At 43.8% G+C, this 534,726-nt stretch overlaps 10 protein-coding genes, 3 non-coding genes and 4 pseudogenes across 34 annotated transcripts; 7 read left to right on the top strand and 10 right to left on the bottom strand.

Annotated features, from left to right (window-relative positions):
- Positions 1-28,053: 28,053 nt before the first annotated feature.
- On the top strand, positions 28,054-55,296 carry IFNGR2 (interferon gamma receptor 2). The gene is made up of 7 exons (XM_066370307.1): positions 28,054-28,259; positions 36,479-36,611; positions 39,453-39,661; positions 43,675-43,823; positions 46,916-47,075; positions 47,432-47,589; positions 51,474-55,296. The coding sequence occupies exons 1-7, from the start codon at positions 28,190-28,192 to the stop codon at positions 51,582-51,584; spliced, it is 990 nt and encodes a 329-aa protein (XP_066226404.1). The 5' UTR covers positions 28,054-28,189; the 3' UTR covers positions 51,585-55,296.
- A 1,839-nt stretch (positions 55,297-57,135) lies between these two features.
- On the bottom strand, positions 57,136-103,893 carry TMEM50B (transmembrane protein 50B). Of its 3 annotated transcripts, none has more exons than XM_066370305.1 (7): positions 103,778-103,893; positions 72,352-72,492; positions 68,995-69,107; positions 67,890-67,957; positions 64,821-64,913; positions 62,084-62,141; positions 57,136-59,244 (listed from the first exon to the last, which is right to left on the bottom strand). In XM_066370305.1, the coding sequence occupies exons 2-7, from the start codon at positions 72,448-72,450 to the stop codon at positions 59,199-59,201; spliced, it is 477 nt and encodes a 158-aa protein (XP_066226402.1). In that variant the 5' UTR covers positions 72,451-72,492; positions 103,778-103,893; the 3' UTR covers positions 57,136-59,198. The 3 variants fall into 3 exon arrangements, with proteins under 3 accessions (XP_066226402.1, XP_066226401.1, XP_066226403.1); XM_066370304.1 differs by lacking the exon at positions 103,778-103,893 and adding an exon at positions 90,939-91,081; XM_066370306.1 differs by lacking the exon at positions 103,778-103,893 and adding an exon at positions 90,365-90,520.
- TRNAM-CAU (transfer RNA methionine (anticodon CAU)) lies at positions 88,515-88,590 on the top strand. Its single transcript has one exon. It is a non-coding gene; the product is annotated as a tRNA-Met (tRNA).
- On the bottom strand, positions 100,162-103,897 carry DNAJC28 (DnaJ heat shock protein family (Hsp40) member C28). Its single transcript, XM_066370303.1, has 2 exons — positions 103,778-103,897; positions 100,162-102,649 (listed from the first exon to the last, which is right to left on the bottom strand). Exon 2 carries the CDS (start codon positions 102,616-102,618, stop codon positions 101,464-101,466), a length of 1,155 nt encoding a protein of 384 aa, XP_066226400.1. The 5' UTR covers positions 102,619-102,649; positions 103,778-103,897; the 3' UTR covers positions 100,162-101,463.
- A 9,292-nt stretch (positions 103,898-113,189) lies between these two features.
- On the bottom strand, positions 113,190-151,499 carry GART (phosphoribosylglycinamide formyltransferase, phosphoribosylglycinamide synthetase, phosphoribosylaminoimidazole synthetase). The gene is made up of 22 exons (XM_066370293.1): positions 151,432-151,499; positions 146,329-146,510; positions 143,962-144,057; positions 143,341-143,515; positions 141,820-141,931; positions 140,570-140,638; positions 139,991-140,116; positions 139,642-139,729; positions 139,348-139,433; positions 138,615-138,783; positions 135,586-135,817; positions 133,146-133,240; positions 131,074-131,183; positions 130,502-130,700; positions 129,094-129,345; positions 128,697-128,849; positions 124,555-124,761; positions 122,996-123,133; positions 118,312-118,442; positions 117,919-118,060; positions 116,289-116,404; positions 113,190-116,193 (listed from the first exon to the last, which is right to left on the bottom strand). The coding sequence occupies exons 2-22, from the start codon at positions 146,471-146,473 to the stop codon at positions 116,002-116,004; spliced, it is 3,033 nt and encodes a 1,010-aa protein (XP_066226390.1). The 5' UTR covers positions 146,474-146,510; positions 151,432-151,499; the 3' UTR covers positions 113,190-116,001.
- On the top strand, positions 119,263-120,729 carry LOC136393958 (alpha-parvin pseudogene; annotated as a pseudogene).
- Positions 151,500-152,369: 870 nt separating the features above from the next.
- Positions 152,370-185,052, top strand: SON (SON DNA and RNA binding protein). 8 transcript variants are annotated; one of them, XM_066370279.1, is made up of 12 exons: positions 152,370-152,511; positions 155,664-155,830; positions 158,084-163,999; positions 166,002-166,162; positions 168,081-168,227; positions 168,393-168,581; positions 175,379-175,489; positions 176,668-176,784; positions 181,038-181,185; positions 183,307-183,378; positions 183,480-183,595; positions 184,126-185,052. In XM_066370279.1, the coding sequence occupies exons 1-12, from the start codon at positions 152,435-152,437 to the stop codon at positions 184,282-184,284; spliced, it is 7,380 nt and encodes a 2,459-aa protein (XP_066226376.1). In that variant the 5' UTR covers positions 152,370-152,434; the 3' UTR covers positions 184,285-185,052. The 8 variants fall into 8 exon arrangements, 6 of the variants coding, with proteins under 6 accessions (XP_066226376.1, XP_066226377.1, XP_066226378.1 ...); XM_066370280.1 differs by having other exon boundaries at positions 184,073-184,265; XR_010749338.1 differs by lacking the exons at positions 183,307-183,378; positions 183,480-183,595; positions 184,126-185,052 and adding exons at positions 176,926-177,010; positions 180,295-180,374 and having other exon boundaries at positions 181,038-181,083.
- On the top strand, positions 179,130-179,302 carry LOC136396303 (U2 spliceosomal RNA; annotated as a pseudogene).
- On the bottom strand, positions 182,673-202,882 carry DONSON (DNA replication fork stabilization factor DONSON). 3 transcript variants are annotated; one of them, XM_066370295.1, is made up of 11 exons: positions 202,503-202,882; positions 202,004-202,084; positions 200,238-200,441; positions 198,880-199,058; positions 197,769-197,947; positions 195,786-195,867; positions 195,577-195,681; positions 194,544-194,742; positions 186,581-186,793; positions 185,938-186,083; positions 182,673-182,691 (listed from the first exon to the last, which is right to left on the bottom strand). In XM_066370295.1, the coding sequence occupies exons 1-10, from the start codon at positions 202,809-202,811 to the stop codon at positions 185,946-185,948; spliced, it is 1,689 nt and encodes a 562-aa protein (XP_066226392.1). In that variant the 5' UTR covers positions 202,812-202,882; the 3' UTR covers positions 182,673-182,691; positions 185,938-185,945. The 3 variants fall into 3 exon arrangements, with proteins under 3 accessions (XP_066226392.1, XP_066226391.1, XP_066226393.1); XM_066370294.1 differs by lacking the exon at positions 182,673-182,691 and having other exon boundaries at positions 185,715-186,083; XM_066370296.1 differs by lacking the exon at positions 182,673-182,691 and having other exon boundaries at positions 185,715-186,083; positions 186,581-186,667.
- A 683-nt stretch (positions 202,883-203,565) lies between these two features.
- CRYZL1 (crystallin zeta like 1) lies at positions 203,566-248,043 on the bottom strand. Of its 5 annotated transcripts, none has more exons than XM_066370300.1 (14): positions 247,917-248,043; positions 247,378-247,599; positions 234,213-234,284; positions 233,356-233,433; positions 230,288-230,360; positions 224,316-224,360; positions 222,299-222,367; positions 214,299-214,432; positions 212,985-213,096; positions 210,406-210,504; positions 208,462-208,583; positions 207,517-207,622; positions 204,827-204,872; positions 203,566-203,816 (listed from the first exon to the last, which is right to left on the bottom strand). In XM_066370300.1, the coding sequence occupies exons 3-14, from the start codon at positions 234,276-234,278 to the stop codon at positions 203,717-203,719; spliced, it is 1,050 nt and encodes a 349-aa protein (XP_066226397.1). In that variant the 5' UTR covers positions 234,279-234,284; positions 247,378-247,599; positions 247,917-248,043; the 3' UTR covers positions 203,566-203,716. The 5 variants fall into 5 exon arrangements, with proteins under 5 accessions (XP_066226397.1, XP_066226396.1, XP_066226399.1 ...); XM_066370299.1 differs by lacking the exon at positions 247,917-248,043 and adding an exon at positions 247,793-247,894; XM_066370302.1 differs by lacking the exon at positions 247,917-248,043 and adding an exon at positions 247,700-247,871 and having other exon boundaries at positions 204,827-204,876.
- LOC136393320 (dnaJ homolog subfamily B member 6-like) lies at positions 216,049-216,875 on the bottom strand. The gene is given in 2 exon segments (XM_066365932.1): positions 216,049-216,619; positions 216,621-216,875. Coding segments are annotated over 2 exon segments (594 nt in total). The 5' UTR covers positions 216,749-216,875; the 3' UTR covers positions 216,049-216,153.
- Positions 248,044-248,137: 94 nt separating the features above from the next.
- Positions 248,138-480,696, top strand: ITSN1 (intersectin 1). 7 transcript variants are annotated; one of them, XM_066370286.1, is made up of 40 exons: positions 248,138-248,354; positions 319,193-319,252; positions 321,451-321,543; positions 322,549-322,612; positions 333,832-333,992; positions 341,807-341,986; positions 343,531-343,627; positions 348,455-348,555; positions 355,598-355,661; positions 359,216-359,353; positions 362,535-362,647; positions 367,566-367,828; positions 370,959-371,108; positions 371,197-371,337; positions 376,726-376,813; positions 379,287-379,426; positions 394,727-394,854; positions 397,871-398,100; positions 400,236-400,357; positions 401,990-402,004; positions 410,294-410,541; positions 412,314-412,473; positions 415,824-416,029; positions 416,804-416,886; positions 420,449-420,615; positions 423,525-423,570; positions 425,818-425,939; positions 427,227-427,344; positions 429,437-429,628; positions 447,392-447,513; positions 449,144-449,250; positions 454,113-454,296; positions 456,139-456,237; positions 461,166-461,333; positions 465,051-465,263; positions 466,356-466,477; positions 468,045-468,127; positions 468,452-468,535; positions 468,992-469,165; positions 471,018-480,696. In XM_066370286.1, the coding sequence occupies exons 2-40, from the start codon at positions 319,225-319,227 to the stop codon at positions 471,164-471,166; spliced, it is 5,163 nt and encodes a 1,720-aa protein (XP_066226383.1). In that variant the 5' UTR covers positions 248,138-248,354; positions 319,193-319,224; the 3' UTR covers positions 471,167-480,696. The 7 variants fall into 7 exon arrangements, with proteins under 7 accessions (XP_066226383.1, XP_066226387.1, XP_066226386.1 ...); XM_066370288.1 differs by lacking the exon at positions 248,138-248,354 and adding an exon at positions 249,200-249,238; XM_066370287.1 differs by lacking the exon at positions 248,138-248,354 and adding an exon at positions 313,603-313,758.
- Positions 260,093-262,282, bottom strand: LOC136393319 (solute carrier family 2, facilitated glucose transporter member 3-like; annotated as a pseudogene).
- TRNAP-GGG (transfer RNA proline (anticodon GGG)) lies at positions 265,681-265,756 on the bottom strand. The gene has a single exon. It is a non-coding gene; the product is annotated as a tRNA-Pro (tRNA).
- LOC136396095 (small nucleolar RNA SNORA44) lies at positions 314,723-314,852 on the bottom strand. The gene has a single exon (XR_010749516.1). It is a non-coding gene; the product is annotated as a small nucleolar RNA SNORA44 (small nucleolar RNA).
- Positions 480,697-489,490: 8,794 nt separating the features above from the next.
- On the bottom strand, positions 489,491-497,597 carry ATP5PO (ATP synthase peripheral stalk subunit OSCP). The gene is made up of 7 exons (XM_066370278.1): positions 497,484-497,597; positions 496,318-496,368; positions 495,270-495,380; positions 492,820-492,949; positions 491,980-492,092; positions 489,966-490,052; positions 489,491-489,673 (listed from the first exon to the last, which is right to left on the bottom strand). The coding sequence occupies exons 1-7, from the start codon at positions 497,517-497,519 to the stop codon at positions 489,560-489,562; spliced, it is 642 nt and encodes a 213-aa protein (XP_066226375.1). The 5' UTR covers positions 497,520-497,597; the 3' UTR covers positions 489,491-489,559.
- A 10,914-nt stretch (positions 497,598-508,511) lies between these two features.
- LOC136391844 (quinone oxidoreductase PIG3 pseudogene) lies at positions 508,512-509,579 on the top strand (annotated as a pseudogene).
- Positions 509,580-534,726: the final 25,147 nt, after the last annotated feature.

The following is a 534,726-nucleotide window of genomic DNA, read 5'->3' as shown; positions in this document are numbered from 1 at the left end:
TTGGAATTCTGCTGCCTGAGCCATAAGTCAAAAGCTACTCAGTGGACTTTCATCAGAATTGTTTTCTGTTTAGATGTGAAGTGTCCACAGCTACTAGCATCACAAAAAGAGACACGCTGTGCACCTTCTTATGAAGGAACACATCACCTTCCATGGGGTGGTCTTGCCAAAAAAATAAATCAGTCCTGACCTGGTCAAGCTTTAGATCTAATCACCAACTTGCAGAAATGCAGGGAAGAAGGAAGCCTGCCATGCGACACCCTACAGATGCGACCAGCAAACTCCTGGACGGCGCCAGCGGGTCCATCCGTTTTCAATTTTGATTTCAACAAGCAGATTCCAGAGAAACAGAGAGGGAAGTTGGTGACATTCATGAGACAATTAAAAAGGTTAGCACTAGCTGCATTTTTATCATATGAATTAATAATTTATTTGAGGTAGTGATATCATGGTTCCCTGCATTTCGAAGACACACATGGAAACGTTGATAGCTGATGTAATACGGAATCATTTATAGATGATGTAGTATGACAGCTGGGGTTCAACTCAGAGCCACACTGGAGAAGTGGAAGGGAGAGGTGTCGTACAGTTGCTACTCCCAGCAGGGGTGACCGGTTTATTCCCTCCACTGCAGAAGTGTTTGTTGGAAGAGTCACCCTGCCACTGACAGTAGTACAGGGAGGAGCTGACACACCTGGAGGGAGCCCCAGCCTGGGACTGCCCACATCCAGGGTCTTGTCCATGCAGGGGCTAAACCTTGGGACACGTTGGAAGACCCAGCATCAGAGCTCCCTTCCACAGACCTGCCTGCTCTCCCACTATGCCTCCCGCAAGCCAGCCTTCATCTCCGAGCCTGCCTACCCCGGGACGCATTCCACAGGAGATGAAACAAGACTGGCCAGGGGTTAACCATTCTTGAAGCTGGGTGTGATAGGCAGAATTCAAAGATGGTGCCCAAGATTGCCACACGTGGTGTAAACACATGTATGATCTCCAGGTCTGTGAATATGATGGGTTTGACCCCCATGATAAGGTCAAATTCTATAGCCCAGTTGATCTAGAAAGGGGAGATGTTTCTGATGGGCCTGACCTTTATAAGCAGAGAACTTTCTCTGGCTCATCACAGAAGAGGAAGTCAGAAAGGATTCAGCATACCACAGGCAACACGAAGATGGAGGGAGCCCCATGGGAGGAATGTGGGTGGCCTGTAGCCACTGCTGACAGTCAGCATGAGCATAAGGGGCAGGGCTACAACTTTGAGGAACTGAATTCTGCTAATAAGCAGAATAAGCTTTCAAGGAGGATGTTTTTTCTCCCAGAACCTCCAGATAAGAGCTCAGTCCAACCTACACTTTGATTTCAACTTTATGACGTGCTGAGCCGAGAACCTAGCCATGCCTACATGGTGTGATCAACAAATCTATAGGCTTGGGAATTGGAAGAATTCACCTTAAATGACCAATTACTTACAGGGGTCAAGTACATATTTACTCTGAGCAGGAAGTGTTCACTTGATGTCATTACAATCGTAACTATATGGAAAATAATAGCTAGGTTTTTTTTCTTTGAGAGAAGAATTGGTAAAATGTACCATTTCTTCCATATTTGTTCTTCTCTAACACTAAACTGGGGTGTGCCCTGAAACTTCCTTCTGGCCCTGGACCAGTTGTGACTAGTATACACTTCCTGTAACTTACATCTTTGTAATGATAATCACCAAGAAGGAATATGTGAACTGAAGCCTGGGTCTTCTTACTTCTGTTGCGGTGAAAAAACAAAGGCCACGAACGTTCATTCACCCTACAAACTGCGTGTGTGCTGCGTGCCCCACGCTGTGCAGGTCTCTTCAGTACCAAGTTCAAGGATCATCGCCTTTGATGGATCCCAAACTTAGGACCCATACTGCTTTTGTGCCTTTCCTTCAGTGTTCAACAATTGCTGTGGAGAACTGTCCATTCCTCTGATTCTTTGCGGGGTTGTTGGCCCACTGAGCTGTTAACCTACTTCCTCAAATGTGTACTGTCTTTTATTGAGAAAATTTCCCCTTGACTAAGCATGCCGTATTGAGTTATACTTCCTCTAACACAGAGAAGCTTATTTTGTCATGTATGGGACTTCAAAAGCAAAATCTCAACTGCCACCAGAGTAAATGCACCCTCCTGGAGCCTGGAGTGGAATGCAGTACATCAAGCCCTTCTTTCTGAAGTAGCAGCACAATCAGATTTGCAATTAGGCACCAAACAATGTGTCAGAGAGACAAAAGGCGTCAAAGTCCAGGAACCGGTTCAAATCCTAGCTCTACACCTATTAGCCATGTGAATTTGGGCAGAAAACTCCCCTCTCTGCCTGAAGCTCAAGTGCTCCGTAAGCACTAGCTGTCCTAATGACAGCATCGTAGAATATAGCACACCAGAGTAATAAATGTGAAATTGGCATGAGCACACCACGTTACAGGGATGCTTCTAGGATAAGCAGTCTCTACAACAGTTCATGGTTTCCAGGTTATCTAGAAGATTCTAGAATTGTGAGCTTCAGACACATTATCTTTTAAAAAAAAAGAAAAGAAAAGAAAGGTCTTTTGTTACAAAATGAGAGAAGCTGACGCTGATTTGAAGTCAAATCAGCCATTCTCACCCTCAGACTTCCCCACCACGATAAACAGCAACTCCTTTCTTCGAGTTGCAGAGACCAAAAACCTGGTGCCACGCTTGATGCATTCTCCCCACATCCATGTCTCACTCTCCATCTGTCAGGAAATCCTGTCAGCACTACCACCAAAATATCTCAAATCTGATCCCCTTTACCACCTCTACAGGTTCCACCCTCCTCCAGGCCACTACCATCTCTTAGTAGATGGTTGCAATTGCTAACAAGCTAGCTGACATTCCCACCTTCTTCATCCCCTTTCCCTCCTCAATTATTTTAGGTGACCCTTAAGTAATGTGAGCCAGATCACAATACTCTTAGACCCCAGCCCTCCTATGGCTCCCTTCTCAAAGTCAAACCACAGATCCTTCCTATGAGGCACCTCATCACCTCTCTGACTTCATCTCCTCCTTGCTTCTTCCTCTCCAGCCATTCTGGTCTCCTTGCTATTCCTCAAGAGCAGCAACCTCTCCCTGCCTCAGGACCTTTGCACCTTCTCATTGCTCTGCTTGGAGTGCACTTTCACATCCTATCCCCATGGCTCGCATAGTCACTCCCTTCAGGTCTTTACTTGAATGTGGTTTAATCAGAGAGGACTATTGTGCTCACTCTGTCTTAAATTGCACCCCACTCATACACATACAAATACAAATTTTTTAACCCTTTTTCCCTGATTTATTTTTCTCTAGAAAAGACTTTTAAACTTATACATCTTGTATATTTTCTTCTCCCCCACTAGAATGTAAATTACACAGGGGCAGGATTTTTTTTCTTTTAATTTCTTTGAGTCACTGAGGTAATCCCAATGCTTACAATGTGCCTGGCACACAGTAGGTGCTCAATAACAATGAATGGTTAAATGAATAAATGAATAAACAGATGAATGATTTATTCACCAAATTACAAAGTGGTCAGAAAAGCAGAAAGTATTAAGTTCTATTCATTGACTTGGCATGCTTTACAATTGACATAACATGAGGAGCTTTACAATTGACGTAACATGGAGGAGTGGATGTAGCAAGTTGGGAGAGCTAAACCTTTGCAGAGATTTCAGTTTACTCTACACCTTTGAAAACTGGAGCAATTATAGGCAGCCATAGCCACCATCAATCTCCAGACCTCATCACTTTGACAAAAATGCTAAGTCCTTAATGAACTCACATTACTAAAAAATTAAATTTTGACTCTTCGATTTGGGTGTTGTGAACTGAATGTCTGTGTTCCCCCCAAATTCCCATATTGAAAGCTTATCCCTGCCTAACCAGGTGGTGGCGCAGTGGATAGAGCATCAGACTGGTATGCAGAGGACCCAGGTTCAAAACCCCAAGGTCACCAGCTTGAGCACTGGCTCATCTGGTTTGAGCAAAGCTCACCAGCTTGGACTCAAGGTCGCTGGCTCGAGCAATGGGTCACTTGGTCTGCTGTAGCCCCCCAGTCAAGGTACATATGAAAAAGCAGTCAATGAACAACTAAGGTGCTGTGACGAAGAATTGATCATTCTCATCTCTCTCCCTTCCTGTCTATCTGTCCCTGTCTGTCCCTCTCTCTGTCTTTCTCTGTCTCTGTCACTAAAAAAAAAAAAGAAAAAAATCCAGCTTACCCTTGCCATGTGATGGTATTAGGAGGCAGGGTTTATAGGAGATAATTAGGGCTAGATGAGTTGTGAGGGTAGAGCTCTCACAAATGGGATTAGTGCCCTTATAAGAGTCACCAGAGAGGTCCCTCCATCCCCCATCCTTTGGTTTCAGATTTGCTACGAAGGTGACTTGGTCCCAGACATGCTGGTATAGGGGAAAGTCATTTGTTTTAATTTATTATTTATTCAGCCACCTTACCAAGCTGACTGATACTAGTAAGACTTTTTAGCTGAGTCTCCTGAATGTTCCAAAATGGCAGTTCTCAAAGTGTGGTCCCAGAAACCCTTTCAGGGTATCTGTAAGGTCAAAACTACTGTCATTATAATACCACAAGGTCATTTGCCTTTCTCACTCCCATCCTCTCACAAGTGTGCTGTGGAATTTCCCAGCAAGTGCATCATGTGTGATCGCGCAACTGCTGGTGCACTGCAGATGAGGAACGCAGCTGCCTCCCAGCAGGCCAGAGGTGCAAGGGAGTTATAAAACTGCACAAGAGTGCTTTTCTTTCTTATTTATTTTTTTAAGTGAGAGGAGGGGAAGTAGACAGACAGACTCCTGCTCGGGCCCCACCAGGATCTACCAGGCAACTCCCCACCTGGGGCCAATGCTCGAATCAACCGAGCTATCTGGACACTCGAAACAATTGAGCCACTGGCTGCAAGAGGGGAAGAGAGAGAAAAGGGGGAGAGGGAACGAGAAGCAGATGGTTGCTTCTCCTGTGTGCCCTGACCGGGGATCAAACCTGGGATGTCTGCACACCAGGCTGATGCTCTATCCACTGAGCCAAAAGGCCAGAGTCCCAAGAAGTGCGCTTTTCTCATCAAATGCTTTTTGTTTGGAAAAATGTCATTTCTTTTTAAAACTATGTTGCATTAACATGTAAATCAGTTTATTCGTGTTTCATGAATTAGCAAGTAAATACTTAAAATTTGTTTTTCAGTCTTAATTTCTAAAAGTCATCTGAGGTCCTCAGTAAATTTTAAGAGGGTTAAGGGGTCCTGAGGCCAAAGGTTTTGAGAAATGCTGCTCCAGAAAACAGTATTATACTGTATGCAAACAGTGGTAATTCTGTATTCCTGTTTCTAAGATGATACCTCTTTTTTCACTTATCTATGTTCTTCTCCAGGACTGTCAAACAATTGTGAGAGAATGGGAACTAAGCTAGTTCCTGGGCTGGAATGGTGGCCTTCTAGGGTTTCCCAAAGCTAGGTCCTGTTTCCCAAGCTGTGACCTGGGCTGGAAAACGCTGACAGGTGTTTGTCAGGCACTGGTCTGGGCTTTCAAAGTTGTTTCAAGATAAAGGTTTTTCTTCCAGTATTAAAAAAATTAATTTTTTTATTCCTAGTGACTGATTTTGAGCAAACAAAAGGTTTGCTCAAAAAGTATCTCTCTGACCCCCTGTATTTCTTCTCATCTGTAAATGAGGCTATTGGACTGAAGCAGTGCTTCTAAAATGTGGTTGTTTGACATTAAAACCACTTTAAAATCAATCAAGGGAAACTTCCTTTACAGAGAATTTTAACCTGACCAGGTGGTTGCGCAGTGGATAGAGCATCTACCTGATGCTGAGGACCCAGGTTCAAAATCCCGAGGTCGCTGGCTGAGCACAGGCTCACCAGCTCACGCAGCTGCCAGCTTAAGTGTGGGATCCTAGACGTGTCCCCAAGGTCACTGGCTTGAGCAAGGGGTCACTGGCTCAGCTGGAGCCACCCCCCAATCCCATCAAAGCACATATGAGAAAGCAATCAATGAACAACTAAGGTGCTGCAAATACTAGTTGATATTTCTCATCTCCCTTCCTGTATCTCTCTTGCTAAAAAAAAAAAAGAAAGAAAGAAGAATTCCAGAAAGGCAAAATTAATACAAGAATCATAAAATTAGCATTTTGCAACTCCCAATGGAATAATTAATTCAAGAATGGCTCACCAATGGATATTAAAACCATTCAGTGAAAAGTTAGGTAACAGAATATGGTATTTGCATTGTGACAACCTCCTTCACCACGATGGCGTACTCATTGCAATGGGGAAAATGGAGCTTTACAGTTGACAGATCTGTCTTAACAGAGCGGTCACTAAATGTGACACTCCAACATTACAGGAACAGTGTTGTGATGTAAAACTATGAGGGATTCTTGCCAAAATGTTTAACTTGAAACTGAATGAGCCTTTAGCCAAGAGGTAGATCCAAATCTTGTGGGGCATAAAGCTTACACAGTGTTGGAAGCCCCTCTCTAAGCAAAAGAATACAAAATATTCACAAAAGTGAATATTTACATGGAATAAGAAAATAAAAATACAAGTTACAAATCTCAAAAAGGGGTCAAATGTGAGGGACATCACCAAGCCCAGGGAGGTGTTATAGCTGTAGTGTTTGTATTCACTAACTGCTTGACACATCTCTGTGATACTTCCCCCTCCATTTCCGCTGCAGGCTGTTTGACTCATTGTATAATATTGTGTCTGCAGAAGAGAAGGTCTCAACAATCAAGGCTGGGTCTCACCACCCATCCCAACTGACTCAGAGGCTCTTGGGGCAAATCTGGGTGTTGCTAGTCTTTAAACAGGCCGTTTCTAAAGTGCAGCCAGAATAGAGAACTAGGCTGGGCCATCTCAGGGCCTCCCGTGTCCCCAGCTGTGACTTCTGCTGTAACACACAACAGGATGGCAAACAGAGCCTGGCAACAGACAGGAAACCCAAACTCCGGGGTGACAACCAGCTCTGTGACCCAGAAAAGCCATAAGTAGGCCAAAGGGACAGAAGACGCTGAGAGCACCAAGACCGTGCAGCCCTCCCCGGGGCTGTCTGCTTGGATTCTCTCTCCACTTCCTCTCCTTGACGCGGAGACTCCTTCAGGAAGAGAGCTGGTCTTCAGGCATGCACAAAGCCTGTGGATGGTGGGTCCACAGGTTGAACCACAGGGCCCTATGTGGCACACTGGTGGAATGGGAAACCCCAAAAATGATAGTCTGTGCCCACTAGCAGTTTTTCCAATCATCCCTCCACCCAGTCGCAGACACAACTTTCTGCTTCCATGGAATTGCCAATTCTGAACATTTTGCATAAAGAGAATCATATGCTATGTGATGTTATATGTCTGGCTTCTTTCATTGAACACATTGTCATCTATGTGGTAGCAGGTGTCAGGGCTTGTTTTTTGTTTTTTTTATTGCTGAATAATTTCCCTCAGATGTCTACACCCTGGTCTGTTTATCCAATAACCATGTGATGGACAGTCGGGTTGCTTTCACTTCCAGCTGCTATGACTGGAGTGTTCACTACCCACTTCTGATTTCCATGCAGCTGCCTCCTGAAGGCAGCCCACAATGTGCAGGTGGCATGTCCCTCACACTCTGGCCCAGACTAAGTTCCCTCTTAAATGACTTACAGTCCAGACACTGTTGGTCCTCACCCCTTCAGACACCAGGCTCCAATTCTTTCTTCCATCAGTCTCAGTCAAGCCCTCCTGACCCCACCCAGCCAGACGGACTCTAATAACACTGAACTTCGAAGCAAAAGAGTAAAGAGTCCCAGTCACTCTTTCTTGAAGTCTCCTTGGAGTCACCGTAAATTAGTCAGCCTATTTGCATCTCCCAGATTGAGGCATCTCCTAATTTCACAGACTAAATGCATCTAAGCCCCAGGCCCCTGCCCAGCCAAAAGTGTCCGGCCAAGCTCCCACCACCGCCACCAGCATGATATTTGGAAGGTTGCCTTACATCGATGTAACCGAAGGGGCTACTAGTGATGTTAGCCTTTGACCTTAATGTGGACCTCAAAGCAAATCTCAGTTTCTACTACAAAAGGAAGAAATGCTACAGCCTGTGATCTAGGGCTGCCCCAGCTTCCCGAGGTTGACATCTGGCCTCTGTCCCTGGCTCCCGCAGCCTTGTTCCATATCCCTGGAATGTGGCCGAATGACTTCGAGGGAAGACTGCTTCATGGTGGAGAGCCTGAGCCTGTCCCCCGGGACTGGAGGGACAGCAGCCTTGCCTTCTGCACACCTGTTGAACCAAGCATGAGCTAGGCAATAAACTCATCCAGTTTACCTGGGATGTTCCCAGTTTCAGCACTGAAAGTCCCACATCTGAGATCCCCTCAGTCCCTGACCAACCAAGACAGTGGGTCACCTGGCAGAAATGGTACATTTAGCCACAGTGTCGGCTAAAGACCCAGGTGGGAAGCTGGAGGAGCTGTTGTACAACCTCTGCTGTGAAGAGAGCAGGGAGTCAACCACGGCCATGTTGCATCAGGTGGTTAACACGCCTGACAAGTGTTAGATCCTCATTTCAGAGATCACCAAACTGTGGGCATGGGGACCTATCCATGGCTGCAAGGCTGGTGAGTAACAGATCCTCAAAGAGAAGGATACAGAATCTAGCAATGGGCAGGGTATCATTCTGGGCTGGGATGATGATAATGATGATGATGATGCTGATGATTGAGATGAAATTCCCACATCATAAAATTAACCCTTTTATTTTATTTTTTTAAAGACTTTATTCAATTTTCAGAGAGGAGAGAGAGAGAGAAGGGGTAGGAGCAAGAAGCATTAACTCGCATATGTGCCTAGACCAGGCAAGCCCAGGGTTTTGAATCGGTGACCTCAGTGTTTCAGGTCGATGCTTTAAAATTAACCCTTTTAAAGTGTACAGTTCAGTGGCATTTGCTACATTCACAATATTGTGCAACCACGACCACCTGTATCTAGTTCTAAAATATTTTTATCACCCCTAAAGGAAACCTGTACCCCCGAAGCAGTCACCACCACACCCCTTTCCCAGGTCTCCAGCAATTATCAACCTCCTTTCCATCTCTGCGGATTTACCTATTCTGGACATTTTATATAAATGGAGTCCTGCAGTATGTGACCTCTTGTGCCTGGCTTCTCCTCTCCACATACTTTTTCCAAGGGTCATCCATTTGTAGTGGGTGTCAGTACTCGTTCCTTTTCATGGCTGAGTACTATTCCTTTGCGTGGGGAGATCATGTGTGCTTATGCATAGCATACATACTGTTACATTTATCAAAGATTTGAATGAGATAAAACTTGCCCAAGCCCCTCCAGGAAACAAGGTGCACCTCAGCAAATGCTTGCTCTGGTTGTTTTTTCCAACCCCACAAATAAAATGCTAATATATTCTCACTGTGAAACAAATAAAAGTTCAACAATACTCATCAAGCAATGAAACGCAGGTGTTCCGAATGCGCTCCAGCAGTTAGGGAGCATGTGCCAGGTCTGCATCTGGGACACAACAAGCTTGGCGATCACTGTTACGTCGTTGTCTGCATCATTTACCCCTCCTCCACGGACACTTCCCCCCACCCACCCTTCACCCCCGGCCTGTAAGCACTCGCAGATCTCCCTCAACTTAACAAAATAAACACAAATTTCCCTTGGCCCCACCACTTCCTTAGCTCACCAGCACACTTCATCACCACACTCGGCTTCCTCACACCCACTCATTGGTGAATCCCTCTCCGTTGGGAGCCAGCTGCACCACCAACCCCACTCTCTGAAAGTCATCGCTGTTTCCAGCTGCTGCACCCTGGGCTGTGGTCCAAACTCTCCCGCCCTTTTCCTCTGCAGTGGTTGACCCTGTTGACCAGCCCCCTTTTTCTGAAAACTCACCTTGCCTTCTTCCTCCTCTGCTTCATCTCTTCTCCTGTTTGATTACAAAATCCTGGAGGCAGAGTCTGTACTATCACGTCATGTTGTTTAGAATGGTCACATGCCTTATCCTTCTCCATAAACTCAAGGTGGGACAAAAGTCGGTTTACAGTTGCTCATGTGGAAGATAATACAATAATGAATAAGTAATCATACAGGAATACTCCCTGTGTTTTGCGCACTCACCACTGTACACCTACTTTTGACATACCCTTTGTTTGCTGATGCAAAGTCACTTGGGCTGTTTGTGCACATTTGCTTCCAGAATGAGGCGAGCTCCCACTCTGAACGATGCTGCATCTCAAGGACATGTTCAAGACCTCACAACTCCTCTTTTGTGGAATTTTAGAATGTGCTGAGGATACATGTTCACCGGGGTCTGATTTCTCGGCACCCTGAGAGGGTTTTGGCACATGAAAGAGCGAATGGCCTTGAGCAACTGCTTGATTGTTTTGCGGGGACTGGACCTGCTCAAAGGCTTCGAGGAATAGTTTCCTGAGTTTCTTGAAGTTTTCTGTGCCTGCTGTTACTTTCGCACTTAGCTACGTAACCTTTGATACTGTGTGGTTATAGCATAATAACCACATGTCACTTTGTCTTCTTTGTTAACGGTGAAAAATTTGAAGGGCTGTAACCACTGGTAAAAGTGTCTTCTCACCTCAACCACATAGACAGCGGCAGGCGTCATGTGACCAGGATGGCTATTTTCACTAAGTGGGCTGAGTATAAATCACAGGCAAGTTACAGAACCAACTGCCAGGGCTGTGTGTAGGTTCACCAGACATCGCTCTGGGCAGCTGAGTCTCCTCCCCGACCCCTTGCCCAACCCCAGGTCTGTCTAATGACACGTCAGGAAGTCCAAGCCCAGCGTACCTAAGTGTGCTTGGGGGACCACCAGGCTGCGGCCATGCCTTCCTTCGTGCTCTGGCCTTTCCCCAGCTTTAGTGGAAGTGCTTCCAGAAGGGCAGCCCTACCCAGTGAGTGCCTGGGGCAGGGACTGGTCCCGGCATCCAGCGTCCGGGAGCTCTTTAAGGCTGTGGCTCCCCTCTTGTACCCAAGGAGGAGCACAGATCTTCTACCACAAAGACCTAACTTTCCCAAGTGGCCCATCTGTCCAGGTCACCTCACTGCCCCACAGAGCCAACGCTAGGTCTGAGGGTGGTATTAGCAGCCGAGAGGTGCTCTCCTCTTGTTCTGGCCCCGCTGGGGGATTCCTCTGAGTGAACCACCATGTCCTCAGCCGCCAGCGGAGAAACACAGAGCTCCTCCGTCAAGAGTCACCGTTCTCTTTTTGACTCCTTCTCTCCCTTCGTGGAAGAGTTGTTGAAATCCTCAAAAGGATTCCCAGGCCATTCTCTGCACTGTTGATGGTGCAACTGACCTCAGATCTATGTTGTGATATATGTCCCATGGGGTCCTTCCTTGCCACCCCCCATGTCTTGGCACCTTCTCAGGGGCCCCTCCCTTTCCAGGGAACACTGGGACTCTTTGGGCTCCTATTGTTCACGTACCACACATGTCCGGGGCTGTCACCTGAGACCTAAGGAACGAGGAACTGGCAGCAAAGCCACCCACTCTAGGATTCTGTCCAGAGCCTGGCAGATAGAGCAGAGTCTGCTCACACTTCCAACCCGGACTCCTTTCTCAGGGGGTGAAAATGCCAACTATTCTAAAGCCTTGTCCCTGATACACGCCCACTGAGGCAGTCCTGCCAAGCTGATAAATAGCAAAGCTCATCTGTTTCTGTGTATTTTTATGACTCTGAAAAAGACACGTGAGAACACGAGCTTCGCCTGTAGTACGTGTAATAGCAGGCAAGAGAGGAGGCAAGATACCCTTTGCACAGGGCCTGAAGCAACCTTGTGTCCCAAACAACTATGCACAGGATAACAAGACATCGGTTCTTACGACTACCAGACTAATGGCTACCGGACTGAAAATTCAAAATATTGTTTAGAATCAGCATCACTAGGTTAGGTTACCTGCACTGATAGCAATGCCTTCCTTCTATGGAGGTAACCGCTCCCCTTTCCCTGTCTCATAAGTACCCCTGGCCTTGGTGTCCTCATCAGAACACTGTTGGGGCTTTTGCCTGAGTTGGTGTTTCCCAAACAGCTGTTTCTTTATTTTTTTATTTTTATTTTTTAAAGAAACAGAGAGAGAGTCAGAGTGAGGGATAGACAGGGACAGACAGACAGGAACGGAGAGATGAGAAGCATCAATCATTAGTTTTTTGTTGCGCATTGCGACACCTTAGTTGTTCATTGATTGCTTTCTCATATGTGCCTTGACTGTGGGCCTTCAGCAGACCGAGCAACCCCTTGCTCAAGCCAGCAACCTTGGGTCCAAGCTGGCAAGCTTTTTGCTCAAACCAGATGAGCCTGCGCTCAAACTGGCAACCTCGGAGTCTCGAACCTGGGTCTTCCGCATCCCAGTCCAATGCTCTATCCACTGCGCCACCGCCTGGTCAGGCTGTTTTTTTTTATTTTTAAATAAAATGCTTGTTGCCTCTCACTTTGAAAGTCTTTTATTCTTACTTTTTATTTATTTTTTTTCTTTTCCAGGTGAGAGGGGAGGAAATAGAGAGACAAACTCCCTCATGAGCCCTGACCCGGATCCACCCAGGAACCCCAGTCTGGGGCCCATGTTCTGCCCATCTGGGGCCATGCTAGCAATTGAGCTACTTACTTTTAGCGCCTGAGTGGGAGGCTCCACGGAGCCATCCTCAGCACCCAGGGCTGATGCACTGGAATCAATCAAGGCATGGCTGTGGGAAAGGAAGAGAGAGAAGAGGTGAAGGGGAAGAGGTGGAGAAGCAGATGGTCACTTCTCCTGTGTCCCTGACCGGGAATGAACCCAGGACATTCATACACCAGGCCAATGCTCTACCTCTGAGCCAACTGGCCAGGGCCAAAAATTTTTTTACTTTTAAGTGACTATGCTTGAAAGTGAAGGGGATAAATAGAAATTTAACTTGTGGCCTAGAAACAGTCTCTTCTGTTTTGCCCTTTCCCTGATGACACAGCTGCAGTTGCGGGTGAGAGATGAGGGGTGGGGAATGCCTGTGAAAGGACAGCCAGGAGGGAAAAAGTCAGGGGCCTCCCTTTCCCTGCTTGGGAGGGTGCAGTGGGTAGAGCTAGGTCCTTGAGTGGCAGGAGGCTAAGGGAGGACCCGGATACTCATGCTTGGTCCTCTAAGAGTGCAGGGATTGGGCTCAGGAAGGCAAGTACACCCCCTGGAATGGATTCATGAGCATCTCTGTTGTTCACAGTGGGTTCAGCACCAGTCGGCCCTCCCTAGAGACTGGGAAGTGAGACAGGGAGCCAGATCTGATTTTATTCACCCAGCAAAAGCAATTCAATGGCTCTTGTTTCTGCGTGCTGTGATGCCAACGTGGTGTGGCGCTCCCCTTCCTAGCAGGTGCACTCTGCCTGCTGCCGAGCAGGGTTATTTAGGTCCGGAAGTTTGGAATATCTTCAGGAACCCTCTTTGCTCACTAGTCCTCTGTCTGACTTCCTGTTTAAAAGACACTTTGTTCCCCCTTGTAGATAGTTATTAAGTTATTGAAGTCCAAGGGTGTGTTGCAGTTTAAATTTGGCTACCATGCTCTGGTCGGGGCTGTGTCTCAAGAACTAATTGAGAACTATGCCTAGACACAGTATGTGCTCAACAAATACACTGCTCACAAAAATGAGGGGATATGTCAAAATGAATAAGAAGCCATAAAATATCCCCTATTTTTTGTGAGCAGTATATTTGTTGAAGAATGAAAAAGAAAATGGAGTCATCTCTTTCCCTACTTAGATAAGTCCAAACTTCGGTGTTAGAAAAACATGTTATTACCTAGTATTCATTTCATGTGAATCAAAGTGTTTTAGGGCTGTTCATTTCCTAACGCAACGCAAGTGATGTGTAGTTGGGGAATAGAGTTCCTGGGTCTTGATGGAGGTGATTAAGGCAGGTCCTGGGGTTTCCTCTGCACAAGTGTCCCTGCACAGCTGGCTGTGTGAGTGAAGATGGTCTGCAGCTGCACCCGGGGCCCTGAGGACTTAGGACACTGCATGTTCCGGGAGGACCAAGGCGGAGTGGAGGCTCCCCAAGTCAGAGAAGGTAGACGACTGTGGAGCTGAGCTAGAGTTTCCCTCAAGCTATCATTGGAAACTTTGCAAAGCTACGTGGTTTGGCCCCTCTCTGGCACAGCCAAAGGGCCTACTCAGTTTCTGCCAGGGGTTCCCCATTCCTCACACGGGGGGTCCAGATACCTCAGGACCTGCAGCGGCAAAGACCAAGGAAAATACCTAGAACAGAATTGAGCAGACTCATCCTCCCAAGAGCGTGTCCACCGTCATCCCAGACACCAGGTGCTGTGTTTGCTGATTAGCCTGGATCTCCTCGGTCACCTCTAATAAAATGTAAGCAGCACAAGCTCAGAGTGTTTGTTTTTTGTGTTTAGAGCAAGGCCTAGTATGGAACAGATATTCAGTAAATGTTTGTTAAATGAATGAGAGAAGGAAGAAGGGGAAGGAGGGAGGGAAGGGAGGGAGGGAGGGAGGGAAGGGAGGGAGGGAGGGAGCGAGGAAAGAGGGAGGGAGGGAGGGAGGAAAACAATATTGAAAACAACCTGTGCTTTTGAGCAGGCTTTACTATCCCTGGACTCTTGGTTCTTGGTTGCACCAATACATGCATATAAATGAATGTTTTTTTGTTTTGTATGGACACACAGTAAATCTGTGTAAAATCAAACAGTAAACTGTGTTTGAGGCTTCAAAGAAAAATAGAAAGTTCATGTTGACAATGTTCAAGACCTGGCAAGAGAAGGGAAGTTCACAGGGCATTTAACACCCATGAAACATAGGCTGAGCTCTCGTATCAGCCTGCTGCCCAGTGCCCAGGATGCTACAGGAAAGGATTTAACCAACCTAAGACTGAAGCTTCAGGGTTGCTAAGGAGTGAACGTGGAGTGTCTGGCATCTTCTTCCCTGGCTCAAGTTCATCTTCCAGGCTTTGCAAAGTCAGGACTGTATTTGCAGAGTGCCCGGAAACTATACTCAGCCTGATTTCACACAGTCATGAGATACAAGCACATGAGAAACAGAAGACTCCTTTCTATCTTGTCCTGAATGTGGTTTCGATGACATTTTCAAAAAAAAAAAAAGGTGGGGTGATGTGGCCTCCTTTGTCACTTAATAGGTGATTGAAAATTTGGGAATTTCAAGATAGAAACTGTGGTCATTTCTGAGTTGTATGATTATGGGGGAATATTCTTCTCTTTATTATTTTTCTGTATTTTTTTTTTCTGAAGCTGGAAACAGGGAGGCAGCCAGACAGACTCCCGCATGTGCCCGACTGGGATCCACCCGGCATGCCCACCAGGGGGCGATGCTCTGCCCATCTGGGACGTCGCTCTGTCGCGACCAGAGCCACTCTAGCGCCTGGGGCAGAGGCCAAGGAGCCATCCCCAGCGCCCGGGCCATCTTTTGCTCCAATGGAGCCTCGGCTGCAGGAGGGGAAGAGAGAGACAGAGAGGAAGGAAAGGGGGAGGGGTGGAGAAGCAGATGAGCGCCTCTCCTGTGTGCCCTGGCCGGGAATTGAACCCGGGACTTCCACACGCCAGGCCGACGCTCTACCGCTGAGCCAACCGGCCAGGGCGTATTATTTTTCTGTATTTTGTAGATTCATCCACAATGAGCAAATGCTATTATTATAGCGAGGAGAACAGCAGTTATGAAAGCTTGCATGTATTAAGTTTAGAAGTCCCAAATCAATGGAAATTTAGTTTTAAGGAAGGGCCAGCAAAGGCCAAAGCGGCCATGTTCTGCAGCAGAAGAAAAACACGTGTCTTGTTGACTGTCTTTTCTTACTCCAGATACAAGGGTATCATTGCAAGTAAATAGCCAGGTTTTTAGTTTAGTGGCTAGGAAGCTAACTCTAGTAAATGCATAGGATTTTTTGACCACATGTGGACGTAGTGCCTCCCCTCTACAACACACTCTCTGTCTTAATTTCCTAGGCTCACATATTTGCCCTTGGGCTATCATTTTTAGCTAATATTCTGTACCATGTATTCTTTTTTAGTTACAGACTCTTGAATTTAAAAGAATACATACATATGGTAGAAATAGTCACATAGTGTATTTATTATTCTAGGCTGCTTTAGAATTCTAGAGAATGAAGTAAAACATTCCTTTTTTTTTTTTTTTAATAGTGAGGAGTAGACTTCAGCTGACTTTTTGTAGGCACTGCCCAAGCTAAGCAGCACTTGTTGGTCTGGGTGATCGGCATTATTACATCACACACCACCTTTCCCTGGAAGACTCAGTTCTAGCAGGAACCTTTTCAAGGGGAATGTGTACCCAGAAAAAAAATTGTTTATGGAGAGGAAGGAATTCAATTTTAGAAACTTGCTTTCCCCAATAACCTTTTCTCTTCCCTGCTATGAGATCATAGAAACTGTACATTGGTCTCTGTCCCCATCCTTGGTACAAGGATCTGGAAAGTCTTGTAATTTCTTGAGTGATAAAAGCACTAGGAGAATGGGGAGGAGGCGAGGAAGGAGAGAGAGGGGTGGGGGGAGGAGAGGGGCACAAAGAAAACCAGATAGAGCCTGACCTGTGGTGGAACAGTGGATAACGCGTCGACCTGGAACATTGAGGTCGCAGGTTCGAAACCCTGGGTTTGCCTGGTCAAGGTACATATGGGAGCTGATGCTTCCTGCTCCTCCCCCTTCTCTCTCTATCTCTATCTCCTCTCTAAAATGAATAAGTAAATAAACAAAAAATTTAAAAAAAAAGAAAGAAAACCAGATAGAAGGTTTGATGGAAGACAATTTGACTTTGGGTGAGGGGTATGCAACTTAATCAAATGTCAAAATAATCTGGAGATGTTTTCTCTGAACATATGTACCCTGATTTATCAATGTCACTGCATTAAAATTAATGCAAATAAGATTTTTAAAAAGATTATATCTTCTGAAGAAAAAAAAAGAGCACTAGGAGCATCTTTTTTCCCCTAATATTTGGCCTTTGACCCTGATTCCAGGCACAGAGCTCCGGAAACCCTTGTAATTTTCCTAGGTGATAGAAATGTCTTCTGTTCTAATGAGGTGACTCTGGGTGGGCTTCTGGGTAGCTCCAGGATGAGATTGGCCACCACAAAGTTCAAGCCACGATTAGAAGCTTGGAACTGTCAGTCCACCACCACTCTTGAGAAAGTAGAAGGGCTGGAAGTTAATGATTAAGCATGCCCGCGTGAGGAAGCTTCCATGAACTCTCAACAATATGGGGTTTGGAGAGCTTCCAAGCTGGCAAACGCCTCCACATATCAGGAAGGTGGCATGCCCAGCTCCACAGGGACAGACGCTCCTTTGCTCGGACCTCCCAGACCTCGCCCTGTGTGTCTCTCTAGCCGGCTGTACACCTGTACCCTTTTTCATGTCCTTCAGTGAACTGGAAAACATAAGCCAGTGTCTCTTGAGTTCTGTGAGCCATTCCAGCAAATTAACTGAACCTGAGGAGGGGGCCTGGGAACCTCTGATCTGCAGCCAAGTCAGACAGAAGTTGTGGGTCACCTGGGGACCTACTACTTGCAATGGACATCTGAAGTGGGGGGGCAATCTAGCAGGGCTGAGCCCTTATCCCATAGGATCTGACACTATTTCAGGTAGATGGGGTCAGAATTGAGTTAAATCTTAGGATATCCAGCTGATGTCATGGAGAATCTCTTGGTGTGGAGGGAAGACCCCACACGCTGCTAACTAGAGTGTCAGAGTGTGTGGATGTGTTGTGTGTGACAGAAAAACATAGTAGAGAAGAATGATGTTTTTCCTAACACACCTACCGTTAGACCTAATAGCTTGCTAGCGCTACCCAGGTCATGGCCCCATGGGGACTTTTTTGCAACCAGAAAGTCAGAGCCTTGGTCACAAATGAATTGATCCAGATTACTGAAGGAACACAGAAAATCCTTCCCACCCTCAGCTGCCCTAACTCGAAGCTCCAGAAAACAATGTTAATCCTTCTTTCTCCTCATTTTTTTCATTTGTTTATTTTTTAAAATTTATTCTTTTAAAGAATGAGAGACAGAGATAGAGATAGATATAAAGGCGGGGAAGAGCAGGAAGCATCAACTCCCATATGTGCCTTGACCAAGCAAGCCCAGGGTTTTGAACCAGCGACCTCAGCGTTCCAGGTCAATGCTTGATCCACTGTGCCACCACAGGTCAGGCTTTTCCCTCGTTTTTGAGTTAGGCTTTTACACCAGCCAAGTTGCCAGTGAACTGGATTTAACAAGGACAGAAGGAATGTCAGCCCCAGCAAGCATAGCTCTGCAGGGGCCACAGCCTGCGGGTTGTGAGAGACAGGAGGTCTGGGTTTGGTGGCCAACCTAGGGACACAGGGCTTCGGAGGTGTCTGCCAGGTGAGAGGACAGTGCAAGGCTGAAGTGATGTGAGAGGAGGTGCCGAGTGGACCACCCACCCATCTGGTGTCAGTCAGTGCAGCCCCTGTAGAGAGCTGAATAATGGCTCCCAAAGATGCCCATGTCCTGATCCCCAGAACCTGTGAATGTGTCGTCTTGCTAGGCAAAAGGGGAGAGGATCCTGATCATCTAGGGAGGCCCAATGTAAGTATAAGGGTCCCTGTAAGGGAAAGGGGGAACAGAAAAAGAGATCTGTCTGTCAATGGACACATGGATAAAGAAGGTGCTGTGTTAACATAGCATGGGATATTATTCAGCCATAAAAAGGAGACCCTGCCATTCGTGACAACATGGATGGCCCTCCAAGGTTTTATGCTAAGTGCATTGAGTCACACAATGAAAATCACATGCTGTATAGTCTCACTTACATGTGAAATCTTAAACAAAAGCAAAGACAAACAACAACAAACTTATAAATACAGAGAACAGATTGGTGGTTGCCAGCGGCAGGGGATGCAAAGTGGATAAAAGAACTCAAAAGGTACAAACGTCCAGTTGTAAGAGAAGTAAGTCCTGGAGCTATGATGTGCAGTGTGGTGACTATAGCTAATCATACAGAATTGTGTATTCGAAAGTTTGCTGAGAAAGTGAATCTCTAAAGTTCTCACAAGAGCCTGAGTGGTTGGTGGCACAGCAGATTGAGCATTGTTGACCTGGGACACTGAGGCCCCAGACTCAAAACCCCGTGGTCACCAGCTTGAGCACAGGCTCATTCAGCTTGAGCGCAGGGTCCCCGGCTTGAGATCCAAGGTCGTTGGCTTGAGCAAGGAGTCACTGGCTTAGCTTGTGCCCCCTCCCCAGCCAAGGCACATGTAAAAAGCAATCAACAAACAACTAAAGTGACACAACTATGAGTTGATGCTTTTCATCTCTCAAAAATAAAAGTTCTCATCACAAGAAAAAAAAAATGTAACTATGTGTTGAGATGGATGTTAACTAGACCCATTGTGGAGGTCATTTCATAATATATACCTATATTGAATCATTATGTTCTACACCTGAGGTTATTATATATGTCAATTATATCTCAATTTAAAAAATATAATGAAGAGCCCTTGCCAGTTGGCTCAGTGGTAGAGCATTGGTCTGGCGTGTGGAAGTCCTGGGTTTGATTCCCAGCCAGAGCACACAGGAGAAGAGCCCATCTGCTTCTCCACCCCTCCCCCTCCCCCTCTCCCTCTCCCTCTCTCTCTCTCTCTCTCTCTCTCTCTCTTCCCCTTCTGCAGCTAAGGCTCTGTTGGAGCAAAGTTGGCCCAGGTGCTGAGGATGGCTCCATGGCCTCCTGCCTCAGGCACTAGAATGGCTCCAGTTGTAAGGGAGCAACGTCCTAGATTGGCAAAGCATCGCCCCCTGGTGGGCATGCTGGGTGGATCCCGGTCAGGCGCATGCCTGTCTCTCTGCATCCCTACTTCTCACTTCAGAAAAAAAAAGGCAAATAATAATAAATTTAAAATATATATATATATATTAAATATTAAAGAAGATGTGATGATAGAAGCAGATGGAAGAGAGACTGAGAGCTGAAGATGCCAGGCTGCATGAAGATGGAGGAAGTCCCCTGTGCCAGGTAAGGAATGCAGGCGGCCTCTAGAAGCTGGGAAAAGCCAGGAAACAGATCCTTCCTAGATCTATGGAAGGAACACAGGCCTGACAACCCACTTTGGACTTCTGAAATAGAACAGTGAGATAATAAAATTTTGCTTTAAGCCACTTTAACTTTGTGGTAATGCATTAGAGCAGCTAGGGAAAACATGGGCCCCCACATGGCTGGGGATCCTTCATAGAGGGAATGAAGGCCCTAGAATGCTCTCAACAGTTCACAGAGCCTGGAGGAGGCTTCCTGGTGAATTGAAGCATCTAGTTTCCTTACTGGTGGCTGGAACTGTGCCTCTTGGTGTGGTAATGATGTTCTGCCACCAGAAACGCTGACTGGCGACTTCTAGGTGGTTATCAGACAGGAACTGAACTCCCCTTAGTTCATGCAGGGTGTTTGTGTGGTAATGTAAGCATAGGCTTTCTGAATGTCACTATTGCTTTTTCCCAAACAATCTCCGTGAAATGAGAGGAGCATCCATCAGATGGAAGCCAGGGGACATTCTCGCTTGCCAAACAGCTGTTTTATGAACTCTTTCACACGCTAGTGTAACCACATATCAAGATCCCTCGTCGTTCCGAAGCGCAGAGGTTGGTGGTTTCATCCCTGGTCAGGGCACATACAGGAGCAGCTTGAGGTGCCTGCCTCTCTCATAAAACACAAAACAAAACAAAACAAAAAAATCCTTGTCTTAGTCTGCTTGAGCTGTCTAACAAAATACCATACAAGAGGTGACTTCAACAACAGATGTTTATTTCTCACAGTTCTGGGGCTGGAAATCCAAGATCAGGTGCCAGCATGGCTGAGTTCTGGTGAGAACCCTCTTCCTGGCTTGCAGGAAGGAAGACCACTGATCCCACCATCAGGTCCCACACTCAGGACCTCTTCTAACCCTGAGCACCTCCCAAAAGCCCCACCTCCAAATACCATCACAGTGGTACTAGGGCTTTAATATACGAATTTGGGGAGACACGTTCAGTACACAACAGCCCTGCAAAGCACACGCACGCACACACGCACACACACACGCACACACACACGCACACACGCACACGAAAGGAAACCTCTGTTCTCCCGGGTTAACAAATCTACAGTATATATTTCACAAGAGGTTCCAGTACACATTTTCCAAACACAAACAGTAATGGTAATTGTTAGTCAAATAAGTTTGTAAATATGATATATATGTCTGCTTGCTTATAGTTTGCATTGGGTGTGGGAGACAAGCTATAAGCAGGCAGGGTCCTTATAGCCTAAAGCTTGTTTTGGGGTGTTTTTTTTTTCATTTTTCTGAAGCTGGAAACAGGGAGAGACAGTCAGACAGACTCCCGCATGCGCCCGACCGGGATCCACCCGGCACACCCACCATGGGGTGATGCTCTGCCCACCAGGGGGCGATGCTCTGCCCATCCTGGGCGTCGCCATGTTGCGACCAGAGCCACTCTAGCGCCTGGGGCAGAGGCCACAGAGCCATCCCCAGCGCCCGGGCCATCTTTGCTCCAATGGAGCCTTGGCTGCGGGAGGGGAAGAGAGAGACAGAGAGGAAAGCGCGGCAGAGGGGTGGAGAAGCAAATGGGCGCTTCTCCTGTGTGCCCTGGCCGGGAATCAAACCCGGGTCCTCCGCACACTAGGCCAACGCTCTACCGCTGAGCCAACCGGCCAGGGCCTAAAGCTTGGTTTTAAGATGAAGCCTTGCCTGACCAGGTGATGGCACAGCGGATAGAGTGTTGGACTGGGATGCCGAGGACCCAGGTTCGAGATCCCGAGGTCACCAGCTTGAGTGCGGGCTCATCTGGCTTGAGCAAAAAGCTCACTAGCTTGGACCCAAGGTTGCTGGCTTGAGCAAGGGGTTACTCGGTCTGCTGAAGGCCCACGGTCAAGGCACATATGAGAAAGCAATCAATGAACAACTAAGGTGTCGAAATGCGCAACAAAAAACTAATGATTGATGCTTCTCATCTCTCCATTCCTGTCTGTCTGTCCCTGTCTATCCCTCTCTCTCACTCTCTCTCTTTCTCTGTAAAGAAGAAAAAAAAAAAGATTAATTTGCCCTCGGGGCCCGAAAAACCTTGGCGAGTTGGACAGGAGTAGCAGCAGTTCATTAACAGACATGCACAAGTGAGGTGGAGGCGTGATTGAGGACACTGACCTGTGGTGGCGCAGTGGATAAAGCATTGACTTGGAATGCTGAGGTCACCAGTTCAAAACCCTGGGCTTGCCCAGTCAAGGTACATACAACAAGCAATCAATGAACAACTAAAGTGAAGCAACTATGACTTGATATTTCTTGTTCTCTCCCCTTCTCTCTCTGTAAAATCAATAAATTTTTTTTTATTTAAAAAAAAGGACTAAGCCTTTCCCACCCTTTTAATACTAAGCTCTTCTCAAAACTGAGCTTTTCCCCACACCCTTGACTGTTGCATGATGTGGGGTGGTGCACTCTTATGAGGAATCCCATTTTTGCCTCAGATAAGGGGCTTTGTATCAGAGATTTTCTTATTTGTATATTGGTTTAAAGGCTTTAATTTCTACACTATAAAATGAGGCAGACCAGGGGCACTCTTGCTTAGATCCTGCCATCAGCATTGCAGAGGAGAGGCAGCTAAGATGGTGGAGTGCTGAGGGAGAAACCAGTTTGTGCAGAGTTTGTGCAGAGAGAAGGAGATGGGGATCAGAGGTGAATAAGGCTGGTGGGACCTTTGATTCTAGGAATATTCAGATGAGTCAGTGGCTTTGGGAGCCCTGAATGAAAAGGGAATTGTTTTCCCACTGTGTGTACTTCTCACCCACAGGGTGCGAGCTAGGATTAAAGATAATGGCCCACCAGTTCATGGCTCCGTTGTTTCATTACTGTCTGTCCGAATCAAATGTGAATCTGCAAGGGCCAGGCAGCTGTGATGGTGGCCGCAGCTACTGGCATTACAGTAATCAAATTAGAACACATGCTTGGAAAAAGAGATTCAACTGTGTGTCTTGGCAACAGGGGGGTTCACAATAAACAAGGCAAAGGATGCATCTGAAAAGATATTTATAGATGTGCTTGAAAAGAGACTTAAAATAACATATTTTTAACCTTGTCTTTGTATGATGTGTAACATACAGTTATTTTAATTATATGTGGCTGATTTCCCTCATGAAAAATTCTTGAAGAACAACTGCTGGATGCTGGAGGTGAGATTTTCTGTGATTTTTGGCACAGAGGAGGTATGTAGCAGAAGGAGGCTGGGCACTGGAATTTCCTGGAAGTAGGAGTATTCATAAGGCTGAAAATTCCCTAAATATAGTGAAGACATCCAAAAGGTTTGCTCCTAGGGTAGAGGGAGCAATATAGACAACAGAGGGTAGAGTACCTATTCTTTACCGGAGGGAGAGGGCTCATCAGGTGTCCTCAATCAACCTCCGCCTCACTTGTGCATGTCTGTTAATGAACTGCTGCTACTCCTGTCCAACCCGCCAGGGTTTTTCGGGCCCTACTGATATCATCTTACTCTTTCCAGAAAACAGATGAACTGAGTTTCTCTGAATTTCAAAACCCAAATCCTGCCCTGAGGACCAGTAAGGAAATCTGCAGCCCACCCCTTCCAGCTCCTACTGAGAGCTTCCTTAAGCCCTGCACTTTGCTCCTGACATTGTTGTGGGTTTTCTGGGAACTCAGGAATAGGAAAGCTTTAGCATTTACCTAACAGGTAGGCACATCTTCTCTTTTTAAAGGAGTTAAAGGGACCAGTAAAAATGTCCTCCTCCCTGCCTAATCTCTCTTCTCCTTGTCAAATTTCAGTATTTTATCCATCCCTGTTTTATGGAGGAATGAAATGCAGAATGTTGTATTTCCTAATCCTCTTGCAGGGGTCCCTTATAGGAGAGAGAAGTAGAGAAAAGACTATGTGATTCTGGAATGAGGTTTTACAGTGGCCCTACTGGAGAAGCAGAAATGCAACACTTGCAGGAAAGTAAAAGAAAGAGCGGTAAGGGACAGAATAAGAAGATGGAACCCAGGCTACACAGACCTGAGATGAATTTGTCCTTTACTTAAGTGTATATCCCTCTGACCTTGCAGCTGGCATGTCTTGAAACACAGGATACCAAGTAACAAATCAAGCTCCACTAAGCAATTCTCAAGGACTGCTTTGGTTTCAGAGCAAGGCTACTCTGTGTGAATATGGGGGGGTCTCTCACCTGCCTACATGTGGAGGCGTCAGTCTCAGCAGAGATCAACGCTGATCAAGACAGTGTTGAACAGTAAACGATGATAATTGGGGAAGGCCACAGAGTTCTCAGGAAGTGGAAGTTCAGGCTAGAGATGGACTTTTAGAATTTAGTTTGTGGGTATGGAAGGGGGAAGACGGTGACAGGTTGAGGAAAGAAGAGGGGGTGCAGGTGGGGTGGGCAGCGTGGGATGAGATGTAGTGCATGCGACCTTCCCGAAGCACATCTTCAAAGACTGACTTAGGCAACAGCAGGGTCTTGCTGGGGAGCCACGGAAAGGATAGGCAGGGTAAGAAGTTTGGTCTGAGATGCATGGGCTTTGAAGCAAGATAGGCTGGCTAAGAGCCCACTCCACCACCGATTGGCTGCGTGATTTAGGGGTAGGATCAGTCAGCTTTTGATCAGAGAAGCAGAACCACCACATGACATCATGTGTGTGTGTGTGTGTGGGTGATACAGAAATCTGACCTTGGGCAATTGTAGGAGTTGGCTAAAGTCCATGTAAGACGGTTTCTCCTGCACCTGGGACTGGAGCCTGAAGTTCTCAGGGCCGGAGGTCAGGAAGAAAAGGTGGACAAGATGTGGAGGATGCACACACAAGCTGGAACCTAAAGCTGAACTGAAATTCCCATCAGTCTCTCCTGGCCTCCAAGCCTTCAATTTGGACGACTGTACGGATGTCTGCAGGAAAGCCAGTGTGTAGGAAAATGGTTGGAGATTAGACTGCTGCCCCGAAACAAGTCTTTGGTGTGGACTTTGGAATGCCAAGTCCTGCGGGGGCAGAACACTGCTCAGTCAAGCACTAATAAGATAGTTTAAAGGAAGCAGCTGATCCCTAGAGCCATTTCCTGCATACCTGAAAGGTATTAGTTAATCATCCTTCTCGGCACCTGAATCCATGCTCTGCTAATTTAACCCAGGCTCTGCTAATTTGCTTGAGAATTATAGAAATGAATAAATATGATGAGGCTGCAGAGACCTGGGCTATTAGTCCTAGAGGCTGGGAGTTCCGTGTGTGTGTGTGTGTGTGTGTGTGTGTGTGTGTGTGTGTGTGTGTGTGTGTGTTTTGTATTTTTCTGAAGTGAGAAGCAGGGAGGCAGAGAGACACTCCTGCATGTGCCTGACTGGGATCCACCTGGCCAACCCACTAGGGGGTGATGCTCTGCCCATCTGGGCCGTTGCTCCCTTGCAGCTGGAGCCATTCTAGCACCTGAAGTGGAAGCCATGGAGCCATCCTCAGCTTCTGGGCCAACTTTGCTCCAATGAAGCCTTGGCTGCAGGAGGGGAAGAGAGAGACAGAGAGAAAGGACAGGGAGAAGGGTGAAGAAGCAGATGGGCGCTTCTCCTGATAGCGGAATCAAATCCAGGACCTCCTCATGCTGGGCCGACGCTCTACTGCTGCTCAGCCAGAGCCTCCCCTGTACCCATCTTTTCTCGGTGTGTTTTGTTTGTGTTTTTTCTTAAGTCCTGCAGCACCTTCCTCTTGTGCACACCCATTGCTGAGCTGGTCTCAGCACCAGTGCCCATCTCCAGGAGCTAACCATACACTTGACCCAGGAGACAGGGAAGCTGCAGCAGAGACTCAGGCAGTAACTGGAGGAACCTGTCTTTCCTCTAGAATGACTCATCAAAATGTTTATTACTGAGAGTGTAGATATTTCTTTTAACTTCACAACTTGTTGCTAGATGTTAAAATGTTTCAAAAAAAAATAAAAATGCCACAGCCACACCAACCCTGATTACCCAAGTATGTGAAAGAAGTAGAGAGGAAAGAGACAGAGGTCCTAACAATGTGGTTAAAATCTCTTTGCAGATTTCACCAAAGCATATGACCCATGTGAGCACAGTGGTGGCAGCCCTCTGCTTTGCAGAGGAAGAGCTTGAGTAAGTGGGGGCCCCTAATGTTGAAGCTTCCAATAGTTTTACAGTGATTCTGCCTCCAAAAGGGAGAAGCTGCGGAAGGTTATACGCAATAATGCAGGTATTACATGGTGCTGGGAGGGGGATGGAACCCCAGCATCCACAACACACCTGCCTGGGGTCCTGCGGACCTAGGCAGCTGGATACCAGACATCTTTCACAAGAAACACCAACAGGATTGATTTCTTGTTCCTAGCAAGTGGAGGATCTCTGCAGAAGTCGGGGTCATCTATGGATGATTTCAAATGCCTTGCAGCCAGGAGGAGCAGGAAAACGGAAATGCTAACCAGCAAAAATTGGCCTTTTTCCATGGCGAGCTGCTTTGGAGTCTGGGACAGTTACTTGCTTTGGGGATATTGTGTCTTCAAGGTGATAGCGGATGCCTATCCAAGTAGCAAAGTGAGGATGCTCCTTTTAGCACTCTGCCAAAAACTGCTTTTTATTTTATTTATTGATTTTAGCGAGAGAAGAAGGAAGACACACACACACACACACACACACACAGGAACAGATCTCCTGTATGTGACCTGACTGGAGACTGAAATGGCAACCTCTGTGCTTCAGACCCAAGCTCTAACCAACCAGGCTATCCAGCCAAGGCTCTGCCAAGGACTTCTGTAAGGACAGCTGAAGCCCTCTAAGTTCTAGTAGGGAAGAGCTAGAACTTGGAAGGAGGGTCTCCAGTTGAAAAGAAGTAGACATGATGCCACCCTCCTCAAAGACCACAGGCTTCATTGTCCCGCCCCTGAAAATGTGACATCGAGTGAAATAACAAGCCTTACAGACAGATGCACATTTGTCCTTTTCTTCAACAAGATATGTTTGTCCTCTGATTATAAAAGTAAAATATGTCCACTGGGGGAAAAGCGAACTATTCCCATTCACCAGCCCGCTACCTACTTCATGTAGCATTTCCTCCAGTCATTTTCTACACTTCTGACTACAGCCTGCTTTTTTTTTTCTCTTTTTCTTTACTTAACATATAAACATGTCTCTGCGTCTTGAAAAGCTCACTCAAAGCATTCTTTAGATAATGTCTAGATATTTGGTCGCCCATTTTTATAACGGTGGCCGATTTCAAGAGTTCTACAAAAGGGAAATAAATAAAAGGCAAGAATCCCCAAGTAGAGCTCTGTGTTGCGAAATAGGCCGTGCCCAGCTAGTCTGGCCAGGTCCTGGGGACCCGGCTCTTTAATTCGCGGTCTCCCCCGGCCCCCATCCCCTCCTCGGACAGCCTCCCTCTGCACTGAGTCAGTTTACCGTCCAGCTCCGGGAACAGGCCGACTCAGAGCCTTCTCGGTGGCATGCATCCGAGCAGCGAGAGCGCAGGCTCGGTGCGAAGGGTGGGTCTCCCGCCTCCTGCGGCCCGCTCCGCGGTTACTTCCTCGTGTAGCCGCGGCTTGTTCCCGCGCGTGACCCACAGGCCATTGTGAAATGTGGGACATTCCTCTCTGCCTCCGTAGCCGTGCCCCACGAGGCCCCACACCTTCCTTCACCCAGGCCTCTTCAACTACACCCTTAAAACTTGTTTTCAAAAAAAGGGGTAAAAACCTCACTGGTACTTTAGAGGCTGTTATGAAAGCAAACGCTTAAGCTAACGGCAGGGGTCCCCGCATGGTGCCACCCTGGGTGTCGGGGAGCAGCGGGAGGACTGCCGGGGATGGAGGTCCACTTCGGGTTTTCCTGGGTCTCTCCCGAAGGGTCGCACGTCCCTCCTTCGCGCCGGGCCCAGGCCGGCGGGCTCCCCGCTCGGGGGGGGGGGGGGGGGGGGCTCGGTGCGCCCAGCTCGGCGGCGCCGCAGGGACCCAGCCCGGGCCGCTCCGGGAGCTCGGGGCCCTGGTCTGGGCAGGTGGCTAGGGGCGCGGGGAAAGTCCCTGGCGGCCGGGCGGGTGGGGCGGGGCGCCGGGAGGGAAGAGGCGGACCCGTGCCCTGCGCAACCAGGGCCGCCGCCGCGGCGACGTGAGCCGCACAGCGGACCCGGCTCTTGGGCCGGGCCGAACCGTGAGGCGCCGCGGGGCCTCCGGCGCCCGAGCCCTGGTCATGCGGCGGCCGCCGCCGCTCTTGTGGCTGCCGCTGCTACTGCAACTCGGCGCCGCGGCGCCCCCAGCAGGTAAGCGGGGCCTTGGTCCCCCAGGCCGCACGGAGGCGTCGCCGCAGCGGGTAGGGGGTGCGCAGGGATCCCCGAGTGGGTGGAGGTTCGCGGGGATCAAAGAGCGGGTGGGGTGGGCGCGGGGATCCCGGAGCGGGTAGGGGGTGTGGGGGAAGCTCTGATGGGGGTTCAGTGGACTGCGGGGAATTCCGGGCAGTCTCCGGGCAAGCAGCTGGTGGACCCGGAGGAGCCGCGAGGCGGCGTCGCCTCTCCCTGTGTCCCGGCCCTGGGGACACCTTTCCGAGGAAGGCGGACACACACTGTTCCTCCCTCCACTCCCACCCCTGCGTTGCCGCACCCTTGGAACGCACTGCGTCGCCGCCTCCCAATTCGTCCAAGTGGACAAAAGAAGGACCGAAGCCAGGGCTCAGTACTGGGCCGCCTCGACCGGCCATAGGTTCTTCATCCTGGGTGGCTTGAAAGATGCCCTGCCCCCTGCCTGGCATGTACTACCCAGGGGCCCGAGTAGAAGTGGGACCCGAACCGGCCAGTCTTGTAGCTTCGGGCTGGCGCCACCAGCCAGGAGCAGTGACCTTGGATCTTAAGGTGTAACCATGACTCAGTCTTAGTGTGGCCGGGGTGTGTTTGACAGTAGTAGGTCTAAAATCCAGAAGGTCAGTTTTCTAGGATCAGATAGATGGGCAAGACCTATAAATATCCAGACCCCCAGTTGTGTTGAGGGAAGGGGCAAGCAGCTGAACCAGATTTAATCCCAGCTCTGCTCCCAACTGGCCAGCCCCTTACCTGGGGTCTTCTCTTACCTCTGATACTAACTGCCCATACTTGTGAGCCAAATACAGGGAGTCTTCCAGTTACCACACAGTTCGTTCCTGCAACAGTGATGTAACCTGAATTTTGGTGTAAGTCAAAACACACCCTAACCTATTGCTTAGCTATTGTAACACCTATAAAGTCATAATATAGAACATAAAAACACAACTAAGCCACAGAGAAAGGAAAAGGACATAAATATACTGTAGTATACACTGTACTGTATAGTAGTAACAAAAAAAATGACAAAAAGTGAATGTATTCTTCTGCTGTGTGCAACCAAACTAGTTCGGCCATGTAGTCCATAAGCACTACCTAGTGGGGTAAACCAAAACACGTCTCAATTTTTAAAAGTTTTTATGGGAGTGAGCCTGGTAAAACTCAAAAGGTTGTGTGTGGTAAACTCAAAAGGTCCTGTGTTAAGACTGTTGTAACCCGAGGACACCTTGTATAAACAGTTTTAAGAAAAGAAAGGAACAATGGCAGGTGTAGGTGGGAGAACGATCCCTGTGTGTATTTGTGTTTTGCTGGGTTCTGTCCCATGAAGAGACTGATATCATAGGTTGTGTAGCAGCACTTAAGAGTATCAGGAATTTAGAGGTTTCCTCCCATTTGAAGTTATTCAGATTTGTTTCTTCTACTGGCACTCTTTGCAAACGCCCTTAAAATTCCAAGCTTCATAAGAGGAACCTTGCCTCTGAGAGTGTGTGCTCCTGGTTTAAATGGGTTTCCCCTGGGAGTGGGCTAGATGGGTTGACTCCTGATTCCAGCCCTCCCCAGCATCCAGTCCTGAGCAGCCTTGGTCCAAACCCTCCCTGGGCCCCTTCAAGTGAGATTTGGGGATTGGTGAAACATTGGTACCGGAGCTGGGTGATGGGCGGGTGGTGGCACTTTACCCTAGCACTGCTATTGACTAGTGGTGGTCTGTGAACTGTTTTGACTCACTGGGGAGCCCAGAGATTGAGAGAAATGTTTAGAAACTGCATTACACCGATTACATAGTAAATGGGTAGGAGAATTTCTACACTTTTCCACAATTCACAAGTGTCCTTTAGGAATCATGAATTCTTATTTTTTATTTTATTTTTATTTTTTGTGGCCAGAGGAATAATAAAAAAAGAGCATTGGAAACCAATTTTTTTAAAAGGAAGACTTATATCTACCCCTTGGAGTTGTTTTAGGGATAACATATGTGAAATATTGGCTCTGACCCAATTTGTAGTGATGCTTTACATCAGGGGTCCCCAAACTTTTTACACAAGGGGCCAGTTCACTGTCCCTCAGACCATTGGAGGGCCAGACTATAAAAAAACTATGAACAAATCACTATGCACACTGCACATATCTTATTTTAAAGTAAGAAAACAAATGGGAACAAATACAATATTTAAAATAAAGAACAGGTAAATTTAAATCAACAAGCTGACCAGTATTTCAATGGGAACTATGCTCCTCTCACTGACCACCAATGAAAGAGGTGCCCCTTCCGGAAGTGCAGCGAGGGCCGGATAAATGGCCTCAGGGGGCCGCATGTGGCCCACGGGCCGTAGTTTGGGGACCCCTGCTTTACATGGTGGCATTTATTTTGGTGAGAAAACTAATCATCATCATGAAAGTACAGCAAGTCAGCCTGACTAGGCAGTGGTGCAGTGTACAGAGTGTCAGACCGGGACGCAGAGGACCCAGGTTCAAAACCCCAAGGTCACAGGCTTGCACGTGGGCTCACCAGCTTGAGCGCGGGGTTGCTGGCTTGAGCATGGGATCATAGACATGACCTCTTAGTCGCTAGCTTGAGCCCAAAGGTCACTCATTGGCTTGAAGCACAAAGGTTGCTGGCTTGAAGCCCAAGGACACTGGCTTGAGCAGGGGGTCACTGGTTCTGCTATAGCCCCCTGACCAAGGCACATATGGGAAAGCAATCAATGAACAACTAAGGAGCTGCAAGGAAGAATTGATGCTTCTTATCTCTCTCCCTTCATGTCTGTCTGTCCCTACCTGTCCCTCTCTCTGTCTCTGTCAAAAAATAAAAAAATAAGAAAGTGCAGCAAGTCAACTGACTCTTTAGTAACATAATTACCTGAGCTTTGAAGTAGTGAGGTTTCTTTTTGTAATTGTCATACCTCCTGCTTAATTTTCCAGTGGATTGCACTGGTACTCCTGCCACAGAATTCTATTATGGTGGTTTACTGACTTGAATATACGAAGTGTCTAATGGGCTTAGAAACCCTGGGAAAGATGTAAATCCCCAGCAACATAAAAACCATTGCAGATGAGTTTACATCAGGTGACTCCCACTTGTCCATAATGCAGTTGAAACTACTAAACTGGGATGTTTTGTGCAAACTCGATAAATGATAGTAAGAACTACCATTTATTGGGCCATTCTTCTAGGTCAGCCAAGGTAGATGCTCAGTGCTTTATATACATTATCTTTCTTAATTTTTTTCAACCATTCTTTTGAAGTAGGTAAGAGCCCCATTTTCCTCCCAAAGAAACAAAGCCATCCTTTTTTTTTGGAAGAGTCAAATTGCCTGTGTAAAAGAAGTGATGTCCAGGATTTACTAATGAGAACAACTTCCTGGCTGTGGTTGAGTGAGTGTTCAGGGAATTTTTGTTTTATGTTTTTTGTTTTCATTTGACTTCTCACCTTCAGGGTTCTAGAGGAGGTGTGCTCACTGATATTCGTCATAAATGATATTCGTCATTCCTATTCTTGACCCATTGATGTCAAAGTCCAAAAGAGTCGTTGATTGTCAAGATTAAAATTATTAATTTTAATGAGAATTGTATTTTGTTGTATTATCTGTGTGGGATGTGTGTTAAATGAGGCTGGTAAGACCCAGGATGCCCTCTTCTTACATCTGTATAACTCTGAAATGCCTGGAGCCAGGGTGGATCAGAGGTGATGGATTGGGATAGGAAGGTGGAACAGAAGAAGCTGTGGTTGTAGGGTGCAGAGAATACACTGGACACCTAGATTATCCCTTCTTACCATTAACAGTGTAGGAATCATTGCCCCAAAGGTTGTGGCAAAGGAAGGTAGAGTCGGGATTTGTACACCTACTTAGGGCTGTGAGCTTTTAGCTTGTAGGAGCTGGGGTTTCTTTAGAGCCCTGGTGTTCACCCATGGGAACTGTATCCATTTCCTGTTGTTTCTGTAACAAAAGACCACCAACTGCATGCCTCACAACACAGATGTGTAGTCTTACTGTTCCAGAGGTCAGAATCTGGTACAGGTTTCCCTAGGCTAAAGTGAAGGCAGGGACCATTTCTTTCTGGAGGCCCTGTGGGGGACAATCATTTCCTTCCTCTTTCCAGCTTCTAGAGAGAAACACTCTTCTGGTGACATTGGGTCCACCCACATAGTCCAGGATAATCTCCCTATTTTTAGGTCTCCTGATTAGGAACCTAAAATCATTGCAACCTTGAGTCCTCTTTGCCATGAACTTCATATAAGGGGTGGGCAAACATAGGTTTACAGTTGTTCGTATGGGGAAAGACATGCAGGTTATGATTATTACAGTGGCTTTTTAACTCAGTGTTACAACTGTAAACCAACTTTTGTGCACCCTGTTTATTCACAGGACATAGACATCTGTGTGTGGAAGACTACTGTTCTGCCTTCAACAAGGTCAGACTATGGAATACAGTGTTCAACACAGGGCTGGGTGCCCTGTTGGTGGTCACAAAAGGCAGGGACTGTATGGCTGTTTGCTGCTCACCAGGACCCCTGGAATAGCCCCATCTGAAAATGTACACTTAGGCAGCAGTGTCTGATTTCCTTTCAGTCGTGGTCTTGCAATATGCGCACACTACAGATATGAGAGAGATGGTATTGATTCACTGTTTCTATAGAAACTGAGGCTCAGGGGTGGATTTGACAGGATCCCATGGGTATGACAGGATGAGGATTCTGGCTGAAACCCATAAATCCCACCCTCTTCCCACTGTTGATAGCAGGTGGTCTGGCCCTAAATATATGACTTTGGAGCCATGCAGATAAGTCCATGGCCCAGAGTTGTATACCCACTGCTGGCCCTAGCCTCTGAGACCAGAGAAAAGGGGGGACAGGCATCAAAGAAGGGAAAGGACAGCTGGGCTCGGTGTGGGCAAGTGGATGGTTATGAGCTGAGGACACAGAAGCTGGCTACAGATTCTCTGCAGGAGGTCGGTGTCTGAGCCCCAGGCACGGGCTAGAACAACCCCTGATCTGCAACACCACCCTTCCTGAGCTCACCTTTGTTGTGTTGGGGACCCTGTGGGTGAGCCACCAGCCACAAGAAGAGGCCAGGGCCATGCTGTGATCATACTGGGCTCCACACTGCACGGATATTAACTCATTCAGTCCCCAACACAACCCTTCAAAGTGTGTACTGCCATCGTCCCCACTATACAGATGAAAGAAGCGAGGCACAAAGAGGTTAAACAACTTGCCCGATCTCCCATCAGGGCTGTGTAGCTTTGAACTCAGGCAGTCTAGCCCAGAATCTGTGCTTTTAGTCCAAAGTTGGTTTTTCCAGATGATAGTTCTTAAAATTATTTTGTAATCCACTTTGGTTCTGAGAGGTGGATGTTGGTACGTCCGCCTACTCCAGCGCCATCTTGTCTCTCCTCCACTTACCTGGAATCCGTGCTTCTAACCACATGGCCATGGTGTAAACAAGGCAAGGACAGGGAGCCCTGGGCCCTGGGCACATACGCGGGAAGCAGCTCTGATAGGGTGGCACCTTAAGGGAGTGAAGTGGAGAGCCGTGGCATGACTGGAAAGAAGGTTCCAGACAAAGAGATGTGAAGTAGGAGGATGTCCAGCATCTCCCAGAAACAAGGAGGCCATGCAGGCCCAGGTGAAAGGAGTGAGGCTGTCAGAGGACAGGCCTGAGAGGTGCTGGGCGGTGCTTCGAGGAGGTTGTTAATGAGACCCTCTCCGGTACTTCACTGGAAACACACAGTTCTAAGACTTGTTCCTTCTCTGAATGTAGTGAGAGGGGATTCCAAGAAACTCACCCATCAGAGCAAAACCCCGGTCCCCTCCTTGCTGCCCAGTCAGAATGAAAGGTGAAAGTGGGAGGTTCTCTGGACCCTGCAGTTGTCACAGGGAAGCCTTCTGGTCCCCATGTCGGTGGGGTGGAAGCCCTTTCTGCACCATTGGGCCTCTCGGGGCTTCTTGTCTTAGCTGAATGTCTAGATAGGGGGACAGGGTACCAGGAGAAGGATGAGGGAGAGAGGATCCCTGCTGACACCTCCCTGGATGGAAATGGACAGGCAGAATAGTGGTCTCCAGAGACGTCCTTCTCCTAAGGCCTGGAGTTTGTGACTGTGTTACTTTATGTGGCAAATGGGACTTTGCGTAGGTGATTGAAGTAAGGATTTTGGGGTGAGGAGGTGACCCTGGATTGTTGGGTTCCATAGGCCCAATATACTCTCCAGAGTCCTTGAAAGATATGGGAGGGAGGCAGGACAGCCAGAACCCGGGAGATGGCAGCACATAGCCAGGGGCTCAGGGAAACGGGCCAGAGGCCGTGAGCAGCTTCTGGGAGCTGAAAAAGCAAGGGACCCTTTCTCCCCCAGAGCCTCCAGAGGGAACCAGCCCCGCCACACTTTCACCCAGAGAGACCTGTTTCAAACTTCTGACCTCCAGAACTGTGAGAATCATAGATCTGGACTGTTGGTGGTGATTTATTTCAGCATCAGCAGGAAACTGATGGGAGGCAGTAAAAAGAGGTTTCTGAGATTCTCGATAGATGCCCAGCCCTAACCAAGCACTCAGCTACTGAACACTGTCTAGCCCTGCCTGGAGGGAGGACTCTAGTGCCCAGCTCAGTTGGGGGTCGTCTGGGACACAGCAGCCCCTGTGAGCCAGATAGGCCTGCCTGGAGAGCAGGCCATCTGTCTGCCTTGGCCCTGGCTTTCATGAGGCCTGGTAGGAACTGGGACAAGTGTTGCTGGTTCAATAAAGACCTGCAGTGAAGTTCAGCCCAAGCTCATAGCCGTGGAGATGGTGGCATGTAAACAAATGGGCCACAGACTTGGTGACGTATCTTTCAGAAGAAGGGTTGGCCGGCCTCCCCTTAAATCTTTCCATCTCAGATGAAAACTTATCTGTATGGAGCTTTCTTGAGAGAGTGAGCTCTCCAACACGCTGTCTCTGGCCTAATCCTGTCATGTAGTGCTCCAGCCCACTGGGAACTACCGGTGTTGCATGGGAAAAACCTATACTCAAGGCACAAAATTATGTCAAGAGGAAGAGAGAGGGAGGCCTGCCAAGGGAGGCAAAGAGGGACCTCCTGAATCTCCTTCTCCCTTAGCTCTCCCAGAAGCAGAACAGAGGTAACAGGATTATAAGAAAGGGAGAGCAGGTGACAAGGGGAAGAATGATTAATGGCCATTTTGCTGACATGGAGAAAGGACTAAAATGATCAATATATTCCTTTTCTTTTGCTAAGTAACAAGCACAAAGAAAGGGCAATCCAGAACTTGTAGGCTAATTTTCTAAAACCCGTTCACATGTATTTCTTTGTGTCTGCACAAAGGTGAACCACTCACACTTTCTTGGTGTTTGCATCCAAGAGACATTCGCTCAGGGCTTTTAACTAAAATTCCCCAATTCAAGGCATAGAGGGTTCAAGGTTAAATAGGTGATTACCTACACTGTCAGGTGTCTGCCTGGGGGTTGAGATTGTGTCTTCCAGGTCACCCCAAGGAAGGGATTCTGCTCTTGGTGGTGGTCCCCTGGGGAATGGTCATCCTGGTGTTTGTAGTTCTCCAAAGTTCATGCACGTAGTGCTCATCAGGGAGGCTGGTTGAGAGTGTCCCCGGGGTCCCTGTGAGACAGCAGATCTGATGAAGCCCGGAAGATGGGCCTCGCCCTCCCAGTGCCTTTGGGGTTTGCATCCTGCTTTGGTGTGTGCGTGTTACAGGCTCACTGCACACAGCCTCGGTACTGCATCCTGGGCTAATGCATGTCCCATGACCACTAGTGTAGTTTGCACCACAACCTGTGGAGTGTGACATTATCAGTCCCTCATCCCTGAAGAGGAAACTGAGGTCTGCCTGCTAAGTAACCTGCCCAGTTACACCCTTGCACTAATGGTGGAGCAGGTGCTGCAGGCCAGCCAGACTCCAGAGCCCAGGGCTATTCCTAAGAACTGAGACCTACAGGTGGAAAGGCAGCCCCATGCCCTCTTCTTTGCCACAGACTGTTGACGTGCCCTGTTTAGTCCCCTGAGTGGGGTTGAGGGGACATGCCAGGGAGATAAGCTGATGTGGTTCCTGCACCTGGAGGAAACCTGAGCTGTGTGAATGGTTTGGCAGCTGTGTGTTTCTATATGTTTTTCATTAACTCGTCACTTCTGCTCCCCCTTTTCCCTCCCCCACCTCCTCCCATACTTTTATTCCTGGTCCCTCTCAAGACTCTCCTTCCCAGCTGCCCGCTCCGCAAAACCCGAGAATTCGTCTGTACAACGCCGAGCAGGTTCTGAGCTGGGAGCCGGTGTCCCTGAGCAATGAAACGAGACCGGTGGTGTACCGGGTACAGTTCAAATTGTAAGCCGGATCTTTCTGTGGGAATCCTTACTGGGAGCTGTGGGGGACCTGTGGAACCCTAGGCCAGCTGCTTGTGACTGCCTGTCGGCAGGATTGTGAGCAAATCCATGGGAAGCACACAGTGGTGGCATTCAAGTAATTTAACAACCAGTTCTCTGCCCTAATGACTGTTTTAAGTACTTAAAAAAAAGATATACTGAAAGGTAGTTTATTATTTCATACATTTAATACTTAAATAAGAACAATAAAAGAGGACACAACACAAAACGGTATTATGTTATAAGAAAGAGTTTTAAAATATTAATGATGCCCTGGCCGGTTGGCTCAGTAGTAGAGTGTCGGCTCGGTGTGTGGAAGTCCCAGGTTTGATTCCCAGCCAGGGCACACAGGAGAAACGGCCATCTGCTTCTGCACCCTTCCCTCTCTCCTTTTTCTCTGTCTCTCTCTTCCCCTCCCACAGCCAAAACTCCATTGGAGCAAAGTTGGCCTGGGTGCTGAGGATGGCTCCATGGCCTTGGCCTCAGGCGCTGGAATGGCTCTGGTTGCAATGGAGCAATGGCCCAGATAGGTGGAGCATTGCCCCCTAGTGGGCTTGCTGGGTGGATTCCAGTTGGGCACATGCGGGAGTCTGTCTTCTGCCTCCCCGTTTCTCACTTAAGAAAAAGAAATTAATGAAAAAGTATTAAGTAATACCTGACAAAAAATAATAAAACTGTTATTTAAGATATTTCCATATTGCTTTTTGATTGGCATCCTTACTTGCAATTTTTTTTTACCTGTGGACAGAATGAACATTACTACGGGCATTTAAAATATACTGTTGCTCAGATAATATTAAAAAAAAGTAAGGGATGTAAATTTGTGATTTCCACCTTGGGCGGCTGCCCAAGTACCCAACTTAGCAAGAACCCTGATTACAAGTGCCATTTTAACAACTGGTTTGCCAAACTCAACAGAAAATTAGGTATCAGTTCTCTGCCAAACAGGTGCAGACTGGCTGAATCCCACCACTGGAAGCAAATGTTTCTCTCACACTTTTTTTTTTAATTCAGTGAGAGGAGGGGAGGCAGATCTACCTGGCAAGCCACTAGGGGGTGATGCTCTGCCCATTTGGGGCATTACATTGTTGCTCAGTAACCAAGCTCTTCTTAATGCCTGAGGGGGAGGCCATGAAGCCATCCTCAGCCACCCTCAGTGCTCGGGGCCAACTCACTCCAATCGAGCCATGGCTGCAGGAGGGGAAGAGAGAGAGACAGAAGTGAGATGGGAAGGGGTGGAGAAGCAGATAGGCACTTCTCCTGTGTGCCCTGACTGGGAATTGAATCCAGGGCATCTACACACAATGGGCTGATGTTCTACCACTGAGGCAACCAGCCAGGGCCTCTCTCATACTTTTAAAATCGTCCGAAGACAGAGATTACCCAGCCTCCACCTCAACCAAAGGCCTCAAGAGAGCTCTGCTGTTGGAACCACCTTAGCCTCTCAGTTTGGTGGAAGTTCATTTTCCCATTGGTTTCAGGAACTAGAAAGGCAAAACCCACATCCTCCATTGTTATTTGCTTGCCTTGTTAAATAAGTTAATACTATTGGCTAAGTCATTTTACATTACTAAATATAACAAAGAGTAAAATAAATGGTGATGCTCAGTGTCTGGGAGACTGTGGTTGGCAGATGCAGGGCTGGGTCAGGATCAGTTAGCCCAGCCCTCTTAGAAAGGAGTTCTATTGTACATTTAGAGCCATGGAAATGTCCATGTCACTATCCTAAGTAGATAAGACAACCCCTACCACCACCACCACCACCACCATTGGGGAAAAAAATAAAAAATTATGTTCATGAAGATGCAAATCCAAGTGTATATTCATATCCGTTAGCAGAGAAATGGCATGTCATGTTAACTTGTAATAACTGAGCATTAGGCAGACACTAAAAACGATAATTGTATCATTTGGTAGCAGTTGAAACGATGTAAAACTTGGAATGTATCTGTGGTCAAAAACAGATCTGAGGCCCTGGCCGGTTGGCTCAGCGGTAGAGCGTCGGCCTGGTGTGCGGGGGACCCGGGTTCGATTCCCAGCCAGGGCACATAGGAGAAGCGCCCATTTGCTTCTCCACCCCCACCCCTTCCTTCCTCTCTGTCTCTCTCTTCCCCTCCCGCAGCCAAGGCTCCATTGGAGCAAAGATGGCCCGGGCGCTGGGGATGGCTCCTTGGCCTCTGCCCCAGGCGCTAGAGTGGCTCTGGTCGCAGCAGAGCGACGCCCCAGAGGGGCAGAGCATCGCCCCCTGGTGGGCAGAGCCTCGCCCCTGGTGGGCGTGCCGGGTGGATCCCGGTCGGGCGCATGCGAGAGTCTGTCTGACTGTCTCTCCCCGTTTCCAGCTTCGGAAAAATACAAAACAAACAAACAAAAAAAACCAAACAGATCTGAGAACTTAGAAAAAAAGTTGTTAGTGGAGTGGGTTTCCAGATGATTTCTTTTTCATCTTTAAATGTCCATTTTAACAGTATTTGCTTAATAAAAATAGGTTCTAAACTGGGGTTTATCTCTGAACTTATCTATTCTACAGGTAATTATATAGATTACAAACTTGATCATCTTTAATAAATGGACCAATCTACCAGGACCAATAGCATCACTTGCAGGGTCCAGTGGAAAATGAAATTGGGGGACCCCCATTGAAACATCAGTGAAAGCCACTGAAGCATGCACTTAAAATAGGTCAATTGCATGGTATGGGAGTTATATCTGAATAGGGCCACTTTAAAAACCTCAGTGCTGAGGAAACTGTCATGCACAGTGGAGAAGAGGATTCTGGAAAGTGAAATCCTTCTTGTCATTGCAGTTCCAGTAACAGTGAGTGGTCCGACCTCAACAACCAGACTGTTGGGGTGAACTGTTCGAAGATCACCGTGACAAAATGTAACTTCACCCGGACCAGTCACACCAACGGCTTTGATCCGTGTCACAACATCACTTTACGTGTCCGAGCCGAACTGCAAGACCGCGTTTCTGCCTGGATGATAGCGCCTTGGTTCATACACTATCAGAATGGTAAGAGAACTCAAGTACACACAGCTGCCTTTATGGCTGCCTGGCTTCCTTCCCATTCTTTTTTGCCAAGCTGCATTGGCTGCATGCACCTCAGTCCTGCCTCTCAGCAAATAGGTGGGGTGATGGTCAACCCCAAGTACTGACCGTGGATGCTGGTGCTCAGGGAGTGGGATTTGTTTTGACTGGGGGTTGGCAGACTACAGCCTGCAGGCCAAATTAGGCCCACCAACCTGTTTTTGTAAATAAAACTTTATTGGTGCGCAGTCACACCATCTTTTAATTTATTGTCTGTGGCCACTTTCAGGCTGGCCCAGTAAAATAGCTACAGTAGGGACTGCCTGGCCTGCAAAGCCTAAATTCTCCCTGGCGCTTTAGTGAAACAGTTTGCTGACTTCTATGCTAGATGGAATTCTAGCCTATTGGCCACACTGATCCCCCTTCCCTGTCCTGGTACAGCTTCTTTTATGTTCAAGAAAGACTCGAATTCAGCCTTGAATGGTGCCTGGCACATAGTCAAGATCAGTAAATACGTGTTGAATGATTGGGTGAAAAACATGCCCCCAGACACTGGAAGGATGCATAAGAATCGTCAGGTCCTAGCTTTTCCATGTGCTTCCATCAGGGATTCATTTTTCACATGGCTCGCTGTGCCCAAGGTTCCTGTGGTATCTGTGGTTCGTGTAAACACAAAGTATGAGACTCACTGGGATCCTGATTTAAACAAAAGTGTAAAGCAATGAAGGAGATAGGATCGCTGTCCAGGTATTGGATGACACCTGAAGCCATTACTGTTCGTTTATTGATATTTTAGGTGTTATAGTAGTATTTAGTATTTTATTGATGTTTTTAAAGGGGGGGTCCTATTGTTTAGAGATACATGCTGAAGTGTTTACAGATGAAACGATGTAATGTCTGAGATTCATTGAAAATGATCCAGAGACTGGGATGGTCAAGGTCAAGGTGGATGGGCACAGGAGAAACAAAACCAGCCACGACATGGTTGATTTAAAGTTGTGTGGTGAGGACGTGAGCCTTTGTTACGGTCTTCTCTCTACTCTCTCCGTGTCTGAAATTTTCTGTAACAGGAAGCTGAGAAAAAAGTCAGTGGCGTGTGGTAGGTGACACCGAGGTGGACAACGCAGACATGAGGTCCCTGCTGGCTAATCCACTGCTGTGGACGAGCCGTTTGTCCTGGTGTAGAGGGCTATCACGTATGAGCTATACAGTATCACCTAAATGAGAACTAGTTTAAAAAAAAAAGTGGGCCCTGGCCAGTTGGCTCAGCGGTAGAGCATCGGCCTGGCGTGCAGGAGTCCCGGGTTCGATTCCCAGCCAGGGCACACAGGAGAAGCGCCCATCTGCTTCTCCACCCCTCCCCCTCTCCTTCCTCTCTGTCTCTCTCTTCCCCTCCCGCAGCCAAGGCTCCATTGGAGCAAAGTTGACCCGGGCACTGAGGATGGCTCTGTGGCCCCTGCCTCAGGTGCTAGAATGGCTCTGGATGCAACAGAGCGATGCCCCAGAGGGGCAGAACATCGCCCCCTGGTGGGCATGCCAGGTGGATCCCGGTCGGGCACATGCGGGAGTCAGTCTGACTGCCTCCCCGTTTCCAGCTTCGGAAAAATAAAAATAAAATAAAATAAAATAAAAGTGATGGTGGTTACAGGCCACTGCCCAGAAGAAAGTGGTGGTAACAAAAGCAGGACCTGTCATGAAAGCTGTTGGTCCCGTGTTAGCCGCTCTGTTCCCCCAGCCTGAGTTGGGCAACAGTGTCCTTGGTTAGTGGCTGGCGAGATTATCACTCTCTGTCCCCTCATGGGGTGTTGTCCAATCCCATTGCTGCTGTCACCACTTGTGGAACCGGCTTGATGATGGTTCCCCCAGCACTTGAGGGTAGAAGGACGAGAGGGCTGGAGGGGGAAGGATCTGGCATCATGCAGACCTGGGCTTAAATCCCAGCTCTGCCACTTGCTGGCTGTTATCGTGGCAGAAGTGCAGCCACCTCTGGGCTTCAGTTTCCCCCTCTTGGAAATGGGGGTCCCCTTCTATGGCTGCCACACAACCTGTGTGGACACATGTGGGATGTCCACGCTGTCCGCTTTGTAGTGATCGCTCAGGACATGGAAGTCTCTGTCAACAGTGAGTCCCACTAAGTCTTGGGTGCAGTGAGAGAAGGCAGTGTCTTCCTCAAGAGACAAGCTCACTGGCCTGACGAGGCAGTGGTGCAGTGGATAGAGCGTCGGGCTGGGATGCAGAGGACCCAGGTTCGAGACCCCGAGGTTGCCAGCTTGAGTGCGGGCTCATCTGGTTTGAGCAAAGCTCACCAGCTTGGACCCAAGGTTGCTGGCTCGAGCAAGGAGTTACTCTGTCTGCTAAAGGCCCACGGTCAAGGCACATATGAGAAAGCAATCAGTGAACAACTAAGGTGTCGCATTGCGCAACAAAATACTAATGATTGATGCTTCTCATCTCTCCGTTCCTGTCTGTCTGTCCCTGTCTATCCTTCTCTCTGATTCTCTCTCTGTCTCTGAAAAAAAAAAGAGAGAGAGAGACAAGCTGACTGGATAGGTAGCAGATTCCAGATCCTGGACTCCCTTCACACAGGGTAGGCCTTTCAGTGCTGCATTGCCAGCAGTCATGGCTGCCTTTCATGCTCCACTCCATGCCCATGGCTAAGTCACGGGGATGGCTAGAGACCGCCCCATGGATATGAGAGCACCACAGCAGCTGGGCCCCGGGGGTCACAGGCTCTCCCATGCTACAGCCCTGGGAAGCTTGAGAACATGTGTGCGAGGAGGATTCATGGAAGAGCCCTGGGTCCCCCACAGCCAAGCTGCACCTCCGGCAGCCGGTGGTAGGCCAGCCCCACCCTGTTTCTGTCTGGGTTAGTTCCCCCACAGAACATATGATGTCAGAGGGCATAGGTGTGAACCCTGTAGGAACCAGTGGCGAGACCATTGCTTCACCCATACCCAGGGGAGAGTGTGGAAGCCTAAGAGCAACCAGGCCACTGTCATGAACACTGTTCACAGACACATGATTGTCTGCGTGCATAACCTACACATAAGCAGGTCTCTTTGAGCTGGGAGGACCCAACCTCTGCTTTGAATGGAGTTCCTCTGGTTGATTATACTCTTTAAAATGCTTGGTGAATCTGTGACTTACATGAGAAGCCTTAACAAACAGACTTATGATGGTAAGATCTGTTACTGAATTTCAGCATCATATTACACTAAGATGGGAGACAAATGTATCTAAAGGTGTGTGAACACCACTTTGGTTCATTTACATAGAAATTATATAACAAAATATGTATAGCAGGTAAGGGCTAATGGAATCTTTTCCCTCGGCATGAAAATGGGACCTTTGGTTTACCTCCCTGTTCTGTGTCTCTGGAACTTGATAAAGGTGGCATGTCCCCCTGGAATTAGGCAGCATGGCTTATGGTCAACATCACCCCTGACTGGGAAACTGCATTTCAACCAGGATAATTTGAAATTCTGGTTGGAAGCCACATCTCTGGGCTTTGCTAAGCACAGTGATTCTTGTAACTGGGCATGTCCCTGGTGGGCTCAGGACACTGTTCTTGTGGAGTTATGATAAGTGGTATTGGCTCTTGTGGTTTTTAAGCCCAGGAAGTTCCTGTACCTTCCCCATGTGGGTCTCGCTCCTTGCACCTGAGCTGTCTCCTGGGGGGACCAGAGAGACTCGTTCTGGGCTGCCATGGGGATGGCTGCGAGAACCCCACCTTCCACTGAAGCCAGAGTCCCTGGTGCTGCACTGTGGCTCCCTGAGCCTCCTGCCTTGTAGCCTTCCTGGTCAGACTTATACCTGGAGCAGCTGCTGGTAATCTTGTGTGCCTACATGCAACCTCACTACATATATAAATATATGTATTTGATGTCCATGCCACATATATAATAAGTATTGTGTATATACAATGTGTGTGTATATATGATATATGTGTGTATAAATATTTACATATTTTCTTGTTATTGTTTATAATTCTATTTCAGTGACCATCGGGCCTCCAAATAAAATCTGGGTGACCCCTGGAGAAGGCTCCCTTATCATCAAGTTGTCCCCTCCCTTTGACATCGGTGTGTCCTCCATGGTCACTTTTTCGTATTACGTCCACTACTGGGAAGAGGCAGGCATCCAACAGGCAAGAGCTTTTTTTTTTTAATTTTGATTTTCTTTTCTTGGAGTTTCTAACATAGCAAACGGAAGTAGACTCTGATGTGGGCAAGGAGAGCAGGCCACTTCCATGTGGCTGTGGGGTCCGAGACCTGTGCGGGTTTTAACCCACCTCTTCAAGACCTGTTTCTCTCCTCACTCTGATGGAGCCCTTCTACCAATCCGCCTGTGGGGCCCCTCTGTCTGATGTCACCCCGTTTCCATTACCTGGGTCCAGAGATTGCTGGCACATTGCTCATGGTTCTCCTGCCACACTCTGGGGTTGGGAGAAGATTCTAGTGAGTCAATCGCTAAAACAAGGAATCCACCACAGTGGTCTGCAAGGTTTCATGGTCTGACTTCCTCTGGTTTGGCGGTTTGCAAAGAGGGTTCACGTGAATGGGTGTGAAGCCCACTGGAGCAAGAGAGAGTGTGCCAGGGAAGTGGGACCGTGGGCAAGAGAAGGCTGGGCCCATGCCGAGAACCACGTGCATGCAACCGTCAGAAATGCAGGCCACGTGAGGAGGGCCTGAGGCAGGCGATGAGGTGGACAGGCGGATCCGTCTCAAGGGCCTGGTCAGCCCTGGGTAGTGCAGGAACAAAATGAGGACTTTTAATCCTCTCCAGTGCCTGGTATCCAAGTGGCATTTAATGAGGTTACATTATATAAACTTCATGACTTCCTAATTTTGACATTATTATAATTTTTATAATTCATAATAATAAGAGCTTATTACATTTATAAAGAGCTTTCTTTGTGCCTGGCACTGAGCAGGCTTTTTAGATATATCATCTCATTTAATCTTTGTACCAGCCTGTTACATGCGGAGAGAAACGAGTGAGGAGGCAGCTGGCCAAGGTCAGCCGCTGACCGCCAGCAGAACAGAGTGAGACATCTGACCTCAGGTCCTGCTCTTATTTGCGGTTTCCTTCCTACATAATTTCTATTTGCACCTTCTTGCCATTGCTTTATGGTGAGTCTGGGGAAGGCAAAACTCACTGAAGAACAGGCTGTTTGCACATAGGGAAGACAGAAGTCATCTTTCCCCCAAACCTGAGGCTGGGATCCGGTCAACTGGAATACAGAAGGTCTGGAAAAATCCAGAAAAGAGAGGCAGCTGCCTCTTCCTGTACATCCTGGGCCATGTGCACCCCGACTTCAGATGTGGTGCTGGGCACTGTGACCACGGTTTCTCTCTGCCACTTAGTTGGTTTGAGTTATAATGACTCTGAAAGTCACCACTGTGATCTCCATTCCAGCTCTGGGTCTGTGTGTCAGGTGTCCCCAAAAGCAAACCCCAAGATGTGCTCAAGGACTCTTGGGACTCGGTATATGGCTATACTCCTGGCTGTGACTCATTACAGAGAAAGGACACAAAGAAAAATCAGCAGAAGGCAGAGGCAGATGGGCTAAGGCCACAGGGAACCAGACACAAGCTTCAAGAACCCTGTCCCCATAGACTCACACAGGACACACTTAATTCCATCACAGCAAGAGGTGCCAACATGTGAAGTGTTATCTGCCAGGGAGGCTCCTCAGAGCCTCTGTGTCCAGGGTTTTTACTGGGGGCTGATCCTGTAAGCATCCTCTCCCAAGTATTTACTGAAATTCTGGACTGCCAACAGGAAAGCAGGGGCCGGGCATAAAACCACCCTTAGCAGTTAGGACATGGTAGGACCCTCCAGAAATCCAAGTTCCCAGGTCCTGAGGTTCTCGTCCTGAGGGCGGCAGTCCTGGGCCTGCGTAGACATGCCTGCTGGTGGCTGTCCTTAAAATGGCTTCCTGTGACATCATAGTCTGTCAGCATCAAACTAAAGAAAATAAAATTAAAAATCACCTGTAACCCTGGTAGTCATAAATGATACAACTATCATGTATCTTCTTAAAATATATTCTGTATACTCTTGGATAACCGGCTGTTTTTCAGTCTACTCAGTAGCAGCTCCACCCCCCCCACCCCCTACCCCGTGTCACTGAGCAGAGGTTATGCCACCACCACCTCACACGACTACAGTATACTCTGCTGTGTCTGTCTCCAAGCAAGAAAGCAGTCCCTTACAAGAAGTCCTAGATTGCCACAATGCAGTATATCTTTTCCTTGTTTCTCTGCAGAACAGTGACAACTTTGTAGGAGCCAGGGGCTGGAGTGACCCAGGTGTGGAGCTAAGGCCTGAGGGTGGGAAGCCGCAGGGGGTGGGGAGAAGGCCAAATCCTCTAAGAATGTGGGCTCTAGCTGTTTACCGATGACTTTAATAGCTAAGGTCATTTTGACCAAAACTATAAAAGGAATCAGCACAGTTTAGTTAAAACTGGAAGCAGGTTAGCAACTAAAAGGCACATTTTTTTCCCAACAATTTTTTTTCTGTTGACTACCGCATTTCCCCATGAATAAGACGCTTCCATGTATAAGACATACCTTAATTTTGGGGCCCAAAATTTGAAAAAAATGTATTACATAAAGTTATTGAACTCAAGTTTTATTCATCATAAAATTCATTCATCACTGTCAAAACTCCCATCCATTAGCTTGTCCTCATCTGTGTCTGATGACGAATCACTGTCTTCATATATTGCCTCGTCCTCAGTTCCATCTATGGCATTTGACATGTCACACTTCTACAACCACTGTAAGACGCACCCAGTTTTTGGACCCCAAATTTTTCAAAAAATGGAGTGTCTTATACATAAGGAAATACGGTAACTTGAAGTATCTAGATTAGATTAACAACAAACTACAAAATACTCGTTTTAAAGGAGCAAATTTCATCCTAGAAATGGTGCTGAACTCCAGTTTTGGACCACACGTTGCTACGGTTGGTGGGTCTTCGATGGGCCCTCCCTCCGAGGCCTTGTGGCCAGAAACAGCCCGAACACCATTGGCATCTTTCCTCACACCTCTTGTCTGTTTTCCAACATAAAATGTGTCCAGTGCAGGTGAGGGGCTCTTCAAAGCCAGCACCTCCTATCCTTTGGTTATTTTGTCCTCTGTGAAGTTGAGCAAACATTGGAAAGAGAGAAGTGGCTGGCCATATCTGTTGGGGTCATTTACATGTGTGGTTGTTGATTTTTTTTTTATGTAGGATAAAGGCCCCTTCAGGAGAAACTTCATTGTGCTGAATGATTTAAAACCCCTAAGAGTGTACTGTTTACAAGTCAGGGCACAGCTGTCTTGGAGCTCGCAAGCCATCTACATACCTGGGCATTTGAGCGATGTATCTTGTCACAGAGCAATGGCCAATGGTAAGATATGCCTCCTTATGTCCTTTCTGTGCTGGGAAAAGGGTACTCCTCAAATAGTGAAGTTGGGGAACACTTATGAGGTGAAGGGTGATGGGAGCAGGGAGACTCAGAGGGAAGGTGTGAGAAGAGAGCACATAGAGTTTACCGGCTCGTGCCGACATCTCTGGTGGCCACAGCCACCATGCATCCCGCACCTTGCTAGCTGTTCATTGAGCATATGGGGTGGGGAGGGGCTGGTATCTGTCCATTTCCCTGGGACAGGAATATAGTGTCAGCAGTTGACAGAAGAAAAATCACCTGATGTTTGCACCATGTGTGGGCCAGTTCTCTTGTTCATGCGTATGTCATCTCTTTAGCCTCCACCAGGCTCCAACATGTCTCCCTGGTCACCGTGGGGACTTTTTTGACACTGTTTGGGCTGGCAGGGGCCTGTCTCGTCGTGATCCAGAGGTACAAAGGCCTGATTAAGCACTGGTTTCACTCTCCACCGGGCATCCCAGTACAAGTAGAAGAGGTATGTGTGCCCACTTCTCCATGGGTGGTGTGTTGGCACTCCATAGTCCCCTGGTCACACTACAGAGCACAGCAGTGGGCAAAGCCATGGACACAGACGTTTGTGTTACAAGTGGGGTGGGGTTATCTGTATACCAGGTGCATAGCAGCCTGATTCACAGCAGCCCAAGGATGGAAACAGCCCAAGTGTCCGTCAGTAAATGAATGGGTATACCACGTGACATACATATACAATGAATATTATTAAGCCTAAAAAGGGAAGGAGATTCTGACCCATGCTAGAGTATGGATGAGCCTTGAGGATATGGTGCTAGGTGAAGTAAACCATCTTCAAAAAGACAAAAATCTATGTGGTTCTGGCCCTGGCTGGTTAGCTCAGCGGTAGAGCATTGGCCTGGTGTGCGGGGGACCCGGGTTCGATTCCCGGCCAGGGCACATAGGAGAAGCGCCCATTTGCTTCTCCACCCCCCCCCCCCGCCCTCCTTCCTCTCTGTCTCTCTCTTCCCCTCCCGTAGCCAAGGCTCCATTGGAGCAAAGATGGCCTGGGCGCTGGGGATGGCTCCTTGGCCTCTGCCCCAGGCGCTAGAGTGGCTCTGGTCGCGGCAGAGCGACGCCCTGGAGGGGCAGAGCATCGCCCCCTGGTGGGCAGAGCGTCGCCCCTGGTGGGCGTGCCCGGTGGATCCCGGTCGGGCACATGCAGGAGTCTGTCTGACTGTCTCTCCCCGTTTCCAGCTTCAGAAAAATACAAAAAAAAATCACAAAAAAAAATCTATGTGGTTCCCACTTATATGAGGCACTTAGAGTAGTCACATTCATAAAGACAGTGGAAAGCAGTGGTTTTCAGGGGCTGGGGCAAGGAAAATGGGGAGTTAGCGTGTAATGGGGACAGAGTTTCAGTTTCGCAAAACGAAAGATGTTCTGGAGACGGAGGGCAGTAATGGTTGCACAATGTCACTTTACACTACTAAGCTACGCATGAAAATGGTTAAGATGATTTTTTTTTTTTTTCCGAAGCCAGAAATGAGGAAGCAGTCAGACAGACAGACTCCCGCATGTGCCCGACCGGGATCCACCCAGCATGCCCACCAGGGGGCGATGCTCTGCCCATCCGGGGCGTCGCTCTGTTGCGACCAGAGCCATTCTAGCGCCTGAGGCAGAGGCCACAGAGCCATCCTCAGCGCCTTGGCCAACTTTGCTCCAATGGAGCCTTGGCTGCGGGAGGGGAAGAGAGAGACAGAGAGGAAGGAGAGGGGGAGTGGTGGAGAAGCAGATGGGCGCTTCTCTTGTGTGCCCTGGCCGGGAATCGAACCCGGGACTCCTCCACGCCAGGCTGACGCTCTACCACTGAGCCAACTGGCCAGAGCGTTAAGATGATTTTTGATGCTGTGTGTATATTACCACAATTAAAAAACTTTTTTTTTTTGCCTGACCGGGCGGTGGCACAGTGGATAGAGCATCAGACTGGGATGCGGAAGACCCAGGTTCGAGACCCCAAGGTCACCAGCTTGAGTGAGGGCTCATCTGATTTGAGCAAAAGCTCACCAGCTTGAGCCCAAGGTTGCTAACTCGAGCAAGGGGTTACTCGGTCTGCTGAAGGCCTGCGGTCAAGGCACGTATGAGAGGGCAATCAGTGAACAATTAAGGTGTTGCAATGCGCAACGAAAAACTAATGATTGATGCTGCTCATCTCTCCATTCTTGTCTGTCTGTCCCTGTCTATCCCTCTCTCTGACTCTCTGTCTCTGTAAAAAAACCACATTTTTTTAATGGCACAAGGTTGGGCAAAAAGTGACCTGACTGAGAAATTGGAGGCAGCTGTCCCTTTCTCCGGGTGCTTTTCAGAGAACACCTGCAGTGAAGCCTGGCAGGAGTTGTGAGAGCAGTATAGGCAGAAGTCAAGAGCATGAGCCTCGGGCCAGACAGGGCACTTAGGATATTCCTAGAGGACAAGCAAGCAGCACTGTGAGCGCAAGGCTTTGCACACCGGGGCTCCGTGGATGTTACTAGTGTCGTAAAGGCCTGAGAAAGAAAAGTGGTGGTGGTGGGAGGAGACTTGCAGAAAGTCTTCTTTTCCCGCACAGCCCCAGCCCCCAGAGGGTCTGTGAGGCAGCTCGGCCCACTGAGGACAGTCGGGACATTGTTAGGGTGAGACACTAGGTGATCGGAGAATAATTAAAAGTATTTGCTTCAGGAGATTTATTGTTCTTTGGTAAAATTGGGATAAAACTGACATTCTGGCCCTGGCCGGTTGGCTCAGCGGTAGAGCGTCGGCCTAGCGTGCGGAGGACCCGGGTTCGATTTCCGGCCAGGGCACACAGGAGAAGCGCCCATTTGCTTCTCCACCCCTCCGCTGCGCTTTCCTCTCTGTCTCTCTCTTCCCCTCCCGCAGCCGAGGCTCCACTGGAGCAAAGATGGCCCGGGCGCTGGGCATGGCTCTGTGGCCTCTGCCTCAGGCGCTGGAGTGGCTCTGGTCGCAACATGGCGACGCCCAGGATGGGCAGAGCATCGCCCCCTGGTGGGCAGAGCATCGCCCCTGGTGGGCGTGCCGGGTGGATCCCGGTCGGGCGCATGCGGGAGTCTGTCTGACTGTCTCTCCCTGTTTCCAGCTTCAGAAAAATGAAAAAAAAACAAAAAAAACTGACATTCTGTTTTGTTGGAAATAGAATCTTACTCTGTGATATTTAGAATGAACAGATATAAGGTCCGAGTCTGTCTAGACAGTGGTACTTCTAGAAAGAGCTGTAATCACTGTTTCCGTCATCCATATTGAGGTATTTAAAGTAGCCAGACATCATACAGACTATATGTGACATTCCCTCTTCGAGCCTCCCTACAAATACCACATGACTCCCCAAAAGAGGATCTAAAACAGTCAAACTCATAGAAACAAAGAGTAAAATCGTGGTTGTCAGGGGCTGGGGAAATGAGCAGACAGTTGCTGTTCAAACAGTCTGAAGTTTCAGTTTTGCAACTAGAACAAATTTCAGAAATCTGCTGTCTCACATTGTGTCTATATTAGGACTGAGTCATGCATTTCAATTTTGTTAGGAGGGTGGAACTCATGTAAGTGTTCTTACATAAAGAAACAAAAAAAAACCCAAAACTTCCCTGGTTACTATTGTCACAAAATAACAGCTTTCCAGGGATCCCAGAGTTTGACTGCATTAATCTCTCACACGGCCAAACTCCCCCCATCAATGAATTTACTGCAAGTTGTTCCTTTGGGATTTGAATTTAACCTAAAGTCTTTTGGTTCCCTCTCCTGGGAAAATATGGAAAATACCGATCAGTGCCCATGGAAGTTAGGTGAAAATCCTGTTTCACTTAGGTTTTTGCGATTCCCCAGGGCTCCAAGCCAACAGTATCTCCTAGGACCAGGCTCTGGGCTCTCTGGAACTGGGTGAGCTCGTGGCTTAGTATAAAGCCCAGGAGGCAGGGAAAGGAATACTACAACAAGGACCTCTGCTCTCTCCTCACCACCACACCACCGACCCTGGGTGGCACTGGCCATCACTGCTGCCCTCCTTTCCCCCATTGTGGGTGAATAACAGATCCGACTCTCCCTTCACTGAGAAGTTAGAGTTGGAGACATGCTGGGATTGATAATCCACAGGCCCACACCCCGGGAAGCTGGTCAGAGCTTGCTTATACTGAGTGTGATGTCTCTCCTTCAGACTGTGACCGTGGTTGGGCCTTGACCCGTAGTAGCACTGTCAGTGAGATGACAGGTCGAGGGGTAGCCAGATTTTAGAAGTTGGTGCGTTGGTGGACAGAATAGGAAGGTATATCTGAGTAAAACATGATGGTGCCAACGAAAACATGAGTCAAAGGTCTGGTGTTTTAAGCTGATCAACTAACTTCAATGTTGGTTTTCAACCCTTTCAAGTATTTAAAGAATCCAGCTCAGCCCATCTTAGAGGCCCTGGACAACCATAGCTCGCTGACGGATGATGCCTGGGACCCTGTGTGTGTCGTTTCACTTCTAGAGAAGGAGTAGAAGATGACCTCCAAAGCACTTTGAAGCAAAGCACTGGTTCCATTCCCAAGCTTGCAGGAGCAGGACTTTGAACCAGTGACAGACACTGCTGATGTCCCCGCCAAGACTCCAAATTCCCACTGCAGAAAGGGCCGGCCGGCCGTGCCTGCGGAGACACGTGGTCCTCGTGGAGAAGACGGGTTCATTCTTTTCTTTAAGAAGTTTTGGCCCTAGCTCGTTGGCTCAGTGGTAGAGCGTCAGCCTGGCGTATAGATATCCCAGATTCAATGCCCAGTCAGGGCACAAAGAAGAAGCACCCATTTGCTTCTCCACTCCTCCCCCTCTCACTTCTCTCCTCCCTCTCTCTCTCACTCTCTCTCCCCACCCCTCCTGCAACCATGGTTTGATTGGAGCAAGTTGGCCCCTGGCAGTGACGATGGCTACATGGCCTCCACCTCAGGCCACCTCAGGTGCTAAGAAGAGCTAGGTTGCTGAACAATGGAACAACTCCCCAGATGGGCAGAGCATCACCTCCTAGTGGGCATGCCAGGTGGATTCCGGTTGGGGCACATGCAGGAGTCTATCTCTGCCTCCCCTCCTCTCACTGAATTAAAAAAATTTTTTTCTAATCATACCATTTTGTAAAAGAATTCTACAGAGGTAGCCCAGAAAAATTAAGATTTCTCTCAAACACTAAAAAGGCCTGTAATTGTTTGTTAGCAAAAGGGCTCTGGCACCCCTCTGATATCTTTCCTGATCCTTGTGGTTTGGGCCCGGCAGACAGGAGACTGGGTCCTCTCCATGAGTCTGGCCAGTGAGCTGAGGCACCTTGAGCAGGTCACATAACCTGTCCCGGCCTGTCCCTATAAGGGCCATGGAACAGCTCTTTACTGCCAGTCTCCTGGCTTAAAATGTGCTTGATCCTGTAAATATTTCCCTGGTAATGTAAGGGTTTTTTGTTTTGGTTTTTTTTTTAACTAAAAATAAAAGACTATATAATTAACCTTTTAAATGTCTATGTCAGGTATTTCCTCTCCACTTCACCTTCTTATTTTGGCCTATTTTCTGCCAAGTTTCACATTTGCTAAATTACTATACCTGAACTTTTGATTTCACACATAACACCCAGTAGAACTACTGAGGCCTCACGGTCTCTTGGAAAGAACATCCTACATGTGTCACTTGAGTCCTTGAAAGGTATAAGGGATTTTCTGAAGCTGCCTTAGTACCTCATCCAACGTGTGAGTCACATGGGTTGACAAAGGCAAGGCTTGTACACAATCATGTTTGAGTTGGAAGTGATAAAGATGGACTGGGACTTACATGGAGTCTGGAGGGTCTGTTTATGGGAGCTGCTGGGAGTTCTCCCACTGTGTTTACAATAGAATTCTAGGGTTGTACCTGCCCCTCCCTTAATGTCCTTCTTCCTCCTCTATTAGTAACTCTGCCTTGGCATGCAGTGTGTGTATGTGGCATGTCTGCATGGCTGGATTGCAGTCTTTTATCCTGCCCCACCATAAATCCTTTTTTGGTAAGGAAACACCTAGTGGATGCTGTTTTCTAGTCAACAAAAGCAATCTTAGAAATCATCTGTAACAGAGCCAACTACCCAGCACCCGATCCAGCCTGCTCCCTGTTTTCATGTGACCTGTAAACTACGAATAATAGTTGTTCTTCTTAATATTTATTTTAGCATGACAAGGTGGCTCAGATAAGAGTATTGACCTGGGATGCTGAGGACCCAGGTTTGAAACTCCAAGGTCGCTGGCTTCAGTGTAGGCTTACCAGCTTGAGAGCAGGTTTGCCAGCTTGAGCGTGGAATCATAGATGACCCTCTGGTTGCTGGCTTGAGCCCAAGGTCACGAGCTTGAGCAAGGGGTCACTGGCTCAATTGGAGCCCCCTGGCCAAGGCACGTAGGAGAAGCAATTGGTGAACAACTAAAGTGCTGCAACAAGTTGATATTTCTCATTTTTCTCCCTTTCTGTCTGTCTCTTGCTTAAAAAAAAAAAAAAAAGTTTATTGATTTGAAAGAGAGAGGAAGGGAGAGAGAGACAGGAGTATTGATCTGTGCTTGCATGTGCCCTGAGGATCAAACCAGGAACCTCTGCGCCTCAGGACAATGCTCTAGACAACTGAGCTATCTGGCCAGAGTGATACAGTTTTTATATTCTTTAAATAGTTGGAGAAAAGTATATGAAAATAAACTTTGGTGTCAATAAGTAAACGTGTATTGGAACCTAGTGTTGTTCATTTGCTTATGTATCGTCTGTGGCTGCTTTTGCACTGCAAGACGGAATCAACTAGTTGCAACAAATTGTTTGCCTACAAAGGGTAAAATATTTGCTACAAGAAAAAAACCCACCTGTGGTGGCGCAGTGGATAAAGCATTGACCTAGAATGCTGAGTTTGCCAGCTTGAAACCCTGGGCTTGCTGGTCAAGGCACAAACAAGAAGCAGCTACTATGAGTTGATGCTTCCCGCCCCACCCCCTTCCTCTCTCTCCTCACTCTAAAATCAATAAATAAAATTTAAAAAACAGAAGAAAAACAGATCCACTCCTGTTACTGAAGGTCAAAACCCCATATGACACAGATTATCTAATTCAATGATCATCTATTACACAGGAGGAGGGGTATTCTTTCATATATCCTATGAAGCATATGATGAACTATGGATGCAGAGTTAAGAAGTATGCATAGCAATGGAGAAAAGTGGACTTTATACCAAGAATAGATTACCCAGAGATGATGGATTAGTTGCACCGAGGCCACTGCCAGCCTGTCAGGTTACTTTGCATGAGAAAGGCACCCATCTTTTTTTTTTTTTTAATGGGAGGTGTGGGGAAAACGGCTGTGTCAGGCTTGCTTGCTGGTTTCCCAGCTGCACGGACTTTGCACAATTAAAGCCACATGTGTGTCTCTGTGAAAAGCTATGGGTGGTTTCCCTCCATGGCAATTCTCCCACATCACTCTCCTGCCATTGTGAGGTGTGGTTCCCTGATTCCCTCAGCCTTTACTGTGAAGGGCGGTTTTCCTGATTCTTTGTCCTCCACTGCGATTGCTAGCCTGTGTCTACCAGCCTCCAATAAACAACGGGAATGGTCCAATGCTTTCCTCTAATGTCTGCTAGAATTCATTGTGAACCTGCCTGGCCTATAAGAGGGGAGATAGAGAGACAGACTCCTGCATGTGCCCCAACCAGGATCCACTGAGCAACCCCCTTCCAAGGCTGATGCTTGAATCAACCAAGCTATCCTCAGTGCCTGGGGCCAATTCTCAATCCATTCAGAGTCAGAGGGGATGAGAGAGAAGGGGGAGAGGGTGATAGCAAAGCAGATGGTTGCTTCTCATGCATGCCCTGACCTGAATCAAACCGGGAGATCTGCATGCCAGGCCAATGCTCTATCCACTGAGCCAACAGACCAGGGTGGCAACAGGCCAGGGTGGCCCCCGTCTTTCGAGACTGATTTCATGTGCCATGAATTTTCTTAAGAAAATCGTACAGACCTCTGCATGTGAAGAGCACATGCAGACAGCAGAGCGCTGGGCAAGGAAGCTGCAGGTGGAGCCTGTTATCCTGGCATAGAGGTTAGGAGCCCCTGGCACAGGGGTCGGGAACCTTTTTGGCTGAGAGCCATGAACGCCACATATTTTAAAATGTAATTCCATAAGAGCCATACAATGATCTGTGAACGTTATGCATTATCCAATAAAAATTTGGTGTTGTCCCGGAGGACAGCTGTGATTGGGCTCCAGCTACCCGCAACCATGAACATGAGTGGTAGGAAATGAATGGATTGTAATACATGAGAATGTTTTATATTTTTAACATTATTATTTTTTTATTAAAGATTTGTCTGCGAGCCAGATGCAGCCATCAAAAGAGCCACATCTGGCTCGCGAGCCATAGGTTCCCGACCCCTGCCCTGGCAGGACTGGAGGTGGGGTAGGGGTAGGGAAAGACTTCCTCTGTATCTGTAAGACGGATAATGAGGAATTGCTGCTGCCGGCCCACCCAGGAATTCCCCAAGTGGGGATGCATCCGCTCCTAGTAGTTCTTGGGGCTGCCCCCCTTGTGACTTTCATTTCATTTACAACTTCCCTCTGCTCATAGTGTTCAAATAGTCCGCGTGGTCCCAAACAACTACATCTCTCTCAGGTGCCCCAGGGCCCTCCCAGATAAATTTGCTGTGTGCCAAACAACCTGTTTTTATATGGGAACATCCTGAATCCTCCCAGCTAGGGAGGAGAATCCACCCCGGATTTTCACGGGAAGAGTCGGACCTGCCTGCCCTTCCGGGATGCTTCCAGGGCCGTGAAGAAACAGAGGCTCAGACGGGCATGTAGAGAAGATGATTTCCTCCTGCTTCCAGCCGTGGTGACCAGAGGGTGCGGAAGCTGGGCAGAGTGGGTCTAGCTGCCTAAAATTTCATCCCAATCTTGACACGTAGGCAGTCCTGCACCTCCGTCCCCACCTCATTTATTTCCTGCACGTGGCTGGCCACTGGCTTTCCCCGAGCCTGCAGCATCCACACCTACGTTTCTCTCTCCTCTGTTAATTCTCTGCGTTCTGTCTATTCTCCTAAAGCCACTATAGCAGCAGTTTCCCCCAATTTTTTTTCTCAGTGTTCCTTCCAGGAGGTAAATTTCCCAAGTCACAAGTATGGAAAATACCATATAATTGACATATGCAACCCCCCCTAAAAACATATAATGCATTTTATAGGAAGCTGCTACAAGACTTTACAGAAGAAAACCCTGTTTTAACCTCGTTTAGCCTAAAGTTTCCAGCTTCTCTGGCCACAGGATACATTTCCCCAGAGGAACACGGGTCTGGAGCAGCCAGGAAATGCCAGAGGCAAGAGCAGGGCTGCCCATCAGGGAGAAGGGCCTGAGTCTTCAGCCAGGCCGGGCAGGACTCTCATCCTCTCCAGATCAAAGTTCCCACCTCCAACGTATGAGGAGGGAATGGGACTACAGGCAGGTGAGTGCTAGCTGTCAGGAGTGGACAGGGAAAGGCCATTCTGAAACGGGGCCGAAAGACTGGAATCCTGCGGTAGCTGGCGGTAAGGTCTCGAGTGAGGAGATGATGGGCCGTGATAGGAAGGATGATGGAAAACTAGCACTGTGTTTAATGAGAAGGCCCAGAGGGCGCTGTGGCTGCAGTCGGTCTCCATTTGCAAGTTCACCTGCTCGCTGAGACATTGATCTGCGCCTCCCAATCCAATGCTCGCACTTCCGGTTATCGCGAGAGTGCAGCGGTGAGCTGGTCCAAGTGCCTATTCCGCAGGACCCTGGCTCCAGGCGGGACGAAGTGGCACTCTGCCTTCCCGTTTCAGCTCATCCTATAAATTGGTGTCCTTTCCATGGCCCAGTCGGGCCCCGTTTTCCAAATTTTTGCACTTAATCATTAGTGATTTTGTTGTGTAAAGTGGTCCCTAAGCGCGGGGAGGTGCTGTTAAAAACGGTGTAACTAACTCTAGAAAGAGGGCTCTGCTATTAGTCTACACAAACACCAAGGCACTCAATTCAACAGCCACTGAACCTGTGTAACAGAGAGCTCTTTATATATTAAGGGGATCGTGTATTTTTAAACAATTTCCAACTCACATGACCTGTAAGAGTACATTCTAAGATGATCTTTTTTTTTTTTTTTTAAATGAGGAAACAAACAGGGAAATTAAATGATTGGCTCACAATTTAAAAACAAATTCATGGCAGAGTCAAGAGCAGAGGAACAGCGGCTCTTTTTGGCTGGTCTTCCAGGAGGCCCGGTCTGAGCCTCCACACCAACAGGTGTGTATTTCTCCTGTTAGAACACGCAGACCCAAGGGAAAAGCCCCAAGACTGAAAGTCCACTTCAGTAAGCAGAGGGCAGGGAAGACCTAGTTAAAAGGATGCCACTCTAGTCTGGTAACTAATGGAGGGAAACTTACATGTGAGGAACATCTTGGGCAGCTGCAGAAGGAAATGGATCCCTATGGGGCTTGGCAGTGCTAACAAGAGTCTGGGAGTAGGGACAGTCACCCTACTAGTCCATGCATTCTACCAGGTACGGGAGCTTACTTTCCATGACCAGGAACAAGCACAAGGCAAGAGGCAGAATCAACGTGGACGATTAGACAGTCTCTGAGGAGGGTTAGCTGTAGGCAGTCCCCATCCTGGTCCGGTCTAGCTCAAGGGGCAGAAAACAGTCAGTTCAAGGGATAGTCTCTCCTCCATACCCTTCTTTCATAAAAGTAAACTACTTCTTTGACTGGGTCTACTTGAATAATTGAAAAATGAACAGGAAACCAATTTTTATGGTTTGTTTTCTCCAACAGATTTAATAATATTAGAATGTATGAAGAATAATTACTTTTTGTAACAGGTTACAAGAAAATGGAAACAAGTCATTAGTCTTACAATTTGTTGGAAGACAAATTCACTGACATTTTCTGAGGAAAAAACAACAAAGAAGTAAATAAACAAGATAGAATCTAGACAAAGGCACAGCACCTACCACAGCTTCACACTCTGAGCACAGTAGGCCCTCTGGGAGCAGAGGAGTCAGCTGGGTAAGGCTCACATTAGAAGCTGCATATACCTCTGACGGCATTCTGTCACAACAAAAGGCTCCATAAAATCCCTCCCAGAAAAAAGTGCAGCACAGAGCCTGGACAATCAGGAAAGCAACAGTAGCAGACACCCAGTACAAACAGTGTTTCTGGGTTAAAGATAGTATTTTGCAGGAAGCTGGAGCAGAAATAGACTTGCAGTTGGTAACTAAGTGGTCACTAGGTCATAATAATTTCACTAGGTCATAATAATTCCCTTTGGGAAGAAGTGCTTTATCTTGAAACTAATTATTCCACTTTTTGTTATATGGTTCATGCTTTTAAACTGCAGTTGTCTCAAACTTCTTGATGCTAAATTTCTAACTTCAGATAACTGCAGGCTGTCAAGAGAACCCTGGAGACAGACCACTGAAGCTGCTTTTGCAAGAAGCATGTTGCTGAGCTGCCTTGCGGTCTTTCCATGGTAACCGTGTAAAACTGAACTTACTTGATCAAGAATTATCCCTTCTCAAATAAAGTCATATTGAAGGAATTGTTTCTAAAAGAAGCTTTCAAACTAGTTCTTCAGGCATTTAAAAAATCTTCATATAAAAGTCTACTTCTTTAAAATATAAGAACAAACATGTTTCCATTTTAAAATCTCATTTTTAAGCGAAAATAAATTACAATGTGCTGAGATACTCTTCTCAGTGGCTCAGTGCTTACTTCAGATACACAGACCTGTATTTTTTGTACATCTTCATAAATTAGAGATACTGAAACAAAACTGTTAACTAAAATGGCACAATGACACAGCACTGGCTCAGGAAACGAATCGAGCCTTGAGTCTCAGGAATGAAAGACACTTGTCATTCTATCTGGATAGTCTTATGTACATATTAACAATCTATTCATTGTTTTAAAAACCCAGAAATTTCATAAAGCTATTTCAAAACTCAGAGCATAGAAGTGTAAAGAAACACAACAATGTATAATCTATTCCATTTGGTGATGTGTAAACTATATTAAAAGATAAAAAAACTTATCTATTGAATACAAATAGAATATAACAATGGAAAATGGGATTTAAGAAGTGATCTCAGGTCCACAGCTCTTCAGTTCTTCCAAATTTGTAGATCAGAGTGCTACAAAAATATTAAAATAAGTCATGAGGAAAAAACACAGGGAACAGGCAACAGAACATTCATTTTCAAAATGTGCTTTGACAGATGCCTCATGGTCCCTTTGCTTCAATTTCTAAACAAATACAATCACAAGAGAGCAGAAACAGTTAAACACCTTTCAAAGCCACAAGTGTGCAGGCCACAGTGCAGCAACAGAGCGCCCCGCCTGAGCACAGGTGAGGGAACAGAGTTGAGAGAGCAGGGAGGCCGGAGTGGCTAACATGTGAGCGGCAGAGTACAGGCAGCTCCAGAGAGGGGGTTCCCCTCAAGTTCCCATCAGTAGTTTCAGTGAAGAAAACAGTCAAGAAAAGGGAAAGACCCATTGGAAAGGAGAGCTCCCAGAGCCCCCACGGGCTGGCAGGACATTATAATCTCACACACAGAGTGGAAACCTCGGGGCATAGGGAGCATCAGGAAGAACACTCAGATGTCTCCGTTCTTAGTGAGGGGACACAGCAGCCTAAGCCACTCTGGTCCCGCCTAACAAAGCTGAAAAGCAAAACTCAAAAAGATCCAACTGTCCAGATGTCCTAACTGCACCCAGAACAAAGCTCAAAAATTTTAAAGAAATATGAAGAAGTGCAGCCCTCAATCACGCAAACAAGGAAGAAGAAGCAAACAGGGAAGAGAACCAAAATGAAGAGAAAATAGAAAGTCAACAGGAACAGACTCAGAACTGACACAATTAGAGGAGGACACCGAAGCAGTCACAAACTCCACAGGTTCAAGGTGGAGGACAGCCTGGGCATGTTCAGGGAGATGTGGGAATGTAAGAAAGACACAGATCAAGCTAACAGAGATTAAAAAAAATACACTGGATGGGAAGAACAGCAGATTAGACACTGTGGAAGTAGCCATCAGTGAACCTAAAAGAGTTGACAATAGAAACTATCCCAATCAAAACAGAGAAAGAGAAAAAGAAAAGCCACCAAGCACTGGTGAGCTGGGGGAGGCCTGCAAGCATTCTATAATGTACATGCCATAGGGCTCCCAGGAGGGAGGAGTGAACAGAAAAAAAATCTGAAAAAATAATGGCTGAAAAGATTTCAAATTTGATGAAAACTATAAACCCACAGATCCAAGAAACTCATGAACCCCAAGCAGAAGTAATATGAAGAAAGCTATCATAGCCTGACCAGGCTGTGGCACAGTGGATAGAGCATCAGACTGGGATGCTGCGGAAGACCCAGGTTCAAAACCCCAAGGTCGCAGGCTTGATCATGGGCTCATCTGGTTTAAGCAAAGATTATTTGAGCCCAAGGTCACTGGCTTGAGCAAGGGGTCACTAGGTCTGCTGCCCCCCCCCCCCCATCAAGGCACATATGAGAAAGCAATCAATGAACAACTAAGGTGCCGCAACAAAGAATTGATGCTTCTCATGTCTCCCTTCCTGTCTGTCTGCTCCTCTCTCTGTCTCTGTCATTAAAAAGAAAAAAGAAAACTATCATAATCAAATTGCTTAAAATCAGGACAAAAACAAAGTTCTTCAAGACTTAAATCTTAATAATTTTGTGGAGGGGGGATATAGTTTTATAAATGGATACTTTAAAAAAAATTTTATTGATTTTAGAGGGGAAAGGAGAGGGAGAGAGAGAGAGGAAGGGAGAGAGAAAAACACTGATTTGTTGTTTCACTTATTTATACATTCATTGGTTGGTTCTTTATTGTGCCCTGACCAGGAATCAAACCCACAACCTTGGTGTTTTGGGATGATCTCTAATTTACTGAGCTACCCAAACAGGACTGGCTGGATGCTGTTTGTAAAAAGCACTTTCCTTCAAATGAGCTACATATTAGAACTGTGTGTCTAACTAAACACATTTTAGATATATTTAGTGAGCAGTATTAAACATTTGTCTTTACAGTAAAAGACATTCATTCTGAAAACTACAGGCTATGGTCTTCATTTTGGGGGCTTTTTAGAAGACAGCCCCCAAATTAATAATTAATATTGTTTTATTTTAATATTTACTTTAAGTTATCTTAAAAACTTAATAAGAGCCTGACCAGGCAGTGAATAGAGCGTTGGATTGGGACACAGAGGACCCAAGTTTGAAAGCCCGAGGTCACCAGCTTGAACGTGGGCTCATCTGGTTTGAGCAAGGCTCACTAGCTTGAGCCCAAGGTCCACTGGCTTGAGCAAAGCTTGGTCTGCAGTAGTCCCCTGGTCAAGGCACATATGAGAGAGCAATCAATGAGAAACCAAGGTGCTGCAACTGATGCTTCTCATCTCTCTCCCTTCCTGCCTGTCTGTCCCTATCTGTCCCTCTCTCTGACTCTGACACACACACACACAAACTTAGTAAGAAAACACAATTCCCCAGCCAGGTTTTATATGCAACATGCATAGTATGTATTAATTCTGACTTCTTTCTTTTTTTAAATAAAGGTACCTGATTTTTTTTTAACGAAATAGAGTCTCTGGAGGCAGCAACCTGGGTTCAAACGCCAGCTCTCCATTTAAAAGGTGGCTGTCCTTAATTAGACTCTGTGCCTTATTTCTTCATCTATTAGAGGAGAACACCACCTGCTTTACACATTTAAGATCATTAAAAGAGAATAAAATAGTAACCTCTATGAAGCACCCAGCTGGGGTCTTGGCACAGAGCAGGTCCCTAACTGCATGGCTCATGTGGGCTCCTATGCTACAGCAGAGTCTTCACCTTTCAAAAGAAGTTCTACACATGTATACATGCATCTAGGGGACTTACACATCTTCTGCTGGACATGCTGCTCTCTTACAAGGAAGATGACATTGCTGCAAGTGTTCTAAGTGTGGGTAAAAAATTAGGCAACTTACCTTAAAAATATAAGTGCATTTTGAAAAAACACAGCTAGTCCTGGATAAACATCAGTATCTGCACACACAAAGTGAAACAGAAGATTACAACAGGCAACCGGCAGCAACAAAGTGTATGTGCTATTCACAGACATGCTCCGTATGTCACACAGCAGGACTGTTATTTCTTAACTCTAGGAAGTTGATAATGAAACTGAAATAAGAAGATAGTAATCTCATTAGCTCACAAAAAAGGGCTGCTCTCACTCTGGGTAAGAGATAGTGAACTTACTAGGTCTTTCTCTTGCCTACTTGCTCTGGGCTAGCTCCACCGCCCCTTTCTTTCCTATGGTCAACACAGAAACATAAAACCAGGAAAGAGACAGATAGATGGTAACACTCTGCCCATTTATTTTCTTTCATGAATCCTAGAGATTTATTGTGCAAATCTAACAGGTAGAAAAACGAACAGCATGATTCATCATCACGTCCCTTCTCTGAATCGTTCCTGGAGGAACACTGAATAGCTTCATAGGAAGAGAAAAGGGAAAATTGGAAACTACTTACATTTTCATGGGTATTTAACTTTTAAGAAACTACAAATGTTGATTAAAAATACTGGACAGTTTTGACCTTGTGCTATCATGGCAAATAATACAGTCGCATGGCGAAGAGCTCCAAGTCTGAGCCAGACCCATGCGTTTGAATCCTAACACTACCACTGACTAAATGTACGACCATGAACAAATTATTTAACCTCATTATGCCTTAATGTCTTCACCTGTAAAATGGGCATTATAACGGCACATAGCCCAGAGTATGAGAAACGTGGGACAAAGGAGACTGCTTAGAACAGTGTACCACAAAGTACTACATAAATGTTAGCTGCCATTGTGATTAGTAACCAGTCAAGAAAATCCGTACAGAAAAAAAGATCTGAAATATGTGTTAGAAATGCTCTCTGCAGTAAAAGCATATTCCATTTACAAAGAAAAGAGCATTTTTAGTGAGCAATGCTGGAGAAATAGGAAGTTGAGGTCCATAATCGAGAAGTCACTCAATGCATGCCAGCTCTTTTAAAAATTAAGATGGTGTACAACCTTTACAAACGGAGTACCTTCCTACACACCTTTCAAGAATGATAACTGATTCCTACTTTCATAACTGAAACTGGAAAGCTGCACGCGTTGCTTCAAGTCACTATGTTCTTTCCAAGGAAATCAGTAACAGCTGCCCAGCCTTCTGAGATACAATGAGCTTAAACACCCTTCCTGTGTGACCCCGTTCCTAGGAAGCAGGCAAATCTACACAGACCAAACGTAGATTTGTGGTTGGGTGGTGGGGAGTGATTGCTAGGAGGCCAGGGGTTTCTTTTTGGGGTGATGGTGATCAAGTTCTAAAATTGAACTGTGGTGATGGTAGCACAACTCTGTGGTTTCAAAACAAACTGTACACTTTAAATGGGTGAATTACATGATAGGCAAATTACATCTCAATAAAACTGTTTTTAAAAATGTATTTTCCTAAAAATAAAAAGCCCTTTCTTCTAATGATTTGCATACTAGAACTGTGTGTTCCATCGGCATTTGAATGAACTGAAATGACACACATATCTGGTGAGCAGTATTATTTAAACATTGCTCAACAACTACTGTCCTCTAGTACTGACTGACTCTGTACCGAGTATTCCAAAGACCTAATACTGATCAAACTATGAGACTTCAGGGATCCTATCAAGAGTATTAAAGGTCGGCTGAAGGTCAGGACAGAAGATGTGACAGTTAAGCAGAGTGACAACGAGATTCCAGAGCTGAAGGGGTCAGAGATGAATAAGCTGTGTTATCTGACACAGACTGCTGCCTTGGAGTGAAGGAAGTGAGTCAATGAAAACAGGTTCTTGAGATGCCTCTAGAACCCATGCTGAGACTCCCACTGGGTGACCAGCTCTGGTGCCTGGAGCAGTGGGGACCGCAGGATGATGTGCCTGGAGCTCACTCCTCTGCACCAACAGTTTCAGCATGAGGAACATACACATCTTCAGTCTTGCCCTTAAAAACTCCCCTTGTACCCATGACTGAAAAATTACAGTCTGGGTTAGAGAGAGGGGATACTGGTGAAAAGAAAGATATCGTGGTCCACAGCCCCTTATTTGAAATTATTAGGGCGAGGTATGCTTTGGAATTAAAAAGTCTTCAGATTTAAGGACGGTAACATGGGGTATAAATACCACACAGCAACCCCAGTGAGATATGGTCCAGCATTGCACCATCAAACACAACCACATTCCTGCACAGCAACATTTGAGGGCTTATTGAGCAGAATAATGACGATAACGAGCCCTGTGTCACTTCAGGTCAGGTATTGCTGCCAAACTGGTAATGAAAAAGTGACTTTCAGCTCATTGTGGATGCAGAATTGTGGCTAAGGGACTGAGACCCGCACAGGATTCTTGCTTTCACGACTATACCCTCAGTAAATGGGCCTCGAGCATAGAGCCTGGCTGTCTAGGCGAAGGAAGGAAATCGGGAACTCCAGAAATGGTTTCAAGTTCCCGGTCTGGTTTGTGACTTGCATGTCCTAACCAGGCGATCCCACTGCACTCAACCACCTCTGCAACTTACATACCTTCACGGACAGTCACATCTTCCAACAAACTGAGAAATTAAACTAAATTTTACTCTAGGTGGAGTTAACAGACAAAGCCAAACATAAAAGACATATCTGAATCTCTCCTATGAAATAAAGGAGGAATACTTACTTTGGGTAACATATGCACCAAAAAGAATCCACATGGAAGCAATAAGTGACCCAAACATCAACATGAAACCAATGAAGAGCCAAACTCGAGCACCTGTGTGGAGAACAGGCTTCATGATCATGCTCCTTTCTGCAGCCCCAGGTCTAAACACGTAACATTACGCATATCAGAGACAGTCACACATTTATATACACCTGCTCTAACAGTTAACTGAATGAAGATTTTTTAAAAACTAAAAGGGAAAGTTATCTTTTTTTTTCTGGCTAGAGAAAGGACTAGCTGAATAAACTAAACTAAGCTAACTTGATTAATTAAACCCTAACTGAAAATTTGCCCTGTTGTAAAAATTATCCAAGTAACTGCTCTGTTGGAAGTGGCCTGTGTATTTCAGCTAGCTGTCACCACAAAGGAACGAGACAGTGTGTGAATAAGGAGCCATGTTAAAGTCAGGCCATTACTCAGTGGGTGCAACACCTGAGCAAGCCCAGCAAATGGCTCGCCCTCGATTTCCAAAGCCCTCACAGAACCTGCACGATATGCACTGCCTAGAAGTAAGTGCAAACTGCATGGTAAGTTTCAGCTGCGAGGGAATGATCATGGAGTAAACGTAATGACTTAGTTTGGGTGAAGCATGGACTCTGGATCCAGAGAGACCCAAGGCAAATACAAAGTCTGCCCCTAAGCTAAGAAATGTAGGTAAGTTACAATAAAATTTTCTACAGAAAACAGTTAATAATAATGTAATCCACAGCAATGTCTGTTGATCAGTCTTTAAAAAAAATAATCACATAAATCATCCCATACTCTATGCACAACATTCTCACTTGCTAATGCATGCTTTCTTACTCTTTGCCCCCCCATTCCCTACATTAGCTGCTGAAGCTGGGGCACAAGACATGCACACACGCACATGCACATGCACACATACGCATGCACACGCACACACACTTTTAGCTTGGGCTTGTCTGCCATCTGTGACTGTCCCTTCAAACAACAGCATTGTACTGTGCACTTAAACGTCTGTTGAGAATAGGTCTCATGTGAAGTGTTCTTATGACCAAAAGCAATTTTTAATTAAAATTCTTTAAAAAAATGCTAAGCTCTTCACAGCTTCTTTATTTGGCTTAAAAATTATGCTACTAGGGGAAAAAATGCTATGATACTAATTTCACGACTCTATTTATATGAAATTCTAGAAAGGGCCAACTGCAGGGATAGAAAGCAGATCAGTGGTGGTTGGGAGGTGGGGGAGGGGACTAACTACAAAGGGGTGTGAGGGAACTTTCTGGAGTGATGGCAATGTTTGCTATCATGATTGTAGTGGCAGTTACACAACTGTACACATTTGTCAAAACTCACCAAACTGTACACTTTGTTGGTGAATTTTATTTTATATAAATTATACTCAACCAATCTGACAAATATATAAATTCATATATGTTACTACACCAGACAAAGAGACCAAATAGTTGTCAACTAGAATCAGCATAGCATGGTGGCTAAAGGCATGGGCTTAGAGCCAGACTGTTAGAGTTCATATCCTGACTCCACCACTTACTTACTTGTGAATTTGGACAGGCTATTTAAGCTCTCTGTGCCCTAGCTCCTTCATCTAAAAGTGAGGACATAGCGCTGGCTGGTTGGCTCAGTGGTAGAGCCTTGACCTGGTGTGTGGATATCCTAGGTTCGATTCCTGGTCAGGGCACGCAGGAGAAGGGCCCATCTGCTTCTCCACCCCTCCCCCTCTTGTTTCTCTCTCTCTCTCTCTCTCTCTCTCTCTCTTCTCCTCTCCTCCTGTAGCCAAGGCTCAATTAGAGTGAGTTGGCCCCAGGCGCTGAGGATGGTTCCATGGTCTCTGCCTCAGGTGATAAAAAATGGCCCCCCTAGCAATGGAGGAAGGGCCCCAGATGGGCAGAACATTGCCCCACAGTGGGTTTGGCAGGTAGATCCCAGTTGAGGTGCATGACAGAGTCTATCTCTGCATCCCCTTCTCTCACTAAATAAAAATAAAATTAAGGACAGTAAGAGCACTCACCTCATAGGAATATTGTGACGATTATATGAGTTAATGTGTGTAAAGCATTCAGGACAGTCTCTGAAATGCACTAAGTATTCTGTAAGTATTTCCTATTATTCTTAATCATCTTCCAAAATTTCCACCTACCCTAAATTTCTGGCCATAACCACAGATCACCCTCCCTAGTCCTTAAAGTTTGGAAACAGAACTCTTACCCCTATCTTCTCCCCACAAAGCATGCAAATTCCACTGAAAACAAACTCCTAGATTCTAAGAGAATGTCTTATAATCAAGTGAAAGAAAAATACTACTGGGTGACAATTCAAAAGAATTCAAACTCCAGAAATCTAACTTATATGTAGACAAACAGCATATTCTTTTAAACAATTTTGTTGCCATGTGTGGGTGGTTACTCAGGTAATCAGAACTAAATGTGAAAACTCTGTCGTCCTAGGTTCAATGTCCTAATGCGCACATACTTTGCTTGGTCAGCCATCTCAGAGGTCGTATTATTGGTCAATATTTGGGATAAGAATAATCCATCATTAGCACTGTAGAGTAACCTGGAGTACAGCATCCATTGGTTTTGAAAAGTAACATTTTATCTATACCCTATGGGCCATATAACATGACAAAAATAGTAATTTCTGGCAGTAATTTTCACTTTCTTAAGACTCTAAGTAACAGTGAAACTTTTTCTTAAAGTTAATTTTTGCCTGGCCTGTGGTGGCACAGTAGATAGAGTGTTGACCTGGAATGCTGAGGCCGTTGGTTTGAAGCCCTGGGCTTGCCTGGTCAAGGCACATATGACAAGCAATCAATGAACAATTAAAGTGAACCATTAGTTGATACTTCTCATTCCTGCCCCCCTTCTCTCTCTGTAAAATCAATAAATAAAATCTTTTTTAAAAAAACAAAGGTTATTACATACAAACTAGTCTGTAAAAAAAAAAAGTTAACTTTTTGAAATCCCATGCAATCATTCCAGACCTACATAAAAACTCACTAGAGGCTTTTTCTTTTCTGCTGCTAAGTCCCTCTTCCGCCTTTACCTGTTCTTCCTAAACAGCCGCTTTCGTAGCTGTCACCTCTCACCTGAGCATTGGACACAGCATTTATCCTGGAACAATACAAATCATCCACTGAGCTTTCAGAATGCTTAAATACTCACAGATATTTATTTACTATTTAGAAGGAAAACATTTCCTAACTAAAGTCAATATATGAATAACTGAACATACAGTCTTAATACTCGAGTGGATATAAATGTTACATTAGTCTTATTTTCCAAAAGTACACGCAGAAAATGCCCTTAATCTTAAGAGATGACTACTGCTTGTCTCGAGAGCTCATGACACAGAGGCCATTCTTCTGACTTCTTTACCTACTTTACGTTTATACATGAATGACTCGGTATGCCTTAACCCACTTCAAGGTTCTCATTACAATCAAGAGTAGTCTAAAGATTTCTCTATGTGTTAAGTCATTTTCTCAGATCCATTTCTAAAAGTCAGAGAACACTCGGTCTGTGTATAACAAACAGGCCCACTCTACTCATTTTGTTAGAGCAAGTTGCTTTTGTAGCAGGAACTGCCTTTTCTTAGCATCCTGAATCAATATAAGTAGTTCTATCTTCCACAATTTAAACTTTTAAAAAATTTCTGACAGTAGAATAAAATTCTATAATCTTAATGTTTAACATACTTTTTAATTATTAAAAGACATCCATGAAAAGCTTTCAAACTCTTCTATGAAGTGAGATAACAGACTGCCGAAAGTAATTTAATAATAAGGGAAAGCCCCTTCTTTCTCATTATAAAATACCACTGACTATAAAGAGCACCCTAATATTCAGAGATATTAAACTATAAAAAAAAATCTCAGGACTGGTAAAATACAATAAATAACCAGTTTAACAATTATAAGAAGAAAAATCCCATGATAATCTTTACAAATGCTAAAATAATATCTAAGTTAAGCACTCATTCCTGATTTTTAAAAATCTGAATAAAATGGGGATTTATCTATTTATTTATCTTTAAAGAAAACCCGTCAACTAAATTAAAAAGTTATTCCTGATGGCAGATAGCATTAAACCTAAAGGAAAAAATATTTTTAGAAAAAGAATATTGACTTGAGAATTCCCTTCATACTTACATGAAGAAAGCCAATGTGGAGAACACACCACAGGTGTGAAAGGCATGGTTCAGCTGCTCTGGCTTAGGATACACCACGGCTGCATCAATCATTATCCACCAACCTGTAAAAAACTTGAGAAAGAGCCCACATCACTGAAATTACACTAACACTTTGGCTTAGTATCGTACCTGCTCTTTGACATTTCTCTTTTCCTACAGACCGTGTAAATGAAATATAAACTACTTCTACTTTGAGTTTTGGATGTTGATATATAAAAAATAAGAATCCGCCTGCCAGGTGGTGGCGCAGTGGATAGAGCGTCGAACTGGGATGCAGAGGACCCAGGTTTGAGACCCCGAGGTCTCCAGCTTGAGTGCGGGCTCATCTGGTTTGAGCAAAAAAAGCTCACCAGCTTGAACCCAAGGTCGCTGGCTTGAGCAAGGGGTTATTTGGTCTGCTGAAGGCCCATTGTCAAGGCACATATGAGAAAGCAATCAATGAACAACTAAGGTGTTGCAACGAAAAACTGATGATTGATGCTTCTCATCTCTCTTCATTCCTATCTGCCTGTCCCTATCTATCCTTCTCTCTGACTCTCTCTCTGTCTCTGTAAAAAAAACAAAAAAACAAACAACAACAAAAATAAGAATCCTTGTTTATGTATCCTTTTTTTTTTTTTTTTGTATTTTTCTGAAGTTGGAAATGGGAGTCAGTCAGACAGACTTCCGCATGCGCCCGACCAGGATCCACCTGGCATGCCCACCAGAGGGCGATGCTCTGCCCATCTGGGGCGTTGCTCTGTCGCAACCAGAGCCATTCTAGTGCCTGAGGCAGAGGCCATGGAGCCATCCCCAGCGCCCAGGCCAACTTTGCTCCAATGGACCCTTGGCTGCGGGAGGGGAAGAGAGAGACAGAGAGGAAAGGGGGAGGGGTGGAGAAGCAGATGGGCGCTTCTCCTGTGTGCCCTGGCCGAGAATCGAACCTGGGACTCCTGCATGCCAGGCCGACACTCTACCACTGAGCCAACCGGCCAGAGCCAATGTATCCTTTTTTAAAAAATTCATTTTAGAGAGAGAGAGAGAAAGAGAAAGGGGGGAGGAGCAGAAAGCATCAATTCTCATATGTGCCTTGACCAGGCAAGCCCAGGGTTTTGAACTGGTGACCTCAGTATTCCAGGTCGACGTTTTCTCCACTGCGTCACCACAGGCCAGGCTTTGTATTCTTTATAGCACACAAAATGAACCGAGTGAATCAAATCTGTGTAAGATTCTGAAATTCTGCTCTGAATGCAAGATGAAAAATTTATCATGTGGGAATGAATTACTGTACCTGCTTCTTTTATCCACTGTAATCACATGCACCCAAAGCTCTCCGAACCAACCTCTAACTAGCCAGCTTCCTGTTTATGCGGCGTATTTCATGCTCTCTAAAGGACATTTAGTTGCAATATACCCACATACATTTACTTCCACAAATGAGCTGACAGCTGTCATATCTCCAAAACTATTCAAGCCTACCATGTTATTAATTATGTAATATGATTAAATACTGTTTGAACCTAAGTGTATAAAATGTAATGTTTCTAATGTGAACTAAGCTGAAGAGACTTAAATTAGACAAGTTGTTAGTGAATTTCAGAGACAAATTAAGTGCAGATGAGATGAACATAAAGAGCAAAAAAAACCTGAGCAACATCTAAAAGAATTCTGCACGCAGACTGCTTCATAATTATCTTTAGTTCCTGCTGCGCTTTATTTTTTTGTTTTCTATTGGACTTCAAGTGCAAACTATCTACTGAAAGAGATGAATTTTTAAAATGTAATAGAGCCTGACCAAGCAGTGGAGCAGTGGATAGAGCGTCAGACTGGGATGCAAAGGACCCAGGTTCAAAACCCCGAGATTGCTGGCTTGAGCACAGGCTCATCTGGCTTGAGCACAGGGTCACTGGCTTGAGCATGAGATCATAGATAAGACCCCATGGTCATTGGCTTGAGTCCAAAGGTCACTGGCTTGAAGCCCAAGGTTGCTGGCTTGAGCCCAAGGTCTCTGGCTTGAGCAAGGAGTCATTCCCTCTGCTGTAGCCCCCCAGTCAAGGCACATATGAGAAACCAATCAATAAACAACTAAGGTATTGTAAAAAAAAGAATTGATGCTTCTTATCTCTCTCCCTTCCTGTCTATCTGTCCCTACCTGTCCCTCTCTCTGTCTCTGTCACTCACACACACACACACACACACACACACACACACACACACACACACACACAAAATGTAATAGATACAAAAACTTGCTTCCAAAACTGCAGCCGGGGCAAAAAGTGGTTGATGGAATGGGAAAGCAAAATTGGTCAAGATTTGATTTATTTTTTCAACTTGGATGATAAGTAAATAAAGTAAGAGGAGAGAAGGGCTCTTTTCTTTAAATTTTAGAGAGAGAGAAAGTGTAGGGGTAGGGAGAGAGGGAGAGAGAAAGAGAGAGAGAAAGAGAAAAACATCAATTTGTTATTCCACCCATTCATGGATTCATTGGTTGATTTCTGTATGTGCCCTACTGGGGGATCAAACCCACAACCTTGGCACACTGGGGATGACGCTCTAACTAACTGAGCTACCCAACCAGGGGACGAGGGGCTCTTTATACCATTCTTGCTATTTTTGTTTATATGCTTGACATTTTGATGTTTTTTTAATTTAATTTTTTATTGATTTCAGAGAGAGAGGAATGGAGAGAGTGAAACAAAACATTGATCTGTTCCTGTATGTGCCCTGACTGGGGATTGAACCCACAACCTCTGCATTTAGGGACAACGCTCTAACCAACCAACCGAGCCATCTGGCCAGGGCGTATGCTTGACATTTTCAATAATAAAAAGTTAAAAAAAAAAAAAAACACTGGACACTGGGAAGAAAATTAAGCCACTTTCTTTCACTCAACCTCCCCCACCCCTACCCCAGCCCCGAGCTGCAGCAGGGAAGCTGGGATGGCACCCCTTTCTGAGGGCACTGGAGGGCTTCAGTTCCTGTGCAGCCCGTGGTCTTCACTGCTGTCTACACAGCCTGAATTTCAATGAGGCACAACAGTCATTTCTGGCTACATCCAATTCTGAGCCTCTAAGGATCTTAAAAAACTTACACATTAACTTAAAAATGTTATTGCCTACAATAACTGTATTACCACTGAAACGAGATTTTATCAAATTTACATCAAATGAACCTAGGACCTACCACATTTTGTTCAGTGACAGTATCTAGAACTGTGACAATTATCTATATAAAACAACAGTGAAATAAATAGTTCTGAATGGGTGTTCACAGGAATCAGCATTAACTTTCAGGGTGAGAGAGAGGCGTCATGTCACTGGGCTTTTCCACTTACCAATATACCTGCTACCACAGAAGCCACGGCATTTCTCCTCTCGCTCCAGTCCATACATTCACATTCCGGCCAACGGAAGTTATCTAGGAAGCCTGCCATTTTCAACCCTTGAAGCACGGATTTTTCATTAAATATGGTATTCTACAAAAAGACAAAAAATATCATAGAAATAGTGTTAAGAAGTGAAATGTCTTACTCTTCTTTTAAAGCTTTAACACAAATTTACTTTGGGTCCAATCTACTATATTGGTTAGTTAAGAAGAAAACTTCAATACTTCAGTAAAAACCTTCTGAGATGTACACAGGACTCTGCTAGGACACAAGGGGCTTGCTATTTCCTAAATGAGGAAGGTGATTTTACAACATGTTCTTCCACTGAGAAGAGCTTCTATGTCCCTCCCCCTGAATTTGACCCAGCCATACAGAGAGGGGTTGAGCTGTAGAGAAGTGACACTACATAACTACCACCACACAACTATGAGTCTAGATCATAAAAGGCAATGTAGTTTGTAGCTGCTTCTCTGGAACACTAACCCTAGAGTCCCAAATTGCTACATAAAAACTCCAAGGTCACAATGCACAGGTGTGCCAGCCCTCAGTCCCAGGTAAGGTCCCAGCCAATGCTAGCACCACCTGCCAGATGTGAGAATAGACACTGCTGGCTGACTGCTGTTCCAGCTACAGCATGAGCCCCAGACTTTCAGCCTCCCCGGTGAGGCCCTAGACATATGCAGCAGTCACATCACCCTGGCTGTGCCCCTATAAATTCCCGAGAAACCAGAAGCATAATAAATGGCCATTTTAAACTACTGAGTTTTGGCCTGACCTGTGGTGGCGCAGTGGATAAAGTGTCAACCTGGAAATGCTGAGGTTGCCGGTTCAAAACCCTGGGCTTGCCTGGTCAAGGCACATATGGGAGTTGATGCTTTCTGCTCCTCCCCCCTTCTCTCTCTTTCTCTCCCCTCTCTATAATGAATAAATAAAATCTTTATAAACTACTGAGTTTTGGAGTTACCTGTAATATAGCAATAGAAAACTGGAAGGAGAAAAATCATCTGCATAAAGAACTGTAGAAGAGCAGAAAGCTGTGCGAATTTACAAAACAGGGTACATTCAGATATGGAGATTCAGGGACACCTTAAATTTCAGAAAGAAAGAAAAAAACTATTTGAAAGCACTGAAGAGTGCTGAAAAGCAGGCAGAAACTGAAGTGGATTTGCCCCTTGAAAGAAAACACAATGAGTAAGATCCATTTTTACACAGCCTTTGCCCCTGAGGAACCCCTGAACCTCCTAGTCCTGCCCAGCGAGTCCCTGTGAGACAGAATGCCAAGAGCCACAGTCTCTTTGGCTTGAGGTATCCAAGTATGGAGTTCAGGATTACCAGAGCAGCTGGAAATTGAAGAGAGAAACCTTGGAAATGGGTGAGTCACAGGAGGGAGCCCCAAACACAATAGAAACTCTTTCAAAACTAACAGGCTAACTTCCAAACAGCACACGTGTGAAGGAGACTCCAAGGAACTCAGCAGAAAGAAATAGCTGGAAGACTAAAAGAACTAAACAGAGATTTCAGCTACTGTCCACTGCAAGACATTTTAGAGTTTGAGTTCCACCAAACCAAAGGAGATTAGTAAACACCTTGGCATTTCCAGACATGGTCTAACAAAGTGAAAACCTAGTCTCTACAATTTCAAGGTGGTCAGTCAGTACTTTAACTGCCTATCAGAACAAAAAGTAACACTCTTCAGATGAAAATAACTGAATCTAGAATGTCTGTGATGTATCACCCACAAGGTCCAATATGTAGTAAAAAGTTAGTAGACATTCACAGAAGCCAGAAAAAAAATGTGAGCTGTTTTCAAGATGGGGTAAAGATAAAAGACTATCTTTCTTTTTTAAAGACTATCTTTTATTTTCTTCTCTTTATTTAAAAGACAAATATTTAAAGCAAAATTTATAACATGTGTAGGATGTTCATCCACAAAGATAATCTTATTTCTAAATTGTATGTCAGTTACATTTTCAAACAATATACTTAAATATAGAATTAGGTGAAATGCTTTTAAATTTAAAGTAATGGGTCCAATTGTTAAGCTGGAAAATAAAATGCAAACAATAAATATACTACAGAAGGTCCAAACACTGGAAGCACAGACTGGGAGATAATATTTGTAAAACAAGTATCTGACAAAAGAGTTGTACCCACAATACAGGAAGAAATTCTAAACATTAACAATAAAAGATAAAATATAGGCAATATAAAGTCTGCAAACTTCAAAGACTTGAGCTTGACCTGTGGTGGCACAGTGGATAAAGAATCACCTGGCCTGACCATGCGGTGGCGCAGTGGATAGAGCAGGGGTCAGGAACCTATGGCTCACGAGCCAGATGTGGCTCTTTTGATGGCTGCATCTGGCTCGCAGAAAAATCTTTAATAAAAAAAAAACAATAACGTTAAAAGTATAAAACATTCTCATGTATTACAATCCATTCATTTCCTACCGCTCATGTTCATGGTTGAGGGGTGGCTGGGGCCAATCACAGCTGTCATCCGGGACAACACCAAATTTTTATTGGATAATGCGTAATGTACACGGGTCGTTGCGAGGTCAGGAAGTAAACTTCCCTCCTTTTAATCAAGTAGTCAGCTAGCTAATTGCAGAAACCCTTTTGATGAAGAAGATGGCTAAAAGAAAAAAAGATGAGGAATATCGTATTTTTCAGCAGGAATGAACAGAGGAATTTGCCTTTGTGGAGAGAGTAGGTTCTGCAGTGTGTCTAATATGCAATGATAAAATTGCATCAATGAGCCTGACCAGGCGGTGGCGCAGTAGATAGAGCGTCGGACTGGGATGCAGAAGACCCAGGTTCAAGACCCCGAGGTCACCGGCTTGAGCGCGGGCTCATCTGGCTTGAGCAAAAAGCACACCAGCTTGAGCCCAAGGTCGCTGGCTCAAGCAAGGGGTTACAGTGATACCTCGGTTCTCGAACATAATTCGTTCCGGGAGAACGGTCGAGAACCAAATTGTTCGAGAACCGAAACAATGAAACCCATAGGAAATAATGGAAACTGGATTAATTTGTTCCAAGCCCCAAAAATATGCCTATTTACTGGTGCTTTCTCACAAATAACGACTTCATTGATGCTGTCACCTGCTAACTCTTTTTCTTTAATGAAAATAAGAAGCAGCTTCTCCATTTCCTCCATTATCTGAGGCCTTTGCTTTGTTAACAATGTAACACCTTTGGCAACATTGGCAGCCTTTATAACAGCTTTATTCTTAAGGAAAGTTGAGATAGTAGATCTTGGCATGCCATACTCAGCAGACAGATCTGAAACACGTGTGCCCTGTTCATATTTGGCAATGATTTCTTTTTTCAGCTCAATCGTTGTTCTCACAGCTTTCCGCTTACCTTTGTCTGCATTACCACTTCTGGCTTTCTTTGGACCCATGTCTAAGGGTTAAATTCAGTGTACAAAGCGTGCACAAAGCGTGAGTCTCACCACAAAGCGTGACTCTCACCACAAAGCGTGACTCTCACCACAAAGCGTGACTCTCACCACAAAGCTGACTCTCTCCACAAAAACGTGATTCTCTCTCTCCACAAAGCGTGACAAAGCGTGACTCACACTGATGACGCAGGCAAGGCGCGCTCGGCCGAATGAACGCCATTCGGCTCAACTCGGCTAATCTCGGACGTTCGAGTTCCAAATATTTGTTCAGATTCCAAGACAAAATTTTCTCGAATTTCCTGGTCGAATACCGATTTGGTCGAAAGTCAAGGCGTTCGAGAACCGAGGTATCACTGTATTTGGTCTGCTGTAGCCCCACAGTCAAGGCACATATGAGAAAGCAATCAATGAACAACTAAGGTGTCACAACGAACAACTAATGATTGATGCTTCTCATCTTTCTCCGTTCCTGTCTGTCCCTATCTATCCCTCTCTCTGACTCTCTGACCCTGTAAAAAAAAAAAAAAAAAAATTGCATCCATGAAACGGTCAAATATAAAGCGGCACTTCGACACTCACCATACTACACTTGCATCAAAATATCCAGCGGGGGACAGCAAGAAGAAAGCATGTCAAGAGCTACTGTGCAGAGTGCAAGCTAGTCAGCAACAACTCTGTGTTTGAACCCAACAAAGTGACTGGAATTCGGCTAGCTTTGCTGGTGCTTTAGCAATTGTGAGAAACGGAAAGCCATTCACAGATGGGGAGTATGCCAAAACATTCATGCTTGATGTTGCCAATGAACTTTTTGACAACTTTTCGGATAAAGACAAGATAATCAGGCCCTGGCCGGTTGGCTCAGTGGTAGAGCGTTGGCCTGGTGTGCGGAAGTCCTGGGTTCGATTCCCGGCCAGGGCACACAGGAGAGGCGACCATCTGCTTCTCCACCCCTCCCCCTCTCCTTCCTCTCTGTCTCTCTCTTCCCCTCCCACAGCCGAGGCTCCATTGGAGCAAAAGATGGCCCGGGTGCTGGGGATGGCTCGTTGGCCTCTGCCCCAGGCGCTAGAGTGGCTCTGGTCGCGACAGATGGGCAGAGCATCGCCCCCTGGTGGGTGTGCCGGGTGGATCCCGGTCGGGCGCATGCGGGAGTCTGTCTGACTGCCTCCCCGTTTCCAGCTTCAGAAAAAAAAAAAGACAAGATAATCAAACGAATAAAAGACATGCCTCTGTCGGCAAGAACTGTTCATGATCGTACCATCATGATGGCAAATCAAATTGAGACAACACAAGTGAAGGACATAAATGCAGCCCAGTCTTTCCTCTCACTTTGGATGAGTCAACAGACATAAGCCATTTATCCCAGTTCAGTGTGATTGCAAGGTATGTTGTTGGTGACACACTACATGAGGAAAGTCTTGCTGTTTTGCCTATGAAAGAGACAACAAGAGGGGAGGATTTATTCAAGTCTTTCACTGAGTTCACTAAAGAAAAAATCTACCAATGGATAAACTTATTTCGGTGTGTACTGATGGTGCTCCATGCATGGTGGGGAAGAACAGAGGATTCGTAGCACTTCTTCGTGAACATGAAAAGAGACCCATCCTAAGTTTTCACTGCATCCTACATCAGGAGGTGCTTTGTGGTCAGATGTGTGGCGAGCAGCTTAGTGAGGTGATGTCGCTGGTCATTCGGTTGATCAACTTTATTGTTGCCCGAGCTTTAAATGATCGCCAGTTTAAAACACTGCTGGATGAAGTTGGGAATAATTATCCTGGTCTGCTTCTGCACAGCAATGTGCATTGGTTGTCAAGAGGGAAGGTACTCAGCCGTTTTGCGGCTTGTCTGAGAGAAATCCGGACTTTTCTTGAAATGAAAAACATCGAGCATCCTGAGTTAGCTAACACTGGCGGCTCCTGAAGTTGTACTATCTCGTGGACATGACTGAACATCTGAACCAGCTCAATGTGGAAATGCAAGGCATTGGAAATACAGTCTTATCCCTTCAACAAGCAGTGTTTGCATTTGAAAACAAGCTGGAACTCTTCATCTCCAACACTGAAACAGGTCGTTTACTACACTTTGAAAAACTGGGAGAGTTTAAAGATGCATGCACAGCAAGTGGCCCTGCTCAACATCTTGATCTCCAGCAGCTAGCGGGCTTCACATCTAATCTCCTGCAGTCAATCAAAGTGCGCTTTGGAGAATTTTGTGAGTGCACTCGTCTTTTTAAGTTCATCACCCATCCACATGTGTGCAGTGGACAGCGCCAACCTGAGTTACATCCCCAGTGTCTCTGTAAGAGATTTTGAGCTACAAGCTGCTGACCTGAAGGCCTCAGACATGTGGGTGAATAAGTTCAAGTCACTGAATGAAGATTTGAAAAACTTGCACGACAGCAAGCAGAGTTGGCAAGCAAACACAAGTGGAGAGAAATAAAAAAAAACTTCAACCTGTGGACCAGCTGATTGTCAAAACTTGGAACGCACTTCCCGTCACATACCACACACAGCAGCATGTGAGTATTGCTGTACCTACAATGTTTGCTCTACATATGCATGTGAGCAATCTTTCTCACATCTAAAGAACGTTAAGACCAACCTACGATCACGTTTAATGGATGGAAGTCTCAATGCCTGCATGAAGCTTAACCTCACCATGTATCAACCAGACTACAAAGCCATCAGCAAAACCATGCAGCACCAGAAGTCGCATTAATGGTAAGAAGTACTTTATTCATCATTGGTTAGTAACAGCATAACATTATTAAAAAGAATTCAGAGACTTATTGTACTTTAAAAGTGTTGGTCTTACATAAAATGCACACATTTATTTATATTTAGTGTTAAACATATTGTATGGCTCTCACGGAATTACATTTTAAAATATGTGGCGTTCATGGCTCTCCCAGCCAAAAAGGTTCCCGACCTCTGGGATAGAGTGTCGGACTGGGATGCGGAGGACCCAGGTTCGAAATCCTGAGGTTGCCGGCTTGAATGTGGGCTCATCTGGTCTGAGCAAAGCTCACCAGCTTGAGCCCAAGGTCGCTGGCTAGAGCAAGGGGTCACTCAGTCTGCTGTAGCCCCCCGGTCAAGGCACATATGAGAAAGCAATCAATGAACAACTTAAGTGCCACAATGAAGAGCTGATGCTTCTCATCTCTCTCTTTTCCGGTCTGTCTGTCCCTCTCTGTCCCTCTCTCTGTGTCTCTCTGTCTCTGACACACACACACACACACACACACAATCAACCTGGAATGCTGAGGTCGCTGGTTCGAAACCCAGGCTTGCCTGGTCAGAGCACATATGAGAAGCAACTACTACAAGTTGATGCTTCCTGTTCCTCTCTCCTTCTCTCTCTCTCCCCCCCCCCCTCTCTCTTTCTCTCCCCTCTCTCTCTCACCAATAAATAAAATTTTAAAAATGTAAAAGACTTGAAATGGGTAGGTAATATGGTACTTGCCTCCTCCCACAACCACATCAAAATTACAACTAATTAGCCCTGGCCGGACAGCTCAGTTGGTTAGAGTGTCATCTCAATGCACCAAGATTGAGGGTTCATTCCCGGTCAGGGCACACACAATAATCAACCAGTGAATGCATAAATAAGTGGAACAACAAATTAATGTTTCTTTCTCTCTCAGTCTTACTCTCTGCCTTTCTCTCTCTCTAAAATCAATGAATAAATAAAAATAACTCAACCTTCATTATCAAGGAATTAACTAACTAGCAGAGAAATCAATTAACACTTTGTAAAATTTAATTACAATTTGTGTCATGAAAAAAATTTGTTATAAAAAAAAATCAGGAGATTAACAAAATGTAATTATCACTTCAGAAATTAGGTCTATATAGCTAGACCCAATGAAACAAAATAAATTCTGCATCTTCCTCACTGATACTACTCTCACTAGCTATAAGTTACAGGGTGCTTACAGGTATAGACCACTCCGTTCTAGCCTCAAAAAAACTCCCTTCATAGACTACTCCCCTGAACCCTCTCAAATACTCTCAGGCAGTTACTATTATTACCTCATCTTAGAGAATGGTTAACTTGCCCAAGGTCACACAGCTAGCAAGGAGAGCCAAGGTTTCCTATGAAGTTCTGATCCAATTCCAAAATCTGTGCTCATGACCATTATTACACTTGACTGCTGCCCGACATCAGCATGTCTCTCACTTCAGATTTCGTGAAGAGAGAGTTACTGTTCCACTACCTGCAGGGAAGAGAGCAAGATGGACTAGATGGAAGAAAAACAGCTCAACTGGGAGGAGAACTGTATCATCTGGAAACAGAAAAAAGCAGTCCAATGGGTCCCCAGTGACCATCTGTAGTGATTAGTGTGGATTCCAATCTGGCCAAAGGAGTCTGGAGGATAGTTTTTCTTCCTGGGCTGCTTTAACCTGGTTTCTAGGCACTTACAGTGTGAATATTTTATAGGCCTAAAACCCAACAGCATAAATTATTGAGACATCTAAATACTTTTGGAAGACCTCTTACATCCTTAATCTCAGGGAATGCTTCTTTGCCTTCTGACTTATAAGTCACATATAACAAGAATAAAATTTAGTGAAGCACCACCAGTTTTCTGAAATGCAATACATGTCTCATTATCCTGTCACAAAAAAATAGTCAACTTTATATGCAGGTTTATTTAAACTGATAATTTGTAGAAGCTGATCATAAGAAACATTATTTAGTGAGGGAAATAAATTCTATTACAACATATTCAAACACATTATTTCTTAAAATCATCCTCCCTGCTTCCCCAAGTCCATATTCAGCCAGAATTTTCTAAAACTCAAACTGGATCCTGCCATTCATTCAAAAACTTCCAGCAGCCTGTGAGGTAAAGTCCAAAATAGACAGGTATTCTCAATCTCCCCTAACACACAGCTGTCTCACTTCCTGCTATCCTAACATACTCTACTGCAACAGGAGGGACACAGGCAGGCAATACTTGTTGAATACATACTTGTTAGGCAATGGCTACAGCCATTTACACACACACACACACACACACACACACACACACACACACACACACACACACATCCTTGGAATGTCCCTTTCATCTCTTGTCTACAAACTCCCATTTCAACCTTTAGGACACACGTCAAACGTTTCATTTTTCTAGGCAGAATTAGTGTAAATGTTACCATGAGCAGTTTTCATTTTGGGTTTTTTTGTTTTGTTTTGTTTTGTTTTTGCATTTTTCTGAAGCTGGAAACAGGGAGAGGCAGTCAGACAGACTCCCGCATGCGCCCGACCGGGATCCACCCGGCACGCCCACCATGGGGTGATGCTCTGCCCACCAGGGGACGATGCTCTGCCCATCCTGGGCGTCGCCATGTTGCGACCAGAGCCACTCTAGCGCCTGAGGCAGAGGCCACAGAGCCATCCCCAGCGCCCGGGCCATCTTTGCTCCAATGGAGCCTTGGCTGTGGGAGGGGAAGAGAGAGACAGAGAGGAAGGCGCGGCAGAGGGGTGGAGAAGCAAATGGGCGCTTCTCCTATGTGCCCTGGCTGGGAATCGAACCCGGGTCCTCCGCATGCTAGGCCGACGCTCTACCGCTGAGCCAACCGGCCAGGGCCTTCATTTTGTTTTAATAGTAGCAAGTCATATTGCAGAGTGTTTACTTTCTGTGTATGCTAGACAACTGGTATTCAAATGTTGTCTGGAAAAATAATGAACTTGGGGAACCTGCTCCTAGTACTAGCTCTGACGTTCTCTGGCTGTGTGGCATCGGCCTAGCAGAGGGATAGACTAAGTCAGTGGATGCCAAGCACAGGTCCCTGGACCAGTACCAAGCTAACTGCATAATAATTTGGACAGTTTAGGAGAAAAAAGATCACTGAGTCCACTTTACCCCCAATAATCAGAAAGTCAACAGTAATGCCAAGTTATTTTTTTAAAACTCCTCAGGTGACCCTAATGATCAGCAAAGTTGGGGAATGACTGCAGCAAATTACCTCAAGGGTCCCTTCCCTTGCTGAGATTCTGGGCATCACCATCTCTTCAGTAATGCAGCAGTCTCAAGAGCAATATGAGCCAGAAACTTCAAAGGATTTTAGCATGAATTTCATTTACTGTATGTCAAAACACACAGTTAAGCCTGGCTAGGCAGTGGCACAGTGGATAGAGTGTCGACCTGGGACACTGAGGTCCCAGGTTTGAAGCCCTGAGGTCTCTGGCTTGAGCCCAGGGGTCAATGGCTTGAAGCCCAAGGTTGCTGGCTTGAGCTCAAGGTCACTGACATAAGCAAGGGATCACTGGCTTGGCTGGAGCCCCCCCCCCCCAGTCAAGGCAAGTATAAGAAAGCAATCAATGAACAACTAAGGTGCCGCAACTATGAGCTCAAGCTTCTCATCTCTCTCCCTTTCTGTCTGTCCCTCTTGCTCTCTCTCTCATTAAAAATAAATAAAAATACACAATTAACAAACCAAGTGAGATGAAACTTTTGTTGATCCTAATTTTTTTTAATGTTTTTCAAAGGCAGTCTGGGCCAATTGAGGAAATCTGAAAATAGGTCAGACATTAGAGGATAACACAGAATTTCTTGGATGTGATCATGACAGAACTGTGGTTATGTAAAGTGTGAGAAGATGTATGTTTCCATGTTTAACATACTACCAAGTGGTTAAGCAAAGGAGAAAATAAAAGATAAAGCAAATATGGCAAGTTGTCAAAATGCTGAATCTACTGTTAACTTTCTGGTATGTTTAAATTTTTCTGTAATAAAAAGTTAACAAAAATAGAAAGGCATACTATCATGAAATGCCACCTAAGTGCAGATGACTGTGACACAAGCCAAGAGCTGATCAAACCATGGCAACACCCCACTCCCTGAGGTGTGTTTACATAGTAGGAACCCTGCACAGGTATCTTTGCAGCCTCTGGGACTGCTCCATAAAGCCCCTACTCAATTCGGAAAATCTGGCGCCAGGGTCACAGCTATCAACCCACACAGATTAAGGGGAATCCTCCCGATAAGAAGTACTGGGAAAGCTAAAGCCTATTAGTAAGAATATTTTTAAAGGGCTTGAGAGCCAATGATCATGTCCCAGCATCTGCAACCACAGAGACAGCTAAAGGTACAGGCTTTGGAGTCAGGACTGGCCTGAGCTTACGCCTACATTCAGCCTCTTCCCAGCCGCACCTTAGTGGGACACGTTCATTCATCCGTTCTACTCCTCATGGAATAGCTGCTGTGTGCAGGCACAGTTCGAGCTTTAAATGCCCCTAGGCTATGGTCCTCTGGTCTGTAAAGAGGGGTGATGAGAGCACATCCCTCAGAGTGTGAGAATTAATCAGAATAGCAGTGATACTGTCAACTACCTGTTGTAGTAATATGTTATAATTAAATATATAGAAATATAAAAAACAAAAATATGGATGATATATAAAAGTAATTAAGATATAATAATAAAATTAGTTAAGGAAATTAAATAAAGTTATGCCATCTGGATAGGAACTAATATAGTGTGTACAGATGTAATAAACAGACTCTTTCAAGCAGGGCCCAGTTAGTATGTGTGTGAAGTTATACATAGATAAGAAGTGGCTTGGTGTCATAACTTTGTAAGTTAACTTAAAAAAAGCTTCCCTAGGGCCTGACCAGGCAGTGGCGTAGTGGATAGAGCATTGGACTGGGATGCGGAGGTCCCAGGTTCGAGACCCCGAGGTCACCAGCTTGAGTGCGGGCTCATCTGGCTTGAGCAAAAGCTCACCAGCTTGGACCCAAGGTCGCTGGCTTGAGCAGGGGGTTACTCAGTCTGCTGAAGGCCTGCAGTCAAGGCACATATGAGAAAGCAATCAATGAACAACTAAGGTGTCAAAACGAAAAACTGATGATTGATGCTTCTCATCTCTCTCCGTTCCTGTCTGTCCCTATCTATCCCTCTCTCTGACCCTATCTCTATCCCTGTATTAAATAAAAAGCTTCCCTAGGAACATCTTAAAAAGTGGTTTGATGTAACATTTCAGTAGATTAACATAAAAGCAGTTCCCTTCGAGGAACTCCCAAAAAGGTGGTTTGAGGTGATAATCCTGTAGATTGACACCTGTTAGAAGGCGCTGGCCAGAAAAGGTACTAAAGCTGAGGGGCCCCCTGCTGCGGTAGTTGCCCAGACTCCAATGTGATCATGAACTGTTTCCACACAGCTCTGAGCTCTGACCAGCAAAGAGGAGCATGCTGACGGGGTCCCCTTAAGCTGTACCCAGGCACGCCAAAAGGATTTGTGAGTAATAAATTGCCTGTGTGATTCTTGCAACTAATTTGTGTGTCAGTCTTATGCTTTTCCTCTGGTGACAGTTAGTGTCAGCACTGATCAGTAGCATCCTCATAGACGCCTTCTATAGTCTCGAAGAGGCTGCCAGCCTGCTGATAAGCAGGAGTATCCCACTGCACGGGGAAGTCGAATCAGCAACGCCTGATCGAAGTACAGCTTGGGCTCTACTGGGACACTACCCACCAAAAAGATGGCTCACATACACATGGATGTTCTGTAAAGGGCTCCCAGTCCCGGTGGGCCTGCTATTACTCTTTGGCCAAGAAAACTTACTACTACTTCTGGGTGAAGATGGCCAACGGTACGTCAGCATCTCATTTTGCTCCCTCCTGAAAACTTAGTAAAAGTACAATAAAAGTAGTTGTTTTTTTTAATTGTACTTATTGATTGCCTTTTAGAGAGAGAAAAACATTAATTTATTGTTCCACTTACTTATGCATTCATTATTTGATTCTTGTATGTGCCCTGACCAGGGATAGAACTTGCAATCTTGGCGTATCAGGACAATGCTCAACTGAGCTATATGGCCAGGGCCCTAAAACTAGTTTTTCAAAAGTCATAAATTCCTAATGATAGGGAAAACAGAAGAGGAGACAACAGCAGTAAAATCCTGAAAGCTGGGCCCTGGTCGGTTGGCTCAATGGATGGAGCATTGGCCTGGCATGTGGACATCTGGGTTCAACCCCCAGTAAGGGCACACACAAGAAGCAACCATCTGCTCCTCTTCCTCTCCCGCTCCCTCTTCTCTCTCTCTTCCCCTCTAGTAGCCAGTGGCTCAGCTGGTCCAAGCATCAGCCTCAGGCACTGAGGATAGCTTGGTTGATTTGAACATCAGCCCTAGACAGTGCTTGCCGGATAGATCCTGGTTGGGGCGCATGCAGAAGTCTGTCTCTCTATCTCCTCTCCTCTCACTTAAAAAAAAAAATCTGAAAGCTGGAAAGCAGATGGACAATGGTAACTGACTCAGCACACCCAAGAAAGATTAATTCCCGAGCCTCAGTGGGAAAACTGAAAACCAACCCAGGAAAGACTTGAGGGGACCAGTTATAAAAGTAGGATCCCCAGATCTTGTCTCTTTTCTCTTCATGGTGCTGGCAACCACTTCTTTCACACCCTATCAGAAGTCTGAGGTTTTTTCCCATTTCTTGTGTTTTAAACTGGGGGATACAGGCATGATGGAGGATGTAGGGAGCCTCCTGAGAACTGGACACAAGAGGCTATTGGTCCTCTATCCTAGCTCAAGAAACTGGCAGCCAGATCCTTTTCTTCCAGATAGGAGGGTAGGAAACTATGCAGAGAAAAAAAACTTAAAACAAATCACTGAAATCTCAGAGACAAGAGAACATGTTACACCTATTACACAAGCATAGCGATACACTATATCGCTTCTTGGCCTTTTGGTTAAGATCAAATGAAGAATAACATGATATCATAAGAAACATTCAGACTACAAAACAGTCTTTGGAAATGAAAAGTGTTATCATGGAGATGTTTTAAAAATCCAAATACATAGGTTGGGAAATAAAAATTAAGAAAATCTAGCAGTTCCCTGGCTGGTTAGCTCAGTCAGTAAGATTGTCATCTGGAAACGCCAAGATTGCGGGTTCTATCCCTGGCTGGGATGCATACCAAAGCAACAACGAATGCACAAGTGGAACAACAAATGAATGCTTCCCTCTCTGTGTCTGTCTCTCTCCTTCTCTCTGTCTCTCTAAAATCAACCATAAAAAAATAAATAAAAATTGTTTTTAAAAAATCTAGCAGTAAGTAGCTAGGTGGAAAACAAAAGAAAACAAGAAAATTAGAAGACATTTAAAAGGTTTATATCTAAATATCAGGTGTTTCAGAAGAAAGACTACAGAGAAAATAGAAGGGAGAAAAGTAAAATATTTCCAGAAAACTTCCCCAGAAGTTTTAAAGGGCCCATCAAATAATCAGCCTAATGAATAAAAACAGACTCACACTCAGACACATCATTTTAAATTTTAAAACACTAGAATCAAAGTGTAGATCCCATAAGTTTGCAGAGAGAGAGAGAGAGAGAAACAGATCACACACAAAGGACTGACACTTCTTGCACAGAAGGGTTCTGCCTTGACAGGGAACCATAATAGTTTAGAATTCTCAATTGCACTAGAGGCAAGATGACAATGGACCAATAACTACACAATTCTGAAAGAAAATTATTTCCAAGTAAAATTCTATTACTGACAAAAATATCACATATGATGACAGAATCAAAATATGTTCAGACAGGCAAAGTCTTCAAAAAATGTTACTCCTTTTGTCAAAGCTGCTAGAGATTGAGTACCACCAGATCAATAAAGAGAATATCGGAAAGATTCAACACAAGAGAGCTAAGGAGAGCTGCTGAGCCCCAGGCGAGGAGGGTAAGTAGGCCAGACTGAGCTGTTCCAGCTGCCACAGCAGCTTTCTAACTTGAGGACTGAATGGCCCTGAACCTGGCCCAGATTCCTAATCTGTACTCAGCTAGGCTTGGCTTGACCTTGGTCATGTGCTGATGCAATTCCCTTCCAGCCCTGCAGCCTGCCTTAGTGGAGGACCGTCTTTCCTGCACAGAAGGGTTCTGCCTTGACCCACCCTGATAACTGCAGGCAGACACAGTGAGCAAGCAGCAGCAGTACAGAGCAGCCCACTCCCTGCTCTGTAGGATCAGCTACTCCCCAGGACAGTGTTTCTGCAGTCCTTGCCATACCTGGTTCACACTGGAGCCCTTCCTATGCCTTAATGGTGGTGAACCCCGTGTCCTGGGACTCACTCTTGTCACTGCCCACTGACTGCCTCCAAAAGGGCCCCTGTAAAAAGGCAGGAAAGCTGAAGCCATTCTGTGCTGTTCACCTTTTTCTGGAAGCTTCCATCTAATAGTGACAATACTCTCCTTTCTTTATACAGTCAAGTTTGTGCTTATAATTAGGAAACAAAATTTTAATCTCACACTTCGAAAGTCCTAGCATTTTCTTTAAGCCTGTTTGGATCTCATCTACACTCTGGGGGGAAAAGAACTTTGTTAACACAGTTTATTTAATGAAAAATCCACTGTTAATAAAGGCACAGTATATAGTCCTGAAAGGTTTAAATTAACTGTAGAAATTAATACTGTGTTATGATTTTATAGCCCGGCAGAAAAAAATTAATCCTACAGGTATGACTCTGTTTCTCTTTGGAACATTAACCACTACATGTAACTCAGCAATTGTATTGAGATACTTCTTTCCCCATCCACTACACAAATACCTAGTCCTTAAATCCTCTTGGAACCAGTTCTTTGTGACACTCTCAGTAACAATAAAAAAACTGTGAAAAATGCTATCTACTTGTATGAGAATTCTTTTTAACCCCATTCAAAATGAAATAAATTATTTAGCATGTGTTTGTGTGCATACACATTTATGTACATGTGTGTAAATGTGTGTATTTATATATTGATGAGTAAAGCTTATTTTTAAAAGCAAAAAAAGATTAACAAAAGTAAATTGGATAAAAGCCACTTCTGGTAGAAAGATGTTAACATTTTCTGTTTTGAGGTTGTTGTTTTTTTTGTATTTTTCTGAAGTGAGAAGCGAGGAGGCAGAGAGAGACTCCTGCATCTGGGATCCACCCAGCATGCCTACCAGGGGGTGATGTTGTCCATATGGCATTGCTCCGTTACAACCGGAGCCATTCTAGCACCTGAGGCGGAGGCCATGGAGCCATCCTCAGCACCAGGGCCAACTTTGCTCCAATGGAGCCTTGGCTGCGGGAGGAGAAGAGAGGGATAGAGAGAAAGGAAAAGGGGAAGGGTGGAGAAGCAGACTGGGAACTTCTCCTATGTGTCTTGGCTGGGAATCGAACCTGGGACTTCCACATGCCAGGCTGATGCTCTACCACTGAGCCAACTGGCCAGGGCAATGTTTTGTTTCTTAATATCATGGTATATACAGTAATAATCATTGCAATAATAATCTTTAAATTAAATATACATATCTGTTTTACACATTTTTTTGTCCTGAGATACATTTTGCAATAAAATAAACTTATTTAAAAAGAGAACAAGGCCCTGGCCGGATAGCTCGGTTGGTTAGGGCATCGTCCTGAAGCACAGAGGTTGCCAGTTCAATCACTGGTTGGGGCACATACAGGAACAGATTGATGTTCCTGTATCTCTCTCTCTCTCTCTCTCTCTCTCTCTCTCCCTCTTCCTGTCCCACTAAAATCAATCAATAAATAAAAATTTTAAGACTTTATTTTTAATTTTACAGAGGAGGGGGAGAGGAGCAGGAAGCGTCAACTTCCATATGGGCCTTGACCAGGGAAGCCAGGGTTTCGAACTGGCAACCTCAGCATTCCAGGTTGATGCTTTACCCACTGTGCCACCACAGGTCAGGCAATAAATAATTTTTTTTTTAAAGAGAGACAACAAGGGCCCTGGCCAGTTGGCTCAGTGGTAGAGCGTCAGCCCCATGTGTAGAAGTCCCAGGTTCGATTCCTGGCCTGGGCACACAGGAGAAGTACACATCTGCTTCTCCACCTTTCTCCGTCTCCTTTCTCTCTCTCTCTCTTTTCCCCTCCCACAGCCAATCTCCATTGGAGCAAAGTTGGCTCAGGCGCAAAGGACGGCTCTGGTTGCAATGGAGCAATGCTCCAGATGGGCAGAGCATCGCCCCCTAGTGGGTATGCTGGGTAGATCCTGGTTGGGAGCATACGGGAGTCTGTCTCTCTGCCTCCCTGCTTCTCACTTCAGAAAAAAATTTTAAATAAATTAATAAAAGAAAGAAAGAGAGAGAACAAGAAGTTCTGTTCCTCCTGGATACCGAAGGGGATTCCCACCAGAGGGTACTACATACAATATGTCAGTTCCAATTTTCTCTTTCTAAAGGCTCTCTCAACTCAGTGTTGCCAAGCCAATCAAATGAGTCAATATAACCTTAAAGTCAACACCACTAACTGATAACAAGGTTAATAAAGTCACCATTATTTAACCTGGTCCTCAAAATTTTCTTGATCTAATCTCAATATAAAAGGACATACAGCTTCTAAGAAATGCATTCAAATCAAACAGAATTAGCTCCTGCCTTTAAATGAAAAAATCCTTTATGTTATAGATATTCCTGGTGAAAAGAGCATTACATTTATACTGATATGCTAAACTTATCCACTTGAAACTTATCCTACAGTGCCAAAAGGAATTTCATGCAACAAAGTTTTTAATGGCTAACACCCAGAAACAACCAAAATGTTCACCAATAAGGGACTGATAAATATATTGAATATTAGAGTACATTCAAACAATGGTATACTATACAGCAATTTAAAAATGAGGTAGGTCCACAGTATTGATACAAAAATGGGTCTTTATATTAACCCAGGTGCCCAACAGTATTACAGTATGATCTCCCCCCCTCTAGGGAGTAGACTTCAGTATGTAAAAGTAGCAAAGTAAAGAAATAAGAAATTCTAACTTTTTATTTGATATACTTAAAGAAATTTACAGCCTGACCTATGGTGGCGCAGTGGGATAAAGCTTCGACTTGGAACACTGAGGTTGCCGTCGGAAACCTTGGGCTTGCCTGGTCAAGGCACATATGGGAGTTGATGCTTCCTGCTCCTCCCCCTTCTCTCTCTCTCTTTCTCACTCCTCTCTCTCTAAAAATCAATAAATAAAATTTTAAAAAAAGAAAAAGAAATTTACAACCTGAGTATATTATGTAATCAATGAAAGGGAGTTAACAAGACCAGCCAGTCATGGCTGCCCTAAGCCTAGCCTAGTAGGCAGAGAATGGGGGCGGGTAGGGCGTGTTCCCGGAAGAGGAAAACTCCATTCTCCCCCGGCTGTCATTGAACCTGCTTTGCTAGCGGCTTCCAGAACTCAAGATCAGTTTTAATTTTCATTTTAAGAAGGAAGAGCCATTATGCTGTACACCTGAAACTAACACAAATATTATTGAATGGTAACAAAAATGTTTAACGTCCGTTCCACATCTAAAACCTACGCACGTCTGAAAGAAGAGAGGACAACTAAGAAGTGACCGCAGATGATGAGATGGAAGTGTGCCAAGCCTGGGAGTAAGAGCCCTCGGGAACTGTTAGAAAAAGGACCGAGGACAGGTAGGGGACTCTGAGAGAAGAGGCGGGCACTCCGAAAAGAGACACAAACGCCGATGACACAGTCATCCCCATCGGAGGCTTAAATCCTCCCTATGAGCGAACACACGCACACGCGCCCGCACACACACACACAACCGAGGCTTATGAAAGGTCACATATATATTTACCTTTCAGATTACGCACCGCCCTGTAAATCACTCGGAAGACAACTTATTATTTGAAACCGAAGCGTCCCTCCCCAGCATAGCTACCATGCCACAGTGGCCATGTTCTCTGCTCCTTAGCTGAAAGGACATCCAACACGGTAGACTGATTCTGTCCCCTTCCCTGGCTCCCTTAAGGAGCGAGTAGGAATAGTCCCCATAACGCTGACAACACCCCCAGCAAAGGTTCAGAGCCCAAGCCGAACGACGACATAGCCCGGAGCCGCCAGGACGCCCGGCGCGGGCCGTACACCGCGCCCCCTGGCCGTCGTCCCGCGAATCTGGCAGCTTGGGTAGGCAAACTTGCCCGGACCTCCCAGTGCAGTCTTCCGACAGTGAGCGAGCGCGTAGGTGCGACCCGCTCGGTCGCCGCATGGCCATGGCCGGGCCGAGGCGACGTGGCTGGGCCGGAGGGGGCGGCGGAGGCCCCAGTCCCGCAGGTCCGCTCTGCCGGGCACCCGCGCACTCTGCAGGCCCGGCCCAGCCGGCCGGGGACGCCTCCCCGTGCGCGCCTCAGAGACCCGCCGACCGCACTCACCCGCTTCCCCCACTCCCAGGCCGACCCCAGGGCGCACAGAGGGGAAGAGGTTGCCAGCAGTGGGGCGGGCGTGCTCCGCTCTACTTCAGTCCCGGGAGCCGCCAGTCGAGGACGGGCGCTGGGTGACAGCACCGCAGGGTTGGGCGCAGCGCCGTGCGCACCACAGTGACCAATCGGAGCACAGCGACCAATCGCCGGGGGGCGGGGCGAGACTGGTAGGCGGGGCGAGAGCGCCGCAGCTCTGCAGGTCACCAGCCAGATTGCATGCGGGTGCGAGTGGCAGTCGCCTAGACCTGGCTTCTGGTACAGACATCTGAGCGGGCACGGGTGGGCTGCCACCGCTGCATATCGGCTCGTGGACTTAAAAGTGCACCAGCGGTGAGATCACATGCCAAGGGAGGCCAAGACCAAAAGGCAGGGGCTCTCTTTGCCTTTGCCCACAGGCCCAACGGTGTTGGCCGCGACCTGCCCAGAGTAGGGAACATGCTCCAGGAGGGTTCTCAGGAACTCAACGTATGAAGATATGGCCTTTTCAATCCCTGCCACTCAGAAATGGGGGCCTGGAAAAGTGAAGTTACTCATCCAAGACTACTAACTATGTATATAGTAGTGTCTGAGGTGTCCAATACAATACAACTGGTCTCCTGATACTTGTCCTGATGCTTTTATCCGCCATCCACCCAGATTTTTAGCTTTCTTGTAATCAGGTCTCTTCCTACAGTCTCCTTTAAAGACATCTTGAATTTTCAGCATAAATATACAGAATATAAAACACCATTTAGCTGTTTGCAGAACAAATTGTGTAAGTCTGGGTATTATCAATGGGGATCTGAAAGAGTTTATACCTGAGGTATAATGAAATAAATATTTTGTGTCACAAAATGCTATCCTCTTATACTCCTGTTACCCCCCCCCCCTCAGATTTTAGTATATATGGAAGAGAAACAATACCTACTTTTTGTTATTTTTCCACTCTCAGTTCTCATTTTCACAGATACTATTATTTTGTCAGTTGTAAAATAATACACTTATAGTTACAATAGCTATCATCTTTTTTTTTTTTTTTTTTTTTTTTACAGAGACAGAGAGAGAGAGTCAAAGAGAGGGATAGATAGGGACAGACAGACAGGAATGTAGAGATGAGAAGCATCAATCATCAGTTTTTCGTTGTGCATTACGACATCTTAGTTGTTCATTGATGCCTTCTCATATGTGCCCTGAACGTGGGCCTTCAGCAAACCGAGTAACCCCTTGCTCGAGCCAGCGACCTTGGGTCCAAGCTGGTGAGTTTTACTCAAACCAGATGAGCCCGCACTCAAGCTGGCAACCTTGGGTCTCGAACCTGGGTCCTCCGCATCCCAGTCCAATGCTCTATCCACTGCACCACCACCTGATCAGGCAGCAATCATCTTAATACATGTGCTAGGATCTAGGTGCTCAATAAATATTTGTTTAATAAATTACTTTTGAAATAGGTACAACCCTAAAAAAGGTTAAATTGCTAACCTGTAAAAGTTGGCTTTTTAAAAACAAGTTTTAAAATTTTGCTTCTGTCCTGATTATTGTATTGGTATTGGGTCTGGCTCAGAGTAGAGGGGAAAACAACCACAAAATAGCAGTGGCTTAACAGAATATTGGTATTTCTCTTTTATGTTTAAGAAGTCCAAAGTTAGCTAGTGAGAAAAAGTCCAAAGTTGTTAGTCTGGAACAGAGCTGGCACTTCATGGAGACATATCCAGCCTCCTTGCTCCAGCCAAGAAAGTCACACATATAATTATTTATGCTTTAAAATATATGGACACTTGGAAGATAGCAAGTTCCTTTCCCACTATCACCTCATGGTCTAAAAGAGTTGCAGTAGCTCCAGCCATTGAGCCTGCATTCCAGCCATTAGAAGAGGGGACAAAGAAGGGAACACTCTTCTCTTTAAGAACTTTTCCAGCCTGACTAGGTGGTAGCACAGAGGATAAAGCATCAACCTGGGATGCTGAGGACCCAGGTTCACAACCCTGAGGTCGCCGGGTTGAGTGCAGGCTCACCAGCTTGAGCACAGTTACCAGCTTGAATGTGGGATCATAGATATGACCCCATGATTGCTGGCTTGAGCCCAAAGTCGCTGGCTTGAGCAAGGGGTCACTGGCATAGCTGGAGCCCCCCACACCCGTCCTATCAAGACACGTATGAAAAGCAATCAATGAACAACCAAAGTGCTGCAACTACTAGTTGATGCTTCTCATCTCTCTTCCTTCCTGTCTCTCTCTCTCTCTCTCTCTTGCTTAAAAAAAGAAAAAAAAGAACCTTTCCAAATGTTTGCATATACCTTTTCTGCTTTTGTTGTGCTAGCAAAAACTTAGTCACTTAACTACACTAAACTGCAAGGAAGGCTAAAAATAGGGTTGTTACAAAAGAAGGAAGGAAGAATAGATATATAGTAAGTTTCTATCATAGTCTAAATCTCATCACTTTTTAAAATATTGAGTATTTTAAGATTCTCCAAGCCTGACCAGGCAGTGGCGCAGTGGATAGAGCATTGGACTGGGATGCAGAGGACCCAGGTTCGAGACCCCAAGGTCGCCAGCTTGAGTGCGGGCTCATCTGGTTTGAGCAAAGCTCACCAGCTTAGACCCAAAGTCACTGGCTCGAGCAAGGGGGTACTCAGTCTGCTGTAGCCCCACAGTCAGGCACATATGAGAAAGCAATCAATGAACAACTAAGGTGTCGCAACAAAAAACTGATGATTGATGCTTCTCATCTCTCTCCGTTCCTGTCTGTCCCTATCTAATCTATCCCTCTCTCTGATTCTCTCTCTGTAAAAAATAAATAAATAAATAAATAAATAAATAAAGATGCCCCAATCTTGGCCTGTGGTGGCACAGTGGGTAAAGAGTTGACCTGGAATGCTGAGGTTGCTGGTTCGAAATCCTAGGCTTGCCGGGTCAAGGCACATATGACAAGCAATCAATGAACAACTAAAGTGAAGCAGCTATGAGTTGGTGCAATATACTGGTCCAAACCGGCAAAATAGCTCTACCCCTTTAATCATTGCGTCAACGGAAGATTCCCCCACAGATTTTCCAAATGTCCTCTAGAGGGCAGTACTCCCCTTTGAGAAACACTAAGACCCCACCCTGCATTCAGCCTGTCATGTTCAGCACACCTCTAAGGATTACAATCCTGTATGCAGGTTGAATCTGATTGTACTCATTTGACAGATGAGGAAAGGGCAGTTCAGGAAGGTCACATAGCTAATGTAGGGCAAAACCTGGACCTAAATGCAAATCTGCCTAGCTCCAAAGCCCTTTTTCTTCCCACTGCATTACATTACTTCGAACTCATTAGTATCAGGGGCAGTCAGGGAGGCAAAAACCTCGAAGCAAATAAAGGACAAAAATGATACTCCAACTATAAAACAGACTGAATCTGAGGCAGCCCCAAGAATTGCAATGTATGAAGTTTTTGAATTTTCACTCTAGAGGTGTCACTAATGTGATCTGCTCCAGTCTCTGCCAACACCATAGCACAATGTGTGGGTAAGAACAGGTTTGGGAATCAGACCAACCACAGCAGCCTGGGTTCAAATCCCAACACTTTCTAGCTGTATGACCCACGGCAAGTTACTTAACCTCTCTGTGCCTTAGTTTGCTAATCTCTTAAAAAGAGTTAACAATTATACCTATATCATAGGGTTGTTGTAAAGATTAAATTAGTTAATGCAAGGCAAGTGTTCAACAAGTGTAAGCTGAAGGAAAGGGAATAGAGAGGTAGAAGAGGGTAAAAGGGAGATAAGTGGTGATGGAGACTTAACTTGGGGTGATGTGCATACAGAGGGTGTATTATGGAATGGCACAACTGAAACCTATGTAATTTTTTATTTTATTTATTTATTTATTTATTTATTTATTTTGTATTTTTCTGAAGCTAGAAACGGGAGAGACAGTCAGACAGACTCCCGCATGCGCCCGACCGGGATCCACCCAGCACGCCCACCAGGGGGCGACGCTCTGCCCACCAGGGGGCGATGCTCTGCCCCTCCGGGGCGTTGCTCTGCCACGACCAGAGCCACTCTAGTGCCTGGGGCAGAGGCCAAGGAGCCATCCCCAGCGCCCGGGCCATCTTTGCTCCAATGGAGCCTCGGCTGCAGGAGGGGAAGAGAGAGACAGAGAGGAAGGAGAGGGGGAGGGGTGGAGAAGCAGATGGGCGCTTCTCCTGTGTGCCCTGGCCGGGAATCGAACCCGGGACTTATGCACGCCAGGCTGACGCTCTACCACTGAGCCAACCGGCCAGGGCCGAAACCTATGTAATTTTATTGTCCAATGTCACTCCAATAAATTAAATTAAAATAAAAAGCAAGCTTGACCTGTGGTGGCACAGTGGATATAGCATTGACCTGGCATGCTGAGATCACCAGTTTGAAATCCCAGGCTTGCCCGATCAAGGCACATACGAGAAGCAACTGCTATGAGCTGGTGCCTCCTGCTCCACCCCACACACACCTTTCTCTCTCTCTCAAAAGTAAATTTAAAATAAACGTGTGAGATATTGTTGCCTTCTCTGTACCTCATACCTTGTGCCTCATTATCATGCCATATTGCTTTCCTGACTCAGGATAATTTCAGCAAGCATTTGTCCTATCTATGCCTCATGATCTCTGTCTGTGTAAACTTGCACTGCTATTTACTTCACTTGCTCAGCATTGAGTAGTTCTAATTTCCATGGGAGCATACAACAATTTCATGCAGGCTTAACAAATAAGGTATTGATTCGGAAGGATCTTGAAGAAAAAGTTACAGATGAGTAGGTATAGTGTGTTCACATTTGTGTATGTATTTGAGACAGTGGGTATGTGTAAATTATATACATTTTTGGATGGATATTAGCAGGATAATGTCCTCCAAAACAGATCCTAATCCCCAGAATCTGTGAATAATTTGTTACATAATAAAGGGAAATGAAATTAACTGACCTTAAAATAGGGAGATTATGCTCAATTATCTGGTGGGACCAACATAACTTAACCATGAGGGTCTTTAAAAGTAAGAGAGGGCCGGGCTTGTGGTGGCATGTGGATAGAGCATTGACCTGGAATGCTGAGGTGGCCATTTCAAAACCCCAGGCTTGCTGGTTCAAGGAACATATGAGAAGCAACTACTATGAGTTGACTCTTCCCGTACCCCCCCTTTCTCTCTCTTCTCTCTCTAAAAAAATCAATAAATAAAATATTTTAAAAAATAAAAACACTGCCTGACCAGGCAGTGGCGCAGTGGATAGAGCATCGGACTGGGATGCCGAGGAGGTTCACGGCCCCAAGGTTGCCAGCTTGAGCGCAGGCTCATCTGGTTTGAGCAAGCTCACCAGCTTGGACCCAAGGTCGCTGGTTCGAGCAAGGGGTTACTCGGTCTGCTGAAGGCCCGCGGTCAAGGCACATATTAGAAAGCAATCAATGAAAAACTAAGGCAGCAGCTCTCAACCTGTGGGTCGCGACCCCGGCGGGGGTCGAATGACCAAAACACAGGGGTCGCCATTTCCGATGGCTTTAGGCGACCCCTGTGTTTTGGTCATTCGACCCCCGCCGGGGTCGCGACCCACAGGTTGAGAACCGCTGAACTAAGGTGTCGCAACAAAAAACTGATGATTGATGCTTCTCACCTCTCTCCATTCCTATTTGTCTGTCCCTATCGATCCCTCTCTCTGACTCTCTCTCTCTGTCTCTCTAAAAGAAATAAAAGTTAAAAAATAACACTAAAGCAAGTTTTAAAAAAGTGGAAGGGGGAGGCAGGAGAGTCATGTGACATGAGGAGGATTGGACCTGCTGTCACTGGTTTTGAAGGCAAATGAAGGGGGCCACAAGCCAAAGAGTGCTGGCAGCCTCTAGAAGCTAGAAGAGGTAAGACTGGGTTCTTCCTTAGAGCGTCCAGTACCTTGATTTTAGCCCATTGAGTTCTACTTTGAACTTCAGGCCTCAAGAACTGTAAGATAAATTTGTGCTGTTTAAGGAACTAAGTGTGTAGTCATTTGTACAGCAGCACTTAATGGAGCTGAAGGACAAATGGCATACATCAGTCGTCCAGGGAAGATGTGTGTCTTCAAAAAGAAAGCCAGACTTGTGAAATTGGTTTTGGCAGGAATGAAAGTCCCTTAGACCCTACTTTCTTAGGTCTAAATTTGGGTGGATAAGGGCATTTTTAGGTCACTCGAGGGCTGTCCCAAAGTAGAAGAATGTTGGGCTAATTCAATCCACAGCAGGCTAGGGGTGCACAACCTGGAGAAGCCACAGGCCTAATTATCCCACCCTAGGGACAGTCTTCCCTTCTTCTGGGTCATCCTTGAGCCATGAGGAAAATTATATTTTGATGTTCTAGACTAGACTCAGTCAGGCAAGAGGTATAATAAGCACATTTGTAGGTCTGCCCAGTGTCCCCCACTTGGAGCCCAGTGGGGGTGGCAGCAGTAATACCAAGGAAAGTGAGTATCTGAGAGTTGCATTTGGGGTTGAGGGGCTCATTTGTTCCCCTCAATTGCTGATTTCTGAGAATCCAGGTGGTGGAAATGTGGATTCCATTTAAGGTCTTCAGTAAATTTACGTTGCATGAATGGAACATGCTCAAAATCAAAAGGCACTACTTCTAGGAACAGGCAAACCATCAGCAGATCAGCAACCACATCTGAGGGGTACTGGGAATGTTCCAAAAGGTGGCTGAGGCCCAGTGATGGGGACTCAGGCAGCTGGGAGCAGGGAAGTATGTTAGGGAGTAATAGGCCCCAGCCATAGAGACAATGTAACAGGGGCTTTCATCTTTGGAAGGGGCACCCCCAAAGCAGGCCTATGTCCTTGCACAAGGGTGAAGAACATGCGTAGTAATGCCATCGTTGTACCAAAGAACTTAAAACTATCGCCCTGAGGTACCAAACTTCTGAAGGTGAGCCATAGGCACAAAGAACAAAGGCAAAACTGAGTCAGCTGGGGGACAAAAGCCACCATGATGGAGGCTCTCTCTGTCCTCAAGGTGTTGGGGCCAGGGACCTGGTCCTACAGTTTGAAGAAAGGAAAAATGAAAAGGCTGGAACCAGGCAGAGTTTGATATGGACTAATTAATAAGTTCAGAAATCTCAATAAATTACTACTACACCTGAAAAGTTGATAGTTAGGAGGTGAAAAGTAACAGGAAAAGGTCAATGCTGTCATAAGAAATGTGTGAGATTCCAATTTAACTAACTCCAAAAAACTGGCCAAAGCCTTCTTTCTGACCTGGTGTTCAGTTACTTAAATAAGTAAATCTGCTTTTACTTAACTAAATTACCTTCTTAACAAGAATAATTTATGTTATGGTCAGTTTTTATATCATCAATCTAAAAGATAAAAAAGCATTTAGGTTGTCAGCCAAAAAACATGGTTATTTTTTTTATTTATTAACATGGTTATTCTTATTAGTTGTTTATACAATGATGGACCATTGAATAATCATTAAAATCAACTTTATTAATATGGACATTTACAAACATAAAGTGTGCTGTGCTGAAATTAAGGATTTACTAGAAGTCTTGGATAATTTTTCCTTCCCATCATCCAATAATGAAAATGGTTTCTTTTATATGTTCCAGCAATTCAGTTAGGTGTCTCATACAGCAAATTCCCTTTTTAGCAAGTTCACAGAATCATAGGCTTCTAAAATGTTTTGGAACTTAGCTCTCATTATAAAGCTCTATGTTGTACTGTTTACAATTTTGTTTAGAATAATGCTGTCATTCTGGAAGCCAAGTAACTCATTCAACAAAATAAACACATTATAGCAATTAATGCCCCATCATTTAAGCAAATAGGCCTGAAATTTCCTTTTAATTTGTGTGTGTGTGTGTGTGTGTGTGTGTGTGTGTGTGACAGAGACAGAGAGAGACAGTGAGAGGGACAGATAAGGACAGACAGGAGAGAGATGAGAAGCATCAATTCTTCTTTGGGGCACCTTAGTTGTTCACTGATTGCTTTCTCATATGTGCCTTGACTGGGGGGCTACAGTAGAGTTAGTGACCTGTTGCTCAAGCCAGCAACCTTTGGGCTCAAGCCAGCAACTATGGGGTCATGTCTATGGTTCCACACACAAGCCAGTGACCCGTGCTCAAGCTGGTGAACCCGCACTCAGCTGGAGACCTTGAGGGTTTGAACCTGGGTCCTCTGCATCCCAGTCCAAAGCTCTACCCACTGTACCACCACCTGGTCAGGCCTGAAATGTCCTGTTTTGAAGATGTAGTTTTAACTATCATATACTTGACAAAATACCTATTCTTTCAAAATGACAATGGCATGTGCCATGCTTCTGAACTGGATCCATAATACAGCACTCTGAATTCAGTGAAGAAACAGACCTGCTCCTTCTGATCACTCTCCATACCCTCTAGTTGCCCGTTTCTGTGGCTAGAGCAATTATACAAACCTTAAAAAGTCAGATTTGAGGCCTGACCTGTGGTGGCGCAGTGGGATAAAGCGTCGACCTGGAAATGCTGAGGTTGCCGGTTCAAAACCCTGGGCTTGCCTGGTCAAGGCACATATGAGAGTTGATGCTTCCAGCTCCTCCCCCCCTTCTCTCTCTCTGTCTCTCCTCTCTCTCTCTCTGTCTCTCCCTCTCCTCTCAAAAAAAAAAAAAAGTCAGATTTGACTTTACTTTGGGTAGTGGGCACACAATGCAATCTACAGTTCATGTATCATAGAAATGTACACTTGAAACCTGTGTGATCCCATTAACCAATGCTGTCACTTCAATAAATTTAATTGGAGGTCCTGGCCGGTTGGCTCAGTGGTAGAGCATCGGCCTGGCATGCGGAAGTCCCGGGTTCGATTCCCGGCCAGGGCACACAGGAGAAGCGCCCATCTGCTTCTCCGCCCCTCCTCCTCTCCTTCCTCTCTGTCTCTCTCTTCCCCTCCCGCAGCCAAGGCTCCATTGGAGCAAAGATGGCCCAGGCGCTGGGAATGGCTCCATGGCCTCTGCCTCAGGCGCTAGACTGGCTCTGGTCACAACAGAGCGACGCCCTGGATGGGCAGAGCATCGCTCCCTGGTGGGCGTGCCGGGTGGATCCCGGTCCGGCGCATGCGGGAGTCTGTCTGCCTTCCCATTTCCAGCTTCAGAAAAATACCAAAAAAGAAAAAGTCAGATTTGCTGAAAGTGGATGGGATGTGACCATCTCATGAATGCCAAACTCTTGTTGGTTGGCAAAGGTACAAATTGGCAGAAAATTCAGAGATCTTGTCTTTTTTTATTAAAGGATTCCTAAGACACAAAATTAGATTCTTCAGACAGTAAATTGATATTTTCATGTGGCTGAAAAAACCTCTGGTGAGTCCCATACATGACACAGAGAGACAAGTAGATTCACGTAAACCTAACATTTCAATCTCTCCGTAGAATGAAGCCAGAGGTGAAATCTTAAGTTTCCATTGAGCCCAAGGTCTTTATTCTTTTTTCTTCCCTGAAAGGTCAGAAAATGCACTCAAAAGACACAGGTGTCTATTTCTAGAATAGCTAAATCAACGAGCTTGGCTGATTGATTTCTGTAGCCAATGGCTAAGGAAGTTAGGCAAGAAAAAGTACAAGCCAGATATTTAGTGTTTTTATTGTTGTTGTTTTTTAATTCACTAGCCACAGGGAAGACCTTTATAAAAAGAGTACAGTAACTCCACAGGTTAATTTCCTGATCTTAACATTTCCACCCACATCGTGTCCCAAAAGTCTCAGAACAGATTTGTGCTTTAACCTTTTGAGTATAGTACTAACATTCATATACGTCCTCATGCCTCCTGACCATCCAGAATATGATAGATATATTTTTAAAATGTGTAAGGAAACATTAAACAAAAGGCAAATGTATGTTCTTATTGTCTCCTTAAATTGGTTATCAAACATGATTTTAAGTTAATAAAACTGGAACTGGAACTAATTTCATTTTTTGAAAAAACAAAACAAAACTCACTCCTGGGGGTCAGCAAGCATGAAAAAAACTCACTACTCAAAGGGTTAATAACTTCTGGTGTATGAGTGGGCAAACTTGCAAAAACCGTGTATCACCTGGAGGTTTACTTGCTTAATTTCACACTTATTTAGTTTTATAACTTTTGCTAAATATGTATTTTTATTGTTGTTGAAATACTGTGTTTGAAGATGGTATGCAACTGTTTTAAAGTTATTGTAGTTTAAAACTGCACTAAGACACTTGGAATAGCCTTTATGATTCCCAGTCTGAGTCTCTGTCCTAAGTCATTGTATAATATAACTGACAAACTCTGAAATGGATTAAATTGTTTTATTTGAAGTCCTCTTCTTTTCTTGCTGTATTCCCAGAGCAACGCCAGTTGGACATTTCTGTGATGCAGTTTCATACAGCCTTCTCCCTCACACATGACTGTCGGTGTAAGTAGTTTTATGAACAGTACTGAGGCACACAGTTCTCAAACCTCTGTGTGATAGCCATAAATCTCAGCCTCAATGTGTGTCAGTACAACTAAAAATGATTTGGGGCAGTACTGTGGATGCTAAAATGGTCAGATTTTAGTAAATTTCCACATGTTCATCCAATTGAAAAAACCTGTCTTGACTCTAGGTCTTTTCCCCTCTTCTCCCTGATCAATGATATTTGGGTTTTTATCTGTGACTTCTTTTGTTTTTATAAAGGTCTCATACATTTCTTGGGCTCTGGCAATTTCTTTTTGTGCATCAAAATGGACTTTCTGCCTGGTTAGGAGGGGAACAATTAAATTAAAATCGTTAACTCGCTTGTTTAGTTTCTGGATGTTTTCTTGAAACTGCTCACAAGCTTGGTTCCACTGTTTCTGTTGAGTTGGTGTCATGGGGTTCCCAAGTTTTTTCCTGGACACTAAAATTGCCTCTCTGAGTTGATCAATAGTGTCCGTTATTTCCTTTTGCATTAGGATCCATTCTGGTTGGTATCCATTGTCTATCAATATTCTGTTCAGGTTGTGAGTCATGGGATCAATGTATGAACAGCCAGAAAACTTTTTTAGAGGTTTTCCTTTACCGCTGAGATTATCAAAGTCTCCTTTTGCCATTGATTCCTGGATGAGATCCTCCACTAAACGCTCTATTGCTTGAGTTATCTTTTGCTCTTTACTCTGCCTCACATCCTTGACAGTTAAACCATCAGGAAAATACTGGCCATGTAATTTCTGCTTTTGATATTCCATCACTTGCTCAGTTGCACGGTCTGCTCTAAATTGCCTATATTGCTTCTCTCGTTGACTTGGAGTTCCAAAACCAATACCTTCAAAACTTAAATAATGCCGGTGTTGGGGTGTTCTATATTTGAATTTTTCTTCTTCTTCTTCTTCAACTTTACTCTGTCTGGCATTTGTTTGTTCCATCACATGGGAAAGTACCTTCCTATAAGCTTCTTCAATCTTTATAAATGTTGCAGAATCAGCAGTAGGAGAGCCCCCGTCTGGGTGGTATTGTTTGGCAAGCTTACGAAAAGATTCCCTGACATTATCTGCAGAGCATCCTTCATCCAGATTCAGCAGCCTATAATATTCCCTCATCTTCTTTTTTGATTTATGAGTTGACATCATCCTATTTCTAATGACTCCAAGATAAGGAAACATTTCCATTCGATTAGGAATCATTACAGCATTTATCAGACGAAATCTTAAGATTTGAGCCATCATCACATACAGTGTGTTCATTATTGTACCCAGAGTTCTTCCTAGCAATGATCTATAAAATGACAACAAATATAGGGTGAAGAAAGTTGTATTATCTGCTAATTTCATATTTTCAGCAATAAGGAAAAAATTACAAGTACAATATGGGGCAGGTCTTTCTAAGGAGGCTGGCAAAACCCTTATAGCTATATTTTACCTATATTAGCGGAGAAATGGAAGTTTATGATATCAGCATTAACATACGGATATAATCTGGATTCTACTCACTAACCACAAAATTTTAGAGCAGGCAAGTTCTTAGAGATAATTGATCCAATCTTCTTATTTTAAGAAAAAATGTAAGCCCAGCCTGACCTGTGGTGATGCAGTGGATTAAGAATCAACCTGGAATGCTGAGGTCACTGGTTCGAAACCACAGGCTTGCACAGTTAAGGCACATACAAGAAGCAACTACTATGAATTGATGCTTCCCATTTCCCTCACCCCCTTCTCTCTCTCTCTCTCTCTAAAATCAATCAATAAAACCTTAAAATATATATAAATAAAATAAAATAAATAAACAAAGGGGGAAAATGTAAGCCCAGAAGGTTAAGCAGCAAAACCTGGTCACATAGCAAGGTATTAGCAAAATGGTTAGGGTTAGGACACAATAAGATGTTCCTCTGTATCTCCAGTAGATTATTAACTTTATTAGCACCACCATTTCTTTACTCTATCAGTGTGTTCGTCTCAAAGATTCTGTTCATGAGAAAACTTACATACATGAAACAGAGGCTATGAGAAAGTATTGTACGTAGTCTGACACTAAATTGAATAGAATCAAGTATCCAAAAGACTTTAGCTCTAATAGCTTTGTTTGGAAGGAGCTGTTTGCTACCTGCGGGAAAACCAAGATAAAAGGTGAGCCCTCCCAACATGTTAGCTGTTATTTTAAAAACACATGGTATAGTAGAGGAGAAAGGGTTCTCCACAGATAATGGCAATGAAATGATGGAAGTGGTTTAACTGTGTCATTTTGATGTACGTACGCTAAAACAGGTCTCTGGGGACCCCAATTTTCTGCACAACTGGGATCAATGGCGTTTAGAGTCTGTTGGAAGACAGTGGTAGGGCCAACGGCGGTCCTTGCAGGGGAGTGGTCAGTCCTAACGCGAGACACGGACGCCGGGCCCCTACTCACCTTCTCAGACGCCGGAATGAGGCTCAGCGGCTCCCCCCATGCTGTGCCTTTGCGCAAGCGTGTGCGGTCCGCCCTTCACTCCTAGGAACCTCCACCGGGGCCGGCGGCGGCGGCGGCGGCGGCGGGGTCTCCGCTGCACTGTACCCTTTTACACTGAGGTACTTGAGAGGCGGTAGAGGGGCAGAATCGTACCCCGTCAGGACAGGTGTCCTACCTTACCAGGGAACCCAAGAATCTCTCTCAAAGCATAGTCTACCCGAAAGGGCACAGGCAGGACATTTCGGGGAGGCCGTCCCGCTCTGGGGCGTCCCGCTCCGCCTCCGTCCCCGCCTCGAGCGTGAAGTGGTGAGGCCCATTGGGATTGTGGGAGATGTAGTTCTCCGAGAAGTGCGACGCGGCCGGACGCCGCCGTGCACCTGCGCCTGCTCCTTCGCCTACCGCATGGGAGGTGGGGCTGGGGGGACGGACGAGCAGGGTGTCGCGGAGACCTGCGTGGAGGCATGGAGGGCTTATTATAGAGGGTGGTGAGTGTAGGTTGGGACCCTTGAAGTTTTTAGTGGTTCGGAGCGCAGCGGCCCTCAGTGGCTTGTTTTGGGGAGGGAGGACGAGTCCATTTCCCTGAACAGCCTGTTCTGGGTGTGCAGACGGGGACACCTGCGCAGAGACGACAAAGACCTACCTGTCCCAGAAAGATGTAGTGGACCCAGGCTAGAAACTTAGTCCTTCATCAGCTCAGCAAGTACTTAGCAGCTCGAGTAGCCAGGGGTCGGTACGGGCTGAGGACAGAAGACAAAATCAAAATAGGGTCTCCTGGCTTTAAATACACCCACCGTCATAGGGACTTAGTACCAGCAGATCATTAAAAACAAACAAACAAAAAAAGAGGTCCTGGCGGGGTTTCCCAGTGGATAAAACGTGGTTCAGGTGTGGATCGTGGGTTGGATCCCTGGTCAGGGCACGAGAAGCAACCAATGAGTGCACCACTAAATGGAACAACTAAGTGGAAGGAGTTGATGCCTTTCTCTTTCTCTTTCTCCCTCCCTCTCTCCCTCCCCTCTCTCCCTCTCTCTCCCCCTTCTTCCCCCCCATCCCCTCCCACCCCTTCAAATCAATGGAAATAGTAAAAAACTTGAGAGTCAGACCTGGGAAAACCTGTTACATGCTTTTCTCTGCCTCTGTTTAATTGTAAGATAAGAATACCAGTAACTGGTAAACGTGTATTTAGCATTTACTTTTTGCCAGACGCTGTGCCAAGTGCTTTATGTATAGTCTTGTAATCCTTAAAACAGCCCTTTGAGATAAAAGCTTTTGTTTTCCAAGTTTTATCTATGATGAAATAGTAATTGCATCAGACTCAACTGAGCCTCTGTGAGAGTTGCACAATGGATGTAGACCACTTGGCCCAGTGCCTGGCACATTAAGCATTTTTTTATTTTATTGTGACAGAGGCAGAGAGAGAGAGAGACAGACAGAATGAGGGACAGATAGGGACAGACAGGAAGGGAGAGAAATGAGAAGCATCAGTTCTTCATTGCAACTCCTTAGTTATTCATAGATAGCTTGTTCATATGTGCCTTGACCTGGGGGCTAAAGCAGAGCAAGTGACCCCTTGCTCAAATCAAGCCAGCGACCTTGGACTCAAGCCAGCGACCATGGGGTCATGTCTATGATCCCACACTCAAGTCAGCAACCCCACGCTCAAGTTGGTGACCCCGTGCTCAAGCCGAATGAGCCCACACTCAAGCTGGCAACATCTAGTTTACAAACCTGGGTCCTCTGCGTCCCAGTCTCTATCCACTGCACCACTGCCTGGTCAGGCTAAGCATTATTTTTTATTTGACTGTGTCTCCAGAGCTAGAAACAGGTACCAGCTGTTCTAAGGTTCTGAGGTACAGACAATAATGTGTTACCTTCTCTGCAGGTGCACAGAAAAAGCTTTAAATTCTGATTCAGAGGGATTTCCTTTCAAGCAAACAATGAACACAGAAGAACCATGTGAAAGAAAATGTTTCTACAAGTCTCAACTCTTTTAGTTGATGTCTTAACCACAGTATAAAAGAGGGGAGGAAGCGTCAATATATAGTAGTTTTAAAACTACTCATACTTAAGGCCCTGGCAGTTGGCTCAGTGGTAGAGCGTTGGCCTGGCGTGCAGGAGTCCCGGGTTCGATTCCCAGCCAGGGCACACAGGAGAAGCGCCCATTTGCTTCTCCACCCCTCCCCCTCTCCTTCCTCTCTGTCTCTCTCTTCCCCTCCCGCGGCCAAGGCTCCATTGGAGCAAAGTTTGCCCAGGCGCTGAGGATGGCTCTGTGGCCTCTGCCTGAGGCGCTAGAATGGCTCTGGTTGCGGCAGAGCAACGCCCCAGATGGGCAGAGCATCCCCCCTGGTGGGCATGCTGGGTGGATCCCGGTCCGGCGCATGTGGGAGTCTGTCTGACTGCCTCCCTGTTTCCAACTTCAGAAAAATACAAAAAAAAAACAACACCCAAAAACCCAAAATTACTCATACTTTAAAAAAACGAATAAAAAACTACTCATACTTGAATAACACTTTGCATTTTACAAGGCTGTCACCACACATAATTATGCTTTAGTTTGAGTAGTTAAGTGACTCAGTTAAGTTGGTAAATGGCAAAGCTGGGACTAGAATTGTAAGTCCATTTCTCTTTTCAGAGAATCAGTTTTATGGTCATTCTGTACAAGTCGATGGTTAATTGAATTCACCAGAATTATCCATAAAGTACACTTTCAGCTGCAGGTTATACACTAGCTAACTGACTTGAGGGATTATTTTCCTCACATATAAGAAACGTGGATCTAGTCCTGACCCATGGTGGTGCAGCGGATAAGGTGTCCACCTGGAACGCTGAGGTCGCAGGTTCAAAACCCGCAGCTTGCCAGGTCAAGGTACATATGAGAAACAACTACAAGTTGATGCTTTCTGTTCCCCCCACCCAGCCCCACCTTTCTCTCTCTCTCTTTCCTCTCTCTAAAAATCAATAAATAAATCTTTAAAAAAGAAACGTAGATCTAGGCAGTTTCTGGCATTGATTCAGCCACTGAGACATGCTACATTTGCTTTACCATTCTCTTTCTCCATGAAGGTACTTTCTACCCAGAATAATTTAAAAGTACTTCAGTATTTTCTCAAAACAAGGACATTCTCTTAGATCACCATAACACTTCCCACATTCAGCAGATTTAACAGATATAATATTGTTTAATGTCCTGGTTTTTTGTTCCAGTTTTTTCAATTATCCTAAGGTTGTCTTCTACAGCAACACATACACTTTTAAATCAGGTTAAATGAATGATAAATAAAGTATTCTTGCCCTGCCTGGGTACCTCAGTTGGTTAAAGTGTCGTCCTGAAGTGCAGAGGTTGCAAGTTCAATCTCCAAACAGAGCATGTACAGGAACCAATGTTCCTGTCTCTCTCCTGCTCTCTCCCTTCCTCTCTCTAAAATCAATAAAATACAGGTAAACACTTAAAAAAATAAAATAAAGCATCTGGCCCTGGCCGGTTGGCTCAGCAGTAAAGCGTTGGTCCAGTATGTGGAAGTTCCACTCTAGCGCCTGGGGCAGAGACCAAGGAGCCATCCCCAGCGCCCGGGCCATCTTTGCTCCAATGGAGCCTCGGCTGCGGGAGGGGAAGAGAGAAACAGAGAGGAAGGAGAGGGGGAGGGGTGGAGAAGCAGATGGGCGCTTCTCCTGTGTGCCCTGGCCGGGAATTGAACCCGGGACTTATGCACACCAGGCCGACGCTCTACTACTGAGCCAACCGGCCAGGGCCTGTGGGATCTTAATAACATTATACGGAGTGAAATAAGTAAAACAGAAAAAAACAAGAACTGCAGGATTCCATACATTGGTGGGACATAAAAACGAGACTAAGAGACATGGACAAGAGTGTGGTGGTTCCGGGGGCAGGGAGAGGGAAGGAGGGAGAGGGGAATGGGGAGGGGAAGGGGGAGGGGCACAAAGAAAACTAGATAGAAGGTGACGGAGGACAAGCTCTCTTTGGGTGATGGGTATGCAACAGAATTGAATGACGAGATAACCTGGACATGTTTTCTTTGAATATATGTACCCTGATTTATTTTTATTTATTTATTTATTTATTTATTTATTTATTTATTTATTTTTCTGAAGCTAGAAACAGGGAGAGACAATCAGACAGACTCCCGCATGGGCCCCACCGGGATCCATCCGGCACGCCCACCAGGGGGCGATGCTCTGCCCCTCCGGGGCGTCGCTCTGCGGCTACCAGAGCCACTCTAGCGCCTGGGGCAGAGGCCAAGGAGCCATCCCCAGCGCCCGGGCCATCTTTGCTCCAATGGAGCCTCGGCTGCGGGAGGGGAAGAGAGAAACAGAGAGGAAGGAGAGGGGGAGGGGTGGAGAAGCAGATGGGCGCTTCTCCTGTGTGCCCTGGCCGGGAATCGAACCCGGGACTCTACACGCCAGGCCGACGCTCTACCACTGAGCCAACCAGCCAGGGCCTGTACCCTGATTTATTGATGTCGCCCCATTAAAATAAAAATTTATTTGTAAATAAAAAAAAAAAGCAAGAAGAAGCTTTAGCCTCTCATTTGCCCCTTGTTGGACATGACCTTGGTAACTTAAAAATGAAAAGCCTTTCAAAGTGAGAGGCAACAAGCATTTATTTGAGAAAAAAATAATAGCTATTGCCTTACCTGTGGTGGCGTAATGGATAAAGCGTCGACTGGAATGTTGAGGCTGCTGGTTCAAACCCCGGGCTTGCCCAGTTCAAGGCACATATGAGAAGCAACAACTCTGAGTTGATGCTTTTCGCTCCACCCAGACCACCTTTCTCTCTTTCTATCCTCTCTAAATTCAATAAATAAGATCTTAAAAAAAAAAAAAGAATAGCTATTTTGAAAGTTCTGATGTGCTGATTCAGGCAAAAATCCCGCTCATACTCAGATTAGGAGACAAGGGCTGGGTATTTATGAGAAAGGGAAGGGAAACAATTACATCCACAAAAGGAAGGTATTTCTGTTGATTCACATAAGCTAATTGTAAACAATGTATTTTTCAGTTCATTAGTCATCAGTCTTATAGTAGTCACATCTGCTTTCTTGTTATCATTGCAAACAGTTCTTTGGGACAAAATGTTGCTTACCGCCCAGTCCAAAGGTTAGTTTGCCCTGTTTTAACAGCCGAAGGTTTGATGCATAAGACAGGCCAGCAGTTCCTCTGGGATGGCAGCTGCAACTCCATTTTAAAGTGGCTCCTTTTATTATTTCTTTACACTCTGTCCTGCAGATCTAGCTTTGGGTTGCTCCTCCATCAGGGCCATTATACCACATTAGATGTTTGCATTTTGGGTTGTTTTTTTTTCATTTTTCCGAAGCTGGAAACGGGGAGGCAGTCAGACAGACTCCTGCATGCCCCCGACCAGGATCCACCTGGCACACCCACCAGGGGGCGATGGGCGTTGCTCTGCCGTATCCAGAGCCATTCTAGCGACTGAGGCAGAGGCCACAGAGCCATCCTCAGCACCTGGGCTAACCTTGCTCCAATGGAGCCTCGGCCAGGGGAGGGGAAGAGAGAGACAGAGAGGAAGGAGAGGGGGAGGGGTGGAGAAGCAGATGGGCGCTTCTCCTGTGTGCCCTGGCCAGGAATCGAACCCAGGACTCCTGCATGCCAGGCCAACCCTCCACCACTGAGCCAACCGGCAGGGCCAGATGTTTGCATTTTGGTGAGGCAGGAGCCTCCACGTGCAAAGAGGAAGCTGTTTCTCTCCTTGCTGTACATCAGGGGTCCCCAAACTACGGCCCGCGGGCCACATGTGGCCCCCTGAGGCCATTTATCCGGCCCCCACCGCACTTCTGGAAGGGGCACCTGTTTCATTGGTGGTCAGTGAGAGGAGCATAGTTCCCATTGAAATACTGGTCAGTTTGTTGATTTAAATTTACTTGTTCTTTATTTTAAACATTGTATTTGTTCCCGTTTTGTTTTTTTACTTAAAAATAAGATATGTGCAGTGTGCATAGGGATTTGTTCATAGTTGTTTTTTTTTTTCTTTTTTGAAGCTGGAAACGGGGAGAGACAGTCAGACAGACTCCCACATGCGCCCGACCGGGGTCCACCCGGCACGCCCACCAGGGGCGATGCTCTGCCCCTCTGGGGCGTCACTCTGCCGCGACCAGAGCCACTCTAGCGCCTGGGGCAGAGGCGAAGGAGCCATCCCCAGCGCCCGGGCCATCTTTGCTCCAATGGAGCCTTGGCTGCGGGAGGGGAAGAGAGAGACAGAGAGGAAGGAGGGGGGGGGGTGGAGAAGCAAATGGGTGCTTCTCCTATGTGCCCTGGCTGGGAATCGAACCCGGGTCCCCCGCACGCCAGGCCGACGCTCTACCGCTGAGCCAACCAGCCAGGGCCTGTTCATAGTTTTTTTTATACTCCGGCCCTCCAACGGTCTGAGGGACAGAGAACTGGCCCCCTATGTAAAAAGTTTGGGGACCCCTGCTGTACATGGTCTCTAAGAGTTAGGGAGGAGAAGCTCACTCCCACTTTCTGAAAAACCCTTCTCCCAGATTCCATGGCATCCTCTCTCCTGGGCCTGCTGCTGCACTGCCTCTTCTAAGGCTGCTTGGCTGGCTTGTCCTCTCTGACTTGATGACTCAGTATTCCAGCGCTGTGGCGCTCTGCATTTGTTCATTGTGATTACTTTCATCATCTACACTTGCCAACCAGCTCAGTTCCAGTGCCTACACTCCACCTCTAAGCTAACTCCAGCCCTGGAGTGGTGTCAAGGAATTCAGCACACGAATTCCTAAATGTGTGCAAGGAAGTCCCACATCCTCTTTGAACATCATTCTTCCCTCATTTTGCAAAAGAAAGGCACACATAACCTGTCCGGTGGCGGTGCAGTGGATAAAGCATAGACTTGGGACACTGAGGTCCCAGATTCGAAACCTCGAGGTTGCTGGCTTGAGTGCGGATTCATCCGTCCTGAGCACCGGTTCACCAGCTTGAGTAAGAGATCATCGACATCATCCCCATAGTCTGTGGCTTGAGCCCAAAGGTTGCTGGCTTGAAGCCCAAGGTCACTGGCTTAAGCAAAGGGTCACTGGCTTGGCTTGAGCTCCCTGGTCAAGGCACATATGAGAAGCAATCAATGAACAACTGGAGTGATGCAACTACGAGTTGATGCTTATCTCCCTGCCTGTCTCTCACTCTCAAAAAAATAAAAAAGGCAAACCTTTCACTTACCCTGACTTTTACTAGGGTTCTGTGAAGCCTTCAGGACACCAAAGGCACAACTGAAAAGGTTGATTTGCTATGGATGCTGAGAAAGGCAAAATGCTTTCTAAATTTGGAGTGTTCACAATGCTTAGCTTTCAACAAAACTAAAGGAAGACTTAACAGACTTGTCAGCTGAATATTTAACTTAAAATTACTTCAATGATAGAGCTTGTTTCGCTTTTGCATATAATGGAAACAAAGGAATTGTTAGTGCTTTAACAAAACTACTTTTTCTACAAATTTTAGTTTCGTGGTGCAGAAAAATTTTAAATGCAGTTTAGTTTGACTTTCAGTGTCCACCAATATTTCAATTCACAAACTTTTTTTTTGTAAAGCGAAATTGATTCAGAATATTAAAATCTCTATGCTTTGCCCTGGCCTGGTAGCTTAGTTGGTTAGAGCAGTGGTCCCCAACCCCTGGGCCGTGGACCGGTACCGGCCCGTGGGCCATTTGGTACCGGTCCACAGAGAAAGAAAAAATTACATTATTTCTGTTTTATTTATATTTAAGTCTGAACGATGTTTTATTTTTAAAAAATGACCAGATTCGCCTGACCAGGTGGTGGCGCAGTGGATAGAACGTCGGACTGGGATGCGGAAGGACCCAGGTTCGAGACCCCGAGGTCGCCAGCTTGAGTGCGGGCTCATCTGGCTTGAGCAAAGGAGCTCACCAGCTTAGACTCTAGTTGCTGGCTCCAGCAGGGGTTACTCGGTCTGCTGAAGGCCCACGGTCAAGGCACATGTGAGAAAGCAATCAATAAACAACTAAGAAGTCACAACGCGCAACGAGAAACTGATGATTGATGCTTCTCATCTCTCTCTGTTCCTGTCTGTCCCTGTCTATCTCTGCCTCTGTTAAAAAAAAAAAAAAAAAAAAGACCAGATTCCCTCTGTTACATCCGTCTAAGACTCACTCTTTTTTTTTTTCTTTCTGTTTTTTGTATTTTTCCAAAGCCAGAAAGGGGGAGGCAGTCAGACAGACTCCCACATGCGCCCGACCGGGATCCACCCGGCATGCCCACCAGGGGGCGATGCTCTGCCCATCCGGGGCGTCGCTCTGTTGCGACCAGAGCCACTCTAGCGCCTGAGGCAGAGGCCACAGAACCATCCCCAGCGCCTGGGCCATCTTTTGCTCCAATGGAGCCTCGGCTACGGGAGGGGAAGAGAGAGACGGAGAGGAAGGAGGGGGGGAGGGGGGGAGAAGCAGATGGGCGCTTCTCCTGTGTGCCCTGGCCGGGAATCGAACCCGGGACTCCTGCACGCCAGGCCGACGCTCTACCACTGAGCCAACCGGCCAGGGCTAAGACTCACTCTTGACACTTGTCTCGTAAATTCGAGTTATATTTTAAAATACCACAGTTTTTATGCTGGTCGCATAATTTTATTTTCTGCATTTATCCGTCCCACCCTAAAAGCTGGTCTGTGAAAATATTTTCTGACGTTAAACTGGTCCGTGGCCCAAAAAAGGTTGGGGACCACTGGGTTAGAGTATCATCCTGAAGCACAGAGGTTGCCAGTTTAATCCCCGGCCAAGGCACGCACAGGAACAGATTGATGTTCCTGTCTCCCCCTCTCTCTCCCTTCCCCTCACTAAAATCAATAATAATAATAATAAAATTAAAATCTCCATGCTTTAGTTGCAGTATTCAGCATACAGGTGTGCCTCAGGAGTTAGCATTTTAAATAAATTAACCCACGAGAATTACCAGGTTAACAGATGGAGAACTTGAGGATTAGGACTGCTATTCAGATAAATAGCTTTTACTCTTTCTGTCACAAAGCATGAATATCTTATCTATATTCATTTAAAGTGACTTCATATGCCGAATGTGAATTATAATGTAAGTTTGAGGTGTGTGTATATGTATATATATTAGATTTTATTTATTTTAGAGAGGAGAGTGAGAAAGAGAGAAGGGGGGGGGGGGGACAGGAAGCATCAACTCCCATAAGTGCCCTGACCAGGCAAGCCCAGGGTTTTGAACCAGTGACCTCAGCGTTCCAGGTTGATGCTTTATCCACTGCGCCACCACAGGCCAAGCAATTTGAGGTATTTTTTTAAACATCAGACTCAATGTAATCTTGATGTATTTCAGAAACTATGAATTAAGGTCTTTTTAAAAAATTTTTTACAGTTACAGTAGACTTCTCTCTCTTTTGGGAAAACAGTTTTATTGTGATACAATTCATATGCCACACAGTTCATCCATTTAGAGGGTACAGTTCATTGGCTTTAGGTATGTTCCTGGGCTGATGGAACACTGTTTTAGAACACGCTCATTACTCAGAAAGAAACCCTGCACCCTTCAGTCATCCGCCCCCTATATCTCTATCTCCACAGCCCTGGGCAAAAATTCATCTACTCCCGTCTCTCTGGATTTGCTTTTTCTGGGAATTCCATGAAAATGGCATCAGCTGTGTGGTCACATGGGACTGGAGTCTTCCACTTGACATAACGTTTCAAGGTCTACGTGGTAGGTACTTCATTCCTTTTTGTGACCAAATGACACTCTACTGTATGGCGAGACCACATTTTGTCAATTCAGTAGCTGATGAACATTTGGATTGCTTCTACTTGTGAATTTTTAAGTGTTAATTTATGACTGGCTCCGGATAAAGAAAAACAGCCTTCTGTTGTGATAAATACATGGCTTGAGAAGGAACAGAGATTGTCTCTTTTAAACAATAGTTGAGGTGGCAAAATTTATGTTAGATAACTGGTCAAAAGCAGCCTGGGAAGATAAGAAGCCAAGAGGAACTGTTAGCATAACATGAACTTTAAAAAGAAACCTGGGGACCCTGGCTGGATAGCTCAGTTGGTTAGAGCTTTGTCTGGAAGCACAGTGGTTACCGGTTCAATCCCTGGTTAGGACACATACAGGAACATGGGAACAGATCTATGTTCCTGTCTCTCTCCAAAAATCAATTAAATAAAAAGAAACCTGGGGTTTTATGAATTATCCTTATGCACTTGTTGCACCATCACTTTGGCTGTGGACCTGGACCTTTGTCCCAGGGGGTGGCTGAGCATGGCACCCAATGTCATGGGAGAGGCAGTTCAACTTTCTGACCTGGCTGACAGCAGGTAGGTGACTAAACTTGGTCAGTCAGATAAACTCTGTCTGGGACTTTAAGCCTGGACGATCAACCCAGAGACACAGGTGGCCAGGGTGTCTTTGGTTGTGGGGCAGCCACAGGCTGAGTGCCAGCTAGAAGGGCCAGTTGGGTTGGTGGCCAGCCTCTTCTAGGGCACAATTTGACCTGCTTCTGGCCACTTAGCACAGAAGAGCCAAGAAAGAAGTGATGAGGGACTAGCAGTAAATTATTAAACTCAGGATAATTAAATATTACTGTATTGTACTCGAGTTATTTAGGTTTGTATAACAGTTCAGTTAAAAGCAGTAAAAACATTGAGAGGAAACATTTAGAGACAGAAGTCTCTTAGAAACAAACAGCATTCCTTTTTAGAACATTTGGCTTACTTATTTCAGAATTCACACTAGAATCCCTTCCCTTTGATTGCTGTGTGTAACCAGCAGAGATTATTAACAATGGGACTCCCTCACTCCCAATCTGTCTATCTGAACACAGTGTGTGGTCAAGGGGGCTGATCCGTTTTATTCTTGCTTTCACAAAAGAAATAAAGACATTTATAATGAAAATGTCCATGTTTATTTATTTTTTATTTATTTATTTTTTTGTATTTTTCTGAAGCTGGAAACGGGGAGGCAGTCAGATAGACTCCCGCATGCACCCGACCGGGATCCACCCGGCACACCCACCAGGGGGCGATGCTCTGCCCATCCGGGGTGTCGCTCTGTCGCGACCAGAGCCACTCTAGCACCTGGGGCAGAGGCCAAGGAGCCATCCCCAGCGCCCGGGCCATCTTTTTGCTCCAATGGAGCCTCGGCTACGGGAGGGGAAGAGAGAGACAGAGAAGAAGGAGGGGGGGTGGAGAAGCAGATGGGCGCCTCTCCTGTGTGCCCTGGCCGGGAATCAAACCCGGGACTTCCGCATGCCAGGCCGACGCTCTACCACTGAGCCAACCGGCCAGGGCCAGAATGTCCATGTTTATTAAATCAATAAAATATTGACCCTTTCTGGCATTATGACTTCTTCATAGCTTAAATGACCTTCTGTCTTTAAGTTTTACTGTAAACACATTCGACATGTCCAAACAATACTCAGCTCTTCACAAACTAGACAGTAGGCACCTTTTAAGCCTGTCAGTACTGTCCCTGCAATTTCAAAGTGTGTTCCTGGTTTCTGGCAACCAAACATTCAGACATATTTTGGTTCCTCCTAATCCAAGATATGGAGTCAACTGTCTTACATGTAGTCCAGGGTCCTTTTAGTGAAGGTCAGTATCAAAGTAAGGGGTAGGAAACTTTATTTCTGAAGTCATAAGCTTACATAGGTTTGTCTAACTTACACCATTCTCCTTTAGATTTTTTAACATCCTGTGAACGTCACAGGACTGTGTTTGGCATACGTGTAATAGGTGCTTAATAATTTCAGTGAACTCCCTGGAACTGAAGAGCCGACTGCTTTTATAGCAAAGGGACCTGTATGAAATGATGTCCCGGACTCTCCTGCTGATGTGAGGGCAGCTGCTACCCACAGTCTATGTTGGGAAACACAGAGTTGTCAGCCAGAGGCCCTGGCCTGGGGGAACCTACGAGCCCCAGAGGTAATGCTGGCCAGAAAAAGAAGGTGAGAAAGACTAAGAACAAGAAGATTGTAAACAGGTGAAACCTATAGTACCACTGGAGATGACATATACACGTATTGGATGTGCCGTACCAGTCTTGCTTGCAATGAATCTCTGGTCATTCAAAAATGGCCACAGAGGTAAAAGGGTGAGGTCCTCTTTCTTTTAGCAGTTTTTCTTCTGGGATGAGGACATGATAAACAGCCACCAGGCACACAGCCAGACTTGTTTCCTGAATCAGGCAGCTTCATTCCTTCTGGATAGAACAGAGCTTGCCATCTTCTCCAAGCCGGACAGCCCCACTGGCCACCAGCTGCAGGGCTGCGGGAAAGATTTTATGTTCTGCCATTTTCACTCTTTCAGACAGGGTGGCAACAGTGTCACCCCTCTTCACTGGAACAGCTTCTTGTAAAATAATTGGTCCGGCATCCACATCTTCCTGGAAAAAGAAGGAAAGTTTTGAACATGACTTTCTAGCTGGTGCAACTCACGTTTAACCACCAGAAATATTTTGGTAGAAAGAGACCTACTCACAGCTACAAAGTGCACGGTGCAGCCAGTTATGGTGACGCCTGCGCCCAGGGCTTGCTCATGGGCATTTGAACCCTTAAAAGAAGGGAGCAAGGATGGGTGGATGTTGAGCATTTTCCCTGGAAAGTAAAAGCACAGTGGTCAGAATGAAAGTAACCTGTGTGAGCCTAACTGGTGGTAGTGCATTGGATAGAGCATTGACCTAGGATTCTGAGGTCCCAGGTTTGAAATCCCAAGATCACTGGCTTGAATGTGGACATGCCAGCTTGAGCACAGGATCATCAACATGACCCCAGTGTTGCTGGCTTGAGCAAGGGGTCACTGGCTCTGCTTGAGCAGCCCGGTCAAGGCACGTATGAGAGGCAATCATTGAACAACTAACTAAAGTGCCGCAACTACAAGTTGACGCTTCTCATCTCTCTCCCTTCCATTCTCTCTCTCTTTCACCAAAAAAATAAAAATGAAAATGTGTTCTGTTCAAGGAATGTATGCTTTCTCACCCAGAAACAAGAGTCAGGAGGAGCAGGGTGTCTCTGGGATGGGTGTTTAACAGAGGTGGAAATGAGGCCAAGGGAAATACAGGTTCTCGTTCAAGGAGGCCCTGGGGTGGCAAGTTCCTCTCTTGAACACCTGGAGACACATGAAGGACTTGGACAGATGCCTGCAGTGACTGAAGCTGGACAAGGACGGTGTGGGGCGGCAGTGGATCCAGTGCGGATCCCAGGGCCCATGAAGAAAACTCAGCTTGTCACTGGTGCATGCTATTAGAAAGACCCACAAAATCCTTGCCCAGTGTCTATGTGCTTGACTCATAACCAGGTGCACGTCCATCAGCCAGACTGGCTGAGTGAGCTCCATGCCTAATGCCACTGAAAGCACTGCCTGTTTCATATTCTACCACAAGCGCTCTATTCTCTCAGGGAAGTGCAAACTCTTTGCTGAGAAAATGCAGTTAGTACTCAAATTGTGCACAAAAAACACAATAGGACGCAGTTAAAACTTTTGTGGAAAAAGGCAGTAACACCAGCTATTTTGTTTTCTTCTTGCCATTTTCTGGTACTGGCCTACACTTCCCCCCACCTTTTTAAAGATTTTATTTATTCATTTTAGAGAGGGGAAAGAGAGGAGGAAGAGAGAAAGAGAAAGGGGTAGAGGAGCAAGGAGCATCAACTGCCATATGCGCCTAGACCAGCCAAGCCTGGGATTTCGAACTGACAACCTCAGTGTTCCAGGTTGATGCTTTATCCACTGCGCCACCACAGGCCAGGCTGGTCTACACTTCCTCAGGAGAGGACCGGACACAGGGAATCGCTTTCTCCTCTGAACAAGTAAAAGAGTCTCTTCTAGTTATTTCCTCAGAAGGTGAAATACTATCTTTCTAAGAGTGTGAAACAAACCTAAGCCATAGTAGAAAAAGTGACTAATTACCACAGGCCAAAGAAACTCGACAAAAGCAGGATAATTAATCATCACTGGGTATTCTCTGGGCTCAGGCAAAGACAAGCACATTATGACCCATGTCATAAAATGAATGTCACAGTAAACGTTTCACTGGGCTTAATGGGCAAGTTAACAACCCTGCAGTCCATCTTCACTTGGTTTCTCAATGTGCTGTCAAACAATTTTTGCTTACCATTCCATTTTCTGACAAAGGGGCCTGATAAGATTCTCATGAATCCTGCAAGACAGACTATGTCCGTGGAGAACTCTTCAAGGACTTGGTCAATTGCAGTGTCAAAGTCTACACGGCTTTTATATGACTTATGATTAATTACCTAGAATAAAAAAAGGGAAGCACAGTCTTTTTCAATGAATTACCAAAAATAATTTAAAACCTGACTTTTACATAGACCGTACTTCACTTCTGAAGACACACCCGCTATAAAGAGTTAAGGAACAGGCAAGGCCAGCACCCACCCCAAACCCAAAAAACCAAAAGACAAGTGCCCAGCAGACCCAGGTCCTATAGTGGCAGAAGAGAAACTTCAATACAGCCGGCAGCAAAGGCCCTTCGTAGGTGACTTACGCTGGTGGGAATGCCTGCTCTGGCTGCTTTGTCCAGCCCGGCCACAGCAGCTTTGTTGGAGATAACGACAACTATGTGTGCGGCACTACCTCGCTTTTGAGTGCTGTCTATGAGAGCTTGGAGGTTTGAACCTGAGAAAGAGAAAAACACAAGTAAGCTCACATCTTTTAAAAAGAGGTACAAGCCACTTAAAACATTTTTAATTTTTCAATTACAGTTGACATTCAATATTATCTTCGTTTCAGGTGTACAGCATAGAGGTTAGACATTTACAGACCTTATGAAGTTGTAAGTCTAGCTCCCACCTGGCACCATCCCTAGTTATTAAAATATTATTGACTATATTCCTTGTGCTGTACTTTATATCCCTGTGACTATTTAGTAACGACCACTCTGAACTTCGTCCCTTCACCTTTTTCACCCAACCACCAGCCTTCTGAAACGTGCCAATTGGAACAGGGAATGATCAAGATTTGATCCCCGGTCAGGGCACATGTGAGAAGCAATCAGTGAGTGCACAACTAAATGGAACTAAGTGGAACAATGAGTTGATGTCTTTCTCTCTCTCTCTCTCTTTCTCTCTTCAATCAACAGAAAGATTAAAAAATAAAAAGCTTATGAGAACATAGGCATTCCTGGTTTTAGGATTTGTAATTACTATTTCAATATAATATCTTATGATTTAGCATACTAGGGGAAACAGTATATGATTTAAGTGATTGATGAGAAATAAGCCACTTAATTAAGCAAGAAAAACCCATCCTCTCAGAAGTAAACCACAAGGGGAAAGCTGCAGCCTCAGTCTCGCCATGCCTATGCCTACCGCCTCTGCCCAGTGCCTGCCTGTCTGGCCTGCAGCTGCCCACTCTGCTGCCATGGCCACCTCCCCCAAAAAGTCGCCTACTATCCCCAAGTCCGCCACTGCCACGTCACCCCTGTCCTGGGAGAAAGATGACTCCTTTTTGGGGAAACTCAGAGGGTTCTGGCCCAGATAAAGAAGGCCAAGGAGGTACCAGAGCTTGAGGAGGGCACGAATGCCACCACCTGCCCCTTAGCCTGGTCCCCTATAAGCTGGATCCTGAGGACACGATGCTGGGGGAGAATGAAGTGCAAAAGATGGAGGATCTAACCCTGAACTTCAAACACTGATGAAGGTGTGAACTGACTGGATTCATGGTGTGCTGGCTGGAGAGCCACATGACAGACGAGCTCTGTGGAAGCTGTCTGAGATATCTGAGGGCGAGAAGCTGATGGCGCTGCGGTAACCTAGTTGGAGACTGCACAGAAGCAAAAGCTGCAGACTGTTCAGGGGACCAACGAACCCTGAAACTTCCTCCCAGAGCAACAGGTGGGTGTGGGCTCTGTTCATGCTGAGCCTGGCAGCCGCCCTGCACCTGAGGCTGCTCTGTTCCAGTATTTCAGGGGACCTCAGCCCACATTTCCACCCATGTGGTTGTGCTCCAGAAACGAGAAGGCATCCTCCAATCTCGGCGAATCCAAGAGGAAATAGCTGGTCACAGAACTGTTTCGGGAAGGCATGAGTGTGGTGGCTCTGACGCCTTGTTCAACCACGCACCAGATAAGCTCAGTGTGGTGAGAAAGGCTCTAATCACTTTCGTGAACAAGCATCTGAGTAAACTGAACCCAGAGGTCCCTGAACTGGAAACCCAGCTTGCATATGGGGTGTACCTGGTGCTGTTCAAGAGACTCTTAAAGGGCACTCTGTGCCCCTGCGTGGCTTCTTTCTGACCCCGGACAGCTTTGGCCTCTCAGGACGATGCTCTAACCAACTAACCTACCCAACCAGGTCAACCCCAGAAAGTTCTAACAGAAGGTCTTAAAATTGTTCTTTGCCTTTGAGCTCATGCAAAACAGAGGACTGGAAAAGCCAAAACCATAGCCAGCTGACATATCAACTGTGACCTGAAATCCATACTATGAGTGCTGTACACCCTCTTCACCAAGTACTGGAATGAGGAGTGGAGGGGAGACTGACCATCCCCTGAACCACCTTACCCTGCTCTCCCACAAGTCCAGCTACAGCCCAGAGATAGTGGGACCTGAACTAGGAATGAAATGATGAATAACTCAGTGGGCTGACCCAGTAATGGTCTAGGAAGACTGTCTCCATCCTGGTGCCAGGTCTAGACTTCACTGTGTGATTTGGGAACCAGCTTAGTCCAAGACACCCCCCCACAGAAGATGAAAATAAAAATAAAATCTACCATTTAATGGGTGTAAAGTAAACACCAGATGTCACACTAAGTTTCCTGACATACTTAAACTCAGTCTTCATAACTTTCACTGAGGCAGGTGTTACCTTCCCCTTTTACAGATGGGGAAACTGAGGCTCAGAGAAGTAAAGTGATTTGCCAGAAGTTGGCATTTGTTTTTCCTCTTTGAATGTATTTGTTAATAACTAGCATATTACATCACATCTCTTGCTTGTCCTAGAGTTGTGTTTGCAATGTGCACCCACAAATAAGACAGGAGCCCACTGATCTCCCCACAAAGCAGGCCAGGTCCCGGCGTAGTGATTTACACTAAAACTGGCAAATCAAATTTCACACCATTAATGGTGTATAAGTGGCAGGAGTCATATCCCTCAACTCGTTTGTACAAATGAAAATGACTCTTAATTCCTTCAGATTTGTAATAACCTCATCTTCTGGTTTCAGGGTGACACTTGGGAAAGAATCTGTTTTCAAGTTAATGGAGTGGCACATTTTATAGCCTTTTTGCTTGATGCATGTAACAGACACGCCCTACATTTTCCTGCAGAGTAAGAACGCAATTCATTGTCATCAGGCGAATGCACGCTACCCTCCGGCACCAGTGGGCTGGCTTGGGAAGTAGGGCTCTTTGCCAGTGACCCTTGAGCTTTAAAGAAAGGAGCTCCTTTTTGCCTTTATTGCTTGTTTGGACTGTTTCTGGCTCTGCCCACATGTAGTTCCTGCTAATTTAGGTGAGGAAAAATGTAAGTCATTCGGACCCAAGCTGAACAGTTTCCTTGTGTGGGCTACTTGTAAGCTGTGGGGACCTGTGTCCCCTTCTCCATGAATCCAGCTTTAAAATTCAAGGTTCTAGTTGCCCCGGGCTGCTGGGTCCTTGTGAATAAAACAGGGGCTGGAGTAGGGGTGACCAGCAGGACAAGAAGCATGGGGAAATACTTGCACACTTAACACATAGGGAAATACCCTCAGAGAGAGGCACATGGCTTGTGGGACTCACGATGGCCTTGGGATGTTTAATACCTCTTACTGATGTACCTCCATTATAGAACCCTCCCGGACACACCAGGTGGACATAGCCTGAGTGCTGGCCTCCGAAGCCTGTGCCTCACTCATCATTGCTCTAGGCCCATCGCATGGAGCCCTCTCCTACGCCAAGGAGTTCATTTTGATCTCTGACTACACCACCCAGAGTCAGGCCTCCTCTCATATTGTCCAAAACATTTCTTTTTCCACGGTCCATCTGCACTAACTCCAGACCCATAACATAAATAACACACACACACACACACACACACACACAAAATTTAGAGAGACTACCTATTTCTCTGGATATTCTGCTCTACGAAGGAATTATCACTGAGCTTAATAAGCATCTTTTTAAATTTATTTTTTTTTAATTTTTATTTATTAATTTAGAGAAGAGAGAGAGAGAGAGAGAAGGGGGGGAGGAGCAGGAAGCATCAACTCCCATATGTGCCTTGACTCGGCAGGCCCAGGGCAACATCAGCATTCCAGGTCGACGCTTTATCCACTGCGCTACCACAGATCAGGCAATAAGCATTTAAGATACATAGGCAATGTACTCCTATGTCAATTTGTGGAAAAGGATATGATTATCTTTTACGTAATTAATGAAATGTCCTCTTTTTCATTAGGAAATAGTAAACAGCATAATATTTGTTTGTTCTCTTTTACTTCCCTGACAGCAAATCAAGATAAGCCATTGCTTTGTCCCCTGAGCAACACTAAAGTGAGATGGCACAAGGGGAATGCACTCATTTAAACACACTTTGCTGTGTGAAGAAAAAAAGCAAACAAACCATTACTGCCCTCACTAGAGGCTCTTTGCTTTACCATCAACTTATGCCTAAAGAATATTGAAATTATCAATGGACTTGTAAAGCGATTCCATTTCTGGGGGTGTTTCTTACAGAAATGATCAGATATGCACTTAATGCAAATGACGAGCATGTTCACAGCCATGTTACTTATAATAGAGGGGAAAAGTCATGTTATATCCACCTAAGAGAATATGCTACTCTTATTATTTCGCTCCTTTCTCCACAAGCATCAAACACAAATTTCATATTATTATTAACAATGAAAAAACTCCTCTCTACCACTGTAAGACTTTCAACTACAAAGCCATGATGCAAAAGAAGCTGGATTTCCCCTCCTTTGTTGTTTGCTAGTTTATCTTTCCTCAGCCATCTCCCTGACACCTCTGCTTTCCCTTTCGGAGTGATCTCAAATGCCAAGAAGAGTGTCAAGTCTGAGGATGGAGAAAGATCACAGTCCTCAGTGATCCTGGCTCCTCTGCCAAGAGTCCTCACAGTGTGAAGGGTTTTTGTTGGGAGGAAAGGAATGAGGTGGCGGGGGCTGGCAGGAGGTGGGGAAGGAAGGGAAGAGCATGTCCATAGCGCTGCAGCAAAGAGGAGGCCATCACTCACCTGTTCCAGATATTAAGACAGCCACTCTTGCCTTCTTTGGCTGGACAGAGAAGTGACCTCTTGTGGTGCCATTCCCCAGCACTGACCCGTTTACCTGCATGGCTTCAGTCAGGTGCCTGACTCTCACACGGGGAGAACCTTCATTTCAAACGCACCCAATAAAGAAGTAAAGAAGAACTGTGAATTAACAATAACAGTAAAAAGTATTTTATAAACTTTAGAAGACTTTTATTCAGAGAATAAGATATGCAAGGACTAAAATAATAGGTTTGTGTTACTTAATATTACTCATTCATAAAAACTTTCTTAAGGTGAACACACTGCTTACTTCAACTAAAAGCTATAGCACAAGACTATACCTAAGTCAATTGTGGATATATTGCTGCCTGCCAGGGTTCTGTCCCCACCCCTCTAAATCTCCCAGCCACAATGGTGCTAGAAGCTAGGAGCGCCTGGCCTCAAGGGCAGGCGTGTGTCCCAGGCAAGGCCAAAGATGTGGTACAGGATGTTGAGAAAGGGAGGGCCTCTCTTATTGCAACGTGAGCTGAAGGATGTGGGCTCAAGACATTTTTACGGTATTTGGAGAACCTTCCTGCAAATTAAACCTACACAATAAAGGAATGAAAGGCCAGTAACACAGAATTGACAAGCCCTGGCATCTCTGTTAGCCAATTCTAATTCTGAGGGGCTTTTCTGCCACTCTGCCCATTTCTAGACCTTCTTCTTCTTTTTTTTTTGTGACAGAGACAGAGAAAGTCAGAGAGAGCGACAGATAGGGACAGACAGTAAGGGAGAGAGATGAGAAGCATCAATTCTCCGTTGCAGCACCCTAGCTGTTCAATGACCACTCTCTCAGATGTGCCCTGTCTGGGGGGGCCACAGCAGACCAAGTGACCCCTTGCTCAAGCCAGTGACCCTGGGCTTAAGCTGGTGAGCCTTGTTCAAACCAGATGAGCCTGTGCTCAAGCTGGCAACCTCGGGGTCTCGAACCTGGGTCCTCTGCATCCCAGTCCAATGCTCTATCCACTGCGCCACTGCCCGGTCAGGCATTTTTCTAGACCTTCTAATAGGACCCCTCAGTACCTCACAGTATGGGGGCTTGCTCACTATGCCTTGGTCTGAGCTGAGCCACAAAACAGAGCCCAAAGCAAGGTCTTCAGGAAGTGACTCCAGGAAGTGGAGTAAGGATCTGGGAGCCAATATGTGAGTGCCCCTGTAAACTGGGTACCACTGTGGGCAGCAGGGACTCGACTTCCCGGGACCCCTGAAGGAGTCGCGCAGACTGTGCCTCAGAACAGCTCCCTCCTTCTGTCCCTGAAGTGGTATTTATCCCCTAGCTCTCACGTCCCCCCCCTTCAAGGCTCGTCCTATGGGGTGTGGATGTGCCCATGTGACTGCTATCAAGAGGTCTCAGCAACCTGAGGTGGAAATTGAGAGATGTGGTGTCACTGGCGTGCTGTTGTCATTCCAGCTGTGATACAGTGATGGCTGCACAGTGGACAGAGAGTGTGTGAGGTAGGACACAGTTACATTTAAAGAACTAATTTAGGAGCAATTACCTTCAGGGCAGGCTACCACCCTGCCAATCACCCAGGCTTCCTCCTGCTGTTGCTGAACATCCCTCAGGACCTGCTCTGTCATGTCCTGAGCCACCACGAGGACCGCCCCGACCCCACAGTTAAATGTTCTGGCCATCTCTTCTTCAGAGAGATGTCCTTCCTGCTGCAACCATGAGAAGATCGCGGGGATCCTCCAGGTCTGGGCATCTGAAAACAGGGAAGACTTTTCGGATTAACCTGCTGATTCACACAAAGCAAACAGATATGCATGCACACAGCTATGGAAATCACAACCAGAACTGCTCTCTTACACAGGACAAACCCATGAACTGTCCTACAGACATCTACACCTTAGACATCAAGAACTGTTTTGCTGACACACTTGCCAGAATTCACAACTCAGTGAGGTTTTGTGCTACACGAACCATTTAGATTCTTCGAAATCCCCTGATGCATTCGATGTGCTCACAGTGAATTCCAGTAAAAGTTGGCATGCTTCCTTTTTGTGAATGTTTAGCTGGGTCTCAGGACCAAAATGCACCCTAAGTACAATGTAAAACTAGGTGGTCTGTAAGCAGATTTAAAGAAAAGGCATATAATATACTATTAAAGAAAAGTCATGTTCAATAAAAGGTTTAAGATCAGATACGCCATTTACAGCGTTGACAACCTCCTCCTTGCTAAGGCTCCCCTTCACCCGTCTCCAGGAGAGGAGGGGGAGACACAAGCAGTGCCTGATGCAGAGCTCCACTTGTGCTGCACGAATGGGAAAGGCCCAGGAGGCTGTAAAGTCATCACCACCTTTAGCCAGCTGCTCCACTGTCCTTTGTCAGCCTGTAAGGGGGAGGGGGGGGAAGCAAGGCTAACAGAGAACTCTCCTTCAGAGGGGAGTGGCCTTAGATCACTCCGAATCCAGATGGGTGGGAGCCATCCCAATAAACATTTTGGATTATAAAAAGAAAAGATCAAATACCATATCCCTCTGTATTTATTTTAAAATAAATTTAATTTAGACTTAGGCCTTTTTTTCTTTTAGAATATATCCTTTATTATCACAAATAATATAGGGCCCTGGCTGACTAGCTCAGTGGTATAGCATCGGCCTGGCGTGTGGAAGTCCCGGGTTCGATTCCTGGCCAGGGCACACAGGAGAAGCGCCCATCTGCTTCTCTACCCTCCCCCCTCTCCTTTCTCTCTGTCATTCTTTTCCCCTCCCGCAGCCAAGGCTCAATTGGAGCAAAGTTGGCCCAGGTGTTGAGGATGGCTCCATGGCTTCTGCCTCAGGCGCTAGAATGGCTCCGTTGCAATGAAGCAACGCCCCAGATGGGCAGAGCATCGCCCCCTGGTAGGCATGTCGGGTGGATCCCAGTCAGGTGCATGTGGGAGTCTGTTTCTCTGCCTCCCTGCTTCTCACTTCAGAAAAATACACACACACACAAACTCCCAACAAAACAAAACAAAACAAAACAAAAACAAATAATACAATAAAAATCTTTAATAAAATGTTTAGGTTAAGGGATACACACACACACACACATACGCACACATACACACACAATTCTTGAATAAAAAAATTTGGATTGTTCTTTAGAATCTATAGTTATGGGATTTGACTTACAGGAACTATATTGCTAAATATTTCATTATGATGCTCCTAAGAAGACCACTGTGAACTTAGCTTTTTATTACATAATGAGGTTGACTATCCATTCCCCTTATTTATTTGGTATATCTGCAAGATAACTAGTTTTTTATTTTTTTTTAAGATTTTATTTATTGGTTTTAGACAGAGGAGAGAGAGAAAAAGAGGGGGGGGGGAGGAGGAGTGGGAAGCCTCCACTCATAGTTGCTTCTCATATGTGCCTTGACCAGGCAAGCCTGAGGTTTCGAACTGGCAACCTCGGCATTCCAGGTAGACGCCACCAGAGGTCAGGCAGGATAAGTTTGTTAATGCTCTAAAGTTGATACAATATTTAAGAAGCTTCATATTTCTAAGATTTTTCCCTGTCAGATTTAATTCCATTTCTACTAGCTGGGAAATGTACATTCCTAAAAGTTGAGCTCAAAAGATTTAGCTATTATGATGTTCACTATTCTATCAACAGTCAAGAGTCAACAGCAACATAAAACCAAATAGTAGTATGTCTATAAAAAATGGAATACTCTTAATAAAAAACGACGTTATTATAACAGTAGATACAGTACTGACAATATAGTAAATGGCAGGATAAACAGCAGATTATCAAATTATATTTTATCAAATATTTAAAAAATATTTATTTACAGAAAAAAATACTGACAAAGAACCTAGTTCTACCAATGATTAAATATGTCATGAATAACACGATAAATTATCATTTTAATGCTGAAGATTCCTTATTTAAATCTGTTGTCAAAATATGATTCATGGAAGAAACCAAGGTGGACAGAAGCTGATGCAAGAGACTTGAGTTTACATTTCATTGGGATATAGACATTTGTATAACTCAAAATATAATAGCTTTTAGGAATGTGGCTATGACAACTCTCAATTTCCTGATGTGGTGACGACTGTATACTTTTTAACCAGTGGTGTGCTAGAGTCAGCTTGTAGAGGCAGTTAATACAGCCACTTAAGAACTGGCCAGGGATGGGAGTATTTATACCACAGCAATTGGCAAAAGCACAGGTTAGCCCTGCTCCTGTGCCCCATTCATCAGTATGCCACTGTTTTTAACGATTTCAAGAGGAAGAATACTTTTTTCAAGTTTTGTTATGCTCACTTGAAAACACTTCTATCCCAGGAATGTCTTAAACTACGAATTTAATCCTCCCACGGACACTTCTGTAAAATGCTACTGAAGGGATTCCCATGCAGCCCGCCCTGCCCAGATTGTTCCTCAGTGTTCTGTCCACCTTGGAAGCCAGCAACCCTGTGCTGATGAGCCCGCGCTCAGAGCCGGGTTTTGAACTGGTGATCTCAGCATTCCAGGTTGATGCTTTATTCCCTGCACTACCATTGGTCAGGCTAACCAATTCCTTTTTTTTTTTTTTTTTTTTAAGTTAATTTTAGAGAGAGAGGAAGGGGGAGAGAGAATGAGAAACAGAAACCTTGATTTGTTATCTTGCTCATTAATGCATTCATGGGTTGATTCTTGTATGTGTCCTGACAGGGGATCAAACCCTGGTGTATCAGGATGACTCTCTTAACCAACTGAGCTAACCAGCCAGGACCAATCACTTTTTTAAGCACAGTACTCTCCATTCATTGTCTCTGTGTCTCTGCACCCATCAGCCCCACCCCCGACAATAACTGGGATGGCGGGGAGGGGGTAGTATATACCTTTCTTTTAGAACTAACTCTGAAATGCTGGTCTATTTCTAGTCCTCACCCTAGATTTATGCTGCACCCACACTGCTGACCAGTATCATGTTCAAATCCATGTTGCAGCCGATACTTTTACATGGTTTACTCCACTTCTGCCTGTTCTTTTTCAGTAATTCTACCTCCGCCAAGGTGGACAGAACACTGAAGAACTGTTGGTCCCCTGCTCTTATGGCATAGCTATCTGCCTATGAGCACCTGATTTATCTTTAATCCAATTTTGACTTCTGTTCACAGATTCCTTGTATCAAACACACTGAAGACTTAAAACACTGTATTCCTGCTTCCTGCTCCAGATCTCCTCTTCCTCCTTTGTGATGGATGTTGCCATCTACTCACCTGCTTACCTAGAAACTCTGGACTTCTTTTTCCTTCTAAGCACAAAATGGCCCTCAAACCTGCCTCCTTCTGTATGCCTTGCTTTGGGTCTTCTCGACCTCCTCCTGAAATGGACTATTTATGAGCTACCTCTGCCCCTCCTGGTGTGTTTCTGGTTCCAACTGGATAGAGCCTGAGATCACCAAGCCCCTTGGAGGATCTTATAACACTTCATCTTATGTAAGTCAATTTTATGAGAGGATTTTATGCCTTAAAACATGGCTAATATGGCAAAAAAAAAAAGGTAGAAAGGGGTCAGTCCTATTCTTTCCCCAAGAAAACCCATGGATAAGGATTTTCCATGTATAATCATATGTGTGCTAACTACACATAAAGTTTTCCCCCCCAGTGTATTTTTTCCTCCTGTGTTCTGAGTGAAAGGTCCTTTCAGTGAGCTTACCTAAATCCACCCCAAGTTTCTGAGGGAGAACTCTGGGGATGTTTTCTAGCAATCCTCCACCAGTGATATGGGCAAAGGCCTTGACACGCCCTGAGTGTAAGACAGGTAACAGTGAACGGCTGTAGATGCGGGTTGGAGTTAGCAGTAAGTCCCCTGTGTAGTGGAGAGATAAAACAAAAACTTAGCTTACGAATATAAAACCAAAGCATATAAAAACAACAAAGTGAAATACAGTATGACTGTGACCCTGTACACATATGGCAGTTCTATGATAGTGTCCAAACAAGACCATAGGACAATGCAATTCATTCCACTTTAAGAGATGAGAGATGAACCCCATGAAATGGTTGTTCAGACATTTCCAAGCAGGAGATTTTAAAAACGAAAGTGCACTTACCCAAGGTCTGGTCACCACAGCCATCAGGTGCTGGAGAGGAGTACTGAAGAGAAGATTTCGCTACAATCTTCCTCACAAGGCTAAACCCATTGCTGTGAAGACCAGATGAAGCTATTCCAATAACAGCATCCCCTTCAGTGATTCTCTCCAGGCGAGGGAGTTTCTGATCCCGCTCCATGGCGCCAACGGCAAAGCCAGCCAGGTCATATTCTCCAGGGGGATACATGTCCGGCATTTCTGCCGTTTCGCCTCCTGGCAGGAGGATAAAACAAGAAAAAAGAAATCATAACATGTAGACATCTATCTAGGAAGTAGTGACACCAGCTACGATTAAACGTGTGGCTACAGTCCAAACAGTCACTAAAATGTACTGTATTGGTTCCTACAAAATTTTTTTAAAATTTATTGATAGGCTTAAGGGGGAAGGGGAGGAAAGGGAAAGAGAGAGAGAAAGAGAGAGATTTGTTGTTCCACATTTATGTATTTGTTGGTCACTTCCCATATGCGTCCTGACTGGGGATAGAACCCACAACCTTCGTGTTTTGGCATGACGCTCTAATCAACTGAGCTAACCGGCCAGGGATTATAACAGAACTTTTAACTAAACATGATTTTATGGGAGATAGCACTCATTTCCAAAAAGGGTGAGTGTGGCCTCCAAACATCATTACTTTCATGAGAGGAATGCTCAGCTGAATATAATGTCATTTCAGAAATGCTTCCACTGATATTTGATCATTACAATCACTCAGGCTTAGAGAGTGATTTAACTGACCTGCCTAACTCCAAATGCCCGGGCCTAAGAAGTACCCCATTGTTTGCTTCATCATGATATCATGTGAAAACAGGGTCTAGGTACACAGACTCCAGAGAAGAAACTGCTCTAACAAATGGCTGAAAAGGCAATTTGGCTTCCGGAACAGACCTGTGCACAGAAATGGTAATAAAAAGAGGCAGTTTCATTCCCTTGTAGTTTCATTTTGCTCAAAATTCTATTTATTTAAGCAATGTTTCTATAAACCTTAGGCACCTTTTTTGTCCTTTCTGTGGGAAAATAAAACTTAGATTCAGAACACCAAGAACCCATCTGCCTCTGCTGCAGGGCCAGTGAGGAGGAACCAACCCACCTGTCCATCCACGTGGCCATGAGAAAGATGGGTCTAGAAATAGTGCCCAAGACCCAGAAGACAGATGAGGCCTAGCGGATAGTAGGAGTATGAGTCTGGGGAACAAACCCTGGTGGAGGGGTTTTGGGACATCAGGGTCTAAGTTTTCTTCAGGTAGAGTGATCAATGTTAATTTGCCTCATCTTGTGACACAGTCCTTCTCGTTAGCTGTACTGGTGGCGACCACACTGACACATCGGGCTAAAATTCAGGGAAAGGACATATAATGAAAACAGCCATACCGAGGAGTGCACACCCTGCTTTCCCACACGCCTTAGCGACTCCAGCCACAACGGCTTCGGCTGTATTGAGGTCAAGTCTTCCACAGGAAAAGTAATCGAGAAAGAAGAGGGGCTCTGCTCCTTGTGCCAGGATATCATTTACACACATTGCAACCAAATCTTGACCGATGGTGTCATGTTTATTGCACTGCTGGGCGATCTACAGAACAATATAAACATCCACATAAGATTAAGTTTCACGCGATAACTTGTCAACTTAGCAGTGCAGGCTAACAAATATGATCAACTTTTGGCTAGCTGCTCTGGACACCTAAAGACAAAAGAACACTAATTCTGATAAGCTACTTAGTCCAAAGTATCCCCTTTTCTCCACTAAAATAACCCTTCCACCCAGATATATCTTCAACAACATTGTGCTGTTAGAAATACGTAGATATTTTAAGTCATATTACGTAGTTACTTGGATTGGTTCTCTTTAATGCTTGCATGTCAAAACAGGAAAATGATGTACTTGACATACAGCAAATTCTCTCTTCCACAAAAGGCCTTTATTCAGCAAGGTGTCTGATTACCTTCAGTTTTGTCCCAACGCCATCTGTTCCACAGGCCAGAAGAGGATCTTTGAAGCCAGCTGCTTTCAAATCAAAAAGACCAGCAAAACCTCCTAGATCAACATCACAGCCTGATGGAGAAGAAATTCATTACTTGATGCACTTCTATTTTTTTTTTCTTTTGTATTTTTCTGAAGTGAGAAGCAGGGTCGGGCAGGCAGACAGACTTCTGCATGGCCCCAACTGGGATCCACCTGGCATGCCCACCAGGGGGTGATGCTCGGCTTCTCTGGGGCGTTGCTTGCTGCAATCAGAGCCATTCTAGCACCTGAGGCAGAGGCCATGGAGCCATCCTCAGCGCCCAGGCCCACTTTGCTCCAATGAAGCCTTGGGTGTGGGAGAGGAAGAGAGAGACAGAGAGGAAGGAGAGGGGGGAAGGGTGGAGAAGCAGATGGGCGCTTCTCCTGTGTGCCCTGACCCAGAATTGAACCCCAGGACTTCCACATGCTGGGCTGATGCTCTACCGCTGAGCAAACCGACCAGTGCTTTGATGCACTTCTATATGGATCAGAACATGAGTATACACAGAACACTTCTCCATGATGCCTTTCCTAAGAATGGGAGAGAGCACCATGTGCTAAAAGCATTTATGAATAAAGTAATTAAGTATTAATGGGGCAGACATATCCTTTTCAATTTAACATCATAAAAAAGAAATGCTTTTTTCTTTTAAAAATTTACTTATTGATTCTATTTTATTAATTTATTTATTAAGTGAGAGGAGGGAAGGCAGACAGACTATTGCTAGTGCTCTGACCAGGATGCACCCAGCAAGCCCCTTATGGAGCTATGCTTTGTCCATCAGGGGTGTTGCTCCACTGCTCAGCAACTAAGCTTTTCTTAGCATCTGAGACAGAGGCCATGGAGCTATCCTCAGTGCCCAGGGCCAACTCGTTCTAGTCAACCATGGCTGAGGGAGGGGAAGAGAGAGAAAGAGAGAGAAAGAGAGAGAGAGAGAGAGAGAAGTGAGAGGGGTGGAGCAGAGGCTTGCTTCTCCTGTGTGCCTGAACCAGGAATCGAACCCGGGACATCCACACTCTGGGTTGATGCTCTACTACTGAGTCAACCGGCCAAGGCCTATTTGTTGATTTTAGAGAAAGGGAGAGCAAGACAGAAACATCAATCTGTTTGTGTATCAGAACAATGCTCTAACCAACCAAGCTATCCAGCCAGGGATCCTTGGTTGATTTTTGTATGTGCCCTGACCGGGGATCAAACCAGCAACCTTGGCACATTCAGCTGATGTTTTAATCAGCTGAGCCACCTGGCCAGGGCAAGAAATGCTTTTCTTAATATAGTGGTACCTTGAGATATGAACAGACCAACATACGAATTGTTTAAGATACGAGCTGTGACTCAGTCCGTATTTTTGTTCTCAAGATCCAAGTGAAATTCCAAGATACGAGTCGTATTTAAGTTTTTGTGGTTTCATTTTAAGTAAAGAAAGTGCAGTTTTAGTTTTGTTTAAAGTAAAGAAAAAGCAGTTTTAGTTTACACTTAAGTGTTAAGAAAGTGAAGTTAGTTTACGTGTCCACAGTGCCTGCATTCCTTCCTCCCTCCCTCCTCCTCTGCCATTCACCTGTTAGCCGTACTCGTCTGTCTCCAAGGTAAGAATACAGTACTAAATAACACTTTTCTTTAATTTCATAATTTTGTTATGCATTGGTAAAGTATACATGTGTGTTTCTTAATGAAAAACATGTCTCTTTTCATAATTTAGGATGGTTTGGGGAATGTTTCACAGGGCTGAAACAGATTAAAAATCTATTTCAGTTATTTTAAATGGGAGAAATTTGTTTGATATATGAGTTGACTGACTTACGAGCTCGGTTACAGAATGAATTAAACTCGTATCTCAAGGCGCCACTGTATTAGAGACAAGAAAGCAGAAGACTATGGGTTTGTCTGGCTTACTGGGCAAGACTTACAAAACCCGGCAAAAATTTGGCACATTTTCCTCTGTAAACAACAGAGTCCAAGTCAATCCACAATGTATCAAAGTTAACAAGCTAGAAGGATGGGATCTGACTTACCTGGTCTGGACGTAGCTTTTGCTAAAGGTTTAATTTTCTTCACCAGGATATTTCCAGCTGCAATGTCCACCCCAGATTCCTTGTAAGTCAGACCCCTGAAGAATTAAAAAACAAAAAAAAACCTAGGACATCACTTAAATGCCAGAAATATCAGGGGAAACTATTTTGATCTTACTGTTATTCAAAGTGATTTTCATATCCCCTCATGTGCTGGGCTCCCTCCATAGGCTCTGATGTAACTGGTCCAAGGCTGGCCCTGGAAGTGGAAATGTTTCAACCTCCCCAGTTGATAAAGGTGTATCATCTCTAACTTAATTCTTCCAAAAGTACTTCTCACAGGTAGCTCAATCTACTATTTTCCCATAACCCTTCTGTGTTGTTTCAGTATGGGAAGGAAAGAAGTGTCAAAACTAAGTCAAAAAAGTAAAAATTAAAAAAAAAAAAGTAGAAATTAGGAATCTAAGAACTCTACAAAAAAATCCCTAAATGAGGAAACTGAGCTTACTTCAGAAATAGAGAATAGAAAGTTTCCCTGCAGCTGAAGACAGTTAAGAAAGATAGAAATCGGCCCTGGCTGGTTGGCTCATTGGTAGAGCGTTGGCCTGGAGTGCAGTCCCAGATTCGATTCCCGGCCAGGACACACAGGAGAAGCGCCCATCTGCTTCTCCATCCCTCCCCCTCTCCTTCTCCTGTCTCTCTCTTCCCCTCCCGCAGCCAAGGCTCCACTGGAGCAGAGTTGGCCCGGGTGCTGGGGTGGCTCTATGGCCTCTGCCTCAGGCGCTAGAATGGCTCTGGTTGCAACAGAGCATCACCCCCTGGTGGGCGTGCCAGGTGGATCCCGGTCGGGTGCATGCGGGAGTCTGTCTGACTGCCTCCCCGTTTCCAACTTCAGAAAAATATAAAAAAAAAAAAAAAAAAAGAAAGATAAAAATTTATGAAAATGGCCTGACCAGGCGGTGGCGCAGTATTGGACTGGGACGTGGAGGACCCAGGTTCGAAACCCTGAGGTTGCCAGCTTGAGCGCAGGCTCATCTGGTTTGAGCAAGGCTCATCAGCTTGAGCCCAAGGTCGCTGGCTTGAGCAAGGGGTCACTCGGTCTGCTGTAGCCCTTTGGTCAAGGCACATGAGAAATCAATCAATGAATAACTAAGGTGCCACAACAAAGAATTAATGCTTCTCATCTCTCTCCCTTGCTGTCTGTCCCTATCTATCTCTGTCACAAAAAACAAATAAACAATGAAAATGGCAAAACAAAATAATGGTTATTTGGTGCATCATCTCCTTCTCCCTAGGGCAGATATGGGGAGCAGGACACAGAAAGACTAGTCTGTGAGGCACACTGTGGGTCCAGTAGTACTGTCTTACACAGATCAGAGCTTTGGCCTAGCGGGAAACAGCAACACTTGAAGAAATATGTGGAGTTTATTAAAAATGGCACCAGGATACAAACATACTTGGGTCTACTGATTAAAAATGAAACCTCATCTTTTATTTAAAAAACTCAGACTAGTATTAAGATTGCAGTCCTTTAAAATAGGTCACTTCAATGGAATCTAGTCATTCTAAAATAAAAAAACCAAATGTTCAGCATGATATTTTAATGTTCTTTTTTCTTTAAATAGCCAGTATTTAGACTTTTAGGGCCCCAGATAAAAGTTGGAAAAATAAACTTCACCTGAAAACTGTATATTTTTATTAACCAATGTTACCCCAATAAATTCAATGAAAAAAAGGAAAAAAATCATGCCTATCAGTAGCAGTATAGCTTAAATTAAGTTGCTAAAAAGTTCTTATTTTGTCCTAAAACTTATTTCTCATAGATAGACTCAACAAAGAATAATAACTGATATAAAGTTAAGAAAGCAAAACATCCACACTTGTAGTTACAACTTTTATTGATTTTTACAATGGAGTAGTTGGACATGTCAGTAAACGAGTCACTAAGGGCTGAGAATCTATTTCAGTGATACAGGTAGCCGGAGGGACAGAGACTGTCCAATGTCCAACACTGTCAAATTAAGTTGCAAAAGGGAATGACCAATATTTTCCTCTTGAAATCTTTGACAAAACCAGGAATTAAGATGTAATTAAATAGTAACATTTCAATATGAAACTCAAGGAACAGAAATCCTTTTCCCTAGCTTTACTGACAAATAACAGGCAAGTGACTGTACATTTAAAGTGTACAATGTGAAAAAGTCCTTAATAGCATTGTGATTTTGCTACTAAACTTTTCAAACAGAAGGAGCTACTATGAAGTTTTTCCCATTTAATTTGAATATTGCTGTAAATCATTTTGATTCAAATGAAATGCAAATCAAATCAGATCAGTCTCATGGGGAGAAAAGAATGGCTCAGTACAGAGGTTAAAGGGATTTTGTGCAGAGCTATACACGCCAGCTTGGGAGCTGTGCTATCATCACCTGGGTAAGACGGTTACCTGGGCTGCTGGAGAAAAGCTATGGCCCGACACCCAATGTCTGTCCTGTAAACGGCCCCCTCAAACTTTACTGCAGCCAGTCCTTTCTTGACATCTTCAAGGGCAGAGATGAGATTTTCACGGATGGCTGTTATTGTAAGAACTCTACCGCCGTTAGTCACTACTTTGCCATCTTTTAGGGCTGTGCCTGCTTGGAACACCTCCAGTCCCAAAGCCTGAGCCTCAGGAAACCCTATAAAATAGCACATTTGACTTATTATTTGTGATAACAATATTCGACACCAGTGAACTGGTTTGTAATTTCCAGAAGTATTTTTTTTATAACAAAAATCTTTATTTCACTTTCATCAATCTTCACAAGAATCTTATCAGGAAGGAATTAATGCACTACAACAGTAAGCAGATACTTTCTCCTAAGAACAGTTTTTCTGCTCTTGGGTGATAATTAAATCCCTAAAACCTTGTCCTACCATAAATTTCATATAAGAACTATTATTTCAATGAGGGAGAGAGAAAGAAAAAAGCTAAGGGCTGAAAAGTTTGAGATTTAAAAGCAGAAAGTTATTTTTCCCCAAGTTAAAAACTTAAAAAAAAAAGATATTAAACTAATTATCAATGAATAATCCTGGATTTCATCACATCTTTTACTTAAGAGTAAAGGGATTTTCTTTTATCATAGCTACCCAAGTAAAGGTGCTTTCTTTTTCTTTTTATTTATTTTAAAATTGATTTCAGAGAGGGAGAGAGGAAGGGAGAGACAGAGATAGAAACATTGATCTGCTCCTGTTTGTGCCCTGACTGGGGATCAAACCCATAATCTCTGCATTTGCAATAGCACTCTAACCAACCGAGCCACCTGGTCAGGGCTGGCCTATGGTGGCGCACTGAATAAAGCCTTGGCCTGTAATACTGAGGTTGCAGGTTTGCAACCCTGTGCTTCACATACGGGAAGCAACTACTACAAATTAATGCTTCCCACTTATCCTCTCTCTAAAAATAAAACAAACAAACAAATAACCAAACCAATAGTATCACTGCAATATAAAACATATTCTTAATCTCTCCTCCAATATAACAATTGTAAATTTTAGGACAAATTTGATTTAAATTAGGCTTTAGATGCAGTCTAACATCCTGGGCTTCATTTTTTTAAAACTCATTTTTAAAGCTGTCATATATAATTTTAGACTTAAAATTATATTAGACTATATTTTGTAAATTCTAGAATAATGGACATGGGCAGTTTATACAGATATAACCTCTTAAAAAAACAGAAAAACAACAACAAAAAACATTCTTCAATCCCAGTTTGTCCCCTACCGCCTCCATTTCTCTTTCAGCACTATATTTGGAAGTCTGTTAATCTGTGCCTTCCCTAAGTGTTTTTTTTTCTTTTATTTATTTATTTATTTATTTTTAAATTTTTTTATTTATTCATTTTAGAGAGGAGAGGGAGAGACAGAGAGAAAGAAGGGGGGAGGAGCTGGAAGCATCAACTCCCATATGTGCCTTGACCAGGCAAGCCCAGGGTTTCAAACCGGTGACCTCAGCATTTCCAGGTCAATGCTTTATCCACTGCGCCACCACAGGTCAGGCCCCTAAGTGTTTTTATAATGCAGATAGATGTATTTGGTCAGTTACCCAGATACCTGCTGGTACTGGTAATACCCGATATTGCTGTGTCAGAAATGAATATATATACTTGTCATTTTAATCTTAGGGAAATTTCACCAACACAAAGGATCCTGATTCTATCCCTTCTCTTTTTCTGTCCATTTAAAAAGGCAATCAATTCCTAACTGCCCCCTTGCCAGGTGTGGGATTCACAAGACAGTGGACTTCCTGTCCGGGCAAGACAGTACATAGTGAATTGAACACACTGGTGAGGTGCCGAGGGAGGCCAGGCCTGCTAGGGACCACAGAAGGCTGCCTTTGGGCTTATGGCACTGGAACTTATTAGGCATTTTAAAACACTGTACTATTTAACATGATTTAACTAGCTGCCTCACCTTCTGTAAAGAGAAAAGAAGAGAAAGCTATACTTCAAAAGCACCTGAATTTGCCTGACCAGGTGGTGGTGCAATGGATAAGAGCGTTGGACTGGGATGCGGAGGACCCAGGTTTGAGACCCTGAGGTCGCTAGCTTGAGTGCGGGCTCATCTGGTTTGAGCAAAGCTTACCAGCTTGGACCCAAGGTCACTGGCTTGAGCAAGGGGTTACTCAGTCTGCTGAAGGCCCACGGTCAAGGCACATATGAGAAAGCAATCAATGAACAACTAAGGTATTGCAACAAAAAACTGATGATTGATGCTTCTCATCTCTCTCCATTCCTGCCTGTCTGTCCCTATCTATCCTTCTCTCTGATTCTGTCTCTGGAAAAAAAAAAAAAAAAAAAAAAAAAAAGCACCTGAATTTGTGATCCAGGTGACTATGGGTTATGGGTTGCTCTGCACGCTGGGGGAAACTGATCATTCCAAGATCACACATCTGAAATTCTTCTCCTTGATGAAGTTCATACTAATGGTCTTCTAATTCTCACACAGTCCCTTACCTTCCTGGCTGTTGGCCATACTTCAGTATCTTTTGTTCAGATGGTGAAATGGATGGCAGTTCTTCACATACAGTAATTTTGGACATTTGAACACCATGCCCAACAAGTAACATGACTATGTGAAGAACTCGGAAAGGTTTCTAATGGCCTTACACCCTTAAGAAGAGCAAGTAATAAAAAAAGAGGAGCTGACAGGGCTCCACTGGAGCAAGGTTGGCCCGAGCACTGAGGATGGCTCTGTGGCCTCTGCCTCAGGTGCTAGAATGGCTCTGATTGCGGCAGAGCGAGGCCCCAGACGGGCAGAGCATCTGGGTGGATCCCGGTTGGGCGCATGCAGGAGTCTGACTGCCTCCCCGTTTCCAACTTCAGAAAAAAAAAAAAAAAAAAAAAAGGAGCTGAGAGTAGTATGGGTGAGGCCTGCTGAGAGACACTAGTCACTTGTCACACTGAAATCAACCTTCTGTTCTCTGGCATTCACCTGTTATCTCCATGCCCTTGGTGTAGTCTCCTGGATAACCTTGACTGGCCATGACAACAGTTATGGCCGTACGGTTTTCAAGCCAAACAGGCAGAGATGTGCAGAGCAGGCCATCTAAGGTGGACTGAATCACTTCATAAAGATCACTTTTAAGAAGTGGTAGGATTACCTGGAAAAACATGATCAGCACAGCAATTGAGAGAAATTTTAGTTCTTAGACATTTTATTCACTGGGATACCAGCAAAACCTGCATATACCGTAGACCTATGAACAAGACATGGCTGGGGCCCCTGCCCCACAAAGTAAAAAATCTACATAAAACTTATGACTCCCCCAAAACGTAACTATAGTCATCCCTCACTATCCACCAGATATTGATTCTAGGACCCTGTTGCAAATCCCAAAATCTGTAGGTGCTTAAACCCCTCACATAAAATGGCGAAGATCAATGCACACAGTATTCCACATCCGAGGATTCCCAACCACAGACTGAAAATACTGTTTTTGATCTGAGGTTGGCTGAATCTAAAAATTCTAAATCCAGGAAATGGGAGGGCTAACTGTCTATTCATTTTTAAAATCTGCATATAAACAAACTCACACAGTTCAAACCTGTGTTGTTCTGGGTGTATTTCTCAAAGGTAATTATTTCACGGCTAATACATACCGAAATTAAAACAATACACATCTCCTGCAGAGGAATACTTTATATTATCTTTCATCATTACCCACTTGGCACTCTGGATCCCCGAAACGGCAATTAAACTCCAGAACTTTTGGGCCATCCTTGGTCAGCATTATACCAGCATAGAGAACACCTTCATTAAAAAGGAAAAAAAAACCCTACAATGAAGACATTGCACTGTAATTGAAAATCAGACCACAAACTTCTAACACTCAAAGGTACTGAATAATCATAACAAAGGTTATGACAGTGGCCAATAAAAAGGTGAAGAGAAAACAGGGAAATGTGTCCCAGCTGTAAGGTGACGACTACTACTGTGCACGAGGAGTCCATGTGCCCACCTGTGTACGGCGTGCCCTCCTGCTGCATGCCATCCACTGTCCTCTGGAGAATGGTATTTTTAATTTTTAGCAACAAATCCTTAGAAACCTGAGGAACAAAGAGAAATACAGGAGAAGGAAAAGAGATAAGACATTCACTACCCGAGATGAGGCGAGCACTTTAAATTCATACACTTTTAAAAGCCTTGAATTGGTCCTATCAAGTAGACATCTAGCTTTATATTGTTATAAAATAGGAAAGATGACCTGAGAGTACAAAATGACCATAAACAGAGAAGCACTATGTCAGAGCTCATTGGGAAGACGAGGCCAAGTCCTAATGGACTTCAGCTGAGCCTCTGGGATGTACCTGCGGTGCTGGACAGTAGGCGCCCATCCCCCCTGTGTTGGGGCCACGATCCCCTTCCAGCAGTCGCTTATGGTCCTGTGCTGCAGGCATGGGAGCCACAGTCCTCCCATCAGTGAAGCACAGACACTGTATAGAAAACAAAATATCCATTCATCTTAAATGGCAGAAAGTACAAAACTGATTAATAAGGGGAACATGTACCCTAACTCTTCTCGAAAGAAGTTTTTTTTTAAAAGTAAAATGAATTTAAACATAAATAACCTAAGTTACCTACTACATCAAGAATCAGGTTAGGTAAAAAAAAAAAAATCAAGCTACTCTCAAAGTAAAATATTTCATCCTTTCCCGTTAAAATAATGTTTGATGTAAATCCAAGTCTGTTACTGAGATACTGGGGATGATTAAAAGAGGATACATTTTTTTTTCATTTGCATCCGAAGTAGTAAATGTATACATGTCCTTTTGTAGGGTTTGTGCTTTCAAATGAAACATCCAGAGTAAATCAAGGGTTTGGGGGCTCAGAGGTCAGATACCAAACTCCTTAGACTTCATAAAGATCCAGAAGATGAACATACTTACAGACACCTCTTCTCCTTCAAGAAGTTCTTCAATGACAACAGTTTCTCCAGCTGCCCCAAAAGCTTTATCCTTATTGTAGGTTAAAAAAGTAAACTGTAAGTTTTTTTTTTTTTTTTAATCTTTTTTTTTTTTTTTTCTGAAGCTGGAAACGGGGAGAGACAGTCAGACAGACTCCCGCATGCGCCCGACCGGGATCCACCCGGCACGCCCACCAGGGGCGATGCTCTGCCCCTCTGGGGCGTCGCTCTGCCGCGAACAGAGCCACTCTAGCGCCTGGGGCAGAGGCCAAGGAGCCATCCCCAGCGCCCGGGCCATCTTTGCTCCAATGGAGCCTTGGCTGCGGGAGGGGAAGAGAGAGACAGAGAGGAAGGAGGGGGGGGCGGTGGAGAAGCAAATGGGCGCTTCTCCTGTGTGCCCTGGCCGGGAATCAAACCCGGGTCCCCCGCACGCCAGGCCGCCGCTCTACCGCTGAGCCAACCGGCCAGGGCCTAAACTGTAATCTTTTAACATTTACTTAATTGGCTGTAATATTCTACCATTTGCGTTATGAACCAATACACTAGCTTTGTAATTTCCCTTTCCTCTCCTGCAAACCTCAAAGCGATATATGAATGTGTCCTGTTCTCAAAGTAGCAATGAGCTAGAGCTGGCACAGAACGTATGCAATGGTAATGAGAAGAGATGTTTTCACCATCACCGTTTAATTCTTACTTCTGATTATAATTATATATGTTTGCTTCAGTTATACTAATGAGTGTCTGTGAAGGTAGAGTTCTACAAGGGAAAATGCACAGCAACCAAGATCAATCATAAAAAAAAAGTGGCCCACTCTGTGGTGGCTCAATGGAGAAAGCGTTGACCTGGAATGCTGAGGTTGCTGGTTTGAAACCCTGGGCTTGCCTGGTCAAGGCACATATGGGAGTTGATGCTTCCTGCTCTTCACCCACTTCTCTCTCTTTCTCTCTACTTATCTCTATCTCTCTCCTCTCTAAAATGAATAGTCTTAAAAAAAAAGTATATTAATTCATTGCTTCATTTCTCTGAGATGCAGGACACAAAAGGCAAAGAATTTTGTCCTCATGGATGGCTGAGAATTTACTTGCATATTCCATAGTCTGAGGACCTTCTACCTTTCAGCAGCAGACAACAAAGGATGCTAGAACTTACTTCCAGAAAACAGAGTCATGGTTTGGCTGTCAGCGTAGATCTGCCATAACTCTTTTATATTTTTTCCAGAGGAATCAACCCACCTGCATGATCTCCTGAACAGCTTTGCAGGCCTCTTCTTTGCTCTTTGCAACAATCACCCCTTTCCCAGCTGCAAGACCACTGGCCTTCACAACCAAAGCAGGGAAGTCTGCACTGTGAAGACAAGAGTCATCTTCAGTATCCAATAAACCCTTATAATCTAAAATTTTAAGATGCTTTGAGATTTTTGTAACAATATGCTATGCAACAAGAATGAGGCAGAAAGAAAACAATTACTGATCATACCAACACCATTTTGATGTACTTCCCACCAGGATTTTTCCCCTAGGTAGTCCACTATAGTTGTGATCATATGGCACATATAATTTTGTGTCACTTATTATGAGATCATATTGGCAAAGTCTTTGGAAGAATAAAGCAGTTGTAGAATGGGCATGAAATCATCTTTAAGACACAAAGTAGTGAATCACAGTTCTACTCAAGTAGAAGGTGTGGCTGTGCAAGAACAGTAGAAACATGGATACACAGGCCATTCCTCCAAGAACACATAAGGAGCTGTCAATGGTAATTTCGTCCATTTAATGAGACGAGATCAGAAAGGACACTAAGTAAGCATCAAAGTCCTTACTTAACCAAGTCTTCCAGCTACTAGGAAATAATATTCAGTGTTTAAGAAACTCTGTAGGACTTAGAATGAATAAGGAATGAAACGGACTCAACTAAATGGAAAACATACAAAGTCACAAGGACAGGTGCCAACAAAAGAGGGCAAAGTCATGTGTCTTCCAATATTTTTGAATAAGGATATCTAATTTCATGACTGAGAGTTGAATAGGGGTGGCAGAAGGCCATCAAGTGATGATTCCTAACTCTGGTTAATTATTTATCTAAATAAATCAATATCCTAGCTTGACTGGTGGTGGCTCGGTGGATGGAGCATAGACCTGGAATGCTGAGGTCACCATTTCAAAACCCCGGGCTTGCCCGGTCAAGGAACATATGACTATGAGTTGACACTTCCTGTTTCCCTGTTTCACCCCTGCCTTTCTCTTTCTCTCTCTCTCTTTCCTCTCTAAAATAAAAAACAAACCAATGTCCTTTATTTTGTAAGTTGCCACTATGTACATCAGTTTGGCTATGAAAAGAATCATGACTGCAAAACAAATGCATCTTTCGCCCTAGAACCTATTCAATGATAAATATTAACAAATTCAACTCTTTCCAAGGCCACAAGATTGTACTATACGTGCATAGAATACCTTTTTATTATTTTTATTTACTTATTTTATTTCTTTAAATGACAAGGAGGGGAAATAGAGACACAGATTCCACATGTGCCCTGATCGGGATCCACCCAGCAAGCCCCATCTAGGGCCGATGTTCTGCCCATCTGAGATCATGCTCGTAACCAAGCTATTCCATTTTATTTTAATTTTGGACAGAGAAATAGAACAAGGACCCCCCCCACACACAATTATCTTAAAATAAATGCGTGACATAAATGTGACCTGAATATTTAACCATCGTAACGCAAAAATGACCCTGTACAGCTGGTCTTCTACCTCACAATGAAGCTGCAGGCCTCTTCAGGTTGGGTGAAAGCCCTCCATTGTGCAGTTGGGATTCCATGTCGGTCCATAAACTCTTTGGCAAACCTCTTGCTGGACTCCAACTGAGCTGCTTCTGCTGTGGGGCCAAAGCACCGCACTCCTGCAGATGTCAGGCTCCCGACAATGCCTGTGCAGGTAAACAAGCAGCTGGAGGTGAGCCAAGGTCTCTATGGCACCTTCCACTCTGAAGAATTAGGACTGGACTTCCACACTGAGATACAGCAGATGGTAAGTTTTCATTGTCTATAAGGCTATGAACAAAAATGCTACTAACGTGATTCAAATCCAGCAGGAGTTTTCTGTTACGTTCAAATACATAGATTGCTAAATAGACACTACAATAAAACCATACAAAATGTTTCCCATGACTGCAAATTTGATTTCCCCATCATCATAATTCTGATGCTTGAGGAAAAATAAATCTAAAATCCATAAATTTCAAGAGGGTGAAAGATCTTTCTCCAGTATAATACTACATCAGAAATCCTCATCTTTAAGATAAATTGGATGAGATGATCTCCAACCTCCTTTGGCATTGGACATACTGTAATAATAAACAGAAGTGAACTTTACCAGCTGCCAGAGGTGCCTCTGGTCCAACAACCACGAATTCAATTTTCTCATCTTTGCAGAACTGAGCAAGCGCACTGTGATCACTGATGGAGATGGCTGTGAACAGGAGAAACAAACCCACCTTGCTTAGAAACACATTAAGTTAAAAAGTGTCATACTCAAACTAAGTGCTAGATTTAGTTATGCCTATGAACTTGGTTTTCTTGTACTGATACAAATGGGTTTTACCATGGGGCAGGTGGAGCAGAGTACATTAGGCTAGCCACAAAGCTCAGTCAGTTCTCTGCTATCACTGTAGCCAGTTAGGTAGATGAAAATACTGGGAAGTTTCCAGAGTTATAAAGGACCTTTTCAGCCATGGTGTTCATGTCACAAGTGCTGACTGTATAGTAAACAAACATGCATCACAGGATACTCAGGAACTGGTCTTCTAACGTCATTCATTCAGTTTACTAAGAAACACTGTGTATTTGATACTGTGCTAGTCACCGGGTTAAGATGGTAACGTAAACAGTGATGAACACTTAGGATGCTTATATTCCACTGTGAGAATGCTGGGTAATAAATATTGAAGGCAATAAAACCCTCAATTATGAACAAATTAGGCAAATCTGATGAGGTAAATTGGAAGGCTATTTTTGGTTGAGTCAGGAAGAGTCTCCTCATGAAGAAATGTTAATAACTAAATGATTTTAAGGCCTGCTCACTTTTCCTACCTGTAAGACACAGAAACTCTTATCTATTTTTGATTAATTTTAAAGTGAAAGGGGGGGGGAAATGTGGCAGAGAGGGGGGAGAGGAAAGAGAAAGGGAGGGAGAGAAAGGGGGGGGAGAGAGTGAGCTTTGTTGTTTCACTTATTTATGTATTTATTGGTTGATTCTTGTATGTGCTGTGACTGGAGATCAAACCCACAGTCTTGCTGTAGCAGGATGATGTTCTAACCAACTGAGCTACACAGCCAGTGCTTAAACGTTCTTTCTTGATGGAGTTCTAAGGAACCAACGGTAGGATCAACCATATACTAGGCATGGGCTGCTTCTATAAGTGCTCTTCTGCTTCCCTGTACTTGGATGACCACTCCTAAGTTAGCTGAAGCCTCCAATCAGACCACACATGATATCTGTGATGTGTAGGGGACCAGGATGGAGTACCATGCACTGTGGGTTAGTAGCTACAAACAAACTGGGCTGAACAGGCCCATCTACCTCAGCAGAGCAGAGGGTGGCAAGCAGAGGAAGAGGACACACCTAACCTGTGCCTGCAGGTGGTGGCAGCCTCATGATAATCCCAGATTTTCATGGCTGGTCTGCATGACATCAATTGCTTCTCAATGAAATGTACCAGTTCCTCCATAAACAGATACAGTATCTCATCCCCCCACTCTGACCTAAGATTCCAGGGAAGCAGATATTTTATTTATCTTTTCATCTTATTTTCCCATTATTCTTTTTAGTCCTGTGTATGCAATTATCTTCTCTCAGTCTGTGGCTTGTTGGGTCATGTTCTCCTCTCTGTATACACCATGTGTCACATAGGGTACCAGGCATGGTGCACAAAGTGCAAAACAAGATAGGTGAGCTCTTTGCCCTCACATAGCTTACAGTCAAGAGATTATGTTCTAGCGGGGAAAGGAAGACAGAAGACAAACAGGAAAGTAAAAATAAATACAGACACTAGTTCATACTTGAAAACAAACAAAATGGGGTGTACATGCTTTACTTAGTTGAGACCTGAAGATGAGGAGCCAGTCATGCTAGGGGTGGAAACACACACAAAGTCTCAGGTAGCTCTGTTTGGGAAATTGGCAGGACCGCAGGGATAGCGCAGCCACAACAGAAACAAAGGATATAAGAAATCCTACTGGAAAGGCAGGCAGAGGCCAGATCACAAAGGGCTTTGTAAAGAACATCAAGGAGTCTGAATTTTATTCTAAGCACTATGGGAAGCCACCAAACAGTTTAATGTAACATAAATACTGGTCATTTTTTTAACAGTCGAAGAGATAAAGCTTGAGATCTATTATGGAGTTAGAATTGCCACAACTTCCAGTTAATAGCATTGCTCACATTTCATGTCTAAAAATATACTTTAAAATGCCTTTAACCTATATTAGGCTCTTGTAACTTTTTTTCTAATGGAAGTTTTATAAAGTTTAAAATAATTTAAGACAAAGACGTGATACACTCTGAACAACAGTATGCCTTGAATTTACAATATATGGCAAGTATTCAAATTACCCTATACATTTTAAGGTTAAGAAAAGTATTTAAACGTGAATAGCAACTGAACCTATAAGGAACAGATACAGTTGACAGCTTATCATGTATAATTATTCACTGTAACTTCCCACTTGAAAACATGATTACCAGCATTTGAAATCTTTTCAGAGCAGGCAGTGCCTGCGTTGCCAGGGGCAACCAACACCTGTTTGATATGCTTAGACTGTGCAAGTTTCCAGGCCAGCGTGTGCTCTCTTCCTCCGCTGCCAACCACAAACACTAGGGCTGCCATGCTGTCTGCAAATAGGAATCCAAGATGAAAATGAAAGCTGCAAGAAGAAAACCACAGGTGATGCTTTAGACATCATAATTTCCAAGTATGATGTAGACTAGGGGTAGTCAACCTTTTTATACCTACTGCCTACTTTTGTATCTGTGTTAGTAGTAAAATTTTCTAACCGCCCACTGGTTCTACAGTAATGGTGATTTATAATGTAGGGAAGTAACTTTACTTTATAAAATTTATAAAGGAGAGTTACAGCAAGTTAAAGCATATAACAATAATTACTTACCAAGTCTTTTTTTTTTTAATGGAAGGTTTTTGTTTTTTTTTAAATTTTTTTTTATTCATTATAGAGAGGAGAGAGAAAGGGAGAGAGAGAGAGACAGAGAGGGAGAGAGAGAGGAGAGAGAGACAGAGAGAAAAGGTGAGGAGGAGCTGGAAGCATCAACTCCCATATGTGCCTTGACCAGGCAAGCCCAGGGTTTCAAACCGGCAACCTCAGCATTTCCAGGTCGACGCTTTATCCACTGCGCCACCACAGGTCAGGCTTACCAAGTCTTTATGTCAGATTTTTGCTAAGTTTGGCAGAAAAAATCTTTATAAAACAACTTACTATAGTTAAATCTATCTTTTTTTTTTTTTTTTAATTTATTTTTTTCTTTTATTGACAAGGATTCAAGGGTATACATTTTATTTGGGAGTTGCAGGGAACAGTAGCAGGGGTGTGGGGTAGTAAATCAGAGAACAGAAGGAAGCCAGTAATAATACGAGCAAGTGCCTGGAGTTCAGCCCCACTGGCAGAGTCTGAGACAGTGGCACAGAACAGGCACCTCCAAGTGTTTTTCCTAGGGCCAAGGGGGTTGCAGGGTTTACACACCAGCCCCCAATATTGATGGGATGAGAGCTCTTCAGGGGTATTTGAATTCCTTTGCACTTCTGGCATTTCCAGGAAGCTAGCAGAGGGATCTTCTGCATCTTTAGAGAAAACCTACACTTATTCCTGGCCTGGGCATCTAAATCAGACAGCTGTGTGGCTTTCAGAAAATTACTTCTCTCCATTTTCTTCAGACTATTAAAATGTAAATACAGGCTTGAGGAACAGAGTCCAGATGCACTCTCAGGGCTTTTGCACTAGCTCTGGTTCCTTCTGCTGGGACAGTCTTCCTCCAGCTATTGACATCATTAACTCAAATCTATCTTTTAATTTATACTTTGGTTGCTCCACTACAGCCCACCATGAAAGCTGGAACGCCCACTAGTGGGCGGTAGGTACCAGGTGGACTACCACTGATGTAGACCAACAATTAATTTGTGAAAAATCTGGATTTGTAATTTGAGAAATACAACTGTATCCCCAAGCAACAGGGAGGATTTTTAAAATAGTGTCGAGAGCTATGTTAAGGAGTAAAATGACAACTCCTATTTGATCTAAAAAAAACCTCAAAACTAAAAAAACAAACAAACAAAACTTCTATGAATAATAACCCTTGTTTGGACTTCACTTTTAAAAGATATAATAATCATCAAGCCTCAGTTAAAAATAAATCCTGACGTTTTTTGCTTGATCAGGCAGTGGCACAGTGGGTAGAGCGTCGGACTAGGACGCGGAGAACCCAGGTGTGAAACTCTGAGGTCGTCAGCTTGAGTGTGGGCTCACCAACTTGAGCATAAGCTCACTGGCTTGAGCACGGGATCATAGATATGACTCCATGGTCGCTGGCTTGAACAAGGGGTCACTAGCTCTGCTGTGGCCACCCCCCAACCACCGTAAAGGCACATATGAGAACGAAATCAATGAACTAAGATGCCACAATGAAAAGTTGATGCTTCTCATCTCCCTTCCTTTCTGCCTGTCCCTATCTGTCCCTCTCTCTGCCTCTGTCAAAACAAACACATAAATAAATTAAAAAAAAAAAAATCCTGATGTTTTAAATCCAGACCAGAATTTTAAAAAAGAAAACTTTTTTTCTATTTTTCTGAAGTTGGAAATGGGGAGGCAGTCAGACAGACTCTTGCATGCACCCGACTGGACTGGGATCCATCCGGCATGCTCACCAGGGGGCAATGCTCTGCCTATCTGGGGCGTTGCTCTGTTGCAACCAGAGCCATTCTAGCGCCTGAGGCAGAGGCCATAGAGCCATCCTCAGAGCCCGGGCCAACTTTGCTCCAATGGAGCTTTGGCTGCGGGAGGGGAAGATAGAGACAGAGAGGAAGGAGAGGGAGAGGGGTGGAGAAGCAGATGGGTGCTTCTCCTGTGTGCCCTGGCCGGGAATTGAACCCGGGACTCCTGCATGCCAGGCCAACACTCTACCACTGAACCAACCGGCCAGGGCCAAGAAAACTTTTTAAACCTTGGGGTCTTAGAGATAATAGACTTTGAGGGTCACAGTCTCTGTCACAGATACTGAAGTCTTGCCACCATTACATGAAAGCAGCAACTGATAACACATGATAAATGAACTTGGCTACTTTCAGTAGTTACAAAAACAGGCAGTGGGCTATAGGTCATAGATCACCCATCTCTGCTCTAAGAAATAGAATCCAGAGATTTGTAAAGTACAAGCATAGCTGTGCTTCAGTAACTTTATTTATGGGCATTGCAATTTGAATTTTAAAATTTTTGTGCGTTATGGAAACATCATTTTTCCTTTTATTTTTTTTGAAACAATGTTATTTATGGACATTGCAATTTGAATTTTATAATTTTCATGTGTTATGGAAACATTTTTTCTTTTATTATTTTTTCAAACAATGATGTAAAATCTATTCTTATTTGGGGGCTGTACAAATACAGGTGCCAGAAGTATTGGCACAGGGACATAGTTTGCTGACTTCCGATTTCAGAAGTTAATGCAATGTGTTAGAAAATCAGTGGAGAAGGCAAAACTGAAATTTGAACACATCTCACATTAGTTCTGGCTGTGGATTCTGAGAAGGATGGGCACAACAGCTCTCCTTCAACTGAAGTTAGAAGTATGGCCTTAGGTAAGTTCTATTTATAATTCAATTTCTTCACGTTTTAAAAGATGGAAGAAAACTTGCCTTACAGGACTATAAGTAAGGATGAACTGAAATAACATTTATATAAACAATTAGTACAATTTCTGATATTCAGCAGTAGTAAATGCTATCTTGTTATTTTTTATTACATACTTTTATCTAAATTGATACTTTAGGGATAGAAATTAGTCCTAACAGAAAAAAAAAGCCAAAGAAACAAACTGTCACATTAATTTACTATTTATTTTTTCACAGAGAGAGTCAGAGAGAGGGATAGGCAGGGACAGACAGACAGGAACGGAGAGATGAGAAGTATCAATTATTAGTTTTTCATTGCGCATTGCAACACCTTAATTGTTCATTGATTGCTTTCTCATTCGTGCCTTGACCACAGGCCTTCAGCAGACCGAGTAACCCCTTGCTGGAGCCAGCGACCTTGGCCTCAAACTGGTGAGATTTTGCTTAAAACCAGATGAGCCCACGCTCAAGCTGGCGACCTCGGGGTCTCGAACCTGGGTCTTCCACATCCCAGTCCAATGCTCTATCTGCTGCACCACTGCTCGGTCAGGCTTAATTTACTATTTAGAAGACCTTTAATTATGTATAACGCAAACAGATAATAGAAAAAAGAAAACTGACATCTTCAACTTCTTGTGAGATGTTAGGATTAAGCATTTAAATAAAAATCTAAGCTGATGATATAAAAAAACCCCCAACACTTTCTGAGCACCAGATTCTGCATTACAAATGTTTATCATGAATTACCCCACTTAATCTTCCCAATTCTATGAGGAAGATACTATTACCGTCCACATCTTCACAGAAAAGAAACTGAGGCATCAGGTTAAGTAACTTGCTGGAGGTTTACAGAGTGAAGAGGGGTGGAGCCTGGATTGCGACACAAGCCATTTTCCATCAGACACTGTAATAATTGAGATGGTACCATGGAAAATCTGAGAAACAAAATTACTAAATTATCGTCCCAAAGAGCGAAAAGCTATTTTCGTTTAATGGAAATCACAGATTTGCCATTTGTATTGAAATATCTGAAAGAAACACAGCTTTAAATTTAGTTTGAGTAAGGGGGGAAGAGAAGACAGCCTGAAGAATCCTCTCCAGGAACGGTTAGGCCTTGACTTCAGTGCCTTAGTTTGGGTTGAGACTGTCTCTTACTAGCTGGACACCTCGAGGCACTTAACCTTCGCGGTTTCGGTCATCTCAATGAGTAACACGAGATAAGAACTAGGTAAAGCCTGAATTTCAATGGACTCGGTGAGTAATATAAAGCAGAAAGCAATTGCAAAAGTGCATTAATGTGCAAGAGTCAAGGAGTGCATAACAAAAAATTTTTTCAATCCAGGCTTACGACTTAAATAGCATAAAAATACAAGAGGGCCCTGAATCTTAGAAAGCAAGGGAAGTGCCTGACCAGGCGGTGGCGCAGTGGATAGAGCGTCGGACTGGGATGCAGAGGACCCAGGTTCGAGACCCCAAGGTCGCCAGCTTGAGCGCAGGCTCATCTGGTTTGAGCAAAAGCCCACCAGCTTGAACCCAAGGTCGCTGGCTCCAGCAAGGGGCTACTCGGTCTGCTGAAGGCTCGCGGTCAAGGCACATATGAGAAAGCAATCAATGAACAACTAAGGTGTTGCAACGCGCAATGAAAAACTGATGATTGATGCTTCTCATCTCTCTCCATTCCTGTCTGTCCTTGTCTATCTCTCTCTCTGACTCACTCTCTGTCTCTGTAAAAAAAAAAAAAAAAAAAAGCAAGGGAAGTGATAGAGCCAAAGTAAACCTGTTACAAGGAAAGAGCACATGGCCAACCCCCCACCCGCGCATTTAAAAATAAGATGAAAATTCCCGCAGCCAACCCATCCCTATACTTTCATTCCATCGGTGACATGAAACCTCCACACCAAGCACATAGGTACAGGTATTTTACTTAGCGGCAGATAGGGTTCACGCACCTACACGGGGACGCAAGCGGTCAGTTCGCGGCATGCACACTCTCCCCCGCGCGCAGCGCCGGAAGTGGGGCCGAGAGGGAGGCCCGGCCCCGGGCCCCGCCCACCCTAGGAGGGGGGTCCTCCTCCTCTTCCCACTGGTCAGCTTGTACCCTGGTCTCTGACGCGAGGTAATCGAGTGTGACTCCCTCCCCTTCTCGGGCGCGGCTTAAGCTCAGTTCTCCGCACAGCCACTAAACCCATTTACATTTACAATGTAACGCTATAGCGTCGAGTGCCACACAGCGTCTGTTATTACCCGAGCGCCCTGAACGCTAAATCCACATGTAGCTAGTTGTGTGTAGCCCACGAGTCAGAACGGAGCCGCAACAGGAAGAAGTGTCCTGACACGCCTGGCTCTGGCTCCTGACCAGAAAGCACCAGGTTTTGAAGGCAGGTCACTCCTATTGCTTAAAGAAATAAAGAGAAAAACCGTGTAAGATGTTATGGGAAAAACGAGGTAAAAAAAACCACCCGTGTTCTTCGTGTTGCATCACAGTGGGGGCGTGCGTTGATAAATGCTTTCTCGATACAGCTCCCTGCTGAAAAACTTGGAATGTTGGAGACCCCTGTCAAACACTATGTTTCCCTGCTTGCTCCCTTTCCTTATGCCATTTAACCTGGGCATTTAGTAGCTCAAGTAAGCCTCGTAAACACCCAAAACACCGCTGACAAAATCGACTGGAGAGACCGTTCCTGTAATGGCGCCTGCGTCAGTTACTAACATGGCGGACTGAGCCGTACGCGGCGCAAACGTCAGCAGCTCTACCCTAGCCGCTCAGAAACAGCGGAGGAGAGCAGGACCGTGTTCACTGATTGGCCCAACGTCGGAGCGTGCGGCTCCGGACGTTCCCACAAAAGCCAATCAGGCCGGCGACAGACGGAATTGGCCGCTGCGCCTCCTCCCAAGGCATTCTGGGAGCCTGGAGGACTAGCGAGGAGGAGTTGAGAGAACGGAGCGGACGCCATGGCGACCAACATCGAGCAGATTTTTAGGTCTTTCGTCGTCAGTAAATTCCGGGAAATTCAACAGGAGCTCTCCAGGTAAGCGTTTCCCAATGTCTTCTGCTCCCAAAGGACCGACAGAGCCCCGCGTAGCCCTCCATGACACCTTTATTTAGGGATGCCGTCGTTCCCCGCCTCAGGCCCCGCCTGGGCCTGGGATCCATTTTACGCCCTTCCCCCCATCCGCTCCTTTCCCAGCGCGGAACTTCGCCCTTTCCGCCGCAGCCCCGTCCCCCTCTCCGGGAACCGAGTTAAGACTCTGGCCGCTGTCTCCCTGTTGCCGCTCCCTACGCTTTTGCTGCTGTGGGCCTGCTTGTGCACCAGGAACGGCCTAGTTCCTCTTCAGCTCCTCCTCCGCCGCCGCGTTTCCCCTCCCCCCTCAGCCTTCGCCGCTCTCGCCGGCCGGTGCCGGTTACCACCCAGGGTCTTTACCGGCCGTTTGAGTACACTTAAATCTGCTTTGTGTCCTGCAAGCTTGAGACCGTCACAGGGTCGGGATCCTCTTAATTAGATTATTTGCGTCCTAGTGTCCGGTGCCTTCCACCAGGCAGCGTTCTAATCGATTAGAAATGCAAGTTAAAGCGGCTCAGGGTAATGGTGGCTACTTGGACAAAACGTTCGAGGCGAGCCTGGAAGGGAACTTTGAATTACGAGTCATTTTTTAATTCGGTGAATGGGAGATGGGCTTTGTGTGTAGGTGTAAATTTTTAGTTGCCACCCTCGCCCTGGTAGACGTACTTAAACGGCACGGTATTTTGCCTTTGCCGGTCGACCTCACATACGTAGGTTATTCTTGGTTCCACAAAATTTAAACGGCGAGAGCGTTCCAGGGAAACAGTTGTTTACTCGCAAGGGGATCTGGAGTGGGTCGTGCTGTTCACTGGTCGTCTTATATTTTTTGCTTTATGTAACGTAAATATTTGTTCCAAACTCAAATGTTTTTGTTAGTTGTATTTTAGAAGTTGAGAACGAGAGCAATACCTGACTTTGAAAATCAGCCGAAAACGCAGTTGTAAAATAAGCGCTCAAATTAACATAGGGTTATTGGGGCAATGTACTTAATAATAGCGTTGCTAATATTGCTATTTTTACAGGATATGTTGCTTTTTAGGTGAGAAATACAGCCGCTCACTCATTTCGTTGCTTTTAAAATTTTTGTTACAGGCTTGTTTTTTTGGGGTGATGAGAAAAGACCAGAGCTAAGGGAATATATATGTTTTTTGGAAACTTTAGTAATTGCATGCACTAAGTAGTTGTGTTTGCTTATTATAACGTATTAAAATTTTTTATGTTAGGAGATAACTTTGGTTGTAGAGAATTTAGACAAAATAGAGAAAACTTTAAAACAACAGTTATTTTTTTGCTTGTTGTATTGTTTTGTTTCCCTGTGCCTACAGATGCACATACATGTTTTGTGAAATCATCTAGTTTGGTGTTGTTTTTAAACCTAATATTTTGTGAACAAGTTTGTCTTTTATCACAGTCTTAGTATTTGGGACATTTTTCTTGGTTTCTTGGAATTCTGTTGTAGGAATTTACTGGTGAATGTTTAGGTGGTTTGAAATTTTCATCTCAACTATTTGAGATAAATATCCTTATAGCTTTATAATGATTATTTTCTCATATATATTTCTTAGTTGCACTTTTCTGATATTTAAATCAGTTGATTTCTTAGCGAGGTAATTACGTATGTATTCGTGCCTAGGAAATGTGTAAAATAAATATCTCCCAAAGAAAAATCTAAAAAGAATATTAGGTAAAGCGATTTATTATAGAATGTTTAGCTTCTCAAGTAACATGTAATACATTATCAGTCTAAAAACAGATTTTTGATTATTTGCCATTTAAGTAAGCTTTATTTCCCATTTTTTCATTCATTTTTACAGTTGTCAGTTTGGGTGAGGAGACTGACATTTATCAATAGATAAATTAAAATAAGTTATCTGTAAATATGCACTTGGTGGTTAAGAGTTTGAGCTTTGGTTTTGAGTTCCAGCTTCACCTCTTGATAGCTGTGTGATTTGCAGCTAGGTTTTCTCTCTGCCTCATATTTCTCATTTATAAAACCAGAATAATAGTTCTAGTCTTAAGAGTTTTGTTAGGGTTAAATGGGTTTTTAAAATATAGAACCTTTTCACATTAACAGTCAACAAATGTTAATTATGTGATTGTATTACAAAACAAATGTTCATTAACATTTAATTGCTGATTTTTTTATGTCTTTTTGTTTTTTGACTGTTCAGACTTTTATCAGGTTAGTGGAGCATAGTTGATCTGTTTTTTTTAGCAAGAACTTAAGGTAGATTAAATTGAATGTGTTGTTGAAATTACTTTTCAAAAACAATTTTGCAAATCTACACAGAAATAGTAAAGAGTAACTAGGTAAATGACATGTCAAGACTCTTCTGTCTAAAACAACAGATGAACTCTCTACAGAGAGCAGATTGGTGGTTATGAGGGGTGTTAGAGAGGAAGGAATGAGTAAGGGGTGAGTTGTATGGCAATTGATGGTAACTAACTAGACTTTCCTCGATGATTATCTTGAAGTGAAAATACATTTAAGCTATCCATCCATTTACTGTTATAAGTGATTGTCACTTGTTTTACATGAATTTTTTTGATCTCCAGAACTTTAATACTGGGATTTTTGATAACTGGGTAAAAATTGTATAAATATATTTTTCTTTTAAAACTTTTTGGCATTTTATTAACTGGTCAGTTTAAGTATGATTTGATGGTGTATTTACGAATTTTACCTGAGGTTTCTTTGGCTGATTTTGTGTTCCTTGATACTGTTGATGATTGTGATCTATGGACAGGTGTGGCTTTGATAGCGGCTACATAGCTTCTATCATAACGTCATATTTTGGGGGGATTTGTGATTACAGTCTTAATAATTTTCTCTCCTGAGATAAATAATGCAGGTAACTATAATCTGAAATGAGCTTAGAAACATGATTTAAAGACTTATTTCACAGTTCTGAAGACTAAGTGTAAAAATAAAAATGTGCCAACTGTAAGTAGATAATGTTAAGGAAGCACTACTGATAGGAAATATCATCTGGAAGAAATACAAAAATGGTGAAATGTGTTAATAGAAGAGTGTTTTAATCCGTTGAGTTACAAATGTTAACCTTACTGTATGATGTGATAAAAAATATTAATGAATTTTGGTAACTTTTCTTGTCAAGTGGAAGGAATGAAGGCCAGCTCAATGGTGAAACAAATACACCCATTGAAGGAAACCAGGCAGGTGATGCAGCTGCCTCTGCCAGGAGCCTCCCAAATGAAGAAATAGTTCAGAAGATAGAGGAAGTACTTTCTGGGGTCTTAGATACAGAACTACGCTGTAAGCCAGGTAAGCTGGAGATAATCAGCTATCTCAAAAACTTGAAGATTTTTAATAGTTAACAGGATTATTTCTTAATTACATGGAATTAAAATGTTTGGTAGTTCTAAAACTTCAATAAATTTAAGTTTCAGTTTAATTTGTTTACTAAAGACTTTGACGCCTTTGAAAATACAGTTGGATTAAAATAGGAGCACTGAGGCACTTTGGTGGTGGAATAGGACTTTTTTATTATTTAGTCATGTGCTTCGGTGCCAGGATTTTGAAAGTGGTTTTCGTGGAGCCACTGGATGGAAGAAACAGGAGCCTGGACCTTACATTTGTAACGGCTTAAAACCCTGGGAGGTTTTTATTTTAAAAACCATGTGTAAAGATTGCGTTGTTTTTGCATCTACCGCTCTTAAAAGTGCAGTAAATACAAAGGAATCATTGCTTGAATATTTAGCATTTTTAGAATTGATTAAATAATTGGTGCTTAGACATGAAGGCATTATGATCAGTCACAAAAATAACAGTATTTTCATTTAGTTTTAGGAAATGTGTGGTGTAGTTTCTCATTTAAAAAATTTTAAAAGTTAAAATTTTTATTATTTTTTTTGGTATATGGTGTGGTAAAAAAGCAAACTTGAGCCTACTAGATTCATGGTTCCAGTAACATTTTCTTGAGTGATATTTGGTGCATAATAAACAATTGGTTAGTTTGCTTTGGAATACATCTTGTTATGTGTTTATTTTATCCATAAATTTAATGGCCTGGGTTTTGGATCAACTTTTATTGGGATTATTAAGACGTATCTAATTAGATACCGGCATTAGAGTAAATCCTGCTAGGTTATAAAGTAGACTATAAGCCACTTTCTCTTTTCAAATATGCAAATTGAATGTTGTTTTTTTTTCTTAGAGACACTGAAAGGGAGATAGATGAGAAACATCAACTTGTACTTGTGTCACTTCAGTTGTTCATTGATTGCTTCTTATACGTGCCTGGTGGGGTTTGGGGGTGGCTCAAGCCAAGCCAGTGACCCTTTGCCCAATTGGCGACCTTAGTGTCCCAGGATGATGCTCTATCCACTGCACCACCAAACGGTCAGGGGGAAGTGTTCTTAAGTTACATATTAAAGGGTATAAGAAATTTCTTCATAAAATGACTTTATTTATTTATTTTTTGGTAGTAACATTAAAAAATTGATTCTTAATTTTAGAAGATTATTGCAAGAAAGATGTTATTTTTATTAGGATATAACATGGGTGTGATAAGATAAAGTTAGTTCCGTATTAATGCTTTGCATTTATTCAGACCTTTGTATATAAAACAATCAGTAGTATTTGCTGAGGGCTAGTTACTGTCACCAGGCATTGTTCAGTGTACTTTGTATGTTTTACCTTACCTTGCCCTTTAACTCTAGGGGATAGAATATCAGTAGTTTTGTCCAGTCTGTTCATCCTAGTGAGTGGTGGATTGATTGATGATTTGAAAGTAGAGTTTGTTTCAGATCCAGTGCCATGCTGCTTTCTATATAAATAGGAGTTATGAAATAACCACGGTATTCAGTGTGGGTGTTTTAAAGGAATTCTAATAATTGGTATAATGAAAGAGAGTTATCTATAAGTGCAGTTTAAAGTAGTTTGCTATAATTTGAGAGCTGCAGAAAATAATTGTTTTAAATGAATTTAGTTGAAACACATTTTAATGTAATTCTAAAAGTTTTTGTTAATACACTAAGAACTTATTTTTCACCCAGGCTTTAGTTGTACAAGTATTGGAAAAGTGTTAGTCTTTAGATCAGGGGTCCCCAAACTTTTTACATAGGGGGCCAGTTCATTGTCCCTCAGACCTTTGGAGGGCCGGACTATAAAAAAAAACTATGAACAAATCCCTATGCACACTGCACATATCTTATTTTAAAGTAAAAAAACAAAACGGGAACAAATACAATATTTAAAATAAAGAACAAGTAAATTTAAATCAACAGACTGACCAGTATTTCAATGGGAACTATGCTCCTCTCACTGACCACCAATGAAAGAGGTGCCCCTTCTGAAAGTGCGGCGGGGCCAGATAAATGGCCTCAGGGGGCTGCAGTTTGGGGTCCCCTGCTTTAGATCATTGGTTTATGAAAAGTAGTTTGGTAACATTTTATTTAACAAGAAGTGTTACACTGTGGTATATTAACATGGAGTGTAAATCTTGGCTTATATCATTTATCAAAATCTACTTTGAGGAAGGTTTGACAAATTAAAATTAATTTTTCTGAATTTCAGACTTGAAGGAGGCCTCCAGAAAAAGTAGGTGTGTGTCTGTTCAAACAGACCCTACTGATGAAGTTCCCACCAAAAAGTCAAAGAAGCATAAAAAGCACAAAAATAAAAAGAAGAAAAAGAAGAAAGAAAAGGAAAAAAAATATAAAAGACAACCAGAGGAATCTGAATCAAAGCCTAAATCCCCTGATGAAGAGAACATGGACTTAGAATCAGATTCCTTTTTGAAGTTTGAGTCTGAATCTTCAGCAATGGCACTGGAACATTCTGTAAGAGCATTTGGGCTATCTGAGACCAGTGAAACTCCTGCAGTTGTTGTAGAACCTCCTATAGTATCGATGGAGGTATCACAGCCATACACCTTGGAGACTCTGAAGCTAGATTCAAAAACTATAGATCTGTCAGTTGCATCTACATCAGTAATCTCTGTGCAGTCAGAGCAGCCTGTGGCAGTAATGCTGGAACCACCCATGCCACCTATGACAAAGATTCTGGTGGATTCTTTTTCAACAGCACCAGTGCTTACTACAACAGTAGTGCTAAAGTCGTCTGAGCCAGTGGTAACAATGTCAGCGGAATGTCAGATGAAGTCTGTGCTGCAGTCTTTGGAGAGCACACCTCCAGAGCCATCAAAGATCATGTTAGAGCCTCCAGTAGTAAAAGTGCTAGAGCCATCAGAAACCCATGTAATAGCATCAGAGACACCTACTGAGGTACACTCTGAGCCAAGCACATCAACAACAATCGATTTTCCAGAGTCTTCTGCAACTGAAGTACTAGGATTGCCTGAGCAGCCTGTAGAAGTACCATCGGAGACTGCAGATTCATCCATGACAAGATCGCAGGAGTTGCTGGAGCTGCCCAAGTCCACATTGGAGTTGCCGGAGTCGTCGGTGGCCTCAGCGGTGGAGTTGCCGGGGCCACCTGCGACCTCCATGCCGGAGTTGCAGGGGCCCCCTGTGACTCCAGTGTCGGAGTTACCTGGGCCCTCTGCTACCCCGGTGCTAGAGTTGCCAGGGCCCCCTTCTACCCCAGTGCCTGAGTTGCTAGGGCCCCCTGCGACAACAGTGCCTGAGTTGCCGGGGCCCTCAGTGACATCAGTGCCACAGTTGTCGCAGGAGTTGCCAGGGCTTCCAGCTCCATTCATGGGGTTGGAGCCACCACAGGAGGTACCAGAGCCACCTGTGATGGCACAGGAGTTGCCAGGGCAGCCTGTGGTAACAGTAGCAATGGAGTTGACCGAGCAACCTGCGGCGACGACAGAGTTGGAGCAGCCTGTGCGAATGACAACGGTGGAGCATCCTGGGCAGCCTGAGGTGACAACGGCAACAGCGTTGCTGGGGCAGTCTGAGGCAGCGATGGTGCTGGAGTTGCCAGGGCAGCCAGTGGCAACAACAGCACTGGAGTTGCCAGGGCAGCCTTCGGTGACTGGGGTGCCGGAGTTGCCAGGGCTGCCTTCGGCAACTAGGGCGCTGGAGTTGTCTGGGCAGCCTGTGGCAACTGGGGCTCTGGAGTTGCCTGGGCAGCTCATGGCAACTGGGGCACTGGAGTTCTCGGGGCAGTCTGGGGCAGCTGGAGCACTGGAGCTTTTGGGGCAGCCTCTGGCAACAGGGGTTCTGGAGTTGCCGGGGCAGCCCGGGGCGCCAGAGTTGCCTGGGCAGCCTGTGGCAACTGTGGCGCTGGAGATCTCTGTTCAGTCTGTGGTGACAACAACGGAGCTGTCAACGATGACCGTGTCGCAGTCCCTGGAGGTGCCCTCGACGACAGCGCTGGAATCATATAATACGGTAGCACAGGAGCTGCCTACTACATTAGTGGGGGAGACGTCTATAACAGTAGGAGTGGATCCCTTGATGGCCCAAGAATCCCATATGTTAGCTTCTAACACCATGGAGACCCATATGTTAGCGTCCAACAGCATGGACTCCCAAATGCTAGCATCCAACACCATGGACTCCCAGATGCTAGCGTCCAACACCATGGACTCCCAGATGTTAGCCACCAGCTCCATGGAATCCCAGATGTTAGCCACCAGCTCCATGGACTCCCAGATGTTAGCCACCAGCTCCATGGACTCCCAGATGTTAGCCACCAGCTCCATGGACTCCCAGATGTTAGCCACCAGCTCCATGGACTCGCAGATGTTAGCCACCAGCTCCATGGACTCGCAGATGTTAGCCACCAGCTCCATGGACTCCCAGATGTTAGCCACCAGCTCCATGGACTCCCAGATGTTAGCCACCAGTTCCATGGACTCCCAGATGTTAGCAACCAGCACCATGGATTCCCAGATGTTAGCAACTAGTTCTATGGACTCCCAGATGTTAGCATCTGGCACTATGGACTCTCAGATGTTAGCTTCCGGCACCATGGATGCCCAGATGTTAGCTTCTGGCAGCATGGATGCCCAGATGTTAGCGTCTAGTACTCAAGATTCTTCTATGTTGGGTTCAAAATCTCCTGATCCCTATAGGTTAGCTCAGGATCCTTACAGGTTAGCTCAGGATCCTTACAGGTTAGGTCATGACCCTTATAGACTAGGTCATGATGCCTACAGGTTAGGGCAAGACCCTTATAGATTAGGCCATGATCCCTACAGACTAACTCCTGATCCCTATAGGATGTCACCTAGACCTTATAGGATAGCACCCAGATCCTATAGGGTAGCCCCCAGGCCATATAGATTAGCACCTAGACCCCTGATGTTAGCATCTAGACGTTCTATGATGATGTCCTATGCTGCAGAACGTTCCATGATGTCATCTTATGAACGTTCTATGATGTCTTATGAGCGGTCTATGATGTCCCCTATGGCTGAGCGTTCTATGATGTCAGCCTATGAACGCTCTATGATGTCTGCGTATGAGCGCTCTATGATGTCCCCTATGGCTGAGCGCTCCATGATGTCAGCTTACGAGCGCTCCATGATGTCAGCTTATGAGCGTTCCATGATGTCCCCAATGGCTGACCGATCAATGATGTCAATGGGTGCCGACCGGTCTATGATGTCGTCATACTCTACTGCTGACCGGTCTATGATGTCATCGTACTCTGCAGCTGACCGAACTATGATGTCATCTTACACTGCTGATCGTTCAATGATGTCTATGGCAGCTGATTCTTACACCGATTCTTATACTGATACGTATTCAGAGGCATATATGGTGCCACCCTTGCCCCCTGAAGAGCCTCCAACAATGCCACCATTGCCACCTGAAGAGCCACCAATGACACCACCATTGCCTCCCGAGGAACCACCGGAGGGCCCAGCATTACCCACTGAGCAGTCAGCATTAACAGCTGAAAATACTTGGCCAACTGAGGTGTCAGCATTACCTCCTGAAGAGGCTGTATCTCTGCCTGAACCTCCTGTGAGTCAAAATGAGATCTCAGAGCCTTCGATAGTGCCTGCTAATTATCCAGTGTCAGCATCGGATCCTTCAATGTTAGCCTCAGAGGCTGCAGTAACTGTTCCAGAGCTACCACCGGAGCCTGAGTCTTTAGTTGCATCAACACCTATAGAGTCTGCTGCAGTAGCAGAAGAGCATGAAATTGTTCCAGAGAGACCAGTGACTTATGTGGTATCCGAAACTCCCATGTCAGCTGAACCATCAGAGTCTTCTATTATGTCAGAGACAGCAGAAACCTTTGATTCCATGAGTGCTTCAGGACACATTGTGTCAGGGATATCTGTGCCCCTCCCTGAGCCTGCAGTAACTATTCCAGAGCCATCGCAGAGCACTCTGGACTTGTCAGCCATGGTGGTCTCAGAGGTACCTTTGGTTGCTCTCCCGGAGCCCCTGGCCGAGACTGTCCCGGAGCCCCCGGCTGAAGCTGTCCCGGAGCCCCCAGCTGAAGCTGTCCCAGAGCCCCCAGCTGAAGCTGTCCCGGAGCCCCCAGCCGAAGCTGTCCTGGAGCCCCCAGCTGAAGCTGTCCCAGAGTCCCTGGCTATGACTGTCCCTGGGCCACCTGCTGTGGCTATACCAGGGCCACCAGCTGAGGCTGTCCTGGAGCCTCTGGCCTTGGTTGAGCCAGAGCACGTAACCATCCCTGTGCCAGTTGTTTCTGCTCCAGAGGCTGCTATGCCTGTCCTGGAACCAGCAGTGTTGGTCCCTCAACCTTACATTATTCCAGAATCATCTGTTTCTGTCCAAGAACCCACAGTGACAGTTTCAGAACCTGATGTCACTCTCTCAGAGCAGACTCAAATATCAGCTGAGATGGTTTTAGAGTCTTCACCAGGGATGCTGAAGTCTAGTGTTGTAAAAGGAATTAGCTTGATATCTGATAATCAAAGTCTTGTTCCAGAGCATGGCATGCAGGAGGTTCCCATGCATTCAGATGAAGAGCCACATGCTGAAGGACATGTGAAGAATGACTCTTATAAAAGTGAACATGGTATAAATAGAGACCATGATATAAATAATTACTTAATAGCTAAAGAGATAGAACATAGCACAGTGTCTGCTGCCAGCATTGTTGCTGGTGGTGAAATTAGTGAAGAGAAAATTTTGCCCATTAATGAGACTAAACAATGCACAGTATTGGATACTTGCCCTAGTGTTAGTGAAGCTGATGAGGGAGGAACTGTATCTCCTACTGGTCCCCTTGCTCTTGAATCTGATATAATGGGACCTAGTAAGGTTATTGAATTTGTGACAACATCTGCTCTCAGTTCAATTAGTAAATATGATGAAGTATCTTTAACTACTCAAGATACTGAACATGACATGGTAATTTCCACCAGCCCCAGTGGTGGTAGTGAGACTGACATAGAGGGACCTTTGCCTGCTAAAGACATTCATCTTGATTTATTATCTAATAACTTTATTGGTAATGATGTAGAAGGACCATTACCTACAAAAGAGAGTGACCAGACATTAGCAGTTGTGCTCAGCCCTAAAGAAAGTAGTGGAGATAAAGAAGTACCTCTCCCTAATAAAGAGATATTGTCTGAATCTGGAATTTCTGCAAATATTGATGATATTAATGAAGCAGATTTAGTAAGACCATTACTTCCTAAGGACATGGAACGTCTTACAAACCTCAGAGCTGGTATTGAAGGACCTTTACTTGCAAGTGAAGTTGAACGTGACAAATCTGCTGCCAGTCCAGTTGTAATTAATATACCAGAAAGGGCTTCTGAGTCTTCTTCAGAGGAAAAAGATGATTATGAAATTTTTGTAAAAGTTAAGGACACACATGAGAAAAGCAAGAAAAATAAGAACCGAGATAAAGGTGAAAAAGAGAAGAAAAGAGACTCTTCGTTAAGATCTCGAAGTAAGCGGTCTAAGTCTTCTGAACACAAATCACGCAAGCGTACCAGTGAATCTCGTTCTAGGGCAAGGAAGAGATCATCTAAGTCCAAGTCTCATCGCTCTCAAACACGTTCACGGTCACGTTCAAGACGCAGGAGGAGGAGCAGCAGGTCAAGATCAAAGTCTAGAGGAAGGAGATCTGTATCAAAAGAGAAGCGCAAAAGATCTCCGAAGCACAGATCCAAGTCCAGGGAAAGAAAAAGAAAAAGATCAAGCTCCAGGGATAACCGGAAAACTGTTAGAGCTCGAAGTCGCACCCCTAGTCGGCGAAGTCGTAGTCACACTCCGAGTCGTCGAAGAAGATCTAGATCTGTGGGGAGAAGGAGCTTTAGCATTTCTCCAAGCAGGCGGAGCCGCACCCCGAGTCGACGGAGCCGCACCCCGAGTCGACGGAGCCGCACCCCGAGCCGACGGAGTCGCACCCCGAGCCGACGGAGAAGATCAAGGTCTGTGGTGAGAAGACGAAGCTTCAGTATATCACCAGTCAGGTTAAGGCGATCACGAACACCCTTGAGAAGAAGGTTTAGCAGATCTCCCCTCCGCCGCAAACGATCACGGTCTTCGGAAAGAGGCAGATCACCTAAACGTCTGACAGATTTGAGTGAGTCATTTTAAAACTTAATGATAGTGTTATGAAAAATGAATGAAATCTGAGTTTTTTCTAATTTTTTGAGTCAAATGGAATACTTTGGGTTCTTGGTTTAGGATAAATGTTTCTCTAATTTAAAAAAATTTTTTTCCATTGATTTATGAGGGAGAGGGGGAGGGAGAAAGGAGAGAAACATCAACTTGTTTGATTTAGTTCCATTTAGTTTTGCATTCCTTGATTGTTTCTTATATGTGTCCTGACCAGGGATAGAACCTGAGAGCAAGCTCAGGGACGACACTCTATCCATTGAACCACTCAGTTAGGACCCTCTTTACATTTTTATAGTTAGATTAGTTGGTGTTTAGGAAATGTAGGGATGAATAAATACATTTGTAATTTGAGTTAAAAAGACCTGTTTGTGGGGGCCATGTGGTGAGGGGCCTGGAAGCAAGACATAGGCTCTGGGGGCTTTTAAGGAGGCCTCCACCAGGGTCCATGGCTATACTACCATGAATGCGAGGAACTCATCTGCTCTCAAACTAAGTAGGGCCGGGCCTGGTTAATATTTGGATAGGAGGCCACCTGGGAAATACTGAGTGCTATAGGCTTTTAAAAAAGAAAAAGAAAACCTGCTTTAGAGCTTAGAACCCCAGATGTGTCCGTACTTGAATGTTTTGTTTGAACCATCTTCCATAACTAAAAATGGAAAGTAGAAGACAACAGTAGTATATGCTCAGATTGTTATTTTATGCATTCCAACATAAATCCTTGCAAATAAATCTAAAATTAACATCATTTTAAAAAAAATAAGCTACAGGTTTTAAAGTGGCAATAGAGGACTGTTAAATGTTTGATATAATAGGTAATGAAAGTGAGGAGGGAATTCGTATGTAGGGAGTTATTTTCCTGGTTAGGTGATAACTGGCAAAATAAAGTGAAACTTATGAAAGCAATTTTAATAATCTGCCTTCCTTTACAACTAAAGTGCTCTAATTTCCCTTGATTTTAAAGGTGATTAAAGCTTGTTGGATAATTCATGACTACCTACAAGAAATACTAGATAATTTGTTATCCTAGTACTTGGGACATTTCCAAGTCAGTGTCGACTAAACAAAAAGACTAACAGAACAATAAGAAAACATTCAATTCAACAAAAGATTTTTGCATTTAGTTTTTTTTTAAAGTCAGAGAAGGGGTGATAGATTTTCTCATGTGCCCTGACCAGGATCCACCCGGCAACCTCTGTCTGGGGCCGATGCTCGAATCATCCGAGCCATCCTTAGCGCCCAGGGCCAACATTTTAACCAGTGGAGCCACTGGTTGTAAGAGGCGGAAAGAGAGAAGGGAGAGAGAGAGGGGAAGAGAAGCCAATGGTTGCTTTTCATGTGTGTCCTGATCGGGAATCAAATCTGGGACGTTTGCACATTGGGCCAACGCTCTGTCCAGTGGACCAACTGGCCAGGGCCACGTTCAGTTCTTATTCAGAGCAGAGGAAGTGTATAATTTTCTGAAGTGATTATAAGTTAGTAGAGGAGACATGAATATAATTCATGTATATCTCCTTTACGAAATGGTAAAACTGTCAAAAAGCAGCACGTTACAATTGCTGTAAGTACTGGTGTAGGTGTGTTAAATTCTGGCTTAAGACTTGTTAGAAAACATGACACTTGGGCTCAAAGGGTGATTTAAAATGTCAAAGATGAAAAGGAACGTTATTTAAGAGCAAGATAATTTTGGAAAATATAGTAGGATTTGGCAGGTGTGTGTCTTAAGAGTGTGGCAAGGTGATCATAAGAGTTGTATAATTTAGCTGTGTTCTATAGGAAGCTAAAAGTGGACTTAATTCTTTAAATAGGAGGCATTCTTTTAAAAACTTTGAGCCAAAGAGTGATTTGGTCACAGCTGTACATTGGGGCAGAAAATTGATGTCTTCAATTTTGTTAGCATCTAAAACTTTAGTTAATACAAGATGTATAGCATTTTAGGAAAACTGCTTATATTTTTCCTTTTACAGATAAGGCTCAATTACTTGAAATAGCCAAAGCTAATGCAGCTGCCATGTGTGCTAAGGCTGGTGTTCCTTTGCCGCCAAACCTAAAACCTGCACCTCCACCTACAATAGAAGAGAAAGTTGCTAAAAAGTCAGGAGGAGCTACTATTGAAGAACTAACTGAGGTAAGCTAGACAGAATTTGTTTTCATTCTTAAATGGATTATTCCAGTGATGTTGACTCTGGAGCGTGCCAAAACCCGAATTGTGGGCTGAACTGATAATGGCTGGCACCGAGTGGCCAAAACCCGAAATACAGGTGTGGCAGCGGCAGAAGCTCTGTTTAGCAGGCCATTATCCGGGATGGCTAAGCTCCGCTAGCTAAAAGTTACTTCCCATTACTTTTGCTTTCCAGTTTTAGAAGCCAAACTGACTGAGGAGTGGGACGGTTCGTTTGAATGGAGGAGGTGTTGAGTGAGCAACACGCAGAAGCTCGCCTACAGTTTCGTTTCCATTCACGACGTGTTCACTGATCGCCACGAGTGTACTGCATATACGCAAAGACACAGACAATCTTCAGACATGATCTTTTGCCACCGGAGCTTGGAAATTAATGAGAATAGCTGGCCATTGCCTGAAAGGAACTTCTTTCGCCTCAACATTTCGGGTTTTGGCTGTTTGGTACCAGCCATTGGTGATAATGGCCGGCCATTATCAGTTCTTCCTTGCGGTTCGGGTTTTGGCAGTAACATATATTTTAAACACACTTATTTTTGTTCTTAAGAATTTGATCTTTTCAATTGAGGCTTCTTTTTTGGCTTTGTTTTATTAATATTATTTGTTTGTTTGGGGCGGGGGGGGGGGGGAGGCGGGGAACGCTGAAATGTTGCTGCTAGGATCCAGAAATACACTGTTTCATATATTGAAACTTGCTATTGGCTAGCCTTATGCCAGCCTGCCACTGTCAATATATTCTGTTCCCCTTGGTTACAAGCTTAGTATACTTGGTGTTTTTGGCTAAATGAGCTTTTTATCCTATTGTAATATTTTCAATTGATAATGGATGTGAAAAATTTTTGCTTGTAAAGAGATAAGTTCACCCAAATTTACTCTGATCTTTTTATATAAAGCCAGGTAATGGAGTCTGTTCCTTTGCTTTTCAGGAAGGAATTGACTTTGCTTTATGTGTCAGACCTCATCAGTTACACCCTCTCCATCATGCCTTATTTTCCATTCTTGAGTTCTAGGTCTTTAAGAGACTTAACCCACAAGACTTATGGAGAGACATTACTATCTAACCCAATTGCAATATTTCAAATCTTTTATATTACCATACCTTTGGGGGTCATAAAGTTTCTTAATGTTTCATCACTTAGATTTATTACAGTATAAATTACAACTTTATTTTTTAATTTAAGGACCTAGTAAAGGCTTCTGTTGTTTGCTTATCAAACCCAAACTCCTATCCAAAACCTCTGAACACTTAGTGTTTCCCTATATATTTTTACCCTCATCTTTAGCCCTCTTGTCCCTTTTAATAAGTTTCTTCTCACTTTTTACCATCACCTGACTAGGATCACTTTCTTTTTCTTTCCCTGCTAATCCTTGTTCTCAACTATGAAAATCTGGCTTAGAATTTTTCAAGGACTATCCCTTGATTATCAAATTCTCCCTGATTCTGTTTTCTCTCAAGCTTTTGTTCTCTCAGCACTTACGTACTTGGTTTGTATTATATCAGTTTGCACTTGTTACTTGTTTTGCTCTGTAAAAGCGTTCCTCAATTTCACGTGTATGTATTGTCTCAAACTAGATTGTAAGCTCCTTGAGAGCAGGGACCATGTCTTCTACTTTTTTTGTATTCCCTGGACAGTGCCCAGTACAGTGCTCTGCACATAGTAGGTGCTCAATAAATGTTGTTGACTGACTGACTAGCTAGAGTGTGTTTAAATAATAGTGATAAGCCAAGTTATTTATCTATAATCTGTCATTAATCTTGCTTTAGTTTTGAAAGTTGGTTTTGTTCAGTTTTCATTCTTTTAAGAAGTTACCTGTTATTTTTTTACCTAAAGTGTAAGATTTATCTTGTTTGTGTTTGCTTTTTAAGAAATGTAAACAGATTGCACAGAGTAAAGAAGATGATGATGTGATAGTGAATAAGCCTCACGTGTCAGATGAAGAGGAAGAGGAACCTCCTTTTTATCATCACCCCTTTAAACTCAGTGAACCTAAACCCATTTTTTTCAATCTGAATGTGAGTATTATTTGTGTTTATGGATTGATAAAACAGCACAATTTATGCAACTATTTAAATAAGACTCACATGTGATTTAGTAATTAATTTTTTAATTAAGTACTGATAAATAATGAACAAAAGCATTTTCAGACTGTTGAAAATTAATAAACTTTATTTTTTTAGATTGCTGCAGCAAAGCCAACTCCTCCAAAAAGCCAGGTAACATTAACAAAAGAATTTCCTGTGTCCTCTGGATCTCAACATCGAAAGAAAGAAGCAGATAGTGTTTATGGAGAGTGGGTTCCTGTAGAGAAAAATGGTGAAGAAAACAAAGATGATGATAATGTTTTCAGCAGCAATTTGCCCTCCGAGGTAAGTAAGAGGAATATTATGTATTTTTCCTTTTTTTATACCTGAATCTGCCATTTTATTGTTACTTTATATCTGATTTGGATTCTGTTTCACTCTTCTTAGGGCCGGGGTAAACGGCAGGGCCGGGTTAAACGACAGATGAAACAGCCCGCAGCTTCTCATTTGACAGTAACTCGATGCAATTCACTTTGTGGGACCAAGCCACAAAGTGAAAAGCATCGAATTGCAGAGAACAGTGTTGTCACATCCCTACCCAACATTGGGCCCTCTTTGCACTTGTGGGAAGGTAGCCCAAGGTACAACTACTTAGCTTCCCGTTTTGCTTCAAGGCTTTATAGCTCTAGATTTTGGTGGTAGCAAATTTACTGGGCGGAGGGATTGAGCGGAGAGAGGCAGATCCTCAGGTTCAACACAAGAAGTGGATTGGAAAAGGTCATTGTAGGCTGATGTGAGCATTTTGGATACATAGCCCATTGCCCTTAAATAATGATTTCTTACTGTTTCTCTGGGTTGTCAGATAGCCTTGATTTTAATCATTTTCTCTTCCCTGTGCTACCTTGGCCCTATTGAATTCTTGTGTTTAACCTAATGCTCAGCCTTGGTGTACTCCATTTCCCTTCTCCTTTCCCTCTTTGCTACTATTGAAAGTTGGAGAAGTGGAATTCATACCTTGAAATTTTCACGAGGCTATAGTTGTATCTTGTCAAAATGACGCAGTAATAACTCCAAGTGTCAAAACATCCCCATTAAAATGCCGCCTGATTAAACAATGTGCTGCTAAATATAGTGCACATGAAAACAGCAAGACTGTATATATATGTAAATATATATATATATCTGTATCTTTGTATGTATCTCTGTATCTGTACCTTTGCTGTATCTTTTAATAAACAGTTTACTTTTATTTAACTTGTTGTGCAAAATCACGCTTGGGGGATTGGGAGGGTGGAGACTTACTAGGGGTGGGGGTGGGAGTTTTAAAAATACCATAGACTAGTCATCACCTCTTGCCCTTCATTTCCAAAGCCCAGACATTTGTCCAAGGACTGGATTAGATAGCTGATGCCCTTACAAAGTGGGACTTCTTTCCCACTTCCTTTTCTTGCATTTCTGGGGTATGTAGGTCAGAGAGACCTGTACTCTTCACTTTCAGGTTCCGTTTATTGGCCATATGATCATCTTCCACTAAACACTTCTAATATTATAAATAAATCTGGTTTATAAAGTCAGAAAGTGAACAGAACCCAAATCAGAAACCTTTTGATAGTATTTTTTCCCCTGAGCTATTCACAGGTGACATTTTCACTGTGTGTGTGTGGTTTTTTGACCTGTCGCATTTTAAAAAAGAGCAAGTTGTATATAGTGAAGCTGGTTGGACATGAAACTAGCCAGTGCAACTTAGAGTCATGGGTGATGATCAGTGTTGACATTAGGCTCAACACCTGAAGCAAGTTATGTTATCAGCAGTGAGGTGGGGATATCTAGTTTGGACAGTATTTTAGTGAGTATCTCAGTTGCTAATCCCCAAAACCGGCTACCTGTGCATCTGAACAGGGAAAGGGTCACTGATATTTGCAACTGACTTAAATCTTGTAGCTGAATATAAACCATGATAAGAGGGATGAACAGACTTTACTTAAAGTTCTGATACATATGCTTTTAGTAATTTCTTGCAAATTACGCATTTAACAGAGTTAGGAAAAGCTTGGTAGGTAGATTATGTAAAGAAAATTTTCCAATGGAACGAAGCCCTAGAAATACTGCAAAATTCCAAGGGGTTTTCCTAGAAGATAGTGACCATAACTATTTTAAGTGCTTAGTGATTCCTGTGACCATTTCTTGTGGACTGAGTTTATATATGTTTATATTTAAGATTTAATACTCAGCCAATTTTAATCTTAACGTAGGGGAGGAGTACCTCAGTCTTGTCATCAAGTGGTTGTCAGAGTTTAAAAGTTGAGAGGAATTACTCCAAAGAAATGCCAGGAGGAAAAGGTGGATATTCAAATTTTATAATAAGTAAAGGACTGTTTTATTAAAGTGGAAGACAAAACTATTCTTAAAGCCAAATAAATGAAGCACATTTCACCTTTGGGAGGATATATCCGACTCTTTGATACCAGAACTCTGTAAGCTAGTTTCTTAGAAAATTAGACAATTATATAGCTTAATTTTAAGCAAAACATCCCAAAAGGTTTAGGAGGAAAAGGGTCAGGATATTGTTTTTCCTCAGGTCTCTGTACTTTTATGTGGCAATAACAAACAGCTAAAGGAAATGTTCACATAAAATGTTAAAACTTCTAGTTATTTAGCTGTATCTTATAAATTTACTCTATTTTAAAGATGTTATATATACCAATGTTTGTGGGAGACTGTTGGTGACTTGATGCAAGCATTGATCCTTTTGATTCCCTGTCAGGGGTTCAAATAAAGGCTTTATAGTGTAAAAGGAAAGTTCTTTAAAGTCAATATTTTAACTGAATAGTATTTTAATTATTTTTACCTATTGTCTTTTCATTTTAATAAATGTCAAATGGATTTTGTGGTTCTTTAATTTTGAGCATAAAACATTTAGGCAAAGGTCACAGATTTGATCTCAGTTTTGCTCTAATCCTTAATCCCACCAATTGTCTTGCACATGAGTGCTCTTTGACATGCGTGGATAGACACGGATGGATCAACGTAAATTCATTTTTTATGGATTATCAACTCATCAGATTGTGTGCTCTACTGCCAAGGCACCTCTTAGGAAGCAGCCAGCCAGCACCATCCACAGTAAAGGAGTGACTTCAGTTTGACCATGTTTGTATGGATTTGATTTATAAGCAATGAAATAAAAAAGGTTTGAAAACTAATATTTAAAAAATTGTCCGTGGGGGCATCAATTCTTGATAATAAAGTTAGCAAAGGCTTATTGGGTAGAAGAGTTAAATGTAATCTGATAAAACTTTCTTGGGTTTACTATCAAACATAAGTGTTGTAGAGGTCCAGAGTAGCTCTCCATTAAGGTCTAGTGATTGGTTACAGGTGAGAATAATCTTGATCTCAGGCTATATACTCGGTTTTTGTTACTGATAAATATTCCCACATACCCATGGAGCTAAAGTCTTAATGTTTAGAAGTGCAAAATGTATAAAGTTTTTAGCTAAGTTCTTGGGGCAAGATGAAAATTTCAATTGGAAATTGAACACATAGTTCCTAGCATACTAGAATGTAAGTACAGCCTTGTTATCCTTTCTCTCCTTAGATTTTCCTAGGTGATTATTAACACTGAATTTCCTTAAACCATTTAGTAGGTTACCTGTTTATTTTTCTTTTATAATTCATTTAGATTAATGTGTAACAACCTAAGAGCTGCACTAGATTAGTTTATGTGATGAAAAGATTCATAATTCACTTGTTAAAACCAATCAGACACATTAATAGCTGAGACATTCTATATTGTGGCTTTTATTTTTGTAATTGTCATTTTATTTTGTGAGAACCTTTGTATTAATTTTTGCTAAATAAGTGTTTTAGAGTTATGTTTTATATATAGGAAATATTTTTTCTTTAGTTTCAATATAATTAAATTTTTTCTTTTATAATGTTTCAATTTAGGATACATAAAATTCATTCCTGTGTAGAAAATAATTTTTATTACATTGTTTTAGCTCCTTTGTCTCTTTAAGAAGTACTTCAGATACTTTTGCTATCTATATAAACAGTTGGGTTAACAAAAGGGGGAAATAAATTGACTTAGAAGGATTTTTTAAAGTGAGGAAGGTAAAGAATGTACATGATTATAACTATAAGGCCCTGAAATGCACGTGTCATGATAATTATGTTTTGTATTTTACTATTCCTGACACTTTTTTAGGTTATAGAAGAAGTAGTAATCTATTGTGTTGCTAAAGTAGAAAGATGAAATAACTTGGACAGATTTTAATGTGAGATTTCACCTTTTAGAACAAGTCCTAGGGAGAAGGAAATCAAACATTTCTCTCATTTATAAAACCTAGAAACTTATTACACAATCATAATTATACTTTAGATAATGTCTATAATGTATCAGTGGGAACAAAACTTGTTAGTAACCACTCAATAATAGTATTCTATAGGATTTAAGAGTTTTTTTCTCCTTTATTTTTTAGAAGGGCTCTTTTACATCATTCTGGCACCTTTCATACATTCCTGTTTCTGAGCAACATTAGAAGGTAGTTGAGGCTCTAAAGCTCCACTGTAAAGATAGTGTGCTATGTACTGTATGTAGTTGTATACTCCAATATAGAAGTCACTAGTCACTGAAAAATCAGTTCCTTAATTGCACTAGCCACATTTCAAGCATTCATTGGCTATCACTGTAGAAAATTTCTTCAGACAATGTTGCTGTAAAAGACAACTGATTCTATACTGATACATAACATGTGGCCTAGTTCTTGAATATTAATGCTTTGGGCATTATCTAGTTGGCTTTTTTTGCATTACTGTATACCTGAATTATCTTGAAAACCCGGAAACATGCTTTTTGATACAAACTCGTAAGGGTCCTTAAGAGGTTAGGATAATCCTGATCCATTGAGTACATTTCTTCACCTTTAAAAAAGTAGGAATATGAAATTAATAGTTAAATTATCTAAAGTAAATTTATATTCAGTAAATTTTATATTAATCAAGGTTAAAGTTCTTTTCAGAGTGAGATGTGAATTTAACAAAGTATTGCTGAAATTTGAAAGAAGCTTCATACTGGGCATAAGTAATGAAGCATTAGGTTACCTGCTTTCTAGATAAAGGCGTAAAGAGAAAAATGTATGAAGATATAAAATGTCTTCAGAAAGATGAATTCACAGATAGGTATATTATTTACTTTCCAGTTGGGAAGGATTAATTTTATTCTAGACAAGTTGGGAGTTTCAGAGCTATCTTAATTATATTTTTGTGGCTAATTTATAGTTGGAAATTGGGGTTCAGGGCTTCGGAATGGTTGGTAGACACCTTGTCCCCAGTATCTCCTGAGTTTAGACTTTTAGAATAAAAACCTATTACCTATACCCTAGCACCCTAACAGATAGGACAACTATGAAATCCAAATTCTGGCAAGGATAATGAATAGTACTTGAAGTATATTTGGTGGGCCTTTCAAGATTCTATCAATATTCCTACTTGAGAGTTTTAGGAAACATCTAAGGCCAAAGGAATGTAAATTCTGACCAGGAAGCTCCAGCAGTCAGAAGTATAATAAAAATGAAGAGTGAACATATGAAAAGTTTTTTAGTGTGTTAGTCTGACTTTCTTACAGGCCCTGGAAATACTCTAATTAGTATGGATAATTTATTAAGTTGACTAAGAAATTAACATGAGATCTATAAGTAGTTTAATAATATGAATGAATTCAGTTTAATTTTTCATTTTAAGACGGTACAGATAAAAAATATATTTTGTGGTACTCTAAGAAAATTTTTAATTTTGTTAAAGGAATATTAGGTGATTGAGCAAGAGAGAGAAGTATTTAGGGGTTCTGAAGTTAGGAAAAGAAAGCTTAGTAATCCTTATGCATGAGATGGAATCATTCTCTCATGTCAGGTACCCTTCTCTACTATATAGGTTTTGTTTTGAAAGTCTTTTGTACACAGTTTAAAGTCAAATTACAGGTAGCCTTTACTTAGCTCCTTAAATTTGTTAGCTGTTAACTTACTTGACTGTCATAGCCATGCAGTGCTTACTAATCATTCTTTGTATAGGAATATAGGGACTTTCCTATGTCATAGAAATTCATTTGAAAGCCATGCAGTGCTTACTAATTATTTTTTGTATAGGAATATAGGGACTTTCCCATGTCATAGAAATTCATTTGAATTTTCTTCGGTGAAATAACTAGAAAATATTAATGGGTTATGTTGTGTTAGAAAAAAACAAGTGTTAAGAATTGGTGAGTTGATACAAATCTGCTTGAGTTCTTAATGTTAGAACAAAAAACGTCAGATACTCACTTGATAGATTATTCCTTCTGTGGTTCAGCCTTCCATAAACCTGACACATTGGGAATTTGCTCTCAAGGTTACCCTGAAGAATTTTGCTGGGCATTATGAAACATTTTTAAAAATTAAACGATTTAAGTCCCTTAGCATAAGGCTTTTACAGGTAGAGGATGAACTTTGAAAACGAGGACCTGAGACATTTCAAACATTTCACTTTTAAGTATTTTATTTACCCCCATAGAAATATTTTAGCTGGTCATAAATGAACATAAACTGAAAACAAAAGATTCATTTATTTAGTAGGGAATATATTCTTTGATGAAATTGAATTCTTCAGAACACAAACTATCTGAAAAACTGCAAGGTGAAAATATCTGCAGATGAGGACAAAGAGAGAACATTGACATAACAGTGGTTTTCTGCTAGCTTATTGAAGAACCTTATTGCTTCGGAAAGTTATACTAATAAGTAGGGTAAAATGAAAACATGCTAATGAGTATAAAGTTAATACTTAAGAAATAGGTAAAAATTCTCAGTTTACTGCAAAAGACGCGTTAGTGAAGGCTGGAGATTTAAAAGTTTTTCATGGAATTTTTTGATTGAATTTGATAAAGTAGGAAATAAGAATTCAGTCAGATTTTGCTTCCTTTGATAACTTTGTAACTTACCTGAAAATCCTATCTACTTCCCAAGGTTATTTTACCTTTTTAAGTCTTCTTTTTAAGAGATTGTTAATCTATATGACTTGTTTTTTACATGTAGCGGCAATGAAAGATAAGAGCACTCTTCAGGATTTAGGGGTTCTATTATAATTTGAGATAATTATGTTTTCTTTCTTAGCCTGTGGATATCTCTACAGCAATGAGTGAGCGGGCACTTGCTCAGAAAAGACTCAGTGAGAATGCATTTGATCTTGAAGCCATGAGCATGTTAAATCGAGCTCAAGAACGGGTATGTACAGTTTTAACGTCTAAATTTTCACTAACCTAGATTGTTGTGGCATAAGCAGATTCTGTGGGCTGCTAAAATGTAGGTTCTTGGAAACCCGAGGAAATAATTAGCTTCTTTTTGAAAGATATTTTTATTGACTTTAATGTTTATTGATTTTAGTGAGAGAAGAGAGAAACATCTATCTGTTCTCTTTTTGCATTCATTGACTGATTTTTGTACTTACGCTGACTGAGGATCTAACCTGCAATCTTTGTGTATCGGGGTGACACTAACCAACTGAAATACCTAGCCAGGGTCATGTAGATTAGTTTATTTTAAAGGAAAATGTTTTGGGGCCTCGTCTTTGATTCAGTAAATGTCTCTTGTGTACTATGTGACAGGAGCCGTTTCATGAGGAAATAAAATTACAAATAGGTAGTTAGTTGCCCATGTAGGTCTGTGAGATGTAGGTAGTATTTATGAGTTTCTGCTTTCCAGCTAAGGAAACTGAGGTAAAGAGTGGTTAAGTGATGTCCAAGGTCACAAAACTACTAAATGAGAGAGTTGTATGAGTTTGAGTGAACAATTTACTGTATTTCTCTTGAATTTATTTTGCATTTATAATACTTCAAAGAAAGTCATTAAAAACTCGGTGTCGTGGCATTGATTAGAGATACATGAGCAGGATGGCAGGGATCCTTTGCCCCCATATGAGCTCTTTATATTTATCATATATCCTTGTGATATTTTGAAGAGTAAGTGTGAAAGCTATTTTGCTTTTTAGTTAAGAGATTTATCTCAAATCATGTTATTAATGGGATTTATCGACTGTTCAAGTGCTTCTTTAAAATGTTTAGGAAAACAAATTTTTAATGTTCATTCTATTGATTTTTAGAGAGAGGGAGAGAAGGAACATCAATATGTATTATATGTGCCCGAACAGGGATCAAATGAACCAGTAACCTCTGTGCTTCAGGATGATGCTCCAACCAACTGAGCTATCCAGCCAGGGCTAGTAAAACAATTTTAAATACATACCAAATCAGTGTATGGTCTTAAAAATGGAATGTTTAAGCCTATTGACCTTTTCAGGAACTAAGTAAACTATTTCATTTAGTGAAATTAATTGCTAACACCAGTAGCCTTTTAACTAGAGAAGTAATTTTACTGAGTTAATTGAGTCATTTTCTTTTCTTCAGATTGATGCGTGGGCTCAGCTAAACTCAATTCCTGGCCAGTTCACAGGAAGTACGGGAGTACAGGTTCTGACACAAGAACAGTTAGCCAATACTGGTGCCCAAGCCTGGATTAAAAAGGTACACACAACTTGATGCATATACGAAAGTGTTCAAGTAGAAAGTTAAAATTTTTTAGAAAGTGTTTTATTAAAATGCACGCAACGGGCAGTGACTGTAACCAAAGTTCATGTGTAAATTTGCTGTGTGTATATACTCCAGGATGGACACTGAAGATGGACTGGATTCATGAGACAATGGCCAATGTATAAATATGGCTCAAGAGTCACTCGGTTTATATTCTGAGGTTATTTTTATTTTTGCTGCTACTGGTCTTTGGGGGGTGGCCTTTTTAAACTGTGTTATAAATGTTCACAATGTGTCTCAGGTGCTGTTCAAAATTTCCACAGTTCCTGTTGGACTACTAATCTTAAGATTTCAAAGTAGTGGTTCTCAAGTTTTTTTCTCATGGGATACTTTATTGCAGGTTTATTTTTGGTGGATCACTGCCCCCAAGAGCCCTCTACCACCCTAATTTTCCATTCCTCTATTTTCTGCCCTCTTTCCCCTGCCTTATTGCCTGCACCCTCCTATAAGCTCCCTTGGTCCCTATTCCTCACCCCTCTTGTGATCTTCAGGCTCAGATCCCTGTGGTTGTTAGCTGTTTGTTACAGCAAGTGGTTGGGAGGCCCAGTATTAGCACTGCATGTGGTGATTCTGCCGTGGGACTTGGAAGGCTGGGGGAGGATGTTGGATCGTGGGGTGGGCATTGCTGAAGGGTGTAGGGGGGTGATGGGGATGGAGAATACTATCTGTGGACCACCATTTAGGCCCTGGCGGCCTTTGGTGGTCCACAGGCTCAATTTGAGAACCACTGATCTCATGAACCAAACAGGATATATGAGACCTAAATTCAAGGGAGAGGACGGACGCCTCGTGCTGTGAAGATGTAGGTGCTCCTGGTTTCAGATTCCTGCAATGAGACCTGTGAACTCCACCTACGGCTGCCTCATTGTTGGGGGAGTCTTAGGTGGTTAAGAAGGGCTTTCTGGAGAAATGTGTTCTGGTGAAGGGACGTGGCTTTCTTGGATGGGTGGTGGGGATTTGTTTCAGGAGTACGGACGGGCACCATAGCAGTGCTGAAACTGGGAGGCTGCGTGGTCTAATGGATGGGGAAGGTTTCTTTATCCCGCTGTACTCCTGACTCCTTTTGTGATCATGGGCAAGTAATTACGTGGAATTCGATCTCCAAGTGTCATATGAAGACAAGTCCTTCCTTATTCCTGCCTCTCAGGGTGGTAATCAGCAATGTGATGGGTGCCTATAGATAGTTACCATGAGTGCCAGTGAATGAGCTGACTTCTGAAAAAAAATGAGATTTTGGTTGCTTTGGACCTTTTAATCTCATAACATTTATTCCAGTTTTGTGATAGCATTATCTCTGATGAATCCTCATTAACAAATTAATATGAAACATACTCTCACTTTGCCTGCCATTTGGGGGGGAATATGCACTCTTAATATATGTATGTTGAACACACAGATTCATTAAAAAATTATAACTTAAGTAGTTTATTAGGGGGTTGGTGTTAGAAAAAAGATGAGAATCCAGCAAAATATTTTTAAATTTGAATTAACTTTGGATTAATTATATTATAAACTTTTTTATATTCATCTTTCAAATTTGAAAGTTATTCATGTAGTAGTTGAAAAAGACTTTCATCTCAGTGGGAAGAATTATAAATGTACATCTATTTCTTTATCAATTTTAAATCTTTAAGACTAATACTATTTACTTTTGAAGCTGAGTATCCAATATTCCAGGAAGTGAGAACTGAAGTTTATATGGATTGTTTAGGCACATAATAATTAGTCATGTACATTTCTAGTTAGAAACTTTTGAATATTGATCCCATTGCAAAATTTTAGTCTAGATTTGTATAATGAAGTGCTGATTTGTAATGCTTCTAAACATACTTCTAAATATCATGTTAATTTTTTTAAAAAATGAATCTTTTACAGATTCAGTTGGTTCCCTGTAAACTTAATTTAAAAAAATTTTTTCAGTGTTGTAGGCAGTTGATTTTTAACTATTTTATATAATTTTAATTATAAATCATTCTGATAAATTACCATAAGATGAAGGTGTGTATTCATCTGACCAAATTTTTAAGTAATTACTGAAGAAAGCAGTGCTTTCAGGAAAACATGTATTTGTATATTACTTGAATATTTGTTGCTAAAATTAAGGAAGGAACATTTTATTTATAAAATTAGAGCATTTGAAAGACTTATTAGGCCACAGAAAATTGAACATTTATCTTCACTGTCAAACAAAAATAGTTGTGTTTTGAAAAATTTTCAAATCATTTATTTGGCTTTTCTTGCCTTGCCTGGTACCCTCTTTACATGTTAAAAACCACTTGATTGCCTCTCAGCCTTTTGGCTAATATCAAGAGTAGTATCTGTTTCTGTTGGTTTAAAGACCACTTCAAATGCCAACATTTCCCTTAACACATTTTTGGTTTGTTGCAGTATATTCTTAGATTAAAAAGGGGAGTTTATCTTTTTTTTTTTTTTTTTGGTCAGTAAAACATTTAAAAAAGGTTCTTGATTAAAAGAACCTTTGTTTTTTGGAATAGAATGATTTGGATATGATAAATATTGTTGACTACTGTAGTCTCACTAGACTATCAGCTTTTTGGTGAACTGTATACACACTGGGGTAGAGACACAGATGAAGATACTAGAGAATGAAAACAAGGCTTGGAAACCTGGGTTATTTGGGGACTTGTATTCTACTCTGCACAGTTGCCCTTTTTTTTAGGCGTGTTTCCTGGAAAAGAGGGGCGGATGAACCTGGAAGTAAGTAAAAGTCATTCTAGGCGTATAGCAACAAGGCAGTTGATATCCAAGCATCAGCTAACTTTTCTCAATACATCAACACTGCATGGCCTGCACCAAATAAGGAACTGAACCAGGGGTATGTTTTTACCTCCACAGCTGCCTCCTTCCATCAGAGCACCTTGTTGAACTTAATGTCTAATCACACAGATCATTGGCATGTTTTCTCCTTAGCACATAATTAAAAAGCTGGGGGAAAATAATATTACAGTTTTACTGCTGTGAAAAAACAAGATTTAAGAAATTTGATATTAACTTACCAATACAGGAAAATAATTAATGCATACTATTTCTAGATTTACCAACATTTTTTACCTCCTCTGTTGATAAGTTAATGACTTCTATATATTTGCTAGAGAATGTAAATCTAAAACTTAATAAGGGAAAATAAAAGTGACTTGGAGATGTTATGTCATAAAAATCTTTTTCAATGGCCATAAAGATCATCAGTAGAATTCAGTAGTATTTACATATGTACATGGACGCCCTTAGAGGCATTACGTATTTCTTAATGTGTGAAAATAATCCACTGTTTACCATGCTAATGTATTTACTAGTGCATCTTATGACATTAAGTGCTTTGCTGCTTTGATGGAAATTATGGTTCAGTGGGTTGGATACAAGAGAGATGACTGTTCACAGAATAACCTGTGAACTTTCACCCCTCTGTATGGAAACTTGTTTCAGGGCCAAATCCTTGTAGCTGTCTTCTTGCCCCGGTCAGTGCCAGCCCTACTATTCACAACACTGCTGCTACCGAGGCCTAGGTATGTAATCGTTTAAGGAGTTTTTTAAAAGTCTTTTAACATCAAGCTTAGGTTTTAAAGGAATTCAAATTCAGTTTGGAATAATTACAGGGTATTTTATGTGATTGTCTTCCATTTATTGTATAAATTGACTTAAAGAGCTATCTTTTTGCTTCATAGGGATTTTCTAAGTAAAATGTTTATACTTGCTTTATGGTAGAATGGGAAGAAAACTTTGGGTGATAAAAGTATGCTGCTTCAGTGTCCAAATTATTTCTAAATGATTTCTGGGCTTTTATTTATTAACTAGGTACACCTGGGACAATTAATGACTGTTTTAACATTGCCTTCTTTTTATTTTGCAAGCTAAGAAGAGATACCAGTGAACCTAAATAGTGGACGAAAACAGGAGTGTTCTAATTTTTTTTTTTTTTGGAGGGGGCATGAGGGCCACTGTTTTAAAACTGCCATTTATTTGCCTTACGTGATTTTCAAAATACTATTTTATTAATGTGGAAACAATTAGAACATACACACTACAGTATGTATAAGAAGCATTTAAATTTACTTACTATAATAACTATAACAGATCTAGAAGTAAATAAGATTTTTTTTAAGTTACACTGAGTTTACAGTCAAATTCTAACTCTGAAATGGGGACATTTTACCTTTCTTTTTGGATAGGATCAGTTCTTAAGAGCAGCCCCAGTAACTGGAGGAATGGGAGCCGTTTTGATGAGAAAAATGGGCTGGAGAGAAGGAGAAGGATTAGGAAAAAACAAAGAAGGAAATAAGGAACCTATCCTAGTTGATTTTAAGACTGACCGAAAAGGTAACAAGTTTAAGGGGAATGTTTATCATACCTTTTTTATTGTTTGGGGTTTATTATACCTTCATTCTTTTGATGTTTGATCCTTGAATTAGAGGCACTTCTGCTATACAGCTGTTTGTCTATAGCTCTTTGTTTAGAAAAAAAAATGTCTAACCCATTTTCAGCTTTAGGGGCTTATATGATTATAGGTGGAAACGCTAATTTGAGCTTTAAAGAGGCAACCTTTGTTATGTTGCTAAATATTGTAGAAATGTGCATATATGTAGGATTTAAATTTTAACTAGATTTCCTATTTAGAAAGTGTCTTTTTTTACACTTGACTGGTGATGGCGCAGTGGATAGAGCGTTGACCTGGGACACTGAGGTCCCAGGTTCGAAACTTCAAGGTTGTTGGCTTCAGTGTGGGCTCATATGGCTTGAGCGTGGGCTCATCAACATGATCCCATGGTTGCTGGTTTGAAGCCCAAGCTCCCTGACTTGAGCCAAGGGGTCACTGGCTCTGCTTAAAAGTCCCTGGTCAGGGTACCTATCAGAAGTAATCAGTGAACAACTAAAGTGCCACAGTTATGAGTTGATGCTTCTCATCTCTCTCCTCTTTAAAAACTGGCCATTTTCTTTTTTCCTAACAGGGAGTAAGACATTATCTTTTATTTCTAGGATTTGTGGGTTGTTGTTTTTTTTCTTATTTTACCCACATATTCTCTTTATATCTTAGTAGAGTGAGGTCTTCTCTCCACCTTAAAAACCTTCTTAGGCTCAGTATTTGAGTTCTATCGGGTTGGGGAACAGACCAGCTCAGCTGCCTCTTAATAACAGCTGGTACCTCTTCATATCACCCTATTTTTGGAGCACCTTTGAACTTTTGTTTCTGATTTATTTTGCTACTGTCCTCAGATACCTGGGGCTATTACTAAAATTCACTTGGAATAACATAGATAACAATCAGTTTGTACCTTTAAAAAATGTCTTCCTTAGAATAATGTCCTAAGTATAATTACATGGGAATGCCAACTCAGTGTGATTATTTAAGCTTGTTTAAGCCTGATATTAAAAATGAATTTATTTTCCTAATCTTGTCATCAAATAGAAAGTTAAATTGAAATCAGTGCAATTAAATTATTCTGTCTTAATGACTATGGAAACCGAATAGCTCTGACTAAATTATGTTTTAAAAAAGTTGTTTTGCATCAGAATTTCTACATTGTCATCCATGCAGAAAACTGTTGCCAGTTTATTTCAGTTGGAAGTAAAATATGGTAATAATGATACTCAAAAATAGTCTGGAAATAACAGAATTATTCTATGACGTTATATGGATTCAAACTTAGATTACATTAGAAAAAGACACTGTATTAATGTCACATTGACATTTTATTGCTTGTACAAGTTTAAAAGATTTGTGTCATAAAAAGGTGGTTTATTAGAAGATAATATCTTTGGATGCATTGCATGATTCAAAGGAGCATTCTCTGGAACTGTAACACAGGCTGGGTTTGGGAAAGCATCCTAGCAGAAATAAAAATTGGGAAAACATGGATTATGGATAGTTACCTAGCTTGACCACTTTGGAAAGGGAGCTTATGCAGTGAAGATATATTTGTCTTTTGAGAACATCTCACATTTGATAAGTCAGAAGGAGCTTCATTACTGGGAAATAATGAGCCCATTTATCCATAGAGATACCATTTCTCCCTTTACTTGTGTGTGTGACTTAAAACCCTCACCTTTTGAGGAACATACTTAACTGAGCACCATTTTTTATGGAAAGGGCAACCTTTAGAAATCGTTTGGAATAAATAGCCACTACTTTTTAAACTTACAAAGAAACAGCTAGAGTTGATAATTATAGCACTTAATTGTATATGTATTCACATTAAGTGCTTGTGTTTACTGAACATTTTATTTTTTTACAATTTCCAGTACCAAAGTATATAAATATATTTTATCTGTAGAAACAGCAAAATAGAAGTCCAGATTGATACAGTAACGAGTAGAAGGAATTTGTTGAATATTTCCTTTGAAGGCATGGATTGTTGTTCCTACAGAGGGAGTTGTTGTTTTGTATTACAGTTTATAATGATCTTTGAAATTTATTTAGTGAACGTTGACTTTTTTTTTAAGGTCTTGTTGCTGTAGGAGAAAGAGCACAGAAACGGTCCGGGAACTTCTCTGCTGCAATGAAAGATCTGTCAGGTGAGGGTGCACTGGAATTTCTTCTTGTCTGCTCTCCCTTGAATTCATAATTTGTTTCCACATGTGGTGGAAATAACAACTGGCTATCTTTTTCTCTGCAGGGAAACATCCTGTGTCTGCCTTGATGGAAATCTGTAATAAGAGAAGGTGGCAACCACCTGAATTTCTTTTGGTCCATGATAGTGGCCCTGATCATCGCAAGCATTTTCTCTTTAGGGTAAATATGAATTTCTGCATTAATTGTATACATGTATTAATTTGATGACAATGTTAGAGGGTGAGGGGTAGATATATGATCACAGGATTGATACATTGTGGGTTGGGAGTGTGTATGTATAGGAAGAGCGGGGGGGGTTTTAAACTTAAGTATACTTTTTAAGAAGACTTTTAACCCTATTTTAAATGTTGGAGGAAAAGAAGTGGGCAGAATCTTATGAACAATTTGTTGACATCTTCTGGTAGAATGTGGGGCATTCATTTAGTAGTTTTATCAGGATTTTTTCAATTTGGAGAGCTTTTAATCTACAGTCCATTTTTCAAAATGATTTGGTTCTTCTGGGTTGAGATTAATTTGACTATAACATAGTATGGGTTTATATGTTTTAAATTACTTTTCTAGCATTTAGTGAAAAAATAAAAAGCTAATAGATATTAAAGTTTGATGCTGTTCTTATTGTATGTTTTTCTTGAATAGGTATTGAGAAATGGAAGCCCTTACCAGCCCAATTGTATGTTTTTCTTGAATAGGTATTGATAAATGGAAGCGCTTACCAGCCCAGCTTTGCCAGCCCTAATAAGAAGCATGCTAAAGCCACAGCAGCTACTGTGGTTCTTCAAGCAATGGGCCTTGTACCAAAGGACCTCATGGCTAATGCCACTTGCTTCAGGAGTGCCTCACGTAGATAGATTGAGGTTTTATATTAATCATTTCAGATAATTTTACTCTGCATCAAAATGTATTTCTTCTTTAATGTTGTAAATATTTGGCAATTTAAGACATTGTGTAAAAAGCAATCTGTACAAACATCTCCAGGCTTTGATTTTTGTACCATGGAAATTGTATTTAACCATACAGGGTTTTGGTATGTTTATATTGTTTACCTTAGTGATGTATTTGTTTAAGTGGCTAACATCCAAACGATTGTTTGAAGGCATCCGTAATCTTCAGTGTGGAATGTTAAATTACGCTTTTATACTGTATTTTGTACTATGATGTAACTCCCTTTCCTTATGGCTAGGCTGCTGTAACACTTGCCTGTAATCAGTGAAGGGCTGTGCACCTTGTACTAGTTCACAATGGGTTCTGCTGGACAGATACTGGGCCAGTGTTATTGAGGTAATCAAGCAAGATCTGTTCCACAGGGCTAGTGCCACCATTCCCCCTTAACATTTTGTAGACGTTATAAAAAGAAAGTGGTATGTTGTGTAATGATCAGCACCAAGTCCTGCATTCTTGTCAAAGCCACTTGGGCCACGAGAAAGGAGTCAAAATGAAGTCTGATTAGAATTCTACTGCAGAGGCCAAGTACATTTAGAATGGCATTGAGTTGTGATATAGTTTTACTTTGATGTGCATTTTGAATTTCAGCTACACCTAGGTAGACGTAAAATGATAATTAAAACTCTGTAACCAACTTATCTAATAAAATCGGCACCCAGCCACTATTTTGTTGACTATGAGAAAGTTTAAGTTTATGTTAATTTTTAGGGTCTGATAGAATATTTCATGTGTATTACAGTGGTATTCATATGCTATGTCTCTAAACTTTATTTTCAAAAGCTTAAGGCCCAAAATATAAACTTCTCTGGAATAAATGTGGTGGTTTATTTTCTGGAATATAAAATGAACACATAACTGCTTCACTAAATGCTATTTCTTTACCCATGCTTTTGATTTTTCCTAAGCACTTTTATTTAAGAAAATTTCAACCATACCCACCCACAAATACCTAAAAGCACATTAAATACTACTTTGCCATACAGCTTGAGCATGCTTTACAACTCAACACTGTTCTATGTGGAATACAAAAGACCCTTACCTCCGTGAACATGTATTAAAATATATGTTTGAGCATAGACAATTGTAAATCAGGAAGAAGGCAACTAAGGTGTGAGCATCAACAATCAGGTCTCAGAGGATACTGTCTATATTTGGTTTCTACCCTTACAAGCCAGAACCTACTCCTCATAATCCTAGGTAACAAATACAGTGTTGCCCGGATGCCATGGATTAACTGGTTAGCCTCAACTTCCCGCTTGAAAGGAAACACTGACATTGATTCAATTTTCTATTTGGTTTATAATTATGTTATAGGGATCTAGAGTTTTCATTCAAGTTACTTGAGGTTTTTAAAAAGTTTTGAGTTCTGAATAATCAGTAAAAACAAAATGTTGATTTAAAACCTTAGCCTTATGGCTTAGTGCATGCAATAAATGTTAATGTGAAAGGTTAATGTTTGTAAATGTTTGAATATTTTAAAGTTATATTCCTTCAACTTCCAAAATGAAGTTAAAAGCCAAAGGTATAAGAATCTTGAATTTCTTTGCCAGAAGGCTTACTTTGGTGTTCAGGATCTCCAATTATAAACGTAGTCACTCATTTCCACATTCCGTAAAGATGACTTCCCTAGTACTGGTGTTTGACTGAGCTGGTCCAGAGTCTTAGGGGGCAGCCCACAGTTAGCAAGCTCCCCACGAAGAGTCTCCTGTGGAAATTTGTATAAAAGTCAGTGAAAAACCACATCAAGTCTTTTGAACACTCAGTTTTTAGTAATTACCATGGAAACTATGACACATGCTTTTTTATTATCAAAAGTCCTAAAGAATTTTTGCGTAGTTGATTATATAACTTATAAATAAAAACCTAAAAAGGTCCAAAACTAAAGGCCATCATATAAATACCCATACCAATTTATAACAGAATCAGGTACTTTTAATTTCTGGATCTAAAAGGACAACGCAGATAACACCCATTTTTGGGGATAGGGGAAGGAGTTCCTTAGTCACTAAGTACAGCAGCCTGAGTTCATGAAATTGACCTCACAAAAACAACTGCAAAGACATCCCTTCCCCTTAGTACTTATAATTGAAATAAGTATAGTTTAATAACTTGAAACAAAGTTTGGCTAATAAATCACTTCTTCCATCTACTTTGAGGAAGCTAGCTGTCACTGAAACAGTCTGTCCACAGCTGTCTACTTACCTTATCCAGCACTTGATCCATTGGTGGGCAGATATTAAACACAGTAGTTGGCTCATGTGTATGCAGTCCTGCAGAAAACGACCCACTCTGTGAAGATGTGAGGAGCGTGGTCACAGAATGTAGAGAGTGAGGCATGACAGGACCTGTAATCTCCAGACTAAACTGATCTTTGTATCCAGAAAGAACTTGTGTCTTCACATTTATACTTCGTGCCTTCCAAAAAATTTAAGGAAACAAAACTACAGTTGTCATATGGTCACTATATTTTCATCTGGGTTTTACTCTTTAAAAACAAAAGTACATCATAAAGACATAAAATATTTTTACATGAGTAAAAACGTTGAGTAAATTTCACCCTGGCTGGTTGGTTTGGTGGTAGAGCATCAACCCAGCCTGTGTAAGTCCCGGTTCAATTCCCAGTCAGGGCACACAGAAGTGACCATCTGCTTCTCCCCTCCCCCTGTTCTCCCTCTTTGTCTCCCTCCCTCCCTCCCTCGCAGCTGTAGTTCAATTGATAGCCTGCTCAGGCCTGCTTCGTGCTATGGGTTGTGAGCTTGGATGCAGATGGGCAGAGCATTGGCCCTAGATGGGGATTGCCTGGTGGATCCTGGTTGGTCAGGGTGCATGTGGGAGTTTATCTCCCCTCCTCTCACTTAAAAAAAAAAGTTTAGTATATTCTCAGTCTCCAGCATCCTTTCTTCCAAGTTATGAAACTGTTGGTTTAGAATAGAATTCATTTTGATTTAAACAGACTTTCAACACAGAATACTGGGAAAACAAAAACATTCAATATGTATGTTTTATCGATATGTGTAACTTTTTTCAACAATATGGACATAAAGGCACACCTTGCAGATATTGCAGGTACGGTTCCAGACCGCCACAATAAAAAGGGTATGCAATAAAGCAGGCTGTAATCTTTTTGCTGGTGGAGGGTCTTGCTTTCAATCTATAGAAAACAGTATCTGTGAAGTACAATAAATGAGGTATGCCTGCAGTTACTCTTTACATTTAACCATGATCCAGTTTTTTTTTGTTCTTTTTTTTTTTCTGAAGCTGGAAATGAGGAGGCAGTCAGACAGACTCCCGCATGCGCCGGACCAGGATCCACCCGGCACGCCCACCAGGAGGCGATGCTCTGCCCATCCGGGGCGTCGCTCTGTCGCGACCAGAGCCACTCTAGCGCCTGGGGCAGAGGCCAAGAAGCCATCCCCAGTGCCCGGGCCATCTTTTGCTCCAATGGAGCCTCAGCTGCAGGAGGGGAAGAGAGAGACAGAGAGGAAGGAGAGGGGGAGGGGTGGAGAAGCAGAAGGGCGCCTCTTCTGTGTGCCCTGGCCTGGAATCGAACCTGGGACCTCCGCACGCCAGGCTGACGTTCCACCCCTGAGCCAACCGGCCAGGGCCACGATCCAGTTTTTGAGAGCTACAATTTTAACATTCTTGGTTATTTTCTTTCATTGGTTAGAAATGAGACAAACTGAGATTATGCAACTTTTCCTTATGGCAAAAGAAGGAGATTAATACCAAAATGCTTTTGTTGTCAATTATACTTAAGAAAATTATTTTCACATAATTCATGTATTTCCATGTAAATCCTTTAATATAACTTTACAGCAAATAAATTTTTTACTGGAAAAAAGAAAAATTAAAATATATACCATGTAAAAATGCTAAGAGTTATTAAAATTTCAATAATTTATCCTATCAAAAATTTCAAGATGGCAGAGTAAGTGAACACTGCTCACCTCCTCCCAAGGCCACATCAAAATTACAACTAAACTACAGACAACCATCATTCAGAATCGCCTAAAATCTAGCTGAACAGAAGCCCTACAATTAAGGAAGAAAGCAGCCACATTGACTGGTAAAGGGGCAGAGACTCAAAATGGGCTGGTCCCACACTCATATAAGGCAGATAAAAATCAGGAGGGATAGATATCTTGGCTGCACAGGTCCTCCCAGAGTGAAGGATCCCACTGCTACAGCAGACTGCCCAGTCCAGGGTGCCAGTGCCAAGAAAATAAGGATGGTCTCATAACTTTCAGCTGTAAAAACCAGTAGGGATTGTGGTACAGGGCAATGGTGGGCACTTGGTATCCCAGGTGTTGCTCTTAAAGGGCCTGCACGCAGACTTACTCAGTGTTGGAACCTGACTAGGTGGTGACCCAGTGGTAGAGCATTGGCCTGGGACACAAAGGACCCAGATTTAAAACCCCAAGGTTGCTGGCTTGAACGTGAGATCATAGACATGACTCCATGGTTGCTTTTAGCCCAAGGTGGCTGGTTTGAGCCTAAGGTCGCTGACTTGAGCAACAGGTCACTGGCTCGGTTGGAGCCCCTGGTCAAGGAACATATGAGAAGCAATCAATGAACAACTAAAGTGCCACAACTACGAATTGCTGCTTCTCATCTCTTTAAGTCTGCACCTATCTCTCTCGCTTAAAAAAAAAAAAAAAAAAAAGCAATCGATGAGCAACTAAAGTGATGGACTCACTCACTCTAAGCTCCAGCTCTGGGGCAGCAGCTTGAAAGGCACCAGGGACATATAAAGAAGAACTGAACTGTCTGGCTTAAAGATGAAGGCTGGGAGGCATCTCTCCAAGACAGAAGTGCTAGCAGAGGCCACTATTCCTTTGCTGAACCTCCCACCACAGAGCCAGCAGGTACAGGTGGGTACCAAGTCTGAGTCTCCATCAACCTGGCTAAAACTTCACCCAGCCCTGGTGATTTCCTGAGACCCCACCCCACTCAACTTTCTGGCCCACACAAGCTGCTTCCAGAAGTTTTTCCATATAAATGGCCTGTCTTGGTTTATTAGCACAAACTTTCCTAAAAATTTCTCAAATATTCACAAACCTCATACAAGTGTATGGCCTCAGCATAACCTGTACCTCTTGCTAAGTGGCCCCAAGCCTGTCATTATGGCAGCCAGCTTTGGTTCGCAGTTTGGCCTCTACCCAGCACCTCCAAGCCCAGCACAGGTGGCAATCATCTGTTTATCACTTTGTAGGTCATACCAAGTGGCCTCAGGCAAGGCACAGGCGGTGGCTTACCTGGGCCTACAGAGGGCTTCTCCCAAGAGGCCTGAGAAACAATGTACCAGGTGGATAGCTTCAGCCCACAACAGAACAGCACCCACCTCCACAAACAACTTGAGAGGTACTAGAGCACACCTCCTCCCCAGTTAAAGTGAATCCTTCCCTGTGGGGTCAGCCCCTGTACAACAGCTCTTCCACCATAATCAAGATCATTCTTTACAACCAATCAGCCTAAGGGTCAATCTCTCCACTGACTTGCCAACAGCAATCAAGGCTCAACTACAATAAAAGGGGGTACACAGCACACATGGGGGATGGGGCACCTGAAGAACTCACCTCAGATGACTAGGGAGACTATATCACTGGGCCCCACCAGACATGTACTATATGAAGCCACTCTACTAAGACTGGGAGATGTAGATCTACCTGATACATAAAAACAAACAGGGAGGCAGTCAAAATGAGGAGACAAAGAAAACATGTCTCAAATGGAAAAACAAAACTTCAGAAAAAGAACAAAATGGAGACAAGCAATCTACTAGATAAAAGGACGCTCAATGAATGTAGGTGAAGAGCAAATAATTCACTGAGAACTTCAACATAAAAATGGAGATAGAGCCTGACCTGTGGTGGCACAGTGGATAAAGCGTCGACCTGGAAATGCTGAGGTTGCCGGTTCGAAACCCTGGGCTTGCCTAGTCAAGGCACATATGGGAGTTGATGCTTCCAGCTCCTCCCCCCTTCTCTCTCTCTCTCTCCCTCTCCTCTCTAAAATGAACAAATAAAAAAAAAAAAAAAAAAAAGTTGCAAGCCCTGGTAATTAAAATCGTTAGCAGCTGATGCTGCTTAAATTTGCTCACAATTATTTCCACCAAGAAAAAATAAACACACAAATTTCTTTCACTTTGCAGCACACTGTAATAAAAATGGAGATAGAAAACATTTTAAAAAGCTGGGCCTGTGGTGGCACAGTGGACAGCGCATTGACCCAGAATACTGAGGTTGCCGGTTACAAGCCCTGGGCTGGCTGGGTCAAGGCACACATAACAAGCAAGCAATGAAAAACTAAAGTGAAGCAACTATGAGTTGATACTCCTCACTCCCCCACCTTGTAAAATTAAAAAAACAAAATATAAAAAAGGCCTGACCAGTGGTGGCAGAGTGGGTAGAACATTGAACTGGGATGCTAAGGTCTCTGGTTTGAAATCTTGAGGTCACCGGCTTGAGTACATGCATGTCTACACCATGGACTTGCTGGCTTGAACGCAAGCTCATCTGCATTCCTGCTTGAGTGCAAGCTTGCCAGTTTGAGCGTGAGGTCAATGTCTTAAGCAAGGGGTTCCTGGCTCAGTTGAAGCTCCCTGGTCAAGGCACTATGAGAATAAATCAATGAACAAATGAAGGGACACAACTATGAGTTGATGCTTCTCATCTCTCTCCTCCCTCACTCTACCCCCTTCCTCTTTCTCTCTCACATAAATTAATTAATTAATTTAAAAAGGAACAGTCAGAGGCCCTGGCCGGTTGGCTCAGTGGTAGAGCGTTGGCCTGGCGTGCGGAAGTCCTGGGTTCAATTCCCAGCCAGGGCACACAGGAGAAGCGCCCATCTGCTTCTCCACCCCTCCCCCTCTCCTTCCTCTCTCTCTTTCTCTCTTCCTCTCCTGCAGCCAAGGCTCCATTGGAGCAAAGTTGGCCCGGGTGCTGAGGATGGCTCTGTGGCCTCTTCCTCAGGCGCTAGAATGACTCTGGTTGCAACAGAGCAACTCCCCGGATGGGCAGAGCATCGCCTCCTGGTGGGCATGCCAGGTGGATCCCAGTAGGGCGCATGCGGGAGTCTGTCTGACTGCCTCCCTGTTTCCAGCACAAGAATGACACATAAATTTGTGAGGCATCCCATTAAAAAAAAAATTAGAGGAAATCGGTCAAATCAGAAATTTGGAAGATAGAAAAACAGAAAACACCTAAACACCCAATCAGAAGAGCAAAGAGAAACAAACAAACAAGAAAGAGAATAGTTTAAGAAGCTTCTAGAATAACTTCAAGTGTACCATTATTTAAATCATAGGGATACCAGAAGTAAAGAAAGAAATTGAAAACATATTTGAAAAAATAAGAAGGAAAACTTCCCTAATCTGATGAATAAAACAGACATACAAGTACAGGAAGTGCAAACAAGATGAACCCAAAGAGGTCCACACTAGACACATAGTAATTAAAATGCCAAAGGTTAAAGACAAAGAGAGAATCTTTTTTTTTTTTTTGAAGTTGGAAACGGGGAGGCAGTCAGACAGACTCCCACATGCGCCTGACCAGGATCCACCTGGCATGCCCACCAAGGGGCGTTGCTCTGTTGTGACCAGAGCCATTCTAGCGCCTGAGGCAGAGGCCACAGAGCCATCCTCAGCGCCCAGGCCAACTTTGCTCCAGTGGAGCCTCGGCTGCGGGAGGGAAAGAGAGAGACAGAGAGGAAGGAGAGGGGGAGGGGTGGAGAAGCAGATGGGAGCTTCTCCTGTGTGCCCTGGCCGAGAATCAAACCCGGGACTCCTGCATGCCAGGCTGATGCTCTACCACTGAGCCAACCGGCCAGGGCCGACAAAGAGAGAATCTTAAAAGAACAAGAGAAAAGAAGTTATCTACAAGAGAAGTCCCATAAGACTGTCAGCTGGTTTCTCAACAAAAAGTTTGTAGGCCAGAAGGGATTGTCAAGAAATACTCAAAGTAATAAAAATCAAGGACCTTCAACCAAGACTACTGTTATCTAGCAAGCTATCATTTAGAATTGAAGAATAGGTAAAGAGCTTCCAAGACAAGAAATGTTAAAGGACTTAAGAAGAGAAATATAAATAAAATATGTAAATAAAATGGCAATAACTAAATCTATTAATAATTAAATGTAAATAAATGGATTAAATGTTCCAATCAAAAGACAAAGGGAAGCTGAATAAATAAGAAAACAAGATGTACACATATACCATCTTCAAGAGACTCACTTCAGATAAAAAAAAAAAAACAGACTGAAAGGGATGGAAAAAGTTATTTCATGCAAATGCAAAAAAAAAAAAAAAAAAGCTGAAGAAACAATACAAATATCTGACAAAATAGACTTCAAAATAATCACTGGAACAAGAGACAAAGATAGGACCCAGTGATCCCACTAAAAACACCCAAAACATCTAAAAGACATGTGCATCTCTATGTTCATTGCAATATTAACAATAGCCAAATTAAGGAAGTCACCTACATGATCCATTGATAGGCAAATGGATAAAGATGTGGTACATGTATTCAATAACATTCCTCAGTCATAACAAGAGTGAAATTGGCCCTGGCCAGGTAGTTCAGTTGGTTATAGTGTCCTCCCGACATGGTACGAGTTTGATCCCAGGTTAGGGCACATAAAATAATTAACTAATGACAGAATAAATAATTGAAACAACAAATTGATGTTTGTTTCTCTCTCTCACTTTCTCCAACCCCAGATAAGTGAATTCTTCCTATTTGCAACAACATGGACGAACCTAGAAAGTACGATTCTAATGAAATAAGTTAAACAGAGAAAAACAAATGTCATATTACTTAACTTATATATGGAATCTAAAAAACAAAACAAAAATAAAAGCAAAACAGAAATTCATATATATAGAAACAAACTGATGTTTGCCAGTGGGAGAGGAGTTGGGTGGACAAGTCAAGGAGGGGAAGGAATTAAGATGTGCAAATTGCCCTGGCTGAGTAGCTCAGTTTGTTACACAGTCATCCTGATATACCAAGGTTGCAAGTTTGATCCCTTGTCGGCACACACAAGAACGAACAAATGACAGCAATTTTTCTCTCTCTCTAAAATCAATTAAAAAAAAAGTCTTGCCCTGGCTGGATAGCTTGGCTGGTTAGAACATCGTCCCAAAGCACAGAGGGGTTGCCTGTTAGATCCCAGGCCACAGCACATACAGGAATAGATCGCTGATCCTCTCTCTCTCCCTCCATCCCTCTCTCACTAAAATCAATAAATTAAACAAATAATATTCCTGAGTTCTGACCAGTGGCACAGTGGATAGAGCATCACCCCAGAGCACCGAGGTCGCTTGTTCGATCCTGATGTTTCTGGCTCCATCCAGAGTGTGCCAGTTTGAGCCCTGGCCAGGGCACAAATGAGAAGCAATCAGTGAATGCATAACTAAATGGAACAAGTTGGTGCTTCCCTCTGTCCCTCCCCACCCTCTTTCTCCTCCTCTCTCAAAAAATAAAAATCTTGAATAAATGAAGTCTAATTTAAAAAACAAAAAGATATGTAAATTGCTAGTTAAAAAATCATGGGATGGCCTGACCAGGCGGTGGGTGGCGCAGTGGATAGAGCGTCAGACTGGGATGCAGAGGACCCAGGTTCGAGACCCCGAGGTTGCCAGCTTGAGCGCGGGTTCATCTGGTTTGAGCAAAGCTCACCAACTTGGACCCAAGGCCCCTGGCTTAAGCAAGGGATCACTCGCACTTGGTCTGCTGAAGGCCCGCGGTCAAGGCACATGAGAAAGCAATCAATGAACAATTTAAGGTGTCGCCACGAAAAAGATGATCGACGCTTCTCATCTCTCTCCTTTCCTGTCTGTCTGTCCCTAGCTATCCCTCTCTCTGACTCTCCCTCTGTCTCTGTAAATAAATAAAAACTCTTTAAAAAAAAAAGTCATGGGATGTAAAGTACAGCACAGGCGATATAGTTAGTGATACTGCAATAACTATGTCAGACGGGTACTAGACTTACTGGAGTAATCACTTCCTCAGTTATAACAAATGTCTGATCACTATGCTGTGCATCTGATACTCATATAATATTGTAGTTCAACCTTAACTGGAAAATAAAAATTACTTTAAAAAAGCTAAGTTATGAGGATTAGTGTGGAATTTCTTATCTCCCCCTGCCCAGGCTTTATTACCTTAAGCATTTGCATAGTGGCACCTCGAAAAGCTACTGGGGATAAGAGGGTTGGTGGAAGTCCTGCCTGTGGACCTGAAGTAGCAATTAAACTCTTACAGTTGATCAAAAAATTTAGCAATGTAAATGTGTTTGTTCCCTTCACCAACACAACAGACTCAGCTCTGTGATCCATTTGTACTTCCTGTTTCTCTTTACGTCTGAAGGTGACAATTAAGGAAATGGCAAATGTGAATCCAGAACCAATAGAAAAAGCATTGTCGTGATTCTGAACCACCTGGGGCCCCTTTTCCCCATTCCAAACTGGAAATGCTCTTGCTATCCCATCTTTGCAGCAATTATAAGGCATCTGTTTAAATAAAAATTACTTTTAATTTGAATATGCCAGACACTGACACCTAACAAAACTTTATTCTCTAGTCAAAAATATGTTGTTCCCTTCACAAATTTAAACAAAATGGAATCTTTACACTTTTAAAAATATAGCTTCAGCCTCACCAGGCGGTGGAGCAGTGGATAGAGCGTCGAACTGGGAGCGGAAGGACCCAGGTTTGAGACCCTGGGGTCGCCAGCTTGAGTGCGGGCTCATCTGGCTTGAGCAAAAAGCTCACCAACTTGGACCCGATTGTCACTGGCCAGAGCAAGGGGTTACTCGGTCTGCTGAAGGCCTGTGGTCAAGGCACATATGAGAAAGCAATCAATGAACTAAGGTGTCGCAACGAAAAACTGATGATTGATGCTTCTCATCTCTTTCTGTTCCTGTCTGTCTGTCCCTGTCTATCCCTCTCTCTGACTTTCTCTCTGTCCCTGTAAAAATAAATAAATAAATAAATAAATAAATATAGCTTCATAACTGTTCATAGTTTATTGGTACTTAGGGGTTTGTTGTTTAGAGTCATGATGGAGAATTTGTTTTAATATGATCTTAAGCTAATTTAAGATTACAGTCAAATAAAACTGCTAGTCAGTATTACATTGCTCACTGACTTAATTCAGTGAAAATCATTCCAGTTAAAGAGCCAATGAAAGGATACAGCTTGATAGAGAGTATGTCTGGTTTTTTAATTTTATCCTGCACACCCATCTCTTCCAGCCAGGAAAAGCTTTCTTCTTCATCCTCATCACTGATTGCTTGCTCCCTAAAATATTGCTTTAGTTAGTGTTCCGATTTCACAAAACAACTGTACTGATGAGTTGCTAAGTCACGGGATGATGTAGTAAAAGGTTATTTTTAGTCACTTACTCCCCATGTCCCAATCTCGTTCCAGATGTTTTCTTCTTCTCATGGCCACTTTCTCTTATTAAAGGCAGAGAAAATTCAATACCTACATAAGAAAAGAAAAATGTAACTGAGTTTTCCTTACTATAATTTAAAAAAATTTAAGAGGCATGTCCTACTTTTAGAGTGTATAAAAATTTGAAAATGTGAGTCTTTACATTCGCTCTGTTAAGGCAGTAGCTTTCAAGCTTTCTTTTATTTTTTATTTTTCAATTACAATTTACATTCAATACTATATAGTATTAGCAGCCCACAACACACCCACACACACCTGTGTCTTCTTGAAACAAACGCTCAGGAAACAATACATTCTCATTACATGTGGTAGTCGTTTTTCGTTTCTTTTTTTGACAGAGACAGAGAGAGAGTCAGAGAGAGGGACAGATAGGGACAGACAGACAGGAAGGGATAGAGATAAGAAGCATCAATTCTTCGTTGCGGCTCCTCAGTTGTTCATTGACTGCTTTCTCATATTTGCCTTGACCGGGGCAGACCAAGTGACTCCTTGCTCAAGCCAGTGACCTTGGGAATTTCAAACCTGGGCACTCTGTGTCCCAGTTCGATGCTCTATCCAGTGTGCTGCCGCTTGGTCAGGCACATGTGCTAGTCTTTCATAAAGTAGTATGTTCGTAAAGTCATGGTGCACTTTTGACCGGTCACAGGAAAGCAACAAAAGACGATAGAAATGTGAAATCACCAAATAAAAGGAAAACTCTCCCACTTTCATACCTATTCAGTGCAGTTCAATGTGGGCTCACGCACAGATTTTTTAGGGCTCCTTAGGTAGCTATCCCGTATAGCTTCTACAGACTCGTCACTGACTGATGGCCTACCAGAACGGGGTTTCTCCACTAAACTGCCGGTTTCCTTCAACTGCTTATCCCACCGAGTAATGTTATTCCTATGTGGTGGTGCTTCGTTATAAATGCGCCAATATTCACATTGCACTTTGGTCACGGATTCGAATTTAGCGAGCCACAAAACACACTGAACTTTCCTCTGTACTGTCCACATCTCGACTAGCATGGCCGTGGGCTGCTCTGCTGTATACACGGTGTTACGTTATCATCTGTGCATGCTCACATGCTGCCACATCATCCTACAAAAACTGGGAGGGTTTTCCTTTTATTTGGTGCAGATTTCATATTTCTATCGTCTTTTGTTGCTTTCCTGTGACCCGTTAAAAGTGCACCATGACTTTATGAACACACTGTATTATTCTACTCTAATTTCTCTTTAAAAAGTGCTGATTTAACCCATTAAATAGAGTTTATGATCCAGTCACAGGCTGACAGTTTGAAAATTGTTATTAAAAGAGGGCAGGTAGCCTGACCAGGTGGTGTGGCGCAGTGGACAGAGCATCGGACAGGGATGCACAGGACCCACGTTCAAGACCCCGAGGACGCCAGCTTGAGCACGGGCTCATCTGGTTTAGGCAAAAGCTCACCAGCTTGGACCAAGGTTGCTCACTCGAGCAAGGGATTACTTGGTCTGCTGAAGGCCCGTGGTCAAGGCACATATGAGAAAGCAATCAATGAACAACTAAGGTCTCACAACGAAAAACTGATGATTGAAGCTTCCCATCTCTCTCTGTTCCTGTCTGTCTGTCCCTGTCTATCCCTTTCTCTCTCTCTCTGTCCCTGTAAAAAAAAAAAAAAAAAAAGAAAAAAAGAGGGCAGGTAATTTGTTCTATAAAGGAATTTCTAGAGGAGTATATTTAGACAGGGACTTCTGTGTTTAGAGATCAGTGACAAGAACACCATTAACTTAAAGTTATGTATAAGGAACAGCATAAAAAATTGCTAAGAAAAGAAATCAGAAATGAAATTTTAAAAAATAATGTAGGTAAAACTAGTCAAAGACAATTCAACCGATAAAAGGCATGTTTAGTTTTCAAGAAGTGTTTACTATATGGTGTGTAATTCTTATTTTAACCTATAGTTTTACCTTCATTTTTCATAGCTTCTCGTATACCTCTAGTTGTAGGAGATATGAGAGCTGTGATTACATCACTTCCTGCTAATCCTGCTGCACGGAACAGAACAGTAAACTGATAGGTACAGATGTAGAAATAGGGGCAAAGTTTTGTCTTCAGAAGATTATACAGAGAAGTGAAGCTCACAGACCTATGAAACACACAAAAAAATTTCTTTAGGTAATTAAATAAACATTTAACTCCACATATAAAACTTAATATTGTATAAATCAGTTTAATACACAACAAAAATAATAGATAATGGTGTTAGTTTTTGTTGTTACACACCAGTTGGCTTTCAAGGAACTGAAACTGGTCATGGGACTCACTGATGATTTACAAAGACTTACACAAATAGTGTTCAACACTTAAACACTAACCATTTTTTCTTTAAATAAAGTTTAATTGATAACTTGTTGATAATAATAATAATTGATAACTTGTTGATAATTGATAATTTTAATTTTTTTGTTGTTGTTGACAGAGACAGTGAGAAACAGAGAGAGGGACAGATAGGGACAGAAAGGGAGAGAGATGAGAAGCATGAATTCTTTGTTGTGGCACCTTAGTTGTTCATTGATTGCTTTCTCATATGTGCCTTGACCTGGGAGCTACAGCAGACCAAGTGACCCCTTGCTCAAGCCAGCGACCTTGGGCTCAAGCTGGTGAGCCTTGCTCAAACCAGATGAGCCCATGCTCAAGCCGGTGACTTCGGGGTTTTGAACCTGGGTCCTCTGCGTCCCAGTCCAATGGTCTATCCACTGCACCACCACCTGGTCAGGCTTGGTAACTTTCTTTGAGCAGTTTCTGCTGAGAAAGGAAGCAGCCATGAACAAGAATGTTGAAGAATCAGATTTATGTATAGTTACCCATCACTTAAGTGCATTTCACAGTTGCATAAAGAGTGAATAAGAGCTAAAACGTAAACAATTTAAATGTTGGTTATTAGCAGCTCCAATAAAATCCTTTGGAAGAATGTAGAGATGCTTCTATCACTAAACATTTCCACATCATAAATACAATAAGGAGAGAACACTGCTAAAATGAAAATTCACTATTGAGCTGCACACGTTTCTATCTTACCAGTCGCTCATTAAAAAGTGCTGCAGGGTTTCATCATCGAACCAAGGGCTTGTCCTTCCAGACATTTTCCTATCAGCTCCAATCCGAGGGAACAGGGGGAGCCACGAAAAGGCAGGGTGGAGCCAGTAGATGAGGCTTTGCTGGAAAGCACAGCGAAGCTCAGTGGAATGCTTGGGATCCTAAAATCCAGACACATTGGACAGGTCTTGCCGTATTAGAAGTATAAAATTTCATGAAACAGACACTGAATATACTAAACACTTATCTTTACTGCTTTCAATAGGAAGTGTTAATAACTATGACAGGGACGAAAATGTAGTTTACTCTGATTTGGAAAACCTTGCCAGCGGTTAGTTTGTTAAACCAAGTATCAGAGGAACACTTAAACATTTTCCTGTCTCCACCATCCTTGAGAACAATGATTGGTTTTTTTTATCAAGAGGGCAGATGGTGTGTTTGTGTATGCGCAGAAGGTATGTCTACATGTAGGTAACACAACATTCAACCCCCTACCCCTCACAACACTGTTTGAACAGTAGCCAGTAAAAACTGATCATTCAAATCCCAAATCATCCTGATCAATTTATTAAAAAATATGTACCGAGGTCTCTTTCAGGTAATGATTGATGAGCTGCCTGAAGATAATGCTACTGCGTTTCTCTAAAAACATTCTAGAACTCACTGACTAGTAAATTTATAACAGACCATCATCCAGGTAGTAATAGTTAGTGCACTGAAAAAGAGCACGTTATGTGAAGAAAGCAGTAAAATAATAAATCTGCCTTGCAACACTTCTCCTCAATTGCTTTTAATTTCCTTTCCTTATATTTTTATTTCTCAAAAAGCCTTAAAAATGATTGACTTACTTCAAACAATACCTCCCTGCAACACGATTTCTCAGGACAGGACTCTAAATTTAATGGGCAGTTACTGAAGCTGACTAAAAACTGTATAGAAAGCATCATTTGGGCCTGACCAGCCAGTGGTTCAGTGGATGGAGCGCTGGCCTGGGACCTTGATGACCCAGGTTCAAATCCCGAGGTGGCTGGCTTGAGCATGGGGTCACTGGCTTGGCTGGAGCCCCCACGGTCAAGGCACATATGAGAAAGCAATCAATGAACAACTAAGATGCCACAACTATGAAGTAATGCTTCTTATCTCTCCCTTCCTGTCTGTTCCCCCACCCCTCTCTCACAAAAAAGGCATCATTTGGGAAATACAAATTTTCCAAGTCTTTGTGTCTTTAAATGTCAGGAAAAAAACTTAACTGGCTGAAAATATTACTGATATTTTGTAGAGAAGTAAATTTTACACTTAATTTGTTAATTTAAAAAGTAGCTATTTTCTCTCAGAGTTACCTGTATGCTTTGAGGCAGAGTAACTTCTTTTGCTCTGCAATGCTGGACGACACCTTGAGCCTCTTCCTGTGCTTTCAATTGATCTGCCCAGCTAAAGGGCCGAGAAGAGGTGAAAAGGAGTCGAGTTTTAATGCTCCAGTCTGCAGGTAACTCTGTACTTTGTGAGGATGGAATGTCAGATTCGGAGAATGATCTGTGTGAAGGCTTTTTGAATACAAAGAACACAAAAATTAGTAGAGTACCAAGAAAAAAAACTTTCACTCCATAGATTTTATTAACATACACATGATCATTGAAATGTCAAAATTTTAGAAAATGTGTAATATATAACATAGAAAATATACTATATACCATGAGCAAGTCTGGAAAGTGAGCTACATGATGGAATCCCTGGGCTTGCCCAGTCAAGCAAGGCACATATATACAGGAAGCAACTACTACAAGTAGATGCTTCCCACCTTACCCCGTGCTCCTTCTCACTCTCTCTCCTCTCTCTAAATATCAATAAATAAAATCTAAAAAAAAACACCAAAAACAAACAAACAAAAACAAAAACCACCCTTTAAGCCACTAAAACTCTGAAACCAGGGCTGAGTTGCCCTACAGGTAAATTACCCTATTGCCCCATGTATAAGACGCACCTTAATTTTGGGTCCCGAAATTTGAAATAAAATGTATTATTACATAAAGCTACTGAACTCAAGTTTTATTCATCATAAAATTCATACAATTCCTCACCACTGTCAAACAAGCGGGAAATGCAAGTAAAAAATGTCTATAACCACTGTATAAAATGCATCCACTTTTTAGACCCCAAATTTTTTGGATAAGGGTGCGCCTCATACATGGGGAAATATGGTAGGTAGGTCTATTAAGGACATATTTAACAGTATTCTCCATATTATAAGGACTTTTTCTGGAGACATCAAAAAAAGAACAGTGAAAGGGAAACATTTCCAGTAGACCTTCTGAAGGCCATCTACTTATCAGAAAGGAAGACTGAGTCTTGGGGAACTGACCCACTATCTTTCCAACAACTGTATATTGGCTAAACCATCACAACAGAAGTATCTGGGGAATGAAATCATGTGTGTGTCCACGTGTATGTGTTTGTGCACATGTGTGTTGGGGGAAGTGGTGTTGCCAGTGGTGGTGTCAGCAAGGTTTAGTGACACCACATCCTGCGGGGGTAATTTGGGGATTTGGTTTGAAGATCGGTGAAAAACGAAGGTCAGCCTAACCAGGTGGTGGCACAGTGGATAGAGCATCGACCTGGGATGCTGAGGACCCAGGTTCCAAACCCTGAGGTCACCAGCTTGAGCATGGGGTTGCGGGCTTGAGCATGGGATCATACACATGACCCCATGGTCACTGGCTTGAGCCCCAAAATTGCTGGCTTTAAGCGTAAGGTCGCTGGCTTGAGCAAGGGGTCACTGGCTCAGCCAGAGCGCTCTGGTAAAGGCACATATGAGAAAGTAATATTGGAACTAAGGTGTCACAACTATAGTTGATGCTTCTCATCTCTCTCCCTAAAAATAAATTAAAAAAGAAAAGAAAAAGAAAAATTAAGCTCAAAGAGCAGCTGAGGGGATCCACAGGAGAGGGTAAACACTGCTAGCTCTTTCAGTGTCCAGCCCACGGTAAACATCATACAAAGTCTTTACTGTGGGATTGCCACCACCTTGTCAACCCTGAGGACACGAAGGTTCACTCAGGGCTTTGTTACAAGAAGGTACCTTCTAACGACATTTACAGAGTATTATTACCTGAAACAGTTCGGTAACAGCTGTTCTTTCAGAAAAGTTCTCTTCCCAGACCAAATCATTTTCTTGATTAGAATCTGAAAACTGAGGTTAAAGAAGTGATCAAGTTGTCAAGGCCGCTGCGGTTTGCTCCATGTCTGTACAGAGCCTCACCTGTCAGACAAGTCTGTCCACACGCAAGTGCAGGATTCACACGCACCCCAATCAGTGACCGATGGTCAGCTTGTTTGAGCTTTGGTCACTGAGGGGATGTGAGCACCTAACACTGCTGTACACGTCTGCAAGAAACAGCTCCCAGAGGCTTCGGGGTGAGATAAATGCTGGCCAGGGGCGGGGGGGGGGGGGGCGCTCGTTACCGGCCACGGGCAGCGGCTGCCGCCTGGACTGCCGCCCAGGCCGGGCCCTTCGCGGAGCCCATGCCCACCCCCCCAGCCCCCCGATAACACACCGTCCTGTTCCCCAATCCTAGCCCAGGCAGCCCTCGCCTGCAGCGCCCACTCACCGGGCCCGGTGCCTGCTGCTGGTCGCTGGGCAGCACTTCGGAAGGTTCCGCGGGGGACCGAGGCCGGTTATCCAGGCAGGCGAACGGGTTCCTCCCAGCCGTGCCCGGGCCGCCGCCACCTCTTCCCGCCGCCGGCGGAAAGGGGCGCAGGGGCAGCCCAGCCGCCAGGGCGGCGCGGCGGGGCGCCGGCTCGGGCCGCTCGCTGGGTGAGAGGTCGGCCCCAAGGCTCCGGACCCTTTTCCGTCGCAGCCGTAAGGTCTTGGGCGGCTTTTTGAAACTGGGCGAGTAGCCAGGTACCGAAAAGGCCATCGCGCGCTGCGGTGGCGGGGGCACACAGGTCGCCACCCCTCAGGCTCTTCCCGCGCGCGCCGGGCCCGCCCGCCCCTACGTGGCCCCACCCCCGACGAGCCGTGCGTGCGCTGCAAGCCGCGCAGAGGCCCCGCCCCGCCCACGTTTGCGCGAGGCCGGCGCTGCGGAGAGGACCTTGGCAGTGTCGGGTCGCGGGGTGCTGAGTGGCTGGGCAGCCCGCTCTGGGGGGCCGGCCTGTGTCCCCGTGTTGGACAGCAGGGGTGTGAAGAGCCGGCATGGCGTCTGGATGAAAAGGAAACGTCACATTTCAGCTGCTGCTTCGATAAACTAGGGAAGAGGCGACCTGAGCCGGAGAGAGGGGCCCGTCCCCAGACGGACAAAACAGAGCCCCGAGGGGCACCCGCGCGCGCCATCCAGACACTGCCGCTCTCCTGCCGGTCCCAGAAAACAAGTGAATGCGTTTGAAGCAGCTTTCAAGGATCTATGGCTATCCTTGGAGACTCGCACACACACTCAAACGACTAAGGAAGACAACACGACCGTGTGCCGCGAAGGAGGGGTGGGGTTGACGCAACAAAGACGGACAGCTTTATCGATAGGGCAGCGTGGCTCTTCCTGAAAGCGGTTTTCTTCATGGAAAGCATTTTATAACGGAGGAAAATATATCAAAACAGGAACCAAAAAGGCTTCTAGAATATTCCCTTTAGATGTTCATTATAGACTTGCCCTTTTGAACAAGAATTTTTCAAATATGTGAAATAACTGATTATCTTGTTTCATCAGAAAAACAGGCTTAAAAATGGAACTTGCTTTTATCTTCCTTGACTTCTCCGCACAGTTTCCAAGAAAGCGCTGGCTTCAGATACTGGAATGGGTTCATCCAACTGAGGGCTGGGAAAGAACAATTAAAACTGAACAACTTGCTTTTTTCTCCCTTGATTTTTCTGAACAACCTCCATGGTAACCTTCGCCTCATACAGTGGAATGGGTTCATCCAAGCGAGGCCTGAGAAAGAATGAAATAGTTGAGCAGAGCACACAGGATGGTGGTGGACAACTGCTATACTTCCCTTGTATTATTTTAAATAATACAGACTTGTCCATTAGTATTTCCACCGTTAAGAGTGGTTAAATTTTGAAAGGAAAAACACCTACTGGCTGGATAGCTCGGTTGGTTAGAGCATTAGACTGAAGCACAGAAGTGGCTGGTTTGATCCCCCGTCAGAGCACATACAGGAACAGATTGATGTTCCTGTCTCTCTCTCTCTCTCTCTCCCTTCCTCTCTGGCTAAAATCAATCAATAAATAAAAAGAAACACCTCCCTGGCCGGTTGGCTCAGTGGTAGAGCGTCAGCCTGGTGTGCAGGAGTCCCGGGTTCGATTCCCGGCCAGGGCACACAGGAGAAGCAACCATCTGCTTCTCCACCCTTCCCCCTCTCCCTCCTCTCTGTCTCTCTCTTCTCCTCCCCCAGTCAAGGCTCCATTGGAGCAAAGTTGGCCCCGGCGCTGAGGATGGCTCTATGGTCTCTGCCTCAGGTGCTAGAATGGCTCTGGTTGCAACAGAGCAATGCCCCCTGGTGGGCATGCTGGGTGGATCCCGGTCGGGGGCATGCAGGAGTCTGTGTGACTACCTCCCCATTTCCAACTTCAGAAAAATACAAAAAAACCACACACACACACAAAAGAAACACCTACTTCACCCACTCCCTCCTTTTTGATAAACAGATCCCAAAATTGGACTTCCCTTCTTCTCCAGCTATAGGTGATTGGGGGTCGCTCTGGGAGGGGTGAAGAGGGATGGCATGGAATGGAATGAGGAAGACTCAGAATCCACTTCTATCAGGGAGAACACTTAACTGGTACATCACAAACTACACTTTAAGAAATATTAGGGAGCAGCTAGTTAAAATAATAAAATGTGCAGGTAACAGGTATGCTGTAAAAGCTGAAACAAAAATGAAAATGCCATCCTGGAGAATAGGAAAATATACAAAATAATTTGGTAATTCAGCATACCTGAAAACACCAGTTGACAACTTCTCCATCACATCTTTTAAGATACGTAGCTGGAAGGATCGTTAAGGTGGCAAAAAGAGGATTAATAAAACCAATCAGAAAATGCTAGACAGATTTTTTTTTTAGCACTCTCAGAAATTCAAATTTTCAGTTATAGAAATTCTGCAAACTGCCAAGTTTCTCTCTAAAAAAGGGGAATGGGAAACTGTCATGAGAGAGGTGATAACAATGGAGCCTAAACTTGTAAACGACAAGAGATGAAGAAGCAAGCCTAAGGCCTGTCCTTAGAACTAGCATTCGCCCAAATGGACTGGTAGTCCATTTCACTACTTATTCTACTTTTAGTTAAAAACAATTTTAGCACTACTTCTCTTACTTTGGGTGTACATTTATTTAATAAATGACTATAGACTCAAAATTTGTGTGTAGGACTCAATAAGCTGTGTCTGTGATATATGTCACTAAGAGAGAAAACTAAAATTTTACAGAACTGAGTCATTTAATTGAATGGAGAGTCTGTGTAATTGCGAGTACTGGGAACTATTTACGGCATACAAACACACAACCTGAAGAACTCTCTGTTAAATCACAAGCAGCAACTGGCTCACGTATGAACTGCTGAGGGGGACTGGCACAAGTGAGGACTAAAGTCTGATTCAAGACTTAAGAAAATGTAAATTAGAAAATATGAACATAAGGCATTTTAAATATTTTTTAAACGACCTAAAGAATAATGATATACTTATAGTGTAAATTCTCTTTTTCTGTTAATGAAATTGCCAATAGTATGTGTAAGGAAGAATATGTGTCGTGTATATTTCTGATTTTTGAAAATTTAACATTTCATTTAAACGTCATGTTTTAACATGGTCCATGGGTTTGTTAAATAATCATCTCTGGTGGGAAAAAGAAGGTGGCTGAGGGGCTTAAGTAATACAGGCAAAGCAGCCAGCCTATTTTCTGACATGTAAGATTCAAAACCTGTCACTTTTGTTTTAGATTTTTTTAAAAATTATTCATTTTAGAGAGAGGAGAAAGAGAGAGAGGTGGGGGAGAGGAGTGGGAAGCAACACAGAGTTGCTTCCCATATGTACCCTGACAAGACAAACCTGGGGCTCTGAGCTGGTGACCTCAGTATTCCAGGTGACGCTTTATCCACTGTACCACCACAGGTCAGGCACGGTTACTTTTAATACATGGTATTCTCTGGTGTTAATATATCACGGCATTTAAAAAAAATTTTTTTTAGCAAGAGACAGAAGGACAGATAGGGACAGACAGACAGGAAGGGAGAGGGATGAGAAGGATCAATTTTTCGTTGCGGCACCTTAGCTGTTCATTGCTTTCTCATATGTGCGGTGACTGGGGGGCTACAGCTGAACCAGTGACCCCTTGCTCAAGCTGGCAACCTTGGGCTTCAAGCCAGTGATCTTTGGGCTCAAGCCAGTGACCATGGAGTCATATCTATGATCCTACGCTCAAGCTGGTGAGCCACATTCAAGCTGGTGAGCCCACGCTGAAGCTGGTGAGCTCAGGGTTTTGAACCTGGGTCCTCCGTGTCCCAGGCCTACGCTCTATCCACTGCATCACCGCCTGGTCAGGCTACCATGGTATTCTTGATTATTATAATGTTATTGGACATTTAAGTTGCTTTAAGTTGAGATTCAAAAGACAATTCTTCTAGAAAGTTAAAAATTAAGTTTATTTCTAAATTTAATAGGAAAATAGTCAGAAACACTTCAATCCCATACACTTGCTACATTAAGGGGATTTTCTGGTTTTGAAATGTACTCCAAAACTCAACATACACAGTATTCTAATGAAACCCTAACAGAAGGCTCTGTGTCCTGTCGTTGCTCTTAGAGGAGACTGCCTTTTATATACATCACTCATATAACTGCACACTTAACCAAAGTAAAGTAAGAGACCCAGTGCAGACAAGTGTGAGGCTCATTTCACGCACAAATATATTCTATTAGGTTATAATAACTTAATTCTTTTATCCAATTTGTTAAAAATTTTACTAAGTGCTGCCACCTTTAGAACTGTCACCTTAGAAAAAATAGGTTTATTTGTAAGCTGACCTTGCTCTAAATAGGTTTGGACCTTTCTTTTTGAACTACTTTCATATTCTCAAGAAATGTTTTCATACTTTTACCAAAACTAGAATGATTTGGCCTCCTTTACCAGATTTGTCTCCGAATAACTTCCATTTAAAAAAATCAAACTCATCTTCACTTGATAAAGATTTCCTAGCATTATCTTAAAAATGCCCCACAAACTCTTTAGTTTAGATAAGTATCCTGAAAGGTTTTGCACAATGGCACCATCACAAGAGTAAGAAGGTAGTCTCTCAAGGGGATGTGTAATCTCTATAATGTCAGGTTAAAAACAGGACAAAATCTTCCATGTAACTTCCCATTCAGAAATGAGTGAGTCTGAGAATCTTGTACTGCCACTTGCTAGCTGAACCCCTGAGCATGTATTAACCTTTCCATGCTTAATTCTTATACCTCATAGGGTGGTTTTAATGTTTAAATAAATTAATACCTACCAAGCACTTGGAACATTGTTCGGCATGATCAATGAAAGCTGCCATTATTTATTATTACCATTACTAAAGAACTTCATGGTGAAAGCACAAGGTAAATTTCAAATCCAAAACTCAAGTCAGTAGAAAAAAAGGATATAAAGGTATTTTCCTTGTTGTACATTTGACAAATTCCAAACTTCATCGTTAAGGAAAGCCACTGTTGCTCCCTTGAGGAAAAGGCAGTGGCTATCTGGAGGGTCCAGCTTGGACAGAATACACGAAGACTGATCAGTATTGAGTTTAACAGCAGAAACACAACTGGTATCTTAAGCCAGAAAAGTGTCTACACAAATGAAATAATGCACACAAACAATCAGCACACAAACTTTAATAACAATATGTAAACCATGTTTTCTGTTGTATTTCATTGTCCAAAATGATAACCAGGTCAGATGCAGAATGCTGATAATGGAGTAGCAGTGTGTGTGTGTGTGTGTGTGTGTGTGTGTGTGAGAGAGAGAGAGAGACAGACAGACAGACAGACAGACAAAGACAGAGAGAGATTTCTGGCTGCAACTTACCAGTCATTTCATGAGGATGGAAAATCACGAAGACTGGTATATGAGAATTATGGTGTTTGCATATCAACAATGATTAAAAGATTTAATTTCAATTCTGTTAAGAAATGTAATTTTGGAAGACAGCATATATACACACACATACATATAGTATATTCCAATTTGCTAATTAGGAAATTGTGATAATTTTACATAGAAATATTTTGCTAAGTATATGTCAATGTTTGTTACTAAGAAAAAATCCCATTTGAAATATTATTAAATTCAGAAGTCACTACATCCAAAACTACTAAATTAAAATTAAACAAACTCCTCTAATAGGCACTATTTCAACATTTTGAGTAACAGGTAGCTAAAGTAAAAAAAAACCTACATTTCAAAAAAAAGTTATATATCTTTGAAAACGGTATAATTCATAATTTACACTAATTTAGCCACATCTTGCCTCAATAGACTTAGGCATTTTTCTTTGTTAACTGTATCCTTTCGATGGAATATTAACACTTGACTGTTTCTGAAAATACCTGCAAGTGTTCCTCTGTTGTCACCCAATGGCCTCCGACCCCAAGAAGTGTGAGGATCTCATGTTTATGCGGTAGTAGTTGTAATTTTTCAGCTGGTTCGTCATCTTTACTATATAGTTTCACTTACAAGGGAATAGTTTTAATAAAGAGAGAGAGAAGAAGTATATATTTTAGTCATCTGATGAACACTTGTTCTTCCAACAAGTTCTCTTTTTACTGTAGGAATGAGAAAGCATTTTTCTTAGAAAGAGTCAGCACAATGTATTTAGACATCTGAAAATACACTTTCTGCATTAACACTGTTCATAAAATTTACTCCAGATTTAATTATAAGTGAAATAACTAAAGATAAAAAGTTTGTTTTCATTTGAAAACCAGGCAAGGTAATAAGTCTGATAGTTTAATCAAAACATCAGTTGCTTCATACTTGGGGAGAAGTTGACTTCTGATTAAGGAAATCATAGACTCTAGATAATCACACTGTGACATAAGTATTGAAATGTCCACTTGAGCCCGACCAGGCGGTGGCGCAGTGGATAGAGCGTCAGACTGGGATGCAGAAGGACCCAAGTTTGAGACCCCGAGATTGCCAGCTTGAGTGTGGGCTCATCTGGTTTGAGCAAAAGCTCACCAGCTTGGACCCAAGGTCACTGGCTCGAGCAAGGGGTTACTCGGTCTGCTGAAGGCCCGTGGTTAAGGCACATATGAGAAAGCAATCAAGGAACAACTAAGATGTTACAACATGCAACGAAAAACTAATGATTGATGCTTCTCATTTCTTCGTTCCTGTCTGTCCCTGTCTATTCCTCTCTCTGACTCTCTCTCTGTCTCTGTAAAAAAAAAAAAAAGTCCACTTGAAAGTCAATGAAGTAGATATTCACTTCAACTGAAAGATTTTTGTGAGTTAGTTTCAAATCTTGAAAATATTGGTATCAAAGCAACACATGTGATGGTCACTCATGCTGTATTTATCTATGATTCTGATGACAGAATAAATTCTACTAACCAAGTATAAATCGAGTGCTTTTGCAGGCCTGTGAAACCTATCTTTTAGGTGAGATGGCACAACCGAAGTGCGTACAAATTAGGTGTAAAATAGATCTTTGTTTAGTTACAAAAGTTCAAGGAAGATGAAAACAACAAAATTATGTGTGTTTTCCAAATAGAGACTGCAGAAGTCAACAACCCAATAGAGGGCAAAATTGACTATATAAGCATCTGGCTGAGATTTGAACTAATGTGTATCATGTGGGAACCATGGAAGAGATCATGTTTATGGATGCTTGCTGGGATACTTAAATTCTAATGCCTATACTTTAAAATGTTTATTTTATTGATTTTAGGGAGAAGCAAGGAGAGAGAGAGAGAGAGACAGGAACATTATTAATCTGTTCCTATTTGTGCTCTGGGGATTGAAATAACAACTAACCTATGTACTTTGGGATGATGTTCTAAGCAACTGAGCTACCCACCAGGGCAATGCCTGTATGTACTTTAAAAAGCAAGCATGTGCCAGACCTGTAGTGGTGCAGTGGATAAAGCATCAACTTAGAATGCTTAGGTCACTGGTTCGAATCCCTTGGGCCTGCCTGGTCAGGGCACTTATAGGAAGCTACTATGAGTTGATGGTTCTGCTTCTCCCCCCCTTTTTTCTCCCTCACTTTCACTCTCTCTCTCTCCCTCTCTCTAAAAATCAATAAATAAAACCTAAAAAAAAGCAAGCATGTTCTCAATTCCAGACAAAATTTACAATGCGAATAAAATGAAGATATGCCAATTTAAATATAGACGTAAACTTCCAAAATTAAACATCAATAACATCAATTTAATACATATGTTAAAAATTATTTCCTGGAGACACACATATTATAATATAAATTTTTTCCCTAAAATTCTGCCATCACACTAAAATTACACAGACTACTGATTTAGTCAAGTACCTACCTCCAGCATCTAGAACAATATCTACTCCCAGGCCACCTGTTTCTTCTAAACAGCTTTCAACAACATGGGCTTTCCCATTAGACACATCAATAACTCGGGCTGTAAGGGACAGAAAGGCAACTGTACAGTTCTCTATGAGATCAACACAAACAAATCAGAGGAAAAGAAAGAGCAAATAAACATACATCCTCCAAAATGAATTAAGTGGATCAGACGATTACTAAATCCAAATTAAACTTTCCTCATCTAACCCAACATTGGCAAGGATCAATTTAAATGAAGGGACCAGTATATTCAATAAAATAAAATATAAGCACTTTGTGGATAATACGTTCCAAGGCTCATCTATTTATATACAAGACTGTTCTCTACAACTAAGAATATATTGCCAGGACTGAGAATTAGAAACCACAGAGGTACATATCCATTATAACATGGACTGAAAGATTAAGTTATTTTTAAAGTATGTTCAGATTTAATAAAGAGCTAAAAAGTATAAACATATACTTTGTGCGATGTGAGACTTCTCTATGAGAGGCTGTGTTATCCCTTCTCAGTCATAATCCTCCACACCTCCCCTACCTGCTCCCCAAAACAAAGAAAAATCTTGAAGGTAAGGGAAAAACATAATTTTTTTTTTGTTTTTGTATTTTTCTGAAGCTGGAAACGGGGAGAGACAGTCAGACAGACTCCCGCATGTGCCCGACCGGGATCCACCTGGCACGCCCACCAGGGGGCGACGCTCTGCCCCTCCGGGGTGTTGCTCTGTCTCGACCAGAGCCACTCTAGCGCCTGGGGCAGAGGCCAAGGAGCCATCCCCAGCGCCCGGGCCATCTTTGCTCCAATGGAGCCTCACTGCGGGCGGGGAAGAGAGAGACAGAGAGGAAGGGGGGGGGGAGGGGTGGAGAAGCAGATGGGTGCTTCTCCTGTGTGCCCTGGCTGGGAATCGAACCCGGGACTTCCGCACGCCAGGCCGACTAAGCCAACCGGCCAGGGCCCATAATTGTTTTTAGTATAGTTAAACTAATTTTAACTGGTTAAAGTATTACATTAATAGAACAAGCCAAGGATAGAATTAAAATAAAGCTCTCAGAATTGGAACTGGCAAATGAAGATACATTTATGTGTCATTTCTGTGTCTTCTAACACTTCCTCCTTCAGGACGGTTCCTCTCATAGCTGCTTGGGCTTGTGGTGTAGTCCTGTAGTGATCTAAGATCTGGGGGACAGAGATGGGTGGTGAGGACACAGGAAAGGAGACTGGAAGCCACTAGGGAGGGCAGGATTAACTAGTAAATCCTCCACTTTAATAATACCATTCATGTTTTTTTTTCCTTTCTATTTTTCAATCTCTTCTTTTTCCTTTTTTTCTTATTTTCCTCCTCCTCCAGCACTGCCTTAACCTTCCTTCCACATTTTTTTTTTAGCTTAAATAGGGGAAATTTAATTCCTTATAGTCCCAGAGGCTGGAAGCTCATTAGCGCGTCAGCATGGTCGAGCTCTTGGGAGGCCTCTCCTCCTGGCTTGCAGGTGGTGTCTTCTTCCTGTGTCCTCACACAACCTCTCCTTGGTAAGTACTCATGAAGAAAGGAAAAAAGCTCCTTCCATTTCTTGATTATCTGTCAGAGATGCAATGTAACAATGGAAACAATGTGGGCTTTAATGCTGACCAGCCCAGGCTGGTCACACCCCACTCCACCCCTCCTTGTTGTGTATCCTGGACAAGCTGGTTAAATCCTCTGAGATGCTGTTTCCCAGGTAGCACAGGGTTGTTGACGACTTGCAGTGAGATCATCTGTATGAACACTCAACAAACACTGCTTTCATCCTCTTTTCTTGTCATTTGTGAAACTCTTAAGTTATTCTATAACGCCAATCTATTAAATTCCATTTCCATCCTTCTCCTTTGCTTTTTCAGTATCTATTTTCTTTCTCCACTTGTTGCTGTTTTGATATGCTCCATCTTTCCAAGGGCTCCTGAGCCTACACCATGTCCTGTCCATCACAAACTGCATCTGACTGTGTTTCTGTGTAAGTGGCTCATCTCTCTTCCCAGCATATCATGGAAAACAGACAACATTAGAGGCACATCACTGGGTAAAACAGGTAGAGAAACATACAAAGTGATGCAAAAGTATTTCGATTTATTGACTAAAACTAAAGAGGCACCAGGTATTTCTAAATGGTTTCAAATGTCACCTGATTCAAACTTGGCTAAGTTAATAACAATGGGGCAAAGAAGAAAAAGGGTTTTAAAATGTAGGTTTAAAAAACAAAATAATTAACTACAACTATCACTTAAGTAAACTTAGATAGCACAGATACTAAGTGCATTTAAACAATTTTTATTTATTGATTGATTTAGCAAGAGAGGGAGGGAGGGAGAGAGAGAGAGAGGAACATTAATCTGTTCCTGTATGTGTCCTAACCAGAGATCGAACCAATAACCTATGTGCTTTGGGATGATGTTCTAATCAACCGAGCTATCCGACCAGGGCTGTGCTTTGTTCTATTAGCATAATTTTTAAGGTGCTACTCCTTCAACAATTTGTTTTAGAGTCTGTGTGGAATAATACTCACCTATAGAAGGCCTGAGTCTTTCAAGGTACTGCTTGTCTTCCAGGCTGTGTGCTGTTGATATCACTTTGGCTCCTCTGTGGTGGGCCAGCTGAATAGCTATTGTGCCAAGTGCCTGTGTATAAAAATACACAGTAGGTTTGTAGACATAGGTCAGAGACCACATCTAATTTATTTTATAGGTTGTTTAATAAAGTACAATATATTAATGCTACTTCAACATATTTTTATGTGTCATCTGATAGAAAAAGAAAAAAAGTGCAGGCAAGCTTAGTAGCACAAAACATTTGATTGACTTTCTTCCTCAGAAAGAGTGGTGCGAAGCTGCACAGGCCACATGCTCTCATCCAGTCTGACCAGAACACATAATTTCAGGGATGAAAGAATGGCCTTGGAACGAGAAAAATGGGCCTTTAATGGCCTTGCCACCATAAAGACCTAAGCTAATTCCACAACACATATGCAAGTCCAGTGTCTACTCTCAGAACATCAAAGCACTTCAAAAGCTCCATCCTTCCTCATCCTGACCTATCAGGTATGTTCAGGAAACACTACTATTCTGATGTTGGACATCAGGTTGAAGCCAGTGCTGAAGACACGTCTGCCTTTCTCCAAAGACATGCAGGGAAAGCATGTTCATCAATAGCCAGAAAGAATAAAACCATGAATTCACCTCAGGTTTTATAACATCTTTAGATGATAATATATTTTTATGTATTTGCTTTTAGTCTCAAACTAATATTATTTCTTAAATGTTTATTTTATTGATTTTAGAGAGGAAGGGAGAGAGTGAGAGAGACAGGAACATCAATTTCCTCTTGTATGTGTTTTGACCGGGGATTGAATCAGCTACCTCTGTGCTTTGGGATGATGCTCTAACCAACTGAGCTATCCAGTCAGGACAAATTATCTGATATTTAAATGAGCACATTTTTGATCTTGTGCGATCCAAGATCAAAATACATGCAACACCATACTAACATAAGTGTAAATGTGATGGATATGATATGAAAATTGTAGGGAGTTCTAGGGTATGGCTTCAAAGACTTTATGAGCTATTTCAAGTTTTGTGTAATAAGAATGAAAAAATTGTTTGCCTTTTCAATGTACTAGCAGATTCAAAATAAGAAACTAAACATACTGAGTCTAACTTTTATTTCTTAGTGATAAAAGCTTCTTATTTTAACAAAATAGGAGTTTGGTGAAACAAAAGTCAGTGATTAGCTACTGGCAAGGACTTATATTAGTAAATGGATGGCCCATTCCCTAAGTTTACTGTGTTTTGGTCAGTTCCTGAACAAAACAATTACCACCTACACTTGCTCCATCCATGATCAGCACCGACTTCCCCGGAGAGAGATGAGAAAGGTAATGAAGAGCGGTATAGGCTCTCACTCCGTCCCGAACGGTTCCAGCGGCTTCTGCCCATGTAACTTTTTCTGGCTTGTGAACTATCAGAGAGAACAGGAGACCATCCATTAGCAAGTCCTGTTGGTCTGGCATCCTGGACCTGCCCATTCCCTCCATCCACCTCCTACCATAGCCCAGTCCCAGAATCTTTTCCTACGACAGGGTTCCTTGCCTCCCTTCTTGCCCGTTCATATGCCACTCACCCCAACAGCCTCGTCTCTCCCACCACAGGTCACCACTATTCATTTTTTTAAAATCAAGATAGAACTGACATCAGAGGTCACTGCCATTCTAACTTAATATTTATTTGGTACAGGTTAGTACCAAATATTCATTCCTAAAAAATATAACTTAGTTTGGCCTGTTTTTGAACTTTATCTGAATGAAATCACACCCAAATGCGTTCTTTTCTGCCTGCTTTTTATGCTCCACATTGTTTTGAGACACACCCTTTTCACACATGTGGTGCTTTCATTGTTGTTGTTTTTCAGCATTCCATTCTGTGAAAATGCCTTCATTTGGTGATCTAGTCTCCAGATGAGGAACATCTGCGTGGTTTCTGATTTTGGGCAGTTATAAACAATGCTGCTAAGAATGCTCTTGTAGAAAAGAGTGTTACGTGGTGCACAAATTTTCTCTAGGATATTAACTTAGGGATGGAAACCTCAGGTCCTAGGGTATTACCTTCAACTTCACTACAGATGCCCAGAGCGCCTGTGTAAGTCTACTCTGCCATAGCAGTGTACTAGGGTTCTCATGGCTGTGAACATCCTTGTCAATCCTTGGTATCATTATACATTTTAACCAAGCAAGTGGGTGTGGAACGGTTTCTGACTCTGATTTTAATTTGCTTTTCTTCATTACTGATGAAGTTGAGCATCTTTGCATGTTTCTTGGCCATCTGGAATACCTTTTGTGAGGTGACTGTTCAAGTGTTTTATCAGTTTTTTTCTATTGTGTTGTCTTTCTCTTATTGATTATTGGCATTTTTAATGTATTCTCAATGAAGTACTTGCTTATTTACATGTTATAAATATTACTTTCAACTTTATGGCTTCTCTTTTCAATCTTTTTAACAATGTCTTTGAAAAACAGAGAAGTATCAAAATGATCTTTTTTTTTTTTAAGAATGCACCAAACACATCGCATTTATTTTTTTTAAGCAAATAACAAAGACTCAGATTACCAGCATTACTTTTTAAACCTAAACTTAACATTACATATTTAAACAACTGTCAAAACTTACTAAGTTGCCAGCATTCATGCACAACTAGATACATCCTCAATTTTTATTAAACCAGAAATGTAGTACCATAGATGCATTAATGCCACTCACGACTAAATACTGGAAAGAACTGAAATAACTTTGTGGAAGATTCGTCCTGGCAATGTTAACTTCAGCAGGCTGACACTATGTGACTCACGGTTCACACACAATGAAAAGCAGGTCCGTGCTGGTGTTAGTGTACGGAAGTCACGGCCACCTTGGATTACATTAATAAAAAAGCAAAGTGCATACAGAGATTTACAACAATTTTAAAGTCAAAATTAAAAAAAAAAAAAAAAAGATTCTATCGTGGTCCCAACAATAAACTCAGAAGTCTATGACAAACAGGGCTCCAATGAGCTGTGCATAAATCCTTTAGATTAGGTACCATTACAATGAAAGTTGAGTTCATTTGAAATCTTCAAAACAATGTTCCTGTTAATCCTGAAGTGGTGCTTATTACAGTTAACATGTCTGTTACATGCGTGCATTGAATTACTTGTTATCCAAGCGTAGCTGCTGCTCCTTACCATTTATCGTTAAGGACTTTAACTGGCTGTCTTCTTCAACTTCTACTCTTTCTTGACCATTCTCGACAATTCTCTTTGTAGTGATTTTCCTTCCGTTAACCGTTCTGGTAGAAGTCGACACGGATTTGAAGTTGCCCATCCCACTACCACCAAAGGACGTGGAGGAGAATGCAGTGAGGCCACCGTGACCTAATGACCCAAAGGAAGTAAATCCAAAGAAGTCGAATGAAAACGGGTCCCTTCCTCCGAAAAATTCCCTGAAAACTTCTTCGGGGTTCGGGAATGTGAAGCCATACTCAAACGGGTTGTAAAACTGGCTTCCACCAATATTTCCACTTCCATTTAATCCTTCTTTGCCATACTTGTCGTAGATACCCCGTTTTCTAGCGTCGGAGAGCACCTCATAGGCCTCGGCTACTTGTTTGAATTTCCTCTGCTTCTTCTTTATTCTCTGGGTTCTTATCTGGATGCCACTTCAATGCCAGTTTCCGATACGCCTTTTTAATATCCTCAGCGGAGGCATGTCTCTGCACGCCTAGAACTTCATAGTAATCCACCATGTTTTACAGGCTGCTGGAACGAGTCCGAGGACACGGAGCCTGCGGCGGGACGACAGCCCGATTTCCTCGGCTCCGGTGCGGCGACGCTGATGACGGCTGAGGCTCCTCGCGCTTTCCTTTCTCCTTTCTCAAAATGATCTTTTAAAAATATAAATAACATCCTAATATTTAGGATGCTTAAAAGTCATCAACGGCTTTCCACTGCACTTGGAACAAAATGCAAACTCCTAATATAGTTTAAAGAGCTCTACTGATCTGACCATCAAGCTACTCCTTATGCTTTATTAACTTTTGCTTTGTTTTTGTGTTGGACACTGAATGTGATCTTTTACTAGTACAACCAATCCTTTCTCACTTATCCTAAAGTCAATTTTATAACACTTTCACAGCCTTTACCAGCTCTTTCCAGTATTCCCTCTAATGGTCATGGACTCAGGTGGTAGAGCACCAGCCAGAACTGCTTTCACCAACTAACTAGTGCCACCTAGTGGGCGAGCCAAGCATCCACGCATACGTGTTAAAGTGTTAACAAATCAAGCAAGGTATTAAAACATGCTGAGCATTGGCTACGTAACATTTGTCAACAATGGATCACATAGATGATGGTAGGATCACATGGAACCCATAAGATTAAAAATTCCTATTGCCTAGTGACCTTGGAGCCATCCTAACATTTTACAAAACCCATTTACTCACATATATTGTGGTGATGCTGGTGTAAATGAACCCACTGCACTGCCAGCTGTACAAAAATACAGCACACACAATTATGCACAGTGCACCACACTTGATAATGATAATAAACGACATTATTGGTTTATATTATTTATTACACTGTACTTTTTTTTTTTTTTTTTTGTATTTTTCCGAAGCTGGAAACGGGGAGAGACAGACAGACTCCTGCATGTGCCCGACCGGGATCCACCCGGCACACCCACCAGGGGCGATGCTCTGCCCCTCCGGGGCGTCGCTCTGTTGCAACCAGAGCCACTCCAGCACCTGGGGCAGAGGCCAAGGAACCATCCCCAGCGCCTGGGCCATCTTTGCTCCAATGGAGCCTCGGCTGAGGGAGGGGAAGAGAGAGACAAAGAGGAAGGAGAGGGGGAGGGGTGGAGAAGCAGATGGGCGCTTTTCCTGTGTGCCCTGGCCGGGAATCAAACCGGGACTTCCGCACGCCAGGCCGACGCTCTACCACTGAGCCAACCGGCCAGGACTGTACTTCTTTTTTAAGTGTACTATTTCCGCTTATAAAGAACAGGTTTACTATAAAGAGTACACTGTGTTATGCCAGCAGCAACCTCACACACTTCGTGGTCACTGCGTCTTTTTTTTTTTTTTTCAGTCACTGCGTCTCTTGATGGCATCATTTTCTCCTGTGTTTGATCTCATCTTATGTTGTCTTGTACTGTAATGTGCTGTATAGCCTGACATTCTGGGAGCAAGAGGTTAGACCACACAGCCTAGGTGTGCAGTAGGCTATGCCCTCTAGGTTTGTGTAAGTGCCTCTATGAGGTTTGCACGACAACAAACTCCGAATTCACCTAATGACTCATTTCTCGGCATGTATCATTAAGCATGTGCATGACTGTAATTAACTTTTCTGAGGCCATGTGCTAATAAGTTTGAATGTCTCACTCTAAAGCACATTTACTCTAATAGTGCATGCTCAATTTACTTACATGGAATTTTGGGGGAACATATCTATCACAAGAATTGGGATAACCCGTATTTTTATTTAAAAAATCAAACAAGTGGTCCTTAAATGCTAACAGTAATAAAACTATATTTAAGATCGCAAAGGCTCTGAATTTGCATTGTTAGGTGTGATATAATGTCAGGGTCTTTGCTTCTTGGTTTTTTTTTTAATGATTCTTAAAAATTTTTTATTCATTTTAGAGAGGAGGGGAAGAGAGAGAGAGAGAGACAGAGAATGGGGGGAGGAGCAAAAAGCATCAATTCCCATATGCACCTTAACAAGGTAAGCCAGTGGTTTTGAACCAGCGACCTCAGCGTTCCAGGTCGACACTTTATCTATTGCACCACCACGGGTCAGGCCAGGGTCTTTGCTTTTGTATTAGTTGGTCCACTAGTGTTTATTTATTATGTTATAAAAACTAATCAATTATATGTTAGTTTTATAAATAATAATATAAGAATAATAAATATAAGAGCCATGCATAGATCAATAATAACAGTGAATCAGAACCCAAGAAAGATCATTTCGATTCTTTCTACATTACATCCAAAGGAAGAATGCTAACAATGTATGCCAAATTTTAAATGAAAAATAAAATTACTTTTCTGTTTGACTGAATGGCTTGACAACTGAAAGCACAAAGGAGCTGGAAGAATCACTCAGCAAGGGGTTATTCATTCTGCTGTAGCCTCCTGTTCAAGGCACATATAAGAAGGCAATCAATGAACAACTAAGGTTCCACAATGAAGAATTGATGCTTCTCCTCTCTCTCACTTCCTGTCTGTCTGTCCCTATCTGTCCCTCTCTTTGACTCTGTCTCTGTCACACACACACACACAAAAAAAGATCATCTGTATGATTTGCTTGTCTTAGCTTAAGTTTATAGCTAGAAAACTTTGATTTTCCAATTTGCTTTTCTCCTTCTGGTACATTTTATAACTCTCCAGTGTTCAACAACATGTAAAGGAATGGGCCTTTTTTGTTTGTTTTTTCAGTAAACTTATATAACAATTTAGTTTAGGAGACTTAGCCAAAACTTAAGCCTGGGAATCAAACTATAGGTTTTAGTTGACTACATATTTACAAGGTTCTCAAAAAACAGGGGCAACAAGGGTCCAAGGAAATTCTGGGATCAAAAGTTGTAGAGTTTCCCATAAGGGAACCAGTGGCAGATCCTCAATTTATAAACTGCATAATATCAAAACGGCAAGGGAGCAGAGATTCCCTGCACGGTACCCAAAAGCGAGCTTTGCCCTGGCCAGATAGCTCAGTTCGTTAGAGCATTGTCCCCGTACAGAAAGGTTGTGGGTTTGATCCCCGGTCAGGGCACATACAGGAACAGAATGATGTTTCTTTCTGTCCCTTTCTCTTATGTCCTTTCTCTAAAATCAATAAATTAAAAATAATTTTTTAAAGGTTTTCAAAGCAAGCTTTCCTTCTCAAAGAAAGACATACCTTTGGCTCCATATCTAGCCTTAAAATACATATAAACAAGCACAGGCCTCAGATTTTAGAAAAACTACCTTTTGAAATCAAATTTTTAAAAAATATTATAGGGCCCTGGCCGGTTGGCTCAGCGGTGGAGCGTCGGCCTGGCGTGCGGGGGACCCGGGTTCGATTCCCGGCCAGGGCACATAGGAGAAGCACCCATTTGCTTCTCCACCCCCCCCCTCCTTCTTCTCTGTCTCTCTCTTCCCCTCCCGCAGCCAAGGCTCCATTGGAGCAGGGATGGCCCGGGCGCTGGGATGGCTCCTTGGCCTCTGCCCCAGGCGCTAGAGTGGCTCTGGTCGCAGCAGAGTGACGCCCCGGAGGGGCAGAGCATCGCCCCCTGGTGGGCAGAGCGTCGCCCCTGGTTGGCGGGCCGGGTGGATCCAGGTCGGGCGCATGCGGGAGTCTGTCTGACTGTCTCTCCCCGTTTCCAGCTTCAGAAAAATACAAAAAAAAAAAAAAAAAAAAATTATGGTATTACTTAGAAATTTTAGATATAGTAAATATAATTTATTAAATAAAAATTATTTCCAATTTATAATTTTAGAAATGAAATGCCCAAAATTGGATAGCCCAGTTCAAGTTACTGTATAGACTTAAAAGAATAAATTTACTTTTTTTAACTGTCCAAAATCCAAATTGGCCTTCGGTCCCTTCAAGATCTGACTAGGGATTTCATCAGTTAAGAAAAAACTTTGGAAAATTCTGAATGAAAGTTCAAGAACACAAAATCTCTGTTGACCTATAGATAAGACATGACGAATAGCATGGATCCTGGCAGAAACAGCCGGCTGGCGGCATATGGGCCTCCTCCTTTGTTTACAAGGTAACCCCACCTCGTTTTTCATCCCTGTCCTCTTTATAGCCTTAAATAAGCTGTGCTTAACTTTGCATGTTTTTGAACTTTACAGAAATACAATGGTATCATCAGAGGCGGATTACGGTCAGATGAGGCCCCAGGTACAGAAGAAAATATTGAGCCCCTTAAAAAAAAAGAGAGAGACAGGGAAAATAAAAATACATGTTAACCATATTTTTAAATAAATAAAAAATATTATGTACTAGTGTTAATGTTAAAATTGCACATATGAAACCAAATTTGGTGTCATTAGAAAAAAATGTAAAGTTGGGGTTTTGTAGGGCCCTTCAGAAGTTGGGGCCCAGGGCGTGCGCCTGCTGCGCCCACTGTTAAATCCACCTCTGGGTATCACACTGTTTGCATTCTTGTTTATTTCGCTCAGTATTTGTGAGACTCAACCATCTCAATGTATTTGGCTATTATTTATCTGTTTTCACTACTGAATTGAATTGCCATGTAGGAATGTCTTCAGTGATCCATTTTCCTGGGGATGAACATTTGGGCCAGGGGTAGTCAACCTTTTTATGCCTACCGCCCACTACTGTATCTTCGTCAGTAGTAAAATTTTCTAACCGCCCACCGGTTCCACAGTAATGGTGATTTATAAAGTAGGAAAGTAACTTTACTTTATAAAATTTAACAGCAAGTTAAAGCATATAATAATAATTACTTACCAAGTACTTTATGTCAGATTTTCACTAAGTTTGGCAGAATAAATCTTTATAAAACAACTTACTAGAGTTAAATCTATCTTTTTATTTATACTTTAGTTGCTCCGCTACCGCCCACCATGAAAGCTGGAACGCCCACTAGTGGGCGGTAGGGACCAGGTTGACTAGCACTAATTTGGGCTGTTCCAGTGCTATTTCCCAACTGCAAACCAAGCTATTATGCTCGTGCACGTTCACAAGTTCCTGTGAGATACAAAACTACCAGTTGCGTGACAAGGTCTTGGTATATGTCATTGCCTGCATTAGATAATGCTAAATTATTTTCTGGTGAATGTGTACAAAATCATACTCCTGGTGCATAAAAGGCCCTGCTGCTCCACATGCTTGCAGCCTGGTAGACACATTTTGTAACTTAGTCAACCTTGTGGTGCATAATGACATCTCTATGTGGTTTTAATTTGCTTTTTCCTGATTACCATGGAGATGCAGCAACTTTTCAGCATGGCTTCACGAAGGGTGTGTGCGTATATTAATATTTGTTTTAATATAAATATTCAAGTAAATAACTGTAAGAAAAATTAAAAATTAACCTTTCAGTTAAACTGAACACTTGTTAAAAAATGTTTTTAATTGACATTTCCAATTTAAATTAATAACCAAGAATAAGAAAAAAGTATGCATTTTATGATCCTAAATTCTAAGCTGGAGGTAGTCACATGAGCAGCCCCAGTTATTTCCCATGTACACTCACAGTAGACACAAAGAAATGACAATGTTCTGCGCACCACACACAGTGAAGTGAGACTCACTGCCCTCCAAGTGGAACTGCTACATACCCAAGTAGTGCTCATGCACTCGAACCACTTCACAAAGTCCAGGGTCTTCAGTATCCAGGGGTAAGATACCTGAACGTTAAAACATGACACTTAGAAGAAACAATCCCCAAATGAATGAATTCATTACTGATAAGATGCTGAGAAGTATTAGTCTAAATTTTGTACAGTGGAATTTTGAGGAAGATTCTAGCAATTACTAGGGTAGGGAAAAGAGACATCAGAAACATGCCAGGGAAATGGATACCGTATTTCCCCAGGTATAAGACGCTCCCATGTTTAAGATGCACCTTAATTTGGGGGCCTGAAATTTGAAAAAAAAAGTACTACATAAAGTTATTGAACTCAAGTTTTATTCATCATAAAATTCATACAACTCCTCATCACTGTCAAAACTGCCATCCATTAGCTTGTCCTCATCTGTGTCTGATGACGAATCACTGTCTTCAACAATGAGCGCAAAAACAAGCGTGAAAAAGCGAAAAATGCAAGTAAAAAAATTTTACAACCACTGTAGAAGATGCACCCTAGTTTTTATACCCCAAAATCTTCTAAAAAAGGTGCATCTTATACAGGGAAATACGGTGTGTCATTTTCTGACATGAGCACTATGTCACCTGTGCTATCTTTCTTTCACTTCTGAGTGATGGTAACAACCATGACTGACATACAGAGCCAGGTCAGTCTTGGGGGGCACCTAGGTTCCTCATTAAAACTGTCCCTGCAGCAAAGCTGCCTTCCACAGTCCGGTCTGTGAGATACCTGAGGGTGCTCCCAATCTAATCCCAATGTCTTCTAAGCTAGTCTGGCTTTACTTTTGCTCTCTTACAAAAAGAATCTTGAGTACATAATACACTGTCACTAACCTCTTGGCCAGATAAAACAGATAAGGCAGAAAAAAATAAATTCTTCAAGAAAATACACAAGTCAAAGGCCTTATTGTAAGAAACTAACAAAGACATTCCTACAAATCTGTTCTTAACAGCCTCAAGCATGACATAAAGTTTAACATTTTCTAAATTTATATGAATATCTTCCTATGAATGTTTTCTACAGAGAAATGGTAATTTTATTTTATTTAAAGAATTTGTTTATTGATTTTAGAGAGAGCAGAGAGAAAGAGAAAGAAGGGGAGGAGCAGGAAACATCAACTTGTAATTGCTCCCCATATGTGGGTTTTGAACAAGAAACTTCAGCATTCCAGGTCAGAGCTTTATCCACTGTGCCACCACAGGTCAGGCAAGAGATGGTAGTTTTAAAGACTATTACTAAACGCATTACTTTATATGCTTGTGTGACTGTCTAAGATATAAGTATAAATAAATATACACATATGCAAAATAGTATTAACTATGGATTTATTAAAAAACAGTAAATAAAATTTACTATAAAGCTAGTAAATTTCTAGCTTTACAAGAACAGTAAGGGAAAAGTCCTGTAATATTCAGGTTGAGGTGCAGAAACAGCTTTTATAGAGCCCTGTAGGTCGCGTACATGACCTACGACTTTTCTCCAGAGTCTTCCGTTTAGCCATAGAGTGAGGTCCTGCCAGCAAAGGGCTGTGCCAAGCACAGTAACAACTACAGTTATCTTTTTATCTCTAATAGTGTTCTATAGCCAAATACTGGAAAGTTTTAAATGTTCTTGTATTAAGATCCAACTCCCAATTCTCTTCATCAATGGACACTTGGCCTGACCTGTGGTGGCGCAGTGGATAAAGCGTAGACCTGGAATGCCGAGGTCGCTGGTTCAAAACCCTAGGCTTGCCTGGTCAAGGCACATATGGAAGTTGAAGCTTCCTGCTCCTCCATTCTCTCTCTCTCTCTCTCTCTCTCTCTCTCTCTCCTCTCTAAAATGAATAAATAAAGCCTTTAAATAAATAAATAAATAAACTTCACCATCAAAAAAAAAAGGACACTTGAAAATTCTAAAAATCAGGAAAGTACTTGTATATGAAACAAGGTCACAATAAACATTAATAATTGTATAGGAAAAAGAAGAGATGATAGTAATAACTTACCGACTACTTCATCATCTGGTTGAAAGAATGATACCTTACTTCCAACTAAAGAGTAGAAAAAAATGAATAATTAGTATAATAAAGTTATTAAATATAATTCTTATTTAACTATTAAATAAAAGGAGGTTGGATAGGTTGGTTGGTTAGAGCATTGTCCTGATACACAAAGGTTGAGGGTTCAACTCCTGGCCGGAAAACATACAGGAAAAGATAGATGTTTCTGTCTGTCTCTCTCTAAAATCAATCAATAATAATAATAATAATAATAAAAAATATCCATGGGTTTAAAAAAGTCACTGACTCAGCCCTGGCTGGTTGGCTCAGTGGTAGAGCGTCGGCCTGGCGTGCGGGGGACTCGGGTTTGATTCCCGGCCAGGGCACATAGGAGAAGCGCCCATTTGCTTCTCCACCCTCCCCCCCTCCTTCCTCTCTGCCTCTCTCTTCCCCTCCCGCAGCCAAGGCTCCATTGGAGCAAAGATGGCCCGGGCGCTGGGGATGGCTCCTTGGCCTCTGCCCCAGGCGCTAGAGTGGCTCTGGTCGCGGCAGAGCGACGCCCTGGAGGGGCAGAGCATCACCCCCTGGTGGGCAGAGCGTTGCCCCTGGTGGGTGTGCCGGGTGGATCCCGGTCGGGCGCATGCGGGAGTCTGTCTGACTGTCTCTCCCTGTTTCCAGCTTCAGAAAAATACAGGAAAAAAAAAAAAAAAAAAAGTCACTGACTCAGAGAAAAGACCAAGAACTTGTAGGACATTTTAATGGTCTATAAGGACTGTTGGATAGAACATTTCAAATTTGGATTCTTTAGAAAATTTTCTCAAGATCCAGGCCATATGGCTGTTGACATCATAGAGAAAAACACCTTTGTTTAAATGAGAGTGAAGGGAAAAAGGAAAACAGTCCACTCCACAGCTCCTATGGGGGTAACACTGTTCCCACTCCTTGTGTGGCCCAATTTTCTATTGTTATTTTAGTTGCAGAATTTCAGACACACAACGAGAAATTCTGGTAAGAGTCACGTATAAAACTACTTTGATTTGGGATTATGGAAATAAGTTCAGACTGATGCTGAGAAATATTTTAGAACTATATGGAAATGATAGTTACATTTTCTCTGCACATATAGAAAAAAAGCCTCTACCCTCAGTCAATTGTTTAGAATATTTTTGTTCAAATAGTTACAGAAGAAAGGAGAGGAAAACACCTGGCATCACTGAATGCCTACTTATATCCAGCACTTCCGTGAGTTACCACGTTTAATCTTCATGGTGTACCCGAGGTAGGAGTTGCTCCAACTGAACAAGAGTACAACAGCTGAAGCCGTGAGGGGAGGTGGAAGCCACCATCTGCAAATGGACTGTCTGGCTGGCTCTGTTGTCAGAATGGACAGAGCTCATTTTTTTAGTCCTGAACAAGAAACTATTTAAGTTTGACATTCCTACTTCAAAGTCCTCCTGTTATTGTTTCTTTGGACCCCTCCTATGCCATCCTCCTCCAATGGTTTTGACCACCAGTCCACTGCACTCCCTTTTCCCTGTCTGCTATGAACCCTCCTCCCGGGAGCACTCTGACCCTTTTCTCTTGGCTTCCTCTACACTCTCTAAACTCCCAGTCTTCCGTCTTAGTCAAATCTTCACCCCTTATTAATTGGTGGCACCAATTCATACCTTAGCCAGAATCCTGTAAATCAGTGATTTTCAAACCTTTTACATTTGGGGACCAGTGAAAATGGGATAATTATTTCAGGGACCACTAAGGCAGAAATCACCCTGAGCGTAAGCAAATTTGACTAAGATCATTGGGCCTATAATATTCATACAACATCAGAGTGGTTAACTCTTTCATGGACTGGCGGTTGAAAAACACTGCTGTAAGTCACTCCTGGCTCTCACCTGCCCCCCCCCTTGATTGATTTTAGAAAGAGAGAGAAAGTGAATGTGTGTGTGGGAGCATTCATTTATTGCTCCACTTAGTTGTACATTCATTGGTTGCTTCCTGTATGTGCCCTGGCTTGGGGTTGAACCTGTAACCTTGGCATTTTGGGATGATGTTCTAACCAACTGAGCTAACTGGCCAGGGCCAGCTTTTTAAATTCCTCTGTTCTTGTCAATTACAGTGGCACCTTGAGATATGAACAGACCAACATACAATCATACAATTTTTTTTTTAGATACGAGATGCAACTCGGTCCGGTCTGTACTTTTGTTCGAGATCTGAGCAAAATTCCAAGATACAAGTCGTGATTCGGAAAGCTGCTGCTAGTTGGCGCACGAATCCAGTATCCGCAGTTTGATATACCAGTTGACTGACTTATGAGCTTGGTTACAGAATGAACTAAATTCGTATCTCAAGGTACCACTGTATTAATAAGCACTGCTGATTTTACTTTCTAAGTATTTCTTACATATGTCCGTCTCCTTAGCCTTTGCCACCACTGCCTTTGTTGTCTTTTGGTTATTGGTATACAACCCAAGCAGTCCCCTTACTTTCAGCTTGGTTTGCCTCAAACCTACCCTTCATCTGGCTACTCTAATAACCTCCCTTAACCCATGCTACTGGCCCTGGCCGGTTGGCTCAGTGGTAGAGCGTCGGCCTGGCGCGCAGCAGTCCCGGGTTCGATTCCCGGCCAGGGCACACAGGAGAAGCACCCATTTGCTTCTCCACCCCTCCCCCTCTCCTTCTTCTCTGTCTCTCTCTTCCCCTCCTGCAGCCAAGGCTCCATTGGAGCAAAGTTGGCCCGGGTGCTGAGGATGCTGAGGATGGCTCCATGGCCTCTGCCTCAGGCCCTAGAATGGCTCTGGTCGCAACAGAGCAACACCCCAGATGGGCAGAGCATCACCCCCTGGTGGGCATGCCAGGTGGATCCCGGTCGGGTGCATGCGGGAGTCTGTCTGACTGCCTTCCCATTTCCAACTTCAGAAAAATACAAAAAAATAAAAATAAATAAATTAAAAAAAATAAATAATAATTAAAAAAAACAAAAAAACCCCCCAAAACCCATGCTACTATGTGAGGCTCATCACGGGACTGGCCTTTGCCTACCCTCCTGCCTCATTTTTTTTTGGGGGGGGGGCAAAGTCTCAGCGTTCATATCACTATCTTTTTACTTTTCTATGTTTGAAGGAAAATTTTCTTGACAAAATATTTCTTTGTGCCAAGTATCTTATCTCCAACATCAAACTCTGTAATTCTCTTTTTTTTAATTCTTTTTTTTTAATTCAGTGAGAGGAGGGGAGGCAGAGATAGACTCCCACATGTGCCCTGATCAGGAGCCACCCAGCAAGCCCACTAGGGAGTGATGCTCTGCCCATCTGCAGCCCTTGGTCTGTTGCTCCAACAGAACTTTTCTTAGCGCCTAAGGTGGAGGCCATGGATCCATCCTCAGTTCCTGGGGCCAACTCACTCCAATTGAGCCATGGATGAAGGAGGGGTAGAGAGAGGGAAAGAGAAAGACAGAGAGAGAGAAGTGAGAGGGGAAGGAATAGAGAAGCAGATGGGTGCTTTTTCTGTATGCCCTGACTGGGAATTGAATCCGGGACATCCATATACTGGGCCAACGCTCTACCACTAAACCAACCTGCCAAGGCCCTTTTTAAAAAATTCTTACACAAGGCCCTGGCCGGTTGGCTCAGTGGTAGAGCGTCGGCCTGGCGTGCAGAAGTCCTGGGTACGATTCCCGGCCAGGGCACACAGGAGAAGCGCCCATCTGCTTCTCCACCCCTCCCCCCCTCCTTCCTCTCTGTCTCTCTCTTCCCCTCCCGCAGCCGAGGCTCCATTGGAGCAAAGATGGCCCGGGCGCTGGGGATGGCTCCTTGGCCTCTGCCCCAGGCGCTAGAGTTGCTCTGGTCGCAACAGAGTGTTGTGACGCCCCGGAGGGGCAGAGCCTCGCCCCTGGTGGGCGTGCCGGGTGGATCCCGGTCGGGCGCATGCGGGAGTCTGTCTGACTGTCTCTCCCCGTTTCCAGCTTCGGAAAAAATCAAAAAAAAAAAAAAATTCTTACACACATGATATTACTTGCTGCTGACAGCCTCTCAGTGAATGTGATTCTTCTCATGCTCATCCTTTAGTTTCTGGCTAACTTCACAAAGGCTTTCCTGTTTCTTCTTGCTGGTCTGGGCATCTGTCCTCAGAGCTTTAGTAATAATCCACTCATATGTGTGTATCTCTTTCCCCCCAGACTATGAACACTTTGAGGGCAGTGACTTTATCTTATTTATCTTCACATACCAAGCACTTAACAAGTGCTCATTAAATATGGAATCAATGAAGAAATAAATGATTCTTTACCTTCTGGTCATTATAATCTTTTTATTATTTTATTATTTTGAGAGAGAGAGAAAGGGAAAGAGAGAGAAGCATCAACTCGTTGTTTCGCTTAGTTGTGCCATTGATTGCTTCTCGTATGTGCCACACCAGGGCTCGAACTGGTGATTTTGGGAGTTGAGCCAGAGTCCTTGGGATTAAGCCAGTTCCCTTGGATTAGAGCTCTGATTAGGCTCAAACCAGCAACCTCTGGATTGAGCTGCCAATCTCAGGATTGGTGACCCTGAGATTGAGCCAACGACCCCAGCGGTCAACTGTCTATCCACTGCAGGCTGGCCATTATAATTCTTATTTTAATATTCTTACAGTGCAGGTAGAAGAAAAGAGAGGGAACAAAATTATGCTTTAGCTATGTTAGAAGATTACATTGAGTAGAATATCAAATATATTATGGATTAAAATGATAGGAAAAACTCGAATAGTCAAACCCAGTGGTTGGCAAACTCATTAGTCAACAGAGCCAAATATCAACAGTACTATTGAAATTTCTTTTGAGAGCCAAATTTTTTAAACTTAAACTATGATATATAGGTAGGCACATTGTTATTAACTTAATTAGGGTACTCCTAAACTGGCCTTTGCTAAAAACATCCTCAATCTGATTGAGCCGCATGTGGCTCATGAGCTGCGGTTTGCCGACCACTGGTATAACTCATTATAGTACACACTCATTCATAGATGCAGAAAGAACAACCATATACCCATTGTTCATGAACTACCTATTAGTAGTGAATATGAATAGTTGGTCTATTTAGAAACAAATTATTTCAAATACTTAGCTTATTGTCCTTCACGTTAAGACCATTACTTACTAAATAAAATAAAAATTCTCTTATTTAAGATGACCATAAAATTTTATTGGTTATTTCTCCCTAGAACCTATTTTTAGATGAGTAAGCTGCTTATCTTATTTTTTTTCAAACTGCTTAACTTTTTTTTTTTTTTTTTTTTTACAGAGACAGAGTCAGAGAGACGAATAGATAGGGACAGACAGACAGGAATGGAGAGAGATGAGAAGCATCAATCATCAGTTTTTCGTTGCGACACCTTAGTTGTTCATTGATTGCCCTCTCATATGTGCCTTTGACCGCGGGGCTACAGCAGACGGAGTAACCCCTTGCTAGAGCCAGCTGGTGAGCTTTTGCTCAAACCAGTTGAGCCAACGCTGAAGCTGGCGACCTCGGGGTCTCAAACCTTGTCCTTCTGCATCCCAGTCTGACACTCTATCCACTGTGCCACCGCCTGGTCAGGCCAAACTGCTTAACTTTTAAATGCTCTTTTTAATGCAAACTTTAAAGTTTAATGTGGGTTTAGTTACTATTATGTAAACTTTGGCCCAAAGCTAATTTATAGAAGTAATGTATGCTGGTTTGCAAACATCATAGAAAGGAAACACTGGTCACGCTAGTCAATATGATTATTCATAGATTTACATACATAATCCCTAAATATTTACTAAAGTATAATAAGCTCTTTAATTATAAAACATCAGTTAAGTTCTATTTTTCTTTTTAATTTAGAAAGAGGAAAACATTTCTGTATAATTAAATTTTATATTTGAAGACATCTGTATGATTTTATGTGCCAGTACACAATTAACTACCACGTAATTTCTTTTACCTTAAAAAATATAGACATTTACATCTAAAACTTACCATCTAAAACAATTCCGGCAATTTCTCTCCCAACAGGAAAGAAATCCTTTTCCATCTTCAGTTCTGCCAGAAGCTAAATCATGACAAAGGCTGTTTATTGTCAAAAATAAACACTGGCTTCTTATAGAAGAGGAAAGCAAGAGCAAAAATCATCAAACCATACAAAACGCAAATATGATTCAATTTTTGAACTAAATATAAAGCAAATAACTTCATAAAACAGGTTTTTCTGTAGAGTAATAAACAGAGAGTTGGCTGAAGAATTAGTTGATATGTAGGACTTAGGTATGAGTGTTATTATTCAAATCGCCATTAACATACTTCAACATCTTTACTCTGCCAAGTATGAAAGAAAACTATGACCCAAATTTACCAGTCAACTCATTTGGCTCTGGCGAGGGGAATTTGAGGAGGATGTGGTTGACTAAGGAGACATAGTTAATGAAAACAAAAGGTTCTCAGTTGCCACACCCTCTAAAATCATCTGAGTATTCCTCCCAAGTCTTGGGTCAAGAAGCAGGTGGGAAGAGGTAATGGATATACATAGGAAAATCCCCATTAATTTCAAATCGGAATTTCTTTTTATAAAAGAATTCTGTATTTTTGAGACATTAGTGCTTTGTAATCTTCTGACCAAATTCAGTACTTGGCTTTTGAATTGACAAAGTATCTATAGATAAGCCTGTTTCAGTTTCTGCCATTTTATAATAATATCAGAGTCACAGAACATATTTGTAGGTATCATAGTATTTTAGAAACAGAAAATAAAAAGAAATTGAAATAATTCTCATATATTTTTTATATTCAATATTTAGATCTCTTATATATACTTGATTGCTAGAAATGTTTATCTTTCAGTGTGGAACTTTGTACTTTTGCAAAGATGATAACATGACATTCTTATAGAAACACTGGCTGTTTTATATTCTTTCTATTTTTTTTGTGTGACAGAGACAGAGAGAGAGACACAGAGAGGGACAGACAGGAAGGGAGAGAGATGAGAAGCCTCAATTCTTCATTGTGGCACCTTAGTTGTTCATTGCTTGCTTTCTCATATGTGCCTTGACCAAAGGGTGGAAGGGGGGCTACAATAGAGCGAGTGACCTTTTGCTCAAGCCAGCAACCTTGGGTTCAAGCCAGCGACCTTGTGCTTCAAGCCAGCGACCTTTGGACTCAATCCAGCGACCATGGGGTCATGTCTATGATCCAATGCTCAAGCCAGCGACCCCACGCTCAAGCTGGTGAGCCTGCACTCAAGTTGGATGAGCCCGTGCTCAAGCAGGCAACCTTGGGGTTTTGAACCTGGGTCCTCTGCATCCCAGTCTGAGGCTCTATCCACTGACTACCACCTGGTCAGGCTTTTTTCCTCTATTTCTTTTATGCACACTTCTACAGAACTATAATTATGGTTATAGCAACTGTGGCCTTCCTCCTTCACTTTCTTACATAAGCACTTTCTGACATCATTGCAGTTTTCATAACTGTTATGTTTAATAGTTGTGTAATATTTCATTGGATTGATTTTACTGTAATTTACTATTTCTTTCTATTAGACATGAGATAGCCTGACCAGGTGGTACAATGGCCAGAGAGTTGACCTGGGATGCTGATGATCCAGGTTCACAACCTTGAGGTTCCTGGCTTGAACACGAGCTCATCAGGCTTGGGTGCAGGGTCGCCAAAATAGACATGACCCCATGGTTGCTGGCTTACGCCAAAGGGTCACTGGCTCAGCTGGAACCCCTGCTCAAGGCACATATGAGAAAGCAAGCAATGAACAACTAAAGTGCTGCAACTATGAATTGATGTTTGTCACGCCTCTCCCTTCCTGTCTGTCTGTCCCTGTCTGTGTCTGTCTTTCTCTCTGTCTCGATTAAAAAAAAAAGAGAGAGACATGAGATAATTTTCTAGAGTGGGATTCCTCCCCCCCCCCTTTTCCAATTGCTGTATCTTTTATTTTTTATTGCTTTACTGCATTATTTTGGACCTCCAGTATATCCAACGATGTTAAGTAGAGGTTGTGATAGAAGCCCTATTTGTCTTTTTTCCTTTTAGACTAAGATTTTAATGAATTTTGCATAGTATCAAAAAGACAAGGAGCGGTACTACTCCTGTGAAAGGACTCAGGGCATCTCACTGGTTCACTTCTCAGGTCATGTGCATGTTACAGAGTTGCCTGATAGAAGCTGATTTTGTTCTGTAATTTCTCTAAATGTGACTTTATTGTAGAAAACTTTTAGATTCTTGCCTGACCTGTGGTGGTGCAGTGGATAAAGCGTCGACCTGGAAATGCTGAGGTCACCGGTTCAAAACCCTGGACTTGCCTGGTCAAGGCATATATGGGAGTTGATGCTTCCAGCCCCTCCCCCCTTCTCTCTCTCTGTCTCTCTCTCCTCTCTCTCCCTCTCTGTCTCCTCTCTAAAAATGAATAAAAAATAAAATAAATAAAATAAACAAAAAAAACCTTTTAGATTCCTAGAAATTATGATGACAATATAATCCAATAATGTAAAGATCCAATAAACCTATGGTCTTAACTTTCTAAACTGAGTAAATGGACTTGCTATATTTATCACAGCACATTTAACCACACTTTCTCCTTTGAAAACTTTTCATGTACTGTATTTAATGATAGAGATTACTGTGGGATAATGTAAGACTGAGGATGTGTGTATGAGACAGAGACAAAGAGAAATGATAAGAAGAATATGAACCCATTCTAAAGACATTAACTACAAATAGCTATAGAAAGTTATTTATAAAGGTATTTTCTACTTTGATATAGGCCTTAATAATTATAAATTCTCAGCCTTTCACAATGTAAAGGAGTTTATAAGGTATTTTCATATACTAATATAAAATTTATGACTTCAATTAGACTAATAATTTAATATAGAAATATATAAATTCACATTAAAATTTCCCCCTATCTATTCTATTCTACTCTAGTCTGTTCTAAGAATGATAATAATTTCTTGGCACTCAGAAGTTAGTTATCATTATATTTGTAAACTAAATATAATATGAAACACTCCCTTAACTTTTGGCCCAAATAAAAGCACCAATACCTTTGTATTTATGTGGCTCAAAGCACAAACTTTAACTTGGAGTTTCACATAGTTATCCTCTGTAACAGGAAGATTTTCCTAGAACCAAATGATAACAAAGTATTATACATTCCTTTGAGACCACTCTTTTCTTGATTTTGTGAAAATTTCATACATAATTGAACAAAATTAAACAGGCCCCAAATCTTATAGTGAACTGTAGGGCTGAAAAGTAGGTGCTAATCGTATGCGATAATTGTATATTTCATAGTGTAATAAGAATTTCTGGATCATGAACAGTTTTTCTCTGTTATCTTTCACTAACTCCAAAATCCTTTAGGTCAGGGGTCTAAATCTCAGACAGCTTGGCTTCTACCACTGGAATGATCTGGCTTGCCACAAACATTTCAAACAATCATCAATATATGAAAATACCACTATCTATGCTTAAAGTGGTAAAACCTAGAGACCATTTAAAGCTTAGTGAATAAGGTAACTTTGCAAAGCTCAGAAATTAGTGTGGAAAACAATGCTTTTCCACCTCTTTTATTTCACAGTTTGAGAAAATGTATTTTCTGAAGTATGGCTGCAATCTGCAAATTCACTTTACTGTGGTATTCAGAATAAGTTTGAGTTCATTGTGTAACATGTAAGACTATTAAGGTTGTTCTGTTTTCCTGATATTTTTTATACCACAACCCTCAGGAACTAAAAACTCTTCTGTAGCAACTCTTCTAAAAGTATAGTTGTACTACAATATGAACCACCATCGTCACACAAGATTAATGTAATTTCACTTAAGGTCCACTAAAAGATCATTTAAACCTAGGTTAATATACTTATCTTGTTTTGTTTAATAATTAAACAATTTTTCTTACCCTTTCTTGGAATACAAATGTTATTTCTTCATTTGTAGAACTTTGTTGAAAATATAAGCCTTTCATAGTCACCTAAAATAAACCGACAAAAAAATATACACATAAAATAAACAACAAAATGTCTTCCAGACCAAATGAAAGGAAAAATTAAAAAATAGTGCTGGCAAAGGATAAATGATAAATTTAAATGTAGTTTTCAAACAAATAAATTTAAACAACCGTTCTTGAAAGTGATCACACAGGAGAATATGCCATAGTCTCTGAGTGTGCATCTTTTTATTTTTTATTTTATTTTATTTTTATTTTATTTTTTTACAGAGACAGAGAGAGAGTCAGATAGGGATAGACAGGAATGGAGAAAGATGAGAAGCATCAATCATCAGTTTTTCGTTGCGACACCTTAGCTGTTCACTAATTGCTTTCTCATATGTGCCTTGACCGTGGGGCTACAACAGACTGAGTAACCTATTGCTCAAACCAGCGACCTTGGGTCTAAGCTGGTGAGCTTTGCTCAAACCAGATGAGCCCGCGCTCAAGCTGGCGAAACTTGGGGGTCTCAAACCTGGGTCGTCCGCATCCCAGTCCAACGCTCTATCCACTGCGCCACTGCCTGGTCAGGCTGCATCTTGAGGCAGAGTGGGTTTACAGTTCAACTTTTCATAAAGATTTATTTATTCATTTTTTTAAAGCTTAGTTTTTTAAAATTTTTTATTTATTTACTTTTTTAGATTTTATTTATTCATTTTTATTAGAGAGAAAGGGGAGAGAGAGAGAGAGAGGGAGAGATAGAGAGAGAACAGGGGGAGGAGTAGGAAGCATCAACTCCCATATGTGCCTTGACCAGGCAAGCCCAGGGTTTTGAACCGGCGACCTCAGCATTCCAGGTCGACGCTTTATCCACTGCGCCACCACAGGTCAGGCCTATTCATTTTTTTTAAACAGAGACAGAGAGAGAGTTAGAGAAAGGGATAGACAGGGGACAGACAGACAGGAACGGAGAGATGAGAAGCATCAATCATCAGTTTTTCGTTGAGCTTTGCAACACCTTAGTTGTTCATTGATTACTTTCTCATATGTGCCTTGACCGCAGGCCTTCAGTAGACCAAGTAACCCCTTGCTTGAGCCAGTGGCCTTGGGTCCAAGCTGGTGAGCTTTTGCTCAAACCAGATGAACCCACGCTCAAGCTGGCAACCTTGGGGTCTCGAACCTGGGTCCTTCTGCATCCCAGTCTGATGCTCTATCCACTGCACACCACCTGGTCAGGCCAGTTCAACTTTTCACATAAAGGTGAGCATGTGCTTAATTTTACTTTACTATTCAATAAAAACTATTAGATGTACTTGGGGAAAAAAAATTTAAGAGGGCCACAGAGCTCAATTATAATTACTAAAGATCTCATTTAAAAGGCATTCAAAAGTCTTAAAAAAGACCATTAAAAAGGAAAAAGTGGAATGAACAACAAGGCACCCATTGAATTCTTCTGTAACAGTTTACAACCACTTAATGGAAGTATTTAAACTCGTAGTCTGTGGACTTCTTCAAGCATCTCTAAGAATTCCACATTGTTTCTTTAATTTTTTTTTTAACCTTTTGAGTAGTGAGTTTTTTTCATGCTCACTGACCCTTGGGAGTGAGTTTTTTTCAAAAAATGAAATTAGTTCCAGTTCCAGTTTTAACTTAAAATCATGTTTGTTTGATAACCAATTTATGGAAACAAGAAAAACATACATTTACCTTTTTTAATGTTGCCTTACATATATTAAAAATAAAAATTTCTGTTATCTCATGCAATTCTCCTGTACCTCCACCTCAAAGTTTAAATACGTACATGTACAATCGTACTCTGGATGGTCAGGAGGCACGAGGATGTACATAAACGTTTGTACTACTCAAAGGATTAAATTAAGTGAGAGGCAGAGACAGACCACGTGTACCCGGACTGGGATCCTGGCAAGCCCACCGGAGAGGGGGATAATGCTCTGCCCATCTAGGGCGTTGCTCTGTTGCTCAGCAACCGAGCTCTAAGCCCCTGATGGGGAGGCAATAGGGCTATCCTCAGTTTCTGGGATCAACTCCTCCAATTGAGCCATGGCTGCAGGAGAAGAAGAGAGAGAGAGAGGGAGGGAGAGAGAGAAGTGAGAGGGGAAGGGGTGGAGAAGTAGATGGGTACTTCTCCTGTGTCCTGTGTACCATGACCAGGAATTGAACCTGGAACATCCACATGCCAGGCGGACACTCTACCTCTGAGCAAACTGGCCAGGGCCAAGACTATTTTCTTTTCTTTTCTTTCTTTTTTTTTTTACAGGGACAGAGAGTCAGAGAGAGGGATAGACAGGGACAGACAGACAGGAATGAGGAGAGATGAGAAGCATCAATCATCAGTTTTTCATTGTGACACCTTAGTTGTTCACTGACTGCTTTCTCATATGTGCCTTGACCGTGGGGCTTCAGCAGACCGAGTAACCCTTTGCTCGAGCCAGTGACTTTGGGTCCAAGCTGATGAGCTTTGCTCAAACCAGATGAGCCCGCGGTTAAGCTGGCGATCTCGGGGTCTCGAACCTGGGTCCTCCGCATCCCAGTCCGACGCTCTATCCACTGCGCCACTGCCTGGTCAGGCTAGGACTGATGATTATTAATAATTTGTTTTTAAAACTGGCTACATAATTTGCAGAGCCCAGTGCAAATGAAAATGTGGGAAATCTTGTACAGAAATTGTTAAAATTTCAAGATGGTGACAGCTGTGCATTAAACCAGGCATGGATTCCTTGCCCATGAAACCAGCCTGCATGTTGAATCTTATAGGATCTAATGGAGCCATATGAAGGGTTTTTAACTGCTTTCTAGAATATGATCAGAGGCGGTTTTAACAGCAGGTGCACCAGGCGCGTGCCCTGGGCCCCAACTTCTGAAGGGCCTCGCAAAACCCCAACTTTACACTTTTTTCTAATGACAGCAAGTTCGGTTTCATATGTGCAATTTTAACATTAATAGTACATAATATTTTTTATTTATTTAAAAATATGGTTAACATGTATTTTTATTTTCCCTGTCTCTCGCTTTTATTTAAGGGGCCCAATATTTTCTTCTGCGCCAGGGACCTCAACCGACCTTAATCTGCCTCTGAATATGATCATCAAATTCTGGAACTAAAAGAAGTGAATACACATTCAAGACATATATAATTAGGTATGTAGCATGTGCCAACTGTATATAAAAACAGGGTGAGCTAGGTCAGATGAGTAAATAAAATTCTAACTCTTTGGTTAAAGGGCTTTGTGTGTGTGCACGTCAATGTGTTTGTTGGTGTGTTTGTATGGGAGAAGGGAAGGACACAGGCACAGATACAGCTATGTATCCCCTATGACAGTGGTCCCCAACCCCCAGGCTGCGGACCTGTACTGGTCCGTGGGCCATTTGGTACCGGTCCGCAGAGAAAGAATAAATAACTTACATTATTTCCGTTTTTAAAAATGACCAGATTCCCTCTGTTACATCCGTCTAAGACTCACTCTTGATGCTTGTCTTGGTCACGTGATACGTTTATCCATCTCACCCTAAAGGCCGGTCCGTGAAAATATTTTCTGACATTAAACCGGTCCGTGGCCCAAAAAAGGTTGGGGACCACTGTCCTATGACACTGAACCTATCCTCTCTGCCTAGCTCTCAAGGACGTCTAAAATGCATTACCCACTATTTCTGGTCTACCTTACCCCCGTTCCCCCATTTTTTCTAATGAATACCCTATCTGATCTAGTCATGACTTCACACCATATGGTCACCCGTCTCAGGCTTCCAGGCATTGCTTGTTCCCAGAGACTGCGCTGTACTTACTCTACAGATTCTGCGAAGTAAATAAAGCCCAATTTACTCACTCTCTGAAACCTCCCCCAGTGACAGTCAATCTACCCCATCTGTTTCATGCTTCTAGATTTCATTACACACTAACAAAACCTTGCCTTATTCACTTACTAACTAGTGGGTTTTACCAGCTACTGCTTGGGAGAATCAATGTCCATTATTATTAACTAATGAAATCTCTACTCCTTACTCATTCTGGAGCTACTAGGGGTGCCTTTTGGAGAGATGGAATGTTAACACAGCAACACCATGATTTCCAAACACCTCCTATTGTAATTCTGGAAGCCATTGTTTTCCCTGCCCACTGCATCTCTCTCTATCTCTTTTTAATTCATTTATTGATTTTAGAGTGAGAAACAGAAAGAACGATCTATTCCTGCATGTGCCCTGACTGGGGATTGTACCCTCATCCTTTGTGTAGCGGGATGACACTCTAAATAACTAAGTTATCTAGCCAGGGAAGCCTAATGCATCTTCAAACACTGGATGTCTCCCAGATCAGCAGTCATATGGACCTCACACTGCATCACCCCAGTTTCAAAGATCTAGAAAGATATTATCACTAAAGCAAATATTATATATATAACAACATCAATATTTTTAGTCAGATTATCCTAAATAGTTCCTCCAAATTTTAGGTTGAAATTGGCCTGGCTGGTAGAAAAAAGGAATGATTAGTTGATCCAATAAAGAACCACATGGGAACAAAAATATCCTCAAAATTACAAAGTGAAGAATGAGAAGTGTTTTTACAGAAGTGGCAAGAAATATGAGGAAATATTGTTTTGCAAACCTCCCCAAAAAACAGTTCCTTTTTTTTTTCTTTTCTTTTCCAAGTGAGAGGAGAGAAGATAGAGGGACAGAATTCTACATGCATGTACCCTGACCGTGATCCACCTGACAACCCCCATCTAGGGCCAGTGCGCTGCCCATCTGGGGCCATGCTCACAACCGAGCTATTTTTACCACCTGAGGCAGAGGCTCCATGGTGCCATCCTCAGAGTCCTAGCTGATTCATTCAAACCTATCGAGCCACAGTTGTAGCAGGGGAAGAGAGAGAGAGAGAGGGGGGGAGGGAAAGAGAAAGAGAAAGAGAAATAGAGAAGGGGAAGGGGTGGAAAAGCAGATGGTTGCTTCTCCTGTGTGCTCTGACCAGGAAATCAAACCCAGGTCATCCACATGCCAGGATGACGGTCTAACACTGAGCCAACCAGTCAGGGCCCAGAGTTCTTAACACTAAAAAAATGTTAGAATAGATGGTAATCAAGGTCCACATACCCTCTCAGGCATTGGTCTAGTAGATCAGTGGTCCCCAACTCCTGGGCCACAGACCGGTACCAGTCTGTGGGCCATTTGATAACGGTCCTCAGAGAAAGAATAAATAACTTACATTATTTCTGTTTTATTTATATTTAAGGCTGAACAATGTTTTATTTTTTAAAAATGACCAGATTCCCTCTGTTACATCCGTCTAAGACTCACTCTTGATGCTTGTCTCGATCATGTGATACATTTATCCGTCCCACCCTAAAGGCCGGTCCGTGAAAATATTTTCTGACACTAAACCGGCCCATGGTCCAAAAAATGTTGGGGACCACTGTAGTAGATTAAATGGAAAACTAAGTCCATCACTTAATAAAATTTTTGTTGAATGTAAAAATACTTGTGCACAAGATATAATATAACTGAACACGTTATAAAATAAAAATATAAATTAAAATATATAGAATTGACCACACCGTTTCCAAGGATTAACGTCATGTAACTTCAAAATTATATCCTACTCTAAACTTTTCTTTATCAAAGAAGTGCTATATAAAACTTTTTTTTTTTTTTTTTTTGGTGAGGGAGACAGAGAGACACAGAAAGGGACAGCTAGGCTGGAAGGGAGAGAGATGAGAAGCATCAATTCTCCCTTGCGGCACCTTAGTTGTTCATTGATTGCTTTCTCATAGGTGCCTTGACAGGGGTAGGGGGGTGTGGAGGGACAGCAGACTGAGTGACCCCTTGCTCAAGCCAGAGACCTTGGGCTCAAGCTGGTGAGTCTTGCTCAAACCAGATGAGCCCGTGCTCAATCTGGCGACTTTGGAGTTTCGAACCTGGGTCCTTTGCGTCCCTGTCTGGCGCTCTGTCCACTGCGCTACTACCTGGTCAGGTCAGAAAACTTTTGAATGAACATAAACATGTTTAAAATGTAGGCTGAGCTGTGGCACCACCTGGTCAGGCCACAAACCTTTTGAATGAACATAAATCTGTTTAAAATATAGGCTGAGCCTGACCAGATGGCGGCGCAGTGGATAGAGCATCTGACTGGGACGCAGAGGACGCAGGTTCGAAACTCCATAGTTGCTGGATTGAGCGCGGGCTCATCTGGTTTGAGCAAGATTCACCAGCTTAAGCCCAAGGTCGCTGGCTTGAGCCCCAGGGTCGCTGGCTTGGAGCCCAAGGTCACTGGCTTGAGCAAGGGGTCACCCTCTCTGCTGTAGCCCCTCCCATCAAAGCACACAGGAGAAAACAATCAATGAACAGCTAAGATGCCACAATGAAGAATTGATGCTTCTCATCTCTCTCCCTTCCTGTCTGTCTGTCCCTCTCTCAGACTCATTGTCAAAAATTAAAAAAAAAAAATGTAGGCTGATAGGTTTTTGTGTGTTTTTTTTTTTAAGAGAGAAAGAAAGAGCGAGAGGAGCTTCTCATATGTGTCCTGACCTGGGCTCAAACCAGCAATGGTAGGATTGAGCCAGTGCCCTCAGAGTCAAGACCCAACCAGGCCTTGAAAGGTGCCCTCAGGAACAAGTGGGGACCTTGGGATAGAACCAGTGACCTCCGTGCTCTGGGCGAGTGATCTATCTACTGCGTCACTAGCCAGGGCTGCTGACATACTTTTTATAGGGCTTATCAGCCTACATTTTAAAACAGGTTTTGGCCTGACCTGTGGTGGTGCAGTGGATAAAGTGTCAACTTGGAAAACTGAGGTCGCTGGTTCAAAACCCTGGACTTACCCAGTCAAGGCACATAGGGGAGTTGATGCTCCTCCTCCTCCCCCCTTGTCATGTCCCTCCCCATCTCTCTCTTTCCTCTCTCAGATGATTAAATAAAAATCTTAAAAACAACAACACAGGTTTGCCTGACCAGGCAGTGGCGCAGTGGATAGAACATCAGACTGGGATGCAGAGGACCCAGGTTCGAGACCCCAAGGTCGCCAGCTTGAGCGCAGGCTCATCTGGTTTGAGCAAAGCTCACCAGCTTGGACCCAAGGTCACTGGCTCGAGCAAGGGGTTACTCGGTCTGCTGTGGCCCCACAGTCAAGACACATATGAGAAAGCAATCAATAAACTAAGGTGTTGCAATGGAAAACTGATGATTGATGCTTCTCATCTCTCTCCCTTCCTGTCTGTCTGTCCCTATTTAGCCTTCTCTCTGACTCTCTGTCTCTGTAAAAAAAAAAAATAATAATAATAAAGTAAAATAATTCACTTAAAAAAAAAAAACCCCCCAAAAACAGGTTTATTTTTCCAGGTATATTAGATTTTAAATATATTTGACATAAGTTCACAAACTGAGGATTATGTTTATAATACTTTATGTTTTTATAATGGTCCACATTAAACCTATTAAAAATATGGAGGAACAAAAATTGAGACACCTATTTTAAGTAATTTTCAGTACAAAGCAGTGGATTCTGAATAAATTAAACATATACTATAAATAACACTCCAAGAAAATAGTTAATAAAAGTACTGATCTTTTAAGGAATTCTAACAAGATTTAATGGGAAGACCTTTCCAATAGCTTCATCTTTGTTATAACAGTGACATGAACTTTACTTGCTCTCTTGTTGCACTTAATCCCTCAAGGAGCTCATCTATTAATAATTGTAAATAACACCTCTACAGATCATTTCTTAACTACGCTTTCAGACCAAAAGTATTCAGAGTATCAGATCAACCTCAAATCCGAGGGACGTAAGACTGGACTAATCTTTCTCCAAAGTAAGATTTTGCTGTACCAATCTTCAGTCATCAAGGTTATCTGAGTCTGTCACATTTCCTTCCTGCATATTAAGTTACTGACCATAGAGTCTGCTTTTCCTTTTGATGTCCTGGCTTGTCCACTCATTTTTTGTTTCGATGGGTGTTAGCACAAGTGGTGCGCTAACACTGTCATGTCTCAGGCCTGGGCTATGACCACAGGCTGCTGAATGGCTTCACTTCTTTGCACCCAATCCATCTGTTATTCTGCAGACAACTTAATTCCTGAACGTCCAAACTCTTTTTATATCCTTCATATTATAATTTCTATTATTTCCCAAAGCACTCTTTGCAATACTGTGGGCATTTCTGGTTCAGGATTTAGTTATAATATTTCTAATCCACCTTCATTTTTCTTTTAAGCAAAGCATAAGTACAGTCCAGCAATTGGGCTTGCAGAAAAACAGATGAAGTCAATTCTCAAACGTGGCCCCATAGGCTCATTATGCCAGGAATGGTGCATAGCATATGGTACCAGCTGGACTGTTGGGGATGAATCTTCAGTTATATTGAAGAGGTGACTTAAATATTACATTTTAATAATGTTCTTACTAACCTGTGAGACTTTTCACATATATCCACATATCAGATAAAGTACGTCAAACCATGCATGCACCCAAATAGTTGGTTAAAAATATGGTCAGCAGCCCTGGACAGATAGCTCGGTTGGTTAGAGCATTGTCCCGAAGCACAGAGGTTATCAGTTTGATCCCCAGTCAGGGTACATATAGGAACAAATTTATGTTCTTCTTTCTCAAATCAATAAATTAAAAAAAAAAAGGTTAGCAAATCAAAGTAACTAGATGGAGGTTTGGTCTAAATACCATACTTGGCAGGCTGTGAAGAATGGATTTCCTAAATAGATAGGCAACTCTGCTTCTTAAAGAGGGAGGTGGGTACATGGCTTTAGCAGTTGGAGACATCTGTGTGCTGTGCAGGCAAGAGTCTTGAGAAATCTGTACACTCTAAGGACACTTTGCATAAGAAATGAGCACACATATGAGCACAAGATGATTACAAGGTGGGCACAGGAAGACACCGTGATAGTAGTTCACACCTGGACCTAGGAAGCATTTCTAGCTGATAGCCAGTTATAAACCTTTACCTTTACATGCTAGGTACATAACTGATTGACTGATTGATTGATTTCAATGAGAGAGGAAGAGCGAGATAGAAAGACAGGATCATTGAGCTGTTCCTGTATATGCCCTGATCGGGAATTGAACTAGCAGCTCTGTGTTTTGGGATGATGCTCTAACCAACCGAGCTATCCAGCCAGGGCTATGTACATAATTTAAACTTAGGCCTGACCTGTGGTGGAGTAGTGGGATACAATATTGACCTGAAATGCTAAGGTCGCTGGTTTGGAACACCAGCTTGCCCGCTCAAGGCACATACAGGAAGCAACCAGTATGAGTTGATGCTTCCTGCTCCTCTCCCACTTTCTTTCTTTCTCTCCTCTCTAAAACAATAAACAAAATCTTTTTATAAAAAAAATAAATGTAGGAAAATGCATGAAGTTGCATATTCTCTATCACTGGAAGGATTTAAACAGAGGCCAGATACACACTAACAGTGTCATCATAAAGGGGATTCAAGCATCATCTGAGGGGGAAATGTGGCTGAGACTATGACAATCTAGATTCTCTCTTCTAACTATGACAATCTAGATTCTTTTGAACATAACCAAGACATACTCAATTGAATTTATACACGTGTGGTGTTTTTACAACTCACATAACTTGAGACATAAAGATAGGTGAAAAATTAGGAAAGGAAAAAATCTTCTGTTTGATATGGGTTTTATTTTATTTTTTTAAAATTTTTTTTTAAATTTATTTATTCATTTTTTAGAGAGGGGAGAGAGAGGGAGAGAGAGGAGAGAGAAACAGAGAGAGAGAGAAGGGGGGAGAAGCTGGAAGCATCAACTCCCATGATATGGGTTTTAGACAGAAAAAAAAAGGCATTAGCTTGTAGATGTCAAATTGTTGCCTGTCTAGAATGGTGGCTTCCAACAATGACCTCTTTTGAATCTCAAAAAAATTTTTCATTTAGTCTCCTGCCTCCAAGAGAGCTTAACTTTTCTTATTTACTGATTTACATGTAGGATTCTTACTGGAGGCATTCCCCTGCCAGTACCTCTACCAGGTGAGTAGTGGATGGATTGGGGGGTAGATGGTCATTATTTTAAGGATTGGAAATCTTTGGTCCAGTTACTATTCAATGTAGGGCTGTTTACTATAGTAAGATCCAGAACAATAGAAATGTAACTTTCATTTATATTTCTTTTCTTTTTGTCAATTATTTATTTATTGATTGATTTTTAGAGAGTGCGAAAGAGAGCAAGAGACAGGAACATCAATCTGTTCCTGCATGTGTCCTGACCAGGGATCAAACTGGTAACTTTTGCGCTTCTAGATGATGCTCTCTAACCAACCAAGCTATCTGGCCAGGGCTCATTTATATTTCTAATTAACATATTTTCCTCTAGTGTGCTATGGGGAACAATGGAGCTAACGGTGTGATGAATAACAGTCTTCTCTTTAAGCTGGCTTAATCATGTGAACTTGGGACAGTGCAGGTGGTGATGAGGGATATCAGCAACTGAGGGATCTTCAGACCTCTGCTACACTTTCCTTCCTCTCCCACTGACTTAACCAGTCTTCACTCACTGCCATTATTGTAGTTGTAAATGCCTGTTTAATTTTCTAACTCATTACAGCATCTTAAAGAAATCATTTCTTGCTTCAGATGCAAGACAGAAATTGTAATTCTGATGAAATATTTACTAATAAATTCACAGATGAGAGAAAATAATTTACAAGATGTCACATTTATTTTAATGCATAAAATTAGAAGTATTTTGCAAAAGACCACATTTTAGCATGTATGATTTCACTAAAAACAAAAACAAAAAACACCATGATTCCATAGTGAAATGTTTTTTGAGAGAGAAAGAGGGAGGAGGGGAGAGAGAGAAGTAAGGAGAGAAAGAGAAGCATCAACTTGCTGCTCCACTTTTGTGCATTGATTGCTTCACGTCAGTGCCTTGGCTGGGGATTGGACTGTTGACCCCTTTCTCAAGCCAGTGACCTCAGGCTTATGTAGATGACCCCTCACCCAAGCCTGCAACCCATCCCTCAAGCTGGGGATCCTAAACTCAAGCTGGCAACCTTGGGTTTTTGGGGTTTTTTTGTATTTTTCCAAAGTTGGAAACAGGAGGCAGTCAGACAGACTCCTGCATGCACCCGACGGGGATCCACCCGGCATGCCCACCAGGGGGTGATGCTCTGCCCATCTTGGGGCGTCTCTCTGCCGCAATCAGAGCCATTCTAGCGCCTGAGGCAGAGGCCACAGAGCCATCCTCAGCGCCCGGGCCAACTTTGCTCCAGTGGAGCCTTGGCTGCGGGAGGGGAAGAGAGAGACAGAGAGGAAGGAGAGGGGGAGGGGTGGAGGAGCAGATGGGCGCTTCTCCTGTGTGCCCTGGCCGGGAATCGAACCCGGGACTCCTGAAAGCCAGGCCGATGCTCTACCGCTGAGCCAACCGGCCAGGGCCTGGCAACCTTGGGTTTTGAACAGGCAACCCAGCGTTCAGGATGGATATTCTATCCACTGCACCACCACCAGTCAGGCCATAGTGGAACATTTTAAGAATTCCCAAGTTTCCCTATCTTTAGAGAGGTACACTAATGAATCAAGACACAATACTGCCCAAGGTATAGTACTGGCCCAAAGCCCTAAATTGCTCCGCATCTTGAACACTTCTTTAATCTAGAACTTTGATTTTGAATGCACAGTATGAAGAGTTGTAAAACTACCAAAATATGTCACTGCAACTGACAGGCAAGTTGACCTTGTATGAGGAACCCTCTTTGTTTCAAATCCGAACATCTTATCTGCTGCCATAAAGTAGAGCAGAGGTATCAATAAAGTGAAATTAGTGATAAAAGACAAATATTATACACTGCTGTGGTTGACAGATAAGATTTAGAAATCATAACTGACCCAAGTATGAAGCCTGGTTCTCCTACTTGCTACCTATGTGACTTTGGGCTATTTAATTTGAACCTTCTGTGCCTTAGATTTCATTTCTCTCAAACAGAGATAATAATAACAGTTACATCAAAGGTTGTTGTAAGGATTAAATGATGCATGCAAAGCACTCTACAAAATAATCGTTCAGTAAGTGTTGGCTATTTTTACTATTATTTCTGTAAATCGGGCAGAGAACCTTTAAAGTAGTTCCAAAATCCATCTCAAAGGGTTTGGTCACGAGCAACCGGAGTTTTAACACCTTTTAGTTTTTGCAGGGGCAATTATATCATTTGCATCTGCGCTGTCCAGTAAGAGTGGCCACTAGCCACAGGTGTCTAAGGGGCGCTTGAACTGTGTCTAGTTATAATTAAGATATGCTGTCAATGTAAAATATATCAGATTTCAAAGACAATGTGAAAAGAAAGAATGTATAATACCTCAATTAGAAAATATTTGATTAAAAAAAAAAAAGAAAATATTTGATTATGGGTTGGAATGATATTTTGGATATATTGGGTTAAATGAAACATCAAAATCAACTTCACGTGTTTCTTTTCATGGTTTTTGATATGGCTAACTCAAAATTTAACATTACCTAAGTGGCTCACGTTATATTTGTTTCGATAGAGCTTATGCAGAATCTCGCAGCACCTGGGCTCTGTGGAAACGCAGGTTCTTAGGCGCCGCCCAAACTACAGAACCAGCATCTGCACTTCAACGTGTTGCGAGGTGGTTCTTATGCTTGCTCCAGAGTTAACTGCTGTTTAGCTGACGAAGGCAAACCTGACCCTCAAGTCATACAAATGCGAATACTCTTGCTTTGTTTAGGTAATTGCTCCAAAAAAGGAAAGGTAAGGAGTATAAAGCGATGGCATTAAAGGAGTAAGGAAGGAAGAAAAAGAAACTCAAATTACAGGAACAAAATGAGGCAGGTAGGAGAAAACCAACTTGGGAGATTCAGTGGAAGAGAACGTCCAGACTTTTGCATCCCTTAAATGTGGAGGGAGATGCAACCGAGAGAAAGCCTGTGAGAGGACCAGGAAATCCGCAGACACATCAAGTCTTCCCCGCCCCTCGGTGGCCTCAGCTAAGTAAGCTAGGCCCGGGCCCGAGGGGGTTTGGGGTTGGGGTGCGGCGGGGACCAACATCTGCCCCTGGGATGGATGCTTCCTCGAGGTGTCTCTCGATCTTTCGTCCAAAGCCCCCTTTCCCAAGACACACGACACAGAACTGGCACTCACCTGCCTTCCAGAGGCTCTAACAGTCTGCCACTTCGCCACCGCCACCTTCAGTCCTTCTGCAGAGAACCCGCCCCGCTGGCCCAGGCGCTACTCTTATTGGTCAGGTCGCTCGTCACTCCAAGACTTTCCGAGGCTGTAGAGAACGCCATAGCAACCGAACTCGGAACGACATCTCCCGGCATGCTCTGGTCGGAGGAGAGACGAGGCGCCGCACAGGGATTCCTAAATAAATGGGAGAAGTTATAGCCACCTAGATAGGTTTCGTTTTATGCAAATTTCAGTTAAAGGCCACACCCTTTCTCATGCTAACTGTTTGCCCTACCACCGTCCTGGGACGGTGCTCCGTCTCCCTTTTTGCCTCCACGTTATTCTCTCCTTTAAAATATTCCTTATCGTTTCTCACAGAGCAACATACAGATGCACTAAAGTCGTGGAACAAAATCTTCATAAATCCTGTCAGGCAAAAACCAGACTAGAAACCTCTGGTTACTCCTCTGGAAGGGGATAGCCCGCCCCCTTGAGCTTGTAGATTGACTTACTGAAATGTCACTCTGTCTTCTTCTATTTTTATTGGTTCCTCTTCCATTGGTTCCCGAGGTGAGCGGTGCCAGAGGCGGGGTACATGCGAGACTCTTCTTTCAATTGGCAGGTTGCTTAATTTCTCCCACCTGTGGGCGGAGACAGAGGGGGTGGATAGGGGCGGGGCAGGCCGCAGAGAGAGATGAGGAGATAGGCGGGAGGGAGGGAGGGAGGGAGCGAAGGAGGTAGAGAGGAGCGGAGGAGAAGGCAGGGAGCGCAGCTTGGTTGCTCCGTAGTACGGCGGCTCGCGAGGGAGAGTGCCGAACGGACTCCGGGGCGCACGGAGAGGCGGCGGGTGGGGATGGTGTGCGGGGCTGCGGCTCCTGCGTCCCTCCGCGCGGCGAGTGAGCTGCACTGATTTGTCCCCGGGCGGCAGTGCGGACCCGCCTGGAGATGAGGTGAGGAGCGGACTGCTCGTCGGCGGCCTGGACCGGCGAGGTGGCGGGGCGGGGGTCCGCGCGGGGGTCGGCGCGATGGCTGCCTGGGGCTCCCGTCCCGAGGGCCGCCCTTCAGCCTTTGCCGCGTGCCCGGAGGCGCGGCCACGGTGGCTCTCGCCTGTCTTTCCCCATTCTCCCGGGGGCAGCCGGCTGACGGGCGCCGGGAGGCCGGGGGGCCGCGGCTGGCCGAGGGGTGGCGGCGCGGGACGGGCTTCGGGTTGAATGGGCGTCCGCAGCCCTGACCGGCCGAGAAGGTCCCTCCGTCCCCAGGGAGCCGTGGGGCGCTCGGTCCTCCAGGGCTGACCTCGCTGCCCTCGGTTGTCTGAGCGTGGCGCTCCGGCCAAGCCTCGCCTCCCCGCCCGCCTCCTGGGGATCAAGAGCTGCGGGGAGCGGCGTTGCGTCGCCCGCCTCTCCCCGGCCTCGAGTCCCGGCTTGTCCGTCTTCTTCCCGTGCGCACACAGTCCGAGGCCGTGAAGGGCAGTCCACACCGGCTGGCTGGATCGCGCGCCGGGCTGACTGACGGTGTCTCCGCTTGCCGGGAGCGGCCCCGGAGTCCGCTGCCCCTCCCTCCCGGCTCTGCGCACCCGCGCGGTGCAGGGTGCGGACCGGAGGCACGATTGCGGTCTCTCCTTGCTGGACCCGGGAACGCTAGGAAAAGGAAACCGCCGAGGGATGGGTTGCACTTTCCTTTCCTTCTGCCTTTGGATCTGCAAACAACTTCGCAGATTACGTTTCCTAGGGGCATCTTTTGTTGTGTTCAGGCTGGGGAAGGCTTTGCTTTTGAAGAAATGGATGAGCGGCTTCCCGGCGGAGTTGCAGGCGATGGAGTGTTTGATAGCCTCTCGGTAGGAAAGTTTCCTTTAGAACTTTGCCCTTGCCGGGGCTGCCCCGAGGCAGCCGCAGCCTGCGATTTTAAATAGATGCCGACTCTGGACAGATGCGTTCCTTTGTGCTTGTCTCCCGGCGTCCTGCTCCTGCCCTGTGTGTGCTCAGTGCGTACAAATCACGAAAACAAGTACAACAAGGAGTGTAGATAATAAAAACAAATATCATTATCAATCGGTGCATCTGGGAAATCTCAGTTCTGTCGATGGGGAGGCGGTTTACTAATCCCTTTGAAAGGATGAAGGACAGGCTCAGCGCTCCTGGATTATGGGGTGGACAGGATCTGAGGGCCAGGACACAGCTGGCCAGCGGGTTTGTGTATTGCTACCCTTAACCTCTAAAATAGGGATGCGTTTGTGGGGATACCTTTGTTATTAGATGACACAAGGTGCAGAAACTTAAACACTCCTCGAATTAGAAAGTTAGGATTTCTGCCTATCTCTGAGAACTGGGTTTTTCTTTTTAATTCCTTTTAATAGTTTACTTGAAACACTTATGTTGTTTTGGTGTCTGTTTGCTTGTAACTTAAATATGTATATATGTATGTATATATATATATGTATAAAACTTTCAATTCTTTCTGTAGGAGGTTGGTAAAAAACCCAGGAACTTTTAAGTAATTGAAATTGAGAAATGAGAAATATGAGTGATGGCATTGAAACTATAAGGAGTTTCTGATTGAACTTTTTTTTAAAGGTATTTTTCAATCTAAGAATGTATTTATTGAAATTGCTGAGGCACATGGTATCTTCACAAAACTCTATTATTCTGCCTGAGTAGAAGAGGAAATGAACAAATTTTTGATGTACTTTGGAACCCTGTGGATTGTTCAGATATTAAGCATTGTGAAATAGGGCATAAAATGAGTGGTAGCAAGTGAGTTCCGTGAAATGTTTGTCCCTCTTAGCATTTTTTTTGCAGTTGACTAGCTATTTTCTTTTTTCTTAATGCTTATCTCTAATATTCATAGTAGAACTCGACAAGTTCATCTTTTCCCCAAATGCCTACTTTGAAATCTCCCTCTAAGAAGTCAAAGAGGAGGTGCTGTTAAATTCCTCTACTCTGCCTCATCTTTTTAATTTTCTAGATTTGTGAATTACAGAGAATTAATTATAGGAGGGTTGGGTTTATTACTCAGTTCAAGTTCCACTACTGTGAAGCTTTTTTCTCTTCTGAATGGTTTCAGTTACTGGTGGGTTTCACCAAGTCTGGATCTCAGATCTCTTATAGCAGCATTAACTGAGGTTCTTGTTAAATATGCAGGTTTTGCCTGACCAGATGCTTTGTGCAGTGGTTAGGGCGTTGGCCTGGGATACTGAGAACCCAGGTTCTAAACCCTGAGGTTGTCTGCTTGAGCATGGGATCATAGACATGACCCCATGATCTCTGGTTTGAGCCCAAAGGTTGCTGACTTGAGCCTAAGGTCTCTGGCTTGAGTCCAAGGTCACTGGCTTGAGCAAAGAGTCACTTGTTTCGAGTCCCCTCCCCATCAAGGCACACATGAGAAAGCAATCAATGAACAACTAAGGAAGCGCAACAAAGAGTTGATGCTTCTTATCTTTTTCCCTTTCTGTCTGTCCCTGTCTGTTCCTCTCTCTTGCTTAAACAAAACAAAACAAAAAACAGGTTTTTGTCGTCTTTCCTCACAATCAGACTCCTGGAGGTGGGGCCCTGGGATTTGGTGTTTTCAACCAGTCCTCCAGGAATTTCTCCTGCGCAGTCAAGTTGGAGAACCAACCACTGTTAAACTTCCTTCTCACTATTTCCTAAGACCATCTCTTTAAGTGGATATAGCAAGTTTTTCAAGTAACAAAATGTTTTATACCTTAGGCTGTTAATTAAAATTATGAAATAGTAATATTTTTTAAAAAAAGGAACTAAAAAAACAAAAACCTGACTGTGACCTTCAAATATGTAACATACCTGTAATAAATCTTTCTGAAGGGTAGAGACTTGGGTTCATCATTGTATCTTGAGTGCCTAGAACAGTGCCTGGAGGAACTCGAGTCAGTATTTATAAGTGAACTACATTGCAGTGAGACTGCATTTTAAAATTTTTACTTGTGAAAACAGTGTTTTTTCTTTTATTATTAAGTGAGAGGTGGGGAGGCAGAGACAGTCTTCTGCATGAGTCCGGACCAGGGCACACCAGGCAAGCCCCCTATGGGGTGATGCTCTGCCCATCTGGGGCCACTGCTGTGGTTGTTTGGCAACCAGCCATTTTAACACCTGAGGAGAGGCCATAGAGCCATCCTCAGCACCTGGGGCTAACTTTTTGCTGTTGCCCCATGCCATGGCTTTGGATGAGGGGGGCGATTAGGGGGAGAGAGAAGGGGGAAGGTGGAGAAGCAAATGGTCACTTCTCCTGTGTGCCCAGGAATCAAACCTGGGATGTTCACGCACTGGGCCGACTCTCTACCACCAAGCCAGCCAGCCAGGGCCTTGTGAAAATATTTTTATCACTGAGTAGTCACTGATTTTAGAAATAAGAGCCACAAGTACTGTACCCAAGTCATTTGTGTAGTCGAATTGGCTCTGAAAGAAGAGAACGTTTCCCAAGGATAGAATGCTCAAGTGACAAGCTGGAGAGAAGGCTGCTAGCAAAATATTTGCTTGAAGACTCAAAATGTAAATTTAAGCCACAGTGTAGTGGTAAAGTACTATGTTATCACTATATCAAAATACCATTTGACAAGTAATGATAAGCCTAACATAATGCTTTAAAAATTGATATCTGAAAAATACAGAAAATTGGTACATTTTTCAATTTTGTTTTTTATACTAAAAAACTATAACCTTCACACCCTTCTTTTAGAGTATAGCATGGACCTCATTAATAACGGCTTCTATAATGTAATTGAGGGTTCTGGATAGTTAAGAGTGCCGTTTCTAGAGAATATTGGGTTTGACCACACAATCTATGACTTGGATTTAGTCATCTAAGCCCTCAATGCCTCAGTTTCTTTTTCTTTATTTATTTAATTTTTTAAATTTATTGATTTTTAGATGGGGGAAGAGAGAGAAAGGGGAGGAGCAGGAAGCATCAACTCCCATATGTGCCTTGACCGGGCAAGCCCAAGGTTTCGAACCGGCAACCTGAGCGTTCCGTCGACGCTTTATCCCACTGCGCCACCACAGGTCAGGCCTCAGTTTCTTAGTTAAAAATGGAAATAATGATAATAAAGTTTATATACTTCTAAGTACTTGAGACAATAAACCTTGTCATAACTTTCAGCCTAATTGTGCATTTCAGAACCAAGCTGATAATCAGTTTATGATCAGCTGATATCCCTTTTATTTTAGTTTTAATTTTTTTTAGCTAAAGAGAGAGACATACAGACAGACTGAAAGGGAGAGAGATGAGAAGTATCAACCTGTAGTTGCAGCACTTTTGTTGTTCACTGATTGCTTCTCACATGTGCCTTGACTGAGGGGCTCCAGCCAAGCCAGTGACCCCTTGCTCAAGGCAGCGACCTTTAGGCTCAAGCCAGTGACCCCACACTCAAGCTGGTGACCTTGGGGTTTTGAACCTGGGTCCTCTGCATCCCGGGTCAATGCTCTATCTACTGATCCAGCACCTGGTCAGGCTCCCTTTTATTTTAAAGAACTGCATGTTTATGGTAGAAAAATGGAAATACAGAAAAGTAAAAAGTAGAAAACTATAAAATACTCATAAGTGTACTACCCAGGTACATATCTCTTCAAATCCTTTTGTGTGTGTGTGCGTGTGGCTATTCATGTATAATTTTTGGTAACAAATATGGGATATTGCTAGATACATATATAATTATTTCATAATCTGCTTTTCTATTTTTTTTGCTTAACATCTTATGAATCTTTTGGTGTCTGTATTATCAGTTATAATAGTTTAGTAACTGAATATTTCATTATATGAATCTATGATAATTTAACCAATTAATTTTTATTAGACATTAGTTCTTCCCTACTTCCACTATTATCAATGACTCTTCAGTGGTTATTCACCTACATATATCTATGTTCTGTATTTATTTGTGAGATATTTTTTCCATTAGGAGGAGTTTCTAGAAGTACATTTGCAGGATCAATGTACATGCTAAGTTTTAAGATTTTTGATACATTTTCCAATTTACCATTTAGAAAGGTTGTAACAATTTTTTTCTTTCTTTTTTTTTTTTTTTTAGAAAGGTTGTAACAATTTATTTCTTACAGTGGTATATGAGAATTCAGTTTGTCTCTCCCCTTCTTTTTTTGGAATGATTTAACCAGTGACCAACCTAGTGAGTAGTTTTTATTTTCAGGAAGAAGAATGGGACATTAATGTAACCTTTTTAGTAGTGTGATGTGGGAAGTCAGAAAATTCATACACTTATTATTATTATTTTTTACTTTTATTAATTTTTAGAGAGGAGAGAGAGAGAGAGAGAGAGAGAGAGAGAGAGAGGGAGGGAGGGAGAAGGGGGAGGGAGGAGCAGGAAGCATCAACTCCCATATGTGCCTTGACCAGGCAAGCCCAGGGTTTTGAACTGGCGACCTCAGCATTCCAGGTCGACGCTTTATCCACTGTGCCACCACAGGTCAGGCCTCATACACTTATTATAGCGATAACTAACATTTATCATGTCTCTTTATAGTTCACTTAATTTTCACAAAGCTCTCATACTTTAGATGAACATGTAGAAAGCCAGTAAGTAGCCACATAGATTTGGAACTCTAGGGCCCAGAGCTCTGGACCACAGCGTTGGACTACTTATTTCCCGGGCACGGTTTATATGGATCAGAGCACTTTTTACACTCCTGATTTCTGTTTTGGAATAATCTAGAGTTCCCTGATAAGTATTAATGTATAAATTAGGTGGGGCACAAATTTATATTCCTGCTATTGAGGAGTTAGTTACATAAGTTAGCTCACTGAGTAGGCCTCTACTGCTGTTTATCATTCATCCTGCAAAGCAGCTTGTTATCCTTTACTCCGTCTTGGTTTTCGGAAAGTTGCCCGTCATAGAAAACAGGATTAGAGTCACAGAGAAGACCAGTTGATTTTGAAAGACAGTTCACTGGTGGTGTGGACTTGCCTTGGAAACTTAAAACACATACAGAAGTGGATTAGGGAGGCTGTCCAAACAGTTCTACCTTGGCCAGTTTGGAGATTGAAAGTGGCTTGTGGAAGTTCACTTCAGGAATGTGAAGGCCTCACTGTAGAGAGATGTCATAGATCCATTTGGCGATTATTACCAAAAAGACTTGTGTTAATAAATAGTTGTTTATTAATAATAGATTATCATTAGAAAAACTATTAATAACTGATGTACAAATATCATTAAAGATTTGTTACTAATATGTGTAGTCCTCTAACAAGGTAAATTTCAAGCAAGTTAATCTATATGAATTCACCATTGTTATTCTAATCTTTTGCTGGTAGAATTAATGATTGGCAGTTTACCTATGAGCTCACTGCCTAGAGAGAGCATTGGAGAGACTGTTTTGGTTTCAGCTCCCTGGCCTGAGTTTGTGTGCGCTGCCTAGTGAGGTTGGCTGCTGGCTCATTTGGAAGCCTGTCCCCAAAACCCATGCTCCCTCTTTGGTGTGGGACTTCGTCTTGGCGTGCTGAATGCTGCTGAGTACATTTCAAACCTAATGCAGTGGCAGAGCCAGGAGGTGAACTAAGGGAGGTGACAAAGTTTTGCATTCAGCTGAAAGTGAATGTGAAAGTAACAAGGTCATAGTAGTTGGTCAGAGGTTTGTTTGTTTTTTTAAATCCTTGGTGGTTAAAATTAAACATCCTCTCCTTAATACAGGAGGGCAGTGCTTTTGATCCCCTCCAAATGATGTTTGAATTTTGACTAGTTTCTCTGTGGGTGATGGTTTTATTGACCCATGCATTTTGTCTAAAAGACCTTCTGGTGTCTAGTGGTGTGCTTGCATACAAGACATGGATGGATACAGCTCATGGAAATGAGAGACGTCAGCTGGCTTTAAGTGCCATGCTTCACCCAGCCTAGTTAAGGAGATGCTGATTCTTGTGATAAAAGTATAGAAACAAGATGCCATGGAAGCTATTCATTTTGGTGTGTGTGCACATGTGTATATAGCTAATTACTTTCTCCCAATTTTCCCAAGCACTCTTATTGTTCTAACAAGAACAGTGTGTTGAATTAAAAGCCATTGTATAAATACACTCCCCCATTCCTGTGCATTATCCATAAGTCTGTTCATTGTAGATCCAGTGTTTTATAAAAATCCACTCATTTCTACTATAAACAATATATTTTAAAGGCAAGTAATCTTTCAGTTTTTGGACTTACTGGAATTCATCTCCATTCTTGTGGAACTGGAGGGTAATATTTTGGTCATTGACATATAATAGCTGTATAGCTAGTGAGAGAAACCTTGAAAAACTGACCAAAAACCAGTGCTATTCTTGGTATAGAGCAAATTTCTGTGAGTTAAAGACTTCTGTTATTTCTCCTCTCCCTTTCACTTATAAATGATCATTATAAATATTATTAATCAATATTTATTAATAATATTGCATAAATTTAGTAAATAATAATAAATTTTCTTAGGTAGTGCTGCTTATTTTCAGACAGATGTACTCATTACAATTGTTTTCATATATATATATTTTTATATTTTGACAGAGACAGAGTCAGAGAGAGGGACAGATAGGAAGGGAGAGAGATGAGAAGCATCAGTTCTTTGTTGCAGCTCCTTAGTTGTTCACTGATTGCATCTCATATGTGCCTTGACTGGGGGGGTAGTCTACAGCAGAGCGAGTGACCCCTTGCTCAAGACCTTGGGCTCAAGGGCTCAAGGCAGCAACCTTGAGTTTAAAACCAGCGACATTTGGGCTCAAGCCAGCAACTATGGGGCCATGTCTATGATCCCATGCTTACGCCAGTGATCTTGCGCTTAAGCTGGTGACCTTGGGGTTTCGAACCTGGGTCCTCCGTGTTCTAGGCTAATGCTATATCTACTGGACTACCACCTGGTCAGGTTGTTTTCATATTCTTGAAGGATAAGAGCAATTGAGGAGGAAGAGAACTCAGTAGAGAGGTTATTGGGATGTTAATTCCATGAGAGCAGGGAGTCTTGTCTCTGTCATTTCTTGCCTTTTTCTCAGGGAACCTAGGATCTGCCTGATGCATAGTGGTAAGGTAACCAATCCTACTCCTTTAGGGAGGACAGTCCTTTTGTAAGTTCTGCCCTCCCTTGAAAAGTGTCCTCCTTTTTGATATTGGAAGACTAATCTGTAACTGTCCGTATTTGATTGATGCAGAGTCGATCCATTGCGTGTGATGTGACATATTTGTATTAGACATGACAATTCGTCAAGGATAAGTGCAGTACAGTGCAGTGGAATGTGATTGAAAGGCATGAGCTCTGCACGGGAGACCTTGAGAGAGTGCGCGATATACTGAGCGCACAAATGGCTTTGTGTATTTCTTTTTTTTTTTTTCCTGTATTTTTCTGAAGCCGGAAACGGGGAGAGACAGTCAGACAGACTCCCGCATGCGCCCGACCGGGATCCACTTGGCACGCCCACCAGGGGGCAACGCTCTGCCCACCAGGGGGCGATGCTCTACCCACCAGGGGGCGATGCTCTTCCCCTCCGGGGCATCGCTCTGTTGTGACCAGAGCCACTCTAGCGCCTGGGGCAGAGGCCAAGGAGCCATCCCCAGCGCCCGGGCCATCTTTGCTCCAGTGGAGCCTTGGCTGAGGGAGGGGAAGAGAGAGACAGAGAGGAAGGAGAGGGGGAGGGGTGGAGAAGCAGATGGGCGCTTCTCCTGTGTGCCCTGGCCGGGAATCGAACCCGGGACCTCCGCACGCCAGGCCGACGCTCTACCACTGAGCCAACCGGCCAGGGCCACTTTGTGTATTTCTTAACTGAAACATGATACGGCACAAACGACATTGTAGACTCACAATTATTTCTTTCTCAGTGAATATTCAATCATAGACTAGCACAATTCATGTTTTATTAATTCATTATCTATTTAATAATTTCCAAATATGTATAATTTTATTTACAAGTATTTTCCTGAAATTCAAGATTTAAAGTGGAAACCTAACTTCAAACCATATCTATTAATAATGCATTTTGATTAAATAGTTGCATAAAACACGTTTTTTAATTAGAAAATGATAAATACACCTGAATATCACTCCAAATTAGTGGTTTTGTTTGATATTTATTTTTTACAGAGAGAGTCAGAGAGAGGGATAGATAGGGACAGACAGGAACAGAGAGAGATGAGAAGCATCAATCATCAGTTTTTCGTTGCAACACCTTAGTTGTTCATTGATTGCTTTCTCATATGTGCTTTGACCACGGGCCTTCAGCAGACCGAGTGAGTAATCCCTTGCTCGGGCCAGCGACCTTGGGTCCAAGCTGGTGAGCTTTGCTCAAACCAGATGAGCCCGTGCTCAAGCTGGCGACCTCGGGGTCTCGAACCTGGGTCCTCTGCATCCCAGTCTGATGCTCTGTCCACTGCGCCACCACTGGTCAGGCCTGTTTGATGACTTGTTTGATACTTAGTTTTATTAATTTAGCTTTCGGAAAATTCGCCTACCATGAGGCAACGTTTTCAGTTCCTAATGTGCTTGCATTGTTTGTGTAGTTCTATATTTTATTTTTAATTTTAAATTTCATTTAAGGGATGGAAAAAATCAAAAAAGAAAATGCCATTTCAATGATAAATTGAAAAAAAAATTTCATTCCTCATATCAAAGAAAGATACCATTGTTTTCTGCAATATTTGTAGTGGAGAATTTTTTATTGCAGGTGGGGGCAGAGCAGCGATAGCGAAACACTTCACCACCAACAAACATAAGCAGTCATTAGCTGCATCAGCTTCCAGTTATAAAGTAACAAGTTTTTTTAAAACTTCAATTATTCTGAAGATGAAAAACAGTTGGCTGCAATAAAGGGAACATTTGCATTTCATACCATAATTCACAAAGTTTTCATAGTATGGATTACACAACTAAATTATTGAAAAAGTTTCATAATGCAAAATTTTCATATGCCAGGAAAATACGAGGCTATTTGGAAATCAGTATTTAAAAATTACTGTGACAAAATACTTACAGAGGACTTGGAAACTGCAGCATTTATAACAGTTTTATCTGATGCATCAAGTCATAATGAAATTAAATTGTGTTCAATAATAGTAAGTTATTTATTTATTTATTTATTTTAAGACTTTATTCAGTTTTCAGAGAGGAGAGAGAGGGAAAGAGGGAGAGAGAGAGAGAAGGGGGAAGAGCAGGAAGCATCAACTCCCATATGTGCCTTGACCAGGCAAGCCTGGGGTTTCGAACCAGCGACCTCAGTGTTCCAAATCTAAGCTTTATCCCACTGTGCCACCACAGGTCAGGCAATAGTAAGTTATTTTAATGTTACCAAGGGCATTCACGTAAAATTTTAACTTTAGAATCCATTGAGGGTGAAACTTCTGAAATTTTGTCAAACCATCTATACAGAGTAATAAATGAAAACAATTTGAAATCCAAAGTAGTTGCACTAACAGCTGATATTACAAATACAAATTTTGATGGGCAAAGAAGCAAAGGAGTGAATAATGTGTATGTAAAATTACAAGAGTTACTCCAAAAGAAAATACTAGGAAAAGGTTATAATGCACATATTTTCTCAAATATGATCAACACAGCATCATGTGCCATGCCAATTGATGTAAAAGTAATAACCACAATTTATTTGCATTTTAGTCGTTTTACCGTTCATGTTGCTACTTTAAAACAATTTTGTGAAGAAGCAAATTTTGAATACAACAAACTTTTAGGATATTCAAAAATAGATGTTTTGCTCTAACACCTGCTATAGAGCATGTTCTACAATTATTTGAACCTCTCCGTCTATATTTTTTAAGTTTAGACAAATGTCCTAAAATTCTGGAATCGTTTTTTCTTTTTTCTTTTTTTCAATCAGAATTTTTATTTTAGGCCCTGGCTGGTTGGCTCAGTGGTAGAGCATCGGCCTGGCGTGCGGAGGTCCCGGGTTTGATTCCCGGCCAGGGCACATAGGAGAAGCGCCCATCTGCTTCTCCACCCCTCCCCCTCTCCTTCCTCTCTGTCTCTCTCTTCCCCTCCCTCAGCGGAGGCTCCACTGGAGCAAAGATGGCCCGGGCGCTGGGGATGGCTCTGTGGCCTCTGCCTCAGGCGCTAGAGTGGCTCTGATCCCGACAGAGCGACGCCCCGGATGGGCAGAGGATGGGCAGAGCATCACCCCCTGGTGGGCGTGCCGGGTGGATCCCAGTCGGGCGCATGCGGGAGTCTGTCTGACTGCCTCCCCGTTTTCAGCTTCAGAAAATGGAAAAAAAAAAAAAAAGCCAATAAAGAGGCCCTGGCCGGTTGGCTCAGTGGTAGAGCGTCGGTCTGGCGTGCAGAAGTCCTGGGTTCGATTCCTGGCCAGGGCACACAGGAGAAGCACCCATCTGCTTCTCCACCCCTCCCCCTCTCGTTCCTCTCTGTCTCTCTCTTCCCCTCCTGCAGCCGAGGCTCCATTGGAGCAAAGATGGCCCGGGCGCTGGGGATGGCTCCTTGGCCTCTGCCCCAGGCGCTAGAGTGGCTTTGGTCGCGGCAGAGCGGCGCCCCCTGGTGGGCGCGCCGGGTGGATCCCGGTCGGGCGCATGCAGGAGTCTGTCTGACTGTCTCTCCCCGTTTCTAGCTTCGGAAAAATACAAAAAATAAATAAATAAATAAATAAAATAAAAAGCCAATAAAGATACAACTAACCCAGCATTGGGTTTCCCTGAGTGCTCATGGAGTGTGGGGGTGAGAAAAGAGTCAGCTAACAGCGTTCAGAAGCAGTCCTGGGTCTCTTCCCTGTTCAGGGAGAGGCTGCTTTTCCATGTTGGGAGGGAGGTGGGGGAAATCATGGCTTAGGAATCAGCGGCAGTCTCCTTACTAGGCTGTGTGCTGTTCATCTCCACAATGGGGCCGCCCTGGGCTCTGTCAGCCCCCTGTGCCTGCCCTTCAAAGCTCCAGGTAATTTCCCCAAAAGTCCTGCCACGAGTCTCAGGGACTTTGAAGAAGGTGAACCTCAAGAAGGCAATGAGGAAGCCGGTGAAGATAATAAAAATGTAGGGTCCTAGGTGGGATTCAGCGAAGGGGAAGAACAGTGCAATAACAGTTGGAGGTCCAGTCGGAGCAAGCAGCCACTGACTGCTGTTGCAGCTGGGCGGGGTCCCTGGCTGAACAGTTCGGCCACAATAAACCAGGGAATGGGGCCTGAGCCAATTTCAAAGAAGGCCACAAAGATCAAGATAGCCCCAATTAAGATAAAGCTCAGGCCCTGGCCGGTTGGCTCAGCGGTAGAGCGTCGGCCTGGCGTGCGGGGGACCCGGGTTCGATTCCCGGCCAGGGCACATAGGAGAAGCGCCCATTTACTTCTCCACCCCCACCCCCTCCTTCCTCTCAGTCTCTCTCTTCCCCTCCCGCAGCCAAGGCTCCATTGGAGCAGAGATGGCCCGGGCGCTGGGGATGGCTCTGTGGCCTCTGCCCCAGGCGCTAGAGTGGCTCTGGTCGCAGCAGAGCGATGCCCTGGAGGGGCAGAGCATCGCCCCCTGGTGGGTAGAGCGTCGTGCCTGGTGGATCCCGGTCGGGCGCATGCGGGAGTCTGTCTGACTGTCTCTCCCCGTTTCCAGCTTCAGAAAAAAAAAAATACAAAAAAAAAAAAAAAAAAAAGATAAAGCTCATCCAGTTATATGAATGCTTTAATACCAAGGAAACAGACATGAGGTTAGTACAAAAAGCCATCCTGCCAAGGCCAATCATAAATAGAGTCCTTCTTCCCGCTTTTTCCACCAGAAACAGAGACACTGCAGGGAAGATGGTATTAACCACACCAGCACCAATGGTGGCATAGATGGGTTCCTCAACACCTGCATTTTTAAAGATTCCTGTTGAGTAATAGAACACGGTATTGATTCCAGAGAGCTGCTGAGCGAGCTGCAGCGTAATGGAGATCAGGATGGGCTGCTGGTAGCTCTAGACCCTGAAGAGCTCCAGCACAGTGACTTGCTTCTCTTGGTCCATCCTAGCACTCTCATCTTTCATCTCTTGGAGCTCCTGAGTCATATCCTGGGTGCCCTACAATCGCTGGAGGATCTTGAGCAAGAATCTAGGGCTTTCTGGGCAAAATAAAAGGGCTATGCATTGTAAGATAGCTGGAAAGATGGGGAAGCCCAACAGCATAGGCCAAAGATCATCAGTACCTAAGATGATTTTCAGACCAAAGACCTGGGACATCAGAATCCTAATGACGCCTGACCTGTGGTGGCGCAGTGGATAAAGCATCAACCTGGAAATGCTGAGGTCGCCGGTTCGAAACCCTGGGCTTGCCTGGTCAAGGCACATATGGGAGTTGATGCTTCCAGCTCCTCCCCCCTTCTCTCTCTCTGTCTCTCCTCTCTCTCTCTCTGTCTCTCCCTCTCCTCTCTAAAATGAATAAAAAATAAAAATAAAAAAAGAAGAATCCTAATGACAATGCCCAATTGGTGGAGAGTGCCAAAGGCCCCCCGCAGGGCAGTAGGAGATACCTCTCCAGTGTATACAGGCACAAAACCTGTGCTGAGTCTGCAGAAGAGGCCAATAACCAACCGGCCCAGGATCAGCATTACAACAGACTCCACTAATTTGCACAATCCCATAAGGCCGCCTCTGATGATAGCCAACAGGTTGACAATAAGCATTGAATTACACTTGCCAAAGCGGTTGAGAAAGAGTCCAACAGAAAAGGATCCAATCATACCACCAACGGTAAAGATGGCCACAGACAGGGACCAGAGGGTCGTTAGTAACATCTCAGAAGGAAGGTCTTCTAAGCTCTTCTCCATAGTGTAATTGATAAAGTCCTTTATGATCGCTTCAGGGGCATGATGACTCCAATGTTGTAGCCAAACTGGAAAGAGCCTATTACAGCAGTGGTTATGGCAAAGATCAGAGATGGCGGTAACATGCTGTTTGTTGCTCTCCATCTCTCTTCTACATTAAGAATTGACTCTCCCTCCAATTCCTCTTCAATGTACTGCTGTGTATAAATTGTAATTGTCTATTTTTTCTACTTAAGCTCTTTAAGAGGCTGTAGCTTAGTCCCCTAATCAATGAGCACCAATAAATACTTGTGAAAGAAGGTAAAACCGCATATACTTCTAACGTTGTCTCAGATGAACTCAATTCTGGGGTCCCCAGCAAAGCTCTTCCCACTTGTTCAGTAGTCAGTGCAAAGAATTTTACCAAGTTAAGGGTTTTGGCTCCTTCCTTAGTGAGCCTCAGGAAGGCACAGCCACTGTCCACCTCGTTCCTGCTGGGACCCCCGGCACCTAGACCCAGGCTTGGGACAACGACGGCACTCAGGAAATACTCTTAACACCCTGCGGCTACTGGCCAGTTTCTCTGTAGCCGCTGGCCCCCGTACCCCTTAGCCTGGCCTGATACTCGGTCACCACACAAGTCTATCCGAACTTGGCTCGGAGGCTCATCCGCCACCTGCCAGCCACAGGGACAAGGGACAGCGCAGCTCACTGACCACTCGGATCTGCCGACTGCGGTTGGGCCCTACCACTCCGTTCAACCGCCCACCTCCGAGGCTACCCACACCTCTCAGCTGGTTCCAGGCCGCTGTGTGTGGGAGTGACAATAACCACACCACTGCACTTCAGCAGACCGGCTCAGCAGCCATTGGGGCAACCGGCCTTTGGGGGCCCTACGCCCGTGCTGCGGGCTCCCTCCTCCCGCTCCCCTGTGGTCCAAGCACAGGGCGCTTCCGAGGCCCCGCCCCCGCAGCCCACCCAGCTTCTCACCGCCTCAGCTGGCTGGCTGACCGCGGCTCCTCCTTCCATCCTCGTTTTTCAATAATAAAATATCTGAGATATTAATGTATTTTGTATATAATCAAGCATCTATTTTTCACAAAATGACTAAAAAGATTTAAGGTGAACACATTACAGCTACGGAAGTTAGTCTTATTTTGAATGACTTTATCCTTCAATATAAATCTTGTTTTGAAGAAAAATTTCTTCCTTTAATTATTAAAAGAATATTGTCAGACTTAGAGGAATCAAATCTGGGCATAACAGAAAAGTTTATCAAAGAAGTGCAGAATTTTTACCAGACATGTTTTCAATATATCGAAGAATGGTCTGAAACAAACATCACAGGAAATAAGTTTTCAATGGTGTTTTTTTATTTCATCACAAGTATATTGGACAGATATTGAGTCTTGTCTTGAGTTTTTATCTAAAGAAATACCAGACATCAAAATAGACGACAATTGTCTCTTTGAAGAAATTAGAAGACTGAATGTATATTTAAGTTCTGAAAAATTAATACAATGGGAAAATGAACATGTCAAAATTTTTTGATAAAAGATGGGTGAAAATATTCAGCCATTTCAAAAATGAACATTTTCCATGTGAAAATTTATTTATTCTTGTTCAATTTACATTTTGCTGCCCTGGAACTAATGCAGCAGTTGAAAGAGTTTTTTCAATTGCTAATGATTTTTGGACAAGTGAGAAATCTAGCTGCAGCACTTGCCATAAAATTCAATATGAAGGATATTTCTTGTTCAGATATTTACAATCTATTGTTACAAGATATATTGACAAAAATATTTAATGGAAAAGTACTCATTTAGATATTATTTTTCTTACAATTTTTATTAAACATTAATAGGCTTGTAAGCATAATTACAATATAAAATATTACAAATGTTTTTATTATGCATTTATCATATTATAGTATATTATTATTGCAGTGAATAAAATGTTTATGATATTGTTTTCTTCAATTTATTTTTGTCCTTTTCATTGTAAAAAAGTTGGTCACCTTCACAGTGGATACTCAGCTTTTACTTGTTGACAGGTTGAATAGATTCATGTTTGAGGACATGTGTGTCTAGAGGCTAGTGTCACCCTAGTGCAGTGAACACGAGAGACAGTGAGGAATGAAGAAGGCTGGGCCTGGTGGATTTTAGTTAGGGTCAGTGGAAGTAGGATGCTAATGTGAGTTTTAAGCAGAGTCCCATGATTTGCTTCTTCTTTTCTTTTTTTTTTCATGATTTGCTTTTGTTTAAAACAATCACTCTAGCTGTCATGTGGGAGTGAACTGGGGAGCAAGAGAAGAATGTTGAACTGACTCCACTTTCAGTTATCTGTGGATTTTGACATTTCTACCCAGCTGTGGGGCAACTGTGTTAGGCTTGCTTGCGGGGTTACCGGCTGCAAGCACTTTGCCTGATTAGTGCGTGAGTACGTGGTTCTGCCATGTGTGTATGGTCTATATAAGGCTATGGGTGCTTGTGCTTGAGAGGTTGGGGATTGCAGATGTGTGGATTGCCTGCCTGTCTGCCTGCCACTGTGAGGGACCATTTTGCTCTTCTTTTGGCTGAGAGGCGGTTTCCCCTGCCTGTGTGCTCGTCCACCATTGTGAGACTTTATTAAACAGAATGGCCCAATGCTTTCCGGCTCTGCAGTGTCTTTACCATCTGCCTGAATCCAATGTGAACCTGCCTGACCTCTGCCACCGGCATTACACCAGCCTTGTACTTTTTCTTTACTGAGAGGACATGATTTACTCTTTGAGGTTTCAGAGATGGGGTGAGATGAATGATGATATGTGTAAACTTTTTGAGTTTCTAAAGAAACAAGAACCCCATAAACTACTGTCATTATTTATCAAATAAACAGTGTAAAATAAAGATGAGGAGTTATTTACCTTTTTTTTTTTTTTTTTTGGAGAGCGAGGGAGAGAGAAAGAGAGAGAGAGAAAGAGAGAAAAGCATCAATTCATTGTCCCACTTAGTTGTGGACCCATTGATTGCTTCTCATACATGCCCTGACTGAAGCTTGAACTGGTGAACTTGGGGTGGAGCCAGTGCCCTGGGGACTCATCCAGGGTCCTTGGGATTGAGTCAGTGACCTCATATTGAACCAGCAACTTTGGCACTCCAGGACAATGCTCTATCTACTGCACCACTGGCCAGGGCAAATTATTTAACTTTTTAAACATTAAATTAGTTGAGGTTCTGAATAGGATTTTCTGTTTACCTTTCTTGGTGAACAAATATTAAAAAATGGGAATGAATTTTTTTAATTTATTTTTTTTCTATTTTTCTGAAGTGAGAAGCGAGGAAGCAGAGAGACAGACTCCCACATACACCCAACCGGGATCCACCCAGCATGCCTATCAGGGAGTGATGCTCTGCCCATCTGGGCTGTGGGCTGCTGCTCCGTGGCAACCAGAGCTATTCTAGTGCCTGAGGTCCAGGCCATAGAGCCATCCTCAGTGCCTGGGCCAACTTTGCTCCAATGGAATCTTGGCTGCGGGAAGGGAAGAGAGAGATAGAGAGGAAGGAAAGGGGGGAAGGGCAGAGAAGCAGATGGGCGCTTCTCCTGTGTGCCCTGGCTGGGAATTGAACCCAGGACTTCCACATCCCAGGTCGATGCTCTACCACTGAACCAGCCAGCCAGGGCTTGGAAATGAATTTTTAAAAAGAATTTATTATTGATTTTTAGAGAAAGAGAAAGAGGATGGGGAAGAAAGAGAGAGAGAGACAGGAACATTGATCTGTTCTTGTATGTGCCCTGACCAGAGGTTGAACCAGCAGCCTCTGCTTTGGGAAGACGTTCTAACCAACCAAGCTATTGGGGTAGGGCATGGATTCTTATTTTATTTTTTGGAAAGTTTTTATTTATTGCTTGAGAGAAAGAGAAACATCAGTTTGTTATTCCACTTATCTATGCATTCATTGGTTGATTCTTGTATGGACGACATTCTAATCAACTAAGCTACCTGGCCAGAGCCCTGGAAATGAATTTTTTTTTTTTTGAAGATGGGGAGAGTAAGATAGATGAGAAGCATCAACTTGTAGTAGCATCACTTCAGTTGTTCATGGATTGCTTTTCATATGTGCCTTGACTGGGGAAGCAGGGAGGTGGTGGAGGGGGCCCAAGCCAAGCCAGTGATGCCTTGCTTAAGCCAGCGACCTTTGGGCTCAAGCCGGCAATCCCATGCTTAAGCTGTTGAGCCTGCACTCAAGCCTGATGTGCCTGCACTCAAGCTGGTGACCACAAGGTTTCAAAACTGACCTCACCATCACCTGTGCCACCACCAGTCAGGATGGAAATGAATTTTTGAGATAATCATTCTTTGTTGTTGATTTTAGAGAGAGAGAGAGAGAGAGAGAAGCATTCATTTGTTCTTCCACTTAATTGTGCATTCACTGATTGTTTCCCATATGTTTCCTTGACTGGGGATCCAACATGCAACCTTGATGTTTCAGGATGACCTCTGACCAACTGAGCTAACCGGCCAGGGCCTGGAATTTTTCAAATAGCTGTTTTATGCCCTGTCCAGATGGCTTGGTTGGTTAGAGAGTCGTCCCGAAGTGCAGAGGTTGCTGGTTGGATCCCTGGTCAGAGCACACACAGAAACAGATCAATGTTCCTGTCTCTCTCACTCTCCCTCTTTCACTAAAATCAATAAATAAAAATTAAAGATAAAATAAAATAGCTATTTTATGAATTGAGTTTCTGGCCACCAGGGGGCGATGCTCTGCCCATCTGGGGCGTTGCTCTGTTGCAACCAGAGCCATTCTAGAGCCTGAGGCAGAGGCCAAGGAGCCATCCTCAGCGCCCAGGCCAACTTTGCTCCAATGGAGCCTTGGCTGCGGGAGGGGAAGAGAGAGACAGAGAGGAAGGAGAGGGGGAGGGGTGGAGAGCAGATGGGTGCTTCTCCTGTGTGCCCTGGCTGGGAATCAAACCCGGGACTCCCGCACGCCAAGCCAACGCTCTACCACTGAGCCAACCGGCCAGGGCCACTCAGTGCTAAGTTTAAGTAGTCTACTAGCCTAAGGAGTTGGGTGGGGAGGGGAACAAAAAGAAAATTGATACCAAGAAAAGGACAGGATTGTAGTAGTGAGAAGGAGGACAAAGTTTAATGCCACAGTTTTCCTTATTCATAGTTGTATTTGTCTCACCCTTTCATTTGCAAGTGGGAAAAGCACAAGGTATCTTAAGAAAAATGGGCATGTACTGACTCTCATACCAAAGTCTTAAGAGTTCTAATTGGCCTGGCTTGATCATGTGCTTGAACCAATCACCAAGGCCAGGGAATGCAGAATTCTTATTGCCTGTCCTGGGGCCTTTCGGTCCTTTTGTACCAGTTTGTGAGGGTAGTACCTAAACTGTAATTAAAAGGCAGGGAAGTGGGATCAATTACAAGAAGAAATAATTCTGTGAGGCAGAACACACTCATTCATTATCTACAGTGATCATATGCATATGGGAAGGGGCTAATGGTGACCTCTTTTTTTTTTTTTGTATTTTTCTGAAGTGAGAAGCAGGGAGACAGAGAGACGGAATCCCATATGCGCCCAACCAGGATCCACCAGGCAAGCCCACTAGGGGGCGATGCTCTGCCCATCTGGGGCATTGCTATGTTGCAACTGGAGCCATTCTAGCGCCTGAGCCATCCTCAGTGCCCGGGCCAACTTTGCTCCAATGGAGCCTTCGCTGTGGAAGGGGAAGAGAGAGAGAGAAAAAAGGGGGATAGGGAAGGATGGAGAAGCACAATGGGCGCTTCTCCTGTGTGCCCTTACCAGGACCATGAATCAAACCTGGGACTTTCACACGCTGGGCCGAAGCTCTACTACTGAGTCAACCAGCCAGGATTAGTGACTTCCTTTTTTAAATTTTGTTTGTTTGTTTGTTTGTTTATTTATTTTTTACAGAGGCAGAGAGTGAGTCAGAGAGAGGGATAGACAGGGACAGACAGACAGGAACGGAGAGAGATGAGAAGCATCAATCATTAGTTTTTCATTGCGCATTGCAACACCTTAGTTGTTCATTGATTGCTTTCTCATATGTGCCTTGACCAGGGGCCTTTAGCAGACCGAGTAACCCCTTGCTGGAGCCAGCGACCTTGGGTTCAAGTTGGTGGGCTTTTGCTCAAACCAGATGAGCCCGCACTCAAGCTGGTGACCTCAGGGTCTCAAACCTGGGTCCTCTGCATCCCAGTCCGACGCTCTATCCACTGCGCTACCGCCTGGTCAGGCATGACCACTTTTTTTTAATGATAGCCTTAATAAAACAACACAAAGACATCAAAGCAACCAAAAACTATGTGTGAACTTTCTCCTCAATAAAGTTTGTGATAGATACGTGAATTCCAAATTGCCCTCTTGATGTTCTGCTTATCTGTCAGACCTCACCCTTACTGGACTATCGCCCCTGAGACAGAGGAATTCCAGGTGCCCAGCAGGGTTCCTTTCTTCCTTTCAATAAAGCCTGTTACTCTGGTCTTTTGGACTCCCATGGATTCCAACAGTTTGCTTTTTAAATTTAAATGCTTTCCGTGCTGCCCACAAAATTTGTTCTCATTCATTTTGAAACCAAATATGTTTTACTATTCTGTGATTCCTCTAGGTCAGTGATTTTCAACCTTTTTTGAGCTGTGGCACATTTTTTACATTTACAAAATCCTGGGGCACACCACCTACCAAAATGACACAAAATGACACTCTGTTAGAATTTATTTAAAGTTTAAATAAATTACATTTATTAAAAAAAAAGTTAAATAAAAAAGGATAACCCCCTCATATATACAGTTTCATGTAACATCCCCTCATATACAGTCCCATGTAACCTCATATATACAGTCCCATTTAACCCCTCATATATACAGTCCCATTTAACCCCTCATATATACAGTCCCATGTATCCCCTCATATATATAGCCCCGCTAATAGATACTGGAGCTTTCATTAAGGTTGTGGGTTCAAATCAATTTGGCAAATACTCTATATAGAGACTGGACAAAATCAATTTTAGAAAAATGTTAGGTACTTTTGTAACATCATAAGTCCTCAGAGCATCTCTACTGTCAGATTGAGAAATTTGCTTTCTAGGTAAGGATTCTAATAAATACTAGAGTTCTCCCTGAGGTTGTGGGTTCAAATCCCATGTTCAGCTGGGTGCAGGGGCCTTGGTTCTGTCTGTTTTGATGGTGTATATAGAGATTTGAGCTCTTTAAGAAGATGACCGTTCAGGAGGCCATATACAATATAGATAACATTGTGATGCATTGTATATCACCCTCTGTGGGGGCCTCTTTTAAAAAGAAAAAGGTCAAATATCTATTTACACCATCAGGATAGACATAACCAGCTGAGGCTGAGGCTTCATCTAGTGGTGGCAACATTTACCTCCAGTCCTGACCAGGATTAGAAATCGGGACCATAGGGAGGAGTAGCAGCTTCAACTTCTCACCACAGCCACAAGTGTGCGGCAGCCCGAGCGGGGACCTTCGTGGGTGTGGATGAGAGGCGGCCTACTATTGGTTCATCACTAGGGGTCGGGATGAATCCTAGAAAGTGATTGGTCAGTGAGCCTTTGCTGTGCCTCCACTCTTCCTGTTGCTGATAGCTGGAGAGATTGTGAGGGGAATGTTTATGTTTGGATGGAGGCGGCTGGTGGCGTGCCGGATAAATAGCCTCCGCGGGCAGTATCCGGCATGCAGGCCGTTGTTTGGGGACCCATGTTTAATTTCCCCACGGCACACCTGACCATGTCTCACGGCACACTGGTTGAAAAACACTGCTCTAGGTAGAATGAAGTTTGGGAGACTCATCTGTTAATCTGGTCAGATCACCTGTAGTTTAGGACTGTAGACATCTGTATGAGTTTAATGACTTATAATTGTGGATTTTATTTTAGTGCCTAAAGGTGTGTCAGCATTCTCTCTGGGCTCATATCTGGAAGCCTTTTAACTTCAAGTTCATCTAGAGCTGCTGGGAAAACATGCGCACAGTGTGGAAGAGTTGGAGTTGGAAAGGATATTCTTTCTTCAGCCATTTGCTTTCTTGTTTAGGATTCCAGGAAAGATAGCAACTTGGCCTTTTTCAGAAGGGCATGGGCTGTTTTTTTGTTTCTTTATATTTTGTTCTAAGAGATAGATAACAGTAGTTGTACTTACTTTTAAAATGACATCTCAGTAGCGTAATTTATGATATTTCCCACATTCTGATTTTAGCAGTTCCCTTCAGATACTCTAGTTCCTGGACCTTCTTCCTTTTATCTCAGATTATCGTTTCCTCTTAGTTCATTTCCTCTTCCCTGCCCTTGGGATCTCAGGGTGGGTGGTTTCAGCTTTTTACTTGCTCTGTTATCCTGTCACTTCCCCCCTGCAGGCCTCCATTGCTAGAATGGCTCAATTATCTGTGTTCTGTTTCCTGTATTTGGGCTGCCAACAGCTGGATAAGGCCATACGGATATGCACTTTTGTCCTTACCTATTTAGCTGTATTTTGCTGCATATTTCTCTTCAGCTTTCTTTCCTTTCCTCACGGACATTGAACCAAATTTGCCTCTTTCCTTAAGCCTTCCTGCTCTTCTCCAGAGGCGTCAAACTGTGGCTCTCAGGAGGGAGTTTGCCCTCTGTCAGGGCTTGCTGCCCACGCCCCAGGTAGTGCTTGTACTGTCTTATCCACACTTACTCTTTGCTTCTTGAGATAAGAGGGAGAAGGAAAAAGTGTGTCTCCTTGTTTCTAGGTGTTGTCCTTTTCTGTTTCCTCTAAGACTTAGTGCCATTCTCTTGGGATCTGTCCCTACAGGTGTGCCACAATTATATCCTGCTTGACTGCTGTGTGTGGTAGGAGCAAGGACAGTAGTGAGGTTCTTGTCCTCACTCCATATTTTACTGGGACAGACATTGTAGGGCCAGTAGCTGCGGCCACCATCACAGCCGCCTGGCGCATGCAGTTTGCATTTGATTTGGACAGACGGTAATGAAACAACAGATTCAAGAATTGGTGGGCCATTACCTTTAATCCTAGTTTGTACCCGGCCGGCAAGTAAAAACACACACTGGGCTCTAAAACCCACTCATTCAAGGCTCACAAAGCTACTGACTTATCTGAGTTTTACTAGAATCAAAGGTTTGTACCTCTCCAGCCTTATTCACCTCTGTTCCCCATATCCTTCTCTCTACACAAACTCTGCACAAACTGGCTTCTCCTTCAGCATTCTGCCATCTTGGCTGCTTCTCCTCTCCTCCACATGGCCTTTCTCTGCTCTCCTCTCTAATGCTAATCTCAGGAACCAAGAGAGAGCAAGCTCCCGGTCTGCCCCATTTTATAGTGTAGAAATCAAAACCTTTAATCCAGTATACAAACAAGGAAGTCTCTGATACAAAGTCACTTATCTGAGGCGTAATGGGATTCCTCATAAGAGTGTACCACCCCCTATCATGCAACAGTCAAGGGTGTGGGGAAAAGTTTAGGCTTAAAACTAAGCCTAAGGCTATAAGCACCCTGCCTGCTTACAGCCTGTCCCCACATCCAATGCAAAGTATAAGTGAGCAAACATATATATCATATTTACAAACTTATTCAACCAACAGACCTATGTTTGCCCCATCACATAACTAAATGAGCCCAGATGTTGTAAGTGCTATGAAGGAAGTGTAAAGCTAGTAGCTGCAGCCACCATCACAGCCGCCTGGCCCATGCAGATTTGCATTTGATTCGGACAGATGGTAATGAAACAACAGAGCCAAGAACTGGTGGGCCATTACCTTTAATCCTAGCTTGCAACCAGCGGCAAGAAATACACACAGTGGGAAAATACTTCCCTTCCCATTCAGGGCTCCCAAAGCCACTGACTTATTCGAGTTTCCTAGAATCAAAGGTTTCTTCTACGTCACCAGCCTTATCCACCTCTGTTTGTAAGGCATTTTTCCCCGCCGAGAAGGAAGGAACGGGGCCAGAGCTGCAAAGTGTGGAATAAGTAAATGGCTTTATTGAGTACAGAGCGCACATCCCGCCCGGCAAGGTTCCCTGGCCCCAAGGAAAGAAAGATGGAGGAGAGATGGAGGTCAGGGAAGTTGCACGGATTAAACCGCGTGGGAGATATTTAAAGGGTCCCTCTAGGGAAGTGGAGCTACTATGACGTGGTGAAATTTCACTGGCTGGCAGACGATCGCTTCTTTCCAAATGGTTCCTGAGAAGCTTCCTTTGGCAGGCTTGATTGTGGGTGGTTCCAGCCAAAGTGGGTGGGTCTGAGTTCCCCACATGACTATCCCTCATCCACCGACCTTACACTGTTCCCCATCTCTTTCTCTCTGCACAAACTGGCCTTTCCTTCAGCACTCTGCCATCTTGGCTGCTTCTCCTCTCCTCTGCGTGGTCTTTCTCTGCTCTCCTCCAGCATGGGCTCCTCTTCCCCACTTTACAGTGTAGAAATCAAAACCTTTAATCCAATATACAATCAAGGAAGTCTCTGATACAAAGTCACTTATCTGAGGCATAATGGGATTCCTCATGAGAGTGTACTACCCCACATCATGCAGCAGACAAGGGTGTGGGGAAAAGCTTGGTTTTGAAAAGATCTTAGTATTAAAAGGGTGGAAAAGCCTTAGTCTTAATGCTAAGCCTTAGGCCAGGCATCCCCAAACTACGGCCCGCGGGCTGCATGCAGCCCCCTAAGGCCATTTATCTGGGCCCCTGCTGCACTTCCGGAATGGGCACCTCTTTCATTGGTGGTCAGTGAGAGGAGCACTGTATGTGGCAGCCCTCCAGCGGTCTGAGGGACAGTGAACTGGCCCCCTGTGTAAAAAGTTTGGGGACCCCTGCCTTAGGCTATAATGACCCTGCCTGCTTACAGCCTGTCCCCCCACACTCAATGCAAACTATATTATGCGAGCAAACCTATATATCATATTTACAAACTTATTTGACCAACAGAAAGCATTCAAGAAGATCTAATTTAGTTCTAGAGTCCAGATGTGACATTTACTTGGGATCTGAGTATGCATGCATAGGAGTTAATCAGAGAGGGGAAAGTAGTTGTTTTCCAGGCTGAGTGGGTGGCCAGCATTCGAACAGGGCCCGGAGCATAAAGGAGCATCATGTACTTGGAAAGAAAGCCACTGTGGCTGCCATAAGGAAGTTGGAGAGAGAGGTAAGTCCAGTTCATAGAGGGCTTTGCAGGCATGGAAAAAGGTTTTGGCGTCTATCTAAAAGCCCCAATCTCAGTTATGCTCATTCTCTGTCCCCTGTGTCTTCTGTGTCTTCCTTTCTTCTACTCCTTCCATCACATCTGCTCACGATTGCCTCACTTGACACCATGCTCCCTCTAACTGTTGGCTTCTCACGCCTTCCTCTAATAGCCATATTTCTTGGAAGAGTAGTCAGTGTTGGCTGTCTTTGTTCCTATTACCTGTGTTGTAAAGTACTGTACTTTAATCCACGGGTTACATAGAGACACCAAGTCCAGATGAATTTTTGAGGAGTTTATTAATTAGCCGGCTAGCTACACAGGGCACAATCCGAAATCACGTAGCAAGTCCCTACCATTCTGTGGCTGATTTTATAGATCAAATTACATACCAATTGGGGTGGGTGAGGAGGAGCTTGTGATCCCTTTGTCTAGAACAGGGGTCAGGAACCTATGGCTCCCGAGCCAGATGTGGCTCTTTTGATGGCTGCATCTGGCTTGCAGACAAATCTTTATAAAAAAATGTTAAAAATATAAAACATTCTCGTGTATTGCAATCCATTCATTTCCTACCACTCACGTTCATGGTTGCAAGTGGCTGGAGCCAATCACAGCTGTCCTCTGGGACAACACCAAATTTTTATTGGATAATGCGTAATGTACATGGGACGTGGTATGGCTCTCACGGAATTACATTTTAAAATAGGGGTGTTCATGGCTCTCTCAGCCAAAAAGGTTCCCAACCCCTGGTCAAGAGGTATACGTTGGCCCTGGCCGGTTGGCTCAGCGGTAGAGCGTCGGCCTGGCGTGCGGGGGACCCCGGTCCGATTCCCGGCCAGGGCACATAGGAGAAGCGCCCATTTGCTTCTCCACCCCCCCCCCCTTCCTCTCTGTCTCTCTCTTCCCCTCCCGCAGCTAAGGCTCCATTGGAGCAAAGATGGCCCGGGCGCTGGGGATGGCTCCTTGGCATCTGACCCAGGCACTAGAGTGGCTCTGGTCGCGGCAGAGCGACGCCCCGGAGGGGCAGAGCATCGCCCCCTGGTGGGCAGAGCGTGGCCCCTGGTGGGCGTGCCGGGTGGATCCCGGTCGGGCGCATGCGGGATTCTGTCTTGACTGTCTCTCCCCGTTTCCAGCTTCAGAAAAATACAAAAAAAAAAAAAGAGGTATACGTTACTCTCATAACTTTAGGATGGGAGGGTGAGTCAGAGTGTAGGAATTCTTAATGTTCATAAACACTTTTTTCTAAAGGCTTTTAAGAAAAGAGAAGTGAAGGGATTCTTAGATAAGTTCCATCTTCCTTGCTCTGCAGTTAAATTATGACTTATCTGACCCAGTTGCCCTTCTAAGCCAGGAAGCATTCTTCTCCCTCCATTCTCCACAGAAAGGAGGAGGCAAGAAGCCTGACCTTTCCTCTTTAAAATGGCATTGCCAATACTAAGTTTTACAGTTCTTTGACACCTTATCACACCTGTGGCAGTCTATTTCTGAGGCAGGATAGTAAGAAGCTAGGAAAATTCCATGGTAAGTGGAATTGGGAAACTGAGACAGATGGGTAAACAAACGGGCCAAGCAATTTACAGGGAGATAATAAATCACAGAGTTTTATTTTACACATTCCAGACCATGCTGAGGCAGACCCACCTCAGTCCTGGGCCCTCTTTGGTGACATTCTTTTTTTTTTTTTTTTTAATTTATTCATTTTTATAGAGAGGAGAGAGAGAGAGAGAAAGAAAGAGAATGGAGGGGGGAGGAGCAGGAAGCATCAACTCCCATATGTGCCTTGACCAGGCAAGCCCAGAGTTTTGAACTGGTGACCTCAGCGTTCCAGGTGGATGCTTTATCCACTGTGCCACCACAGGTCAGGCCTGGTGACATTCTTTGAAGGTGAAACTGATGAGAATGACCTATATGCTCTTTTTGATATATCAGCATGTTAAAGGACGCACCTGGAAAGCTGATGAATATTCTATTGAGACCCTCCCCTGAGACCTCCCCTAAAATTCCTGCCTTAGAAAACAGATAAAACCCTTAAAGACAAAGAACCCAGTGTGTGCGCTCTCTCTCTCTCTCTCTCTCTCTCTCTCTCTCTCTAGAGCACACACATCTTTCTTCAGGTGTATATCTTTGCTTTCTTTCTCCTAGCTCTAAGTGTCCCAGTGACACATGCAACCAAGGGAGCAGTGGACAGCAGCAGCTTGTCCCAGTCTAACTCAAGGGCCCTTCTTTTGCCTCTAACTTGTTTCTTGAGTCCACACAGCCCAGCTGGCTCATTTCTTCTGCCTCTGTGCCTTTCTTTTTAAACAGCCAGCAGCTCTCTGCCATTCAGATCTTCTCTTTCAGTGTACTTTGGCTTTGCATACTAAATAAATTTCCTCTTGCACCATCTTGACTCTGAATTCTTTTTTTGCTGAACTCAAGAACCGAGAGGTAACACTGCTGATAATAATTTTGCCTCTGCCCCTACGTGATTCCCATACACAATGTCCATGCATTTGTTTATTAAGTTTTTGTGACATTCAGCAAGTTCTTTCTTTAAAAACACTCTTCTTCATTGGTTTTCTGTGCCCTATACTTTGTTTTCTCCCCTCTCTTAAGTCTAGGACTTCTTAGTCTCCATCGAGAAATCCTTATTCTTAAATGTTGCTGTCCCTACAGCTTTTTTTCCTACCCTCTTTTGGCCCCACACTTTCTTCCAGGACAGTCATCTTTACTCTGAGAGTTTTAGCTACTGTGAATAAATCCTATTATCTTTGCATACCTGAAGCACTATCCTTTCTTCTGAGTTCTAACCATTTCCCTGCTGTATTCTTTGGGCTCTTCAGAGTCAATGTCTCTAAAACTTAGTCTGCCTACCACCTTTCTGCCAACCAGCCTTTTCTCTGCTCGATCAATAACTATGTAAGATACTTTGTCATATAATAAAAAAATACGTAGTTGATCTTTGCTCCTGACTGCTGAAACAGAGCCCCTAAATCCTTTGGAATTTCCTGAGTGGTAGGCATGTCATACTTAATCAAAATGAGCCCCTTTATCTGAGTTTATGCTAATGAAGTGACTTTCAACCCCAACCCCACCACTGGCACCACCATCCCCAACTGTCTGCCATCACTTGGGAAGGGAGAGGGACTGGAGATTGAGTTCAGTCACATGGCCAGTGATTTACTCAATTATGCCTACATGATGAAACGCCACATAAAAATCTTATAACGGCGGGGTTCAGAGAGCTTCTGGTTTGGTGGACCTTTCGATATATGGAACGGTGGGACTCAGCATTCCACAGAGGGCACGAGGCCATGGAAGCTCTGCACCTCCCTCTCCCATACTTTGCCCTGTGAGCCTCTTCCATTTGATTATTCCTGAGACGTGTCTTTTATCACAAAACTGTAATCACTAGTGTAGCTCCTTCCTGAGTTCTGAGTCATTTCTAATAAATTATTGAACCTAGGAGGCAGTTGAGGGATGCTTTGACTTTGTAGCCTGCTGAGCAGAAATGCTGGTTCCTTGGAGGTACTCAGGACTGTAGCTGACATCAGGTGAGACTGCATTAACACTCCTGTTGGAGTCTGCATTAACTCCAGGTAATCAGTGTCAGAACTGAATTGAATTGTAGGGCAGCCAGTTGGTGTCAGGGTACTGTTGTTAGAACTCATACTCTGACTATAGACTGTCTATATACATCTATATTCAGCCATGTGCTGCATTGACATTTTGGTCAATAATGGGACCCCATGTACGACAGCTGAAAAATTCCCTTTACCTAGTGACATCGTACTATAATGAAGTTTGTGGTGATGCTGGTGTAAACGAACCCACCGTGCTGCCAGTCAGTCGTGTAAAAGTACAGCACATACAATATGTATAGTACAGCATACTGGATAATGACACAAATAGCTATGTTACCGGTTATATACTTACTGTACCATTTTTGTTGTTATTTTAGAGTGTACTCTTTCTACTTAGTAAAAAGAAAGCTTGCTATAAACAATGTGTTGTGTTATGTGGGCAGCAGCCTCATATGTCCCGTGGTTATGAGTCTCTTGGTGGCAGTGTGTTCTCTTGTGCTTGATTTACTCTCGTGTTGTTTGTACAGTAATGTGCTGTACAGGCTGGTATCCTGGGCAGGAGACTACATCATGCAGCCTAGGTGTGTAGTAGGCTGTGCTGTCCTAGGTTTGTATAAGTGTCTCTATGATGTTCACACAACGACGAGCTTGGCTAACGACTCATTTATCAGGACTTATCCCTGTTGTTAAGCTGCACGGGACTATATAGAATAGACTCAGTACCTGTCTCCAGGCCTGCTAGGTGGACAGGCAGTGACAGGTTAGCCTTGCAAGCCTGGACTCTTTCTTTCTGATTCTGAAGTTAGTTGCTGGATTCTGTTGATTCTGCCTCCAAAATACTCTCTGATTCATCTTTTTCTTTCTATCGCCACTGTTAGTCCACCCTTCCTCATTTTTCACTTTACTACTTTGTTCTTACAGGCTGCTGCTTGCTGACAGTCTGGTTTCCCTAATTGATTTGGTTTTACTTACATATTGTTATCAGAGAAGTGTATTTTCTCAGGAGCTGCCTCATAATAAAATCTTACCTGTGCTTTCATCTCCAGTGGTCACAAACTATGGTTTCAGGACCCTTGTATACTTTTTTGTGTCTGTGTATGAGACAGAGAGAGAGAGAGAGAGAGAGAGACAGAGAGAGGGACAGATAGGGACAGACAGACAGGAAGGGAGAGAGATGAGAAGCACTGATTCTTCATTGTGGCTCTTTTGTTGTTCATTGATTGCTTTCTCATATGTGCCTTGATTGGGGGGCTGTAGCAGAGCGAGTGACCCCTTGCTCAAGCCAGCGATCTTTGGGCTCAAGCCAGCGACCATGGAGTCATGTCTATGATCCCATGCTCAAGCCAGCGACCCCTAGCTCAAACTGGTGAGCCCACACTCAAGCCGGATGAGCCTGCACTTAAGCTGGTGACCTTGGGGTTTCAAACCTGGGTCCTCCGCATCCAAGTCCGATGCTCTATCCACTGTGCCACCGCCTGATCAGGCTTGTATACTCTTAGAAGTTATTTTGGTCTGATCAGGCGGTGGCACAGTGGATAGAGTGTTGGTCTGGAACACTGAGGATCCAGGTTCAAAACCCTGAGGTTGCTGGCTTGAGCATGGGTTCACCAGCTTGACTGTGGAATCATAGACATGACTGACTCCATGGTCGCTGGCTTGAAGCCCAAGGTTGCCGGCTTAAGCAAGAAATCACTGCCTCGGCTGGAGTCCCCCGGACAAGGCATGTATGAGAAAGCAACCAATGAACAACTAAAGTGATGCAACTATGAGTTGATGCTTTTCATCTCTCTCCTTTCCTGTCTGCCCAACCCCTTCTCTCGCTAAAAAAAAAAAGTTATTGTAGTCCTCAAGGAGCTTTTTTTTTAATGTGCATTTAAAAAATCGATTTGCTAAGCCCTGGCTGGATAGCTCATTTGGTTGGAGCATTGTCCCAAAGCACAGAGGTTGCTGGTTTGATCCCTGGTCAGGGCACGTACAGGAACAGCTTGATGTTCCTGTTTCTCTGTCTCTCTTCCTGCTTCTTAAAAAAATCCGTTTGGCATATTAGAAATGAAAACTGAGACATTTACCAAATATTTATTAATTTTATTGGAATTATGACAGACTATTACAAGCTTACATAAATAACAAATTTTTTAATTTTTTCATTTTAGAGAGGAGAGGGAGAGACAGAGAGAGAGAGAGAGGAGAGACTGAGAGAGAGAAGGGGAGGAGGAGCTGGAAGCATCAACTCCCATATGTGCCTTGACCAGGCAAGCCCAGGGTTTCGAACCAGCGACCTCAGCATTTCCAGGTCGACGCTTTATCCACTGCGCCACCACAGATCAGGCATAAATAACAATTTTTTAATGAAAGCTAACTGTTTTACAAAACAAAAATAACTTAGAGAGAGGCATCACTTTGCATTTTACATTTGGTTGAGTAGAGGATAGCTGGATTCCCAGATCTGCTTCTGCAGACAGTCTGCTGAGAAATGTTTTGGTTGAAGTAGTTGAAAATCTGGCCTTATACAGATATGTAGTTGGAGAAACCAGGAGTCTTTCAATAGCATTTTCAGAAAATTTGGATTTTTTTTTTTTTGGGGGGGGGGGAGGGTTGCATTGAGTCCTTAATTCTTTTTTTTTAAATTTATTTATTTATTTTAGAGAGGAGAGAGAAGGGAGAGAGAGAGAGACAGAGAGGGAGAGAGAGAGGAGAGAGAGACAGAGAGAGAAGGTGGGGAGGAGCTGGAAGTATCAACTCCCATATGTGCCTTGACCAGGCAAGCCCAGGGTTTCGAACCGGCGACCTCAGCATTTCCAGGTTGATGCTTTATTGGATTATTTTTTGATACTGTACCCAAATTTGACACTGGTGATTTCTTTTTTTTTTTTTTTTTAATTTTTTTTTTATTTTATTTATTAATTTTAGAAAAGAGAGAGAGAGAGGAGAGAGAGAGACAGAGAGAGAGAAGGGGGGAGGAGCAGGAAGCATCAACTCCCGTATGTGCCTTGACCAGGCAAGCACAGGTTTCGAACCGGCAACCTCAGCATTTCCAGGTCGACGCTTTATCCACTGCACCCATTTGGAACAGGTATGTGTCCTTGAAACATCAGTCATAGCTGGTGCACCATAGAAGTGGTTTATGACTACTTCCCTTTTAGTCACAGGTATTAAACACATATACAAGGTCTGAGATTTAATACAGTGATACTTTTTGATGACTCATCAAGGACATCCTGAAGTGAAACTTTTTTCTTTTCTTTTTTTTTCAGAGACAGAGAGAGAGTCAGAGAGAGAGATAGACAGGGACAGACAGACAGGAACGGAGAGGAATGAGAACATCAATCATCAGTTTTTCATTGTGACACCTTAGTTGTTCATTGATTGCTTTCTCGTATGTGCCTTGACCGCGGGCCTTTAGCAGACCGAGTAACCCCTTGCTCGAGCCAGCGACCTTGGGTCCAACCTGGTGAGCTTTTGCTCAAACCAGATGAGCCCGTGCTCAAGCTGACAACCTCGGGGCCTTGAACCTGGGTCCTCTGCATCCCAGTCCGACGCTCTATCCACTGCTCTACTGCCTGGTCAGGCGAAACTTTTTTCTTTTTTTAATGAGTGTGGGGCAATTAAGAATCCAGTGCCCACTGGTACAACTCAGTGCCACTGTTGAGGTGGCAGCAGTTTTAACTGCCCTTGTTTTTGTTATAATATTTTATTTATTCATTTTAGAGAGGAAAGAGAAAGAGAGAAGAGAGGAGGAACAGGAAGCATCAACTCCCATATGTACCTTGATCAGGCAAGCCCAGGGTTTTGAACTGGCGACCTCAGCATTCCAGGTCGATGCTTTATCCACTGCGCCACCACAGGTCAGGCATCACCCTTGTTTTTGTATTAGTGCCAATAGAGACGCAGTAAGAGGGAAAATGTTGTCTGGATACAACTTTGATAATAAATTTTGACCTTCCTGATCCCCTGACAGGATCTTGGGAAGTCTGGGGGTCCACGGGCCACACTGGGAATTGCTACCCTACAGGAGAAAATCTAAATCTTTACTCACAGTCTAAAAAATCGCTTTATGTGTTGTCCCTGTCGACCTTTCTAGTTTGCTCCTCTTCTTTTCAACCATACATCACCTTTCCTGACTTCGGTCTCCTGGACCTCAAAATGTGGTCTTTTGTCACATGCACTTATCTTCACATTTCATTTCCCTCAGCCTAGATGTTCCTTCGCTCTCTTCCTCTGCCTGCTTACCCTGTCTCTTGGCTTATCCTTCTAGGCCAAACTGACCTCACTGCGATAAAAGTCCCTGCCCCTGCGGTGTCTCTTTCCCCTTTGTTTCCACCTCTTCCCAAACTTTTGTCTCTGCCTCTTCCCATGTATTCACTAGGGTCCTCTGCTTTACAATTCTTATTTTCATAATCCTGTCATAACACAAAGGTGTCTTATAACCCTCTTGTGACTTAAACTTATTCATGCTAATTTTTAAAAAGATTTTATTGACTTTAGACAAAGGGGGTAGAGAGAGAGAGAGAGAGAGAGAGAGAGAGAGAAATGGAGGAGCGGGAAGCATCAACTCGTATTTGTTTTTCTGAGATGAGAAGCAGGGAGGCAGAGAGACAGACTCCTGCATGCGCTGGACTGGGATCCACCTGGCATGCCCACTAGGGGCCAATGCTCTGCCCATCTGGGCCATTGCTCCGTTGTGGCCGGAGCCATTCTAGTGCCTGGAGCCATCCTCAGTGCCTGGGTCAACTTTGCTCCAATGGATCCTTGGCTATAGGAGGGGAAGAGAGAGATAGAGAGAAAGGAGAGGACGGAAGGGTGGAGAAGCAGATGGACGCCTCTCCTGTGTGCCCTGGCCGGAATCAAACCCGGGACTTCCACATGCCAGGCCGATGCTCTACCACTGAGCCAACCGGCCAGGGGTTGATGCTATTTTAAAATATATATATTTTCTTTATTTTTTAGAGATTGAAAAGGAGAGAGAGAGAGAGAGAGAGATATGGGAGGGAGGAGTGGGAAGCATTAACTTGTAGTTTCTTCTCATATGTGCCTTGAGCCAGCAGGCCCAGGATTTTGAACCAGTGACCTTAGCATTCCAGATCAAGGTTTTATCTACTACACCAGTGGTCCCCAACCTTTTTTGGGCCGTGGACCTGTTTAATGTCAGAAAATATTTTCACAGACCACCCTTTAGGGTGGGACAGATAAATGTATCATGTGACCGAGACAAGCGTCAAAAGTGAGTCTTAGACAGATGTAACAGAGGGAATCTGGTCATTTTTAAAAAATAAAACATCGTTCAGACTTAAATATAAATAAAACGGAAATAATGTAAGTTATTTATTCTTTCTCTGCGGACCGGTACCGGTCCACAGCCCAGGGGTTGGGGACCACTGCACTACACCACCACAGGTCAGGCAGTTGTTGCTTCTACAATAATACAGTGGTACCTTGAGATATGAACAGACCAACATACGGGTTTTTTTTTTAAGATTTTATTTATTCATTATAGAGAGAGAAGAGAGAGAGAGAGAGAGAGAGAGAAGGGGGGAGGAGCAGGAAGCATCAACTCCCATATGTGCCTTGACCAGGCAAGCCCAGGGTTTTGAACCGGCAACCTCAGCGTTTCCAGGTTGACGCTTTATCCACTGCGCCACCACAGGTCAGGGTTTTTTTTGTTTTGTTTTTTTTGTTTTTTTGTTTTTTTTAAAGATACGAGCTGTGGCTTGGTCTGTATTTTTGTTTGAGGTCTGAGCGAAATTCCAAGATACTAGTCGTGATCGGGAAGCTGCCGCTAGCTGGCGCGTTAGCGCACGGGTCCAGTATCGGCAGTTTGCTATATGAGTTAACTGACTTATGAGCTCGGTTATAGAACGAATTAAATTCGTATCTCAAGGTACCACTATGTGCCTTGCCTGGGCAAGCCCAGGGTCTCGAACCGGGGACCTCAGGTTGATGCTTTATCCACTGCACCAGCACAGGTTAGGCCATGCTAAGGTTTATTGTGCTGAACGTTCTTATCCCTAATGAAATGAAACATTTGAACATACAGGTTGTGGGGTAGATTTTGGAGCCTCTGCTCTCAGAAATGGTATTATAGTTATGTCTAGCTTAAGGAATCAACTGATTTCCCTTAGTAACTATATGAATGATACCCATTATCCTCATGAGGAAATTCTCCTGGTATTATCTAGCTTCTGGATTGCATGAAGCTGAGTTCATCAGATAAGTGACTGTTAAGATTAGTACTTAATCAAAGTTGTGCCTAACTTTTGTAAAGTATGCTTTAGAATAACTTACGGTTTTATCTCACCTATACCATCACCCTACACTTAACATAGGAATGTTTGAGTACCTGTCATGGCTCTGGTATTTTGCAAGAGACTTTTACATATCCCATCTAAAATTTGTTTCCAGGCCTGACCTGTGGTGGCGCAGTGGATAAAGCGTCGACCTGGAATGCTGAGGTCGCCGGTTCAAAATCCTGGGCTTGCCTAGTCAAGGCACATATGGGAGTTGATGCTTCCTGCTCCTCCCCCTGTTCTCTCTCTATCTCTCCCTCTCTCTCTCTCTCTAATAAAAAATGAATAAATAAAATCTAAAAAAGTAAATAAATAAAATTTGTTTCCACATGTCTTTGAGATAGATGGGAAATATCCTTATGTACAATAACAGGTGAGAAAACAGCATCTCACATCTGCTACCCTGTGTAGTAATGAAACCATTACAAGTGGCATATTGGATAGGTGGATTTAATTTAAAAAAAAATCTTACATTACCATAAAATTAAATAGGAGCTTTATAACATTATAAAAATGACATTTGGCATAAATGAGCATTTATCAGGTAGGTACATTTCAGGGCTTTAGTCTACTCTTTAATTCTAGAAGGAACAGGAATTGTTTATAAAAGATTGTTCTAGAGATGGCCTGAAGTTTCTTCAAATTCTGAGGTCCATACTCCAGGCAGTTGCAGCCATGCTAGATGCATCTGGCAGTAACGCCTTATTGCTCAGAAAATGAAATCTTATAAACTCTAGATTCATATTCATTCATATTGGTTTTATCATGAAGTACATTACCTTTTACATTTCTTCTCCTGTTTGTGATTCAGTTCCCAAAGCTGTTAACCAATACATAATCATATGGGTTTGAGTAAGATGGGCCTGTAGGCCCAGCTCTGCTGGTAACTTGTAACCCTTTTTTTTTTTTTTTAATTTATTTATTCATGTTAGAGAAGAGAGAGAGAGGTAGAGAGAGATAGAGAGAGAGACAGAGAGAGACAGAGAGAGAGAGAGGAGGGGGGAGGAGCGTCAACTCCCATATGTGCCTTGACCAGGCAAGCCCAGGGTTTTGAACCGTCGACGTCAGCGTTCCAGGTTGACGCTTGATCCACTGCGCCACCACAGGTCAGGCGTAGCCTCTTTTAATTACAGTCAATGTGCAACCCAGATGCTCTGGGAAACAGACTGCTGAGTCAGAACATCCTGAGCAACGTTTTGTCAGATTCAGAAATGTTACCAGAAGTCTAAATCTGAATGATAAAATGACACTCACCCATCTGGATCTGGTTTGGGGTTTACTTCTTTGTGACATTCCTAAATCTGATTAGAGAGGCAAGTTCTAGACTCAAGAATTACTTACAGAATTTGTGCAGACAGTGGGAGTTGGCACTTGAAAGTGACATAACAGAATGCAGCCATGAGCATTTTCTTTCTTGTTTTCTTCCGATTTGTTGTTCCATTTCATTTATGCATTTGTAGGTTGATACACGTTTCCTCACCGGGACTATGAACATTTTCTAAAAAGTCTTTGATTAGGCTATGGGGCAAGTTTTATTATTTCATGGTTGAGAGGCAGTATAGCAAAGGGATGAAGAGCACAAATTCTGGAGCCAAACTGTTCAGCTACTGATTGTGTAACCGTAAGCCAGCTAACTTTTTTTGTGCCTCTGTTTCTTCATCTATGGAATGGGGTGGATTACAGTTCTTGCCTTGTAGGGTTTCTGTGAGGATGTTGAAGCACCTAACACAATGCCTCACTAAACAATAAGCATTTTTTTTTTTTTAAGAGAGAGAGAGAAGACAGGGACAGATGGACAGGAAGGGAGAGAGATGAGAAGCATCAACTCGTACTTGTAACACTTTAGTTGTTCATTGATTGCTTCTCACTTGTGCCTTGACCAAAGGGATCCAGGAGAGCCAGTGAACCCTTGCTTAAGCCAGCAACCTTGGGCTTTGAGCCCAGCGACCTTTGGGCTCAAGCCAGTGACCTTGGGGTCATGTCTATGATCCCATGCTCAAGCTAACAATCCTGTGCTCAAGCTGGGGAGCCCGTGCTTAAGCCCATCACTTTAGGGCTTTGAACCTGGGACCTCAGTGTCCCAAACCAATGCTCTATCCACTGTGCCACCACTGGTTAGGCAGCAGCTTATAATTTAATAGATATATTCTTTTGCATTTTCCTGTTTCTTAAGCAGATATCTTCTAATTTAAAAAAAACAACATACTTTATAACCTGGACATGTTTTCTTTGAATATATGTACCCTGATTTATTGATGTCACCCCATTAAAATAAATATTTATTTATAAATAAAAAAATAACATACTTAATTTTTAAACAATGAGATATAATTGACATATAACATTACATTAATTTTAGGAGTACAACGTATTGATTGTTACAGTTAATTTATTTCAAAGGAAAGTGGTAGGTTTTATTCTTCTGGCCATTTCTTCTTCTCTTGTGTCCTGTGAAATATTTTCGTTGGTTCTGCTCTTGGCAGGTTTTTTTCCAGGAAGGGGCTTTCATACATGTCTGAGGGTTGAGCGAGAGGGCAGCCGTAGGTGCCTTATGTGTAGCAGTTTGGCCTGCCCTGAAGACAGAGCAAAACAAAGTGGGCGCTGGGCTAGTGATGCATGGTTTAGGGACCAAATTGTTATTATCTACCACTTACAAGGTTAAGTTGTAATCTACAGAGTGAACACAGCCAAGAAGGAGGTTACTTATTTCTACCACCTGGCCATTGGGAAGTAGTGTTCTTGACTATATCGAAGTTTAGTCAAACGTATATGAATTAGTCAGCTTTTGGCAAATTGTGCTGCAGTAATAATTCACAAATCTCCATCATTTAGAGCAACAGAAGTTTATTTCTCACATTAATGGCCTTTGTGAGCTTTATGCCAGGACACAGAATGGGCGAATGAAAAGAGCCATGACAGGGTCTCCCACTGGTTCTGGATTTTGCTTCTGCTCTTGAGTGGTATATGCCATTACTACTCATACTTCATTGGCCAAAGCAAGTCTCATGGTCAGGCATGGCCTGTGAGCAAGAAATATTTCAATATATGAAATATCCCCTAATTTTTGTGAGTAGTATATAATTTCCTGCAGGGGTAGACAGGTAGAGAAGGATCTGGTAAGAGAAGGACAGCACAGCCTGACCAGATAGTGCACAGTGGATAGAGCAATGGACTGGGACGTGGAAGACCCAGGTTTGAAACTCCAAGGTTGCCGGCTTGAGTGCAGGCTCATCTGTTTTGAGCAAGGCTCGCCAGCTTGAGCCCAAGGTCACTGGCTTGAGCAAAGGGTCACTTGCTCTGCTGGAGCCCCTGGGTCAAGGCACATATGAGAAAGCAATCAATGAACAACTAAGGTGCTGCAACGAAGAATTGATACTTCTCATCTCTCTCCCTTCCTGTCTGTCTGTCCCTATCTGTCCCTCTCTCTCTGTCTTCGTCACACACAAAAAAAGAAAAAAAAAGAAAAAAGAGAAAAGGACAGCACATATTTCACAGTAGTGCTCTTTATTGCAGGATATTGGATGTAGTGACCTTACAGAAGGTTTCTTAGGTTTTTTGAGGGGTATTTAAAGTTGGAGGTGGGGAGGGGGCAGGAAGATTTACAGCTATGTTCTGAAGCACCATGATAATGAGAATTTACTATGTAGTTATATCTTTATTACTGTTTTGGGGATCTTGGCAGACAATGGATCTAGAACGTGATAGCCATTTAATAAATGTTTGTTGGACTAATTAATGTACAAAACTTCTAACAATAGGAAGAAAGTAATTCTTTTCATTATCATGTGTCTTGCTGCTTAGCTTGAAACAATTTCATAAAGTAGTTCCCGTAAATTGCACTTTTATATATAAAATGAAATGCTTTCTTGGTCGTTTTTGCCATACAAAAATTGTTTTTCTTAATGACTTACGTAGTCATTATAGAAAATTTGAAAAGTGTGCATTAAATACAAGCAAAGAAATAAATTGTCTTGTCTCTGGCTACTCAGGACTACTACTGATAATGTTTATTGTATGTCCCACTGTACTTTCTTTTCCTTTTTTTTTTTCTTTATACACTATGAACATTGTCCATGATTATAGTTAATCACTTATTTTTCTTTCTTTCCAGTCTCTCTTGCTTAACTTAAAAGACTGTGAACCAACAATTGAAAAAGGGTCATCATAGATGAGAATTATACAGTTAATGTTAACGTTCCCTTCTTCTCTTTCTCTCTTCATGACTATATTCCTCCATATGAACTATTCACTCAGTCAGAAAAGTTATACCCTGTTCTTGTTCCCTTCTTCACCACATTAAGAATGGGCAGAGGAATGACGTGAGGTGGACTGCAGCCTGAAAAATACGGTGTCGATGTGATTCTCAGACTGGATACTCAGTCTTTAGAGAATCAAGCTTGTTTTCTTTCTTTATTTTTTTGGTCTTTTTCTTCTTTTACTCAAGACATCACTTTTTTGTATCTTGGAGTTTACAGTCTTTTGAATGATCTCAATGCCAATAATTTGATAGGTTGGTTTTAGTTTTATTATCCTTTTGTGACTAATACACTCGACCTATCCTGTTTGAATCTGCATTGAGTACCTTCTTTATCTAAGGTTGAAGTATTTAGTTAGCAACTGATCTTTTGTAAACAACCCATTGTGTAAGTTCACCATGCCTTATTCTTTATCATTAATCATCTTCTCTCTAAGCTTCGGAAACCTGGTGGATCTTGAGACATCTGGCTGTTCACAGTGCCACCTGCTGAGGGGAATGCCTGAGTATTTGTTGTCTTGGTATATAGATCTGAGAACTGGTTTATCTCCATTAAAGCACAGATTGAATTCCTTATGTGTTACCAAAAGGCACCTTTTGTGTTTATTTTACAAACAGAGCTGATCAAGGCTATAGAAGTTACCATAAAGATGACATGATTAACCGAACTGTTTATTAAACTCTTTCTAGGAGCTCCTATATTTAATATATATAATTTCCAAATAGTTTGAAATACCCAATGTTGACACATGAAGCAGTGACCAGTTTTTCACTTTTGATGAATTTCTCTATTTTAATTGTTGTAGTTGCTATCCCTTTCAGAAATGTCCACTCTGCCAGATACATTAGAATGTGTGCAGAGTGACAGCTTAGATAATGTACGTGTTTGCTGTGGAAGCAGATGCTTCTGATTGAAGCTGCCAGGCCAGGGAGGAGAAAGGGGGAAGGAGCAGAGCGAGCCCACCCTGTAACATCTGTTACAGACTTCTGCCAGCCGGCAAGTCAGTCTTCCTATCCCATCCTAGATTTTATTTTCATCTTCCCTGTTTTGTTAAAGTATTTTGATTGGTTTTGTATTAGTAGATTGCTGATAAACTTCTTAAAGAAATGTAATTTTTAATAACTTTGCATTTCCATGTGACTCTTTATCTAATTTAACATTTATCTCCTTTAAGAAAAGTGTCCATTTAAGGTCAGCTTACAGATCTTACATTAATCTGCATTGTCGGGTGTCCCAGATCATTTATGGAGACTAAAGTGATCTTGATGGAACTCATCAGGGTGCTGATTCTATGGAACAAGACAGGGCTTCAGTCTCTCTTGTGCTGCAATTCTTAGCACAGTCCAAAGAATAAAATTTCCCAAACATGATGTAGCATGATTTATGGGAATATTTATTAATATACTAAGGTAATATGTTAACAGCCTAATTTAGTTCAATCTAAAGTTAGCTATTGGAAGCTGATATAAAAGATAGTTTTTAAAATTTGCTCAGCTTTATTTAAAGCCTGGGTTTTGGGGTAGACACAGTTTCTGCAGTGTATCCCATGATTTTCTTTAATCATTTCAGAAAGAGTATCTACTACCAGGAAAATCAAAAAGGTAATAGTCAATCTTTTAAATTAGGCTTAATTGCAGTGTCATATAAAACAGAAATCATATTAATCTAGAGACAGGTAATTTCTTAATTCAGCCTTTTACTCCTGTGGGAACAACAGAAAAACTGTAGGATGATCCTAATTGTTTTATTACTGTAAAAAAAAATTTTAAATTCTTGCTATATTCCTTTTGAATTCTCAGTTAAGAAACTTTTTTTCTTTTTCAATTTATTGAATTTTAGAGAGAGGAGAAGGGAGAGAGAGAGAAAAAAAACAAACCCAGAAACATCTGTCTGTTCTTGTATGTGCCCTGACCAGGAATCAAACCCGCAGCCTTGGTATATCAGGACGATGCTCTAACCAACCGAGCTATCCGGCCAGGGCTCTTGTCAAGAAACTCTTCTTTGAGTTGGTGGCCTATAGAAATAGGCTAATTGAGAGGCATTTACCTTTCTAGCATTCTTCTCTTTATCTGTTTAACCTTTTGTTTTGAAAAATTTTACCATCTATAAAAGTGTGTGTGTGTGCGTGGGGTAAACCCCTAGAACCATCATATCCATTTTCTAAGCTTCAGTAACTGTTGACTCTTGGCAATCTTGTTTCATCTATCCCTCCAGCCCCAATTCTGGATTATTTGGAAGCAAATTCTAGCCATCATATCAGTTCGTTAAAAGTGGATTGCTTTTGATCGTGGCAGTAGAAGCCATTTTCCCTTTTGGCATTAGCACAAATGCTACGGACTGAATAGAATTTATAAGGAGACAGACTTAGCATTGAAGAGCTTACCTTTTAAGAAAGGAGCTCATATTTTCACTGGATACTTTCTTCAAGTTTCTCTTGTCTTTCAAATAAGGGCTTATTTGCAAAGTTTTAAAGTTCTTATCTGTTTGAAAATTCCTGTAGCAAGTTCAGGTTTAGTTATCCTGTAACTGCTTTGGCTGTGCCTTATCTAAAGAGTATTGAAGGCAAGAAAGAATTATTTCACCAACAGTTGGCATTGGAAGGAAGTTAGAGATATTGGGTATATTTAGGAAGTGCCCCTTAATGCTGTAATAATATACTAGCTTTTTAAAGGTGCCTCATTGTAATAGCTCTTAAAAAGCACAAATAAAACACTTAGAGGTGATCTTTTACCCTAGCCATCAGTGGGACAATTTAATTCCCATTTTGAGTCAAAATAAAAATTTTTTTCAAGTAGTTGGGATCTGCAAGTATTGGTTGACTCATCCTTTGTTGTTAAACCTATTGGGTTCCCAGGCCAGTGTGTCTTTCTGTATACCTTGACACCTTGCACTTTAAACTGAGTTCCTTTTGTCCTTTGAAGGCTTAAAGCTTTCAGTTAATATTGGTCATTTGAGAAACAGAATTTTCACTTTCTTCTCTGAGTTATAAATTTCAAGTGGCTTTAATAATAACCATGACTTGCTTGATTTACTTCTAAAAAACTAGATTCAACAGATTAAATAGAATGAAGTGTTTTCCTTCTGAAACTGAAGCCAATTTTGCCTTAATTGTTAATTCTTAGACTTTAGTTCTTGAACATAAAAAACTGTGGGGCTCACTTTTCTATTCTACATTGTTATAATTTACAGGGGAATTGGTGGCTTGGCCCTATGGGAAGCTGCTGCTGGATTGAGCTAGATCAGGAATCTGATTTGCAGTGTGATATGTGTCTGTTTTTCTTCACTAGCTAAACAAAAGTAATTAAATTTATATTTCACCTATTTCACAGGGGTGTAGTTAGAAGTATAAATACTATAATTAGATTTTTTTTTAATTTGCAAAATTTTTTATCTGCTTTGCAGGGTGATGCTATTTAAAAGCAAGGTACTGTTAACATCTCATTTTTCTTGATTTGTGGTTCTGACACTAGAAACATACTGTTTTTTGTCTTTTCCTGGTACTGTTTCTGATGTTTTGAACTTGTTCTCTTAAGGTGTTTAGTAGCTGGGAAACTATAAAAGGGTTCTTGTGTCCTATTTTTAGCACCAAGTATTGCATCTTGATAGAAGGCTAAGTTAGTGGCAAGGCTTTGGAACTGTGCTAAGTGCTCGCCTGTGTATCCTTCTAGCCTCTCCACTTTCAGGGTTGAGTTACTGTTCACAGTGACATGTCTCACCATCAGTGACGGGTACTCTGAATCAATGTGCCTGTTGCCTGGCTCTCTTGAACTCAATTTTTATCTTGTTTCTACCCTGGCTATTTTATATCTTACATTTCAGGATGGACGATCCACTTGGCCAGCTACTGTTGGGAAGATGACCACTGTCTAATAAAGTGAGAATGAGATCCTTCACATTGTGTGCTATGAATTAGAGTGAGCAGATCTGAGACTAGAGCTGGGTCAACAACTCCCAGTTTTTCTGGGTTCCTATTGTGTGTTTATGGGTGAAGTTCTGTTCTTTATCTGATTTGGGTTGTATTGTTTGAAAAAAAAAATTAGGACGCGCATCATGTGTATATCGCAGAATACTCATTCTCTTTATTCCTAACAATTGGTCAACCTTCTACTTAGCTAGGTTGAAGAATTTTAAACTTTGTAGCTAAAGAATTTTCCTGCCTGATTGGGATGTATAGGCATGAGTTTTTTACAAAAGGAAATGATCTGTGATATTTTTAAGTTTTGATGTTTCTAATTTATAGAACTTGGGGCCTAAGGGTTTTGGGCAGTAGTATTTCAGGGAACAGGACTGATTTTTTTCTCAGGTGGTTTTGTTACATTATTATGTTGATCTACTCAGAGAGTTGGTTTCTGTAAGATTTGGAAATGAATTAACATTTAAGAACAGCCTGACCAAGTAGTGGTGCAGTGGATAGAGCATCAACCTCGGAGGCTGAGGACCCGGGTTTGAAATCCCGAGGTCTCTGGCTTGGAGAGTGGACTCCTCCGCCCTGAGGGCAGGTTTACCAGTTTGAGTGTGGGATCACAGACATGACCCCATGGTCTCTGGAGGTCTCCTTCCCCCCAACCCCTCCCCATCAAGGCACATATGAGAAGCACTGAGTGAACAAGAGTACTGCAACTACAAGTTGATGCTTCTCATCTCTCTCCCTTCCTGTCTGTTTCTCTCACTCTTTCTCTCTCTCTCTCTTACTAAAAGAAAACACAAACAAAAATCTTTTAAGAACAAATGAGATTACTTGATCAGGAAAGCACTCCAAATATATTGGTAGGGACAGGTAGCTTATGAAATATTTGATGTCATACAATTTGAATTGGCATCCTGTGATGACTGCCTTGCTTTTAAAAGGTCCTTAAGAAACAGTAATAACATACTTTGTTACTGAGTAAATAAAATAAACAAGCCTCTGATGTTAAACGGAATTTGTTTGATTTGAACACCAACTAAACGAAGACTGTTTCTAAGCAAAACTTTGCTGTGTGCAGAGAAAGAGGAATCTCCTAAGCATTTTGATTGTTGCTTCTAAAATAGCAAATTTCTGGGATGTGATTACCTGTTTTAATTTATAGCTTTTTTCCCTTGACAAGGCATATGTTTAAGCATCAGCTTCATTATTTGGACTGTGTTTTATTTATTTCTGTCAGAACTCCAGATAACTGATTTGCAGATTACATGGTTATTATAATACTGTGAAGTTTAGGAAACTAGTTTGTTTCTGTTGTATTCTGTGAAATATTTTAGGGCCATCATTGTTTGTTGTTTGCTCTGGTATTTGCCACTTTGGAGAATCGAAATTGGTTGCTGAACATTTGTAGGACTACAGAATAGCAGGAATCTGACTGGGAAAAGACTCCTTGTTTTGTTCTTAGTTTATGCAGGTGTCCACAGAAGGCGGAAGGGTGATCACATGGAATTCTCAGTACTTGCTTCATTCATTTATTCTAAAACCCTTTCATTCAGTACGCATTGTTTGTGTGCTTTTAATGGGCCAAACCTTGTAAGAGATTCTGGGAATTCAGACACAAGTCCTTGCTCTTAAGGGACCTTGGTCTTTTTCGAGAAAGAGAGTAAACAAGCAGTTTACAATGGAGCTAGTTCTAAGCTTAGCGCTTGCAAAGGGAACAATAGAGGAAATCCACAAGGCTCTGTTCCAAGTGTTTTACTTACATTAAAACTCATTGACTTCTCCTTGTTATTAAACAAAAAATACTGATGCTCGTTAAAACGGTAAGGAAGACTTTATTCAAGACTGTTGCAATAGGGAAAAGGGATCGGGTTCAACTCTGAATACAACAAGCAGTGGGAATTTGCAGGCAAGGAGAAGGGCGAAGAGGTCAGTGGATGGAAAATTCCTAAGAGGAGACTTCCAGGGTAGGGGAATTCTTGCTAAACTGACTTAACAGGATTTGGGCGAGAGGCAGGCCAAAGACTTACACACCAAAGGTTGGGGATGAGGAACTTGATCAGATACCCAGTATGATTAGATATCAAAGGCATGGGGCTTCTCCCTAAACTGACTTGGTGAGATTCTTGCTAAAAGTGGGCTAGACAGGCTAAAAGCAGGATGGGGACTAAGGTTGAGGCCTTGTCAAGAAGAGGGTTCGGGCCTGACCTGTGGTGGTACAGTGGATAAAGCATCGACCTGGACCTGGAATGCTGAGGTTGCCAGCTCGAAACCCTGGGCTTTGCCCAGTCAAGGCACATATGGGAGTTGATGCTTCCTGCTCCTCCCCCTTTCACCCTCTCTCTGTCCTTTTTCTCTAAAAATGAATAAATAAAATCTAAAAAAAAAAAGGAGAAGAAGAGGGTTCGGAGCCTAAATAAAGTTAGGTCACAGAGAGAGTCTTTGTCATTATAAAGTTTTCAAGTTGGGTACAATTATGACCTGCATTTGAATGCCTCTCTCTCTCTCTCACTCTCTCTGCCTCCCACTCTCCTCTCCCTCCCTTCCTTCCTCTCTCTGTCTCTCTAATCAGTCAATTAAAAAAAATCTCAAGCTTAGAAATGGCCTAAGCCAGTGGTTGTGGTTTTCAACCACTGGTTGGCAGACCAGTGCTGGTCCATGAAAGAGTTAACCACCCTGGTGTTGTATGAACGTTATAGAGTCCATAATCATTGGGTCTGTAATTGTCATTCATCTACATCCGGATGGTTAACTTTTTTGTGGACCAGCATGAAAATTCTGGCAGACCAGCAGCGGTCTGTGGACTGGCAGTTGAAAAACACTGGTCTAAGCAGCTCATAGTAGGTCCACAGCCAGTTAAGTACCAGAGCTGCATGCTTCCTAGACACTTTCCATCTGATTACTTTCAGCTCTTGGTCATCTCTTGGACTGTGTGCCAAGCCTGTAATGGCTTGATTAGTTTTTGCTAACCCATTGTGAGGGTCAGGAGAAGTTCGCCTCTATTTTAGGTTGACGCGTCCTGCTGCTGTCAGTACGATTTTGAAGCCCGTGGTTCCCACAGGAGCAACATATTCAGGTTGCAAGAGAGTGACATTTGAATGTTAGTAGCTTTATTAAAACTGCAAATAGTTGGTGTGACCATTTAGCTATAAAGAGTTCTAATTTATATATATATTTAGCAGAATACCAATTTTCAGTCAGATTTCTGATCTTACCTATTGAAATATGCCACAGAAAGAAGAAAATATAAAAATTAGGATTTCAGATGTTCTGAACATAAAAGATGACTTTAAACATTGAACAATGACCTATTTCTATGCAAAACTCTTAAAATATGGGTAAGTTATCCTGTAAGCTTTATGCATTGGCTGTTTTCTAACTTGTTGTAAGTGAAATATGACCATTTTTGTGTGATTTTACCCAGTTGTCCAAGAAAAATAAAAATTGAATAGTTCATATAGTGGCTGCTTCAGAGCTCTATATTAAGAGGAGAACTCTTTAGCAAGAAAGTGAGATTCTGACATTTTGGACACTACCCTCCATTGCTGGGTTTCCATCCTCTATTTCTTTTTTTAAAAATTAATTTTAATGGAGTGACATTGATAATTCAGGGTACATATGTTCAGAGAAAACATCTCCAGGTTATTTTGACATTTGATTATGCTGCATTCCCATCACCCAAAGACCAATTGTCTTCCCTTGCCTTCTAACTGGTTTTCTTTGTGCTCCTCCCCTCCCCCGCCCCTCCCTCTCCTTCCCCCCACCCTGTAATCCCCACACTCTTGTCCATGTCTCTGAATCTCATTTTTATAACCGTTCTATGTATGGAATCAGAAAGTTCTTAGTTTTTTCTGATTTACTTATTTCACTCAGTATAATATTATAAAGGTCCATCCATGTCATTATAAATGATCCGATATCATCATTTCTTATGGCTGAGTAGTATTCCATAGTATATATGTACCAAAGCTTTTTAATCCACTCGTCCACTGATGGACACATAGGCTGTTTCCAGATCTTCGCTATTGTGAACAATGCTGCCATAAACATGGGGGTGCATTTCTTCTTTTGAAACAGTGCTATTGTGTTCTTGGGGTATATTCCTAAAAGTGGGCTAGCTGGGTCAAAAGGCAGTTCAATTTTTGATTTTTTGAGGAATCTCCATACTGTTTTCCATAGTAGCTGCACCAGTCTGCATTCCCAACAGCAGTACAGGAGGGTTCCCTTTTCTCCACATCCTCGCCAGCACTTACTCTGTGTTGTTTTGTTGATGAGCGCCATTCTGACTGGTATGAGGTGATATCTCATTGTGGTTTTAATTTGCATTTCTCTAATAGTGATGTTGAGCATTTTCTCATATGCCTATTGGCCATCTGTATGTCCTCTTTGGAAAAGTGTCTATTCATTTCTTTTGCCCATTTTTTGATTGGATTGTTTGTCTTCCTGATGTTGAGTTTTACAAGTTCTTTATAAATTTCTGTTATTAACCCCTTATCAGACGCAATGTCAAATATATTCTCCCATTGTGTAGTTTGTCTTTTTATTCTGTTCTTACTGTCTTTAGCTGCGCAAAAGCTTTTTAGTTTGATATAGTCCCATTTGTTTATCCGGTCTTTTATTTCACTTGCCCGTGGAGATAAATTGGCAAATATATTGCTGTGAGAGATGTCAGAGAGCTTACTGCCTGTTTTCTTCTAAGATGCTTATGGTTTTACAGCTTACACATAAGTCTTTTATCCATTTTGAGTTTATTTTTGCGAATGGTGTAAGTTGGTGGTCTAGTTTCATTTTTTTGCAGGTAGCTGTCCAATTTCCCCAACACCATTTGTTGAAAATGCTGTCTTTACTCCATTGTATGCTCTTACCTCCTTTGTCAAATATCAGTTGTTCATAAAGGTGTGGGTTTATTTCTGGGTTCTCTGTTCTGTTCCATTGATCTATATGCTTGTTCTTATGCCAGTACCAGGCTGTTTTGAGTACAATGGCCTTGTAGTATAACATGATATCCGGAAATGTGATACCTCCTACTTTATTCTTTCTTTTCAAGATTGCTGAGGCTATTTGTGTTCTCTTTTGGTTCCATTTAAATTTTTGGAATATGTGTTCTATATTTTTGAAGTAAGTCATTAGCATTTTAATTGGTATTGTATTGAATTTATAAATTGCTTTGGGTAATATAGACATTTTAATGATGTTTATTCTTCCTAACCATGAACATGGTATATACTTCCACTTGTTTGTATCTTCCCTAATTTCTTTTATCAATGTTTTATAATTTTATGAGTACAAGTCTTTAATCTCCCTGGATAAATTTATTCCTAGGCACTTTATTTTTTTGGTTGCAATAGTGAAAGGGATTGTTGCCTTAATTTCTCCTTCTGACAGTTGGTGTATAAAAATGCCTCTGATTTCTAAGTATTAATTTTATATCCTGCCACCTTGCTGAATTTATTTATCAGGTCCAGTAGTTTTTTGAGTGAGACTTTAGGGTTTTCTATATACAATATCATATCATCTGCAAATAATGATAGTTTTACTTCTTCTTTTCCTATTTGGATGCCTTTTATTTCTTTTTCTTGTCCGATTGCTGTGGCTAGGACTTCCAGAACTATGTTGAGTAAGAGTAGTGAAAGGGGGCTCCCCTGCCTTGTTCCTGATCTTAAGGGGATTGCTTTTAATTTTTGCCCATTGAGTATGATGTTGGCTGTGGGTTTGTCATAGATGGCCTTTATCATGTTGAGGTATGTTCCCTGTATTCCCACTTTGCTGAGAGTTTTGATCATGAATGGGTGCTGGATTTTATCAAATGCTTTTTCTGTATCTATTGAAATTATCATGTGGTTTTTTTCCTTCCTTTTGTTTATGTGATCAATCACATTGATTGATTTGCGAATATTGTACCAGCCTTGCCTCCCAAGAATAAATCCCACTTGATCATGGTGTATGATTTTTTTCATATATTGCTGGATCCAGTTTGCTAATATTTTGTTGAGGATTTTAGCATCTAAATTCATCAGGGATATTGGCCTATAATTTTTTCTTTGTGTTGTCTTTGCCTGGTTTTGGAATCAGAATTATGCTCGCCTCATAAAAGGAGCTTGGAAGTTTTCCTTCCTCTTGAATTTTTTGAAGTAGCTTGAGAAGGATAGGAGTTAGTTCTTTGAATATTTGGTAGAATTCACTTGTGAAGCCATCAGGCCCAGGACTTTTCTTTTTTGGGAGTTTTTTGATAACTGTTCCGATCTCATTTGTTGTAATAGGTCTGTTTAGGTTTTCTGATTCTTCCAGATTAATTTTTGGAAGATTATATGTTTCAAGGCATTTGTCCATTTCTTCTAGGTTGTCTAGTTTTTTGGCATACAGTTCTTCATAGTATTTTCTTACAATATTTTGTATTTCTGTTGTGTCAGTTGTTATTTCTCCACTCTCATTTCTAATTTTATTTATTTGAGTCCTCTCTCTTTTTTTCTTGGTAAGTCTGGTTAAAGGTTCATCGATCTAGTTTATCTTTTCAAAGAACCAGCTCCTGGTTTCATTGATCCTCTGTATTGTTTCTTTAGCCTCTATGTCATTTATTTCCACTCTGATCTTTATTATTTCCTTCCTTCTACTACCTCTGGGCTTTACTTGCTGTTCTTTTTCTAGTGCTTTTAGATGCAGGGTCAAGTTGTTTATTTGAGCTTTTTCTAGCTTCTTAAGGTGTGCCTGTAATGCTATGAACTTCCCTCTCAGGACTGCTTTTGCTGTCTCCCATAAATTTTGAGTTGATATATGCTCGTTATCATTCGTTTCTAGGAATTTTTTATTTCTTCTTTGATCTCATTGTTAACCTATTCGTTATTTAATAACATGCTATTTAGTTTCCAAGCATTTGAGTATTTTTCAGTTTTTCTGTTGTGGTTGATTCCTAGTTTCATGCCATTGTGAACAGAGAAAGTGCTCGATACGATTTCGATCTTCTTAAATTTGTTGGTTGTAGTGAATTCCTTGAGTTTTTTTTTGTCTGGAAAGCTTTTTATTTCTCCATCAATTTTAAACAATAACCTTGCTGGATAAAGTAGTCTTGGTTGTTGGCTCTTGTTTTGCATTACTTTGAATATTTCTTGCCATTCCCTTCTGGCCTCAAGTGTTTCTGTTGAGAAGTCGGAAGTCATCCTTATGGGGGCTCCTTTGTAGGTAATAGCCTTTTTTTCTCTAGCAGCTTTTAATATTTTCTCTTTATCCTTTAGCTTTGGTATTTTAATTATGGTGTGTCTTGGTGTAGATTTCTTTGGGTTTCTCTTTAATGGAGTTCTCTGTGCTTCCTGAACTTATGAGACGTTTTCCTGCCTTAATTTAGGGAGGTTTTCAGCTATGATATGTTTGAACAAAGTCTCTATCCCTTGTTCTTTCTCTTCTTCTTTAGGAACCTCTATGATGCGGATGTTATTTCTCTTCATGTTGTCACAAAGCTCTCTTAGAGTTTCCTCAGACTTTTTGAGTCTTTCTTTTTTCTGCTCTGCTTCAGTGCCTTCGTTTATCTTGTCCTCTAACTCGCTGATTCAATTCTCAGCCTCATCTATCCTGCTTTTAATTCCTTCCGTTGTGTTCTTTATTTCTGATATTGTATTTGTCATTTCTAATTCTTTTTTATTATTTCAATGTCCTTTTTTATATTTGCTATCTCTTTATTTAGGTGTTCGTAATGACCATCTATTGTTGTTTTAAGATCTTTGAGCATCCTAATAATCGTTATTTTAAACTCTGCATCTGGTAATTTGGTTATATCTGACTCATTCAGGTCCTCTTCTGGGGATTTCTCTTGACTCATTTGTGTTGTATTTCTCCACCTTCTCATTTTGTCTTTTTAAAAGAAGGTTTTGGTCACTGGAGTTCACTGGGTGTGGCCTCTGTGTTCCCTAGGTGTGTTCTGTCTGCATGCCCGCCACCCCCTCTGCTGCTGCTGCCTAGAGCGTTGGGGTATGGGCGTTCCCGGTGCCAGCCCACTGGGGCTGTTGCTGTGGTTTCCATCTCTCCTTCACAGGAGTGGCTGTGATCATGTGTTTGGGTGTACAAGCCTCGGTGGCCTTGGCCTTCATCCTGCCCCCACAGGTGGGGTTATTTGAGCACCTTTGCTCAGCTGCGGGTCTCCGCCTGATTCTGGCTTTTGCCCTCCCCTGCCAGAGAAGCCCGCTTGTGGGGCGGCTGCAAGCCTTGGCTCCACAGGCTGGGCGGGACTCCACCTGTTCTGGGCTTTCGCTCTGCCCTGGCTGGAGGAGCCGGTTCCACATCAGGCCACAAGCCTTGGTTCCGCGGGTGGGGCAAGGCTGTGCTCCTGCACCCTTACTCAAGGGTGGGTTACCGCCCCTTCTGGGCTGGATTGCAGGCAGCCCGCAGCTGGGCTTGACCACTTTCGTGCGTCCCCTCCTCCCCAGCCGGGCAAGACTGAGCTCACACCTGGGTCTCAGTTGTGGCCAGCCGGCTTCTGCCCTTGCTGACAGAACCACACTTCTGCGTCCCACTGCAGCTCAGACCCTAACACTCACTACTGTAGTCCCGAAAGCTCCCTCCTTCAAAGCAACTCTGCTCTGAGTGCTGCGGGAGAGCTTGTTTGGCTGGTGTCCTGCTTCCCTTTGCTGGTATTGCTGTTTCCAGGGGAATTATTCACTTCAGTTTTGGGGAATGACTCGACCCAGTGGTTAGGGTGGCTGTCTCTCAACGTGTTTCTCCCTGTGCCTCCTAGATTACACTCTCTTCCTGCTACTCCGGTCCTCTCTTCTCTCCCCATCCCCCTGGAGCCCCAGGTGAGTGGTTGTGAGAGAGGTTTTCTGTGTGGTCCCTTTAAGAAGAATCCTGGGTCTGAGAAACCAGTCTCTTTCTCACAAACAGTATCCTGTCTTGTTTCCAGCTAAATACCGTCCATATGCCATTTCTAGGCTCTGGGGCCGCAGGCTGGTGCTTTGTTCCTGGGGCCGCAGGCTGGTGCTTTGTTCCTGGGGCCCAGGTCCCTCCCCTCTCTGCTAAACTCACTTCCTGCCATGCGAGTCTCTCTGGGCTGCCCTTCGCTCTGGGGAGCTGGGCAGCCCTCTCCACGTTTCCGCTTTTCCTACCAGTCTCAGTGTGGCTCCTTCAGTGTTCCTTGGTTGAAGAGTCCTCTTAGTTTAGTCCAAAGTTGGTTTTTCCAGATGATGGTTCTTAAAATTAGGTTGTAATCCACTTTGGTTCTGGGAGCTGGAAGTTGGTACATCCGCCTACTCCATCGCTGTCTTGTCTCTAGCCCAGATTTTTAGTTATTCCATCCTCTATTTCTTTCTTTCTTTTTTTTTTTTTTTTTTGTATTTTTCTGAAGCTGGAAAGGGGGAGGCAGTCAGACAGACTCCCGCATGCGCCCGACCAGGATCCACCTGGCACGCCCACCAGGGGGCGATGCTCTGCCCCTCCAGGGCGTCGCTCTGTTGCGACCAGAGCCATTCTAGTACCTGGGGCAGAGGCCAAGGAGCCATCCCCAGCGCCCAGGCCATCTTTTGCTCCAGTGGAGCCTCGGCTGCAGGAGGGGAAGATAGAGACAGAGAGGAAGGAGAGGGGGAGGGGTGGAGAAGCAAATAGGTGCTTCTCCTGTGTGCCCTGGCTGGGAATCGAACCCGGGACTTCCGCACGCCAGGCCGACGCTCTACCACTGAGCCAACCGGCCAGGGCCATATTTCTTTATTCTCTCATCCCCTTTAAGTTCCTGCCATTCCGAATTAACAACCAGTCCTTGGATGCAGGCTGTTTGCTCATGGCCTTCCTGCTGTACTTTAGAATGCTATTCTTTATGTATTTATATACAGCTCCTAATTTAAATCACTCTCATTACTAGTCACTCTGCAGAGCAGCTTCTTCTCTCAGGTTGGTAGCTATTGTCCTCTGGGCCTTCACAGTCTGTGGGAGATTGCAAGTTTATCTCATTTGATACAATGTATATGAAAGTAGTAACTATCAATCACTGTACAAGTTTTATATGTTAATAATATTTATAACAAAAAGTTTTAATATTTGGTCTCTTTTCTTTTATTGTTGTGGCACCTTAGTTCATTGATTTCTTTCTTGTATGTGCCTTGATGGGCGGGTGGGGGTGGCTACAGCAGACCGAGTGACTTGGCCCTCAAGCCAGTGACTTTGGGCTCAAGCTAATGAGCCTTGCTCAAACCAGATGAGCCAGCGCTCAAGCCTGAGACCTCAGGGTTTCGAATTGGGTCCTCTGCATCCCAGTCCAAAGCTCTACCCACTGTACCACCACCTGGTCAGGTTCACTATATTTTTTAAAAATAAAACTGTCAGGCTCAGTGTATTTTTTAAAAATAAAACCATAAACATAATACCTTATATTAAGTTCTATAATTTAAAAATAATTTTTAATTGATTTTAGAGAGAAAGAGAGAGAGGAGAGAGAGAGACACACACACACACATTGATTTGTTGTTCCACCTATCTATCCATGCACTCAATGGTTGATTCTGCATGTGCCCTGATCAGGGATCAAACCTCAACCTTGATGTATCAGGATGATGCTCTAACTAACTGAGCCACAAGTTCTGCACATTTTTAAATGTAAATTTCTAAAATTTTCTTATACTTTTTATTGATTGTAGAGAAAGAGGAAGGGAGAGGGGGTGGGTAAAGAGAAACATTGATTTGCTGTTCCACTTACTTATGCAATTGTTGGTTGATTCCAGTATGTGCCCTGACTGGGGATGGAAGTGGCAACCTGGGTGCATCACGATGATGCTCTAACCAACTGACCTAATGAGCCAGGGCAAGTTCTGTACTTTTGATAGGCACTTTTAATTGTCATATCACATTGTATGGATATAGCATAACTTACTTTACTATTCCAAGCCTATTGAGCATTTAAGGTTATGTCAGTTTTTAATTGTTACAGGTAAACTCAAGTGAACATCTTTGGACATACATCTTTGTGTTTGGGGTTATTTTCTTAGGGCAGATTCCCAAGAGTTCAGTTACTGGGCACATGGGTAAACAAGATTTTTTCATGCTCTTGGTACATATCTTGACACATTGCTTTCCAGAGGAGGTAACAGTTTGTCCTTCTGCCAGCAATGTGAGAGAGTGCTCTCTTTGCTATTATATTGGAAATCTGCAATAATAAACTTATTTATTTTGAGGTCTTACTTCATTCCTTTATGGTGAGCCTTCCAGGTTGGGTTGACCTTAAGTAAATTGGTTCAAATTCCCAAGTAAAATTTCCCTTTGTCAAAAACTTTATAAGATTCATCTCAAAAGTTAAGTTATAAAGAAAATTAAAAAAGCTTTGTCAGAGAGAGAATAAATGGTTAGTTTTATAATGTCCACATCTAAATGAATATTAATCAGTGAAGTGCTACATATTAAATGAATTAACTTTATTTCCACACAGTAGCAATAGTTATCTTTTCAGAAATCTTTTGAATGATATTTGGAATTATAAAACTTAATAACTCTATTAGATTTCACAACACTCAAATTAAGTGCTGTCATTTTTTTTTTTTTTTTTTTGTATTTTTCTGAAGCTGGAAACGGGGAGGCAGTCAGACAGACTCCCGCATGCGCCTGACCAGGATCCACCCAGCACGCCCACCAGGGGGTGATGCTCTGCCCATCCGGGGCGTTGCTCTGTTGCAACCAGAGCCACTCTAGTGCCTGGGGAAGAGGCCAAGGAGCCATCCCTAGCTCCCGGGCCATTTTTTGCTCCAATGGAGCCTCTGCTGCGGGAGGGGAAGAGAGAGACAGAGAGAGAGGAGAAGGGGAGGGGTGGAGAAACAGATGGGCGCTTTTCCTGTGTGCCCTGGCCGGGAATCGAACCCGGGACTTCCGCACGCCAGGCCGACGCTCTACCACTGAGCCAACCGGGCAGGGCCTAAGTGCTGTCATTTTTAAGTGTGCAAATGTGCCTTAAACGGAATTCTAGATAAATGAATCATAAGCCACATTTTTTACTATAAAATTTGGCTTCTACAAGGTTTTTCTTTTCTTTTTATTTAATTTTTATTTTTTCTAAGTGATAAACAGTTAGGCAGACAGACTGTTGCTCAGCAGTTGAGCTCTTCTTAGCGCCTGAGATGAGGCCGTGGAGCCTTCCTCAGCACCCAGGGCCAACTTTCTCCAACCGAGCCATGGCTGTGGGAAGGGAGGAGAGAGAGAAGGGAGAGGGGTGGAGTGGAGAAACAGATAGTCACTTCTCATGTGTGCGCTGACCAGGAATCGAACCTGGGACATCCACACACCAGGCCGATGCTCTACCACTGAGCCAACTGGCCAGGGCCTCTACAAGGTTTTTCATATGAGAATTGGAACCTTTTTAGGGAAAATACAAAATTGAGACAATCTGAGATTTTTCTTCTTTTAAATTTTATTCCAGAGAACAGTGTATTTGTGATTTTTAACAGAAACCTTCAAGTTTCCATTCTTTATTTTAATGGTACAGCCAGACCTACTTACGAGAATTGAGTTAAATCCTCAGGAAATGATGACCAGGATTCTTTTCAGAGTTTCTCTTTTTTCTTCAGGCTTAAATATATTTCAGTGTATCTCATTCAAGTGACGTGAAATTAAAGATTTGATTCATGTATCTAGTTTTCTGTTGGCTGCTATTGCTGTGTTAGTGATGCTAATGTTACTTCACATTTTTTTAGTTCTAAAACTTCCTAGTGGTGATAAATCTTGTCCTGCTCACAAGTCCTCTAGGTCAGCTAGCAGGGTGCAGTTGTTTTTTGTTAATGACTGCATTGTCCTTTGCTCTCATTCATGACACTCTGACTTTTCATTGATAGTGCAGTAAGGGTTGCCCATTCTTTACAGTTGGTTAAGTAATCTTCCTGTAGCAGGAGGCAGCTAGCATCCATGTTGGATCAGGTTATCAATATGTAGCTATGTAGATTTCCGTTATCTCCTGGTCAGGTGACACTTAACAGTTCTTAGCAAAGAAGCTAAGAGATTAAAATAAATCTCCCTTGAACTTTCCACTTGCTGGCATCGGGAGTTGATTGTATTGGTTGGACAGGATGGTCTAATTGCCATTGTGCTGCATTGTGACACCGCAAAGAGGTGAAATGTTTGCTGGGTTCTCAGTTGTGTATTCGTTATCAAGGCTTACATGTAGCAGATTTATTTTCATGAATATATTCAGATGTAGAGCATTTTATAAGTACTAGCACATTTTTCTTTATACAACATGGGTATGTTTCATTTTTTCTTTTCCTGTGACCTGTAGACCCATTTATACAGTTGCAGCTATTGTACTGTTTTTGTTGAAGCAGGCTGAAAAATCTGACAGCAGGACTTCCTACTTTCTTATTCTTTTTAGTGTTGTAGTTCTATTTTGCACATTTGGTGCTTTCTGGGTAGTTTCTTGATTTCTAAAGCTGAAGGCTTTCTCTGAAACTTCTCTCTGCCCAGCCTTGACCTCTGTTTATGTAGGTGAACTGATAATACCAGGTTTGGTTGCTGGTTGTATGTAGCAGGATACAAGTTAATTACCTAGAGATAAAGGCGATAGAAAATAGTATCCTGGGCTGACTTAAGACGTGTGATATTAATTCTTGTACTGAATATGGAAGCTTGTTCGTTTGTTTTTTGAGAGGAGGAAGAGAGAGAGGTGAGAAGCATTAACTTGTAGTTGTGTCACTTTAGTTATTTACTGATTGCTCCTCATATGTGCCTTGATTAGGGGGGGTGCCTCAAGCCGAGCCAGTGACCCCTTGCTCAAGCCAGTGACCTTGGGCTCAAGCCAGTGACCTTGGGCTCAAGCCAGTGATCATGGGCTCAAGCTAGTGACCGTGGGCTCAAGCCAGCAACTTTGGGGTCATGTTGATGATCCCATGCTCAAGCTGGTGAGCCTGCACTCAAGCCAGATGAGCCTGTTCGCAAGCCAGTGACCTCAGGGTTTTGAAGCCAGGACCTCAGTGTCTCAGGTCGATGTTCTATCCACTGTGCCACCACCAGTCAGTCTGGAAGTTTATTTTAAAATTTTCCCTTGTGTATATGTGCCTTATAATGTGTTAGAAATTCAGGGTTTTGGTGTGTTTTTTTTAAGATTTTACTCCTTGATTTTTTTTGGGGGGGTGAGGAGTAGGAAACATCAACTTGTAGTAGTTTTCTGTATGTGCCTTGACTGGGCAAGTCCAGGGTTTTGAACTAACAGCCTCAGCGTTTCAGGTAGGTGCTTTAGCTACTGCCCCACCACAGGCGAAAATTCAGTTTTCATTTAGAAGAAAACCCACAGATAGTCTCCTTTTTTAGTGACCATATAAACCCACATTGCACAGATGATAATATTTGCTCTCCCATTACTTGGTTCATTACATTTTTTTTCATATGATAAAATGTGTTTTCAATTACCGGTAAAATTTTAATTTTTTTGATCACTTAAAAATTGCTATTTGAGAAGGTACTGAAAGTTTGTAAGTTGAAATTGGTAAAATATATAAGCTCATTGATTTGGCTGACAATCTGAAATGCTCTTCTCCCACTCAATGAGTCTTAAAATTGTTTGGTGTTTAGTTTGGGGTTATCTGCTTTTTCTAGGAATTCATTTTCAGTTTTCAGTACCTTGAGATGTTTTATTCTTAATGACCCTCTTGAAAATGGAACCTTCTGGAAGAAATAAAGTCCCTCATTTATTTTATTGAGGCCTTATGAATGGTTATCCTACCTGTAGCTGTAGTGTGTTAGAAAGTGATTTCTTAAATCAGTTAGACAAACTCCACTTAGTGGCTTTTCAGATGTTATTTGCGGTTAGTTGATGGAGGTGGCAATAAGCTTCAAAGGAAGGTCTGGTTAATTTCCATTTGTCTCTTAAAGCAGGAATTTCTTTTCTTGTCTTTGTTTTCTGTCCCTGATTTTTCAACTTTGTAGTTATGCTTTAGTTTTACTGCTCCCTGATGAATTCTCTCTCCTATTGTAAATATTTAAGTAAGGATGACTTAGAAGAACTGAAGTTAAAATCTGCTTATTGAGTTGTATAGTGGATATCCTGGCTTTTTTTTTTCCTTGTGGAAAGTAAGCAGGAATAGATGAACAAGTGCCTGGAATGCTAGTGAGTGTTGTAAATGATGTGCTGACAGCTGGGCCTGACAGTAATTGCTTACCACTGGTCATTCCTGACCGGTCCCCTTCTCACCTCTGTCTCCTGCTACCACCCCCCCACCCCCAACAACAACAGTCTGGGCAGAGGCCCTGGCCAGGTGGTTCAGATGATAGAGCATTTCTTGGCATGCTGAGGTCATGGGTTCCATCCCCAGTAATGGGTCCTATAAGAAGCAACCAATGAGCCTGGCCTGTGGTGGTACAGTGGATCAAGTGTTGACCTAAGGTCGCTGGTTCGAAACCCTGGGCTTGCCTGGTCAAGGCACATATGGGAGTTGATGCTTCCTGCTCCTCTCCTCCTCTCTCTCTCTCTCTCTCTCTCTCTCTCTCTCTCCCTCCTCTTTCTCAAATGAACACATAAATCTAAAATAAAAAAGCTTAGCCTGACCAGGCGGTGGCGCAGTGGATAGAGCGTCGGACTGGGATGCGGAGGACCCAAGTTCGAGACCCCAAGGTTGCCAGCTTGAGTGTGGGCTCATCTGGTTTGAGCAAAGCTCACCAGCTTGGACCCAAGGTCACTGGCTTGAGCAAGGGGTTACTCGGTCTGCTGCAGGCCCGCAGTCAAGGAACATATGAGAAAGCCATCAATGAACAACTAAGGTGTTGCAATGCGCAACAAAAAACTAATAATTGATGCTTCTCATCTCTCTCCCTTTCTGTCTGTCTGTCCCTATCTATCCCTCTCTCTGACTCTCTCTCTGTCTCTGTAAAAAATAAATAAATAAATAAATAAAAATTAAATAAAAAGCTTAAAAAAACAGCTAATGAGTTCAAAACTAAGTGGTGTAACTAAGTGGGTCAAAAAGTTGATGCTTCTCTCTTTCTCTCTCTCTCTTTTGACCTCTCCCCTTTTCCCCCATCCCCCTTCCTCTCTATCAGATCAATGAAAAATTAAAAAACAAATCTGGGAGAAATGCCTGTTCCCTTTTCAGAGGACAACTTAAATGTTCACTAAGTTTTTCAGACAGAATATTGACAATGTCACTTTGAATTTAGTTATAAGGTTCTCTTTTTTGTTGGGTTCTTTCCCCTTTATGCAGTTTAACAATCTTACTTGTGAGCAGGCTGTATATCCCTTACAGGTCTTCTTGCTCCACTTCAAACAGCAGCACATGGAGAAGCCACATTGGAGACCCACGACTTCATACGTGACAATTTGGCATTGGTTAGATTGGCTGTATGTTTGGCTTTGTCAGTTCCTTTGCCCATTTCTTGCTTGGCTTTGGTACTTTTCCTCTGTGTGCACACCCTGCCCCAGGTGCAGCCTCACAGGGTGGGGTGGAGTGGGTGTAAGCAGGGGCGGGCTCTTCTTGTTCCTGTTTCTTCCAGACTTCTTAAATAAGAGCGATTTCCTTCGATTTTTCCTAAGGTTTTCTAATTTTTAATTTTAAGAGATATAACGACCGCCAAAAGGAAAAGATATGGGGAGAGTAGTGGGGTTTTTGGGTGATTCCTTTTAGTTTTTATTCTAGATCAAAGGTAACTATGGGTAGACTAGTACCTAGACCCAGCCTCTCGTAACTCTGAAATATCAGACAGTATCCTGATATGACTAGAGTGCACTTTATTTTAATGTTTCCAAGGATATTTTTATATCCTTTAGGACATGTAAAACATACATATATTTTCATTTTTCTGTCACATTTTCACATTTCTATTCCTTTCTTTTCCCTCAGTGTTTTATTGGTGTCAAATTTCTAGAAACATAAATTTTTTAGTTTGTATCTTCCTATCTGGTAGGTCTTTTAACCTAAACTAAACCTACTGAGCAACTTTAAAATAAAGTTTTAAAAAATATTTCTTTATAAGATATGAATTTAGAGTTTATTGCCTTAGTACCATGAAAGTCTATTTCAAATAAATAAATTAGCCTGAATATTGGGAAAGGACACCATGATTTGGGTATAGACAAAATGCCTTTTCTACCGAGAGGGACAGGTAGGGACAGACAGACAGGAAGGGAGAGAAATGAGAAGCATCAAATCCCACACTCAAACTGATGAGCCTCCACTCAAGCCTGATGATCCCACGCTCAAGCCAACAACTTCGGAGTTTCAAACTTGGATCCTCAGCGTCCCGGCCCATGCTCTATCCGCTGCACCACTGCCTGGTCAGGCCCAAGACTCAATATTCTTAATATTGAGACCACATGTTTTTTATGAGTCCAGCAACATAAGTGTTGCTTACAGCTGGGCTGGGGCCTCTATCCTGTAACCCAGGGGTCCCCAAACTACATGTGGCCCCCTGAGGCCATTTATCCGGCCCCCGCTGCACTTCCGGAAGGGGCATCTCTTTCATTGGTGGTCAGTGAAAAGTGCAGCGTTGCTCACAAACAGTACTACTTCCGATGACGCGGGATGCACGCGTCACGGCTCCAGAAGCGTGTCATATTACTTGTTACGGTTAGCAGTGACAAATATGGAACCGGACATTGACCATCTCATTAGCCAAAAGCAGGCCCATAGTTCCTATTGAAATACTGGTCAGTTTGTTGATTTAAATTTACTTGTTCTTTATTTTAAATATTGTATTTGTTCCCATTTTGTTTTTTTACTTTAAAATAAGATATGTGCAGTGTGCATAGGAATTTGTTAGTCCGGCTCTCCAATGGTCTGAGGGACAGTGAACTGGCCCCCTGTGTTAAAAGTTTGGGGACCCCTGGCATAGATAAACAGAACAAGTTGATATTTTTATTTTTCTCTCTCTCTAAAATCAATTAAAAATAAATTATTAAAATAAATAAAAACATTATAAAAATTTCCAAACTTCAGGAAATTTGAAAGAATAGTGTGACATACCTGTTTTTAAAGATATTTTAAGTGGTTTAATTATTTAATATAAAGTTAGAAGTTTTAAGCTATGCCAGTACTTTACAGTTTAGACATTTTAATCTGTGATTAAATTTTCCCTTTTTTAAAAAATTATTTTTATTTATTCATGTTAGAGAAAAGAGAGAGAAGGGGGGAGGAGCAGAAAGCGTCAACTCCCATATGTGCCTTGACCAGGCAAGCCCAGGGTTTTGAACCAGCGACTTCAGCGTTCCAGGTTGATGCTTGATCCACTGCATCACCACAGGCCAGGCAATTTTTCCCTTTTTAACTGCTAAATTTAGTACTATTTGTTATGTGCTAGACACTGATCATACATGTATTGGTTTTATTTTGTTTTTTGGAAATCATTTCATGTTTTTGGAATCATCTCCCTTTATGTTAGCAAAACATTGGAAATCAAATAAAACTATTTCAACATAATTTTTTTATTATGGAAATATTTTAATAAATACTATTTTTAGGATGGTATTTCTATTTTATAAATACACAGTTTTTGAAGTCTTCTTTAAATATATCAACATTTGGAATTTTCATGTAAATACTGAAATTAAGGCTCAGCGTTCCTTTAGCTTTCTATAATTAGCTCTCCTTTCTGAAGGAAGCTGAAATGAAGGAAGATTAAAGACTACTCAACCATTCTAGCTTTTGGCTTAAAGATCCTAATATTTATCCTGAGTTTTTAAAAGTACTACTATTTACCTGTCTCTTGCTTGCTCGATAATTAGTCTGTGATTTTCTATATTTTATATGTAAGTATCAAGAGTGTTTGCCCTAATCTAAAATTAATGTTTATAAAAGGTTTTAAGAATCTGGGGAAAGGATGTATTATAACGTAAAGTGTGCAAAAGAGGGAAGCAACTGTATATTTATAGGGAGAAGACTAAAAGGAAATAGAAATACCAGGCTGGTGGCGACTGCCTTCTCTGCCTGTAGGAACTCCAGATGGATACCCCACCCCACCACATTGCATCAGCTCAGTGCTGCTGATCTTCTCTCTCTCTTTTGTTTTTCATAGTTTAATATATTTTAATAGCAAACTTCCAGGAACAGCACAGAAACAGGCAACATTAAAAAGGTTTGTGCATGTAGAATAGCTCAGTTAGAAAAGTATAGTGAATGGATGGGATCTACTGTGTGATAAAAATGCTACAGACACCATTTAGTTGCCATCAATAAGAAATTTACTTGTTTTTTAAAAAATCCAAGTGCTGGCATTGTGTTGTCCAGAAAAATTGAACAGGTTGGTTTATGATGTTATAAAGTGGAACTGCTGAAACATGTTAACTAACTGAAATGTTTTGATGTGTATTAGTGCTTTACATCCCCACATTTATATTTTAAAAACTTACACACAAATGAAAATGGAAAAACTGCCAATACCTGATTTCTCTCCATTATTTTCTGCTTATCATCATATATTTAGGTACTTTTTGACTTCTTGGAAAACAAATATCTAATGTTTAGAACTACCAATAACAGTAAGAAGAGAAATTTTTATTGATTTACTTACTTGAGAGTGACAGATAGACAGGAAAGGAAAGAGATGAGAAGCATCATCTCATAGTTGCAGCACTTTAGTTGTTCATTGATTGCTTCTCATGCTTGCCTTGACCTCTGGGGCTTCAGCTGAGTCACTGACCCCTTGCTCAAACCAGTGACGTTGGGCTCAAGCCAGCAACCTTTGGGCCTGAGACAGCAACTTTTGGGATCATGTTGATGATCCCATGCTCAAGCTGGAAAACCTGTGCTCACACTGGTGAACCTGTGCTCAAGCCAGTAGGTAACCTTGAGGTTTCAAACCTGGGACCTTAACATCCCAGGTGGATGCACTATCCACTACTCCACCATCGGTCAGGTGAGAATTTTTTTTTTAAAAGGATGAAATGTTTTCTTTTTGTTTTATCAAGTGAGAGGCAGGGAGGCGGAGATACAGACTCCCGCATGCACTCCAACTGACCAGGATCCACCCCGCAACCCCCATCTGGGCTGCTGCTGCATTTGCTCTGCAACTGAGCTATTTTAGTGCCTGAGGCAAGGCTATGGATCCATCCTCAGCGCCTGGGGCCAACTTTGCTGGAACCATTTAAGCCATGGCTGCAGGAGGGAGAGAGAGAGAAAAAGAGAGAGAAGGGGATGAGGAAAGGTGTACAAGCAGATGGGCGCTTCTCCTGTGTACCCTGACTGGGAATCAAACCCAGGACTTCCACACAGCAGGCTGATGCCCTAGCACTGAGCCAACCAGCCAGGATTGAAATATTTTCTATCACAATGGATTCTTAAGCATGTTTTCCATGTATGTCGAGTGCTAGCTGGATGTCTTTTGGCATAATTTTTACACATTTGACATGGATAGCACACTGGTAGGTGTCTTGAAAAAGGCCACCAGATAGGCCTCATTTGTCTCCTGCAAAGTACCAATAGATGAATTCTGGAAATACAGATCTGTTTTGAAGTCCTGAGCAATTTCTCACACCAGACGCTGAAATGACAGTTTGTGAATTAGAAGTTTAGTGAATATCTGATAACATCTTCACAAAGTGCTGGGGTACCAGGCCTGTAATGATGAGGTTTCTTCGCCCCTCCAGTAGAGGGTGCACTCTTGCCAGCGGCTTTGGTAGCCAGTTGCTTCCTTGGGATTTTATCATTAGTCAATTTATGGGGCAGTCTGCTTTGTCGGAGTCCTGGTATGGAGACCTCTTTACTTTCCCGCTTCTCCTTCAGCGGGAGCTCGGGGAGGAAGAGGTTGCTGGTGTGCGGGAGCGATGGTAGTTGTGAGCACCCCATTGCTGCTGATCTTTCTGCCCTCCTTCTGGGCAAATGGTCCTGCCCAGTCAGTAGGGCCAGGGACCCCAGAGAGAGTGCTCTTTTCTACTTTGCTCTAGGCAGGCTCATTTGTTTATATTTGCTTTTAGTGTAGGTAACTTACCTGTGAAATCCTATCATATGGATGGTACTTCTGCTTTCGCTCACTTTATTTTTGTCTTTTCTTTTTCCTTTCCTTTTTTAATATACTGCTCTGGGCTTTCTGTTAGATGTCAAATATATGTGTGTGACTTCCAATTCCATTTGACAAATGCTTACTTACACCTAAGGAAGCTTTGCTTTTTAATTTTTTTTTTATTTTTATTTTTTGTATTTTTCCAAAATTGGAAACGGGGAGGCAGTCAGACAGACCCCCGCATGTGCCCGGCCAGGATCCACCCAGCATGCCCACCAGGGGGCAATGCTCTGCCCATCTTGGGGCGTCGCTCTGCCACAATCAGAGCCATTCTAGCGCCTGAGGCAGAGGCCATAGAGCCATCCTCAGCGCCCGGGCAAACTTTGCTCCAATGGAGCCTTGGCTGCAGGAAGGGAAAAGAGACAGAGAGGAGGGAGAGGGGGAGGGGTGGAGAAGCAGATGGGCGCTTCTCCTGTGTGCCCTAGCCAGGAATCTAATCCGGGACTCCCACACGCCAGGCCAACGCTCTACCACTGAGCCAACCGGCCAGGGCCAGCTTTGCTTTTTTTATGTAAGAAGTTTGCCTAACTAGTGGTGGTACAGAGGATAGAGCATCAACCTGGGGTGCTGAGGTCTCAGGTTTGAAAACCCGAGGTTGCTGGCTTGAGTGCGGGGTTGCCGACTTGAGCGTGAGATCATCCACACGATCACTGGCTTGAGCCCAAAGGTTGCTAGCTGGAAACCCCCCGTCTCCATCAAGGTACTTAGGAAGAGTCATCAAAGAACAAACGAGTGCCACAACTAGAAGTTGATGCTTCTCATCACTTCTCTCAAAAAAATAAAAAGATCCTGACCAGGCAGTGGCACAGTGGATAGAGCGTCAGACTGGGATGCTGAGGACCCAAGTTCGAGACCCTGAGCTCACCAGTTTGGACCCAAGGTCACTGGCTCGAGCAAAGTGTTACTCAATCTGCTGAAGGCCCGTGGTCAAGGCACATATGAGAAAGCAATCAATGAACAGGTGTTGCAATGCGCAACGAAAAACTAATGATTGATGCTTCTCATCTCTCCGTTCCTGTCTGTCTGTCCCTGTCTATCCCTCTCTCTGTTTCTCTCTCTGTCTCTGTAAAAAAAAAAAAAAAAGAAAAGAAAAGGAAAAGCTTTTTGGATTTAAATGGCAAAATGTTTAAATTTAATCCATTCAGTTTCCCCTGTGGTCTGCTATAACACTTGAAACAAACAAACTTGGTTTCTCTTTTTCTCCTTTTTGTTTTCCAATGCTTTTATGGTTTGGAACAGTACCATTTCACTCCCCACTCCAGCCCACCCTGGTTGGTTTACCAGGCTAACTACTTCATGAATGTTCTATGGAGTTCTTAATCTTGAAAGATTGACTCTCTCTTTTCTTTTTTTTTCTATTTTTTTTTAAAGACTTTATTCCATTTTTAGAGAGGAGAGAGAGAGAGAAAGAGAGAAAGAGAGAGAGAGAGAGGAGGAGCAGGAAGCATCAACTCCCACATGTGCCTTGATCAGGCAAGCCCAGGGTTTCGAAACGGCAACCTCAGCATTCCAGGCTGATGCTTTATCCCATTGCGCCACCACAGGTCAGGCCTCTTTCTTTTCTATTTAATAATTATGTACTCTGTACACTGTTGCCTTTGTTTCCACATCTGTAAGATGGGGTAGTAATATTATTTAGCTCATAGGGTTGTTGATAGGATTGAATTGACTAATATTAAGCTCAAATGTATTAGTAAGCATTTAATGAAGTTTTAGTTGATTATTATTTGTTGCTTACATGTTTACATTATTTGCAGTATATGGCTCTCTCTCTGTACACACACCCACAGATTCTTTGATGTGTATTTCTATACTCTATTTAATTGTGAACCTCCTCCCCCCCAGCTTTACTGAGGTACTGTATAATTGACAAGTAGAAGTTGGATATATTTAGGGTGTACAGCATGATGATTTAATATATGTACACACTATGCAATAATTACCACAGTTGAGCTAGTTTGCACATCCACACCTCACAGTTACCATTTGTATGTGTGTGGTGACACCACTTAAGACCTCTTCTCTTAGAAAATTTCAAGTATACAATACAGTATTATTGTATTATTAATGGTTGTCATAATGCTATACATTAGATCCCAGAATTCATTCACCTTATAACTGAATGTTTGTATCTTTTGATCAACATCTCCTCATTCCCACCACCCTCCAGGTGTTGGCAAGTACCCTTTAACTTTCTGGTTCTGGGAGTTTAATTTTTTTTAGATTCCACATATAAGTGAGATTATGTAGTATTTGTCATTCTGTGTCTGGCTTATTTCACTTAGCAAAGTGTCCCCCAGGTTTATCTATGTCGCAAAGGGCTGGATTTCTTTATCTGTTTATTGGTTAACAGACACTTAGTATTTGCAGATCGTGGCTGTTGTGAATAATGCTGCAATGAACATGGGAGTGTGTATATCTCTTCAAGAGAGTGGTTTCATTTCCTTTGGATATGTGCTCAGAAGTGAAATTGCTGGATCACGTGGTGGTTCTAGTTTCATTTTATATAATAACAGGAAAGGCGAGTGGTAGCTGCAGGTGTTATGCCGACCTGAGCATCACTGTCTCTCCAGGTGGTTCTCACATGCTGTTGGAGAGCCCATGGCTTCCATCAGCCACAGCCCTTGGAAACATGCTATTTTCATTTTGTTGAGGAACCTCCATACTGTTTTCCATTTTGGTTGTACCAGTCTGCATCCCCATCAACAGTGTACCAAGGGTTCCATTTTCTGTACATCTTTGCATTTGTTATCCCTTGTCTTTTTGCTAATAGCCATCCTAGCAGGTGAGGTGATCTCTCACTGTGGTTTTACATGGATGATACTCAACCTCTTTTCATGTACCTGTTAGCCATTTGTTTGTCTTATTTGAACTTATCAGGTCTTTTGTTCATTGTTTAATTGTGTTTTTGTTTTTTTGCTATTGAGTTCTCTGAGTTCATTGTAAACTCTTGAATAGCAAGGGTAATGTCAAGTCCTCACTGAAGCTGTCTACATAATTTTGGCATAATATAAACAATTATCTCCGATTCTAGGAGTAGAGCTTTAGCTGTCATGTGATTTCAGTCAATACCACTCATCAAATAATTTTTTAAACATTTGTTTATAAAAATGCTATTTAAAAGTAAAGGGTGTTTTGTTTTTTTGATAGTGGTGGCTTGATGATCTGTGAACAATGAAGTTAAAATTGTTGAATTGAAGGCACTTAAAATGGTTATTCTTCCTGTCCAGCTATATTTAAGTCCAATCTATTAATTAATCTAGATGATGCAAAGAAGAATCTCTAGTAGAGAAGTGAGATGTACAAAATGGTTTTAAAGTCTCCCCCCTGCCCCAGTGGGATGGGAGGAGAGCGAACTTGACAAATTATGACTGGACTGAACTGAACTTTCTGTCTTTCCACTATGTATGTGAGTAGCTGCTGTCTTCTCCTGCCTGTCCTTCCGGCTTCCCTAAAGCTCACTATGAAGATGACTAAAACAAATACAAAATCTCTGAGTTATTAGTTGATTCTGACACTGACATGAAGCCAAGCATTGGTTTTGTGTGAATGCTGCTGAGTGTTGGTTAGAGAAAAGTTTCCCAGATTGTAGGAGTTAACTGAAGATATTATTAACACATTTAAAAAAAATCAGTAAAGGAATGTCTAAATATTGCTCTTGTGTTTTACAGTAAGATTTGTGGCTCTCAGACTATAAAACTTAAACATCTTTTCTACATGTTGAAAAATCTAACTGTACCAACTGGTAAATTACTAAATGCCTATAAAACTAAAGAGATGTCATTTGAATGAGATAAGGACTTAGAAATCAGCCCTTTTAAGATGATCATAAAAGGCTTTAGCCTGACCAGGCGGTGGCGCAGTGGATAGAGTGTCGGACGGGGATGCAGAGGACCCGGGTTCGAGACCCAGAGGTCGCCAGCTTGAGTGCAGGCTCATCTGGTTTGAGGAAAAGCCCACCAGCTTGAACCCAAGGTCGCTGGCTCCAGCAAGGGGTTACTCGGTCTGCTGAAGGCCCGTGGTCAAGGCACGTATGAGAAAGCAATCAATCAATGAACAACTAAGGTGTTGAAACACGCAATGAAAAACTAATGATTGATGATTCTCATCTCTCTCCATTCCTGTCTGTCTGCTGTCTGTCCCTGTCTATCCCTCTCTCTGACTCACTCTCTGTCTCTGTAAAAAAAAAAAAAAAAAAAAGGCTTTAATGAGGAGATAATCACTGACACAAGCCTGTTATTTAATATGTTGGATCAATATAGCATTGTGTTATCCATGGGAATGAAAACTTTCAGAGTGAATGAATAGGACTTTGGAGGGAGGGACTCTGAGCAGTATAAAGGCTTACTTTCAAGTAAGCTCTAAGTATAATTGGTAATCTGATCATACATGAGAAGAATAGGAAAATATTAAATATACTAATGCTTAGATTTGAAAGTAAAAAAACTTTTTTCTGTTATCTCAGCATTTCAAAATTTCATGTTTGAGGAAGTTTATGTTTGAGGAACTTTCCTACTAATCCTAGTTTTCTGAGAGTTTTTTATTACTGAGTGTACATTTTATGTCAGAAGCTTTTTTTTTCACATTTATTGAACCGACCAAATGGGTTTTCTGCTTTGTTCTGGTAATATAGTAAATTACCTTAATTGATTTTCAAATGTTAAACTAACCTTATACTTCTGATGTAAACCCTACTCGTTAATGTTTATTATCCTTTTTATATATTACTGAGATTCAATTTTTAATATTTGTGAAGGATTTTTGTGTTTATATTCTTTAGGGTCTTTATATATATATTTTCTTTTTGTATTGTTACCTTTTCCTTTCCTCACCTGCGCCAGAAGCCAGCAGCTCTATGTGGTGTTCCCTCTCCACCTTCCCTTCCACTTCTTTCTCTCTGGCAAAATTGAACAATTTCAATGAAAATCGCTCCACATACTGATGTTTGGAGGATTCCCAATGAAAAGCTGACAGGGAATACCTGTGGCCATTGTGTGGAGAAGCCTGTCAAACAGCACACCTGCTGCCCTGCCCAGCTTCTGAGCTTTTGTCTAGTGTTAATGGGAAGAGCTTGCCAGGCTCACCAGCTGCGGGAGGAAAGCCTCGGCCCTGAAAGAGAGACTGACTGAGACAGTCGGCCAGCGGACAAGTCAAGGAACCAAGTGATGGCAGAAACAGAGGAAATCTGGAGATCAAAGTGGGGGAAAAAATCAGAAGAGTAAAAGACGTGTTTGTTAAAAAAAAAAAAAGAAGACAGTATTAGGAATAAAGTGTAGAGAACAAGAAAGAGCTTTTAGAAATTTAAAATTTTGTAGTTGGAAAATAATTCCATGGATAGACTGCAAGATGAAATTGGGAAGGATTAGGGCAAGGAGGTGCCATTTTTTTAAATCCAAATTCAGTGTAATTTTAAATATGAAATTATTGGTATTCATTTTTAACTATGTGCATTTACTGTGTTAAGCTCAAATGAGGAAAAATACACAGGAAATGTGGATTTCTTAGTTGGGAAAGAGGACTGGCTTGGCTCCACATTGGGCGATGGGGTTTCCAGTACTGGGTTTGTGTTTGGTGCTCTGGGCAGACATTAGTGTAATGTGCATTGTTTATGGGGCCTCAAGAGCACAGTGTTTTTCACTGTGGAACACAGGCCGTGGAGTTTGCTGCCCCTTCTCAAATCCAGCTTGGTCACCAGGTGTGTGATTTTGCTCTAATTACTTCACTGCCCTGAATCTCTTGTTCCTCATCTGTAATATGGGGATGGTCATTATAGAACCTATCTTACAGGGCTGTGATGATTATGAAAAGAGAGAAGACTGGTTAATATTCTGAGCGCTCATTAAAAAAAGCTGTTGTGGCCCTGGCCGGTTTGCTCAGTGGTAGAGCGTCGGCCTGGCGTGCAGCAGTCCCGGGTTTGATTCCTCGCCAGGACACACAGGAGAAGCGCCCATCTGCTTCTCCACCCCTCCCCCTCTCCTTCCTCTCTGTCTCTCTCTTCCCCTCCCGCAGCCAAGGCTCCACTGGAGCAAAGTTTGCCCGGGCGCTGAGGATGGCTCTGTGGCCTCTGCCTCAGGCGCTAGAATGGCTCTGGTTGCAACAGAGCAACGCCCCAGATGGGTGGAGCATCGCTCCTGGTGGGCGTGCCGGGTGGATCCTGTTCGGGCGCATGTGGGAGTCTGTCTGACTGCCTCCCCGTTTCCAACTTCAGAAAAATACAAAAAAAAAAAAAAAAGCTGTTATAACCACCAGAGTTGTGCAACTGTCACTACAATCCAGTGGACTGGTATATATCAAAGAGAAAGATATATTTTATTTAATTTATTTATTTTTTACAGGGACAGAGAGAGAGTCAGAGAGAGGGATAGACAGGGACAGACAGACAGGAAGAGAGAGAGATGAGAAGCATCAATCATCAGTTTTTCGTTGCAACACCTTAGTTGTTCATTGATTGCTTTCTCAAATGTTCCTTGACCATGGGCCTTCAGCAAACCGAGTAACCCCTTGCTTGAGCCAGCGACCTTGGGTCCAAGCTGGTGAGCTTTTGCTCAGACCAGATGAGCTCGCGCTCAAGCTGGTGACCTCGGGGTCTCGAACCTGGGTCCTCCGTATCCCAGTCCAACGCTCTATTCACTGTACCACCTCCTGGTCAGGCGAGAAAGATATATTTTAAAACAACAAATGCAATATTGCTGATATAGTAGGCCATCCTGGGTTAATGATATCACTCATCAGACTGAAAACTTCTTGTCAGCATTCCTCAGTGCCCATCGACACTAAGAAACTATGAAAAGGATGAATGAATGAATGAATGAATGAATGAATGAATGAACAGGCCCTGTAGTTGTAACTCTCATTTATAGTACTGTACCCTGGCTCTGGTTTCAGTCTTCTGATCATTAAAGACACAGTATGTTAGTGTGTTTATAAGTATATAAGAGTGAAGTTTTCCTAAAGTTAACTGTTGTATTTCAATTACAGACATCAACTAGCAAGGTAAAAGTAACAGAACCATGGCTCAGTTTCCAACGCCTTTTGGTGGTAAGTTTTCAAAGATTTTCCTTTTTTAATGTACTTTAGAACTGTATATGAATAACTTAGCATTGTGGCAGATTTCAAATATACACATCACAGAGTTTCAGTGACTGTCAACTTAGGGCCAGTATTGCTTCATCTGGATTCTTTTGAAACAAATCTCAGGCATCAAATATTTTAGTATGTGTTTCTAAAAGATAAGAGCTCTTCAAAAGACATAATTATATCATTATCATATCTCCAAAGTTTATAATAATTCCTTAATATCAACCTATGAAGTCAATGTTAAAATTTCCCTGATTTAGCCTTTTTTTCTTGTTGTTACGGTTTGTTCAAATCAAGTTCCAAACAGGGTGAACTAACCTCAATGAATGGACTCTGTTTGGATCCTGATGTGTCACTAATGGGTTACTGTGCTGTTTAATGCAGTCATCGAAAAGATAGTAAGAAGGAACAAAACACATCTCTTGGATCACATCTGTAAAAGTCCCTGTGGGATTCTAGTACAGAAGTTGGGAAAGTTTGCAAAACCATTAGTGCTATTTTATCTTGTGTGTTTGTGTTTTTTGTCTTCCTTCTTATTTACTGGGAAGTTTTTTTGTTTTTCCTGGCTTGCTTTTATATATATGTCCAGGGATGAATTCTGACAGGTCAGTGAAAATCTCTTCTAGAATTTGCAAGAGACTGTAAGGCCCGTGACAGAAGAGATCTGATCTTTATCAGTCAGCACTTTGTCCCTGCTGTCTAACACACTGCTCATAAAAATGTTCATAATATGTTATATACATGCTATGGCACATAAATATGTTCAATAAAGATGTTCCCAGTGACTGAGTGAATTGCTGTTGGTGCCTGTCATTGTGATAGCAGACCCTGCAGAGAGCTTAAATGCAGCGTGCTGGCCTTGCTGGCTGGCTCAGTGGTAGAGCATCGGCCCAGCATGTGGAAGTCCCGGGTTCAATTCCCGGCCAGGGCACATAGGAGAGGCACCCATCTGCTTCTCCACGCCTCCCCTTCTCACTTCTCTCTCTCTCTCTCTCTCTCTCTCACATGACTGAGGACATATTAATCTTTTTGCCTTCTCCTTGAGTCTGTGTTTTTACAATTGCTTTCTCTCTCTCTCTCTCTCTCTCTCTCTTCTTTCTCTCTCTCTCTCCTCCTCTCCTCCTGCAGCCATGGCTCAATTGGCCCCAGGCACTGAGGATGACTCCATCGTCTCTGCCTCAGGAGCTAAAAAATGGCTCCCGTTGCAAATGGAGCAAGGGCCCCAAATGGACAAAACATTGCCCTCTAGCAGGCTTGCCTGGTGGATCCTGGTCAGGGCACATGCAGCGTCTGTCTCTGCTTCCCTTCCTCTCACTAATTAAAAATAAATAAATAAATAAAAAGCAGAGTGCATACTTTCTGCTTTTGTAATGGGCATAGTCACACTTTGACACATACATAGTTTGTGTGGTCCCACCTTTTGGGAAAGTGTCTGATCTTTTGAAAACCTTCTGCCTGTGTAATATAGAATTATGTTGGTGGGTTTCTTTGAGGAGGCCAAGACTGACATAAGAGAGATCTTGGTAGTTATGGGACATCTGGTTGATCTCAGAGCTGAAACTGAACAAGAACTTAAATCCCAATCTCTTTGGTTTGCTATTTTTTTTGAACCATCTTAGTGAGGTATAATTTACATGACAAAAAATTCACTAGTTTTAACTACACAACTCAGTGGTTTTTAGTAAATTTGCAGACTTGTGCAATTGTCATTACAATTCATTGTTTATTTTTATCATTTCCCCCAAAGATTTTCATGGAATCACACAGATTACTAATTATGAAGCTGAAGTTCTTCTTTCATAACTTTCACTTGTGGCATTTAAGATGACTGAAAATGCAGGTTTAAGTTAGTCTATTGCTTAAGTAAATAAATGATGATTAACTTACTATATCTTCATATCCTGCTAAATAACTGTGGGATTACTTATAGGATAGTTTTTATAAAAAGGAATTTGTGCCAATTTCTTCAGGGGTGGGGGCTGCTTTACTCTTAATTTTCTAAGTTCATGTGCATACCTTCCAAAGACAAACAGATGCTCATTTATCAGATTGTTTATAACGTAGTGACAGATCTTAGAGCACTACTGAAATAGTTTATGTGAGTTCCTTATTTCTTCTTCCTTGTTCAATAATTCGTTTGTCTTTTCTTTGCATTGTAGGCAGCCTGGATATCTGGGCCATAACTGTAGAGGAGCGAGCAAAGCACGATCAACAGTTCCATAGTTTAAAGCCGATATCTGGATTTATTACTGGTAATTGGAGTCTTGTGTTTTTATATTTTTGCTTCTCAGCAGTGTATATATTTTTTGAGAATCTATTTTGCAAACCTGAGGCGGGCTTACACGTGACTGAGGGCATATTAATCTTTTTGCCTTCTCCTTGAGTTTGTGTTTTTACAGTTGCTTTTCCTATAATGCATTCAAGCCTTATTTGTTGTCTAGCAGAGGTTAGGCCACTTGTTCCTGGCATATCACTGATGGGAATGGGCTGTGGTCCTTGAGCTGAAACACTGGCTTAGTTCTGCTCTTGAACTGGTTTGGGAAACTTAAGTATACATTATTAACAGATTCTGAACTTAAAAAAAAAAAAAAAAAAAAAAAAAAAGGAATTCTCTTATTCCTGTGTTTCTAAAGTTCATTTTGAACTTTGCCTTTTCTATTATCTTTCCTGTTTGATTAACTGTTCCAGAATTGGTTTTTGGAAAAATGACATCTAGATTTCCTGGGGACTTGTTTTTGTCTCATTTATTTAATTTATCAAGTGCCAATCATTGATGTGATTATTTTTAAATCATTGTTACTTATAAATCGTTGTTATTTTAAATCATTGTTACTTATAAGTCACTGTTGTTTATATTCTCCGTAAATATATATTAGAAGTACAGAAAATTTGAAGTGTAGATACTGGGAATGGTAGAGACTTTTTGTGCAGTAGAGGTATGGTCCTCACTTCCTTGAGGACCTGTATGAATGTGCTTTTTCACACATATAGCCATTGCCATCGTAGTTAACAGCAAGTTAATTCAAGTAGACAGTCTGCCTGCAAATAGTACAGCTTTTTGCGATGGTTTCTGTAAAGTTCTAAAGTTAGTGCTGGTAGGTGCATTACAGACCTGCCATTTGGCTTTCATCATGTATTCAGTTCAGTATTTATGGGATTACTGGCTTCGTTCTTATTTTTGCAATTTTATTGTAAGAAGATTTGTGTTGTTGTTCAGCTGTTGTTTTCTTTTGAAACTTTTCTCATTTAATTTACAGGTGATCAAGCTAGAAACTTTTTTTTTCAATCTGGATTAACTCAGCCTGTTTTAGCACAGATATGGTAAGTTGGAACTTCATATTAGCTGAAGGTAAAATAAAATATTCCAGTAATATAATTTCTTAACATATAGGAGGAGACCGTAAATCTCTAGTCTGGAACACTCTGCTACTTCTGACCAGAGAAAGACTTTGAAAAGTGTGTTTCTCATGTAGAAATAAGAAAAAAAAAAGTGGGCATTGGCAAGGTTTCACTGTCAATAAGTTGAATCTTCAGTTGAGAAATCTGCATTTTGCTGTTTTCGCTCTAATTTGTTTTGGCTTCATTCACATCACCCATCCATCCTCTTCTGAATATCCTACATTTCTTGCTTTATTATGTTCTGTATCCTTCATTGAATAAATGGTAAAAAATATATATATTTGAGGGTTAGTAGTGAGATAGTGAAATAACCAGTATTTATTATAGTGTTGTACAGATGAATGGATGACAGATATTGTTGAATTTCTAGATTAACTGTCCCAGGTAAGCACTGAGTCTTTTGAAACCTCAGGAAAGAAGGGAAGAGAGTGGTAAATGTAATTTTGGGTCCCAGGCTCCTGGCTGGGAGCTATGCTGCACAGTGCTGTCAGGGGCCACCTTCCCCGTCAGGGTGGGCTCTGCAGGAATGCTCCATTTCCCGGGGTCTGTGGGGATGCGGAGGCAGCTCGCGGGCATGTAAAAAGCAGTTTCTAGGCACAAGCCTGGGTGTGTATCCGGCCCTGTGGCTTTCTGTCTTTATGATTTGGAATATGTTTTTATCCTCTCCAATCTCAGTTTTCTAACCTAGAAAATGGAAAGACATAGTTTCCTTATAGGGCTAAGAGGATTAGGAGAGAAATTTACATAAAAGACTTAGTGTGGGCCTGACCTGTGGTGGCACAGTGGATAAAGCGTCAACCTGGAAACGCTGAGGTTGCCGGTTCAAAACCCTGGGCTTGCCTGGTCGAGGCACATATGGGAGTTGATGCTTCCTGCTCCTCCCCTCTTCTCTCTCTCTCTCTCTCTCTCTCTCTCTCTCTCTCTCTCTCTCCCTCCCCTCTCTATAGTGAATAAATAAAATCTAAAAAAAAAAAAAAAAAGGGACTTAGTGTGGGGCCTGGCACATAATAGGCCCTCAAAAGGACAACCCAGAACAGGTAGCTTCTGTTGGCACCGGGGACTGGACATTCCACTTAACTAATAAGTTGTCCAACTAATTGCTTGCCCCCTTCAATGATCGACCTTTTTGTTTATAACAGCTGTCGTTGCTCCTTATTGCCTTCTAGCAGAACATAGCCTGAGCTTGAGTGTAAGTATCATCAGTGTGAAATCATTTACTATATCTGAAATAGCCAAACTTTCCTGGGAAACTTACATATATTTGTGCATGAATATATTTCAGTTGAAAATGACAGCACATTCCTGTGCTTTTTTGATGTTGGCTTTATTTTCTTTCTGCTGGTTATTAGCATATTGGCTGTCAGACTGTCTCAGCTAGTGAGCCTCCTAGTTCTAACTTCTTATCTGATTTGAGCTTGCAAAATCAGATAACAGGTTTTTTGGAATTACTTTTAAAATAAAGTAGAAGGCAGAGAGAAAGAGAGAGACAAGCAGACAGACGCACACCACACAGAGAGAGACAGAGGAGAAGAGATAGAGGAGATGAGAAAGGTAAGGCAAGGAGAGAGAAGAGAGAGCGAGAGGAGATGAGAAAGAGGAGGAAAGAGAGACAGACACACACAGAAAAACAGAGGGGAGTGAGAGGAAAGAAGAGGAGAGGAAAAGAGAGGAGAGAATTGGAGAAAAGAGGAGAGAGAGAGAGGAAATGAGAAAGAGAGGGAGAGTGAAAACAAGAGCAGCAACCTGTCAGCTAAGTGCCTAAATTTAATCCAAGAGACTTGGGATGCCTGTTTTGCTTTGTATGTTTATGATTGTGTTTCACACCATCAGTCAAGATCATTCATTAGAACCTCCCTTTCCCAAGCTTAGCTTCCTCCAATTGAATTCTCCTTTCATGCTATTCACAATTTAAGAAGATTCATTCAAGAAACAGGCATATAGCTGTGGCCTGGTAGCTCTAGTTTGTTGTCATCCTGATACACCAAGGTTGCAGGTTCGATCCTCAGTCAGGGCACATATAAGAAATAACCCGAGTGCATGAATAAGTGAAACAACAAATTGATATTTCTCTCCCTCTTTTCCTCTCTCTAAAAATCAATTAAAAAGAAGCAGGCTTATGAGGAATACTTTGCTGCAAGAAAATTTCATTTCACCTGTTTTGGTTCAGCAGGGGAAAGACATTTATCTGATGTCTGCTATGGGTCAGTGGACATTGTAGTTGCTAGGGATATAGCTGTGAACAAAGTAGACAAAGTCCATGCTTTCACGGAAATTGTAGTCTAGTGGAAAGAGATAGTTAATAGTGGTATAAAAATTGTCCTGGTAATAAGTGTAATGGAGAAAAATAAAGTATTATCTAGTGAATTTTACTTTTTTCAATTAAGTTATTTTCCAAACTTTTTAGCTTAGTGTAGCAGTCATTTTTCCAACTTGTTATTTTGATAGGGAAAATTTTTATTAATGATATAGATGAATTGGCAGTCAGAAGTGTTCTTTTTTTTTTTTTTTAACAAAGACAGAGTCAGAGAGAGGGACAGATAGGGACAGACAGACAGGAAGGGAGAGAGATGAGAAGCATCAATTCTTCATTGTGGTTCCTTAGTTGTTCATTGATTGCTTTCTCATATGTGCCTTGACAATGGGCCTTCAGCAGACCGAGTGATCCCTTGCTCGAGCCAGCGACCTTGGGTCCAAGCTGGTGAGCTTTGCTCAAACCAGATGAGCCCGCGCTCAAGCTGGCGACCTCGGGGTCTTGAACCTGGGTCCTCCGCATCCCAGTCCGACGCTCTATCCACTGCACCACCGCCCAGTCAGGCAGAAGTGTTCTTTGTTTTTGTTTTATGTGACATTTTTACGTTAAATTTGTGTTAGCATATTTTTTTATCAAGAATTTTTTTACTTTTCTCAAGAATTGCTGTTGGGGGGTGGGGGGGAACACGCTTTGAAGTATCTTTTTCCAAATGAAATCTTTGAAAGTAATTGTGAGTTTCATGAGCCATGGCGGTCCTGCTAAGAGGATGGACTAGTGTGGTGTGAAGTGTGCAATCTGTCTCTCTGCACTAACTCTGCACTTCTCACCGTGTCGCCATGAGCAGCATTTGACCTCTTTGAATTTAGGGGGGTTTTTGTTTTTGTTTTTTTAAATTTTATTTATTCATTTTTAGAGAGGAGAGAGAGGGGAAGAGAGAGACAGAGAGGGAGAGAGAGAGAGAGACAGAGAGAGAGAAGGGGGAGGAGCTGGAAGCATCAACTCCCATATGTGCCTTGACCAGGCAAGCCCAGGGTTTTGAACCGGCGACCTCAGCATTTCCAGGTCGATGCTTTATCCACTGCACCACCACAGGTCAGGCCAGGTTTTTAAATGTATAAATAATAGCAACTAACCTAATGAAATGGTTTTGCCTTTTATCTCTTATGCTGATCTTGTGTTCTCATGAGCTTTTTTTAGAAGGTCCCAGGAAAGGCCTGTGCCTCTTTAGGTAGACAGAGAAATGCAGTTGAATCTGAGGTTTTCATGTCATTTGGGTGAGAAAATTTTGGATTGAATATTAGACTATTTCTCAGGCCCTTACTTTCTTTGCTCTGGACTTCTGTTCAGATACATCAGTGATGTGGACTGCTGGGGAATATGTATTAGAAACCTGGGTAGTTTTTGATCTGTGTAGTACCTATTTCCAGTTAACTAATTTGTAACTTTTGAGCTGTAACGCACTGATACTTTGGGGTATCCAATCAGATTTCCAATTAAGAGTAAAAAATTGTTAATTTTCAGAGGATGGAGTCAAGTCAGTGAGTGTAATGCCAAAGATGATACACTGTCTTAGAAATTGTCTTACCAGCCTGACAGGCGGTGGTGCAGTGGATAGAGCGTTGGACTGGGATGTGGAAGGACCCAGGTTTGAGACCCCGAGGTCTCTAGCTTGAGCGCGGGCTCATCTGACTTGAGCAAAAAGCTCACTAGCTTGGACCCAACGTTGCTGGCTCGAGCAAGGAGTTACTCAGTCTGCTGAAGGCCCACGGACAAGGCACATATGAGAAAGCAATCAATGAACAACTAAGGTGTCACAACGAAAAACTGATGATTGATGCTTCTCATCTCTCTCCGTTCCTGTCTGTCTATCCCTATCTATCCCTCTCTCTGACTCTCTGTCTCTGTAAAAAAAAAAGAAAGAAAGAAAGAAATTGTCTTACTAATAATAAGGAGCTGAAAGGAGACTGGCAAACATCTTGTATTCTTTTGGCAACTCAGATACTGACTCAGTTATTGCAGCCTGGGCCTGATGTGGATGGAGAAGGAGGCCCTGGGAGTGCAGAAGAGCCTGGAAGGCCCAGGAAAGAGAAAGAGGGCGGACGAGGGCTTTGGAACCAGGAGCTGTAGGGCCACAGACATGGTGATTAAAGGCTGCTAAGGAGAAAAATGTGGGGAGGGATGGGGCCACCTGGAGATGGGCTCTCAGAGGGAAGGGGAGCCAGAGACATGAAGGTAAAAATTAGAATTGCTTGGTGATTGGAGGCGTGGGGCAGATAGCTGTAGAACGTGTAGAACACTCAGGACACCTTGGAGTGGCCTTCAGCCCCCATCAGGATTCATGTGCCAAACTCATGTACTAAAAAAGTCTTGACTGTGTCCCCTCTTCTCTATCCCTCATTCTGGAGTCTTCATCTCACTCAGTTCATGGCACTGAGCATCTGTCCTGCCGCTGGGAGCCCTGCCGAATCCTCTCTTTTCCTTACCCTCCATGTCCAGCTCACCACCACACACCTTTGACTCTATTTTCAGACTTTATTCCCAGTCTGGCCTCTTCTTCCTGCCTTCACTGCTGCTGTCACAGTCCGTCACTTTTCCCGGGCCCACTGCTGAGGGTCCTAACTGCAGGCTCTGCCACTCTTGCCTCTTTAGATTCCAGTCTCCAGATGGCATCTACACAGTCTTCTCTTTATTTTTGTTTTTAAATTTTTATTTATTGATTTTAGAGGAGAGAGAGAAGGGGTGTGTGGAGTGGAAAGCATCAACTCATAGTACTTGCTTCTCTTATATGACTTGATCTGGCAAGCCCAGGATTTTGAACTGGAGACCCCAGCATTGCATGTCAACCTGTTATCCACTGTGCCCCACAGCCTTTTAAAAAGTAAATCCATTTAAAATTCTTCGTTGGCAAGAAAACCCAATGTCGTTGCCAAGGTCACAAGTCCCAATGCAATCTGGTTCTGGCTTGCTTTCCTCTTTTTATTTTCTTTTTTAAAGCGTTTATTTTCTGAGATTTTATCAAGAGAGGAAGGATGAAAGAGAGAGGAACATCAATCTCTTCCTGTATGTACCCTGACCAGGGATGGAACTGGCAATCTCTGAGCTTTGCACATATGCTCTGACCAATCAAGCTATTTGGCCAGGGCATGTATAGGTCATATTTAGTATTTCCTCTTATTTTTTTTTTTTAAAGTTAGCAGAGGGCTTATAGGGAGACAAACTTCCATATGCACGCCAACCAGGATCCACTTAGCAACTCCTATCTTGGGCCGATGCTCAAGTCAACTGAGCTATCCTCCATGCCTGGGCCCAATGCTTGGACCAACCAAACGACTGCCTATGGGAGGAGAAGAAAGAGAGAAGGGGGCTAGAAGTAGATGGTTGCTTCTCATGTGTGCCTTGACCAGGGATCAAACCCAGGACATTGCCTGACCAGGCGGTGGTACAGTGGATAGAACGTCAGATTGGGATGTGGAGGACCCAGGTTCGAGACCTCGAGGTTGCCAGCTTGAGCCCGAGGTCGCTGGCTCGAGCAAGGGGTCACTCGGTCTGCTGTAGACCCCCAGTCAAGGCACATATGAGAAAGCAATTAATGAACAACTAAGGAGCTGCAATGAAGAATTGATATTTCTCATCTCTCTCCCTTCCTGTCTCTCTGTCTGTCCCTCTCTCTGACTTTCTCTGTCTCTGCCAAAAACCAAAAACCCAGGACATCGGTACGCTGGACTGAGGCTTTGTCCACTGAGCCAACTAACCAGGGCCCTTTCCTCTTCATTTAGTCCTGCTTTTCTATCTGGCTGGTTATTTTATTTTTTAAGTATGTATGTTGATATTGATCAATGGGAACTTTTTTTATTTTTTTTTCCCTGAAAACCATTTGAAATAGCTGAATAACTTTTTACAAATATTTCACAAAAGAAGGAAAGCTCACTAATTTATTTAACTTCCCTTTATAATACCTGACTGATGATAGTACAGAAATAAAGCAACCAGAGATGTCTCAGTTATGAATATAGAGACACAAAAAAACAAAAGAAAACAAAATCTCAACAAATGGAATTTCACAATGTGTGAAAACTCTGACCAACTTGAGTTTATGCCAGGGGTGCAAGGTTGGTTCAGAATCAAGAAATTCTCTCAGCATTATTATGTTAGCAGCTAAGAGGAAAAAGAAAACGTGTGATCAGATCACTGGGTGCTGATTGGGCATTTGATAAAAATATATAAGCAACCATTTCTAATAAATAGGAAAGAGAACTGCTTAAATATGTCAGCATACTTCTAAAAATCACTACCAAATATTATTCTAGACAGTGAAACACCACAGCCATTTCATTTAAACTCACAACTAAGCAGGAATGTTTACACATTTCATACCATGCCTGTTCTTCTGCCTTAGAAGCAATACGACTGATAGAGAAGAGGCATGGTATAAATATTGGAAGAGAAAGTTAACTCTCTTTTATTGATAGTTAGGTGATTTTATATATACCAAACCCAAGAGATTTTAATTTTAAAAAATTAATAAGATTCATGGAAGGTTGGTAAGATAGCTGAATATAGCATGAATGGTTATTAAAAGCAAAATTTTTTTCTGTACTTTGAAATAAGAATCTAAATATGGAAATAGGGGAAATGTTTCATTTAAAATAGTGACAAAAATGATAAAATTTCTGCCTAACCAGGCGGTGGCTCAATGGATAGAGTGTTGGACTCGAACGTGGAGGACCCAGGTTCAAAACCCCAAGGTTGCCAGCTTGAGTATGGGATCACAGACATGACCCCATGGTCGCTGGCTTGAGCCCAAAGGTCGCTGGCTTGAGCACAAGGGTCACTGGCATGAGCAAGGGATCACTTGTTCTGCTGTAGCCCCACCCTCCCCCCCGTTAAGGCACATATGAGAAAGCAATTGATGAACAACTGAGGTGCCACAGTGAAGTATTGATGCTTCTCATCTTTCTCCCTTTCCTGTCTGTCCCTATCTGTCCCTCTCTGATTCTGTCTCTGTCAAACTATAAATAAATAAAATTTCTAATAATACATTTAACAGAAAAGTAATTACATGAGGAAGGTTATATTATTTATCTATCTATCTATCTATCTATCTATCTATCTATCTATCTATTTATTTATTTATTTATAGTGAGAGAGAGAGAGAGGGACAGACAAGCTCCAGACAGAAAGGGAGAGAGATAAGAAGTATCAACTCATACTTGCGGCATGTTAGTTGTTCATCAGTTGCCTTCTCATATGTGCCTTGACCTGGGGGGCTCCAGCTGAGCCAGTGACCCCTTGCTCATGCCAGTGACTTTTGTGCGCAAGCCAGCGACCTTAGGCTTCAAACTGGTGACCTTTGGGCTCAAGCCAGCGACCTTGCACTCAAGCTGGTGAGCCCACACTCCAGCCAGCTACCTCAGGGTTTTAAACCTGGGTCCTCAGCATCCCAGGCTGATGTTCTATCCACTGCACCACCACCTGGTCAGGTGGTTATATAATCTTATTGAAGGAAATGTTAGTAGACCTGAACATACTATATTCTTTGGCAGACAGATGGTCATAAATTTGTAATTTCTCCAAAAATTCATGAATATATATAATATAGTTTCAGCTTGGATCCCAGTAAGGTTGTTTGTAGAATTGATAAATGCAACATTTATAGGGAAAAAGAGACATCTGAGAGTAGCCTAATAAAGTTTTTTTTAAAAGGAGGAAGAAAAAGCCTGGCCAGCTATCAGAATGTACCACAGAGCAAGGGTGGAATTGTTCAATTAGAACAGAGAATCCAACCTGACTGGTGGTGGCGCAGTAGATAGAGCATTAACCTGGGAGGTTGAGGTCACCGGCTTGAACCGGTGAGATCATAGGTTGCTGGCTTGAGCAAGGAATCACTGGTCAAGGCACATATGAGAAGCAATCAATGAACAATTAAAGTGAAGCAGTTACAACTTGATGCTTTTCATTCTCTTTCTCTCGCTTCCTTCCTTAAAAAATACAGAAGTGGTTCTCACTTTATATGAACATTTAATAAACAAAAAAATTTTTTTAGCTTGACGAGAAGAGGATGGATTAGTTAATAAATATTGCTGGGAAGTCTAGGTATTCATTTGGAATAAATAAGGCTGAGCCCTGGGATAACGTACTACACATACATACACAATTACAGTTGGTTTAAAGACTGAAATGTAGCCTGACCAGGCGGTTGCACAGTGGATAGAGCTTGAGATACTGAAGACCCAGGTTTGAAATCCCAAAGTTGCTGGCTTGAGCATCGGCTCATCTTGCTTGAGCACGAGCTCACCAGCTTGAGTGCGGGGTCATTGTTCTTGAGCGTGGCATCATAGACATGACTCCATGGTCGCTGGCTTGAGCCCAAAGATCACTTGTTTGAAGCCCAAGGTCGTTGGCTTGAGCAAGGGGTCATGGGTCAGCTGAAGCCCCTGCCTGGGTCAAGGCACATATGAGAAAGGAATCAATGCACAACTAAAAGGCCACAACTGCAAGTAGATACTTCTCATCTTTCTCCCTCTTCCCTTCCTCTCTCCCTCTCAAAAATCAGTGGAAAAATAAAAAAACTTTCAACAATTGACTAATAAACAGTTCATATATAATATACAATGAGTTCTTATAAACAGACTAGAAAAAGACATGCAATCTATCAAAAAAATTGACAAAGGATGTGAATGAGCAATTCATGTCTGAATCCAAATGACCAAGAAATGTGGAAAGCAGCACTCAAGCTCACTAGTAGTAAGTGGAATTCAGATTCCACTGGGTAGATTGCCGGAGGGGCTCATGGACTGCAGGGGATGGGGTTCTGTCTGAGGCAGAAAGGAGCTTCCTGTAGCTGTGGGCTTTTCTTCCTGGCTATGACCTTTTTTTTTTACTTTCCAAAAGAATAGTGTTGATGTTTACAATTTTTAATATTTTTAGAGATTTTTCATCTGTTTTATATGGCATGATTTTTTTATTGTTTTGTATTTTTTGTCTTTGAGTTAACTCTAGCAAATGCTACTAGTAATAGCATTTTTGTTTGTTTTTAGAAAGCGAGAGATAGAAACAGACAGAAAGGGAGAGAGATTAGAAGTATCAACTCATAGTTGCGGCATCTTAATTGTTCATTGATTGCTTTCTCATATGTGCCTTGACTGGGGGGCTCCAGTCAGTGACCTTGGGCTCAAGCCAGCAACCTTTGGACTCAAGCCAGTGACCATGGGGTCATGTCTATGATCTCATGCTCAAGTTGGCGACCCTGCGCTCAATCCAGTGACCTCAGGGTTCGAATCTGGTGTCCTCAGCGTCCCAGGCCAATGCTCTATCTATTGCGCCACCGCCTGGTCAGGCATACTTTTTAATTATTATATGATTATTTCCTGTGAAACTTAATTTGGGGTGGGAGCACTCCTGGATATAGCTCATTTAAAAGATTGCTAGATGTGGCATTTTAATTGGAGTAACAGTTCTTATTTAATGTTTCAATTTTTTTTTTCTTAAGATTGGTTTAAAAAATAAATTCTCATTCTTTTAGTATCTAGCCTGAAAGAAATGTGAGTGAGCATTTTTCATGCAGAAGAGGTAACATTATGAATACACACACTGGTTATCATCATGTAGTTTCCAGCTGGAGTGCAAACAAACCTTTCCTTATGCTTTTTTACAAAAATATATTTTACATAAAAGCTCATTGCAAGTAACACTTGACCATTTATGTTTTGTTTTTTTTATAATTAAAAAAAATATTAATACTCCTCCGACTTTCGTTCTTGATTAATGAAAACATTCTTGGCAAATGCTTTCGCTCTGGTCCGTCTTGCGCCGGTCCAAGAATTTCACCTCTAGCGGCGCAATACGAATGCCCCTGGCCGTCCCTCTTAATCATGGCCTCAGTTCCCAAAACCAACAAAATAGAACCGCGGTCCTATTCCATTATTCCTAGCTGCAGTATCCAGGCGGCTCTGGCCTGCTTTGAACACTTAATTTTTTCAAAGTAAACACTTCGGCCCGGCGGGGCACTCAGCTAAGAGCATCCAGGGGGCACTGAAAGGCAAGGGGCGGGGGTCGGGAATGGGTAATTTGCGCGCCTGCTGCCTTCCTTGGATGTGGTAGCCGTTTCTCAGGCTCCCTCTCCGGAATCGAACCCTGATTCCCCGTCACCCGTGGTCACCATGGTATGCACAGTGACTACCATCGAAAGTTGATAGGGCAGACGTTCGAATGGGTCTTCGCTGCCACGGGGGCCGTGCGATAGGCCAACCATTTATGTTTGAATACCGTTTTCAAATAGTAAACACATTTGTCAACTCATGTAATTAATTTTCACAGCTTTGAAAGTATAATAGAATTATAGCATAGCATAATATGTCATTTCCCCATGGTGAGGTTTATAGAACCCATGGAATTGGTGGAGTCCACTCATTTACCTCTAGAAATGAGCTTTCTGTTCCTAAGTGCTTTTTTCCTGACACTTTTATTGTGACATAATTCACATAATAAAGTTCAACCTTTGAAAGTATATAATTCCTTAGTTTTTTAGCCTGCCCAGAGTTCTGCAACCATCACCACTATCCAATTTTAGAACATTTTCATCACTCAAAAAAACTCCTATTTGATATCCATGTACATGTCCTGACATTCAGACGTAAAATTACCCCATATATTATATAAGTAAAGAGTAACGCAATAAACAAGTACTGTATGTCTGTATAAAATTTTGTCTGTTTCCACCTTAGTCCCTGTAGCTCGGGGAATAAACTTTGATTTGTATTGCTTTGTTTCTTCTGTTTTGTTCTGCCCAGGATTTAGGGGACTGATTATTTTGTGTCCGTGTGGGTGGGAGTGGGGTGGGGAAAGGTCCTGGTTGTGGTGGTAGTTTTCTAAGCCGGCCGTTGGTCTGCAGGGCCCTCGCCGACATGAATAATGACGGGAGGATGGACCAGGTGGAGTTCTCAATCGCCATGAAGCTCATCAAACTGAAGTTACAAGGCTACCAGCTCCCGTCCGCACTGCCGCCCATCATGAAACAGCAGCCTGTAGCTGTCTCCAGTGCTCCTGTGTTCGGTGAGTGTGGAAAAGAATTGCTTCCCATTCCAGTATATACCCCCTCTCAGTTTCTACCATATCTGAAAAGCAATGGCCTAGGAAGGAAGGTAGTGCTAGAGGAGAAGGATCAAGTTCATGCTCTTATGCTAGGATGAGATAATTGGAACAAAGCAGAGGGGCAGAGCATCAGCATGAGGGGCAGGCTGGAGGGGTGGAGGGGCAGGGCATCATCATGGAGGGGCAGTGTGGAGGGGCAGGGCGTTGGGGAGGAAGGGCAGGGCATCAGTGTGGAGGGGCAGGGCATCAGTGTGGAGGGGCAGGGCGTCGGGGAGGAGGGGCAGGGCGTCGGGGAGGAAGGGCAGGGCATCAGTGTGGAGGGGCAGGGCATCAGTGTGAAGGGGCAGGGCATCAGTGTGAAGGGGCAGGGCATCAGTGTGGAGGGGCAGGGCATCAGTGTGGAGGGGCAGGGCGTCGGGGAGGAGGGGCAGGGCATCAGTGTGGAGGGGCAGGGCATCAGTGTGGAGGGGCAGGGCGTCGGGGAGGAGGGGCAGGGCATCAGTGTGGAGGGGCAGGGCATCAGTGTGGAGGGGCAGGGCGTCGGGGAGGAGGGGCAGGGCATCAGTGTGGAGGGGCAGGGCATCAGTGTGGAGGGGCAGGGCGTCGGGGAGGAGGGGCAGGGCATCAGTGTGGAGGGGCAGGGCATCAGTGTGAAGGGGCAGGGCATCAGTGTGGAGGGGCAGGGCGTCGGGGAGGAGGGGCAGGGCATCAGTGTGGAGGGGCAGGGCATCAGTGTGAAGGGGCAGGGCGTCGGGGAGGAGGGGCAGGGCATCAGTGTGGAGGGGCAGGGCGTCGGGGAGGAGGGGCAGGGCATCAGTGTGGAGGGGCAGGGCATCAGTGTGGAGGGGCAGGGCGTCGGGGAGGAGGGGCAGGGCATCAGTGTGGAGGGGCAGGGCGTCGGGGAGGAGGGGCAGGGCGTCGGGGAGGAAGGGCAGGGCATCAGTGTGGAGGGGCAGGGCATCAGTGTGAAGGGGCAGGGCATCAGTGTGGAGGGGCAGGGCGTCGGGGAGGAGGGGCAGGGCATCAGTGTGGAGGGGCAGGGCATCAGTGTGAAGGGGCAGGGCATCAGTGTGGAGGGGCAGGGCATCAGTGTGAAGGGGCAGGGCATCAGTGTGGAGGGGCAGGGCATCAGTGTGAAGGGGCAGGGCATCAGTGTGGAGGGGCAGGGCATCAGTGTGAAGGGGCAGGGCATCAGTGTGAAGGGGCAGGGCGTCGGGGAGGAGGGGCAAGGCATCAGTGTGGAGGGGCAGGGCGTCGGGGAGGAGGGGCAGGGCATCAGTGTGGAGGGGCAGGGCATTAGTGTGGAGGGGCAGGGCATCAGTGTGGAGGGGCAGGGCGTCGGGGAGGAGGGGCAGGGCGTCGGGGAGGAAGGGCAGGGCATCAGTGTGGAGGGGCAGGGCGTTGGGGAGGAAGGGCAGGACATCAGTGTGGAGGGGCAGGGCGTTGGGGAGGAAGGGGAGACCTGCCGTCACTCTGTGCCTTCTGTCCTTTTCTTGCTCTTACTAGATTCTTGACCCTCACTTGTCCCAGTCTTCCTTTTGGTTTTCTGTTTGGTACATTGTCTTTTTCCCTTGTGTATAAACAACTCCTTTGGATTATGGTATCTCATAATATATTATTTAATTCACAGTATTGAAGCATTTGGCCACATGAAATTCTCTCAGAACAAAATGAAGCATGAAAAAAAATAAACATTGTTATCCTAGTAAAAAACATAATATATTATTTTAGACAGATATTTTTCTTGAAAATCCATCAGTAAATAGTTGACTAAGATCACCAATCATTCTGATTTGTCCTCTGTTCTCACACTAGACTTTTATTATTTAGGTTGATTTAGAGAATACAGTAGTCAGATGTAATATCTGATTTATGGGATAGTTCTCCTGGTATATCTGATGACTGGTGATAACGGGCAGTAGGTTTGGGGGGGCAGTCAGTAGTGATTCAGGTGTCTCTGGTACAGTTAATGATAAGCTAAGCTGAGATAAATAAATGCTGTGGTTTTTACTTAATGGCATTTACTATTAATAAACTAGGCATTACCTTCCTTTGGTGAAGTTTAGCCACAAGACTAGTTTTTACAAAAGGAAAGGTACAGGTTCTGAGTTGGGCAAGCCAGACAGTGATCCAGGAGAAGAAAGGAAAACTCAGTCAATGTGGGCGAAGGCCAGGGACATCAGGAGTAAGTACTGCACTAGGCACCGGGTGGCCAGGGCCCTGTCTACTGTGTGTTCACAGGACCTACCCCTTCATTAGCCAGAATCTCTGAAGGTCCCATAACTACTGTTTGGTCAGAACCCATGTGTTAAAACGGCTTCCCTTTTGGAGCTGCAAGAGGAAACCTCAGTGGAGAAAGGGTCAGAGAACCAGTAGCATCCCGTTTACTCTCTTCAAGCTGGTGTCAGTACTGCTTCCTCCAACATTTAATACGTGCTCTCCTGTTCATTCTGCTGTGGAGTTTCAGCTCTGGAGATGCAATACTGCTGATTTGCTTTCAGGAGGGGGCGGCCTCCGTGCCCCGAGGGCTTCTCAGTCACTTAGGTAACCTGCCTCTGCCTCTGGGCACTCGGGATTTCTGATCTGATATCCTGCCAGCCAATCTGTAGCCCTTCCCCTAGGCTTCTCCACTGCCTTTCACCTCATTCTTATCACACCAACATTCTCAGTAAACTTACTTTCACAAGGATAAATCATGAGGAAATACCAGAACTAAGGCAAGTTAAGAGTACATGGTCTGCAACAAGTTTACCCAAATGAATTCAGAGATCTGGCCTCTCTTAGTATTTTTAGTTCCACGTCTCAGCCCAACCCAGAGTGATTTTTTTTTTCTTTTACATTTCTGGCTACTTAAGAATAAAGTAATTTATTACTATTACTGTTATTTTCTAATAATATTGAACATTATCTGACCAGGCATTTTCTAGCCCTTAACACAGTGAGCCTTCACAGATAGAGGTTTATTTGGTATAACAATGACTTTAAAATTATGCAGAAATGATTAGCCTTGTTATATAAATGAGAGAACTGAGATTCCAAAACATTGAACAAGTTACTTATTTAAGAACATATTTCTACAAAGGGAGGTAGAGCTTGTCCCAGTACAGTTTTCCTGAAGTCTGCCTTCCTTCATTATCACCAAACCATCCGGGTGACGTGGCATCCCTTCTAGGGCCAGTGTACACACTGGGTCTCAGGCCAGCCGTCCTTTTGTTCACTCCCCTGTGTAAAGAGAGGAGAGTGGGCACAGTGATGCTTCACAGCAGCAGGGCCGCCATGTCTTGCTCATCCCCATGTTCCCAGCAGCTTGCCCAGGGGAGCCCCGCTGGCTCCTGGAGGCGCTCCGAGTGCCCGCGCCCTCCTCCTCCAGGGTGTGCACACACAGCCCCTTTCTTCTTTCACTCTGCACCCGACAATTTTGAAAGAAGTTATTTTTCTTTGATTTTTAAAAAATTGTGTTTATTTATTTTTAGCAAGAGTCCATGATTTTAATTGAGGCAAATCAATATTTTAAAATTTTTTTATTTGATTTTAGTTAGTGAGGAAGGGGGGAGAGAGAGAGACAGAGAGAGAGAGAGAGAGAGAGAGACTGACAGACAGGAACATCAAGCTGCACTGTATATGCCCTGACCAGGGGTTGAACCAACAATGTTCTGCTCTTCGCAAAGATGGTCTAACCAATGGAGCTATTAGGCCAGGGATGATGTAAATCAATATTCTTAAGCCCCAGCTGTGTATCCTGGTTGCTGGGAACATGGTGATGAGCAAGACATCATGGCCCCTGCTGCTGGAAAGCAAGCAACTAGATAAAGAAACAAGATAATATGATAGAGACCAATGGGTCAGGGAAGAATTCTCTGAGGAGACAACATTTGAACTGACTTAGAGCAGAGAGCTATGTGAAGATCTAGGGGAGTAGACCCCCAGACACAAGGAACAGCAGTCGCAAAGGTCTTAAGATTAAAAACCAGTTTGGTGTGAGAACCACAGATGAGAGCAGGGCTGCTGAGGAATTAATTGGTGGACCTTATAGGGTGTAAAGGCCAGAGCCAGAGGGCTTAGGACCTGATAAAGCCACTACGGATTTGGGATTTCTTTTTCTAAGTGCATTTGAAAGCTACAGAGGACTTTTAACCAGGGGAGTAACCTGGTTGCTAGACACTTAGGAAATAATCTCAGTTATGTGAAGACTGGATCAGAAAATCAGTATGGAGTCTTTTGCCATGGGCAAGAAGAGATAATGGTGGTTTAGAGCTGGGTGGTGTAAGTCAGAGTGAAAGAGAGAAAGGATTAGAGCCATTATATCATGTATTTTGGAGGAAAGGTAAATCAAGTTTTGTCCGTGTTAAGTTTGAGAGGCCTAGTAGAGCTCTAAGTTGAGATGTTGAGCAGGCAGATGAATCCGTGTCTGGAACTCAGAGCAGGGACCCATCAGCTCTGGGAGAGTGTGAGTGTGGGTGGCACTGCAGGCCCTGGGACTGGATGGGAGAGCTACAGAGGAAGTATGGCTGGACAGGCAGACGACCGAGGACCATGCCCTGGCAAGCTGTGAAGCTACAGATGTTGCAGGTCTCGTGAAAGACTGGTGTCCTGGTAGCCAAAACAAGTGTTTCAAGAAGGAGGGAGCACTCATTGAGTTGCTTCCAAGAGAGTAAGAATAGGACAGAAGAGTGGTTGGATTTGACAAGATAAGTTTGTAGATGACCTTGATGAGCAGTTTTATTGGAGTTGTAGGAACTAAAGCCTTATTGGAGGCTCGGAGGAGGGGAGAGTCTAACTGAAGGGAAACAAAGTTGGAGGAGCAGGGTACTACAGGGTGGTGTGTTAGGATGGTAGTTAGAGTAGGGGGACTCGGTGATGCAGGGGAGATTCTCAACAATGAAGATTTTGCACACTCAAGAGGGATGGCTTCCCTACAGCCTTAAGTGGATATATATATTTAGTTAGAAATGTACAGAAAATATTCATTCAGAAAAGGTAGTCAGCCAGTTGGTAAAAGGACATAGTCTTTGCAGTGACTGTTTAAAAGTAGGTCACTTAAAGTGGGAGAATTAGGATGTCAGAGAGCCATTGCAATGACTGTGCTAGGATAAGACCTGTGAATTCTCAAAACTGACCACAGGGCTTCCACTTAGGATGGCCCCACACAGAGGAGAAATGACTGGGAGTGAAATCAGGATTGAGCGGGGCAGCAACAGAGACAAAAAGAAAGGTCCAGACCAAAGAGGGGGAGGAGAACAGAGACTGGAAGTCCCAGGAAGCATGGCTCACGTAAAAATGAGCCACAGGCGGTAGCCGGCAAGGTCAAAGCCCACACAAAGTTATTATTAGAAAAAGAACAACAAAGAGCCAAATAACACCCCCATGGACAATGACTGCACACCAGTAACCTTACTATTTCAAAACGAGCTGAAAGATACTAAGAAAATGATGCAAGTCATGAAAGACCAACAAATCAGAATTTTAAAATTTCAGAAATGAAGTGACAAAATTCAGGAAAGGGTGAGAAATAAAAGAAAAATTCATTTCAGAAATGAAGTCTAAACTAGGAGCAACACAGGAAATACAGTTTGAAGAGAAATAGGAGGTAAAAAGAGGAAGATTTCAAAAATTAAAAGAAAATTTAAAAAGAGAAAGGGTTTGAGAAAAAGTAGCAAATACTAAAGCAGAGAAAGTTGAATATGTGGCTAGCTGGAGTCCCTGAAGAAGAAAACCAAAGCAGGGAATGGGACACCTATTAAGTAGGTCAGGGCAGCTTTCTTCAGATAAAGGGTTCGAGACCATTATTGAAAGAGTATAGCATGTGCCTGAGAATATTGACTTGGAGAGACCAGCCCTAAACTGAATTCTAGTAAAACAGTGATTTGGGCATGTAGACAAAGAAAGCACATAACTCATCCGAGAGCCATTTGGAATATCTTCAGAATTTTTCACAGCAGTGCTGTATGTGCCAGAAGGAAAATAGAATAATGTATGTAGGATTCTCAAGGAAAGGAGGAACCAAGACTTTTGTGTCCCAAAATACTACACCAACCAGTTTTAACTCTCTCAACACTTGGTATCTTATAATTAAATGCAATTCTGATACTAGCTACCTGGAGTTAGCATCAGATTCCATAGGTTTAAGGGCTCAGTCTGCAAGACTGTCCTCACACGAGTCACAAGTAGTGGGCCCCTAGGTTCTCCGTACTTCTGTGTGACTTGACTACAAAGTCAGAGGTTCCCACAAACCGTTTTCCCCTTTTCTATAATTTGCTAGAACAATTCACAAAACTCAGGGAAACAGTTACATTTCTGGTTTGTTGTAAAGGATGTTGTGCAGGACACAGGCGGACAGCCTGAAGAAGAGGTGTACAGGGAGGGGTCTGGAGGGCTTAGTGCAGGAGTGCGGGTGAGGTAGGGGTGCCACTCTCCAGCACGTGGGTACGTTCAGCAGCCTGGAAGCGCTGCAAACCCTGTTGTGTTGGCGTTTTTAATGGGGGTTTTGTTATGGAGGCATGATTGATTCAATCACTGGCCATTGATTATCTCAAACTCTAGACCAGGGGTAGTCAACCTTTTCATACCTACCGCCCACTTTTGTATCTCTGTTAGTAGTAAAATTTTCTAACCGCCCGCTGGTTCCACAGTAATGGTGATTTATAAAGTAGGGAAGTAACTTTACTTTTTAAAATCTATAAAGCAGAGTTACAGCAAGTTAAAGCATAAAATAATAATTACTTACCAAGTACTTTATGTCGAATTTTCGCTATTTGGCAGAATAAATCTTTATAAAACAACTTACTATAGTTAAATCTATCTTTTTATTTATACTTTGGTTGCTCCACTACCGCCCACCATGAAAGCTGGAACGCTCACTAGTGGGCGGTAGGGACCAGGTTGACTACCACTGCCCTAGACCCTCTCCTCTCCCCTGAGGTCTGTGAGGAATAGGGGTAGGGTGGGACTTTTTGTCCTCTAATCATGCCTTGGTATTTCCTGTTACCAGGTCCCATCCTGCCACTGTTTAGGGGACCCCCCCCCCCACCAGCCAGTGCATTGGAATACAGAAAGACACTCATCCCTCCAGAGACTCCATGGGTCTGAGAGTTCTTGTATCAGGAACCAGGGACCAAGACCAAATATTTTAGCAAAAGATGTTCCTATCCTTCAGGAAATTACATAGGGTTCAGCAGCTGTAACTGGAAGTGGACGAAGATGGGATGTCTTTTTCTTATTATGTCCCAGTATCACGAGTTGAGACAAACAAAAAAGGAAGGAAATGTTCATTTTAGTTCTATCATGTCTTTATATTTTTGGTTGGAATACTTCTAAGTAGAAACTTCCCCATCAAATATTTGGTTACATTGTGGTTCAGTATGTAAAGGAAAGGCAGGCTAAATATTTGGTTTATTCCCCCCCACCACCTTTAGTTCCTAGCTTTCAAAATAAATTGATTACCCACAGTGACCAATTAGAGTTTTTAAGTGTATTTGTTTTTTAATGCCATTATGAATGAATGAATGACTGTCATTCTCTTTGGTGGTTTCCACTTCCTTGCAGTTGTTACTCTGATTTACCCTTAGCTGTGGCCAGTAGATCTGTCTTCAGGTTGGGTCTTGATCCTTGACATAATTTTTGGTACTCTTCAAAATGATCAATGTGAATTTATATTTTAAATAGGAATATATTACAAGTGGAAAATTATTTTCTTTTTCAAGCAGTTCTGGGTTAATTGTCATTAAATGTTGAAATGTGACTCTCTGTGACTTTTGTTGGCGCTTCTTCCTTCGTAGGTATAGGAGGCATCGCCAGCATGCCACCACTTCCAGCGGTTGCTCCTGTGCCAATGGGACCCATCCCAGTGGTCGGGATGTCCCCACCCCTAGTACCCCCTGTCCCTCCAGCAGCAGTGCCTCCCCTGGCCAACGGGGCTCCCCCTGTTATACAACCTCTGTCTGCGTTTGCTCATTCTGGTATGTGACCCGAGGAATCCATAGGCTGGATTTTTACAACTTATGTTGTTGATAAATCTATCTTCCCTTACTAGTTCTATTTAAGTGGCATTTCATTCCAGAGAAAAATAAGTTCATTTTTTTTGTTTAATTCCTCATTTTTTTTAACATCTCAAATGGTATGTGCAAGGCCAGAGGGAGGGATAGGAGGATGGAATTAGGGAGCTTTGTGTACTGTGTACAAAGATGAACTCAGCAGCTAACGCCAAGAACATAATTTCCCTTCAAGGGCTTGACAAAAGCCACTGAAGTTTTAGTAGTGTTTGAACATGTTTGTATTTCCATGTATCAGTTACTGTTTTTCTTCAGCTGCTCTGAATTGCTAATAAATAAGCCAATCCCTTCCGGGTAGAATTATAGGGGGGCAGAGGGGTGGAGCTGGAGAACATTGCTTTTCGTTATTGTTAAAGAGGTGGAATGAACTAGGCAGACAGGGGTAGGAATTCTGTTAAATGAAAAAATACACTGCTCACAAAAATTGGGGATATTTTATCACTTCATATTCATTTGGAAATATCCCTTAATTTTTGTGAGCAGTATAGATTATGGTCATAATATATATACTTGCTTAATTGAAGAAAAGGATTAAATATTCCTGGTTTAATTTTGAGACTTTATCCATAAAGTCTTTTTCCCTTTAATTTAAGGAAAGCATCAAGCATAGATGCCGTAGTCTAACAAACCTTACTGAATTCACACTGATATGCAAAGTATATATATTTTTTAAAGTATTGTGGATATGTTTGAGCAAATTCAGTGGTGATAACTGTGGGGTTTACATCGGTCAGGATGTGTCTTTACATTACAGCCAAAGAACCTAAATGTACCTCTTTTTGTCACATGTAGTTCATCTTTCATGTGTGAGCACAAGTGCAGATGTGACAGCAGCCAAGAAAGTGCTTACAATTATTTTTCCAGTAATGTCAGAATCCACGCACCGTCCTGTTTGCTTTTGTGGTTCATGGCACATGTTGCAAGACATTAGGCAAGGAGGAGGGGAATGTGGCTGGGGCTCCAAGTTCTTTCCCTGATGCACAGCCAACCAGCCTCAGTGAGAATCAGACACAAAAGCTGACCCTCCCTAGCGTCACATGTTATCTGGCCAAGACTGCAAGTCTGACTTCTTGGTTCTTACATCTGGGACTTTACTTGAGCATTTTTCTGTGTAGTCAGGAATATGCCATCCATATAGTTAAGCTGTTCCTTCTTTAACTGTTAACAGATCCTATATGATACTAAAATATGATACTAAATATTTAATGGAAAGTAAAATCTTATGGATGTAAACATTAAGGTGTATCATTAGGAACAAGTCTATCTAGAAACATTTCTGGCAAGAGGGTGGGAAGCAACATGGGAATAACTCTTTCTGAGTTCTGGATGGGAAGGAGGGAGGCATAATTTCTGCCTCAAGCTTGATGACTATGCATTTTAATTTTTGTAAATAGGGGAAGTTTCTTATCTTTGTAGAATTAAATTTATTCAACATTTATTTATTTTTACAGCAGCCACATTGCCAAAGAGTTCTTCTTTTAGTAGGTCTGGTCCTGGGACACAATTAAACACTAAATTACAGAAGGCACAATCATTTGATGTGGCTAGGTAAGTCTGCTTGTTTTTAAAAGAGCAGTTTGATTTAAATTATTATTTGATTAACTCCTAAATGTGAAAATGAATGAGCTATATTCTTTATTATCTTTTACTTTGTTAAATGGCAAAAATTTTCTCAATTCTAGATAATGCTACTAGGTTTTATCATTTGTTTGTTTCAGAGATGACAGAATCAAGGATGTGATGTTTCCTTTAAAGGTTTTTTTTAAGAGGATAATAAGCCCTGACCAGCTGGTTCAGCAGTAGAGCATAAGCCCGGCATATAGAAGTCCCAGGTTCGATAGTACGATTCCTGGCCAGGACACACAGGAGAAGTGCCCATCTGCTTCTCCACCCTTCCCCCTCTACTTTCTCTCTATCTCTCTCTTCCCCTCCCGCAGCCGAGGCTCCATTGGAGCCAAAGTTGGCCTGGGTGCTGAGGTTGGCTCCATGGCTTCCGCCTCAGGTGCTAGAATGGCTCCAATTGCAGCAGAGCAATGCCCTAGAGGGGCCAAGCATCGCCCCCTGGTGGGCATGTCGGGTGGATCCTGGTCGGGCACATGCAGGAGTCTGTCTGCCTCCCCCTGCTTCTCACTTTGGAAAAATAAAAAAATAAGAAAAAGGATAATAAATAGGTTGTAGTAAATGTTTAAAACTAATAAAGTAGAACCTAGATATAAGGACCAAAAGCAAGTTAAGTATTTTGTGTTAATTATTAAAAGTTTATAAGATTTTTATATAAAGATTAAAGCCATAATTGTTCTTACTTTAAATTCTAGCTCAGATAACCTTACTTTAAATTCTAGCTCTGTATAAATTATTTGTAAAACCTTATTTAAGATCTTTTTTTTTTTTTTTTTTGTATTTTTCTGAAGCTGGAAACTGGGAGGCAGTCAGACAGACTCCCACATGCGCCTGACCGGGATCCACCCGGCATGCCCACCAGGGGGCGATGCTCTGCCCATCTGGGGCGTCACTCTGTTGCGACCAAAGCCATTCTAGCGCCTGAGGCAGAGGCCACGGAGCCATCCTCAGCACCCGGGCCATCTTTGCTCCAATGGAGCCTTGACTGCGGGAGGGGAAGAGAGAGACAGAGAGGAAGGAGAGGGGGAGGGGTGGAGAAGCAGATGGGCGCTTCTCCTGTGTGCCCTGGCCGGGAATCGTACCCAGGACTTCTGCACGCCAGGCCGACGCTCAACCACTGAGCCAACTGGCCAGGGCCAAGATCAATTTTTATGAGTTATTTATGTTAGTGAACCGTTGTTACCAATTATGTGGCTCAAATTTGGCAAAGCTTACATGATTTTATTACTTATATTTTGGCCAATCTTGGTTTCATATTATCTTTCATATTTTGTTTTCTTTTAGTATTGGATATATGTGCTGCTGAAGCGAGCACAATATTTTTCTTTCTTTTACCTTTTCCCCCCTTGCATATGGTTGCACTAAGATGAAAAATTAAGCTCTCTTTGTAAGCCCTCTCAAAACTTTTGGTTAACAAGTGAACCTGACTCAAAGGAACTGCTGAGCTAAAGCCAACTCCTCTCAAAACTTTTGTAATGAAAAGGGAATGTAAATGAAGATGATTGGTTGTTTTTTTTTTTTCTTTTCCAAGTGAGAGGAGGGGAGATAGACTCCCTCCCACATGTGCCCCGACTGGAATCTACCCAGCAGCCCCCATCTGGTGCTGATGCTCTGCCCATCTGTGGCCATTCTGGCAACCAAGCTATTTTTAGCACCTGAGGTGGAGGCTCCATGGAGCCATCCTCAGCACTTGGGGCCAGTGTGTTCAAACCAATTGAGCCATAGCTGTGGGAGAAAAATAGAAAGAGAGAGAGAGAGAGAGAGAGAGAAGGGGAGGGGTCGCTTCTCCTGTGTGCTCTGACTGGGAATCGAACCTGGGACATCCACATACCAGGCTCACATCTACCACTGAGCCAACCGGCCAGGGTGATTCCATGTTTTCTTGTCTCAGTCCTCTTTAGAACTTTTGCCTGAGTGAATGAAGCCATTTTCTACTTTAAAGAGAAAAGTACGTTGGATATAATTCAGCAATTCATTACCTTTTAGAAAATGACTTAAAGAAAATCTGTAAACTGAAAACACTGTGCCAAATGCTTTACGTACATTAACTCATCTAATGTTCACCTTCTTCTCCATAAAATAACTCTTATTATCTCTGTGTTGTAGATGAGGAAGAAGCTCAGAGACATTAAATGACTTGCTCAAAATGATATAATTCTTAAGTGATAGAGCTCATAGTTGAACTGAGTTCTTTCTAATTTTAAGGCATGGATACTTAACCATGGAAGTCTGCTCCAAAAAACTCAAGTTACCATATTTCCCCATGTATAAGACACACCTTTTTTCGAAAAATTTGAGGTCTGAAAACTGGATGCATCTTATACAGTGGTTGTGGCATTTTAAATGCCATAGATGGAAGTGAGGACGAGGCAATATATGAAGACAGTGATTTGTCATCAGACAACAGATGAGGACAAGCGAATGGATGGGAGTTTTGACAGTGATGAGTTGTATGAATTTTATGATACAACTTCGGTAACTTTATGTAATATGTTGGTTTTTTTCTTCTTCAAATTTTGAGCCCCAAAATTAAGGTGTGTCCTATACATGGGAGCGTCTTATACATGGGAGCGTCTTATACATGGGGAATATATGGTAATGTTCTCTACAGATATTTGTGTTTCACTTCATTGAGGTTCCATTCCTAGGATTCAGGAACCTTTTCTGAGCACCTACTTACCAGACACCTTATTAATTCCATTCAACCCCCACATCTTTCTATGCAGTAAATATTGTCTCAGAATTAATTGTGAGCAAGGAAATAAACTGAGGTTACCTTCCTCACCCATGGCTTATAGCAGGGGTCCCCAAACTACAGCCCGCGGGCCACATGCGGTCCCCTGAGGCCAGTTATCTGGCCCCTGCCGCACTTCTGGAAGGGGCACCTCTTTCATAGGTGGTCAGTGGAGGAGCATAGTTCCCATTGAAATACTGGTCAGTTTGTTGATTTAAATTTACTTGTTTGTTATTTTAAATATTGTATTTCTTCCTGTTTTGTTTTTTTACTTTAAAATAAGATATGTGCAGTGTGCATAGGGATTTGTTCATAGTTTTTTTTTGTAGTCCGGCCCTCCAACGGTCTGAGGGACGGTGAAGTGGCCCCCTGTGTAAAAAGTTTGGGGACCCCTGGCTTATAGCTCACTAAATGGCAGAGCTGAGGTTCAAACTCAGACCATCTAACACTGAATTCCCAATTCCTTCTTTCTCTAATACCATGTTGAAGGTTTCAGTTTTCTCTGAGGGATTTTGAAGTCTGTCTTAAAGTTGATTTATGACATTAGAATGAAGAAATAATCAGTACAGTATTAGCAAATATGAAAGCTATTAAGACAACTGTGGGTTTTTTTAAAGGTAGTTATCTTTTCAGCAATTTAAATTTCTGACAAATTCTTGGCATCTAACTTTTTGGTTGCCTATTAATGAATTTTTAGTTCATTTAAATTCTCAGGAACTTAGCAGAAAATGATGACTTGATAAGTGTAATCCGGGACCACTTCTGTGTGTAAACACCCTGTACTCCAGGGTGCAGGAGAGAGATAACTAGCTTCTTGACAAATAGGCACGACCTGGAATCAGCAAAATGTTAGTTTAAAATGAGGGAGCTATTGCAGAAGTACACACAGCAGACTAGGCATTGGTAAGTGTTTTTGTTAAGACATTTATACAAATTGAAAAGATGAACTTGTATAGGTACTTTTCAGGTGCTTGGGAGCATTTCCTATGCTTATGAGGTGCATATAATAAGTGCACAGATAACACATATATATGATGGCTTAGAGGTTCAATTTAGGATTAAAATTTTGCTCTTATGTGTGTTTTGAAATGAAAGGAATGGGGCATTAGTTGTAATTGTCCTGGAAATGGAATGCCTTTTTTTACTGTCATTGTGTTTAAATTATTGGGCTGTTAATAAGCCATGGCTGCCAGTGTGATACATGTGTGGGATCTGTTCTGAGGAGCTAGTCAGGAGGTCTGGGCCCAGGGTGCAGCAGGTGTCCTTGGGTCAGGGTGCCGCACTGCTGCAGTCAGGAAGTGAACCCCCTCCATCCCGCCGCGGGTGTATCAGGACCCTCTGAACATTCTTTTCTTTCTGGGAAACTCCATTTGTGGGAATTTAAACTTTCCAGAATGGAATGATTTCTTTTCATTGAGAAATGCATCCTGTAATAGAAGGTTAAACAACCTGAAGAAGTAATATCTGTAAAGGAAGTTATTTGCTATCAGCATTGCATTGTAAACCGAAAGAAAACTGTTCTAGAAGTTTAGAAAACTTGGCCATAACTGTATCATCTCAGTTCCAAGGAGGTTTTCCATACTTTCCTAGATCCTTTAAGAATGATTAGGTTATGTATAGACTGGGAACAGCCACTCAGTGTGTTAGGCTTACCCTTGGTTCTGGAAAGATAAGCTTTATCTGTTTTAAAAGAAATGTTTTAACCTTAAAAAGTGGACACACTTATTTATTCATTATAGAAGGGGGGGGAGGAGCAGGAAGCATCAACTCCCATATGTGCCTTGACCAGGCAAGCCCAGGGTTTTGAACCAGCAACCTCAGTGTTTCCAGGTTGACGCTTTATCCACTGCGCCACCACAGGTCAGGCTGGACACACTTATTATAGAACTTTCAGAACTTGTGGTTCAAAAGTGAATAAAAAGTTAAAGCTAGTTTTCTAGAGTTCTCAGTTGATTGTGTGTGAAAAACCTGGGTAGGCTGCTCCTTCCTGCTGACCGCTTCCTGTCCCTCCTCTTCCCCAGCGCCCCTCCGCTGGCAGAATGGGCCGTCCCCCAGTCCTCCCGGCTGAAGTACAGACAGCTGTTCAATAGTCACGACAAAACTATGAGTGGACACCTAACAGGTATTTACAAAGAAAAATTAACTTAGTGAAATATGATCTGTGTTCTAAATGCAAACTATTTCTAGATGTTGGGCCAAATTTCCAAATGCTTTCTCTACTGCTATTTTTGAACAGGGTTTTCACTGTAGTTCTTATCCTGAGTTCTCATTTGTTGATAAAGCCACAGTTACTTTAGTCTTAAGTGCCTCAGACTTTGCCTCATTGCTTCTTGGCAAATGGCACAGAGACCACAGATCCTCCTGCACACTGAATGCCAGTAGCATGCAGATCAAAGCACTAGCAAGGAAACCATGCTGTGAACAAAAACTGGTTCAAGTTCTGAAGTTCAGCTCTGAAGATGGACTTGAGACTGCGCAGAGTCAGTGTTTCAGGCGGTATGGAGGGGAGAAGGAGCTGGCTGGGGAGTTTGCTGCCTGGCCCAGTCACTGATGAGGAAGGTCACTTCTGTTTGCATCTAACTTTTTCACGAGGAAGAGGCTAGAGTTAAGTTCTATGATCTCAGAGGACTCTGTCATCCGCATCAAAGGTGGAGTGGCTCTCAGGGAACTCTCCAGAAACCTTTCTTTTTTTTTTTTTTTTTAAAGAGAAATTCTGTTTTTATATTTTGAGTACAAGGAGGGGCTATGGTTTGTAATTAAGCAGTCATTTCTCTAAGTTTTTTAAAAAATTGTATTTATGTCATGTGAGTTAGCCATATTTTGATGCAAAAGTAAAATTCTAATCTACTTGATATACAATGGAAACATTTATTTGTGGTTCACATTACATGAAGGCTATGAGTCACCCTGAGGGCAGGTCCATCAAGTTCAGCTATGCTTAACTCTGTTCTCAGCTCCATACTAATTTCCAGAAACCTTTCTAATGAGAGATTAAACACTTAAATTGACTAGAGAATTATAAAGAAAAGTATAATTTTGATAAAGGAAAATATTAAAGGAAAATAGAGACTTCTGGTAGGAACATTAAGTGCAAAAGGGAAAAATGTAACTACCTGTAAATGAATATGAAAAGGAAGGCTCAAGGTTTGTTTTCTTGGGATAGAGAAATGCTGGTATGTAACTCAAAACATTGCATTTCGTATTTTCACTGTCATTTCTGCTGTTACTTACAAGTGCAATTTTTACTTCTAAAATAAAAACTTATCTTTTTTAAAAATGTCAGGATTGGGTGGGCTTTTTGTAGGATCTTGATCCAATCTTGAATCATATCCCGAGAAAGATTTCAGCAATAATCTCAAATAAACATGTTTGTAGATGAAGTAGCGAGTTCTAAGTCAACCCAAATTCTCTGTATGCCCCCCTCTGTGTGTTGTTTTTTTCACAGCATGAAAACGTAGCCTAGCTTACCCACGCACTGAGAATACTCCATACTGCAGTGTTTTGTTGTTTTTTTACAGAGAGAGAGTCAGAGAGAGGGACAGATAGGGACTGACAGACAGGAACGGAGAGAGATGAGAAGCATCAATCATTAGTTTTTTGTTGGGACACCTTAGTTGTTCATTGATTGCTTTCTCATATGTGCCTTGACCGTGGGGCTACAGCAGACCGAGTAACCCCTTGCTCAAGCCAGGAACTTGGGTCCAAGCTGGTGAGCTTTGCTCAAACCATATGAGCCCGCGCTCAAGCTGGCGATCTCAGGGTCTTAAACCTGGGTCCTCCACATCCCAGTCCGATGCTCTTTCCACTGTGCCACCACCTGGTCAGGCCATACTATAGTTTTATGTACTGTTTAGCATGGTTTGTTTGATGCCAGTGCTCCATACAGAACCAGAACTGCATTGCCAGTGAATCTGAAAACAGTTTTTCAGAGCACTGCTGGTATTTGCTGTGAGATAATGGAAATAGCATTCAGATGCAACGTGGAGTAGAAATTCCCTCTTGGTAGGATGTGTGTTTTCTGACTGAAATGCAGCCTCTCCAACGCAAAGATAGTGACCCAGGCACCTGAGTATGTAGAGCGATTACTGTCTGAAGCAGAAAATAAAGTGGGAAATATGGTAGAAAGAGCAGATTTTGCTAATGTTTATCTGCATACTTATTACTGTTTTTTCCTGTCAAGAATTTAAGGTGGGCCCTGGCCGGTTGGCTCAGTGGTAGAGCGTCGGCCTGGCGTGCAGAAGTCCCGGGTTCGATTCCCGGCCAGGGCACACAGGAGAAGCGCCCATCTGCTTCTCCACCCCTCCCCCTCTCCTTCCTCTCTGTCTCTCTCTTCCCCTCCCGCAGCCGAGGCTCCATTGGAGCAAAAATGGCCCAGGCGCTGGGGATGGCTCCTTGGCCTCTGCCCCAGGCGCTAGAGTGGCTCTGGTCGCAAGAGAGCGACGCCCTGGAGGGGCAGAGCATCGCCCCCTGGTGGGCGTGCCAGGTGGATCCCGGTCAGGCACATGCGGGAGTCTGTCTGACTGTCTCTCCCCATTTCTAGCTTCAGAAAAATACAAAAAAAAAAAAAAAAAAGAATTTAAGGTGGGCATTGTATTTTCAAATTATATTTTTATATAGTCATATCAGATAGAATAATTTATCACGGTAAATTTAAAAATAGAAATAAATAAATTTCAGTTTTTTGTTTGTGAAATCAATGTAAGGGCATGTTTTAGGCCAAATAAGAACGTTTATGGAAGCAGAGCTTGTTAGTTGAGATGGATGAGACACAAAGACCATTGTCACGATCATAATTCCCAAAATTATAATGTGAATCCTGAACCCCCAAAGCAGTTACTCAGTCAGCTTAAGGATAAGAAGAATAGTTGAGAAAAGGTCCCAGACTATAAAGAGGCCCAAGTGAAATAAGTAATTTAATATTCTTAATCTCTTATTTTTCTTCCTTATTGTTTCTTTTTGTAAGTTCTTGTTTTAGAGGAACTTAAAATTTAAAGGCATTTTTACAACTTGCACATAATTGTAATTTCTTAATCTAGTGATTTTCAACGTTTTTTATCTCGTGGCACACATAAATTATTTACTGAAGTCTGCGAGATACAAAAGAAATATTTTTAGCCAATCTGAGAGAGAAAATAAAGTATAATTTTGATTCATTCACACCAGGCCGCTGTTGTGTTGGCTCTCATAATATTTTATTTAACTATCTAAGGGAGAAGAGGTCCATGCCCCTGACCAAACAGTCAGGTACTGCATGTTTTATAATTCTTGGGGTACCCCAGTTGAAAATCACTGTCATAATCCTTGGAGATGTGATATCCCAGTGTCATGAATACCAGTTTAGTACAGGAGTATTAACGTTGTGATATCAATTAGAGGACAATCTGGGTCATCCTTACGTTGTCAGTTTCACTCAAAGTTGTTCCACATGTTTTGGTGGAGAGTGGATCAGCGAACCAAGAAGTGCTCGCGCCCTGCAGTTGGGCTGAACTGTGCTGCAGCCTGTGTCAGGTGCCCGCCGTCAGGGTGCCACTAGCACTTAGAAGCATTCCTCATCACCCTGGGATTTACTTTCACCTCTCTTTGTGGGTGCCCTCAGACTGTGGCTACATCTTTGAGAGTAGGTTGTGAGCATATGAATGCCATTGATTGGTGCAGAGCAGAAGAAAGTGAGAACCTGAGCTTGTCCACTGTGGGGGTGAAGCTAATGTAGTGGTGGCACAGTTTCCCCTGTTGATACCTGAGTTGATTTTGCTGATTCATTTCGTTAGGTGAGTGCCCCTTGTCCCTTCACGACTTGGTGTTCCACAGCCTTGTCTTAGGACATATGGAGTCAACTATTAGAATTGCAAAGGCAGTTGTGAGCTCCTCATGGAGAGTTTAATACATTTTTTCTGTAAAAAGCCAAATAGTAAAGTTTTTAGGCTTGCAGCTATCCACTGATACAGCTATTCAACTTTGCCATTTTAGTGGGAGCAGCCATGTATCACTTAAATGAATAGACATGGCTTTGTTTCAATAAACTTTATTTACAGAAATGGTGGCAAGCTGAATGTGCTTGCAGGCTATGGTTTGGCATTCCCTGTTCTAGATCACTTCCTTCATTTCAGAGATGAGGGAACCTTCTCTTAGAGAGTGTCATGTCACATTAGGGGGTCGGAAGACAGGACTGCAATCCATGTCTTGTGATGCCCACGTCCAGGGCTAATTCTTTTCATTTGTTGTTATACTTTTTATAAGGAATAGGTGAAATATTAACTTTTTTTATATAGCTCTGAAGTGGGGAGAATTATTACAAGTATAAATTAAAGCATTCAATAAAGTTCTGCTGATTCAACTTTATTGTTGCCCATTCTAAATACAATGTTAAAGACTAAATAATCTGTGAACTTTTTTTCATTCTAATATATCACAGAACCTTTAAGGACTTTCATAATAATTCAATAAAGATAGTTTATTTTTAGATGTTCCCAGTACATACACAATAGGAAGTATACATATGTTCATGTTCACCAAAACTTAGGGTGTTTACTGTTCACAGTAGCTCCACACTGTATAACAGTTAGGATTGTGTTCCACAACAACATAGCCAGACCTAACACTGACACACTGTGCTGGTAGAAGTTAGGCTATACTCAGTGTGAGGGGATGACTGAGGGAAGTTCAAGAAGAGGCTTTGGGGTACTGTTTAATGACCATTTCCAGTGTGGAAATTAATTAAGCTGCACACATGTACACATGTAAAAATACATAGGCATATCTTCATGTGTGCATTTCTGTCTACATTTTAATTTATTATTATTTTTTTCATTTTTTCTGAAGCTGGAAACAGGGAGAGACAGTCAGATAGACTCCCGCATGCGCCCGACCGGGATCCACCCGGCACGCCCACCAGGGGCACGCTCTGCCCACCAGGGGGCGATGCTCTGCCCATCCTGGGCGTCGCCATGTTGCGACCAGAGCCACTCTAGCGCCTGGGGCAGAGGCCACAGAGCCATCCCCAGCGCCCGGGCCATCTTTGCTCCAATGGAGCCTTGGCTGCGGGAGGGGAAGAGAGAGACAGAGCAGCCTGTCTCATCCTGCTTGAGCACTGGCTTACCTACTTGAGCGCGGGGTTGCTGGCTTGAGCGTGGGATCACAGACATGACCCCAAGGTCACTGGCTTGAGCAAGTGCTCATCCCAGGCGGAGGGGTGGAGAAGCAAATGGGCGCTTCTCCTGTGTGCCCTGGCCGGGAATCGAACCCGGGTCCTCCGCACGCCAGGCTGACGCTCTACCGCTGAGCCAACCGGCCAGGGCCCTGTCTACATTTTATATGTAAATATAAATTAAAATATTTTCAGTAATATGAACTACCATTTATTTGAGCACTTTTTATGTGCTGGCACTATGCTAAGCTCTGTGTTACGGTTCCTTAGACTTGTAAATCCAGACAGGACTTCTGAAACAAGAAAACGAGGGTCCAGCAAGCCAGGAAACTACCTGCCCTGGGTCGGTCAGCAAATTCTAGGGGAAGCAGGCTGGAGCCCACAGCCTCTGGTTCCCAGTGATTTTCCACGTGCTTTCTGGAGCCTCCTGTGCTGGGTGCTGGAGCCTCCCTGTGGCTATACTCAAAGACTCCTGCCCGCTGCTGCTTTGTATTTTTGATGAGGTGCCATGTGAAAAGTGAAATAGGTACACAAGCCAAAGTCTGTACATACAATGTTCCCAACCTGACTGCAACAGCCTTGTATTCTGTGGTCCGTTGTCATCCCAGGACTCTGTGCTTCACAAGGCAGGGCTGGAAATGAGGGATCCATCTGCCTAGTGCTGGCTTCTTGAAGCCTTCAGTAGCTCCCACTGGGGCCTTTGATTCCTAAGGCCAGCTTAATCCCAGAAATGAAGATACTTACAAGAGTTTTAAAAAATAAGAGCTGATTTTGAGAGAAGAGTTGAAATTCCAGGAATTCTTTTTTTTTTTTTTTTTTTGACAGAGATAGGGAGAGGGACAGATAGGGACAGAGACAGAAAGGGAAAGAGTTATAAGAAGCATCAATTCTTCGTTGCAAGTTCTGAGTTCTTCATTGATTGCTTTCTCATATGTGCCTTGACCTGGGGTGGGGGAGGGTGGGGCTACAGCAGAGAGAGTGACCCCTTGCTCAAGCCAGTGACCTTGGGGTCATGTCTGTGATCCCACGCTCAAGCCAGCAACCCCGCGCTCAAGTAGGTAAGCCAGTGCTCAAGCAGGATGAGCCAATGCTCAAGCTGACGATCCCAGGGTTTTGAACCTTGGTCCTCTGCGACCCAGTTTGATGTTCTATCCACTGTGCCACCACCAGGTCAAGCTCCAGGAATTCTTTTTTTTTTTTTTTTTTTTTTTTTAATAGTGTCTTTTTTTTTTTTAAACTTTTTTTATTATTTTATTTATTTATTCATTTTAGAGAGGAGAGGGAGAGACAGAGAGAGAGAGGAGAGACAGAGAGAGAGAAGGGGGGGGAGGAGCTGGAAGCATCATCTCCCATATGTGCCTTGACCAGGCAAGCCCAGGGTTTCGAACCGGCAACCTCAGCAAACCGGCAACCTCAGCATTTCCAGGTCGACGCTTTATCCACTGTACCACCACAGGTCAGGCAGGAATTCTTTTTAATTGTTCTGATATTAGCCATTTGTGTAGCTGTGAGTAAATCATTTTTTTTTCCCAAGTCTGTATAGAAATGGTTAGAAGAGTTTTTGCTGAGATCCTTTTGTCCTCTAAAATTCCCTGAAACGTCCCTGAATTTGTCTAATGTCAGTCCTCATGGAGGTGGCAGGTGGTGGCAGAGGTGCTGCATTTAGAGAGTGAGGGTCAGCTTTGTAAACAAAGACCTGCTTCTAATGGAGATGGGAATCTGGACCAACAGGTTACAATTTGAACCGCTGCTCTTTTACATACTCTTTCTTCAGCATTCGCTTAACACGCAGTTATTATGTGCCAGTTGCTGTGCTCTGCTCAGTGTTTCTCCCCTTTTTTATGGGAGTTTAATTTCCTTTTTTAAAAGCGTCTTGAATAATAGCAAATATTGTTTAAAGCACTATGATTGCATGAGGTTGCATAGTAGGCATTTGCGGAACTCTGACTTCCCGGACCAAGGGACCAAGTGACGGTGTGCTGATTCATCTTTGTATTTTCTTTTTCTGGCGTCTGTTTAGGGCCCCAAGCAAGAACTATTCTTATGCAATCAAGTTTACCACAGGCACAGCTGGCTTCAATATGGTAAGGAATGAGAACTTCCTTGGTTTGTCTGAATTGGAAACTTTATTTCTTAAATTGGTATGGCCTCATCAGTCTTTAAAGTAAGACCATTATTTATAGGGAGGAATAGATGGAGTAGGCTTAGTTTTTCAAGGAATTATAATGATTACCTGTCTTACATTTCCCCCTTTTGATTTTGAAAAATGCGGAGTCAGATTGGTTAATATAATGAATTCTCAGGAACTCATAACGTAAGTCTCAGCTCATGGCTAGTCCTGGTTTTCCCCTTCTCTTTCCCGATTATCAAAGTTAAATCTCAGTCATTTTATCATTTTCATCTGCTAATATTTCAGCTTGTATCTCCAAAAGAGACAGATATATTTTTAACTATTTTTTTTTGTGACAGAGAGAGACAGACAGGAAGAGAGAGATGAGAAGCATCAATTCTTGGTTGCGGCACCTTAGTTGTTCATTGATTACTTTCTCATATATGCCTTGACTGTGGGGCTACAACAGAGTGAGTGACCCCTTGCTCAAGCCAGTGACCTGGGTCTTCAAGCCAGCAACCTTTGGGCTTAAGCCAGCGACAGTGCAGTCATGTCTATGATCCCGTTGCTCAAACTAGTGATCCTGTGCTCAAGTTGGATGAGCCAGTGCTCAAGCTGGAGACCTCGGGGTTTCAAAACTGGGTTTTCTGCATCCCAGTTTGGTGCTCTGTCCACTGTGTGACCACCTGGTCAGGCGAAACAGATTTTTTAAAATATGATTATAGTATCAGTAGTCCACCTAAAATTTTTAATAGTTAATTCTTAATTTAATCAGATAGTGTTCAGACTCCTTTTATATTGCCTCATACTTTTTTATGGTTGATTGAAATATATATATATTATATATACATATATAATATATATATATTTTTTAATAGGGACAGAGAGAGAGTCAGAGAGAGGGATAGATAGGGACAGACAGACAGGAACAGAGAGAAATGAGAAGCATCAATCGTCAGTTTTTCATTGTGCATTGCGACACCTTAGTTGTTCATTGATTGCTTTCTCATATGTGCCTTGACCACGGGCCTTCAGCACACCGAGTAACTCCTTGCTCAAGCCAGCAACCTTGGGTCCAAATTGGTGAGCTTTTTTTATTTTTTGCTCAAGCCAGATGAGCCTGCGCTCAAGCTGGAGACCTTGGGGTCTCGAACCTGGGTCCTCTACATCCCAGTCTGACGCTCTATCCACTGCGCCACTGCCTGGTCAGGCTGAAATATATTTTGCAATGATTGGCTGGTGCGTCTGTTAAGTCTGCTTTAGCCTATAAACTCCCTCTTATTTTGTCCTCCACTCCTTGCCTGCCACCCCAAACCGTAATCTCTGTAGTCTAACCTTTGGTGATTGATTCCTTATGATGTTCATTTATTCTTGTGTTTTCTGTAAATTGCTAATTAGATCTAGAGCAAGGTTTCTCCACCTCGGCCCTATTAACATTTGGGGCCTGAGAATTCTTTGTGGTGCAGGCTGCTCTCTGATGCGTTGTAGTTATTTGGTAGCATCTCTGGTCTTTACCTACCAGATACCTGCAGCATAACCTTCACCCCCAGATGTGACCATCAAAACTGTCTCCAGAAATTAACAGATGTGCCCTTCCCTTTTTTTGTAAGACTGAATCAGAGATGAGACTGTTCTTTCATCAGGAAGCATGTCGCCATGTTTGTCTATTTTGTAATAATTTTTAACAGCTGTGGCTGAACTAGGATTCCTTTCATTTAAATGTTAACCAGAATTGTTTCTGAAGAAGTGTCTCTCCCTCTCAGTTATGCATTATCCTTCGATTCTGCCTGGAAGACAAACCTGCTGTCAGCCGCTTACGATCAACATTCATGACATGTCCCCTCTTCCCCAACCTCGGCCCCCTCTGCTTTGTGCCAGAGGGGTCTGCCTTTTGCAGTAGCACAATAATAGACCAGTTCATAAACATCTTGTGTCTGAGTCACATCCAGAACTCTTTAGGTTTGGGTATGTACCAGTATCCTTGAGCCCTCTGAAATACAAACTTAAGAGCTAACATTTATGGAGATTGATAGGCAGTTTATTAGATTGTTCTCACAATACTAGACTGTATTGGCATGTTTAAGTTTACAACCTGCCCTCTTTGAAAAAATACTTGAGACTTCTCATATTAGAATTTTATCACATTATTCTTCTACACAATAAAAAGCTATTTTAAATAGTGAGGATCAAATCATTATTTAGGCAGGTTTCAAGGGGGAAGGCAAATGAGAATTCTGCTGTCTTCTAATTGGGTTTACCTAGGAGTAGCTCGTGGTGGGCGTGAGAAGGAGGAGAGGCCAAGGCAGGGCAGGCAGGGATTTCACTAGTGCCCTATTCTGTTTAAAACGGAGTGTGGTCCTGGCTGGGTAGCTCGGCTGGTTGGAGCATTGTCCCCATGAGCCAAGGTTGCAGGAGTCAACCAATGGGTGCATGAATGGGTGGAACAACAAATCTATATTTCTTTCTCTTTCAAATTGATAAATGAAAACAACCTAAAAAACAAAAACCACTAGAGTGTGCATCTGGAAAATGCAAAACTAGAGAGACACAAAGGAGATCAACGGTAACCAGGGGCTGGGGGCAGAGGAAGGGGTTGACTACACAGATGTGGGGGCTTAGGTGGTGAGGGAACTGTTCTGTAGAACATGGTAATTCCTTATAGACCTGTACTTTTAGAAAGTAGGAATGTTTCTGGGTGGAAATTTTATACCTTTAAAAAAAGAGTTTATGCCACCTGAGGAAATTTCAGATTTAAGAGAAGTTTCTTGATTTAAGGCATCAGCTAAGCCATTTCCCCAGTGTAGCATCTGTATTATTGACATTTTTATCAACAGCTTTGTTGTCCTGCATCCTGTCTTGGTGTCCAGAGTAAAATCACATTCTTGGACTTGCTAGAAAAATCTGTTTACTCTTAATTAACTACTGGAGCAAGTTGATTATGAAGACTTGTGTGGGTTAAATCCTGAGATTAAAGGGCAGAAAACACCTTCACTGTGGCTGGAGGCCTCAGTGGTACACCATGTGGGCCTGGATCAGGGCTTAGCCAGCTAAGCTCAGTGAGCTTGCCTATGTGTTTGTAAATGACTTGTTATTGTGAAACAACCTTACCCATTTGTTTCTATATTGTGGATGGCTGCTTTCCTGCTACAGCAGAATTCAGTGTGACAGAGAGTATGTCCTGCAGAGCTTCTCTGTTTACTATCTGACCCTCTAGTGTGCTGAGCATAGTATTTAAACACATAGAATATGTAAGTATGATACATTTTAAAGGGCTTACAAGGACTGAGAAGAGTATAATTATATCATGGGTAACGTTTGTTGAATGTTGAACACCATTTCACCTATATGGTCTGTCTCATTTGCAATATTAGTATGAAATAGGTACTGTTTTTATTAACTGAGGCAGAGAGAGACTCAGTTGGCCTAGAGTCAAAATAAGAAAATAGAACATTTAAATGAGTCATGCATGAATAGTAACAAGCATGCATTTCTGTGCAACTAGATTTCAATTAACTCTTTGTTGAATAGGAATCTTTCTGACATTGATCAAGATGGAAAACTCACAGCAGAAGAGTTCATCCTGGCCATGCACCTGATTGATGTAGCTATGTCTGGCCAACCGTTGCCACCTGTCTTGCCTCCGGAGTACATCCCACCTTCCTTTAGGTAAGAGCATGTGGCTCTCACAGGAGACTGTGTGCTGAGTGTGTGAATTTCAAACTTTGCTTTGTTGGCTCTATGGTCATTTTAATTCCTGGCAGGGAAGTCAAATATCCATGAATTCAAGAATATCTTTTTATTTAGGTTCTGTGTTCATCTTGGGTGTGTTTCTTAAGTACTTACACATAGAGGAAGACTTTGGAGACATTGTGGGCCTGATTCCAGACCATCACTATAAAGCCACTGTCACAGTAAAGCGAGTTGTAATCTTTCTGTTGGTGAAGGGTCTTGCCTTCTTCAGTTTGTAAAATACTCAGTCTCTGTGGAGCTCAGTAATGTGGAGCTCAGTAAAATTAGGTCTGCTTGTGTTAGTAAAACATCAAAAGATTGGTGATCTTTGTACAATCTATATACAGTACTTGAAGTGCACCAGCAGTTTCAGCAAAGGAAAACTGTGTTTACCTATACATAGAAAATAAAGCAAGGACATTGTGCCTGTGAATTCTACATGATCGAGAGATAACAAAATGCTGTCAGTGTAAAATCATTATCGGGAAGATAACGAGAGAAAATGTTCCTGGTCTGATGTACAGTCCCAGTGGAGCTGTGGAGACAGTAGACCCAGGTCCGGTTGGGAGAAATTGGGAATGACTGGTACCCTCCACTTACACGCACACCCACACCCCCTCCCAGAAAATTGCCTTAAAAGACAAATATAAAATCTTACCAATACAAAGAAGAGAGAAATAAAGATAAGAATTTCTGTACTAAGACTGCAGGAAGAAGTCTCCTTAAGAGTAAGAGAAGCGGAGCCCTCACCGAGCATGTGCATGCAGCAGGCATGCTGGACAGACGGACTGGAGGGAGAGTGCAGCCCTCTCTGAGCACATGCACGCAGCAGGCACGCTGGGCAGATGGGCTGGAGGGAGAGTGGAGCCAGGTTGTCTGTGAATTCCCCCAACTGTAAAAAGCACTCTGACACACAACACTGGCAGCTGATAAAAAAAAACAATCTCGAAAACGTTGGTACGCAAAGACACATGCACCCCCATGTTCATCACAGCATTATTCAGGTGGTCAACACATGGAAACAACCAAAGTATCCCTCAATAGAGGATTGGATAAAGAAGATGTGATACAGCCTGACCAGGTGGTGGCACAGTGGATAGAGTGTCGGACTAGGATGCGGACAACCCAGGTTCGAGACCTCGAGGTCGCCAGCTTGAGCGCGGGCTCATCTGGTTTGAGCAAAAAGCCCACCAGCTTGAACCCAAGGTCTCTGGCTCCAGCAAGGGGTTACTCGGTCTGCTGAAGGCCGACGGTCAGGGCACATATGAGAAAGCAATCAATGAACAACTAAGGTGTTGTAACGTGCAATGAAAAACTAATGATTGATGCTTCTCATCTCTCTCTGTTCCTGTCTGTCTGTTTCTGTCTATCCCTCTCTCTGACTTACTCTCTGTCTCTGTAAAAAATAAATAAATAAAATTAAAAATAAAAAGATGTGATACATATATGTATATACAATGGACTACTACTCAGCCATAAGAAATGATAACATAGTGACATTTACAACAACATGGATGGACCTTGAGAACATTAGGCTGAGTGAACTAAGTCAATCAGAAAAAGCTAAGAACTATGTGATTTCACACATAGCTGGGATATAAAACAGATTCATGGACACAGACAAAAGTGAAGTGGTTACCAGGGGAGAGGGAGGTGGGAGGGGAGTAAAGAGGAACAAATACAGGTAACGTAAAATGACTTGACTTTGGGTGATTGGCACACAATGCAATCAACAGTTCAAATGCTATAGAGATATTCACCTGAAACCTGTGTACTTTTATTGATCAATGCCAACCCATTAAATTTAATTTCTAAATAAAAAAAATACATATATACTGTGTTTTCCCAAAAATAAGACAGTGTCTTATATTAATTTTTGCTCCTAAAGACGCACTAGGTCTTATTTTTAGGGGATGTTTTATTTTTCCATGAACAAGAATTCACATTTATTGTTGAACAAAAAAAAATCAACATTTATTAATATACTATAGTCATTCCATCAAGAATTTCTTGTGACTCTCTTTCCATGTACAACAATCTACCCTGTTTCCCTGAAAATAAGGCAGTGTCTTAATATTAATTTTTGCTCCTCAAGATGCGCTAAGTCTTATTTTCAGTTGAGACCTTATATTTATAAGCTTGAAAAAAATTGCACTAGGTCTTATTTTCGGAGGATGTCTTAGTTTTGTGGAAACGGTATATAAAACAATTTTATTCTTTTTTTTTTTTTTTTTTTTTTGTATTTTTCTGAAGCTAGAAACGGGCAGGCAGTCAGACAGACTCCCACATGCGCCCGACCGGGATCCACCTGGCATGCCCACCAGAGGGCGATGCTCTGCCTCAATCAGAGCCATTCTAGCGCCTGAGGCAGAGGCCACAGAGCCATCCTCAGCGCCCGGGCAAACTTTGCTCCAATGGAGCCTTGGCTGCAGGAGGGGAAGAGAGAGACAGAGAGGAAGGAGAGGGGGAGAGGTAGAGAAGTAGATGGGCGCCTCTCCTGTGTGCCCTGGCTGGGAATCGAACCCGGGACTCCCGCATGCCAGGCCAACGCTCTACCACTGAGCCAACCGGCCAGGGCCTATAAAACAATTTTAAATGGTAGTTTAAAAGAGCAAGGTTAATGGTGTAAAGTGAGATTAATCAGTAAACTTAAGTGCTTTGTTTATTATGGATTTTAAATTATAGGCATTTCATGTGTTTATTTAGAGATAAAATGGAGAGACTTTATAAAAGAAATGCTCCCAATTAGCTGATCTGCTCATCTTCCCTGAACAGGATTTAACTTTCCGTAAAACGGTGATGGTCGTAAAAGCGAACATTTACTGTGTCCTGGGCACTGTTCTAGCCACTGCGTGATCATTCACTATTTAATTTCTTTGGAATTGCCCTAATTTTGTTGATTCTGAACATTTGAACAAGCTTGGCAGTCAGAGTTGGATGCCGTTCAAATATTCATTTTTAAAAACCCTTTGTAACTAGGATCAAATCTTTATTTTCCCTTTCACTATTCCATAATACATGGTATAATCTTTAAAAATTCTTTTTCATAATTTGCTCAATTCCACCGAGACAGCTTTATGTGAATTTGTGTCTTTTTTCTTCCTTTCCACAATTGCAGAAGAGTTCGATCTGGCAGTGGTGTATCTGTCATGAGCTCAACCTCAGTAGATCAGCGGTTACCAGAGGAGCCAGTCTTAGAAGATGAACAACAACTAGAAAAGAAATTACCTGGTAAGGCAGTCTTTACATTTTAGTCACATTATGTTAGAGGCTTTCTATCTCTAAGACAAAGATAGAGGTAGAAAGAAATCTGGCCTTTGACATTCTTGCTGTGTTCCTTTAACTGACCTGAGTCAAAAGGAGATACTTTTAAAAGGCTTTTTGATTTGCATATATGTATATATAGAGATAAGACAGTGTGCACTCTGCTATTGCACCCTTGTTCTAGCTTTTAAATGGAAATTTAATTCTTTACTACTAATCAAAAAACTTATAAATGTTATCTATATAGCACTCACATTGATAAACCTTTAAGGAGATTGCTTAATACCACCAGAAATAGGAAGTGACATTGCTACTGTTACTTCCTCATTTTGTTGAGAGAATTGGAAACTTCTTAATAACAAGAAGCTATTTTATTTTTATTTTTTACAGAGACAGAGAGTCAGAGAGAGGGATAGATAGGGACAGACAGACAGGAACAGAGAGAGATGAGAAGTATCAATCATTAGTTTTTCATTGCGCGTTGCAGCACCTTAGTTGTTCATTGATTGCTTTCTCATATGTGCCTTGACCGTGGGGCTACAGCAGACCAAGTAACCCCTTCCTCAAGCCAGCGTTCTTGGGTCCAACATGAAGCTATTTTAAATGTAATGTGAAGCTGTTGTAAATAATCCTTATTTACCATATAATCCCATCCTGTTATTAAAATATTCTAGAGTGGCCATGAATTATTAACAATGTGATTATAGTTGATACAAATAAGCAAGTGAAATTTATTATGGAGTCTCTTTGTGTTAAGTATTTTGTCAATGTCCTTTTGCTGCAGTTAAAGTGACCTGCTCAGGACACTAGTTCTCCCGGTTTCCTCTTTAAACTAAATTTCTTTTTGTTCACTGATAAACCACTTATTGAAAATGTTCTTTGTGCAGGTGTGTTGAGTACAGTGAAGAATCTTTACTAATATATGGTCTTTATCCTCTAGAAGGTTATAATATAATTGAAGTTTTAAGACATCCATATAAACAGTCATCAAAGCAGTCTATTAAGTGTGATAAATTCCTGAAGGCAGTATTACAGAGGCACAGCAGAGCTTACTCATGGCTGGCTGTCACTGACTGGCAAAGACACAGGGAATTAAATTTCTGTGGAAGAGGACACAGTTGAGGTCAGTCATGGCTTACAAGTGGAATGGAGGAACATTTTAGGTTAATAATAATTGGAATAAAGAATCACAGCAAGCCTGACCAGGCGGTGGCGCAGTGGATAGAGTGTCGGACTGGGATGCGGATGACCCAGGTTTGACACCCCGAGGTCGCCAGCTTGAGCGTGGGCTCATCTGGTTTGAATAAAAGCTCACCAGCTTGGACTCAAGGTCGCTGACTCGAGCAAGGGGTTACTGGCTCTGCTGAAGGCCTGCAGTCAAGGCACATATGAGAAAGCAATCAATGAACAGCTAAGGTGTTGCAACTCACGATGAAAAACTAATGATTGATGCTTCTCATCTCTCCGTTCTTGTCTGTCTGTCCCTGTCTATCCCTCTCTCTGACTCTCTCTCTGTCTCTGTTAAAAAAAAAAAAAGATTCACAGCAAATAAGGACAAGAATTCTTAGAATTTGGAATTTTTTTTATCTGTTGGTGGTTGATAAAGTTTTGAACAGGCAATGACATCAGTTTTTTTTTTTAATATTTATTGATTGATTTGAGAGAAAGGGGGATCGATTTGTCGATTTGTTATTTCACTTATTTGTCCCTTCATTGGTTGATTCTTGTATATGCCCTGACTGGAGATCGAACCTGCAACCTTGTCATATCTGGATGATGCTCTAACCAAGTGAACTACCCAGCCAGGACTCATCAGAGTTTTGTATTTGTGGATTTTTTTTTTCTTTCAACAGCCATTTAGTATGTGCTTTATTTATATCAGAAATAAGGTCATATGTTGTCATTTAAAAGATGTATAGGAACTTGGCATGGGGTTGGGGCCAACTTGGACTTGGTGAACTTGTTAAGGACACTACTCTTTTATGGATTCTTGCTGTATTGGCCAAGAGTTTGCTTAAAGGCTTTAATCACTGTAAAAAAAAAAAAATAGAAGACTGGAAAAAGAAGATGTGGCACATATACACCATGTTATACTATTCAGCCATAAGAAATGATGTCATCGGATTACTTACAACAAAATGGTGGGATCTTGATAACATTATATGGAGTGAAATAAGTAAATCAGAAAAAAACAAGAACTGCAGGATTCTACACATTGGTGGGACATAAAAATGAGACTAAGAGAACATGGGCAAGAGTGTGGTGGTTACGGGGGGCAGAGGGAGGGAAGGAGGGAGAGGGGGAGGGGAGGGGCACAAAGAAAACTAGATAGAAGGTGACGGAGGACAATCTGACTGTGGGTGATGGGTATGCAACATAATTGAATGACAAGATAACCTGGACATGTTTTCTTTGAATATATATACCCTGATTTATTGATGTCACCCCATTAAAATAAAAAAAAAATAAAAAATTAAAAAATAAAGCTTCTGAGGAAAAAAAAAAGATGTGTAGGGCCTGACCAGGCGGTGGTGCAATGGATAGAGTGTCGGACTGGGACGCAGAGGACCCAGGTCAAACCTCGAGGTTGCTTGCCAGTCTGAGTGCAGGCTCATCTGGTTTGAACAAGGCTCACTAGCTTGAGCCCAAGGTTGCTAGCTTGAGCAAAGGGTTACTCGCTCTGCTATAGGCCCCTGGTCGAGGTACATATGAGAAAGCAATCTGTGAACAACTAAGATGCTGCAACAAGGAATTGATGCTTCTCATCTCTCTCTCTTCCTGTCTGTCTGTCCCTATCTGTCCCTCTCTCTGTCTCTCACTGTTCCTGTCACTAAATAAATAAGTAAGTAAATAAATAAATAAATAAGGGATGTATAAGGACTTCCAGGATTTTTTTTGGAGGTAAAATTCACATAACATAAATTGATCATTTAAAACTATACAATTCATGGCTATTTTAGTGAACTTGGACTGCCCAAATAAAATACCATAGTATGGGTGGCTTACACAGCAGAAATATATTTCTCACAGTTCTGGAGTCTAGGAGGTCCAAGATCAGGATGCGATCCAATTCAGTGCCTGGGGAGGGCTCTCTTCTTGGCTTGTGGATAGCTGCCTTGTTGCTATGTCCTCACACGGCCTTTCCTGTTTGTGTGCCCAGAGAAAGAGAAAGCTCTCTCTTTGCCTCTTCTTATAAGGCCACTAATCTCATCATGAGGGCCACACCCCCATGGCCTTATTTTAATAGTAATTATAAAGGCCCTACCTCCAAATACCACTACTTAGAGGTTAGAGCTTCAACATATGAATTTTTAATGGCATGTTTCATTCATAACAGTGGCATTTATTACATTCACAATATTGTGCAACCACCACCATCTTAATTCTGAGACACTTTCATCACCCCAAAAGAGAACTCTATACCCAAGCACTCCCCCAGTCTCCCTTCTCTGAGCCCCTGGTAACCACCAGTCTGCTTTCTGTCTTTTTGGATTTACCTGCTTTGGATAGTTCATAGAAATAGTATTATACAATGGATGACCTTTTATGTCTGGCTTCTTTCACTGAGCATAGTTTTGAGGGTCATCCTCATTGTAGCAGGGGCCAGTATGTCATTCCTTTTTGAGGCTGAGAGGATTTTCAGGTTTTTGTTTTTTAATAGTTATTGATTTTAGAGAATGAGAGAGAAGGGGGGGATGGGAAGAATCAACTTGTAGTAGTTGCTTCTCATATGTGCCTCAACCTGGCAAGCCTGGGGTTTTGAACCAGTGATCTCTGCATTTCAGGTCGTTGCTCTATACATTGCGCTACCACAGGTCAGGCAAGGGGACTTTCAATTTTAAGGTGACTGAGTAAAAGGGCTGCTGCCTACTCTGAAATTCCTAAAGGAGCAAGAAGAACATGAAAACCAGAGCGTGCTTACCATCTGCTAGCTAATGCCTACCTGAGTGTGCAAGGAAAGTCCGCCTGCAACAGGAGGGCCAGACAGGAATGTGGAAAGACGCCAAGATAGGATGCTCACAGCTATAGATCTGAAGACAAAGTGTGAAGTGACAGCTCTTGAAATAGATTGGAAACAATGGGAATGCATGCCACAGAGGCTGGCAGTGAGAACTTCCTGTCTGGGGCTGTATCCAAGGAGAAGCGTGTGCAGCAAACAAAACTGAGTAACAGACGCTGCTGAAAACATAGTAAGAGACGTGGAGGGTGGAAGTTTTCTAAAAATAAGTAAAATAAAGTGAGTGTAAATAAAGCGGTAGCAAGGCTTAGAGAAAAAAAATTTTGGACTTGGCCTAAAATTCATAATTGGTGTTCTCAAGTAGGAGACTGAATAATAGATTATAAAAAATTATTTATGGAATGTGATCTACATAATGATTAGGGCACAGCCTGCTTTTCAGTGTGTTTGAAACACAGCACATCTCCCTTTCGACCTCTGCTTTCTGAAACTGTCTTGCTAGAATGGACACATCAGTGCCTTGTAAGCTTAAGTAAGGGAGAGAGGCAGAGATTCGTGATACAGAGGAGATGGGGGGTCATTCCTGCTGAATCAAGGTCACGGAGATTGAAGGAGACAGATCGAGTAACATGAAGGAGAGGAGATTGCTGTAGATTATGTAGAATTGCTATGGAAAGAGTCTTCTGGAAACGGTGTTGGGTGTTTTGAACACTGCCATACAGAGTTCATCGTGGAGGGGCTAAGTGTGTATGTAGTAAGGACGCTCAGTGAAGGGCACTGCCACAGTGCTTTCTAACAAAGGTACCTGCAGAAAGGCTTAGGGACTCCTGGTGTGAGTTTATACTACAAATTCAAACATTCCATTGGATTTTTCCTTCCACAATGGCCTGTTGACTATCATGACTTCTCATGTTTCTTGTTTCAAAGTAACGTTTGAGGATAAGAAGCGTGAGAACTTTGAGCGCGGTAACCTGGAACTGGAGAAACGGAGACAGGCGCTGCTGGAACAGCAGCGGAAAGAGCAGGAGCGCCTGGCGCAGTTGGAGCGGGCGGAGCAGGAGAGGAAGGAGCGTGAGCGCCAGGAGCAGGAGCGCAAACGACAGCTGGAGCTGGAGAAGCAGCTGGAGAAGCAGCGGGAGCTGGAGCGGCAGCGGGAGGAGGAGCGGCGAAAGGAGATCGAGAGGCGGGAGGTGAGGGCAGCCCACGCTCGCACGTGCACTTGTTCACCTAGTAGTCTCTTCTTTCTGCAGTTCAGCAACCTGAATATATTCACAACGTTGTGAGACCATCATCACTGTGTAATTCCAGAACATTCCCATCACCCCAAAAAAGAAACTTCCTTGCTCGTTAAGAGGTTACTGCCCTACCCTGCTCTCCCCTCACCACTCACCCTCCACTATTTACCTTACTGTCATTTTAGGTTTGCCTCTTCTGACCATTTCATGCAAATAGAAGTCTACAGTAAGAGCCTTTTGTGTCTGGCTCCCACTTACTGTTTTCAAGGTTCATCTATTCTAAGCTATAGCACAAATCAGTAGTATGTTCCTTTTTACAGCTGAAGAATATCCCATTGCCTGAATATACTACAGTTTCTGTATCCTTTATCAGTTGATGGACATTGGGGTGTTTCTACATTGGAGCTATTATGAAGAATTTTTCTATGCGCATTCATGTATAAGTTTTAATAAGACAGTCTTAAAACAAACCACTGATATCAGTTAAGCATTTTCCCAGACTTTTTTTTTCTGCATTTCTATAGAGAGAGAGAAATATAAAGGTTGATGTGGTGGAAAGATTTGGGATTTAGTGTAATTTTTTTTTTTAACCACTGTAATGGTATCATTTATATTATTCTGCACCCCCCCCCTTTTTTTTTCATTTTAAAAAACAGCATGGATGGACCTGGAGAGTATTATGTTAAGTGAAATAAGCCAGTCAGAGAACGACAAGTACCATAGGCATTTATATGTGGAATCTAATGAACAAAATAAACTAACAAAATAGAAATAGGCTCATAGATACAGAGAACAGACTGACAGCTGTCAGAAGGGAGGGGGTTCAGGGTTGGGTAAAGGGATTAGGTAAAAAGAAACAAACCTCATTGACACAGACAACAGTGTGGTGGTCACCAGAGGGAAAGGGTGTAGGGGAGGTAGAAATGGGTGAAGGGGGGAAAAGGGTGATGGAGGGAGACTTGCCTTGGGATGGTGAACACACATGCAGTGTATAGATGATGTGTTATGGAACCATCAAACCTATGTATTAAAAAAAATGTCTGGGAAATGTTCACTATATTCTATGGAAGGGTTCCTAAATTTGGTACCATACCTGTATAGGGGCCCAGCTCATCTTTTGTCTGTCTTTCCAGTTTTAGTATATTGCTGCAGAAGCAATGCTACCATTCTCTTGTGTGAATGAATTTTAAAAGTTTTAAAGTGGGGGGTTCAAAAAATTAATACTGTAATTTTAGCTCTTAATGATTGCTTTAGAAAACCTGTGGCCATCTGCTACCTTTTATACAGTCAGACGCACACAGATTCTAACAGGATTTTAATTTCCAGAATGGGCAGCCAAAATGTAGATACCTTCCCTTAATCATTAAAAAAGTATAAAGGAAAAAATTTTAGAGTATTTATTTAGAATTATTTAGTGGGCTCTTACCATATACCAGGCATGAATTCTTAGAGAAATGATGGTGACTAGGTACTCCACCTGTCCTCTAGGCATGTACAGGGTAGTTGGAGGACAGGTGACTAAAAAGCAATTCCAATAAAGTGTCAGAGCTTTGACAGGTACTCTACCAAACCAGTCATCTTTGAAGAGAGCTGACACTGCCAGAGAAATTCCAGACCTGCTATGGTAAAGAGGAAATGAATGATTAGGGTGATAGAGGTCCAAAGTTTTAAAACTTGAGATAAATACAGGTTTACCTCACTATCCAAAAGTGGAATGTGTCTGTGAAACCCCTTGTGAGCCTAAATGGTGTAAAATGTCAAAGCAATTACTGTTAATCTATAGGGAAAGTTTTTTTTTTTTTTTTGTATTTTTGTATTTTTTTTTTTTTTTTCTGGAAACGGGGAGAGACAGTCAGACAGGATCCACCCGGCACACCCACCAGGGGCAACGCTCTGCCCACCAGGGGACGATGCTCTGCCCCTCCGGGGCATCACTCTGCCGCTACCAGAGCCACTCCAGCGCCTGGGGCAGAGGCCAAGGAGCCATCCCCAGCGCCCGGGCCATCTTTTGCTCCAATGGAGCCTCGGCTGCGGGAGGGGAAGAGAGAGACAGAGAGGAAGGGGGGGGGGTGGAGAAGCAAACGGGCGCTTCTCCTATGTGCCCTGGCCAGGAATCGAACCCTGGTACCCCGCACGCCAGGCCGACGCTCTACCGCTGAGCCAACCGGCCAGGGCTAATCTACAGGGAAAGTTTTTGAGTGTTTCCAAATCCCCAAAATAACCTATCACATTATACCAAATATGTTTAATTATGTCTAGCTTATGCTAAGCATAACACCCTCATGAACTCTGCTGTTAGACTTTTCTGACACCTTAGGACAAGCACTTCTTGCTAACGGTGCACAAAATAAGTGGAGATAAAGCCCAGGTGCTCACAGACACAGCTCAGAGCCCTGGTGGCCAGATACTGAGAGCTGAGTGTGCTTCCTAGGGAAGGAGCCGGCCGGGTCACTCTCGCTGCCCGGTGTGCTGGCTGTCTCTATAGCGGTTCTCTGCAGAACAAGCACTGAACACTATTTTTGTTTTTTGCTTTTTTTCTGTAGAAGCTAAAATCCTCTCAAATTTCTTTCCGCTAGTGAATACAGACACTAATGTAATGTAGGTCCTTCCTAAAAGTGAAGTGGCGAACAGCAAACTATGAAAAAGAGGGAGACCTATAGTAACTTCTCATTTGATGGAAGAGAATTTTGTTTGTTTTGTTCATGGGGTTTTGGTTTGATTTTACTAGGTTTAAGACATTTTACTTACTCTACTTGCTCTTTCTGAATCAGTAAATAAGGAGGAACGATTTTGTTTAGCACATCAATATTCTTGGAAGGCCTAAGCAATTGAATTCCAACCGTCAAATGAGTCTGCCTATTCTTATATAAATATAATAGCCTTTCTAAATATTCTCATTTTCCTTTAGAAGGAATACTGTATTTCTGTAAGTTTTATTTTGCTGTTTGATAACAGAATTTCTTATAATGTTTAATAATATTTCATCCCTAAAAGAAATGACTTACTAGCATTTAACCTTTATAAGAGACATTGTATCGCCCAAGAACCGAAAAATCAATAAATCCTCTGTTTATGTGTGTCACAGGCTGCAAAGCGAGAACTTGAAAGGCAGCGGCAACTGGAATGGGAACGAAATCGAAGACAAGAGCTACTAAACCAAAGAAACAAAGAACAAGAAGACATAGTTGTACTGAAAGCAAAGAAAAAGACTTTGGAATTTGAATTAGAAGCTCTAGTGAGTGAAGTTTGATTATGCTTTGGGAATATATTAACATTGAACAATTAAAATGGTAATAATTCTTATTATTTTTCATTGGTTAAAGAATGATAAAAAGCATCAACTTGAAGGTAAACTTCAAGATATTAGATGTCGACTGACCACCCAAAGGCAAGAAATTGAAAGTACAAACAAATCCAGAGAGCTGAGGATTGCCGAAATCACCCATCTTCAGCAGCAGCTGCAGGTGAGAAAGTATGTCCCTTACATGCTCAGCCAGCACCAGCATTTCCCATATGCTAGGCTCTGGGATGTCACGATGACGTTGGTAGGGTCCTTGCCTGAAAACAGGCTGTCAGGTTAACAGACTCAGCACATTTGTTGAGTACTGCTTCATGCCAGTCCAGGTGCTCTTGTCGGCTCTGAGGAGCCAGCAGAGAGCAATTGCAGTAAGACCTTTCCTTCTCAGAGCCTACCTTCTACTTGCATGGCAGACAGATGCTAACAAAGCAAGTCGAGTATACACTCCATTAGATGATGAAAAGTACTCTGGAGAGAGAGTGGGGAAGAGAGAGTCTTGGGTATAGGGAGGGCTGCGATTTTAAATAAGGTGGTGAGGACACGCCTTTTGGGGAGGGTTCTGTTTGACTAAAGACTTCAGAGATGAACAGCAAAGCCATGTGGGTGTCAGGCAGAGCGGTCTCAGGAGGGAAGCCACAATGAGACAGTCCTGAGGTTGTAGTTGGTCTCTGAGACTCAGGCTACAGCAAGGACACCACTGGATGGAGCAGATGGGGCTGGATCATGTAGGACCTGTCATCCTTCCCAGGGCTCTGGCTTTACCATGATAATGACAGTGAAGAAATGCACTTTAACTTGCAGGGAGAGTATGAGAGATGTACATGTAGAGAGAGGAAGTTGGGGACAATGGAGTTCCACTTTCATTTTATTACCTTTGCAAAGTTGACCACTAAGCTGTCCTATCACCTGGTTTCAGTTGTTGAGTGGAGGGCAGGTATCAAATTCATGTAGATATTGTTCTACATATCATTGTCTTTTAAGTTCATGAGTTTTACCTCAGCTTCTTCTCAGCATGATGATTTTGACGTGTCCACTTTGTTGAGTGAATCAGTAGTTATTTTTCATTTCTGAGTAGTATTTCCTTATTCATTCACCTGTGATTACCACTTAACTATTTTACTCTTATTATGGATGTTTTCATTTAAATTCATGAGGAATATTAGTTTATAGTTTTCTTGTAACAGCCTTGTCTAGTTTTAGTGTCAGAGTAATGAATACAAAAATAAGTTGGAGGGTATTCTTTCCTTTTCTGTTTTCTAGAAATGTTTGTGTTGAAATGGTATTTCTTTGAATTTTTGATGGCATTCATCAGTGAAGCCTTCTGGACTAAGAGCTTCTGTGTTGTAGAACTTTATTTTATTTTATTGATTGATTTTAGAAAGAAAGAGAGGAAAGAACGACATTCAGTGGTTGCTTCCCACATGTGCCCTAAGGATCGAACTCGCAACCTTGGCATAACGGGATGATGCTCTAACTAGTTGAACCATCCAGCCAGGGCCTTGTAGAATTTTAATTATAAAATTTCTTCCATAGCTATAAGGCTATTTAGATTTTCTGTTTCATCTTGAGTCTGTTCTGATCATTTCTTTCAATGAATTTATTCATTTCATCTAAGTTATCAAATTTATTTGTGTAAAGTTGTTTATAGTATTCTCTTATTATTCTTCAGTAGTCTGTAGTATCTGTGGTGATGTCACTTGTCATTCCTGATATTGAAAATTTGTATTTTTTTCTCCTTCCTCCTCTTTCTTCCCCTCTTCTTCCCTCTTTTCCTTCCCCTCTCCCTTTTCTTTTTCCTTCCCTTTCTTCCCTTTCTTGTCTTCCTCCTCCTTCTTTTCTCCATCATCTAGCTAGCAGTTTATTGATTTTATTGATTTGGTTTTTAAAAAATAAATCTTGGTTTTTATTGATTTTTCTCTGTGGTAATTTCTTTTTCTATTTTATTTATCAAGGCTTTTTAAAATTTTTTCTATCTTTATTTTGGGTTTAATTTGTTTATTTTTAGTTTCTTTTTTTTAAAATTTATTCATTTTAGAGAGGAGAGGGAGAGACAGAGAGAGAGAGAGAGAGGAGAGACAGAGAGAGAGAAGGGAGGGAGGAGCTGGAAGCATCAACTCCCATATGTGCTTTGACCAGGCAAGCCCAGGGTTTCGAACCGGCGACCTCAGCATTTCCAGGTTGACGCTTTATCCTCTGCGCCATATTTTTAGTTTCATAAGGTAGAAGTTTACATAATTGAATTTTGTCCTTCATTTCTGATATAAACATTTTAAGCTGTAAATTTCCCTCTAAGCATTGTGATACATAGGTCCCTCGTCTATAGCGGGGGTTAGGTTCCAGATCCCCCCCCCCCATAGGTGAAAATCCGTGAAGTAGCGACCTTATATTTATTTTATTATTTATATATATTTAAGGCTTTATAAACCCTCCGCACACTCTTATACACCTTTCCCACACTGTTACTAACCTTCCCCACACTTATTTTGCCTATTTTACTGCAAAAATAATTAAAATAATAAGTATGTAAAAATACCTATATACCGCTAAATCCCACAATATAGCGAAAAATCCACGATACAAAATTAGATATATATAATTTTTTTAAATTAGATATATATAATTTAAAAATCTGCGATACAGTGAGACTGCAAAAAGTGAACCACGGTATGAGGGAGGGATGACTGTAGCCATATTACAGAAATTTTTAATATGTTGTATTTTTATATTCAATTAAAAATCTTTTTTTAATTTCCTTTGTCATTTTTTTTATGAGTCATTTAGAATTATGCTATTTAGTTTTCAAATATTTGGTTTTTTCCCAGATACCTTACTGATTTATTTATGTTATGATCTATGAGCATACTTGGTGTGATTTCAATCCTTTTTTTAAGTTTATTGAGATTTACTTCATGGCTCAGCATACAATCTGTCTCGGTGGCTATTTCATGTCATTTGTAAGGAATGTGCCCTGTGTTGTGGCTGGGTGGAGTGCCCCATAAATGTCAGTCAGATTACGTTGATTCATGTGTTTGTGTCTCCTGCTCGGTACTGGTGACTTCCTTCAGCTGCTGAGAGAGGAGCATTGAAACCTACCATTTGTCTAAATTTTGTGTTTTTCTTTCAGTTCTGTCAATTGTTGTTTTATGTACTTTGAAGTCCTAATCAATTAGAGACATTAGAATATGACATAATGTAAATTGTGTCAGATGTTCCCTGCTAGAAATTGTTTGAAAATACTTTTAAAATGCACACACCTTTTAAAAGTATATTCTTCTATATCCCAGCTCTGTTTATAAAATATTCCTTTGGAGAATGTAGGCGTGAAGACCATGTGCTGATTTATCATCGCACTAAATGTTCTGTGACCAAACACATGTCTATTATTTAAGGTGGACACTTAGCCTGTTCCCTTATTGGTAATAAAATACAAATCAGGGTCCCTGACAAAGTGGTAAAATAAAAAATAATACATGGTTTGAAGAAATCCAGGTACATAGTAGGTAATGAGATATTGGTTCTCTTTCCTTCTGGAATTAGCAGATACTCACTATGCAAATCAGCCAGGTAGCCCTTTCCATTAGTGTGACTTATTTTAGAAATGTGAGTTGTGACATTTATGTAAGTAAAAAACGGCCTGAGGGATCTGAGCCAGGCTTCCTCTTGGTATTTAAATGTTTGTCCTGGTTCAGGAAAGAAACTTTGTTATTGGGTAAGAGGCCTTGCCTTCATCTAGGGAGGTCAGAGATGCTTAGTTGACTCTTTTTGGAAAAACAATCTGATGTATATGTTCTGTTTTGTTCAGATTTGTGTGTAAGTGTGGATTATTCATATGAGAAGATGCTTCCAAATCTTCCCTGTTAAGCTAATAAATCTCTGCTATTCAGACACATAGTACACAAAGATTTGTAACACAACAAGCTCATCAATGTCTAAAGGTGATTGTACCTTTAGATACAATACCTGACGAAGGGTTCTTAGCCTCTGATAGAAAAGTTTTAAAGTATTTCTGCTTTTTGCCTGACCAGGTGGTGGCGCAGTGGATAGAGTGTCAGACTGGGATGTAGAGGACCCAGGTTTGAGACCCCGAGGTCGCCAGCTTGAGCGCAGGCTCATCTGGTTTGAGCAAAGCTCACCAGCTTGGACCCATGGTCGCTGGCTCCAGCAAGGGGATACTCAGTCTGCTGCAGCCCACCAGTTAAGGCATATGTGAGAAAGCAATCAATGAACAACTAAGGTGTCGCAACGAAAAACTAATGATTGATGCTTCTCATCTCTCTCCGTTCCTGTCTGTCTGTCCCTATCTATCCCTCTCTCTGACTCTGTCACTGTAAAAATAAATTATTTCTGTTTTTCAAACCAAAAATCAATATATAGAGATCTTTTCTTTTTTTTTTTTTTTTTTTTTTGCATTTTTCCAAAGCTGGAAACGGGAGGCAGTCAGACAGACTCCCGCATGCGCCCAACCGAGATCCACCCGGCACACCCACCAGGGGGCGATGCTCTGCCCCTCTGGGGCGTCGCTCTGTTGCATCCAGAGTCATCCTAGCGCCTGAGGCAGAGGCCACAGAGCCATCCTCAATGCCTGAGCCATCCTCAGTGCCCGGGCCATCTTTGCTCCAATGGAGCCTCGGCTGCGGGAGGGAAAGAGAGAGAGAGAGAGGAAGGAGAGGGGAAGGGGTGGAGAAGCAGATGGGCGCTTCTCCTGTGTGCCCTGGCTGGGAATCGAACCTGGGACTCCTGCACGCCAGACCGATGCTCTACCACTGAGCCAACCTATAGAGATCTTTTTTAAAAATTAAAGATAAAAATAGAAGTTAAATATTCCTTATTATACATGTGAAAGGCTGTCATTTTACTGAACTGTGTACGGACTGTATAGGACACTTTGAGCTAAACTTATGCAAATATAGTGCTTGACAAGCCATCCATGAAAACTCCAAATACTTTGTTCTGTGTGATTTGGTATTTTTCTTATGTCCATTAAAAAATAGTTGTTTCAAGACTTTTTGTGTAGCTTCTTAAAATTGTAGCTCCATCCTGAGTGGTGGAAAAACCTGTGGCAGCTAAGATTCTAGCTGTTAAAAATCTCTTTGATTTGTATTTTCAAGTTCAGGTATATGGTAAACCTCAGTGCAGTCCTATTAGGTATCAAAGTTCAAATGGAGTAATTCCTGTTAAACTATAGTTTACAGACTACAGAGTCACTGCGTTCACATTTGATCCCCCCACAGCTGAGAGATCATTACTTTTAGTTTTCTCTGCTGAATACATTTTATAATTGGCAGTAAGTTAAAAAAAATTTAAGAAATATCAAAGGAGCTATGACTGTCTTAACTTTATTTCAGCAAAAAGCATTTGGCAAATAGTTAACCCCTTGGGAATAAAGCAGGAACTGCCCTAACTAGCGATTCAATAGTTTCAGCCATAGAGGACTTGGGATGAGGTTAGACGCATCTTTGAGGAACAGAAAACTGACTTCTGTCTGCTTAGATGTTTAATTTAGACATGGAACTTTTCCCCGTTGTTCATTGTCGTTTCCCTCCTTCTCTCCCAGGAGTCTCAGCAGATGCTTGGAAGACTTATTCCAGAAAAACAGATACTCAGTGACCAGTTAAAACAAGTTCAGCAAAACAGTTTGCACAGTAGGTGTTTGTTTTTCATTGTTTTCCCCCATTTTTATTTTATTTATTTATTTTTAGAAAATTAAATTTAATAGGGTGACATTGATCAATAGGAGTACATAGGTTTCAGGTATACATCTCTATAGCATTTGAACTGTTAAATTGTGTTGTGTGGCCATCACCCCAAATCAGATTATTTTCTGTCACCGTGTATTTGTTCCTCTTTATTCCCTTCCCACTCTCTACTCCCCCTGGTAAACAATTCACTTTTGTCTATGTCCCTGAGTCTCAGTTTTATACCTCACCTATGTGTGAAATCATACAGTTCTTAGCTTTTTCTCATTGACTTATTTCACTCAGTATAATGTTCTCAAGGTCCATCCGTGTCGTTAAATGGCAATGTGTCATCATTTCCTATGGCTGAATAGTATTCCATTTTATGTATATACTACATCTTCTTTATCCAATTCTGTATCAAGAGACACTTTGGTTATTTCCATGTCTTGGCCACTGTGACTAATGCTGTGATGAACATGGGGGTGCGTGTTTCTTTGTGTACCAGTGTTTTTGAGTGTTTTGGGTAGATAACCAGTAGAGGGATTGCTGGGCGATATGCTAGTTCTGTTCTTAATTTTTTGAGGAACCACCATACTTTCTTCCATAATGGCTGTATCAGTTTACATTCCCACCAGCAGTGAATGAGGGTTCCTTTTTCACTACAGCCTCTTCAACATTTGTTATTACCTGTCTTGTTGATAACAGTCAATCTAACAGGTGTGAAATAGTATCTCATTGTAGTTTTGCATTTCTCTAATAACTAGTGAAAATGCGCATCTTCATATATCTGTTGGCCAGTTGTATGTCTTCTTGGGAGATGTATATGTTCAGGTCCTCTCCCCATTTTTTAACTGGATTGCTTGCTTGCTTGTTGCTGAGCTTTGTGAGTTCTTTATATACTTTAGATATTAAGTGCTTATCGGAGCTGTTTGCAAATGTCATCTCCCATGTAGTTGGCTGCCTGTTTGTTTTGTTGTTGGTTTCTTTTGCTGTACAGAAGCTTTTTAGTTTGATATAGTCCTATTTATTTATTTTTGCCTTTACTTCCCTTGTCTTTGGGGTCAAATATTCTCTATAGCCAAGGTCCATAAGTTTAGTACCTATGTTTTCTTCTATGTAATTTATTATTTTAGATCTTATAGTTAGGTCTTTGATCCATTTTGAATTAATTTTTGTGCATAGGGACAAGGGATTGTCAAGGCTCTTTTTTTTTTAAATTTTATTTGTTCATTTTAGAGAGGAAGGAGAAGGGAGGGAGGGGAGGAGGGAGGCAGAGAGAGAGGAGAGAGAGAGAGAGAGCAGGGGGAGGAGCAGGAAGCATCAACTCTCATATGTGCCTTGACCAGGCAATCATGGGGTTTCGAACTGGTGACCTCATCAAGTTTCTTTCTTTTGCTTGTGGCTTTTTCGATTTCCCAGCACCGCTTATTGAAGAGGCTTTGTTTTCTCCACTGTATGTTTTTGGCTCCTTTGTCAAAGATTATTTATATATATGTGGTTTTATATATTTCTGGGATCTCGATTCTGTGCCATTGGTCTGTCTGTCTGTTTTTCTGCCTATACCATGCTGTTTTTATTATCATGGTTCTATAGTATAATTTGAAGTGAAGTGGTTTGATACCTCCGGTTTCATTTTTCTCAGGATTGCTTTGGCTACTCAGGTTTTTTTTTTTTTTTTCCATTTTTCTGAAGCTGGAAACAGGGAGAGACAGTCAGACAGACTCCCGCATGCGCCCAACCGGGATCCACCCGGCACGCCCACCAGGGGCGACGCTCTGCCCACCAGGGGGCGATGCTCTGCCCATCCTGGGCGTCGCCATGTTGCGACCAGAGCCACTCTAGCGCCTGAGGCAGAGGCCATAGAGCCATCCCCAGCGCCCGGGCCATCTTTGCTCCAATGGAGCCCTGGCTGCGGGAGGGGAAGAGAGAGACAGAGAGGAAAGCGCGGCGGAGGGGTGGAGAAGCAAATGGGCGCTTCTCCTGTGTGCCCTGGCCGGGAATCGAACCCGGGTCCTCCGCACGCTAGGCCAACGCTCTACTGCTGAGCCAACCAGCCAGGGCTACTCAGGGTTTTTTATGGTTTCATACAAACCTGGTGATTTTATTTATTTATATTATTTTAAAACAATATTTCCATTGATGTGAGAGAGGGAGAGAGAAGCATCAACTTGTTGCTCCACTTAGTTGTTTCATTTAGTTGTGCACTCATTGGTTGCTTATGGTTGTGCCCTAACCTGGGGTCAAGCCTGTGACCTTGGCATGCCAGGTAGATGCTTTATCCATTGAGCCACCCAGCCAGGGCCAGTTGGGTGTTTATTTTTAAATTTGTCTGTCCTTTTGCTTTTTAATGACAAGAATTTCCGTACCTGAAAAGAATATTAAAAACTGTTTTCTTGTTGCCCGTTTGTTTCTATCTTACAATGTTTTTCTGAAATAGGAGACTCACTCCTCACGCTCAAAAGAGCCTTAGAAGCGAAAGAGCTGGTGCGCCAGCAGCTCCGAGACCAACTGGATGAAGTGGAGAAAGAAACGCGGTCAAAACTGCAGGAGATTGATAATTTCAATAATCAACTGAAGGTAACTGTTCCCTGTGTTCCTCCACATGTGTCCTACCCTCCCATTTTTCTAACGGGCCAGATGACTCACTGATATTTAATCCCAGGCAGAAAAACTCCATGCAGATTGGTCAGCCTTTATGAAAGCCTTAACAAGTGTGGCACCTAAAAATTATGGCTGAGTGAGTGGCCCTGACATGACAACTGTCTTTAACCGAATGACACTTTTTTGCACCTTCATCCTTTTGTGTATTGATGACTATGTCAAGTTGAATTCTAAAAGCAAGGCTCTGAAGGCTTCTTCTTTCTCATGTTCTTTGAAGATGACTAAAAAGGGACTGTTTTCTCTTTTAAAACTAAGAATTTTTCTGCCACTTCTTCTTTTTTTTTTTTTTTTTTTGTATTTTTCTGAGGCTGGAAACGGGGATAGACAGTCAGACAGACTCCCGCATGCGCCCAACCGGGATCCACCCGGCACGCCCACCAGGGGGTGATGCTCTGCCCCTCCGAGGCATCGCTATGTCGCGACCAGAGCCACTCCAGCGCCTGGGGCAGAGGCCAAGGAGCCATCTCCAGCTCCCGGGCCATCTTTGCTCCAGTGGAGCCTCGGCTGCAGGAGGGGAAGAGAGAGACAGAGAGGAAAGAGAGGGGGAGGGGTGGAGAAGCAGATGGGCGCTTCTCCTGTGTGCCCTGGCCGGTAATCGAACCCGGGACCTCTGCACGCCAGGCCAACACTCTACCACTGAGCCAACCGGCCAGGGCCTTTCTGCCACTTCTTACTGTCAGGGTTATCCTTGAATGAAGATTTTTTTTTTTTTTCCCCCCGTATTTTTCTGAAGCTGGAAACTGGAGAGACAGTCAGATAGACTCCTGCATGTGCCCGACCGGAATCCACCCGGCACACCCACCAGGGGGCGACGCTCTGCCCACCAGGGGGCAATGCTCTGCCCCTCCGGGGCGTCGCTCTGTCGAGACCAGAGCCACTCTAGTGCCTGGGACAAAGGCCGAGGAGCCATCCCCAGCGCCCGGGCCATCTTTGCTCCAATGGAGCCTCGGCTGCGGGAGGGGAAGAGAGAGACAGAGAGGAAGGAGAGGGGGAGGGGTGGAGGGGTGGAGAAGCAGATGGGCACTTCTCCTGTGTGCCCTGGCCGGGAATCAAACCCGGGACTTCTGCACGCCAGGCCGACACTCTACCACTGAGCCAACCGGCCAGGGCCTATTTTGTTTCTAATGTTTAGATGTTTTATTGTTTAATGGAGTCCTTGTTCTGTCTCTGTCCAGAAGTGGTATGTGGTTTTGTCACTTTTATGCAGTAAGGTTCAGAAAATGCCAGAGCTCATAGGGGAAGGTGTTTATCATGGCCCCCGTCTGATGGGGGCTTTCAGTGTAACTGTACAAGCTTGTCTCTTTAAGAACGTTCACTCTTATAATAAACCAGCATGCAGGCAGTACCGTTCCGCACCAGTGAGCATGCGCTTTAGGTTGAAGTTGATAGTGCAGTTTTTAGTAGTTATGGGTTTTTTGGGGTTTTTTTTTGTTTTTTTGTGACAGAGAGAGGGACAGATAGGGACAGGCAGGCAAGAAGGGAGAGAGATGATAGGCATTAATTCTTCATTGTGGCTCCTTAGTCTCCTTAGTTGTTCATTGATGAATGTTTTCTTATATGTGCCTTGACTGAGGGGCTACAGCAGAATGAGTGACCCCTTGCTCAAGCCAGTGACCCTGGGGTCATGTCTATGATCCCATGCTCCAACCGAATGAGACGGTACTCAAGCCAGCGACCTCGGGGTTTTGAACCTGGGACCTCTGCATCCCAGTCTATTGCTCTATCCACTGTGCCACCGCCTGGTCTGGCAGTAGTTATGTTTTTACAAGAAATTGATTTTTACATTTTTTCCCAAATTCTCATTTTCCTTTTCTAACTTACAATCCTTCATACTTGATTTTGGCTTAAAAATTTAGTGTTTATAACTAGGAAAAACTAAAACTCCTACAATTTTTTACTAAAAATAGAAAAAAATTAGAAAGCATGTTTGAAATTTTTTAGTTGAACTTTGAAGTGAGATTCTAGGCCAAATTGTCTAGACATCTGAATTTGAGATATTTGTGCCTTTCTTTTTTTCTCCAGGATGAGGGTAATGAACTTTTCTCAATTGTACAATTCTAGGAAAACACTCTTAGGGTAAATTTAAGCCAATTTAGGGATTTTCTTCACTTTGCTCTCATGCTCACAAAGAGTGTGTGTGTGCATGCACGCTGTGTGTGTGGTGTGAGTATGGGGTGTGTGGTGTGTGAGTATAGGAAGCACAGCTGTGGGTTCTCCATCTCTAACATGAGCACAAGAAAAATGACTGTATTAACTCTCATTGTGATGTGCCACTATTTCAAGCAAATGGAATATGACATTGCTTGCAAGCTTAAAGTGCATTGTGATATATAGTTTCTTGGAATATAAAATGTTAAGTATTCAGATATCTTTTGAACTTAGGCAATAGTCTAGATTTCTGCCCTAATCTGAAGACTCCTTTTTTTTTTTCTTTTTTAGAAATTTGACTCTTAAAACAAACTTCACATATTAGACAGAGATACCCTAGTGGATGATTTTTGACAGATGCCTAGATGAGTTATGGACGACATTGGCTATTCAGTTGCTGTTGCCATTGCTAAAGAGAACACCCTTAAAATGTGGTGTGAGTCACTCTTACTGTGTTTCCTTGACTGATGCTGCCTTCAGTATTAGGGTGGCTTCTGCAAAGGCTTCTTTTAGCCCTTTATTCCATGAGCCCTTTTTTAAAAAATATTCTTATTTTTTAAATAAAAACACTTCTTTCTGTCTTAATTTTTATTTGGGTTTTCCATTATTACTTTAAATTTAAGTTAATCTGGAGAATATAAAAATCACAAGCTAACATAGTTATATTGTTTTGTTATTTTATAGCCCATTTGGAGGGCTTAATGTTATATTGTCTTATGGTTATTCTTTCTGTTATTCCTTTTAAACCTGGTAATACCAAAACAGAAACAGCTAAATTGAAGAATCAAAATATTTATCATTTGAAACAACTTAGAAGCCAATGTAAGGTTTGGTCTCTTGAGCCTCTCTCTCCTGCCTGCTCTTCTTGGTCGTGGCCATATTGGAGAACACGAGGTGGCCTGTGTCTGACCTGAGGGCATACTTCATTAGCAGCTCTACTTTCCTGTAAGAGGTACGGGGCAGGAGAGCTGCACACTGACCCCTGGGACCCTCCTCTGCCCCTGCCACAGCGGGGCCTGCACAGCCCCCATCAGAGACACAGACCTTCCTCTTGCCTCCAGGAGTGCACGTGGCCACTTGGACACATCTGATTCAGTGGTGGCAGTTTGCTATCTACTGAACCTTCCTCTTCTGAGAGGAAACCAGAGTGTAGAAAAGAAATTAGGATTTGCAGTTTATTTGTTATTCATGGAAATTGCTTACCTAGAAAAGAAAGTGTAATTCATTCATTACTGACTCATATCTGACACTGGATAAATAGCTTATGGAGTGAAACCTTTGAAACTAATTGACCAGAACATTAAACTGTGTTCAGTGGCTGCTCCATAAATGAGGATGAAACTTAGCGAAGACCAGTTCTTGTGTTTCCTTGGTGCAGAACTGTTTGCAGCAAGCAAGCTATTTACTTATTTTCATGCACATTCAAAGTCATGTTTAGTACATTCTGTCATTTTTCTCCTTTTTTAAAAAGAATACAGTCCAATTTAGTCCTTTCTACCTTGTTCAGATTCATTTTTCTGAGAGTCTCTCTCTTTTATTCAGTTAGTTCAGGAAGAATTACACTCCTGCGTCCTCATCCAAAAATCCACAGCCAATGATGGACATTCTCAAGTCGTTAATTAAAGAGGAAAAAAACTAATTTGCATTCAGTTAATCTGTATTTGTTTCATGTAGGCAGCAGCATGTTGAAGATATAAAGCATACTTGCAGTTATGGTCAGTTGTTCATTGGCTCCAGATTCAGGCTGTGGGACATGAGGCCTCCAGAGCCTTGTACCTTTTTGTTTCTATCACATCTCGAGAAATTTAGGGCTCATTCTTTTAAGAAAAAGGCTACTTTTTGTGCATTTTAATAGACAGGTACCTTATAGGTGTGATATTTTTATATTCTAGAAATGATCCCAAGACATAAATGTCTTTGTTTTTCTAATTTATCACCCCAGATCAAGAATTACTTGAGAAAAGAAGCAGGAATCTTACTGTAGCAAATAAACTTTGCTTTCATAAGTCTGTAGAAAAGGGAAGAGAGGGGAGAAGGGGAGGAGTAGCAGCCTGAGACACTGATGCGGCTGGTGCTAGGAGCTTCCTGATTGGCAGCCTTTGTATTTATGTTGCTTTTTCCACAGAGAGTAAATTTTAGCTTTTAGGTGATTAGATAAAATATTCAACCAGTGATTTACCAGAAATAATTTATTTTGTTAATAATTATTACTATCATGAATTAATACTTCTTAAAATAGTTTTAGCCTGACCTGTGGTGGCACAGTGGATAAAGTGTTGACGTAGAATGCTGAGGTCGTCGCTGGTTCAAAACCCTGGGCTTGCCTGGTCAAGGCACATGTGGGAGTTGATGCTTCCTACTCCTTTCCCCCCTTATCTCTCTCTCTCTCTCTCTCTCTCTCTCTCTGTCCCTCCCTCCCCCTCTCTTCCTCTCTCCTCACTAAAATAAATAAATAAAAATTAAAAACAAAATTAAAATAAAAGTTTTTGTCCAGTAGATCAAATTTGTTTACCATGGTTTTCTGCTTTTACAAGAATTAATAATTATCTATGGCTTTCTCTTTTCACCTAATTTTACAAAAAAGTCAAAACTCTCAACATATTTTGGAGGATCTGTGTTTTTAAAGGACACAGAGTAATTTTTTTTTAAGTGAGAGGAAGGGGAATAAAGAGACAAACTCTCACATGTACCCCACCAGGATCCACATAGCAACCCATATCTAAGGCTGATGCTCTGTCCATTGGGGGTCACTTGCAACCAAGCTATTTTTAGCACCCGAGGCAGAGGCTCCATGGAGTCATGCTCAGTGCCTGAGGCTGACGTGCTTGAATCAGTTAAACCATGGCTGTAGGAGGAGAAGATAGAGAAAAGGAGAGAAGGAAAAAGGGAAGGGGGAGAAGCAGATGGTCGCCTCTCCTGTGTGCCCTGACTGGGGATCAAACTCAGGACTTCCACAGCCAGGTTGATGCTCGACCACTGAGCCAACTGGCAGGGCCCACAGTCATTTTGATAATTGTTTTTTTTTTACAGAGATTACCTATTACAGATTCAAAAGTATACTTCTAACAGGTATCAAATAACATTACCAATAGGGACTTTTTGGACAGTAGTTCCTGACTCCACCTTGCCCTTGGCAATGTTTCTAGTTTCCATAGCAGTTTTTCTTAGCATTGATAACCTAATGTAGTTTAATATCTTAACCAGGGGTCCCCAACCTTTTTACACAGGGGGCCAGCCAGTTCACTGTTCCTCAGACCATTGGAGGGCCGGACTATAAAAAAAAACTATGAACAAATCCCTATGCACACTGCACATATCTTATTTTAAAGTAAAAAAACAAAACGGGAACAAATATAATATTTAAAATAAAGAACAAGTAAATTTAAATCAACAAACTGACCAGTATTTCAATGGAAACTCTGCTCCTCTCACTGACCACCAATGAAAGAGGTGCCCCTTCCGGAAGTGCAGCAGGGGCTGGATAAATGGCCTGAGGGGGCCACATGTACCCCGCTGGCCGTAGTTTAGGGACCCCTGATCTTAACTATCTAGAGCAGTGACATGAACTACAGCTTATTGTTTTCCAGGCTTCATTGAAATAAATAGACTGGCACAGAGTAGCCGTTGTGTTTCATAGGGAAGGTCAAGTCCTCATTGGTACCTGTGTAGTGTCTGTGCAGGGCCAGTCCTGATGGGAAAGGCGTTTCCAGCTGAGCATTTCTTTCTTCCAGTTAGTGGCCATGGAGTAGGCCGCGTGCAGTGCCTGTCTGTTCTTCTGGGCTGTGCCACCCACTTAGACTCCTTCCTGAAGGTCTCCGTTGCTGCCCAGGCATGCAAAGCTCTCTCAGGCTGAGATGATGAGCTGGCTCCAGCTCTGCTTCCATTTCCCCTCACAGAGGAGTGCTCAGTGTCTAAGTGTTGACCATGACATGCTAAGCTTCTTTGTACAAGTTAATCATGATTAGTTATTATTAATCATCACGAATGAGTGACTCTTTCCTGCTGACGGATCATGTGTGTGATGGTGGAAGCTCCTAATTACAAGCTGCGTAAAGTACTGTATACTGTAGTTTTGTCTTTATAACAAGCATCGCATATCCTTGAATTTGCCACTTGGCTACAGAAATTTGAAAGCGACCACTCAGTGATTATTTTTGTCCACATGAGTATTTCCATCATATGGGAAACAATACTATATATAGTCAGTAACCTATTGCAAAAGTGGACAGTATTCTATTTCTTAGCAAAATTTGAATATTTAGGACGAATTCAGAATTTTATTCTTTCATATGCTTGGGAAATCCAGGCTTCCTAAATTAGACACAAGAGGCTATTAGAAACATAAATTCTGCCTGTAGTTATACCAGACCTAGAAACTGCCCCCAGGGCCTGAGCTGTTGAAATGAGAGTTCTAGTCACTGTGAACGAGCTGGAACCGGGATCTAGGCTTCACAGGGTTACAGTGCTCCTGGTACAGACACTGGCTCTGTGGCAGCATGGTCTCTGGGGCGGGGGTTGCAGGCTCAGTGTTTAGCAACCAGGGGTCAAGCAAAGAGCTGGAGAAATACACTGCTCACAAAAATTAGGAGATATCTCAAAATGAATATAAAGCGATAAAAAAAAGCATTTGATTTTTTTTTTTTTTTTTTCATTTTTCTGACGCTGGAAACAGGGAGAGACAGTCAGACAGACTCCCGCATGCGCCCGACCGGGATCCACCCGGCACGCCCACCAGGGGCGACGCTCTGCCCACCAGGGGGCGATGCTCTGCCCATCCTGGGCGTCGCCATGTTGCGACCAGAGCCACTCTAGCGCCTGAGGCAGAGGCCACAGAGCCATCCCCAGCACCCGGGCCATGTTTGCTCCAATGGAGCCTTGGCTGCAGGAGGGGAAGAGAGAGACAGAGAGGAAAGCGCGGCAGAGGGGTGGAGAAGCAAATGGGCGCTTCTCCTATGTGCCCTGGCCGGGAATCGAACCCGGGTCCTCCGCACGCTAGGCCGACGCTCTACCGTTGAGCCAACCGGCCAGGGCCATTTGATTTTTTAAAAATTAAACAAGAACATCAGAAAAGCAAATGACAAGTCAAAGTTATTCAATTATGCAAATGAGATACAAACTCAGTTATCGTGATTGAGTAGCAAGTGACCTATTGGTGGGGGATGAACAGAAGCATGTCAAACTGGACGAGAGTGCCACACATTGACTGTTCAGTAGGGTGTATGCCACCGAAGACTGCCAAAACACAGACAGCAATAGGGCATGGACGGGGTCAGATTGTCCAGCAGTTCTTGTGGGATCATCTGCTACTCTTGCTCCAGGGCAACTTCCAGCTCAAGAAGTGTTGTGGGAGGAATTGGACCGTTTGCCAGACATCTTCCCAGTGCATCCCAAGCATGTTCAGTGGGATTCAGGTCTGGAGAATGTGAAGGCCAGTCCATGTGTTTGATTCCTGCCTCCTGAAGCATGTTGTTGACGAGATGTGCACGGTGGGGCCTTGCATTATCGTCCGTGAAAAAAAAGTTGTCTCCAACTGCTCCAAGCATAGGGTACCATTATAGGGTGTAGGAGCTCATCTCGATATCTGACAGCAGTCAGTGATCCATTTCTGATGATGTAGAGGTTGGTACAACCACCAGAGCTGATGCCAGTCCACACCATGATTCCCCCACCACTGAAGGGGTCCCTTTCTCGCATGACACGTGAATTCTTTCATGTTCCTTGTTCATGCCAGATCAGTAAACATTGATTGTCAAGCTGCAGACTGAACCATGACTCATCGGAGGACAGTTGACCACTCATCACGGGTCTAATGACAATGCTCATCAGCCCACCTTCTACAGGGTCTATGGTGTTCCGCAGATAATGGAATGTATACCATTGGTCAGCGGGCATGCAATCCAACCTGATGGAGCTGGTTTCATATGGTCTGGGTGCATATCCATCGTCTAGTGGCAGCAAGAAACTGTCCCCATAGCTCTCTTGCATTGCTATACCTGTTCTTGCCGATAAGTCAAGTAGCAGTCATTTCTTGCTGTTGTGGCAGATGGGCGATCCTGCCCTTGTCTTTTTCATACTGTGCCAGTCTCTTGAAAGTGATTCCACAGTCTGCTAATCATGCTTTGGGATGTTCCAAGTGCTGTTGCCACTGTCCTCTGTGTTTGACCGGCTTCAAGGCGTCCTGTGGCTCTCCAGGCTTCACATTTGGCAAACCGTTTGCAAGGGCATTGCAAGGGCTGGAAAATTGCAGAATGTGCACTTTCAAGATCAGGGAACGAGCAGATACTCAGGACTTTCAGCCTTTTGTATAGTGCATTTTCACCAATGAAATAAAAGTTGGTTTGTACCTCATTTGCATAATCCTACAACTTTTTTTTACTTGTTTGTTTTCTGATGTTCTTGTTTAATAAAAAAAATCGAATGCTTCTTTTTTTTATCACTTCATATTAATTTTTTAAATACCCCTAATTTTTGTGAGCACGACTACATGTGAGGTCGAGGGTATGCATGCGAGGGGCAACAGTGAAGGAAGGAAGAGGTACAGAAAGAGGAGGTGCAGAGACAGCAGGAGAGTCAGCCCAGGGTCAGCTCACAGAGTCGCTGTCTCATGGCAGAGGGACGGGTGGCTATGTTGTCGTTTGCTGTCTTATTTGTTCAAGATGAAATTTTATTTTTACCTGTATGATCATTTTGAAAAGACCTCTTCACAGAAATAACAAGTTCTCTAACTCTCATTCAATGTACTTGTGATTGTAGAAACTTCACACAGATCCCTTGAATGTGGAGAAATAATATGTTAGAGTCTGTGCCATACCAGTAGGCTTGTTTGGTTGGTTGGTTGAGTATTTTAGTTATAGTGTGGGTTGTTTGGGTTTTTTGTTCTTTAAAGTATAAAAAATATTTAACAAAAGGTGATTTGGGAAAGGGGAAAGTCAAAACTCAATCTATTGAAAAAATGTTTTCTTCTTTATTCTCTTGTTAACCAAACCTCTGACAGTTGGCATCCTTTAGAATGACACGTGTGCATTTATTTATTTGAAAGAGAGAGAGAGAAAGGGACAGACAGGGAGAGAGATGAGAAGCATCAACTCATACTTGTGACATCTTAGTTTTACATTGATTGCTTTCTCATACTTGCCTTAATAGGAATGGGGGACTCCAGCTAATCCAGTGACCATGGGACCATCCCTATGTTCCAGCCTGTGAGCCTGCGCTCAAGCTGGTGGCCTCAGGGTTTCGAGCCTGGGTCCTTAGCGTCCCAGGCCGACACTGTATCCACTGTACCACCACCTGGTCAGGCACAAACTAATGTTTATGAAAAGAACTCCCACCCTATTGTTCAGGTGGATGCTTCTTTATATTTCAAGTCATACCACTTCACATAGCACATCAATTTGTGAGCATCTCTAAACCCAAATGGAGAAGCGTACAGTTTTTAAATCCAATGATTCTGTGCCCATTGGCTGGCCATGGCACACCTGTGTCTCTAGTATACCTGAAAGTCTTATCTCAGGGCAAAGAGTTGGGTCTTCTTGAGTGTTTAATTTTTCAAGCATACTGCTTTAGAAATACTTTGACTGTTCACTAGAGATGTCCAAAGATGTTTTGTGATGATAATACCTTAGTTCCTTATGGGAAATAGGCGACTTTTCCTCCTTGGTTGAAAGAATAATGTTAAAGGCAAGCTGATGCATTACCTTTTCATTTATCTTAATGCAAGATGTAATCTCTATTTGCCAATTATTTTCTTATTGTGGTTTATAATCTGTGTTTGCTCAAAGACCCTTTGAGAATCAGAGCCTTCTCTGCAAGAAGAGTACCCAAACCCCGGTTTTGCATGCAGTTCAGTCGTGTTCATGGGGCCAACACTTACTCATTGACCCTGGTTGAGAAACTCTGCTGTATCTTAGAACTCTAGTTATTATAGGTGATACAAATTTTATGTTAATTTATATATACTACACATTTTATAGTTTTATTTTTTCCATACATTTGTTTGTAACACGTAGCTAAAATCTCTTGAAGCATGTTCAGTAATTTTTCATTTATTAAAAAAGGCATTATACTTTATTAGGAGACACTATTAAATTATTGCTCACTGTATCTAGTGTAAAACATATACCCTTAACTAGTACTAATAGAAGAAAATCAACAAAGTTGTACACTCAATACCATACTAGAGAATTGTCCAGCCAAGAAATAAGTGGTTGTACTGTTACTGATTTTAGGAAAACAGTTAGTTTTTGGAAGATCCACAAGTGAGATACTATGTTCTGGTTCTTAATAATTTCTTATTAGTTCTTTTTGTTTTTTTAGAGAAATAATTGTGACACGATTTAATAGAATTTGCTGGATCACTTTAATAAGGTTGACCTCCAGGAAAAGTCAATAGAATTTGCGTGAAGTTTTTTCTGAGCAATTTCTTCCAATAGTTCTCATTTCCAAAGTAAAGAATTTAATGACACCAGATTTGTCACCTTAAAAATGTTTTCCCTGGGCCTGACCTGTGCTGGCACAGTGGATAAAGTGTCAACCGGGAACACTGAGGTCACTGGTTCAAAATACCAGGCTTGCCTGGTGAAGGCACATATGGGAATTGGTGCTTCCTGTTCCTCCCCCTTCTCTCTCTCTCTCTCTCTCTCTCTCTCTCTCTCTCACTCCTCTCTCTCTAAAAATGAATAAATAAAATATCAAAAAATTGTTTTTCCTAAAAGAAGTAAAAGGGCACTTTTAAATAACTGTCATTGTACTTTATTTTTTTAAACAGTATTGAAAAACGATGAAAGAATAGAGCAGCCCTCTGCTCCACATATCAAAGGACCCTGGTGTTCTGCAAGGTCCTTGTCAGGCATAGGGAGAGAGGTCATTAACTGGTTTTCAGTACACATTCCTTCATTCTATAAATTGCCTTCTCATAAGTTCAACTTTCTTTTTTTTTTATTAAGTGAGAGGTGGAGAGGCAGAGAGACAGACTCCAACATGAGCCCTGACCAGGATCCATCCTGCAAACCCCCTACCGGGTGATGCTCTGCCCATTTGGGGTCACTGCTCTGTTGCTCAGCAACCGAGCTATTTTTGGCACCTGAGGCAAGACCATGGAGCTGTCCTTAGCACTCAGGGCCAACTTTGCTTAAACCATTCAAGCCATGGCTATAGGAGGGGAAGGGAGAATGGAGAAGCAGATGGTCGCTTCTCCTCTGTGTTCTCACTGGGAATCGAACCTGGGACTTCTACGTGTGGGACCAATGCTCTACTGCTGAGCCAACTGGCCAGGGCCAAGCTCAACTTCTTAAAAAAGTTATCAACTTAAGAATTATAAATTTTCTCCATAATTTTGGTTCATGCCATCTTAAACTTCGAAGTCCAAGAAAAGAGAAGATCAAGAATGCCTGCCTGTTTTGCAGCATCTTGACTGTCCTACAACTGATTGTATCTCCCTTAATGAAGGAACTGATAGAAAAACTTCACAGTCAAGTCTGCATCATAAGATGCCAGATCCGTCTGTTACCTTATTTAACATCTGCTGTTCTATGGCTTCTGCAAGCTCCATTTTTTTGGACATACTTGAAGCCGCAACTTATTTAGACAGTTCCAAAGATAAGTTCAGCCTGTCATATAACGCTGCTATACTAAAACATAAATGCGCTTTAAAACTTTTAAAATATCTTCCCTCATGTATTTAATACATTTAAAAATTTTTTTAAACTATCTCATTAGGGTGATCTTTTTTCCGTAGATTCTTGAAATTCACTTCTTATTGCTTTTCATTTTATAGTGCCTCCTAACACATTACTAGCTTTTCTGCCGAATGGCTTGACTTTGTATCTTGTAATTATTGACCTATAAATCAGCATCCATATACTAGAGACCTGTATGGAAAGATATGCAGTGTAATTCTTTGGTAAAATGAAAAATCTGCATTTGTGCCTACCCACTGTCTACCTGGTGCCTTGTGCGTCTTTGCCAGTGACCACTCTAATGGACCGTGCTTGTGCAGTACCTGTTGTTAAATATTTTGAATATTACCTACCTAGAAATACATTTGTTTTAGATAAAGTAACTTTTCTTTTTTAACACACAATTGGGTTCCTGAACATCAAACTAAAATGTCCTCTCCTGTCCTTTCTTACTCCTTTGTATTGAATTTCAGCTCAGTTACCTTGCTTACTGGTTATACCTTTTTGGTTTATTCCTGCAATAAGAATAAAGCCAAACTAAAAAGATACTGACATAAAGAATAATTTTTTTGGTAATGAAACATTGTCTAAGGATTTAACTGATCTTAAAGCTAAAAGAAAACTTGCCAATCAGCTCTCTGACTCAGCCTCTGGCCACATCAGGAACCTGGGGCAGGAATCCAGGTTTCTTTGTTCCCAATTCAATACTTTCTAATTATAGTCTATTTTGGTAAAATATTCTTTCTATTTAAATTTTTTTACAATTGAGGGTGAAATTTTAAAATAGGAAATAAAGGAAATCTTTGTATTTATTTATTTTATTTTATTTAAGTGAGAGGAGGGGAGATAGTGCATACACCTTGACTAGGATCTACCCAGAAATCCCTATCTTGAGCTGATGCTCAAATCAACTGAGCTATTTTTAGCTCCTAAGTCTGACAGACTCAGACCAACCGAGCTATCCTCAGCTCTCAAGGCTGACTCTCAAACCAGTTGAGCCACTGGCTGCAGAAGGAGAAGGGGGAGAGGAAGGGGGAGAGAAGCAGATAGGTTACTTCTCCTGTGTGGTTTGACCAGGAATCAAATCTGGGATGTCCATACCCCAGGCCGACACTCTATTCACTGAGTGAGCCAGCCAGGGCCTAAAGTGAATCTTTTCATTACTTCTTATGTTCCTTTTTTTAAAAATTATTTTTATTTATTTATTCATTTTAGAGAAGAGAGACAGAGAGAGAGAGAGAGAAGGGGGGAGGAGCAGGAAGCATCAACTCCCATATGTGCCTTGACCAGGCAAGCCCAGGGTTTTGAACCGGTGACTTCAGCATTCCAGGTCAACGCTTTATCCACTGTGTCACCACAGGTCAGGCTCTTATGTTCCTTTTAAAGGACGTTTGCCATTGGGCTGAGGGCAGAGCAGGCACCTGTCTGCAGGTGTATTTGTGGATCCTTTCTCAAGACAAGAGTTGATGTAGTGTCTCTCTGCTGCTGCCGCCTTCCCTTTTATGGAGAGACACTCATTTGAGCCATGAGTCAGATTACATCATCAACAGGAATTGGACCATTTTATCTATTTGTCTCTGAAATACCAAATTCAAAACGTTAATCACACTTTAAATTTGTTATTCAAGAATACTATATATTTATACTTGACCCCAGATTTCTATGAAAAGCAGTACTGCTGAATTTTTAAAAACATGATGAAGTTTTAAATTCCACTCTTGGCTTTTTTTTTTAAGATTTTATTCATTATAGAGAGGGAAGAGAGAGAGAGAGAGAGAGAAGGGGGGAGGAGCAGGAAGCATCAACTCCCATATGTGCCTTGACCAGGCAAGCCCAGGGTTTTGAACCGTTGGCTTTTGATGCCCCCTCCCTAGCTACACTCCAATCCTAGTTACAGTTCATAATTTGGAAGTCATGTACCCAGGGCTACTGCCATAGAGAGCAGTCCTCCAATTTGTGCCTTACAAAGTTGCCTCTTCCTGCTGCATCCTGCTTGGATAGTCCCAGTCTCATCTGTGGGGTTGCTCACTGAAGCCCCTTCTCTTCCCCTCTCTCTGGTGCCTCCCTCCCTCCCTCCGTCTCTCCCTTCCTCTAGTCCCTGTTTCCCCCTAACCTCCTAATCTCCAGTGAAACTTTTTCTTGTATTTTTTTCATCCCTTTTGGGCTCTCTCAAAGTCACTCATAGTATATATAAAAAATGCCTGTACATGTGTTCTAACTTGCTCTTAAGAACAGTCTAGCTAATAAAAGGTTAGCCTAATACTCAGGGCAATTCTCTGGGAATAAGTGCATGTTAACACTGGTCTTCTATAGATACTTCCTCTACCCTTGTCCAATATCTGAATGAATCTAAAAGTGGGAACTTAAGGCAGGAAGAAGCCTGCCCATGTGGGCGTGCTGGTGAGGGAAGCAAGAGCAGACAGGCAGGCCTAGCCCTTAAATCTCACCATGTAGACCCTTGGGTAGCCCTGTGGGCACTGACCCTGGTTAGCCAGACCAAGAAGTCAACTAGAAATCCACTTTTGGCCCAGCTAGATACTTTAGCTGATCGGAGTATTGTTGACACAGTAAGAGGAGTTCCGATGACTAAACCTGATAGTGACCATTTGGTTCCTGTGGAATCCAGGTTTTTCCCCTCAACTGGCATTTCTTTGTTTTTCATATTGTGGGGTGTTTAAACTTCTGACTTGAATATTTGAAGTATGGTAAAATGCATTGTATTTTCTGTAGCTTATGAAGGAAATTCCTGGTTTTTCTGGAGCTAATATCAAATTGGGGACATGAGACCCAAGGTGGTGATCATAAAATTACAGCTTTTTACTTTCCCCCTGACTGCTGGTCCAGTGTGGGGCAGCTGACAGCTTCACACGTGGTTTTTTTTAGGAAGAGGTGCTTTGAAAGGTGACTGGAAGAATAACGCCCTGGGTGAGGAGAGTGGAGGTCATGGAGCAGGGCAGCACAGCCTAAGGAGGGAGGCTTTAATGGACAGTATGTGAAGAGGTGTGTGTACTTTCAGAGCCAGTAGAGCTGGTGTTGATTCATTATCAGCAAGAACCCAAAGTTTTATTCATGATCTTCAGCATGTCTTACAACCGGTGAAGTCCCGTTATTATTGCGAGTCTGGAGGGTGGAGCTTCTCTAGCTCCCTTCACAGCAAGTGCCTTGCGGCAGGCGCCTCCTGGAGATGGCAGCATGGGTGGCTCACTCCAGTGTCATCTTGATCAGCTTTTGGAGATCTGTTTGTCAAAGTGGAGAGCGATGTTAGTTTTCCAAGTTAACGTTTTTCAGATATGAAATGTTATTGACTAGGCTTCTGCACTGTGAAATACTGCATGCTCAGGGGCAGGGGCAACGCCTGTCACCTTGTGCATTACCCACTCTTGATTATTTATAGGAACTAAGAGAAATCCATAGTAAGCAGCAACTCCAGAAACAGAAGTTCGTAGAGGCTGAACGACTGAAACAGAAAGAACAGGAGCGAAGGGTCATCGAATTAGAAAAACAAAAAGAAGAAGCCCAAAGGTGAGTCTTCCCAGTGGGCCATGGATCATCCAGCAGGACCTGGGAGTGTTCACTGTTCTCTCTGCCTGGCTCTCCAAGAGCTTCCCGCACCAGGAATAGCCTTCAGCCTGTGTTTGTGCACGTGTGTGTAAATCTTTGCAGATAGAGGTACCCTGAAGTTTTTGGTTGGTTCCCAAAACTCTCCTAAGTTACTACTACGTAGATAAATGGAGTACAGGGAGACTGAGACACTTGGTATGCTCGTTTGCATGCCAATGACCAGAATACTTTTCCAGTCCACAGCCTTTTAATAACAGTGTCGGCTAGCTAGAGTGCTGGGTTCACCACACAGGGTCTCTGCAGGAGGACCAACATTCCCACTTCTTTCTTCCTTTTTTCGGCTGCCCATTAAACTGAGTACAAAAGAACATTTGCTACAGCTGCTTAGGATACAGGCACATTTTTGTTTGTTTTTGTTTGAATATTTGTATTTGGGGTTTTTATTTGTAACTTCCCGCAGTAAATTGTAGACACTTTTTTTTAACTTCTGGTGTGTCTGTTTTGTCATTGGCCATTTTGTCATTGGATAGTATGCCAAGAAACAAAAATAGCCAAGTACTCCAAATGATATAGTATAAATTATAAAGATTGATTATTGAAATCAGACTGAAAAAATGAAGAAGCAGATAGTTGAGGCAAGTCGTTGTTGACATTAGTGGTCTGGGCCCGATTAAACCTCTGGATAGGTGATGGATATATGCAGCATTTGAGTCAGGTGCTTTGGGGCTTTTTTTCATGCCAGTGAGTAGGTGGATAGAATCTTAAGCCAATTTAGAGGACAGTTCTATGGTTTCCTTGGGGATAGGAGTAGGATCATGTACCAAGTATTAATTCCTTGGATGAGTTGATTAACTCTTAATTCCCTCCTCTTCTTATCTCCAGAGTTTACAAAGTGCCTTTATTATAGCCAAACTGAACTTTGACATTCCCACAGTGTAGAAATGAACAAAAAATATCCTAATGCAGAAAGGTTACATTTTCTGCTTGCAGTTATATGATAAATAGTTTCCAAAATATAACTTGAGAAATTACATGGTTATACACTATAGATGATGACTGACCTTTCTGGTAGAATGTTAAGCAAATTTTATTGTATTTTTTGTTGTTGTTATGAATAACAACCACACTATGGCTCCAAAATAAATTTTTTTTTTTTACTTTATTAAAAGATGTTTTTAGGCCTGACCTGTGGTGATGCAGGGGATAAAGCGTCGACCTGGAAATGCTGAGGTCGCCAGTTCAAAACCCTGGGTTTGCCTGGTCAAGGCACATATGGGAGTTGATGCTTCCAGCTCCTCCCCCTTCTCTCTCTCTGTCTCTCTCTTGCCCTCTCTCTCTCCTCTCTAAAAATGAATAAATTAAAAAAATAATAATAATTAAATAAAAAAAAGATGTTTTTAAAAATTTAGGTAAAATGTTTATGTTAAAAAAGAATTCTAACCCTGGCCAGATACCTCAGTTGGTTAGAGCATCATCCAGAAGCACAGAGGTTGCTGATTTGATCTCTGATCAGGGCACATACAGGAACAGATCAATGTTTCTATCTCTCTGTCTCCATCTCTCTCTCTCTCTCCCTCCCTTCCTCTCTCCCTCAAAAAAAAAAAAAGAAAAAATAAAATAAACCTATTGCACTAAATTTTCACATCCATACAGAGTAGAAATAAATATTTTTTAAGTGGAGGATGAAAGTTTTATTTGTTTATATTATGTTCCCTTGACAATTTCCTAATTCTAGGAGATGAGCTTTGTGAGTTGGCCATGTCACAGGAGAGCGGGTTAGGGTGCGGCTCTAGGGCCAGGCTACCTGGAACTGAAGCCCAGGCTACTGTGGCTGTGTGACCTTGGACAAGTCACTTAGTATCTGTGCCTCATTTTCCTCATCTATAAAATGTGGATGATAATAAAGATCCTGCCTACCCAGAGTGAGGATAGAAGTAGTTAATAAATGTGTTATTAACATTATATCATTTATTAATGCATTTAGTTTCATTTAAAGTGTGATCATTTACAGTATTTTCTGATTGCATGAAATATTATGGAACAAGAGAAAAACCATTCCCAGTCTTCTGTGAGTTTCAGGTTGAGGCCTTCATAATTTTCAAGGTCTACATTTAATTGCAATTACATCTTTGGGTCAGCTGCTTTGAAAAACAGGCACAGCCTGTCCAGGCGGTGGCCCAGTGGATAGAGCATCAGACTGGGACACAGAGGACCCAGGTTCAAAACCCCGAGGTTGCCAGCTTGAGCCCAAGGTCGCTGGCTCGAGCAAGGGGTCACTCACTCTGCTGTAGCCCCCGGTCAAGGCACATATGAGAAAGCAATCAATGAACAACTAAGGAACCACAATGAAGAATTGATGTTTCTCATCTCTCTCCCTTCCTGTCTGTCTGTCTCTATCTGTCTCTCTCTGACTCTCTCTGTCTGCCAAAAAAAAGAAAAAGAAAAACAGGCACAAAATAGTCAAATTCAGTGAACTGTTCACGAATTATTGCTTAATGATGGATGGTTACCACCTCAAGGGCTCGGAATGATCTGTTGCTTTCCACATCTTTCAACCTCAGTTTAGGGAGCTACATGTGTGCATTAAGTGTGGTCGCCTGGGTGGTCTCATTGCTCGGGGACTTAGGGAATCAATATTTTATTTGCAGTGTTGGATGTACTTTCTCCTCATGGAAGTTATGTTCCCGTGTGTATTATGGCTTTATATTTTTTACAGTTACACACCAGTTTTAAAATTGAGAAGTGTTTTTCTTGTTGTTCTAACCACTTGATAAGCTGAATCAGACATGCTCCTTCTGTGTTCCTCCGCATCGCACAGTTTCATTTCACTCGGGATGGGAGGGAGCCCTGAGAGTTGTCGTTTCACTGATTCAGATTGCTCTCTCTGAAGGTCAGTGACATCCCACTGACTGGGTGGAGCTGCTTCTGTGCTAAATTGGAGTTGCTTCCTTGCTGTGATCAAGCATTTTGTTGACAGACGATCTCAGGAGACAGACAGGCAGCACCTTGAGCATGTGCAGCAGGACGATGAGCACCAACGGCCAAGGAAGCTCCACGAGGAGGAGAAACCCAGAAGGGAAGAGAGTGCCAGAAGGAAGGATGGCGAAGACAGAGGCAGACAGGAAGTGCAGGACAAGCTGGGCCGGCTTCTCCCACAACACCAAGAGCCAACTAAGCCAGCTGTCCACGCGCCGTGGTCCACTGCAGGTATGAGGGGCCAGAAGCGTTCTGGAAAATAAGTCCTCTTCTCTCCCACATCTGTCTGAGAAATTTCCATGTCGAATCAGGCCCTGCCCTGGCTATGTTAATAGAAGTGAATATCAGAGTTTTGGGGGGGACAGTGCAGCTGTTCATTCTTTAGGGGCCCTAGGATCTAGTTAGTTCTGTCACCGCCGTGCCAGCCTATGGCTGCGTTCTGCTCACATCAGAAGTCTTTGCAGACAACAGTGGCATAAGTTTCATTACCAAGCCCCATTCAGACACCTGGGTTCTAAGTAGAGGTCATCCTTGCCTGCTGCCTCTCCAGTTCTCCAGTTATTTTCTCCAGGAGTTTTTGGGCTCTTTCAGGAGCAGGTAGTGGTACCTCTTCCTTTGCCTGTACTGACGTGAAATTCACTGTCTTTGGTGTTCGCCTTATAAAACTGTGTTCTTCACCTTTTGAAGAGTGTGACTGTTTTTGCCTTTGATCATAAGTTGCCTCATTAAGTAATGATAAGTAGAAAACTTTGAAACGCTAAAAAACATCCCTAATGCGCTCTCCTTCCCAGGAGCACGCCTGTGCCTTTCCCTTTTTCTTCCCCCACAAGTGTGCATCTCCTAAACTCTAACAGTCCCCACGAGACCTGCAACTAGGGGAGCAGCGGCCAGTAACAGCTCATCCCAGGCTCACCCCCTGAACCTGTCTCCAAGGCTCTCTTTTCTCTCACTTCCCAGTGAGCCGAGGCTCTCTGTCCTAAGCTCTTCCTTGTTTCACTGTCCCCAGCTTTAATGATGTTCTCTCAAAATGAAGAGAGGAGGGAGGGAGGGAGGGAGGGAGAGAGAGAGAGAGAGAGAGAGAGAGAGAGAGAAAGAAAAGGAAGGAAAGGGAGGGAGGGAGGGAGGGAGGGAGGGAGGGAGGGAGGGAGGGAGGGAGGGGAGAAGGGAGAGAGGGAGAGAGGGAAAAAGAAAATATCCCTTATGTTAGATGCAAACTAGGATATGTTTTTAAAATTCTTGTGTGGCTGTACAAGGTACCACTTTGCAGATAATACTCAGCTGAACAAAGTGATCGCCTCTTCATGCAGTATTTGGTCATCAGTGTGCTTTTTACTAGTGTGCGAAAGAAAACACAGAAGCGCACTGTTCTGTAAAGGTTTGTTTTCTGTTTGCACAGTGCCAGGGGTAGGAGTGCGGGTTCAGAGTTGGGCCCACCACCACTCCTGCCTTGAATTGCACACTGTCCAGGCAGAAGGGCAAGTAGATGTCTTCATATTATTTTGATATAAAAATCATCTCACCATGATTTGATCTTGGGCAGTTAAAGTTCCTTCTGTTTCCTTCTATGTAGTATAAGGACGTTTTTCTTTCAGTCAGTGGGAGATTTTGCACACCACCCAGTTTCCAGACAAGAAGATAGTATTTTCCCCTTACTACTTTCAGAGAAAAGAGATGTGAGTTAAAATATTTGGGAGAAACAATTCCAAGGGCCATGAATTAGTTATTGTTAACCAGAATCCAAACTATTCTCTGCTCGCATGCATTTAAAAAATTTTTATTTCATTTAGAATCCAAATATTTTTTATCTAGGGTCCATCCTTAGACTCATCCCCCTTATTTTACCAGGGATTATCGGTAATAACTATTCTTGGTGTATGAAGCACTTGGTTTTATAGGACTACATTCAGGGCCTAAGATATAGATGTTTCCGTGTCTTTTAATATGGAAAGCTGTCTTCTTTGCCCGCTCTCAAACGTGCTTTCTTGTTGGCTTGTCCAGACTTTGGGTCCCATTAAAACTGCTGCTTTGTAGTGGACACCCTGGGTGGGCCGGGCCGTGGTGCTTACAGATGTGCAGTGCTACAGCCTAAGCCAGGAGGCAGAGAACAGTACCTTAGCCTCACAGCACTTGGCATTGGGGCGACCTTTGTTTGGAGGGCCCAGCTTCTGCTCCCTTTGGCACTCAGCAGAGTATGTTTCAGAAGCCCCTGAAATGGGGGGAGGGGTTGTTCAGGTGTTGAGTTGAGGCAGGCGGTAGAGGAGATGTCAGTAATTTGGTTTGTTGTCCTGCATTTGTGTTCCGTGTAATGCTTTTATTTTCCATCCCCCCCATTTTTTTTTTTTTTTTTTTTTTTTTTTGGTAAACAGAAAAAGGCCCACTTACAATTTCTGCACAGGAAAATGTGAAAGTGGTGTATTACCGAGCACTGTACCCCTTTGAATCCAGAAGCCATGATGAGATCACGATCCAGCCAGGAGACATAGTCATGGTAAGAACAACTCTAGCGACTGATTTCTGTTCACGATTAGCAGCACGCTTTTTTGGACTTTATCTAACACTTGTGAAATTGTCACTGAGTGTGAAATTCAGTAATCCACCACCTGGATTTTGAAGTATCGGCTCAACCTTCTTTCTTTTCTGTTAGAATGAAAGAACTTTAAAAATGAACCCTAACGTCACTTTAAAATAGAGATGTGAAAGAAAGTGGATCTGTATCACAGCCTTAGCATTTTTTTAAAATCTTGAATAATCTGGTACTTTCAGAGTTTAGATTACTACTTATATAAGAAATAGTTTTAAATGCAAAATATTATAGAATCATTTTCATAATTGTCAATGATAACTTTTGTGTCTTTGGGTCAAAAGCATCTTTTTCCCTTCTTAGATTGTGTACCCTTTGATTGTGTGAAGAGTAATGACTTGAATACAGTTAATCTTCTTTCTTAAATACATATAATCTTATGAGTATAACTAAAACTATATTAAGAAAGAATAAAGCAGTGTGGTTGACCTAATTCATTTTCTAAAAGAAAAGTCATTTTTCAGTGTAGTGATCAATTTAAGAATAAGAGTCTTAGAAGTAGCCCTACTTTGCATTAGTAGCCAACTTAGCATTAAAAAAACAAAAAGGATGGGAATGAGTCAGCATTTTAAAAGCATTAGGAAAGTTAAGAATTGAGACAAACATGTTTCTCATACCAGGACTGTCTTTGAAGCACGGAAGGGTGTTGTACTCATGCATTTTTGTGTGTGTACATTGGGTCTCTGTGTAGAATATATGGTCTTTAATGGGCTAAAATATAAAGAAGAAAACAGAGAAATCAATCCCTTTTCCTGCTTTTTGTTTTGGATAGCTTTTTCTCTAATCATGGGCTGGAATAGGGGAGTCCCAGCCAAAGGTCCAGAATCTTACTGAAACTTCAGTGTTGCATATATCTTCAAATATAGTCCAGTCTTTTCAGCAGAGTCTTTGAATGCCTGAACGCACTGGGTGCCAGCCTCACATTCTTTACAGAAAGATACTGGTTTCCCTGAAATGCTGGCACCTCTCTGGACATGAGTGGCAATGCCAGGGGGCGGGGCTTCCAACTTCACCACCACCTCCTGCTTCCTCCACTGTGTTGTCTGGGGGCCTCAAGCCACTTCACTACTGCCTCAGCGTTGAAATGCCATACCTTCTAATGCAGAGGGTGATTGTAAAATACATAAATTCCATGCCATAGCAGAAATCTAAAAACTATGAAAGTATAGTGAGACATCAGGTAAGACCTCATTACAAAGTTGGCTTGTTACAATGTTTCTAAAAAAACTAAAGTTTTTGAAATTGTATTTTCTTGCAACACAAGGTACATAAAAGTAATGTTCTCTTCTTGAGATAAGGAAGTGTTAAAAATGTTACAATAAGGAAGTGTTACAGATGATTTGCATTTTAATGAGAATATATAGCTCTCGTTTTGAAACATGATTTGTGTACAGTGATATTGAGTCCTTTTAAATTGACTAGTTTTAATAGAGTTTAGATATACTGACTAGATGAAGAGTTTAGATGTATTTTAAGAGTCAAACATTTCATTAAACATTTATTTTGCCTTGCTTTTGAACCTTTGCTTTCCTGGTGGAGGTTAAAGGGGAATGGGTAAGTGCTCCCTAACTGTCAGGAAGTCTGCATCTTAGTAAATGTTTTGTTCTTTTCAACCACTTTTACTCTGTGTAAGTACACATATCTTTGGATGTCGTCATGGTAGTAAAAATGCTTTGAGTTTGTGTAGTATGTTGTGCTTAAAGAAGAAAAGAAAGGCCTTGGCTGGGTAGCTCAGTTGGTTAGAGTGTCCTCTCGATGCACCAAGGCTGTGGGTTCAATCCTCAGTCAGGGAACATACAAGAATCAACCAATGTGTACGTAAGTGGAACAACAAATCGATGTTTCCTGCTCTCTCTCTCTCCCCTTCCTCTCTCTCTAAAATCAATCAGTAAAATTTTAAAAATAAATAAAATTTTTGAAAAAGAAAGGGAGGAATAAAAGGTACATAGATCAGTGTACCAGGGTTCTCTGCTAGATGCCATTTAAAGACCAACTTGAAGGCTCTGTATTTGGCAAGTTATTAGGTCAAGTCTCTATCTCAGTTCATGGACAAAAATAAGTTCCGAGTAGGTTAAACTTAAAAGATCAAATTCTAAAAATACATTCTTAAAAGGTGTATATTTGAGTAATTTTCTGGCTAAGAAATTTGTAAGTTAAAACCAAAAGCCATAAATGACAAAAATGAACAGATTTGACAATATAAAAGAATTAAAATGTGTATACAGTGGTACACTGACACAAGAGTTTCATTTCATGGCCGAGCTCATGAGTCAGTTTGCTCGTGTGTCAAATCTAGTGGAGGGTGGCGGAAGTTCATGATTCAGAAATCTGCTCGTGACTTAAAGGAAAAATCCCGCAGGTTGACTGCTTGTGATTTAAAGTGCTCATGTGTCAAGGTACCACTGTATTACCATAATATATAAGAGATAAAAGGTTAATATCCATGTTACTTAAAGATTCCAAAAAGTTAACATGAAAGAAACCCACAACTTAGGAAAGTTGGCAGAGAATATGGACAGTTACAGATGAAGAAACATAAATGAGTTAAAAAATAAATGAAATGATGCTTTTTTTTGTTGGTGATCAGGGAGATGCAAGTTAAAAAAATGAGTTTTTATCTCTCAACTGAGCAAGTTTAAAAGTTTGATAATATTCAGCTTTGTCAAGAGTATAGGAAAGTAGACATAATACACATTGTCAGCATGGTTATGTGAATTGGCTAAGTCATTTGGCAGTACTGTTCAAATTCAAATTCTAAAAAATCTGTTATTCTCTCTCTTCTGGGATTTCTGGCATATACTCAAATATATATGTATGTGATGTTCATGCAGCATTATTGGTAAAAGCAAAAAAGGAGCATCCCAGTGTGGTCTGTCAGGAGAAGAATGGTTTAAGTAAATTACAGTACAGCGAGACAGTACATGTAATGAAGATGTTTTCAAAAATTGCATAGATCTACATATACAAATAAACTCTCCAGTAAAAAAGCAGAAACAATGTAGAGTATAATTGAGTTTTTATTAAATATGAGTTTTTATTTAAATATTATCAAACTTTTAAACTTGCTCAGTTGAGAGATAAAAACTCATTTTTTTAACTTGCATCTCCCTGATCACCAACAAAAAAAAGCATCATTTCATTTATTTTTTAACTCATTTATGTTTCTTCATCTGTAACTATCCGTATTCTCTGCCATATTAAAAAATTATATGTGTATATGTAAATATTTATGTATATGTGGTAAACAGTCTTGAAATACAGACATCAAACTCTTAACAGTGGTTACCATCGGGCAGTAAAGAAGAGGCTTTCATGTTTAATTTTATGTATTTCTCTAGTTTCATATTTATAGAATTGATAAATTTTTTAAAATGCATTTATTAATTTTAGAGAGAAGAGAAGGAGGGAGGGAGGGAGAGAGAAAGAGAGAGAGAGAGAGAGAGATTCCTGTACTGTATGTGGCCAGGGATCGAACCTACAACCATGGTGTATTGGGACGACCCTAAGCGACTGAACTACCCAGCTAGGGCAACACTTGTAACTTTATATAAACCACTAAAAATAAATCCAGTATCAATGAGTATAACAGAAAATGCCTACCCAGGACTGGATTGGTGTTCGCGTTGTCTTAGGCGTTCCAAATACCTAAGGGAGTATTGAGTGCAGTACAGGGCATATTGGCTTCCTGAGGGACTGGAGCAGTAACTGACCCCGCCCCCCGCCACAAATATTAACATTTGTGAGGTTAATCAATGCAAAACAAAGGAAATTGACATGTAATAATAACAATTTTTTTTTTAATTTCATGCAGTTTGCAGTTAGGAAACATGAGCAAGAAAAATAGGTAGTTAGTTTCAGCCTCTTAGTTAAATAATCAGGAGTTCACTTACTTTTGTGGGCATAGTAACCTCAGATTCTCAGACTGCTTTTAAACATCTTTGAAAAATAGGCAACTATACCTATTAGATTTTAGAAATCCAATAATGTTTCCTTTTGGAATGTAGACAGTCTTGGGGCTTTAGAAAAAATACTTTGCTTTTGAAAAAAACTTGATTATTGGCCCAGTTTTATTCCAAAAATATATTTTTTGTAGTTAACAGAAATTCAAGTGCTATCTTATATGTAGTCCTGTTTTAAATGTTGATAATATGAAGAAATAGAAGGTGACGTTTGCCATTCATGTTTAAAACCTTTTTAGGAACATAGGAAGAAACACATGAGAAAGCCGATGTAGGATTCAGTTCTCAGTGGATGCTCACTGGTTCTGTCAGGAGCTTTAGAAAGGAGCAGAGTCAGAGTGAACTGATGTGCTCAGACTTCTGAATGAAAGCTTTTTAGTTGAGTTTGACCTTGACAGCTAAGGCTTACTTTGAAAATCTATGGCCTGTCTTCTAATCTGAATGCCCTAATACTTGGAAGGTGAATAAATCAAATTTGACATCTATCATGTGTTAGAATAGCAAAAGAAATGAGAAGACCTCTGGTCATGGCTGTTTTGTTGAGGTTTATCTTATTAAGCAGGTTTAGACAGTACAGGACCAAAGTACATCAGAATGCTCAGGGAGCTTAAAAAGTAACCATTCCAGGCCCATCCCCAGAGACTGGGAACTTGGAATCCCTGTATAGGGTTAGGATCCGCTCCAGGTGATTCTATTAGGGAATTAGCTTCGGGAACTACTGATATAACCACTGATAAAACTAATCTCTTATTCTTATCAGGACTAAGCCTAAATTATTTCTGGAAAATATCTTCTTCTTGAAATACTCAAAAAATGAGACTTCTTTAGCTGTGGTCAGCTATCAACCAGTCAGTTCATTCTGGAAATTGTTTATCTTCTAATGTAGCATTTCTCTCATAACAATTTAAACTTATTTTTGCCTTTTCTTCTCCTATGGAAATGTAGTCACTACCTTTTCTTTTCTGCCTTCCTTAGATTTACATAAGCTGGACATGTGAGCGCTGCTTGTGCAGTAATAATTAGTCATAGTGTCGTGGCTGTTTGGAGGGACCAGTGCACGTCTGAGCGATTGCAGGGATGGGCCACATCCGCTCAGGGCCTCTTTTGTGGTGAAGTTGTTGGCACATAGCCAGGCTAGTTCATTTGCATATAGTCTTCAGCTGCTTTTGTGCTGAGGTTGTGTTGAAGAGTTGCCACAGTTAGAAGGAAAATTTGCTAACCTCCGGATTAGAGCTTCAGAAAACAATTTTCCATATTCACCCAGGAGTTTTGAGGGAAGCCTTAGATTTCCAACTGGCAAACGCATGAAACACACTGCTCCTGGCTCCTGGGCGCGTCCCAGCGCACGAGCTGGGCTGAGTCCTCCCCACTGTTGACCTGTTTGCTGTGCCTGGTCTTCATTGTGCTTGTGAGGGGACAAGGGGTTTCTCTTTTCCTTCTTTGTGACAAAGTCAGTGGTTTTACAAATATCAGTGCTACCTACCTAATGAAGATGGCAGCCATGAAGCATATAAACATTGAGAAAAGACAATATTGGGCTTCAGCCACATATACTTGAACCTAACTGATGGCCTATGTGCCCTCCAGGTCCAGTGTGTAATTACTAACAGTTTCTAGATGGGTAACATATTCCCAGACATGTGGGTAATATCTGGAGTTTACACTTGCCTCTGGGATGATGTTCCACTGTAATTACCCCAGATGCTTTGAACTGGTACCTTGGGGCTGGTTAAATGAAACTATGGAGAACAATACTGTTAATTCCTCAAATCCCCCTGACTGATAGCCACCAATAGATAGATCTACATCATGTATGTAAAAGTGCACATTACAGCTGGTCATGTTACAAGGAAGTTTGCATGCCTAACTTTTCTTGTTCTATCCTAATCTTTTATAATGTTTTTCCACAATTGGATTGGCATTTTGGGTAAAGTTTCCCAAGTCCAGGAAGAAATGTTTCTCATTTTCATATGAGAACCTTTGTATTTTCTCTACGTGGTTAATTTAATGTGAAGAGTGAATTTTTATTATAGCTTTTGAACCTTAAAATTTAATTATTCATAAAAATTAATGGCATTTTATAAGAATAAATCAAATGATTGAAACCTGTTTGGTCAGAGTTGACCAGTGAATTTCCTTGGTTAAAAGTAAAGTGCCTTGAAGGCCATGATAAACCTGTTGGCACAGATAAGGGCGGCGCGCTCGCCTTCCTGAGTATTCCCAGAACCTCTCAGTAGGGAAGCTATTGCTGTCACAGAGGAGACAGGGCTGGGTATGATCAGTTAGCTAGGTTGGGGGCTAGACCTGCCCACAGTGTGCGGCATTCCTGGGACCTCAGATCCAATTACAGGTAAACCAGATAAGACCCTGTGTTTCAGGGGATCATGGGATATGAGTCAGGCAGCTGACATACCAGCAAGTCCAATTTGTACAGACCAGACAGGCCACAATCAGGAATTGAATTCCAGCCCCTAAAGCATTACTACTGGCTAGAAAGCAAACCTGGAGGGTTCCTACCAGACAGGTTTCTGAGCAGGGAGCTCCCCGCAGAGGGAACAGAGATTGTCACCTAAAGCAAGGGTCACGTGAAGACCAGGCTTTTAGTATTAGCAGAATACCAGAGGGGACTAGAGTGCAGTCAGCTGGATAGTAGGAGACGGGGCTTTAACAAAAATTTGTCATGAAACACTTGTCATATGCCACGCAGTGCTCTAAATGTTTAACAATCTGCACAGCCACCGTAATAGGTGCTTTTATTGTCCCCATTAGGGCAGGGGTTGGGAACCTTTTTGGCTGAGAGAGCCATGAACGCCACATATTTTAAAATGTAATTCCTTGAGAGCCATACAATAACCCATGTTACGCATTATCCAATAAAAGTTTGGTGTTGTCCCGGAGGACAGCTGTGATTGGCTCCAGCCACCCACAACCATGAACATGAGCAGTAGGAAATGAATGGATTATAATACATGAGATTGTTTTATATTTTTAACGTTATTACTTTTTTATTGAAGATTTGTCTGTGAGTCAGATGCAGCCATCAAAAGAGCCACATCTGGCTCGCGAGCCATAGGTTCCTGACCCCTGCACTAGGGGATTAGACTTGCCCAGAGTCAACCAGTTAATAAATTGGGGAACTGGTATTTAAGTTGGGGCAATTTAATTGCTGTGCCCACCCTTGACCATCCCCCTTTGCAGACTCAGGGCTGTTACTGTGTAACCTCAGCTTCTTACTTCTGCCTGATATCACCTTTGGTCCTAGCATGAAAAGAAGAGGCCTGGGCTTGACTGTTGAACTTTCTAAGAAGTTGGGGGTCAACTGGCACAAGTTGGCCTAAAAAGAGCTTGCTTCCAGGGCAAAGCAGTGGCAGAGTTAAAACATGTCATAATATCACCAATAAATATAAACGAGAAAGGAAAGGCAGTGTAGCCATTTGAGTTTAATATAAAATAAGATTCAAGTAGAAAAAATGTCATCTGAAATTCTCATCTGGAGAAACAGTTGGAGCTGCCCAGAAGATGGGAAGTAAGGACAGAATAGTGTGGGGGAGCTGAATGAAAAGGGGCCAACATGTTTAATCTGACTCATCTTCAGCGAGAGTAGCAGAACTGTAAAGCTAAACAGAGAACCTTCGAAGCAGCATTGCAGTTTATCTCAGGGAACTCCTGTTTGGAGAGTTCCCAGCTTTAAACATTGCATTTCCCGTGACAGTAAGGGGTTCCCCAAGGTGAGGCAGCAGGCAAGCGTTCCCTCCACACTGAATATTTTGTAGACAACACGCAAAATTAAGTAGTAAGCTGAATATTCCACTTTCTCTACCCCATATGAAGCATCTTTTTAATTCAAGTAAGCGAATGAATATTACAGCCTGTTACTCTACACCAGTGATTTTCAACCTTTTTTGAGCCACAGCACATTTTTTACATTTACAAAATACTGGGGCACGCCACCTACCAAAATGACACAAAATGACACTCTAACACAGTACATATTATACATATAGTTAATAATATAGTTTCTAAATGTATTTATACTCAGTGTGAAACCTGGGCCTGTTTTAATGAACACAAAAGGGATATCCTGGCAGGAATGGTAGAAAGACACATACGAAGCTCTTCCTCAACAGTTCTCAGTCTCTGTTTTTAGTTTTTATTGCAGTCAAGCTTGAGAAGCTCAGCTCACATAGATATGTGGTTGAAAACGGGAGCAATGTCAAAATAGCTTTGTTGGCCAGAATGGGGAACTCCTTGGCAACAGATAACCAAAAACTGTCCAAAGGAAGATCAAACTTTAGCTTTAAAGTTAGATAACATTGTGATGCATTGTATATCACCCTCTGCGGGGGGCCTCTTTTAAAAAGAAAAAGGTCAAATATCTATATACACCATCAGGATAAACATAACCAGCTGAGGCTGAGGCTTCATCTTGTGGTGGCAACATTTACCTCCAGTCCTGACCAGGATTAGAAATCGGGACCATGGGGAGGAATAGCAGCTTCAACTAATCGCCACGGCCTCACAATGACAAGTGCGTGGCAGCCTGAGCGGGGACCTTCCTGGGTGTGGATGAGAGGCGGCCTACTATTGGTTCATTGCTAGTGGTCGGGATGAATCCTAGAAGGTGATTAGTCAGTGAGCGTTCCCTGTGCCTCCACTCTTCCTGTCGCTGATAGCTGAAGGGATTGTGAGGGGAATGTTTATGTTCGGATGGATGGAGGTGGCTGGCGGCGGGCCGGATAAATAGCCTCCATGGGCCGTATCCGGCACGCAGGCTGTAGTTTGGGGACCCATGTTTAATTTCCCCACGGCACACCTGACCATGTCTCATGGCACACTGCTTGAAAAACACTGCTCTACACAGAATACAGAGAGATGTTTGGTTCCATAGGCTTTTTGCTTTTTGTTTGTTTGTTTACTGAATAGTTGAATGAGTTAGAAAACTAGTATTTTTCCAAAATTATTGTGAAGACCCTACGTACTCATTTATTGATTTCAGAAAGGTAATGCTAATGTTCAAAAAAGTGTTAAATGTTTTACCTCCTTAGGCAATGGTATGTTAAGTGATTCAGAATAAGATAAGGTCTCTGATTTGACTTAACAGTAATCAACATAATTTTCTAATAGTGAATGTAATTGTCTTCCAAGATTGTTCTGCTGCTGCTCATAAAATAGTGGGGTTAACTTGTAAAGATAAGCAGACTCATCCTGCGGATTTTGAGATGGAATTGAGATATGGTGCGAACATTAGCAGTACTTGCTGTAATCAGTAGCCTCTGAAAATTTTAAACAGCATAATTTTATATTCTCATGTGCACTATAGGAATACTAAATTTCTATAAACGAAGACTATGAGCCCTTAATAAAATATGTTGTTGCTATGAATAATTATTTAGTTTCCTCGTCATATGTCTGTGAAGTTGTAAATGGCTAAACACAGCAGTCAGCTTTGCTTCCCGTGGAAACCATCAAAGGTGTGTTTTTATCTCTTGTATCCCTATGCTGAACAACTCCCTAATCAACCAAGTCAAACTCTTTGTAATAATTACATGACTTCCTGAGTGATTAAGTATGTCAGATCACTTTCCAATTCAAAAGAGCTCCAAACATTTAAACTCTGGGCCTCAGGATCTCAGGCACTTCATTGAACTGTGTTATTAGGAAAAGGGAACAAGGGAAAAGCTACAACAGCACGAAGGGTGAGAGCCGGAATTACAGCTCGGACTGCTTCTCAGAGCCAGAGTCTAGAGACCGTTTCCCAGACTCCAGTCTGAGAAGTCAGGCCTTGTGTGTAGTCCATCAGGCACAGGGCTCTGCCTGTTGTGTGTTTGCCGTCTGTCCTGGCCTATTCATCCCCCTCGAGTCCAACCCTGTGGCTCTCCTGCAGGTGGATGAGAGCCAGACTGGAGAGCCGGGATGGCTGGGAGGAGAACTGAAAGGAAAGACGGGTTGGTTTCCTGCCAACTACGCAGAGAGAATCCCAGAAAATGAGGTTCCTGCTTCCATCAAGCCAGTGGCAGACCCGGCCTTCACCCCCGCACCCATGCTGGCTGTGCGGGAAACACCCGCACCTCCGGCGGTGACCTCGGCAGAGCCCTCTGCGACCCCCAACAACTGGGCCGACTTCAGCTCCACGTATGTGCAGCCCCACTATTGCCAATAACTTGAAATTCCCACATAGTGACCATTGTTTCTTTAAATGTTGTCCTGGTTTGGGGGTGTGGCTCGCACACAGAGGTTGGCTCACTTTCTCTGTCTGCTCTACTGGCAAGTGGTGGGCACATTATCCCAGCTGGGTTAGAGCATGTCCTTGCTCAACCATGGTTTGCCCTGGTGCCGAGCAAGCATGTATGTACTCTTGTAGGTTCAGTTGTCTGTCTGCCTTTTTCACTCCTGTGAAAGAGATGGAGAAAGTACCCTAACAGTCTATATCCACGCAGTCAGCACTCAGTCATTTCCTACGTGTAAATAGCACTTTTTAGCTGGACAGAAACGGAAGTTGACTTCAGTCATATGGTTCTGAGTAGGAGAGAAAGCTGTTTCTTTTACAGCATTCCTCTTCATCAGTCTTGTACAAATGTACCGTGTGAAGAGGTGTAGGTGCTTGGCCGCTGGTGGGGCTGTGCCCTTGGTCAGCAGGAAATGGCATTAAAAACAGGTGTGAGCAGAGGTTGGGGACAAAAACTGAAACCACTTCCCACCTCCCCAGTTCTAGGACCATGGTTGAGACATGCAGTTGTGTAAAAATAATCGGCACCAGCATTCTTGTAGAAGTGATTTGAATAAGAAATGTTTCCAATTTTTTTCAAGTCTCACCAGCTTTCAGAAGAAATGAATCAAAGACAAGTAGTCAAATCTGGAGAAATATCAGACAGTTCAGACAGAGGGAAAAGGGGGCGTGATGGCCAAGGGCAGCAGGAGGTAGGTACAGGGGAGGGTGGAGGAATAGCAAGTGTTTCCTGCTTATATTCTCATATAAGAGGTTGAAAGTGCCACACAGGTGTCTGCCCTGTCTAATCCCTGCTAGAAAGTTGCCTTATGTTGGCACAAATCCAAGTTGAAACTCCCTTCCTTCCTTGATCTTGATTGAGAAGTGTTGACTTTTTTAATTAAGGCACAGGCTAAAATACAAGATAAGTATCACGTTTTCCAGGATTTTGTTTTATTGTGGATCCAATCAGTGTGACGCTTTCTCATTAAATGTGTGGTGCACAGTCTCCTGCTATAATTACGGGTATCTTATTTTCTAAACCCCAAATCAGGATGTACCATCCAACAGAGGAATTACCTGAATTTCAACTGTGTAAATGTCTTATAAAGAAGTAAAAAGTAAATTGCATGTAAGAGCTACACTCACACAGATGTGTTTATTTAAAATTGTAAGATTACAAAATTGAAAGTGTCCCGCAGATTCAGGAGAACTGGTATCTGGGCCTGTGGCCGTTGCTCACTGTGTGATGGATGGCACAGAGAAATGGTGGGAAGAGCCCAGCTACCAGCTGCATGTTTTCACACTGGTGCATAGTGTCTTTCTCCTGCTGATTGGCTATTGTTGTTACAAATGACAGTGATGGTCAGGTGAGGATGTTTTTCTGGTGCCTTAGAGTTACAGAGTATTTCCTGATCCAGCATTTTGTCTGACCCTCTCAACCAATCAGAGTAGCAGAATCATGTTCCCATTCTATCAGTGAGGAAATCAGGGTACAGAGAAACTTACTCTAATTTGCCTGAAGTTCATTGCTCGTGTGCAAAGCTCCGACTCAAACCCAAGTCCAGTGCTTTTTCCTCTCCTCCTTGTTCTCGAACTTTAGAAAGCCCCGTCCACATGCTGGGTTTGTGCTCATGGTGGAGAACACTGGTGTGGCAGGAAGTACTTGCTCCTCATCGAGGCATGCCTCTCCTTCTAGGTGGCCCACCAACACGAAGGAGAAACCAGAAACAGATAACTGGGACGCCTGGGCAGCTCAGCCCTCTCTCACCGTTCCAAGCGCCGGCCAGTTGAGGCAGAGATCGGCTTTCACTCCGGCCACAGCCACTGGCTCTTCTCCGTCTCCTGTCCTAGGCCAGGTAAAAGCAGTTGGTGGGCATGCAAGGACCTGGCATGCAGTAAGGTGCCGCACATTCAGCACCTGCTTGTAGGCCGTGCCATCTAAAAGTAAGCCTCATTCTGTGCTTCTGGGTCAGCAGGCACCTGGTTCTGGTCTTCCCAGTTGCCTACAAGGAGCCTGGAGAGTGTTGTGAGCAGGGAGGGCGGGTAAACCCCCTGCCTGCTTGACCAGGGAAACGTCACTGAGGAAGTGGCCTTCACACTGATCTTGTACAATAAGTTAAGAGCTTACTAGGAAATGGAGAGGGCAGAAAATACCATGAGAAGAGGCTGTGGGGTCAGAAATCAGAGTGTGATTAAGGAAAATTATGGGTCAGTTCATTTGGCTAGACCATTGAGTATTTATTGGAAACCAGACTGATGGCAGCTTAATGGGAAGCTCATAAGTGCTCTGCTTAGAAAGAGTCATGTCAGAAAGGAGAAAACTGGCTTTTCTGTATTTGTTTTTACTTACTACAGTAAAGGAATGAAATTTCTGTAAACAATCACTCAAACCAAACAAGAGCAAACGGACCTATGGCAGGCACATGGCAGTTAGGGACAGTCTCTGACCTGGGAACCACCAGATGGAGCGCAGGCTTGGGGAGAGCCCTGTGGAGGACACTGGGAAGCACCCCGCTAAGGAGGACGGACTCACAGTGCATGTGGGAGCAAATGGGCAAGGAACATGTCCGGGATTTGGAAGAGGAGCAAGGAAGACAGAAAATTGACTTTTAGTTAGCGGGAAGAGTTGGGTGTTAGATGTGTCAAGTTTAGGATGAGAGTGGGACGTCTGGGGGTCCTGTCTGGAGCATAGGTCAGCTCTGAGGACACATGTGAGACCTCCAGAGGAGAGAGGACAGAGGATGGTGGAGGATCCCAGAGTACGTGTGTTTTGTGAGCTGGGGGAGGGGAACTCCTAACAGGTGTTCCTTTCCTTTGTATCCTGTCTCATGCTGAGTGATGGTGACTTAGTGTGGGGGAGGGGGTGGTCAGGGCAAAGAAGAGACCATTTGAAACAGTGGGCAGGATGGATGTGTGACCTGGATAGAATAGGACAAAGATTGCAGAGGGTGAGGACGAGATGGTTTGCTGACAGAAGAGTGATTAGTGAAGAAAGAGCAGAATTGGTGTGAGGTGGACACACGTGAAAACCAGAGGACACAGGATCTGTCTCTTCTGGGAGAGGAAAGGTGGAGAGGGGGTGTGCTAGGGGAAGGGACCCCAGTGCTGCAGTGGACGCACAATAGGAAGTCGGCAAAGGGGAGTCAAGGGTCACGAGGCTGAGTGAACCTGAGCCTGTACCTGGTCATCGCACGTTGTTTAGCCATCTGCAGGGTTACTGCATGGTTTGGGGCTAGAAATAACAGAAGTAAAGGGGCCTGCTGCTGTTAGACTCACTGCTATTACAGGGAAGAACATACTAAACTCGCTTGGCAACCTTTAAAGAAAGTTCCTCTGCTTTATAGATCTAGACCAGCGGTTCTCAACCTGTGGGTCGTGACCCCGGCGGGGGTCGAACGACCAAAACACAGGGGTCGCCTAAGCCATTGGAAAATACATATTTGGCGACCCCTGTGTTTTGGTCGTTTGACCCCCGCCGGGGTCGCGACCCACAGGTTGAGAACCGCTGGTCTAGACACTGAGGCCTAGAGAGATTGAATAATTGCCACAGTCACAAAATTAGTAAGTGATAGACTTGGGATTTAAACCAAGTTTATGCTCTGCCTGACCCCTGGCTGGGTTATTTGGGCGCATCCGTGCACAAAGATTGGTGGGGCGAGCCCAGGGAGGACTGGTCAGGCCGCGAGATTCTGAAATACCACTGAGGCTGCAGCTGCAATGCTGACCTGGGTTCATTCTTGGTAGAGAAAGAATGGAAGTGGCCAAGAGGATTGGATAATGCAGAGAGGTGAGGGGCCACGGCGGTGGGGATGTTAGGGCCCTGCGGGTGTGAGGAAGGAAGGTGGGGGGGGTGAACTAAGTGCTTCTGGGGTTTTGGGGGTTCAGAGAAACTGCCTCAGTTCTGAGTGTTTAAAGGACTGTACCATTGATATGGAAACAGGTTTAAGAGGTAAGAAGCCATGAGCACCAGGATGTAGATGTTACCCACCTAGATGCTGAAACGATTGGACCAGTCATGAATCTCTATGTAGCCGATGTAATCATGATTAATGTCAGTATGAGCATGTCTCTGAGGGCAAGCCCAGACTGTTTTGAAAGACCATCTGGCGTTCTCCTGTTCTCGTCCATTTACATAGTGCAGGACTGAAAACTGAAAAATAGGAAGGTTTATGTAGTTTCAGTAATGTTTTACGGTATTATAATGTTTCTGTGCTATAGACTTTAAACAAATAATCATGCTTCACCCTGCTTTTCCAGCCGCTTCTCCTCCTTTACCCCTCCATGAAACAGGCTGCACGCACCCTGGACTCAGCTCCTTCCCCAGACCCTTTGCAAAGCAAGTGCCTCAAGGCCCCTGCCCCTGCCGTGTCCTGGGCCTTGGGGACCCTCCTCTGAAACCCTAGCATCAAATCCTTGTCTTTCCAGCTTGCTGCCACCCCAGGGGAGCTGTCCCTGCCACCCTCAGGCAGAGTCACCCCTCTTTCCTCTGTCCGCACAGTGAGCAGCTAGAGTCCCTGTAGGTAGTTCATAGCTGTTCACATCTCTTTCTTCCCCATTACTGTGAGCTTTTTGCTAATAATAGCATACTGTCTCTTTTTATGGTGCTTTATGGTTAATAAAGAGTTTTACCCTAACTTATTTTGGGGAGGCAGAGGTGGCATTTTGTTTATGTTTGTAACCTCATAATGCCTTGCATGTGGATGTCAAATAGCGATTACAAGGATTTAGGCTAACCAAACCTCTGTTCTTCTAAGAAGGAACTCAGCAAGCAGTGTCCAGTGTGTCACCTAAACTAAGATATTGGTTACTCATCTTTTGGGATGTCATTAGATTTCTGCTCCAATGTCTACCTATCATTAAATATCCATGTCAGACTGGAAATGGGGGTGGGGTGCCTTGGGCAACTTGAGTGTTAAAATAGAACGAAAAGGGAACAGGCACACAGAGTAAGTATGGCCTCCTGGCTTGTTTAGACGCTCTAGAGAGCCAGACGAGGGCTTTGGGAGGAGGCTGGCAGGTCTTTCCACCCATTTGAGAGCAGACTGTCCCTGAGGAGCACGGGAGCATCTGTAACCCGTGCTGCGCTGAAGCAGCCTCAGGGGCTGTGTGCCGTGTGCTTACTTGACAGGAGGTGCCAGTGTTCTTGCTGCCTGATTGTCACAGGTCCCCCAATAATGAGCGGTCCTTTCTGTCGTCCCCCCACAAGGGTGAAAAGGTGGAAGGGCTACAGGCACAAGCCCTGTATCCTTGGAGAGCCAAGAAAGACAACCATTTGAATTTTAACAAAAACGATGTCATCACTGTCCTGGAACAGCAAGACATGTGGTGGTTTGGAGAAGTTCAAGGTCAGAAGGGTTGGTTCCCCAAGTCATACGTGAAACTCATTTCAGGGCCCATAAGGAAATCTACAAGGTATTTTTGTGTTTAAATGTTTCTGTTAGATTAAAACAATGTTGGGCTCATTAAATTATTGTTTACATAGTTCAGATTTAGACAGGAGTTGTAGGGTTCTTTTGTCTTTTGGACCTTTTAATTGCAAAAGCTAGGGCAAATGTGAACAAGAAGACAGCCTTTTACAGATAAATGCTCATTTTTCTCCCTTCGTGGAAGCCTATAAATCTTGTTTTTTATTAACTTCTGTAAGAGGGAATTCTGCTCTGAGAACTGGATGTCCTTGTGGAGTTTTTGGTTATTACTCCTCTCTTCCTGAGCTTAGTACTCAGTAATGCACCAGGTGTACAGGAATACTTAGAGGCTTGAAGCCTTTGCGGAAGTAATTAGAAGAATGAATTATCTTCTTCATTAGGAACCTTATCACCAGGAACCTTAACCAGGTTGTTGTCTAATTATTCCAACCATGTAGATATTTAAAACAAATTATGAACTTTAAGAGAAAAATAGCAAAAATACTGTCCGGGCATCTGTCAGTTGTGCTGTGGAACAGATCAGCACATTGGCCGCACGCTGAGATGCGGGCGTGCGCTGTAGAATCACACCTGAGCACCCAACTGTGTGATTTAACAAAGTGTACCTATTTCAGCTTAGATTATTCATAGTCTTATTTATTTATTTTTGATTGTTCAAAGTTTCAGATGTTAAACAGTTTTAAAAAAAGAAAAATCAGTATCATTTGCACTGTTCTCTTTGAAGATAACAATTAAAATGCTCTCTACTCCCCTCTTTCAGCGTGGATTCTGGTTCTTCAGAAAGTCCTGCTAATCTGAAGAGAGTAGCTTCCCCAGCAGCCAAGCCCGCCCTTTCGGGAGAAGGTGAGAACCGGACTCAAATTACATTTATTAGAGGGGTCGAGGAACTTGTATAGTACAAACAGCAAATGTTTGAAACAAGATTGGATTTCACTTTAAAACAGACGCCATTAATTTATGTTCAATATATTAAACTCTAAGGTAAATTACAGCATAGCTCTTTACAAAGTCAAAGCACTTTATGGAGGTTTTCAAAATACTATCAGACATATTGATCATAAAACCTGAATTTTCCAATTATATTTGATTATGAGCCCTTTGGCTTTTGAAAGTGGCCCATCAAAGTCACTGAGGACATTCTGTGATTTACAGATTAGGATTGTTTCGAAACTATAGCTTGCAGTCCAGCAAAGGTGCTGCCGCAACACCCGCATCATCAGTACTGCTCCAGATGGAACAGATGTTCTGTTTCTAGGTCCCCTGGAAATAAGCACACCAGATTATTCAGGCCTAAAAAAATTCATGTTAAGTGTTTATTACACAAACAGTTGATTGCTTTATTTCCTGGTGTCTGCTTTGTGACATGATCCTAAGGATTATACGTGCCAGTAAGTGGTGTGAGTGTAAAAATGAACAAAACCTACATGGTTCAGGCTCTGAGGGAAAATACCTCCTGCCTCTTCTCCTCTCAGACAGCCGTTGTCCTAGCGCTGAGAGTACTGCCCATTGACGTGGGCCCTGCATTCAGGGCTGCACAGTGTTCACGGTTGGCAGATGGCTCCCCACCTGCACAGCAGTTTTTCTTGGGTTCCTTGAATGAATTATAGGAGGATAGGATGGTTTATGTAGTTTGTGTCCCATCATGAGATTGTTGCATTCCTTAGAAACCTTGCTTTATAAAAAATAGACTTATCAAAAAAATTGTTTCCATGGAGACAACAAGGATTAAGGTTTAATGATATTTCAGACTCACAGTAACAAAGTTACTTTTTCAAGAGGAATTTTAGAAGTACAGTGTTTTAAAATGTATAGGTATAATTATAAAACCTCATTCTCACTAAACAAATCCAACATTTTATTACATTCATTTTTCTGCTGTTACCCCCAAGACAGTCATAAGCATAGTTCCCTGTACATTCTTGTCATCCTAATGATGTTTTTATCCACCATTAAGAGAAAAGGCAAAAAGCTTTTTTAAACACAGCACGTGCAGTCAGCATCATATAAGTTCGATTATGATACCACCACCACCACCAAAGTCAGTGTGTTATATCCAGTGACGTCTCACTGGAGCGCTGCAGTGTGTGCCTCCACTCCCCCTCCCCCATAACCTGATTATTTTGGTCATGCCCTAACTCCTCATCTGCAGATTAGGGATAACGGCTTCCCTTTGCGTGAGGAATCATTACGAGCACTCCAGCTGTACATAGAGGTCAGTAGCTGTCTGCTGTGCAGTGTCCCTAGGGCTCCACCCCCTACGTCACAGCTGGAGCCTCTGCCAGTAGCAGGCGGGTGCTGTCCATGTGTTTTGAAACCTGTACAGAGGCCTCAACTCTTGAGGCCTCAATAAATAGGTCACAGATGTACCACACACATACACAAAGTTGGGCAACAGAAGAGAGTTAAGTTCCAACCCTGGTTGACATTTATTACATCCATTTTGAAATAATTTGCATGTTAGAAACACTAGGGAGGACTGCTGGCACGTGGAGGGCTGTGGGTGGACACTAGCAGTGAGATTCTGGGAAAAGCTATTGGCAGAGATTAATGAGCTGCTTGTTAATACTGCACTGAAAATAAACTTAAAGTAAACCATAAACCACATTAAATAGATTGTCAGTTGGGCAGCTCTGCAAGTATCGGCTTGGGAGGGTCTCATGGTGGCTGCCACTGTGTGTTGTCTTCCTGATCCCTGAAGGTCCTTGTGTGCACAGCAGGGTGAGGAGAGCCACGACCTCCAGCTCCTCGGGGTCCTTACCACACTGCACGGCCGGTTCAGCCGGAGTTCATGCTTCTGAAGTTTCTTAAGCATTTTGGAAATTACAAAATTTGGATCCATTTTTGAGAAAGTGACTTTTAAATGCAGGAATCACTGGGAAAAGTATTAACGGCCAAGGAGCCTCTCAGGTGGCCAAACATGAGCTAAGGACAGGTCACCAAGCAAAATGGGAAGGGAAGGGTCAGAATGTTGAGAAATCTCAAGAGGAGGGTGTTAATGAAAAAAGATGTCCCTATTAAAGCTGCCAGACTCGGATTTCTTGTGTGGGAAGTCATTTCTCCAGCTCTAACTATGGAGATTTGTGTTACCAGCATCCAAGGGCTAAGGACAGGAGCCTTCTGTTCTCCGTGGCACATCTGGGTGACCTCTGTCTGCCTGGGGTCCGGCCGGGCCAGCACTGCTGAAGGGAAAGCGGCCCTGTGGCACTCTCTCCCACAGTGGAGCTGCCCCGGTGAGCACACGCAGTGGGTGTGTGTTCTGTGTGTGTGGAGCTTTCATCGGGCCTCCTGCAGGGCCCTCCCTACGCGCTCAGGGCCCTGTACCCCACAGCCCCGCCTGCTAGCTACCGTCAGGCTCTGCAGTGAAGGACCAGCATCTGAAGCTTTAGCAAGAAACAAAAAAGTGAACTTTTTGGGGTAGAGGGAGATTTTTGTTTTATTGCTTTTAAAAAATATGTACAAAGACTTAGGATAAAATGGAGGAAAAGTAGAAAAATAAATCTTTTACCCTGTATCTAGTGTAGTGTCTAGAATTTTGTGTCTAGTGATCTGAGCATGTGACTTGGTTTCTAAACCTTAGTAAAATCAGCTGTTCATAATTAAAAAGAAGGATGTCCTCTGGAATGCACACCCTCCACATTCAAGACAATGCAGACCATCAGCTCTCATTCTTAAGACTAAATTACATGAATAATAAAATGTAAGAATCTGACTTGTCTTTTCAATTTGTTCAAAAGGCTTGATTATTTTCTGGGATTGGCCCTACAGTGCTTTAACCATCGCCCATTCTACCTGTTTACACACTTGAATGACAAGTAGATGCTCATTTTTAATGAAATGTATAGTTTTCATTTTACATTCTAACAGCTTCCTACCATCTGTGTGCATGGCGCACCAGGACATATGTTTTCATTCAGGCATTTGAATAATGGAAAATGTGCCTTTTTAAATTTGTATAAAGGATACAGTGCTGTGTCTAAAAGTTTTCTAAAATTGTGAGTTGGCTCCCTTAAAACGTATATTTGATGTGCACTCCCAGAGCCTGCTCGTCACTGTATCTAACTCACTAACGCTAACGCGCTGTTCGGTGCAACACGGGCACTCAGTAGCGTTAGTTAAAAGGAAATTTAACAGTCATTTCAATTTTAAAAAGCAATCATGGTGTTAAATTGTGGGTCACTGTAAGCACTCATGTTGGCAGACATGCAGTTGGTGTTGTCCCTGTCTGTCGTTACTGAACTGTGTGTGGATCCTGGGGTATTCTGGAACTCCGGGTTTGATCTGTGACTAGCCTCCCTTGAATGGCTCTCACCTAACTTCCTTATTCATAAACTTTCTTTTGCAAAGCTGTCTGGGATGTGTATAAACAACCAAGCTCTCTCCGTATCTCAATGTCTCTCCCCCCCAGAATTTATTGCCATGTACACTTACGAGAGTTCTGAGCAAGGCGATTTAACCTTTCAGCAAGGGGATGTGATTTTGGTTACCAAGAAAGATGGTGACTGGTGGACAGGAACAGTGGGCGACAAGTCCGGAGTCTTCCCTTCTAACTATGTGAGGCTTAAAGATTCAGAGGTAAACCCACATTAACTGTTTCCTCTCCCTTTCTGTGCAGTGATTCTCTTCGCAGGGAGGCTCGGATGTTTGACGGTGGAACACTTGGTTGGGTTTTGCTAAATTCTGGGACATGGCAGCCAATACAGTTGTGACCTGTAATTTTGAACTTGTCATTTGTTGCTGCAGGGTAAGCCTTGGCTTCCCACCAGCAGAAGTCCCTGGGCTGACAGAGGCTGCATGTAATGAGGCCCTTGGCGTCAGCTGGGATAATGTTCAGTATTCCTCTCCATCCCTGCACAATTGACTTGAGGACTTGGAGTAAACATTCTTGATTAGGTCTTCCTGGTCACTAATTTGGGATACCCCAAGAAAGAGAGATACACAGCAATATTTGGCCCATGTTAAGAAAAGCATTTTGGTGATACTGCCCCAGCATATTGGCAGTAGAGAGTTTCTAGATTGTATATTTTTGCCCACACAATAGGAAGACTCAAGATCCAAAAGCTTGATGCACTTTTGGCTAGGCCTTAGTATCTCCATTGAGAAGGATCTGAATTTATTTTAAATGTTGTTATCCTTGTAAATTGGAAATGACCCCCTTGTTGTTAAATGGGGATTTAAAAATTCAGTTGCATAAAATGTGGTCTTGAGATTAGTGAATAATGAAATGTTGGGGTGGGCCTACTGAGTTTGGGAGCCCATCTTGTAGTGGCCAAGTTTAAGTTAGTGTGAGTGTTCACACATAAACCACCAAGAATTGGCGGTCAGTTCAGTTATGTTCTGTCTTCACACTGGGCACAGAGAGAGGAGCTGGCCGAGCTCCTAGGGAGCCAGCTCCCAGGTGTTAAGTGCGTGGTCAGAGCTCTCTGTCTCTTTTGAATGCCGGGACAGGGTGCACTGTGGACTCCTCCATAGCCCAGGTCATTTTGGGAGCGGGACTGGGTCTGGTGACAAGTTACAGCCTCCTGCTTTCTCACCTCCTCTGCAGGTCCCAGGAGTAGCTCCATTTGTTTTCTTAGGGAGGGTTTTTATGATCATTTTCGGGGGGGGGGGGGGGTTGTTTTGTTTTGTTTTATTTTCAGTTGCTATGGTCTTGAGAACAGCTTGCAGAAATTGCCCTGGAGGGTTTGCAGAAGTCTGCTTCCCTTGGGGAACCTGCCCATAGGCCACTTGGATCCAAGAAGAGTCACGCAAAGGGTGTTCCATTGGGAGGGGGTATAAAAATTAAACTCTTACTTCTGTCACCACGCACAGCTCTTAACGTGCCTCTAACTTTTGGATCAGTTAAAACACAAATGCCATTACTTACATTTAAATAAATTACAGTTTTCTATAAAAAATGAGGATAGTAAAAAAAAAATACACCAATATTTTTTAAAGATAAGCTTAGTTGTGTGGTGCTTCTCAACCACAGTTTGAAATTATTAGCCACAGAAGAACTAGCAGTGCTAAAAATTTGGGACATTAATTACATGATTTCATAATAAAAATATCCAAAAAGTCAGTGCGTTCATACTACTTGGACATAAGAGTTCAGTGTAGAAGGAAAATGTCCTGCCAGAGGGAGAAACCAGGCCCAGCCTCAGATTCCAGAATTGCCCCATGGGCACGGGTGAGGCTGTGCTCTTCTGACCTCCCTCCCATCTGCCTGCACAGGGCTGGGTGTAGCCTGGCTGGTCTCCTGCCTCCCAGCACGGCCTGGCTGGTGGGCGGCTGGGGGACTGACAGGGAGCATGGGAAGCTGCTAGAACTCTGTTGTGGGGGCTGCCAGCTGCTTCATTCTCTCTACGGGGCATCCAGGGTATGTTACCAGCCTGCGCTGGGAAAGTCACCGGTCGGTCGGTCGGTCGGTCGTGTGGGACCTCATTTCATTAGTATTCCTTCATTTGGATGCGCAGCCTGTATAAACAGCAAGGGAGATTGGTCGGTATAGCTGTACTAACACAGAAAATATAACCACAGTGAAAGTTTTAACTCAGACTTTCCCTGGTAAATGGTTATTAAATTTCAGTAACCAGAATAAAAGTAAGATAAGTTGTATTCCTTGGTAGGTAAATTATATATTTTTATTCTCACAATGACTTTCTTTAAGTTTATTAAGCTTTTTGTCTTCATTGGAACACTTAATGTGCTGGGAAGATAGGGACCAGAGTGTGGAAACAGCATCAAGCACTTTGTAAGGGCAGATACCGCCTGGTCTCTCTCCTGACGCGGGGTCTCTGTCGGCTGACTCGGCTGGTTAAAATGCCATGAGTGTCCACGAAGGAGCTCAACTTCAGAGCACTCTGGGACCTTACAGTTGAAAAAAAGTACATTCTGCTTTTGTGAGTGGTGCGTCCAGCACTGACAGAAATTCCATGTTTAAACAATGCAAGACCTGAGTGGGAAGGACACAGGACAGTGGCCGCCTCTGTGAATGAAGAGGTGAATGGGACGGGCGAGGGGTATTTGAACTGCCACTGTCATTCACTTTTTTTTTTTTAAAGAAAAGTCTGAAGGAAATTAGCAAAATATGAATGTTTTTATGTATTAAATCTGAATGTTGGGCTCATGGATGCCTGTGCTTTTTATGTGTGAAATGTTTCCTAGAGATCCGTTGGAACAGAAAGCATGGGTGTAGTGTGGGGCTCAGGTATGCCCAGGGCCGGGACTGTTGGTGCTACGCACCCCGTGGGTCCCCCAGTGCCACCTACTCGGCTGATTTCTCAGAGAAGAGAGTAAAAGCTGCACATGTGGAAGTGCTCACTTTGTCCCGCAGTTTCCTGAGGCCTCCTCCTCCAGGGGTAATGTCAGCGCTGCTGCTTCCCCAGGATGAAAGGGGGGTGTAGGGGCTCAGTGGGGTGGGCGTGTGCCACCATTCATTGTTTTGTAAGTTGCATGACCAAAACTCTTCAGTATGCAAATGAGACCTTTTGCTCTGTTTTAAGGGCTCTGGAACTGCTGGGAAAACAGGGAGTTTAGGAAAAAAACCTGGTAAGTTTCAAACCCCGATGCTTATTTTTCAATGTTTGAATGTGATTGATAGTTGCTCCCAGGTTTTATTATTAGGGCCAGAAGTGTTAAACAAAAGAATCTTCCCCAAGTGTGGTCGGAGTCAGCTCTCTCCCTGGAACCCACTCATAATGTACACGTGTTTATGAGATATGGCTGTTGCTCATGCGGTCTGGGGACGTCACCAGCCAGCCTGTTGTTCTCTCAGGTCACGAAGCAGGGCTTCTGGTGGGGTGGTGGGAAGTTGTGAGATTTGGGATCAGTGGTTTCAAAGATTTGGGGTCATCCTCTTGTTGGGCTAAGGAAGCCCTTTTCGTTTCCTGACTGCACATCTGTCCCAGGCCATAAATGGTGGCGACCAGAAGAGAAGTCAGTATTATTCAAATGTAGGTCCCACTCATTTAGAAGCCACCGTGCGGTGCTCCTCAGGCTCACGTTGAAGGTACAAAATTGTAGTCATCCCTCCAAATGCAGAGTGTTCTAAGTTTATTTAAACAAAATCACATGTTCTATTAATAGAAGCATGAACAAGAGAAGAAAGAAGCAGATGTGAAATCCTGTGGTTTGAATGGCATGTCTTCCTCATCTAGGTCACTTGAGGTTTTTGCTGCTATAGCCTGAGGAAATTACAGGTTGACAGGTTCACCACTGTGTCAAGGGAGAGGTTTGTGTCTAAGTGGTACCCAGCTCCAAATGGCCTCCCCTGGAAAGGAAAAGTGAGGTTTCTGATTGTCTCAGGTTTTTCGTCCCTCAGATACCGGACCACTTGGGTCAAATGTTTGCTGTAACTGTGAATAGTCTGCATTTTCAGTTGTTATTCCACAGGGCCCACATGGGCTTAGCCTTTGCTGAAACCAGCGAGCCCCCAGGGACAGAAAAGGCAAAAAGGAATGTTGAGGCAGATCGCTGGCTCTGCCTGCCAGACCCTTTGAGGAGCAGGAATGTCTGAGGCCAGCTAGTTCACAAACCTGGACTTTCTCCAGACTAAGCACTTGGACTCCAGGGCCAGCCCTTGAGGTAGCCGGGCGAGTGTTCATCCCCAGCACAGGTTGCCAGCTGGAGCTCTCGGCAGAGCCCAGGCAGGAGGTAGAGCCCAGGCAGGAGGCAGAGCCCAGGCAGGAGGCAGAGCCCAGGCAGGGGAAGCCAGGCTCTCGCTTCCCCTGAGCTCTCTGCAGCATGGGACAGAGTCAGGCCTGCACTGGACAGCCCGCGGACCGCACACCAGGGAAATGGGCTGCTCTGCTTGTGTGCCTCTAGAAAAGGAGGAGATGCTGTCACAGGACAGGGCCTTTCACCTCTTTCTAGCTTTTGACTCCTTCTTCCCTCCCTCCTTCCCTCTTGCCCTCCTTCCCTCTCTTCCCGGTTATAATGGGGGGAGTGTGGAGGACTAGAACCGCTGTTCGGGGAGCAGCCACTGCAGATGCTCCAGAGTTCAGCAGAGGAGGATTTTGTTATTTCATGCTTGACCTGTCCCCTTAGACGCGGACTTCTCAGATCCCGGGCTGTGTGCTGCTAGAATTTTCCCCATGACATTTTTAATAGGAAAATTACAGAACTAGTTCCATTTTTTCTGTGCTGAATTCCTTTTGCATAAAATGCCCACCTTTACTCCAGGCTCTTCCTTTAACTCAAAATAAGCAGTAAGCTTGCTTTACGTGATTCCTGCCTGATAACAGGATTCCCCTCAGACTGTGGGCCACACAGAGCCTGGTCTTGGGGTCCGGTGGAAGTCTAGAGCCACAGCGTGACTCAGCTAGGGCCACGCTGCCGATGGCGTCTGAAGGACAGGACTGCTCTGTCCTGCCATTGGCAGGAGCAGGGCTTCACCTGTGGTTCTTCATTCACGTGGCCACTGTGAGTGTGCTGTGCTGAGCACAGGGGCAGAGGGCATGAGTGAGGCCCAGCTGTTGGGTCGTCGGTCATGGCAATAGGGAGTGGGGTGGGACAGAGGTGCAGGAGTTGAGGGGAGCAGTGGGAGTTCATGGAGGCAAGTGAGTAAGTGTAAGAGGTGATGAGGGGTCCCAGAGTGGGCCAGACCCTCGAATGCTGCATTTGTGATATTGGTTGTGGAATGAGGACAACTAGTGAGCGTTCTTCATTTAATAGAAAACAGGCCCAGTGAGTTGGCTTTGATGCTTTTAACCTGTGGACCTGGAGGTGGCTGTGTCCTCTTGGCATGTCTTCTTCTGACTATAACAGCGCACCACGACGTCTGGTCTTGTGTTTCAGAAATCGCCCAGGTTATTGCCTCCTACACGGCCACTGGGCCCGAGCAACTCACCCTGGCCCCTGGTCAGCTGATTCTGATTCGAAAAAAGAACCCAGGTGGATGGTGGGAAGGAGAGCTGCAGGTGAGTGTCTTTTCTATTTGAAATTCTCTGTCCAGATTTGACTGCACAAACTCACAAAGGGCCACTATTTCATTGCAAAGTAACTCTGCGTTTGGATAGTGAGAGACAGACCCCGTATTACCTGAAGCTATTTGGTTCCTAAGCTTTGGACAGCCAGCAGCAGAATGTTGAAAACTAAGGGTTCTTCTGAAGATTTATCCAAATCCGTTGGATTCCTGTGTCAGAGAATTAGTGTTAAATAGTGAGACTCACGATGAGAGTCTCCGTTAAGGGTCCTGGGATTATAGAAGTGGGGCTTCCGTCACACTGTAAGGACCTGCAGTGGGTTTCTGTGTGTTCCCAGCTGCACCTGTGCCTCACAGGAGTTTCAGTTCTCGCGTGTGTCACGTGTGCGCGCACGTTTGTGTACACACATTGTGTTGGTCTGTTTCAGGTAGTGTGCGGAAGGGTATTCACATCACTCCCCCTGACCCCTAGCTAGTCTGTTCATCTCATAGCGCAGTGTCCTGATTGCTGGTCCTGGCTCCCCTGGAGGCTGCACTCCCCGTTCCAGCAGCACTGGCCGGTGAGCACTTAGTACTGGATCCTGCCTGACTTAGATCATAGTGGAGGAGTCAAAGTCGCGGTGAGGAGTGTGACTGGCCACCCTGCAGTCCTGATAGCTTTTGGAAACAGTATCTAGTGCAGACTCCTGTGTTCTGTGTGCACTGCATGCATCTTGTATCTAGAGTCATCTCTCATCCATAAGAGAAGTGCAAATGTCAGTGTGAACCTCAGCTTGCCACTAGCTTGTGACCTTGGGACTGTCACTTAACTTTTCTAAGCTTTTCACTTTCTTTGGTATTTGGAATAGTCATAGTGTTACCCTTCTGGAATTGTGCGGATAAATGCACGTAAGGTGCTTGGCACAGACCTGTCTCAGTAAAAGCACTCAATGTCAGTGCCATGACTAATATCCACAAATCCACCTAGTGTTGACATTAGCCACAGCCTCACATTGCCTGACAGTCACAGCAGAGCTGACACTGCGTGAGCGGTGTCCTGTGCTGGCCGCTCTGTACTCTGCACTGACCCCTGCAGCCCAGCCCGCAGAAGCACACTTGAGGCTTTGGGGGCCAGTGACTTTTGCAATTTGAATTTGGCTGCGTTTTTGGTTCTCAGTATGTCATCCATAGATTCTGCCGTTAGTGCGGTTCATCTTCCCCTTATAGGCAGACCTGTGTGAGTGCTCTATTACAGAGCAGACTGTAGCATGAATTTTGATATGTTACTTTTTTCTTTTATTAGGCACGTGGGAAAAAGCGCCAGATCGGCTGGTTCCCTGCAAATTATGTAAAACTTTTAAGTCCTGGGACAAGCAAAATCACTCCAACAGAGCCACCTAAGCCTGCGGCATTCCCAGCAGGTAAGCGGTTCACCATCCTGCTTACAGAGTGGTCTGTGTGTCTTGTTAGTCTTCCCGTTGAGGCTTCTTGTGAAGGAGCTGAGGTTGTTTGCATCAGCTGTCAGGGCTTTTTGTACCAAACGACTGTGATATGGAGTATGTTCTTCAGAGGACCGGATATCTGAGCAGCCTTGCCACGCTGGGTACAACAGAGCCCTTGTTGGAGCTGTCTCCTGGTGGGGTTGCGAACGCTGTGGCACTAAAGCCAGATTTTTCCCTTGATCCCTTCCAGCTGGGATTTGGGCTAGGGGGTGAGGGAACGAGGGAGGTTTCTAAAAATAAGTGGCTGGGGTCTAACGAGGTCTAGAGATTGAGCTAGAGGCCACCAGGGTCTGCTAGTTGTAATGTGCCGGTCACCAAGACTGAAATAACCCCCCTGTGACATTTTCTGTGAACAAGGGAGCTTTGCTCACTGAACAGCATAGGAGGGACAGAGGGCTCCACAGCCAAGTGGTTGGCTGTTTTCTGGTTGAAGAGACCAAATTAGATGCTTCAGTAACATTTGAGATGAGTGAGGTGCAGGGAGCAGAATTCTGCTTCAGGTCTTCCATCCACCAGTTCATGGGTGGCATTTGTGGATAGTGCAGAATTTTTATTCCAGCACCTGAGGTTAAATGTATGTGCTCTACATCCCCAGTGAAGTAAGATTGAAACTTGGCAGCCTTTGCAAGAAATGAGGGATTGACAAACGTGACTGAGTCCTGACCCCAGCTGGGCCTCTTGAGCTGTGGCTTTGTGTGGGCAGAGGGTGTGGCACCAGCGAGGTCTGCTCCCTCTTCAGGAGGCCTGGCATGTCCCCTTCATCAGGTTGATTGAAACCCATAGAAATAATTTGCTGATATGATTGAATTAGCTGGAGAATTTGAAAAACCTAAGCCTACATACAAATTGCTCGCTAAAGATAAATTGGGGGCACACCCTACCTCGGCAGACTTACTGGAGTGTGATGATGCCAGGGGCAGAGACATCTAACCCCCTAAGGAAGCGAGACATGTAAACTTCTTGAATGTGGAAATTTTTTTTTTTTTTTTTTTCAGAGACAGAGAGAGAGTCAGAGAGAGGGATAGACAGAGACAGACAGACAGGAACGGAGAGAGATAAGAAGCATCAATCATTAGTTTTTCACTGCGACACCTTAGTTGTTCATTGATTGCTTTCTCATATGTGCCTTGACCGCAGGCCTTCAGCAGACCGAGTAACCCCTTGCTCAAGCCAGAGACCTCGGTGAACTTTTGCTCAAACCAGATGAGCCCACGCTCAAGCTGGTGACCTTGGGGTCTCGAACCTGGGTCCTCGGCATCCCAGTCTGACGCTCTGTCCACTGCGCCATCGCCTGGTCAGGCTAAAACACTTGATTTTACTTTTCACTAAGATTTGAATTTTCAGAGGCCAAATGATCATCATTGTCCACCTTAAAAGTATTAAAAAGGGCCTGACCTGTGGTGCGCAGTGGATAAAGCATCGACCTGGAAATGCTGAGGTCGCTGGTTCAAAACCCTAGGCTTGCCTGGTCAAGGCACATATGGGAGTTGATGCTTCCAGCTCCTCCCCCTTTCTCTCTCTCTGTCTCTCCTCTCTCTCTGTCTCTCCCTCTCCTCTCTAAAATGAATAAATAAAAAATAAATAAGTAAATAAAAATAAAAAAGTATTAAAAAGAGCTGTCGTAAAGTCCCCATGATACACAGCTGTCCCCTGCAGGTGGCCAGTCTTTCAGAGTCAGCGTTGTAAAGAAATCCCAGTGCTCTCAGATGGAAATGACTTCATTGAGAGCATTCGGTTATTCCTGTACACATTCTGCTGACAAGCAAACATGAAAAGAGGAAGGTGTTGTAAAAGCCAAAGCCGTAATGTGACATTTTTGCCAACGTCTTGGTTTTGTTTGAATCCTTCCTCTCCCTCTGTCGTCCACACTGTGCAGAGCCCATCCGAGTGCTTCTGCTTAATTTCACCCTCTTCAGAAAGGAGAGAAATAGCACGTGAGAGTGTCTGAGGCCCCGTGTTGCTTGTGGCACGTGCCGGGCAGGCAGCCACTCACGGGCCCCGTCTTCCGCAGTGTGCCAGGTGATCGGGATGTACGACTACACCGCCCAGAACGACGACGAGCTGGCCTTCAACAAGGGCCAGATCATCAACGTCCTCAATAAGGAGGACCCTGACTGGTGGAAAGGAGAAGTCAACGGACAAGTGGGGCTCTTCCCTTCCAATTATGTGAAGCTGACCACAGACATGGACCCAAGCCAGCAATGTAAGTGCCCTGGCGGCTCTGTGGCCCCTCCTCTCTGGTGTCCTAGTGAAACATGCAGCATTGCTCTGATTCTGCCGAGCTTTGTTTGCAGAACTTAAGCTAGACCACTGCTGCATTGGCAGTCTCTTTGAAGACCTTCTGTAATGCGAGACTTTATCTTGTGGGTTTTATTTTCATTCCTTCTGTAGCATGTCCCCTCCCTCCCTTCCCGCCCCTTTTCCTTTTTTTTAAATCATTTTGGCACCATGCTGTTTACATGCCTGACTCATTTTCCTAGCTTGAATTTTGCTCATTGTTTTGTTTTGCTTATGTGTTGTTTTCCTCCTTTTTCTAGGAATCATATGTTGTCCATCCCCCCCTCAGGCTTGAAAGTCCTCAAAGAGACCCACTATCCCATATCACTGCCCAGAGGGATGATGGGAGATGCAGCCTTGATCATGTGACTTCCAGCATGATCACCTACTGCCTTCTGAGTAGAAGAACTCACTGCAGAGCAGTTTACCTCATTTTACCTTAGTGCATGTGATGGCAATGTGGAGTATTACTTGCAGAGATAGAAGCAAAAATTACAAAATTACACAGGGTAGTGGGTCCTTTTGTGGCTTTCCTAATGACTCAAATTGAATTCCCCCCACCTTTGCACAGGTGCTTTCAATAGTTTTAAAATTATTTTTAAATATATATTTTAGCCTTTTAATAAAGTAAATAAATAAATTTCTTCTTTGCTGTTTTGGTTTTGCAAAAAGACCCACTATCAAGGAATGCTGCATGTGCTATTAAAAATGTTCCAAATGTCCATCAACCTGAGACTTGATGTAATTTCTCATCCTGCCCAGTGTTACCAACTTGATTGTAGTTTGAGTGTTTCCTGCTGTAGAAAGACAGAGGGGTTCAGTCTGTCTATTTCAAAGACGTGTAGAACCAGCCCGATTAAACAGAAGGTGTTTGTGCTTGTTTGTGTGTTTCTGATGTACCTTGTTGAGCATGTAATAATACATCCTGTACATAAGAAATTAGTTCCTCCTGTGGCGAAGTCACTGCCTGGTACGACACGCTAACCACACGGCATTAACTTGACTCTGCACAGCGACCTTGCATCCACACGAGGACGCACCTGTGTTTGTGTTCAGTCTGAGTTACCTGGTTGCGTTGGCCTTTTTTGTTTTGGGTTAAAAATGTTTGCGTGCTTTCATACCATACGTCAGCAGAGGATGCCATCGAGGTGGTCAGGAGCAACAACGTACATACAATCTCTCGTTTATCTCAGCTATGTGGCGTTTTCTTCCAGTTACTTTTCATGGAATGACATGTATTGAATAAGTAATTTTCTTGACAAGAAAGAATGTATAGAAGCCTCCCCCTTGCAATTAATTTCCAGTGTTTACATTTTTTAACTAGACTGTGGAATTCCTACAGATTAACATGAAGCAGAGCTCACGGTTCGCGTCTGTGTTAGAGGTGTTGTAGCTCAAGCTGTGTCTTTTAAAAAACACTAGTTGGAAGCTTTCAACAAAACGCCCGTTGCTCACAGCGCAGAGGAGGGGGTGGGGAGCCTCAAGCACAATCTAGCAGCTGTAATAATGACTTTTTATGACCAGTAGCAACCTGTTTTTACGTCCCTCCCTTTGAGACCCTGTGCTGGCGATTGTGTAGAGCCCCCCCATGGGGTGCCAGGGGACCCCAGCCTGCTCCTCAGCCTGCACCTGCGCTTCAGTGTTTTCATGGATACGAATGTAAAGTATATAAATACATAAACCTGCGGCTTTAACAACTGTAATTCAACTTTTGGATTAGTTACATGTGTAGATAATTAAATTCTTCATATAAAAGTTAGATGGAACGTCTCTGTGTTCTTGATGTTGGAACCTGGTAGTGGTTACGGGAACCCACACAGCATAGACGTCAGCCGGCGGCCTGCTGCCTACATGCCGGTGACGACTTGTGCTCTTTGAAATGCAGACATCATGAGATCCTCACTGAGCTTCTTTGAATGGCTCTCCCTCTCGCCTTGCTGCCCACACTCCCTCGTCAGCATGTACACTATTGCCCCTTAGAATCCTGGTTTTGAACACTAGAACTGCCACCCTGCTTTGCAGTTAACTATCTCATTGGGCTTTCAGTGTGTGTGTGTGTGTGTGTGTGTGTGTGTGTGTGTGTTATTGACAGCTGTGTGATTGGACTCAGAGAACAAAACATTTGTCCAAAAGATGGATCATAATGGTCTGTTAAACGTCCAGAAAACATGTGGGTAAATATGGGGACTTTCACCCCTTCCATATGGCTGGCTGTTCACCACCCGTCTCCACCTCGCACACTCCAGTCTTGTTGCCTTTGCAGAAATAAACCAGTGTACACGTTTGTGAAACTGCTGCAATGACCATGAGCTTGACTCCATTCACAAACTTCGCTTATTGGTCCTCTGCTGCTGCTCAATGGAAAAGTGATTTCCTTGGTCAATACAGCAAGTATTTTGGGGGGCCGATCCACAGGTGTGGACACCCCACCGTGTTCTGGGGTGAGCGTGCTGCTCAGTCAGGAGAGGTAGGGCCCCTGTCCTCTTGCAGTTCATGTTCTAGTGGGAGGAGCCAGCAGAAAACCAAGCAAGTGTCAGTTTGTGAGGAGTGTGTGCGGTAAGGAGTTAAGTTCTGCACTAGGAGAAGCCTGGATGCAGGGCAGTGCTGAGCAGGACACCAGCAGTGGGCGGGGTGGGGGTGCAGGAGGTGTCAGGGAGACATTAGGGAACCCTTCCAGGAGAGTGATGTTTAAGCTGAGACCTGCAGGATAAGCAGGAGCCCAGTGAAGCGGGAAAGAAAGTGGCTATTCTGGGTAGAGATGTCATGCAAAAGCTCCGAGGTCAGCACAGAGATCACAGTCACTGCCCACCCACCCCCCTCTTCTGCCCCCATCTACTCCCCTGTAGAGCACTGATCGAGGCCCAAGCCCCATCTCTTGCCTGAACCCCTTCACCTGTATGAGCCAGCGTTTCCTCTCCAGCCTTGAGTTTGGCTGGAAGGGGTACAGTTGTCAAGGTGGGTAATACTCTGCATTCCCTACAGCTCTTCTGATAAGACTCTCTTGAGAGACCCTCCTTCCAGCCTGCCTTTTGGGTTTGTGAAGTTAACACAGGCGGTCCCCCAGGAAACCGTCCTTTCCCCTTACAGAGCATTCTGCCTGCATTGGATTGTAGGGTGTCCCTCGGAGCCAAGGCTTCCCCACCAGGGTGGAGGCCTGAGACACTGCTGAGGACCCTGCGTGCAGTGCCCAGGATGCCCCACCGCAGAGACTGCTCTCTCTGGGCCCAGGCAGCCCTAGTACTGAGGCTGAGAAGCCCTGGTCTTGCCCCTGGCCACTATGGTTAATACTCATCTGGTTTCCGATGGCCAAAAAGGTCACCCCATTGGTGGCCACTGGAGTTGTTCCAGTAACTGCTGTTGAGGAAACCACCATTTACTAGGTGGTTCCATATATCTACAGCATGAAAGGTGTCCCAGAAACAGCTTTATGTTTTAAACTTCATCTCCTCCTTGGTGACTCTTTGCCTGTGTGCTGCGGAAGGGAGCATTGCTGGGGTATTCTCTGTGCTCTTTCTCTGCAGTGGGGTCTAGGTAAAAGGCGTTAGTCATGTTAGCAAGGAATCAAGTTAAAAAGTTGAACGAAAGGGATAGGAAGCACCTACTAATTAAACTAGTGGAGGAGTACTGGGTATCTCCTCTGACCCCAGAGTTTAAAGACGTCAGTGTTTTCATTTTTATTCTTACCTATTTGTTAAACACCAAATTGGTCATTAAATCAATTAATTTCATCATTGGTGTTGATTCGTCTGTAGGAATCTATTTGCAGTGCACGTTGGGTACGGCTTTGCTCCGGTGGCATATGGACGAGAAGAGGGCAGCAAGATGGCCTTCCTTGGCTGCTCTGAGTCGCTTTCCTGAGGCTGCTGTGCTCCACCCCGCAGAGCAGAGCCTCGGGAACAGGAGGGAAGGGTGTGATTCCTAGTCTGGCACTGAGGCTGCCTCAGTGCCAGAGCACATCTGGGGGAAGCTGGTCTCAAGCAAGAACTCGTTCTGTAAATTAGAGTATCACCATCACAGCCCCAGGCTGCCTCAGTGCCAGAGCACATCTGGGGGAAGCTGGTCTCAAGCAAGAACTCGTTCTGTAAATTAGAGTATCACCATCACAGGGCATCCAGCCTGCTTCTGGAAGGGAACTGGCAGACCCAGACTCCCATAGCAAGTGGTGCCTGCCTCCTCTACCCTCTGCTCCCATCAGAAGGAAAACCTAGTGACGCTTAGGAAAACAGGCAAAGCAGTTGTTGAACCATTTGCAATTGTCGACGTTCCTGTCTCTTACCTGCGAAATGGCTAATTCATGTAGTTCAAACACACACACCATGTCCTTGCCTGGCCCATAGGTGAGGTGCTTATAATGCCCGGTAAAGGGTTGGGTCGAGCGATTGATGGCCGAAGAAAGCACCACGCCATCCAGTTCTTGGTGTAGGCAGCATTTCTGGGGAGAGGGGAGGGGGGTCTGGACGTCTCTCCAGCTCTCGTCCTTCAGATGTGAGCTTCCCAAAAGCAGCGATGTCCTTGGAAGGGGCCACTCCTAGAAACTCTTGCTCCTTTGGACCAAGGGTACCCGGGTGTCACCACAGTTATCTGCCCAGGTCTCCCCTTTAGTGTGGGGTGCAGCCAGCACCCCCAGATAGTGGGCCTAACAGATCATAGTCCTGCTTCCTGGCAGATTGAAAGTCATTTCTGAGAGAAAGTGAATATTCATTTTCTCTTCGAACAAAAATTAGTCCAACTCGTTCTTTTTAGTTCCAAAACTTCTAAGTTTTTATACAAACTGTGTTGAATGCCAACAGTCTCCCCTAAAAAAATGCATAGAAAAAAAATAGTTCCTTCTTGAAAATGTCTGATTTTGGGATCTGGTGGGATAAGGAAACTTAGTAAGGTCAAAGATCACACTGGGTATATGTGAATATTTAACTTCAGCTGGAGCCAACTCTGTTGGGCCTTTCTTTAAAGAAAACACACATGAACCAGATCTCAGGCACGCTTCCTGGCATGTGGCTATTCCCTTGCAAAGATTTCCTTGCCCTCGTGGGCTTTATGTGGAAAACTCTCCAGGCATCTGTAAATTATAAAACTTGAGCCACAAAAAGTTAAGGTATTGTTTGTAAAAAAAAAAAAAAAAAAAAGTGAGAGGGAGAGAGAATCGGCTGTAAAATCATGTCGGTGTGGCCCGCTGTTAGATAGACAGTGATTTACAGGTGCTCAAATGCCCATGTCGGTAGCTTGGTAACAGAGAGGTTGAGGGTGAGAGGTCATAAGAGAGGCAGCGAGTGGATAAATACCACACTCAAAGATCCTGACAGAGGCCCCAGCTATTGTTTGCACATCTGCTTGGCACCTAGAATAGGAGGGATGTTGCAAGCCCCAAAGAGGAAGCGTGGCTTCCTTTGACCCAGCCCATCATGTGTTTTGAGCTGGACAGATGCCCTCTGGGTGTAGCTCCTCACTGACCTGGGAGGGGTATGCCATGTTGATAGGCCATGTTTCATCAAGGGAGCGGTTTCACTCAGTGTTGCACCATCCGGCTCCTGGTCCCGTCTCACACTCACGCCCACCGACACTCTGCTGTGTCCCAGGCCCCACCAGGAAAGCACAGGAAGTCTGGGGTGAGTGTGGAGGGGCTCCCTGTGGGTTAGTGGATGTAGTTGAGATCTTGGGGAACAGTGGGCACCAGCCCTGTGCTTTGGAGCTGAGAATGCAGAGGGTCTGGGAACCACAGTGACATTCTCAAGGCAGCCCCCAGACTCCCTGGCTAGACTGCTCACATTGTCCCATTTGAGAATGGCCCTGCGTCTGTGCTGGGACCTCAGAGCTGCCCACATCACCTCTATGTGGCGCCCTCCCCTGAGGGAGCTGGCCACCCTGTGCAGATTGCAGCTGTGGGAAGGGTCCCTGCACCTCCCTGCACTTCTTCCATGCACAAGCTCTGCAGCCAGCATCCTCACCTTCAGTCCTCACCCCAGCGGCAGGCAGGTTTTCCAAAGACACAGGCCTGCCAGAGATGCCCTTGCCCATGCCAACCTAAGAGCCTGTTGCTATAGCTTCTCCAATTTTCATTCCCGCCTCTGCCAGAAAAGTGCTGTGCCATGCAGAATAACACAGCTCATCCACAGTTCCCGGGTGCGCTGGACTGTGTCTCTAAAAATGGGGACTTTTATTTTCCTGTAAGGAGGGAGTAGAGTGGGGGGCCGTCAGGCAGAGGGGCCAGGAAGCAATACAAGGTGATGGGTGGGGGGTTGGAGCGGGGCTTGGGAGCCCAGCTCTGCCACTTGCTAGTGCTGCGATGGTGGGCAAGTTCCTTAACCTTTCTGTGCTTCCGTTTCCTCATTTCCATGTGGAGAGAGGGTAATAACACCCAGCACCTGGCAGGCAGCATGCCCCCACCACGTCAGCCTTTGTGGCTGCTGCTGGAGGGAGAAGGCGTGTGTGTCTGCCGGCTGGGCATCGCGGCGTCCCTGTAACAGGCTTCCTGCTTCCGTGCATCGAACCCAGACAGCCCGCTGGCCGTGTGCATCGTAGGACTTTTCAGAAAACATGCTTTTGCAGATGGGGAGGTTTCAAAGAAAAAGGACTCGACTGCCTCTTTTAAGATGTTCACACATGTCAGGCCCCTCTGTCCTGTTGGCCGGGGTCACCTGGGTGGGAGCAGCAGCCTTGCAGTTTCTTCAGAGCCATGGCCTCATCAGCAGACCCTTGACGGGAAGGGGGGGAGAGAAGCCACCCTACGTCTCACAGGCTGGCAGAGGGGAGGCTGGCAGAGCGAACGGAATGTGCCAGGCTTTGAAATGTCATGTCCGTGGCGGGGTTGGCAGGCCCATGCAGCGCTCCACAATAAACCTGTCACGGCTGCACTGACTCACGGGGCCCTTTGTTTCTCATCCCTGCATTTTGTGGCCTTGTGTTCTCTCGCCAGCAAAGACTGGAACGTTCAGCCCCCAAACTTGCCAGAAGCTTGCCTTTTTTTTTTTTAAAGCAACCATGCCCGTGTCACCGGGGTTCTTCCCCAAAGCACCGTCTCCAGAGAGCTGTCTCCAGCATGCTTAGAGATGAGGAGGTTTATTCTCTCCTGCCCTGCAATGTACACCCTGAGATGCCCCTTGGGGTCCAGAACCCTGGGCTCTGGATACCTCTGCCATGTTAGCTGGGCCTCCAGCGGAGTGCGAGCCCCACAGTCTGCCCCAGCAGAGGAGGCAGAGCCAGGGTGCCCTTTCCTTCCTGGGCATCACCTTGGAGATCTGAGGTCCCTGTGGGAAGGCCCCACCGTTTGCATCCTCTGTAACAGCCCTCCACTGATGTGGTCTCATGGAGGAACCTGTACCACACCCCATTCTCTCCCCCCTCCCCACACCATCCCCACGCTGTGTCACGGGCTTGGACATCTCCCATGAGACCAGGAGGAGTGCAGCTGGCCCATGTTTCCTGGCAACTAGCTCTTGCCCCTGAGCGTGGTGGCTGAGAAATATGGAAGCACACGGGCACAGGGCCATGCTCAGTGCTCTCCTGAAGCCTGTAGGAGTGGGGAGGGGACAATCAGAGCAAGCAAAGCCATTTCAGCTGGTGGTGGATGAAATGGGACAGACCGTGGCTTAGAGTCAGGGCTGCAGCAGGTGGGGCGGCCCCGGGGAAGGCCTCTCTGGAGAGGTGACACAGACTGGAGATGTGACTGCAGAGGAGTCAGCATGCAGAGATCAAGGGGAAGAGTGTTCTGAGCCCAAGGATTAGTAAGTGCAAAGGCCCTGAGGGTGAATGAGTCTCTTTGCCCCTCCTGCAAGGACACACCACTTTCTGGCCCATCTCTGCTCCATGCTCTGTCTTACAGCCTCTTCTGCACACCATGTGTAGAGCTGTCTTCAAAACCAACTGCTTCTGCTGAATATCACCCGGGGGGTTCCCAGTCCTCGTGCAGTCAAGACCTAGATTTTGTAGTCGGTCTGCAAGGCACTGTGACAGGCTTCTGCCCATCTGCAGCCCCTCCCCCTTTTAGTTCACACCTATCTGAGCTCCTCTGTCTCTTCCTCAGGGATGCCTTCCCCACCTGCCTTTCTTCCTGAGTTGGTGACCAGACCACCAATAGGTGGCTTCTGTCATCAAAACACCTTCTTGGTGTTCAGCACCAAAGCATGTTGCAGGGGCAAGGGCTATGGGAGGGGCCGCTGACACTGGAAGAGTTGGAGTGCCAGGCTGGGTTCCTTACGGAGCTGGTTTCCAGCAACCTGGCCAACTTTTGAGTCACTGTGATGACCCTCAGCAGAAGTCCAGGCTTCTGTGGCCCCAGTGGAGTTCCACTGGCCCTGCTGAAAACTGCCTCCTCTGACTTCCAGACCCCTTGCGGGAAAGGCTCCCTTTACTCGCTGGTCCCCACTGCGGCACCTACACCCCACATGGGGAGAACATGAGGGGTGAGCAAAGAGCCTGTTCTCACGTTGGAGACCTGTGACGCGGCCCCCCAGAGCGCTGTCCTCCTCCAGGGCTCTGCATGTCTGATGGGAGGCAGTGCACGGCTGGGTCCGTGGAACCCCAGCATCTAGCCCTGCTTCCTGCCAGGTCTCAGCCAAGCCGACCTCCCCCTCTGTCCCTAGGGTTCTTGTGTCAAGCTGAAGCTACCAGTGGCCCAGCTAGAAATGTCCTCTTTGACCTCCCCTCTCCACCCGCCCACCCTCACCCCTTTCTCTGTCGTCTGGCCAGCTCTACTGACCACAGTGACGTGGCTCTTTGTCAAAATCCTAGTTACTTGTCACATATACCCGAGTGGATAGACTGATGTGTAAACACAAAGACACTCTCATCACCCTAATTAGACTGTGAGCTCCCTGGGGACAAGGCCATATCCCTTTAAGACCTATGCAGTAACAGCACCAATAGACACCTCCGCTTGTATAGTTTATTATCACATGGTGCCCACTGTCCCCATTAAATGACAGGCTGGAGGGAAGCATCTGCCTGCTGCCCAGCGTGCCTCGTCCGGGCTCGCTCTTCCTCCCAGTGAGCTGTGAGGGAAAGGACACCTCACAAACTGTTGAGTGGAAAGGCACCATCGTTTAAAAGATAAATTCACACAAGAAGACCCAAGAACAGTAAGTGAGCTTGTTAATCGTGAGATGTGTCATTCCTCGTTCCATAACCACACAAACGTGGCATATTTAGGTGTGTGCCTGGTGTTCTGTCTTCTCCCACCTGAGCGGAAGCCCCTCGGAGGCAGGAACAGAGCACATCCGCACAGTTGCTGGAAACAGGCAGAGAGGGTCCTAGGCTCAGGTTGCCTCATGTCCCAGCAGGGCCAGTTTGCTAAGTTAGGAGGGGCCTCAGGGGACCAAGCTGTCCTTAGATCCTTGTGAAGAGACTTCCATTAGGATGAGAAGTGCACCTGCGTCTCTGGACACCCCCCCCCCCTGCAGAGCTGGTCTGGCTTCCTGGGGGTTGGGGCCACCCAGGACTGGTCAGCCAGGGTCATTTTTGGAGGTGACTGGGCTTCCTTAACCCAGCCAGGAAGCCCCAAACAGCACTGGGCTCCAAGGAGAAGAGTAGTCTCAGCCAGGTCTTGCAGGAATGTACCCAGAGAGAAATGCACCCCCAGGCCCACTCTTTGGAAAACTGATGCTTTCCTTGTGTTCCCAAGGCGTCAGGAGCAAAGATCTGTTCATGATAGCAGAAGTCACCATTCATCTCTGGACTCCACGGTCCCATCAGTAAAATGAAGGTGTGGCCTTTTATTGTTCATTGATTGCTTCTCATACGTACCTTGACCAAGGGGCTCAAGCTGAGCCAGTGACCCCTTGCTCAAGCCAGTGACTTTGGGCTCAAGCCAGCATCCTTGGGGTTTCAAACCAGGGCCCTCAGCGTCCTGGGATGACACTCAATCCACTGTGCTACCACCGGCCAGGCTGGAGGTGACCTTTTAAGCCCTGGCCCTGAGTCGAGGGCCAGGTGGTGGCAGGAAGGCCGCCAGGAACTGAGCCTCATGCCTCTCTGAACAGCTGCCTGAGTGACCTGGCTTGTAGTGACCCCTCACTCACGCTGCACACCGTGGACAAGTGCAGTTACTGAATCTCGCCCTCATTCGCACTGGGTGCCTTGGTTTCCAGGCAGTCTTCCCTCTGACGGAGTCGTCCCCACTCCTGGCCTTATGCCAGACCCAAATTATGGACACCTGGTTGTACCCTGGCCAGCAGGATTTGATTGGTCTGGGCTACGGTAGGGACACTGGGCTTTTGAAAAGCTCCTTAGGTGATCCCAATGTGCCGCCAAACTCAAAGGCCACAGCTCCGGTCCACCTCCACATGGCTGGCACAGTCAGCCTCCCAAAATATGGCCCCAAGCCTCCCTGGCCCTGCCACCAAAGACGGAAAGACAGCCACCTCGCTCCCATGTTCAAAGCCTCCTCGACAGTGCTTCCCCACCTGTCTGGAGCTGAACTGTGTACCCCGAATCCGTATGCTGAAGCCCCTACCCTCAGCACCTCAGCATGTGACTGTATTTGGAGATAAGGCCTTGAAGGAGGCCATTAGACAGGGCCTTCCTTAATCCTGTCTGACTCATGTCCTTATGAGAAGAGATTCGAGCACAGAGTCACTCGTGTGCAGAGGGAAGCCCAGGCGAGGGCACAGAAGTCTGCCAGCCCCGGAGAGAGACCTCGGAGCACCTTGGTCTTGCACTTCCAGGCCCCAGAGCCGTGAGACAGTGTTCCTGTTGTCTAGCAGCCCGACTGTGGCACGTGGTATGGCAGCTGAGCTAACGCGCCGCCCTTTCAGCAAGGCAAGAGGCACAGGAGCGAGGGGCGGGAACTCTGGGGCCAGACTCCTGCTGCCCGGTGTTCACTAAGACTCGGGCAACTTGCTGAACGTCTCCGAGCCTCGGTTTCCTTGTCTGTGCAATGGGGAATAACAGCAGTAGCTAGCCCGTAGGGATTACAGGTGAGGATTCAGTGAGTTCCCGGAGATCCAGCGCTTGGAACTGGGAGGGCTCACGGTCGTATTCAGTGTTAACTCTCCTTACTCCTTGTGCCGGCATAAGAGATGTCCAAACTTGTAGAGGATTTTTATGAGTTCATTTGAGCCAAAACTGACGACAGTTCCCAGGAAGCAAGATCCCAAGTACTCTGGAGAATGAGTTTTGCAGTTTCTTTAATGCCTTTGGAATTAAGGAGGGAATGTAAGGAAGTTTCCGTGGAGGCGGGGTGAGGTGTGGTGTGTGACAGCAAGGCTCCAGGGTAGTTATTTTATTGAGTATGTGCTCCCTGGAGGGTGGTTGTGCCTTAAAGGGTTATTACTTCTGGCATTTTAAAGTTGTGTTACATAGGTGCACCAGAACAATGGACAAGGCTGGCTTAGAAACCTTTCACCAGCAAAGTTCCTGGGGCAGGATCCCCACCATGACCTGCCCAGTTGGAAATTTATGGTTTATATGGCACTTCGTCCACACCTGTTACCCCTGCACCTGCTTCCTTCTTCCTCACCTGTTTTCAGTCTCCGGGCTCCCTCCTGGGCTCCCCCCTCACACTCCCCTCTCCCGTGAGGCTCCCTGTGCTTGGGCCCCTCACCACCACCCGCCCAGCCCGACGTCTGCCTCAAGAAGTCCAGCTCAGATTCTTCCTACTCCAGAAAAAATATTCCCAGATCCCTCCAGTCAAAACTCCCACCTCCTCCCTCAAAGTCCAACAAAAATTTTGTACTGCTAACACCCCAGTCTACTTTGTGTGTCCCCAAAGGATTAATGTATGACCTCTAGCAGGGATACCTAAAACACCGCACGGTCGCGCACACTGAAGGCAGACACGTGGGGAGAGGAGAACAAGGGTGGCCTACACAGGGGCTGGAATGGGCTCACAGTGCTCACCACGGAAACCTGATGCCACGCCAGAGATTCTGGTGTCAGCTCCAAAGTCACGAATAATATGCCTGTAATAAAACAAATGACTGACATTCATCTTTATGGAAAGTAAAGAGATGACTTATCCCCAAATAATCTGATTTTCAATACCACTCAGTTCCTTGGCTGCCTGGCAGTCCGTGTAGCCTGGATTCTCCTTCCTGGGGAAAAAAACAAAGCTCGTCTGGAAGCCACATGGGCATTTTTGAGTTTCCTCGTTGTGACTGGGGACCGCGGAGTGGAGGCCCTGGCCTCAGGGGCTTGTGAGTCCCCAGGGCAGGCTGGCTGGACACCGGGCTCACCCGCACTGATGCATAGGGGTCTTTGGTGCCACCGGGAGGCATCCCATAGGCCTGCGGCCCCAGAACCCAGGCTTAGGGACTTCAGCTCTGAGGTTTCGGGGCCTACAGGCACCTGGGACTCAGCTAGGATCCAAGTCTGGTGGAAGGACTGCCGAACCTCCAGTATCCCATGGCTTCTGAGGGCCAAGGACCCATCCTGTGCCGTTCGTTCACCACCAGTCTCAGCCCCCAGCTCCCACCGCTGCCATAGCAGAAGGGGGCTTCCAGATATCAGTGACCACAGAACATGGTTTATGTCACGTCCACTGTAGGCCTCCCCTGCCTCTGCTCCATGATAGGCCACCCCATGCGTGCCAGTCTGCCCAGGGCCCCGCAGGCCCGCACAGGCTAGCCTCTGGGGAGAGGCCGGGGCCCTGAGCCCACTTCCTGCAGTCAGGCCTTCAGTGTAGCGGGAGCTCCTGGAGCCAGTGTCCTGCTAACCCGGGGCCCTTTTGCCCGAGAATGGGAGCTGAGTGTCCCCAGAGGGGCTGGCATATTCTTTCTATTAAAGATGAAGACCATCGTCTGAGCTTTGGTCCTGCCAGTCAGGACCCAGCTCTCTCCTCTGGTCCCTCCAGCATGACATCTGTGATCCACCGCCCACCTCATCTCCTGCATTGCCCTGCACGCTGGTCCCACACCCCCAGCAGAACGACCCATCTGTCTGGCGCTATTGGAAACGCAGCACAAGTTGGACCTTGTGACAGAGCCCCCTCCCTCAGGACAAAGAGCGTTGACTTCTCTGTGTCCCCCTCTCCCTGCCCTTGGTACTGCTCGCAGGCCCAATCTTTATATGGCGTGCTATTTTAAATTTAATTTTCCTGCTGAGGCCCCAAAGGGCTCTGTGCTTCCTTGAGGACAAGGGCATTATCTTGCTTATTGCTGTATCTCTTGGATTGCACAGAAACTTGGTAAATATTTAGTGACCAACTTATTGCCCGTTCTAACCCTTTCATGACAGCAACGCAGCCGGTACATTTGCTCTGTGCAGTGACCAGCTTGTGGTGGGTCTGGCTTGGTTTTCAAAATTACATTACTTTTTGGGAAAGAAAGTAGAATGTTGGGGGGAGGGGTGAGATGTCATAGAGGGGCGATACTCACTTTTCACCCTAAAGAGTTCTGTGTTCTTTGAACTGTTTATAAGAAGCGTGCATTCACATATTACTTTTGTTTGTATGTGATAAAACCATATGTTTGGATGACGCTGGCCATATGGAACAGTGTCCCACTGAGGGGACGAGATGGCGTTAGGGGGTACGACTTTCTCATACTTCTCTTCAGTGCCCAGACTCAAGTCCTTTCAAAGGGCACCGTGTTTAACTGTATGCAATGACAAGGGACAGCACAGAGATGAGGAACTTTGTGTGGGCCGTGCCTGGGGGTCGTTTTTTAACTGCCTGGAGTCATTGGCAATATTATCTCAGCTGTGAGTGGGTTACAGTTTGCTCTAAGGATCCCTTCACATCGAGACGCCCATGGAAAGTTATTGGCTGCGTTTTATCCTCTCATTTGTTCACCAGGAAAGGGAGCCAGCAAACCGTGTTTATCTTGGTTCCCACAGGAGAGAAGGGCCGTGGCCCTCCACCCCCCTCTCCACCTCGAAAGAAAACTCATCTATTTGGAATGACTTTCCGCTTACCCTGCTCTGAATCATGGAGTTTTTAAAACTCTCCTGTTTTTCTAAATATTCACTTTTCAAAGGAAATAGTTCAACGTGTCTGTTTCAAGTCCTTCCTGGTTCTCCTGGTCTGGCATTTACCAGCAAGAATTTTAAAAACAGCCTCCGATGGGTCAATTCAGTAGCTGAAAATGCAATTCTAGGACAACATGGTGGGGGCAAAACGCCAAGAGAGGTCTCCCTAGAAAGTCTGCTATTCACTGTGTTCTGGGTCTCGGAGAGGCCGCTTGGGTTGAGTCCTGTCTCCAAGTCGATGGGTAGGGAACAGGACTGGGGCAGGGCGGGGTGGAATTTATTGGGGCAAGCAGCCAGCACTCTCTCTCAGCCCCGCCCCTCACCTTAGCGCCATCAGTTCTGGCTTGGGCTTACTGGGTACACTGACAACGCCGCCGTCTCCTCCTGCCCCCGACCCGCAGGGGGAGTGGGCAGCAGACCTCCGATGCATCCTGACCTGGCTCCGGCACCTCGGGTTCTTGGACCGATGGCCCGAATCCAGCCTGGACCTTCTTTTTTTTCTGTGACTCTGGGCTTCTTCAGAACTGTGTGACATAAAACTTGGAAGACTCAGCAGAACTCCAGAAACCCAGAACAAGCCGGGGCCTGTCGTTCCTCACAGGCTCTTGTTTCCCGGTCCTTGGTCATTCTAAGTGCGTCATCTGGTCACTAGCATCATCCTTGCTGCAGAGTGTGACCCTTGTCTGACGGGGTTGTCCCTTTCTAGTAATGTGACTGTTTCTTGATGGGATGGGATTGGTACTTGGAGCGGGCAGTCCTCTGTCCTGTACACTGCAGGACATTGAGCAGTCCTGGTCCAGCCCACCAATTCAGCCATCACCTCTAGTCATGACTGCTAAGAATCCTGTGTTTAGGAAAGAGTGCAGTTCCATCTTCAACCTGTGGGGTTGAAACACCACCTTCATCTCATGGGAAGGCAGCATCGTATTCTGTGTGTGTGTCAGGGGAAGGGGTGGGGGTTGCACTACCCACCACAGTTGAGGACCACTGAACCCCCAGGTTCTTAGCTGCAAGCTCTGCAAGGCAGGTGTCTTCTTTCCCATCACGAATCCTCAGTACTCAGCACAGTTAGTGCCAGACTTGATGTAGGGCATCAGTCAGTATTTGTCAGATGAATGAGTGAATGACATCCACGAACAAACTTGAAGAGGGTGAACCCTATAAAATTATGCATAAGATGTGTGTGTGTGTTGTGTGTGTTTTCTGGAGCAAGAGGCTGGTATTCACCAGGTTCTCCAGGGACAGTAGTAACCTAAAGGGACGTTGGGAAGATGGGTCCAACCAGTGTCCACTCCAGTCTGATGTGTGTGTCCCTGCAAACATCTCTGCTCAGTGCTCGCAAGGTGGCTCTTAGACCCACAGTGCTACCGATGCTCTGATATCCACACAGGAAGGGAGTTCACACAGGTCCCTATGACGGGAAGGCTGCTTTCTGCCCGTTAGCAAGAAACAACCCTAGTTCCGGGCCTGCTGACTCACTAACAGGAAATTTTGGTAAGAATAGCAGGCATGAGACATGTTCCTCCCCAACCCAAGAGCATTTTCTGGGTGGTTTTCCTAATGAAAGCCAAAGAAGTTGGTGACTTGGCTCAGTTTCCCAGAAGCCGGTGCTTACGCAGTTCAGCAGAGGCTGGCTAAATGGAATGAGTGAGCAGTTATAACTCCCTGAGACTTCATCACTGATGCAATTGTTTTAATAAAGTGCAGCCAATGCCCCGAGGCAGGACAAGCAGCTAGGCCAAGCTGGCGGCTAAGCAAAGGGCCCGCGTCCCAGATCCATGCTTTGGTTGTGGCTGTGGGGTGACAGAGGTGACTTAGGGTGAGATCTTGGGTGGATGGGTATGGGAGGTATCCACAGAACAGTGGCTCATCCTTGCTGCTTCCCCTGCACCCCTCTGCCTATGCTGGGATTATCCCATCTCGGGATGTGAAGCTACAGTGTTCCAGAAAGGACATTTGGCCAGGGGAAGGGATGCCCCACAGGCTGGAAGCACCCTAGCGCAGAGTTAACCTCTAGCGTAGAAGCGTTTGCCAGGAATTTTATGACATCATTCGTCCTAGAGGGATCATTCTATTTGCAGAAACTTCCAGCCTGCGGAACAGACCCATGGTGAAACCAGATAGCTCCCCTGGGGGAGGTGGAGACTCAGAGGAATCCCTGATGGTCCAGGAGGAGACTTCTATCACTTCGGTATTCCTAGAATAATCACCTGGAGAACTTGTTACATTCCTGATTTCAGGGCCCAACTCCAGGCAGTCTGTTCATTAGGCTCTAGAGATTCTGCATCTCTAACACGTTCCCAGGTGACGCTGCTGCTGCTGCTACTGCTCCTACTGCTGGATCACCTGCTTTGAGAGCCCTGGTCCCGGCAGCAAGGGTGAGCACACGGTGCTCCCTTGTGCCCCCTTGTGGGGAGAAGGGATGAGAACAGCGAGTGGGACTCGGCGTTCTAGTTCCTACGACCATGCAGGACACCTCCTAGTTTATTACACTGCTCTGATTTCTGGGATTAAAAGAAGCCCTGATAAAAGGGAAGGGTTGACCACTGGCCTGGAAGAAGATCTCCTGAGAACCGAGCCTCCCCTCCACAGTCCAGTGCGTGTACCACAGGGCAGCTTCTGCCAATAATCCAAACCTCCAATAACCAGCTAAGTGAGCACAGGCAGGGACAGGCACCACCTCACCCCATCCCAGGTTGTGGAGCCATTGCCTTGGGCATCTTTGGCCACAGCAGTAGTTTTTAGCCTCGCCATTTGCAGCTGGAGGAGTCTCCCTCTCTTCTTGCTGGCTCACTGCCCAGCTTCCACAGGTTGGGGGCAGCAGCCTGGTGCAGGGGGAGTTCACCCAGCACTGGGTGGCCCCCAGGCCCATTGGGGGCCTCAGCACAGCATAACCTTATCCCTGCCTATAGCTTGTACCCAACTCCAGAGTTCTAGGGTAGACCCCAGTGTCTAGAGTCAGTGTGTCCCAGGGATTGGCTCTTGGCTTCACCACCACCCAGCTGAGAGACCTTGCGTGAATCAAGCTCCCTAAGCTGCCATTGTCTCACCTGCAAATCAGAGATAATTGTAGTCTCTGTGTGAACATGAAACACAACTGTCCACGTAAAGCTCCTTGTACCAGGCCTGACCCGTGTGAGCCCTCAGGCGGTGTTGGCCGACTGTTAGGGACTCCTCTCTCTCAGCGCGATGTCCGTGGTTGTGATAGGACAGCGTTGAGCCACCTGGATCAGCCCACCAGAGCTGCTGTGACAAAGGACCACAGAGTAGGTGGTTTGAAACAACAGAAATGGAATCTCTCACAGTTCTGGATGTGAGAAGTCCAAACTCCAGGTGTTGGCAGGGTCACGTACCCTGAAGGCCCTGGAGAAGAATTTGTTGCGTGCCTTTCTTAGCTCTGCTGGCTGCTGGCCGTCCCTGGCGACCCTTGGCTTGCAGGTGCGTCACACCCATCTCTATCTTCGTTGTCACATGGCATTCTTTCCATCTGTCTCTGTCTCGTCTTCTTAGAAAGACACATGTCACATTGGATTGGGGCCCACACTGAGTATGACTTCATCTTAATTTGATGACATCTGCAGGGACCCTATTTCCAAATAAAGTCACTTTCACACGTACCAAGGGTTAAGACTTGAAGATATTTTGGGGAGTAGGGGGGGATGAAGGTCAACCACAGCACTGCCGGAGAGTGAGAGCACAGCATCCATGAGGCCTGGGGGGAGCCTCCCTGTGAGGCAGTCTGGGCTCCTCCCTATTTGAACTAAACTGTCCCTATGGTTGTATTTTCCAGGGTGCTCAGACCTTCATCTCTTGGATATGTTGACCCCAACTGAACGAAAGCGACAAGGCTATATCCACGAGCTCATTGTCACGGAGGAGAATTATGTGAATGACCTGCAGCTGGTCACTGAGGTAACGGCGGCTGTGGGTAGAGGTGGGAGGGGCCTCTGCCATGGAGGCCTGGGTCCTGATTCCGAGCCTGGGAAGCTTTCAGACGTTTGGGGAGCATCTGGATGGTGAACCACACAGGAGGGTCTTACCCAAGAGGAAGTGGCTAAATCCTTACCTGTGGCCAACTCCGAGTCTTACCCACAGAGGGACCATGCTCACTCATGCCAAGGCACAAATGGGTCTGTGTGGAGTCGCACGCATGGGGAGAGACATGCGAGAGCTAGGAGTTAAGTCATCTGCCCCTGGCCCTCAGGACTGGGACCTGGGAAAGGCAGCCTCCTGGCAACTGTCTCCAGTAATTTCCATGGCTGCATCTCATCCCCAAGAAAACTCTGTTCCCCCCTCCCAGTCCCCGTGCACCCCTGCCCCAGGTGAGTCCTCACTTTCTCTCCCCTCCCCGTAGCCCTTGAAGGGCCAGCCTTGGCCACTCTGTCCTGAAAGATGGGGAACCCCTGCTGCTCAGGAAGCCTGTTGTCCATGCACCTGGGAAGGTGCATGTTAGGACACAGAGTTTGTGGAACTGGATGTCAGGGTAGCTCTGCAATCTGAAAAATACTAAAATAGTTTAGAAACTCTTGCCCTCCACCCCCGGCCCCTACCCCCGAACAGGTGGGAAACCATCTCTTCTGATAGTCTAACGACCAGGAGAGACGTGACTTGGTGCCCCAGTGTTGAATGAGTACAGGATGCAGGATGGGTTGCTGGCCCACAAGGCCACCATGAACAGAAAGAAAGCATTGATGCAGATTAAAAAATGATGCCCCTTTCTCAAGAGACTTGACTGTCACTAAACCTACAGTCTAGGATGTACGTGTCACCCCCTTAGGTATGGCACCTTTGGGCAGTGGCCTGGAATACGGCAGGCTCAACACTGGCTTAAGGACTCATGAGGGACAGGCCTCCCAGGGAACAATCTTAGTGCAGCCAAGCTCACTTAAAGACAGGCCGTCCTCCTCCCCAGAGAACCTTCAGGAGAGTGGCCGGTCTCCAGTGGCGGATGGTGGCCTGTTGGTAGGCAGGGCTCACTACGTGGGGTCAGCTGAGATCCGTGATTCACTGCAAGTCACCCAACCATGCAGAGCCTGGGTCGGCCCGTTTATGTCCTGGGGCCCAGGAGAGCAGCCGGCACCCTGCATGTCCTGGCTCTGTCCCAGGCCCAGCCTGGGCTGAGGCCACATCAGTGCAGTCTGTCACCGAGGCTACTTGTTGGAGACCTGGCGTTGGGGGCCACTCCTCTCAGAATGCTCAGGGTACAGATGGTGACGCTCACAGCCACATGCATCTGTAAGTCCCCCACCTTGCCCCTGTGCCCATGTCCTCACAGCAGGCAGGGAAGACACAGGGGGCTTTGTCTGGTGCAGTGAAGGTCAGCTCTCCACACTTTAGTGGACTCGCTTGCAAAACAATGCAGACCTGATGGGGACCACCTCACCTCCAGGCAGGAAGATGAAGGGTCTGCCCCTGGGCCTCCCAGCAGAGCCCGCGCCACAGATGCCTGCCCAGGGCGGATCTGTGAGCTGTGTGTGAGCGTGTGTTTGAGTTGTGAGCTAACCGTGTGCTTTCTGAACGGCTTCATTTTCTGCACCTGTAGATCTTTCAGAAACCCCTGCTGGAGTCTGAGCTGCTGACAGAGAAGGAGGGTGCTATGATCTTTGTTAACTGGAAGGAGCTGCTTATGTGTAACATCAAGCTGCTGAAGTAAGCCCTCCGCTAACCCAGCCATGCCTGCCTCCTGCCACCAGCCTGCGCGGTGTAGCTGTCCCCATCCCCGCCGTGCATGTTCCCAGGGTTCCTCCTGCCTTCCTGCTTATCCCCACTCACACACGCCATTGCTCTTTAGGCTCTGATGCTTTCCAAAACACACCCCCAGGTTTTCGTGGCCTCCGGGTTCCGCTTTTGCTGTGGTTCTAGAATTTCCAGAGCTTAGACCAACCCTGGCCCCGGTCACTGGCTGGCTCCATCCCCAGCCCGGAACAGCCCCACATGCCTTCCCTCTGACCTGCTTCCCAGGGAGACACTCTTGCTCCCATGAGTGGAAGTTGGCCATGTCCACATTTCCCCAGGACAACTCCCCCCGTACCCCTCCACCTTCCCGCCCCCCCCCCAGCCGCTGGCCCGAGCTCAGGCACGTTATTCCTGGTTTGGTTCTCAGAGCCAGGGGTCAGGGGATCTACGGGTGAAGCCCAGCTCATTATCCTGCCTCTTTGAGCCTCAGTTCCCCACCTGTACAATGAGAAGATTGGGTTTCATCATCACAAAGTTCCCTTCCAGGCCCTTGTGGCAGTGCTTGCTAGAACGCAGAGCAAGTCCAGGGTGACGGGCCAGGGGGGAAGAGGGCCCCCTCTCTGTGGCCGGAGGGTGATGTGCAGTCCCCAGGAACTGGGTCCATCCCTAATCTATACGGTCACAGAGTCAGAAGCAGCTTTTCCTTAATGTGGTCCCTGCGTTGTTCTTACAAGTGGAGGCCCCCACGCCCTCCAGTGTGTTTGGGAGTGGATGAGGGTGGAGAGAGAGGCCCAGAGAGCTGGGTGTGAGCAAATACACACGCCTGCTCTTTGTTCTAGAGCAGCAGGTTCCACTCGCGTGCCGCAGAATTGTTAAAACATTCCTACCTTACTGTCTCGTCAGGGGCACCAACCTCTTTTCCCTTAGATGGACAAATAAAAAAATGACAACAGCCAATGCAACAGTAGCCAGCCAGTGTGAATGAATCAAATTCATACTTTTTTTTTGTCTGATCAGCCAAAAAATAAATTTTTTTACCTGCCTCAGAATTTTAGTAATTAGTGTATGTCTGCCATGATATGAAAAAGGTTGAAAATTGCACTCTAGTAGACAGATGAGCAAAGGTGACCCCCAGAGTCTTTAAGAAAGTATTTTGACGATCCTCCCTGAGGCGGCAGTTGAAGCTCTGGGCAGAGGTCTGGGGGAGAAGGGCTCACAGCCTGCTGCCGGCCGGCTGTGTGTCTGTGAGCAAGTCACTCACGTTCCTGGACTCAGTGTCCTCATTGGTAACAAGGGCACGAGAGTCATACCTGCCACACAGGGTTCTTGTTAGGACGCCTGGTGATAGTAAGTGCTGGGCTTGGGCCCTGGGGATGCTGATGGCAGGAGTTGAGCACCCACTGCGCCTTGGAGAGAGCTGCCTTGTCACCTGGGGGCAAAGGGGTCAGTGAGCCCCTGAACCTACAATTATTGAACCTAAAGTGTTGGAGACTAGTTGTTTTAAAATGTCTTTATCAAGAGGCCCTGACCGGTTGGCTCAGTGGTAGAGCGTCAGCCTAGCGTGCGGAGGACCCGGGCTCGATTCCCGGCCAGGGCACACAGGAGAAGCGCCCATTTGCTTCTCCACCCCTCTGCCGCGCTTTCCTCTCTGTCTCTCTCTTCTCCTCCCGCAGCCAAGGCTCCATTGGAGCAAAGATGGCCCGGGCGCTGGGGATGGCTCTGTGGCCTCTGCCTCAGGCGCTAGAGTGGCTCTGGTCGCAACATGGCGACGCCCCGGAGGGGCAGAGCATCGCCCCCTGGTGGGCAGAGCGTCGCCCCTGGTGGGCGTGCCGGGTGGATCCCGGTCAGGCGCATGCAGGAGTCTGTCTGACTGTCTCTCCCTGTTTCCAGCTTCAGAAAAATGAAAAAAAAAAAAAAAAAAAAAAAAGATCCCCAAATTCTACCCCAATGATGAGTTAGATCTGGCTACCTAATAGTCAATGGCCACATTCAGCATTTAAAATGAAGGTAATCTAAATAAAGCTGTGCTACAAATGTAAAAAAAAAAAAGTCTTTATCAAGAGTTCTTCCAGCTTCCTCTCTTGAAAAAACAAAAGAAATGAAAGATCTTCTCAAGAAACGTGTTTTCCTTAAAGTATTTGACTTATCTTCTTTTTAACATAAGAAGACTAGACATACTTTTAAGCAGAAAAATGAAAAAATCTTGGAGGAGTAAAGACAGGATGAGGAGAAAAGAGGAAACGGGAACTCTGGGGTGGTAACGAGGAAAGAGAGAGGGTAGGGCAAGGGGGCAGGGAGGCAGTGCCAGCTGGGGGTGGGGTAGAGCGAAGTCTGGGCCGCAGGGCGGAGCTGCCCTGGGGGGGCAGGGCAGGATGGAGCTGCTTCTGGGGAGACAGGGCAGGGGCCTGGAGCAGTGGGGCAGGGGCCTACTGTCCCGTGCACAGGGCTTATGAACTTAAGGCCCCAGAGTCAGATCACCTAGGTACAAAGGCTGCCTCTGTCACCTATTAGCTGGGCGACTTTGGTCAAGTCATTTCATTTCTGCATGCCTTGGTTTCCCCAACAGTCAACAGGGATAAGAAGTAATAATGTATGTATTCAATAAAAGAGTGTTTGACACACAGGACGTACTAATCAATGCTGGCTGTCTTTACCATGCACTCGGTCTGCAGACTACAGGGTTAGGAACACGGCACTGAGTGCTCTGTGAAACAAATGTTCGGTAGCTGGTTGATGACCGCAGTTTAGGACCTCGAATCTCTGAACTTCTATATGAGATTATAAATCTGCTCACCAGAGGGTGGAGCTGTGACTGCAGGAACCGAGTCAAGTGACCCCTGGGCTCAGTGACACCCTCTGACCAAGCCCATTCAAGGCCCAGTCCTCCTAAGTCTCACCTGCACAGTAGATCATCCCAGAAGGGGACCCACAGTGAAGCCAACAGGTGCCTGGCCACTGGAGGGCCAGCTGAATTCTGACAATCTGTTTGTGACCTTTCTTCTTTTCCCTTTTTCTTGTCTCCCTTCATTTAAAAAGGGTTGGGGGCCTGACCAGGTGGTGGCACAGTGGATAGAGCATTGGACTGGGATGAGGAGGACCCAAGTTCGAGACCCTGAGGTCGCCAGCTTGAGTGCGGGCTCATCTGGTTTGAGCAAGGCTCACTAGCTTCACCCAAGGTTGCTGGCTCGATCAAGGGGTTGCTAGGTCTGCTGTAGCCTCCTGGTCAAGGCACATGTGAGAAAGCAATCAATGAACAACTAAGGTGTCGCAACGAAAAACTGATGATTGATGCTTCTCATCTCTCTCTGTTTCTGTTTCTCTGTCCCAATCTATCCCTCTCTCTGACTCTCTCTTTATCTCTGTAAAATAAATAAATAAATAAATAAATAAATAAATAAATAAATAAATGGAGTTGGGCGAAGCACTTCTGTTCCTTTGCAGAGACAATGTTTTGCTCCTCAGAGGGAAATAATGGGATAATGGGATTTCTTCCTGTTCTCACCCATAGCAAGTTTGTAACATGGTTATTCAGGCCTCTCATCCCCCCAGGAGGGTGGTATTCCACCCCAATCCTCCAGAGGGCAGTGGCTGTCAGCCATCCTGAGGGTACCAAGCTGCTCCTCCTCACTGTCCAGGAGGCCAGTGCTGACCTCGTCTCACAAGGGCATTTGTTAGTTGTTCAGATCGTAAAACTCTTTGTCCTTAAAGTTTCTCTCCTTGGCTCGCTTGCTTAGTCCAAGGACTTTTTTTTTCTTTTTCTTTAACTAAAAATGTAAGAGAGAGAAAAATCTGGTTTTTAAAGCCTAATACTAATATTATTGAGTCTCCATGGAATTGTATAGCCCTACCCAGGGCCATAAAGGCAGCTAAAGAAATTCATAGTGACATCTTCCCATCCTTAAGTTAAAATCATATAGCACAGTATTCTGTTCCGTCCATCCATCTGTCCATCCATCCATCCATCCATCCATCCATGATCAGTAGGGCAGGCAGAACGTGTGCATGGGCTCATCTGCTGTGGCTCCGCCCTCCTCATGCACTGCTGTCCTTGCTGTGTAGACGCTCAGGGCCCTTTTCCAGAGGCTAATGTTGGGGGTCACATGTTAGAGTTGGAAGGGTGGGACGCACAATCCTGGCTATCACAGCCCTGGGCACTCAGGCTGCCGCTGGACCCCAGAACAGACACCTTCCTGTCCCTGCAGTCCCTTCTTGGCTTCCAGGGTATAAATTGTTTGTGTCCATCGGCTGTTACTGCATTCACAGGCTTCTCTCTTCTTCCAAACTCCTCTTCATCAGGTTAACTCTGAATCATCTATAGCGAGGAAGCAGTGAATTTGTTTAGATGGTTCAGACAGTCATTTGTACTTGGCTTTGGTGGATGTAATAGGATTATTTTTCTGTGGCAGCTGGATTTACCATCTTAGTTACATTTTGTTTAGTCTGAAAATGAGCCTCCGTGTCCCCTGGCAACAGTATGTTCCCTTGGGCGGCACTGGGCCGGAAACAGTCTCAGCGTGGGGGCCACACCAGCTGGGTCTTTCACCAGAGATGATGTGCAAAGTGACACGTTGACACAGGGGCCCGATCTGAGTAACTGAAGAAAAGATTCCTTATTTCTCCGTAAGAAAAATTGATTGATGCCTAAGAGCCAGCAAGCAGCCATCATGCCAGGGAAAAATGCTCCAATGACACCCTTCTGTAGCGCTAGACTCATTTCCTTTTCTGTTCCTGCCTGCCATGTAGACTGTTTAGTGCCCCTCACATACATCCCGTTTCTGTCCCACCCAGAAATCCTGCTGCGCGAAGGCGGGGGTCTCACTTATGTTTCTGCGCAGAGCGCTGAGGGTTCGCAAGAAGATGTCCGGGGAGAAGATGCCGGTGAAGATGATTGGGGACATCCTGACGGCCCAGCTCCCGCACATGCAGCCCTATATCCGCTTTTGCAGCTGCCAGCTCAACGGGGCCGCCCTCATCCAGCAGAAGACGGACGAGGCCCCAGACTTCAAGGACTTCGTCAAGGTAAGAAGCCAGGCTGAGCAAGACCCTGCCCCCGAGTGGCTGTCCTCAGGCAGCTAGTGTGTCAGGGGCTAATTCAAATCTCTACATGTCCCCAGGGACCAAGGTTTTGGCTGGACAGCAGGGGTGGCACCAGTAGGCAGGAAAGAGGGTGGGGTGGGGAGGCTTGGAGAGGAGGGCCAGCCCTGCCCCTGGGTGCTTTGAGCTTTTGTCTAGGTGTTCCCGGTGTTGTTTGGATACAGGTTTAAATTTTCCATCTCGGTTATCAGGCCCAGGAGGGCTGTCGGGTCTCAGGTTTCCCATTCTGGTCTCTTCCCTTCACCTGCAGAGGGAATGGCCAACAGTCCCAATGGGCCCTTTGTTCCTTTCCAGATTGGTTCTTCCTGAGGGACTCAAGCTCCAGGTAGTCCATGGGGGTGAGTGTGACATGCCAGGAACTCTGTCTCAGGGGCTGACAGGGCTCTGGAGACCCATGCATCCATGAAGGGGATGTTGGGGTGGTGCTGCTGGAGGCCCAGGCCCTGGGTCTGCTGCCTTGGGACTGGCCTGCACCCAGGTGGGTCCCTGTTGGGCATGTCATCCCATACATTCAACCTCTCTCAGAGGGAAAAAAACCCCAAGAGAATAAAATAACTTCAGTTAAACAGGTACATTTTGATGAATAGACAGCAGAATAACAATGACGAGGACAGGCTTGTCCTTTCATATGATGCCTTTGGGGTGGGCCATTCCTGCCTCTGCAGTGAGGGTGTCTGTGGAGTCCTCCCTGAGGTTTCTTCTTGGCCACAGAATCACACACATTTGCTCAGTCTTCCCAGCTGCCATTTGGGGCACTCTGACATCATTCAGAGTGAGAAATGTTGCTGAGAAGTCAGTCTGGGGGGATGCAGACCGGAGAGTGGATGCTGGACTGCTTGGCACGGTGGGCCACCTGGGGTCTTAGCCAAGGGGCAGGTCCTCCCGGGGTCAGGCTGGATGAGCTCATCACTGATGCCCTTGACTTCAGGGAAATGTTGACACCAGTCCAAGGAAAGGGTTCGTTGTCCCTCTCGCCTCCCCTCTCTCCTCATGGGCTCTCCCCGCCTCCTCTCTGCAGGAGGTTGGCAACCCTCCGCTAGCCGCGAGTGTTCCTGAACTATGACGTCCACAGCTGGGGCAGGTTCAGGTGCTGCCAGTTCCCAGGGCCAAGGGCCCAGGTCATGGCATAAAACCAGAGCCTTTGAGAGCCAAGTCTCCATATGATTCAGTGACCTGTAGATAGGGTCACATCTTGGGGATAGAAGGACTCTTGTCCTCCAGATGAATTGAAAGAATGGGAAAAAGTGGTGGAAGAAGCAGGCAGGCAGTCCTGGGTGGAAGAGCCCTCAGGCCCTGAAACTTGGGGTTCTGAGCACCAAGGCCCCTGCCCTGCTGAGGGCTCCCATGGGCATGTGCAAGCTCCAGCTGAACCAGTTGCTGACCTTCAGCCCATCCAGCATCTCTGGGACCGAAGGGGAATTTTTAATTCCGACCCTGTGGCCTTGAGATTTTCTTTGTTTCTGGGAACATTATGAAGCTTTTGCAGATATGCAGGAGAAATATTCTCTAACCTGATCTCTAAATCAGGAACCATATGTCCTACAGAAGGAACCTGGAGATACATCTATCTCTCTATCATCTATCACATCTGGGTGCCCCATCCTGGACCAGGGTAACCGGTAGACCTATCTAACTCCAGGCTCCTAGCGGCCGTCCAGATGAATGAGACGCTGTGAGGGTGGGGCATCCTGAATACTATCAGTGTCGATGTTGCCAACTGGATTTTGCAGATTTCTCAAGCACACTCAAAGAACTCTCTTGTTTCAGAGGTTGGCAATGGACCCTCGATGTAAGGGGATGCCATTGTCTAGTTTCATCCTGAAGCCCATGCAGCGGGTAACAAGATACCCTCTGATCATTAAAAATGTAAGTACCCTCTTTCCTCTTTGAGTACAGGAATGCTTTCTCAGTATTTCCTGGAGCCAGGGTCACGGGCGAGACCCCCCAGCCAGCACACCTGGCTACCGTTGTGTGGAGATCGTATACCAGCAGGGTGTGGGGACAGCTGCATGATAACCCAGAAAGAAAGCTGTTTATTATGAAGAGAGCTAATAATATGCAACCTTCAGCTGTGCGGCCAGGTGACTCCTACCTTGTAAACTGGGAAGTAAGCTCAGACCTTGAGTCTTTCCCTAAGGTGGGCACAGTGCTCTTATATCTTGATTCTCCCAGAAGAATACAGGGATATAATTCCTGCTGCCCATTTTCAGAAAACCACTGTGAGATGCTCTATTGAGATTAGATGGTTGTGGTTTTCCTGTCATGTCAAGAAGCCAATACTGCCTGACTAATGGTGGTGCAGTGGATAGAGAGTTGACCTGGAATGCTGAGGTCCTAGGTTCAAAACCCCGAGGTCACCAGCTTGAACGCAGAGTCGCTGGCTTGAGCACAGGATCATAGATATGGTCCTATGGTGGCTGGCTTGAGCCTAAGGTTGCTGGCTTGAGCAAGGGGTCACTGGTTCAGCTGGAGACCCCCTCAATCATCAAGACACGTATGGGAAGCAATCAATGAACAACTAAAGGGATGCAACTACAAGTTGATGCTTCTCACTCTCTCTTCCCTCTCTCTCCTTTCCTGTCTGTCTCTATCTTTCTCTAAAAAAGAAAAAAGAAAAAGAAAAAGAGGCCAATACCAAGAGAAAAAAATAAAATTAAGGTTTCAGAGTCTCCATCTGATAAATAAGTGAGAAGACAGACATCCTCTGAGGCTGGGATTAGGTAACCACATGGGGGACAGCTCCCAGGAAAAGGTTTTCCATCTGGTTCCTCTCCGTGGGGAATTTGCAACCCAGGCCTGGACTGGTGAGCTCCCTCCTGCTGGGGCTGTTGCCTTTTGGGTCTCCCATTGGCACAATCAAGAAATACATATATGTGTATATATATATTCAAATACATATATTTACATATACTGTATGTAAATGTACTCATACATATTTATTTCAAGATCAATCTCTGTGTATAATAATGTATATTAAAACCCGTGAGTTTACACTAATGCTGCCTGCTCTAATCTAACACTACAGAATCTATTCCAGGCTTCTCTCTGTCTATGTATTCATGATTCCTGCTTTATGAGGCCTGGCTCTCATTATCCTCAATATAGTTGCTGATTTTCTGAGTCCCCTTACATTTAACAAATCTCTCTCTATGGAGTAGTCTCCTCAGCCCAATGCCAGCCCCACCCCACAGACCACCCTACAGCCATGTTGGCTCAGTTAAAGGATACGTTTTGAAAGAAGCTATTAACCTGACTGTTTCCTTTCTTTCACCTCAACAATTACTGTTGAAATAGCTCAACACTTTTATTATTTTTTTATTTTTATTTTTTTTAGTGAGAGAGAGAGATGAGAAAGCATCGACTCATATTTGTGGCACTTTAGTTGTTCACTGATTTGCTTTCTCATACGTGCCTTGACTGGGTGGCTCCAACCAAGCCAGTGACCCCCTTGCTCAAGCCAGCTACCTTGGGCTCAAATCAGTGACATTGTGCTTCAAGCCAGTGACCGTTGGGCTCAAGCCAGTGACCATGGGGTCATGTCTATGATACCATGCTCAAGCAGGTGACCCCACGCTCAAGCCTAATGAGCCTGTGCTCAAGCTGGTGACCTTGGAGCTTCAAACCTGAGACTTCAGTGTCCCAGGTTGATGTTATCCGCTGTGCCACTACCGATGAGGCTAGCTCAAATCTTATTTACCCCAATATTTAATCACAGATAGAAAGTGGAAACAAGCTTTTAAAATAGTTGTTCTAGATCTAGCCAATGGGAAAAACAAAAACAAGACAAGAATGAGAGGCATAAATATTGAAAAGGAAAAACAAATTACCATTATTGCAGTAACATAATTGCTGTTCTTCAGAGATCCCAAGATTATAAACTGAAAACAAGCAGAGCTAAGAGAGAATTTTAAAAAGTGGCCAGTTCTAAGATACAACTGGAAAACTATAAAAATACCAAGATTAAATATTTTTTTCATAATACTGAGGTGGAGAAATTCTTAGAAAGTATCAAAGACAGGACCTTTAAGGAGTTAGGATCATAGCAATTTAGAAAAGAATCTTTTATCCTGGAAACAACTCAGCTGTTCATTAAGGAGCATAGTTAAACAAATTGTGGTAGATCTGGCCTATGGAAATATTTCAAAAGACAGACGGACTTCTGTGTGTTAGCATGGAAAGGGCTGCAGAAAATGCTAGTAGGTTAAAGAAAACAACAGTCCTCCTTAAGCAACCCTGCCAGATGGTCCATTTTGCAAAACAGCTGACCAGCTCTGTGTGTGACTATTAAATGCAGGGGGAGCACCTAGAAGGAGGAGGGGGCTGCCCCTGGTCTGTGGGCGTGGTTCCTCTGGGCAGGCCGCAAAGAGGAGCGTCCACGTTTGCTCTTTGCACTTCTGTATTGCTTGAACCCTGCATGTCAACAGCGTGTCAAAACATTATTTGCACAAACAGTCTTCTTAAAAACTTCTGTGTGACAAAATGTAACAAAAAATTGTGAACAACAGATGACAGGTATAAACTGGGTAAATATATTTTTAACAGTATGTAAGTATGTACTGATATACGCATAAATCTATCATCTATCTATCTATCTATCTATCTATCTATCTATCTATCTATCTATCTATCTATCACACTTTTACAACTCAAAAAGAAAAAGACAAATATCCTAATAGAAAAATAGGTAAACTATACAACTAGACGTTTCCGAGAGGCGATGTCCATTATCAGTGAAGAACACATAGTCAGGAGCTAATTGTCTGTTTTGAATCTTGGTATCACTGCCATATACCCTTGGGCAAATTATAAATCTCTCTGGGGCTCAGATTCCTTATCTGTAAAATAGGGACACTAATAGCATCTAACATATAGAATTGTGGGAATTAACTGAGTTAATATATATAAAGTAGCTCATACTAAACCGTCTGTAAGTGTTAGCTTTGTCATTTCTGCACTATTTACAAAAAGTGCCAATTCACTGGTAACAAAAAAAAAAAATACATGACAAAACAAGAAAATGCCTTTTTTGGGGCTTTCAAGTGGTCTTTATTGGGAAGATTGTAGGTGGGTCCTCAGTGTAGTGAGGACGCCGGGGGAGGTGACTGCTTTAGCCTGGGGAGAGCGCTGTGTTGACCAACCCACAGCCTTTGTGGCGCAGCACTTCCACTTCTAGGAAGTCTTCACAAAGAAATAGCCAGAGAAATATTGAAACATTGGAAAGAACCGGAAGTTTCATGGGAAGGGCTGTGTGTCGATGCACTGTAGTTCACTCTTTCAAGGACTTGTCATGGAACCCTTAAAAATGACGGGCAGCAAATGGTATGCTGCTAAGAGGGGAAAAAACAGTGTACAAAATGGGATGGTGCAATATGGTAGTTGGATCCAATTGTTGCTTTTTAAAAATCATGTTCAGATGTCTGTAAGCAGAGGATGTTAACAAATCTTCAAACAAAGGGGTCTCCAGGTGGGGAGATTAGGGGTGATATTTAGGTTCTTCATGACTTTCTGAAGATTGTACATTACACAGTGTTACTTTTACAATTAGAAAAATCAATAAGCCTATTTTTATTTTGAATCAGAAGAAAATGAATGAGTTCATGCCATCCAGCCAGGTGGGCCCCCAGGCTAGAGCCGGGCGTCAGGATTTCTCAAGGGGATCCTAGTGTGCGTTTTCCTCAGTATGGGTGCCTTCTTAGGACTTTACAATAAGTAAGTCTTTGAGATGACATGCTAGTCAGGTTAGGCCCATTTGAGATCTTCGTCCAGGTGCACCTTGGAGATACTGCGGGTTTGGCCCCACACCCCCGCAGCAAAGTGGATGCCACAGTACTGTGAGTTGCAAGAAATTTCTGGTTTCCCAGTGCGTGCAAAATTTATGTTTACGCGATACTGTTGTTTGTTATGTAACAGCATTATGTCTAAAAAAACAATGTGCTTGCCTTTAAAAAGGACTTCATTGCTAAAGAATGCTAACTATCATTTGAGTCTCTTGGAAAAGTGGTGCCAAGACCCAGATTCCCACAGACCTGCCATTTGTAAAACTCACAGCACCTGTGAAACACAACAAAACAAGGTGTTTAGATGTGGACAGATCTGGGAAGGTCTACTCTCAGCATGCTCCTGGTACTTTCTTACGGGGGCTCAGGGCCTTTCCTTGTTCTTAGGGTCTTTCTCCATAATGACCGTGCTTAGTGCCCTCAGAGTCCTTTGAGATTTGGAAGGTAATCGCTCTCATTTATTGAGCACCTCCTAAACCCAGGTACTTTGCAAAGTGCTTGACTTACATCAAGTTTCTTAGTCTTCCAAACAGCTTCATCAAGGGGTGCTACTAGTAGTCCCACTTTTCATTAAGAAACAGGCTCAGAACATGTATGTGACTAGCCCATGTCATGGCTGGTCAAGGAGAGAGCAGGATTTCCACCCAGGGGGTCTAGTTCCAGAACTGGCAGTCATAATCGCGGGCTTGGAATGGCCTATGCAGGAAAATACCCGTTTGCATTCACATGCAGCAGCGCACAGACACCTGCCATTGTGCACAGAGGAAAGAGCTGTCCCATGAGGAGAGGGCCATGTGGGTGCATTATTGCCATGCAGTTGCCCCTGCCCTCCTCACACCCCTTGGCGACCCTGCCAACAAGGAATGACTGTCATGTTTTATGCTGTTGCCGCAGTGCGGGCCCGGAGCTGCAGGGGCTCACGTGTCTGCTGTTCAGGAGAGGTCCGAGCCGAGCGCTGCTCCAGGACAGTGGCCCTCAGGCCTGCCCTAACGTTGTTGCCTTTGGTCTCCCACGCAGATCCTGGAGAACACCCCCGACAACCACCCCGACCACAGCCACTTGAAGCACGCCCTGGAGAAGGCAGAGGAGCTGTGCTCCCAGGTGAATGAAGGGGTACGGGAGAAGGAGAACTCGGACCGGCTGGAGTGGATCCAGGCCCACGTGCAGTGCGAGGGCCTCTCTGAGGTTAGCGGCCCTGGGGGTGTGGCACGGCCTCTAGCCCTCGGGGGCAGATCACAAACTGTCCTCCTGTCCAGCCCACAGCTTTCTAATCTCTCTCTGGCTGCTTCTAATTTGCTGTTTAACCTATCCACTGAGTTTTCAAATTCCAATGTTTTCTTTTCCACATCCAGTGGTTCTGTGGCCACACTCTTCATCTACCTCCTAAAGCATTTTAAACAGAACCCTGCATGTGTCAAATCTGACCATTCCAGTATGTAATATATGGACCTCACTCTCTGTCTGCTGTTCCGGCTAGCCTTCACCACACCGGCCTGCTTCTTTGCATGTCCTGTGGTTTTTGATTGAGCTTGATATTCCTCGGAACTTTATCTGTGGGACCTCTTTGTAGGCCAAAGTTGCATTCCGTCCAAGAGGATTGTTACCAGGATTGCCCTAAACTAAATCTACAGGGGTTTTCGGGATTGTAAGAGTACGTGAATTGTGGTTTAAACTTGTGTGAGCTCTGCCTTGTGATTACAAATTCTCAGGGGCATTTCCACATTCCTCCACTTACACCAACGTAAAAAAACAATGTTTTCTTGATTATTCTTTCTGGGCTTGAGTTTGTCATTCTGCCTCTGGGGTCCAGCTTTCTGTGACTTCCTGTGTGTGAGGGCCTGTCCCCTCATGCAGGCTCTGGATACATCTTTAGTTTTTTGCATCCTGTGTAACCATTGATGTGGAAGCTCAAGGTCACCAGATTCAAGAGAGTCTCTTGGGGCCAAGGTCGGCTGAGGGGCTTGCTTATCCTCCAAGATGTCCCTGAGTCTCATGGCTACAGTCAGGGGACTTATTGAAGCCTGGCTCTTCATCTTTAGACATCAAGAATAAAATAAGCTTTGTCATTTGCTTTCTGTGGCCCCATGTACCCTCTTTGAAACAGACTGTTGTCCTTTTGCATTGACTAGTCTTTCCTTACTCTTCTCATGGCTTCTGTTTTGTCTGCACCACGCTCAGTCACACTGGCCTGTTTCCTGAACCTGTTCCGGACACACACCAGTGATTAGGTTTCATTTAAATGCTGTCTTTGACCTTCTTGTCTGCTCCCAATTCACATATGTCCAATGCTAGCCTGGGCAACTGGAGGCCCCAACGGTTGAGGGTGAATAAATGACACTGCCCTTGTGTCACCCATGTTGCCTTTTCTTGATCATTGTCCCCAAGTGGCAAGCCAAAAGGCTAGAATGACCTCCAGGCTTTCATTCTTCATGCAGAGCATGGAAAAGAGCCCTTGAAGGCTCCTGTTGGGGTCACTTTTAGTGTTTTGAGCTCCCTCGGAGCCTCAGTGGGAGGTTGGTGGGTGTCCTTCCCCTGGTACCTGAGAGTGAGGTGGAGTGCCACATTTCCTTGATGCCTTATTGGTGTCTGGTCACCGAGGAGCTGCTGAGTCTTCCTCTCACATTGAGGCAGACAGGTCGCCACCAGCCTCTCTACTGGGGGATGCATGTTGTGAACCTCATCACCTCTTCACAAATATTCTCCTAGGGCGATCTGAAGGGTTCATAGTTCTGGAGAGAGCCTCTGCTTGAAGGCTGCTGGGTGGAGCATCTCCCCCAGCAATGTGGGCAGGTGGGGACTGTGACATCTGCCTGAATCATGTCGCTGCCTGGGCATATTTGCGGCCTTCTCCTCCCACAATCTCTCCACTGCTGTCAAAAAGGGAGCCACAGTGAGGTTGTTTCTGCCTCAGACTTCCTCTGCCCCTTCAGAACCTGCTCCCATGAGATGATAGAGCCACCGGGGTAGAGAGATGATAGAGCATGAGATGATAAGTCCCAGGTGATGATAGAGCATGAGATGGTAGAGCCCAGGTGGGAGAATAGAGCACAAGATGATAGAGCCCAAGGAATTATAGAGCATGAGATGCTAGACCCCAATGGGATGACAGAGCTGCATTTTAGCACTCTGGGCCATCCTTAGGGTTTGGGAAGTGGCAGGGAGAGAGATGTCCCCTTCCCGTTCCAGGACCAGTGAGCTGAGTGAGATTAATTTGCACCAATACAGTGTTTATTCTGCTTGGCTTTGAAGCATCAGTCAGCACCACTGAGTTTTACACTGCCTAAAGCAGCGGTAGTCAACCTGGTCCCTACCGCCCACTAGTGAGCATTCCAGCTTTCATGGTGGGCGGTAGCAGAGCAACCAAAGTATAAATAAAAAGATAGATTTAGGCCCTGGCCGGTTGGCTCAGCGGTAGAGCGTCGGCCTGGCGTGCGGGGGACCCGGGTTCGATTCCCGGCCAGGGCACATAGGAGAAGCGTCCATTTGCTTCTCCACCCCCAACCCCCTCCTTCCTCTCTGTCTCTCTCTTCCCCTCCCGCAGCCAAGGCTCCATTGGAGCAAAGATGGCCCGGGCGCTGGGGATGGCTCCTTGGCCTCTGCCCCAGGCGCTAGAGTGGCTCTGGTCGCGGCAGAACGACGCCCCCTGGTGGGCAGAGCATCGCCCCTGGTGGGCGTGCCGGGTGGATCCCAGTCGGGCGCATGCGGGAGTCTGTCTGACTGTCTCTCCCTGTTTCCAGCTTCAGAAAAATACAAAAAAAAAAAAAAGAAAAAAAAAAAAAAGATAGATTTAACTATAGTAAGTTGTTTTATAAAGATTTATTCTGCCAAACTTAGCGAACATCTGACATAAAATACTTGGTAAGTAATTATTATTATATGCTTTAACTTGCTGTAACTCTGCTTTATAAATTTTATAAAGTAAAGTTATTTCCCTACTTTATTATTTATTTATTTATTTATTTTTGTATTTTTCTGAAGTTGGAAACAGGGAAGCAGTCAGACAGACTCCCTCATGCGCCCGACCAGGATCCACCCGGCATGCCCACCAGGGGGCGATGCTCTGCCACCTGGGGCGTTGCTCTATTGCAACCAGGGTCATTCTAGCGCCTGAGGCAGAGGCCATAGAGCCATCCTCAGCACCCGGGCCAACTTTGCTCCAATGGAGCCTTGGCTGCGGGAGGGGAAGAGAGAGACAGAGAGGAAGGAGGGGGGGGGTGGAGAAGCAGATGGGCACTTCTCCTGTGTGTCCTGGCCGGGAATCGAACCCGGGACTCCTGCACACCATGCCGACACTCTACCACTTATTTCCCTACTTTATAAATCACCATTACTGTGGAACCAGTTAGAAAATTTTACTACTAACAGAGATACAAAAGTGGGCGGTAGTTATAAAAAGGTTGACTACCCCTGGCCTAAAGTCTTCCAAGTTTTCCTTTCTAAAAAAATATTTTTAATTACATTTATTGAGGTGACATTGGTTAATAAGATTATATAGGTTTCAAATATACAATTCTATGATACATCATCTGTATATTCTATTCGGTGTTTGCCACCCAAAGTCAAATCCTATTCTGTCACCATGTATTTGACCCCCTTTACCTTTTACTACCTTCTGGTGACTACCATTCTGTTGTCTGTGGCTATGTTTGTTTGTCTCATTTGTTCATTTGTTGCTTTCAGTTTTATATCCCACACGAATGAAATCATATAGTTCCTGACTTTTTCTGTCTGATTTATTTCACTTAGCGTGACACCCTCAAGGTCCTGGACTTGAGCCTCAGCAGCAGACCCGCTGAGACCCGGTTTGATTCTGGTGGAGCTGACGCTCCCAGATGCAGAGAATCCAAAATCACACATGACCTGACCTCCTTGTCTTCTTGGGGTTTTGTTTTCCTTTCTCAGCAACTTGTGTTCAATTCTGTGACCAACTGCTTGGGGCCACGCAAGTTCCTGCACAGTGGGAAGCTCTACAAGGCCAAGAGCAACAAGGAGCTGTACGGCTTCCTCTTCAATGACTTCCTCCTGCTAACCCAGATCATAAAGCCCCTGGGCTCTTCCGGCACCGACAAAGTCTTCAGCCCCAAATCTAACCTGCAGTATAAAATGTACAAGACAGTAAGTTGGGTTCTATATTGCACTGTCGGGGGAGGGTGTTTCTCCCACAGAGGACTCAGAATATTGTCAGGGTCTGCGGCTGTGGCGTGTAGAAGACGAGGGTTAGGGTGACTGAACAGTACATGTCCAGGGCAGGCACAACTCATTCTCTTGAGTTTCACTTGGTTGAGTTTCACAGAAATTGTGCTTTTTTTATTTTACAAATTGAAGGCTAGAACCTCTACCAGCAAAGAGATCACAACTTCTTCTATTGTGGTGGTCTAGAACCAAGCCCACAATATCCCTGAGGTGTGCCTGTACTATCAGGAAGGGGACAACACTCATTGATTGATGACTATTAGCTGCCCAATGGCTGCTGTAGGTCCCCAGTTAGGAGGAAGACATACCCTATCCAGGTGGGGCTCGTGGTCAAGTATGGATGAGGTGGGCTTGGGAAAGGTTGGGAGTAGAGCTCTGGTGCCCACCTCCCAAACATTCCAGGTCCCTTCTCCAAACTTCTTAAGGTAGCTTGAAACATCTGTGCCCCTGCATTTTCCAGCCAATCTAAACAGTCCCTGTAGGAGAATTTCCTTGAGCTGTGCATTTGGTCTGTTCCTAGTGCATGGCTGTGTCCATGAGTCTTCTTGTCATGAGATACTGTTTTTATACATTTGTCTCTGGGGGAGCAGTTATTAGATGAATTTTCTCTGAAGCAACAGTTAGCCTTATTTTAGAAAAAAAGGACAATGCTCATATGTAGATTGTTGTTCGCAACTTTGTATGAAAATCTTTGGAGAAAATTGTTTGGAGGTAAAGTTGATGGAGGAAAAAAAGACCAGTTCTTAAGGTCTTAAAATACCTTCAAAATGGGGGAGGGTTCCATATTTATAATTTGCTACATATGAAAGTTGATATTAACACAAACTCATTATTCTGGTAGAGTTCACTAGAACACACACAGAGTCTAATTCGCTGGAATGCATGCATACACATCACACTCAGTCCCATGTACAGGCTCATGTGCTCACAAGTACACACACACACACATTCAGAGCTCACTGGTGCATGCAGATACCCATCTGGTTTTTACAGTGCCTGTGCATTATTTTTCAGCCTATTTTCCTCAATGAGGTTCTAGTAAAATTACCCACTGACCCTTCGGGGGATGAACCCATCTTCCACATTTCCCACATCGACCGTGTCTACACCCTCCGCGCAGAAAGTATAAATGAAAGGTAAGACCGGCCACCTCCCTGGAACTGGGCATCCAGGTTCTACCGGGTGGGGCACTTAATTAATTAGCAGGTCCCAACATCCCCTCAGTGGCAATGCCATAATCACTGGAGGGGGTTGGGGAAGGAAGAGGTACTTCATACTTTCTTCTAGAGCTTTGCAGAAGTTTGATACATGGCATGAATGTTTCAAAGTACAGCTAGTGCTCGACTTATGACCACGATTGGTTCCGACAGACCGGTCATAACATGATTTGGTCGTAAGTTGAGTAGGTTATATGTACAGTACTGTGAAATGATGTTATAAAAATATTTAAGTCATATTTTATCATAATTTTCTTTCATTATTGTTATATATCATGATTTTCTTTGTTCATTTTATGCCATTTGTATCATCTCTACACCATTTTGTTTCTTATTTTTACATTCGTCAGGTTTAAGTAAAACACAGCATCACCAGTACAACTGGTTTAATATTTGCAAAGACAATTTCCTCTTGGTAGACATCTTGGGAGGGGTTTGATGAAAAATATCCAAGACACAAAACACAAATTGCTGTACCGAGTCAGTTGAAATGGTGCACGCGGAGATGGTAGTGCTGCCGGAAGCTGGTCCGCACTGTCCTACGCCCAGCTGGGCAACGCTCGCGCTGCCAGACACCAAGCAGTTGTGGCTAGTGATTGTGGTCGTAAAGTCAAATGGTCGTAAGTTGCATAGGTCGTAAGTAGATCAATATTTGTAAAATGAATTGAAATTCATTTTGCTTGGGTATTCTTTGGCGATAGAAATTTTCAACATTCTTTGAGACAAATGGAGCACCCCCAGTTTCCCAGGTGGCAGAAAGCAAAAAGAAAGTGACTTGGGGATTACTAGGACCCCCCCACCCCAAACCTGTCCCCTCCTCAGCTGCTCACTTGGACAGACATTCTGGGTCCTAGAGCTGTGTGTATTTTGTCTTCAGTCGTGTCTTCAGGAGTCTGCTGTGGAACCAAGTGAGATAGATCATAGTCTGATGGATGGGCTTGACACACAGCCAAGAGCATTCCAAAGGGCGTTTGTGCCAAGCAAGAAAATCAGCCAATGTCATGGTGCATGTGGTCCTCCATAAGATGGAGCCATGTCATGTCACAGCAGAGTGCCTGCCCTGTGTGTCTGCTCCTTCTTATAACATGGTTCCTTATCTGGGAAACGGCTTCCTCCTCCTCTCAGATGACGGCTCAGTAGAAGACAGCCTCTGGCCTTGTTGAGCTGGCACATGTGAGACACTCTCCTGGGAGGGAGGGAGGGGCTGTGTGTCCACATTGCTCCCAGGACAGCGTTCACCGTAGACTTTTTCCATGGGGTGCCTGTGAGGACTCAAGAACATCAATGAAAATGTCACCTGTGCCTTTCTTATGAACGGTAGGAATAACGATTAGCATCATGTGACATCAAATGAAACTTTCTTTCTGGAGCCTTCGTTTAGTTAGAATCAAACAGACAAAGCAGAGTCCCGGAAGCTGCCTCTGAGCAGACCCAGAGCCTTTGTCCTGAGTTCTGTTTGACACTGTTCTGTCTCCTCCTTCCCAAGGACTGCCTGGGTGCAGAAAATCAAAGCTGCTTCTGAGCTCTACATAGAGACCGAGAAGAAGAAGCGGGAGAAGGCATACCTGGGTAATGCATCGCCCAGTACCTGCCGGCTTCCTGCTGGGCGGGCAGATGGCCATGGCGGGGGGGGGGGGGGGCACAATCCTCAGAGCTGAAGATGGGCCTGGAGGTAGAGAGGCCTGAGACAGGTGGAAGGTGGGGAGGGAGAGTGGGGGGTACGATAAGGGGTGGAGGGCAAGCTCCAGGAGCAGGGAAGCAAGAGTTTAAGGGTGCAGAGGGGAAAGTGTCCCCCAATGGGGGCAGGTAGGTGACACACAGCATGAGTCAGGCACGCACGGGGCATCCGAAGTGGAAATGAAGCCTTTTGTGTTGCTCTGTCTGCTGTCCCAGTCCGTTCCCAAAGGGCCACAGGGATTGGAAGGTTGATGGTGAACGTCGTGGAAGGCATTGAACTGAAGCCCTGCCGGTCCCACGGTAAGGACCGTCGGCGTGGTTCTGCTGCACCACGCGGAAACCTCTTTTCCCTGCCCCCCCCCCCCCATTCTAAGTCAAAGGTGCTATTTCCATCATCCTAAATTTCCTTCCAGAACTGATTTTTCTAGCACTTGTTAAAAACGTAGAGTGTTTTTTCCCCTTAAATTCTTAACACCATTTAGCTTTTCAGAGCAGTCTGGGTGGCGTCATTCCCAGTAGATGTGATGCAATCTATAGCAAAGCGAAGAGAGCGGGAGGACCTGGTGTCAAGGCCCAGTCATCCAGTTATTTGTTCTTAGTTTAAGCACGATGCTGGGTTGTGGGAGCTTTTTGCCTGGATTTCCCCTTTATGCCACTTACTAAGTGCGGCAGGGGAGGGGAATAAAAATGACCCTGCCACGCATGCCCAGAAGAGCCCGCCACAGGCATGCGTGGAGCAGGCTCTGTTTGCTGTAGGGAAGAGCAACCCGTACTGCGAAGTGACCATGGGCTCCCAGTGCCACATCACCAAGACCATCCAGGACACTCTGAATCCCAAGTGGAATTCCAACTGCCAGTTCTTCATCAAAGACCTGGAGCAGGAGGTCCTCTGCATCACCGTGTTTGAGAGGGACCAGTTCTCTCCAGATGGTGAGTAGAGAGTAGCGGGGTGGGGGGGGTGAGGGGGGGTGGAGGGGTGGGGACACACATGACTTCTTCCTTCCCTGTCACTCAGTTGTCATGGGTAACACTTTCTACCTGGAAATGTGGTGCCCAGACTTAGCTGGGCTTCGCTCCAGAGAGCTGAGGTTGGAACAGGACAAGTGTCAGCCACCCGGACAAAGAGGCTTCACCTCTGCCAGGGCATCTCAGAGTAGGGGCTAGGTCTTGAGTGCTTCAGCTCCCCTGGACAAATGTCATGGTCCCACGCTTTTCCAAAGCGGGTGACTACAAGGAGGGGGACACCCCAAAGCCTCAGCCCAGTCCATCAGTCCTTGGCCAAAAGCCACAGTGATAATGGATAAAAATAGCCATTCGAGCAGGAAGAACACTAGCTCACAACAGGCGCAGCAGAACCAATTGATGTCCTTTGGGTGACATTTCTGGTTAACGAAGGGCATGGAATGGCATTGGATGCTGCCTTCCTTCAGCCTGTTTTCTGCTTCTGCTTTGAGCCTGGAAAAGGTTGCGTTTGGCCAATGAGTCTATGAAACTGTCTTTCTCTTCCTCAACCCAATAAAAATCAGGAGGTAAGCTTAAAGATTAAAGTCTAAACTTAGTTATATTTGAAGGAGGATAATTGCATGCTAAGCTTGAAGGTCCAACGCTAGACTGATCTGTGCAAGGCTTAAATTGCTCTTGTAGTACTTTTATATGAATCATCTCACTGTGAGTTATTGCCCACGGACAGTCACACAGCTGGCTGAGCATGTCAGAGTGTGGCCAGCACGGCCTGACTCTCAAATTTGGGCACCTGACCTGTTTCATGGTCAGCTTTTGTTCTGGCAAGTGAAGGTTTGAGGTTAAATTGGGTTTCTTTGTCAATAGTGAAGTATCATGACATGATGACAACTTCACTGAGGTATAAATTAAAAATCTGGGTGTTGTTCTTACATCCGAGATTATTCCCATGAAATGCACATGGGGCATAATAAACTCGTACCTGTCCACCAGAAGAACTCCCCAGGGTTTAAACAGGCACCTTGAAAGAAGACTGTCTCCTGAACAGAAGTGCCTGAATCATAGTATCTTGCAAAAAGTAATTGTCAAGTAAATAAATGAAGGGATTAATGGTCTGGAGCCCCCTTTAACACAATTATGTATTTGCATAACATTGAAAACAATTTTTAAAACATTTACATCCACTCCCATCCCAACACTCAATATTTGATGAAAAGTAGTGCTGAGATTGTTCTGGGAACATGGCTGGAAGCATACAGCTCCCAAGCCACGGCCTCCTCTCTCTTTCCCACCCCCAACCCCCTCGCACTTGCTCTGTGGTACAGAGAGAGGAACGTACAAGGACCAGGCCTTGAGTACTACTGTCAACTTTTCCGGAAGTGGTATAACACTGCAGAGTGTGCTTCCGTGACAACCCCTGGGAGAAGTGATGGTTCAATTTTTGTCCCAATATAGCTTTCTTCTGAGTGATTTTGTTAAATTTCACATACATGGCAGATTGTGCGGCTCATGTGACATCTGGTTTTGCATAGTCTCCCAGGCAGGTTACAGCCTTTTGGAGGTCTCTAGGTTGGGGGAAGTCATGGTTTGCTTTTTAACTTCTTCTAGACTCACCTGTGTCCCTACCCTGATGTCCTTTTCTTTTCGCTCCATTTAAAAATTATGCTCAGTCATTGTAGTTCATGGACTCCTGCAAACCTACCTGCCTCCCTTGTCAGAGAAGGGAGAGTATAACGCATCACTGGGAGGTTCCTGACATGCCACCCACACGCCTTAAAGAGAAGTCCTCCCTCTGAACAGGGTCTGTTTGTTGTCCTTTCAGATTTTTTGGGTCGGACAGAGATCCGTGTGGCTGACATCAAGAAGGACCAGGGTTCCAAGGGCCCGGTTACCAAGTGTCTCCTGCTGCACGAGGTTCCCACAGGAGAGATCGTAGTCCGTCTGGACCTGCAGCTGTTCGACGAGCCCTAGAGAGTGGGCCCAGGTTGTGCTGTGGAGTTCTAGCCTGGCCGGCAGAGGCCGTTGGAAATGGTGTCACTTTTCCAAGACCATCATTTGGGTCAGCCACTGGGCAATGGGACAGTGATGAGAGGCCCCTTAATGATTCTAGGAGTAATTCTCGACAATCCCTCCCCCTCCCCCCAGATTTTCCATTTTATGAAACAAAACTGTTTTCCTCTGTCCTCGCTGCAGTCTCTTCACGGCTTCCTAGGGCCTTTGAGCCTGTAGCTCCCAGTGAGGTTTGCTTGGGAGCCTGGCCCATCTCTGGGCCTGAGGCATGGATCTGGTTACTGTAAAATAATTTATACATGCAATGTTTATATTTTTGGAGAACTCATGTAACCCTCCTCCTTCTCACCTCTACCAGTCCCCAGTAGGAGCCCTGACCTAGTCACTGGTGTGTTTAGAAAAAGTTAAGATGGTCCCGTCATTGCTCTGTGATCGCATTCCCCCACTTGGGTCTTATCTGAAATGCTGCCCTAGATCTGACCACTCGGGCTGACAGTCTCCTGCTTGGACACTGGGCTAGCTCTTTGAAGAGCTGATCCATGGAAGTTCCAGCAGGGCTGTTGGTAGAGCCTTCCAGTCCCCTCCAGGTCTTATATTGATTGATGTCAGTGCAAACCCTCAGCAGCGACGATGAGGTGATGATGATACAGTTCTGATTTCCAGCACGTTTGGGAGCTGGTGGTGGAAGCTCGTTATCTGCAGAGTTACTTGCTGTTGTTATGTCGCTGCAGGTCCCCTGAAAGGCCTCTGCATGATGCCACTGGGTCCTGGTTGCCAGCCCAGTTGACCCCAGTTTTGGCTTGGAGGTCCCGTGAGTTTTCATAACAGTCCTTGCTGGTGACCAGCTCTGACCCTATTCTTGCTTGATGACATCAGATCCTGACTGTCATGGGAAATCTCAGGAGTTGTCTTTGATACGTCCCCCCCCCCCCCAAACGGCATATCTAAGGCATGTAAAGAAAATGTGACAATCTGGAAGTGGGTGGAAAGATTTGAAGGAGATCCAGCACGTGGTGGGGAGAGACCCTGGTAGCACACAGCCCCGCAAGTCCAGGGAGGAAGATGCAAGATGTCCCCAGACTCCATGACGCACCACCAACCTCTTGGGACTGGACATCCAAGGGTTTGTCGATGGTCAGGGCATATGACCACACGACAAGCTGTTTGGTTTGGGTTGATTTTTCTTCCCTTAAATATCAGGAGATAGACTGGTTACCTAAATAATAACTTGATCTGCTAGTGAGACACGTGGATCATGTTTTGTTCGCATGTTAATGTTCTCAGAACCCCAGTTTGTTGTGGTCATGAAACGTCCTCTGCATGTTCAGTTGGTAACAGAGCCCGGCTTTCCTGTGTCAGGTGGCATTCTCTTCGATTGCAGGTCCTTACAATTTAATTAGGGTCGTAGAAGCGCTTTATCAATGACAGTATCACCACAGTGGCAGAGTCCCCACTTTGCTGGGAGCCGAATACGTCATGACCCACCCCCCACCCCATAGGAGCCCTGTAGGCGTCTCAAGCAGTTCTTAAAATGTGTGTGTGGGAAAGGGCAACAAAGTTTACATTTCATACTTTTAAAAAAAACCACTTTATTATTTATTTATTGAAGATAGTGTAGAATTTTGTATTAAGAAAAACAGACATAAGTATTTTTTGAAACAAGCAGATGCACCCTTTAGTTAGAAACTTTCAACTTGAACACATCCTAGACCCAGTTTCACTTCAGTCATGTACTTGTTTACTTCGTCCCAGAAAACATGGTTGCGCTATTTTTAGTTTATATTTTTACTGTTGTTAAGAAACTGTCTTAAAATTAAACCTGTAAATAGATGTACAACTCATGCTTTTCTATTTCTGTAGCCAATAGAGTTTGCTCAGTGTCTTTATGAAGGACCAGTGACTATGGTAGAAAAAAGTATTAAATGTGTGAATGGGGTAGTACTGGGTCATCGTCCAATACTTCCTTTCTGTTCTTCCTTTCTCACTGACTTCCTTTGCATGTCAACTTTGGGCATCACCGTCCATGCAGGTAGGATAAGGTGTGCACAGTGACAAATGTTGCCCTTTTAGGTCCACGAGGTCATCTGCTTACACAGTCCCATTATCGGAATTAATGTAGTATGAAAAGCAATATATGTTTTTTTTCCCCAAGTGATTATACTGAGCGTCCCTAAGATGGCCCCCACGGTGGCAGTGGTGAGATAGTGTCCTTGTGTTTGGTGACGTAGTCTGTAATATGACTGATTGTTCTGAGGGGGTGTGGCTGGTCCTCAGATGGTGACACATGTCTGGGGTTGGAGAAAGGTGGGTGATAACATGGAGCCTCAAACTCTCTGACCTCTATTTCTTCTCTTCTGCCTTTGTGGCTGCTTGAGCTAGATTCCATAGAGACGAAATGTTCCTTGCTGATAAGCAATCTCTCATCTAGCTCTTTGCTTTCTCAAGACAGTTTATCTAGGTCTCTGCATTCTGACATTCTGACTGCAGCCCTCGGACACCTCTGCCCACTCCCTCCTGTCTGGGATGCCTGGACCTCCTCTAGTCCGGCTAGGGGATTTTCTGCTCACAGGGCTGGGCCCTACGGACAGGAGCCCTGAGCTGAGGCTTCCTAGACCAGCAATCCTGAAGGGACAAGCCCTACTCTGGTCCCTTTGAGGCAGGGCTTCTGGTTGATATTGTCCCCGGCATGCAGGTAGGCAGCAGCATCTCCCGGAAGCAGGGGTGCTGTGAGCACGTCTGGCAGATGTGGTTGTTCAGAACCAGGACAGGCTGACAACGGGAAAGTGACACTCAAGAAATGGTCAGTCTTCCTCATCTGACTGCCTGGGTAGCGTGTCCCTGTGCACAGATGGCAGGGGAGAGAGCTGTGCTCCCAAAGAGCATTAATGTTCAAAAGGGCGTTGTTTTCTTCTTCGCCTTTTGGACAACTTAAGCATGATCTAAGAATGCAAAAATAACTGGATTCATCTTGTTGAGTAGCATGGCATTTAATTTCTGATTGACCCATCAGAAAGGGTAAATTGACCTCTTGCATTGTGTCTTGTCTTGGTGATCTGGTGTGAGGTCAGGAGGATGAAATGCTGGAGCCACTGGGGAGGGCCAATTACAGGTCTGCTGTCCAAGGCTGGGCAGGTTGGCCATCTGTGCAGGAGCTGGCTGGGGTGAGCATAAACCACTGACCACACAGAGCGGGTGCTCTAGAATCTGAATTTCTCAGCATGGAGGAATGGATGGCCGGCTCCTGGTTTTACTTGAGTGACCTTGGTATGTATTTTAGAGCTTGCCTACCCTATCTCTACTTTACTTATTTATTTATTTACTTATTTATTTATTTATTGTCAGTGAGAGAGACAGACAGGAATAAGGGAAAAGAGAAGAATCTCGTTATTGCAGCACTTTAGTTGTTCATTGATTGCTTTCTCATATGTGCCTTGAGTTGGGGTCTCCAGCCGAGCCAGTGACCCCTTGCCTAAGCCAGTGACCTTAGTCTCAAGCCAGAGACCATGGGGTCACATCGATGATCGCATGGTCAAGCTGGTGAATCCACGCTCAAGCTAGTGAGCTTGCGCTTAAGCTGGCAATCTCGGGGTTTTGAACCTGGGACCTCAGCGTCCCAGGTCGATGCTCTATCCACTGTGCCACCACTTAGTCAGGCTCTACTCCAATTCTTTTCCCCTTGGTTAGTTGGGCCTTTTTGATTCGTAAAAAGAAAATTTGTTTTGGATAAGTAGCAATTTTAGGAATTTTCATTGGAAACAGCAAGTAGGTTTCTCTTTCCTTGCTTATCCTTTTGTATTATATTTTATTTTATTTTATTATTTTATTTTATTTTATTATTTTATTTTATTTTATTTTATTTTAGGCTCCCTTCTCTTCAGGGTGGGCATGAGCGTCAGAGCAGACACAAGCACATTGAAGGGGACAAAGAGGTGGCAGGGTTGTTTTAGACTCAAGGACAGTGTGAGGTTAGCAGTGGGCCTCTGGCTTCGGAGGCATTTGCCTAACCAGCTGGGAGCCGCCTGGGGCTGATGGTGGTCCTGATACAGACAAGCCTGGATGCTCTTGTTTTGCTTGTGGGCACAGAGCCATAGCTGTGGTGTGGGGCACCCAGGGAGGTATCTGGTCAAAGCAACACTTTCTCTTTGCTCCCCAGGGTGCTGAATGCCTTGGGGGTCTTCACTGTCTGGACAGGCTTCCGTGCTTATCTGAGCACACCAGCTCAACCCCAGCTATGTTCCGTGCTAAGCTGTGTTCCGTGCTCAACCCCAGCTGCGTTCCGTGCTAAGCTGTGTTCCGTGCTCAACCCCAGCTGCGTTCTGTGCTAAGCTGAGGCCCCTTACTCAGTGTTGTGTAAATAGAGAAAAGCTCTGGAGCACCCAATGCAAGTTTCCTCACCTTGCAGCGTACCAGATCCAGGATGTGTTTGCAGGTCATCAGGATGAACTGAAGTGCAGAACCTGATATCTTTAGGAGCCAGAATCTATTCCTGATAAGCATAGAAAACGTATCCCACTTGAAGGAGAGAAAGTATCTAACAACTCCCTGTCTTGGGAGTGTTAACACCCTGACGCCAACACACTGGAAGGTCTTATATCAGGGTTATGCTCTCTCAGTGACCCAGTCAGTCGTGTAGGGACGCCCCATCCTGGGCCAGGCCCCGTCCGTGGGGCTGGGAGGTGGTGGGGAGGGGCCTGCCTTTGTGGGCCAGCCTAATTTAAGTAAACAACACCGAGGGCTTGTAAAATTCATCTCCCCCTCGAAGAATTATTTCATTGACATGCAGATCCAGTCATTCCCCACCCCTCTGTATTCTGGCCTCAGGGAACCAGGTAATTCTACACCACAGTTTTCTGACACCCTGTGTGGTTGCCCTGTACCAGGGTCAGTGTGCCCTGCTGTGGGTCAGTCAGGGTGTTTGTGAATTGCTTTTTTTTAAACAAGACTCTGTTCCACTTATACCAGCCTAGCTTTTTACTATCATTTGGATAATGTGAATGTTTCAGTATTCAAAGCCCCTACCCCCCAAGTAAAACCGTACTTGGAAGTGGGCTTATTTGGCAAGCCTTGAAAAATTTGAGGGTTTCTAATATTTACTGAGCATTAAACAGTAACCAGGGTTTCTTTTTCTGTGGTGGTAGAAATGCATATTTTTCTTCTTCTAGGAACCCTGGTTTTTATTTTTATCATTAAAAAACCCCACGACATTCCTGTGCAGCTGTGTTTCTAAAACTATGTTCCTTTGGGTTCTTCCTCGTATGCTCAAACCTGTTGTTTCCTTTGTTTTCTGTATCTAGTCAGAATGAGGGTGGAGGGCAGAGAGAGGTACAGGACCCAGAGAAAGGTTTTCTACCCATTATCACCACAAGGGGGCGATCTCCCCTTGGAAGCTTGTGGGTCCTGCTGGCCGATCCCAGGGTGCTGGCTCCCCCTACTGCAGCTCCAAGACATTGCTCTTGCGTGAATCGCAGGACCAGCGTGCTGGTGGTCTGTGGCTAATGGAGAAAGGGCAGGAGGCTAGGTTTGGGTGAAGGACTTGAACTCAGCATTCCCGGGGGTGCCTAGTGATGCTTAGCCTTTCCCTGATGTTGGGTCTGGAGCTGTTCGGGATCCTTAGCTTTCCTACTTTACTGAGTCTGATTTGGCAAGAGCCCCTGAGATCCAGGTGCAGGGGCCTCAGGTGTTAGGTTGGAGGTGTCCTCTGCTGCTGGGCTGACCTTCAGGCCAGCTGGCTGGAGTTGGCCCGTCTCCCCAGGAAAGTCCCCTTATGTGGAGTAGATAACAGTCTCTGCTCAAGACTTTTCAGACGTGCCAACCTGGTGGTGGTGGTAGGGTGCAGAAGCTCCCTGTGGGGGGTGTGTGTGTGTGTGTGTTTTGCATGGGCACTGGGGAAAATGAATGTCCATTTGTCTTTCTTTCTTATCACTGCGCTACTCAATGGATATTTGTCCTGAGCAGGGAAACAGGATGGCCCGACCCTCCCACAGTAACTCTCAGGACCTGCTACATAATTTGTGGGCCAGGTGCAAGATGAAAATGTGAGGTTCCTTATTCAAAATTATTAAGAATTTTGAGGTGGTGATAGCAGAGAATTAAACCAAGAGTGGGCTCTTCTAAGCACAGAGTCCCCATGAGGTTGGCCCTCATCACACTGTATTTTCAGTTGGTTCTTGAAGTAGGTGGGGCTTCATTAGATGTGCTCTGACTGTGTAAAGTCTCCCTGGCAGGTTGTGGAGACCTGGGTGGATAGACTTTTCAAAATATCTGCTTTTATTTCATAAATGTGCAAATGATCTGGACTCATCAGAAGGTACAAGACCCTTGCTCCTCATTGATGGGTGCCCAGGAGCCAGAGAGGGGGCCATCTGCCATCTGGGCTCCCAGTCCTGGGTGCACCACAAGGCATCCAGAGGCCTTTGAGTTTTGACCATTAAAACCACTCTTTTGACATAAAATCCTCCCTTTTGGTCTTTAGTCACCAGCCGGGGGCTTTTCTCTGCTTTCCTGGTGGGAGAGACAGGCTTTTCAAGCCTCTGTCTTCAAAGTGACCATCCAGGTAATGGGCCAGGGGGAGTGCCCAGCACACCTTCCCCAGGGGCTGGACACTGGCTCTTCCTTCGCGACTCCCCAGAGAGAGACGGTGTGTAGGCCAGAAACCCTTCCACACTCTGCCCTGCTGGGCCAAATGGATCCCAGTTGTCCGAGGGCACCTGCTTCTGAGAGGCAGCAATGTCCCAACTGGGCTCTCCCCCAGGGTCCCATCTATGGCTTTTGAGTAGGGCGATGTCAGAAGAGAGGGCAGACTCCACCGTGTGGTCTAGAAGAACATAGCTCCCAGAAGCCGGCGATCGTGGAGCTGACCCCCTGCACTGTGTCTGTTGCCCTCGCAGGCTTTTCCTCGCGCTGGGCTGATCACTGCAAAATCTTGGCGGCCCTGAATGCTCTTTGCAAATCGGTCTCAGTTCTGCATGCACAGCAATAATCCTTTCCCTGTTTCTCAGCTCTGCCTGGGATTGTGACGTTCATCACGTCAGAAGTCCACAGAAAGTTAAACAGAAATTGCAGATGCATCTCGTGGATTTGCGTCACTGTGAACAACACAGCAAATCGTAGCTTTGTTTCTGCGTGTAACGTGATCTTCCAAGCCCCTGAGAGTTCAGAGGGTGTTTTCTGGAGAAATCTGATTAATCTTGTATCAGCATCTGTTCCCACGAGGGGGCATCTTGATGTCTATTTTACCGAGCAACATCCTGAAAATGCCATCTGCTAAACTGTCACTGTCGAAAAGTAGGCATTCTAGCAAGATCTTTGGTAATGATATTTAGTTTTACACATGCATTTAAAACACATGTTGCCAATAGCCCGAGTGTCCTTGACCTGTGGGACCAGCTTCAGATCTTGTCCTCTGAAGCCCCAGCCAGCTGACGTCTGTACCTCCCTGGTCCCCTACTGCCTCCCCCAGCCTTGCATAGACAGAGAAGTTGGCTCTCAGATGACTCATGTTGTATTGCCTTAGCTTAGCTACATGAGCTCTAGACCCTCACACGTAGAGGTGGTCAACATTTGTGTAAATACGTGTATACAGATGAGAAATCTGCCACAAACATGTCCCATTTATGATAATCAGCCCTCGACTTCTGGTTTCCTGTGTTTTACGTTGTTTCCAGTTAAGAAAAATGCAGAGTTCCACTACACAAAGTAAAAAAATTGTGCTCTTTAAACAGTTTGTCATGATCTTTCTGCAGTATGTTTATGGGAATGTCCATGATTAAATGTATATATATGGTATGTAAGAGGCTATGCTGTTAAATGTTGCAAAAACTAACAGATTCTGTAGTCAAAAATATTTAACTTGTTATTGTAATGTGAATTTTTCATTGAGAGATTATTTTTCTGTATGTATATGAGAGTATTTTAGGTATCTAATTTAAGTGCATAAAATTATAGAAAAAAATTTAAAAACCTATTCCAGGAATAGAAAATGCTGATCAGATTACTCAGGTAATCTGACTTCCGGGTCACTCTTCCCTGTTCTCTTTCTGGATAGATTGGCACAGCCCTCTGGGGTTAGCATTGTCAATGAAATTTCCTGGGCACCTTCCCTGTCTTCCCTGTTGGACAGTGGGTTTAAGGGTGAAGCTTGGGTTTCTGGGTGAAGCTGTCCCTGGGCGTGCAAACCTGGCATCACAGAGCAGTCTGCTGGTGCCCATGTCCTTGATGGAGACCCCAGCCCAAGAGGCCTCTCCTCCTTCCCTGTCCTCTTCCCAGAAGAGGGTCAGAAGTCCAGACTGTTTCTGGGGCACAGACCTTCTATAGTTGGCCATCAGAAATGTCCCTGAAGGCCACCTAGGGAAGAATGAAAGGTAGAACTTCATGAAATTCAATGTCTAAACCCCTGAGAGATGCATTCAGGAGTCATTTCAGGAGGTGGCAACCTGGGCGTTGGGCTTCTCCTAGCTGACTGGACATGGTGCCCCGTGAAAAGAGCCAGTTCCTGGTGGAGGAGGGGGTGTTGCATATGAACCACTGTTTGTGGAAGGTTTAGGGCCAGTGGCTTGAAAGCACATATGAGGAGTATGAGCGTTAGGGTTCCAACATTTCTATCCGTGAGCTGCTTGCTTCTTTCATGCTGCCAATTAGCACAGGAAGTCCCTTCTTAATGGGCTGAAAGTGGCAAATGCCTGGACTTGAGGGGTGCGGGGAGCTGTAATTTCCAGAAGCTTCCTGGAATCTATAGTCATGCAAGTAATCTGCAAATCACCTGGAGGAGCTGGCCATGTGGTTGTAGCTGGCTTTACTCCCCAAGACGGAGCTGTTAAGAGAGCTCCTTGTTCAAGCACAGCCTAGGAAGGCCCTCTCTGGTCAGTTGCCGGGACTGGGTGAGCCCTGGTGCCCTGACCCAGAATAGGCCCAGGACCTCTTGGCTGGGAATGAGTCAGCCAATCAACTGCCCCCTGTACCCTGGTTGTCCCAGAAAGTCTGGGGACAAGGCAGCCAGCAGAATATGGCTTCTCTCCAGCATCTGCAAGCCACTCCAGCTGGGAAAAGAACGTATTGATCCTGACATGAATCCCTGTGTTTCTGATGACAGTTGGGTCATAGGGCTGGTGGCCAACTGCTCCCCTCACAGCCCTGCCCAGGGGTGGGACTTAGTCGCCCCTCAGACGGATGTCCTGTTGATTGTAACATACTTCTGTTGCCAAATAATGGTACTGTTTAATTTTCCATAAAAGGGAGACTATATTGTCTGATATGTAATGTCAATGGAATTCTAAAAATTACTGGATGCTATTATAAATTGTAGAATTATGTATTTGTCTAAAATTTAATGAAGCAGGGCCCAAACACTTGGCTTCTTTTTTATTGTTGTTTAGAAGAAGCTGAGGTTAGTTTTGCTGTTTGAGTGTTTCTTTGCACCTTATTATGTATGAAATGTTAAATCTTACCCCTTTGGTAATATAACAACTGTGGGTTTTTTTTTCTTCTTTTCCCTCCCTCCCTCCCTCCCTCCCTCCTTCCCTCCTTCCTTCCTTCCTTCCTTCCTTCCTCCCTTCCTCCCTTCCTCCCTTCCTCCCTTCCTCCCTTCCTTCCTTCCTTCCTTCCTTCTTCTTCCGACCAGTAGTAGTGACATCAGTGCAGATCAGTATTCCTGTGTATCTTAAACTAAAAAGTACAATCTCTTCCAAACAACGCTTTGGTCATTTTGACCTGTTATGGTTTAAATTCACACAGCTCATGAATAAAATAAGAAAAGCCAACCCTGTTACAGTGGATTATTTTGGATTCTTTCTGAGCCAACAGATAAGGCTGCAGTGGTAGAAGGAAAATTGTAGCAAAAATAAAACTTAAAAACACTGGACCAACTACCCTTTCAACTCTCCCTTCTCTTCTTCAGATGAACATTAGCACAACATAGAAATCAGTCCGCCCTGGCCGGTTGGCTCAGCGGTAGAGCGTCGGCCTAGCGTGCGGAGGACCCGGGTTCGATTCCCGGCCAGGGCACATAGGAGAAGCGCCCATTTGCTTCTCCACCCCTCCGCCGCGCTTTCCTCTCTGTCTCTCTCTTCCCCTCCCACAGCCAAGGCTCCATTGGAGCAAAAATGGCCCGGGCGCTGGGGTTGGCTCTGTGGCCTCTGCCCCAGGCGCTAGAGGCTCTGGTCGCAACATGGCGATGCCCAGGATGGGCAGAGCATCGTCCCCTGGTGGGCAGAGCTCGCCCCTGGTGGGCGTGCCGGGTGGATCCCGGTCGGGCGCATGTGGGAGTCTGTCTGACTGTCTCTCCCTGTTTCCAGCTTCAGAAAAATGCAAAAAAAAAAAAAAAAAAAATCAGTCCCAGTTCCAGATACTTCCAAGGATCTGAGAAAGTCTGTGTGTGCCGCACAGGGAGTGCCAGGGAGGTGCAGGGACAACAGCAAGCTGGGTTGTCTCAGACACAGAAGGACTGTCCTGGCTTTCCACCAACTTTTCAACACAACTCTGCACAAGCAAACCTTGATTTTCAACTCCATTAGCCAACCAAGCACTGAATACGTTGTTACTTCAATTTTCGTGGATAAGTAATATAGCATTCTCTTCTGTTTTGGTTTTAAGGTGATTCCTCCTCATTTCATCACTGGTTTATCTAAATATGACCGAGTTCTTTAAATTCCCTGGTTGACTTGCACACTGGTTGAATGGTTATCGTACATTTTAAAACACTGACCCTAAAGCAGCATGTCATTGCCTTTTTTAAACCAGTAGGCCCTGTTTTTGACATAGAAATCTTAAGCCCTTTTGTTTGTTTGCTTTTTTCTATGCCCTTGGTTGTTATTTGAAGTTTTAAAAATAAATTAAATGTCATTAAAAACAAAGAAAAGTATAAATCATTTTTCCAAACTATACCCAGTTTTTTTCCAAGATCGACAGGTTTTTCTGGCACAGTTCAGGAGACGGGAGGAATCGCTGATGTAAAATCTGTGAATAAAAACTACTTAATGGTAGAGCGTCGGCCTGGCGTGCAGAAGTCCCTGGTTCGATTCCCGGTCAGGGCACACAGGAGAAGCGCCCATCTGCTTCTCCACCCCTCCCCCTCTCCTTCCTCTCTGTCTCTCTCTTCCCCTCCCGCAGCCGAGGCTCCATTGGAGCAAAGATGGCCCCGGCGCTGGGGATGGCTCCTTGGCCTCTGCCCCAGGCGCTAGAGTGGCTCTGGTCGCGGCAGAGCGACGCCCGGGAGGGGCAGAGCATCGCCCCCTGGTGGGCAGAGCGTCGCCCCCTGGTGGGCGTGCCGGGTGGATCCCGGTCGGGCGCATGCGGGAGTCTGTCTGACTGTCTCTCCCCGTTTCTAGCTTCAGAAAAAAAACAAAAAACAAAAACAAAAAAACTACTTAAGCAAAATTAGCAGCCAACATAATCAAGACACTATTTTATTCTAGAATAGTTAGTTTTTCCTCTAATTACAGAAGTCATACTTGGTAATGCAGAAAATTCAACAAGCACAGGAAAAGACAAAGAAAATAAAATCACTTAATGGAGATATTCTTCTGTACAAAAATAATTTAATGCCATCATTCCTACAATTTTTATGCGTGTGTGCATGGACATTTCAGATGCTCTTCTATTATTTAATAGTAATGTGTATCGGGCCCTTCTCATGTGAAGGCGCTGTTTAATTATACACTTTACATAAATTACCTCACTTACGTTTTGATTGCTTTCATTTAAATCAGACGTGTGTGTGTGTATAAATCAAGTTGTAGAAGAATAGATATATATACTTTTTGAAGAATATATACATGCATATGTTAAGGACTGCATAGTATCCCACTGTCTGAATGTACCTTAGTTTACCCTAATTTAGCTAAACAGTTCTGAAGGATTACATGTTTAAGTTGTTCTAAAATTTCACTTAGGCTTGACTATGGCAGCGCAGTGAATAAGGCATCCACCTGGAATGCTGAGGTCCCCGGTTCAATACCCCAGGCTTGCCCAGTCTCTCTCTTTTCTCTCTGCTCTCTCTAAAAATCAGTAAATAAAATCTTAAAAAAATTTTTTTAACCTTGGTAGAAAAGTGCTGTGAAGAATATATCATTGCACACAGAAGTCTGGATTAATATCTGATGACCAATTAAGGCGCTGTTTGAAGCATTTCCTCATTTCCCCCCATTGCTGTATGCTTAAGCAGCAGGAAGCTTGTTGCGTTTGCTTCTGATGGATTTCGGCAGTATTACAGCAAGAGGGTTGCCCCAAAGATGACTGGTCCATCAGCCTTCATGTGACACAGAAGCTGGTGGTTTAAGGGCATTTATTGTGTGTGATGCCCGAGTGCATTGTGGGCCTCATGGCCACCAGGGGGCGAACTGGGAGGAAGGCAGGTGAGCCAGAGGAACCAGCAGTGTTGCTAGGTAACAGACTCAGCTGCCAAGACTTAGAGGTCCAACATCCTGTGGCTTCAACGAGAGAGCTCTGTGATCAAGGCTGGCAGAGTGGCTCTGCCCTTGGAATCACTTGGCTTTTACCTTGGAGAGTGGCTGCTCCAGCTCCCACCACCTCACCTGCATCGAGCCAGCAGGAAAGGGGCCTGACTAGGAGGACTGCATGCCCTTCCATGTGAGGTCAGTCCAGGGAGGCCCTGCATCCTCTCCTCTCTTTCGTCTGCTGGGACCAGTTCCATGATCAGGAACTGCAAGGGAGGCTGGGAAATGGAGTCTCTCACTGGGTGGCCCAATGCTCACTGTAAGTTAGGTCACTGGATTGGGGTCAAGCACTGCTCTAGGTTCTGCTGGCTCCTGGGAACAGTGTCTCAGTTGTCATGTGAGGTGACTGTAGGTGGTTTGCGAGGAGGAAGCCAGCGTTTCAGCCAAGCATGGCAGCAAAGGAGGGCAATGGCATACCAGTTGGTGGGCACATTGGTCCCAGCACTAGGAAGAGCAGTGGTCCCGGGACACTCACTGATCTGCAGAACTCCTGAGCAGCAGTGGCCCTGCTCTGCCCACGCAGGGTTGCTCTGAAAGGAATCAGTTTGTTGTCCACACACCTGGAAGGTGACCAAGAAAATGTCACCTGCGACAGCTGTTGACTGGAGGACTCATTTTCTTTTTGCTGTTGTTGCTAAATTCTTTCTGTGTGCCATCTCTGAACTGGCTTCCTCTTTTTAATTTATTAATTGAATTTATTGGGATGACACTGGTTCACAAAACCATCCAGGTTTTAGGTGTATAAGTCAACAAAACACCATCTGCGCACTGCATCATGCCCATCACCCTAAGCAAAGTCTCTCTCCGTCCTCATTCTTTTCTCCTTTGCCTCCTCCATACCCCCCAACCCCCTTCCCTCTGGCTGTCTCCACGCTGTTGACTGTGTCTATGTGTTATGTATGTTTTTTGCTTAGGCCCTTCACCTTCTTATATCCAGTCCTCTCCCCTCCTCCCCTCTGACAACTGTCAGTCTGTTCCATGTGTCAAGGCTTCCGTTTCTATTTTGTACATCAGTTTACTGTATTCATTAGATTCCACATATAAGTAAGATCATATGGTATTTATCTTCTTCTGACTGGCTTATTTCACTTAGCATAATAATCTCCAGGTCTATCTGTGTTCAAAAGGTAAGATTTTCTTTATTTTTATGGCTGTGTAATATTCCACTGTGTAAATGTACCATAGCTATTTTATCCACTCATCTACTGATGGGCACTTGAGCTGTTTCCATATCTTGGCTATTGTAAACAATGCTGCAATAAACACAGGGGTGCATATATTCTTTCAAATTAGTGTTTCAGAATTCTTAGGATATATTCCCAGAAGTGGGCTCGCTGGGTCAAAAGGCAGTTCTATTTTTAATTTTTTGAGAAAACTCCATACTGTTTTCCACAGTGGCTGCACCAACCTGCATTCCCACTGACAGTTCATGAGGGTTCCCTTTTCTCCATATCCTCATCAACACTTGTTTGTTGATTTATTGAGGAACCCCATTATGACAGGTATGAGATAATGTCTGATTGTGGATTTAATTTGCATCTCTGATTAGGGATGCTGAGCATTTTTTCATATGTCTATTGACCATCTCTTTGTCCTCTTTGGAGAAGTGTCTATTTAGGTCCTTTACCCATTTTAATTGAATTATTGAGTTGTATAAGTTCTTTATGAATTTTGGATATTAACTTCTTATCAGATGTATTGGCAAATATGTTCTCCCATTCAGTGGATTGTTTGTTGATGATTTCTTTTGCTGTACAAGGGCATTTTAGTTTGATGTAGTCCCATTATTATTATTATTATTATTATTTGGTTTCCCTTTCCTGAGATATATCAGTGAAAATATTGATACGAGAGATGTCTGAGATTTTATTATGTTTTCTTCTAGGATTTTTATTAAGGTTTTGTGACATATTTAAGTCTGTTATCTGTTTTGAGTTTATTCTTGTGAATGGTGTAAGTTGGTGGTCTAGTTTCATTTTTCTGCGTGTACCTGTCCAATTTTCTCAGCAACATTTATTGAAGAGACTGTTTTTACTCTATTGTATGCTCTTGCCTCCTTTGTCAAATATTAATTGACCATAAAGGCGTGGATTTATTTCTGGGTTCTCCTGTTCTGTTCTGTTTTGTTCTGTTGATCTATCTGCCTGTTCTTATGCCAGTACCAGGCTGTTTTGAGTACAACGGCCTTGTAGTATAGTTTGACATCAGGGATTGTGATACCTCCAACTTTGTTCTTCTTTCTCAAGGTTGCTGAGGCTACTCGGGGCCTTTTTTTGGTTTCATATAAATTTTAAAATATTTGTTTTAGATGTGTGAAATTGAATCTAGAGATTGCTTTGGGTAGTAGGGACATTTTAATGATGTTAATTCTTCCAATTCAGGAACACAGCATATATTTCCACTTATTGGTATCTTCCCTGATTTCTTTCTTCAACATCCTATATTTTTCTGAGTATAGGTCTTTTGCCTCCTTGGTTAAATTTATTCCTACATACCCTATTTTTTGTTGTTGTTGCAATGGTAAACAGGATTATTTCCTTAAACTCTCTTTTTTCTTTCTTTCTTTTTCTTTCTTTCTTTTTTTTTTCTTTTTTTTTTTTTTTGCGAGAGAGAGACACACAGACAGGAACAGACAAACAAGGAGAATGATGAGAAGTATTAATTCTTCATTGCGACTCCTTGGTTGTTCATTGATTGCATTCTCATATATACCTTGACTGGGGATTCCAGCTGAGCCAGTGACCCCTTGTTCAAGCCAGTGACCTTTGGGCTCAAGCCAGCGACCATGGGGTCATGTCTATGATCCCACACTCACACTGGTAACCCCATGCTCAAGTTGGTGAGCCTGCACTCAAGCCAGATGAGCCCACACTCAAGCCAGCATTGGGGTTTTGAACCTGGGTCTTCTGTGTTTCAGGCCGATGCTCTATCCACTGTGCTACTGCCTGATCAGGTTTAATTTCTTTTTTTGATTGTTCACAATTGGTGTATAAAAATGCCATTGATTTCTGAGTACTAATTTTGTGTTCTGCTACTTTAATTCATTAGATGTAGTAGTTTTTTGGTGGAGTCTTGAGGTTTTTCTATGTATAATATCATGCTATCTGCGAATAATGAGTTTTACTTCCTTCTTTCCAATTTAGATAACTTTTATTTCTTCTTCTTGTCTGATTGCTGTGAGTAGAGCTTCCAGTACTATGTTGAGTAAGAGTGGTGAAAGAGGACACCCCTGTGATTGCTTTTAGTTTTTGCCCATTGATTATGATGTTGGCTATAGTTTTGTCATATATGGCCTTTATTATGTTGAGGTATGCTCCCTCTATTCCTACTTTAATGAGTTTTTTTTTTATCATAAATGGGTGCTGGATTTTATCAAATGCTTTTTCTGCATCAATATGATCATGTGATTTTTATCTTTCATTTTGTTTATGTGATGTATGTTTATTGGTTTGCAAATAATGTACCAGTCTTGCATCCCCAGAATAATTCCCACTTGCTCATCGTGTACGACTTTTTCAATGTATTACTGGATCCGGTTTGCTAACATTTTGTTGAGGGGTTTTAGCGTCTATATTCATCAGGGACATTGGCCTATAGCTTTTTTCCTTTGTAGTGTCTTTATCTGGTTATGGAATTAGGATAATACTGGCCTTGTAAAATAAGCTTGAAAGTCTTCCTTCCTCTTGAATTTTTTGGAATAGTTTGAGAAGGATAGGTATTAGTTCTTCTTTGAATGTTTAGTAAAATTCACCCATGAAGCCATCTGGTTCAGGACTTTTGTTTGCTGGGAGTTTCTTGATTACTGCTTCAATTTCATTAGTTGCAATTGGTCTATTCAGGTTTTCTGATGCTTTCAGATTCAGCTTTAAAATAATGTATGTTTCTAGGAATTTATACATTTCACTTTGGTTGTCCAATTTGTTAGTATATAGTTATTCATAGCATTTTCTTACAATCTTTTGTATTTCTGTGGTGTCAGTTGTTACTTCTTACAGTTCTCATTTTATTTGGGTACTCACGTGTGTGTGTTTTATTGATTGATTTTTAGGGATAGGGGGAGAGAGAAAGGGGGGAGGAGCAGGAAGCATCAGCTCCTAGTTGCTTCTCATACATGCCTTGACTGGGCAAGCTGAAGGTTTTGAACCAGCGACCTCAGCATTGCAGATCAATGTTCTATCCACTGCACCACCACAGGTCAGGTTTTCTTTTCTTGACAAGTCTGGTTAAAGGTTCATCAATCTTGTTTAACTTCTCAGAGAACCAGATTTTGGTTTCATTGATTTTTTGGTATTTTTTGTCTCTGTCATCTATTTCTGCTCTGATCTGTATTATTTCCTTCCTTCCAGTTTCCCTGGCTTCATTTGTTGTTCTTTTTGTAGTTCTTTTAGGTGTAGGGTTATATTATTTGAGACTTTCATAGCTTAAGGTATGCCTATAATGCTATAAACTTCCCTCTCAGGACTGCTTTTGCTGTGTCCCACAGATTTTGGGGTTGTTCTGTGTTCATTTGTTTCCAGGTAATTTTTTTTATATCTTCCTCGATCTCATTGCTAACCCATTTTTTGTTTAATAACATGCTATTTAGCCTCTGTGTGTTTGGATGTTTTCCAGGGTTGTTTTTAATTGTAAATTTCTAGTTTCATACCACTGTGGTCAGAGAAGATGCTTGATATTTCAATCCTCTTGAATTTGTAAAGGCTTATTTTTGTGTGGAGGACTCTTCTGGAAGGCCAGCAGGAGGGAAACCGCAGGCAACAGCTGACCTGGATTAATGGGCACACTGGGAGCATCTTGGGAAGAGGTACAGGGGCTCACCTAAGACTAACTTTGCCTGTTGGCTCCCGTGACAGGCAGCGATGGGCCAGGCAGATCAATGGCATGGTGGCAGAGGCACAAAAAGGGAGTGAAACACCTGGCTGACCCGCCCATGGTCCAAGCACGTGGCCCCACTCAACCTCCTCATTTGTGAAGAAGCTGTCTGCCCCTCCTGCATCACATGGCTGTGATGAAGCGTAAGGGAGATACCTGTGAACCACACAGCATCCTACGGCTAGGGTGTTCCATCAGGAGTGAGGGTGCTTTGCTAGGGAGAGGCTTCCCGGGTGGCTGATGGAGTCCTCATGGGCTACAATGGACCAGTTCTGAATAAGCCCCTGAAGGCAAGGCTTTGGCAGGCAAGACTTGATGGACTCTGTTGAGTGACTACTACATATTAGGTGCTGTGTTTTTAGTCAGTCAGTCAATCAATCTATCCATCCATCCTTGGGATGAGATGGCACAGGGAAGTTAGAGGTCATTGAGCCAGTAACTAATACCATCTGTGAACATCTTTACATGTCCGAGGCCCATACAAAGCTTTGCTTCACTCTCTCAGCTACTCTGGAAGAGTAGCACCCCTTCCATTTACCGGGCAGGAGACCCAGACTTGAAGTGGGGGTGCTTTGCAGGTTGAAGCAGCTGCCAGTGTCTGGCCAGTATGTTCTGGAGCTCACAGAATGACTTTCAGGATCCTCAACTAGAGATGGGCACTGACAGCTAGAACTCCTCATGATGATAAGCCTGGTTCGCTGGTACCTTAACCCCTCTGCAGGCTCCGCCCGCCCCACGTCCAGGAGATGAGGCGAGACATTGAGTTCTTAATAATGCCTTGCATAAAATGAGGCCTCATTAAATGCTCTTTTTCCTAATGGACATGAGCTTCCATAAGTGCCTAAGAATAATCTATACATACCAGGTTCTCTAGCCAAAGGGCCCTGAACCTTAAAACTCGTGAGCTACTGAAAGAAAGAAAAAAATAAGACTCCTTGCATTTCTACTCTAAGATAGAAACATGGTATGTTCTCTTCAGGAAGCATTTTATTGTTGCTACAAGTTTAGGAATTTTCACTGACAAAAACATTAACTTTCAGAAAGCCTCCCGCATGAGCACACTCAGCTTCTGAATCTTGGTCTTTGCAGACATATCAACATACTTCTCTCCAATGCGGACAATCATCCCACCCATGATCGATGGGTCAGTCTGGGGAGAGAAGGGGTTGGAAATGTGAGAACACATGGACATTTCACCAATCAAATGGAAAAACAAAAAGTGCTTTGAAAAGTCTACTACCTACATAAATTTGAGACGTAATTATATCTAGTAAAAAGGGCCAAAGTCAAATTGTGAATAGAATCAGTAATCATTTAAACTGAAAATATAAAATTTCCACTGTAGACAAATTAGTATATAATCAGATCTAATTTTTCACCACCTATAGCCAATTTAAGTGTCAACTAACCTGAGGAAACATACCACATAATTAAAAACCTACCTTAACTTCCAATTTCAGTATTTGGTTTTTACTTAGGAAGCTGTTCAGGACTGTTTTTAATTCAGAAAGACTGGCATCATCTAAAGGCTAAAAAAAAAGGACAAAACCATCTTTTAAGTTTAAATAAAGCAAAACAGAACCTTGCCATTGTAAAGGGAAAAACACCCCGGCACGCACCACCAGGGCAGGTCTTGTGATTCCTGTGTCAATGTTTGTGGACCCACCTGGACTCGCAGTGCTGGTGTTCAGGGAGTATGGAAGGCCTGGCGCACAAGGACACCAGGGAGTTTGCAGTGGGTGGCTCACTGCCCATGAGCACTCCGTCTGCTCACAACACTAGCAGCACAGTGAGAGTGAGCCTGAGAAACAGTCCTCAGGTGGGTGAGGCCTGAGCACGCAGGCCTCCCTACATGCGGCCCCTGTGGGCACAGCACGACCTACTGTTTCCCTGGATAAAGAGCTACAGAATAAGCTCTAAGACCCATGGTTGGTATGAGCTCCGGCATGACACTCCACTCCGACTCCTCTCCGGGGAAGCTGGGCAGCTGGCTGGTTCTGGGACCTGTGTGTATAGAGCACGCACCCAGCACCCGATGCCTATCCCAGCTCTCACTGCCGGTTACGGGACATCTGCTGAAGGGAAGGCCTTTTACCTGTCACAAATCCCACCCACTCATCCTAGAGTACAAAGGTAGCAAAAAACTTTCCTATCTTTGCAGAAACCTATCAGTATTGTTTTGGGGGTGGGGTGGTGAAATTTATCAGTGTTCAATTGAAACATTCCTTGCTGAAACTCTGAGGTCAGAGGTCCCTATATGCCCACCGTCCCTTTGGACATGTATGGAGTCAGTCACCTGTCGGTCCAGCCTTTTGCACCCACCATGTCCTTTAAACTGGACAAGCCTGGGAGGCTAGCAGCTACTATTCCCACTTCATGTGTGTGAGAACTGAGGTTCAGAGTGGTTGAGAAACCCACCCAAGGTCCCACCAGAAAATGAGGACTAGCACCAATATTTGAAATCAGTCTCTTTCTAAAGTCTATGCCCTTAGTCACTAATTAAGGTATAAATTTCTTTTTAAAGTGGAAACTCATTTACCAAGGAGTTTCAACATCAAAATAATTAGTATTTATTGGTTCTAAGAAACTTTTACAAAAATAAGCATTCCTTAAAAACCTCATGTGGTTGCATCACTGAAGAGTGGCCTGTCCCACGCTCGGCGTGGAGCCAGTGTGGCTGTCTGAGCTGTGACAACTCTCCACAGGGCGCATGCTGCGCTCTCCCTGAGACTGCTCCTTGGGAGACGCTGAGCAGCTGGATGAGGTCGTGCGCCAGATCCCGAATGAGCCTACCGCACTGCACTGAGAATTAAGCCTCACGGGTGCCTTTCCTACACTGACTGAACTGCAGGAGGGAATGTAGCCTAAGGATCATGCACTGCTCAGAGAGGTCTGTGTTCAAATCCTTGCTTCCCCTTTTGTGACCCAGGACAAGCAAGTTAATTTCTCTGGGCCTGTTTCCTCACCTGTAATATGTAGGTAATTATATTCCTATTCCGCATGGACCTGTGACATTGAATAATAAATTATCGAGCTCCCTGCACATGGTAGGCTTCAGTAAACGGGAGCTATTACTACAGCCTCCCTATCAGGTCAGCACGATCAAAGGGCCCGTATACCGTGCTTTCCCATCCACCGTCACCAAAACTGGAAACTTTAGTCCCAGTAAACTAACAGGACAACTCAGACCTGTAGTGGAGCATAAGCTACCATTTCCTAATGCCTTTTAACCCAGTCTACAGTCCCTATGAATAATCACTGGTGAGGGAGGCACTCAGGACACATGCTGACCCTGCCAAAGCAGAGGGTCACACAGGGTGGTAGGATGACGTGTCCCCCTAGAGGACACATCACCTTCCCCAATTTTTTTACTTAGCCTGTGTTTATTTTTTTTGTTTTGCAAAATGTGATGCATGAAACGCCAAGGCGGATGTAGCAGCCCCGCCCCTCACTTACAGATGCCGTGGTCACTGTGCAGGGCACTTCTCCACGGTGGACACTCATTATCGTAGAAAAGGCAGAAATGACGCCAGGGGTGTTGGTCAAGCGACCATTTTCAGCAAGCAAATCTGGGAAAGTGAAGGTGTTTCAGTCACAGGGAACTCATTTAAAATGGGTTATTTGAGAGGTACAGTTTCACCTCCAAAGCAAACCTAGATTTGTGGCCTTAAAATATTACATTTAATGTTTTTTAAGGATGTGAACCGGAGAAGATGCAATTGTTATTCAATGTTTTTTCTTTAAAAGACTACACCAATAAGCATTTAAATTAGTAAGGGGGTGTGCCTTACATGGATCTGCAACAGATATTTTTATCACAGCTTGCAACCTGTGATAAAAATTTTCATATTTATGTCACAGATCCCAATGTTTGGCTAGAACCCCTCAAATGAACACTGTCTATATTTAAAAATGATGCCATGAATACACTTGCTCTGGAACTTGTATTCTGGGTTGACCATGGGATCTGAGGAGCAGTCCATGTACCAAAGAATGCAAATGTCTTCAAGGACAGAGGCACAGCCAGGCTACAAGCGTTCTGTTGGTATGAATCTCACTGGTGGCCCCACAGGCTGAAATCTTGACGTGACATGAGACACTCTTCAATCTTTGTATCTTTACACAGTGCCCCTCAAACTCTAATGCACAAGCCACCCACCTCGGGAGTCAGTGAGGATGCAGGTGGGGCCTGAGGCCCCCTGCTGAAGGCAGGTGATGCCTGTGCTCCTGGCCCAGGGACCACGTTTCCAGTGGGAACACTTTCAGAGACGTCAGTGAAAAAGCGCTCCTACTTACTGATCAGGTTGGACGTGAGGGGAGAAAACTTCTCCTTTGCAGTCATATCATTCAGGCTTTTCACTTTAATGGAGCGCTTCACATAGGGATTCATAATGGAAGCGGCCAACTTGGGTTCCTTCAGGAGTTGCTAAAAGTGCCAAAAATAACTTCTTCAACTCTCTAGAGCACAAGTGTTCCTAGCTGCCACACACAAGCTTGCTCATGAACCATGCATTCATGAGTTAAACCAGCATTCTCAAAGCACACAGATCATTCACAATCCAATAATTTGCTCTGCCTTTAAGAATACACTGCACAATGGTTTTACAGAAGATACAGTATTTCTTGAAAAAAATTTATAGACACTTTATGAAATTTCTTCAATTTTTGCTTTTCAAGACAGTGTAAAAAAGCAAGCAGCCCAAAGATCCAATTCATTATGTATTTTAATGTATTTAATATGGGTGATTCCCTGGTTTTTCATGTCCTAAGAGGATACTAGTGAGGCCAAACTCAAGTGCAGACCTAAAAGGCACCATTCCCCTGGATGGGCCTCCCCGTCTTCGATCCTGATTCTCGTTGCCTCTTCCAGAGCATGGGAGAGCCACCCAGCCCAGGACCCTGGTGTCCCTGAGCACCTCCGTGCCTCCATCGGTCTGGGGGGGAACAGACGAGATGGGTGCAGGCATCATGAGAGAAACCACTTCATCTCCACTTTGTTAAACCACAAATGTCTGGATTCAGTCACCAATGGCTCTTCCACTCTTGGTCACACACCCTCTACATGTCTTTCAGTTCCTGTGTTAACTCCTCTCCCAGGCTCCCAGCCTAAACCTGTCTCCCATCTACTGCTATCTAACGCCAAAGCTGCAACCTGAGTGGCTCCAGAGAAGCAACATGTTTGCAGGGAAACTGCTGGCCTGTCCCAGCTGGAAGCACCGAGTATGGGCTGTCCAGGGACGGTCAGGGATGCCTGGAGAGCATCGTACTTTCCTCTCAGTGCCAGCACAGCGCTCATTTCCAGAGTCCAGGCAACCGCCTCCTTTCTACATCTCCATTCCACTCATTTCCAGTCTCAGTCAAACCCCACCCCAATGTCCACAACCCAGGTCCTTCTCTCCGTCACGAACCCCACTCTTCAGGTGTGAGATGGGAATAAAAGACTAGTGGGCAACAACCATCGCCTCCACAAATGTGACATGGTGTCTGCTCGCTGCCGCCCACCACGCGTCTCCCACAGTCAGGTGTTAGCCCTCTGAGGACTGTGAGGGTCGATCACACCAACACACACCACAAGCATTATCTACACCAGCGATTTCCACTTGGTGTGCCATGTCAGCCACGCTAGGGCGCCGCAAGAATTTTTAAAGCATGCAATACCTGACTATTTAGTCAGCGGCACTGACCTCTTTCCCCTAAGACTGTCAAATAAAAAAATGATAGCAGCTAATACAACAATAGCCGTCCAGTGTGAATGAATCAAAATTATATCTATGTTTTGGTCACATTAGCAGAAAATATATTTCTTGGTGTGCTGGTTTTAGATAACAGAGGTTGAAATTGCTGATCTGTAACAACTAGCCTTTGAGGTTTCCCCCAGTTTTAAGATTAAAAAAAAAAAATCTGTGGATTAAAAACTGTAAGAACCTTTAAACAAAACAAAAAGTACAAAACTTCCCCTGCAGGTTGTGCCCTCAAAGGCGTCTCCCTGTCCTCTACACCGAGTTTACTCCCTGCAGCGGAGCCAGAGTGAGGGTGGGTGTTTGGGGAGGGAAGAAGGGAAATGTGTGGGACTAACTAGGAAATCCAGAGAAGTCACCGCAGAGATTCCCCTAGTTACATCACAGCGAAGGTTTTTGTTGGCTTGGTTCATTTACTATTTTTTTCATGTTACAAAAAGAAAAATCCTCCCCCTGGGCCTCCGGTCTTTTCTGTCAGTGCTGCTGCCAGTGTGGAACGCGCACACCTTCGCTAATGCTGTTGCCCAGCACGCTCTGCTCAGTCATGTCCCCTCACATCTTGGGAATAAAATAGTAATTAAAACCAAGAAAAGGGTTCAGAAAGAAAATAAATCCATCCCCAGCAACACAAAATCATAACATAGTCTAAAGACTATTTTGGAAATACCTGGAATATAAGCATAGATTTTCAAAGGTGTCTTTTTAATTCTCTTTTGAAACGGCACTGTTTCTTTTATTTCCAACTCATATTTCTATTTCTTCTCTTAGTCTAAACCTTGGTTCCCAATATTAATATCCTTATGTGTATCTGTACCTATGATACAATAGATTCAGAATAATAATATCTGGTATTATCACTTGCAACATGATTATAGAAAATAGGTTTTTATTTTTTATTTTTCTGCACTTCCTCTCTGAGGACATACTCATTAGGGAAGCATAATCAAACAACTGAGGGAAAAACACACAATGGGAACTTAGTAAGTAGTGAGCAGGAAATCTACTTACTGCTACTCGCAACAGTTCCTTTTCTACCTGCTCCAGTTTATTCTGTTTGGAGGCAGCAGAATACAGGGCAGTGGCATAACGACCTTCGATACCATATATCTGAACAGGTGGCTTTAAAAAATGGGTGGGGGAGGGCAGAAAGGGAAAATCAGTTAAGATCATATTATACTGTCAACAACAAGATTAAATACTTAATAGTTTTAAAAATCAATCTTTTATAGCACAAAACAGTTTAACTACATCATCAGAGAGCTATCTTGAATGGCAATTCTCAAATTAGAAGTATTTCCTTAGCCAGGCCACTCAACCTTTGAGCTTCCAACTCATCTTATAATGAGGGTCTTAGGAGACAGTGTCTAATGTTCCTTTCAGCTTAACTATATTTAATTCAATTATGCTAATTTTTAGATGAATTTATGCTTCCTTTAAATGCACTACTATTCAGTTTCAAGAATGGGAAGTTTTTAACACCGATAGAAGGCAGTTCTGAACATTTTAGAGCCGTGAAAACAGGCATTTATGAAACACACAAAAGCACACTTCACACATCTCAGACTACTATCAATGTCTCTTGGATTCTCAACATTCAGGTCAGTGGAGGCCTTTAGCAGTTTGCCTGATGCTTGACTTACTTGTCACAATAAACTGTTGGCCTTTTTTGCACACTGCCACTAGTGTGACCCCACAGTGGTGCTGTGGGCTGTAGGGGACAGCTCAGGCTTTGAATGAGATTCAGTTGCAGTGCAGCGCTAGGACCCAGCTGAGAAACCTTGGACAAGTCTTCCTAGAGTCCGTTTCATCTTTTGTAAAATGCGAAGACAGCTACTTCCCATCACTGTTCTGGCGCTTTAAGGAATTCTACTAAAGGTTATGTATGGCTCTGTCGCACAGCAGGCACCATTATTCATTCCCTGGTTTCACACACACATCATGTTTTAGGAACCACAATTGTAAAGAAAGGTTTAGGCAGGGACTTTACAAAAGTCCAAGCCTTAACGGTACTGTGCCTTGCCTCTGCTTTACAATTATGAAAGATAAGCTGACCTACCCGCACAAGCTTGGCAAACGGCCTGGCCACCGATGTGCTGAAGCATCGCACCTTTAAAATGAAGGAAAGCAGGCAAACTGAGATAATGCGAGGGATTTATGCATGTAAGCCAGTAAGAAACTGCAACAGGACTTTTGCATGGTTAGTTTCTTATGTTTCTTTGTGTCATCACACAGATTACATGAGGGTGAGCTGCTCTTTATTGGGAGTCAATTTCCCTGCTGAGCATCGTCCAAAATTGCTTAGGAAACTGCCTTCCCTCTGACCTCCCAGTGTGCTAGGACACACTGAGTCTGGAGCTCCTGTATAAAGAGAAAATACTGATTTCCATGAAATACATATTTCAAGAAATTTATAAAGATTTTTAGCATTTATATCACCACCCGTGAGCAGGATTTTAATGAAAAAGTGGAAGGTTTCAGCCATGATTTGCAAGAGGTGCACCTTGTAAGAATCCAAATGCTATCTGAAAATAAAGACCAGCCCTTGAGTCTGGCGTGAAAGCAGACTCGGATTCTGAGAGGTGATCCCTCGTCCATCGAGGGACAGACAGCGTCAGAATCCGTTCTTGAAAAGCACCTGCAGGGGCACAGGTCACCCTCAGGTGACTTCAGCTCCGCAGTGTCCCACCACGAAACTGGCTGTGCGGCCTAACGGACTCTGTGACACTATGGAAATTCGCCGAGCTGTCAGAGGTCACGCATGTAAAGCACCTGTGGACACGCAGTATAAAGGGCACCAATTTCCTCTCCATCTCCCGTGTGGCTCCTTGGAACCAGGCCTCAGCTCACCCCTCACAGGCTGAGCAACCAAGGACGAAGCAAACGTTTCTGTGTCACCGTCCTCATGAAAACGGGAGCTAGACTTGATCACCCCTCCTCAGCATTACTGTAACCCCTGACCTGTCTGGCCACAACCCACGAGCGGGGCGATCCGGGGCAGGCTGTGTCCTTGGCTGGCAGTCCGCGGCCCTTAAACCGGCTGCTCCCCGGAGCCGTGCTCAGAAGACGCCAAAGGCAGGCCTCGCGCCCCTGCCCGCCGCGCCCGGAGTGTGGGTGCGGGGCCACACTCCCCCTCCTGTGGCCTCGCACCGTGGCTCTAGGGGTCTAATACGGTCACCCCAGCACGGATCCTCCCGCTGGCTTTCAGGACCTCCACTGCCTCACCTGCCGGGAGAGGCCGGACACTGCTAGGGTGGACATCTTATCCCGGGCGCCTGTAGGTCAAACTCGAGTTGGGAGAGAGACGCGAGGGCGCATGCGTGCGTCAGCGTAGCCGCTCGCGCCCCCTGGGAAATGTAGGCATAGTTAGTCAGGCCGCATGCTCACGGACCTCCCTCTGGCTGGGAATTGTAGTCCTTAGAAGTGGTGGTAACCTGCACGGCTGGGGGTGGGGCTGGTGGGCTCAGCCCTTGAAAATGAAATCCACGTGTAACTCTGTGAAATGTTTTTCTTGTCCCTAGCTTTAAAATATCCATTTAGATAAATACGGTGGCATTTGTTCCCAGTCACATTCATCACTAGCATCATTAGCATATTTACCCCTGCTTCTAACCTAAAGTATGTATCAAGCGCAGTTCTTCTCGCTGTATTGGGGGGGGGGGGGGGAGAACCCTTACAGCCCTAGAAACAGACTTGCTTCGTACTTGGGACCTGACTGCTCCTTCATCACTCCCTACCCCACCGCATCTCACCGAGTACAGCAACCATCTGTTCGTTTGTGAGACCGAGCTAGATTTTTGATTCTGGGTAGGGTGGAGTGATTATCCGAAAACCAGACCTAAAATAGGAGAACTGGGATTTGAGCAAATGTGACATTAAAACTGAGGACCAACTCTAGCCTTTATAAAAAGCAACCTATTTCCCCCCAGATGAAGCTTACTCTAATAGTCCCTTCCGCACAGAATAGCATTGGCCGTAGAGTGCGGGGTGGGAGTTACCTGGCTGCAGGAATAGGGTCTTGTAGTCAATTAAAACGTTTTATTTGTTGTTGTTGTTGTTACTGTTTTGTTTTCCTGCTCGGATCTATTATAGAAATACAGATTAATTCATTACATTATCCTTTTGGGCTTCGGTTTTTCTCGTCATTACAAAAAACTTGTAAAAATGTGAAAGAGTAGAAGTAAGTGCCTTCTCTCAGGCCGCCCACATGGCAGCTCTTGTCAATATTTTGATGGGTTCCCTCCCAGTATTTCTTTCAGGCAGTGGCCTGAACTGTCTGGGTTGAAATACCAGTCCTTTTGATGACCTTGGCTCAATTATAAAACTTCTCTGTGCTCCAGTATCTTATCTATAAAATGGGTATTATATACAAGAGCGCCTGCCTTCTAGGTTGTTGGAACGAATAAGGAGGTTAATATATGTGTAAAAGTATTTTAGTTTTTTAGTTTTCAATAATGTTAGTTTTTTATTTTATGTTTCTTTTGTTGCATATGCAAATCCACAATTTGTATATAATTTGATATCTTGCCTTTTTCCTTAATGCATGAAAATAAGGATACTAAGTTATATATGGTTTGTAAAAACATGCTTACAATATAAACAGATTTACAAGTTATATAATTTTCATTGACATTGAAGGAAGAGTGATGATAGGGAATATATAAAATGGAGCCACCTGAACCAAGCTGCTAAAATTGCTAACATGATGATGGTTAAAGCCTGAGGAAAGACCCCATTCTTGTTCTCACTAGCCTGGGAACTTACATATTTTTTTAACTTCCCAGTCTGGTGTCAATGCCTGTATATGCATATGGACATACAACAGACCTCCAGATGACACTCAAATTAACCCCTAACAGACTCACATATACACCCACCTGACATCCATTATCCAGACCACTGGATGTGACCAGACCTCCTGGCGCCCTTCTTCTGGGACCACCTGGCATCCATCATCCTGATTGCCTGCCATCTGACTGATAACTGTCCTGGACCAATCCTAGGGCTAAGAATGCAGGACCAGTAATTCTCAAGGACGTGCTTTTTACTCTAAGAATTTTAGATTTTCCCTCATCTTTGGAACACTTTTGGGGTTTTGCTTACAATTTGCAGACCCTAAGACCCTTGAATAAATCTCTATCACTTATTTCTAGTAAAGCCTCCAGACTCTTTTGACTTTGTTTGAAAATATCATTTTAATGGCTGCAGAATAACCCACTAAATGGATAGTCTGTAACTTTATTCAATGATTTTTTTAACATAAATCAGATGGTTTCTGTCCATCTTAAACAATACTGCATTTTAAACAATACTGCATCTCCTGAGCATCTTTAGACATAAACTCCCCCCCCCTTTCTACTTAGGATAACTTTCTAATAGATTTCTAGAACCTGCACAACTCGGTAACAAGGTGTAAGCATTTTAAAAGTCTATGATCCATTTTGCTTTTCAAAAATTTTAACAAATTTACACTTTCTCTAGCAGTGAATGAAAAGCCTGTTTTACTCCACTCCGCGAACTATTTTTCAGAGGCTAGTTTCAAATAAGCCTAAGAAAAATGATATGGATCATGCAGCACATTTAATTGAGCACCTGTTATGTGCAGGCAGCTGTTCTATGCCCTGAAGGCACAGTAGGGTGCAAGACAGAGTGCTTGCCTTCCTTCATAGACCTTATGTTCTATGTGAAACCAAATCACAAAACCTGTGTTTCCAATTGTATGGGTGTTAATAAATGCAAAACAAATAAAAAGTTCTGGAACCAAATACACTTGGCAAACTCTAGACTGTTTATTGCATTGATGATTAATAACAAGTAAACTATTTGAGTGTAACTGTGTGGAAACTTTGTTTCTTTAATCGATCTTTCCTTCCTTCTTTCCCTTTGCTTCAATCTGGCCTTGTTCAGCCTAGGAGCACTCTAACTTACCCACCTCCCTCTCCCTTGCTTGTCTACTCCTTTAATCATTAAGCACTCAGGACAATGAAGTTCTGGCCGGCATCAAATAATCTTAGAAATAAAGTCTTGGGTCTGTCAATCACAGAAACAAAGTTTTAGGATAACATTTAGGTCTCAGTTGTGTTGCAGCTTCAGGCCCAGAAAAGTGAAACAACCCCACCGTCCACACCCTTGTGACACCAGACCAAACAATGCCATGGTTGATGTCAGGGCCAGATGCAACGATCAACCGCATTGACTCTAGTGCTGACCAATCAACAGAGACCAACAATCCTAACTCCACTGTGATTCATGATTTCACTCCTATACGACCCATGCCCTGGAAGCCCTCAGAGAGTCAGGTCTTTGAGTACCAGCTCACCTGTGGCTGCAGGCTTGGAGCTATTTCCTTAACTAATAAGCCTTTACTTTCTTTGCTGCAAACTTCTGCTCATGTTTGATTGGGCTTTGATTCATACAGGTGAGCCAACCTTTTTAGCAAGGCAACACGGCTGCATAGCAGCAAGGTAAAGCCCTCTATTTCCTTTGCATTTACCCCCTTACCAATCCAGCCTTTTGCAAATCCCCAAAATAGTAGTTTATGGCTGTTTGAGTATTAGGGCTTATTAAGTGGTTGAATATATATGGTTTCATTTTTATTTTAAGTCTCAGGATAACTTTAAGATGTAGGTAGTCTGGTGTGCCCCCATTTTACATGGTGGTGATACTCCCCAGATCTTGTCTAGGCAGTTCACCCAGGAAGTGGCAGTTCTGGGTCTCAGGATGAGTTCCTGGGCATGGGATTTTGATACCAGTGGATGATGTTTACATCTTGGTGATCTGGACAATCAGAGGAACACCAAGTCTGATGCCTCTGCAGTCAGACCTCTTTTCCACCAGCTCTGGAAGTCTTGGGCACCAGCTGGGATCTCACTGCAGGCAAAACACTGCAGTGACAGGCTGGGGTCCCAGACCCATGAGGGACCAGCTGGCAGAATAGAGAACTTGGAGAAATAGAGAATTTTATCCCATAGAAGAAGGGAAAAGACTTTGCAGTTTGATTTTATAGCTCCTTCCTGCTGTAGAAACTTTAATTGTTTAAAGTTAGTTATTTTAATAGCTGAGGCCAATGGAGTCAAAGGGACTCATTGTAGCCATAGGCCAGGACTACAGTGGTAGCAAAACTCAGGCATCAAATCTTGATTTTTTTTTATGCTGACTTTCAATTCAAAACAAATACTTCTTGCTGTTTTGTTTTCTCTACCACGGTACCATATGCCAGCGTGGAGAACAGCAGCGTGGTGTCATGAACCCTCAGTTGCATATGTTTTGAAAAATGAAGTCACTTTTCTTTTGACCCAGGAGGAACCCCTCTGACTCAGGTTAATGTGCAAAATGTTCACTGCACTCAGTTTAAAGCAGCGAAAAATTGGAAACAAATGTCTGAGGATAAGAAAATGATTTTTAAAACGGCACATTGTACAGCCAGTATAATGAGATTTGTAAGCCGTGTTTATGGACACAAAAATATTTAATGACACTGAAGGAAAAAAAGCTACAAATTACGTTTATCAGTTTTCTGTTCTTCTTCCCTGATCCTCTGTAAAAGTGCAGAGCCACTTCCTGTCTTGGGCCACAGGCCGTCAGCCCCAATTGAAAACTTCACAGGTAGTTTATTTTTCCATTTAACCTTAAGAACAGAGAAATGACTTTGTCAGCTTTCTACACAGGTCTTTGTAGCAGTGCCAGTTAATGGGGGTTTTAGGGCAGTCCTGCCAATCAGCAGAGGCCCCTGGGCTGGGACTGACCAAACTCTGCACAAGAAAAAGTGCTGCTGTGACCATATGACTTTAAACTATTTATCCTCGGGATTCAGAACATCTGTTACAGAGGAAAAGAGTGCATAAAATACATAACAAATGGCTTAGTGATTTTTTTTTTTTGAGGCTTCAGAGAAAGCTGCATTAGGAGGGTCTACCGCATTGATAGCCAGGATCTGGAAGGTGACAGGGGAGGACCTGGCACTGTGGGAACTGGTCACCTACCCAGGCACTGGCCTCTTCACTCCCCTTCTCCTCTACGCCTGCTGGTCTGCTCACCTTGAAGCTGTCATCTCCTCAGCGCTCAAGGTCACTGTTCATGCTCAGCCTAGACGGGGTTGCTGAAGGATTATCTCAACACAAGGGGGAGCCAACGCCTCATCTTGTAAACTTAGCCTGTGGCCTTGGCATGCACTTCTTTCTGGAGCTTTCTCCATATAAATCTCCGAGTTTGTGCTCACACAAGCTGGTGAGAATCAGATTATTTTATGGCTAACGAACAAAATGACCTCTGAGAGATACTGCAATCCAGGCTCCTTGTGTTTTGGGGCTCAGACAGGTACAGTTCCTTTGTCCCACAGCCTCTGCGTGGGGGTCTGCGGCTGGGTTTGGTCATTATCCATCGTTCTTACAGAGATGAGCCAGGCTCTGCAGCCCCGCAGCCCGGCTGGAATCCCAGCCCTGTCACTCATCAGCTGTGGGGCGTAGGTGAGGCCCCTAATCTCTGTGCCTCAGTCTCCTTACTGAGATGGAGACAGGGACAGTGCAGATCACCTGAGCTGATACCTGTAGAGCAATTAGCCTGGCACTGGCACCAGTCAGCAGGTGAATCCAAGCTGTTTCTCTCCAACTCAGGACATTTGGTGCCTCCACATAAGAGACAAGATGAGCTCAAACCTGGGTCATTCTTGACTACTGGATTTTAATTCCGGTTTTCATCTCCTTCTTGAGCTGTGGCTCAGAATATACAGCAGAGCTTTGCCCTCTCTTCCGAAGGCAGGGAAAGGGTTCTGGTCTAGACTAGCTGGTTCCACAGGTCCGTGCTGCATGCAGGAGGGAGCATCAGAGGTGGGGGGGGGGTCTGCTCACCTGGGACTTGACCTGGTCAGACAGACTGCTAGTGTCAGAACAATCAGCTCTCAGGATATCCCTGTAACAAGTGAGCTTCAAACACTGTTTACTTAAAAAAAAAAAAGGCAGGGGTGGGGGAGGAATGTATATTTGATGTAAATAAAAATGTGAGCCTTGTAGAGGCTTAATAGGAGTTTGGTATGAAAAAGAAAATTACATGGTAAAAAAAAAAAGGAAATGATACATATTTTCAAATATAATTATTAGCTGTAGTAAAAGCAATTGCAGCAGTCAGGGCAGGGGAATGCTCCCAGAACAGGGGACAGCACGTGGAGGGCCAGATTTGGAATGCCCTACACGGCATGATGCCCCTCACAGTGGGATGTACTGCCAAGAAATCACTGAGGAAATTTGGGGACAGAGGTGTCATTACGTTGTTATTATCAGTGAAGAAACAGAGAGAGGGATGCTTGCTTTGAGGTTCCTGGTAACTCAGCTGTGCCCTGATTGGGGCGATGAAGGTTAGTTCAGGGAAGGCGATAGATCAGTATGACAGCCAGGCCCCTGGTTGCAATCCTCCGAGCAGAGCAGGGAGGCTGGAACAGAGTAGGTGAGGTGACTTGTACATAAAGGAGCCTTTTTCCACCCCCTGAGTTTAAAGCCCACCACAGTTTCTGTAGCCAGTGAATTAGCGTGACCTTGCAGATGGCCCTGGTGACCAGAAAGTGGTGATGAATACTGAGGCCTTTCATTTTGCTGAGTACCTTCTGGGGAAGACTGGACTGTGACATATTCCTTGCATAGGATTGCAAGGCTGGGTACAAGCACTATTTTGAGTTTTCAAGCAATGAGAAAGTTATTATCGGAGTGATCTTTGGAGACTAAGGGCATATTTGCAGTAAAACGGAATGGTTTAGACCCTCTACATTGTGCAACTTGAAATGGGATAGACAACTATCCCCTAATTCATTCATTCATGTGCTCATGTGGGCATTAATACATTTAACAACCCTTTGCTGCGTGTTAGACATCGTGATAGATGCTGCCAGGAATGACTGCTTTTAAGGAGCTGTTGCCAAATTCCCTCTGTACCAGTTTTTGACTTTAAAAAATCACCTTTTCTTTGCTCTATTCAAGGAGAATATTGGTATATGTGTTCATCTTAAAAAATCAAACTAAATTGCATGTAGTTCTATAAACTCTGGGCTTGCTTTAATCTAGAAATCTTTAAATTGGTAGGAACTCCTTCTATCTCTAAGCCCTGGAGAGGCAGTAGGCTCCTTCTGTCTTGTCTTGGCAACTAGTTGCAACAATGAAAAGGAAAGAAATGATGAAGATGAGTCATTCTAGTAGACAGAGTGTCGCTGTCTAGTTCTCAAAGTGGCTGTTCATCAGAGACAAAGTTGGCACCGTCACAGTGTCACTGGTTCAAACTTGTTCACTTCCGATGATGACGAGACAAGTATTCTCTCCTCTCGTGATCTATGACAGTGCCATGTGCTCCTCAGTCAATGGGGTTCATGTAATCCAGGTTTGCTGACATTCTTGAGGCATGGGAATTTATTTTCCTTATTTGTATTTCAACTTCAAAGGTTTTTGAGAACATTTTAGAAGTAGTCTTTCATGGGGAGTAGCTATCAGTCCTGCTACTGATTGCAATCAGCTGTGGAACTTAAAAACTAGAAAGGTCCACTGTCGGCATATGAATCTGAATCTACATGAGTTTAAATGTTCAATGATTGGATGGGGGTTAAATAAATCACAGAATATCTATGATGGAATACCAAGCTGCCATTCTAAGTTATGGTGAGGAAGGATTTGCTGAGCTGAGAAAATTGTCACGATGCATTTCCAAGTCAAAAAAAAAAAAAAAAAAAAAGCCAACTTAAAAGAGTATTTCAGTCTCTGATAATACTTTTGTTAAATAATCTCATATTTATATGCATAATACAAAAGGCTAGACAAAACCATGCAAAACATGCCAACAGTGGTGGTAACCTGTGAGAGGTGATTTTTGTTTGTGTCTTCCTTGGTGCTTTTCTGTGTTTTCTAAAGTTTTAAGCATCAATCATATATTGTTTTTACACCAATGAAAGATTCTCTCATAAATGTTACCATTAAATGTCCCATTTGGGGGCAACATGATGAGGAGGAGCAAAGAGACCAGATATATGTGGCTGCTTCATCCATCCATCCATCATCCATCCATCCATCCATCCATCCATCCATCATCCATCCATCCATCATCCATCCATCCATCCATCCATCCATCATCCATCCATCCATCCATCATCCACCCATCCATCCATCCATCCATCCATCCATCCATCCATCCATGATTTTTGTTTAGCTTTTACATTTTTTCTATCAATTTTGTATTTATTAAGAAAAAATATCTTAAGCACCAGCTGTGTGCCTGGCCCTGCCAGCTTTGGGCACATGGGCTGCAGAGGCTCAGATTTCTTAAATCCAGTGCTAGGTTCTTCCTGCTAGCATGCAAACAAGGTTGTGAGGAACGTGTTGAAATGCAGATTCTCTCCCTGGAGGCTCAGCAAAGCAGTTCTGAATGGGGCCTGGGAATTTTCCGTTTTAAACAAGTACCCCACTGTTGTCCTAACACATACTATTTGGTACCACCCTTTGAGAACCTAAGAGAAGTGCGCTCTTGAGCTTCAATAGCTTAAAGCCTACAGACGATGAAAAATGGTGAAATGTGAAAAACTAGTTTGTTGGTTTCATCATAGGATCATTATTGAGTTCCCCAAGGGTGTCCCTGGACCTGTGATCCTTAACTACACTGTCTTATTTCAGAATGTGACATGCTTAAATGGAATGACAATCCAAATCTACCCAGCCGGGTTGCCAGCATCTTTGAAGGTCATCAGATGTGGCAGACTCCTCCCCTCCTTAAGGACAGTCAGAGAGCGGTAGCACAAATTATAGTATTTGTAACAAGAGCAGCCACCACTTACCAAGGGGTTAGCACCTGCCAGGCACTCACTTAAGCACTCTATATTTATTTACTTATTTAATCATCTCAAAACCCCACAGGTTACCTGTTGACAAAATCCTCCTCATTTTACAGATGGGGAAACTGAGGTTTAGAGAGGTTAATTAACATGCTCGTGGTTACAGGGCCAACCAGTTGGTTGGGCTCAACCACTCCATCATCCAACCCCACACTGTGCCACCTTGAGGCGTGAGGCTGCCCTCCAGGGCTCCAGACTACTGGCTGGTGCCAGGTTGCTTGCTGCTTGGCAGCCCCACTTGAGTGCTTTTTCTTTTTAATTTATTTTTAGAAGGTAGTATAATATGAATTTTATTTAAAAGCATTTACATCCCCACAATTTTTTCTTTTCATAGAATGTTTTCTGATGTGAAATTTTTATTTAACTTCAACCTTCTGAAACTGTGTCCTTCATGGTCCCAGCTAAGTACAAAGTTAAAAAACACTTGATAAAATGCACAAAACACAGCCAGCAGCTATTTCCAGATCACGTTGCAAGCCAGGCTGCGTTCTCCCTAAACACATTCTCGGGGGCAAAGTGGTTAAGAGAATTCCCTGGAAGCCTGTAGACTCTGCTGTCCTCTGCTGTGTCCGCTGAACCAGGGAAAGCTGGGGACTTGGGGTCAGGCCGCACAGAAGGAACGGCTGGGAAGGGCAGAGGCGAGTTTGGGCAGTGACTGTGATGCAGGAAAATTTACTACAATTTTTGCTCAGAAGCAAAACTCCTGTCCGAAAGAAATCTCATCTCCTAACCTAGCCCTAGGTGTTTTTTGGTTTTTTTTTTTTACTCTCTCTCGGTAATATGACAATCTGTTGTTATTATATATTTCAATTTCTAAATGTTATTGAGATACAATTCATATACCTTAAAATATATGTCCCCTTTTAAAATGAACACTTCAGTGGGTTTTTTTCATTTGCCACTGTTGCTGCTATCTAATTCAAGAACATTTCCCTCAAAGAAGCTCCATACCTAGTAGCAGTCATTACTCATTCTCTCCTCCCCACAGCCCTTGGCAAATTAAGATAATTTTAAATGGTTATAGCTTTTTTTTTCTCTCTTCAATTAGATGACAAGAGCCCATGAAACTCATCACTCCCCCTGGCACAGAGTAGGCACTTAGTGTAAGCCAGAGTCTTAGTGATAAAGCTCTCAGCCTGAAGACTCTCCACTTTTCTGGTTGGTGTGATAATTTAAAAATGATATAAGCCTGACCTGTGGTGGCGCAGTGGATAAAGTGTCAACCTGGAAACGCTGAGGTCGCCGGTTCAAAACCTTGGGCTTACCTGGTCAAGGCACATATGGGAGTTGATGCTTCCTGCTCCTTCCCCCTTCTCTCTCTCTGTCTCTCTCTCTCTCTCCCCTCTCTAAAATGAATAAATAAAATCTTTTTAAAAAATGATGTAAAATGTAGGGAGAAGAACACATGCAGCTGAATTTCCCCCCCTTTCCCTACCATTTAGGAAGACCTGAGCTCAGAGGCATCATGTCAACCCGGTGAATGTTTTACTGATCTCATTTTTAAATGAATTTGACTCAAGGGAAGACAGGGACATCTTGAGTCTTATATTGTAACATGAACGTGGACAGCTCAGTAATATCTCATGGTTCCCCAACTCATAATGAGACAGTGAGGAAATGAATGGCTTGGAATGTGGGAAAAGGACAGGTGACGCTGAACCTCTGACATGCGTGAGTCTGAATCAGTGTTCACAGAGCGAGGGACTGCTCACACAGAAGTGGGGACGCGGCTGCCATTGAGCCTGGGAGTCTACAGACTCCATTCCCTCTCACTGGCAGAACATGAAAGCTCAGGATAATCCCCTGATCCTGTGGCATTTTCTAAACCCATGGAATGGGATTTGCAGCTCAAGATTTTTCACTTGAAGTCACACATTCTTTGGAGATACAAATATTTTGTTTACTCCTGCCGTGTCTATGGATAACCTTGTCAGGATGAATGTCCCCAATGGTTACCACAGATGAAAACAATTTTGTCACTGTGCCTGAGTGACCACGGTCCCTCTACCCCCAATCTCCACTTCTTTTTAAATTCAAACAGTGGGCATTCACGTGACAACCTTGTCCTCTGATAAACGGGAGTCTAGGATTCAGTGCACTGACAGAAGGGGAAACAACTCAAATGCTTATTAGGAGAGGAATAGATAAACAAAGTGTGATGTATTCACACAATGGAACATTATTCAGCCCCATAAAGGAATGAAGCAGGTGTACCTGCTACAACCTGGATGAACCTTGAAGACAGTGTGCTGGGCAAAAGAAGACAGTCACAAATGGCCTCCAGTTGGATATTCCATTTATATGAAATGTCCATGAGATTCTAACTGATAGATCATCAGCAGGTCACCTAGGAGCATCTGGGTTCTGCTCCTAGGGCCCGCAGGGATTGGGGGACCATGCAAAGCCACCTGGTGCCGCCAAGGGCCCGGCTCTCAGTAGGAAATGTTCAGGCCGGAGACTCTGTGCTAACCCACCCAGGATCAAGTGTGGGGGACAAGCTACCATCCAACCCCCCCGAATAACTGGAGCTATTCTCTGGTCAGAGCTGGCTCCCAGCACAAGCTTCAAATGGCAGAAAAACTCAGAGCAGCTGCTGGATTCTATTACAAAGAAGAGGATTTTTCTGAAGCAGCAATGAAATTCACCAAAGATGTTTAAGTCAACCTTACTCTAGACTGCATAGGAGGAGCCTGCTGGGAGGAAAATGTCAACTGCCTGGCTCCTTATGGGCACTGGGCTCTCTGTGATCTGATGAGAGGAGCTGACATCAATGTGCCTCTGTTTTCAAAGCTACTGTTTTGTTTTTTAATATCTTTATTGCTCTTTTTCTTTTTGAGAGAGAGGGAGGGAGGGACAGAGATAGAGACAAGAAGGGAGAGAGACGAGAAGCATCAACTTGTAGTTGAATCACTTTAGTTGTTCATTGATAGCCTCTCATATGTGCCTTGACTGGGGGGCTCCGGCTGAGCCAGTGACCCCTTTATTCAAGCCAGTAACCTAGGGCTCAAGCCAACGACCTTGGACTTCAAGCCAGTGACCTTTGGGCTTAAGCCAGTGACCATGGGGTCATGTCGATGATCCCACACTCAAGCCAGAGAGAGACCCCTGTGCTCAAGCTGGTGAGTCTGCACTTAAGCTGGCAATCTTGGGGTCTCAAACCTAAAGTCTTAACACCCCAGGTTGATGCTCTATCCACTGTACCACCACTGGTCAGGCTCAAAGCTACTTTTTAAATGAAGAAGTCTGATCACCAGTCTACTGAGATCTAGGGACAAGCAGTAGAAGCCAATGCTGGTGAAAGCATTCAAGGAACAAATTCTGCCCGTTTCTCCACCGAGGGCCCCCAACATCTACTGCCAGTTCTGGGCAGAGTGTACTACCCTGTAACTGAAATCCAAGAGGCTCACAAGTACTTGGAGACTAACAAAAACATGGGCAAAGTCGTCCTGGGGCTGCCCCAGTGAAGGAGGAGGGGGCAGTGCAGGAAGTGGGACCTCAGGCCTTCCGGAGCGAACCTGTGCATAGGCAGCAGACGGGTGCTGCCCACGCTCACCTGCAAGCCACTGGGCCTGCCCTGGCCTTGCCAATTGATCCGTGTTAAGCTGGTCTAGGGAAATAAAGGCAGTGTGCTTAAAAACAAAACAAAATGTCCACAAAAAGGCAAGTTCATAGAGACAGAAAGCAGTTCAGTGGTTGCCAAGGGCTGGGGGAGGGGAGATGGGAAGTGCCTGCCAATGGGGACAGGTTTCTCTTTTAGGATGATGAAAATATTCTGAAATTAGACAGTGGTGATGGTTGCACAGCTTTGAGAATATGCTAAAGACCGCTGAATTGTGTACTTTGAAAGAGTGAGTTTTATGGTATATAAGTTATATCTTGGTTTAAAAAGAGTAAGAAAAAAAAAGGATTTGCTGGCAAGCCTCCAGAGGGGTTTAAAATGAGAATAGCGGGAAGTCTGATCTCATTTTGTTGGTACTGAAGATGAAGATCATTTGGTGGCTCCGTCTGCGAGGCATTGTGGGAGTAAAACGACCCCTGTCCTCGCCACTGCCACAGGCTGTCTCAGACCTTCATCCTTCCTGCCCGGATCCCTGAACTGAAGAATTTTGACAGCTGGAAAGGCCTGTAGAGATTCCGATCTAACCCTCTTATTTGTCAGGTGAGGGACCGAGTCCCAGGGAAGCAGGTATGTTCAAAGTTGCCTGGTGCATGGCTAAGCTCGGCCTGAAACCCGGCGTTTTTACTTGATGTTTTCAACAATCCTTTCCCTCCCTTTCCTGTGTCTCTTTCCGCTCAGATATGATGGGACATTCTGCAGATCTGAATCTTCCGAAACTCAGTTCGTTTGTCACCTCCGTGATAAGATATCTTCAGTTACTCCTTACTCCCCTGTGTCTCCTATCTGCCACTTGGCTCCCACAGCTCTCTAAATGAACTGTCCTTGCTGGCCCAACACACAGTGTCCCTCACAGTATCATGCCTTTGTACACATTTCGTTACTAAACTCTGTATATACGTTTATGCCTTCGTTTCTCAGCTAAGTCCCAAGTTTGTTGAAGACTAGGATCACGTCTTATGCTCCTTTGACCTTGGGCCACAGGGTACAGTACAGTTCCTTGAACTTGGAAGAACTCAGCAAGTACTTGTAGATTAGTTGATTCAAGATCACAGCTAGTCTTTGCCCAGATGAATCCAAGGAATATCTTAGTTGTGGCACCAGGGGGCTGTTCTGGGCCTCCTCTCTACTGTTGGAAGACAAAGATGGAGTCTTTGGGGGAAATCTGGGCGAAAAGATTCTAGAAACCTCTCATGAGGTTAGATTTAATCTCGGAAAGGCAAAACTCTTGAGGAAGGTGGTCAAAAAGTACACACTTCCAGTTATAAAACAAATAAGAGCTAAAATAAAAATAAAGTATTTTTAAAAAGATAAATAAGAACTGGAGAAAGCATGATAACTATAGCTAACACTGCTGTTTGATCCATAGGAAAGTTGTTAAGAGAGCAAATCCTAAGAGTTCTCCTCATAAGGAGAAACAGTTTTTCTTTCTTTTTTCTTATAGCTATATGAGATGATGGATGCTAGCTGAACCTATTGTGACAATCAGCTCACAATATATGTAAATCAAACCACCACGCTGTATGTCTTAAACCTATACAGTGATACATGTCAACTATTTCTCAATAAAACTGGAAAAACACAACAAAAAGGCAAAACTCACTGAGTTAATAACAAAGAACCAAATAGTATGTTTGAAGCAAACTTTGTATTTATTGCAGAAGTAATTTGGGTGGGTTCATGGTAGAAGATTCAGAAAATTCTGAGAATGTTCCAGGAGCACACGGGAGAAAATAAAAAGCACCCACAACACTAGGGGACATCTATGGGGCAATCTTTGTTCATGCAGTCGTTTTACTCTGTGCATGGATACACCACAGATGTATTGTTTGCAAAAATGAGTCCCGCTCTTCATGCTGTTGTGTAACCTGTTTTTAAATGGAGTGAAAAATGAAAATGTAATAGCACTGCATTAAGTGGGAAGAATTTTGTTGCCATCAACTGAAATGATTCATTCTGATGACACGATGCGGGGAAAGAGCAGCCTGATATTTGTTTTGCTTCTTTGCTTTTATTGGTGCAGACGAGTAGGAAGAATTCAGAGAACTAAGGGGCACATGGCTTTGTAGCTACCCCCTCACTGAGGGGTGAGCGAGGGGGGAGCCATTTTGCCATTTTGGGTCTCTGTCTTCTCACCTGTTCTATGAAGGAATCGGAGAAGGCATCCCTTCAGGTCCTTTTCTAGCTCTAGAATTTTTGTGAGCTTTGGAGCTTCTCTCTGTCCTTTCTTTATCCTTGAGGATGCTTCGGGAGAACCTTGACATGCTCAAAAAGGCAGCGAATGTGACTGCTTTCCTCCTGGTTTATGCCAGCACAGTACCTGGCAAAGAAGGGACACTCAATAAATACTTGATAAGGAGTGAATGGAAGAGGCACTTGTGAATGATGACCTTTGTCATAGACATCATTAGATCACATGGTCTGTTTTGAAAGCACCAGATAAGAATTCTATATTTGGGTTCTTAGAATTGGGATAAAAAGACCCATAAGTAACATCGTGCATTAATTGATTAGTGGAAAGTATGTTCCTATCCTCAGGTTCCCGTTTGGTTCTCTCCGTAGCCCCATTAGGGAGATATTACTAGTTCCATTCCACAGGTAAATGGATGGCCAGGTCTCAGTCTTGCCTCCTGATCCCAGGTCCTGGGTCCCTCTGGTAACACACCTCACTGTTTTGTTATTCCAGACACCCCATTTTCTCTTTGGTTGGAAAAGTCACTCCACAACCATTCAGGCAAGTTTACAGCAGTTCTCAGACTTCAGTGTGCTCAAGAATTGCCTGGGGCTGAGCGATCCCCATTTAAAATAATCATTTTGTGTGAATTTGATGCAAGGGGTCTGAAAAGCATACTTTGAGGAACACTAGCGTAAAAATGTTTCAGATTTAGTATTTTGTCAAGCAGAGTAGGCGGCTGTGGTAAGGCCATGAGGATCTTCATCAACTATCAGCCTGCCCGAGCTTTGGTTTCCAAGGAGACTAGGGAATAACAGTACAAGAGTTCATGTTCATTATGGGTTTACTGTGCCAACAGCTTTTCAAGTGCTTCACATACATTATGTTCTTTTTAAATAAAAAAAATGTATTGATTGATTTTTAGAGAGAGAGAGGAAAGGGGAAAGAGAGACAGAAACATTGGTTTGTTCCTGTATGTGCTCCGACTGAGGATTGAACCCACAACCTTTTGATATGGATACAATGCTCTAACCAACTGAGCCATGTGGCCAGGGCTATATTATGTTCTTTAATTCTCTTAACAAGCCCAATTTGGGTAGGTCCTACTACTGCCTCCACTGCACAGGGAAGCTGGGGCCCAGACAAGTGTGTCTGGCTTATCTACAACCAGGTGAGGTTGACAACGGGGTTAAGTAATCAAGTCCTACTGCTGTTGGGATATGGAAACCTAACTATGACTTTTATCACAGCTGGGGGGAAGCTGGTGAGTGTAATTCATATTTTGGCTTCTACATTTGTGTCCGTTCACATGTGTGAATGGCTCTTGGCAATCGTGAAACTGGAAAACAAAACAAACAGTGAAATTCCCATGCTGGCCCCTCTTCCCCTGGGTGGAACCAGCTCTAGAATCAACCCCTGCCCTATTCTGCATCTCATGCTATTTCACCTCAACACTGAACTGTTCTATCAGGCCAATTTAAACATGGACTACCGACCAGGTATTTGACAATATTAAGGAATTGTTGTGTTTTTGTTTGTTTGTTTTACTTTAGGTATGAGACTAATATTATGGTAATGTTAAAAAAGTGTTTATATTTTAGATCAATGTATTAAAATATGAACAAATAAAATACTAGGAGGTTTTGAACTTACTTCAAAATAATCCAGTTTAGGGATAGGGTAGGTGAAGCAAAATGGGTTTAGGATGGTAATTTTTGAAGCTTGTAGTTAAACATGTAGGGGCTCCTATCCAATCACCTTTAGTTTTGTATGTTTGAATATTTTCATAATAAAGAGTAAAAAATAATTACCTGTCTCCTGTCCCTTACACTCCGTAAGTGGATTTAATAAGTTGAACTAAAGCACTTGAGGTTAAAAATAGATTAATAAATATGGCTGGTACCAGAGAGCATTTCTTTTTTCTTTCTTTCTTTTTTTTTTAGCAAAGATCTTCAATGTCTTAATCCAAAGAATCACATATTTTGGAAATTTCAGGCATTACCCTAACCTGATAGGGGAAGTACTTTGTATCGGCTCAAATTTTCTCCTTCTCTGCTTTACGTATGTGTAGAATTGGTCCTGTTCCCTGACTTTGGGGACATTTTTGATAATCACTACCTTTTTTTTTTTGTAATAATGCTTTATATTGTTAACCTAAAAATAAAAGGACTTTTAAAGTGAGAGGCAACAAGCATTTATGGGGATCAATAAAAAAAAAGCTATTTAGGAAGTGCTGATTCAGGCAGGAGTGGAAACAAAGACCAGGGTATTGATGGGGACAATTACATCAATAGAAGGAAAGCGTTGCTGTTGGTGCAGATAAGTTAATGCAACATTGTGACGCTAATCCTAAACAATGTTTTTAATTTCAGTCCAGGTCATCATCAGACCCTATCATAATCACTGCTTTCTTATCTTTGCAAAAGAAAAAGTTCTTTGGGAAACAAGGTTGCTTAGGCTCGGAGCAAAGGTTATGGTGCCCTGTTTAACACTTCAAGTTTTGAGGCAGGCAATGTGCCAGGCAGTTCCTCTGGGTCGGCAGCCCCAGCTCCATTTTAAAAATGGCTCCGTTTATATTATTGTTTACAATACAGACGTGGTGTTAGGGTACGCTCGAGATACTTTCGTTTGCAACTCCTAGACCTTTGTAACTTTTCTGTGAGTAGACCATGCATATCCTGGGGTATGGGACTAGACAGGGGTTCCAGGAGGTTAATTGGAATTAGTTATTGGACTGGTTAATTCCTTCATGTATCTGCCTCTCCTGCAAACAGGTAGCGTGCATCGCACACCTGCTGCATACCTGGCATGGTGCTGGGTTGACGCGCACAGAGATGCATAAAACGGTGCCTGACTTTGAGGCACTTATGCTTTAGGAGGGAAAACAGTGTGCTAGTTGAATAAAGGGAACCGAAGTGTTTCTACCCTGAAGCTGCCCTTATTGGTGGGTAGGAAGATATTTATTTTAAGCTGTTTGTTAGAAAACAAGACTCAGAAAGAAACTTTGACCCTCTCCCCTTTCTTGCTCAAGAGAATCAGGGAAACCTGCTCCAGACAGGAGCATTTAGAGGGTGTCTCAGCCCAATTTGAATTACATATGCTAAACAAGAGGCCTTTGAGCAGGAGCCTGTTGGCTAGCCGCTGTGTCCCTGTGTTCCTGAGTCGCCTAGGAAGAATTTTCCTGCCTTGTTTGTTCCATCCTTCCTTAACTACCTGTAAATCACCCACTCTCACTTCTGAAATCTCATACCCTGCTCCTTCTTCCCCTTTGTCCAAAAATGTCTTCTATACCCAATGCTGCCTCGCGATCTTTGGCATTCTCCTGCTAATGTGAATTCTCCGTGCTCCTGTATTAAAAATGTGTTGTTTGTCTCTATTCATTTGATAATTAGCCCAAAGAGAAGAATTTAGGAGATGAGAGGAGAAGTATTACAACTTTTTTACCCCCACAAAAAAAATCTGAGAGTTGAAGGCTTCACGGAGAGGGTGAGACTATGCAGGGTCATGTAGGATAGACGGGTTCATCACACACCTTGTAACTGTCCAGATCAGGACCAGAACGCAGGGAGCCTGCTGTCCATCAGGCCCGGCACAATTTCTGTGCTGCAACTGCACTTCTCTCTTTTTCATCAGAAATCTCAATTTTTCTTTGTCCTTCTATGCCTGCAGGATTTTTCTTAAAGCCTTACAATGAGTTACATGCCGCAGAATGGAACCAACTCTCTGATGGGGATGCGGGATGCTGGGAAAGACTGGTGGGGGGCAGAGTGATGACCAGGGCTTCATCCTTCTGGGATAGAGCCTGGGGGCATGTCCATTCCTCCACGACACTAACCATGGGCTTCCTCACCCTGACGGCTCCCCTGGTGACTGCCTCCACTGGAGAACCTCACTCACTCATGTTTACCTGTTCCTTCAGCCATTACTCACCGCTTCCCACACACCCCCACACCTGCACACAAAGCCACAGAGTGACTTAAAAAATAATAATAAAAAATCCCCCACCTTCCCCCAACCTTATTTTAAAATGTCAAGCGTTTCAGTTTTGAGAAAAAAGAAAGCGTGACTCATGACAGGCTGACAAACAGCTATCTGGAGGTATGCTGGTGAGTCACGCCTCTGAGCCTCCGAGACCTGGCTTTCTGTTGTGAAAAGGGCCAGGGATTGAAGGAGCATCATGAGACCAGCCAGTAAAATTCCACTACTTCCTGAGGCCAATTTGGAGGTAAACACCCTGGGCTTTTTCCAGCCCCAACGTAGTGTAGGGCTCTGGGTGCCCTCCAGGTATGTTGCTCTCTACAGGAAATTGGGAAGAATGATTATTAAGAACTGGAATAAAACCATTATTATCTTTTTATTCCCAGTGCTTATGCTCAACCAGCCCTGCTTGCTTCTGCGAGCCAGCGAGACTGCTGGATTTTCTTGAAGGGTATTGGGTTGCTAAGCAACAGCGCTGGCAGCATCCATCACGCCCAGTAATGTCAGCTCCAGAGTGTGGCCTGTGAGCACGCTCGCTCCCCTCCCCCTAGCCTCTCCTCGCACCCCTCCTCCATGAAACAAGATAATTTGCATCTCGGGGACAGGAGCTGGGTCAGGTGGTTCTGTGTATAAAAAACACCACCGTGCAGCCCAAGAAGCACTAATATTGTTTTTGCTTGCAAAACAGGGCCTGTGATGTTAAAAATGCAGACTCATTTGCGCAGGCTCTTCATAGATGGAGTGGAGTGTAGACATAATTTAAAGGCCTGCGTGTCAACTATCCTGGTGTGTTCCGCCTTTAAATCATTTTTTTCTCTCTATCCATACATCATCCTGTTTATACTCTGTTCTGTCCATATCTATTTCCCCTGCCTTTGTTCTGTGGTCTCCTGGGTGATGGAGATCTTGTTTGTGTGGGAAAAAAAGGTGGGATTGGGCCCTCAGGCTGCTGTTTTCAAGGCTTGTCACTGTGGCAGTTTTGCTCCGGAAGTCCCCATTTTCTGGGCAGGGTCCACCCGTCTGCCTGTGCTTTTTACTTCCTTTCGAGAGGCAGCAGGATGAGTGTGCTGGCCAGTGCCAGAGACAGAGTGGTGGGCAAGAAAGAACATCAGCTGTGGGGTTAGACAGACCTACATACATCCCAGTCCTTTCTCTTCCCCAACCAGCCATGGCATCTTGGCTCATTCTCCCCCCATCTCTGAGAAGAATGTCAATGGCCAATGCCTCACGAGTTATTGGGAGGGCTGAGGGTGAAAATGCATGAATATATCTGGCCCATGGTGCTTATTAAATGGCAGATATCACAGAGACTGAGTGAATCACAGATAATCCCCAGCTGGAAGGGCATTGAAGATGTCACCTGGTTCAGCCCAACAAGGAATTTTAGTCCCCTACTCCCTGTGAAGAGACAGACAAAGGCTCATGACCTTGGTGACAGGGGTGGGTTATAAGATCTCAGGTTTCTGGCACAATGATATTTTCTCCATTCCCATCATGATATCTGTTGCCTTCCTCAAAGTTATCTCTTGGGTTTAGGGCCCTCCTTATAAGGAGGTATAGGTCCCTCCTTATATAACTGAGCAAGGCTGACTGGCTAGCAGGAGCTTTTGGCTGACTGCTGGATTGTGGTGATGATCAAGACCTGGAATTTGCCTGACCAGGTGGTGGCGCAGTGGATAGAGCATCGACCTGGCATGCTAAGGTCCCAGGTTCAAAACCTGGAAGTCGCCAGCAAGCATGGGCTCATCAGCTGAGTGCAGGGTCGCCGGCTTGAACGTGGGATCATAGACATGACCCCATGGTCGCTGGCTTAAGCCAGAAGGTCACTAGCTTGAAACTCAAGGTCATTGACTTGAGACAAAGGTCACTTGCTTGAGCAAGGGGTCACTGGTGGCTTGAGCCCTCCTCTCAAGGCACATATAAGAAAGCAATGAATGAACAACTAAAGTGCCACAACTATAAGTTGATGCTTCTCATCTCTCTTCCCTTCCTCTTCCACTCTCTCTAAAAAAGATAAAAATATAATCAATAATCAATTTAATTAAAAAAGACTCAAGCTCTCAATAGGATATTAAAAACCTTTAAAAAATTGTTACATTAATAGTGTTGTCAATATATTTAGAAATAATACATAGTATGACAGTTATAACAGAAATGGGAGAAGGGTATAAGAATGTATATGATTGTAAGCTTTCTACATTTTACTACAAAGCAGTAAAATAGTAACTTGAAGTAGACTATGGTTAGAAATGTATACTGTAATCTCTAAAACAATCACCCAAAATATAATAAAAAGAGCCCTGGCCAGTTAGCTCAGTGAGTTAGAGCATTGTCCCAAGACACAAAGGTTGTGGGTTCGATCCCTAGTCAGGGCACATACAGGAACAGATGAATGTTTCTCTCTCTCTCTGTCTCTCTCTCTCTTTCTCTCTCCTTTCCTCTCTCTGTAAAATCAATAAATAAAAATTTAAAAAGGATATAACCCAAAAGCCAACAGATAAATTAAAATAGATACTAAAAAAATTCAAATGACTCAAAGGAGAAAGAAAAGAGTGAACATAACCAAAAACAGAGGGGACAAACAGAAAACAAATAATAAAATGATAGTCCTAAATCCAATGATACCCATAATTTATTTAATTTATATTTAATTTTATATTTATACCCATTTATATTTAATGTATAAATTAAATATAAATGATCTAAACACACCAATTAAAAAAAAACAGAGATTGTCAGATTGGATTAAAAAAAGAAGATCCAAATATTAAGTTTGTTAAAAAGACCTAAGCTGTCTACAAAAACTCAGTTTAAATATAATAACATAGCTTTTTTAAAAAAGAAAAGATATAATGCAAATACTATAAAATGTAAAAACAAGGTGGTAGGTACCTATGAGTTAATTATATTACTTGTTACTATACTCAATATGTTTGCTATAATCATAATCCTAATAAAAATAGATTGAAGAATTAATTTCCTCCAAAGCCTCTCATGATTCCCTTTTGCCTCTGAGATAAAATTATATAAGATCTTAAAATGTCTGGTCCCACTAAGACTGTCCTTTCTAGACCATTCAAGTCCCTTATTTAACTAGACAAGTGTAGGAGCCAAGGGCCAAAATCAGGAATCAGGTAGCCAGACCTCAACATTTTACTTCTTACCTGTTGAGCACGGCCAAAGAACTTAACCTCTTTAAACCTCAGAAGGCTTCAACTGTAAAACAGACATAACATTATTTAACCCTAGGGATTTATTTTGAGAAATAAATGTAATATTATACCATAAATAAATGTAACAAAGAAAAATAATGTACTGGCCTAATGTTTAGCACATAGGAATTATTCAGTGAATATTAGCTATTATGAGCCAGCTTTATTTACCAGCTGTTTCAAAGATATAGAGGGTGGGGCAAAAGTGGGTTTATACTTGTGAGTATTCAAAACAACAGAGTTTATTTTTGTATTATTAGTTAGTAATTATTATATTATTTTCCATTCCAACAACTAACTGTAAACCTACTTTTGCCCCACCCTGTACTCTCATCTCACCTCCCTGATTTTTCTTACTGACAGACTACAGATTACAACCCATTTTTTAAAAAAAATTTTATTTTTTTTTAAAATTTTTTACAGAGACAGAGAGAGAGTCAGAGAGAGGGATAGACAGGGACAGACAGACAGGAATGGAGAGATGAGAAGCATAAATCATTAGTTTTTTATTGTGCATTGCGACACCTTAGTTGTTCATTGATTGCTTTCTCATATGTGCCTTGACTGCATGCCTTCAGTAGACCGAGTAACCCCTTGCTTGAGCCAATAACCCTGGGTCCAAGCTGGTGAACTTTTTGCTCAAACCAGATGAGCCCGCGCTCAAGCTGGCGACCTCAGGGTCTCGACCTTGGGTCCTTGGCATTCCAGTCCAATGCTCTATCCACTGCGCCGCCGCCTAGTCAGGTTGCAACCTATTTTGAGGTGGTGAAATTGATGGGGTTTATTATGACCAGCACTTAAAAAAATTGGAAGTGATATAGAATGGAATAGAATTTTTAAAAAGTAAACTGAGTGTAGTTAGGGTAAGCATTGTTTTGGTGAATGGGTATAAAGTATATTTCTTGCTGTGGATTTGGGCCAACATAAGCATGAGAAACATTGGTTTCCACAAGTCCTTTGGTCTGGAATAATGAATTCTCTGCCTCTTCCATGGGTTTGCAAAGCCCTCCTTGAACCCACCTCCTTCAAGAAATATTCACATGATCTCATTATTATGGGCTGCCAGTTCTGATTAGGATCAAACTTGTCTTCACTGAAGGGTAATATATATATTTTTTGTATTTTTCTGAAGTTGGAAACAGGGAGGCAGTCAGATAGACTCCCGTATGAGCCCAACCGGGATCCACATGGCATGCCCACCGGGGGGCAATGCTCTGCCCATCCGGGGCACCGCTCTGTTGCAACCAGAGCCATTCTAGCACCTGAGGCAGAGGCCATAGAGCCATCCTCAGCGCCCAGGCCAACTTTGCTCCAATGGAGCCTTGGCTGCGGGAGGGGAAGAGAGAGACAGAGAGGAAGGAGAGGGGGAGGGGTGGAGAAGCAGATGGGCACTTCTCCTGTGTGCCCTGGCCAGGAATCAAACCCGGGACTCCTGCACGCCAGGCCGACGCTCTACCACTGAGCCAACTGGCCAGGGCCAAGGGTAATATATTTTTAATATTTTAATATATTTTTAAAAATGTTCCATTGATTTGAGAAAGAGAATGGGAGGAGGAGGGAAGAGAGAGAGAGAGAGAGAGAGAGAAGCATCAACCTGCTACATCACTCAGTTGTTCCATTTAGACCTGCACTCATCCACTGCCTCTAGTTTCTGCCCCGAACCCGTGACTTCCTGTGTGCAGGGTCCATGCTTCATCCACTGAGCCACTGGCCAGGGATGAAGGGTAATTTCCTTTTTTTTTAAGAGAAAGTCAGGGAGGCAGAGAAACAGACTCCTACATGTGCCCCGACCAGGATCCACCCAGCAAACCCCATCTAGGGCTGATACTCTGCCCATCTGGGTCCATGTTCGCAACCAAGCTATTCTTTAGTGCCTGAGGGGAGGCTATGGAGCCATCCTCAGTGCCTGGGGCCAACTTGCTCAAACCATTTGAGCCATGACTGCTGGAGGAGAAAAGAAAGAGAGAGAGAGAGAGAGAGAGAGAGAGAGAGAGAGAGAGAGAGAGAGAAGGCATCAGGAAGCAGATGGTCACTTCTCCTGTGTGCCCTGACCAGGAATCAAACCCGGGACTTCTACATGCCGGGCTGACATTTTACTGCTGAGCCATCCAGCCAGGGCCTGAAGGATAATTTCTTAAAGCAGTTCTGAGGACATTGAGAAAACCTCTGCCTTTGGGTTCCAGATTTCTGTGCCCCAGCCTCCATCTTGTGCTTTGACTCTCTTAACAGTATTTATCGAGTCCCAGGGTTCAGCACGGGTGGGTGGATGGGGCCACAGGACACTGGCACCCATGAGGTAGCTCATGTGGCTACTTCCTAGTCACTCCCACAGTGACTGTGTTAAGGATGGTCCTTGTCTTGCTCCCCTAGAATGAGCCTTGGAACATTCATCCATTCCTCTTTTGGTCATTCAGGACACATATTAGCCATTCTCTTTATTTGCAAAAAGGGAATGAACGAATACTGAATCTTCGCTCCAGGGGAAAAACAGGGTTAGGTTTTTTGGACAATATTTTTGTCAACACAATACATAACCTTATTAATTTGCATTTCTGTTTAAAGACATTGTACTTAATATATATTGTTGATTCGTTAACATGGAAGTGACATCCCACAGAATAATACATGCCTGAAGGAAATTCCTGCAACACATGCATTTCCTCCGTAAAACCCATCAGGGTCTCTTTGTACTGAGGGAGATCAGACAGCACTGTGGTTGGGGGCTCTTTCCAACAGTGAAGCCACATGTACAAAACAGCCCCCAGATGTCAAAAATGTGGGAGAGCTGAAATAAGACAGGGCTTCACCTGGTTGGGCCTCTGCTGGCGACGTGCCCATGGGCAACTCACCTGTCTACTGCTCTGAACATGCGCTCCTGCGTGAATGATTATGAAAGCTCAGGGAGTATTGATTTTGGGTTACAAATAAGTTTTAGCAAGTAGGAGAATTTACAAATGTGGAATCTGTGAGTAATGAGGATCACTTGTACATCAAGTGTCTGTTTGCCAAGCACCTAGAGCAGTGGTTCTCAAAGTGTGCTCCAGGGCACACTGGTGCGCCCTAAAAGATTTCCACATGCGCCCTATGGTATTCCAGAGAAATATGTGACTATTGGGGACCAAAACACCAACAGGGACTTTGGAGTTTAGATTTTTGGGAGACAGGGGTGTGGAGAATTGGCTGTAAGCTGACAGTCTGCCCAACCCTCCACCTCACTTGCCTGATTAGGTTGCAAAAGGCTGTTAAGCTGTGGTGCTGGATTGTTTACACTACCCCCCATGTCCCCCAGAAAGACTGGAGGCAAGTTTCTTCTATCCTTTGTTTGGTGTAAAGTTAAGATGTTATATATGGTGGGGGTTTTGGATTGATGATTAAACATAAGGAATTGTCTCTTGAAGCCTTTTGGATGTCTATAAAAGAAGAATATGTGGCAATATCTAAAAAAGCTTTAAACATTTTACTACAATTTTCAACATCCTATTTAGGTGAATTAGGATTTTCTACCCTCAACACAATTAAGAGTAAAAAGAGAGGAATTCTTCAATGTATTGATGAGGAAATGAGAGTTTGCCTTTCAAATATATGCCCAAACACTGAAGAAATCACTAGGACACATCAGGCTCATGATTCTCATAAACACAAGAATGAAGAAAACTTAATACATTCACGCTGGGACCTGCCGAATTTAGTAAATCTTACTAAGAATGTATCTATATATATAAAAAGATAACTTTTATGTTTTTTTTATTTTTTAACCCCTCCTTTGTACAAATTCTAAAAAGCATAACTCAAAAAATGTAACATAAAAATATTTTTTTAATGTCAGAATAAATTTAATTTTGTCATATTTATTTTGTTTAATTACCATAAAAGCACACTTGGACTTCATTTTTTCTTTAATATTTGACTTAATTATTATAACATATTTCTCAGACATTTGTCTATAGTGCGCCTACAATTATTTGTAGGATTTTAAATGTGCCTCGACTTCAAAAAGTTTGAGCACCACTGACCTAGAGTAAGGGAAGCTGATCACAGAGCAGTAAAGCCAGGCCAGTCCTTGCCCTCAGGGTACTTGGAGACCTGCTGGGGGACAGGACAGTCCTCAGCAGACCAGCACAGCGGTTCAGTTGTGGGAAGCGCCCCAAGGGAAATGAGGAAATGGCCGAGTCACTGCTGACAGCTGGAGGAATGTGGGTGGTTGGGAAAGACCTCTCTGAAACCACAAGTGTGAGAAGGGGTCAGGTACCTGACCAGAACAGTGTGAGAATGTTATGGGCTGTGGGAACAGTGCAGGCAAGGGCCCTGACACCAGATAAAGGTCGGAGTCTCATTTCAAGTTTTCAGTCTGTCTCTACCTTCCTAATACATCCAGAAGCAATCGCTTCCGACTATCTCCCTGACCACCCTGCTCAGGGAGCCCAGGAGGCCAGTGGGCTCCAGCAGGGAAGGGAAGGGAAGGGAAGGGAAGGAAGAAGGTGGCCTGAGATGTGGTTGGAGCCAGATCCTGTGGGATTCTTCAAGTCCTGGGCAAAAGTTTGACTGCAATGGGAATGCTATTGGGAGCCATATACATGTAGGTTTTCAACAAGAGAGTGATGAGAGGGAGTGTCTGCAGGGAGGAAGCAGAAGTGAGTACTCTCTGGTGGGTCTGGCAGCCCCTGGCCTGGGTGCTGGTGATGGAGATGGAAAGAAATGAGTTGACTTGGGAGGTGTTTAGGAGAAAGATTCACAGGGCCCACTGAAGGTTGAGACGTGACCTCTCAGTGTTCAGGGAGGTGTCTTAGGGGCCTCTGAGCTCTGCCTCTGGGGCTCAGCCTTTCCTGTCTCTTCTCTTGGGCCTACTTGTCCCATTTGCTCATTGTTGTCGTTCCTTCAGCCCTGGCCCCCTCCCCTCCCTCACTCGGAGCCCATTTTCTGATGCCCTCATTTGAATTCCTTCTGCACTAGTGGTTCTGGCCTCTTTCCTACTCTCGTCACACGAGGTCGGGACTGTTAGAAGCTTCTCTGTGTGTCTGAGCTCCCCAGGTGGATGGAAGCTCCCGGAAGGTCCTTTCGCCCTTTGTCCCATGTCACCTCTGATGATGCCCATGTTTGTATCTCTCATTTGGACCCCACCCCAACCTCCAAATTCCAGGCATCTTGTCCAAGACTGCGCTCCTAACTTGCCCCTCCTCCTGCCCCTCCTGCAGTCTTTTCCTCTTGGTAGATAACAACTTCCTTCCTCATTCAAGCCAAAAAGCTTGGTGTCACCCTTGATTCCTGTCCCACATCCCACCGTTGGTCTGTCAGCAAGTGCTCTGGGCTCTACCTTCCAGATGCACCTGGAATCCTACTGATTCTCACCATCTCCCTGTCTCATCCTGCTTCAAGCCACCACCATCTGTCACTTGGACAATTGCAACTGCCTCAGATAAAGTCCTTCAGATCTTTTACTTCTCTGATGTCACCTCATGTTGCTCCGCCCTCTCTAACCCCACTTTGCCACGTGGAGCCCTTTCCTCTTCCTTAGACACATGGAGCATGTGCCCACTCAAAGCCTCTGCACACCTGCTATTTCCTCTGCAGGGAAGTCTTTTCCCTGCTTACCTGCTTGGTTCATCCCTTGTCCCTGAGTCCTCATACAGATTCCCCTTCTTGGTGAGCTTTTCCTGATCATCCTAATAAAAATTGCAACTAAGCCTTCCCCCAATCCCTCCCCCATTTTCCTGACGTTTCCCTATAGCTCTCATAGCTCTTGTGACCCTCTATTGTTCTCTATATATTTTTTATTATTTCTTTTGTGTACTGTCTACCTCTTCTTGCTAGAATGTAAACTCCACGAGGGTAGGAGTGTTTGTTCATTTCGTCACCGTTGCATCCCTAGCTCCCGGACAGCTGCATGGGCAAGGTGGGCAGTTGCACTGAACCTCGTGCTCAGAGACCACTGGGCTTGGTTTCACACTAGACCATCCTGAATCTTGAAATCCTTAATGACTTTTGAAAAATATTTTTATTTTTCAACTGCAGCTTTCAATATTCAATATTATTTTTTGTTAGCTCCGTTGTGCAGCGTGTTGACTAGACAATCATAGACTTTACACCGTGTTTCCCTTGCTATTTCCTGTACCCACCTGTACCACACATAGTTATTACAGTATTATTGATCCTATTCCCATGCTGTGCTTTACACCCCCATGACTATTTCATAATTTGCACTTCTCAATCCCTTTACCTTTTCACAAGTCCCCCAACCACCCTCCCTCCAGCAACCATCAGTCTGTTCTCTGTTTCTTTGAATCTCTTGATTTTGTTTGTTTATTTTATTCTTAAGATGCCACACATAAGTGAAATCATATGGTACTTGTCTTAATCGGAAAAGGTAAGATTTCTTTCTTGTTTACACCCATGTAGTATTCCACTATGTAAATGTACCACAGCTTTTCTATTCACTCATCTACTGATGGGCACTGGGGCTGTTTCCAGATCTCGGCTATCATAAGTAACACTGCAGTGAACACAGGGGTACATATATTCTTTCGAATTAGTGTTTTGGATTTCTTCAGATGTATTTCCAGAAGTGGAATCCCTGGGTCATAATGCAGTTCCATTTTCAGATTTTATGAGGACCCTCCATCCTGCTTAAGAACTTTTGAACAGGCCTCTCCCCCCATTTTCACATTACAACAGGCCCCTGACAACTGTGTAGCTGGGCCTGACTGCCAGGTGCACAGTAGGCACTCAGTGAACAACTCGTTGACTGTGGTGGCTTCCAGTGCAGATGCAATCCAAGTGGCTGCTGACTGATGGAGGGAGAGCGATCACTGGTTTACTTAGTCATTCACTCATTCCCTGAGTCATCCCGTAACTATGTATCTGAAGAGACCGGGAGTGAGATTTCTGCACACTGATAGTGAGCCTCGTGTATCATGCTGACATTCCAGGAACTTGAAGTATTTTAAGAACCACGATGTTCTGAGATGTAAATCTGATAATCCCCTTTCAGATGGGACTGGAAAGTTAAGTCATTGCATGAGGTTGTGTGGCTGGGGAAAGCTGAGGTACACAACAGATGTCGGCTCCTGTATCCTCAGCCTCCCACTCGGGGACTGCTCCCTGCCGTGGCTGCCCTCCCAGACAGAGCTCTGCCACCTTTCCTCACCCCCTCCTTCTGGCTTTCACCAAAGAAAGCAATCTGTTCTCAGCCATTGATTCCTTATTGTGGATTAATCTATGTGTCACGTCTCACTGGTGCGGTGGCATTTTTAAGCCATCTCTGACTAAGGAATGACAGGCAGTGCTCCACAGAGAAGGACCTCAGGAAGCAACCGTGGGGGCCCTGGGATGTGGCAGGAACCCCAGAGCTCTCCAGTCATCCCATGTTGCTGCCCCAGAGGCAGCATAGGGGAGAGGTGGGTTTACACTGCCTGGGTGTAAATCCTTTCCCCACCAACTACTTGCCCATGGAACCTTGGGCAAGTGTCTTGATATATTTGTGCCTCAGTTTCTTCACCTTTAAAATGGGCCAGCAGAGAAACCAACTATATAAGGCTGTTGGGAGAATTAGATGAAATAGTGTGTTTGGTGCCCTTCTCAAAAGGGCTTATTGCTGGATTCCCACAGAAGCAAAGCATTTACAAAGCCAAGCTCCCCATGAACCAGAGGGAATTTAGGAAATGATTCAGGCTCCCTGGCTGACTCAGGCTTTGGGCATCCTGGGGAGAAACGTAGCCATACACCCTTTTGGGGCTTGGGGTTTCGTTTATAATAACAATAATGACTTTGGCACAGAAAGCTTCCTGAGGGTTAATGAATGACTGGCTTGGATTAATAGCCCAGATCGCTGCCTGAGGTCTATCAACTCCTTCCAGCTTCATATTAATCTGCAGGAAATTCTTTGTATACCCAGCTATTACTGCTCGAATCTCACAAAATAAAAATGAATGGATGCTTCATTGGAACTTGGAAAAAAACTTGGTGACCATTGTGTGTGGCCAACAGGCCATCATTTCTTTTCCCCCAGGCACATTTCCTGCCTTTTCTTTGGTTCTCTTTTATGGCTACATGGTGGTAGCAGCAGCTGCAGGTGGCCCTCAAGATTAGCTTTAATGCCCTTGCTATTTATAGCCACTCCATAAAGCTCATCCCTCTTGTGATTCCCTGTTTAAATCTGTCCTCCCAGCTAGACTGGGAACTGCATGAGGTCAAAGACAACCAGTATGTTCCCCTTTGGGCAGAGCCTGGTTACTATTTGTTGACTTTAATCAAAGAGAATAGCTGCTGAATTTTAAGCAGCTTGCACTAGTCTGGCGGATTCCTCAAAGTAAACTTGGGAATCTCTGCATTTAGCTTCATTTAAGACAGGTCACTTTTCCTTCATCAGAATTTGATCACTTTCCCAAGAGAACAATGTGAAGTGGAAAGGCAAGTGTGTAGATGTCTCAATAGAAGAAAGGATGTCTAATGCCTTCAAACTGTTGACGGAGAGGAGAAACCAGGGGTGTGCTCGGGGACTTCCCTTGCTTGTAGGGATTCTCATTGCCTGCCTGGCCTCGGAGTTCTCTGTCAGTAGACGTCATTGATGAAACAAGTCTGTTTTCTTCGGCAAAGTCCCCTGCTTCAGGGAATCAGAGTGTACGGTTGACTCCGGATTCTCTCTGCTATGCTATTTAAACTCCTGCCTTCTTGTCTGGCATGCTATTGGCATCTGGGCAGACTTGCCAAGTGAAAGGTACAGGCCCTGAGCAAAGATCTCACCAGCACATCTTGTTACTGTGGCTTAGTAAGCCGAGCGGTGCAATGGTGTTGTTGTTGGCAGGACCCTGTGTTGTGGAGGATGGCTATTTGGACCATCAAAAATCTTCTACCTTCTCGTGGCCAAGTAGCTCAGTTGGTTAGAGCATTGTCTAAATACGCCAAGGTTGTGGTTTGATCCCTGGTCAGGGCACATACAAGAGTCAACCAAGCAATGCATAAATAAGTGGAATAACAAATCGATGTTTCTCTCTCTCCCTTTCTCTCTCTCTAAAGTCAATAAAAAAAAAAAAACTTCTACCTTGATTCTACACTGGGACCCCAAGATGGGCTTCAGACACCATCCCCCCACCTCCTAGTTAAAACAAGTGGAGTGGGGTTCCAGCTAGAGAAAATTCCTGGCAACAATGGAGGTGTCGGTGGCTTTTAAACCAGGGTGGAGACTGAGTTAAAGAAACAGGAAGCCTGGCACAGGGAGGGAGGTTAGGTAGGAACAGGACTAAGAAAGGCTTGTTTAGAAAATGCTTGTTTCCTTCTGTTGTCCTTATGAGAGCTGATAAGCGTACTTCAGAGTTTTTTTTTTGGGGGGGGGAGGAGCCTTGGAAAAGAATGAGAGTGTTTAATCAACTAGAGGTACCTTTCCAACTTTGACTGCCCATAGTTTCTTACATGGTATGCTTGCCTAAGAAGTTAAAGGTGCCAAAGGGCGGAATGAAAGCCCCTTGCCGTGAAGCTTTGGCATGTTGTCACCTTTTGGCTAGGGGGTCTTCTGTTTTTATTTTTCTCTTTTCAAACCACAGCGTAAACTGTAGGTATAGTCTCTCAGATTGGCCTATGGCATCATGTCCAAGCAGTATGCATCCAGCCAGACATGTTTTTGCACACAAATGTATAGATTATAAAACTAGGTGAGGTTAACATTTCTATATTAAAGGGAGTAGGGCATAGCAAAGTTTTCATATGGAAATAAGCATTGTCTAGCTTAGTGACATATAGACTTTCGTGATAAATGACTTTCTCAGGAGAGGATAAAGGAATAGACACTTGTAGTTCTTCCACTGAGAGCTTGAAGAAGTAAGAGACATTTCCCCCAGCCCTTCAAGTAGAGATAGCCCATCAGACTTTGTGATGAGTAGCACTTGAGCCATTCCTTGATCCTTCTGGGCCTCAGATTCTTCACTAAGTTAAATGAGATACCTTCCCAGTCTACCATTCTAGGGCTTTCAGGGGAGCTGAAAATGAAAGAGAAAATTCAGCCTGACTGGGCGGTGGCGCAGTGGATAGAGCATTGGACTGGGATGATGAATGACCCAGGTTCGAGACCCCGTGGTCGCCAGCTTGAGCGCAGGCTCATCTGGCTTGAGCAAAAAGCTCACCAGCTTGGACCCAAGGTTGCTGGCTCAAGCAAGGGGTTACTCTGTCTGCTGAAGGCCCATGGTCAAGGCACATATGAGAAAGCAATCAATGAACAACTAAGGTGTTACAAAGAAAAACTGATGATTGATGCTTCTCATCTCTCTCCATTCCTGTCTGTCTGTCCCTATCTGAACCTCTCTCTGACTCTCTCTCTGTTCCTGTAAAAAAAAAAAAAGAGAGAGAGAGAATTCAGCATATGCCAGGTTTGCAAGGTCTCAAGGATGCGCTCTGGCACAAAGGTGATCAGCATCAACTCATGAATGATGTGCTCGCCTTCAAGTCTCCTTTAAGGAAGACACATACTAAAACTGAACTTCTAGCCCTTCAGACCCAGAGTCCTGGGTTGTGTCTGTCTTGCTCCCACTCTGTCTTTTAGGCAGGATTCACAAGGAACAGTACCTTTGTTTTCTTCCAAACCTTTCTGCAAGTCCACTGTGTTGGGTGAGCACGTGGGTACAACAAGGTTTTCCTAGTGCACTACGAAGACTGCAGTGTGGCCAGAGAAAATGGAGGCCCCAGATTGAGTTTACTGACATCTTTTTACAATTACTGATCCTAGTCAAGTTTTTACTTGGTGCTCCTCATTTTTTCACTGGGTAATTTAAGAGATGAAGACAATTCAATGATACAGTCTCTTTCTCATACCTCTCACTCCTACTAACAACATGCACACACATGCACATGCACACACGTTTACCTAGTTGGTTTCCTGTGATTATGCCCTGCCCTGCCGCCTTCTTGGAAGCAGCACTGTGTCACAGAAGGAGTGTGAGGCTTCTAATCAGATGGGCAGAGGGAGTTCCAGCTCCACTCTCCTGCAGGGTGACTTGAGGCAAGTCGGAGTAACCCTCTCTGTTTACTACCACAAACTCATTGGTCCTCCTATAACATCGTTTTGTTGAACGCCATTTTGTTATAATATTGATGAGAAAAAAAAAAGGGTTCCTGGTCAGGGCCGCTATCTGTGTGGCATTGGCACATTAGCCTCATGGCTGTGTGGGTTTTTTTTTTTTTTTTTTTTACAGAGACAGAGAGTGAGTCAGAGAGAGGGATAAACAGGGACAGACAGACAGGAACAGAGATGAGAAGCATCAATCATTAGTTTTTTCATTGCATGTTGCAACACCTTAGTTGTTCATTGATTGCTTTCTCATATGTGCCTTGACCGCAGGCCTTCAGCAGACCGAGTAACCCCTTGCTGGTGCCAGCGACCTTAGGTTCAAGCTGGTGGGCTTTTGCTCAAATCAGATGAGCCCACACTCAAGCTGGCGACCTCAGGGTCTCGAACCTGGGCCCTCTGCATCCCAGCCCGATGCTCTATCCACTGCGCCACCGCCTGGTCAGGCAGCTGTGTGGGTTTTATCTGGGACTGCAACTGCTGTTTTCTCCCACATCCAAGAGCTGTGCGTGCGAGGGGAGCTGGCACTTCTCCACTGTCCCCTTTGAGTGAATGAGTGAGTGACTGAGATGGAAGGGCATCCTGTCCACGGTGGGTCCTCCTTTGCACCTGGAGTCACTAGGACAGGCTCTTGTCACCCAGGATTCTGAACTGGAATAAGTGGGTTGAAAAAATCATTCTCTTTCTTATTTTAATTAATTTTTCTTAAATATATTTATAGCTTACATTTATTTTACTCTTTAATATTAGAGTTGTTTTGGGTCTTTATTTAGGTTTGGTGATGCTTTTGTGAGCTAAAATCCACCGTAGAAACTTAGCTCCCGTTTGTATCAATTAGCCTCTCATCAAATCAGTTCTATTATATGTCATTTCACTTAAAGTCACAGTTTCCAAGAATCTTTCAAGAGTCTTAATGCATTTGGACTCATTGCTGCAAATATCGTCTTCCTTTTCCTCGAATGGGACGGGACGCTCACCAGGCAGTCTGACGTTACACAGGAAGAGAGGACACACAGATGTCCCTTGTTCTCAAGAAGGCAGTGTGGTCATGTGCCCAGCATGCTATTAATCTGTACTTAATCCCTCTTTCCCAGGAAGTTTTCTTATCCTTGGAAGTGAGAAGATGCCCCAGCATCCTTGGTACAGGATGTTGAGACCACTCCCTGTCACCATGGCCATTCCTTTAGCCCTTGGGGAAGAGTGGCCAGTGCCCAGAGGTGAAGGTGTGGTGGGAATTAAATTGAACTTCCACCATGGAGCAACTGGGAGGAATGAGCCTACTGGTCCCTGGTCTCTGAAGGTAGCTCTTGGCAGCAGAAGCCAGGAGACCAGTGGGACCCAGAGAGGGGCTCTCTTAAGGAACACTGCAGCCCCCAAAGTCCAGTCACAAGATCAGGGACTGCCACTGGGATTTTGTTCCATGCACCTGCAAACTCATATCTCAGGAGCATGGTGCAGTCATTATTTCTTTATTTGCCTGAGTCCAACTGACACTGTTTCGGTCTCTGTAAGCGAGTAATTTGAGGCAGTGATCACATTGCCTCTGTGCAGCTCTCCTTGCCCTTCCAGGTGCTTTCAGAGACTTTCCTCCTTTGACTGTCCTAGTAACACAGCAAGAGGGTGAGATATAACCACAGGACCAGGCCCAGAGAGCTTGAGTGACTTCTCAGAGTCACAGCACACGTGGCCAGCCTGAGCCCAGGGCTCTGTTAATCAGACTAAGAACCTGGGCTGTGGGATTTTGAGTTCTAAAACTCGGTATGTCCTGACAAACTGGGATGAGTGGGTCACCATAGCTAGGGCCTCTCATGGTACCAGCTCACCTGTGCAGAGGGGATGTGGGGGGGAGAGGGGCTGTGTCTGGCCTGTGTTCTCCAGCAGTGTGTGCCAAAGTCCAACTGGGAAAACAGAGGAAACACAATGCAGGGAACTGGTGGGAAAACTTAGAAGCCAAATAATGGACAAACAGCCCAGAGATTAACAACAGGAGACACTATGGCCACTCTGTGGCTGCAGGGACTTAGTGCGGAGGCCAGGGTCACCCATGGAAACAGCAGCCTGGAAAGACCCCGCCTCTAGAGGAGGCGCCATTGCTGACTTCTCCCTACTGCTCACCCTCGGGATCCCCCCTGAGACTTTCTCCTTTTCGGGAAGGTCTGGGGGTGGAGATTGTCAGCCAGTGCCTGTCTCACTGACCAGGCTGGAGAACTTTCCTGCTGCCTGGGTTTCCTGTCTTGGGAAGCTCCAGAACTTCCTCACATGCTGGCTTCGGTGCCGACATACGTTTGGAATGAATCCCCTGTGACAATCAGCCGCCTCCACCAAAGAAGCTCAGGATCATCAAACATTTAAGCTGAATGGTATCTCCCAGATCATTTGACCAGAGCAGGACAGAAGCCTGGGCTGCTGACGGAGGGAGGAGGTGCCAGTGTCAGGACCAGGCTGGGATCCGTCTGATGCTTAGGCTGAGGCAGGTTCCCCCCAGGATCTGGGTGGGAGTCTGTGGTTGGTGCTTACTTTGGAGCCAACCCCAGCCCCTGACCTGCAACACGGTGGATGTCTGTCTGCACAGACACCTGCCTCTGGGAGGTAATGGCTCTCCCTGAAAATACTTGTTGCAAGAGAAAGAAACTTCCTCAGGAAAACAAAGATGGCTAGGGGTTTTGATTTTACCTTTATCCAGGATAATGGCACCAAAACTTCAAGGCTTTCATTTAGTGGAATAGTGGGATTTAGATAAATTTAAATTTTTTCCTATTTTGTTCCCCAATCGCATTATGTTGCTTTAATAAACTGTATATATCATATATGTGTGTGTTTATTCAACAAATACTTATTGTGTTCCTACCATTCAGTCATTCCACAAGCATTTACTGGGTGTTTACTATTGAGTGAGGCCATGTGTGGGAAGTGGGACTGGCTGGCATTCTCTCCAAGGCTACCATCTGTGTACTGGGCTCTGAGGTGGGCCATCATCTCCCTCTGTCTTCACCCCTCCCCCCTCTTCATTTCCAAACCCCCACTGCCCTGGGAGCTGTGCACTGTGCTGTGTATAGTAATGGGTGACATTTCCTTCACTCTTGCCAGAACCTCCAACCTCTCTGCAAAGCCCCCACCAATAGTTTCTTTATTTATATATCACAAGAAGTATAACTTTCTTTATTCTTCTCTAGCTTATTGTAACTCTTACTCTGAGCCTGTTTCTCCAGGTCATTCCAGGGTTCCCATGTTTTCCCCTGAGGTTATATACCCATGCTGAGTGGGGGGCTTAAAGTGCTGGGATAAATGTGGGGTCCACTGGTTCTTGCTTTCGTCCTTGGTCCACAGGTTGCCAAGGGTCTCTCCCCTGCCGGAAGCTCTGTGCAGTCCATCAGCTCTGTGTTTCCTGTCCACACTTGGTACACAGGCCCTTGCCACTGCTTCTGTCCCACAGTGGGGCCAAGGCCCCTTTACCTAGTAGTTTTCCTTGGGGTCTGGGCCCCCTTGTTGGCTGCTATCTGGGCAGAGAGGTCCAGGATGTCCCTGCCCTCCAATTCCAAAAGGGGGCTTGTCCAGCAATTGGCCAGAGGTGTGGGTAAAGGGCCCTTCTCATTGGGGACCCACCAGCATCTAAGGCCCATGGCTTCCCTTTGGTCTTCTTTCTCCTCTCATTCCAGGGGAACTTGACTCAGACTGGAATGCTTGCTCACTGGGTGTTTTTCCAAACGTATCACCTAGGGATGACTTGGGTCCTTTCCATGTCCCTTGGAATCTCGAAAACTAGTGGATCTTTTGTTATCACTTCCCTCTGCAGAGGCAGTGGATCAAATGTCTCAGCTGCTTTCTCTAAAGGTCGGGGGAAAGAAGAGAGGGCCAGGAGTGCAAGGAAATTGTGGGCAAGACCATTGTTTCTCATTTCAGTAATATTATCCTGCCATCTGATATGGACATGTGTGAATAATTAAAATTCTAGAAGCCCTAAGCATCCAATTTTAAATGATGATCTCTGTCAATCAATCATGGGTGATTTTTATTTTCTTCTTTATAATTATATTTTTAAATTATACACATTTTTTGTTAGATGACCTCATCCATATCAAAACAGTTCACCCTCGAACAACACAGGTTTGAATTGCGTGGGTCCACTTAATATGTAGACTTTTTCTCCCAATAAATTCAGTTAATGTACTTTCTCTCCCTTACAATTTTTTTTTTTTTTGTAAATTAGAAAATTTTTTTTTTATTGATTTGGGAGAGAAAGAGAGAGTGAGAGAGAGAGAGAGAGAGAGAGAGAGAGAGAGAGAGAGAAACATCAACCTGTTGTTCCACTTATTTATATACTCACTGGTTGATTCTTGCATGTGCCCTGACTGGGGAATGAACCTGCAACCTTGGCGTGTCGGGACGACACTCCAACTAACTGAACTACCTGGCCAGGGCGATGATTTTCTTAATAACATTTTCTTCTTAATAACATTTTCTTTTCTCTAGCTTACTTTGTGGTAAGAATACAGTATATAATACATATAACTTACAAAACATGTTAATTGACTGTTTATGTTGTTGGTAAGGCTTCTGGTCAACATTAAACTATTAGCAATTAAAT

Source organism: Saccopteryx leptura, chromosome 2, assembly GCF_036850995.1.
Source record: "Saccopteryx leptura isolate mSacLep1 chromosome 2, mSacLep1_pri_phased_curated, whole genome shotgun sequence".
Taxonomy (NCBI): Eukaryota; Metazoa; Chordata; class Mammalia; order Chiroptera; family Emballonuridae; genus Saccopteryx; species Saccopteryx leptura.
The sequence above is the reverse complement of the archived record's forward strand: the minus strand, read 5'-3'. Positions and strand labels throughout refer to the sequence as shown.

Bases quoted from the DNA above. Each gene is read 5' to 3' on its own strand.
- ATP5PO (XM_066370278.1), bottom strand. From the start codon at position 497,519: ATGTCCACCCTAGCAGTGTCCGGCCTCTCCCGGCAG. The intron at 492,093-492,819 runs GTAAGTAGGAGC...TCACTTTCCCAG, and splicing joins CCTCACGTCCAACCTGATCA to ATTTGCTTGCTGAAAATGGT. The intron at 490,053-491,979 runs GTAAGTGAGGGG...CTTTTTTTTTAG, and splicing joins GCACAGTGACCACGGCATCT to CCTTTAGATGATGCCAGTCT.
- GART (XM_066370293.1), bottom strand. From the start codon at position 146,473: ATGGCAGCCCTAGTGTTTGTGGTTGGCAGCGGAGGAAGAGAGCACACG. The intron at 143,516-143,961 runs GTAAAGTTCACT...TTACCTGCACAG, and splicing joins AGAGGCACCTCTGGCAGCTG to GCATTGTCGGGAGCCTGACA. The intron at 124,762-128,696 runs GTAAGCTCACTG...CCCTGTTTTCAG, and splicing joins GAAACTTGGGGTGGATTTAG to ATGCCCAGACCTGGAGGATC.
- TMEM50B (XM_066370305.1), bottom strand. From the start codon at position 72,450: ATGGCAGGCTTCCTAGATAACTTCCGTTGGCCGGAATGTGAATGTATG. The intron at 69,108-72,351 runs GTAAGTGGAAAA...CTCTTTCTCAAG, and splicing joins CTGTGGTAGCAGGTATATTG to TTTTTTACAGGTTGGTGGAT. The intron at 67,958-68,994 runs GTAAGTATGAAG...GTATTGTTCCAG, and splicing joins TCCACATTGGCTTTCTTCAT to GATAAATGCTGTGTCCAATG.
- IFNGR2 (XM_066370307.1), top strand. From the start codon at position 28,190: ATGCGGCGGCCGCCGCCGCTCTTGTGGCTGCCGCTGCTACTGCAACTC. The intron at 36,612-39,452 runs GTAAGCCGGATC...TTGTCATTGCAG, and splicing joins TACCGGGTACAGTTCAAATT to TTCCAGTAACAGTGAGTGGT. The intron at 47,076-47,431 runs GTAAGATATGCC...TCATCTCTTTAG, and splicing joins TCACAGAGCAATGGCCAATG to CCTCCACCAGGCTCCAACAT.
- DNAJC28 (XM_066370303.1), bottom strand. From the start codon at position 102,618: ATGAACACACTGTATGTGATGATGGCTCAAATCTTAAGATTTCGTCTG.
- SON (XM_066370279.1), top strand. From the start codon at position 152,435: ATGGCGACCAACATCGAGCAGATTTTTAGGTCTTTCGTCGTCAGTAAA. The intron at 168,228-168,392 runs GTGAGTATTATT...TTATTTTTTTAG, and splicing joins CCATTTTTTTCAATCTGAAT to ATTGCTGCAGCAAAGCCAAC. The intron at 183,596-184,125 runs GTAAATATGAAT...TTTCTTGAATAG, and splicing joins GCAAGCATTTTCTCTTTAGG to GTATTGATAAATGGAAGCGC.
- DONSON (XM_066370295.1), bottom strand. From the start codon at position 202,811: ATGGCCTTTTCGGTACCTGGCTACTCGCCCAGTTTCAAAAAGCCGCCC. The intron at 202,085-202,502 runs GTGAGTGGGCGC...CTTTAACCTCAG, and splicing joins AGCAGCAGGCACCGGGCCCG to TTTTCAGATTCTAATCAAGA. The intron at 197,948-198,879 runs GTAAGATAGAAA...TGTGTTTCATAG, and splicing joins CACTTTTTAATGAGCGACTG to GTCTGTGAGCTTCACTTCTC.
- ITSN1 (XM_066370286.1), top strand. From the start codon at position 319,225: ATGGCTCAGTTTCCAACGCCTTTTGGTG. The intron at 425,940-427,226 runs GTGAGTGTCTTT...TTCTTTTATTAG, and splicing joins GGTGGGAAGGAGAGCTGCAG to GCACGTGGGAAAAAGCGCCA. The intron at 465,264-466,355 runs GTAAGTTGGGTT...ATTATTTTTCAG, and splicing joins AGTATAAAATGTACAAGACA to CCTATTTTCCTCAATGAGGT.
- CRYZL1 (XM_066370300.1), bottom strand. From the start codon at position 234,278: ATGAAAGGCTTATATTTTCAACAAAGTTCTACAAATGAAGAAATAACA. The intron at 233,434-234,212 runs GTAAGAAAAATT...ATTTGGTTCTAG, and splicing joins CATTTGTATTCCAAGAAAGG to GAAAATCTTCCTGTTACAGA. The intron at 210,505-212,984 runs GTGAGTATTATT...TGTCCCTTACAG, and splicing joins AAGACTCAGGCCTTCTATAG to CCCGAGTTATTGATGTGTCT.